This window comes from Pleurodeles waltl, chromosome 9, assembly GCF_031143425.1.
Source record: "Pleurodeles waltl isolate 20211129_DDA chromosome 9, aPleWal1.hap1.20221129, whole genome shotgun sequence".
Taxonomy (NCBI): domain Eukaryota; kingdom Metazoa; phylum Chordata; class Amphibia; order Caudata; family Salamandridae; genus Pleurodeles; species Pleurodeles waltl.
Window position 1 is genome coordinate 272786914 of NC_090448.1, and position 576716 is coordinate 273363629.

At 44.8% G+C, this 576716-nt stretch overlaps 1 protein-coding gene and 1 long non-coding RNA gene across 2 annotated transcripts; one reads left to right on the top strand and one right to left on the bottom strand.

Annotated features, from left to right (window-relative positions):
• Positions 1–5864: 5864 nt before the first annotated feature.
• Positions 5865–362639, bottom strand: SHISA5 (shisa family member 5). Its single transcript, XM_069206693.1, has 5 exons — positions 362373–362639; positions 242104–242275; positions 78341–78459; positions 35517–35762; positions 5865–10508 (listed from the first exon to the last, which is right to left on the bottom strand). Exons 1-5 carry the CDS (start codon positions 362446–362448, stop codon positions 10429–10431), a joined length of 693 nt encoding a protein of 230 aa, XP_069062794.1. The 5' UTR covers positions 362449–362639; the 3' UTR covers positions 5865–10428.
• A 137-nt stretch (positions 362640–362776) lies between these two features.
• On the top strand, positions 362777–392062 carry LOC138259162 (uncharacterized). The gene is made up of 4 exons (XR_011198653.1): positions 362777–363442; positions 372052–372138; positions 391262–391332; positions 391958–392062. It is a non-coding gene; the product is annotated as an uncharacterized lncRNA (long non-coding RNA).
• Positions 392063–576716: the final 184654 nt, after the last annotated feature.

Below are 576716 nucleotides of genomic sequence, written 5' to 3' on the forward strand. Positions count from 1 at the left end.
AGAGGTGCATCTACATTTTGAATAGCCTGCCTGGGCTGAGAGAAGGGGGATGTGGGGCACACATGCATCTGTAAAGGCTGTGCCCTGGCCTCACACAAAAGGGTTGTTTACCCCCAACTGATGTTTGGAGCCTGTGCTGGAGGACAGAGGGGACACTCCCAGAACCAGTTGTAGCTGGTTGAAACCCCCTCTCCTCTTCATTGGAAATGCTTTGCAAAACTGAGTATAAGTACAGGGGATTTTTCCCCACAATTTGGAGACATTTTGGAACTGGACACAAAATGCTGCTACAGGGACTCACCAGGAACCACCTTGGACTGCCGCTGCAGTGCTGACCTGTGACCTGCCTGGTCACTTAGAGGAACTGCCACTTGCCTGCATCCACCTTGCGCTGGCCTGCTGCTGGGCCCTGCCGCCCTATGCTCCATTGTACTTTGTCCCTCAGGGGGGTGTGGCTCTTGACCCCTGCAACTGCCTAAAGCATGAGGAGTGCTTCATTTCATACCACAACTCCTGGAGTGTGCTTTATTTTCTGGTCGTGAGGCACCCCAAGAGTGCCTTGTCATTTAAATGAATAGTGCCTCAAGGAGCGCATCTGTTTGTGCCCCCAGTACTCCTGGGCGGGTTGCTGTGCTTTGAATCACCGCAGCAGCCTGGCGGGCTGTTTGCGTGAAGTGCGAGGGTAGTGCGCTGCCTGGTGCCCACAGGGCACGAAGAAAAGGGAAATCGGAGCGTACATGCCCCCAGGGCAAGGTATGGTCTGAGGAGCGCCCTGGAGCACAAGCAGGCACTGACTTTGGCACCTGCTCACTGCTGCGGCCCGGGCGGGCCTTTCCATTGTCTGGAGAAGTCGAGCGGGGAAGGAAGCCGCATAAGAGCCCCCCTGCCCCACGGGCCCCGGTTACTGGTTTGGAGGCCTCCTGAAAGCAGGAGGAGGTGCGTGCCCCCCATCCCCCAAAAGGCCCCTCTTTTGCACAGAGGAGCGCTGGGGCCCCCTTGTGCTTCATGGCACTAGAGGTGCAGTGCCATCACGGAAACTGTTTTTTTTTTTTTTTTAATGGACATATGATTTCTAAATGTTCCTGGTGTAGACATGGTGGACTTTTATGTTAACCTGTTTTTGTTGTATGATGTGACCTATACCTGATCTATATTTGCTGATGGGCATGACATGCTGATATGTTTTTATGACTTGCCATATGTTTTATAATGTTCCTGGTATGGGCATTTATGATATTTCTGTGACAAGTGCATTTCTTTAGTAATGTGATTCCTGATTACTGCTTATGTTGCAGAATAAGTAACCTATGTGTTATGTATGACTACTACTTATTCCGCAGAATACCATATGATCTGATAACTGCTTGGGTACCAAGATATTACTGACATGTTATGTTTGGTCTAATTTTGTTTTGTACAATACAGGTCATTTTTACATAACTTGATGTTTTGTTCCTTAATGGTGTATTTATTGCATCACATGTGTTGTATGTGTTGCGCAAACGCTTTACACATTGCCTACGGGTTAGGCCTGACGTGCCAAGCTACCAAAGGGGTGAGCAGGGGTTATCTTGGAAGTGTAACTCCCTTGCCCTGACTAGAGTGGGTGGGTTCTGCCTGGCTTAGGTACATGTTCTATCTAACCAGAAACCCCATTTCTAACACGCCCTGTCCTAAAAACTACCGACCAGCCCTAAACCCTAAAACCTACCCCGTCCTAGAAACTACCCCGCCCTGTCCTAAAAACTAACCCATCCCCTGCCATAAACCCTACAATCTACCCTGCCATGTCCTAAAAACTACGCTCACGCCCCCTACTCCCACCCTAAAAGCTACCCTGCCCTAAAACTACCCCACCTTGCCCTAAAAACTGCCCAACCCCCACCCTAAACCATAAAACCTACCCCATCCTGTCCTAAAAACTATCCCAACCCCCCTTAACTCTAAAAGTGACCCTGCCCTGTCCTAAAACCTACCCGCCCTGTCCTAAAAACTACCCTGATGTCCGCCCTAAAAGCTACCTTGTCCTAAAAACTACCCCAGCGTGTCATAAAAAGTACCCGTCCCCCCCGGCCTAAACCCTAAAACTTACCCTGTCCTAAAAACGAACCCAACTAGTCCTAAAAACTACCCCGACCCCCCGCCTTCGTCCTAAACAGTAAAGTTACCCTGTCCTGTCCTAAAACCTACCTGCCCTGTCCTAAAAACAACCACGCCCCTGCCCTAAACCCTAACACCTACCCTGGCATGTTTAAAATCTACCCCTCCCCCGCCCTAAACCCTAAAAGCTACCAAGCCCTGTCCTAAAAACTACCCAGCCCCCTTCCCCACCCTAAAAGCTACCCTGCCCTGTCCCAAACCCTGCCCCACCCTAAAATCTTCCCCGATCCCCCGTCCTAAACCCTCAAACTTATTCTGTCCTAAAAACTACCCCCACCCCCAGGCCCAACCCTGAACCCTAAAACCTACCCACACCCTATCCAAAAACAATATCCCAACCCTTCTTTGCCCTAATAACCCTAAAAGCTACTCTGCCCTGTCCTAAAACCTACCCTACCCGGATCTGAAAACTAGCCACCCTACCCTAAAACCTACCCTGTCCTAAAAACTACCCCAATCCCCCGCCCTAAACCATAAAAGCTACCCTGCCATGTCCTAAAATCTACCCCGGCCCGCCACCCACCCCCCCTAAAAGCTACCCCATCCTGTCCTAAAAACAATCCCGACCTCCCACCCTAAAACCTAAAACTTACCTTGTCCTAAAAACTAACCCACCCTGTCCAAAATAATACCTGCCCCGTACCCTAAAAATTTTTTTACTCCACCTTGTCCTAAAAATGACCCGACCCCCCACCTTCACCCTACACCCTAAAAGCTATGCAGCCCTGTCCTTATACCCCACCCTGACCTAAAAACGACCCCGCTCTAAACTCTAAAAGCCACCCTGCTCTGTCCTAAAACCAACCCTGACCTGTCCTAAAAACTATCCCGACCCCCACCATAAACCCAAAAAGCTACCCGGTCCTAAAAACTACTCCGACCTGGAACCCCAAAACCTTCCCCACCCTGTCCTAAATACCCCACCTCCCTGACCTTGTCCTAAAAACTACCCCCTCTCTCCGCAAACCCGGCCCCACTTACCTCTCTCTCCTCTGGTCACTACCCATTCCTGTTCTGCCCTTCTGCTCTCTCAGCCGTTACCACGCATATGAGTGGTAAAGGCATGCATAGTAAATGCATATGCACGGTAATGGCAGCATGGTAAATAGACAGCGTTGCATTGACCGCATTGCTAGTGATGGTTCCCAAATGATCTTGCCAGTGTTTGGCTGGATAAACAGTTACTTCTGTTTTGAGTCCAGGACATCAGTCTTTTGACGATGGAGCCCTTGTTGGTGTTCATTCTCTGCTTCAAGGGAGGCTTCCGGGCAGGCTGCAATGCTGGTGGGGCTTTTAAGGTCACTTTTGCCCGAGTCGACCTTTTTGGAGCACCAAATTTGAGGGGGTGTTATAGAGCCTCACGGCATGACGATTTTTGGAAGAGCTTTGCTGGGGTTGACTTGGTCTCCTAATGCCGGGGAGTACTAGTGGGAGGAGCTAGACCCGAATCTTTAAGCTGTTTTTGGCAGAACTTGGGGCTCGAAGCCTGACCCTTACCTTATAGTTGTAGGGCAATGTATGGGTGAAAGTGGAGTTAAGGTATTTTGAGCACTGACAGAAAGGGCCGGGAGTCAACCTGGTTTTCAGGCTTTTCTGCTGCACCACTAGCTTTGGTTCCTCTTCTTCTGCCTCAGATGTCTCTGTGAACAGGGCTTCCTTGGTGGCAAGGACACCATTAGGGCCAGCATTTCTACTTCGCCGACGAGCAGCTCTTCGAGTCCGAAGATGTGGGGAGTTTTAGGGGAAAGTTGGCATTGCATCCTGTGGAGTTCCCGCCACTGTTCTCAGTTGATGACACAAATATGTAGAGCATATTCCTCCCCCTCTCACCACATATATAGCTATTTACAAGGGTGTGGAATTTAATAAAATATCTACTTGTCCAAGGGACAGGCTGCTTCTTAAATCTACTTGTCCTGTAAAAAAAATCTACTTGGCCCTCTGGTCCATGTAGTGTGACGACAAATTATGGCAGCAATCTCATTCTGTAAGAGCTCTGATAATAGCCTCTCTGATCCTGCCAGGGCAAATATTATATCAGGGCCTTAATACTTGCAATTGTAATCCCTACTGTAGCAATTTCTTTATTTTGCTACCTTTCCGCGGATCTACGTATCGGGCCTGGAGGAAGCAGTAAGCATTAGTTCCAGGGCTGGAATGCCTTTGAGTCTGCAAACCTACTAACTTGCATGTTTTAAGGATGTTTACTAGCTCTTTTTTAATCTTTCCCCATACTGAGAAAGGTTGGAAATTTACTCCCGACAGTGGCAGAAGAAGAAGTTCTTCCAGGATTGGGGAAAAAAGTGGTTGGAGTCAACGTGAACTTGTAAACACTCAATAGATTTTCGCATGAGCAAATCTACACATGCATGAATACTTGTGCTAAGATACAGTTCACAGATATTTTCTTGGAGTACGAATTCCTTGTCTACTTCTGTAAGTTCTTGTGAATTCATGAATGCCACTAATTCAAAGACATATTGCATGGGTGCACTTTTGTGACTTTAAGAATTCTGTCCCTAATTAGGTCTGGCGTTGACCAAGACATTTTGTTTTTATTATTATTCTCTTTCTCTCTCTATCGGCTGGCTTTATTGTGAGTGATCGCATTCTGCTGTTTCACAAGGAGAAAATTGACACACAAAGTAGTTTTGGTCACTGCCAGGAACTACTGTGGCAATCAATGGCGTAATGAAACTGGAAGGGGTCCATTTGCGAAGAACATGTAGCCCCCCCTCTCCCAACCCACGCATGGCAGGTGCTGTGCTAAGGGGATGCCCTGGAGGGGTCTCCCGGCACCGCAGGGACTGCAGGAACTTTGTTACACCACTAGTGGCAATGTGTGTTTTTTTAGACCAAAAATCGTTTTTTTTCCTTTTTGCCAGTGTTCATTACAATGGTGAGGGCCTGGCAGCTCCCACAACAATAAAGTGTTACAAAAGCCACGTCAAAACAAGACATACATTGACAAAACCAAAAAAAAAAAAAAGAATGTTGAATCGTTGACTTAGCCTGTGCTTGTTTATTTTCAAGCTTCCCATAATCTTGTTGAAAATGTTGCACTGATTTCCATTAGGAATATTCTTTTGGAAATCCTAGCATGCATCAACACATTTTTCTTAATGACACTTCAAAGAAATAGCACCTAAAATGTCATAGTAGTGATAGGTTTTCGTTTACTACCTGCATTTCTTTCTGGACATTTTATTTTGAAAGCAAAGAATCATCACTCTTGCTTACAAGCTTCTGCAAACATCTGCATATAATCAGAGAGCATTCTGGGAGCTTTAAACAGCCTCATACTGTCAAACGTTTTAAATGTGTGCACACTTTTTTTTTTTTTTACTGGAACCACTGTGGGTAGTGCAGTGTAACCGTAGAACGTTTTATTACAGCACTCACCCTAATAATAAAGGCTTTTCAATAATGAACCATAAATACAACATTCAAACACCATTAACATATGGACGCACATATTACCTCAACTGCAGACAGTCCTTTCTCTGTAAACTGGCAGCCAAAGGGTTTGTGCGGCAGGTGGTTGGGCCTACTTGTCCCAAGGACAAAATAAACATGAAAACTTGTTGCCCTTAACCCCAAACAATATGTCCCGGGCTGTCGACAATATGAATTTCACAACCCTGTATTTATATAATATCTTCTTAACTTCAAGACCAAAGAAAGTAAAAACAATTACAAACAGATACAAATATTCGTCTTTATTTTTTTTTTTTGTAACAGGCTTTTGGAAACACGTTATAAGTAGCTCCTACTGCCAACAAAATAAAGTGTAGCCAAAGTGAAGGCAGGTTCATGGTATAAACAATATTAGAAACTCAATAGAATAAACAACGAAAATGTGCTTAGGATAAAAAAAGACATTCAATGAAAAATACAGTGGTACAAAAGAATATTAAAAGCATGTTTAAAGAGAGTAGAAGTCCAGCCAAAGAGATTTTTGAGCTCTACTTTGCAAGTGAAGTTAGTTTTCATTGCTATTTGATTGAACTAAAGATAGGGAATGCAACAACCTGCAGCAACTCTGAAAATGCCTTTCTAATTAATTATCATAGAATTCTGTGATTTAAACTTGGAAGCAAATTGCCAGATTTACAAAGTTTTTGACCTCATGTGCACATAAAAGCAGTTTAGGACAGTAAATCCTACATCCCGAGTCAAGATTAATGGAATTTTCTATCTTAAATTTCACTCATAATAGTTGAAAATGTACTAGAGTGCCACATTTACACTAAGGTAAATTTACATCTGGGGTGAGAGAGAGCACCTCATATGGGGTGGCCTTGCAAAATAGAGTTTATAACTAAAACATTTAAATTTGTAGGTACAAACATTTTTCAGATTAAGTCTCACAATGAAAAGGCAAGTGCCTAGCAGACTGAAAATGGGAAGATAAAACTACAGTGTTTGATGAGGCAGACAGAAGAAAAGGTGATTTCTCGAGGGGGGGTGGGGGGGGGGACTACTTTCACTGCAGATAAACAAATACACAGGCAAAGGGGCATTTCTGCATGATTTACCAGTGTAAACTTTGCACTTGGTGAAAAATGTACATAAGTACATTTTGCAAATGTGGGCGTAAAAAAGCTACAATGTATGTTTCTGAACAACCACTGTATTTCTAAGTGAAAGCTACAAGGCCACAAACCCCTGTATCTACTATTGCATTTCTGACTTTTTGCAGTCTGGCTTTGTCAATGGGGATTAATCTGGGACATTAGGCTCTTATCATGCATGTAACTGAAAAATACAATAATCAATGACATAATAACATGCTCTTGTCTTTCACTGCAAGACCCGTCATTGTAAAGCTCTATTCAAACAGTCATGAAGGAAATAATGCATTCAAACGAATATGCCTGTGACCAGTGTGGATAAAAATTACAATAGTTAACAAAGCTTTGGTTAAATCTGTATATTGTATAGCCTTTAACAAACACATACTGAACATTTTAACTATATGCAAAACAATTTGTATGAAAGTAACTTTTTTCTATGAGTGAAGCACGCTGTAGCTGATTTTGTGATGCCAGAAGGCAATGTATGAAAGGCCTGAGAAAATATCAAGTAAACCCGTGTACAAAAAACAAAGCATGTCCTTCAATTCAAGTTTACCTGATGTGCTGAACAAAGATAATATTGATGAATAGGAAATGCAGCTTGAAAATATTCCAGAATAAGAAAATACCTAATTCTGGCAAATAAAACAAGGAACGATCTAGAGAAGCAGAACAGTAACATGAACAACAGTAACCAACAGGGAACATTTGTTCAACATCATTCACAACATTTGAACGATTTACAGCATAAACTTGAAAGCGAAAGAAATATATAGGTAGCAATTTGAAGATGTATAATATAAGCGTAGGGAAGGGGCACTGCTTCCTTGGTCATGGTTGGCTGTTAATGAATTCGTTCGTGCATTTTGCTCTTGAAAAAATATTTGCGACAGCTAGAAAAGTTGTGGCAGTCAATTTTACAGCTGTGTCAATAGCAGCACTGCTACAGACGTACACTTTGCGAGTAACAATTTTCGGTTGCATTTAGCTATTTTTGCTGAACATTTGCAGGAAAAAAAAGAAAATATTAAAATGTTAAAAATCACATATATAATGCATTTCATGTGGTAATTTGGATTAGATCACAATAAGTGGTTGTGGTGCACTTATATACATTTTCAATAGACTATTTTCAAGCCACAACTGAAATGCACTCAGAGTGGTTTTTGTTTTATTTTCCAACATTGCCAGTGCTGCACAAAGACAACCGGCTCTGTCAAGCTGAGTTTCCTTGTGCAGCACTATTTCCATGAAGACGCAGGGGGTCATTATATGTTTGGCGGACAGTTTTGACCATTTGCCGAACTTCTGATGGGGAGGTTGCCTCCAATCAGGCTACTTCCTCGCAGGCCTAATTAAAAGTTTCCCATAGGCTGACGGGCGCAAACCTCGGTTTCCAGCCGCCAGCCTAGTGGAAAACAGGCTACAGAATTGTCACCAGCTAGGATTTGAGGCCGCTGGAATGCTGTAGTCCGCAGGGTGCACCAGAACCCTCGCAATTTCACTGTCTGCAGAGCAGACAGTGAAGTTGTGAGCGTGCTGGGCAGGGACCCCCCTGTTGCCCTCTGCACCTGTTTTCCGCCAACCTTTTGGCGGAAAACAGGGTTGTAATCCCCAGGGCAGCGCTGCTTAGGATCCCCGCCACCTCCAGACTGCTGGGATCAAAGAACCTGGTGCTCCGACCTCCAGGGTTGTTATGTGGCAGTCGGACCTCTGCACTGGTGGCGGTCCAGACCGCCACTGCGAGTGTAACGGTCTATAGACCACCACACTCGTAATGACACACTGTTTTGAAAAATGTTGAGCAACAATAATTTTTTAATGGATCTCGTGTATTATATATGAAAATAAACCTTCACCTTAAATTGCAGATGTCAAAGACCTGTCTAGTATACACTAATGGTTCTCGAAAACGGTCTTTGTGATGCATGGTTTGTGGTTCGTATCCCGTTCTTTTTGCTGCATACAGAGCACTTGAATAAACCAACATTTATTTTACAAACTCCTTGGGTTTTGGAGACTGCAAAAAGAGGTCTTTGTGGAGCAAAGTTATACAGCAACAGATCAAAGAGGCTGTGAGGGAGCGCACACTCAAACCTTGAGAGGACTCGTGACATTAAAGCCAAGTACAAAGAAACAAACCAAGCTAGGGCTCCAAACACCTAAAGTGCTAAGCCTCAAGCTCCGCAAGGAGTCCTTTCTGTAAGACCTGATGCTTCTATTAGCTAATACTACGGCCCTCTTAGTGATCTTGGACGGATGATAGCAACATCTGCTTAGCACTACAATGTGAAAATGTAACACACTCCCTCTGAGCAATTCCTCTCCTTCCACATCATCTTCCAGCAGTGAAATGTAAGTAAACCGGCTGTCAGCAGCTTGACCAGCAATTAACTTGTTTTATAACTAACCATGAGTCTACCTTAAGCCTCTTTTTTGCTTGCTTATTAAGGAATGGTTGTAATTAGAACCAACTTTTGAAACTGCGTTTTGGAACTGCTTCCTTTGAAAGCAAATTTATTTTGTTTTTGGGGGGAAATTAAATAACGTATGGTGACAACCTGTCCTTTACTGAAAGTTTGATTAATTGATGTTGGGTTTATTGCCATTAAATTGTTGTGATAACAGTGGTCACCAGTAAGTTGAAATGGAGAATTTTCAGTCACTGCAACCTCACTTTTGGGGCTTGGGTTCTGTGAGAGATCTCAATGGCTTTAGTATATGCAGGAATAAAGCTCATATTTCCTGTTCTAACCCATGAAGTGGACACGTAGCTTCCACACAGGAATAATAAAGCACAATAGATGGACTACAAAAGCATTCTAAGCAGGAAACACGCTTAAATGGCTGGAATGACCTCAGTACCACCTGAGCTGTAATCCTGAGATTGGAACTATACCCACTACCCACTTGCTTGACCACCCTGGGCTCCACGCTATCCAGAGTTATGTCATCCTTGAAAAAGAGAAGTATTCCGCATGCAACAAACTACAATCACCACTAGATTTGTAAACATCAAGTGGGAGTAAATTGGACGTGCAAAACTCTCATTTAGTTGAACTAACGCTTTGTGGCTTATATAAATTGCTTGCTTTAGAAGACTGAGTGTGCAATCAGATTGTCTGCCATCCTGTTTGCTTCAAGGAAGTCCAAATGCACTTTCATGAAGAATGCTTAATCCATCCTCGGAAAAATAGAACCCATAATTGGCGGCACTGTGAGATAGCCATTCCAAGGCCTTACCCAATGCTATTTGAATTAGCTTATATGAAGTCAAATCAGGTGGGCTCTACTGTGTTCAGAGGTTTATATCAGTGTCTACATCAGTGAACAAGAACTTAACCATTCTGTAATTTCTTTTGTCATGAGGTGCTTTTACCTTAGGGTCATCTTTGTATGGGAATTAACAGTAATTGTTTAGCAGACATAACTGGAACTAATAGACAATACTGAAAGGTTGTGAAAGTTCTCGTCTTTGAACGCAGATTCAGTGACGTGGATGGTAAAGTTAAAAGATGATTCCTTTTCTGCTCAGCACAGAGTTTGCTGTGAAGGGCTAGTCTTAGGAGGAAAGCAGTTGAACCTCAAGAAAAACATTTTGTGAAGTACAACATTTGTACGTTGTGGATAGTTCATGGTCAGGTGGTACATAACATGTTAAATACATATGGAGGCAAATATGAATATCCAATCAGTAGGCTGGCTTTGCAGAGTCCACAAATGCTGGGTTGTATGGTGGCTGAGCTGCTGGGTACGGTGCTCCGGCACCAGCTACAATACAAAGAGATGGAGATGTTAGAAGATATGAATCTACTCTATGCACCATACCATACTTCATTTTACACATGAAAAATATATTAATAATTAAGATATATTTATGGCTGAAGACAATCCAAGCTTTACTACCCCGAGATAGCACTGGTTGCTGTAAGAAATACAAAGAGAGTTGGGGTGGGGTTGCATACTACATGAAGCAATGTCATTATTTACAAAATGGATATAGACTGAACAAAGGGTAGTTTTAAGAAGAAAGTAAATGAAGACAGCAACATTAATGGAGTGAGAATGGGCATCCTATGTGTCAGAGGTTAGTAGGGCACAAATTAAAAACCACAACGTGTGCACAGGAAGAACTGAAAGTTAGAAGCACATAGAGACAATTTTAACATTTTTAAAAACTGAGGAGGAAATATTAGACTATAGTTACAATTATTTAAGCTGACTGTAAAAAACCTATAACCTTATAATCAAATTCTTAAGGAAACTGTGTAAAGTGCACCATATGACACAATTTTTCAGGAGAATTCCTCCCGCCACTCCCCCGAATGCAATTTTAGTCTAGGATTTCACCCACCATTCTGAGAACACAGTTATCTAGTAATTTGTCCTCTAAACACTTGGTGATACGGTGAAGTACTGCATTTGAATTCCTTGGAGTACAGATATGGTTGATTTTAACACTGTAATGCCCATCACATTTTATCTTGTCCAGTACCTCCAGCCAAAGTCTCCTCAATTGCAGTCCTGCATCTTCACAAATTCCGCTTTAAAGATGTTTAATTAGAAGTGTAAGGCACAGTGATCTCTTTTATAGCACCCTTGCAGTACCACTGACGTATGACAAGCAGGTAAACAGACGTCGATTAAGGCACCAGCAACCAACACAGCGGCAAATGTAATAGAAATACTTGCAACCCAAGAGGTCAACATTTCATCCAAAGTCATGACGATGTCAGGCTTGAAGTCCAGAAGGGCAAAAAGTAAACTATGATATCAAACACTGCATATTGTGGTCTTTTTTGCCACATAATTCCAGGGGGCCTGCATATAACTAAAGGGCAAGGAGACCTAGTTGAATTGTTTTTTTTTTAAACAAGCCCCTTAAAACACAAACCACTCCCAGGTGCAAAACATTTATTTGACAGCTGGTACAGGCGACATGGCAGGCAAGGCAATGAATAAATAATTGTACACCAAGAATTTGTGCTATCTGGATCACTGTCCCTTTACTGCAGTATGGGGAGTCAAACAAAATGCCCATACATTTTCACACGCTTGGGGAGAGCCACCTCACATATTATTAATGATCCTCAGTCAGTCTTGAATTTAAAAATTTGTAATAAAATATTGACCACGGTACAACAATTAACTGTAAGCTCTCCTCCAGGTTAGTTTTATTAATATACACACACACACACACACACACACAGCTCAAGTTTCACAGACTCAAAAGTGTGTAGTTCATCTAGCCAGGTTTCAGCTTTGTGTTCGCAGTCTGTATCATGTTATAAAAATAAAACAAGCCCCAGAATGCAAAGCAGAAACAAACTAAATGAGCGAATCATGCATCAAACTAGGGAGCTGGACAACTCTATGGATACTGCTCCAAGGGCTGGTTTCAGCTTGTATTGTGTTATAAAAATAAAACTACAAGTCCCAGAATTAATTTGTATGCTGCAAAGAACATATACTAAGCAGATCAGAGTGCATATAATGTAAAACTATCAAAGTAACTCTGGCGATAACTGTTCTTTTTGGTGAGAGAAAGTACTTTTGTCTAGTGGAAGTTGGGCACACTATAAGGTATGGCAGAAGGTTAATGTTCTTTCTGGAGAGAGAAAATACTTTTGTCTAGTGGAAACTTGGACTCATTATAAGGTAGCGCAGAGGATTAATGTGCCTGCTGCAAAGAACATGTGCTAGGCAAAACACAAAGTGCATATAATGTAAAAATGTCAAAATAACTGGCAATTTATGTTCTTTCTGGAGAAAAAACATAATTGTGTCTAGTGGAAGCTTGGAGTCAGCATAAGGTAGTGCTGAGGGTTAATGTGCCTGCTGCAAAGAACATGTACTATGCAAAACACAGAAAGCATGTAATGTAAAAATAACTCTGGTGATTTATGTTCTTTCTTGAGAGAGAAGGAACATTTATCTAGTGGAAGTTCGGAGTCATCATTAGGTAGCAGAGAGGGTTAATATGCCTGCTGCAAAGAACATGTACTAACCAGATCAGAGTGCATATAATGTAAAAACTGTACCACAGTTCGAGTTCGCACTCTGAACGCCATAGGAGCCACGAAGCACAAACAAAAGAAAATAGTAGTTCGCCCAAGCTGAAATATATCGGTAATCGTGCATTTATCTCTGTAACAGGGTCGGTGTCCAAGGTGGTAACCAAAACGCCCCAAGGCGGGACAAATATAAAGCATTTAACAATGACATTAAGTGATATTTGAAAGGCAAGCCCACAAACGAATATAGGTGATGGGTGTGGTTAAAATCCCACAATACTTACAACAGGTCAAAGCGCCGGCATGCTTGAACTAATAAAGTAACCTCAACAGCGTGCCATGGCTAGACCCCTTTACTTTGCCAGTAGGCGTTGGCACAATGTTCCTATGTTTAAATGGTCAAAATGATTAGAAGACTGTGGAAACACAGAAAAGTAGGTGTTTTTGTTCATGAATAGTTGAAAATGTAATCCAGTTGATTTTAATTTCTGGCCTAGAAACACCATTACATGTCTTGTTATCCTTATATCTAAAAGAAAAAAATAATAAAATACATAAAAGCTTTCAGTCCGTTCTAGTCCTTCATTGGTCTGTATAGGAGTCATTCACTTTCCGCTTCCATCCATCACAAAATACATCATAGGCCAATGGGGATAGGCCACTTCATTCATTGTCTGATATTCTGCGATTTCACTTTGTCTCTTCGTAAAGATAACAGCCGGCTAAAAGGTGCCAGACGTGGTGTATCTGAGGTGGTCAGCAACAGTCCTTTGCTTTCTTCTTTTACATTTTAAAATTTTTCTTTTACTTGTTTTTCTCTACAAACATATGTCCATCATATTTCGATGGTGTATTTTACTTTTTTGGGCGCATCAGTAAGAAAGCCTGACTACTACATCCTGTCAATAGCTCACTTTTTTGTGGAAAGATAATGCAAATAGACAACTGCCTAGAAGTAGGGGAACGTAGATTGCCTCAACGCAATCTAGAAGTCTCTTGGCAGCGCCACAGGACCTGCATATGCTGGAGACGCCTGACACACAGACGCTGCATGCGCCAGCGATGACGCGGTGCAGCGAACTCACTCTAATATATTAACGCTCCTGAGAAAGCATCTACACCCTCTCAAAAACACTTTTCTAACGTTTGAATGTGTAATATTAATGTAATCCACGGCAATGTACATAAATCAGTTTAGTAAAGCACTCGTCTGAGACAGAACAAGTTAACCAACCCGACTGTGCTTCTTTAAAGCTTTAAAGGACGCAGGATGGATGAAAGTCCGAGTGGAAAAAAAGCCAGGAATGAAAACTGACCACAATAAAACACAAGCAAATCCAGTGAGCGAGTTTGTCCGTTCCACAAGTCCAGCACACATTCCTTAACCGCCATCCAGAATGAAATAGGGTAACTTGTTCAAAGTTGCAGAATAGGATGCTGGAAAGAGAAAACTGAAACCACGTAACTAATGACGGATGCCACCTAAAAACAGCAATATATTGGAATATCCAACACGTGGAAAGTCAACATATTTCAGAAAATTAACATCTTGGTGATGAGTAACTCATGCCACTAAAACAAAGCTTGACTACTCACAGTGGCACAGGGACCAAAAACATCAAAAACAAGTAAAAGAAAAACACTTGAACATTAAGCATGCATTTGAAATAAGTTTTGGGGCACAACAGGCTAATATTCTAATATGCAGTAGAGAACAGGTCTATCTAGTGGCCAACTTGTAGTTACGATTCCTCACCCAAAACCTGAAAAGCCAACTGTAAAAAACGCAACCGCATTAAACAATGTAGCCAAACAAGCATTGGCAAAGCCAATCGGTCTCACCTATGCAAGAGCTACTGGCTTTGCCAATGTGTTTTAGCCATGATGTACACCAAGGGGGCTGAAGTTCAGCATGGTTAAAAGTTAGTGGCATGGAGTGCCGTAGAGAGGAATGGAGAAGAGCAGAGTGCTGCTGAGTGGAGTGGCAGAGAGTGCGGAGTACTGGAGCAGCACAGTGTGGAGTCACGTAGAGTGGACTGGTGTAGAGTGCACTGGCATAGAGTGCTGTGGCACTGAAATCCACTGCATGCAATACAGTGGTGTAGATCAGAGTGACACAGAGCAGAGTTGAGTGCAGTGGCGCAGAATAGTGCAGCATTGCAGAGTAGTGCAGCATTGCAAAGAAGCGGGTCAGAGTGCAGTGGTGCAGTGTAGAGTGCAGTGGTGCAGAGCAGTGGTGCAGAGTAGAGTGCAGTGATGCAGAGTAGAGTGCAGTGATGCAGATCAACTGTGTAAAGTGCATGGGGTAGAGAGCAGTGGTTAAGGGTGCAAAGACAGCGTTCAGTGGAACAGAGTAGTGTAGACTGTTTCAGAATAGAGTTAAGTGGCACAGAGTGGAGTGGTGCAGGGTAGAGTGTTGTGTAATAGCGTAGAGTAAAGTGGCATAGAAGGTAGTGGCATGGAGAGCAGTGGTGCAGAGTAGATTAGAGTGGCGTACAGTGGACTGGCGTAAAGTGTAGGGGCATAGAGTTGAGTGTTAAAGAGTAAAGTGCAGTGGCGTAGAGTGCAATGGAATAAACAACAGTGGAGTAGAATGGAGTCGTGCAGTTTAGATTGGTGTGTCCTGGACTGGAGTGGTATAGAGTGCAGTGGTGAAGTCTACAGTGGTGTAAAGCACATTGGCATATAGTTGTGTGGTACAGAAAAGAGCAGAGGGGCGCAGCATGAAGTGGCATAGGGCGCAGAGAAGGGTGGAGTACAGCGGAGTATGCAAGGTACAGTAGCGCACCGGTATTACAAACAACACATTTTCAATTGAAATGCCCGTTACATTTGCACAGACATACAGTTTTATTACTAAAACTATCAGTGCACAAACGAAAATGTGTGGAAAATGCATCACCAAGTGTAATGATTTGTTTTGATCATATTAAATTATTTCTTTCCAACACACTTCAGAAATAACAAAAAAAGTGCTTCCTCTGTGTTCCCAATTCTGATATATTCTGAAATAGTGTGTTCATTTAAATGTTGTCGTGTGCTAGAAAAAAATATCTTTCCTACTCTAGTATCCATCAAGATTGTCACTAAATCCTTTCACTTTAAAGACCGAGAAAGAAAAGTAAACAAGAGCCCAACATTTGACTTCTGTCTTTGAATGCACAAGTGTGACAAGACAAGACCAAGATTTAAAGGCCTGTTTACAGATAGGGAGCATGTGGAACAATACAGTAAAGACGGTTTAGGCAACAAATTGAACTTGGAGAGCATAAAGCAAATAAATCCAGCAAATAGAAAAACAGAAAAATATAAGTTACAAACCAGAAAGCCAAAGGTAATCAATGGGCGGAATCTACTCCTAAGTCAACTTTCTGAAATCCCCCAATGTCTTTAGCAAACCAGACAGCTGTGCGGTCTGGTAGGCTGCGACCTAAAAAATGCTAAGATGCAGCCAGTGTTGACTGCGTCATAGAGCTCCTTTTTTAAAGGCCTATATTGTGCTTCAGCCCAAACTGCTGTACAATTTGTTTAAAAAATAAAATAAAAAAAAGAAGCGTGGGGGAAGCAACACATGGGGGAGTTTGCAGCAATAATGGACAGCAGGAGGAGTGTTTAGATAAAAAACACAAGGGAGGAGAGAGGAAGTACTAGCCAATGGCCAGGGGAGCAGGTTTGGGGAGAGAAGAAACAGTACCTCAATCAAGACTGTAAGCGGGGACGGTCACTTATTAAGTTGAATCAATCTGTGCTTGATCCGTGATAAACAGAAAGAAATGGAAGTGACTCTTGGCCTTTGCTGCCTTCTAACTGGCCAGCAAAGAAGGGTGACACTGAAGCCAACAAATGGTAATCAATGGGCAGACTCCAATCCCTTATAGTAAACAAAAGGGTCGCACAAGCTTGAGATAAAAAGGTGGCATCCCTTTGCACAGATTAGAAGAGAGCTAGGCACACTCTATAAGTGTAGCCCAATTACCTGGCCTTAAAAAGAACTACAGTCAGTTATTTTTCCAGTGAACCCTTTACCCCATCAACAGCATCTGTTTTCATAAATCCAGTCATCACTGGCATGCTTGTTCACAGAATGGTTGATGCAAAGAGATGAAAGTTAAAGGAAGATCTGAACTAATTAATTGGCCAAACTTACAACATACACATGGTCTACACCGCTGTGGAGGGATTGTTCTAAAGCATGTCTTATGCTAGATTGTTTTGTTACTCTGATTTCACAGCATCCAGTTAATTTTGTTCCTTTATTATCAGGCTTCGTGAAATCTACTTGCCCTCTCACTACAGCAAATCAGATTTTATCAGGGCGAGCTACTGTTAAGGCCAACTGGCCCAGTCTGGCAAGAGGTACTGGCAAAGAAAAGGTGTTCTGTTCATTCAGAAAGTAGATGAGCAATACAGATGCCTTAAAATATTGCTAGGTCAAAGCCTACCAAACAGCACAGCTGTTTGGTTTGCAAAAACCTCTTGGGGAAATTCGGATACAATATCTGGGAATGCATTCCAAAACTGATTACCATTGGCTTTGTGAGCTGTAACTCACAATTGCTTGTTTCCTATTTGCTGGCTTTGTTTTATGCTGGTCAGTATGTGATTGTCCTTCCTGTGGAGCATAGCCCGTTTACTGTATTCCTCCACAAGCGCTCACTTTCTGTAAACAGGCCTTTAAATTTTGTTTTCTGCTTTGCATTTAAAGACAGGGGTCACATGTCAGGGTCTGTCTTCCAAGGGAGCTTGCTGTTTACTTTTATTTTTTTGACTTCAAAGTGAAAGGATTTCTTTGACAACCATGGTGGTTCCTGGTGGTGTTCTGGAAGAAGGCCGTACGATGTTATTTTTTTCTGGCACATAACAAAATGTAAATGTACTGTGCTAATCTTTCAAAATATATTAGAATTAGGAAATCACTAATGAAGCACATTTTTGTAATTCTTAAGTTGGGTGGAAACAAATATTTTATTATGATCAGCTTACAAATTGCTGCTTATTTTATTCTCAAAATTGGTGTCCACTTTATTTTCTCCAACTTCAAGTTGGAGGTTTATTGTAAAGTGAACTAACTCGCAATCGTGCAGGGCACACACCCAAACAACATAGCTTGTAAATTAACTGTAAAAAAAATTCAAAATATATTACAGTAATTCTGAAGTAAAATTTTTGATAGGATCAAAACACATAATATTTTGACTTGGTGATGTGCTAAAGATAAATAGTTGCGCAGCCTAATATCCCCAAATTATTGTTTATATATATAGTTTTATCATTAACACTGAATGTGGGTGGTAAGGTTTGTGGCCATATCAATGGAAATGTCTGTACACAACAGTGCCCCAACACATCGTGCTTCAGTCATATATATATATATATTTAAAAGATAATTTAAATATGAACTGAGAAACATTTCTGCCGCGTCCTGATGTCAATGTTATTAGCCACTAGGAGGCATGTTCAGGCTAATGTATACCTTGTTAGTGGCCTAGTTTTTATTATACATGTAGCAAACGTTTAGCCTATTAAACCAAACAAGAGTTCCTTGTACTGCAGACATGCTGAACTCACATATTTGAAAGTGCTCTCCTATGTATAATAAAAAGCTGACTCAAATAAATTATTTGCCAAAGATCACACAGTTTGAGACAAGTTTATGAACATTACAGCTAGGTGGAGTAGATTATTTACATTACTAGACCTGCAGGTCTGGTACCATTTTTGAGGCCTGGTGATGTTTAATTTGAGCAGAGGACCAAGATGTTGACTGTCTCTCTCCTTCCGGGGAGCCAACTCCCAACTCCAATCTGAATTTACATTCACACATTTCCTAAATTCCACTACCAGGATTTTCTTGTGACATGGTGTTACTCTCCCATCAGAACTTCAATCTTTTTCCATTCGAAGTACAGTTAACAAAAACACTGTTTCTCCACAGTGTTGCATGGTTTGCACCGATCCAGACTGACAGATTCATGACTCACCTACTGAAACCAGATGTAGGATTTCCTCCATTGGATCAACTGTTCCCAGCTGGTTATGAGCTCTGGTACTGACAACTTACTGACCTTCTCTGTCAAGGTTCTGTTTCTGTCTGAATGATCTCCAATGCCTACCTGTATCTAAGTGTTCTACTTTCAACTTTAACATATGCAACAATTGCAAAATTAATAAATCAGCTAAAAAGTGACTAACACCAACCTCTAACCTTACCTACAGCCACTCTTAAATGTAATCCTTTCTTCTTGGCTCCGTTACTTTTGCCAGTATATTGTGCAGTTTCACAGCCTATACTTTGGCTCGAAAAAGCTCTTTATCACACATTCACAAAAAAGGTGAACATTTGATAGCTCTCCTGGATGAATAAATTAAATTAAGATAGTCATACAACGCTTAGGCCCTCATTTGGACCTTGGCGGTAAAAACCGCCTACTGCTGTGGCAACGGCCGCCAAAAGACCGTCGCCACGGCTACCAGCCATCCGCCATAATATGACACAGCTGGATTTCTGCCAGAAGGATGGCGGAAATCCGGTTGTGGCCATGCCAGCAGTAAGGTGGCGCTGCTGCCAGCAGCAGCAGCCTACGCCAGTAGCCGCTGCCGGGCATATTATGAGAATACGGCCTGGCGGTGTTCTGCTGGCAGATGCTGCTGCTGGCAGCAGCGTTCTGTCTCCTGCCGGAGGACCCCCTGGACACAGGTAAGTGGGTGCTCCGACAGGGGGAGGGGATGTTGAGTGTGTGTGTGTTTATGTCTGTGCGTGCGTGTATGTGGATGTGTGTTGTGTGTTTTATGTATGTGCATGTTTGGGAGTGTGAGTGCGTGTATGTTGAGTTGTGTGAATGCATGTCTGCGTGTATGTATGTAAGTGTGTGCGGATGTGCGTGTGAATGGATACATGCATGCGTGGATGAATGTGGGAATGGGCGTGTGTATGCATGTGTAAAGGGAGGGGCGTGTATAAAGAGGGGGTCTGAAGAGGAAGGGGGGATGGGAAAATGTGGATGGGTGGGGAAAACCCTCATCAGTGACAGGGAAGGGATTCCCTGTCACTGATAGTGCCTACTGCCATGGTTTTAATGACGGTAAGGAAGCCACGAAAACCATGCCGGTAGGAGGGGTCATAATTCCGCAGGCAGTACAGTGACGGCCACCGGGCTGGAGACTGATGTCTCCAGCCCGGCGGCCGTTACCGCCGTGGCGGTTGGTGTGGTACATTGGCGGTTTGGCTGAATATGGAGAAAAGTAGCGCCAGCCTGTTGGCAGTACTTTCCTCCATATTACCGCCGACCACTTGGGTCGTAATGACCCCCTTAATCTAGAAGACGTGGGTCTTCCAGTGTGGACAGTGGCAATTGATCAGAATTACTGAAAAGGTATCCGACAGAAACTGTGGAAGTTAAAAGTTGTGTTAATATGCTCACTCGACACACAAGGGCCACACTGCTTTTCAAATAGGTCATTCATTTTCAAGGGGTAAAGCATATTTTACAGACTGACTAATGGACTTTGCTTCCAATAAACAAAAAATAAAGTACACGAAAGTGGGTTATGGGTTGAAAAATATATGTAAAAGAAAACTAGGTAGACAAGTTAGTGAACTTTGATCCCCAACTGTGTGAAAACATGCTCTTCTGCCTTCTGTCATGCAGAGGTCCAGTCTATATTCAAGCCCCAGAAGCTTGCATTAAAAAAAAAAAAAACGTAAAATGCTGTTAGTTGGAGCAATTTCAGTGATTCTTTTATCAAAAGTGTAGACCCCTCAGCGTCACTGTTTCCGTAAGAGGAAGGTTAAGACAGAGAACTACCAACACTTGGCCTTGCATGCCTCACGCAAAAGCATTTCTAGGAATTGGCATCCCAAGAAGTGTGGGGCCTGATGATGGGATTCATTGAAGACTTCTTGTGTAATTTTTCCAACACAATTGTATTTTTTTCATAACATTTCTCACACATACAGTAAGGATGTTACCCAGTAGACATCTGTTCTTGGCACGTAGTGCTGTAGATTCACATACTTTGCATAAGTCCACCATCTATAGTTGGGCTCAGAGTGTTGCAAGTTGTTTTTGTTAGAAGAATCTTTTTGAGTCATGAGATTGAATGTCTCCTCCTCTCGGTGATAGTGCGCATGGACATAAAGTCCTTTGTTAGATTGTTTTTCCCCCACAGGCGGGTAAGGTGTGTGTGTGTGTGTGTGTGTGTGTGTGTGTGTGTGTGTGTGTGTGTGTGTGTGTGTGTGTGTGTGTGTGTGTGTGTGTGTGTGTGTGTGTGTGTGTGTGTGTGTGTGTGTGTGTGTGTGTGTGTGTGTGTGTGTGTGTGTGTGTGTGTGTGTGTGTGTGTGTGTGCAGTGAATATACATATGTACAATATTTGTAGAAGAATTCTACTACAATGACCACAGGCTTCCGGGGAAGAGGGGGGGCACATGAGAATCTACAGAACTACATACCACGAACAGATGTCTACTGGATAAGTAACATTTTCCGTTTGATTGAATGTGTGGCTGTACATACACATGCTTTGCATAGCCTCTAAAGCCGTCCCCTCCAAGTAAGCAGGTGGCTAGCCTGTAGGAGTTGGAGTGGTTTGAAAAAGTATCCTGAAAACTGCCTGGCCAACATTTGCTTGATGGCGAGCTAAATCATCTACACAATAGTACTTAGTGAAACAATAGTGCTTAGTGAACGTGTGTGGTGAAGACAAAGTAACAGCTTTACAAATATCTGCTATTGGAAGGTTTCCTAAAAAAAAGCCATAGAAGCACCTTTTTTCTGTTCGAATGTGCTCTAGGAGCTGTAGGTAATTATCTTCTAGCTTTCAGATAACAAGTTTGAATACACTTGACTATCCACCTAGCTATCCCAGCTTTTGAAATTGGATTGCCTTTGTGAGGCATTGAAAATGCCACAAAAAACTGTTTAGATTTTCTAAAACTTTTAGTCCTATCAATGTAAAACATAAGAGCTCTTTTAACATTTAGTGTGTCTAGAGCTCTTTCAGCGACCGAGTCTGGCTGTCGGGAAAAAAAACAGATAACTCAACTGATTGGTTGATGTGAAATGGTGAAATTACTTTTGGGAGAAATTCAGGGTTTGTCCTAAGGACTACTTCATCTTTATGTACTTGGAAAAGGGGTTCTTCTAGAGTGAAAGCATGTACTTCATTTAGACATCTTAGGGAAGTGATAGTCACTAAAAAGGCAACTTTCCATGAAACAAAATATAAAGAACAGGAGTGCATGGGTTCCAATGGTGGACCCACAAGTCTAGAAAGGACCACATTAAGGTTCCATGCTGGAGATGGAGCAACCCAGGGTGGAATAATTCTATGTCCTTCCATAAATGCTTTGATTACAGGAATTCTGAACAAAGAAATGTGTTGTTTGTTTTGGAGGTAAGAAGCTATAGCTGCCAAATGAAGTCTAATAGTTGAGTATGCTAAATTTGCCTTTTGTAAATGTAGCCGGTAACAAACAATGTCTTGCACTGATGCTTTGAGTGGATCAATGTGTTTAGGTTGACAGTAGCATTCAAAATGTTTCCATTTTTCAGCATAACACTGTCTAGTTGTAGGTGGTTTACGTGCTTCTCTAAGAATATCCATACATTCAGAGGGAAAATGTAAATATTCAAACTATGACTTCAGGAGCCATATCGCAAGATTGAGTGTTTTGGGGTCTGGATGTCTGAACTGACCTCAGTTTTGAGTCAAAAGGTCTGGTCTGTTGGAAAGTTTCTTTAGGGGAACCACAGATAGATCAAACAGTGTTGTGTACCAAGACTGACTTGCCCATGTGGGGACTATAAGGATCATGGTGAGTGATGTTTGTCTCAGTTTGTGAACTAGAAATGGAATGAGTGGAGAGAAGGAAAAGCGTAAGCAAATATCCCTGACCAATTCATCCAGAGAGCATTGTCCTTGGACTGAGGGTGTGGGTATCTGGACGCAAAGTTTTGTCATTTTGAATTTTCTATGGTAGCGAAGAGATGTATTTCTGGTGTTCCCCACAGGTGAAATCGTTGGTGACGTATTTGTGGGGGTAGTTCCTATTCATGGACTTGTTGCTGTATACTGCTTAGGAGGTCTGCAAACTGATTGTCCCTTCCTAGGGAGATATTTTGCCAGTAACTGCACATGATTGTGAATTGCCCATTTCCAAATTGTCTGGACAGACTAGAACCACTTGGTGGGAGAGTTGTGGCAGAAATGCTTTGAGCACTAGAAAGACTACTAGCAACTTCAAGCAGTTGATGTGATAAATGTGTTGAATGTGATCCCCGTCTGCCTTGTATTGTAAGGTTGTTGAGGTGAAATCCCCAATATATCTGTGATGCATCTGTAATGAGAGTGATCTGAGACACAGGGTCTTGAAAGGGCCGCCCCTTGGAAAGGTTGGTGGGATTCTACCATTGCAGAGAGTGGTGAGTCTGGCAGTCCAACAACACTAGATCCTGAAGATGACCCTTTGACTGAGACCACTGACGAGAGAGACACTGCTGTAAGGGATGCATGTGTAGTCTGGCATGAGGAACAAAGGCAATGCAAGAAGCCGTCATCCTTAAGAGCTGCATCACTAGTCTCACTGTGTAGTGTATTTATCCTGTAACTAAGACAGAAGAGTCTGGAAAGCTTGCATCTGTGCTGGGATTCGCTATGCCAACCCTGAGTGAGTCCTGAGAATTAATCCCAGAGAAGGCTGTATCTGTGAGGGTTGGAGATGGGATTTGAGAAAGCGGATTGTCAATCCAAGAGTGTCTAGAAGGTTTACTGTGTACTGAGTATGCTTCTGACATTGTTGGATGGTACTGGCTTTGCTGAGCCAATCGTCCAAGTATGGGAAGATGTGAATATGTTGGCTTCTGAGGAATGCAGCCACTACCGCTAAACATTTTGTGAATACTCTGGGAGCAATTGTTACCCGAATGGTACAGCCTTGAATTGATCATGTTTTCCCGCAGTGAGAAATCTGAGGTATTTGCGATGTGCTGGATGTATAGGAATGTAGAAATAAGTAGCTTTAAGGTCTAATGCCGTCATGTAATCTCCTTGCTTTAATAGAGGTAGAACATCTTGCAGAGTGACCATATGAAAATGCTCTGCAAGTATGTATAGGTTGAGAGATCTGAGATCTAGAACTGGTCTTATTAACCTGTCTTTCTTTGGTATAAGAAAGTACAGGGAATATACTCCTAACCCTTGTTGAGACAGGGGAACTGGTTCTATAGCCCCTTTGAGAAGAACGGATTGTACCTCTTCTTAGAAGAGAATGAGATGATCTTGTGAGTGTTTGAGAACAAGTGGGGCAATATTTGGTAGAGTAGAAATGAGTTCTAGACAGTAACCATGTTGGATAATTGATAGAACCTATTGATCTGTGGGGATTCTGGACCACTGTGGATAGAAATCTGCTAGCCTTCCTCTCACTGTAGAGGAGTGTGCTATGGGGATGTGTAAGAAGTCACTGTCTTGTATTTGAGGCCGGACTTCTAGAGGTGGACGCCTTAGCCCTGCCTTTATTATTTGCACCCCTTTAGGAGCCTCTGAAGGAACCTCTATAGTAAAAATCTGTTCCTTATTTGCTTTGTGAGGTGGAAAGCTCAGTAAATGATGTCTTGAAACCTCCCCGAAGTTGTGGATTACGAAAAGTACCCATACTTGGTGTAGTTAGTAAGGTCCCCATATATTTAGCTATTTCTGAATCAGCTTGTCAATGATGGTATCAACCTCTGGGCCAAACGTGTTGTTTATCGAAAGGCATGTTGAGAACTACCTGTTGTATTTTTGGCTTGAAGCCTAAGCACATCAGCCAAGCATGCCTACTTATAATAACACTGGTGTTTACACCACATGCTGCTCTATCCGCTGCATCAATGGCACATCTAGTTGAATTTTATGAGAAATCCTGCCCTTCTGACCCCTTTTTTGATGATCCTGTGAAAGTAACTGGAGCAGTTCCTCCATTTCGTCCAATGGGCCCTATCATACCATTTCGTCCCAGTGGGCCCTATCATACCTTGCCAGGAGTGCCTGAGAATTTGCAATTCTCCAATGATTAGCAGCTTGCACAGCTACCCTTTTACCCACTTAATCCAGTTTTTTTGCTCTCCTTATCAGGTGGAGCATCTCCTGTGGACTGGCCATTAGCATCCTTTCATGCCACACTTACTACTATAGAATCTGGAGGTAGTTGTGATTTTATAAAGATTGGATCTGAGGGTGCTGCTCTGTATTTTTTGTTGACCTTTGGTGTAATAACCCTGGCCTTAAAAGGTTCCTTGAAGATCTGAGACATGTCTAAGCATACCTGGCAGCATGGGTAGGAACTGACTCTCTGTATGAGTGTTGGTCAATGTTTTAAAGAGGAAATCCTCTTTGATAGGGTTGGTGAGCATATGTACATTATGGTATGCCGCTGCCCTTGCAATAAAATGATTGTATGCTGTTGCATCCTCAAGGGGTGAAGGACTTGCTGGATATAAATCAGGGTAATTAGGGAGTATGGGATCATAAAAATACTATGGATCTACATCCTGTGGAACACCACCTAAATCATCTCCATGAGGTGATGACGACGCTTTTGGAGAGAACTGAGGCTGTACGAAAGGTGTGGGAGATTGTGGTGGTGGTGGAGTAAGGCAGTGAAGAGAGTGAGGTGAAGAATGTGGAGGTTGATCTGAAGCCTTGTTTTTATCCTCAGAGAAACAGTGTCCAATTTTGCCTGTTCCCTTCTGTATATGGATCTGGCACTGACGAGCATCCATTATTTCTAAAATGGGCTCCATTGGTGAAGTCCCTACAGATGAAACAGTGGAGTCTTTGGAAACCATTATCCACGGTTCCCAAGCTGAAGTTGAAGGCTCCTTTTTGGGAGCCGAAGTGCTGGAATTGAAAGCTCGACACAATGCCAAAATTGGATGGGATGCTATTGAGTCCTTGGTAAATTTTCAGTGCCGAACTGGAAAGGCGGTCATCTGAATGTAATTTTCAGATCAGACCATGGCCCCAAGGCAGTGGTGGACCGATGACCAGCTTGGAAGTCTTTTTGAAAGTGTTTTATGAAAATGGGGCTGGCATATATTCACGTATATTGCTGCTGGAATCCACTGGCTCTCGATGTCAGATTCGAGTCTCAGATTGAGAGGGCTGCCTGATGTCCAATTTCCTCTTGTGCATGTTCCTTTCCAAAGACGTCGGGAGCGTCTTCCGTTGTCTTCAACGCCATCCCTAACCAACGCGCTCTTTAGTCCCGGAGAGTCTTTATTTTTTATTTTTTTTATAACCAATTTTATTTTGTTTAAAAGTAAAAAACGTGACCGTAAGTACATGATAGCACCACTGATTGAGGCAGATCAGCACATTTCTTGCAATTGATAACACTCTTCTCTTCCCCAACCAGAACATAGTACCACTACTCAAAAATGCGACCCATGGTGGGCCTGCCATTTCTCCCAGATTTTCTCATATTTTCGAGGGCAGCCACGTGCCTCATAGATTGACTTTTCTAGTTGAGAGCAACAGTCCACCCCGGCTCACCATCTCCAGAGTTGTTCAACGTCTCTTTTGGCCACTAGGCATGCAACCCCAACAAATATTCGATCAGCTCTTGGTCTCCCCAACGCCTCCAGTATGCCCAACAGCGCCACCCTCACAGTCAACCCACTCGAACACCCTAGGACCTCAGAGATCTCCCTCTCCACCCCCATCCAGAAGGGACGCATCCCAGAGCACTCCCAGGCTATGTGCAGTAGGTGCGCCTCTAGATGACCACATCTCAGGCAGCCAAGAGGGGTCCCAGGGTATATGCTTTGCAGGCGCCATGGGGACAGGTATGTCACGTGGAAGTAATTTATCTGCACCATCCTCAACCTGGGGGATATAGCCAGTTCCCTGGGAGTGAGATACGCCTCCCTCCAATCGCCCTCATCTAGCTCTCCCACCCAGGTGGACCATCCGTCCCCATAGGATGGGAAGCCATCCGGTGCTTTAGTAAGCAAGGAACGATAAATCTGGGTAATGGCACCTTTCCCCAAGCATCACATCAAAAGTTTTGCCTCAAGAAGGCTTTGATCTGGTAGGGATAAGTTTGGCGGCAGGTGGGCCCGCAGGACATGGCACGTCTGGAGAAAGTAGAAGAATTGGGTGTTGGCTAAGGCAAAATGTTCTTTCAGCTGTTGGAAGGACATCAGACAGTTGCCACTGCATATATCCCCCAGGTAGGTAATCCCAATTGTATCCTACTGCCTAAAGCCCTTCAACCGGGACACCTGCTGCAACCAAGTGCCCGGCCACAAGGGCGTCAGCTTGGTAAGGTACTGATCCCAGCCCGCCAGCCGCAGGGCCGCCCTCCAACATCACACGGTCACCCGCGTGCAATAAGGAGCTGCCTGGGGAACCGGACAGCCATACAGCAATCCCAGCAGGCCCTCGAATCTGAGGAGGCAGAGCTCCAAGCTGGGGGATGGGACACCCCGTCCCCATGGGTTGTCCCATCCCCCAGTAAACCACTCACAGACGGAAGGCCACGTGATGGCGCCCTCCTGCCCATATAAAGGAGGTGAGCTTGGAAGTGAGGGACCAGACCAAGGCACAGGGCACTAAATAGGGAAAGTTTGTTAGGACATACTAGTAGCGGGGGATTTTGAAAAGGGCGTTGCGACCCAATGGGTTCAGGGGCAATCAACGCCAGCAAGCCAGGTCTCCCACCAAAGCACGGGACAGGGGCTGGAAGTTTAATTGCCATGCCAGATCTGGAAGCAGGGAGAGATAAAAACCCAAATATTTAAAGGCGTTTCGCTTTACTGGGATATCTGAGCGCCACTCGTTTCCCCCGTGGCTTCTCATACCTCCACCAACATTAACTTCCTAGGGTTAAAGTGCAACCCGAGGCCACACCATACAATGTCAGGAGCTAAAGACAGTGGGAACCCGAGCTCTGGGGCTGCACCAGAAACACCAGGATGTAATCCGCATATAGGGACACTCAGTCCTCCTGGCCGATCCCCCACCTCCAACCACTAGCAAGCAGTTCACAACGGAGGAGGTATGCCAGCGGCTCAATGGCTACGGCAAACAGTAGGGGAGAAAGGGGGCAACCCCGACATGTTCCCTGCCTAATTGGGCCAAGAGAGTCTTTTTAGATCGAAAAGACCTAAAAGCATCTCAGTTTTTCTCTGTATGTTCTGGGGACAAGCACAAGTTCCACACCAAGTGTTGATTTGTGTACGGGAACTTGGAGTGGCATCGAGGACAGAACCTAAACGGAGTTCGTTCCATTAGCCCTGCATTATTCGACAGCACTTGACATAGTAGCCCCAAGAAGGGCGTGGACGCCCCTATAAGTGTTGAACCGACCCAGATGCTGGGAATCGGATCGATTAGTTTAAGTTTGAAAATACACAATAAAAATACTGTTGTAGCAAGAAAGACATAAAGAAAAGTTTGAAAGAGACCAAACAGATCTACTGAAGCAATAGGAAACACGTCCGAACCCTGCGTAGAAAAAACAATCTAACAAAGGACTTGATGCCCATGCACACTATCACTGAGAGGACGAGTCACTTGATCTTGTGACTTGAAAAGATTCTTTGAACAAAAACAACTTGCAACACTCTGAGCCCAACACTGGATGGCGGACTTATACAAAGCAGGTGTATCTACAGCCACACTTGCCATCGAACAGTAAGTACATCTAAAGAAAATGCTAACAAACTAAAGGTATGTAAAAAGCAATCGAAGTAAGTGTGCTCATCTTAAAATATTTTGAAATATAGAACAAGCCAAATCAGAAACTAGACAGGAGGAGGGGCCATTACATGCTGTAAAACGATGAAGCATGACATAGTGTGATGGCTAGCATAAATGTTCTCTTAGTGAAAGCTCCCTGGGCGATAACTTAGCACGCAAAGGAGGGACATTTAGCAAAATGCACCAATAAAAGTTAGGCATTTAAGACCAGCACAATAAACAACAAATGGGTGTGGTTGAAAGCCCATATTGAATACAACACGTCTTGCAGACAGTGCTGTACGCTGCCAAGCTCAACTTAAAAAAAATTAGCAAATTAGGTTTTTTTAAGCGGGTGGAGGAGAAGCAACAAGGGATAGGGGAAAGCAACACAGGGGCAAAGATGGGCAGGCAGAGGGCAACACAGGTACAAGGGGGATAAACATTTTTGGCGATGGGTTTTTAAAACGGGTGGGGAAGCAACAAAAGGGACGGAAGTAACACTGCGATGCATGATTGTGTGGACGAAAGGAAACACCGGGAAGAGGAGAGAAAGCAACACGGGGGCACTGGTGGGAGGATCAAATTGGCAAAAGAGGTCAACATGGAGCTGACATGGAGAATGCACATGGGTAAGAAGGTAAACCTGGGGCAGTATGGAGGAACAACACAGGCAAGGGAGAGGAATATGAAGCACGCAGAGGGAGAAGAGAGGCACATGAGGGAGACAATAGGGAAAACACATGCACTCGTGTAGATTGCTTAAACAAAACAACAACAAAAAAGTAGCAGTTGAAAAAAGTGAGCACTGGAAGAACATTCTCCATTTTCCAGGGGCGGAAGAAACACAAGAAGAGGAAGGAAAGCCCACACAGATAACAAATATGAATCAAGCAAAAGAAAATGAGAATACCAGAAAGACCACCATTCTAAGCAATGGGCTGGCTCTAAGCCCACTTTAAGTTAAGAATATGCCTCACAACAGACAGCGTATGAGCTTTCTTAGAGGTGGCCCAATACATTTTCTTCTGTAAATGTCTGTGTTGCATTCAAAATGTACACTACTATCAAAGGAACGTTTGCATGTAAAAGCACAGTGCTAGCTTCAAAAATCATATTTTCACTCATCCTGCTCAGAAATCCACATCCAATGGCTAAATTCTACCCAAAATCCCACAAATCTATGGATTAATACGGGTGGTCAACCCTGTTCTTCTCTGGTCTAAAAGACAAATTATTTCTTGTTCTGAATAGCTAGACAAACTACAGCAAGGGATCTTTTAAAAAACACCTAAGCTCACCATTCACTAAAAAGTTACTGACTGTGTAGGCTAACATTCTAATATGTTTAGCATTCTGATATGGTATTCTGATCTAAATGCTATAAAATACCTTAAACGTGTCAAAGTCAGTGAACAGTACTACCTATATATTTTGGGGTGCAGGGAGCAGAAAGTACAACAAAAGAGGAAGAGTTGGCCTTGATTTAGACAGTGGCAATGGAGATTTCCTTTAACACAAGGCATGACTTAAATATACCAAACTGTGCCTTAAATATACCAATTTCTCTCCTGAGGAATAATTTAAGAATTCAGACATGCCTTATCATTGTCATGTAAATGATGTCTGCCGTAGACTCTGATTTGTTCTCAAATTTATGTTTTACTGTAAAAAAGGTCCAAGGTCTGAGATGTAAAAGATGCTCTCTCACTCATGACTTAGGCTACAGAATCTTACGATCACCTGTGAGGACAGACCTCAAGTCCCAGTCATCACCTTAGCCTGTCATGAAAAGATCCAAATTTATATTGATGAGTAAAATGTACTAATGGGCAAAATGTATGGAGGATTTTAAGTATGGAGGTGGGGAAATATTCAAAGCAAGTCCACTGATGAGAGGTCCAATACAGGAAAAGATTAAGTTTACTATTCATTTAAAATGAGCTTCGTCTGCCAGCATTCTGGTGAGTAGGTTTAAATCTCACTGGTTGAGGTCAATTACATATATTAAACCTGGGCCATGCATTTCCTGTAGACCGTACCATAATCACCAATGATGGTGGCGTGCCTTTGTCAGTTAGCTTTGTGCTGAATTGTACATTATCAAACAATCTGACCCTTCACCGGACCACTGCAACTATCGGGCATTCCTGGTGATTCAAAAGTGGTACTCTGTGAAATGTAAACCATTCTGCATAAAAGCTAGCAGACCCCCCAATGCTCATACTTTAAACCAACCAGGAAACATCGGTAGACAATTCCAATCTTTGGATCTATCATGATTCTGTGTACGCAGATCAAGAGGCCATCCTGGAGTTGCTGTCCCTGTCCCAACTGACTAGATGCCCCACCCAAAATGGCGGAGATTTGCCACTAGTGGTCCTACACAATTGTGATACTTCAGAGTAAAGGGAACCCCAATAAACCTTTAAAACTGAGGCAAAGAAACTGTGGCAAAGAGGGACGATTACGCTGTAAATTTACGGAGAAAACAAATACTTCATGGGATGCAAACTGATTTTTTACATAATCATTTCAAATACAATAGCCTTCCTTTTTGGGGGATTTACTTCACTATTGTTTTTGAAAATTAACCAACAACATAAATCACCTGGTATCTAGATGCTTTTCTTTATTTATAACATATAGGAACTCTTTTCAATGAATCTTTTTCTAATTAAGTTAAATATATTTTGAAGAATTGTCTGTGACTGTATGTGTTACAATTTTCATTTAAATCTAATGACCAATATTAATTCAGTAACCTGATCTTTTCTCATAGCAAGTTTAATTGAATTATATTTCTACATGTGGTCTGTCCTTACTAGATGTCAACAGAAGAAAAATAATAATAACACAGGGGGGAAATAAAGGTTTGCTCCCAATTCTCAAAGCTATTTCTGTGCTAATTGTTTTGGGTCTTTGTGCTCTAGAACCATGCACCCCTGTGTCACCCACATGGTTTGGCCATGCAGTGAACGTTTTTCACATTCTTGGTGCTAATATTCCCCGTTCATGTGCACTGGATACTAATAATGTTTTCACAGGAAATGTGAATGATATCAAAACTGATATCTTCAGGTAAGTTCTCTTTATGCACGCTGATCTTGCATTCAGGGACCACAAAGTTGTTTCTGAATCGTTAAGAATCTGTTCATACGGATTCAAAGCAGATCACATACAGGTGCAAGATCATGAGAGATGAAACACATTCTTTTTAAGATTGTCTACCTGTGGCACCTTATAAACATAAGTAACTGTTAAAGATAGTCCAGACATCCTCTGCTACTTTGTTACCTAGGTTAAATAGCTTCATGCAAACCTATCTGACCTCTTCACTAGGACCTAGGCACATTTAAAGAACAGATTGCTGTGACCTATTTGCCATCTTCCTGGGCCTCCACTCTTTCAGTAAGAGACATTTTGTTTTTCAATGTTGTCCTGCTGTTCCTGACTGAGTCAATGAAAAGTAAGCAAGCTTACATTCTGGATCCTTGCCAAACCCTTGCTTTTTTTTTTTTTATCTCAATCAGTATTAGTGAAGAGAAGGCTGGGATCATACGCAAAAGGGTTGTAAGTATTGACGGTTTCCTAGTAGAGGTGAGCGAGACAACAAATTAACAGCAAGGGCCAAACCAAGGCTTGACTCTAAAAAATAATTCGAACTTGTGCATGAGATGAACCATGAAAATGTTTGTCAAGTACACTGTTACAAACATGTAAAATATGATTAAATTCTATTAAAAATTAAAGTGTATTTCTATACTATGCAGAAATATTTCACCTTAGTAAATCAGAATATATCACAGCACTGAGAGGCATTTATTAAAATGATAGGTATTAAATAGAAAATCTGAAGCATTCAAACCTGCCCTGACAACAATGCCATTACTGAACTGAGAGGCAAGACAGTTGTCCTGTGCACGCCATAAGTGAGCTAGATTCTTCTACATGGAGCAATCTTATAGGCTATTAAATCAAATACAACAATGTCATTATTCAAATGAGAGCCAAGTCAGGTGTCCAAAGTTTTCATACAGCGCATATTACAACAACAAATATTTCAAAGTTGTTGGACCTGGTATCCCTTGTGTGCTGTTTTCCCAGATTTTTACCTTCCATCCTCCCGTTTTTGCTGACCGGAGGACTCTGCACACTTTTTTTAATTTTATTTTATATATTTGTAGTTGTAGAATGCAACACTCATCCCCTAAGGGATATCACGGAGGTGAAACTGCTTGAATATCCAAGGCAAGTATTACAAAGATAGGGTTAGGCTGTTAATTAGGGATTAGTCTGGAAAAAGCCACGTTTTTCCATTTTTTTGGAAGGTGATGTGGTCCTCCCTGACACGGATGTCGAGGGGCAGTACGTTCCACTGGGCTGCTACTAAATAGGAAATGGACCGTCCCCCTGTCCTTAATTTTTCAATATGCATTGTTTTAGCTAAAGCTAGATTTTAAGATCTCAGTTTGCATGATGGTTTGTAGAATTCTAGTTTGGAGAGTAGTATCACTGGGCGAAAATTGTAAAGTGCCTTGTGCACATGACAGAGGATTCAGAAATGTACTTCTTTGCACACAGGTAGCCAGTGAAGGGTTTTAAAACATGCAGAGGCTGAGCTGAGTCTATCTTTATTGCAGATATATTTGGCTGCTGGATTTTGGACTACCTGGAGACAGTAGAATAGATAATCCACCATTCCTACATAAATCGCATTCCCGTAGTCCAGTCGACTTGTAACCAGAGCCTGGACTACGGTTCTGTGCAAATGCACGGGTATCAAGCAGAAGAGTTTCCACAAGTGTTTAAGTATGCCGAAGCATTTACCACATGTGGCATTGACTTGCTCTAGCAAAGATAGGGAGTTATCAACCAGAATTTGAAGGTTTGTTGCTACTTTCTTAGGCTTGACTGAGAAAACTGCCACCTGTAGGGTATGATGGGACACAGGAGGTCAAGGGGCCCTTAAAGGCGCAATTTCCTATTCTCAATGTTTTCAATACTGCATGCACATGTACACTGCTGTTTTCGTTTGTGAAGGATTTTTTTAAAAGGTATTTTTTTAATCTTTTCTGATGACTTTTAAAGACTTAAGCCTTTTTCTTCCAAATTTTAAAATAGTTTAATAAAACTGGCACTACAGCCTGTTTTACGGCTGCAAAATTTAACATTTGTGTCACATCTGCCTCCTGGGATTTAAGGAGAAGGAGAAGTAAATGTGACTATGAAAGAACTGCTCCAGAGACCCCACATGGGGGTGGGACTATTCAATGCTTATGATTATCAATGCAAATCCCCTGAGAGAGAACTATGCAATTGTCATACATACAGCTGAAGAAAAAAAACAAGCCATCAGTTTTCAGAGCACCAGAAGAACTGCTGCCAGGGCTATTTTGAAGTGGGCGGGTAGGGGGGCTACAAAAAAATGCTGAAATACTATCATGCTGCCAATTCACCAATATGGTTTGAATTGCGTATCCGTCCTTCAAAAGGGCTGCTGACTTCAGGGGGAAGCAAAAGCCAAGTTTCCCCCTTAGAAAGACTGCATTGCTTCTCTAAATCCGGTTAGTTAGTGATGGAGTGAACTGCTACAGATATCTTGAAAGTGCAGGATCTGTACCTCACTCTACAGGGGCTGCCATCTCTGGTGTGCATGCAGGGCCAAGGGAAAAACTTGGACAACAACAGTAACGCGAATTCAAATTATGTGAATTGATTAAACCCAATACTGAAGGGCACCATGGAGGAAACAGCTCCTGTAAGGAGATGAAGAAATCTATTCATGGGATATGGCCCAGTTTATGTCCACTTGTTCGTGGTAACCGTCTTGAACATGCCTGATCGTTTCCCTTTAATTCACACACCAATTGCAACTGATTTGATGCACAATCTTTTGGCTTGTCTGATTAATGATATATACAATTATAACTTTATTTCTTAGTTTTATGTAGGAGCACCAACAACTTCTCGGTTCAGAATATTTGTCCATCAGCGACCACCCAGGTTTTTCAGCAAAATGCTTTAGCACATGGGCTCCATAAGGGAAGGAAAACGTATTTTGCATAGGATAAAATATTTTGATAGTAAGCACATTGAGGGCTTACTGGATGAAAAAAAAGCCTCAAGCGGTCTTTTAATTGATGGAGCTGACCCCTGTAGGCATGCATATCTGAGATTACAGGGGAGAAACTGGGTTTCTCATAAGCTTATGATTCCTATAACGCAATGGACATACAGAATAAAAATTTTTAATTCAATCTGTACCTGCATTATTGGTCCTACCTCATACTATGACAGGAATGTTTGGTTAGGGGGCCAGAGAGAACGGCAGAAAAATCTGTCTTGAAGAAGGTGACATTTTAACTTCGGCATGAGATTTGGTTATTCATACACATTTCTAAAGGTGGAGAGAAAAGATCGGCCTAAGATAATTGCAACTTCTCCAGAAAGGGTAAAGAATTAAAAATAAAACTAGAGGTGCCATGTAAGTCTCAACATGATGCACTAATGCCTGAATAAAGGTTTGAATAGGGAACTTCCTAAGTAGTTGAGGTTGTTCCTCTCAACAGGAGGGAAAAGAACAAAGAGGTGAAGAAGAGTTCTCAGTGTGGCCTCTCAGAAGGCTCCTTCTGAGGACAGAGATTGTACTTGAGGTCAGTCATTTCAGATTCAAGATCCGCTAATTCCAGACATCAACTCCAAAGTTTATAGTATATCACCTTACCAAATTAAGCTGCTGACCTAAAAGCCAGAGCTATAAATTAGCCCATATATCTGTGCAAATCCTGACCACATTAACATATCCCGAACCCCAGCCACTCTCTTCTCTCAATTTAATGTTTTGCAAATTCTGCCTCTTATGCACCTAAATACTTTTGCAATTACTTAGTAGATATTGTATTTCACTTTGCTCTTCCACTTTATTTTTCTTTATGGAAATATGTGTCTGTGTATCGACATATTTTAAGCAGTGCCCCTCTATTCTCCCCCCCCCCCCCCGAAGTAAAGGTCTCTAAATCCACACTGGATGCATACTTACTTGCCATAGTCTCCTGGTAACCAGGGGGTCCTGAGACCTGTGAGGGATATGGTGGAGGATACTGTGTTGGATAGGGAGCTGTTGGCATGCCTCCTACTGGCATACCTCCTGGATACATTTGTGAGGGCTGCACTGGCAAAGGCTGATATCCCGGATAAGGTGCTGGCACTGGGTAATTCTGAGGCACTCCTTGCTGCTGTGGGTATGGGGCATGGATCACAGTGGCAGTCGTGGTTGTTACAACAGCTGAAAGAATTCAAAGATGAAATCATGTTAGTGTACATAGTTATGACTGAAAGTGATAATAGTGGTGCACTTTTAAAAAAACAAGTTAACTTAGAGGTCTACCTTTCTGCTCTCAAATGGTAAGGTAAACCAATATGAATAATCTTAGGCAGTCCCTTAACTACATTTTTTGTTCACTATCATAAACAATGGCACACAAGCTGGAATTAACATTTTTAACACCATGGTCAAATAATGTGTACATAATGTATAAGTAAATCTCGACCTCAAAATGAAATATAAATCATAATTTGGGCTCACTGTTTTTTACTGATTTTTACAGATAAATACAGACAGAAAACATTGTCTTTCCTGTCTGTATTTATTTTTAAAAGCAGAAACATACAGATACTTTGTTTTATTTTTAGTGACTTACCATGCTGAGATTAATGACTTTCAGGCCAATAGCTGTACATATTTTGAGCATGGGAAGTTACAAAGCTCATTACTGCATATCTCAACATGTATAAGTGCTATTATACTATTTTTTTCATGTGGGTTTATTATTTTATAATTTTTGGCTGTGTAATGTGCTAAAATCTCACAGGCTTCAAAGTATAAGTGCATATTTAGCCGCTAAATAAATGCATAAAAATACGAGTTATCACCTCATCTGTTTACAAAATAAATACGAATAAGTACCAATAAGATGGCCAAAAAATAAATATGGATAAATACGGACGGAAATGTTAAGAAAAAAAAAAAAAATACATAAAACCGGGAGCCCTAATCATAATCTAACTGGTTGGAACCAGCTGATCATTTTAGCACCAGGCAACATTTTTCCTTCAATGGAATAGACCAGTCTTGCTAAACCTGTGAAAAAACAAACTGAGGTAGGATGGATCTACATACTCCCTAGGGCAGACAAATGGTAGAGTCATTTACTCCTGTAAGTCAAGTGCAATCCCGAGAGGGGAAGAAAATGTAATTGAGAAGCTAAATAGGATTGCAAGTTCAACTTTACGTTTACAAAATGATTTGCACATATTTCATTCCTGGGACATTTAAGTGTGAGATGGCTCTGAAGCCCAACTACTACATCAATAACCCAGAACCCAAGCCTGAACTGGTACCGATATGCAATGCAGAGGGTGTGACTGGGCTGTGCCCCTTGACAAGTGCCATTTGCTACTAGTACATATCAGTACTATGTGAAGCTGCAGAAGAGCTATTTTTGGATTAGGCATTTCCTTGGCCCCATATAATGAGTTACATACTACTTAGCAAAAAATGTTACCTCAAATTTGATCCAGGAAAGACATGCAAATTATTCAGCTTGTATAAAACCACTACTTATTTATGTAAACATTTACCTTCGGATTACTTTGGAGCTCGAAAGATGCAAAGTGCAGTGGTCCATCTGAGGAAATCTATGTAGGGTAGAATGCATCCCATAGGGAGCGTCAGTGATCAATGTATGAAGTTCTATGATTGCAGCTCCTGAATGTCTGGGAGGCCAGTTAGGCAGGACAGTCTAAATAATGTTGTTTTCTGGTGTTTCCTGAAGTGCGTGTAATTGTGTTCGGATTTTAGGGAATGACTGAGAGCATTCCATAGCCTAAGGCCTTTTACTGCAAATGGTTTGTCTCCAGGTATCATCTCTATGAACAACCATTTCTGAATTAGGCTAGCCGCCAATAAACAACGGTTTCTTAGCCCCAGTGTAGCATGGTGATAGGTTAGGGAGGTATTTCGGGCCTTTTCTAAAAGATTCTGTGGAAAGTGCATAACACCTGCTACCCACAGTTAAGCAGACATGATGTGGCTCTGCTTAAGTAGGCTAAGGCACACTCTGGATACCTGACTTTGCAGTCTTTTTAGCCTTGCTGTAGGAAATCCTTCCTTTCTGCATGGTCACCCAGGATATTATGTCAGGACCAGAGCCTAAGATTATGCAATTTTTCCTTTATTGCTACCACTCAGCAGCCTTTATATAGTCACCAGAACTCAGAACATGAACATTCCTAAGACTATAAAACTCCACGACACCCAGTCTTCTTCCTTCTTTAATTGCTGCTGCTCAGAGAGATAACTATCATTCCTCTGTCATTTCCTTATGAGCTTTCCTATGCTAAGTGAGGAATATTTTGCATTTTATAATGAGTGTGTGCTCGCTTCTAAACTGTGCTTGACGTTTATTTGCTGATTTGCCCTTTCTTAGCTTGACCATCTGGGTTTTAACAGCCTACATGTGGGGTTTCTAAAGGGGGCTTTAACTTTTTTGTGTGTATCAGGTGGAACGATCCGCTCAGGCGTTTTACATTTTCCTGTGGGTTGCTGTTGTTGTTTACTGTGTCCATCGATGTCCATGGACTCGTGGTGCTGTTAAAAATGTGTCACACATAGTGCACGCAAGCTTTTAGCGCCGCTCTGTCTCGCGGCATAGAATGAGTGGCGCTGTGGGGGGCGCGTGCCCCCTCTTACCTGCGGAACCCGCTGTAGGGATTGCTAGCGGCGAGGGAGACTTGCTCGTCCTTGGCAGTGTCTGTTTTAATTTCAGGGCTCGGCCCAAAGTTTTGAAAGCAAAGAGTCATAAGGTCTCGCTCTTGCTTACAGCGAGTGTTCTTCACTCGGAGCCTGGTGTTAAGCTGTATTTCGGCAGCGGGTGAGATTTGGAAACGGTGACCGAGAAAAGTGTGCCTGTGGGCTTCGGCTGCCACTTTGAGGACTATAACGTTTCTTAACGTTTTAGAAATGGTAAAGACATCAGTTTTTCTTAGAAATGTTGACCCTTATTGGTACTTGCCTACAGTTGTTGATCCCTGAGAAGAGCTTGTTTGTTGTAGTGGGAGTTCACAGTGAGGTCAGGCAAGGTCATGAGCTCAAGTTAAGTTCCTCTAATTTAGAATGTTATAGCAGGCAAAACGTTCGCAGAGTAGGTCTCTGGAGGAAAGTATTTCTAAGGCGCTTCGACTGAGGTTTCATCAAGGATAAAAAAAACTGAAATATATTTTAATAAATCCAAATCTTTGGAACAGGAATGTTTTTGGTCGGCTGATGAGGATGAAATGAATATTAGAAATAGGAGTATGGTTTCAAGGAAAAGAATGCACTTAAATATTGATTATGAGGTGGCCGATAAAAAGAACAGATCTGCTGAGGCTGAACATGGCATCTGTACTGACAGACACTGAGAGCAAACATGGAGGGCAAGACAAAGGCACAAAAGGGGTGGAAATGCAAAAGAGCAAGGGTCAGAGACACAGGGCTCTGTCATGTGATGGGTCATCAAGCAGTGCTGATGTTGAGATCAGCTGCTCGTCAGATTTTGATTCTGAGGGTGTAACTCAGGATTCTGTTCAGGAGAAAGATGGGTAGGATAATAATAAGATAGATGGCGTTGGCCATCCTAAACTAAAGGATGATGATGTACTAACCGACCCCCTGCACCATTTCATGTTTGACCCTATTCTCTTAAAACACCCTCGCTCCCCTGAGTAGGCATCTTCAGATCATGTTGCAGAGTATGTTAAATTTTGGACCAGGAGAGAAATTCCGAAGTGTGTTAAGTTGGATCAGAGTGCCCGAGACCTTGTATCAATGATAGGGTACTGGTAATTCCAGAACTGGATCCAAAGATTATTGCTTTTCTTGGAAAAAAGGGGAAGAGACCCAAAGAAGGGTTTGTGGTCCTGTCAAGATAAATGATTAAATGATGTAGGACCGTTAACTAAACTTTTCAACATGACTGAAGAGGCATATGTCCTTGATAAAAGCACTGATGTTGGTGAGCTGCATCAGTGGGTCCAGAGAGTAGTATGCGTTTTGGGCAATGCAAATATAGCCCTCTAAATTGAAAGGAGGAAGGGACTCTTGTTGAAAATTGACCTGAAACTGGTGGATATGGCTGGTAAAGAGAAGGGACCCTCTACTAAGGGTATACTATTTGGTGATGCTTTCATCAAGTATTTATTTAAGTTTATGGGGGCATTTTATTCCCTTCAGAAATCTGAGTGGGACATTAAAAAAAAGTGTTTCAGGAGCATGTTTTTGCTTCAGCCGGGAGAATGTGGAATCGGCCGTGGCCAAGGGATTACTTGAGGCCCCTTTGGAAGAGGTTACCGAGGATACAAGGGCAAGGCTTATATCAAGCGGGGACTTTCACCCTCAGAGACAGAGGACTCGAGCGAGAGGTGCACGTGGAGAAAAAAGGTCTACAAGCGCAGCAGGTAGGTGTAGACCCTTTTGTTACCCCAGTAAAATTGTGCAGTAGACTTTCCCTTTTTTGGCACAAATGAGTAAAAGTAACCAAGGATCCATGGGTTTCGGAGACAGTGCAAGGGTTTTGAATATAATTTGTAGAGGATCCAATCCAGACCAATCTTCCCAGGGGGTTGAGCGCAGATCAGGTAAGCCTCATAGATCAGGAAGTTCAGGAACTGATCTCGAAAGGTGTTGTGGTTCTGGAGAAGAATCTTTCCAGAGGTTTTATAAGCAACATCATTTTGGTAGAAAAGAAGGACAAGGAAATGAGGCCTGTCATACATTTAAAGGAATTGAACGAGTGGGTGGTGTACCATAGCTTCAAGATGGAGGGCATCCATTTGCTGAAAGGGGATTGAATTACTCGATTGGATCTGAAGGACGCATACCTGACTATTTCAATTTGGGAAGATCATCAGAGATTTCTGAGGTTTATTTGGAAGAACAAGCTGTGGAAGTTTGTGTGTCTCCCTTTTGGCCTGTCTTCGGCTCCGTGGTGCTTTACGAAAGTACTTCGTCCGGTGGCGATATATCTGAGAGAGGGGGTGTTTGTCTGATCATTTACTTGGACGATATATTGATCATGAATCAGGACAGGGAACTGGTGATTGCACATACAAAAAACGCAGTACTTCTATTAGGAGAGTTGAGTTTTGTGGTGAACAAAAGGAAATCAGATTTGATTCAGAAACAACAAACTAAATTCTTCGGTTTTGTGGTAGATACGGTGGATGGTATGTTGAAGTTACCAAAAGAGAAACTGAATAGAATAAGGAAAGAGTTGAAGAACATTCTGAAGTTGAACACAGTTTTTCTTGGTATGCTAGCTCGCGTTGTGGGTCTTTTGTTGTCTACAAATCAAGCCATCTTTTCCAGCCCTTTACATTATCGAGCTTTACAAAGGTTAAAAGTGAGTCATTTAAGAGATGGTTTACGTTATTTACAGTCAGTATGTCTAACTTTAGATGCAAGGAAGGAATTGACATGGTGGCTGAGAAACATTGGAGATATGGAATGGGTGCACAATTTTTGGAGAGAATCCAGATTTGATTGTGGAATCAGATGCAAGTTTGGAAGGATGGGGTGCAAGATGGGGATTAGATTGTACAGGGGGTCATTAGACAGATCAGGAAAAAAGGTTGCATATAAACTGCATAGAACTTTTAGCAGGATCCTTCGCTGTGAAATGTTTTGCTAACAAAATCGTTGAGTGTTCAGTTCTACTGAGGATGGACAATGTCTCAGCAGTGAGATATGTCAACAAGTTAGGAGGTACACATTCGAAAAAGCTAACAGATTTGGCAAAAATATTCTGGAAGTATTGTTTTCAACAGGGTGTGATGGTTCAGGGAGAACACATCCCAGGTCCAAGGAATGCAGAGGTGGATTGGTTGTCAAGGAATTTCTTAGATTCAAGCGATTGGATGTTGGATCTAAACGTTTTCAAGGAGTTAGTGAGGTTGAGGGGTCCCATTCTAGAAGATCATTTTGCAAACAGGATAAATGCTCAGCTAAAGAGATTCCTCAGTTGGAAACCAGATCCAGAGGTAGAAGGGGTAGATGCATTTCTTCAGGATTGGTGAGGTCTTTGCCCGTACGCTTTCCCTCCTTTTGCAACGATAAGCTGAGTATTGGACATGATACGCAGATGGAAGGAGAAAGTGATGGTAGTAACTCTGTTGTGGAGATCTCAGGCTTGGTACTCAATCATGTTGGAAATTGGTGTAGATTATCCTCTGTTGCTCCTACAGAATCCAGAATTCTTACAAGGTCCACAGGGAGAGGTTCACAACTTAGTAGTATCAGACCAGTTACAGTAGCGTGATCTCTTTAAAGAGAATGGAGGAATCCAGGGCCTTCATCAGAGGCTTCTAGACATATCGAGGAATTTTGTATGCCAGAAACTCCAAAGGCATATAGACTGGCATGAAATAAGTGGGTTTGTTAATGTTTGGGGAGGGATCTGGATCCTGTTTCAGTGGATGTTGTTCAGGTAATTAATTTCCTTTCGGAGTTATATCAGAAGGGTTTGACGTACAGAACAGTAAACATTTCTAGATCGGTGATTGCGGCAGGACTTGTTCTGGTTAATGGGTAACCAGTAGGTCAAGATATTATGGTTAGGAGACTTCTGTGCAGTATTAGAATCGCCAAACTGCCAGGACCGAGATACACTTCCCTATGGGAAGTTTTCAAGGTTCTGAGGTTTATTGAGAACTGAGAATGTAACGAGAACTTAAGTTTACAGGATTTGTGTTTCAAACTTGCAATGTTATTTTGATTATTATCTTTTAGAAGGATGTCTAATGTACGAGCCTTAGAAATATCTATTAGATCGTCCACACCGGAGGAAATATGTTTTCATTTAAGGCAAAGGACTAAGATGCATTTGACTTCTATCTTCTACCCTTATTTTGAAGAGAGAAAAGATATGTGTAGGGTTAGTTGTGTGAGAGAGTATGAGAGCAGAACCAAAGGTCTAAGACAGTCTGGAGTGAACCAACTTCTTATTTCTTTCAGACAACCACATAAAGAGAGTCTGCATCTACTCTAGCTAGATAGGTGAAAGAACTAATGTATAGAGCTAGGTTGGATGTGGATGGCTTTGGTGCACATTCATTGAGAGAAGCTGCAGCTTCTAAGGCTTGTTTGTTGTGTGCAAGCTTGCAAGATATATTACACTATGCTGATTGGTTGTCTGTTCCTACCTTTAGACGCTTTTATTTCAAACAAATAGATAATGCGGCAAAGTCACTGACTGCAAATATTTGAACTTGCATAATCTTGGCCTCTGGGTCTTGACATAAAATGTAGATTTTCATCAGCTTTGGTGAACAAAAACTCTGGATTTTATTAAAGGCACAGAGGCTAATATTATCCCTCCCGGTTGTCTCTCCCTCCCTAATTTTGTTCTTTTTCCGGCAGGTCAAGTCTGAGCAAAAATGGAGCGGCATAGAATGGAGCCATTTAGAGTTCCGTTTGGTGTTCATTTGCAACAAGTTTGTCATCTTGGAATACCCTTGCAGATTCAATAAAAGAGGGAAGCAGACTGTGTGTCATGGAGTTTTATAGTCTTAGGAACGTTAATGTTCTGCCTCTGTGTGTTTAACAAAATCAAGATTTTCTGTTCCCCCCAAGCTGATGAAAATCTGCAATTTTCATCTTTTTCTGGACCCCATTTGTTCTGCTGGCTTCAGAACTCTGTGACCTTTACCCCTGCTAATCAGTATGATGTGCCTGTGCTCCCATTTTAACCATGGTTAATTTAGCTTATTTTTGAATTGCATATAACTTGCTTGCAAATCCCTAGTATATGGTGTAAAAAGTGCATTCAGCGTCTGGAATTTAAATGTCACCTGCGGTCTGCAGCACCAATTGTGCCATCCACAGTGACAGTGTAAACATGACTTCAGGCCTCCTCTGTGTAACCTGCTGCAGTGCGTCCTGTTAAAATAATCCTTTATGGCAGGTAAAAACCTCTCTTTTAAACATTATAAGTCACCCTATTTAGACCTTGAAGGCCACAAGGTAATTTGCATGGTATTTAAAAGTGAGACATCTAGAAAAATAATATTACCATGCCCCTACAGTGACACAGCCCAAAAAGCTACTTTCACTGTGGCAGGCTAGCTGTCCTATGTAGAAAATCAGAGTACATATTAGAATACCAATACTGCTAACTAGGGTAAGGGACCTGCTGAAAAAATAATGTAACAACCATTTTTAATAGTTAATAAAATCAAATTCAATGGTGAAGTCTGATTTTAATAAATATTATGGAAAACATTTAGAACATTACCTTTTCTCTAAGCTCCATGAGGCTAATTTGCATTCCCTCTCCTACAGCAGCCCAGCCAGTGACTGTCCTTGAATAGGTGTGAAAAAGGTAGGTAATGTCTCTCAAGAGCAAACAATAGGCTGACGTGGCAGAGATTGACTCCTTGCTAGCTTAGCAGAATATGCAGGTAATTGAACTGACAATAACTTGCACCATCACCATGCACAGCATATGGCTCCCATATCCTATCACTCACGACACGCTCTTTGACGTCAATTTCATCAGTGATGTTATGAATGATGTAATTGATGATGACGTGTGCATGGCGGGCATGAGTTATAGTTACTTCAGTTAACTATAATAGATGAATTTATTTATTTTTTAGTGTAAAATGTTATGTTTAAACTGACATTTCACCCAACTATAACATAACTTCAAGTTGTGTTTTTTTTACGTCTTCAGTGAAAAAATATATAAACATTACACGCTTGGATGCTTTTATTGCAAAACATGTAATGATATAAAACCCATACTTCACTTAACTAGGAAAAATAGATCATAGTTTTGTCAGAAATACTGATTTCATCATAATGACAACCCTCAAACTCATCTGCACAGTTTTACGACAGTAGGACTACTAGTATTATACATCGAGAACCAAATCATGCAGAAAGTAAAGGAAAATTATGTGGAATTATGCAGCACATTATATCGCAGTATTATTTTGATCTTTTTGAGATAATAACAACATTTCTGTTTGAATCTGCAAATTATGTAGGAATTGTGGTAAATCCATCAATACGTGGCATTCATTAAAGGTAAAGACACTGAAAAATAACAGTTTCGACAATCTTTCCTTCCTACTTACAGAATATATTTTAAAACACTTGTTCATGTTTACCTTTCATGATTAGAATGGTCATTTGTGCAATGGACAATAGTAAATCTCTGCAGAGTGGTTTGGGGCCATCATGAAGATGAAGGGACACTTAATTCCGAAGGACCCAAGAAAGATTTTCCGCACTGTGCATTAATTGTTTAATGCCCCAAGTTTCACCAATACAATAGATTTAAATGCTATAATATGCAACTATTGAGGTCCATATGACCACTGCTTAGTGGGTGGAATTTGTTCTACTTTACATCCCTGCTAGGTTTGTTTGTTGTGTCTTGAAGATTTCAAATCATAAATAAAAAAGTATGCAAGCCAAATTATTATCAGGGTCAGACTCACAAACATTTTAGAGTGGCCTCCATCAGTACTTAATTTGTGAAGTTAATAGCCATTGGATAGTTAGTCTGCCCACTTTCACTACTAACACTGCCCTCTGCCAGATACTGTGTTCGGTGTTAGCACCAGCCATGAGTGCCTGCAATGGTCCTGTCTGAAGGGGCCGGCCAATCATGCTCACGGCAGGCACTGATTAGGTGACATGGTTGTGGTCACTATGCTAGTAATACAGACAGTGTGTTCTAGAATTTTTGGGGTCCCGGGCAGAAAGAGAAGCATCTTCCCTAGTGTGGATTTCAGTAAAACAAAATCTTTAAAAAAACATGTAACTAGTTGATTCCAGAGGGCGCACAAATAAAATTCCAAGATTATCGCAGACAACACTTCAAAAAGATAGGTTTCCAGGTACCCCGGGGAAGAAGTATGCCTATCACTGCCTGTGGTTTTGTCCCCCCACCACCCCTCCTGTTTTCCATCCCTCCTGTTGTCCACTTTCTTTGTACACTCCTGTCTCCATTCCTTGTCTCCCACCAACTCCCTCTCTACTTCCCCTGGTGCTGCTAGCCCATCCTCCACTACTCCCACCTCTTGCTACCCACACCCCCAAATACCCCATGCTCCCTCTGGCCCTTCTGCAAAAAACACATTACCAATACCAAATAGTCATCGCAGACCTATTTAACTTTGATGGTATGTTTTTTGGAGATGCTGCTGGCTATGATGCAACATGGATTAAAGTGAACAAAAAAACCCCGCTATGACGGGGTCAACCTTGGCCAGACCATAGAGCTTTGCTTTTATTTACTTTAAGCCGTGTTGCACAGCAGTCCATGCTGCTGTGCATCATGTCTAAAAAAAGTTACAACACCAATAGGCTTGCACAGGTGAAACCTACTGGCTTTGCCAATGCTTATTTTTCTTTCTCTGACTGCAAAGTGACAGGAGTTTAAAGTGAATTATGTGACAATCTTGCTGGGGTACATGAAGTGTAAAAGGAAAGGCTATAGTATGTATTTTTGTAGCAGACAAAAAAATGTAAATACTTCTAAATGACCTGTACACATATTTCAGAACATATAAGTTAGGAAAACAAAAATGAAGCATGCTTTTTATTAATTCTGAGGTGTGGTGGAAGCTAAGATTTTAATATGATCAAATTAAATTAAGACACTTTTAGAAAGTGATTCGCCAAAGATAAATATTAATTGAAATCAGATTTCGGCACATTATAGTTTGTGTCCTACATAGTTTTATCAGTAAAACTATTTGTTTGAGTATATTTAGTGGCCATTTCGCTGGAAAATGTGTGGTAATACCTTAAGAATATATTTGCGACAGAGTGCTGCAAAATGCACCACCAGCTACATATTATACCCTTACCACTCACTTGCTGCATACATCTGCTACATTTTGTGTGATGCTAGGATTTCTCAGAATCCCTATGACTTCAGCTATGCAAAACTGGTGTTAGCACCCACACTCTAACATAAAAATGTTACAGCAGCACTAGTGCAGAGGTGCTAAACAAAGTCCCCAAGTGCAGTTTTAAAACAACCCTTTTGCCAGCATTATCAAGAAAAATGAGGGGTGAACCTTCAAGTATTTTTTGCTTTTTTTTAAATTTTATTTTTACTTCAAAACCATTTCAACAGAGAATGTGCTCAATATAGCAATCATACACAATTATTCTACTTGTGTATGGCTTTCCTTTCCCACATGAATTCAGAAGAAAATAAGTTACTTACCTGTACACTGTGTTTCTCCAGTAGTCATATCGTTCATAGATTCACATGCTTGAATCTTTCCTGTCAGCACAGTGAGAGTTCCACAGTAACATCAACAAAGAAGCAGAGCTAAAAGGTAGGAGCCTTAAAAGGTGGCGGGGGGTGCGGCATGAATGAAAGATATGAATACTGGAGAACCACAGTTTACAGGTAAGCAATTTGTTTTTTCTCCAGTATTATATCTTTCATAGACTCACATGCTTGAAACAGACTAGAATATAGAACTCAGTTAGTTATGCTTATCACATAAGTTAGAAATAGGGTCTCTAGTTCGCAGTGGTTTGCATCCTGTCCAACCAGGAACCCTCACTCTAGTCAGGGTAAAGGGGGGTGGAGAGGGTGTCACACAACTAAGATAACCCCTGCTGACACCACTTGGTAGCTTGGCTCAAGCAGTAAGGCTAATCTCAGAGACAGTGTGTACAGTATTTGTGTACACACACACACACAACCCTAAAAGGACTCCACAAGAGTTTAGAAAAATAGTCAATATTTGTCTGAGTAAAACAAGACCAAAATGACAAAAATACAACATGCAGAAGTAAAAACTTCTCTTGTTAAAAGTGTAAGCAAGTCTTAATCCATAGGAATCAATGGATGTATATCTTTAGCACAAAGTACCTGGGATGCATAATAAAGACCATGCAGGCTACAGGGAAGGTGAGGTGCCGACAAAGCAAAGCGATGAATCGGTTCCTTACGGCGCAGGGGATGTGATGCATAGATTCTTCCCTCTCAAGTGAGACGATGTGTCAGTACCATACTGGCAGGGGAGGTGACGCGTTGATCCTTTCCTCGCAAGAAAAGCAATGCATTGTTTTCCGGACATGGAGCCTCAGTTCCTTACTGCGGTGCGGGGTCTATGAAAAGTTGCCACCCAGGTACGATGCCTGGAAAATCCAGACATGCTGTGTTGATGGGAACGGGGTGAAACGGGCACCGCATCGATTCTTCTGGTGCGGCGTGCTGATGCGCAGGTTTTCTCCTTCAGATCACCAGTTTGCACTTCCAAGGCCTAGGGACTGGGGTTGGCACCACTTGGCAAGTTAGGACTCTCTACAGAAGAGCCCAGGCACGGTCAGATGAAGTCTTGATGTCCCTGAGACTTCTTAATAGGAGGCAAGCTCAGTCTAATCCCTTGGAGAACCGGTGGAAGCAGGATGTAGAAAGCCAAGTCCAGTCTTTACGCTCCCAGGACAGAAGCAGCAGGCCAGCACAACAAAGCAACAGGTAGAGTAACAGTCCCTCCTACAGCATCCAGCTCTTCTTCCTCCCTGACTTTTCCTGCCCTGGCCCCAGACACACTCCTGTGGGTTGGAGACTGCTTTGTGTGAATAGAACCATAACCCTATTCAGGTGCAAGTGTCAGCTCCTCACAACGCTCTAGCTCAGGAAGACTCATCAGCCTGTTGATGTGCCATCGGGATATGCAGGACGCAGCTCAGCTCCCTTTGAGTGACTGTCTAGAGTGAATGCAGAACAGCGCAACTGTCATCCTGATCCAGACGTGTATTCAGTAGACAGGCAGAGCCACAGAATGGTTAATCAGGAAAATACCCACTTCCTGAAAGTGGCATGTTCCAACTCACAGTTCAAAAACCAACTTCGTCAAAAGATGTATTATTACATTGTTAGTACACAGACCCCAAACTCCATATCTCTATCTCCTCTGAATGCAAAATTACACATAAAAGCTATTTTAAGGCAATACCTATGTTACACTATGGGAGAGACAGGCATTACAAAAGTGAACACCAAGTTTAGCAGTATTACACTATCAGGACATGTAAACCACACCAGTATATGTCCTACCTTTTAAATACACTGCAACCTGCCCATGGAGCTGCCTTGGGCCTACCTTAGGGGTGACATATAGGTAATAAAAGGGAAGGTTGGGGCTTAGCAAGTGGGTCCACTTGCCAGGTCGACATGACAGTTTAAAACTGCCCACACATGCACTGCAATGGCAGGCCTGAGACCTGTTTGCCGGGCTACTCATGTGGGTGGCACTATCAGTGCTGCAAACCCACAAGTAGCATTTGATTAACAGGCCATGGGAACAGATGGCACTATACTAGGAACGTGCTAGTAAATCAAATATGCCAATCATGGATAAACCAATCACCTGTCTACAAATAACTGTAAAAATACATAAAATGAACAAATAATTTAACTCAAAGCTGGACAAAAGTAAAAGAAATTCATCATGATGAAATAAAATGAAATGTACAAATTATTATAATGTTGCATACCTTAACACAAGAGATGGGGTAAAGCAGCCTGTCCAACTACCACATCAGCTTTTCTCCACACACCCAGGCAGTAGTGGTTCGTGAATGTACGGGCATTAGTCCATGTGGCTGCCCTGCAGATATCAGGTAACGGTACTCCTACAAACAGGGCGGCAGAAGCAGCAATCTTCCTTGCTGAGTGTGCCTTACCTTTCGACAAGAGCCTTCTTCCCATCTAGCAATACTCACCCGGGACAGGGCTAGTCCTTTTCTTGGTGAGGCAATTGAGATTAATAGCTATCAGATTTTCTGAACCCTTTAGTTCTGTCGAGGTAAAACTTGAGGCAGCTTCTAACGGCAAGCAAGAGTAATGCCCATTCTCCAGGAGAAGACAGGTTACTGAAAAAAAGATGGCAAGACAATGCGCTCATTGAGGGGAACAAGTGTTGGCACCCATGGGATACATTTTGGACTGGTCCTTAAAATAACTTTATCCTCTCTAAACTGCAGGTATGGTTAATGAATTGTTAATGCTTGGATTTCGCTGATCTTTCTCGCAGAGGTAATAGCCAACAGGAAGGCTACTTTCCAGAACAACATTTTTTATTTGGCCTTGTGAATTGGTTCGAAAGGGGCTCTCATAAGCTGATACAAGACGATGTTCAACTGCCATGGTACTTGCGGAGGACTTACTGGAGGACATACCCGAAACAGTCACTTCATAAACTCCTTCAAAGTCTGTTAGACCATAGAGAGAGTTCACAATTTTTTCTCCTGACTCTGGAGATCGCAGCCAGACACACCTTTATAAAGGAATGAGTCAGTCCTGACTGTGCCAGTTGCAGTAGATATGAGAGGATCTGTTCTGGGGAGAAAGAGATAGGATGTAGAAACTGAGCAGAACACCAGCCGCAAAATCTTTACCATTTTGCAGAATAGAATTCTGCCATGGACTCAGCTCAGGCATGCTGGAGAATCGTTTGTAATCCTCCGATGTGTTTATATTAGCAAAATCAGTGTTGCGAGGAGCCAAGCGGACATATTTAGAGAGCAATTCTGTGGACAAAGAACTTACCTCTTGTTCACTGAAAGAAGATCTTCTACTAGCTGGAATTGATGATGGGCACACTATGACAGGCGAAGCAGCTCGGTGAACCAATATTGCCTTGGCCATGCCGGAGCTATGAGTATCAGACAACAAGGTTCCTGTTTCATCTTCTGGATGGCTTTGGTAAGGAGCGGAAATGGAGGGCAAGCATATGTAAACATTCCCCACCATGCCAGATGTAATGCATTTCCCCAGGAACCTGGTTGAGAGTATGTGCCGGCATACAACTTGCATTTCTTGTTATGGTTGGTGGCAAGAAGATTGAGATTTGGGGTTCCCAAAAGTTGAAACACTTGCATCAACTGCCGCAGGCTAAATTCCTACTTGCGGTATTGCTTGTACGTCCTGTTTAAAGAGTTCACCCGTTCGTTCTGCTCTCCCGGGACATGTTCTACTTTCAAGGTGGTGATGTAGCTGATCACTCATTCCAAGATCTGCTGAGCTTGAGACGAAATAACTTTTAACTTTGTTCCTCCCTGCTTGGTGAGGTAAAACATGTTGGTAGTATTGTTTGTTCTCACCAAGACTGAAGAGTTTCGAAGTCTTGGAAGGAAAGCCTGCAGACCCAAGAACACTGTTGGCTCTAGCAGGATTATGTGAAACATTGTTTGCTGAGCAATCCATTTTCCTTAGATTTCTAGGTCCTGAATATGGGCTCCTCCTCCCTCCAGGCATGTATGTGTTGTCATTACCAGGTGTGATCGTACAGGGATGAACGATAAACCCTGGGTTGTTCGTGTTTAACCACGTTGGCATTGCCATTCTCATCTTTGATGTGAGAGAGATCATGTCCTCGAAAGAGCCCTGGCATTGAACATAATACTTGTGCAGCTGTACCTGCAATGCAATGCTGGATTATGTCTAACACCCATTTGTCGGGAAATATGTTTTTCCAATGATTGTAAAATTTGGATAGAGGCTTGATGAATTGTTGTGGGACTGAGGTAACTGGTGCCTGGGACACATCAATGACGTCTGGACTGCTGTGACTTTCCTTCTGCCAGAGGAAGTCTTTGGGCTGGTTGCCAGGGGTAGTTGGATGCCGCAGTAGTCTTGTATGGCACTTGAGAATTGTAGGACGATCTGAAACCTTGTTGGGCGTATGGCTGGTATCTACTCTGATGGTGTAGAGGTTGTGATATATCCTGGCCTCTACCTCCCCTTAAGAACTGAAAATGCCTCTGCTGCACTGTTCCAAGCGAGCAAGCTGTTTCCGTGTCTGATTTTATGGACTGAGTGGCATTATCAACATATTCCCAAAGAGGTTCTCACTATCGAAAGGCATGTCCAAGATTTTAGCTTGGACATCCTGATGAACACTGTAGCCCTGCCAATGCAAAATTGCCCTCCTACTATCTAGCAAAACACGGTAGCAGAGACATCCATTGCTGCATTGATGATTTCTGAAGAAGCTTTTTGTCCTTCCATCAAATCTCTTTTGCTTCCTTTTTATTATTGTCAGGCAAATAATCTACCACCGATGATACGTCTGACCACATTTGGCGATCGTAATGCCCCAAGGGGGCCAAGAGCATTAAAGGCCCTGGCAGAAGTGGTTGCCATGAGAATCTTTTGCCAACATTATCTAACTTGCGGTCCTCTTTATCTGGTGAAGCTGAGCAGAGAGAAGGATTCTTTGCCCATTGTTGTGCCACCTGCATGATAATCAAATGTGGTCGCGGCTGACCTATAAGGCACAATGCAGTCTCTGGAGCCCTGTATTTTTTGTCTAGTTTTGGTATCACTGCTGGAACTGAGGCAGGCGTCTTCATTAGTTTCAACCCCTCTTGCCATACATAATCCACGATGGATATGGATCTCACTGTACGGTGGCTTCATCTTTGAAGTTGTACAGAAAGCATTCAGTTTGCTTTGCAGGAAGGGGTAAATCAAAAGACTTGGACACATGTTCCAAAAGGTCATGAAAACCATCAATATCTGCTGATAATGAGTCTACTGGAGGTGGAATGAATAATCATGCAATCATCCCATTCCAGGACATCAAAAGGGATCTCTCCTTCTCCCTGTTGTTGTTTGCCATCACTATCCGCTAAGGTATTCCTGATGGTGATGGGTGGAGGTACTGATCTGTCTTTTAGTAGCTGGACTTTTAGGCAGAGAAAGTTTTTCAGGAGCCTGTGATCAATGTGAAGTATGTGGAATTTTCTTGTTAGCCTCCAGAAACCTCTTGTAGTAGTCATTGAGCATGAAGTGCAAGTCTGTGACTAGAGTAAGGGGATTGCAGTAGAGGGATCTTCCACCTGATATTCCTCCTCAGGTTCATCACAGGGGTAATGTTCATGAAAAGGTTCATACCCCAGGACTGACAGTTGGCCTCTGTCTATAAATGAAAAGAAGTATGTAGAAGGCCGCTGAGCCACATCCTCATCCTTCGTGTCCTGACATTCAACGTTCAACGTTCAGCTGGGAAGGGCGGTACACAGGACCAAGCATACCTTCATCCCCCGACTCTTGCAGATGAACTGGTGGCAAAGGGGAGATTAAGGAGAGATCAGTCTGCAAAGACAGTGGAATAGCTTTTTTTCTGGCCCAGGGACAGTCTCCTTCACTGTGCCCTGTCAACACGGTGGAAGTTGAGAAAATCTTTGTCAATGGTTGAGAAGAAGCCTGCGTCGACGGCCTAGTTGTAGATGTTCTTGGTGTAGTGGATGGTCTTGTCGACGACTGCATCATTGTTGTCATTGATGGCTTCGTCGATGACACAGATATCGTAGTCGTCCTTCTGTTGGAGACGGTCATCCATTACATTGTAGTCACTGGTGTTTAAGCTGATTCATTGACGCCCTCGTAGACAAAGTTGTCATGGACAGGGTGGTTTGTTGTCGAATGATTTGTCGACCATCGAATCTTTTGGGCCACTGGTTCCTTAAATGGTGGGACAGGAACCGAAACAGGGGAAGATAGAAATCTTCTGTGCGAGGAAGATGGTTCAGGCTGCTCCTTTGTACTCGACCTCTCAGCACTGGCTTCCATACTATGGGATTTCACCTGTTTTGCGTCCTTGTCAGATGAGGACTTTTGTTCTTGCTTGCGCTTTCTTGAGGAAGTATGCCATTTTCCTGATCCTCAGAATCAAAGTCTGACTAGGCTTTATTTTTTCTCTGAAGCCAGCTAAGCAGTCTGGCTTCCTGGTCTTTTGAGTGTTCTCACTGGTATCAACACCAAGTATTGTCAGAAGCCTTGTGGTTTTAGTGAAAAAATGTCACAAGTGAGTGCCCAACTCTATAAACTATTCCAGCTGCAGTACAGTTCACCATATGCCACTTCTATGGGCAGATCAACATATTGGCCACAGTCCAATAAAGAATATCAAAGGGTGGCCAATAGTATGACACTTACAAACAACTGCTGTTAGAGAGCAACACAGAACTTTGTGAAGAGTGTTATTTTGGTAATTCACAGCCTGTCTAAAATTACATTAAAAAAATATTTTTAAAAAACCCCACAACGCTTGCCTCATGTCTTAAATCTATGTGGACCGCGGAGATTTGTTCTAAAAACTAGACTGTGGTGCTAAAACGTTTGAAAAGCAATGATTTAGTCAGTTCTTTAATGTATTTCCTTTTGTAAATTATCAAGATGCAGATTCAATAATAGCTTTTGAGATATCGCGCCCTTCATCTGCATTCAATGATTTTATTTTACCAATTTGTCATCAGATCTGTAAAGCACATGTCCAGATGGAGTTAAATGGTGCTATGTGCCCAGCTTAATAACCATCCCCCTTTCCTGTGTCTCACTGTGCTGGCCAGTGACTGCAAGGCCTGAGGGGAGGTAGACCAGCCCCCTAGGGTTGTTACTGAGTCAGAATTGTACCAGCATGGCCAATATTTTTATGTCTAAATCAGGAAACAATATAGACAAGCATTGACAAAGCCAACAGGTCTGGCCTGTGCAAGAGCTATTGGCTTTGCCAATGTGACTTAGGAATGTGGTTCACCAGCGTGACTGCTGTTCAGAATGGCTAAAAGTTAGTAGCACAGAGGGGAGTGGCATAGAGTGTCAGAGCATAATTGTGAAAAGTGGAGTAGAGTGTTGTAGAGTGGAGTGGCAGTGTGTGTTGTGTAGTGGAGTGGAACAGTGTGAAGCCGTGTAGAGTGGCATACACTGGAGTGTCATGGAGTAGAGTGGACTGGTGTAGCAAACATTGGCAGAGTGTTGCAGAGAATAGTGGCATAAAGTGCAGGTGCACAGAGCAGTGGCATTGGATTCAGCTGCATACAATGCAGCATTGTAGAATACAGTGGCGTAGACTATCGTGGAGCATTCTAGGATGAAGTGGTGCAATGTGGAGTGGCACAGAGCAGAGTGGCACAGAGTTGACTGGTGCTGAGTGGAGTGCCGTAGAGTCAAGTGATGAGAGGGCAGTGGCGCAGAGTACAGTCGAGTGGTATAAAGTGCAGTGGCATTGACTGGTGTAGAGTAGCATAGAGTGGTGTAGGGCAGACTATGGTGCCATGGAGTGCAGTGGCGTACAGTGGAGTAGTGCAGAGTAGAGTGGTGTAGAGTTCAGTGGCGGAGTCTGCAGTGATGCAGAGTAGTGTCGGAGTGCAGTGGTGCAAAATGGAATAGAGTGGCGTAGAGAGCAGTGGTGAAGAGTACAGAGATGGAGAGTAGAGTGCAGTGGCAAGAAGTGCAGTGACAGAGTGCAGAGTTGGGAAGCGTGCAGTGGTTAAGAGTAGAGTGGTGTAGAGTGGCACAGAGTGGAGTGGCGCATTTTCCACGGGATGACCAAGGCTGATTTGTGCATGGCTGGTCCTCATGTATGACACACTAAGCAACACAACAAAGGACTGCACCTCACTGATGAGGTCAAACAAAAGAAACTGGTCAATTTGCTCATGCTCCCTTTGAGAGAGAACTGACATGGCAAAATGGACTGGACACTTTCTACTAGAGCAGGACCAAGACTGATTTGAGGTCCCAAACGGTAGTGATACAGTGAACAAAAAACATGGACTGGCATTCAGCCAAGTAATTACCAGCAGAAGAGAATAATTCAAGCATTCCTCCAATAGTTTTTTTTTTTCATTAGGTCAAACCTCTCAACTGAATTTCTTGTGATGTAACTTTTACCTATTTATGACTAGACATTTACATTTCAAAAGACCTGATGCAATGAAGATGAGCAAGCAAGGGTAGAACAGTGTGTAGGCTTGGTATATCAAGGAAGAGGGAAACAGGCAGTCTGCATAGTTCTGCTGTTCAGTATACGCCAACAACTTAATCCAGGACACATGCTTGGTACAATGAGATATAGATATATATCCTTCTGACTATCAATCCATATTTTAAATATAGTATAACGTGTACAACGCCAGCAGGGTGTTTTCACCCAAGGAGATGTCACAAGTGTAGAATCGGTAGGGCCCCTCATACAAAACTCCAAGATGTGGTATGGAAATACAATCACTTCTTTGTCAGCCACCCGGTCTGCCGCAATGTCCCATGCAGGCCCTCATATATGATGTTGAATCAAAGGGTCTGATGGCGATGACACCATCCGCCCAATACTTTTGTAAATTTGTATTTGCATATTTGTTGCTCAGTGTCCATAAATTAATCTAAATAACTGCACCAATGCCAAAAATTCGAGGTGACCTTGCTGCTTCTTAACCTGGCCATGTCTCACTTGGCTATTACTGCAATACTTACACTGTTTCAGAATAGAACAATTAGACCCTTCTTCTCGATACAGATCAACTGGGCACTATTGTGTTTAGAAGCAAGAGCCCTCACACACCCAAATGAGTGTCATTCTTCATCATTAGGCCTGCTCCACACTAGGCCGGTGCTGCAATGTCCAATGGGCCCCACAAGGGGGCTCTTTACTGGAGATCTTTTGATGAGTGCTGTTGATGGGTACAGGAATAGACTTAGTCATGCAAGTAAAGAGTGTGAAGGACTGGAAAGTGTGCTTTAAAATTGACTTTAGGCCCTTGGAAACCGGGTATGTGACCGCCAGATAGTTGAATCGAAACAGTGTACTTATAAGTATTCCAGATTATGAATTGGGAGCCGGTGCACTGGACTGGTTAAATCTCCCTGTCCCTCCTCTTTATGATGTCACTTGGCTACTACCCAACTAATATTGCAGAATACTTTTTTTGTATTTCGGTGGTGGATGGTATCCTGAGATAACAGATAACATAATTCTCACATATCACTCTTCTTGTATTTTGTGAACCACTGAGAGTCATACAACCACTTTCGCCAAAACTGTTTCTTTGGGGCACTCCCAACATGTATGGCAGCAGACCACCACAATACTACACCCCTTCAGACTCACATCTGGCTACACCTATCCAAACAGTTTGACCTGCATATGGCGCAATATGTTCAGTGTAAAAGCTTTAGCTGTACCATCCAGAATCCAGCCTTAATATCCACCTCCGAGGCCTCATTCAGCGTCCTTCCAGTCACTTTAGGGCACCCAGGTGTATCTACTACTTCGCTTTCACATTTACCATTTTTGCTCGGAGTTGTTAGTCAGTGTTTTGTATATTCAGAACATCGCTTTCCATTCTAGGGGCTCCATCAAACCTCTCTACATTGTAGTGTGAAGTAGTGCTAGCTGTCGTTCGTGAATCCTTTATGTCTCTCTAAAGCAGGTTTCAGTTCTAAATAGTGAAGAACCCAAGACTTATTTAAGGTGTAGTCCTCCTTATGTTGCCCAGAGTGAGCGCTAACAATCCCTGGCCGTAGAGATCCTTATTGTGTTCTCTTTGGAAGCCCTGCACTGATTTCGGTTCCATCAGAGGGGTTTCCCTTGTGACAGTACACTTACAATCCGTCATAGGTGTGGTACCATCCTCATGGGTTCTGTCAATTATGTGTGGGGGGTAGACTGTGTAAGTCCATGCTGTGTAATGACAAGCTCCCATGGCAATTTCATTGATCTGTAAAACATGTTCACCTGGGGTACAAAACAACCAGTCATTTAACACCACTAGTGAAGAGGCCCAGCAGAATTTCCATATGTCCAGAAGTGCCACTGCTCCGTCATACACCCCTTTTTATAATTTGACTCCAAAGTGTTGATCAGACTTTCCTCAATAACAGTACTGAAGTCTAGATTTCAAAATTTGAATCAATCATTTCTAGTTGAAGCATATGGACTGTGTTTTAGCATAACACAAATAATGAATTGCTTCTTCACACAAACAAAGCAGACGTCTATTCAATAGGCGTGGCTATCTGCCATCTGAAACGTCACTGTGCAGAAGAGATTTGAAAGGATATTTTGGGCAGTTGGATAGAGATCTAGGGTCAAAAACGGCAGTTCACAGACAGGAAAGTAACTGGACGCAATTTTTCTTTGAATTTAAAAAATAATCTATGGTCCCCTTACCTGGGCCTCTCAGCGCTTGACCATGGCTTCAAGGATCAAAGAAGTGGCAGCCCCCCTTGGGTCTCGCAGCACTGGACCATGGGTGTGAGGCCCAAGCGAGGGAGCTCCTTTCCCTCAGTTTTGCAGCTCTGATGGCTGAGAGCCCTGGGGTCTCTACATAATTACGTTTTAAAAGTGAATGACATGCCCCACACTTCACCAACTCCATCCCTAGGGTCCCCTCCAGTGTACTGCTTCACTAGACACTGTGCCAGTTGTGGTTTCTCCAAGAAGATTAATATATTGGGTACAGCAACATTTATTGAGTTCATATTTGGAGCTTCATCCCATGACACCCTAACCTATTTTCAGGCCTGAGCCTCTTCAACAGAATAGAAAACGGCGTAGTGGGAACGTTATGGGGCTGAAACAAAGAGTCCTGTTTTATAATCTGGGGTCTTCTAATTGACAAATTGCATGACGTTTGGCAAATCATGTTGTCCTTATTCATGTACTTATCGGCCAATAGATCATGGGGCTGGGTAGCCATTATCTGAATGTAAAGGTTCTGGGATAGACACTTACTCGCTCAGAGCCACTTCAGTTTCAGCTTTTACATTCATTTTTAGCACTTCTGAAAGTAAACATTTTGCTACATTGGCAAGTATAGTTCACCTTCTGTGCTGAAAGTCCTCCCTCCCAGTTGTCATGTTTACAAATGCTGCCCATTTGCACCTCTGCACAGTGGTTGTTGGGACCTGGACTGGACCACTGGATGCTTCCCAGCTGGCCTGTTTGGTTTGCATTCTCTGTTGATTAGCTTTCCAGCCCGCAACAGTCCCTTGTCAATCAAATAGGGCATTTGGTATCCTGCAGAGGTTCACTGCAGAATGCAGGACAAACATCTAAAATGAAGGGCAACCCTGCACACTGCTAACTTACTTATCTGGGCGTTGCAGCACTGGGCAATGTCCCAGGAAGAGACACTAGTGGCAAACTAATGGCGCCATGGGCGTTGCTGCAAGCAGGGTAAATCAGCCCTCCCATCCAGTGGGTGCATAGTAACATACAGCCTTCATTTTGGTTCACTGGTCAACTAACACATCTCGGCCTGTTGTCATGGCACCTCCTGCACTACTGATAGCTGTGTCCTAAGTGGTACCCTTTCCCCAGCGCTGCAAGGCCCAGGCATGGGTGCACCTTGGCCCCACGCACAAGCTAGGCAGTGCTAGACCATGGGTGTGAGGCCCACAAGAGGGAGGCCCTCTACTGGCAGCACTGGAGTGTGAGGCCGATAGAAGAGGGCCCATTGGCATAGCAATACTGCCACTGGCACTGGTTGAAGTAGGGTAAATTGTTCTCCCCATTCACTCATTCGACATCGAAATTAACTCTCAATTTGGGTTTATTGGCCAGCTAACGCTCCTGAGTCCAATAACCACTGCACCGAAAGAGGCCCCTTTCCCTGTGCTTCCCAGCCAGGGTCCAGTGGTGTTAAGTATAGGGGAGCGAATCCTGCACAGGCACTGCTCAACTGCCTTATGCCCATGGCATTGCAATTGTGTGATGAGCCATGGTGCATGTAAGGTAAATTGCCTTTCTCCCAACGGCTAGTCAGCAAAATACTGCTGTAGTTTTGGTTCAATGGGCACTTAACATCCCAGAGTCCTGGTGCCACTGAACCTGAGGCCTTTCTGATAGCTATGCCCCTGAGAGAGAGGCCCCTTCCCCTGGGTCTCGCAACTATGGTCTAGTGTTGTTAGGGCCTGGGGAGGGGACCCCCCTCGTGAGCCTGGCAGCATTGGACCATAGCTGCGAGGCCCAGGTCAGGAGGCCCTATCCTGGGTGTGGAAGCTCTGGATCATATCTGTGAACCCTAAGTGAGGGATCGCTTTCCTGGGCCTGGCAGCGCTGGATCATGGCTGTGAGGTCCATGGGACAGGGATGATGCAAACACCCATGTACTATTGATGGCAATGTCCCCAGAGAGGGAGGGCCCTCCTTCTCGGGTCCAACAACTCCCCCTCAGCACCCTCCTCCCCTAACCCACCCGAAATGCTGCCACACTCTACTTCACTGAGGAGTGAGTCTGATGCAGCAGATAGGCGAGGAAGCGCAGGAGTCGTGTATTGACACCTGTGCGCAGGGAAGGGCTTCAGGTACAGCATGTGCAGCGGCACCAGGGCACACTGATTATTGCTGTAATTTATAATCAATCAGCAGCAAGACGGCCAATTTCCTCCTTGCATTGGGGTCCATGACACACTGTCTATGCTACTGTCCGTGAACGGCTCCAGGGTGTTGGGGTTAGTGTGGTAAACAGAGTAGATGCCCATGCCTAGCACCCACAGAGAACACAGAATGTCTTGCTCGCTTTACGTTTTCTGACCTTGTCTGCATGCTGCAACTTCATGAGACTGCAACACTCCTGCCGCGCCGCCCTCATAAGTAAGATAGGCACTATAACACCTCCCTCGCCCTTAAAGTAACCTCTGAAATGAACCCTTACTACACGCCTTACGTTAATGAAAAAATCTTTAGTGATATGAACTTGTACACAACAATGTACGAAAGCCAAAGTTAAATAGGACCTTATATTTTCCGGAGGGTGTTGCAATAACCTCAACCACAAAGTAAGTAAAGGGATGAGTAGGAAGCAGTTACACCATATGTTTCTTAAAACGGAATGTCTGGAACAAGCAAATTCACTTTACTGTTTCTAAATAAATTATGGGATTGCTTTTAACAACTAAAGTAGACCTCTCAGATTCAAAAAAGGAGGTTCCATTTTGAGTGACTGCCAGCCGACCCGCCAAAAATGCCACGAATAACAGGCGCATAATGACTCTGTAGCGTGAACTAGATGTTCACAAAAACGGATATAGTTATGTGGTCTCAGTAATGTGTTTTTTTGTTTTTGTAGAAGGTAGTCCTACACCATGAAGGCGTCAGCCTATTTAACAACCAACTTCCTTCGAATCTATCATGGTTTACAAGACCCCATTTATGCAATCTTTCTTTCCACAGGTACCGGATATCGGTACACTTCGAGTTGTTTCTAAAATTTAAAGTGAAAGATGTACATTTATATCCTCGTTAATCTTTAACAGCATGATTATTTTTTTCTTTTTGAGAGAATATAATAAATGCAAGAGACAACCATTCACATATAAATGACACAGAACTTCAATTCTTCATTCTATGTAAAGAGTAAGGCTCACAACCCATTCTGCTTTCTCCAAAGGCACCCACACTCACGAGATACAGTTCGAATCACTCATCACTTTAATAGGAATTACAGTTGTTTACAATCTGTGTATTGTGTCATTAAGTAACTAACAGAATCACAAATTTACATCTCCATATATTTAAACAAGGGACCTTATCATATTTTTAAGAATAAAGGTTTGAAACCCTTACACGTGAGGCCAGCACCAATGAATTCGATGTTACATCTTGTAGTCCAAAAACTGTTTTGACTTGCTGGTGCTCCCCTTTGTCACTGGCAACAGGTCGTTTCCTTCTAGTATGTTTCAGAGTCTGTCATGCCACTATTTTAACACTAATTTACCACATGGCAAGTATTGCCAAGATACATCGACCAACATCTTCCAAGAGAGCGGCACCAGCTCTTAGCATCTACAATGTAAATGCCCTACGGGCAGCTTTGCATGGAGCAGAAATCTGGGAGTGCACCAATGGCTACATGTTGTCAGTGACTGAAAACAAGTTTGTTAGATCCCTGTTGGAACTTCATTACATTGATTCCAGGGAGTCTGGATTCTGCTCAGAGGAGTATTATCCATAGAACAGTGTCATCTCTTGACCTTTTGGATCTGCCTCTGGACTTCTCAGCCCCCAAGCCCTACCGAGGAGGCCTCAAAGATCTAATGTCTCCAGCAGGTGTAAGGAAAATTCCATGGATGAAGAAATGTGTGAAAAATCTTTTTTTCTTTTTGGAACCAAATGTATTTATAATGTTTTCATTGAGTTAAAGAACAGTACACACACAGTGAGTTCTGACAACATCAATAATACAGGTATGGAGCATAAGACACAATCCAATGCTGGAAAGTCAGTGTTCAGTAGTACATTACAATAAAACATCATGGTAGGCCCACCATTTCCCCCATATTTTATCATGTTTTTCAAGGCACTCTCGCGCTCCATAGATCGGCTTTTCTTGATGCGCACACCAGTCGACCCCCACCCTCCATCCTGCCAACGAAGGAGCCCCGGGAAGCCTCCACCTATGAGCAATATCTCTCTTAGCACAAAGACATGCAACTCCCACCAATGTCCGTTCAGCCCCCCTTCCCGCAGTTCCTCCAATAGCCCATGTAACACAACCTTAAGGCCTAAATCTATAGGAAGCCCCAGGACCTCCGCTATTTCCTTTCCAATCCCCACCCAGAAGGGTCGTATTTGGGGACAGCTCCAAGTCACATGGAGGAAGTCTCGTCCCAGAAGACCACACCTGGCACAGGCGGACCTCGCTCCGCCGGACATCTTCAACATTATTGCAGGGGTCAAGTAAGATGCATGAAGGTAGTTGAACTGCACCTAGCTGAGATGGCTAACTCCCGGGGGCCAACAGTGCCTCCCGCCAATCGTCATCATCCATCTCCCCAACCCATTGCGTCCACCCTCTGTTGCAGGTAGTCAAACCCATCTGGGGCGTTCGTAAGTAGAGATATATAAACCTGAGACAATGCTTTCTTCCCCAAGCTCCCAGTTAACAATTTTGCATCAAGCGGGCTGTAATCGGGGAGCTGGGTATTCACTAAAACGTGTTCACCCAGGGCGTGACGCAGCTGCAGGTATCAGAATAATTGTGTCTGGTGTAGACCATAATGCTCTCTCATGTCCTGGAATGCCATAAGGTTGTACCCTGTGTACACGTCCCCCAAGTAAGTCATCCCTATTAAGTCCCAGTGCAAGCTGGTAAAGCCAGTCTCCGTGCCACAGTGGAGTCATTCGAGTAAAGCGCCAATCCCATTTTATGAGTTTTAGGGCCACTCTCCAGCAACCTACTACCACCCGGGTGCAAGACGCAGTCTGGACAGGAATCCTGCTACCATAAAGCATACGCAGTAGGCTTCAAGCCGATAAGCCGGGATCTCAAGTCTGGGATCTCAAGTCGATATGCCGGGTCGTCCCAGCCTCCCACCAACCAGTCATTTATGGGCACCACCTGGGTGGCTAAGTAGTAAATATATAGATCTGGGACTCCAATATCCCCCCCGTACGGGAATTTCCACACGGTATTAAAAGCCACTTTGTGCGGCCCTCCATTTCGAATGACGTCAGTAAATTTCGAAGTGAGAGTACGGAACCACACCCTTGGTATTTGGTACGGGTAATTTGTGAGGGCGTACAGGTATCGAGGGAGCCACATCATTTTGAGGAAGGCAGTGTGCCCAAGGGGATTTAAGGGGAGATCCCTCCAATGATGCAGGTCCCTGTCCAGATGCATCGACAAATCCCCAAAATTTAGTACCCACGGTAAGTCAGCCAGGAGGGAAACGTGGACTCCCAAGTATTAAAACACATTCCTCTGCAACTGGGACCTGGGGACACCATTGTCGACCCTCTGCGTACTCACTGACCTCCACCAGTGTAGACTTTTGGACACTGACCCGGAGTCCTGACACCTCCCCAAACCGCTCCAGTAGTTCTACACATTTGGACCCGACATGGGCGGATCACTAAGAAACACCAAGACGTCGTCCGCTTACAGCACCACTTTATCTTCCACCCAATTTCCACACCTCCAGCCCCCCATCAGAGGATCGCTCCACAGCAAGCACACTAGGGGCTCAATCATCAGGGTGAAGAGCAGCGGGAATATGGGACACCACTGCCGCGTTCCCCGTTGAATGGGAAATGTCTGGGAGAGCACCCCATTACCTGAACCTGGGCCGTGGGGTGTTGATAAAGGAGATGGATCATCTGGCGGAGCAATGGCGCCAGGATTACCTCCATGTACTCCAATGAAATTGTGTCGAATGCCTTACAAAAATCTATGGGGAGAAGGGCCAGGGGACCATTTCAGCAAGAGCCATGAGATAGGGCCACCTGAACTCGTCGGATACAATGACGCGGGCTCCTGCCGGGCATATAGCCGCATGATCCGGATGAATGAGGTGAGTCAGCGTACACGTAAGTTGTAACGTCAGTACTTCAGCGTTAATGAGGGAGATTGGCCTATATAAAGCACTTTGGTCTGGAGCCTGCCCTCCCTTGGGCAGGACCACAATAGTGGCGCAGTCAAGTTCAGGGGGAATGCCCCTGTCGACAGGGCCACACCATAAAGATTCAGGAGATGAGGTACCCACAGTGAGCGGAATATTTTATAGTACTCTACTGGATATCCCTCCGGTCCAGCAGTTCTACCCCCCCACTAAGCTCCGAAATGACAGCATCAGCCTCCTCTGTTGTTAGTGGCTGGTATAAGTCCTGGGTGACAGTGGGCGGGATAGTTGGTATCAGGAGGTCCCAAACCAGGGAACTCTCCTCCACTGAGGATGTGAGGGGAGTCTTTGGCATACAAATCCTGATAATAGGCTGCGAAAGCCTGGGCAATCGCTCCCAACTCCACTTGGGTGTTTTCCTCCCTATCGCATATGGCAGGCACCACTCTAGCTGCCGTCCCATGCATCGCCAACCAACAGAAGTTTACCTGACTTATCGCCCATCTCATATACTCTCCTACTCGACGCCTGCCAACATTGTTTAGTCTCCTCAAGAGAGATCTGGCATAATTCTGACCGGGCCAGGACAAGCTGGTGCTGCAACGCTGGTGCATCCAAGTGTCTAGCTCGCCCCTCTAGCTCCAATATCTTAACCTTGATTTGTTCACACTGCACCGCTGGCATCCTCGCTCCGGTCTACGAATATAACTTTTGATGACACCTCTCATTGTCGACTTGCAGGCCGCCCACCCAGTCGCTTCCGAGGCCACCGAGCCCACATTGCGTTGAAAGAAAGCCTTACGTTCCCCCGCTACAAAACTGACATACTCCAGGGACTTCAGATGCCACACATTGAGCCTCCAGATTGGTCTATGTGTCTGATACTCGACACCCCAATCCGCGAACAGCGTGGCATGGTCAGATATGCCCCTAGGAAGGATTCGGACAGACCTCATATTCAATACATCCATTGCCAGAACCCATACAAGGTCAATACGGGCTTCGGTTTGATGGGTGGCAGACCGATGCGTATAAGCACGTTCACGCGGGTGCCACACCCTCCAGACATCACAAAGTCCCCACAAGTCAGCCCATGTCTTGAGGCTCGTCGATCGGGTACGTCCAGCGGCGCTATGCTCCGCAGAGACATCCCAGAGCTGAAGCAACACCAATATTGATCCAATCGCCACACAGGTAGCCTGTAACAGATGTGGGGGAATGTAACAGGATATCAAATTATATTGCTTGTCCTTCATCTGACCCTCTACTCCAATGTAAATCCCCAGTGGGTCCTCGTGAACCTTTGTAACGGTCAATGGGAGCGACTTATGAAGCAGCAGGGCCACTCCCCGGAAGCCTCGCATAAGCCCAGAGTGGTAGACACTATTGTATCCGAAGCACCCCAAAAAGAAGCAACGAGTTCTCAGTAGGTGCGTATCCTGCAGTAGGACAATCCCCAGGGTGTGTTTCTTGAGGTATTTAAGTACTGCAGTTTGTTTAATGAGGTCTAGGAGCCTATTAATATTCCATGAAATGACAGAAATCATCTTGCGCATAAGAATATAGATATCTGACCCACAGGGCAGCCTGACAGGCAAAGGACAGCATGCGGGGGCGGTGGGCCACGCAGCCAGACGCTAGTACTCCATCGCCCAGTCTGGGGCCGTGTTGGAAAGCATAATTGTGTGGAACAGCTGTGGTGCACAAAACATGCTTGTAAACTTGAAAACAGCATGTAATCTGAACTACTGCAAGAACAAAAACAGTACCCTTGCTCCCCAACTCCCCCACACACCCCCCTTGAACACCTTATCCTAAGGTAACTCGTAGAGGACTCTGGCAATCTACATCTGGATAACCTCCTACTCATATACTCCAGCTAACTTTGACTCCAGTGGGTGTCCTCCTTGATGGGGCCGGGACGCTGCCTCGAGCTGGGGAACTTTGGCTGCCACCGGTATCAGTACTGTAGAATGTTTGGATGGGTGTACTGTGGTCTTGAGCCATCCCCACCATAAGAGGGCCGAGGGATAAGTCTGTGTTTATGTTTAAGGGTGGGGCTTTAGGCGCAGAGTAATGCCTCTCACTGAATGCTTAGTACTACTGTATTTAAGCTGTCAGGCGGAGTATCAGTATATGAGCAGGGGGGTATCCACATGTAGATACCTGCCGCACCTGATACCCACCGCACCTGGTATCCGGCCAGTGCTAAGAGTCTATGGGCGCTGTGTACTGATCCATTTTAGTTTGTGCGCCTTAGTCTAGGTGGGTTTGTCCCGGGCCATTTCCAGGATCCTCCGCTCACTCATTCCTCTTCAAATGATCTGTCTCTCTTAGAAGCAGGGCCAGGGACCGGAAGGCAAAGGACCGCGCAGGCACTCAGTTAGGCAGTCCTCTCACACCAGGCCGCAGAACATTATCCCTTGATTCGAAGGCACCAAGTAGATCCGTCTCACCCTAGAATCGATGAATTTCAGTCCGTAGCAGGCAGCCAGGCCGTGCGCTGATCGTCCCAAGTACGAGGAATAGTCCGGCTCCAGACTGAGTCCTGCAGCAGCACCACCACCCGAGAAGAGGTGGCCCCACCCCGCAGCAGGCCGGGACCGCGACAAGGGCCCAACATCAGGGCCACCAGACCGTCAACCAGGCCTCGCGGCACGCCCGGTCCAGCAGCTCCAGACAGCATCAGGGCAGCTCACATCCACTGAAGGGGGTGGGGGGTGGAACCACCTCCCCCAGGGCGTCCAATGATCCACTCCAGTTCTCCAACAAGAGTTAGATGGTGGGGGCGGGGGCAGCTCTGCGGGCCCCTCACAGCAGGCAGCCGGAGCAGCATCCGCTCAGTCAGCCCCCCCACTGGGGCCCATCACAGGCCGGATATCCCCGACGACTCCAAATCAGTGCCCGGCCTTCAGCACCACGATTTTGCCGGCAGACGGGGCCGCACAGACACAGGGTCCTCCCTCATGCCTCTGCGCAGCTCCCCTCGACCACTGACTCTGGGTCCCTCCGGCCCACCACAGGCCCCAGCGGGCCACTCTCAGCTGCCCTGGGTCACCCCCACCCTTATATCCTGGTGGGGACGATCCGCTGCCAGGCAGGATCGCTTAATACTGAGGAGAAGTGGGACCTCCCTCAGATTGTGGCCGCCATGATGGCTTGCTTGGCCACTCCCCCGCTATGTGTGAAAGATCTTTTAGGGAAAATGGGTCTGGAGAAGTATTGGACCTCTCCTGTCGAGATGTGTTCGACCTCAAAATAAGGCAAGAATGGAATTTTTGGGGGGACTTTGTTGCCTCCCAAACAGCAGTCCAGTGCAGAGGTACCTTTGCAAAAGAGCTCCGGGATGTAAAACCTTGTCCTTACTATGAGCCAACTATTGATTAAATTACCCCTCCCCCGGCCCGTAAACTGTATAATCAGTTTAAGTAAGAGACCCTACCAACTAACCAGTTCCACTGCAAGTACACGTCGGACACTGGCAGGTGAAATCTTTGCCCTGCTTGTGCGGAGGTGCCTGAAACCATCCCCATATCTTATTTTTATGTTTGTTGTATCGCACCCAGAGAGCAAAATGGTTGGCTCCACTATGTAGGAACTTGGGTAACAGGCAGCGCACGGAGGTCTTTAGGATCCTCAGTGCTGATACTCTAGAGTGATGGTCTTCTCTACTGCCAAATATCTGCTGTCTATATGGATAAGATGTTGCAAGTATATCCAAGGTCAAGGACAGTTGACATTTATAAATGCATAACACTGTTGGTTGGAGTTAAGTCACTACTGTTTTATATACCCGTCCTTTGGTCTGACTTTAGCATTTGGTACTGGTGTTTTTCTGTGTATACATATGCCAGTAAAAGAAGCTTACATCATTTGTCAGTCTATTTTAGACAAGGTCGTTTACCTACTTACCCTTTTTTTATTATATATATATATAGTTGAATCAGCCCTTGACTCTTTCTACGGCCTACATAGAACAAAATGTTCAATGCTTTATTTATGCCTTATTGTGTACCAGTAAGCCGAATTTATGAATGTAAAACTTGTATGATCTTAATGATCGAAATAAAGTTATTTGCTAATCTCGAAGATCAATGTTGGAGGTGTGCTTTTCTTCCACCAATCAACAACGGCTAGTTCTGCTCCACCCACTCATTTAACAGTTATACATGGGAGCACACTGCATAATTAATACATTAGTTAAAGCAATAACGATATACCAAGAAAGAACAGCGAAAAAACATCTCTGCGCTCAGCCTGGACAAGAATACAGAAAACAGCAACAGTTAACTAAATAAAAAAACAGCAATTTTAATGCTTGTATTTAATAAGTATAACCAATGGATACAAATCCGCCAACCGCTGGCCAAATCATATACTCAGAACAGTTAACGCAAACCTGAATTGCAGCTTTTAGAGTTATTATTGAGGCTGTGCATTTTTTTTATTTCCTACAAAAGTCATGTATTTTGTTTTATGTGAAATTCTGTAAATATCACAGTGTACAGACTTTTCATCTGGGTGTCTGTTTCGAGCAGGAAACACTTGCAGGAGACTTATGAGTAAGACAAATTAGACATGTTATCTTCAAGCTACTGCATTAGATGGTACTTTTTTGACTTTGAACGGGATGAATTGACTAGTCTTCAATTTTGATGCCACATACAGTGAAATTAATTAACTGAATTTTGGGTACATTTCACAAAATTCCATGAAAATAGCACAATGTTGAATACCCCCTACTTCTGACCTGATATCGAAGGATGAATGTTTCAAGAAGTAAGACATTCTTTATTAAGAAAAGGGGAAAAAAAAAAAAAACACACAGGCCATATCTATTTTTATAGTGACATAATCCACAAACAGTGGCCTAAATGAGAGCCTTAAGTTAAACCCTTTGGAAGTCAATCAGAAGAAGAAATCGAAATGTCATAAATTGATATTGCCACATAAATGCTAAATTTGCTGTCAGGAGTCTGTGGCTACAAATAATTTATAATATGTAAAGTCACCAGCAAACGATGTATGTATTGCATTTTCCTATAGTTACCAGTCACAAAATTTTGCTTGAAATAGATTTCTGTCTTTGTGCATTCTAAAAATTGTATTCATTTACTGGGATTCCCCAACAGATGGATTAACAATATTTCTTTAGAGCTATTTGGGTCGATGTCCTTCAGCTCAAAATACCTTGTCACTTGAGAAATGGATGCTTTGACATGATGGAAGGTTTTTACAATATCATATTCAACTCTCATCACTCACTCCCAAAAAAGAGGCAATCACATATGTGGCATTTAATTGTAATTGTATTTATATAGCACTTGCTACCCCTGATGAGGCATTGAAGTGGTTTTCGGCGAGTAGCACACTACTCTGAAACCCAAAGGGAGTAGTGGTGGATTACTATAGGATAATATGAGGTCATTTTAACGGTAGATATGTGAGTCTGTTAGCTGGATTGAATAGGACAATGGAGGGATAGAAGAGAAAAGAGTTTAGTAAGTGTTGTTTGGGAGAGCATAGTAGAAGGATGAGGTTTGGGATGAGTATAAAAAAAGGAGAGATGGAGGAGGAAAGAGTCAGTAGACAGGCATTAGGGAGATCAAAAGCAGTAAAATGTGGTTTGCGTTGAGTCAAAGGAGGTATACTTGAGGGAAAAAAATAGAGCAGGGGTATCAAACCTTTACAAGAGCTACTTCTGACTGGTGAAAATCATTGTGAGTTACTGAAGGCTAAACAACTTGCACATTATTACCAGACACCCCCCCACACTTCGCTCCTTTGACTTTAAGTCTAATGTCCATAGTCAGATATTACAGTTTGAACAAAATATTTTCACAAGGGGCACTATGACCGGGCTGCAATATGCCAGTGAGAGCGTGGTCTTTAAGAATGTATGAACATGTGTGCATATGAATGGGATATATGTGTATGTGTAACTGAGAGCCTGTGTTTTATGTAGTTGTGGCACAAAACATACCTGTCTTCATTTGTGGCACTGTTATATGTATTACACAAGCATACAACCATGTTTTTCAAATGGGAGGAATTTAAAGTACAACCATATTCATAATGGGTAACATTTTTCTGCACTTTATATTCCTCCAATTTAATAAATAACTGTATTTTAACAATTATAAACATGACACAGTGTGATACTGGCCAACGGGAGCAAAAGACCTGCTGTTTGTAGATGCAACAATTTGAATAATAATTTGAGAAAATGAAAATGAAAAGTTAATTTAATTATAAGGTAACTTTTCATTTTTAATTTATCCAATTTAAAAGCATTGAGAAACATAATTTTGTTATCATCGCCAACACCGAGTTGACAAAGACTTTTAAGAATTAAATAACTTAATTCTGACTCCAGCAATGCTCCTTCTCAGGCTTTGCTATCTGCTGCCTGATGATAATATAAAATAAACAGAGCTTTAAAAAGAAAAATGTGACCCTGTGCTTATTTAAAAATTAACTCCGGGCTGTGAGCTACTTTGAAGGGGTCTGGGAGCTACTGGTAGCTTGTGATCGACTGGTTGGAGACACCGGAGGGTTGTTTGGAAGATCATAGTAGTAAACTGAGGTTTGGGGTGAGGCAGGAAGGATAGAGGAGAGGGTTATTTTGGAGATCATTATGGTTGAATAAGGTTTGGTTTCTCTTTTCTCCAGCAGGAGTAAAGTAATAAATAAATAGATATATGACTACACACAAAGGGTATATATGTATAAGGAAGATGATATATTGAGATTTAAAGTTGTACTATATAAACACAGACTTTCATGTGTTGCTGTAACTGAAGCCAATTTATATGTGTGCTTTTATAACTTTTTTCATTTTATGTTTTCCTCAGTATTTCAATAATGAAGCACTTGAAGATAAAATAGTTATGATAATATTTACACATTATTATGATATATAAATAAAACAGAGACCCATAAGCATCTAATCAGACAACTTAAATAAAAACTATTCAATGGCCTATAAACATGTTAAGCATAGCATTATTTTATATATATATATATATATATATATATATATATATATATATATATATATATATATATATATATACGTATATATGTATGTTACATGTTAAGCTTAGCTTATATATATATACACACACACACATATATATTTAACCGTAATACATAAATTTGTTAAGCACACCTAAAGAATATATATATGTTTTCCAAACCATAGTTATTACACATTTGTACAGTAAAATACACTTATCTAGATGCATACATATAATCAAATTATAAATCTTAATGCACAGGGTTACACTGTACGTTAGTGTTTGAGTATGATGGTTATGTAGGAACGAGCCAACTCTTGAGTAGTCTCCTGAAAATAAGATAGTTATCCATGGATCTTATATTTGAGGGTAATGAATTCCATAGTTTGGCTGCTTGAACAGAGAAATATGTACCACCTATGGTGTTTTCTTGTATGGTGGGGTTTTAAAGCGAGATGCCAATCATGAGCAGAGATTCCATATTTGGTGATTTTATATCCGATGAAAAGTGGTCCTGTTCCATGTATTGCTTTGTGGATGATACAAAGCAGCTTGAAGTGGATCTTCTGGCAACCAGTAACCAATGTAGGGCTCTCAAGGCAAGGGAGATGTGGACTTATGGCTTCACATGTAGGAGTAGTCTGGCAGCAGAGTTTTGAATATGTTGTAGTTTTTTCATAGTTGATAGAGATGATCCATGGTAGAGATCACTGGTGTAATCACGTTTATACAGTACAAGACAGATAGCAGCCTGGATCTTGTGTAGAAATCCCAGGTGGGTGAAAATCTGTTGGAGGGTTTTCATGGTGATGAAGTTTGATCTTGCTAATTTGTCCACTGGGACATTCATTGTTACCTTGGACTCCATGGTAATTCCAAAGTTGCTTACTTCCTTAGATACTTTAGGGGGTGGTCCCAGATTGTCAGGCCAGGGGGTCTTAATTATCCAGTCTCCTTATGTGAGTATTTCTGTTTTGGAAGCTTTCAATTTAAGATGGCTCCATGTCATCCACTGATCAACAGCTCTGAGGCAACTGAAGACTTATGAGTTTCCAATGTCTTTGGGGCTTTCCAGTTTAAGCAGTATTTGTGTGTCATCTTCATAGTTGTAGCATGGTGGCTGAAATTCATTGATCTTTGCCAGCAATTACTTCATGTAAATGTTGAAAAGCCTGGGTGAGATGATAAAGCCTTGCGGGACCCTTGCTTTTGTTAAGTATGGTTTGGATGAGAAACAGGGAGTATGGATGGAATTTGTTCTGCTTTGAAGGTAAGATGTGATCCAGTCAAGAGCAGTACCCTCCATGCCGGCTTCGTTGAGTCTTTGTATTATGGTGTCATGGTCAACTGTGTCAAAGGCAGCTGAGAGGTCCAACAGAAGTAGTGCAGCAAACCCATTCCAGTCTACTGTGTTTATAAGGTCATCCCAGATGGCGATGAGGGCAGATTCTGTGCCTCTTCCTGGGCGTAATCAGTTTGGTAGTCAAAAAGTATGGCGTTATCGTCAATGGATTGTGACATCTGGGCGAAGCTGATCTTTATATCATTTTGCCAAGGAAAGGTCCATTTAATGTAAATTTTGACTGTGACTGTGCTTTTTTCCTGGCTGGGACTATGTGTCCACCATTGCCTGCCCGTGGGCCACGTGGGGAAAGGAAGAGGAGGCCGCTCTGCAGACACTATAAAGCACCACAGAGTGTCCTGCTGCACAGGTGACTGTGCTTGTTTCCTTGCTGGGGATGACGTGTCCAAACAATCCCTGCTCCTGGGCCACATGGGGAGAGGAGGAGGGCTCTGCCACTGAGTGTGCCCTGTGAGCATGACTGTGCTTGTTCCCTGGCTGGGGACTATGTATCTCAACATTCCCTGCCCCAGAGTCACGTTGAAAGAGAAGGTGAAGGGCTATAAAGCGCCACTGAGTGTCCTGCTGTGCGTCAGAGCCAAGAAGCAACAGGGCAGGGTCACTCCTTTAGACCCTTTCTTTAAAACTTTTAAGTACTTAAGAAGTTAATTTCCTAAGTATTTCCAAGTTATTGTATCTTTTTCTTTAAAGGTAACAGTTGTCAGGGTTGAAGTCGAACCATAGTAAGGCTATAGGACCATATTGTTTGAAAATTATTGTGATTTCTTTTCAAAGCCCGCCTAATGGCACTAATGGTACAATTCAGATAACCCTTCCCATGCATGTTGGAATCTTGTAAGCCCAGCGACCCTTGTAGTCACTCGTATGCATGTAGGCATTATTCCATTAGGCAAGTAAGCTGTAATCATATGTGTTCGCAGAGCGCTTTTAATCAAGGGGTAATACTCTAATGTAACATGAGAGCTTTTTCCCCACACAGGAAACTCACATCCACCTGACTAGACAACTATTTACGTGACCTATGTACCCAAAATGGAAGGTCTCTCAAGGCAAAGCACAAACTCTCTGTCAAAGTGGCCTGTTAGACAGGTTATCGTACCACTGTTAATCACTCATACATTCAGACATTTTATGATTATTTAAAAATCATCTTACAATCCAGCTCTAGTGAAGTGTTTAATAGCTATGGAAACATGTTCTATACCACCCTTCTGGTTCAAACATCCAGTTCAAATGTTTCCTCAACCCCTATAGGGCACTGGATTCCAACAAAGCCCCCATTAATCTCTCAAGATTTACTTAGAGGGCTTCACAAGTCCCCACTAAATCCACTCTTTTTGCCTCATCTGTTAGGGAGGTAGGCTGACTACGACAATCTGAGCGGGCTAGAGGGCTCATGCATGCTAGCGCATTTACAGCAAAACTTTCAAAGTTGTCCAATGTGCTAATCACTACTACTACTCATTACCCAAATTATCACTTGAGCATTGAACAGCAATGAGTTCATCTGTTACCCGCCCACTCTTCTACAATAGTATGGACAATACTCACATACAATTCCTCTCTTGGAATGTGGCAGTCTATTGAACAAAAATGATGACCCAGCCTGAGGTACCTTTACAGATTCATACCACACAGTGATCTTACAAGAAACTTGAACGGCTACTCCGGTACATAGATCAGGGTTTGTAACATATAGTATGGTAACAGATGTAATGGAATGTGCCTGATTTGGGATTAATACTCATGATTTTTTTAATATAAGAAGCGATATAACTACTAACTAGATGAGAATTTAGAGTAGTGTAGTTTAGAGTTATTTGTAATAGGGAATCTCTTTTGGGAGGTCCTTTACTTAATTTATCAGCATTAAGAAGTAGATTAAGACTGCAGCGTTTATAATATAAGTTTGTAATATATAATCACATTAGTAGTGCGAACTAAGAGCATGTTTGAGAAAAATTAACAGTTCAAGTGTTTTCCGGTCAGGGGAGTCAATTTAGACTGTTCGGAGTCAGCAAAATAATGAGTGTTGTTGTAATTTATTACAGCTTTATTAATGAGCTTGTTTTAATTTTTGACTATAGCTTGCAGCTGCAGGTATTTACGCAACTTTTTGGGTGAAATCTGAGAGAATAGTCCCATAACAGGGATTAGGAATCGATTAGTCAGTTTTTTTATTTTTATAGTTGAAAGCATGGAACATGCTGTAAGAAGCTACAGCGTGTTTACACTGGAGATAGCGTACGTGCGTAAGTCCGTCTTTTGTGTTAATGGGTCAGATAGTCCGTTACCCATTTTCATGCCTCAAACTATTTCAATGCCGATTAGAACCATGCCGGGTTTCTTCGGCAGTCTCAGCGTACTCGCGATGCGTGTAGTTAGTCACACAACCCTTAGTGTTAAGGTGAGAAGGACAGCAACGGGCCAATATTTCAACGTTTATTTCGGAATTGTAATGGTCAAATTTAAAATGTATTATTAATAAGTCTTTCAACTATCTTTACTTTGGTAACATATCTCTATAGACAACATGAAATCATTGACTTGGTAAACAAAGGGGCAGCACATCATAATTGCAGATACTATTCAGGTATGTTATTGGACTTGATAACTTGAACACAGGTCTTTAATACACTGGATGGAGGTGTTAGCATGATGTAGACTTAACACAGCTGTTTTTAACATCACAATTTTGGCACTATGCACAAAGGGCAAATATCAAAATATTATAAAATGGAGTGAGTGCACAAAGATTTTGCAAAATTATATTGTGGTAATGAAAACCTTTTTGGGCACATTCACTGAGTAATGGTGTTCCAATAAGTGGATAATTGTTACGGTTTCCACATGGAGAGCATTAATTAGCAATGTGTTAATAAGAATCTGTAATATGAATGAATATTAATGAATACTTGATACAAATGCCATTTAGGAAGTCCTGAGGAAGTCTAAAGGTACTCCTAAGACGAAACACGTGTTGGCTTGGCATAAAGGATGATGTAACTGATTGAATATCAGACAATGGACTTGACCAATGAAATTTGAAAAAGATAACACGAGGATTGTTTGATGTGAATTGGAACATCACTCAAATTTCTAATGGACTGATGTCTTACTGACAGGATGCGGGACTATGAATTCACTAATGGAGTAGTAAACAAGATTTTGGGATTTTTTTTATGTGAATTGGAACATTATATAAGTGTGTGACGAGGAGGAGGGTTGTGATAAGAGGAATAAATATTTGTTACTTGAATTATTTAATAGAGGTTTCATATTTAATTTCAACATTTAGTTGGGTATTAGCAGCCTACGTTAAAAGTCTCAGACCCTAAGACTGATTGATGTGGATAATTTTAGTTATCGTGTAGGGCTTAAGTGGGGGTAGCTCTCCTATAGCAGCAACGTTACATAGCATTAGATAATTGGTGGGACATAGAGCGCCATTTACTCCGCATTACCCCTTCTTTCAGTGAGGTCTGGGGAGTGGTAGTGTCACCGAGAAAGAGAAGAACTTTCTGAAGATGCTTGTCAATTTATCGCAAAGTATACCAAATGGGCCACTCACACATGAACTGGGTATTAGGCACAATGGGGAAATAGCAATACTGAGACTGCTCCCCTATTGGGTTAGACTGTGGTCAACCCCTGAATAATTGCTTATAGGTACGGCCTCACTGAGATTATGAATTTGAACAAATCAAATTCTATCTCCTAGTTAGGTCATATTAATTATTGGCTGGAGCTTTTAATACTGGCTGACTTTTGAATCTCATCCTCAAGCATTAATGCAGCACCTGAGAATATTATTAAAAAACGCCTACCCTATTGGGGCATTGTTACTGATCTACATCTTGCCTAACCAATCCATTAAGAATGCTCCTTCTTTTGAACTTTCTGGACATTATATACCTGCCCAATGCCAAATTTGTATACATCAGATTTAGACATAGAAACCTACTTACTAACAACTTCATAAGCAGGTGGAGGATGTGCAATACTGGGAAGCGGGCCTGCAACCTGTATTAATATGTCTGATTATTTTAAGCACACATTTTTTTTCTGCTCGATGTATAAATCAGCAAGATTGAAATGGATCAAACTGTTTTGCTTAAACATGGGTGTTAGACATTATCGTATTACAGCTTGGGTGTTTCAATTTGACACAAGTATTCTCATATTTTAGTTTAAGCAGATTTCTTCTTGCTGTTTGGTACATATGAAAGAAACATGGACTTCTTTTATGATTAACTGAATTATTTTTTTAATGTTTTAGCCGGGTATAATAGACCTATGCCTGATCAGCAAAAAACAAGATACAACAGATAACAATCAGCATTTTTAATTTTGAAACAATTAGATTGCGCTCAAATATACAGCATACATGTACAGATAAAATATGCATTCTTTTGAATCAATTATTAGATGACTTGCCATGTCCAAGGTGTCCAAAAGACAGAGCTTTAAATGAAGACTGACCGAAGCACAACTAGTGTGGTAAATGTTATTCCACAAGCAAAAAACAACAAAATTAGCGTACTCTCATATATTCCACTGAGGAGAAGGAGCATTAGGTTGCAGGGCATAAGTCCAACAGTAATTTTAAAGAGGCCTTCGATACAGTAAGCTTTAGCATTCTAGAGGTCCAAATCACTCAAAAGTGGTCTGCGGACTAAAGACTTGATGAACAATGTAATTGTTTCAAAACTGAAAATTTGCCTCCTCTGATTTTTCCTCATTAGAAATCAATTACAATTGTAGCTGCTCTGCACCACCAAAAGCACATTTTTGTATGGTGTATATGACAACTGTTGGTTAGGGTTACTGACCTGGTGGATGGTAGGCTTGCAGGGCCAGTAGGTTTTTTTTTTTTTTGTTCCCTTAGATCCCATGTTGCCTTTTTTCACAAAATGTAATCTACACTGTCTGTGAAGGCAGTCCATAGAAATAGAAAAAGGTACCTCCTGCTTTTAAAAGCTTCAAAGAAGAGCCATATTACTCCTGACAACTTGTGAGATTAATCATTTTTTACAGCACTAACTTACATCCATTCCCTCCTGTCCTCACTTCCCTCTTTTATTGGCCTATACATAGTTATCAGAGTGGATGTGTGATCCAGACTTTAGTTTTAAACTCGGTTGTTGCTTTATGCTTTACTATTTCATAACAATGGCTTTAACAAAGTTTTTTTTTTTTTTTGCTGAGGGCAAGTTCAAAACCAGATTCAGAGGGGTTGGCAGAAAGATTTAAAGGACCCAGTTCAGCTATGTCTAATGAAACAAAAATCGGATGGCAAAACTGCTGCTTTACGTCCTCATGTACCTCAGGTATAGAAGTTCTTAAGGCTTGACCACAGAAACATCAGTATGCCTCACTAGTGCCCACTAAATTCCTGAAGCGTTGCTTTCAACATTAGAGTGCATTCCACTTTATTGGTTTATCATGGAAGCAGATACCTTTAAGGTATTTTAGACACTATGAATAACGTAAAGTATCATATATATGAATTAAGTTGGGTACGACACACTAAAAGATGGATAAGCAAATCATGATGTTATCTGGGATGATGTGCACTGTTGTCTATATAACTGTATAATAAAGTACTAAAGTGCAGACATACAAATACTATACATTTAGCAGTGTGGGTAATTGGGAAAATAAAATTCTACTCCTGTCAGCTAAGAGGCTTTAACATTGTTGGTACAAGTATTATATTCCTGAAATATAATTCTGAACCTACAATAAGGGGTTACACCGGGTCGTGAAGGGGCAGGTTAAATAAATGATAAATGACTACCGAGAGTTAGTATTTGGTTTGTATATATTTGTTTTATATATTATTAATAGAAATGTGTTTTCCATTGCAACCACCTTTTTTTTAACAATGAGCAACACCTGTTTGCAATAAACGTGATTATTTACAGTGGACATGTGATGAGCCTGCAAAGCCCACGGACCTGAGTGAAAAGTTGGCTGTGTGCGCTGATCCTCATTGCACTTTATTTTTGGCACTTTAATTGGAAAACATGCAATCATAAACACAAAATATTGTTTATACTTCAAGGCACCCTTAGCCATTTGTCGAGCATGGACTGTGTGCATGGTGTACTTAGGGAGTTCTCCCTTCTTTGGCTTAACAGTTGACAAAACAAGTTTGGCTTGAGCAACAGTACGAAAATAAATATAGAGGTTGCAAGATTGACGCTGCGGTTACCCCAGACACTTGCTAAAGCAAGAATTCTCAATAATATATAGAGGTTGCATGACTCACGCTGTGGTGATCTCCGGCACATCTTGTATAGGCAGCAGCATGAGCAGGTGAAGCACAAAATGACGGTGACAACAAACACCACAAAGATTGTGATTCCTACAGCAATAAATGTGCCAAAACTGAAAAGAGAAAAAACACACAAGTCAATTGTCATATTTTGGGCCCCTGTGTATTGCAATTGGAGATCGAATATTTTACAAACAATTGTTCAACAAAACCGACTGAATTTCTTTCCTACCAAATGGGGAACAGAATAGTTACAACCCATATCTTGAAAACGCAATGTAAGTAAATAAAAACAACAAATAGTATGGAGAAAATAACTTTTTTGTGTAGAGCCTGAAGAGGGGATCGACCTTGGACTTGTGGAGTCATGTTCTACTGCCAGCGTCGCTCCAACATCCTGGCATTCTGGACAAATCCTTTAAAATAATAATCTGACCTTGTGAGATGCAATCTGGTGCTCATGTAAAGCGCTCCAAGGCCCTGGGGGCGAGTTCGCGTTATATAAAACTGCAAAAAAGGGGGTTATCCAAATAATAAACCAGCAGCTGAGCAGACTGTAGTGTGCTATTCTGTGGGAATCTCAATGACTAGACAATGTGCTGTTTACATTAAAAGTTTTTAATTGACCAGCTTTCATTTACTGCCTGTTCATAAATACCAGCGTCCTGACCTAGTGCAGGTTCGTATTCATCACGGAGTGCACCTAGACTAAAACTGGACTGTGTGTGTCAGCTTTCTGAATCGGCCTAAAGACCTGCTTGCGTTGCCCACACTGCCAACTCTACGTGGAATTAGGGCGGCCACTCTAAGGTGAGACCACGTTCTTCAGTGAAACCAGGAGGACATACTTCATTTAATTTGTGATGAAGAACATGCAGGTCACTTCTTTTTGAGGGACGTAGTGCGCCGGCACCACACAAACACACACGGTAAGGAACTGCTACCCAATGTCAATACTAAATACAATGCAACCTAGTCTCTTTCACCTTTCATGGGGGACGGTGACTGGACGTTATGTGTCCCTAAGGGCCAGAAATACATGTGCAATTAATGAAAATCCTATGTGTGGTATTGAAATGCACACGTGCAGAACGTCGTAATTCATTAAATTATTATATTATGAAAGTGAATGGAATGATACTCGCTTCTTCCAGTTTGTTTTAGCTGAAAGGGAAGGGATGCAATGTAGGTTAGCTTGATAATCTTGTCATTTTTAGCCACCCATATTTCCCAAGTTCTTTCTATGGGTCTACCAACAAATGTCCGTCTTAGGTCACATGTTCTGCTGCCCCACTAGAACAAGCATTTGCAATGCAATGGGTCTCGCATTTGCTCGAATTAGAGCTACTAGTGTTGTAAATTCCGAACTGGACTTTTTTTGCCACATAAATTGAAAATGAAAAGTATAGAAGTTTACATAAGCGAGCCGATTCAAAGCTCCATGGCCGCCATGAGTGTGAGCGCGAAGGAGACACACAAAAGGTAAAAGAAGTTTGCTCGCAGTCAAACGTATCCATGTAACAAAGGTCGCTGCAAGTAGGGACAAACAAAGCATTAGCAATGATAAAGGATTATTGAAAGGCAAGCCCATGAACGACTGATAGTGCTGGGTGGGCATGGCTAAAAGCACACATGACTTACAACAGGTCGAAGCGCTTGCACTCTCAACCTAAAAATGGGCAAAAATGACTCTTACATCAAATGCAGAGGACAGCCCAATAGTTAGATGTGTAGGAGAGCCTAAATGCTAAGGTCGAGGATTAATCTTAATGGAGGTTCTCAAAATACAGCAAATATTATTGTCTTTTCAGTGTGTATAAGTGCCCTCGTTAAAAGATGCATTTGTGGGAATCCTTACGTAATTGAAAAACCAAGGGTTTCACCCTGGTTCCAGAAATAAAATGACCTCTAGTCTTGTTGATATTTGGCTCACAGATCAATATACATAGTTTTGAGAGGTTGGTCCTTAAATCAACCTGCGTCATAAAGACCGCAAAATTATCTAATTATCTTGGCAGCCGAGTCCTGACCTATAAAACTACATCATCTGCATACAGCAGCACTGGGATAGAACGCTTATCCACTGGAGCAATATCTTTCCCATCCAACAATAAGAAACATTCCGGGCCATTAATAAAGAACGTAAAGAGGAAAGGTGCCAAGACACACCCCTGCTGTTGTACTCTATTTATTTTGAATGATTCGGTACAATCCCCGTTTGGTCCATTTGATAACTTGTAATACATAGGGCTGCGGTTCCTTCAGCAGCAAAGTCTATTTGTGAACAGCCTTTATGAGAATGTGTGAGATTCCGTGACAGAAAGCCTCTGGGGTTAAATTACAAACCGTCATACGAACAGAATACAGTCTGAACGCCACCATTCTGAGAACAACAGATTGTGGAAGTGTAAAATGGGTGTATGAAAAACAGGAGTCCTGAGAATCTGGCCAGCACTTGAGATCAACCAAATCCCAGGGGACCACTGCAAAAGTCCTTCCTTCTCTCTTTACAAACCCCTCTAAAATCATGTTCTTGGCACGCATTTCTCATAAAAATAGCATTTCCATTTGCCAGATAGAACGACCGACCGTCGAGTAAGCACTTAGAAGAATCAATTGTTATAAGACAACAGCCATCTGCAGCATTTACAGACCAAGGGAGAGTAATTAAACTTAACACTGGAATGTTTCCAATTGAACAAAGCGCAGATTCCGTTCTGAGGGACAATTTGAGATATAATATGAATATATATATATATATATATATATATATATATATATATATATATATATATACACACAAACATATATATATATATATATATATATATATGGAAAATGTCACTCATACATTTACAAAATACTACTGTGTTGATGTGTTCTCACAGCAACAAGCCAGTGTAGGCCAAGCTGTCTTAAGGACTTTATTCCAAACAACTTCAACTCCTACAGGCTAACCACCACTTTTTGGGAGGACTAACTGCTTTGTAGTCTGTGCATAGCATGCGTATCTGCAGCTGCACATGCCATTGAATGGAAAATGTCACTTACCCAGTGTACATCTGTTCGTGGCATGTAGTGCCGTATTGGCTTCTCCTTTTGTTTTTGCACCTTTGCTGGTGGCTGCACAGAGTCCAGTTCCTCTTGCACAGAGTCCAGTTCCTCTTGGAAAGCCAGCTTTCTTTTTGTCTTAGAAGGAGGTGCACATTTTAACAATATGTTTGCAAAACGTACAGTCACTGTATATTGGTTTAAACCTGGGCATTTGAGCTGACCGTGAGTATTAATTTACTCGGCAGCATAACAGCTAGCCAGTTTACACTACATCTTGGGACTTAATGAAAGGTGCCTAAGTCAATACATAACTTAGATCCCAATCAATTCTTTTGACAGCCTTAGATCAGCTTAACTAGTCTGAACTAGTCACTCTTGATTAGGTTCTCAACTCTCGCCTCTTCTAATACTTCTAAAGAAACAACCATTTAGCCCTCTCTGCTCCTTCAAAGCCAGCATATGCTGCATAGCCAATATAATGCGATCATCTCATACAAGTACTGGCTAAGTCAATAATTTGTGTCTTTGTGACCTACTGGCTTAGCCAGTGGCTTTCAGTTTACTAAAAAAAGTCTCCTCCATCATTTAGTAGGGGTGTGCACCACGCAATGGGCGCATTCCTACAAAATTATGTGGGTGCTCTCCCCCCTCCCTCCAATTTAGTCACCAACCAGTGTTGGATCAGTAAATTAAAAAAAAATGTTAAAGAACCCACAAAGGAGGGTGGAGGATGCAATGGGAAGCACAGTGGCAAGCACAAGAGGGATGGAGTAGGGCGATGCTGTCAGGTAACAGAGAGCAACACGGCGTGCAGAGGGAGCGATGTACATGAATGTGATGGCTCGAAGACACACGCTATAATGGAGTGCTTCACACAAAAGAAAAAAATTAGTGCTTGAAAAGCAAGCAGTGGAAGCAACAATGCAAGTCAGTCAAAGAGATTGCAATGAGGCAATGCTCTATTGGAGGGACAAACACAACCTTTACAAGCCAGGACACTTATTATAGGCAGGCATACGAGAGTGACCAGGAAAGCCAACTGTGTAATATGGGGCGCCAAGCCCCTCAACTTTCTCAGTAAGCACAGTATGCCTTACAACAGACTGCATATGACCATCTAGCAGGCTCGACTTAAAAAGGAGGAATAGGACCCTAAACCCTGGAAAAAAATCTCTTCTCCTTCCATAGTGAACTGATTACAGATACTGCGCAAACTGCTATAGAAGGTCTTATGCATACTCGCCATTGTTGCTCTTTCTGACAGAAGAACATATGTCAGAGCACTTTATGCATGAACTGTTAATACATACACAGTTTACATAAAGAAAATTCATTAATTTCACTCATAGGAGCAGTTACATAGTTAGTTTGTTTTTCAGCAATCTTCCAAACCAAACTGTTTGTACAGTTTAATAAGTTATCAGAGAGGTGTGAACAACCAGATTTACAAAGCTGGAAACCAATAGGGAACAGTATTGCATCATGTATCCAGATCAGTTATCACTTGTTAGAGGTAAACAAGTTCCTCATCAAAGATAGCTGCCAAGGCACTCACTAGCACATGCATGGAGTTGTGCAAACTAGATCTTCTGCTTACTACTGATCTAGTTGCTAGCACACAACACCAAAAGCACCCTCAATCCCACGCTGTGAGAGTGCTGTGCTACCATTAGTCAACCAGCATGCTATCCCAGTATGTACTTACCGGCATTCCTGATAAACCATTCGCTCTTGTAATATACAGAGTATCCGCCCATGCTGATCTCCATGTTCTCTTCTTTTCAGTGTTTTCTGTTGTGTTTACTCTTTTTGGAAGTGCAATCTACATTTTGCGTCATTTGTGACAGACAAAGCTCCTCAGGGAAAAAAATACTAGGTTTTTTAAATAACCCTCGCCTTCTCCCTGCTGCTGTGAGCTGCTGGGTACTATTTATAGGGTGTGCTAGGTATTTTATAGTATGGACATGCATCCAACAAGAGTCCAGTTGCTTGCTATCAACAACAAATCATTCGGGCCCTAGCCTATCTCTGAGCTCCTGCCATTTGAAAAGGGTGTAGATACACAACAGGGGGCTACTGTTGTTGGAGTTTGGAGTGAGAGGTGGAAGAGGGAGATGCCTGAGCAATAACATGCCGTCCAGTCTTAATGAGGTATGATTGCTAGTCCTGTCTAATGGTCAGAGCACTTCAGGACTCACCCAAGGTTCTCCTACCTGGAGCTTCATCAGGATGCACTAGGAGAGTAAGACCACAAAAAGAGGGATAGAGGGGTATTATGGTCCAGTGTATGTCCCCAGATAAAGCTATAAAAAGTATTGTGATACACTGTTCCAGGAGGAAAAAATGAAATGAAAACACACAAGAGGGTCCTCAATTGTAGGAGCAATTAACCTCACACATCCAAAGGATGTCATGCTTCATCATTGGTACAGCTCCTCGTCAGACCGGCGCTGCAATGTCTGACGGGCTCCACCCCAATTGGGGGGGCTCTTTGCCGGAGATCTTTTATGATGATGGTGCCATGCCCCAGAGTTGAGTGGGGGGAGGACAGAGTGTGTAGGAGATCAAAAAAGTGAAAGAGATAAAATTGGCTCTCACAACCCCCAATGGTTAAATACTTTATTGAGCCAGTTGGAAGGTAGGGACCAAGATTAAAAACGTGAAGTCAGACGAGTGAAGTAGAAACAATGATCAATCACTCTAATGAGATCTATGAATCAACGGGAGGTTTTTACACAATTTGCGAACCAACCCTTTTCATCGGTCAACATGTTTTGCATCCTAGTGGCCCATAAGGGTCCATTGATGCTTCGTCAGGACCAAAATTGACTTGCTATATCTCCTAGTCAAGCAGAACTAATGTGTCTTCTAAATCGGAGTACCAGTAATTACAGGTAACTACACAGATCTATATAGAACAGGTATCAAATTACTTACATAAGTCAGGTAAATATGTTTCCTAACTAGAGCCCACCCGCATTAGGGAAAAGTGCTCCATAGGACTACGTGGACCAATGGTCGACCACAATTGCAAGTTACAAATGCTGCCGTGACCGGTCAGTAAACCTGCCCGTGTCCGCGAGTCCTGCATGTCCCCCTTGTGTGTTCTGTGTGGGGGGGAGGGTGGGGCCCTTGGGCAAGGGTCGCCTTCCAAAGGGGGCAATATATTCTATGGCATTTCTGCCCCCCTTTGGGGCAGATTGGCCTGTTTGTTTTGGGCCCATCTGCCCCCAAGCAGAGAACACTAGACACAAGGGAACATTTAAAATTGGTTGATGACAGGGTGTTTGTCTACTGGCGAAGTATTTGCATTTATGATAATAACAGTTTATTTCTTCTTTTTGTGCTAGCTAGTTCAAAGGTTTTGCTTTCTTTGTTGTGGCTTGTTGCAGTTTTGGCAGTGGTTGTCCTGCAGTATGTATAGTTGCAAGTGTTTTTTTTAGCCACATTTTGAGGTTTGCAAAGGATTCTGGGTAACAAAACCTGGTGAGAGCCCCACAAGTCACTTCATCTTGGATTCCCTTAGGTCTCTAGTTTTCAAAAATGCACAGGTTTGGTAGGTTTCCATAGGTGCCGGCTGAGCTAGAGGCCAAAATCCACAGGTAGGCACTTTGCAAAAAACACCTCTGTTTTCAGTGGAAAAAGGTGATGTGTCCACGTTGTGTTTTAGGGCATTTCCTGTCATGGGCACTATGCCTACCCACAAAAGTGAGGTACCATTTTTATTGGGACACTTGGGGGAATGCTGGGTGGAAGGAAATTTGTGGCTCCTCTCAGATTCCAGAACTTTCTGTCACCAAAATGAGAGGAAAAAGTGTTTTTTGGCCAGATTTTGAGGTTTGCAAAGGATTCTGGGTAACAGAACCTGGTCAGAGCCCTACAAGTCACCCCATCTTTGATTCCCCTAGGTGTCTAGTTTTCAAAAATGCGCAGGTTTGCTAGGTTTCCCTAGGTGCCGGCTGAGCTAGAGGCCAAAATCTACAGCTAGGCACTTTCCAAAAAACATGTCAGATTTCAATGTAAAAATGTGATGTGTCCATTTTGTGTTTCCTGTTGTGAGCAGTAGGCCTAACCACGCAAGTGAGGTACCATTTTTATCAAAAGACTTGGGGGAACACAGAATAGCAAAACAAGTGTTACTGCCTCTTGTCTTTCTCTACATTTTTTCCTTCCAAATGTAAGACAGTGTGTAAAAAGACATTTGAGAAATACCCTGTAATTCCCATGGTAGTATGGGCACCCCGGAATTCAGAGATGTGCAAATAACCACTGCTTCTCAACACCTTATCTTGTGCCCATTTTGGAAATACAAAGGTTTTCTTGATACCTATTTTTAACTTTTTATATTTCAGCAAATTAATTGCTGTATACCTCGTATAAAATGAAAACCCATTGCAAGGTGCAGCTCATTTATTGGCTCTGGGTACCTAGGGTTCTTGATGAACCTACAAGCCCTATACATCCCCGCAACCAGAAGAGTCCAGCAGACGTAACGGTATACTGCTTTAAAAAAATCTGACATCGCAGGAAAAAGTTAGAGTAAAACGTGGAGAAAAATGGCTGTTTTTTCACCTCAATCTCAATATTCTTTTATTTCAGCTGTTATTTTCTGTAGGAAACACTTGTAGGATCTACACGAATGACCCCTTGCTGAATTCAGAATTTTGTCTACTTTTTAGAAATGTTTAGCTTTCTCGGACCCAGCATTGGTTTCTCACCCATTTCTGTCACTAACTGGAAGGAGGCTGAAAGCACGCAAAATAAGTAAAAATGGGGTATGTTCCAGTAAAATGTCAAAATTTAGTTAAAAAATTGGGGTTTCTAATTCAACTCTGCCTGTTCCTGAAAGCTGGGAAGGTGGTGATTTTACCATCGCAAACCGTTTGTTGATGCCATTTTCAAGGAAAAAAACACAAGCCTTCTTCAGCAGCCCTTTTTCCCCATTGTTTTGAAAAAAACAAAGTTTTTGCTGTAGTTTGGCCAATTTCTTGGTCTCCTTCAGGGCAACCCACAAAGTCTGGGTACCTCTAGAATCCCTAGAAAAAAAGGACGCAAATTTGGCATGGGTAGCTTATGTGGCGAAAAAGTTATAAGGCCCTTAGCGCAGACTACCCCAAATGGCCAAAAAAAGGCTCACCTGAAGGGAAAAAGGCCTGGCAGCAAAGGGGTTAAAGAGCACTGTTGAACATAAATAACATACTCTGTAGTGACTGTATACTCATGGAAGTATCAATGTGTGAATTCTATACTGACTCGTAACCTTTAGCAGTACAGTTTGGAGGAACAGGGGTCACTGGCTGGAGAAAATGATCCGGCCCATATCAGAAACAAGCATTTGCAATGCAACGGGTCTCGCATTTCTCAGAGTTAGAGCTATTAGCAGTTGTAAACTCTAAACCGGACTTTTCTTGCCATATTAAATTTTTTTTAAAGAGCGTGATCGTGCTGCTACAGTTCACTCGGAGTGAAACCTATCGGCAAAAGTACAATTATCTACGTAACCGGCAAAAGTGCAATTAACTATGTAACAGGGTCGATGTCATGCAAAGCCCTCGACTTCTGCCAAGTGAGATCAAGCTGCAAACAAAAGATAAGAAGTAGTCCACAAACTGGATGGAAAATAGCGAGCCTTGTATGTTTTCAGTACTTGGTCACTGCGCTCGAGAAGGGCTAACTACAGGAGAAGGCATGACGTATGCATGCCTTCCACTAATGAAAGCAAGCAGATTTTAAAAGGCAAGCCAACGAACCAATGAAAGATACTGACGTGACATGGACGGGGCTCCGAGCCCTGTTCTAACTACGAAAGCGTCTCACAAGCAATACTCATGCGCAAGCGCATGCTCGACCCTAACAAGAGCAATTAGAGAAGGGGACGCTGTCTGAACTCGCAAACCGAGGAATACAAACCCCAGATTCAGGACTGCTAATATTAAACCTTTGCTGTTGTCCTTTGGGCCTCCGTGGAGTCCAATAATGAGTCAACGTGGGAAGGAAAGGTCAATTTGTCGTCATACTGACAGTGCACATTTACCAAACAGGAAACCAGAATGAAATGCCATCGAAAAACATGTACAAAAAAGGCTCAGAAAGAACGGTTAGGAGAGTAGAACTGGGAAAATGTTTCACTACAATAAATGTTTAGGTAAAATAAGATTGAAAAATGAATGGATACATTAAAAGGGTGGATTGTTAATGCAATGGTTACACTGAAATAGTGCTAAAATATAGCTATAAATACAACATTTCTTATTGAGGAGAGTAATGAAATTATTCAGATATCAATTATCAAGTTACATATTAATAATCCAACTATGAAACACGAGGCATATGCTTTGAAAAAATGCATCCTCATTAGGGTCGAGCCTGCATTGCATGCGCTCGCGCATGCGTAAAGCAGGGAGACTCTTTAGTGTTCAGAAAAGGGCTCCGAGCCCTGTCAACATGACGTCAGTGTTTTTTATTGGTTCGTGGGCTTGCCTAAAAAATCTGCTTGCTTTCATTAGTCGAAAGCAGGCATATGTCATGCCTTTTCCGGTGGCTAGCCCTCCTCCAGCGCAGCGACCAAGTACAGAAAACATGCGAGGCTCGCTGTTTTCCATCGGGCTCGTGGACTTCTTTTTCTCTAATTTACGAGCCCGATCTCGCTTGGCAGAAGTCGAGCTCTTTACATAGTTAATTTCACTTTTTCTGGTTATGTACATTAATGCACTTTTTCCCGATAGGTGAAAAGTCGGGTTAGGAGTTTAGAACGCGATCAGCTCTAACATGAGCAAACGCGAGACCCGATGCATAAAGGTGAAGCGGAGCACGAGGATTGTTAACGGGGCAGACACCGGCCATTCGGAGGAGTCGGACAAACACGAGCAGGAAACAGACAACCAGCAATGCGGGAGGGGCTTGGGAGACTGGGCAAATCTTCTTACTTCAGAGAAAGAAAATTACCTTGTGCCTACCATTTGATCTTGGTCTTTGAAGGCACAGCAAGTGTAGGGAGATACACAAACTACAGTGCTGTTTACATAAAGAGAAGTCGGAGCACAGGCAAACAGTACAAGGAGCAGGAAAGAAATCAAGCGCTCTGGTCAAATGCTCTTAGAGAAAGGGAAAAGTAGACCCTAAACACATGCTACAATGAGACATGTGAAAGGGTACAGGTAATGGGGCACTGGTCCGTGGATTGAAATGGAGGGAAAAATAGCAAAGACTGACCACTAACAAGCAATGTTTTTTTAAAGGACATAGAGGCAAACCAATGAAAAGCAATAAGACTACAAAGTATATACTTGCGTATATACAAGAGACAAGTGAAAGGGTACAAGTACTGGGACACTGCTCAGTGGATTGAAAAGGAGGGACAATTAGCAAAGATTGACCACTAGCAAGCAAGGTTTTTTTAAAAAAAAAACACAAACAAACCAATGAAAAGCTGTAAGCCCACAAAGAAGTATATACTAAACTATATACAAGAGGTCTTGAAAGCTCAACCTAAAAAAGCTCTAGGGATTTTCAGGAGCTCCATTTCGAAGTACACAACCTGTCAAACTAATGTACATACAGTCTCCCACCTGAGTGAAAGCCAGGATCACAATTCTTTTTTTTATGTGTGCATCTTTAGCTTGAACAACTGGGCTTAGACTGTAAAGCCACTCGTATTCCACAGTAAAGATCAGACCTTTGAATTTAGGCAGCAACACCCTAATGGCTTGTAAATTCAAAACTCTTTATAGATGTTTACACAAAGCATGGGGACTTAAGAAGTTGCCTTGAAAGTGAAGCAAAGTACACTGGAATGATCAACCTAAAACCATAAAGAATTGGTACCAGTATTCGTGGAACCTGGGTTAACATGCCTTTGTCCTAATGATGAGAGGAAACTAGTCTCAACTGGTGAGGAATAGTCATTCTACTGCCAAGTAATATTAAAGAGGTGGGTCGCAATTTGCGACCCCATTCTGATTCCCTGCACTCACAGGGATGGTGGCCTGCTGGAGACAGCAGACCTCCATGTCTGTGACTGCTTTTTTAATAAAGCAGGATTTTTTTTTTGTATTGCAGCCCTTTTTCCTTAAAGGAAAACGAGATGCAATACAAAAGAAAAAATGAAACCATTTAGTTTCATTTTTTCAGAGTATTTCTGAAAAAATATTTTGGGCGACATTCACAAATGGGAAGGGGTCTCCATGCGAATGAGTTAGCACCCACTTGACATGGGTGCTAACTGCGAATTACTTTGCGACCGCGTTCGCGGTCACACAGCAATTCTGCATCGCGGTGCGAATCGCAAATAGCAAGTCGGTACCGACTCACAAAATGGGAATGTGCATCCCGATGCCCGTTTTGCATGGCGCAAACTGCGAATTTCGCAGTTTGCACCATGCAAAACGGTTTGTACATCGGGCCCATAATTATTACTCTGATCTGCTTTCCCATAGATCTTATTTGGCTCATTGTGCCACTCCTGACCGGGAATATCCACATGCAATTGAGTCTCAGATCTGCTCCAATCGGAATAATCCATCACGAACTGTCAGGGAACATCCCATCTGAAGTGTAATACAAGCAAACCCAGCTAGCTTAGGACATACCCATATCATAGATAAGAGATTGGTATCTGCTGTGCACCACCTTGGGCAGTTAGACCCAACCGCAGGGAAAAAATCTTGTGTAGTGTCAAGGGAGTCAAATATCCTCTATGGAAAAGTGTATATTGAATGAACTTAAACCGGGAGTTGCGAGAGATCTTGCTTGGGTGTTCGAGAAGAAACTGCCATTCTTTAACATGGAGCGGGCGGTCTAAATCAGCCTCCCGCTGGTCTCAGAGCTGTCAGCCAATGTCTAAATAGGAGCACAGTCCTCTGTATAGGCACTTAACCAAGTGTCTCCCCATGCTAATTTCATAAAGCGCCCCTGCATTTGTGTCCAGTTGCACTCCATGCGGGGACCAATGATGACGTATGTAATGCAGTATGGTGGCATGTATAGGGAACAGAGTCCCAGGTAGGTCTTGAGATTGAATAAAGTCACAGTGTGGAATCAATACGCCATCCTCAAAGAGGTCACCAATCAGAGAGGCACCAGCGGCCTCCCAAGCAACCAGTTTAGGAGATGTAAGAGTACCCACAGGACTGGGGAGGCAATATAATGGGATGTTTGGGGCATAAGTAGGCATGGTCCGTGTGATATGGAATGCAGTATTCCAGTACCGAAGAGCATTTTGGAGGAGCAAAGGCAAGTTGGAGAGGGGGTGTTTACTTCCAGACAGAAGCATCGATTGTAAGCTGCAAGTGTTTAGTTTGGTGAGTGTATAACCTATTTCCTGTAGATGTATTCCGGCTAGCCAATATGAAAGCCACTGTAACTTAGATGCAAGGCAATAGGACCGAAAATCAGGAGTGCCCAGTCCATCGATGTCTGTCAATGTGCAGTTATCTTGACAAGAAAACAAAATCAATCACTCCTGCGAAGATAATTGGGCTGGTCATTTACAGTGTGTGTATGGGAAATCATAAATAAAAAGGTGAATTACATTTGTTGGTTTATCACTCCACATCTGGTTTCTGCCGGCAGGTCTGCCAGTTTTGGCTCTGAACAGTGATACCAGACAATGTGGGGTCAGTGTTACAAAAATAAAGGTACTTTATTTTAGCGACACAATTACCAAAATGTATTAGCGAGGCAACCCTCCAATAGGAGGTAAGCAGCACACTAGATAGTATACTAGTAATCAGCAATAGGGATATAAAGCGTTAGAAAACAGTGCGAATAGCAATAGACAATAGTGACCCTAGGGAAAGCCCAAACTATATACTAAAAATATGGAATGCGAATGTGGGACTCCCACCTAGGTAAGTGAAATGTGTACAGGGGAGATCTGGGCCAACTAAAAAACCCCAAAGGTAAGTACCACAGTGCCTACCAGCAACCAGGAGAAAGGTGTAAGTTACTGGAGTTTCCCCAAACCACCCAAAAGGAAGAAAATGCAACACCCAAACAACACAAAGAAACTAGCAGTTGATTCCTGAAAAGAAAGACTTGTGGAAGAACGGGTCCAAGTCCAGAAGCCACAGAAGAGTCCAGGGGGGAGCAGGAGGTACTACCTACCCAGCTAGGGTTGCAGGAGTTGGTCGATGGTAGGACGAAGATGGTCAGGAACGCAGACCTGGAGCAGGTGAAGAGTTCCTAGAGGATGCAGTCGACGCCCCACGCCAGATGGATGATTGCAGTTGGCAAAGGCAGAAGTCACAGTGAAGCAAAAGTGGAGCTGCCGGGGACCAGCAAGGTCCAGGAGGACTCAATCCACGGGAGGACAGGCAAGGCAGAGAGCTCACAGAAGAAGAGGCATTCTCCAGAGGAGACCCACTGGAAGAGGAACCAGGAGTCTCAGAGGAGCCCTCACAGCACAAATGGAGAAGGGTCCCAAGCTGCAGGAGAAGCAAGAAGAGGGCTGTGCATCGCAGGATGGAGTGCTGGGGGCTGGGGCTACACGGAGCCTGAAGATCCCTTGGAGGATATGACAACCAGCCTTGGTAACTGCAAGAGACGTGGGACACGGGGCACTGTCCTGTTTGAGAAGGCAAGGGCTTACCTCCACCAAAGTTGGACAACTGGCAGAGCGGACCAAGGGGACTACTCAGGACCACCACCCGTGATGCAGGATCCACGCAGCTCAGGATGAGAGGAGATCCACACAGTCAGTTGTCGTTGCAGTTGGTGCTTGCGATGCAGGGGAGTGACTTCTTCACTCCAAGGGAGATTCTTTCTTCCTTCTCATGCAGACTGAAGAATTTCCGCCCTTAGAGGATGCATAGCCGGGGAAATATTGCAGAAGCTCGAAGGAGCCATGGAAACAATGTTGCAAGCAGAGTCTTCGTTGTGTATGCAGATTGTCGGTTCCTGGAGGGTCCAGTTGCGGTTCCAGTGCTATAAGTCGAAGTAGAAGTTGCAGAGAAGTCCTGCTGGAATCTTGCAAGCCGAATCTGAGGACCCACCCAAGACCGGTCACCAAGCCAGATGACTACCTATCAGGAGGGGGTTCTGACATCACCTGTCTGACCTGGCCACTCGGATGCTCCTGCTAACCTTGGATTCTAGATGGCAGAACCCAGGGACCCTCTGGAGGAGCTCTGGGCACCACCCGTGGGGTGGTGATGGACAGGGGAGTGGGTCACTCCCCTTTCCATTGTTCAGTTTTGCGGCAGAGCAGGGAGTGGGGGTCCCTGAACCTGTGTATACTGGTTTATGCACAGAGGGCACAAAATGTGCCCTTCAAAGCACACCAGTGGCTTGGGGAGGCTACCCCTCCAAAGCCTTGTAACACCTATTTACAAAGAAGAGAGGGTGTAACCCCCCCCCTCCCAAATGAAATCCTTTGTTCTGCCTTCCTGGGCTTGAGCTGTTCAAAAGCATCAGGATGGCACCGGTCTGATGGGTGGCAGCAGCTTCGGCTGCCTGGAAAATCCCAGAAGGCTGGTAGGAGCAATGCTAGGGGTCCTCTAAGGAGCCCCCCAGAGTGCATGGAATCATACTTCCAATACTGGCAACAGTATTGGGTTATGATTCCGACATGTTTGATACCAAACATGCCTAGGTTCGGAGTTACCATTATGTAGCTGGACACATGTAGTGACTTATGTCCAGTACACGCATACAATAGCGCCCACGCACTCACAAAATCCACTAAAATAAAACTGGAGTTTGTGGGAGCACCTCTGCTAGTTCAGGGGTGCCCTCACACACAGGTCCTTGCACCCTGACCTCTGGGCTAGGAGGGCTTGCCATGGGGTGACTTACAGTGAGCTGATGCAGTGACCTGCGGTGAAAAGGGTGCATGCACCCTTTCACGCAGGCATCAACGGCAGGCCTGCAGATTCAATTTGCATGGGCTCCCCATGACTGGCATAATACATGCTGCAGCCCATGGGGATCCCCTGGTACCACAGTGCCCTGGGTACCATATACTGGGGACTTACATGGGGGCACCAGTATGCCAAATGTGGGTTGTAAGTGGTTCAAGTAACCATGTTTGAAGGAAGAAAGCATTATCACGGGGGTCCTGGTTAGCAGGATCCCAGTGAACACAGTCAAACACACTGACAAGCAGGCAAAAGGTGGGGGTAACCATGCTAAAAAGAGGCTACTTTCCTACAAACAGTTTAAAGTATACTGCTTGTGATTACCAATGGGGTCGCAAATAACCTATCTCATCAATATTCATGAGGTAAGTCACAATTTAGAACCCCATTAGGACTGGCCACACTCACAGGGAGGATGTCCTGCTGGGTACATCAGACTACCATGCCTGAGACTGCTTTTTTAATAAAGCAGTTTTTTAAATTATTATTTTTTTTTTCTTTCAATGCAGCTTGTTGTCCTTAAAGGAAGATGGTATGCATTTCAAACAAAAAAAATTAAAAGTTACCTTTTCTGAAAAAATATTTTAGCTTCCATTCACAAAGGGGGGAAGGCCGTTTGCGAATGGGATAACACCAATTGGAAATTGGTGTTAAATGCAATTGTTTAGTGACCGCATTCACGGTCACAAAACAATCATACATACCATTGCAACTCGCAATTAGGAAGGGATGCCCGTGGAATGCCCCTTCCTATTTGCGATGCGCAATCCCTTTTTGTGCTTCAGTAAATAGATTACCGAATCGCAAAACTTGGTTTGTACACTAGGAAATCGTGTTTCTTGTTACAATCTGGCCTTTAGAACAAGAAAAAAAGCTTTGTACATCTGGCCCTGAGAGATTGTTAATAATAATGATGACTCTCAATGCCTGGTTTATTTTTGATGAATAGCTCCTAAATGGTCTGTTTGTGCAGTTTCATGCACCATCAATGTCAACATTTAAATCTAAAACTAAGAGATCTGTCCGATCGTTATAAACAATTAGGCATTGCTAAACATGCTGTAACCGGCAGGCTGCAAGTGACCTAGAAGGAATTGTAAAGCAAAAAGTTTCATTAGTTATGTCCATTTTGTTTCACATTCCACCCAGAGTTCGTTCTGTTCAACTCATATTTAGTTAATACATTTTATAAAGCGCTATCACGTCTTCTTCCTGGCCAGTTGCGCTCAAAGGTTCAGGTACTAATCGAAGGCCAACAAGATCGCATACTCATGAGCTAATTTTTGCTCCTGCTAAAACAATCCTTTTCTTGGTCCCTGTCCCAATTTGCTTCAAGGCACCAGCTGAGTATCTGATGCTTGTACATGTGGTAAACTAAATACAGTACCTTTTGAAAGCGTGACATAGAGCAATAGACAGAAAGAAGTGTGTCATGATCAAAAGGGAAATTTATATATACAAAGACTACTTCCGCTGCTACCGCTTCTAAGCTTTGGATTCAAACTAATGAGTAGAGTTTCTAAATGCGATGCAGGATTTTATATGTGGAGCCGTTAAGTAACCAAGGTGCAATCTGCATGCAGAGTGCAGCGGCGAAAGGAACTGGCATTTAGAAACCTCAAGGTGCGGCAGGATCCGTTGTAAAACGGACGCATTTCACGCTACGAGGACGTACGTGATCTCTGGAAAGGTGGGGGATGTGTTCACATATACGGAACAAACTGGCATTGGGAAGATAGGCACATTTCTGTACCTGTCGCACTAGGCTCATGGAATCGGACAACTGAGGAGAAGAGGAGGAAACCACTAACGGCGGAGGCGGAACAGAGCTCGGTGTTACTCTGTTCACCCGCTGGGTCCAGAGGAGGTTGCGCCAGTGGTTCCAGGCTGTGTTGGGAGCCCAGACCAAGGCCAAAGAAAGGCACTCCATGCCATGTCGGATTTCCCAGCAGGAAGACAAGAGAAGTCTTTTTTTTTAAAGGGGCAGATTCCGATCGAGAAGAGCCACTCCTCAGCCAATCCGCAAGAGAAAGGATGGGACTCGAGGAGAACGTGAAATTCAGGCACATCTTCCCGAGGAACACAGGAGGGGGTGAGACAATCACTCCACCGTCAGGGTACAGACGGGGGAGAAAAAAGCAGGCAGACAGTGGCATGGGGTCGGAGTGACAGAGTTTCATTGATAACTACTTTCCTCTCTAACATCTGGGAAGTAAGGCATACCGAAGAGGAGTCTGGGAGGCAGAGGGATGAGACGGGAGAGAGTCCCTATCGGTACCTGCTTTTTTCTCTACTTTTCAGGAACCAAATCCTTATAAATAAGACTTTAGTACGGAGAGAAAAAGACGCTGTGGTATTGTGACCTAACTCTAAAGGAAGGGAAATGCATATATCTCGGGATCTCGTACTCCATCCGGAGAGAGAATGGATTCTGGTGATAGATATTTTTGTTCTTATTTAATATGAAGATATAGTCAGAGTGAACAGGGTGATTAAAAGATTAATGTGAAATCTACAGCAGGCCTTGGTCACCTTGGTACATTTCTACTTCTTAAAAGTGTTTAATAGATAAACCTTATTTTAAAAATCCAGCCGTTCTATAACAAATTTACTTTTAAGGACCTTTGGCGTTGATTATTTTCCGGGTGCAGACTATTTTTATCCATGGACCAGTCCGATAATCACGTGGATAGTAATGTGGGTGACAGGACATCACTTCGAAGGACAGGCAGGGCTTTATTATGTGATGTATTGGAGAGTGTAAATCACCTTCAGTAGGGCAATAACGACATCCTATGAAAAAACTGAATTCCCTCGATATTGTATAACACTTTCCTAGATGCATATATCTTCTGATACTACATTATACATAGGCCGTGCCCATTGTATACTGTGCATTTGCCATCTATAATGAATAACCCATTTGTGGAAGATGCAGAAGACTGTTTCTGAAACTAACCATCTATTGACTTACACTCCACTCCCTTGCCGCGTTCCAGCGGTAACAATCCCCAAATTACTTTTTTTTATATATCTAATAATCCATAATACAGATACAATTGTTTTTATTAATCATTTCTTTGTGTTAGCTTAATTATTAAGTACAACATATTAGTTTACATTAAACTTTATTTTTTCTTAAAGGTGCTGAAGAGTGAGGGGAAAAAAAAGTGATGTAAACTAACATGGTGTACTTAATAATTAAGCTTACACAAAGGAATTATTACTACAAAAATTGTATCTGTAGTAACGATTAGTAAATATATAAAAAAGTAATTCTGGGAACGTTACACTCAACACTTCTTTACAATCAGCTCATTTAAGGAGCTATAGTTGTAAGTGTGAGACTCTCCGTTTTAGAAATAAGATTCGAATAGGGTTATAGGTAGCAGATGAGAGTGTCTGGCCTTCTTTATTGCCTTGATCTTACAGCTCAAACATAATGCTTCAACTATGGAAACAGACTTCCCAAATATTCACAAACTTTCTTCAAGGGTGAAATATACACATATCCAACTTCACTTTTAAACCACTTTCTTGGCATATATTGACTGTTGGGAGTAGAGTTTAATTCTGCTGAGCGCAGGAGAGTACCGTGTCTCAGACAGATCAGTTATTAGACCTTCAATGCTCATTCTTGATGATGACGGCACGATGATTTACAATTCTTTACCTAAAATGCGACTAGGTGATGAAAAGACTAGCGCTGGCAACTTCAGTAGATGTAAACTGCCATGTAGATCCAGGGAAAAATAGGTCTTTCAAGTAATTTTCAAGTGGAAAATCTGGTTTTAGCCTCAACAGTACAAAAACTATGAAATCCTACAGTTGTTTTTCTTTGAGGTAAGAGTATTTTGCATTTCAGGTAGTTGGGGTTATATTCGCCGGTTCAAGGAACTGATAAATTAAACTTTATTATTCCTCTCAGTGGTTGTTAAACTAGGGCAACATGGATATTTGCATACGGATTTCGTTAGGACATTATGGACCCAAGAGTATACCAATGTTTGGATGTAATAGGTGGAAAGATATTTGGAGGTAAAAGGTCATGCAGCGTTAAGGATTTTGACGTTTGCCTGTAGTTTTTGGCCTAAGTTTAACTACTCTCACAGTCATTGCCCAAATTCTTGGGTATGGACTAGGAAAACAGATAAGCATATGGAACTGGTTCACCTGCTGCAAAAGGGGTGTTAATGCATGCATAAGCCCTACATCTGAACTGACTAGGTGAGGATAGTGCTGTTTTTTGCAGTGGTAGGAAAATGGCTAACCGCAAACCACGTGCACTTCAAAGTTTGAAAGAAAAAATGAGAAACGATCCTAGAGGGGTGATGCAATTGGGAAGCAGCTCGTCATTAGATCCATCACTCTCTAATCAACATAACAGAAGGGAAAAGCTAAGTGGGCTAGGATAAGGGCTCACAGGAATAATGTGAAGGTTCTACACTAGATGGAAACAGGGGCCTTTATTTATAAATGCACACATATAATTTGTCATTGTCTCATTCAGCATGCAGTTCCCACAAGCCAAAATTGTGCATACCTTAAAGCTCCAATAATACATATATTATATAATGGTCTTGTTGAACTGAGTAACTATTTTTTTTAATCATATGATCCCTTTTTTGTAGTATTACATATATTTCCAATATACTACATTTCACATATCTTTCCAAATTGTTTTCCAATTCAGATGATGTTATGTTTTTAAACATAGGCAAACAAAATGAATCACTTGCTATTTATTATTGGCTTATTCTCCTGCTTTTTCTAATGACACTTGTTAAAAAACATCCTCTCACTGAGGCAATGCTAATCCCTAGAATCCACGCGTCTGCAGGCCAATTTGTATTCTAGCTAATCGGACAGAATGATCTGCTAATGTAATAACAGAGAAGAGCTGCCTTTTGGAGAAACATTACTAATTGCTTGTTTAAACTTGTAAATGAGTCATTTACTCTGCAAATGCACTATGATGGTTCACTTAGAATCAAACAAATCAGAGTGTCACAAACAAATATTAAACTTATTTCAACCTACTTTATTCCTCAATCTGTATTCATAATCCACAACAAAGTACTACTTCAAATCAAATCTTTGGAACTTAAAAAAAAATGTTGCTTCCATATTTTCGGGCCTCCTTTTGTTGCCCTGTCCTTTCACCATGTATTCTTGTCTGGGGTCTTCATAGTCACAAGTTTAAGCCTCTCCTGTTGTCAGACATTTTACTCATGTTGCCAAAACGTTTCAGGGTTACATTAAGACATCTTACTCTCAACTACCAGAAAGCATACATTACCACCTTGTCTGAATTCCTCTTCCCATTCCTTATCAGTGAAGTGAGTCTTTGTCTGGAGACAGCCCCTTCAAAAAACATTTTTTTTCTTTTCTTTCTTAACTCCTCCTGATCATGTGATGCAGGGGTGTGTGGAATTTAATAAAATATCTACTTGTCCAAGGGACAAGTTGCTTCTTAAATCTACTTGTCCTGTAGAAAAACGACTTGCCCCGTTGGTGCCATGTAGTGCTGTGACAAATAATGGCAGCAATCTCATTATGTAAGAGCTCCGATAACAGCCTCTTTGATTATGCCAGGGCTAATACAATAGTAGGGCTTTAATATTAGCAATTTCAAGCCCTAATATAGCAATGTCCTTATTTTGCCACCTTTCTGCAGATCTACGTACGAGGGCTAAGGAAGCAGTAAGCAATAGTTCCAGGGCTGGAATGCCTTTGATTCTGTGAAAACGTACTAATTTACATGTTTTAAGGTTTTTCACCATCTCTTCTCTAATCTTTTCCCATACTGAGAAAGTAAAAATTTACTCTTGCCAAGGACGGAAGAAGAAGTTCTTCCAGGGTTGGGGACAAAAAGTGGTTGAAGGGAAAGTGAACTTGTAAACGCTCAAAAGATTTTCACATAATCAAATCTACACATGCATATTCACTTGTGCTAAAATAAAGTTCATAATTATTTTCCAGGCGTTCGATTTCCTGGTCTAGTTCTGTAAGTTCTTGTGAATTCATGAAACCATTAATTCAAAAGCATATACCATGGGTGCACTTTTGTGACTTTCGTTAAGAATTGGGCCCCTAATTAGGTCTGGTGTTAGCCAAAACATTTTGGTTTTATTAACCTTCTATTTCTCTCTCTATCCTCTGGCTTTACTGTCAGTGATAACATTCTGCTCTTCCATAAGGAGCAGATTGGCACACAAAGTAGTTCTGTTCCGTGCCAGGAACTATTGTGGCAGTCAGTGGAATAACAAAACTGGAGGGGCCCCCGCCAATAACATGGAGGGGGTCCCCCTCTGGATTCACTCAGGTGCTGTGCTTAGGGGGCCGCCTGGAGTTGCCGCCCCCACCACAAACAAACACCCCGACCGTCTGCGAGGGACTTTGTTATGCCACTGGTGGCAATGTGTGCTTTTTGAGACCCAAATTTTTTTTTTTGCTTTTTGCTAGAGTTCTTTACAATGGTGAGGGCATACCAGCTCCCACAACAATAAAGTGTTACAAAAGCCACGTCAAAACAAGACATGCATTGACAAAACCAAAAAACTCACAACAAATGTTGGATCGGTTGGCGTTGCCAGTCTTGTTTATTTTCATGTTTCCATAATGTTGTTGAAAATGGTTACACTGAATGTCTATTATGTATATATTTTCGGAAATAATAGCATGCATCAAAACATTTTACTAAATTATGCTTCAATGAAATAGTACCTAAAATTTCACAACAGCAAAACATTTTTGTCCTAACATTTTATTTATTTTGAAAGCACACAATAATCACTCTTGCTTACAAGCTTCTCCAAACATTTGCATCTAATCAGAGGGCATTCTGGGAGCATTACACTTAGCCTCATATTGTTACACTTTTCAAACGTGTATACACTTTTTTGCTGGAACCACTGTCAGTAGTGCAGTGTGACCCTAGTTTATTTATAGCACTCACCCTAGTAATAAAGGCTTTTCAATAATAAACCATAAGTACAAGTTTGAACAGCATTAACACATAGACATACAAATTAACCTAACTGCAGATAGTTCCTTTCCCTCTAAACTGGCAGCCAAAGCCTTTGTGCTTCAGGGAGGGCTGGGCTTACTTGTCCCAAGGACAAAATTAACATGAAAACTTCGTGCCCTTGATCCTAAACAATATGCCCTGGGCATCGGGCTATAGGAATTCCACATCCCTGGTGATGTATTTGCCTTTCTGCTTTATGGTCAAATTCCAAAAACATGGATTTTCTTTTATGGTAAAGCCTTTACTTTCCTTGTTGCATGGGCCCTCTCTGCAAATTAAACATGACCCATCAATGAGGAGGGCGGTATAAAGCTTTTTTTTTGAGTTGCCCACATCTACTTGGCAAAACAGAAACTCTTTTCTTATCCTCTACAGAATATTTATTTTTGTATTGCGAGTCATTAGTTCTTCAAATGAAGAATGGACAACACATATAACCTAATGGTTAACACCAGGGTGTCATAATAATAATTATTACAATCTTAGCATGTCCAATATGCCCATCTGGAAAGGAAAGATCTGCTTGGTATGTTGAACTGAACATTATTTAAACTTTCAAGTATACTGGTTGTTAAGAATCGTGAGACTGAAAAAGAGAACTAGAACTTAGGATACAGAGATGTGCCTCTAATTTTTGGTCACAAGCCCATCCCATGATATGATGAAGGTCTGCAGGTTTCTAAGTCAAAAGCAGTACATCTGAAAAAGGTAAAAGCTAAAATTGCTAGGCAGGTTTAATGCTGGTGTTCCCACTTTTCAATTTCGAAGCATACATTTCTTTTTTTTAAACTGCCATTTACCGGATTTTCGGCCAACTGAATTTTTAAGACCGAAAAGAGTAAAATACTTTCACAATTAGTAAATATATAGGTCTAAAGTGATAGAAGTCTTGCTAAAGAGACAGCTGGGAAGTATGAACAAACAGCAGGGCTCTGAGCCATCTTCTGTTACCCACCTCAACAGCTGTCATCCATCAATCAATCAATTATATGTACGGCATGATGCTGTCACACTAAGGGGTATCTGGGGGCTGTAGTGCGATGTCTCTGTGGAAGAGCCTGGTCCTGAGTCTCTTCCTGAAGTCCGTAAGGGAGGATGCAGTTCAGAGGGGAAAGGGAAGGTCGTTTCAGGTTTTGGCAGTGATGAAGGAGCGGCCCCTGTCATGGCTGCGGCACATTCTGAGGGTGTGTGCAAGGGACAACAAGGAGGAATTCGGGTGTCTGGAGGGTTGGTGGAAGCGTAATCAGTGGTTGATGTAGGCTGGTCCAAAGGCTTTGTCGGCGTGTGTGAGGAGCTTGAATTGGCATCTCTTCTGGACAGGGAGCCAGTGGAGGTCTCTGAGTTGGGGAGATGCTGGCGCATTTAGGGAGATCTAGGATGAGTCTGGCTGCTGCATTCTGTATGGTCTGAAGTCTTGTGAGGAGCTGCCGGCGTGTTCCCATAGTCAAGACGGATGGTGATGAGGGCCTGGGTGACGGTTTTCCTGGTGTTGATTGGGACCGACTTGAAGGATCTCTGGAGCATGCAGAAGGGGTGGAATCAGGAGGCGGCAACTGCGTTGATTAGACGCATCATGATCAGCTCTCTGAGGATGATGCAGAGGCTGCATGCATGATCTGTGGGAGTGGGTACGAGTTTGGATGGCTACCAGCTGTGTTCCCATCTGGATGTGTTTCTCTCGAAGATCAGCTCTTCCTTTTTTGTTGGAGCTGAGCTTGAGGCAGTTTGTTTTCATCCAGTCGGCTACGTTGGTCATGGCATTGAGGAAGTTTGTTAAGGTGGTGGAGGGGTTTTCAGTGAGTGAGGGGATGACCTGGGTTTTGTCTGCGTAGGAGATGATGATGATGATGTCAACTATTAAAATGAACAATATTGAGGGCGTGACCAAGATGGCAGACTGTTAAGACATGTCTCTCTGCTCCTCCCATCGGCCCTGACTGCCTTTAATGCCACACACTGGCTCAATTTGAGCCCTCAGGGCACTTCTCGCCGCGGGAGCTGGCAACGCACCAGTGGGGAGAAAGCAAAATGACTGACAGTGCGCTGTGGCTTCGGCTGGCTCCAGGCAGCACACCGCCTGTGGTAAAACGGCAGCTGAACAACTGCAGGCCTGCCGTGACCACCCGCGCTTGAAAATCTGGCTGTGCACACTGACCACAACGACATTCCAGCCCACCATCGCTGGACCCGCTGAATGTGGAGCCCTACTCCGACTCCACAACCAGAGCCACTCCAAGAAAACGAGTGCCCTGCCGCGATATCCGGAAGTGGGGAAATCAGACATTCCTCAAGCTCACCAAGTGTGGCCTGCTATCAGCCCCCAAGCCGACTGAGGAGATCTATGCTTCCCCGCTGGGCAACAGGCCACATCTACTTGCATACTGCAGGAACATCAGAGCCTGAGGTCACTGTGGAGCTACAGAGAGCTCCCCACACCTGGAGAACTGAGCCACTGGAGAGCAGGTACTCCTGACACTGCATGCCCCCATCGCCCTCTCAGGAAGAGCTGTCTTAGTTTGGCCCCGACCAGCCTGGCAGCCCAATTCCTGGAACTGATTGACAGCAACGGCCGCACTGCTTCCCCCCCCATCTTAGTAGGGTGTAACTCGTCAGGGAGGACCCCACCAAGCCCACAAGCAAAGCCCAGCTGTAGGAAGGCCTGCTGCGTGGGCCTCACCATCACTGGGCCCACTGAGCTGCCCAGTCCTGTGACCAACTCTAGTCTGAAACAACATAAACAATAAAGGGAACGTAGGTTAAAGCAATCCAGAGCTCTACACAGTAAGACTGAAGCTCAGTAAACTCCTCACCCACAACTGCTGTTAAATATTCTGACTGCTAATACCCATATTTTGGATATACATGCAAAGGCAGGGTCTGTTGAGCTGACCCCTATGGTGATGTTAAAAAAGTAACTGTAAGACAATACTCACACTGAACAAGAAACACAACCTAGGTTGTCAACTAAGCCCACGGATCCTAGCAATCAAACAGGAACATGCAAGGCGGTAACAGCAAGGGTGTAGAACTAAATACAACCACAATAGACAAGGAGCTAACAAGGATAAGTGCCAAACAGAAAAGAGGGGAACACAAAGGGCACACTTGGCAAAAAGAAAGTAAACATACAAAGAAACTAGATGCAAGGCAGCAGGAAAACAGCAAACTAGGAACTGGAACGAAGAAGAGGAAAGAAAGGCAAGGACTGGGAAAAGGAAAATACAGAAGGAGAGGCTTCAAGGGAGCACGAGGAGTGCTGGTGCAGGAATCAAGGAAACACAGCAGGCAGAAATATTTCAAGGAACAAGGAATAGCTGAGGCTCAGAAGTCAAGGTAGCACTGCAGGAAATGCTAGTTCAGAAAAAAGGATTTGCTACAGCTCAAGAACAAGCAGGCCTCGAAAAATCATAAAAATGTTACTAGACCTGCAGGTCGAGTAGCTTGAACAATCTACTCGACTTAACTGTAATGTACTTGACCCGTTAACAGGTCTCAAATTGTGTAATCCTAGGCAAATTTTCTATTTTACAGTCTCCTTTTCCTTCATTCTCACGAGTGCACATTCAAATATGTGAGTTAAGCATTTCTACTGTAAATAAATCCTCTTTTGTTTGATTAAATACACTAAACGTTTGCTCTATGTATAATAAATCTAGCACACAGATAGGGTACACATGGTCCATGCATGACTTGCCTCTTAGTTTACTAACAGCTGTGCCATCACGGCAGGAGTGTTTCTCATTTTATGTTTAAACACTCACTTTTAATAAATATATTACTAAAGCATGCTGCGGTAGCACATTGTCATTTACAAACAGTACATTTCCAAGAAATGTCCAACAACCTTCCCACTAACTTGCAGCTTTACTGAAAAAACAATCTAATGTATTAACAATAATCTGTGAAAATTGGATTTCAGAAAGCATTTATCATTTGCATATCATCAAGTAAAGTGTTCTGACTTTTTTCCATCCTATTAAAACACCTGTTCTTTGGTCCACTCACCAGAAGGGTTGAGTGGAATCTAAAAATAGCTCGACCTCATAAAATAAAAGCTTAGCAAACAAGGGAAGAATAACTAAGGCTCTAGAACAAGAACAAGGAATAACTATGGCTGAGAAAGCTTCAGGAAACAAGGGTCAGTCTCTCTGGAACACTGATACAATGACCAACACTGGACTGAAAGCAGATAGTAATCACCAGGTGTGAGAAGGCAATCAGCAGCCAGTCATAGGTGTGCTGAATTGCTCCACCCATCCTTGGCCTGCAGGGGTGGAGACAAAGCAGTGAGCAGGGTATTTAGGTAATGGAGTTCAAAGCATGAGCAGACTGCATTCCACAATACCCAGGATGGACTAGGAATGGATGGTATCTTGCAAATAGCGTCCAAATGGCTGGAAGTCAGGATATGCAATCAAGGGAAAGTCTGGAAGCTTAATAGAGTATTGTAAAGTCACACAATTTATCCCCGTGGTGATAGGCACAAGAGTGCAGGGAGTGAATTGTGACAGGCAGTGTACACAGGTCCAGCGGCTCCACCCTAAGCAAGTCTGAAAACACAACTCTCTGCCACAGCGCATAGAAGGGTGAGCACAGACTAGGGTTCCTAGCTGATAAGCTAGTCACCACTCGAGGGCCTCCTCCTTAGGGCGATGACTGCACACGGTTTCAACAAACTGTGCCTTGCTACTTGTTCACTGCTTGCCTGATAGCATGCCCTGTGTCAGCGATAAAATCACTGGGAAGAGAAAATCTATAGAAGAAGTTGAGAGGCCCTGTTGCCTACTAGAGTAGAAAGTTGGGCCCTTCCGGACCCTGCTGTCGCAGAAGAGGGTGATAACACTAGCTCTGAGCCAGCGGCTGACACCAGGAGCCGCAACCCGAGAGAAGAAAGACCGCAACCTGAAGGACATTCTGACAACAAGCCCCCATCCCCCAAAAACCCCCCAACAGGACCGTTCGAAAACATCAGGCCCAGACCCAGTACCTGATGGCAAGCAGATGGAGGGCCTGGTGACTCACTCCTTGGAGGCTCTGTTTATTTCCCTGTGGGAGGGCCTCCAAACAGTCAAGAAAGATCTGTCCAACGACCTCAGGGAGGTCTGCTGTGATCGGGATGAAGTAGAGGGAAAAAGAGTCTCCTCCTTGGAAGACCATGAACAGAGCCGGGACGAGGAGATCAAGCAGCTCCAACAGGAAATCGTCAGACTCCGAGATCAACAGACACACTCAAAGGATTTGGAAAACTGATCAAGGTGTATCAACAACTGCATTAAAGTGCCAAAGGGCCGGAACACAAAGATGTGGGGGTGTATGCCAAGGACCTTCTTAGAGCCATCTTGGAGTCCCCACCTGAAATGGACATTCAGCTTGACAGAATGCACAGAGTGGGACTACTGAAACAAGACTCAGCACCCGCAGCAAATTATCTTGGTATGCGTTCATGATTTCCAACGTAAGAAGCGCATTCTGCGCGCGACCTCGGACCGCCACTCAGTGCACTTTCACGGACCCAAGCCAATGTTGTACCAGGATCTAGCAGCAGCTACTCTCCAGAAGCACTGGGAATTCCACCTGGTCACTGCTCACCTCTGGAGTAAAGGTATATCATACTCTTGGGGACCCCCCTTCTGGGTAATCTTCTGCCTAGATGGCAGGCTCCACTAACTCCGCTCCCTCAGTGAAGCCTCCCAACTGTTCAACATTGAGGAATCCTCTACCACAAATCCACAGTCTGGTAAGTGCAACTGGAGAACTCACAGATGCCCATGACGGCAGGGGCTCAGGGCTTCCAAAGCCGAGCTTCGACCAGACCCGGAGACCATTGAGCTGGAGAGACGAGCAGTGTTGGAGACCCTCTCTGGTGACGCCACTAGAGCTGACAACACATGAACATTTACAGAGTGCTCTGAGATGACTTTAGCGCTTGAGGCCGATGAGCTGGCTTTAGGGGGTGCAGACGTCTTGAGCCACCACACACACCTGGTCACCTCAGCTCCCTTGGGCCCTTCGGATTCCTCAAGGTCACCCATTAATGAACTATGTTATTTTTACTGTTTTGGTATGCATTTTTTTGTTGTTTACAGGGGAACCCCATACTGGCCTGGTCAATACAGGTCTCGATGATTTGACCGGATGACCAGGGCTTCCACTCACAGAAATTCCACAGCACATATCATATGTCCCTGTAATGCATGACACTGTAAAGATCATCACCCTTAATGTAAAGGGACTTAATCATCCTACCTAACGCCAGGCTATACTATATCTAGAAGAGTCTCAGGCAGACTTTTGTCTCCTCCGAGAAACTAATCTAGCCCCCAGTGACTGGCACAGAATGGGCTCCTGAGCCTTTCAGCAACAGTACTTTTCTTTTACCCCATCCAAAACTGTAGGGGTGGCCATATTGGTTTCCCACTCATTCCACGGTCGAGAGAGCCCAAAGCTGGCCAAAATCAAAGAAAGACTAATGGCTCACTCAGTGAACGTGGGCAACTGCACCTTCACGCCTATTTATCCTCCAGCAACAGCCAGGAGCGATTCATATGCCGTGCAGTGGCAGAGGTCATGACCACCCGGGACAGGTTTGTGCTACGGGGGTAGGGACCTAATCTAGTCTTCGACAATGACCTGGTCAGATCCACGCGTCAATATGGACAAACAGGGGCTTTTTCCCCAGGAGGGCACACTTTGGATACAGGACATGGGAATGGGAGACCTCTGGCATGATCTCCACCCACAAATACAAGACTACTCATTTTTCTCCTGTGCACACAAAACATACACCCACAAAGATCTTTTCCTAGTCACCAAAGAACTTCAGTCCCTGGTCACAACTACTGAGATACAGCCCTGCTCCTTGTCTGATGACGCAGCGCTTGCTCTCACCATGACCTTTCCTTTGGCACGATGCCCCTCTGCGTTGTGGTGGATGCATTAAACCTCCTATACCAGATTTAGCGGTCGAAGAGCCAGGTCTTGAGGAGCCTTCTGAAAGCGAGGAGGTCCTGGGTCTGGCGAAGAGATGTGGGGAGAGAGTTCCAGGTCTTGGCGGCGAGGAAGGAGAAGGATCTGCCGCCGGATGTCTTGCGCTGGATTCGGGGTACGATGGCGAGGGCGAGGTTGGCGGATCGGAGTTGACGTGTTGGAGTGTAGAAGTTGAGTCTGGTGTTGAGGTAGGAGGGTCCGGTGTTGTGAAGTGCCTTGTGAGCGTGGGTCAGGAGTTTAAAGGTGATCCTCTTGTCTACCGGAAGCCAGTGGAGTTCCTTTAGGTGAGGGGAGATGTGAATTCGGCGGGGTATGTCTAGGATCAGTCGGGCGGAGGCATTTTGGATACGTTTGATGTCTTTGGTTGGGATGCCTGTGTAGAGTGCGTTGCCGTAGTCAAGTCTGCTGCTGACGAGGGCCTGGGTCACCGTCTTTCTGGTTTCTGTTGGAATCCACTTGAAGATTCTGCGGAGCATTCGAAGGGTGTTTAAACAGGAGGAGGAGACGGTGCTGACCTGTTTGGACATGGTGAGGGCGGAGTCCAGGATGAAGCCGAGGTTTTTTGCGTGGCTGCCAGGGGTGGGTGGGGGTCCGAGGGCGGAGGGCCACCATGAGTCGTGCGGGCAAGTGCGGACCCTGACCTGGACAGAGAGTAATACACTGGCCTCAGACTCTTACACTCCTCAATTTCAATAAATGTGGGCAATTTATGGCTAATAGATTGAGGGCACAGCAGCAGGCAGCAACCATGCAATCCCTAATAGCGACTAATGGCTCTGGACTCAAGGGCAATGGTTCTATTACCTCTGCCTTTTGAGATTTTTATAAGGAGGTTTTGCCTCTGAACGAACCGGACCAATACCTCCATGAGAGGCTCGAACCTCGAGACTTAACCAGGGTCAGGTGGCCACCATAGATCAACTGATCCAGATTGAGGAAGTAATATCCGCTAATGCCCGACAGAAGCTTCTCATATCCCTGGGCTGGATGGTTTCCTGCCCTTTTCTATAAAACCTTCTGTACTGCATTAGCCCCTATATTAACCCGACTTTTCAATTCTATTCAGAGTCCGGACACAGTACCACCTTCCATGCTGGAGGCCTCTATAGTGGTCATAACCAAAGCCTAGGAAAGATAAAATACCATAAACTTCATACCGCCCATTATCCCTCCTAAACGTCGGCATTAAATTATTTACCAACAGCTTGGCCGCCAGTCTTATCCCCCTCATGCTGGGCCTTGCTGCCCTGGATCAGGCGGGAATTGTGCCACTTTGCCAGTGTAATGACAATATGAAATGCCTCATACACCTGATCAACAAGGCCAGCTATTCAATTGGGAGTAAATGCTCCTGGCCATAGATGCCAAGAAGCCATTGGACCAGGTCCACCAGCCCCACCTGGAATCCACCCTCAACCATTTTGGCTTCAGTGAAAGATACAGCATGTGAGTTCTTAGTAACTACAGCTGCCCAAACGTGTCCATTCGAGTAAATGGCCAGGCCTCAGCCCCATTCCTCAATCACAGAGGCACACAACAGGGGTGTCCACTCTCACATGTGCTGTTCGTCTTATATGTGGAACCTATGTCCCAAAGTATTCAAGACAATCCTGCTATTAAAAGGATCCCTTTTGGGGGTAAGGAGCACAATATTAGTCTCTATGCAGACAACGTAATAGTGGTCCTGGAAGATCCGACTAAGTTGCTCTTGGAATTTTTAACAGAACTAGAGGCCTTCAGGCAAGTGGCTGGATTCCGCATTAACGTTAATAAATCCCAGGCACTCAACCAATTGCTTTCCCTAGCCATGGAGACAGCAATTGCACAATACCCGATGCCATGGGCGACAACCTTGCTTCCCTACTTATGGATGCAACTCACCCCCATAGCCAAAGCGACCTCAATCCTGAACTACAAAGGCCTCCATACACAAATTAAAAATGACCTATATAGGTGGCGACACCACCACCTCTCTTGGCTTGGATAGACGCCCTAAAGATGTTGGCTTTGCTAAAAATCCTATTTTTGTTCCAGGCACTCCCGGTAAACAAATAACCCCTTCCTGAGGCTCCATCCAAGCCCTTCAACAGGATATCAATTGCTTTGCCTGGGAAGGGAATAGGCTGCAAATGTGGAAGGAGTAGAGCTACAGACCCCCGAAAGAGGGTTGCCTAGGCATACCAAACCTCCTACAATATTACCAGGTGGCCCAACTCTGGTTCCTAGTTGAATGGTCTATATAGGAATGTGAAAATCACTGACGTTTCATGGACCAGGCAATTGCAGGGCAACATCTATGTAAGGTTCCCTGTTTAAGTAAGACAGCCCAGCCACAATGCCTGTATCTATCCCCATCACTGCATCTACGATGGAGGTCTGGGACTGTGTGGGAGAGCAGAGAGCCTTGATCTCGTTATTCTCTCCACTGACACAGATTATGGGTAATGCGGACTTCACCCATGGACTCAATCAAGCAGCAGTTCACAAATGGCAGAGAGTCATATGTCGATCTGTAGGTCATATGTTTGACGAGAACAGCTTCCTTACCTTTTCTCAAATCTGCGCCAACTATGAGTTCCCTGAAACAGAGAGGCTGAGCTACTTCCAAATCAGACACTGGACAATTCCGCCAACGGTTCACCTGGGAGCGCAATGTTCTCTCACCCTGTTTGAAAAGTGGCTGGTGACTACAGCATCGGCAAACGCCGGGTTACGGAATTGTATGGCCTTCTGCAGCAGACCACCCCGCAGGATAAATCAGCAGGGTAGGGGTGTTGGTAACTAAAACGTGGGTGACAGCTGACGCAACAAGAGTGGGAAGATATATACTACTGTGCACGACATACAGCCCGCAATAGGGAAAGCGTACAAACCACCATCAAAATCTCTACCTATTGGTACCTCACACACCAGTGAGCCACCATAGGTGTAACTCCAAATGCAGTGCTGAAGGCGTAGCTGCGGATCCCCCGGGACCCTATTACATTTGCTGCAGGATTGCCAGAAACTCACTACATACTGGGCAAGGATTCTAGATGACACCGACACACACCTACATTCACAGCTACCCCACTGCCCTATCCACATTGTTCTAGGGCTACCCAACACTCTCACTTTCCCCCTCAAATCCCTTAGGGGCTGGCTGATAGGACTGGCTTTGGGTGCAGCCCTGCAGAAAATTCTGGCACATTTGGACACCGGCGTAGTCCCCGCATACCAAGGATGGATCTACCGCCTGTGGTATATCCTCCGGATGGAGAAATTGACCCTATCCCTCACTGCACAGGGAGACTCATATGGCGAAATCTGGCATCCATACATTGCCCTACTTTAGGCCGAATTTCGGGATCTCACTTGCCCCCAAGGACCTCTGTTTACTTCGATTCATAAACCTTGCCGACTGAGGAGTCTGTTTAGGCAGATACAGGTAGAAACAGGTTGTGCCGCACTACCCTTGCTTTTATGATTCTGCAGGTTCAGGGACTGAAAGAGGGTGCAGGTGTTTGTTTGCTTGGGGCTTTCTGGGTCACTTCTCTATGAGCCACTGCAGACCAGCACTGAGTGCCCGCAATATTGCTTTCTTGTTAACACAGCTGCAATGCCAATAAAGAGATATGACCAATACAATTAACAATGTTAATAATTTAACTAAGATTCACTGTCACGATGGTTTGTGCTTTTTGTGATGCAGGAATAAACTTAACTGACCAAAGTTAAATATGTTAATGTAATACTGCACTGCCAGTAGCACAATTCAGTTCATTTACCTGTGGAATGTTTGAAACAGTTTTCAGCCAGGCATCTACTTTGACTATGAACTTTGTACTCTTGCTAGTTTAATGAGACTATCAAAACAAAACAAAAAACACCAATTCTATTGATTTTTGATAGGTCGTCATAGTAACTGTAGTGGCACAGTTGATAGTGAACACCTTCTATACTCTGTTACTTTGCTGTGCGCTAGTGTCTGTTTTGTTATTCCATGGTTTTTTTCCCTTTATAAAGTGTTACAACATGCAAGGTTACTTGTTCAGACTAGAGGCTAGATGTATTACTATACATGTGTCTCCATTCAAGTGCCTTGTTGAATCCATTACTTTTAGCCACCAGTGGGTTGATCAAAAGTGAACTCTTAAACAACCAGTTAAATAAAAAATGAAGAACAATCATCATGCATGTACATTCTCAAGTTCACATTTTGCTCCAAAAATATGCATCTTTATTGTATGCATTTCTGTTCCTGCAAAATCTCACTGACCCAAAGCAAGGCCACTGTTGAGAGGGTATAAAATCTGCACTCTGACAATGAAAGGAATTTGAGTCTAAAGTATAAGAGCCTCCATTAAATTGTCTTTATCTCTTATATTAATCTTCCTGACTCAGGAACTTGTTAGAACACGTTATGTTATGAGGATTTATAGAGCTCATGGCTACCCAAAGGCCTCCCAGTGCTATACCGAAATCTTCCAAACACAAGCTGAGGGTGAAGATCAAAATAACCAAGTTTTAAGCAGACGATGAAAGGACAATTTGTGGCTGGTTAGTCGCAAGCCCATAGGAAGAGAGTTCTACAAATTAGTACTAAGATAGGCCATGAAGCTTCCACCCCATGTAGACTTTTTTATTAAAGGGATTATGGCAAGAGCCACCGAAGAAGACCCGAGATGTCTATCAAGATTGTGGAATGAGGCAAGAGTTCGCAAAGGCGGGGGGACCTTTGTTATAAAAGGCTCTGTGGATGCAAGACAGTGTTTTAAATTTTATCCGTTGCTCAACTGGGAGCCAATAAGTAAAAAGTATATCTTTCTCCTAGAAAAATTAAGAAACAATTTAAACTGCCACTAAAAAGGCTTAAATGATACATGCAAAATATTGAAAATGTCACTTACCCAGTGTACATCTGTTCGTGGCATTAGTCGCTGCAGATTCACATGTTGAGCACAGTCCGCTGCCTGGTGTTGGGCTCGGAGTATTACAAGTTGTTTTTCTTCGAAGAAGTCTTTTTTGGTCACGGGACCGAAGGACTCCTCCCTCTTCGGCTCCATTGCGCATGGGCGTCGACTCCATCTTAGATTGTTTTCCCGGCAGAGGGTGAGGCTGGAGTTGTTTGCTATAAATAGTGCCCATGCAATGGAGTGAATACGTATGTACATAAAAAGTTTATAATAATTATTTACAAATGTACAAATGTTTAAGATTTAAGATTTACTTCTAAACGGCTACAGGCTTCCCGGGGAGGCGGGAGGGCACATGTGAATCTGCAGCGACTAATGCCACGAACAGATGTACACTGGGTAAGTGACATTTTCAGTTCGATGGCATATGTTGCTGCAGATACACATGTTGAGCATAGACTATAAAGCAGTTACCTCCCCTAAAAGCGGTGGTTTAGCCTGTAGGAGTTCAAGTAGTTTGGAATAATGTTCTTAGTACAGCTTGGCCCACTGTAGCTTGTTGTGCATTTAGTACATCTACACAGTAGTGTTTAGTAAATGTATGAGGCGTAGACCAGGTTGCAGCCTTACATATTTCGCTCATAGGAATGTTTCCTAGAAAGGCCATTGTAGCACCTTTCTTTCTGGTTGAGTGTGCCTTTGGTGTAATAGGCAATTCTCTCTTGGCTTTAAGATAGCATGTTTGAATACATCTGACTATCCATCTAGCAATGCCTTGTTTAGAGATTGGATTTCCTATGTGTGGTTTTTGAAAAGCTATGAACAGTTGTTTTGTTTTCCTGATTAACTTTGTTCTGTCAATGTAGTACATTAGTGCTCTTTTGATGTCTAATGTATGTAGTGCCCTTTCAGCCACGGAATCTGGCTGTGGGAAGAACACTGGTAATTCTACTGTTTGATTTAAATGGAATGGTGAGATTACTTTTGGTAGAAATTTTGGATTTGTTCTTAGAACTATTTTATTTTTGTGTATTTGAATAAATGGTTCTTGTATGGTAAATGCCTGTATTTCACTTACTCTTCTGAGGGATGTGATTGCAATGAGAAATGCGACTTTCCACGTTAAATATTGCATTTCACAGGAATGCATGGGTTCAAAAGGTGGACCCATGAGTCTTGTTAAGACGATGTTAAGGTTCCATGAAGGAACTGGTGGTGTTCTTGGTGGTATAATTCTTTTTAGCCCTTCCATGAATGCTTTAATAACTGGTATTCTAAATAGAGACGATGAATGAGTAGTTTGTAGGTAAGCAGATATTGCTGCAAGGTGTATTTTTATAGATGAAAAAGCGAGGGTTGCTTTTTGCAAATGTAGTAAGTATCCCACTATGTCCTTTGTAGAGGCATGCAATGGTTGGATTTGATTGGTATGGTAGTAGCAAACAAATCTTTTCCACTTAGATGCATAGCAGTGTCTAGTGGAAGCTTTTCTAGCTTGTTTTATGACCTCCATACATTCTTGTGTGAGGTCTAAGTGTCCGAATTCTAGGATTTCAGGAGCCAAATTGCTAGATTCAATGATGCTGGGTTTGGATGCCTGATCTGTTGTTTGTGTTGTGTTAACAGATCTGGTCTGTTGGGTAGTTTGACATGCGGTACTAGTGAAAGGTCTAGTAGAGTTGTATACCAAGGTTGTCTTGCCCATGTGGGTGCTATCAGTATGAGTTTGAGTTGGTTTTGACTCAATTTGTTTACTAGATATGGAAGGAGAGGGAGAGGGGGAAAAGCGTATGCAAATATCCCTGACCACCTCATCCATAGAGCATTGCCTTGTGATTCGCGGTGTGGGTACCTGGATGCGAAGTTTTGGCATTTTGCGTTTTCTTTTGTTGCGAACAAATCTATCTGGGGTGTTCCCCAAATTTGAAAGTAATTGTTCAGAACTTGGGGGTGAATTTCCCATTCGTGGACTTGTTGGTGATCTCGCGAAAGGTTGTCTGCTAGTTGGTTTTGGATCCCTGGAATAAATTGTGCTATTAGGCGAATGTGGTTGTGAATCGCCCACTGCCATATTTTTTGTGTTAGGAGACACAATTGTGTTGAGTGTGTTCCTCCTTGTTTGTTTAAATAATACATTGTTGTCATGTTGTCTGTTTTGACAAGAATGTATTTGTGTGTTATTATGGGTTGAAAGGCTTTTAACGCTAGAAATACTGCTAACAGTTCTAGGTAATTTATATGAAATTTTGTTTGGTGTACGTCCCATTGTCCTTGAATGCTGTGGTGATTGAGGTGTGCTCCCCACCCTGTCATGGAAGCATCTGTTGTTATAACGTATTGAGGCACTGGGTCCTGAAATGTCCGCCCTTTGTTTAAATTGTTGCTGTTCCACCATAGAAGCGAGAGGTATGTTTGGCGGTCTACCAACACCAGATCTAGAAGTTGACCCTGTGCTTGTGACCATTGTGATGCTAGGCACTGTTGTAAGGGTCGCATGTGTAGTCTTGCGTTTGGGACAATGGCTATGCATGATGACATCATGCCTAGAAGTTTTAGCACAAATTTTGCTTGTATCTTTTGGTTTGGAAACATAGCACTTATTACCTTGTGGAATGCTTGAACTCTTTGTGGACTTGGAGTGGCAATTCCTTTTGATGTGTTGATGGTTGCCCCTAGATATTGTTGTGTCTGACACGGTTCGAGGTGTGACTTTGTATAGTTGATGGAGAAACCCAGTTTGTGAAGGGTTTGTATGACATATGTGGTGTTGTTTGTGCACTTTCTTACTGTGTTGGTCTTGATTAGCCAATCGTCTAGGTAAGGAAACACATGTATTTGTTGTCTCCTGATATGTGCTGCTACTACTGCTAGACATTTTGTGAATACTCTTGGTGCAGTTGTTATTCCGAATAGCAACACCTTGAATTGGTAATGTATTCCTTTGAATACGAACCTTAGGTACTTTCTGTGAGAAGGATGTATCGGTATATGAAAGTACGCATCTTTTAGGTCTAATGTGGTCATGTAATCTTGCTGTTTGAGCAGTGGAATGATGTCTTGTAGTGTGACCATGTGAAAGTGGTCCGATATGATGTAGGTATTTAGTGTCCTGAGATCTAATATTGGTCTTAATGTTTTGTCTTTTTTTGGAATTAGAAAGTACAGGGAGTAAACTCCTGTGTTTTTTTGTTGTACTGGTACTAATTCTATTGCATCCTTTTGCAGTAGTGCTTGAACTTCTAGTCCTAAAAGTTCTAAATGTTGTAGTGACATTTTGCGTGTTTTTGGAGGGATGTTTGGTGGGAATTTGTGGAATTCTATGCAATAGCCATGTTGGATTATTGCTAGTACCCAATTGTCTGTTGTAATCTGCTGCCAAGATTGGTAGAATTGGCTTAGTCTTCCCCCCACTGGTGTTGAGTGAAGGGGTTGTGTGACTTGAAAGTCACTGTTTAGGTGGAGGTGTTTTTGGAGTTTGGAATTTTCCCCTACTCCTTGGGAATTGACCCCCTCTATATCCCCTGAAACCTCCCCTTTGGAATGAACCCTGATAGGGTGTGGTTCTTGTTTGTTGGCTGGTGGTGTCTGTGGGTTGGCCACGAAACCCCCCTCTAAATGGAGTTTTTCTAAAAGAGCCTCTGCTCTGCGGGGAGTAGAGTGCGCCCATGGCTTTGGCTGTGTCTGTGTCCTTTTTAAGTTTTTCAATGGCTGTGTCCACTTCAAGGCCAAAAAGTTGTTTTTCGTTGAAGGGCATATTAAGGACAGCCTGCTGGATTTCAGGTTTGAACCCTGAAGTGCGGAGCCATGCGTGTCTCCTTATGGTGACAGCAGTGTTGACTGTTCTTGCTGCAGTATTGGCTGCGTCCATTGAAGAGCGGATTTGATTGTTCGAGATCGTTTGTCCCTCTTCAACTATTTGCTGCGCCCTTTTTTGGTATTCCTGGGGAAGATGGTCTATGAGAAGTTGCATCTCATCCCAGTGTGCGCGGTCATATCGGGCTAGCAGCGCTTGAGAATTTGCGATGCGCCATTGGTTGGCTGCCTGTGATGCGACTCTTTCCTGCCGCATCAAATTTTCGGCTTTCTTTGTCCGGAGGTGGGGCGTCGCCAGATGTATGGGAATTTGCTCTTTTGCGAACTGCCCCTACTACTACGGAGTCAGGTGGTAACTGCGAAGTAATAAACACTGGGTCTGTGGGTGGTGGTTTATATTTCTTATCCACCCTTGGGGTGATGGCTCTTGATTTTACGGGCTCTTCAAAAATTTGTTTTGCGTGCCGTAACATCCCTGGTAGCATTGGGAGACATTGATATTGGCTATGTGTAGCCGAGAGGGTGTTAAATAAAAAATCATCCTCTATAGGATCGGAATGCAGTTGGACATTGTGGAATTCTGCTGCCCTAGCCACCAGTTGCGAGTATGAGGTACTGTCCTCTGGCGTTGACGGCTTTGTGGGGTATGAATCGGGATCATTGTCCGGCACTGGGGTGTCGTATAAGTCCCAAGCGTCTTGATCCTGATTATCTTGACTTATAGTAGTTTGCGCTGGTGAGTGCATTTGTGGCGGAGTTTGTGCCGGCGATGCCTGTTGTGGTGGAGAGGGCGGAGGCGTGACTTTTTTAACCACTTTGGCTTGTGGTTGTGCGTCATCCTTGAGAAATCCGATCCTTCTTTTTCTCATTATTGGGGGAAGGGTTGATATCTTCCCTGTGTCTTGTTGGATGTACAGTCTCTTTTGTGTGTAGTCTGATTCTACACTTTGGAGCTCTTGTCCAAATCTGTGCATCTGGCCACTTATTCCTTGTTCCTCTGTGTAGGAAGGAGGTGTGGAACTTTTCGGCGCCGAGAGAGAATCTTTTTTCGGCTTCGGTACCGACTGAATTTTTGTGGCTTTCGGCAGTGTGTCTCGGTGCCGATGTTTTTCGGTGCCGGCATCTTGTTTTTGCTTCTCGGAGCCGCTATCTCGGCTCCGAGGTTGCTCCATGGCGGTCCCTCGACCGGAGTCGGGTGTCTTCGCTATGGGCGTGCCCTTTTTCGGCGCCTTCGACGGGTCGCCGGTTTTATGGGTCGAGCCATGGCCTGTTGGCAGTGGCGTCCCCTGGGCTTTTGTTTTTTCGATGGTCTTTATTTTCGACGTCTTACTCACTGTTTGTTGTTGTTGTTCGACGTCGGAGTCTCTGGATTCTGAGTCCGGAACCGAGAATGTTTCCTCTTCGTCGTTGAAACGTTGTTTTGTCGGCGTGGACGCCATTTGTAGACGCCTGGCTCTTCGGTCCCGGAGTGTTTTTCTGGACCGGAAGGCTCGACAGGCCTCACAGGTATCCTCCTTGTGCTCGGGGGACAAGCACAAGTTACAGACCAAGTGCTGATCTGTATAAGGATACTTACTGTGACATTTTGGGCAGAAACGGAACGGGGTTCGTTCACGCGGTCGGGCCAACCAGGCACCGATGGGGGATCGAAGCTACCCCAAAGTCTTCCGATGATCGGTGTCGATGTACCTAACTATCCCGATACCGAACGGAACAATACCGACGCTTTCTTCCGAGATTCTGACTAACTTTCCGAACCGAAACACGGAGCGAAAAGGAACACGTCCGAACCCGACAGCGGAAAAAAACAATCTAAGATGGAGTCGACGCCCATGCGCAATGGAGCCGAAGAGGGAGGAGTCCTTCGGTCCCGTGACCAAAAAAGACTTCTTCGAAGAAAAACAACTTGTAATACTCCGAGCCCAACACCAGGCAGCGGACTGTGCTCAACATGTGTATCTGCAGCAACATATGCCATCGAACATATATATTTTTTTCAAGGATCAAACCATAAATAAATGGACAAAAATCATGTAAATCATACAAAATATGTTAAACAAAATCATACATAGAACACCCCCTTAACCAGATCAAAACACAAAACAATTATTCAAATATACAGACAAGGACCATATACGACTAAAAACACGTAGAACATGTGACAAACAAAGACAACATCAAGACACCGGAAACACAAATAATAACACATAACAGGATATCTCATTAACATAAATAGTAAATCGTAAATCTTCTCTCAAGACAAATATAAGTCACAGATATAAATCATAACAAAAAAACAATCAATATCCACATTGTCTCAAATGATAGGCTCAAACAGAGTCCATACAACCAAAAAATGGTTGGTATCTCAGAAATCAATGCTCATAACCTCAGTATCGAGTTAATCCGGTGTGTCTTAGAAGTGAAGTTCTTTTTGGAAAAAGAATTACTTCATCTGTTTATGCGTCGTTATTCCTGCCAACAAGAATTTCGGTGGGCTTACGCTTCCGAAAAGTGTTCATGATGCAAACAGCCACCTTCATCAGTGTGTTAGATCCGTTACTGCACATAGCATCATTTCTTCAAATCTATGTGTGAGTAGAAATGAAAATGTCACTTACCCAGTGTACATCTGTTCGTGGCATCAGTCGCTGAGATTCACATGGTATGCATGAGCTCGCCATCTGGTGTTGGGTCGGAGTGTTACAAGTTGTTTTTCTTCGAAGAAGTGTTTTCGAGTCACGGGACCGAGTGACTCCACCTTCTGTGCTCATTGCGCATGGGCGTCGACTCCATCTTCGATTGTTTTCCCCGCAGAGGGTGAGGTAGGAGTTGTACTATAGTAATAGTGCCCGCGCAATGAAAAATGTAAGTATGTACCTATTAAAGGATTAAGTAATATATATACAAATGTACAAAATTGAAGGTAACTTCTGAACTGCTACAGGCTTCCGGGGAGGTGGGTGGGTCCATGTGAATCTCAGCGACTGATGCCACGAACAGATGTACACTGGGTAAGTGACATTTTCAGTTCGATGGCATCTGTCGCTGTAGATACACATGGTATGCATAGACTAGTAAGCAGTTAGTTCCCCATAAGCGGTGGTTTAGCCTGTAGGAGTAGAAGTTGTCTGAAATAGAGTTCTTAATACAGCTTGACCTACTGTAGCTTGTTGTGCGGATAGCACATCTATACAGTAGTGTTTGGTGAATGTGTGAGGCGTAGACCAAGTGGCTGCCTTACAAATTTCTTGCATTGGGATGTTTCCTAAAAAGGCCATTGAAGCACCTTTTTTCCTTGTTGAATGTGCCCTGGGAGTAATGGGCAGTTGTCTTTTTGCTTTAAGGTAGCAGATTTGGATGCATTTAACTATCCATCTGGCTATACCTTGTTTTGATATTGGGTTACCTGCATGAGGTTTTTGGAATGCAATAAATAGCTGTTTAGTTTTTCTGATGTTCTTCGTTCTGTCAATGTAGTACATTAATGCTCTTTTGACATCTAATGTATGTAGTGCTCTTTCAGCCACAGAATCTGGCTGTGGGAAGAATACTGGTAGTTCTACCGTTTGATTTAGATGGAATGGAGAAATAACTTTTGGTAAAAATTTTGGATTAGGTCGTAGGACGACCTTATTTTTATGTATTTGTATAAAAGGTTCTTGTGTTGTGAACGCTTGAATTTCACTTACTCTTCTTAGAGATGTAATGGCGATGAGAAAGGCAACTTTCCAGGTGAGGAATTGTATTCCGCAAGAGTGCATGGGTTCGAAAGGTGGGCCCATGAGTCTTGTTAGAACCACGTTTAGGTTCCATGAAGGAACAGGTGGTGTTCTTGGTGGTATAATTCTTTTAAGCCCTTCTATGAATGCTTTGATAACTGGTATCCTATACAAGGAAGTTGAATATGTAGTTTGCAGGTATGCAGATATTGCTGCAAGGTGTATTTTAATAGAAGAGAAGGCTAGCTTTGCTTTTTGTAAATGGAGCAAGTAATTTACTATATGTTTTGGAGTTGCCTCTAGTGGTTGTATCTGATTATGATGGCAGTACCAAACAAATCTTTTCCACTTACTTGCGTAGCAGTGTCTAGTGGATGGCCTTCTGGCCTGCTTTATGACTTCCATACACTCTTGGCTAAGTTGTAAGTGTCCGAATTCTAGGATTTCAGGAGCCAGATTGCTAGATTCAGCGATGCTGGGTCCGGGTGTCTGATCTGTTGGTTGTGTTGCGTTAACAGATCTGGTTTGTTGGGCAGTTTGATGTGTGGTACTACAGACAGATCTAGCAGTGTTGTGTACCAGGGTTGTCTTGCCCACGTTGGTGCTATTAAAATGAGTTTGAGTTTGTTTTGACTCAATTTGTTTACTAGGTAAGGAAGGAGAGGTAGAGGAGGAAAAGCGTAAGCAAATATTCCTGACCAGTTCATCCATAGGGCATTGCCTTGGGATTGCTTGTGTGGGTATCTGGACGCGAAGTTTTGGCATTTTGCGTTCTCTTTTGTTGCAAATAAGTCTATTTGTGGTGTTCCCCAGAGTGTGAAGTAGGTGTTCAGAATTTGTGGGTGGATTTCCCATTCGTGGACTTGCTGGTGATCTCGAGAGAGATTGTCTGCCAGCTGATTCTGGATCCCCGGAATAAACTGTGCTATTAGACCAATTTGATGGTGGATTGCCCACTTCCATATTTTTTGAGCTAACAAGCTTAACTGCGTTGAATGTGTTCCTCCTTGTTTGTTTAGATAATACATCGTTGTCATGTTGTCTGTTTTGACAAGGATGTATTTGTGGGTTATGATTGGTTGGAAAGCTTTTAGTGCTTGAAAAACTGCTAATAATTCTAGATGATTTATATGCAGTTTTGTTTGATGTATGTTCCATTGTCCTCTTATGTTGTGTTGATTGAGATGTGCTCCCCACCCTGTCATGGAAGCATCTGTTGTTATTACGTACTGTGGCACTGGGTCTTGGAAAGGCCGCCCTCTGTTTAAATTTATACTGTTCCACCATAGAAGCGATAGGTAAGTTTGGCGGTCTAGCAACACCAGATCTAGAAGGTGACCCTGTGCTTGAGACCACTGTGAGGCTAGGCACTGTTGTAAGGGCCTCATGTGCAGTCTTGCGTTTGGGACAATGGCTATGCATGAGGACATCATGCCTAGGAGCTGTAGTATTGTTCTTGCTTGTATTGTTTGGTTTGGAGACATGTGTTGAATGACCCTGTTGAAATTGTGGATCCTTTGTGGAGTTGGCGTTGCTACTCCTTTTGTCGTGTCTATTATGGCTCCTAGATATTGCTGTACTTTGCTTGGCAGAATGTTTGATTTTGCAAAGTTGACGGTGAACCCTAGATTGTAGAGGGTTTGTATGACTTGATTTGTGTGGTTTGAGCATTGTGTGAGCGAACTGGTTTTGATTAGCCAGTCGTCTAGATACGGGAACACATGTATTTGCTGCCTTCTGATGTGTGCAGCGACTACTGCTAGGCATTTTGTGAATACTCTTGGAGCGGTTGTTAAACCAAAAGGCAATACTTTGAATTGGTAATGTATTCCTTTGAATACAAACCTTAGATATTTCCTGTGTGATTGATGTATTGGTATATGGAAATATGCGTCCTTGAGGTCTAGGGTTGTCATGTAGTCGTGTTTTCTGAGCAATGGTAACACTTCTTGTAGTGTGACCATGTGAAAGTGGTCTGATTTGATGAATGTGTTTACTACCCTGAGGTCTAGAATTGGTCTCAGTGTTTCGTCCTTTTTTGGTATCAAGAAGTACAGTGAATAAACTCCTGTGTTTATTTGTGTGCTTGGTACTAATTCTATTGCATTTTTTTGCAGTAGTGCTTGAACTTCTATCTCTAGAAGCTGTGAATGGTATTTTGATAAATTTTGTGATTTTGGTGGTATGTCTGGAGGGAATTGCATGAATTCTATGCAATAACCATGTTGGATAATTGCTAGGACCCATGTGTCTGTAGTTATTTTGTCCCATGCTTCGTAATATTGATGTATCCTCCCCCCCACTGGTGTTGTGTGGGAGGGGTGAGTGACGTGTGAGTCACTGCTTGTTGGTAGTGGTTTTGGGGCTTTGAAATCTTCCTCTATTTCTAGGAAATTGCCCCCCTCTATACTGGCCCCGAAAACCTCCCCTGTACTGTCCCTGGTAGGTGGGCGGTGCGGACTGTGAGGTGCTAGCTTGTGTGGCCTGACCCCGAAACCCTCCTCTAAAAGGTGTTTTGCGGAAGGTGTTATAAGATCCTCTGCTCTGCGGGGAGTAGAGTGCGCCCATGGCCTTGGCAGTGTCAGTGTCCTTCTTGAGCTTTTCTATGGCTGTGTCGACCTCCGGACCGAACAGAAGTTTCTCATTTACTGGCATGTTAAGCACTGCCTGCTGAATTTCTGGCTTGAATCCAGACGTTCTGAGCCATGCGTGCCTACGGATGGTAACCGACGTATTAATGGTTCTTGCGGCCGTGTCTGCTGCATCCATGGAGGAGCGTATTTGATTGTTGGAAATGTTTTGACCCTCCTCAACAACCTGTTTTGCTCTTTTTTGCAGATCTTTTGGGAGATGTTCAATGAGATGCTGCATCTCATCCCAGTGGGCTCTGTCGTATCGCGCTAGCAGCGCTTGTGAATTTGCGATGCGCCACTGGTTTGCTGCTTGGACAGCAACCCTCTTCCCGGCTGCATCGAACTTCCTACTTTCTTTATCTGGGGGAGGTGCATCCCCAGAAGTGTGTGAGTTTGCCCGTTTTCTGGCAGCCCCTACCACCACAGAGTCTGGTGGCAGCTGAGAGGTGATGAATACAGGGTCCGTAGGAGGCGCCTTATACTTTTTGTCCACCCTAGGCGTCACTGCCCTACTTTTAACTGGCTCCTTGAAAATGTCCTTTGCATGGCGTAGCATGCCTGGGAGCATCGGCAGGCTTTGGTAGGAGCTGTGGGTTGAGGAGAGGGTGTTAAATAAAAAATCATCCTCTACTTGTTCCGAGTGTAGTTCCACATTATGGAATAATGCTGCTCTAGCCACCACTTGTGAGTAGGCTGTGCTGTCTTCCGGTGGTGATGGCCTAGTTGGGTATGTGTCTGGGCTGTTATCAGACACTGGTGCGTCATACAAGTCCCACGCATCCTGATCTTGGTCACCGTGGCTCATGGCGGTGTGAGCTGGCGAATGTGACGGGGTGTAAGTTGGCGAAGCCGGAGTTACAGGTGGAGGCGAGGGAGGAGGTGTTACCTTTTGTGCTGTTTGTTGCTGAGGAGTAAACTGAAGCGTTCTCTTTCGTTTGACAGGTGGAAGGGTACTGATCTTCCCAGTCCCCTGCTGAATAAAGATACGCTTTTGCGTGTGATCCACGTCAGTGGATTGCAGTTCTTGTTCAAATCTATGTTTCTTCATTTGAGAAGACATAGAATGCTCTTCAGTGTAGGAGCCAGAAACAGGGTCTGATGTCGCTTTTTTCGGCTCCGAAAACCCAGTCGATTGTTTTTTCGGCTCCGAGGTAACCTTCCTCTTTTTCTGTGCCGAAAATTCTTGGCCTCTATGGTCTTCGGCGCCACTGTCTCGGCGTCGATCCGTGTCGACACCGAACTCTCGGTGTCGATGCTTGTGTTTAGCACTCTCTCGGTCCCGAGGAGGCTGCGTGCCGGTGTCTCGACCGAAGTCGGACGATCTCGACACTGGATGGGCCTTTTTCGGTGCCGATTGTTGGTCACCGAGAATTTGGGTGGAGCCATGGCCGGTTGGCAGTGGCGTCCCCTGGGCCTTCTTTCCTTTTTTAAGGTTTGATCTCGACGTCTTACTCACAGTTCTTGTAGAGTGTAGCTCGTCGGAGTCTGAGTCCTGGATGGAAAAGGATTCCTCCTGTTCCTCTTCTGTCTCGAACTGTCGACGCTCTTTTGGCGTGGACGCCATCTGGAGTCTTCTCGCTCGACGGTCGCGCAGAGTTTTTCGGGACCGGAACGCCCGACAGGCCTCACAGGATTCTTCGCTGTGCTCGGGTGACAGGCACAGATTACAGACCGAGTGTAGGTCCGTATAAGGATATTTGTTGTGGCATTCGGGGCAGAATCGAAACGGGGTCCGATCCATCGGCGTTGTCCTCCACGCGGTCGGGCCGACTAGGCCCCGACGGGGTGCCGAAATCTACCCCGAAGGGCACCGAGGCGCTTCGATGTTCAACGCGTCGTCGTATGTGTCTATCTCTAACCGGATCGCAACGATACCGTCGAAAATCTTCCGTCTTCAGCTATCTTTCCGTTCCGAAACTCGGAGCGACAGGAACACGTCCGAACCCGATGGCGGAAAGAAAACAATCGAAGATGGAGTCGACGCCCATGCGCAATGAGCACAGAAGGTGGAGTCACTCGGTCCCGTGACTCGAAAACACTTCTTCGAAGAAAAACAACTTGTAACACTCCGACCCAACACCAGATGGCGAGCTCATGCATACCATGTGTATCTACAGCGACAGATGCCATCGAACATAAATATATCCATCTATCTCAATCAAAAATAGATGTACAGGGAGCATCTAAAATATACGTATGTTACCATTGGGGTCATTTTGACCTCAGCGTTTTTTTTCCAAGACCACTGAGGGACCACCGTGCGGAAGACCACCAGTGGTGGCGGTTTGCCGCTCGGCCTATTATGACCGTTGGCAGCTCTCCGTCCTTTTACGGACGGAGATCGCCCACAGTCATACTGGCGGGCGGCGGGGAAGTGGACGTTGCTCCACCTCCACCGCCACACCAACAGAACCCCGCCCAGCGAATCACGTCCTGTGGCGGTGTTCTGTTGGCGGTGTGGTGTCGGCGGAGCAGCCCCCATGGCTCCCGTCCCCTCCCGGAGGATCGTCGGACCAGGTAAGTCGATGGTCCGTGAGGGGAGGGGGGTGTTGTGTGTTGTGTGCGTGCGTGCGTGAGGGTGTGCGTGTGTGTATGTAGAGGGGGTGTGTGAGTGCGTGTATGCTTGCGGGGGTGTTGTGTGTATGGGAATGAGTGCGTGTATATCTGTAGGTATGTCTGTATGGATGTGTGCGTGTATGTTTGAATGTGGGTGTGTGTGTCTGACTGAGTGTGTGGATGTTGACATGTATGTCGGTGTGTGTGCGTGTATGTGTGTTGGTGGTGCCTGCGTGCATGTGGTGTGTGCATGAGTGTTGTTATGTTGGGGGTCGGGGTGGGGAGGGAGGTCCTGCCATCTTTGGGGGGTGGCAGGGGTGGGAGTCGGGGTTGGGAAGACACCTATCAGTACCAGGGAAGGAATTCCCTGGCACTGATAGTGCTTACTGCCATGGATTTCATGGCGGTTTCAAACCGCATGAAATCCCTGGGGGTAAGCCGGGTCAAAATACCGGCGGCGGTATAGTGACGGCCGCCGGGCTGGAGACCCTGGTCTCCAGCCCGGCGGTCGTCTCCGCCCTGGCGGGCAGAACGGAGAACCGGCGGATGACCATGGTGGTAACCGCCATGGTCATAATACAAAAAAAAAGACCGCCAGCCTGTTGGCGGTCTTACCGCCGCCTCTCGCCTTACGCCAGGGTCATAATGACCCCCCAAGTGTGTGCACCGGAATCTGTGAGTAAAAAGGCCTTCAAGGTCTCCAAAATGCTACTGTAAAATGACAGCCAAAAGAAACCTCGAGATATAAGGAAGTTCAATTCAAAGGTCTGCATAGCGTCAATGCTGAAAAAGTTGCAGCTTATAGCATCATTACTTGCAACGGACGCTTGCCTCAGATTGAAGAGCAGAAAATGGCCCTGCATGCAAAAAAGATTGGACCCATAACCAACCTCGTGAAATGTTAAGAATAAGTTCTGAAGACTCGTGTAATAACAGAGCTCAAAAAAGTGTAAACTAAAAGATTTTTTTATAATATTCTTACCTGTTCAGAGCAAACAAAGAAAATAGCCACAAAAATTAAGGGACGGGGGCCAGGACTGCTGGAAAAGTAAAAAGAGCAGTCAAAGAATGCTAAATAAATAAACTCAAACAGATGCGGCAACTACAATGCCAGATTAACGCTCGAGGTGTAATTTCTAATAAAAATACTTATCAAAACAAAATGACAGGCAGAGAATTGTCAGGCGTATGGGAGGATCCGGCAAAGTAATGGCTTCTGTGCTGCACCATGTTGAAACCGCATATTTTAAAGCCCAATCCTAATAGCCGGCAGGTGATGTGGGCAAACTAGACAAACAAGGGATATGCGTCCCAAAGAATAAACAGCCAAAAAGTGGCGGCCATCTTGGAGTGGAGCAACATAAAAGAAAGAAAAGCTTGTAGAGGCCAAGGTCTAATAAAGTGAAGAACAATGAAAAAAATCATATGGGCCAAAGTAGAAAGAAGTAATGACATGCAGAGTGAAGGGGCTCAAACTCGAAGGAAGGAGTCTTATTTAAAAGGACTCAGTGAACTTAACCTTCCAAATAGTAAAAATTGGTTGGGGCTTGCAAGCCTGAAAAATGCTCAAAAGAGAACTAATAAAAATCGGCACAGCCATCACAGGGGGCCTCAGAGGGCATTATGCCAAGGAACGTCCTCGTTCAGGCCCTTTTTAAAAGTCTCTAGAAAAAATATCCAATAGACCTCCTTCTGTCTGTATTGTTCAGAGCCTGTATCGTCTCTTAGAGGTATTTTTTCGAGAATAGTCCATCTGATGTCCTCTTCCTTGTGATTGGAGGCCACCCAATGGGAAACTAGGGGGGCAAAAGGTTTCCTAGTTTTAATAGAGGATTTGTGTTCAGATAGTCTGACCCTGAACTCCCTAGATGTCTCGCCAACATAACCAAGGTTACATGGACATACAATAAGGTAAATAATGTTTTTTGATTTGCAGTTCGTCATGGTAGTGGGTACGATTTTCTTCCCATTATATATGACATTTTGTGTGACTATGGCTGTTTCACAAGCATGGCAATTGCCACATTTGAAATTGCCTCTGTTGGGATCGAGTCCAACAATGGATCTTTGCACCAAGTCTTGTGTGTGATTGACTGGAGATTTAACCAAAATGTTTCACAAGTTTTTATTTCTCTTGAACGCGAATAATGGCTTCTCTAAATGTACAGAGTCTTCATTCGTGTTCAAGATATGCCATTCAGAATTAATGATTTTTCTGATTCTATCATTTAGAGTGTAATGATGGATTACGCATGCCAGCCTGTCAGTGCTGGTATGTTTCTTGCCTTGAAAGAGTGTATCACGGTTATAGTACTTCGCTCTTGTAAGCGAGTTTCTTATTACTTTAATGGGATAACCTCTTTGTTTTAATTTATCAGAAAGGACATCCGCATGTTTAACAAACTCCTTCATCTCTGTACAATCAACTGGGAGCCAATGCAGAGCAGAGAGAGATGATTTGGCCGATTCGTGTCTAGGTATTTTAAAGAGAAGGCGGGTGGCAGTGTACATTCTTTGAAGACCAAACAAAGAGAGGATATAGTTTTCTGAAGCACAGGTAAATCTTTAAGAAAATAACGTGTGAAGGACAACGTAAACATCAATACCTCTCAAGATGTGACACCCCAGAGTAAAACCTGCCTGTGTGAATTGTTGCATGACATTTTACCTCTAATAACGTGGGTAACATAAGGGGGGATGGAGAATATTATGCATCTTGATAATGTCCTGCAGGTCACCATCACTGGACATTCCCACCATATGTGGGAAAGCCTATCCTGTTCTTTTTACCAATATTTAAAGTGATCTTTAGGAGTCCTCGGATATCAAGATCATAGAGAATCTTCTCCATGATGTTGGTATGAGTTTTGAGAAGGAAACAGGTTGGTACATTTCAAGATTAAGATGAACATTTCATAAACGTTAAAAGACCCTTAGCAAAATCTAACAGGTGTGTTAACAGTTCTGCCCCATATCTGTGAAATTAAATAGATTAGAGGCAGTGCACTACACGCCTTAAACCCAATGAACAGGTGAAAGGTCAAACATTGTCTAGTACACTAACCTTAACAGCAGATTTGATGACCACTATGAAGCACCAATTTATAAAAAGGCTAATTTTACAGTCTATGTGCTGCTACTCTACTTTGTAAGCTCTGGCTTGACAGTGCAGCTGTTGGCAGACACATATGGGAGCCTGGAGTATTAGTTTTGGTTGGGCAGAAGTTGTGTGCTTCCACAAAAATGTAATTGCCCCTCTGCACGGCTGTGATCATTTTGTTTATTTATCAAGCCACCTAAACTTGAACTTTAGGGGGTACACACATAACATTAAAAGGGAGGCCACGGTATGGGTGACATTAAATAAAAACACACATTGAAATTAGAGCAAGTGCCCTCAGGAAGAATGATCTGGAACAGACATCTTCAAACATTGAAGCTCTTGCTAAAGATGTTCTACCAGGATGTCATGAAGGGATATGCTCAAAGCTTGGTCGTTTCGAGGCAGAGGATCATTCTCCAAATGAGTAAAGCCTTGGACAGGGTCTCCCACTAAACAACTAGCAGAAGGCTGTGGGTACAGTTACAGCACTAACGAGCACTGCTGCAACACTATGTCACACTTAAATATAAATATGTACCAAATGGGAGTAGGAGCATTTAACAATAGCAATGGTCTTCTGGGGTTCCTCTGTATAGAATCGCTATATTGGAACATGGAGCAATTAAGGCACGAATCAGGTAGGGCCTGAGTGAATCAGTTTGCTAGTTAAGTGATGCAGCCCAGTGATCACTTACAAAGCTACTTCTAATGCGTATCATACATTGTCTGGATCAAGGTTATTGTTATGTTACTCCAAACAGCAGATGGCAAAGGAACAAACTGGGTACATTTTATTTTTAATACGCTTCGTACCATGATGGGAAGGTGCTTTACTGAAATTTAAAAGCAAACCCCATGCAAAGGCTCTTGAACAGTTCGCAAATAACAAAATGGATTTAGGCCCTCAGTGGTTGGCAGACAGTGAGGAACAGGGGTGGGTGTGAAGGAAGGAGAAGGAATGGAAAGTCTGGATTTACATGGGTAAAACTGGAGAGGCTTTTATTTACCACCATTGACAGAGAGCACTTCCGAATCTCGCTACTAGGTATCAGACGTTTCCACAAGTTGCAAGTGTGAGAATAAATGTTATGCAATAATTCTACCAAAAGGTGCCCAGGAATATAGCACATTTAGAGGAACACCAATACACATCTTTTCACAAAAAAATGTAATCTATCCAGAATGTACAGGAACTTGTTTTTTCAGCACTTTAAGGGAGAAAGCCAACCATTTTAGGGTACATATCAAGTTTTTGAAAAGAAGAATTACAAATTGTCAGTACTGTGGCACGGTGAGAAAGCAAAGGTGTCCAGGAGCCCCCCCCCCTTGTCTTTGAGTGTTCCGGAATAATCCTGTGCATTTAAGGCAGTTATCCGAATCTAGGACTAGCCTTAGTTTCCCTTTATTATAATTTGGTTTGGCCTACCAGATTAGGAGGGCTGGAAACCAGCACCAGTGCAGATGATGCTGTGAGATGTTGTGTGCAACGCTACAGTCTGTCTGGGGAAACCCCTTGAGGAAAATAACTTGAGGAAGAAAGTGTATAATTATAAAGAATTTAATATACAATAATCTAAGCATCAGGAAAGGGGAGAAACTGCCACTTTGGAAGGGAAAGAGTGTTTGTGTATCTAGATGCTGTGAGATAATGCTACTTTGACAGGGTAACACATTACTGGGCACAATAGGACATCTAAAAGGCACTCATTAAAACCTGCTGGCAGCTGTTTGTAACCAAGCTTATTCCAGCTGAAACATGTTAGTGCACTGAGCTAAAGGGTACATTAGCTGAGCCTCCTCATACAATGTAAGGCATACCTGAACCTGATCAGTCTTAAGACCTGTACAGCCACATCACAACCGCTGAAGAGGTGCTCATGTGACTGGAATCTAAAGAGAAGCTGAAAGTGGAGTTAAAAAAGTTTTAATTGGGGTTCAGCGCCCGCGTTAACATAACACAAGAGCGGGAACCTGTGGACGGCTACACATACAGCCGAGTTATCTGCATATGGAACAAAATCGTATGATTTGTGTGATATCAGCGATACAGCTAAGACAAAAACGCAAGCTACAGTGTTTGCAAACCAACATAAAACTTTTCTTTCCATCGAAAAAGTCTGGTTTTGGTCAGAAATGATTTTCCCTTAAGGCGTTAGTCTTACTAAGGTGATAAACGTTCAGTCGTTTCTCACTTCTATAACAAAGGAGTTCATTTGTTGTAATTTTTAAGTGGCAGAAGGCTCTTCTTTCAAGTAAAGACAAGATTGCAGAATGTATTAATGCTATGCAACGTAAATATTGAAACGAAACTTCATAGCATAGCAGCTTATGAAAAGTATGATGAAGTATACAGTGGTAAAATGCCAACTTGTTAACAATATTCAATAATGAATAATCACACACTACTGCAATAATATCAAACCTAATCATCTGAACACATTGTTAATCTCCCACTATGTTAAATATGGAAAATGTCACTTACTGTTCGTGGCATGTAGTGCTGCTGATTCACATACTTTGCATAAGTCCGCCAGTGGGCTAGGAATGTTACAAGTTGTTTTTCTTCTAAGAAGCTTTTACGAGTCACAAGATCGAGTGACTCCTCCTCTCGGTGATAGTGCGCATGGCCATTGAGTCCTTTGTTAGATTGTTTTCCCGTAGGAGGGTGAAGTTGAGGAGTGAAGAAATGTATATGTACACACACACACCCATTTATATTTATTTGCAAATAGTAAGAAAAGATGAGGTCCGTGCAATGTATATACATATTAATAGAAAGAAAATACTACAGCGGGTGCAGGCTTCCGGGGAGGAGGGAGGGCGCATGTGAATCTGCAGCACCACATGCCACAAACAGATGTCTACTGGGTAAATGACATTTTCCGTTCAATGGCATGTGTAGCTGCAGATACACATGCTTTGCATAGACTGAAAAGCAGACCCATCCTAAAGTAAGCAGGTGCTAGCCTGTAGGAGTTGGAGTAGCTTGAAATGGTGTTTTAAGCACTGCTTGACCAACATTTGCTTGTTGGCGAGATAACACATCCACACAGTAGTGTTTAGTAAACATGTGTGGTGTGGACCATGTGGCTGCTTTGCATATGTCTGCCACTGGTATATTTCCTAAGAATGCCATTGAAGCTCCTTTCTTTCTAGTAGATTGTGCTTTAGGAGTTAATAATAACTGTCTTTTAGCTTTAAGATGGCAAGTTTGAATACACTTTACTATCCATCTAGCCAAACCCGGTTTTGAAATAGGATTACCCTTATGAGGTTGCTGAAAAGCCACAAAAAGTTGTTTAGATTTTCTGAAATCTTTTGTTCTGTCTACGTAATACATGAGAGCTCTTTTGGTATCAAGAGTCTGAACAGCTCTTTCAGCAACTGAATCTGCCTGTGGAAAGAAGACTCCACTGACTGATTGATGTGAAATGGTGAAACAATTTTGAGTAGGAATTTTGGGTTTGTCCTAAGTACTATTTTATTTTTGTGAATTTGGAATAAAGGTTCTTCTAAAGTAAATGCTTGAATTTCACTTACTTGCCTTAAGGAAGTAATCGCTACTAGGAAAGCAATCTTCCGTGAAAGAAATTGAACAGCGCAAGAATGCATGGGTTCAAATGGTGGACCCATAAGCCTTGTGAGCACGATGTTAAGATTCCAGGCAGGAGCTGGTGGAATTCTAGGGGGAATAACTCTTTTAAGGCCTTCCATAAAAGCTTTTATGACAGGAATTCTAAACAAAGAGGTATGCTGTCTGTTTTGGAGTTAAGCTGATGTTGCTGTTAAATTAATTTAAATAGATGAGTATGCAAGATTTGCTTTTTGTAAGTAACACAAATAACAGACAATATCCTGTACTGATGCTTTAAGTAGATCAATGTTCTTGGGTTGACAGTAATGTACAAAACATTTCCATTTATCTGCATAGCACTGTCTGGTTGTAGGTTTGTGTGCTTTCCTTAGAATGTCCATACATTCTGATGGGAGCTGTAGATATTTAAACTCTATGACATCAAGAGCCAAATCGCCAGTTTGAGCATTATGGGATGCCCGATTTGACCTTTGTTTTGAGTCAATAGGTCTGGTCTGTTTGGAAGCTTGTGATGTGGTACTACAGATAGATCCAATAGAGTTGTGTACCAGTGTTGACGTGCCGACATGGGAGCTATGAATATCATTGTGAGCGAGGTGTGATGGATCTTGCTGACCGAAAATGGAATTAGTGGGAGGTGGGGGTGAGGGGGAGGGGGAGGGGAGGGGAAGCGTAAGCAAATATCCACGACTAATTGATCCATGGAGCATTGCCCTTGGATCGAGGGTGTGGGTGCCTGGATATGAAGTTTGGGCATTTTACGTTTTTGCTTGTTGTGAAGAGGTCTGTGTCTGGTGTTCCCCACATATGAAAGTACTGTTGAATCACTTGTGGGTGAATCTCCCATTCGTGTATTTGTTGCTGCGTCCTGTTTAAGAGGTCCGCTAGTTGGTTGTGTATCCCTAAGATATACTCCGCTAGCAGTTGAATGTGACTGTGAATTGGCCATTTCTAAATTGTCTGTGCTAGAAGCAACAATTGAGATGAGTGCCCCCCTCCCTGTTTTTGCAGATAATACATTGTTGTCATGTTGTCTCTCCTTATCAACACTGTTTTGTGTGTGATCTGTGGTTTGAATGCTTTCAGTGCCAGTAACACTGCTAGCAATTCCAAGTGATTTATGTGGTAAGTTTGTTGAATTAAGTCCCATTCTCCTTGTAAAGTAAGATTGTTGAGATGGGCTCCCCAACCTGTCACTGATGCATCACTGGTGATTATGTTCTCTGGCACAGGGTCCTGAAATGGACGCCCTTTTGATAAGTTGGTGTGATTCCACCATTGCATAGAAGTGCATTGGGTACTATTGCTATGCAAAATGCCATAATTCCCAGCAGTTTCATGATAACCCTTATTGTGTAAGTTTGATTGTATTGTATCTGAGCTATGAGATTGTGGAAAGCTTGAATCTCTGTGGGTTTGGGTACGCTAATGCTGACAGTGTTCAGAATTGCTCCCAGATATGGTTGTATTTGTGCTGGTTGCAGATGAGATGTTTGGTAACTGATTGTGAACCCTAGACTGTGTAGGGTATCGATTGTGTATAGTGTGGGCTGTTGACAGGTCACAATAGTGATGACTTTTATGAGCCAGTCGTCCAGATAGGGAAAGATATGTATATGTTGCCTTCTGAGGTATGCTGCAATTACTGTCAGGCATTTGGTGAATACCCTTGGTGCTGCAGTTACCCCAAAAGGTAGCACTTTGAACTGGTAGGGTTTGGCTGCTATCACAACTCTTAGGTATTTGCGATGTGCAGGATGTATGGGAATGTGGAAGAAAGCATCTTCTAATTCTAATGCTGTCATGTACTCTTGTTTTTGTAGTAGGGGAATGACATCCTGAACAGTAAACATGTGGAAATTCTGAGAGGATGTACTGATTGAGGGGTCTGAGATATAGGACTGGTCTGAGGGTACCATCCGTTTGTTGTACAAGGAAGTATACAGAATATACTCCTGCCCCTTTTTGAGGTATAGGTACCATCTCTATTACACCTTTGGGTAGAAGTGATTTTACTTCTTGTTTTAACAAACTGAGGTGTTCTAGAGAAAGCCTGTGTGAGCGAGGGGGAATGTTTGGTGGAGTAGATATGAGTTCTAGGCAATAACCATTTTGGATAATTGACAGCCCCCATTGATCTGATGTAATGTTGTGCCATTGTTTGTAGAAAACGTCCAGTCTTCCTCCCACAGGGGATGTATACTGTGTGGGGATGTGTAGAGAGTCACTGTTTGGAGGAGGTGGAGGAACCTCGTGTTGCAGTGGATTTGCCTATACCTCCAAAGCTGTTTCCTTTGTAGGATCCTCTGAAAGACCCTCTAGTGTAATATTGTTGTCCCTGCTTTTGATGGGATGTAGAGGGCTCTGATATTGATGGTTTAAAACCACCTCTGAACTAGAGCTTATGAAAAGTACCCCGAGCAGGTGAAGTGTAAAGGCCACCCATAGCCGTCTCAGAGTCTTTTTTCAGTTTTTCTATGGTGGTATCCACCTCTGGGCCAAATAAATGCTGTTTGTCAGAAGGCATATTGAGTACTGTCTGTTGTATCTCAGGTTTGAACCCTGAAGTTCGCAACCATGCATGCCTTCCGATCATCACACTAGTGTTAATACCCCTTGCTGCAGTGCCTGCTGCATCTAGTGCAGATCTAATCTGCTTGTTGGAGATAGCCTGGCCCTCCATCACTATCTGCTGTGCTGTTTTTTGGTGTTCTGGTGCGAGATATTGTAAGAACTCCTCCAGCTTGTCCCAATGAGCTCTATCATATTTGGCTAAAAGAGCCTGGGAGCTGGCAATTCTCCAGTGATTAGCAGCTTGAGATGCCACTCTCTTCCCTGCTGCATCAAACCTGTGGCTTTCTTTATCGGGGAGGAGCATCCCCGGTGGACTGACTATTTGCCCTTTTTCTTGCTGCACTACAACAATAGAGTCAGGTGGCAATTGTTGTGTGATAAAGAGTGGATCTGAAGGGGCGGTTTGTATTTTTTTACCACCCTTGATGTAATTATCCTAGCTTTTACAGGCTCCTTAAAAATGTCATCTGCATGCTTAAGCATGCCTGGGAGCATTGGTAGGCATGGATACTCCTTGTGCGTAGAGGATAGTGTGTTAAATAGAAAGTCATCCTCTTATAGGATCGGAGTGCAACTGCATATTGCAATATGTACTTGCCCTAGAAATGACCTGATTATAGACAGTGGAGTCTTCAGGTGGAGATGGCCTAGTGGGGTATAAATCAGGATCATTAGATGCAACAGGGCCTGGGTCATAAAGATCCTATGGGTCTACATTGTAAGAAGTGTCACCCAACTCATTCCCATGTCCAGAAACAGGGGATTTTGGAGAAAAATGTGTAGGTGATGGTGGTGGAGTATCAGGTGGTGGAGAAGCATGAAGCAAAGGAGAATGTGGTCGTGAAGGCTGATGTACTGCCTTTGGTTTCTTCTTGTGCTTGAATTTTTTTTACAGGTGAAGGCCCAGCTTCTAAAGTCTCTTGGAAAGTTAATTTCCTTTTAGTTGTAGGAGGAGGAGGAGGAGGAGGAGAAGCAATAATCCTTCCAGTATCTTTATGGATTTGGATTTTGTGCTGTTTATCATCCATCACTTCAAGTATGGGCCTTTTCTCTGAAGATTACTCACCAGTTGGAGCACAGGTTTTAGCTCTGAAATGGATTTTGGGCGTTTCAGCTCGGAGGTGGAAGATGGATGTTTTGGCTCCAAAGTGGAAGCTTCCAATCTTCGAGTCAATCCAGAAACAGGTGTGGAACGCTGTTCGGTTGACGCAGAATGCACTTCAGTTTTTTTCGGTGCCGAAACAGAGAGTTGGTCATTAGGATTTATCTTTTGGGTCCGACCATGGCCAACAAGCAGTGGTGGACCCAAGACCAGTGCTGATGTCTTTTTGGACGGTTTCTGGTGATGTGAATCGGCTGATGTACTCTTGTATTGCGCTGCTGGAATCACTTGGTTGTCCCCACTGAAGTCTCAGTCGGAATCAGAATCTGTAATGGAAACTGCAGTCTGAGCTTGTTCCGTTCCAAAAATGTTGGGCGTTTGTTCCGACGACTTGGATGCCATCTCTAATCATTGCGCTCTTCGATCCCGCAGAGGTTTCTTGGAACGGAAGGATCGACATGCCCCACAGGTTTCCTCTTAGTGATCAGGAAAGAAGCAGAGGTTGCACATTGAGTGTTGGTCGGTGTATGGGAACTTGGCGTGGCACCAAGGGCAAAAGCGAAACGGAGTCCGATCCAACGACCAGTGTCGAAGTAGGCCCGAGAAGGGCGTGGCCGACCGCAAGGGCGTTTACTCGACCCAAACAATACAATCGGATCGAATATGGTCAGAAAACACATTTGAGAAACGATACAGACATTTAGAGAAAGAATAGAAAAGTTCAGATAGTACTAGAGCAAGAAGAAATGTGTCCAAACCCGACCGCAGAAAGAAAATCTAACAAAGGACTCAATCGATGCCCATGCACCGAGAGGAGCCGTCACTCAATCTTGTGACTTGAAAAAGCTTCTTTGAAGAAAATCAACTTGTAAGACTCCGAGCCCAACACTAAATGGCGGACTTACGCCAAGCATGTGTATCTGCAGCTACATATGCCATCAAACACATATGTTGTTGCAGATTCTGGATTACTACTTCAGTACTCCTACATGCCTTTGGGTATGGGCACCAAAACATCTAACTCCCTATTAGTAAAAGCGCAGAGAGAACAGTCCTTTCTTTTTTGACAACAGGTATGTGTATATTACCTGGAAATTACAATATTGGATGTTTTGGGGCAAATTCACATAGGCCTTCAAGTGTATGTAAAGAAATACTGCTGGAGTACTATCTCCGAACTCACAGATGCCTCTTTTCAACATAGGACCTAAAAGATCTATATATGCATTATATTAGGTGCACTTTAGTAGACTCTAGCACTTTATGTTTAGGGAGCGTGTTTAAGGAAGATTCAGCACTTTATATGTGATGGGGAGTAGTAGTACCTACCATTTAGTGTGTAATACTGTGTGCACTCTTAAAATATAATACACTAAATATGAGGGGACATCTCAGGAAAGCACTGTACATGTGATGTAGATGACTAGTAAATACTTCTTACTGCATTATGTGGAGTTGTATTGCAACAGAGCATTGCCATTTTATTTAGTTTGTGAGGATCAATCAATCAGTTATTTTAGAGCGCGCTACTCACCCATAGGGTCTCAAGGGACTAGTGGGGTATGTCCTCAGGGTTCAGTCAAAGAGCCAGGTGTTGAGGTCCTCCCTGAATTGAGGTAACGATGGCGACTGACTGAGGTGGAGAGGTAAAGTGTTCCACCTTTTGCCAACAGGTAGGTGAACGATCTTCCTCCAGCTAAGACCTTCTTTATGCGGGGTACGGTAGCGAGCAACTGCTGGGAGGAGCGGAGAGGTCTAGAAGGGGAGTCCCAGGTGATGCGCTGGTTGAGGTAGCTGAGTCCCATGTTGTGGAGGGTTCTGTAGGCATGTACAAGGAGTTTTAAGTTGATTCTCTTCTCGATAGGGAGCCAGTGGAGGTCTCTCAGGTGTCCTGTGATGTGTTCTCGGCAGGGGATGTTCAGGATGAGTCTGGCCGTGGCGTTCTGGATTTGTTGCAGCTTGCTCACATTCTTCTTGATGGTTCCGGCATAGAGAGTGTTGCTGTAGTCAAGTCTGCTTGTGATCAAGGCGTGTCAAGGTTTTGTGGCAGTCGCTTGCTATCCATCTGAAAATCTTCCATAGGAGTCAGAGGGTGTGGAAACAGGTGGATGCAACGGAGTTGACCTGTCTGGTCATGGTGAGCGCAGAGTAGAGGACGACGCCGAGGTTTGGTGCGTGGTCTGTGGGGGTGGGAGGATGACTAGTACTTGACCCTTTAGGTACCCTTAACATATGCACTTTATGTAAAAAATACCATTCTACAAGCACCCTAAATATAGTAAAAAGTATTGATAAGAATAATTTGCTTTATGAGGAGCCTTCTATAAAAATTGGGGAGTGTAACATACATCATTGAAGGGGTTATATATTTGGCGTGAAAATGGAGGATGAATATAGCCATGTAGCAGGATGGGTTAGCAGTCCAGTACATTGGGCTAAGAAAATAGTGGAAGGTGATGTATTGAAAGAGTGCCTGTCATGGAGTACGTCTAGGCCTGGTTGAAGACGTTGTGCCGAAATGCATCGGTTGTGATTACTTTTATGTCTGTTATGCCAAAGTCCAATAAAAGTTTTTGTGTTTAAATGTTGAAACATTCTCTCAGCTCTGGCATTTTGAGAAACTAAGATCACTAGCATTTACGCTGACTTTCCTACGATCACACACTTATTTCAGGTGCAGAATTGCAAGATTACCTGTAAGACCAAACAGTTTCGCATCAAGCCACTGCAGGCCTTGTAACCTGGCACACCTCCAGGCAACTGTCTTAAGCAATAGGAGAAAGAGGCAGCAAAATCAATTCCTCTACACAAACCAATTAATTCTAGCTGCAGTGCTTTGTTTTTGCCTGGGTGTCTATTTCTGTAAAATTGACCAGGAAGCTGCATGTATATGCCTCATTTTCAATATCATCCCTCAGCTTTCTATCAATGAGCAAATAAAATATGTTGCTGGATCTGTGTGCCGCACCCATTTTAACAAACAAAACCGCTATCCTTTTTAAAAATCTACATGCAGCACATTTTAATTTATCATTGAAAGATGCTCCAAACTGACGTACAATGTTAAAATGTTTTCACTTTGAATGACTTTTAAATCAATCATTTGATTTAAAGTGAAAGAGATAAGTGATTATCAACAGATGAAAATGTCACTGGATGTGCTTAACAAGTGTGTGCGTGTTGGGAAGAGGCATGTGTGGAGATGAACTTGCATTTTTTTCACTCAGATCTAGTTCAGTGATTGGCAATTTATGTAAGAATCTATTTGGGTCGAAGGTCTTGGAAACAATGTGCCCCACCTAAAGCCAAAAAAAACTTATTATCCCAATGCATTGTAGTATATTTTTTAATCGAGGATTGTGATGCTGTAAAACAGCAAATAAAATGACTATTTTAAAATTTCTTGAGTTCATACAGAAGATCACTATATGTTACTGCCAAGCATTCTACCGGCTGAACCCAGAACTCTCTTGGTAGGACAGTGTGACGTTCAGGAATCCATTGACCACCAAAGCCATCACGAGGATGAGGGACTGACTTTATGCGTTTTAGGTGCACCTAGAAAGGCTGTCTTTTCACTCCGCAAACTGGCGCTAAACATACATACTCATCAGCTGACTGCATTGTGTGCCAGAGCATCAGGTATGCCCAGAAATTATGTATATTGCTCTCTGGGGATGTGCAAGAAGATGGCACAAATATTAATTTGCAAAGCGTGCAGGTGGCATGGGGCGATCAGACGTCCCTGTCTATAAGACTCAGACGGCCAGGTCATGAGCTGGGCAAAACCAATCTTATGGGGGTCATTCGGAGTTTGGTGGACGGCAACATCCATCTGGCAAACTCAAGACGAGTCTCCCCACCAGCCCCATTACAACTTTCCCACTGGGCTGACAACGGAAGCCAAAGCTTCTGCCGGTCAGCCCAGTGGGAAAGGTGCAGCAGCATTGTTCCCAACTCATAACTGAGTCGGCAGCAATGCTGCCGCACACAGGGTTCTGCACAGCAGACAGTTTGCATTTCAAGGGTGCTAGGCAGGGAGACCCCTGAACAGCCCATGCCACGGGGCATGGGCAGTGCAGGGGCCTCTCTGTGGCCCCCTACACCTTGTTCTCCGCCAGCCTTTTCATGGTGGTGAAACCGCCATGAAAAGGCTAGCAGAGAACAAGGCTGTAATCAGCAGGGCGGCGCTGAATTCAGCGGCGCCTTTAGTGCCGCCCTGGCTGATTGCAACCAGGACCACCGTCAGCCCATCAGTATCTTGGATCCTGGCGGGGATGGCAGTAGGTTGGAGGGTGGGCCCAGCAACCTCGTAATGTGGAGGATAGTGAAAAGGCAGAAAGAACAATTCCCTCTTTCGCATGAAATTCCCAAAGAATGTTAGACAAAAAGAGGAGAAAGTTTTGAGGACTAGCTTGCTGTGATAAAATATGGAATATGGTTTCCCAAACAATGAAGTTAAGTCATGTTTGATTCTAGCTAAAGAAAAGCATCTAGCTAAAGAAAAGCATCAAGAAAAGCATTTTTCTATTTTAATGATCCCGATGTAATAGAATGAAAAGGCTTACAAATCAAAACTGCTAACAAAAGTTTCAAAGTAAAAAAACATTTCTAAGAACTGAAGACAACAAGTGCAACATTACATCAACATATTACTAATATTCTCAGAGCAAAAACATTACATGTCTGAGTCCTCATAGGAAAGTAAAGCGAACAGATTGTATATGCTGTATTCATCATGGATTCCATTCCTAGCCAGTTGTGACACCGACACCTCCACTGTTCAAGGAACACGAAGGGGTTGAATTTTGAAAGAATGCTCATCAGGTACCACACATAACCCTCTTACCATGTAGAAAGCCATGGCGAATTTGCAGTCTGTAGGAAATGCATCCACAACAGCGTGCCCACTATTTGTAGAATACATTTTTAACTGATATCTCTAAATTGGCCATGGCTTTCTGCAATGTAGGAAGGAAAAGACGTTAATATTTACAGGTTTTCAGTCATCGTTTATTTTTAATTCATAAACGTACCACAAACATAAGAATTTCCCCCGGATAAAGCACTCTTCCTTTCATTATGCACATGATTTTCTATCTACCCCGTCAGCTAAGGTTTGAACAGCTATTACGGGTCACACTTTACCTGTTGAAAACAGCAGCTTGTGACAAACAGATAACCGCAACTGGTTTCCAACAGATAATTATACATGCAACATGAAGTTGTGATGTGCATGGTTAAGTAAAATCATTGTGGAGATGAAGTATTGCAAAACCTATGATGGGGATTCTTCAATATACAGGACAGAATGCTAGCCCATTGGGCACAATTTCTGATTTTCCATATGTGTATATGCCATGTGCAATAGATTTTATGTTTGGAATGGCACAACATGAATTTACAGAGTGCTTCTGAGATTCTAAAGGATGCACAACGTTGCCTCTGATAAAAAAAAAAAAAAACATAAGATCGCAACCACCAGCAGTGCAGAGCGTCTCTGAGCAGACTAACCTGGAGGACTAGTGCTTGAGACACACTGAGAAGAATTTAAGGGACCCATTTGTACATCACCTTATGGCAGTGGAACAGGACAGAGTTTGCAGAGGTAAAAAGAGATTAATTTGCAACGGCACTGGGCACTGTTAACCATCAAGTAATGAATTCGGCAAAAAGAAATGCAGTCAAACAGAAATTTTCCAGGAAAGCAAATATACATGTTGATGATCTGTGACTTGTAATTTCCATAAGTGATGTATGATTGGGGGTGCAGTCTCTCCCCCTACCCGTTTTCTCTAGACCGTGTGGTTTCCCGACCTCTTGCCAGTCTACACTTCCTTATCATTGATTCCCTGCTGTCCCACCTCCATGAATTTGGTCCTTGACCCCGTTTCTCTATTCGTGCTTGTGAGCCCCAGTTCCAATTCCTGTGTTAGATGTCCCTGTCACAAAGCCCATTTATTCCCTGGGCCAAAGTGTGAGATTTTCTGTCCCAGCATGTTGATTCCTCCTCGGTCTGTCAGTTCCTGAGCCTACCTTCACGTGTTCCTGAATCTGTTTCCATGACTTGCCCAGGGCTCCCTCCACTCTTGTCTTTGAGCCAATGTTAATGAGTTCCTCTGTCACGAAATTCATGTCCTGTTATCACAATGGCCATATTCCACTGCACCAACACCTTGTAATCCACTTCAATCTCCCAGTCATGGCACTCCTGCTACAGACTGGCACCCCTGATCCAAAGATGATATCTGTGATGAATTTCCAGTCCAGGTATCTGTATTCACCTGTTTTGTGTTCTCCTATCCAGGTACTCTACTCCAGAGTCCTGTGCATGTGTCTCCTGTCATACAGTCAACGTTCTCGTCCTAGGCCTGTAATTTCATTTTCCAAGCCTCATGTTTCCTAGTTCCAGTGTTCACACCTCCACCCTGCTGTGTTTCTCCATCCCAATATTGGTACCCCTACCTAGGTGCCCGTTTTCACCCACCCCTAAACGTGTGTTTCCTGCCCTGTTATCTTGGGCCTTTATCTGTCTTTACCAGCATCCATGCTACCCTATCCTGATATCTGTGTTCCCCTATCCCACTTTTCCCTCTCTGGGGACAGTGATTCCCTGTTACAGTGCGAGTTCCCCTGCCCTTTGTCTCTACCATTCTTGCAGTGGGAGGCCTATTTTGTAATCCCAGGGAGACTATTTCCCTTACCCTCATATCCACTGTGTGAGGCCTGTACGTTATGCAGATTTGTATAGCAGACACTCACCTGGGGGGAGGTTCCTGGTGCCTAGTGGGACTACTTGAAAAGCAATGTTATGTTCAGAGTTCTCATGAGTGCTTAAGATCTATGGCGCTGCATGAGGACTCTGTGTGTAATGCTGGGGTTGGTTCAGGGAGCGGCATTCCAGAGTGAGCGTTTGGTGAGACAGTCCTGGGATGCCGGTCGCTGAGGAACATGTAGATTGTAACGGGCACTGAAAATAAAAGGTGTTGAATATTCCTACCACTGTGTGACACGTCTTTATTTCATGGATGCCACAATACCAGGTCTTCAGCGTCTTGCAGAATTTAAGAAGTAGGGAGGAGGCTCTTTAATGTAGTGAGGTAGTTCCATGCATTTGGAGCAATGTAGGCAAAAGCTTGACTGCCGGATCTAGTTTTTCATATGTGTGAGATGTGTGCAAGTAGGAGTCCGGACAAGCAGGTAGGAATGTTTGAGAAATCAGATGCTATTGTTAAGGTATGCTGGGTCAGTGTTGTGAGGTCCCTTGAAAGTGTGGGTGAGGACCTTAAATTGTGCTAGGTTGTGTCTGGGGCTCCAGTGGAGCACTTTCCGGTGCGGTGTGATGTGAGTGTGGCATGGGAGGTTGAGAGTGATTCTGGCCACCGAGTTCTGAACGGTCTGCAGCCTAATGGTGAGTTTTTGATGATCTTGGTTCTCGTAGTCCAGCTTGTTTGTGAGCAGGCGTGCGGGACAGTTCTCAGTTCGCTGAGTGGGATAAATTTGATTACCTTCCTCCGCATCTTCAAGGTATTGAAGCATGAGGCAGTGACAGCGTTGACTAAAGTGGTCATGTCAAGTTTCGCTGTTCCGGCCTCCCAAACTTCCCTGTCCTACGTGCTTCCCTGAAGCCCTACACTTCGAGTTCTGGTGTTGGTCTCATTTCCTGGTCATGCCGTTTCTCTGGCGCTGTGTAAGTGTGCTCCCATCTCAATGGTTCTTTGTCCCAGTGCCTGTGTTTTCATATCCTAGTGCTTGTTCGCCATGCCCACTGTCCATCTTCCTCTGTCCTGGATCTTTGGTCCTTTGTTCCTGTGTTTCCATATCTCTGGCCCAATAATAATATATTCTATTAACTGTTTTTTTCTATCCTAATGATTGTATTCCCCCTGTATGTCCCTCACTGCCCGAGTGTAAGACTTTCCCAGTCCCTGTATCTGGGTGTTCCGCCCCACTGTCGAGGTTACCAGGTCTCTCTTTCCCTGTCCCAAGTCCAGTCTTTCCATGTCATAGCATCTGGGGGACCCTTCTCACTGTCCAGGTTACCACGCCTCTCTCAAGCCTGTCTCACTCTCCGGGGTTACCAGTTCTGTCTCTCCCTGTCCCAATCCCAGTCTTTCCCTGTTCCAGCATCTAGGTGTCCCTGCCCAAGTACCAGGTCTCTCCTTCCATGTCCCAATGACAGTCTTTCCCTGATCCACTGTCCCTGTCTCCATGCCCAATGTCTGTGTCCCCCGTCTTCAGTGTCCTTGTCCCAGCTTCCATTACATGGTGTTTGGTGAGGAGGATGCAGGCTCTGGTACAGGCAGAGGGTTTTAATAAACTTCCATTTTTTGAAAAATAACGGCTGCATTTTAATACAAATGTGTTACTGCAACCCACTGTGTACATCTCAAATCAACTGTATCTTGGTGCTTAATATCGGGTGTTCCTGACCCTCTCAATGGTAGCTGCTTTATGAAGCACAAAAGGATGAAAATCTTAAGTTCTAACTTCTTTCAGTTGATCCCTCAGCTGTAACTGCAATACATTTATCAAACTGAAGATCTATGCAACCACCATTGCAGTGGAGCACAGCAGAGCGTGTGGTAAAGGTTATGTTTTTAAAGAAGAAACCTGGAGCGGAGCTACACAACATAGGACATATGGGGCGCAAAATACAAATCTCCTTTTCTGTGGCAACTCTGAATCTAGCGTTACAGCCTGTTACAGCGGGCTATATCTGTAACGTATCTCTCTTACAGAATGTGGCTCCGGATTAGAACCACAGAGAGGGCTTTTAACAGCTGGTATTACCCGAGGACTAAGGCCTACAATGCTGTTAAAATATTACATCTGGAAATCCCAGATAATACTGAACTATAACAGGCAGAAACAGAAAGACAGAAATTGGAATGTTGGAGCAAAAGGTCTATGCCAGCCATTATTGGCCCTCTATCTCTCTTCTGTCTTTTTTAAATAAAGGGGTACACTTTCAAAAATAATTATTTCGGTCACATTTCTAAACAAACCTGTTACTAGAAGCTTGTCTGTCAGGCACAACAATAATCAAGGATTTTCATTTCAATGGCAAAGAAATTCTAGGCCAAAACGTTGCCTTGGAAGATATTTTTAGTTTATACATTTAAAATCAGAGTAATATTTTTCAATCTCTACCAATGTAGTGCTTAACTTGTGGAAGCCTTTGCAGGTGGTTGGCACCGGAACTTGCTTCTAAATGACAACACCTATTTAAGACAATACTGCACAAGGTGGCGCTCTCTGTTAAGTTTTGAGCAACATACGCTAGCTGAGTGTTTACCAGTTCAATGAACTAAAACATATATATATATATATATATATATATATACACACACAGAACTTGCACTTCCAGGTCTTCTCTAATGCTAGGTGTAATTCTGAAATTGCCATTCAACAGCAGGAGCCGTGGGTAATGCCAGCTACAGTCGAAGACCTCCCCCCTCGCACTATATTTGTACAAAATAAGCACTGACAGAAGAATAAGCACGAACAGAAGATAGCTGAACTATCCTCTAGAAACGGATTAACTGAACAGGTCTGTCAGTGTCACTATGAGGGCATCGTATTCTGGAAAAAAAAAGAAAAACGTGAACACGATTCAGTTCATTCAGCAAACGCGTACTGAATATGAAACAACTGATAACAGATGCATAGGTGAGTTAAAAGCTCCCTGCTAACATCTGTATGTGATCTGCAGTTAACAAGTCTGACACACAGCAGAGCCTATTTAGATTTTAATCCATCCGAGGTAGATTGAATACAATTTCACATAATAATAATGACACCTACTTACTTACCCACGGTGTGACGCCATCCCAGCCGACTTCTATCACATGGTTTGGATGTGCCCCAAGATTCAAAGATACTAGTATGCCAAAACAGCAGAACTCACCAAGATCATAGGGTGGGAAGTCCACTTGTCCCCCAGGGTGATCTTGCTGGGGGTCAAAGATAGCGTGGATGGCACGAGAGCTGAAAAGACCTTTCTATGGACAGCCCTACTGATCGCTGCACACTGGAAATACCATACTCCCCACACCTTAGCTCAGTGGCGCCGAGGGGTTGATTGGTGTTCACAACAGGAGAAGTCAGTCTATGAAGCCAGGGGCTGCATTAAGAAACATGGACGTGTTTGGGGGAAATGGTTGGGACAAACCCTGTAGAACTGTAGTGGTGGACGAAGGAGGACTCGTTCTTTAACTGATATGGGTGTTCGTGATCAAAAATGCCTTATGTGCAAGAGGTAGCTATAACTTTAAAGTGATTATGGGTAGTGAATGGTCCAAGTGTTCAATTGTTTATATCCTAAAAAGTTTGCTGTATAAAAAATAAAAAAATAAACAAAAAAAAATATCACACCTACTACTGACACCATTTAGAATGTGCAAACATTGTGACATGAAGGGCTATACAAAAAATCCAAAATGTTATCATTCTAAGGAAGGTAATACAGACACAATAATGCCAAGCCTACTCCTTGTTTCACCATTTTAGTTGACTTTTACCAAGCAAAACACAATGGATTTAGAAGCAGCACCCACTGCTGCCAACACATAGCAAGTTAACAATAGCAACATTTTCTTTAACCTCTACAGTGCGGGTGTCGGCCACTGGCCATCGTCCAGACTACCTCCCTTGGTGCAGGTCACGACCATTGACCGACACCATGGAGGGGTTAAAAAAAAATCCTCCGATGCGTTGTATCGGAGGATTTTCTTTTTTATTAAAAAAAAAAACCCTGGAGACACATAAGATGTTCTGTGTTTACCCCTGCCCGCCCCTTTGTGACGTCTCGGTGCCTTGAGGCGCACTGACATCACTGTTGGTTTTCTCCACCGGAGCAGGAAGCGGCCTTGTGGCCGCTTCCTGCTCCAGTGGGGAAAGCGGGCCCAAACAGCCGTCCCAACATTCGGGAAGACCTTGTTTGAAAGGGGAGACTCTCCCCTTTGAAACAAGGCCTTCCTGAACCAGTTTCCTGGCCCTCAATCGCAGTGCAGGTCAGACCCCTCAGAAAACTCCACCCCACTACCCCCTGGGCATTTTTTTTTCTTAAAGGTAGGTTTACGCCTCTGGCCTCGATTGCACCCCACCGCAGGGGTGTAAAACATTTAAAAAAAACAAAATGAAATTGACAGGGGGTTGCCCGTGAAAAGGACGACCCCCTGTCGGGGCAATTTTTTTTTTAACAGCTGTATAGTTTCCCTGGAGGCCACTATGGCCCCCAAGGAAACCATACAACTATCAAAAAAAATATATAGATATACATATATATGGAAAATGTCACTTACCCAGTGTGCATCTGTTCGTGGCATGTTCCGCTGCAGATTCACATGCTGTGCACTGTTCCTGCCATCTAGTGTTGGGCTCGGAATGTTACAAGTTGTTTTTTTCCGAAGAAGTCTTTTTGAGTCACGGGACCGAGTGACTCCTCCCTTTCGGCTCCATTGTGCATGGGCATCGACTCCATCTTAGATTGTTTTCCCGCAGAGGGTGAAGAAAAGAGCGATATAGTGTATAAGAGAAAAGAGATTTCCATGCAACTGTAAATGTATATACATATGTACAAATGTTAGGAACTTAAAAGAGTACAGGCTTCCGGGGAGGAGGGAGGGTGCATGTGAATCTGCAGCACTACATGCCACGAACAGATGTACACTGGGTAAGTGACAATTTCCGTTCAATGGCATGTGTAGCTGCAGATACACATGCTATGCATAGACTACAAAGCAGTTATTTCTCCCCAAAAAGAGGTGGCTAGCCTGTAGGAGTTGAAGTTGTTTGAAATAATGTTCTTAAGACAACTTGTCCTACAGTGGCTTGATGTTGTGAGAAAACTTCAACACAGTAGTGTTTAGTAAATGTATGAGCGGGTGACCATGTAGCTACTTTACATATATCAACCATTGGTATGTTTCCTAAAAAAGCCATTGTTGCACCTTTCTTTCTTGTGGAATGTGCTTTAGGAGTGAATAAAAGTTGTCTTTTTGCGTTGATATCACATGTTTGTATATATCTAACAATCCATCTTGCTAAACCTTGTTTTGATATAGGATTGCCTGTATGGGGTTGTTGGAAAGCAACAAAAAGTTGCTTTGCTTTCCTAAACTGTTTAGTTCTGTCTATATAATACATTGGAGCTCTTTTTAGATCTAGGGTATGAAGAGCTATTTCTGCCACAGACTCTGGCTTTGGAAAGAAGACTGGCAATTCCACTGTTTGATGTGAAAAGGAGATACTACTTTTGGTAGAAATTTTGGATTTGTTGTAAGTACAACCTTATATTTGTGTACTTCGAAAAAAGGTTCTTCAATAGTGAATGCTTGTATTTCGCTAACTCTTCTTAAAGAAGTAATAGCCACAAGGAAGGCAACCTTCCATGTTAAACATTGAATTTGGTAAGAGTGCATGGGTTCAAAAGGTGGTCCCATGAGTCTTGTAAATACAATATTTAAATTCCATGATGGAACTGGTGGTGTTCTGCGTGGGATGATGCGTTTTAATCCCTCCATGAAGGCTTTGATAACAGGAACTCTGAATAAAGAAGTATGTTTAATAGTTTGTAAGTAAGCAGATATTGCAGTAAGGTGTATTTTCATGGAGAAAAAAGCTAAATTGTTTTCTGTAAATGAAGTAAATAACATACAATATCTTGTATAGATGCTGCAAGTGGATCTATGGTCTTAGATTGCCAATAGCAGACAAATCTCTTCCACTTGTTTGCGTTGCACTGTCTAGTAGTGGGTTTTCGTGCTTGTTTAATGCAGTGTTTAATTTATAAATAAAAAGGTGCCAGTGCTCAAAGCTCTCCCATTAAAAACATGGCTGCTGCAATTAAATGTGGGAGCACGGAATACTGAAGCAGTGTAATCCTGAAGCCATCTTGGGCCTCTTCAATCCATATAAAGCCAATCCCTGCCCGTTCAGTTCACTCTTGCAGCTTTCTTCTTTCTACCATTGTGACGCTTTTTCGTTTTCTCTTCCTCCGTCTTTCCCGTATGTGTCTTTTGCTCGCAGCAAATGCTTGTGGCAGAAGAATAAGAGCCAGCCCTCAAAAATAAGTGCCAGTGCTCAGCAGCACTAGAAACAACACGCACAAATTAAGCACTGGTTTAATGACTTCCATACATTCAGATGGAAGATTTAAGTATCCAAATTCTATGACTTCAGGAACCAAATTGCTAGATTGAGAGCATTGGGGTTTGGATGCCTGATTTGACCTTTGTTTTGTGTTAACAAATCTGGTCTGTTTGGGAGTTTTGAGTGAGGTACTACAGATAGGTCTAGCAGTGTTGTGCACCAAGGCTGACATGCCCATGTTGGTGCTATGAGTATCATGTTGAGTGACGTTTGACACAACTTCTTGACCAGAAATGAAAGGAGAGGGGGAAAGCGTAAGCAAATATCCCTGACCAATTGATCCATAGAGCACTGCCCCTGGACAGGGGATGTGGGTGTCTGGATGCGAAGTTTTGGCATTTTGTGTTTTCGCTTGTTGTTCCCCACCTTTGAAAGTACTTTTGAAGTACTTGGGGGTAAATCTCCCATTTGTGTGTTTGTTGGTGATTCCTGCTGAGGATATCTGCCAACTGATTGTCTATTCCTGGAATGTATTGTTTTATATTAGGTGAATTTGATTGTGAATTGCCCATTTCCAAATTCTGTGGGCTAGAAGGGACAGTTGAGATGAATGTGTCCCTCCCTGTTTGTTGAGATAATACATGGTTGTCGTGTTGTCTGTCTTTATGAGAACATTCTTCTGTTTGAGAAGAGGTTGAAATGCCTTTAGGGCAAGGAATACAGCCAATAATTCTAAGTGGTTTATATGTAGCTGTTTCTGTTTGACATTCCATTATCCTTGAATGGTGTGATTGTCTATGTGAGCTCCCCAACCAATCATTGATGCATCTGTTGTAATTATGGTCTGAGGCACAGGGTCTTGAAAAGACCGCCCCTTCATTAAACTGCTGCGATAGCACCATTGAAGGGACATATGTGTTTGGCGGTCCATCAACACTAGATCTTGAAGCCGACCGTGTGCTTGTGACCATTGTTGTGAAAGGCACTGTAGCAAGGGCTGCATGTTTAGTCTTGCGTGTGGAACAATTGCAATACATGATGCCATCATCCCTAAAATCTTCATGACAAATCTGACAGTGTAGCGTTGATTTGTTTGTATTTGTGTGATTACATTTTGGAATGCTTGTATCCTTTGTGTATTTGGACATGCTAGCGCTTTCTGAGTATTTAGTATTGCACCCAAATACTGTTGTATTTGTGCCGGTTGTAGATGTGACATTTGGTAGTTTATTGAGAACCCTGGTGTGTGCAAGGTTTGTATTACATAATTCGTATGGTTTTGGCATTGCGTATGAATGTTTGATTTTATTAGCCAATCGTCTAGATATGGAAAGACATGTATATGTTGTCTTCTTAGGTAGGCTGCGACTACCGCTAGGCACTTTGTGAATACCCTTGGAGCTGTTGTTATTCCAAAGGGTAACACTTGGAACTGATAGTGCTTTACTTGAATGACAAACCTGAGATATTTCCTGTGCGCAGGATGGATCGATATATGAAAATATGCATCTTCGAGATCTAATGCTGTCATGAAATCGTGTTTTTGGAGTAGTGGGATAACATCCTGTAGAGTTACCATGTGAAAATGTTCTGACAGGATATAAAGATTGAGGGTCCTGAGAGCTAATATTGGTCTGAGGGTGCCATCTTTTTTGGGAATTAGGAAATATAGTGAATAAACGCCTGTCCCTATTTGAGATTGTGGTACCGATTCTATTGCTTGTTTGAGTAATAGAGATTGGACCTCTTCCTGTGACAGATTGATGTGTTCTGTGGATAGTTTGTGTGACCTTGGTGGTATATTTGGAGGAGTGTATCAATTCTAGGCAATAGCCATTGCGGATAATTGATAGTACCCAAATGTCTGTGGTAATGTTTTGCCAATTTGTGTGGAACTGTTGTAGTCTTCCCCCTACAGGAGGGGTGTGGAGTAGAAGGGAATGAGACAAGTCATTGTTTAGGGTGCTGTGGAGGTTGCTTAGAGGTCTGAAATTTCCCTTTATTTCTGGGGCACTGTCCCCTATATGTGCCCCTAAAACCACCTTGTTGGCATTGTGGTTGGTAGGTTGGTTTTGCCTGTGATGAGGATGCCTCTGTTGTCTGTGGTCTGAACCCACCTCGAAACTGAGGTTTCCGAAAGGATTCCCTGTATGGTGTCGAGTATAGTGCACCCATTGCCTTTGCCGTGTCTGAATCTTTCCTTAATTTTTTCATGGCTGTGTCAACCTCTGGCCCAAAAAGTTGTTTTTTATTGAATGGCATATTTAACACAGCCTGCTATATTTCAGGTTTAAAACCTGAAGATCTGAGCCATGAATGCCTACGTATTGTCACTGCAGTATTGACACTTCTAGCAGCGGTGTCTGCTGCATCCAGGGAAGATCGAATTTGATTATTAGTAATGGCTTGCCCTTCTTCCACTACTTGTTGTGCCCTCTTTTGGTGTTCTTTGGGGAGATGCTGGATTATGTCTTCCATCTCGTCCCAATGGGCCCTGTCATATCGAGCTAACAGTGCTTGTGAGTTAGCTATCCTCCACTGATTTGCTGCCTGGGATGCAACTTGCTTCCCTGCAGCAGCAGATTTTCTGCTCTCTTTGTCAGGTGGGGGCGCATCTCCTGATGACTGACTGTTCGCTCTTTTGCTGGCAGAACTAACTACCACAGAATCTGGAGAAAATTGATGGGTTATGTCATCAGGATCAGAGGGTGAAGGTTTATACTTCTTCTCTATCCTGGGTGTTATTATACGTGCCTTAACAGACTCACTAAATATTTGATCTGCGTGTTTTAACATGCCTGGGAACATGGGAAGGCATTGAGGTTTTGAGTGTGTTGAGGATAGGGTGTTAAACAAGAAATCCTCTTCCAGTGGTTACGTACGCATGGTGACCCCATGGTATGCTACAGCCCTAGCTAAAACTTAATTGTACACAGTGCTATGCTCAGGAGGTGAAGGTTTAGAGGGAAACCTGTCTGGGTCATTGCTAGGAATGGGATCTGGATCATAAAGGTCCCATGGATCCACGATGTACTGTTGTGAGTCGAAAGAGTGAGTGGGTGACTGCACTGGTGGAGGAGGAGAGGTAGGCAGGTGTAGAGAGTGAGGAGGCGAATGAGGAGGGGAAGATTGAGGCTTTGGTGGTTTCTCCTTCTGCTTTGGCACTTTTGCTGGAGGCTGCATAGTGTCCAATTCCTCCTGAAAGGCTAGCTTTCTCTTTGGTTTTTAGAGGAGGTGCTGTCTGAATTCTGCCTGTTTCCTTATGGATTTGAATTCTGGCTTTCTTTAAGTCTCTTTGAAAGTCTATGTTCCTCTGTGTATGCTGGCCTTTTCGGCTCCGAAGCAGGCTTTTTCGGGATCGAAAAAGACGATGCGGTTGATGCTCTCGGCTCCGAAAGTGATTTTCAACTCCGAAAAATGATGTTTACTAGAGTCGGACACGGAGTTCTTTGTTCCCTCTGATGTTTTGGGATGAGTGGCCTTTTTAATCGCCAAACTGGTAAGGTGCTCACCTGTAGTCTTTTTTCGGGTCGAGCCATGGCCTTCCAGCAGTGGCGTACCCAAGGCCTTAAGTTTTTGCTTTTGTGAGGGTACAGGGGCAGGCGTACTCACATATTGTCCTGCTGTGACCGGTCTATCTTCTTCTGATTCCTGTTCGGAGTCGGAATCTCGAACCAAGACCGCTGTTTGACCAATTTCTTCTTTCTCCGCGTCGAGATGTTCACTGCTTCTCAACGCCATTTCGAGTCTTCTTGCTCTCCTGTCTCGAAGAGTCTTTTTGGATCGGAAGGATTGACAGGCTTCTCAAATTTCTTCCCGATGATCTGGGGAAAGGCAAAGATTGCAAACCAGGTGCTGGTCTGTATACGGGTATCTTGCCTGGCACCGAGGACAGAATCGGAACGGAGTCCGATCCATGAGGCTTCCACGCGGTCGGCCCGAATAGGCCCGAGTTGGGCACGAGCACCCTGAGGGGCGAGTCAAGTTGTTTTCTCCGACTATACCGATGTGTCGATGTAAACCCGATCGATTCAATACTGACAAAAAGAAAGTGTTTTCAAAGTTTTCTGAATCGAAATCTCAGAGCGAGATGAAACGTGTCTGAACCCTACGGCAGAAAGAAAACAATCTAACAATGGAGTCGATGCTGATGTGCAAGGGAACTGAAGAGGAGGAGTCATTCGATCTCTTGACTCGAAAACACTTCTTTGAAGAAAAACATCTTGTAACACTCCGAGCCCAACACTAGATGGCAGAAGTAATGCACATCATGTGTATCTGCAGCTACACATGTTACCGAACATGTATAAATATGTGTGTATATGGAAAATGTCACTTACCCAGTGTACATCTGTTCGTGGCATGAGTCGCTGCAGATTCACATGCTGTGCATTATCCTGCCATCTAGTGTTGGGCTCGGAGTGTTACAAGATGTTTTTCTTCGAAGAAGTCCTTTCGAGTCACGAGACCGAGGGACTCCTCCCTTTCGGCTCCATTGCGCATGGGCGTCGACTCCATCTTAGATTGTTTCCCCGCAGAGGGTGAGGTAGGAGTTCTGTATATTAGTTAAAAGTGACCATGCAATGGAGTGAGTCTGTATGTACATAATGTGTATAAAAAATATTATATATTAACAAATTTATAAATGTGCAAGTTTCATCAACTTATAACGGATACAGGCTCCCGGGGAGGCGGGAGGGCGCATGTGAATCTGCATCGACTCATGCCACGAACAGATGTACACTGGGTAAGTGACATTTTCCGTTCGATGGCATGTGTAGCTGCAGATACACATGCTGTGCATAGACTAGTAAGCAGTTATCTCCCCAAAAGCGGTGGTCTAGCCTGTAGGAGTTGAAGTTGTTTTAAATAATGTTCTTAATACAGCCTGTCCTACTGTGGCTTGTTGTGTTGTTAACACATCTACACAGTAATGTTTTGTGAATGTATGAGGCGTAGACCATGTGGCTGCCTTACAGATTTCTGTCATAGGTATATTTCCTAGAAAGGCCATTGTGGCGCCTTTCTTCCTAGTGGAGAGCGCCTTTGGCGTAATAGGCAGATCTCTTTTTGCTTTAATATAGCAGGTCTGAATACATTTCACTATCCATCTGGCAATGCCTTGTTTGGATATTGGATTTCCTGCATGAGGTTTTTGAAAGGCTACAAACAATTGTTTTGTTTTGCGAAATTGTTTTGTTCTATCAATGTAATACATTAATGCTCTTTTGATGTCTAGCGTATGTAAGGCTCTTTCGGCTACTGAGTCTGGATGTGGAAAGAAGACTGGGAGTTCCACTGTTTGGTTTAGGTGGAACGGTGATATAACTTTTGGTAAGAACTTTGGATTTGTCCAGAGAACCACTTTATGTTTATGTATTTGTATAAAGGGTTCTTGTATAGTGAATGCTTGAATTTCACTTACCCTTCTAAGAGATGTGATAGCTATTAGGAAGGCCACTTTCCAGGTTAAGTATTGCATTTCACAAGAATGCATGGGTTCAAATGGTGGACCCGTGAGTCGTGGTATTACAATACTGAGGTTCCACGTGGGAACTGGTGGTGTTCTTGGGGGTATTATTCTCTTTAGACCCTCCTTAAATGCTTTGAGGACTGGGATTCTAAAGAGTGATGTTGAATGTGTAATCTGCAGATAGGCAGATATTGCTGTGAGATGTATCTTGATAGAGGAAAAAGCTAGGTTTGATTTTTGTAAGTGTAATAAGTAGCTTACGATGATTTTCGCAGAAGCGTGTAGTGATTGGATTTCATTAGGATGGCAATAATAAACAAATCTTTTCCATTTGTTTGCATAACAATGTCTTGTAGTGGGTCTTCTAGCTTGCCTAATGACCTCCATACATTCTTGTGTAAGGTCTAAATGTCCAAACTCTAAGACATCAGGAGCCAGATTGCTAGATTGAGCGATGCTGGATTCGGGTGTCTGATCGGTTGCTTGTGTTGAGTTAACAGATCTGATCTGTTTGGTAGTTTGATATGAGGTACTACTGACAGGTCTAGTAGTGTTGTGTACCATGGTTGGCGAGTCCAGGTTGGTGCTATCAGTATTAGTTTGAGTCTGTTTTGACTCAATTTGTTTACAAGATAAGGAAGGAGTGGGAGAGGGGGAAAAGCGTAGGCAAATATCCCTGACCAACTCATCCATAACGCATTGCCCTTGGACTGAGGGTGTGCATACCTGGTCGCGAAGTTTTGTCATGTTGCGTTTTCTTTTGTTGCAAATAGGTCTATTTCTGGTATTCCCCAGTGTCGAAAGTAAGTTTGTAGTATCTGGGGATGAATTTCCCATTCGTGTGTTTGTTGGTGATCTAGAATGAGATTGTCGGCCAACTGGTTTTGAATCCCTGGGATGTACTGTGCTATTAGGCGAATGTGATTGTGAATCGCCCAATGCCAAATCTTTTGTGCCAAGAGACCCAGTTGTGATGAGTGTGTCCCTCCTTGTTTGTTTAGGAAGTACATTGTTGTCATGTTGTCTGTTTTGTCAAGAATGCGTTTGTGTGCTATTAGCGGTTGAAATGCTTTCAATGCTAGAAACACTGCTAACAGCTCTAGATGATTTATATGCAGTTGCGTTTGTTGAACATCCCATTGTCCCTGTATACTGTGCTGGTTGAGGTGTGCTCCCCACCCCATCATGGAAGCATCTGTTGTGATCACGTATTGAGGCACTGGGTCTTGGAATGGCCGCCCTTGGTTTAAATTTATAGGATTCTACCATTGAAGCGAGGAGTGTGTTTGGCGGTCTATCAACACTAGATCTTGAAGTTGACCCTGTGCTTGTGTCCATTGTGTTGCTAGGCATTGTTGTAAGGGACGCATGTGTAGTCTTGCATTTGGGACAATGGCTATGCATGAAAACATCATGCCTAGGAGTTTCATTACAAACCTCACTTGATAGTGTTGGTTTGGGTGCATGTTTAGTATTACATTTTGGAAGGCTTGTACCCTTTGCGGACTTGGAGTGGCAATCCCTTTTTGTGTGTTGATTGTTGCTCCTAAGTACTGTTGTATTTGACACAGTTGTAGATGTGATTTTTGGTAGTTTATAGAGAACCCTAGTTTGTGAAGGGTTTCTATGACGTATTTTGTGTGTAGAAGACACTGTTGCTGAGTGCTGGTTTTTATTAACCAATCGTCTAAGTAAGGGAATACGTGCATGTGCTGCCTCCTGATGTGAGCAGCTTCTACTGCAAGGCATTTTGTGAATACTCTTGGGGCTGTTGTTATGCCGAAGGGTAACACTTTGAATTGGTAATGCACGCCTTGGATTACAAACCTCAAGTATTTCCTGTGGGAAGGATGTATGGGTATGTGGAAATAAGCATCCTTGAGATCTAATGTTGACATGTAGTCTTGTTGTTTGAGGAAGGGAATCACGTCTTGAAGTGTCACCATGTGAAAGTGATCTGATTTGATGTAAAGATTTAGGGGGTCATTCCAAGTTTGGCGGGCGGCGGTTGCCGCCCGCCAAACTTACCCCGCCAATTGGCCGCTCCGCGGTCAGAAGACCGCTGGGGCCATTCAGACTTTCCCGCTGGGCCGGCGGGCGCCCGCCAAGGGAGCGCCCGCCGGCCCAGTGGGAAAGGCCCTGCAACACAGAAGCCTGCTCCGAATGGAGCCGGCGGTGTTGCAGGGGTGCAACGGGTGCAGTTGCACCCGTCGCGATTTTCACTGTCTGCTATGCAGACAGTGAAAATCATGCTGGGGCCCCGTTAGGGGGCCCCTGCACTGAGGATTCTCCCAGCCGGGGGAAATCCGGCGGGAAACCGCCGGACCCGGCCATGAAGCACCGCCAGCCTGTTGGCGGTGCTTCCGTGGACAGCCACCCTTGTGGTCAATGACCGCCAGGGTTGGAATGAGGGGCTTAGTGTTCTGAGGTCTAATATGGGTCTCAGTGTTTTGTCCTTTTTTGGAATTAGGAAATACAGGGAGTAAACACCTGTTCCTTTTTGATGGTTGGGTACTAGATCTATTGCTTCTTTTTGTAGCAATGCTTGGACTTCTAGTTGTAACAGATCTAAGTGTTGTTTGGACATGCTGTGTGCTCTTGGAGGCACATCTGGTGGCAAATGTAGGAATTCTATGCAATAACCATGTTGAATAATGGCTAGGACCCACGCGTCCGTAGTTATGTGTTCCTAGTTGTGGTAATAATCTGCGAGTCTCCCCCCACTGGTGTTGTGTGGTGGGGGTTTGTGACGTTGAAGTCTCTGTTTAGTTTGTGTGGTTTTTGGGCTCTGCAATTTCCCTCTTGTTTTAGGGAACTGTCCACCCCTATATTGTCCTCGAAAACCCCCTCTCTGATATTGGCCCTGATATGTGGGTCTAACTTGTGAGGTGGAAGGCTCTGTGGTCTGGGCCTGAAACTCCCCTCTAAAGTGCGGCTTCCTAAAAGTGCCTCAGCTCTGTGGGGAGTAGAGCGCGCCCATGGCTTTGGCCGTGTCAGTGTCTTTCTTCAGTTTGTCTACCGCTTTATCCACCTCCGGCCCAAATAGTTGTTGTTCAATGAATGGCATATTTAACATTGCTTGCTGAATTTCGGGCTTAAATCCGGAGGTTCGTAGCCATGCGTGTCTCCGAATGGTTACCGCCGTGTTTACTGTTCTGGCCGATGTGTCCGCTGAGTCCATGGCCGACCTTATTTGGTTGTTTGAGATACTTTGGCCCTCCTCGACAACCTGTTGGGCACGTTTCTGGAACTCTTTGGGAAGGTGTTGAATGAGATGTTGCATTTCATCCCAATGTGCCCTGTCGTATCTTGCTAGAAGAGCCTGTGAATTGGCAATTCGCCATTGATTGGCTGCCTGTGCTGCCACCCTTTTGCCTGCTGCATCAGATTTCCGACTTTCTTTGTCGGGCGGTGGTGCGTCTCCAGAAGTTTGTGAGTTCGCCCTTTTTCGTGCTGCTCCTACTACCACTGAATCTGGAGTTAACTGTTGTGTGATGTACACCGGGTCAGTAGGGGGAGGTTTATATTTCTTCTCCACCCTAGGCGTGATGGCTCTGCCTTTGACTGGGTCTTGAAACACCTGTTTAGCGTGTTTTAACATGCCTGGCAACATTGGCAAGCTTTGGTATTGGCTGTGCGTAGTTGACAGGGTGTTGAACAAGAAGTCATCTTCTATGGGCTCTGCATGCAATGCTACATTATGAAATGTAGCTGCCCTGGAAACCACTTGCATGTAAGCAGTACTGTCTTCAGGTGGTGAAGGTCGTGCCGGGTAGCATTCAGGACTATTGTCAGAGACCGCTGCATCATACAAATCCCATGCATCCGGGTCATCTTGACTCATCCCTGTGTGCGTTGGTGACTGCTTCATTGGGGGTGTTGCTACCGGGGACAGATGTGGCGAAGGTATTGGTGATTGTTGTGGCAAAAATTGTGGTGGAGTTTTATCTTTAGCCACTTTTGCCTTAGGCTGCATTTCCACCTCTTGGAATGCGAGCTTCCGCTTCATTTTGATTGGAGGAAGAGTTCTGATTTTCCCCGTGTGCTTCTGGATATGAAGCCTTCTTTGTGTATGGTCAGGCTCTCCCATGCCCAGCTCTTGTTCAAATCGGTGGCCTTTTAAGTGTGTGGAAAGGCCTTGTTCCTCTGTATCGGAGCTTTGTTTCGGCTCCGAGGAAGAATGTTTTGGTACCGAAACATTTTTGACAGTCTTTTTTGGCTCCGAAGAAACCTTTTTGACTTCCGGTGTGCCGAACTCTCGGTGCCGAGTCTGTTCGGAGCCGGTATCTCGACCGGAGTCAGATGTCTTCGGCTGCTGGGAGGCCTTTTTCAGTGCCGATGTTTGGTCACCGTGTTTTCGGGTAGAGCCATGGCCTGTTGGCGGTGGCGTCCCCTGGGCCTTCATGATCGTCGAGTGAGTTTTTGCCGGGGCAGGTTTACTCACGGTTTGCTGAGTCTTCGGCTGCTCACTCTCGGACTCGTCCGAGTCCGAATCTCGAATGGAGAATGTCTCCTCTTCCTCGACATCGGTGTGTCCGGCCGGTGTCTACGCCATCTGGAGTCTTCGAGCTCTCAATCCCGCAGTGTCTTCTTGGATCGAAATGCCCAACAGGCCTCACAAGTATCCTCTTCGGGGGACAAACACAGATTACAGACCAAGTGTTGGTCTGTATAAGGATACTTTGCGTGGCAGTTGGGGCAGAAGCGGAAGGGGGTCCGGTCCATGAGCGTTGAAGATGGACGCGGTCGGGCCGACCAGGCCCCGCCGAGGCGTGGAAACCCCGAAGGGCTGCCGGAACTTTTCTTTCTTCGGTGTCGATGTGCTAGCACTAACCCCGTACCGAGCGCAAACAATACCGTCAAATTTTCCGATGTATAACTATCTTTTCCGAACCGAAACACGGAGCGTAGAGGAACACGTCCGAACCCGATGGCAGAAAGAAAACAATCTAAGATGGAGTCGACGCCCATGCGCAATGGAGCCGAAAGGGAGGAGTCCCTCGGTCTCGTGACTCGAAAAGACTTCTTCGAAGAAAAACAGTTTGTAACACTCCGAGCCCAACACTAGATGGCAGGATAATGCACAGCATGTGTATCTGCAGCTACACATGCCATTGAACATATATATATATATATATATATATATATATATATATATATATTTATTCGCCACCAGTACTCTTTCAGTTGCAGCTTGTGTCTTCAAAGCAATGTACATACTTCAACTGACATGTTTCAACTGTAGCCTTTAGGCAGCAATAAAAAAGACAAGTAACTTTTGTGATTATGTTTCTGTTATAAAAGGATCTGACTTTTGTCTAGTGGCAGTTTTGATGCCATAAAGTAGCACAGAAGGTTTATATGCCTACTACAAGGATCAAAACTGTATTATATGTGAATAGCTGAGTGGATTAGTAAATCCATCCATTACCTGCACTATAATACAAATTAAATGTATGTGCGACGGGGCTATGGAGAGATGAAATGCACTTTTGCTAGGTGGTAGTGAGGGTATCGGAGGAGGTGGTAATGTGAGTGGGAGAACCAATAATGATTCTTGGACTGCGTGCTAGAGGCGCTAAAGACTGTGACAATTGGTATGCGACAAGGTGATGTAATAGTGTGTCTTTTTTGTTTTTGAGCGTCTTGAAAGAACATGCTGATTGAGAGAAGAAGCGAAGGTAAGGTGACCTCTACACACCCACCAGCAATTTTGTGACTGTTTACATAGGCTAGTGTTTTAGAGCGACAGTTTAGCCAGTAGCAGAGATGGCATCTCGTTGGATGACTGCTGCTCAAGCTCTAACTCGGGATATAAAGGACAGCTCTGACATAGGATCAGAGACTGAGGAAGCAGGTAGTGAGACAGCATCTGAGGGATAGGGCAATGGTGCAGATTCTGGGAGTGATTTTTTAGTTGGAGGAGTCCCATTCGATAACTCCTCTTCCAGTGATTATGAGGGAGGTGATGAGGACAGTCCTGCTGTCCCTTCACAAGCACAGTCTGAGCAGCGGGACAATAGCGGGTTAGCCCAACCCAGAGAGCAGGTGCATGCAGCGGCAAGCACAGAGAGAGTGCTCTCTTGGGAGCTCCCCAATCTAGTTCAGCCCCAAATTCCACCGCCCAAATTGTATTGTGGAGACATCAAAATTATCTATCACAAAACAACCTGGTTTTGTAAGGCAGACACCTGTGTTGTTGGTCCTGGGCTCGGCGGCCATATAGGGAAACCTACCAAACCCAGACAATTCTGGAAACTAGACACCCTGGGGAGTCCCTGAAATGTTGAATAAAAACTCTATTTTTCTTGCATTTCTGTCACACAAACTACAGGAATATGCTGGGATCCACAAAATTCCTACCATCCAGTGTTTCCCCACTTGTCCTCATAAAAACGCTATCCCACTTGAGTGCCTGTACCTAGTGCAGTTGCCCTCACGTAAGGACCAACATTGACCGTTGTGTGATCTATTCCTGACACGGGCACTAAGCCTACCCACACAGGTGAGGTACCATTTTTCTCGGGGGACTTGGGGGAATGCTGGGTGGAAGGAAATTCGCGGCTCCTCTAAGATTCCAGAACTTTCTATCACCAAAATGTGAGGAAAACGTGTTTTGTTTTGCCAAATATTGAGGTTTGCAAAGGATTCTGGGTAACAGAACCTGGTGAGAGTGTCACAAATGACCCCATCCTGGTTTCCCCTACGTCTCTAGTTTTAAAAAATGCACAGGTTTGGTAGGTTTTCCTAGGTACCGGCTGAGCTAGAGACCAAAATCCACAGCTAAGCACTTTCCAAAAAACACATCAGTTTTCAATGTAAAAATCTGATGTGTCCATGCTGCGTTTTCGGGCGTTTCCTGTCTCGGGCACTAGGCCTACCAACACAAGTGAAGTATCATTTTTATTGGGAGACTTGGGTGAATGCTGGGTGGAAGGAAATTTGTGGATTCTCTCAAATTCCAGAACTTTCCATCACCGAAATGTGAGGAAAAAGTGTTTTTTGCCAAATTTTAAGGTTTGTAATGGATTTTGGATAACAGAACCTGGCGAGAGCCCCATAAGTCACCGCATTCTGAATTCCCCTAGATGTCTAGTTTTCAAAAAATTTATAGGTTGGCTAGGCTTCCCTAGGTGCAGGATGAGTCAGAGGTCAAAGACCACAGCTATGCACTTTACAAACAAACAGGTTAGTTTTCTTTGGAAAAATGTGATGTGTTCACGTTGTGTTTTGGGGCATTTCCCGTCACAGGCACTAGGCCTACCCACACGAGTAAGGTACCATTTTTATTGGAAGACTTGGGGGAGTAGTGGGTAGAAGGAAGTTTGTGGCTCCTCTCAGATTCCAGAACTTTGCAGCACCGAAATCTGAGGGAAAGGTTTTTTTTTTTTTTTTTTTCTGCCAAATTTTGAGGTTTGCAATGGATTCTGGGTAACAGAACCTGGCGAGAGCCCCACAAATCACCCCCTCCTGGATTCTCCTAGGTGTCTAGTTTTAGAAAATGCACAGGTTTGGTAGGTTTCCCTAGGTGCCGGCTGTGCTAGAGGCCAAAGACCACAAACAGGCACTTGCCAAAAAACACGTCAGATTTTAATGTAAAAATGTGATGTGTCCATGTTGCGTTTCCTGTCGTAGGCACTAGGCCTAACCAAACAAATGAGGTACCATTTTCATTGGGAGACTTGAGAGAACACAGAATAGCACAACAAGTGTTATTGCCCCTTGTTTTTCTCTACATTTTTCCTTCCAAATGTAAGACAGTGTGTAAAAACACGTCTATTGAGAAATGCCCTGTAATTCACATGCTAGTATGGGGGCCCCAGAATTCAGAGATGTGCAAATAACCACTGCTTCTCAAGACCTTATCTTGTGCCCATTTGGGAAATACAAAGGTTTCCTTGATACCTATTTTTCAGTCTTTATATTTCACCAAATGAATTGCTGTATATCCGGTATATAATGAAACCCCATATTAAGGTGCAGCTCATTTATTGGCTCTGGGGACCTAGGGTTCTTGATGAACCTACAAGCCCTATATATCCCCGCAACCAGAAGAGTTCAGCAGACGTAACGGTATATTGCGTTCAAAAATCTGACATCGCAGGAAAAAGTTACAGAGTAAAACATGGAGAAAATGGCTGTTTTTTCAGCTCAATTTCAATATACTTTTATTTTAGCTGTTACTTTCTGTAGGAAAACCTTGAAGGATCTACACAATGACCCCTTGCTGAATTAAGAATGTTGTCTACTTTTCAGAAAAGTTTAGCTGTCCGGGATCCAGCACTGGTTTCACACCCATTTCTGTCACTAACGGGAAGGAGGATGAAAGCACAAAACATAGTAAAACTGGGGTATGTCCCAGTAAAATGCCAAAATTGTGTTGAAAAATTGGGTTTTCTGATTCACGTCTGCCTGTTCCTGAAAGCTGGGAAGATGGTGATTTTAGCACCACAAACCCTTTGTTGATGCCATTTTCAGGGAAAACACCACATGCTTTCTTCTGCAGCCCTTTTTTCCAATTTGTTAGAAAAAACGAAATTTTTGCTGTATTTCGATGTACTTTGGCTAATTTCTTGGTCTCCTCCAGGGGAACCCACGAACTCTGGGTACCTTTAGAATCCCTAGGATGTTGGAAAAAAAGGATGCAAATCTGGCATCGATAGCTTATGTGGACACAAAGTTATGAAGGCTTAAGTGCGAACTAGCAAAAAAAGGGCTCAGCACTGGGGGTGGGTGGGGGCTGGGGGGGACTCAGAACAAATAGTTAGTGTTTGAACGAAACTCATATTTAAAATGTATTCCCACACCAAAACAACATAGAAAGAAATCAATACATTTTCAGAACTATCTGTCTGCCATTACCTCTATGTCCGTCGTTATTACTTGTAATGACTGGAGTGAGGACCAGAAGGACTAAGAGTAAGGAAGATTACTGGAAAGTAATTGTGGCATTCCCTCTACATCCCTCATTTCAGGGATTACTTGTGCTGTGGGATTCACCTAACAAATAATAACTGGGATGTGGACGAATAGAAAAAGAGCTAATGAAAATTACCAGTAAGTAACTGGGACATTGTACAGAAGTATGCTGTTATCCCTTGCACAGCAGATCTGTAATAAACCGGTGGTCTGGAACGGAGGCTGTATGTATTCTGCTACATATCACAAACTCAAGACATCCTGCAGACTTGACTGCAGGTGGCACAATTCCGGTCACAGGAAACAGAGATTTCCTCTTGTGTTGGGGGGCGGGTGGGGTTGTTTCTCAGTTGTTTTTTCAATCATTTACTGTAATTCACTGTGACTTCTAGATAAGTGGTACGTATTTTCCACTCACCATTATAAGGGCTATGGTTGTAATGGTGTATTGTGAAATACTCCTTCCACTTGGGACTACAAAAGGCATGTAATAGGTTTACTTGACACAAGAGCCAAGTCCGCCCACTCTCAATTTGTGAACAAAACAGAAATGCCACAAACTGATTTTTAACTAGGACAGCCTCATGCGCCTTTTTATTTGTAGGTCTGGCATTATTCAAGTCTTTATTTTTTTGATAAAATATATATATATAATATATTTACAGGAGCTTTCAGTCAGCCCTCTTCATCCACCTGTCCGTTATTGTTTCGTTCACATTTTTCTTCTGTTTACTACAGTGTAAAGCATGGTCAATTGGTGCTGTCCATATGAGCAGAGTGATGGTGTTCTGCCTTTTCACAAGGATTACATGTAGTTTCCTTAAATGCCAGGGCCTACTTAAGCAAACTGTTTATGCGATAAAATATTGCTTTTTAATATTGTTTAGACTGCTGACGACCCAGCAGCTTCTCCAACAGTAAAGTTGTGCAAAAACCATGACAAAAGCAATTGCATAACTCCTCAATCTCTGGCAGCACAGCACCCAGGAAAATGCACTTCATGGTTAAACACTTATAAGGTCTCAAAGGCGATACCTATTGGCTATGCCAACGCTTGTGTGGCTATTTGTGGTAGTTTGCGCTGAGGCCTCCATAACTTTTTGTGCACACAGCTAGGTGAGACAAATTTGTGCCCTTTTTTCCAACATCCTGGGGATTCTAAAAGTGCCCACCGTTTATTGATTCCCCTGGAGGGGACTGGGAAAATAGGCAAAATATAGAATTTTTTTTTTTTTTTTTTAAGAAAAGTATGGAAAAAATGCTCCAGATAAAAGCGTCTGGTTTTTCCCTAAAAATGGCACCCACAAATGGTTTTCTGTTCTACAGTCGCCATCTTCCCAGCTTTCAGGAACAGGCAGAGCTGAATCAAAAAACAAATTTTGTACCACAGTTCTATCATTTTTATAAGAGGTAGCCTATTTTCCCTATTTTTGTGCTCTTAACCTACTTTCAGTTTGTGGTGGAATCCAGTGTGAAACCCATGGGTGATCCAGAAATGCCAAAGATTCCTGAAATGTAGACAAAATTCTGAACTAAGCAAAGGGTCATATGTGTATCCCTGAAGGGTTTTCCCAAGGAAAATAACTGTTGAAAAAAAGAAATATTGAAAATGAGTAGGAAAAATCGGACATTTGTGACAACGCGAAACACTTAGGGGAATCCAGGGTGGCGTGCCTTGCATGAATCCCATTGGCTTTTTTTTTTTTTTACCCACAACCTTTAACTTTACCTGAAAATCAATAATTATTGTCTTTATATTTTTATAATGGAAACTTCTGGAATCCGCAGGAATCAACAAAATTCCTGTCACCCATCATTTCTGCACCTGTGGAGCTGTACCTAGTGCCACGACAGGAACTGATCAAACCAAGGACAATGGGAGCCCTTGTGTGGAGAAACCTATTGCCCTCGGTTTGATCCATTCCGGTCACTGGTGCTAAACCTAGTCACACAAGTGGGGCAGAGTTTTTATCAGCACAGGTGGGGCATGGCTGGGTGAAAGGAATTTTGCGGATTACGGAAGTTTCAATCACAGACATTCAGGGAAAATGTGTGACTTCAGGCAAAGGCTGGAATTTGGCAGGGCATTGTGGGTAAAAACATGGTGTAGGGTGCATGTGAAGCACACAACTCTAGACTCCCCCAAATGTCTAGTTTGCAGAAATGAATGGGACTGGCAGGTTTTTCCAGGTGGCAGCCTACGCAAGCCCAAATAGTGCAGCCGTTAGCCATTGTAAGTGGGACGATATTTGGAGTTAGCCAAGCTCTTCTGAATCATATATAAATTCAACACCCAAAGAGTCATATGTCCTCCTGCTTGCCATTGCGATGAGATGCTTTAGTCTGCAGGGGGAGCAGAAAGACTGTTGCCCCATGGTGGTGACCAGCCCCTACCCCTCTTTTTTTTTTTTTAATTCCCTGCTGTCTAGTGGGCTATCTGCACTCCTGGGGGAGGATAGGGGGTAAAGACACCGATCTGCCCTCAGGGGGGACCGAAAGGCTTAGTCCCATTAAGTGGAGGTGGGGGCATGGCCATGCCTCACCGTTTAAAAATATATATATATATATATAAAATCCCAAGTGCCTAGTGGGCTTTCAGGGTAGTTTGGGGGCTATTGCCTCCATCTGGTAAAAAGGGGCGGAGCTAAATCCCTGGCCCAAGGAACTGCTTCCCCTTCCCTGGTGCTTACTGGAATGGAGACCTGCTTGTGAATTGCCCTCCTGCGACCATCCCCCAAGCAGGGATCTAATAGGAAAAGGTACCATTGGATAGGGGGGATTCTCCTTTTTTCCAGCATTACCTCTCCCGTCTTACTAGGTGCTCGGGCTGAAATAGCCCCACAAACACCTAGGCAGTGAAAGTGAAATGAGCCGATCTGCTCATTTCACTTTTCTTTTCAGTGAAACAATGTCAGTGCGCCAGGCGCACTGATCGTCATTTCAGTGAAAACAAAGAAACAGCCCTAGGAGCTGGGGAAGTTCTCCCCCAGCTCCTGAAGGTGTTTCTTTGAGCAGTATATTCCTCTGGTGATTGCTCCAAACGGATTTCCTGCCTTGTGCGCGGGTACGGCTAGGAGACGTCTGATGCACAAAAGTACTGCGGCGTTTGATGGCTTTCAGACGTACCACACATAGAAGAGGTTAACCAAGAGCTGTATATCAATGGATTTATATTAGTGTGGCTTAGCTGCACTGTCAGGATTCTGTCACAGACTAGAGACTGTTTTCTATTTGAGTCGGCTCATCGATAGGGTGGGTGTGGTTACTATTTTGTGTATATGTTTTGTTGTAGAGTGGTTCGGAGCCTGTAACAACTACCTTCACCAATTTGGGTACATGACGTCAAAGGGACTGGAACGTGCATCATCGAGGTTAGTGTATATGTTTGAGGTAAAAACTACATGTGTTTTTAGAGTTTGGTATAGCCTTTGATATCAGTGCAGCTGAGGGGTACTGTTGCATTGTGTTAAGAGTGGTCTTTGGAGATGAATATATTTTTAGGACACATGAAGTGCTGCTGTGGGCTCAGTGAGGTCAAACTATATGGTGCCTTTGAGCTGGCTTAAATGTATGTGCATTGTTTTAACTAATGAGTTCTGCTGGTGGTTGTGATTGCCTACTATTGGCTACTATTTTCGATAATGATGTTCTAAACTCGGAAATAACCAGTTTATATGCAGTTGGCACAGTCCTTCCAAGTGGAATTGTCTCCTAAAGGAATAATTGACCGTGAACCTTCTACGTGTCTCTTGATTGTAGCTCTGCACCACTAACTCATATGAAAATCAACTATCCCATGAAAACACCTGTAACAGCATTGACTCAAACTACTGTAGCTCTATGTAATTAGTGAGTAGAGCCATAGACCATTATTTGTGATGAAGAAGAGGACATCTTCTTATGGTTAGAAGATGTAAGACCCACGAGTAATGGTTCTACAGGTCAATCAAAGGAAACAATTCTGGTCAAAGATCTTAAACAGATAAATATTATGTTATTACTGAGTTGCCTGTCTCTTGAGATTACATTTACTGTAGTGTGTGAAACGAACTCTTCCTCTGTCCACTGGAGAATTTTTAAAGTAAAAAAAAAAAAAAAAACACAGACGATTTCCTTTTGGGTATGTGTTTTTTTTAAAAATATGGTCTTTTTGCACTTTAGTTATACATACCAATAAAAGAGTGGCCTTGAAGCCCAGGTAAGTTAGAACTTGCCACGAAGTATCAGGCAAAATGCTTGTTACTCAGTGCAAGAACGACAATGGATCGGGAGTGCCGACCCATTGCTATGTTTTGTATGCAGTGGTAGGCAGACAAATAACAGTAACACTTCAAAAAAAACAATGGTTAAGGAGCTCACAGAACAACCCTATATGTTTGTAAATATCTGGATATTTTACTATTATTTTTGGGAAAAGATGACACAGGCCAAATTTTGAGGAAAGTTGGGTGTGCTACTTTGTCCACATCAAGAACTAACCACCGAAGGGGGTATTTTTAAACACTCGCTACGCTTGGCTGATGGTGGGAATGCTATAAACAAGGCACCCTGGACCTGGAGCACTGGGCTTGGGAATGAAGGTAAGTACACAGAAGGCGAAGCTATGAGAAAAGAAAAACCGCTCCTCGGAGGGTGGAGTTTAGGAGCGTCGGGGAAGGAGAGAGACCCGCAGTGACTCACTGACACATTCCAAGAACGGGGCAGGGATTGCTCTTGTCTGACGCCACGCTGCTCCACAGAACCTGCAGAAGGGGAGATCTTCACTTCAGTCATATCACACAAACTCGCTACTGCTGGTCGGAAACGGCCGAGTCAAAAGCTCAAAGAGAAACCGAGGAGCTGACACAATCTAGAAGGTACGGGGCCAGGCAATATCCCAAGGATTCTCTGTCCCTTGAACGCACACCATTTCTGGGTGAGGCCACCCAACACTCCGCCGTTGCAGCTGCACAAAAGCCTCTCGTGGTTAAACATGAGCTGTGATGCAGGTAGAAGTTGCCACAGCTTTGAAAGCTAAACGTTTCCTTGACTGGGCGTGTTTAAATAACGAGTTGCACTGTGTGAGAAGGTAGCCTCTTTCTAGCCTTGTTACCCCCACTTTTGGCCTGTTTGTGAGTGTATGTCAGGGTGTTTGTCACTGTTTTCACTGTCTCACTGGGATCCTGATAGCCAGGCCTCAGTGCTCATAGTGAAAACACTATGTTTTCAGTATGGTTGTTATGTGTCACTGGGATCCTGCTGGTCAGGACCCCAGTGCTCATAGGTTTGTGGCCTATATGTATGTGTCACTGGGACCCTGTCACACAGGGCCCCAGTGCTCATAGGTGTGCATGTATATGTTCCCTGTGTGGTGCCTAACTGTCTCACTGAGGCTCTGCTAACCAGAACCTCAGTGGTTATGCTCTCTCATTACTTTCAAATTGTCACTAACAGGCTAGTGACCAATTTTACCAATTTACATTGGCTTACTGGAACACCCTTATAATTCCCTAGTATATGGTACTGAGGTACCCAGGGTATTGGGGTTCCAGGAGATCCCTATGGGCTGCAGCATTTCTTTTGCCACCCATAGGGAGCTCTGACAATTCTTACGCAGGCCTGCCACTGCAGCCTGAGTGAAATAACGTCCACGTTATTTCACAGCCATTTTACACTGCACTTAAGTAACTTATAAGTCACCTATATGTCTAACCTTTACCTGGTAAAGGTTAGGTGCAAAGTTACTTAGTGTGAGGGCACCCTGGCACTAGCCAAGGTGCCCCCACATTGTTCAGAGCCAATTCACTGAACTTTGTGAGTGCGGGGACACCATTACACGCGTGCACTACATATAGGTCACTACCTATATGTAGCTTCACCATGGTAACTCCGAATATGGCCATGTAACATGTCTATGATCATGGAATTGCCCCCTCTATGCCATCCTGGCATTGTTGGTACAATTCCATGATCCCAGTGGTCTGTAGCACAGACCCTGGTACTGCCAGACTGCCCTTCCTGGGGTTTCACTGCAGCTGCTGCTGCTGCCAACCCCTCAGACAGGCAGGTGCCCTCCTGGGGTCCAGCCAGGCCTGGCCCAGGATGGCAGAACAAAGAACTTCCTCTGAGAGAGGGTGTGACACCCTCTCCCTTTGGAAAATGGTGTGAAGGCAGGGGAGGAGTAGCCTCCCCCAGCCTCTGGAAATGCTTTGTTGGGCACAGATGTGCCCAATTCTGCATAAGCCAGTCTACACCGGTTCAGGGACCCCTTAGCCCCTGCTCTGGCGCGAAACTGGACAAAGGAAAGGGGAGTGACCACTCCCCTGACCTGCACCTCCCCTGGGAGGTGTCCAGAGCTCCTCCAGTGTGCTCCAGACCTCTGCCATCTTGGAAACAGAGGTGCTGCTGGCACACTGGACTGCTCTGAGTGGCCAGTGCCACCAGGTGACGTCAGAGACTCCTGCTGATAGGCTCCTTCAGGTGTTAGTAGCCTTTCCTCTCTCCTAGGTAGCCAAACCCTCTTTTCTGGCTATTTAGGGTCTCTGTCTCTGGGGAAACTTCAGATAACGAATGCATGAGCTCAGCCGAGTTCCTCTGCATCTCCCTCTTCACCTTCTGATAAGGAAACGACCGCTGACCGCGCTGGAAGCCTGCAAACCTGCAACATAGTAGCAAAGACGACTACTGCAACTCTGTAACGCTGATCCTGCCGCCTTCTCGACTGTTTTCCTGCTTGTGCATGCTGTGGGGGTAGTCTGCCTCCTCTCTGCACCAGAAGCTCCGAAGAAATCTCCCGTGGGTCGACGGAATCTTCCCCCTGCTACCGCAGGCACCAAAAAGCTGCATTACCGGTCCCTTGGGTCTCCTCTCAGCACGACGAGCGAGGTCCCTCGAATCCAGCGACACCGTCCAAGTGACCCCCACAGTCCAGTGACTCTTCAGCCCAAGTTTGGTGGAGGTAAGTCCTTGCCTCACCTCGCTGGGCTGCATTGCTGGGAACCGCAACTTTGCAAGCTACTCCGGCCCCTGTGCACTTCCGGCGGAAATCCTTCGTGCACAGCCAAGCCTGGGTCCACGGCACTCTAACCTGCATTGCACGACTTTCTAAGTTGGTCTCCGGCGACGTGGGACTCCTTTGTGCAACTTTGGCGAGCACCGTTTCACGCATCATCGTAGTGCCTGTTTCTGGCACTTCTCCGGATGCTACCTGCTTCAGTGAGGGCTCTTTGTCTTGCTCGACGTCCCCTCTCTGTGCAGGTCCAATTTGCGACCTCCTGGTCCCTCCTGGGCCCCAGCAGCGTCCAAAAACGCTAAACGCACGATTTGCGTGTAGCAAGGCTTGTTGGCGTCCATCCGGCGGGAAAACACTTCTGCACGACTCTCCAAGGCGTGGGGGATCCATCCTCCAAAGGGAAAGTCTCTAGCCCTTGTCGTTCTTGCAGTATTCACAGTTCTTCAGCCTAGTAAGAGCTTCTTTGCACCAACCGCTGGCATTTCTTGGGCATCTGCCCATCTCCGAGTTGCTTGTGACTTTTGGACTTGGTCCCCTTGTTCCACAGGTACCCTCAGTCAGGAATCCATCGTTGTTGCATTGCTGATTTGTGTTTTCCTTGCATTTTTCCTCTAACACGACTATTTTGTCCTTAGGGGAACTTTGGTGCACTTTGCACTCACTTTTCAGGGTCTTGGGGAGGGTTATTTTTCTAACTCTCACTATTTTCTAATAGTCCCAGCGACCCTCTACAAGGTCACATAGGTTTGGGGTCCATTCGTGGTTCACATTCCACTTTTGGAGTATATGGTTCGTGTTGCCCCTATCCCTATGTTTCCCCATTGCATCCTATTGTAACTATACATTGTTTGCACTGTTTTCTAAGACTATACTGCATATTTTTGCTATTGTGTATATATATCTTGTGTATATTTCCTATCCTCTCACTGAGGGTACACTCTAAGATACTTTGGCATATTGTCATAAAAATAAAGTACCTTTATTTTTAGTATAACTGTGTATTGTGTTTTCTTATGATATTGTGCATATGACACTAAGTGGTACTGTAGTAGCTTCACACGTCTCCTAGTTCAGCCTAAGCTGCTCTGCTAAGCTACCATTATCTATCAGCCTAAGCTGCTAGACACCCTATACACTAATAAGGGATAACTGGGCCTGGTGCAAGGTGCAAGTACCCCTTGGTACTCACTACAAGCCAGTCCAGCCTCCTACATTGGTTGTGCAGTGGTGGGATAAGTGCTTGAGACTACTTACCTCTCTTGTCATTGTACTTTTCATAAGAGAAAAATATACAAAACAAGGTCAGTGTATATACACATAGCCAAAAAGTTTTGCATTTCCTCTTTTCACTCTTTTCTAAGTGCTGAAAAGTACTTCTAAAACTTTCAAAAAGTTCTTAAAAGTTTAAAAAGTTTTTTTCTGTCTTTCCAAAAAGTTCTGAAAACTTTTTTCTCTTTTTCTATCACTTTAACTCTCTCTAAAAAATGTCTGGCACAGGAAAAAATGTTGAACTGTCCAAACTTGCATATGATCACCTTAGCTGGAAAGGAGCAAGGAGTCTCTGCATAGAGAGAGGTTTGAGTGTAGGGAAGAATCCTTCCTTAGAACTGTTAATTAATATGCTTAGAGTACAGGATAAGGCCATAAGTGCCCAATCTGGTGAAAAAGTAGCTAATGGTTCTCAATCTGATCCAGGGACTCCCCCAGGAAAAGGTTCAGGAAAGAAACTTCTCAGCCTGCCCATTACTAGACAGTCTAGCATAGTTGGTACAGAGGTTGAATCACACCATACTGATGGTGTGCTCTCACATTATACTGGTAGCCAAGCTGTTAGGGTGCCCTCTGTAAGGGACAGGTCTCCTTCTGTTCATTCCCATCATACCTCTGTATCTAGAAATGTCCCTCCCACCCACCCTGATGACAGATTGTTAGAAAGGGAGCTCAATAGATTGAGAGTGGAACAAACCAGACTGAAGCTCAAGAAGCAACAGCTGGATTTGGATAGACAGTCTTTAGAATTAGAGAAGGAAAGACAGAAGTTGGGTTTAGATACCCATGGTGGCAGCAGCAGTATTCCCCATAGTCATCCTGCAAAAGAGCATGATTCCAGGAATCTGCACAAGATAGTTCCCCCTTATAAGGAGGGGGATGACATTAACAAGTGGTTTGCTGCACTTGAGAGGGCCTGTGCTGTACAGGATGTCCCTCAAAAGCAGTGGGCTGCTATCCTATGGCTATCATTTAGTGGAAAGGGTAGGGATAGACTCCTTACTGTGAAAGAAAGTGATGCCAATAATTTTACAGTTCTTAAGAATGCACTCCTGGATGGTTATGGCTTAACCACTGAACAGTACAGGATAAAGTTCAGAGAGACCAAAAAGGAGTCTTCACAAGACTGGGTTGATTTCATTGACCATTCAGTGAAGGCCTTGGAGGGGTGGTTACATGGCAGTAAAGTTACTGATTATGAAAGCCTGTATAACACAATCCTGAGAGAGCATATACTTAATAATTGTGTGTCTGATTTGTTGCACCAGTACCTGGTAGACTCTGATCTGACCTCTCCCCAAGAATTGGGAAAGAAGGCAGACAAATGGGTCAGAACAAGGGTGAACAGAAAAGTTCATACAGGGGGTGACAAAGATGGCAATAAGAAGAAAGATGGTGAAAAATCTCAAGATAAGCATGGGGATAAGGGTAAAACCAAAGATCCCACTTCAAATCTTAAACACTCTTCAGAGGGTGGGGATAAAACAAATTCTTCCTCTTCTTCCCAACCTGCACACATTAAAAAGCCTTGGTGCTTTGTGTGTAAAAATAGAGGCCATAGGCCAGGGGATAAGTCCTGTCCAGGTAAACCCCCTGAGCCTACCACCACTAATACATCAAGCTCTAGTGCCCCTAGCAGTAGTGGTACTAGTGGTGGGACTGCTGGCAACAGTCAAGCAAAGGGTGTAGTTGGGTTCACTTATGGGTCCATAGTGGAAACTGATGTAATCAGTCCCAAGACAGTTTCTGTCACACCTAGTGGCATTGGCCTTGCCACACTGGCTGCTTGTCCCCTTACAATGGATAAGTACAGGCAGACAGTTTCAATAAATGGTGTTGAGGCCTTGGCCTACAGGGACACAGGTGCCAGTTTCACTTTGGTGACTGAAAACCTAGTGCCTCCTGAACAACACATCATTGGACAACAATATAAGATTATTGATGTCCATAACTCCACTAAGTTTCTTCCCTTAGCTATAATTCAGTTTAGTTGGGGTGGAGTTACTGGCCCTAAGCAGGTGGTGGTATCACCTAGCTTACCTGTAGACTGTCTCTTAGGTAATGACCTAGAGGCCTCAGGTTGGGCTGATGTAGAGTTTTATGCCCATGCAGCCATGCTGGGCATCCCTGAGGAATTGTTCCCTCTCATTTCAAGTGAAATGAAAAAGGAAAGGAGAGAAGGCCTGAAAACTCAGGATCCCTCTCCATCAACAGGTAAAAAGGGTATCACAGTATCCCCTAACCACCCTACCATTCAGGATACTATTCCTGTGGTGGGAGAAACCTCTCCTGGGGTGGCACCTGTTCCAAGGGAATCATCAGCTGGCAAAGCTAGACTCCCTGAGGTGGAAGTACCTCTCTGTGGGATAACTAACATTGGTGAGAAAAACAGCACCATTTTAGTTAACATGGAGCATCCCTCCAACCCTCCCAGAGAAACTTTAGTGCAGAAACCCTGCACTACCTCACAACACTTAGGACAGCATCCCTGCCCTAGTGTGGAGCTCATAGGACAGCATCCCTGCCCTGCTCCAACTCAAGAGAAACAGCATCCCTGTTCTCTCTTCCAGCCAGATGGACAAAGTTTTTGCCCAGCTATGGCTTTTCTGAGACAGCATCCCTGTCTGGCATTTCCATCACTACAAATAGGTTCAGTGGACAATTCCCACTGCTCTAAACTAAAACTTACTGATAGAAACTCTGAAAATACATCTTCGCATTGTTGGTTAGCTAAAAAACTTCAAACAGGGTGGTTTACATCCCCACAGGGAAGTAACCATATAGTGGATGATAAAGGGAGTAACCAGTCTATTGCAGAGCTACTCTCTACTTATCACCACTTAGACAATAAAGTCTCAACTGGCCAAGGTTAGCCTTATTGTCCTTCGTTTGGGGGGGGGTTGTGTGAGAAGGTAGCCTCTTTCTAGCCTTGTTACCCCCACTTTTGGCCTGTTTGTGAGTGTATGTCAGGGTGTTTGTCACTGTTTTCACTGTCTCACTGGGATCCTGATAGCCAGGCCTCAGTGCTCATAGTGAAAACACTATGTTTTCAGTATGGTTGTTATGTGTCACTGGGATCCTGCTGGTCAGGACCCCAGTGCTCATAGGTTTGTGGCCTATATGTATGTGTCACTGGGACCCTGTCACACAGGGCCCCAGTGCTCATAGGTGTGCATGTATATGTTCCCTGTGTGGTGCCTAACTGTCTCACTGAGGCTCTGCTAACCAGAACCTCAGTGGTTATGCTCTCTCATTACTTTCAAATTGTCACTAACAGGCTAGTGACCAATTTTACCAATTTACATTGGCTTACTGGAACACCCTTATAATTCCCTAGTATATGGTACTGAGGTACCCAGGGTATTGGGGTTCCAGGAGATCCCTATGGGCTGCAGCATTTCTTTTGCCACCCATAGGGAGCTCTGACAATTCTTACGCAGGCCTGCCACTGCAGCCTGAGTGAAATAACGTCCACGTTATTTCACAGCCATTTTACACTGCACTTAAGTAACTTATAAGTCACCTATATGTCTAACCTTTACCTGGTAAAGGTTAGGTGCAAAGTTACTTAGTGTGAGGGCACCCTGGCACTAGCCAAGGTGCCCCCACATTGTTCAGAGCCAATTCACTGAACTTTGTGAGTGCGGGGACACCATTACACGCGTGCACTACATATAGGTCACTACCTATATGTAGCTTCACCATGGTAACTCCGAATATGGCCATGTAACATGTCTATGATCATGGAATTGCCCCCTCTATGCCATCCTGGCATTGTTGGTACAATTCCATGATCCCAGTGGTCTGTAGCACAGACCCTGGTACTGCCAGACTGCCCTTCCTGGGGTTTCACTGCAGCTGCTGCTGCTGCCAACCCCTCAGACAGGCAGGTGCCCTCCTGGGGTCCAGCCAGGCCTGGCCCAGGATGGCAGAACAAAGAACTTCCTCTGAGAGAGGGTGTGACACCCTCTCCCTTTGGAAAATGGTGTGAAGGCAGGGGAGGAGTAGCCTCCCCCAGCCTCTGGAAATGCTTTGTTGGGCACAGATGTGCCCAATTCTGCATAAGCCAGTCTACACCGGTTCAGGGACCCCTTAGCCCCTGCTCTGGCGCGAAACTGGACAAAGGAAAGGGGAGTGACCACTCCCCTGACCTGCACCTCCCCTGGGAGGTGTCCAGAGCTCCTCCAGTGTGCTCCAGACCTCTGCCATCTTGGAAACAGAGGTGCTGCTGGCACACTGGACTGCTCTGAGTGGCCAGTGCCACCAGGTGACGTCAGAGACTCCTGCTGATAGGCTCCTTCAGGTGTTAGTAGCCTTTCCTCTCTCCTAGGTAGCCAAACCCTCTTTTCTGGCTATTTAGGGTCTCTGTCTCTGGGGAAACTTCAGATAACGAATGCATGAGCTCAGCCGAGTTCCTCTGCATCTCCCTCTTCACCTTCTGATAAGGAAACGACCGCTGACCGCGCTGGAAGCCTGCAAACCTGCAACATAGTAGCAAAGACGACTACTGCAACTCTGTAACGCTGATCCTGCCGCCTTCTCGACTGTTTTCCTGCTTGTGCATGCTGTGGGGGTAGTCTGCCTCCTCTCTGCACCAGAAGCTCCGAAGAAATCTCCCGTGGGTCGACGGAATCTTCCCCCTGCTACCGCAGGCACCAAAAAGCTGCATTACCGGTCCCTTGGGTCTCCTCTCAGCACGACGAGCGAGGTCCCTCGAATCCAGCGACACCGTCCAAGTGACCCCCACAGTCCAGTGACTCTTCAGCCCAAGTTTGGTGGAGGTAAGTCCTTGCCTCACCTCGCTGGGCTGCATTGCTGGGAACCGCAACTTTGCAAGCTACTCCGGCCCCTGTGCACTTCCGGCGGAAATCCTTCGTGCACAGCCAAGCCTGGGTCCACGGCACTCTAACCTGCATTGCACGACTTTCTAAGTTGGTCTCCGGCGACGTGGGACTCCTTTGTGCAACTTTGGCGAGCACCGTTTCACGCATCATCGTAGTGCCTGTTTCTGGCACTTCTCCGGATGCTACCTGCTTCAGTGAGGGCTCTTTGTCTTGCTCGACGTCCCCTCTCTGTGCAGGTCCAATTTGCGACCTCCTGGTCCCTCCTGGGCCCCAGCAGCGTCCAAAAACGCTAAACGCACGATTTGCGTGTAGCAAGGCTTGTTGGCGTCCATCCGGCGGGAAAACACTTCTGCACGACTCTCCAAGGCGTGGGGGATCCATCCTCCAAAGGGAAAGTCTCTAGCCCTTGTCGTTCTTGCAGTATTCACAGTTCTTCAGCCTAGTAAGAGCTTCTTTGCACCAACCGCTGGCATTTCTTGGGCATCTGCCCATCTCCGAGTTGCTTGTGACTTTTGGACTTGGTCCCCTTGTTCCACAGGTACCCTCAGTCAGGAATCCATCGTTGTTGCATTGCTGATTTGTGTTTTCCTTGCATTTTTCCTCTAACACGACTATTTTGTCCTTAGGGGAACTTTGGTGCACTTTGCACTCACTTTTCAGGGTCTTGGGGAGGGTTATTTTTCTAACTCTCACTATTTTCTAATAGTCCCAGCGACCCTCTACAAGGTCACATAGGTTTGGGGTCCATTCGTGGTTCACATTCCACTTTTGGAGTATATGGTTCGTGTTGCCCCTATCCCTATGTTTCCCCATTGCATCCTATTGTAACTATACATTGTTTGCACTGTTTTCTAAGACTATACTGCATATTTTTGCTATTGTGTATATATATCTTGTGTATATTTCCTATCCTCTCACTGAGGGTACACTCTAAGATACTTTGGCATATTGTCATAAAAATAAAGTACCTTTATTTTTAGTATAACTGTGTATTGTGTTTTCTTATGATATTGTGCATATGACACTAAGTGGTACTGTAGTAGCTTCACACGTCTCCTAGTTCAGCCTAAGCTGCTCTGCTAAGCTACCATTATCTATCAGCCTAAGCTGCTAGACACCCTATACACTAATAAGGGATAACTGGGCCTGGTGCAAGGTGCAAGTACCCCTTGGTACTCACTACAAGCCAGTCCAGCCTCCTACACACTGTCTGCTAACATAAAGAGGACGAAAGAACTAATTCCCTACCCGCTGGGTGTAGCATTTGTGGTAATTTGTGCCAACAATTTCCCCGTGCCGCGTGGGAGGGACACGGGATTATGATACAGAAATTCCGGTTCTGAGCACAGAGTAATACTTAACTGTAGATGCACAACATGTCACAAATATCCCAAAAAATGTAAATTCATGAATTGTTCTGAAATACAGTCTTTGAGGCAGAAAGAAAATAAAACAGTGAAAGGCAAGAATAAAAGGTTCTAGCTAAAGTGTGCCAGCAACAATAAGAGGCAAAAAAGGCTTTTATGACATTACCGATACAATGGATTTCCAAGTTAGATTAAGAGGAAGCCACTTGTACAGTAATTGACTAATTACTCACATTGGGCCACAAAGTCTCACAGAGATGATCGCTCCACTGGATTTACAGTATCTTCCACAAAATCTTGAGTTTTAAACAAAAGTTTCCATATAGAAGAGTGACTAGAGTATGAAGTAAGCTTTACAATTTATTGGATGCCACTGCAATTCACAATCAGAGCTGGAGCAGCACAATCCTATTCTGAAGCCGGAGACAAGGTGGCAATCCAGATTTTGGACTCTTTGAAGGCTTTTGAAGAGTACAGCCTGTTTCATAACGCTTACACGAGGTACGAAAGGCAGCAGAGGTAAGAAAAGGGCAAACTTATCTCAATGGCACTATGCAACATGAAGAATATTTAGTGGAAGCATTCACTTGATGGTTCAAGAAAACATCCGCAATATCACGCTGTGAAACAGAGATAGCCCAGTGCATAACGGAAGCTAGTAATAACTGGTTGGAAGAACTAATCAGAGCAGCTCAGAGTAGTTTGTTGTGTTGACTAGCTTCTTTCCAGCTGATAATCACCAACACTTCTGTCTGATTTTCTTTAAGCATAAATGGCTGGGTCCACTTAGGTGCCACATCATTTATACCTGGGTACAGCCCTTCCACACCATTCAAAAATCACCGGATGATTGTCCCAAAGATCAAAGAAATCAAGCTGCATCCTAGTAAAGATGCCAGGGCATGGCATGAGCTATGGCTCCATGCTGGAGATGTCTTTATACTACCCTGTGATGACCTGCCCTCAGAAAAAAAAGCTTCCGACTACAAAGAGTATGAAATGAGGAGAACGAGGATGTAACAAATACTTTAGCTAAAAGGGCTGACTTTGCCAGCATTCTCAAATCCTCTTCAGGGCTTACTTGTAAGGTTGCTTTTACATCTATTTCACTCGAACCGAGTACAATGAACATGTGTAAAGACCCAAGACTAGAGGTGGTGTGACTATCCCAGAGTAAAGTAAGGCAGCTCCTAGCAGACTCAGTCTGTGCGGTGTCTCAGCTGGTACGGACCTCAACTCTGCAATCCCATCCTTTGTTATCTTAGTCACATTCACAGTCCAGGCCAGATTATGTAGAACCTAATACCTGGTGCCTTCCTACAGGACCTTGTAATGTGGATTCCATTATCAGTCATGCTGGATACCCTCCAGATGCAAGAAACCTTGTCAATTGCGATGTTGCATCAACAATACAACTCACTACCTCAGACCACTGTTTCGAAACCTGTAGGACTGACAGCTCACCACACATCCTTCCTGTAACCTGGTTCTAAAGAAGCCTATTTTCTCCTTAGTTAACTCCTTAAGTTTTAGCTAGAAGTCTCTAAACTGTGCCTTGACATACGAGGTTGCCTGGAGTCGTTTCAAATCTATTCCATTTTAGCCTTATACGTTTCCTGCCCGGCGAAAGAAGCCCCACTACCCCCTGACTTGTCTGCTTGTGTTGTGAACAGTAGCTACAGATCACCGTAAATCCAACAAATGCGAAAACAGAATAGTCCGCACAATTAGGGAAAAAAACTGAGATCTCGATAGGGAAATTAATTACCTGAAATTAAAACATTTATCCAATGCGGTAATCAGAAAATAAAACCAGAAAGACGGTACACATCACTCGTGCACTTCGAAGCTTACACTGGCAGCCGCTAAAACAGATGTAGCTTGAAGAAGCTTTACACAAAGCATATTCGTCTTCGCTTTTAAAATACCTGCCTAAACTAGCGCATGGGTGTATGTGTCAGTATATTTATATAGTTTCTGTATGGTGAGAATTTAGCCAAAAGGCAGCGCAGATCTGTACAGGCTTTTTAAAGGCACATGACAGTGAACTATTCAACAACTACAGGCCTTTTGGCAAACCGAGATCAGTGTCTGACAACAGGATCACTCCCATGTCCTTCGATAAGAAGGATGCCAGAGAAAGAACTCCGAGTACATGGTTTCCAAAACATTTGGAACAGTGTGACCCGGGCCTCTAGACAACAGCAAGATTGTCTAAAGCTCAGAAGAAAACTGAAGAATTCCCTGGTGTGCCAGCCTTCTCAGAACTTACTTCCAGACCGCCTGGGCCCTGCATTTGTGTCACCTGGAACGAACTTCCCTACCCACTCTAGGACAATCTCAGTTGAGCTCAACAAACACTGCTCAGGGGATACGCATCTCTGCCACTTAGAACAGGAGCACGAGGGCAGTCTTCCAGGCACGGGGCTTATCATGCTTTTCGCGTTTCTTTTCTTCCACGTTCACTCTTCTCTTTACATATACACCTGCCTTCCAATGGCAAACAGTGCCTTACACATCCCCAATAAAAAACATACACACAAGTAATTCGAGAGGTCTTACATAGCTAGCTAGGCCTTCAAAGGGGGCGTGTAGTGAAAGGAAGAAACAGTCCTCTTTACCCTCTCCTGTATCACTAGCAACCACCAACAATCTGGAATACTGCTTTGGTTGATGATGTCTCCTTCGGTTTTGAGGCCTATTATGACAACACTGACTGTACGGCCCCATTAACAGACCCCAAATCTCTTTAAACTCTTTCTTAATGCATGGGGTACGGGGTCGCCTCTCTGCCCCGGGTACTGCTAGTGCTTTATGCTCGCAGGAAGTTGGCGGAGAAATAAGACAAAATGTTGAGTTTTTAGAAAATGACAAATAAATTAGACCTCAAACTGGGATCATTACAATTACTAGAATTTCCCATATAGCCCCACAATTACGAGTTCCCCACCCCCAATTATCTTACATGTGCGCATACTCACTGAAATTGAAATATAAACGTGCTGGCCCTCCCTATTCTAGAGTATCTGTGTGCTACTAAAAAGCTCGAGTATTCGCTTATTAAATGTGCATAACACCGCCGGCAAGTGCTGGTACTCGCCCTCAAATTAAATAAGTGTCTGTCCATAGAGAGCAACGAGTGTTACTACAACTGCGCTGCAGAGTATAAATACTACTTATAGTCTAGCCCTGGAGTGTTTCAGAAGATAAAGTCAGTTGTACCATCCCGTGTACAAGTTACAGCTGGCTTACAAGAAGTCCTGCTGCTGTCCCTGTGAACACTTCAACTGTAGGTGTGTGCTAGTCGGCACTTGTAGAGCGCTCCCGCCGCAGGAAAAGCAGCAGCAAGAAGAACATCTGGAAAGGGGAAGCCCAGCTCCGCAGAGGCAAACAGCACTTCACCCATCTCTGACGCGTCACACGCAGCAACTAGACAGGTCGCTGCCCTTTGTACCTGGGACAGGCAGCCTGGACTTGGAAAGCCCTTCGAAGCTACTGGAAACAAAAGTGGATTGCGAGCTGCACGAGCTATAACTTCTAATGCAGCCCCTGCTTGTTTCAGACACGATGCCTGCATTGCACGACAGAGCGCTTTACAGACGGTTCATGATTAACGCCACGAAGGCTGCTTCAAGGCGGGAAGAGGCATACCGAGTGCGTGAGCTTACCCCATGGTACTGTGTTCGAAGCAGCCGGTAGCGTTGCAGCTCTGCCTCACTTTCTTTTCCTTAGCTCTGGAAGTACCGCTGCGAGCGAAGTGAAAGCAAGTCACTTCCTGAAACAGCCCAGCCGCCTCCGGCGTGGGCCGAGGCGTGTTTCGTGAGCTCCGAAGGGGTGGCCTCTGCCTGCCGTGACATCAGTACAGACTGGGCGCACCTCACCGCTACCAAGGCTGCCTCATCGCGGGAGGCCGCCTTAAAGGAACACTGTCCATTTCCAGCAAGGTCAGTAGCCGCAGGAACAAACTGATGCTTGTCTGAAGAAAGAAACCCTTGTTAAATTACCCACACGATCAAAGACTCTGAGGGCCAACGTCTGCTAAATCGAAGCAAGGCTGAGAGAGAATGTTGTTAAATCCTTACACTGTTTCCATATTTATGGAACACAATAAATGAACCTGTGCTTAACCATCTAGTAGCCTGGCACAAAAACAATCAGACTTAACTTAGAAGCACTGTAAAGTATTCATGCAGCACTTAAACAGTAATAAAGTGAAAACACAGAGCAAGGAAAATCCCACATCAGTTTAAAAAAAGGATACATTTTAATAAATTATTTGACACTAAAATGACAAAAATCCAATCAGTAGAACCAGAGTTAGGAATGTTAATGCTTTAACTGAAAAACAGCGCCTAAAAGATAAAAGCACCAACTGCGGAAATCAAACGCGGGAGACGGGGTTGAGGTCGAAAGTAATGGCCGACCTTGCTGGAGTGCGGTTTGGATACATAAAGTATCCACTTGCCTTCGGACTTAGAAGAAATTTAAGGGAAAAATGTCTGAAAAGTAAAGTTTAGAGGAGCAAGGCAGCTGGCACTGCCCGAGGATGAGCATTGTCATCGGGGAGCCGCTGTACAAAGATGCAGTGAAAATTTCAAACTTAATCTCGATTTTGGAAGTAGAACATCTCCAGCGGGACCAAGTTACAGGCTGTAGCTGACAAGGGCTCCACAAGGCCGGATACTCTTTAGGTGAGGAGCTGCTGAAAATGATTCGCTTCTGCGGAGAAGAATGTAAGCATTATGGAGCAGGCTGACGCAAAGTCAGACAAACTGACAAAGCACTATGGGCAGATCAGCGAGAAGGTAGGTCCCGGTCTTCTCTTGGTTCTCAGAGCACTTTTACACTTTTTGGCAGAACATTTTCCCAAGTTTTGGCCCTGGGCTTTCTGGGCACATTTTGCACTACTTCCAAGGGTCCAGGACTGGAAGGGCACCACTTGAAAGGTCACTCAGGGTGGGTCCAGGAATAAGTTCAAGATGACTGGAGACTTCTCTGTCCTAGAGACTCTGATCTGGGGGCTAGCCAATTCGCCCTTGGAGTCACTGTAGAAGTCTTGTGTTCAAGCAGGGAAGTTTGGTCCAAACAGCAGGGCGAAGTCCTCTTAGGGCACCGGGCCGGCTTCAGACAGCAGGGCAGTCCTGTTGGCGCCACAGGGCAGTCTTCAGAAGTACACAGCAGGTCATAAGCAGCAGGGCAGTGCTCAGAAGCCTTCCACAAGTCCAGAACTTAAGTGAAGAGTGGGTCTGAAGGTCACATTTTTATATTTTTTTATAATTGGTGCCCATTTTGAAGTGGGAGAAATTTCTGGAATTTTTACCCCTACAGATATGTCTGGAATTGTCTGTCTCTCTGCCTTGGTCCCAGTCTGCAGACACAACAGGGTAGTGTGAAGTTCTTTGTGTGTGAGCTGAAGCAGTGTCCTTTAAAGTGTAAGTGGGGCTGTGTACAGCTCCGTCCTCCACCCTGCTTTGGATGGCCTATCCTGCCAACAACCAGGCTCTCTATTATGTGGCTGAAATAGTTAGGAGAAGAAAACACCACCTTTCTTTTCTAAAAGTGGCATTTTCAGAATTGTGAGTAAAATCCAACTTTAACATTAAAGGAGATTTTACATTAAAACGTCTTAGACACCAAACATATTTTTACCTGCTTCTAAGCAAAAGTGATCACTTATCAAATGTAATAAGGTAAACCAATGTAATCTTATGTGAGAGGTTGGCCTCACAGAAGTGAAAAAACACATTTGTCCGTTTTTCACTACTAGAACGTGCAAAACGTAAAAGTACAAGTCCAATTTCTATTTTTTTTTTTTTTTTTTTTTAGATACAATGCACCCTGCCCCCATTGGATGTTTAGTGCCTACCCTAGGGTGACATATGTTTTAAAAGGGAGTTTTAGGCTTGGCAAAGGGGTTATTCTCCCAAGTCGAATTGGCAGTTTAAAAATGCTTACGGGCTGCAATGGCAGCCATGAGACATGTTTTAAGAGTCTACTCAAGTGTGTGGAACAATAAGTGCTACAGGCCCAATAATAGTAGTCAATTTACCAACCCTGGGCATGTAGTATACCACTTTATTAGGGACTATAAGTAAATGGAATATGCCAATCACGTATAAGCCAATTTTACCATGTTTTAGGGAGTAGCAATGGTAAAGTCCAGTCTCAAAGACAACAAAAACAAATTGAGCAAAATTAGGAGGGGAGTAGGCAAAAAGTTTTGGGGTAAGACCATGCTAAGGCTGACATGTCTAACAGATGAAGTCATTGTTGCAACAGTTTGCCAGCGTCATTTTGTGACCACCCACGCCAGATACAATATTTATTTTATTGTTGGTTTAGATCTCGGATACAAACAACTTTAGCTATATTTTGCCAGGACCTATTGGATCCGATACATTACTACTCAGACTGGGCTTTGGGTCAGCTCCATGCTCCTGATTGGAAGGCATTGTTGTCTATCAGCACTTCCCTTCTGTTTATTCAAAATCTTTCTACCGTATTCTTGTATTTATCCCCACTCTCAGTGTTTTGATTGGATAAGTTGTATCCTTCTGGTGCATACTTGTGGGAGCTAATTAACTCATAAATTAAGCATTCCATGGGAGTCCAAGTATTTCCTGGTTCTATCTTGTTTGTTTTACTCTTCCTCCCTCCATCCCCAATCGCACTCTCTTCTCACCCAAGCGTTCCTGCGCCTCACCCCAGTAGTCCCTGTCACACGTTCTTTGTTTTCAAATTAAAATAAAAAGGCTGCTCATGTCCTTTTTCACACTTTCTTTTTCTTTACTTTGACATTTTACTTTAGTGTTCTTTTATGGAAAGCTGTTGTGTTAGAATGGTAAATTGAAATGGCTACCATACATCCGGACGCATGCGTCATGGAACATAATGCATCACTATGCATGAGTATGCATGTGTCCCGAGGAGCAAGTTACTTACTTTTTTTAACGCCTTATCAGGTAGAGACGATCTAGTTGCCGATTCCTTACCTTAGAATACTCCCCAGGGGTCAGACTTGATCTGCACATTTTTTGGTGAGTAGTATCCCTGTGTGCCGGTAGGTGGCATAGTTTGGTTCTACGTGGCATTGTCCACGCCAGAAGCGACATGCGTGGTGCCTATTTGGCACGCTGACATCAGTTTCTTTTCAAAACTTTCCATGCCTGAAGAACAGAGCCAAGAAGAACACTGACCACTGGTGTGTGAAAGCTAGGGCCTTTTAAAGGGAAACAATCCCCTACTCTAAAACCCGTTGCAAAGCGGGGAGGATGGTGGGTCTGTAAGGAATCCGAGGCTAGATAGAGTCTCTACCAAATAAGGCATAACTGAAGGTAAGTAACTTGTCGTCTGAAAAAGACTTCTAGCTGCAGGTTCCTTACCTTAGAATAGATGCCCAAGCAATACCTCCTCAGAGGTGGAACTGTGACACGGATTCAACTAGAAAGTCCTGGACGACCGAAGAGGCAAAATGCCCACCTTTGCCGACCTGACTGCCCAGGCAGCAGTGCTTCGTAAATGTGTGCAGGGAAGCCCACCTTGCTGCCTGGCAGGTATCCCAGCCAGGTACTCCGCAAGCAAACGCAGTGGTTGCAGTCTTGGCTCTTTTGGAATGAGCTTGAAAACCTTCAGAAGAGTTGCTTTTTGGCCAACGTATTGCAGATTTTGATGTAAAGTACTATCTATCAGGAGATGAGCCGCTTCTGAACTGCCTTTCCTTTTCAGGCTTCAGTGTACACCTCAAGAGTTGTTCTTGCACACAGAACTCTCTTGTGCGGTCAAGGTAAACAGCAACACTTTTTTTGGGTCCAGCTGATGAAGCCTCTTCTTTGAGGGATGAGGTGGAGCGTAAAAGTTAGGCAGGGTGTTGGACTGGCCTACATGAAAGGAAGTTACCACCTTCAGTAGGAAGCATGCTCTAGTCCGAACAATCAATTTGTTTAGGTAGATGGTAAGGTACGGAGGCTGAGATGAGAGCCTGCCACTCACTCACCTTCCGTGCAGATGTGATTGCCACTAGGAAGGATGATTTTTTGGGTGAGGAGCACGATAGGGCAGTAGTGTAACGGCATGAAGGGATCACAAATCAAAAATTTGAGGGCTAAGTTGAGGTCCCGCTGTGGCATAATGAAAGGAGCTGGTGTAAACATGCTGAAGACCTTTGAGAAACGTATTTACAATAGGGGCTTTAAAAAGGAATTGCTGATCTAGCAACTCCAGAAATGCCCGAAATGGCAGACAGACAACCTTTCAGTATGCCAAAAGCACTGCATAGCTAGGCTAGAATAAGACTAAACAAAAGAACCTAGGAAAGGGACACAGATTGAGGGTCAACCAATTAATTTTGCTGTGAGTTTTTTTTAGTATTCTTACAGGGGCACTTCATTTAGCTCTGGTCCTGAGGCCTGTGCCCTTTTACCCAGTTACATTTCACTTTTATTATTTTAGCGACGCTTCATTTTAGTGGAGATGTTTTTTTTCCCTTTTATCAGTTGTCCTTCCTTACAGAAATTGTTAATTATTTCTTTGCACAACATTTCTCATCTTATGCTGAACCCAAGGCTGTCCATGATGATTATCGGGTATTGCCTATACAAAGGGAACACTGCCAATCTTGTATGGAAAATACGTATTTTCACGTCAGGGCAAGTTCTTAGAATAACAGATACGTTATCATAAAACATCACACTACCCACAACATCTTAGAGGTGACGTTCCAGCCAGTTTGCCGTCCTGTGATGTAAATAGTCGCAGGTTCTGCCGAAATCTTTTGGTTCCCATTCATCTAGCAGACTAACAGACCTCTGTTAGCCTCAGCGCAGGTATTAGGATTGGATTTCCTTCCTGGGACCAGAAGGGTGGATTAGGGCTAACCTTTCTACTTGCTCTCATATAGGAACTCAGTAGTGTAGGTAGGAATACCAGGCACACCAATATGACAACATGGTGGAACTTTTCTTCTGTTTCACTCGTGATTACCACTGTCACAACACTGTATTTCATTATCATTATAATCAGCATTCATGCCCTCCTCGTAGAATGCCCTGCTTCAATAAAACCTATTGAACCAAAATTCTACTTCTGTTCTGTCCTTGCATGTGTGAGACTCGTATGTCTGAGAGAAAGGGATGGGATCCGCTCCACAACAACTCTCCTGAGGGGTCTGAGTGTCATGCAATAGGCTTCCACATATCACTTCTACCCTCTGGTATATGTGAGAGGTGCTGCTAGCTAGTCGGATGGGTTAGGCCGACAGCTGTCACACAACATGGGATTAGACTCAGTCCCCCACGCTCGGTAGTGCTGCTGCCCAAAAATCCAACAGTCTTGCTACATACGTAAGAGCCTATGACAATTTGTACACCTTGCCACAAACCTGTTCCAACAGCAGGCATATACCGTCTTGGTGGAGGGACAATTGGTGCCAACATAACATTGCAGACTTCGAGCAGACGTTCAAAAGCCATGAACTGTGGTTAGACAATTTCCACACATAAAGGCAAAGCCTTTTCAGAATCGGGTGTGGAACCCTGCCCTGTTGCTGTGAAGGAAGATCCTCCTAAAGAGGCAGCCTGAACAGAAGACCATTGTCGTGCTCACCAGCTTTGGATACCAGACTCTACATGCCAATCCGGAGCCACAAAAATGACTTTCGCCCGGTCGTTCCTAATGTTCTTGAGAATTCTGGGCAGCAATGGTATTGGTGAAAAGGTGTACAGGAGGCCGGAGCTCCACTCGAGACTAAAGTGTCTCAGAGCGAGAGCTGCCTAATGCGTGCAAAACTGCTGATATTGTGTGTTCTCAACCGAAGCTAACAGACCCAAACAAGGCTTTCCTCATTCTTGAAAGAGACCATGCGCCACCTCTGGATGGAGATGCCATTGGTGATCCACTAGGCGTCGACGTCTGAGTTCTTTCTATCCTGGCGTTCAGAGAGCCCACCAGGTGTTGAACCACCAGGGATTTGCATTTCGTCCATGTTAAGAGGCTCAGTACCTCTTGAGAAAGGGTCCACTAACCCACCCTAGACCTGTTTGTTGCAATACCACATGGCTGTGGTGTTGTCCATGAACACCTGCACTAGACTTCCCTGGATAGAGGGTAGAAAGGCTTTCAATACCAGTCAGACTGCTCTGGGCTCCAACAGGTTGGAGTCCAGATTTCACTGGAAACCAGAGACCTCTAATCTCCACCTCTTCCAGTTGTCTACCCCAGCCCAGAGTGACACATCTATCACTATACAGGCCTTAAAAAGCATTAAAATATTACTAGATCTGCAGGTCAAGTAGCTTGAATAATCTGCTCGACCTGACTGTAATGTACTTGACCCGGAAACAGGTCTCAAATTGTGTGATCCCAGGGAAATATTGTCTTTTCCAGTCGCCTTTTTCTTCATCCTCATATATGAGTGCACCTTCAAATATGTGGGTTCAGCATCTCTGCTGTAAAAAAATCCCCTTTTGTTTGGTTAAATACACTAAACATTTGCTCCATGTATAATAAATCTAGCCCACATATAGGGTACAAATGATCCATGCATAACTTGCCTCTTAGTTTACTAATAGCTTTGTCATCAGGGCAGTAGTGTTTCTCAGTGTATGTTTAAACACTCCCTTTTAATAAATATATTACTATAGCATGATGTGGTAGAGCACTGTCATTTACAGGCAGTACATTTCCAAGAAATATCCAAAAACCTTCCCACTAACTTTCAGCTTTACTGATAAAACTATATAGTGTATTAACAATAATCTGTGAGAATTGGGGTTCAGAAAACATTTATCATTTGCACATCATCAAGTAAAGTGTTCTGACCTTTTTTCTATTCTATTAAAACATTTTTTTCATCCCACAGCAATGGTCATTCACAGCTGCTACTGAAATATATTTGAAAAACGTTTGTAAAGTTGATCCAGTTATATAAATGTTGTGTGTTAGGAAAAGCCTGAAACCTAAAGCCTTTCATTTCACATAGGTCAGACAGTTCTCACCTTACAAAATCCTGGAACTCTGCAGTCACAAAGAAAAGTATTTGCTTTGCAAGAAGACAAACTGACTTTTGACCCCTGTCTCTAAACACAGAGCAAATGTGACAAGAATAAGATTTAAAGGCATCCTAATTGCTAATTCAGTTTTTGACTAAACAGAACACCTGTTCTTTGTCCACTGGCCAGAAGGGTCAAGTGGAATCTAAAAATAGTTTGACCTCATAAAATAAAACTCACCAATGCGGAGTAGTCCAGTAGATCCTTTGAGCCCTGCTATAGTCAGCTCTGGTTAGGGAAGGGAGTGGGGTCTGCCACTGATCCAAACGCGGTTCGTTAGCCACCACTGCAGGTCTTTTGCAGTTCCCTCTGAGATCGGGACCATGTTGGAGAGATATCCTTGATGGCGAGCATTTTATTTCCAATACATTATATTCAGTTTTGCAGGGACAAACAACTTGCCAAGACAAGAGTAGCCCTCCGATTTCAAGAGATTACATAATTTATGGCCTGTTGGGTCCATTAGTACCAAACAATACATCTTCACTGCAAAACTGGTGTAATCAATGCATAAGTGCACAAGTGATAAGTCCAATATAGGGCAGGATAATTGAATTGCCAATCAGCGTGGTTTGGATTAAGTCAAGTAGAGGGCAACTCCAAATAAACACAGAGCCCCTTGCCCTCTCCCCTCCTTCAACCCCCTCTCAAGGTGACCTCTGTGGAACTTTGTATTTATTTCCCAATATAGTCATCAAGAACAGTTTTAAGACAGTGCATTCAGTGGGCAAGGAAACTTATAAGGATATACATTACACTGCTAATTCAGCTGTCATGTAGGATGCTGACCCATTGCGAGGGAAAGTCACTAAGAGCTGTGCAATCCTGTTGTACACAGGTCTGTGGCCCAAGACCATAGCCTGTCTCTTGGATAGGATTTAGTGAAACTGTGGAAGCAGAGATGCTTCAAGGGAGTAACTGGTGGTGAACAGTTGCACTTTAGGTGATGAGGATGGACAGTGGTTGGAAATAACAGTGGCTTTAGAGCCTAACATTGTTCTAGAAAAAAGGGAGGGGGGAGTGAACTCTGGAAATGTAAGTGGGAAGGGGGAAACCATAGGCTAAGGGCAGAATAAATGTTGCTAGTTGGGTGACTGAGGCCCCTGGCTGTCAGGAGAGCTGCAGGAGAAATGATACAGGGGCTATTTTGGCTGGGTGGGGGAGATTATTTTTTCCCCGTTCCCACTGCAGAGCCCTCAAATGGCAATGGGCATGTGTCACAAGAAGGATGCCATGGGTCCCAACAGCCTCAGAAGCAGTCTAATTGAAATCCCGGACTGAGGCTGAAACATCAGTATCATAGACTGAATATTCTGGACACATTGCTTGGGAAGATAGGCCCAAAACTGTGCTGTGTCCAGAACAGCTCTGATGAAGGGGAGCGTCTGAGAAGGAGTCAGGTGTGACTTTAGGACATTGACGGTGAATCCCAGCAATTGCAGGAGGTTCGCGTAGTCCGAAGGTGGGAGACTACTGCCGGTGTGTACCATTCAACAGCCCATCGTCAAGGTAGGGAAAGACTGGAATCTCTGACTTTTGCAGATGAGCTGCAACCACCACCATCACTTTTGTGAACACCCGAGGGGTGCTGTAAGGCGGAAGTGGAGCACGGAAAACCAAAAGTGCTCTTAGTCGATTGTGGACGGGGATGTGAAAATGAGCATGCTGTAAGTCCAGCGATAACATCCAGTGTCCTCGTTCCAGGGCAGAAAGGACTTGCATGAGCATTTTGAATTTCTCTTTCTTCAGGAAGAGGTTGAGAAGGCAGAGGTCTAAGATACAACAATGCCTCCATCCTTCTTGGGTACCAGAAAGTACCAGGAATAGCAACCACAGCGTTCTTCTGATGCTGGCACCTTTGCTATAGCTCCCTTGGCCAAGAGAGCTACTTTCTTCTGATGAAGCAAGGAGAGGTGGTCCTCTGTCAGCTTGTCATAGATAGGTGGGTGGTGGTCACAAAGGGGAGGGAGTAGCCCCTTTGGACTAGCTACAAAACCAAATGGTTGCATGTTACTGACCTCTACTGGTGCAGGTGATGACGTATTCTGCCCCTTACTGGATGCCCATGGCAGTCGGAGGGCATACTAAAGAGGCTGCGGCTGCTTGGAGGGTGTGCTCGACTGGCTCTACCTCTGGCTGGCTGTCTGATGTGGTCTGTGTGAACTGCGACCTCTGCCACGAAAAGATTGTGCGGTTTGCTGGCCAGGGTAGCTGGGTGAGGAAAGATATGGTTGGAAGCCCTTCCTGTGGCCACGAAAGGGACAGAAGGGGGGCTGGGGTTCGCGAGAGCGACAGAAAGGCTCAAGGACCTGGCCATAGCTCTGCTGTCCTAAAAGCGCTCAAGCGCCGAGTCCACCTTCTTTCCAAGTAACTGAGAGCCTTCAAAAGGCATTTCCATGAGGGAGACCCGTACATCCCTTAGAAAGCCAGTAGTTCTCAGACAGGTGTGGCACCGTAGGGCCACTTGAAGATGAAATCGCACTGCCTAGTGAGTCAGTCGTATCCAGTTCACATCGTTTGATGAACTTGGCTGTATCCCTCCTATCAGCAATTGCTTGAGAGATTATGGCTCGGGCCTCCTCTGCCTCCTCTGAGAGAATGGGAAGCACTTGCCCAACCGAGTATCAGATGGTATGGCAGTACTGGTCTAAGAGGCATACGGTGTCCACCGACCACAGTGCAAGGCTTGCGTAAGACAACACCCTCTTCCTGAAGGTATCCAGCCTTTAGAATTCCCTGACCGGTACAGTGGAGGGTAATGCGCTGGGGTTAACTTTGGAGGTGGAGGCCGGACCACCAAGCTCTCCGAGGTGGGGTGCTAGGTGAGGAAACGGTCGTATCTGGGGTGGGGTGATGGCAGTGGGCATTTGTCCTATGCACAGGAGACCCTGCACAGGTCTTTCACCAGGCTCGAGTAGGACATCAGTAAGGGCTTCAATGAATGGGAATAATGGTTCAGTGGGGGCAATTCACGGCTGAAACACTTCTGTCAAGATGTTTGTCTTGAATGCCTACTGAGGGTAGTGGAAGATCTAGGATCTCAGCCACCCTCTGCATCACCACTGCAAATGAAGTACCCCCTATGTAGACATGTTGAGGGAAGAGACCAGGCCAGAGCCAGGAGAGGTGTCCAGTCCACTGTCACCCACCGCATCCTCATACAAGTTGTCCTTGGGATCTTCTAACTGATATCCATATGAATAAGGCGTGACAAAATCAAAGATCTCTTCAACGTCTTATTGTTCTTGTACCTGTCCTAGCCCCTGGGACATACCCGATTTCCGTGACTACCTCAAATGTGACAATGAGCGCTTGAAGTGGCTATGCAAGCACTCGTCTACGCAATCAATCTCAGGACCTTCCTTTAAGGACAATGCATTCTTCGGACATGGCTACCCCATTTTTTGTCTGGTATCGGATGTCATTTTGACTGAAAATGCACTGGGTTCATGCTAACCAGGTCCCCAGTGCTAGATCTCTATAGGAGAAAAGAAGCAGCTGACCTGGTACCAACCACGATGGCTCGTCAGCATCCCTTGTCGAAATCTGCACCAAAGTCGACTCGTCCTGCAGCTGTGACCCCAGAAACCCAGGAGGACTGCCTGCCTTCAATAATGACGCAAGACTTCCTGTGAACAGCAGACCTGTCCTCTGCGAAACTCCAAAAGAAGGGACTCGGAAGCCTCTGGAACTGCCAAAACCTGACTCGTAAGGTCACTACTGCACCCGCCGTCTCCGACCCGAGTTGAAGTGGACCACCGATGCCAACAAGGTTCCCGAGCCCTCCAGAGTCTCTCCTGGACTCCCCGATGACGCTTGCAGCCTCTGCATGCAGCCACCCCCCTCTACCACAACCGCTTCTGTAAAGAAAACCTGACACCCAAGGACACCTATGCACCCATTTCCCCTGAGCTGTGGAGAAGAGGACCAAATGTGTCTATCTGTGCCCGAACATTGTTAGGCCTGAGCCCTGCTGTTGGTTCAGCCCGACTTGCCTCTTGGCCAGAGCCTGCAGCCTCTTTTTGTGGTGGCTGATCTCCATTGGAATGTTTTGGGCACCCTATACTGTTCTGCACCCTTCACCCAGCCCTCCCTGTGCCGCTGAGTGTGTACTGCTGGTGCTGCCTTGGACCTTGCCCACTACTCACCTTAACTCCTCGAGATTGGTGGTGTAAGTCACTGTACTCTACCTGTTTGCATAACTTGTTTTCCCTCCCATAGGATAACATTGAATAACTCGGAAATTGCACTGTTCGACTTTGTACAGAGAAAATAATTTCAATTCAAAAAGCAAAAACGTACTTACCTGAACGATATTTCTCCGATACCTAAACATATATAAAGATACTTGCTATTTTTTTAAATTGGTGTGGATCTCAATTTTGAGTTGCGTCTCATTTATTGACTATTATGTGTATTTGTAGATGTCTTGCACTCCTCTATGTTAAGCCTTAGCCTGCTCAACCACACTACCCCTAAATAGAGCACTTTGGGATTGCATAGCAAGACCGATCCACTCACTGGGGACCCATGGACCCATTACAAGGTATTTACATACCAAATAAAAGCCCAGTTTCCTACAGTCCTCCTGATCAAGAGGTTGAACTTTGCAGCATTTCACACTGAGGAGCTTGAGGAACTGCTCCCTTCGGGTGCATGGTACAGCAGTCGACGCAGATCTTGGTGTTGTGGTCATGCTCCAAGAATCAAAGGCACACCAAATGTGGGACTGTCACCAACATCTGTCGAAGACAGGCACCACACAGTTTGAAACCACCTGTCCTAGCTGACATTCCTGACGCATCAAGAGACAAGTCTCAAACAAATCTTGACAAAACGTCGAAAAATTGTCAGTCAAAAAAGACCAGGAAGTAGTTCTTATTTGAATCTGCACTGACTGGCGCGGAAAGAATAGAAATGATGTGAGCAAGCTGAGGTGGCACCTATACAGGCACTATGTACATCAATTCCAGCGTGGTCAACGCCGATAGCACCATGCGGAGCCGACCAACACCAATTACAAGCATGCAGGTGTACTGCGCACCAAAAAATGTCCGGATCCAATCTGACACCTGGGGAACATTCTAAGTTAAGGAATCTGCAGCTAGAAGTCTCTATCAGATACACGCATGATAGTAATCCTGGAATGGGCTTCCTTTAATAGGAATCTTCCAGGTGTGACCACAATCTTGGCACTCAACACAACAGAGAGTAACAGCATGCTTCAGGTTGAAAAAGACACTCAACACAGTAATTAGTCACCCTTTTACCCTCCATTTGAGCTATGTTACATTCTCTACTCCGAGTCTATAGAACTCTTATGTTTCAAATTCATGGATATTCAGCTATTTTGTATTGATGATTATCAACTGAGCAAGAAGCTCTCACAAATAAAACAGAGGACCATCATGAATAATCCCTGTTGTGTTGCTTTATCTACACCCAAATTTCTTAAGGGCTCCCTCACAGTTTTTCTACAGTCATCAACTGGGTGTAGACATTAGAGAAAGCCGAAATTAAAAATGTGTTTTTTCAAACAAAGCTTGCATCTTTGATAAAAATCACAAGCTTTTATTTAGCGTCTTGACTTAAAATCCAAAACGAAACGCTTTATTGGACTCCAAAAATGGTGTATTGTAAGACACTAACAAGACTTTGGGTAGCAAATGATTATATTTCCAACTTATGTAATCGGTTTTCAATAAACTGTTTTCTGTTATGTATCAAAAGATGTATAATAATTTGTTACCCTTCACTCCTACTCACTCCATCTATTGCCTTTTCACATCCCAGACTCATGAGGCCATTACAAGGACATTCAAAGGTCAGAACAAAAGAGTAATATGCATTGCCATCAAGCCCCAGACCCAGCTCTGGCTCCTTATCAGGGGCATCAGGTCACAGCCTCCTGTGAGGTGTAACCACTGCTAATTATTATACTGAACACTGTTCATGAAAACACTACGTCTGTGTTTTCATAATTATTGCCAGTGCTGTTTAAAAAAAAAAAAGAAAACACTATGTTGTTGACGTCTGGATTGCACATCCCATCCTCTCACACAGGCAGAAATACATTTATTTAGCAGACGCACTGCACATGCCTCAGTAAGTGCAGTATAGCTACTAAAATGAGGCTGTCAGTGCATCCCTGAGGCCAATGAGAAGTCACATAAGCCATAGGAGCAGGGTCCCCAGCATTGGCCCAGCTTCTTGTAGGGCTGTTCTTATAGTCCTATCAAGTAGCTGGGACAGAGATTATTTTCAAATCTGACCTTGCTGCTCTGGCAGGCTCTTCAATTAAAATCATGGCTTGCTGGTTCCAATGTCCAGCACCGGATTCCTGCTCTGCTGCTGCCACAGAGCCTTCAAGTTAAGCAAGGGAAGCACGGCAAGTAAAACAAAATGTTTCTCTGTGCATCTGTGTGTATAGATGTGTTTGCGAATAACTGAGTGAAAGAGATTGAGTAACAGGGCGTATAATATATATATATGGAAAATGCCACTTACCCAGTGTACATCTGTACGTGGCATGTTCTGCTGCAGATTCACAGGCTGTGCATACTTCTGCCATCTAGTGTTGGGCTCGGAGTGTTACAAGTTGTTTTTCTTCGAAGAAGTGTTTACAAGTCACGGGATCGAGTGACTCCTCCTCTTCGGCTCCATTGCGCATGGGCATCGACTCCATGTTAGATTCTTTTCCCGCAGAGGGTAAGGTAGGAGTGATAGAGTATAAAGAAAAGAGAAGTCCATGCTAATGGAATGTTATATATATATATATATATATATACACACATATGTACAAGTGTTGTTAACTTAAACGACTACAGGCTGCCGGGGATGTGGGAGGGTGCGAGTGAATCTGCAGCGGAACATGCCACGACCAGATGTACACTGGGTAAGTTACATTTTCTGTTCGATGGCATGTGTAGCTGCAGATACACATGCTGTGCATAGACTACAATGCAGTTAGTCCTCCCATAAAAGCAGTGGTTAGCCTGTAGGAGTTGAAGTTGTTTGAAATAATATTCTTAGTACAGCTTGACCTACTGTGGCTTGCTGTGCTGCTAAACCATCTACACAATAGTGTTTAGTAAATGTATATGGTGTTGACCAAGTAGCTGCCTTACATATTTCAGCCATTGGTATGTTTCCTAAGAAGGCCATTGTAGCACCTTTCTTCCTTGTGGAATATGCTTTAGGAGTAACTAAGAGTTGTCATTTGGCTTTAAGGTAACTTTTGGATGCATCTTACTATCCATCTTGCTAAACCTTGTTTTGAAATGGGGTTACGAGTATGCGGTTTTTGAAAAGCTACAAATAGCTGTTTAGTTTTCCTGAATGGTTTTGATCTATCTATATAGTACATTAGTGCTCTTTTAATGTCTAATGTATGTAGAGCTCTTTCTGCCACAGAATCTGGCTGTGGGAAGAAGACTGGTAGTTCCACTGTTTGATTGATATGAAAAAGGTGATACTACTTTAGGAAGAAATGTAGGGTTAGTTCGTAGTACGTCTATGTTTGGGTACTTGTATGAACGGTTCTTCAATAGTGAAAGCTTGAATTTCGCTAACTCTTCGCAATGATGTAATTGCGACTAGGAAGGCAACCTTCCATGTTAAAAATTGCATTTGACATGAGTGCATAGGTTCAAATGGTAGGCCCATAAGACGCGTAAGCACTATGTTTAAATTCCACAAAGGAACTGGAGGTGTTCTGGGTGGAATGATGTGTTTTAAGCCTTCCATGAAAGCTTTGATAACAGGAACTCTAAATAAAGAGCTGTGGTGTACATTTTGCAGATATGCAGAAATTGCAGTAAGATGTATTTTTATGGAAAAGGATGCTAAATTTGATTTTTGTAAATGAAGTAAAAAGCATACAATATTTTGTATTGATGCTGTAAGAGGGGCAATTTGTTTAGATTGACAGTAATATACAAATCTTTTCCATTTGTTAGCATAGCACTGTCCAGTAGTGGGTTTTCTTGCTTGCTTAATTACTTCCATACATTTTGATGGTAGTTGTAAATACCCAAATTCTATGACCTCTGGAGCCAAACCGCCAGATTGAGTGTGTTGGGATTCACCTGATCTGCCCTTTGTTTTGTGTTAACACGTCTGGTCTGTTTGGGAGTTTGGAGTGTGCTACTACTGACAGGTCTAATAGTGTTGTGTACCACGGCTGATGTGCCCACGTTGGTACTATGAGTATCACATTGAGTGTGTTTTGATGCAATTTGTTGACTAGAAATGAAATGAGTGGGAGAGGGGGAAAAGCGTAAGCAAATATCTCTGACCAATTGATCCATACAGCATTGCCCTTGGATAGGGGATGTGGGTATCTAGATGCAAAGTTTTGGCATTTTGTGTTTTCGCTGGTGGCGAACAGATCTATGTCTGGTGTTCCCCATTGTTGAAAGTATTTTTGAAGTACTTGAGGGTGAATCTCCTACTCGTGTGTCTGTTGATGATTTCTGCTGAGAACATCTGCCAATTGGTTGTGTATCCCTGGAATTTATTGTGCTACCGGGTAAATTTGGTTGTGTACTGCCCATTTCCAAATTTTTTGAGTTAGGAGGGAGAGTTGGGACTAATGTGTCCCTCCCTGTTTGTTTAGGTAATACATGGTGGCCATGTTGTCTGTTTTGATCAGGACATTCTTGTGAATGAGGAGAGGCTGAAAATCTTTGAGTGCTAGGGAGACAGCTAACAACTCTAAGTGATTTATGTGTAGCTGTTTATGTTGGGCATCCCATTGTCCTTGGATGTTGTGATTGTTGAGGTGAGCTCCCTAGCCAATCATTGATGCATCTGTTGTAATTATGGTCTGAGGCACAGGGTCTTGAAATGGCCGCTCTTTGTTTAGATTTGTGGAATTCCACCACTGAAGGGACATGTATGTTTGGCGGTCTATCAACACTATATCTTAAAGTTGACCCTGTGCTTGTGACCATTGTTGTGCAAGGCACCGTTGCAAAGGCCGCATATTTAGTCTTGTATGTGGTACAATTGCAATACATGATGCCATCATTCCTAACATTTTCATGACAAATTTGACAGTGTACTGTTGACCTGTCTGTATCTGTGCTATTATATTTTGGAATGCTTGTATTCTCTGCGTATTTGGACTTGCAAGCGCTTTTTGAGTATTTAGTATTGCCCCTAAATACTGTTGTATTTGCGCAGGCTGTAGTTGTGACTTTTTGTAATTTATTGAGAACCCCAGCGTGTGCAGGATTTGTATTACGTAATGTACATGGTTTTGACACTGCGTATGACTGTTTGATTTTATCAGCCAATCATCTAGATATGGAAAGACATGTATATGTTGTCTTCTTAGGTAGGCTGCGACTACCGCTAGGCAATTTGTGAATACCCTTGGAGCTACTGTTATTCCAAAGGGTAACACCTTGAACTGATAGTGCTTTCCTTGAATGACAAACCTGAGATATTTTCTGTGCGCCGGATGGATGGGTATATGAAAATATGCATCCTTGAGGTCTAATGTTGTCATGAAATCATGTTTTTGAAGTAATGGGATAACATCCTGCAGAGTTACCATGTGAAAGTGTTCTGACAGGATGTAAAGATTGAGGGTCCTGAGATCTAATATTGGCCTTAGGGTGCCATCTTTTTTGGGAAGGAGGAAATACAGTGAGAAAACTCCCGCCCCTACTTGATTTTGAGGCATGGGTTCTATTGCTTGTTTGAGTAATAGAGATTTGACTTCTTCCTGTAACAGAGTGATATGCTCTGTGGATAGTTTGTGTGGTTTTGGTGGAATGTTTGGTGGAGTTTGTATCAATTCTAGGCAGTTGTCTGTGGTAATGTTTAACAAATTGGTGTGGAACTTTTGCAGTCTTCCTCCCACAGGGGAGGTGTGGATTGGAAAGGAATGGAACAAGTCACTGTTTACTTTGTTGTGAGGCTTGTTTAGGTGTTTGGTATTTCCCTCTGTCTCTGGGGTACTGGCCTCTGTATGTGCTCTTAAAACCACCTGGTTGGTAATGAGGTTGGTAGGCCGGCTTTGGCTACAATGTAGATGCCTCCACAGCTTGAGCCCTAAATCCACCTCTAAACTAGAGTTTGCGAAAGGATCCCCTGTATTGTGTGGTGTATAGTGCACCCATCGCTTTTGCGGTGTCTGAATCCTTACGCATTTTTTCTATAGCAGTGTCGACCTCTGGCCCGAAAAGCTGTTTTTTGTTGAATGGCATATTCAACACAGCCTGTTGGATTTCGGGTTTGAATCCTGAGGACCTAAGCCTTGCATGCCTCCTGATGGTTACAGCAGTGTTGATGCTTTTGGCCGCTGTGTCTGCTGAGTCTAGGGCAGACCTAATCTGATTGTTGGTGATGGCTTGCCCTTCCTCCACTATCTGCTGTGCCCTCTTTTGCTGTTCTTTGGGGAGATGTTTAATTATATCTTTTATCTTGTCCTAATGGGCCCTGTCATAACTAGCCAACAACACCTGTGAGTTGGGTATTCTCCATTGGTTGGCTGCCTGAGATGCCACCCTCTTCCCTGCAGCATCAAACTTCCTACTCTCTTTGTCTGGTGGGGGTGCATCACCTGACGACTGCGAGTTTGCCCTTTTCCTGGCAGCGCTTACCACTACTGAGTCTGGAGGGAGTTGCTGGGTAATATAGACAGGATCATCAGGAGGTGGCTTATATTTATTTTCTACTCTAGGAGTAATTATTCTTGATTTTACAGGATCGCTAAACATTTGTTCAGCATGTTTTAGCATGCCGGGGGGCATAGGGAGTGACTGATGTGTTGCATGTGTGGAGGAGAGGGTATTAAATAAAAAATCGTCCTCCAGTGGTTCAGTGTGCATGGTGACACTATGGTATGCTGTAGCCCTAGCTAGCACTTGATTGTAGCCTGTACTATCCTCTGGTGGGGGAAGGCTTGGAAAGATAGCAATCAGGGTTATTGTCGGGAATGGGGTCTTGGTCATAAAGATCCCACGGATCCACATTGTCCCTCTGCGAGACAAATGAATGTGATGGTGACTGCATTGGTGTAGGACTGGTAGGAGGAGAGATATGCAGGTGTGGAGAGTGAGGAGGAGACTAAGGAGCAGAAAAATTAGGAGGTGGAGGTCTCTCCTTTGTTTTTGTCACTTTAGCTGGAGGCTGTGTAGTGTCCAATTCCTCCTGAAAGGCTAATTTCCTCCAAGGTTTTAGAGGAGGTGCTGTTAAAAGTCTGCCAGTTTCTTTATGGATATGAATCCTGTTTGCCTTTCATCCATTATTTCCATTATTGGCTGTATTTGGGAGTTTGTCCTCAGTAGTTTTATGGCTTTCTCTAAGTGTTTTTGAAAGTCCATGCTCCTCAGTATAACCAGCTCTTTTCGGCTCCAAAGATGGCTTTTTTGGTATCGAAAAAGATGGCGTTGTGGATGGTTTCGGCTTCGAAAAAGATTTTCGGATTTTGGACTCGGAAGATCGCTGTTTGCTCGGTTCGGAGACGGAGCTTTGGCTCGACTCCGATGGCTTCGGAGTAGTGGCCTTTTTCGGTGCCGAACGGGTGGGTTAGTCACCGGGTGTCTTCTTTCGGGTCGAGCCACGGCCTTCCGGCAGTGGCGTCCCCAAGGCCTTATGTTTTGGCTTAGATGGTACAGGGGTAGGCGTACTCACGTGCTGTCCTGCCGTGACCGGTCTGTCCTCCTCGGAATCCTGGTCGGAGTCGGATCCTCAAACGGAAATTGCGGTCTGCACGATCTCTTCCTCTTTGACGTCGAGATGTTTGGAGCTTTTTGAAGACATCTCGAGCCTTCGAGCTCTTCTGTCTCGAAGTGTCTTTTTTGACCGGAAGGATCTGCAGGCCTCGCAATTTTCTTCCTGATGGTCCGGGGAAAGGCAGAGATTACAGACGAGGTGTTGGTCTGTATAAGGGAATTTAGGGTGGCACCGAGGACAAAATCGGAATGAAGTCCGATCCATGGGGCTTCCATTCAGTCGGCCCGACCAGGCCAGAGTTGGGCGCGCACGCCCTGATGGGCGAGTAGAGATATTTGTTCCGACGGTATCGAAGTGTTGATAGAAGCTCTGACGCGATCGAACCAATACCGACAAGAAATTAAGCGTTTTCAAGGTTTTCCGAATCGAACTATCGGAGTGAAAGGAAACACGTCCAAACCAGACGGCGGAAAGAAAACAATCTAACATGGAGTCTATTCCCATGCGCAATGGAGCCGAAGAGGAGTCACCACTCGATCCTGTGACTCAAAAACACTTCTTCGAAGAAAAACAACTTGTAACACTCCAAGCCCAACACTAGATGGCAGAAGTATGCATAGCATGTGTATCTGTAGCTACACATGCCATTGAACATATATATATATATATATATGGAAAATGTCACTTACCCAGTGTACATCTGTTCGTGGCATGAGACGCTGCAGATTCACATGTGCCCGCCCGCCTCCCCGGGGGCCTGTAGCCGTTTAAAGCTGATCTTGAACATTTGTAAATTTGTAAATATATCGCTTTAAACCACATTATGTACATACATATTTACTCCATTGCATGGGCACTATTACTATAATACACAACTCCTACCTCACCCTCTGCGGGGAAAACAATCTAAGATGGAGTCGACGCCCATGCGCAATGGAGCCGAAAGGGGAGGAGTCCCTCGATCTCGTGACTCGAAAAGACTTCTTCGAAGAAAAACAACTTGTAACACTCCGAGCCCAACACTAGATGGCGGGATGTGCAAAGCATGTGTATCTGCAGCTACACATGCCATCAAACATATATATATATATATATATATATATACACACATGTGTGTATTCGTTCAAGAGTGTCAATGAGCGTGAAAGTGAATAAGCAAGCATGTGAGGTGAAGTGGATGAATGGGGTTTGTGAGAAGGAGTGGAAGTGAGTTAAGGGTGTAGCTATTAAAGGCCCAGTGTAAGCAAGTGTGAAAGGGTGAGTGTATGTGTGTTTGTAAGAATGAGAACCAGGAAGCATGAGTATGTCTGTAACAGCGAGTGGGAGTGAGTATGAGTAAATTGTAGACAGTGTGAGAGTGGTCATAGGGGCCTCTTTGGAAAAATGCTTTCACTTACATACTGAAGGAAATTCTGAGTTTGGGTGCACCACGGTAAAATGCTCGAGTTGGGACACTGGAGGTAATTCTTAATTCTTGGCACAAAGGAGGACACTCAAGGCAACATCCTGGTGCGGGCATATCAAAGATAATTATTTGCCTCGGATAGGGCAGTGGTGTAATATTGGGGCGGGGGCGGTTGGGGGAGGCAAACAGTGATAAAATGCTGGCTCTGAAATAATGGGTGTAAATTTTTACATGAAAACCAATAGTACACGGTAGTGTCAATGGCATAATTCTGGTATTGGATTACTGTATGTTAATCTTGGGATATAAAATTATTGCCACTGGCCCAATTAACGCCATTTTTAACATAAGGGTAACTCTAGGCAAATTCTGAAAAATAAATTAGGTAAACCACTAGCAAGCATTATGCCCCACCACTTTCAACATCTACCAGCTGTGTAGTGCCCAAGATGTGGAGCAAGAAAATGCCTAGAATGCAGAATGTTGCTAATGATCAGATGTTAGGATTTACAGGCTTGAAGTGTTTTTAGGCAGGGTACGTCTCTTGTGAAGGGGTGTAGGATGTCATATTTTTCTAACGTGTGTTTTGGCACAGTTTCTGTAAAGATCTTTTTCAGCTCAGACAAGGACTTCACCAAATATGGCTACTCTTGCCAATGAAAGATGATTTGGAATGGGTGTACCCATTTTAGGTGATCTTGTTGAAATAAGGAGATCTGCAAAGCACTAAAAGAACGTTATTTTTTTGTCCTTCAGTGTCAAGTTGTTCCTTTTCCTTTGGCATCATGTTTGATGTTTCCTTTGCCAACTAAGGTAGCATGTTTTACTACAAAGTTTGAGGCCAAACGGTTGCAAGCCTTGTTTTATCCCTTTTAGTACTTTTTCTGTCCAAAAATATGGGAGAGGCACGCAACTCTAAATGTGTCCAAGAGGAAACAAAACGTTCCATAAGTAAAGTTCAAGACAATTATTCAATGCTTCAAATAGACGAGTACTTATTTGTAGTCTAAGTGATATTCTATATTTCTTTCTTGCAATATAAATGACGAACACAGCCGCATTGTGAATGACAAACACAGGTGTATTCAGTATAGTGCATACTCCGTTTTCTTCAGTTCCCGAAGACATAACAGTTCTCTCTAAGCTAGCACTTCCCTCCAGATTTCCTCCAACGGCCTTTTAGTATTCCAATTCTACCTCCTACAGCTGTGTCTTGGGAGAGCTTCCCGTAACATTCTGAGGCGAATGGGCCTATGAGATTAGTGGGTGCTTGACAACAGCATTCAGCATCCCGGAGTATTGCTAAGGTATTTTCCAATTTGTCATTGAACAACAACAATACTTTGATTTGATTTATTTCTATTATGCCAACTCTGTTCACTGGGTCTTGTAGAAGACAGATATTGTATTGTATTCTAATAGTATTTATATAGCGCTTACTACCCCTGACGAGGCGAAGCGCTTTTCGGCGAGTAGCACGCTACTCCGGAACCCAACAAGAATTAGTGATGGATTAGTATCGGGAAATATGAGTACAGTTTTAGTATTATTATGAGTTAATTTGAGCCGTGGATATGAGAGTTTGTTAGTTAGATTGACAGGAGTAATGGAGGGGTGGAGGAGGAAAGTAATCCAAAAGTGTTAATTGAGAGTATATCCCTCATTTACTCATCCCAGGGGCTTGGGATGAGTAAAGTGGGATGGAGGAGGGGAGAGTCTGTGGAAGGGTTAGGGAGATCATAGTAGCAGGGTGAGATAAATGAGGGCGAATTTAGTAGGGTTGTTTGGGAGGTCATGGTAGTAGAGTGAGGCTTTGTGAGTTAGATGTGGAAGCGGAGGGAAGAGCTTAGGCTGAGTTATTTAGGAGATGAAAGTAGTAGAATGAATTTGGGATGAGTCAGAGTGGGGATGGAGGATAGATTGATAGGGACATGACATATGATGGTGGGTAGATAAGTGTGATAAGATGAGAGCAGGGATTCCGGTCACCAGGTCATAGTGTGGCTCCTTCTCTGAGTACCAGTAAAGGATATAATAAACTGAGCATAATCCGAGACAGGCAGAACCCCATGAGTCATTGCTTTGAGGGTATGCTTCAATGTAAGGTCCAAATAGGACAAGGTCAATCCTTGCATAAACATTTGTTAGCAACAAAGAAGTAAGAGTAGTCAGCCTCTACTGTCAACGGGAGTCCACCAAGCCCATGTACGTCATCAGGAATACTCCCTGGCAAAAGAATCAACATACCTCCACAAGTGTCCCACCTTGTTCTTACCTCTAATAGTAATTTGCATTCATTAGCTGCTATCAAAGGTCCTATTACAGCAGATACAAGAATCTGTAAGTGTGGACCAGAGGACGATCTACTGCTGACTGCTACAGGCATATACAGACAGCAAGGATATAGTATTTACTCATAGGTTTACATTCCAAGTTAGAAAAATTACATATCCTGGTCTCCACCTGGTCTCCACAAAGAATACTTTAGATAGAAGAACCTTGTAATCCATACAAAGTTCCAGACACAGAATGGGATGAATTGTGATGCAGAACCAGCAAAACAATGATAGGTTTTTTTCATTTTATTAGAGCTGGGAAATATATATTGATTGCAATTGTCGTAAGCAGATGAAAAAAATAGAAACATTCTGTTGGTTTCACAACTGGCTGCTGAAGCTTGGAAAAAAGGTAGAATCCCCTGAAGAACAAATATTGTTCGTTCAGCGCAGTGACCAATGCATGGAACAAGTACAGGCAGGGGGAGAGCAATGTAATTACAATAACGGTAACTGCATTAAGTTAATTACACTGCTCAGCTCCTGACATAAAAGCATGCTCCCCAGCAGGGTAGCCTTTGTGTGGTGTGTGCCAGCTACAGTGCCAGGAGGACCCTGAAGGCAGGAGCCGCACACAGCACTTGCTTTCAAGAGCACTGTCCAAAGTCCAGGCAATACATTTGCAATAATGCACTCATAAAGGAAATTACATTGCACAGGCACCAGTGCTCCAAAAAGCAGCTGTGTTGGGCTTTAGGCTCAGTTTCTATTTCCACCCACACAGAAGCTCTAATTCTGTCAGTAGGTAAAACAAATGGTACATTTCTACCACATCTACTTATAATCCATTTAATTTGCCAAAATGTGTATCGGAGACCCTTGGGGAAACCGCATACAATATCCAGTCTAGCCCACGTTCATGCTCAGGCTGTCTCCGAATATTCAGGTTTAAAGTATCTTTGACAACAATAGAGTGCAATTGGTGCTCTCACTGACTGCTAACAGAACTATCATAGGACAGTTCCAAAGACTGAAGGTGTGACACAGAACATTCTGTTTTATCTGTCAGTTTTAGACTTCCGAAAACCTCATCTTCAAAAACTGCGCTAAAGTTTTATCAAAGCTATCTGGAACACACTGTGTTCATGCGTCTGGAAGCGTATTTTCATTGCATCGAAGCAGATAAGATAATCGGTGATTTGTGTGTTTTTTGATGTTGTGTATTATTGACGTGCTACCCAGCAACTTACTTTGGGTCACTGAAAGGAACAGGGGTGTAACACAGGCCTTTGCAGCTCCTGCGATGCTCGGGGCTCCAGCCCTTCGGGTCAGTGAATATCTGTGAGATACGGGAGACTCAGGGGCCCCTTTAATCATTCTGCAGAAGGGGCGGGGGGCTTCATTTTGGGTTACACCACCGGAAAAGGACCTATATTCTAAGTGGGTAAATAATGAAGATGAGGCTGTCCTGCTTGCATCTGGTCTTTCTCAGAGAGTCGCCTATGATTTGTAACAGTTTTTTGTGGTTCTCTTAGACCGTTTTTATGGTACCCAGCCAACCCTTCCGTACTATTAATTAGGCCTACACTAAGAGTGGCCCGAGAGTTAAGACGAGGCTGGTGAAGGCAATCACCGGTCCCGTCAGAATTTTAAGATACTTGAGAATACTGAAGCTCTGTGGTGTTTCACCCAGTTTGTAACTTGCTGCATGTAAGCAATGTCTCTGGATGGAATGCTGGAGAAAGACATAAATTGGCACAGGAAGGTCGAGTTCTGCATCTTATTCCCGAAAACTCAATTCCTGATATCTCCCCACCACAAAAGTACCAGGAACCTGGCGATATTAACTACGGGACAGGGGACTACCTGGAAATATTATGGGCCACTTGCAGTGGAGGACTAGGAGCTCTTTTGAGTCTGCTTGATTTACTTTGGGGGTGAAGGTGTGGTGAACTTTTATCTGTAAGCAGCACCTTCTCTAGGAGCACCTATTAATCCTAGGTGATTTGAGCCCTGAAAGTAAACAGGCTGGACACTGTTACCTAGAGACTTTGTTACCTAGAAAAAAGACATTGGGGGTCATTCCGACCCTGGCGGTCATGGGACCACGGAAGCACCGCCAACAGGCTGGCGGCGCTTCCTGGGCCATTCTGACAGCGGCGGTAAAGCCGCGGTCAGAAAAGGGCAACCGGCGGTTTCCCGCCGGTTTACCCCTGGCCCAGGGAATCCTCCATGGCGGCGCTGCTTGCAGCGCCGCCATGGGGATTCCGACCCCCTTCCCGCCATCCTGTTCCTGGAGGTTTTTACCGCCAGGAACAGGATGGCGGGAACGGGTGTCGTGGGGCCCCAGGGGGCCCATAAAGATTTTCAGTGTCTGCTTTGCAGACACTGAAAATCGCGACGGGTGCCACTGCACCCGTCGCACCCCTTCAACTCCGCCGGCTCCATTCGGAGCCGGCTTCATTGTTGAAGGGGGTTTCCCGCTGGGCCGGCGGGCGGCCTTCTGGCGGCCCAGCGGGAAAGCCAGAATGGCCGCCACGGTCTTTTGACCGCGGTGCGGTCATTCGGCGGTTCCCACCAGGCGGGCGGCAACCGCCGCCCGCCAGGGTCGGAATGACCCCCATACTCCCTAACTGAGGACACGGAAGAAACCATAGTCCCAATCAAGAAACCAGAGCAGGATCTAATGTAGAGGAATGGAATGGTCTGACATTGTAACAAAAATAAAAAGAATCTTGGATAAGAAAGGTCTGCATGAGAGACATGCTTATTTTGTCTGTGGTTCTTAAATGTTTGACCTAGGTAAAACCAGCAGAAGACATAAGTAACACAGATATTGTGCTATGAAATGGCGCTCTGAAATCCTTGACATTAACTACTGAACATTAGGTACTGAACACCTAGTAAATCGTCATAGAAAATAGATTTTTTCACTCAAAAACAGTAACCCAATGACATTGTATCATACATCTCCATTTGCATAGGAGTGAAGGGGACATAAGGCATTGGAATGAAGGTCACTGCAATTTAATGGCTGCTCTCAATATTCAGTAGTTTCAACAGAACACAGTAGCCTGCAAACCCAAAACACCACAGCTTAGGCTCCGGTTCCGAATACATGTGTGTCATTTTCTCAAGTGTACATTTCTTACCACACTTAGGTGTAACTCTACAATTTGATTTTACCATTTTGAATGTTCCTTTATACCTAGACTAGCAAGCCTCCACCCACTCAAACCTGGAGGTGGAACAACCAACAGGATAATGTTGCCACCAGTAACTTTTCATAAATAAGTTGAGCTCTTTTCACCTGTGGCGTGTTTCTTTATGGACAATTACAGAGAAAATTATTAAAGTTTATTATTCTTTTAAAAAAAAGTTACTAAAATATTTTCATTTAAAATAAAAATGTAAATTATTTAAAATATATTCTAAACAAAACTAATTCAAATAAAATGTTTGTCAATTACACTAAATAATTCATTTAACTATATTTATTTAATAATTTATACATAATTTTCAAACATTTTAAAACATTCCGACCTACTATCACTTTCATTGTTATTTAATACTTGTGTGAAATATATTAATTGAATTATTGTTAGTAAAAATGGAATTTAAGTTTTTTAAATTAAGCGTATTAATTTTTAAAATAAATGTATTAATAACTGCATAAGTTTCTAACTCTTTTTCTCTCTCTTTATATAGGGCTGTAGTAACTTTAGAAGTGTCTTATTCCATGGGGACTGAGATAGTGGTCACACTGCAACTGGTGCTTCTGGAAATATGGAGGATTTGACGGTGCCAAAATAAGATCTCCTCCTCTGCAGTACATCCGTGATGGTGGTAAAGCGAGATATAGTCCAGTTATGGGGAAAACAAGGGTCCTCCGAAAGTGGCGAAGTGGACACAATATGTGAATCGGTGCATGAACGTTGAGGAATCTATGTACAAGGATGTCCCCGAAAATGTAATAAAATATGGGATCAGGGCAGGAATACAGAGACAAGGACTGCCAGGGTCAGCAGAAATAAGACCTTTGTTTACTGTGGACCAAGGAATATAGTGGGAGGTGGGAGAAACGGATGGTTCTTGTGCATGTCTATTGAGCTTGTACAGAGTGCAACCAGTGAGGTCCCTCAAGGGTAGCCTCCCCTCCCGTTTCTCAGTGTTCCCCATTTTCCCCTTCTCCCGCCCACATTTAATGAAACACGTAACTACATGTGTGGACACCGTGGTAATGATCTGTGCATAAAACAGATAGGAGAGGAGCAGGTCTCTAGTGCCAAAATCCTGTTAGAGGCTTGCTTAGTGATCCGTGTCTGCGTTTTACACACTGCTGTACTTTGCACTGGGAGGGTGACTGCTACTCAAGTAGCAGAAACAAAAATTGTAAGCCAGGTAGATAAATACAGAGGAACAATGTTATTCAAGGGTTAGCTATTGTAGTACTGTTAGTTATGTTGATAATTCTGGACTTGGTATGCAGGGTGGCCAGTAAAAATGTATAGACTGGTTGCTAACAAGATTATTTATGGATCAAATCTGTTTATTGATATTTTGAGCGAAAAAATGAAAAAAGGGTACACAGCTATATGCCTACAACCTTACACGCCGGCAGCGTTGATAACACTCCCCTACCAAACAATTTAATGAAGTCTCAGAGTCAGATAGTGCTGTTATAGCCACTGTCCCATATGCAGAATTACCAAACAATCAACAAAAAACAAAAACCAACTGGTGGAAATGAAGTAGCTCCCCCCTGCCGTTACATTAAGCTTCCCTCTGTCTCCCACCCCCACAGACACTCAAGGTAGCTATCCAATTCCATCTAGGACCCAGAAGCCAGACAGGTGGTTCTGACTGCGTTCATGGGCATCACTTGTCTTTCAGCAGGTGCAGGGTCTTTAGATATGTAGGGCAAGTAAGTTAATCGAGTTCAGCAGACAAAATCTGTTTGAAGGGTTCCCACAGTGTGACAACTTCATCTGCTTGCCTTTCAGCTGCCAGTGATAGCTTCTCCATTGCTAAAATGAACCATAGTCTATGGAGCCATGATGTGTAGCTCGGAATCTTGTCCGTGGCCCACAGAGCTAGTATCGTCTGGTGAGCCGCGTTGAGGGCGAGGGCAATCTGCTGTCCTCGTAAGGATCGGCGGGGGAAGGTGAGAGGGTTCGGTAAGCCTAGGATAGTGTAAGTAGGGAATCTGGGAATTTGCGTGTGGAATACTCTATCGATTTCGTTTGCATGCTACTCCAGTATTGTTTCAACTTGGGACAGTGCCATAGCAAGTGTAGGTGTGCGCCCGTGCTTCCGCATCCCCTCAACAGAGCTCAGTTTTAGTGGAATCCCAGGTGTGTATTCTCGCCGGGGTGTAGTACCAATATGTTGCTATTTTATAGGATGTTTCAGCACCTGATATGTTGTGAGCTGTGTTGTGTTCCCTGTAGTGGATTCCTTCCCATTCCTCTTCCATCAGGTCCCTCCCCAACTCAGCCTCCCACCTCTTTTGACCCTTAGTTTTAGGAAGTGATGTGGCAGTTTGGAGGTGGCAATAGCTCTTGGAAATCAGCCGCTTGTCATCTTTTTGATCAATAACCACTTCTCGAATGCTGTGAGTGTTCTCGCTACTAGGGGCCTAACCGTTGGCTGGAGCACCCAGTGTCTAACCTGGTAATATGTCAACCTATTTGCCTCTGTGAGCCCAAATGCTTCTTTTAGGCGGTCGACGGGTAGAATGCCGTCCACGTTGAATAGGCTCCCCACTCTCTTGCATCTCCCCTCATGCCATCGCTGGCAGCCCTCGGATTTCAGGCTGTGGGCGAAGTCGGGATTGGTGCAAATCGGGAGTCATAGGGGAGGGAAAGGTCGTTAGACCATTTCTGGTCACCACCGAGTCCCAAACCCAGAAGGTGGTGTTAGTGATAAGGGAAGAGTACAACCCTACAGCTCTGTGTCTACGCTGCAGCAAGGGCTCCTTCCATATATGAGACCCCGGGACAGCTTGGTTCATGAAACACCAGTGTTTCTCAGTGAGCGGGTGGTTCCACTCCAGCAAAAAGCGCAACTGAGCCGCCTGATATTATTTCAAGAGGCACGGGACCGCCAGCCCTCCCTCTATCTTAGGAAGGTACAGTGTGCGACGTGAAATGAGTGCTGGTTTCCGGTCCCATATGAATTTTAGTAATGCAGACTGAAGTATAGCTATGGTTCTAGGTGGCGGGGTAAAGGGGAATGTTTGGAAGAGGTAAAGTATGCGCGGTAGGATTGTCATTTTTATTGCAGTAATTCTGCCTAACCAGGAGAGTTTATGTTTACCCCCAAAACTCCAAGTCCTTTATTACAGCATTGGAGAGGGCAGCGTAATTCTTGTGGGCTGTTTTCGTGGTCGTTGTTGCTAGATCAATGCCCAGGTACGGGATATGCGAAGATGTCCAAACAATAGGGTATTTAGAGCGTAATTCTGCCTCGTGCGCAGGAGGGACCGACATGTTCCGAATTTGTGATTTTTGTGCATTCACTTTGAAACCTGAAGTGGAACCGAATGCGTGCAAAGCGTCAGTAAGCGCCGGAAGTGAGACCATGGGTTCTGACAGAGAAAGGATCACATCATCTGCATAGAGGCTAATAAGGTGGGAGTCACCCCCAAATTTAATGCCCGTTGTTAGGGGATTGGCCTGCAATCTCTATGCTAAATGCTTCATGTAAAGAGCGAGTAGAAGCGGAGAAAGTGGATAGCCCTGTCTCGTTCCACGCCAGATCAGGAATGGCGAAGACAGCGTGCCACTGACTCGAACCGCCGCCGTAGGTTCTTGATAAACACATTTTATCCACTTAAAAGGATCGGTCCAACCCCGAAGTGCTCCAACACCTGGAAGAGATAGGGCCAGTGCACCCTATCAAATGCCTTCTCTGCGTCAATAGTAAGGAGTAGTGCCTCCCTACGCGATCTGTGCGTTTTGTCTATGAGATGTCAAAGTCGCTTCGTGTTGTCTACGCACTGTCGATGGGGTATGAAACCCGCCTGGTCCGTGTTGACCAACCCGGGCAGGTAGGGGTTGAGGCGTTGTGCCAAGATGCCAGTGAACAGCTTGGCATCTATGTTTAAAAGGGAAATAGGTGGATACGAGCCACACTCCTCCGGGTTCTTTCCTGGCTTGTGGATTACAGTGATAATCGCATCTAGAATGCTGGGTGCAAGGGCGTTGGTCTCTGTGAAGGAGTTAAAGAGTCGTGTGAGTGCTGGGGCCAGTTCAGGGGAAAACGTTTTATAAAAGAGTGGGGTGAAGCCATCAGGACCCGACGACTTCCCTGTCTTGAGGCGGGAAATGACTGAGATCACTCACTCTATCTGGATTGGTTTGTCAAGAAGAGCTGCATTGCTCTCTTGTGCAATCAGTGAGGTATGTGGAGGGATCGAAGGTGATAGCGGTATCTGCTACGTATACCGCTTTGTAAAATTCGGAGAACACTTCTGCTATTTGCATGTCTGTGCGAGCCTCGCCCTGAGAGGAGGAGTGCACCATCATGATGGTGCTAACATGATGTTGCATCCGGTAGCTTGTGGGCAAGAAGCTTCCTGCATCGCTTGCCCCCATTGTAATATTTATGCTTGAGCCGAGCTACAGCTTATTCGGCCCGATCCCAGTCTAATCATTTCAGTTGGAGGTGGGTTTTCTCCAATTCCCTCCAGACTCTTGGGGCTCCCGTCTGCTTGTGGGAGCGCTCAAGTGCAGCCACCTTCTGTTCTAATGACGCCCTCTGATCTCTCCAGGCCTTGTTTTCCATTGCCGATAGAGAAATCACCTCTCCGCGTACTACTGCTTTGAGGGTTTCCCAGAGTACCAATCAGGAAGTATGCCCATCATCATTTCAGCTAAAATAGTCCGTGATTGTGTGTCTCAACGTGTCTACCACACACTGCGTCTGCAGGAGCGTGTCCCGAAAATGCCAGCCAGGACCCCGAGTGCGTTGAGATTAAGTTGGGCTGTTTAAGTTATAGGGGCATGGTCCGCCAGTGCACGGGGCTCTATTGGGGCCTCCTGAACACGGGCTCGGAACTTTGAAAAAGCCAGCAAATAATCTATGCGTGTAGAAGTTTTTGTGGCAGCGAAGTAAAACGTGTAATCGCGAAGGTTTGGATGAGCCTTCCGCCAGATAACCTGTAAGTCACAGTCTGCAAGCCATTGTAGACCCGCTGGAGTAAGAGCCCCCGTCTGCCCGTGTTGTTGCCCTGACCGATCTAGTTTGTTGTCCATAACAAGGTTGAATTCACCACCAAAGAGTATAGCTGTGTCGGAGGTGGAGAGCGCTGAAGAAAGAGCCTGTGTCATGAATGCCTCTTGTTGTGTGTTGGGCGCATAAATATTTGCTATTATGAAATCGAATTAGTCTATCTGCACCCTGTAGGCTAAGTATCTACACTTTATCTCAAGAACCTTAGCATCAGTGCCCGTCACATCCGGGCTCTCAGGGCGGCCCGCGCATCCCCCCACCAGCGGCCGGCAACAAGCGAAGACTGTGGGCTGGCGCCGGTAGCAATGCTGTTCAGAACAGATTGTCCCTCAAGAGCTCTCTACGCAGACAATGGCTGCGGCGGTCATCGTTTCCGTTCCCTTCGCCGCCATCCAGTATGCCTCTCTGGGGTCTCCCCCGGTCGGCCTTTTTTGTGGACCCAGTCCAGCATGACCTTCTGTGTACTCTCTGGGCCAAGGAGCGAGCGGAACAAAGCCGTTGCAAACTCTCTGATGTCGTCCCCTTCAGCCCCATTAGAGGTCCCTCTAATTCGTATGTTGTGGCAACAGGAGCAATTTTCCAGATCCTCAGTCGTGATCTGCAGTTGCTCTTGCCGTTCGTGCAAGCAAATGATCTTTTCTTGTAGTTGTTCGACTTAGTCTCCTCTGGATATCTCATTATCCTCAATACCTGACACTCTTTCCCCCAGCGAGGTGAGATCAGCGCACAACTCGCGCATCTCCTGGGAAAGATCCCTCCGCAGGTCTTGGAGATCTGTCTTCAGGGTGTTGAATAAGGAGGTGAGGAATTCTCTTGTAACTGGTGCCGCCTCGTCGTCCTCCGCATCTCCCTTGTGTGCAAGCCCCTGTGCCTTGGTGGGAGTGTTGGCCTGTTTGCCCTGCGGTGTATGGGATCTGGTCAGCATTTCCAGGACCGACTGACCCCTCTTCAATTTGGAGGATGCCATTGCCCGTCGCCACCCACGGGGGGATTCCTACACCAGCTCTCATGGGGGGGGCAGCCCCCTCTATCGCGCTCAAGGGCTGCGTTTCACTGAGGGCCGACCGACACCGCCGAGCAGCCGCCTCCTGCTGCAGTGTACACCTGATCACTCGGTCCTCAGGCAGCAAATCTTTCAAGAAGAGTAGGGGGGGGCAGCTATCCCACCTAGCCATATCGGGGCCCCCAGGAGTCCCCAATCAGGACCTTCGTTACTTTAGAGGGCCGGGGGGCCCGGGCCACGCACCACAACTGCCAAAATCTGACTCCATCCGCCCGCATCCCATTACCTCTGCAGTCCGATCCGTGCCACCACTCGCTGGCTCCCAAGCCGGCCCGGCTCTCTTCACCTGCACACCACAGGGCCCGAGCCCTCTCGCTCCTCCACTGATCGGGGTCCCGCCTGCCGACTAGCACGGCCCGCTCGGCCTAGGCCTCTCAAGCAGCCCAACCAAAAGCAGCCCCTCCTCCACAGCGCCGGACCACTCGCCTGGCATTCCCCACCGCTGCAGAGCTCTGAAGTGCTCGGGGTGGCCTGGGTGGGGGCCTGGGTCGCTAGGCTGTTTCCCCAGGCAGGGGAGCACTCCACATGCGCATCCAATCACACCGCCATCTTGACCACGCCCCCCAAGAAGATTATTTAATATGTCTCATGCATAAACAGACGAGCATCGTTAGTTTATTTCTGCATGCCATCATGCTACTCATTTCAAGTGGATGAACGCTGGTTGTATGATGAATTCAGCCCCGAGGTGGACTTTTAAACAGCTTTTAGAAACAGCAACTGTAATTTTCAGGTTAGCTTTACTGATGTTAGGTTACCAATTGGCTGTCATAGCACTACACAAATAACCTCCACATAATCAGAAATTATTTCTAACCATTAATAGTTTAATGCCAGAATTTGGTGGCGTGAGCAAATCTTCAGGCCAAGGGAGAATTCACCTAGTGTAGAAAACAATGTTAGGCTTTTATTTTCGCTCTCTGCTGCAGCCACACGAAAGGTCAAAAAAATAAAATAAGGCCTGTAACAAGCAGATTTTGGCCACCACACTAGTACTTTCCAGCAGACAAGAAGGGTTCAAAAACACACAATAAATAAAGCACAAAAAGATATAAGAAAAAATGTACAACTATGCAAAATCTCAGACATATTTTTGCATTAGCCCTGTCCGTAATGCAGCCTTAATTAGGGATGTTTATGCCCAACACCCTCTGATCAGACCATCTTTTCTTTAACAAGAGACACTTCTGACCAGTGAAAATTATCCTGAGCTACTAAAGGCCAAACAACTTGCACATTATTACCAGATACCCCCACACTTAGCTTCTTTGACTTTAAGCCTAATGACCATTGAGCCAGATACTAAAGTTTGAACAAAATGCTTTCACTAGGGGCCCTATGACAGGGCTGCCATATGACAGTGAGAGCGTGGTCTTTAAGAATGTATGAACATGCGTTTATTTGAATGGAATATATGTGCATGTGTAACGGAGAGCCTGTGTCATATGTACTTGTGGCACAGGACACACCTCTCGCCACATGTGGCACCATTACATGTATAACACAAGCAACACAGCATACACACATTTTTTTTTTAATGGGAGAAATTTAAAGTGCAAAAATATTCTTAATGGGGAACATTTTCTGCACTTTATATTTCTCCCATTTAATAAATTACTATTTTAACAGTTATAAATATGGCACAGTGTTCTACTAGCCAATGGGAGCAAAAGACCTGCTGTTTGTAAATGCAACACTTTGAAAAATAATTTGAGAAAATTAAAATGAAAAGTTAACTTATTTATAAGATAACTTCATTTTTATTTTCTCCAATTTAAAAGCATTGAGAAAGGTCATTTTGTTCTCACCTCCAATACTTAGTTGACAAAAACTTTTATGTAGGAGTTAAACACCCTAATGCTTCAATTCTTCACCTCTGTGCTCTGGGCCATAAATCTGGCTCAAGCAATGCTCCTTATCATCATACCTATATGACAGCAAGAAAATATAATGCACTTTACTAAGCCCTCAAAATCTATAGATCTAGATATTTAGAATAGCATTATTTTGGATAAAAATATTTACATACTGATTAATGGCTGTATTTGTCAACAGGCAAAAGGTATTTATACTAACTATATACAGTTGTATTTAAGGTTTATATGCCAACTTACTACCCTGCAGAACAGATATTATTGCGAGACCTCAAATAGCTGTGTTAAATTAACTGTGTTTAAAGCTTTCTGGACTACAGCCCAGATGTACAAAGCCACTTAGCAGTAGCACATCCTGCGATTTGCTAAATCACAGGGTTTGCAGCTGCCAAATTGCTTTTTAGTATGCTTCGAAATCCAAGTCCCTACCAAATTACAAAATGGGTTTAGAAATGCATACCGAAATACAATTTGGAAGGGGCGTGTTTAGGTCATCCTTTCCAATTTGCAATTTGGAATGCTATGTACAATGATTTTCAACCACAATTGCAGTCACCGACCCTAAACAGGTTATGATTCCTAAAAGGAAATGGAAACCCCTTCCTAATCATCCCTCTGATGGCATCCAATCATAGTGAGTCACAATGTGTGCACTACCTCATGAATAGTAACAGAGTTTGTCAAAATGCAGCACAATCAGAATGGTGATTCTGCAAACTGAGCCAGTATTATATAGGTAATTTTGCACCACTACAATTAATTTGCAAAAAGGTGTGAAATCTGCTAATACTTTTTGCAAATTGATTCTTTGTACATCTGTTCCTAGGTTCCTTAGTTGACAAAATGAACAATAAATTAAGCCACACTCACCCGCTGCATTTGTATCAGGCAGAAAAAATCTGTTTCCATTCATTTGAGTAAGTTTGGGAGGCTAAGGTATTCTTTTAGTAGGAGGATGACACAGAAATGGAAAACTGCATACCACAAAATAACATCAACTGTAGTAACTTGAAGCACCCTTGTTTTTAAGTCATCACTATCCTGGATTATTCTTAAAGCTGTTGGTACTGGGTTGATGTGACCTAGGTATATGTAAAGCTTTCTTCAGCTATTATAAACGTCCTGTGTTAAAGTCAATTTGGAACTTCATTTTTACGCAATACATGAAAAATTAAATTTCAAAATATTGATTACTTTATTGATCACAAGCAAAAATATCTAGTTTTGCAAAAATTTCTATAGAAGCTTGTACCTTCTGTGGAGAGTTGATCAAACTAAGATGGCACAGAAGCTCTACAGACTCTCCCACATGTTTCAACTGTTTTGTTTGGAATGTGCAATTTTGTGTGACAAATTATTTTGGTTACAAATCATTTTTATGGTGGATTCTAGTCACAAATACCACATTAATGGCACTCCAATCAAAACGATTATTTAGACATTTAGAAGTGTTTATTAATGTGATTTAGTTGTGCCACATTTTCATGAAGACATCGTTTTAACTAGAATGGATCTTGATCTAATATTCTGTACCTCTTCCTCCTGCTCATTCCCTCTCTAAATCAATTTCTGCCTGGATGTCTTCTCTCCGCAATGGTTTTCGCAAACCACATGGCACTGTGACACAATTATTTATTTTTCTGAGAGTGCATGTATTGTGAATGAAACTTTCTTCCGTGTATTAAATGCTGCAACCCCAAGGGCATTTCGGCCACAGTTCCAATGTGGACCAGGTAGTATAACATGGTGTATGGTTTATTGTTTGAAAAATGTTTATTATTGTGTTGTGCATCTTCCAAAATTGCAGAAGCTGCAGGAATTTTCCTTAAAATGGGTTAGTGTTATGTGTAGTATTGTGATGCTGGCGCTTTCTGACTTGTCAAATATGTGTTATCACTAGTTATGCCACTATGAGTTTGCAGTTTTTGCTCATTTAATGTTACAGATGTATAAAAAAACACTGGTTTGGGGAGTGAGGCCCTGTTCAACTTAAGAGAGATTTTTTTCTTGTCCATTGGAAACTCTGTTAATTTGATTTTAAGATGACTTTCCTGTTCCTCGAAGGATGATGTCCATTTCGCTTATGATTTCTGATGTTCATTTGAGACTTAAATTATTATGATTTATGATCATATACGCTGCATTTATGTCTTCATGGCATTTACCTTTTATTCTGTACCATCTGAATAAGATGTCGTAGTTTGGACTCTTGCTCTAGGCAAGACTGATGGTTTAAGGATGACAGTACTTTTGCTTGTAGGCAACTATGCCTATCCTACAAGTCGCAACTGTTGTCCCAACCTTAACGGCTCACTAGCAGCACCTCACCAGAAACATAATAGTAAAAGGTGATTTGTGGCAGCCTTTACGCATTGACTCGAGAATAAGACATCTCAGGGAGTGTCGTGGTTAAACAGAGATTACCCCTTTCTCACAGATATATCATGTCTCATACAAACACAGGCAATGTCACAGATGCAGTAAAGTTTCAATAGTTTTTATTTGACACAACTGCAATATGCTATAAGTTGCATGGGCTGCAATGATTAGGATAATTAATAATGCAAGAAACAGAATTGTGAAGACGAGAGTTATTATTACGAAGACCCCCACCATCTTGCAATACGTGTAAAAGATATACGAGATGTAATGTGCCCTAATACCCTAATGTGAGCGGCCTAACCTCCTACCTAAAGGAAAGCTGGGTTTGCTAAACCTAATCTGCCAATGCCATGTCCATGAGAGGAGCCCCCAACCCTCGTTACCTTGGAATGAGGTCTCTATCTCAGACTTCGCAGGGACACGAAGACTGGGTCAGCGTCAAGACGACGTGCAGCATCAATAGCAGCGATGGTGGCGATGCCCTCTGGTCGGAATCCCTCGGATTAGCTGTTTAAAGTGCGATGTATTTATACAGATCTACCAGGACCCCTGACGTAGGTGTGTTCCCAAACAATAGATAACAGACATGCTTGGGACGGCAATTAATATAAACAATCCCTCGAAAGTATAGAGAGGGAAAATCCCTAAGTGTGAACACCTACTGTTTGTTTGTCTTTGTTTCTTGATTTTGACGCCTTAGCGCAGTGGCACTGATAATGCAAAGCATAACAAGTGGCCTAACTATAAACAAGGCAGCCATCTTAGAAGAGTTAAATAATTAAATGGCTAAGACAGAGCAAGCTAAGTAGGTTAAAAGTCACTAGGTGACAGGGGCACGAGTCTGCAAGCCAAAGGTTAAGCTAACTCCTGTTATCCCATTAAAACAGACTAGGATTCACTACACAGAAAACCCTTTAACTCTTCTGTGATCAAGAACTCAGTTCTTCAATGGACACAGTTGCTTATTTTATTACTCTACTAAATTGATTTTGAGCCGCATGTTGAGGAGAGTGGTGGTCTTATCGCAAGGCCAGGGGGGTTGAAGCAGAACTGCCAGAGGTAAATTCTGGGGTGATCTAAAATGTAGGGTGTCGTAAGATTTTGGGGTTCGGGGTTCTGCTTCCACATATATGCCTTTTTTAAACTAAATTCAAGTTTGCTTCAATTATGTTCTGTTGCACAGCACTTCACTCGCAATAGTATGTAAATGAGTAGCACAGCAGAGGATCAAATGGAACAGGTGGTGGGTAGTTAGAAACAATGGCATTCTGACAGTCCTTACAACGTAATAGATCTTTTTAAAACCTTAACTCATTTGAGGCTCTAAAAGATTAGGTATACTCAGCAGCGGTTTCTGATAGTGGGCGGAGAGGCCCCACCCCTTCAGCTTATCAAGCATAGTGGATGGCATCTGTAAAAAACAATTACATCAAATTTCCACTAAAAAAGCATGCACTGTCTTGGCATGATAGACATTAGGCAGTTTTGTTAGGCACATGGGCTAGTGCGCATGGGCCGGTTATAGTTGCAGCATTGACTGTTAAGAAGCCTAAGCACTGACATACTGCCAGCCCGTGTGTGTAATACTTTGGGGTCCTCTGGGACCGCCCAGTAATGACGCGATAAAGCTGCACATTCTAAAGGAGTCCTGGACGCCTTCAGAATTAGCCCCGTTCTCCCAGTGCTGCCTGTCAGTCACTTACAGCGGCCTCTCAAAACCACTCCAATTCGTCACAAGATGACATCACAGTCAGTCTAAACTCATGGCTCTGTGAGTCCCTGCACCTGCTGCATGCTCTAAACAGATATACAACACATGCTTCTGCGCCTCGTGTGTCCTAGCCTGGTAGAAAAGAAGCAGACTGCTAGTGTGCTGTGACTCTGTATGCCACACCAACTGGATGAAGCTGTGGAGAAGGCTGTTGTGGTAACTTGGAATTGTAAAGCATGGCTAATCACCCGCAAGGGTACCCAGGTGCTAGGTCCTTGCTGTGATCAGTCGAACAGTCCGGTCTGGAGTCCCTTTCTGAATTCCGGGAGAGAGGATGCTGTTCGGAGGTGAAGGAGAAGGTCGCTCCAGGACATGGGAGCACAGTAGGAGAAGGAGCATCTTCCAGTGTGCCTTCTGTGGATACCGGGAGTGCAAGCAAGGGTGAGGGAGGCAGAGCACAGATGTCTGGAGGGTTGGTGGAGGTTCAGGCGGCGGTTGATGTATGCTAATCCTTGGTTGTAGAGGGCTTTGTAGGCGTGTGTTAGCATCTTGAGTTGGCATTTTTTTTAATAGGGAGCCAGTAGAGTTTCCTGAGGTGGGGGGATGATGTGGGTCCGTTTGAGGAGGTCATGGATGAGTCTGTCATCTGAGTTCTGTATCATCTGGAATTGGGTGGTAATTCCTGCATAAAGCGCATCGCCATAGTCAAGCCGGCTGGTGACTAGCGCTTGGGTGATGGTTTTTCTGGCAGGGAGCTATCTGAAGATCTTTTGGAGAACGCAAAGGATATGAAAGCAGGCAGTGGAGAGTGCGTTGATCTGGTATTTCATGGTGAGTTTACTGTCCAGGATAATGCCAAGGTTGGGGTGTGGGTCTGAGTTCAGAGGGCCACCAGGTGTTGTTCATAGGGGATCCGTACTTCCGTCTTGTCCAGGAAGTGGTGCTGTTCTAGGTGGGAGGAGAGTTGCCTGTTGATCTCTTTCTCCATGACTTTGAACAGGAATGGTAAGAGCAAGATGGGTCTGTACATGCTTAGTTTATCTGGGTCTGCCAAGGGTTTTTACAGGAAAGCTGTGACCTCTGCGTGTTTCCAGTTATCTAGGACAATTCTGCTAAGGATGGAAGTGTTGATGGTGTTATGTAGTGAGGTTCGCGCTGATTAGTATTCTTTCCAAGTTGAGGATGTGGTGAGGGCATGTGTCAGTGGGAGGGCTGAATGGATGGTCTTCCTAATTCTGACAATACCTTCCGGGGTGAGGGGGGCTCCAGGTCATTAGTTGATGAGCGTTCTTGGTGGCGGTGAGCAGTTGCTCGAGGAGCTCTTCTGTAGAGAGTTGAGGTAAGAACTTACCGTAGATCTTAAGTATTTTGTTATGGAAAAATTCGGAGAGACTATTGCAGAGGTCCTGTGAAGGGGTAATGGTGTTGGGGGCAGCCATTGGGTTGAAGAATTCTCTGACAATGCTTAAATGTTCTTTGCTGGAGTTAAAGCAGGATTCCAGTCTCAGTATGAGAACTGCTTATTTGGCTCCTTTGATCTGGGTGTAATACCTTCCGAGTGCGGATTTGTAGGTGTCTCTTGAGGTTCTGTCTCTGTTGGTTTATCGTCTTCTCTCTAGTTGCTTACAGTGACATTTGGAATTTCTTAGATCTTCAGTGTAACAGCAGGTTTGAGAGTTAGTGCTTCCTTGCCTAATTTTCCTCAGGGGTGCCAGTGTGCTGCCCCTGTCTGAGATCCAGTTGTTGAATGAGGTTAAGTTGTTCTGTAGGTGGCTGGTAAGGAGAGGCTGGATGGATCTGAGGATGTAGGTCTAGTTCACCTCTGCTATTTTATCCCAATTGCGTTTGAAGTTGCTGGCAGGCTTTGGCTTGCTGGAGTGGGGTGTGTTAATGCAGAAGTGTACAACCGAGCGATCCACCCATGTGAGCGAATGAGGTGGTTGAAGGTGACCTTACTACTGGCTAAGAAGACTGGCTTGAGGATGTATTTTGCATTGTGAGCTGGACATCGGGCTAGCTGTGTGAGTCTGAGGTTGTTGAGGTTCTCAAGAAGGGCAGTAGAGTTGGGTTCCACTGGGTCGTTGAGATGAAGGTTAAGGTCGCCGAGCAGTAAGAAGTCGTTGGATCTGATGGCGAAGTGAGTAATAAAGCCGGTGAGGAGGCTTCTGAAGGTGGTGCATGGTCCAGGTGGTCGGTGAGGGAGGGTGTCTGTGATGGTCGTGGCTGACTTGTAGTCAAATGTAAGTGCTCCATGGAAGGGGTGCAGGTGATAGTGTCTCTGAGAAGAATGGCAAGACTGATTCCAGGTTTGTGGTGCCTGTCTCGTCGGGCCATTTTATAGCACAGAGGGATGGCCTTGGCAACGGCAGAGGTGGATAAAGGGTTGACCCCGGTTTCCATGAGAACAAGAATGTCCGGAGAATGCATGTCGATGAGGATTCATACTTTGGTGGTGCATCTGTAGAGAGATCTGGTGTTGAGGAGCATGCATGCAATACGTGGTGTGAGAAATGATACTGCATGACAAGCATCAGTAAGTGCATGAGAACAGTCCTACTGTGGAGTAATATGTGGACTGGGGAAAGCAGTCATGACAGTGTCCAGTGTTGAGGGCCAACCCCCCCACCCCTCCCCCTTTGGTCTCACTGTAAGCGCCCAGAACTGACTGGGGAGAGACAAGAGGCTGATAACCATTTTGCCGTGCTGTGGACTGCACCCTGCTGCCTGTCACCAGGTGACTGGTAACATGAGAGCCGGGGGGGCCTTAGAGTGAGATAGGGTGTCGCTCCGGATCAACCGGAGATGGTGACAGCTGTCAGACCCTGCCACCTGGGCAGAGCACTTGCTGGACATTGCCATAATCCTCATGGCTTGGGATTAATAACGGTCACCAAACACTGCCAGATAAAGTCCACTGTAGAGGATCCTGAAAGAGATTGTCTGCATCAAGGACCCATAGCCCTATTTCATACTCATAGATGAGTGTCAGACGTCACCTCAACACCACCATGGCCCTTCGGCAAGGATGGAGTCTGCATTTGGAAATACTGAGGAGTCGGAGCCTTGATCGTCCATCTAAAAAAATGCAAGCCTAGACAGACTATTGGAGGTCATCGCCGCATCTTAAGAGGAGCTAGAGGCAAAAATAGACAGTAGCGGTAGACTAGGGCCTCTAGTGAGATGATCAAAGCAACTTGCTGATAAGGTGCGCATAGCGAAACGACATTGGGAGATCTAACACAGAGGACAGTCTGGATAAAACTGTGTTGGCACTGGCAGACACCATACCATATTGGAATCTAGGGTAGATGATGCATAAGGCCGCAATAGAAGGAACAATCTTTGTGTAGTTGGCCTGCCTGAAGAAGAAGAGAGCAAGCACATGATACACTGTCTAGATAAGGGGCTGAGTGAACTATTGTTGTCCCAGAAACCGTCACAGTTCCTTGCTCTAGACAGGGTGCATCCTGTACAGATCCAGTGGCTTGCCCACCGGGGATGCAGCTGAGGGCTAGTGTCCTCTGACTTCTACATATCAGGGATAGGGGCTTAATTCTTCAGAGAGCCAGACAGGCTGACTCCACTGCGAATGGAAACCACAAGGCTATGATCTTCCCAGACTATACCCTAGTGGTGTATAAGATAAGAGTAACATTTGTGGAAGCAAACAGAGCGATGAGGGATGCAGGGCAGCTATATAGGTTACTATACCCAGCTAGGCTGAAAGTGCTCCTGGATGACAAGGCCTACTTCTTCACTGAAGGAGTAGAGGCTTGGGCTTGGTCAGATAAATACAAGGCTGAGAGGGGAGGAGATCGAGCCAAACCACAGCACATGCATACGCGAGGTCACCACAGGAGTTCAAGGAAACCAACTAAGGATCAGAAGCAGGAGGGCATGGCAGCAGCCAAGGCAGCAGCAACAATCCTGAATGAGCAAGAGAAACCCTCCAGCCTGGAGGGAATGGTGTCCAAGAAGTCTGGTTATAGTTCTGACTCTGATGTACACTTGGCGGACACTGTTGACCTCCCTCTGGTTACTCCCAAGACAGCACACAACTTATAAAATGCAACATCAGACAAAACTACGCCATATGGAACCCACAAGGCCAAGACTGTGCCAATTAATTGCGGTGGCTGGGAGGGCTGCAAGGACTACAAGCTTGTAAAACGCAACCTTTCCGATTAACATGGTGAGGAGTGGCGAAGAGCACATGCCCTTTACAGTTTATGCTGCTGGACGGACGCCAGTTGCTATCTGTCCTGGGGAAGGGGAGTTAGGAATTGGTTACTGTTCATTATATCCAGCCATCTATTGATTGCATGCCGTGGTTGCAACTCGTTGCTGGTGATGTTGGCTTTTCAAGTCAATGGGCACAAGCTTGGTCCGTGAGGAGGCATGGGATCCCTCCCTTTTGGAGATGAAGTATCTGTCTGACATTTCGGATGTGAAAATTTACACCCGTATGACATGCAATGTTAAAGGTATAGGGTCGGTGCTAAAGAGATAACAAATACACGAGGACCTCATGAGGATACAGGTGCAGATAGCATTCCTTCAAGAAACATATCCAACATCATCAGAAGCTCATAAGCTCCAGAGAGAGTGGGTAACTATGTAAATGTCTGGTCCTCTTTCGGTAGGACAGTGTTAATATGCATTCTCCTAGTGGTGCCATTTAATGTCACCTCTACTGATAAAAATTAACAAGTGTGTTACCTTTGGTAACACATTATCTGGTAGAGAATATCTAGCTGCAGATTCCTTACCTTTGAATTTCCCTGGCATCAGACTAGATTTGGAAACTTTTGCGTGAGCAGTACCCCTGCGTGCCGTCAGGAAGCTTTGCTCGGTTCCCCATGGCATCACTGGCACCAGAACTGCAGTCAGTCCCCTATATAGGCACCACCACGACACGCAGACCTCAGTTACTTTTTTTTTTGTTGTTAACTTTCCACACCAGAAGCACAGATCCATAAAATGAACTGATGAATGCGTGACCAAGCTAGGGCCCTGAAAGGGAAGCAACCCTAGCCCTAGAAATCTGTCCGCAGAGCGAGGTGGCATGGGTAGGTTTGGAGGGAATCTGTAGCTAGATGTTGTCTCTACCAGACAACGTATTACCGAAGGTAAGTAACTTGTTCATTTGATAGAGACTTCTAGCAGCAGATTCCTTTCCTTTGAGTAGATACCCAAGCCATATCCTTCTAGCGGTGGGCTGCGGACAAATTTTCTAAACTAGAAAGTCCTGAAGGCCTGAATGGGCAAAATGCTTGTCTCTGCAGACCTTACTGTCAAGGCAGTGGTGTTTGGCAAATGTTCACAGGGACGCCCACATTGCTGCCTGGCAGATGTCAAGGATTGACATCTGGAAGGAGCTAACACCTTGATTTCAGCTTTTCCTGTGGTGGAATGGGCCTTTAAGCCCTCGCGAGGCTGCTTTTTACTAGGGCGTAGCAGGTCTCGATACAGAGAACAACCGGCAACGGAATGGTTCCCTTCTGCACTGCTTGACCATTCTTTGCTCCAAAATATCTCACAAAGAGTTAGTTTTCCACCCAGAACTCTTCTGTGCGATCAAGGTAGAATGACAACAATCTTTTTGGGTCCAGACGGTGGAGTAGCTCCTCTTCTTTAGAGGGATGTTGTAATAAAATTATTCACCTTGCTCCTCCAGCTTACAAGCAGGTAATAATGACTCTCCTAATTAATCAGACTGGGCAGGCACTGAAAGACATGCTGGAGGCAGTTCTCGAGTTAGGAGAGCTTGGCGACTGGACATAGCCTGAGAGAGCCTTGAGGTCTGAGGGTTGTACAGATAATCGAGTATCTAGGAGAGACATGTGTATGGCATTACTGAAGGAAGGTGTCAACAAGGAGCAGGCGGATGGGATAGATACTAAAAGCTTGTGAGAAATGTACCATAAGCGAGGGTTGGACAAAAAAGGAAGGCAGCAGGAAAGTTAACAAGCAATATAATGAACGAGTGAATCGGGGCCAGCCACTGATGCAGGAAGAAGGAAAAGAGAGGGAGAAAATTGTTTCTTCACGAGGGAAAGAGTAGGAATATTTTTACAGCGATTGATTAACAGCCGAGAACAGGGAAGGAGAGAAAAATCCTCGCTGACATGAGACCATATATCCAGACCTAACTTGGGCAAAAGTTGACAGGTTTAAATCAGATTAGGGAAAAAAGCCAAGCTCTGGCACATCTATGAGCTTGTAAATATAACATATCCCATGATGATTTAGAAATTCATTGGAAGCATCAAAATGTCCAAAGGGTCTGGGGATTAGTTGACACCAGAGCGGAGGCCTCTTTAATTTATGGAAATCCAAAAATGTTTACCGGTCAGCACTACACCATCACAGGGTTGGGTGGAAAACAAACCCCTGCCGTGCAGACTACTGTTTAAATGAAAATAGGGCGAACATCAAAAAGAAAGTTTACTGTTTTGATTTGCCCCTCCTAGAGTATAAACTGGGAATTGACAATTTTAAGGGAATTACTTTATACTTGTCATCAATTTGGATCAAAAAGATAAATTTCAGTGGCAGAAGTGAGGGTGGGTCATCTGAAGATATTCCCAGTGAAGGTGCCCCGAACAACCAAGGTGGTTAGTTTGAAACAATACCGAATTCCAGGAGGGTATGAGGAAATAAGTGAAACTATAAAGGAGTTGATGGAGGCAGGTGTGGTGGCTCCAGTCACCAATGACTGGAATAATTCTCTTTGGCCTTTGCGCCGACCTGATGGGTGCTATAGAATGAATATTGATTACCGCAAACTGAATAAATATACACCCCCCTTGACTGCTGTGGTCCCCAACACCATCACTTTAATGGAGGGAATACGAACACATAAAGGGACCTGGTATACAACCACTGATATAGCCAATGCTTTCTTTTCTATACCATTGGCATCTGAGAGTCAGGAGCAATTTAGTTTCTCCCACGGTGGCAGACCATTCCGAATGCTAAGGCTTCCCCAAGGGTACGTACATAGCCCCACCAACTGTCACTGAATGGTGAAAGAAAAACCTCGATGAAGTACCTGTCTTTCCAGGGGTGAAATAGTCCCATTATATTGATAATGGGCTGATTGAGGGAGAGACACAAGAACAGGTGCAGAATCAATTGGATCGGGTTGTGGAATTCTTGCAGAGCAAAGGGTGGATGATTAATCCAGATAAGACACAGGTACCCTCTCAAAATGTGAAGTTTTTAGGAATTCAGTGGAATCAGGGATATAGAGAGGTGTTGCTGCAGGCAAAACAAAAGATCTTAGAATTTGCCACTCCCCGCATTAGGCAGGAGACTCCGCGATTCATTGGATTGTTTGGTTTTTGGAGACAGCATATCCCTCATTTGAGTCAAGTTTTGGCCCCTTTGTATAAAGTGACAAGAAAGAAACATGAGTTTGAAGGGGGAGGACAGCAGCAATGTGTGTTTGATTTGGCAAGGGGGGCGATTCAACAGGCTTTAGACTTAAGGTCAGTACAGGAAGGTGACGCTGAGTTACATGTAACCGTTAAGTGACAATATGCATATTGGAGCATGTGGCAGAAACAGAAAAGAAAGAGGGTGCTCCTGGGTTTCTTGACTAAAGTTATCTGATGCCGGACAGCGAAATACCCCCATTGAGAAACAGTTACTTGCTTGCTACTGGGCTCTAGTGGATACTGAGCAAATGACCATAGGTCATATTGTGATTCTAAGACCTGAGATTCCAATAATGTAGTGGGTAATGAGTTCACCTAACACTCACTGCATAGGACATGCAAAAGAGGTTAGTATCATACATTGGAAATGATACATACAGGACACGACCCAAGTGGGACCCGCAGCAACAGCAGCCCTGCATGAACAGGTGGCACAAGATGAGGATAATGAGAGGGTGCAGGAGGCAGCACAGATAAAAGAGTCATTAGTGAGGTGGGGTTGAGCCATTTGAATTCTTGTCTCCTGAGGATAGGAAGCATGTTTGGTTTATCGGTGGCTCAGCCAAGTATGTGGGGGCCAAAAGACATTGGAAGGCAGTGTCATATAACTCAGTTACCAAGAAGTTGTTATCTACTACAGGTGAAGGGAAGAGTAGTCAATATGCAGTATTGTACACTGTATGTCAGGCACTGAAACAAGAATTGCCTGGGACTTGTCACATTTATACTTGGTCTACTGCCAATGGGTTAGCCACTTGGCTTCCCACATGGAATGCACATAACTGGCAATTACATTCTAAGGAGCTGTTGGGCAAAGAATTGTGACAAGCAATTTGGGAAATGCTAGAGCAAAGTACCCTTAATATCATGTAGATGCCCACTGTCCCACCGACTCACTAGAACAATTGTTTAATTCCCTTGCAGACGACAAAGCCAAAATCTCAGAGGCAGAAGCTGTGACACAGGATTCTGACTTGGTGGGGATGACTAAGTGGGCACACCAAAAATGTGGACATCTGGGAGATAAGGCCACTAACAGGTGGGCAGAGATTAGAGGGATGCACATTCCCCTAGATTTGATAAAAACCATAATCATGCAGTGTCCTATTTGTCAACACACACAACAGAGATCTATCCCGCAAACAGACAAAGGTCAATTGGGGAGAGGGAAGTTACCAGGGCAGATATGGCAAATTGATTACACTACCGACTAGTTGAGGGTGTCAATACGCTTGCACAGTGCACTTTGAGAACATGCCACTCTCGACTTGTCAATGTGGTATTACGGAGTCCCACTCCAACTCCAGAGTGACAACTGGGTCACATTTCAAAGGAAAATTAGTACAAGATTATTGCTCACAACATAACATTGAGTGGATTTATCACATTCCATATTATCCACAAGCTGTAGGACTGACTGAGAGAATGAACGGCTTGCTGAAAGCCCAATTATGAAAACTATGAGATGGAACTTTGAGAAAGTGAAGAGAGCATTTAAATGAAGCCCTCCAAATTTTAACAGACCAGCCAAATGCAGAAACCCATTTAATGCGAATGTTGACCCCTCCGTTACAGACACAACCCCATGTAGCGACCAACATCATCATGTGTTGGGAAATAAAACTAGGTGCCTTAGATCCTTACCGAGCCAGACCTGAATCAGCAGGTACTGAGCTACATGCCTTAAAAACCCACACATTGAAACCTACAGACACGGCACTTCTTGAAACAGGTGTTGGAATACAGATTCCCCTGGAGTATTTTGGACTGATTGCTCCCAGATCTGTGTTGGCACTCAAAGGTTTTCAGGGCTTGGTGGAGGGATCTATGCATACTACCAAGGAGAAATAAAGACAATCCAACTGAATAGTGGAGACACTGACTTGGTAATACAACCTGGAGTTAGAATTGCACAAATAGAGATTATCCCAGTGTATGGAGGATAAGTGAAAAAGGAGACTGCCCCAGCCCTTCTTACTGTGTGTTTTGGCTCAACTGAGAATAACCCTAGTGCTAAAGTGTGGGTAGAATCCCCAAATTGTTCTCATGAACCAGCAGAAATCATAGCAAAGAGCAATAACCATGTCTTGTTACTCATGAAACCAGGAAGGGAGAGATGGGAATATGTACCAGCGGATAAATGTTCTCCGCAAGAATGATCATTCTTGTCTCTTTTAGAGATCATACCACAAGATGTCTTTGTGCTAGCTGTTCTACGTGGTCTCCCTTTGGGTGTGTGCATGTGGGGTCGGGAGCGACTGAAAGCCCCCAGCTCAGAAACGATTGACCGACCACGCCAATCGACACATTTACTGCACTTGACTGAAAATGTTTGGACTCACCGGACGTGAGTCGTGCTCAACAGATTGGACTTTTACATGTATAACGTGCAAAGTACTGTTGATGTCATTTGTACCTGTCTAGTTGATATACCCACCCCTGCCAATGTTTGTTTGCAAATCTTTAATGCCACCAAAAAAGATTTGACTTTTTTTCACATTTTTCTCCCCATGAATAATGCAGGTTTTGCCAAGAGGTAACAGATGAGAAATGGGATCATCTAACCCATAAGATTACTTACAATATTACTACCAGTGATATTTGCTACAACTCAAATTGTGATTCTTGCAAAATCTGAAAATGAGCTCAACTGCACCAAGAGGCAACAACGGGGTCTACTGAAGTGATCCCGTGGGAACAACGAGTAATTTGTCAGCACAGAAACGATAAACTTTGTAAGAATGTGGACAATAGCATGCCTTGTCTATCCATTGTGAATGCTACTAGCCACATCAAGCATGTCAAACTACCAGTGGGGTGGTTGTACTCTTGTGGAAATACCACTTATACATACATTACTGCCAATACCTGCCAATATAACTGGTAGACCATGAGTCCTAATCATGTAAAAGCACACGATGTTTCCATTTCAGTCTGTACATACTCACCATCCAAGGGAAACAGTTCAATTAAGCGAAGCCTGTGTCTCTGAAATTCAATTATTATCTAAATCAGAATATGCAAGCTTAAGCATTTCTATAGTGGGAGTTCCAGGATTAGCTGTTTATAATACTTGAGTTATTAACATGTTAGCAGATTTAACCCCTCGGGTGCCCAGGACAAGGTTGTCTCATCCCCGCCCATGGCGCTGAGGCGCCAGGGATGTAATCACCTCATCCTGGTAGAGGCCCTTGGAAAAATCTCCTCCAGAGGGCCTCGCACCCCCCTCCCATGGGCAGGGATGTAAGGGTAATCGTTTCCCCTTCCGTACCTGCCCCCCAACCACCCCTCCCTCCCCAGTGACGTCTGATGACGTCAGCGCGTGATCACATGCTGACCTCATCAGAGGCCGCCCCCACCGTGCTGATCGGAAGAGACATACTTTTGCATTTCTCTTCTGATCACGGGCTGGGGCAGGAGAGGCATCAAAGGAAAGGAAAGGCCTTTCCTTTCCTTTGTTGTCTCTCTAAGCATTTCTGCAGCCCGATCGTGAAGCGATCGGGCTGCAGAAATGCCCACTGGACACCAGGGAGACCAGGGAAACATTTTTTTTTTTTAAAAGAGGGTAGGGGTATGGCCATACACCACCGCACCTCCCCCCTCCCCAAATAAATGGGGACAAAGTTGTTCTGCCCACCGGTGGGCAGATGGGGCGAATCCCCCGATCCACTCCCTGGGGGGTCAGAAAACCTACTGGATGGCAGGGAATTAAAAATAAAAAATAAACGGGGGGGAGGGGGGTTTGGGGTGGCTACCAACCAGTATGGCCATGGTTATGCACCCACCCCAACTGGATGGGGTAACTGTCTTTCATCTCCCCCCCCCACACTAAAACATCTTAACCCAGGGCAAACAAGAGGACATTTGATTATTTTGGGTTTTGGTTTTGCATTTGGGCCACAAGAACTTGTCTTACTCTCATAATCGTCCCACTTTGAGTGGTGAGGGCTACACTTTTTGGACTTTGGACCGTTGCCATGTAGAAAAATCTACGAGACCTAGACACATCTGAAAACTAAACGTCTGGGTGAGTCCAGGGTGGTGTGTTTCACTTGCATCCGCACCATTTTCTTACCCACAATGCCCTGCAAACCTCCAACTTTGCTTGGAATCGCACATTTTCCCCACATTTTTGTGATGGAACCTTACGGAATCTGCAGGAATAGACAAAATTCCTACCACCAGGCATTGTCGTATCTATGCTGATAAAAATTCTGCCCAACTTGTCAGCCTAAAAACTTTTATTTTCCCCAAACTGCCCTTTTGGACCCGCTTTGGCTCCCCCTCATTTTCAACATGTTTTTGGCTCTTCCCTGTCACAAGCACATGGCCTACCCACACAAGTAAGGTACCATTTTTAATCAGGAGACCTGGGGAACACAGGGTAGACGGAAGTTTGTCACTTCCCTCAGATTCTAAATCTTTGCAGCACCAAAACGTGAGGAAAAAGTGTTTTTTGCCAAATTTTGTGGTTTGATAACGATTCTGGGTAACAGAACCTGGTGAGAACACCACAAGTTACCCTATCAGAGGTTCCCCTATGTGTCTAGTTTTCAGAAGTGTCCAGGTTTGGTAGGTTTTCCTAGCTGCTGGATGAGCTAAAGGCCAAAATCCACAGCAAGGCACTTTGCAAAAAATAGGCCTGTTTTCTTTGGGAAAATGTGATGTGTCCACGTTGTGTGTTGGGGCATGGCACTGGACCTATCCACACAAGTGAGGTACCATTTTTATCGGGAGACTTTGAGGAATGCTGGGTGGAAGGAAATTGGTGGATCCTCTTAGAATCCAGGACTTTCTATCATAGAAATGTGATGAAAAAGTGTGTTTTGCCAAATGTTGAGGTTTGCTAAGGATTCTGGGTTACAGAACCTGGGGAGAGAGCCACAAGTTACCCCATCCTGGGTTCCCCTAGGTGTCTAGCTTTGAAAAATGCACTGGTTTGGTAGGTTTCTCTAGCTGCCGGATGAGCTAGAGGCCAAAATCCACAGCTAGGCACTTTCCAAAAAACACGTCAGATTTAAAATGTAAAAATGTGATGTGTCCATGTTGCGTTTCCGGTCGCGGGCATTAGGCCTAACCACGCAAATGAGGTACCATTTTTAATCGGAGACTTGAGGGGAACACAGAATAGAAGAACAAATGTTATTGCCCCTTGTCTTTCTCTACATTTTATTCTTCCAAATGTAAGACAGTGTGTAAAAAAGAAGTCTATTTGAGAAATGCCCTGTAATTCACATGCTAGTATGGGGACCCTGGAATTCAGAGATGTGCAAATAACCATTTACTCTCAACACCTTATCTTGTGCTCATTTTGGAAATACAAAGGTTTCCTTGATATCCATTTTTCACTCTTTATATTTCAGCAAATGAACTGCTGTATAACAGGCATACAATGAAAACCCACTGAAAGGTGCAGCTCCTTTTTTGGCTCTAGGTACTAGGGGTCTTGATGAATATACAAGCCCTATATATCCCCGCAACCAGAAGGGTCCAGCAGATGTAACAGTATATTGTTTTTGAAAATCTGACATGGCAGGAAAAAGTTACCGAGTAAAAGATGGAGAGAAATGGCTGTTTTTGTCACCTCAATTTCAATATTATTTTATTTCAGTTGTTATTTTCTGTAGTAAAACCTTGTAGGCTCTACACAAATGACCCCTTGCTGAATTCAGAATTTTGTCTAATTTTCAGAAATGTTTAGCTGTCCGGGATCCAACATTGGTTTCACACCCATTTCTGTCAATAACTGGAAGGAGGCTAAAAGCACAAACATAGTAAAAATGGGGTATGTCCCTGTAAAAGGCCAAAATTGTGTTGAAAAATGTGGTTTTCCGAATCAAGTTTGCCTGTTCCTGAAAGCTGGGAAGATGGTGATTTTAGTACCACAAACCATTTGCTGAAGCTATTTTCAGGGAGAAAAAAAACACACCTTCTTCTGCAGCCCTTTTTTCCCTTTAAAAAAAAAAAAACTAAATTATCGCTGTATTTTGGCTAATTTCTTGGTCTCCTCCAGGGGAACCCACAAACTCTGGGTACCTCTAGAATCCCTAGGATGTCTGAAAAAAAGGACGTAAATTTGGCGTGGGTAGCTTATGTGGACGAAAAATGATGAGGGCCTAAGCGCAAACTGCCCTAAATAGCCCAAAAAAAGGCTTGGGACCTGAGAGGGAAAAGGCCTGGCAGCAAAAGGGTTAATGGTTAAGAACATCAATCATACCTCCATCTCTTTAGCCGAGTTACTGCTTGATATACGAGTTATTAGAAAAGCTGCACTGCAAAATAGGGCCACCATTGACTATTTACTGGTAAAACACGATCATAGCTGCTCAGAATTTGAAGGCATTGTAGGAAGGTAGCCTCTTTCTAGCCTTGTTACCCCCACTTTTGGCCTGTTTGTGAGTATAGGTCAGGGTGTTTTTACTGTCTCACTGGGATTCTGCTAGCCAGGGCCCAGTGCTCATAGTGAAAACCCTATGTTGTCAGTGTGTTTGATATGTGTCACTGGGATCCTGCTAGCCAGGACCCCAGTGCTCATAAGTTTGTGGCCTATATGTATTCCCTGTGTGGTGCCTAACTGTATCACGGAGGCTCTGCTAACCAGAACCTCAGTGTTTATGCTCGCTCTTTGCTTTAAAATTCTCACTGCAGGCTAGTGACTAATTTTACCAATTCTCATTGGCACACTGGAACACCCTTATAATTCCCTTGTATATGGTACCTAGGTACCCAGGGTATTGGGGTTCCAGGAGATCCCTATGGGCTGCAGCATTTATTTTCCACCCATAGGGAGCTCAGACAATTCTTACACAGGACTGCCACTGCAGCCTGAGTGAAATAACGTCCACGTTATTTCACAGCCATTTTTCACTGCACATAAGTAACTTATAAGTCACCTATATGTCTAACTCTCACTTGGTGAAGGTTAGGTGCTAAGTTACTTAGGGTGTGGGCACCCTGGCACTAGCCAAGGTGCTCCCACATTGTTCAGGGCAAATTCCCAGACTTTGTGAGTGCGGGGACACCATTACACACGTGCACTATATATAGGTCACTATCTATATGTAGCGTCACAATGGTAACGCCGAACATGGCCATATAACATGTCTAGGATCATGGAATTGTCACCCCAATACCATTCTGGTGTTGGGGGGACAATTCCATGCATACGCGGGTCTCTAGCACAGAACCCGGGTACTGCCAAACTGCCTTTCCGGGATCTCCACTGCAGCTGCTGCTGCTGCTGCCGCCAACCCCCTCAGACAGGTTTCTGTCCCCTGGGGCCTGGGCAGCCTGGTCCCAGGAAGGCAGAACAAAGGATTTCCCCTGAGAGAGGGAGTTACACCCTCTCCCTTTGGAAATAGGTGTGAAGGGCTGGGGAGGAGTAGCCTCCCCCAGCCTCTGGAAATGCTTTGATGGGCACAGATGGTGCTCATCTCTGCATAAGCCAGCCTACACCGGTTCAGGGATCCCCCAGCCCTGCTCCGGCGCGAAACTGGACAAAGGAAAGGGGAGTGACCACTCCCCTGACCAGCAGGCCCAGAGCTCCTCCAGTGTGTTCCAGACCCCTGCCATCTTGGATTCAGAGGTGTTGGGGCACAATGGACAGCTCTGAGTGGCCAGTGCCAGCAGGTGACATCAGAGAGCCCTCCTGATAGGTGCCTACCTCTCTTAGTAGCCAAGCCTCCTTTCTCAGTAGCCAAACCTCCTTTTTGGGCTATTTAGGGTCTCTCCTCTGGGCTATTCCTCAGATAACGAATGCAAGAGCTCACCAGAGTTCCTCTGCACTTCCCTCTTTGACTTCTGCCAAGGATCAACTGCCAACTGCTCCAGGACGCCTGCAAAACCGCAAAATAAAGTAGTAAGACGACTACCAGCAACATGGTAGCGCCTCATCCTGCCGGCTTTCTCAACTGTTTCCTGGTGGTGCATGCTCTGAGGGCTGTCTGCCTTCACCCTGCATTAGAAGCCAAGAAGAAATCTACTGTGGGTCTACGGAATCTTCCCCCTGCTAATGCAGGCACCAAACGTCTGCATCACTGGTCCTCTGGGTCCCCTCTCATCCTGACAAGCGTGGTCCCTGGAACACAGGAGCTGGGTCCAAGTGTCTCCCACAGTCCAGTGGCCCTTCTGTCCAAATTTGGTGGAGGTAAGTCCTTGCCTCCCCACGCCAGACAGTAATCCTGTGTACTGCGTGATCTGCAGCTGCTCCTGCTTCTGTGCACTTTTCCAAGGATTCCTTTGTGCATTCCTAGCCTGGGTCCCCAGCACTCCGTCCTGCATTGCCCAACTCACTGAGTTGGACCCCGATGTCGTGGGAACCTCCTTTGTGACTCTGAGTCGACCGCTGTCCTCAGGTCTTCTAAGTGCCTGTTCTGGTACTTCAGCGGGTGTGGTCTGCTTCCCTGGGGGCTCTCTGAGTTGCTGAGCACCCCCTCTGTCTCCTCCTCCAAGGGGCACATCCTGGTCCTTCCTGGGCCCCAGAAGCACCTAAAATACTCAACCGCGACTCTTGCAGCTAGCAAGGCTTGTTTGCAGTATTTCTGCGTGGAAACACTCCTGCATCCTCCAGCACGCCGAGGGACATCTTCTGACCAAAGGAGAAGTTCCTGGCACCTTCCGTTGTTGCAGAATCTTCGGCTTCTTCAAACCGGAGGCAGCCCTTTTGCACCTTCATCTGGGGTTTAGTGGGCTCCTGAACCCCCACTCCCCCTGGATACTTGCGTGACTCTTGGACTTGGTCCCCTTCCTTTACAGGTCCTCAGGTCCAGGAATCCGTCTTCAGTGCTTTGGTAGCAGTTGTGGTTCTTGCAGAATCCCCTATATCGACTATACTGTCTTTTTTGGGTAGTAGGGTAACTTTACTCCTACTTTTCAGGGTCTTGGGGTGGGGTATTTTGGACACCCTTACTGTTTTCTTACAGTCCCAGCGACCCTTTATAACCTCCCATAGGCCTGGGGTCCATTCGTGATTCGCATTCCACTTTTGGAGTATATGGTTTGTGTTCCCCTAGGCCTATGTCTACCTATTGCATCCTATTGTGATTCTACATTGTTTGCACTACTTTTCTTACTGTTACTTACCTGATGTTTGGTTTGTGTACATATAATTTTTGTATATTACTTACCTAAGTGAGGGTATCCTCGGAGATACTTTTGGCATATTGTCACTAAAATAAAGTACCTTTATTTTTAGTAACTCTGAGTATTGTGTTTTCTTATGATATTGTGCTGTATGATATAAGTGGTATAGTAGGAGCTTTGCATGTCTCCTAGTTCAGCCTAAGCTGCTTTGCCATAGCTACCACTAACAGCCTAAGCTGCTAGAAACACCTCTATTCTACTAATAAGGGATGACTGGACCTGGCACAAGGTGTAAGTACCACAAGGTACCCACCATAAGCCAGGCCAGCCTCCTACAGGCATGTGCTGCTTTAACCTACAAGACCACTCTAACTCTATCCAGTCTCATATTGACGCTTTACATGAATTGTTGAAAGGAGTAAAACAAGATGTTGACAGAGGTGGCACTGGTTATTTAAATGGTTACCTGATTTTGGGCAATTACGCAATATTTAGGCAAAGTACTCGTAGGGATTTGTTTTATAATCATGCTATGCTGCTGTGTACAATGCATACCTAATCTGTTTACAATGTTTCAACCAAAAAGGGTTACTTTTAAACCAGTATGTTATGGAAGTCACTGGTCAAAGGGTGAAGTGTAATGCTATCTGTATTTACCCACAGATTCCATCTAGACCACTGACTCCATTCTGTGCTTAGCCTAGCTTCAAATGCAGTCACATTGGTGGTGCAGGTATTTTTCCACGCCCAGCTTGTTAACCTGTTTTTGCTTTTCTCACCAGGGAAGTGAACAAAACATGGGGACTGCAACTTGCTAAGAGTGTACAAGGATGGGAATATTGGCAGAGAAGGGTACAGCTCGGTCTTGGAAATACACCTTGGGATCTTGCCAATCTCTTTGCTTGAATTTGACAACTTACCCAAGAGGAGTGGGGTTACTATAACCTTCCTCTTAAGTTTGTTTAAAGTATATAAGGTGGTAAAGCTTGGCACTTGGGCAGAAGGAACTAATCTCTGAGGGTGGACACATTGCTCAGAACAATCCCATTAGGGACATTCCTCCTGTCTCCGCTGTTCCGGGTTCCACAACTTGATGTTGGCAGACAAGAATGATGTTCGATTCAAGCCCCATGGTGACGCATAATTAATTCCTAATTTCTAGCTTTACTGTGTGTATGCATAAATATACATATTCACGATATATATATATATATGGCAAGTAGTGCTGCAGATTCACATGCTATGCATATCCTTCCGACATCTAGTGTTGGGCTCGGAGTGTTACAAGTTGTTTTTCTTCGAAGAAGGCTTTTCAGAGTCATAGTATCATAAACCTTAAGTACTTGCGGTGTGCTGGATTGATAGGAATATGGAAGTAAGCATCTTTTAGATCTAATGCTGTCATGTTGTCTTGCTTTTATAACAAGGGAATTACATCCTGTAGCGTAACCATGTGGAAATGCTCTGAGAGAATCTACTGATTGAGAGGTCTGAGATCGAGGATTGGTCTGAGAATGCCATCCTTTTTTGGTATGAGGAATTATAAAGAATATACTCCTGTCCCTTGCTGGTGGATGGGAACTACCTCTATTGCCCCTTTGAGTAGAAGAGATTCTACCTCTTGTTTTAACAGAGCAATGTGTTCGGAAGAAAGCCTGTGTGAACGAGGGGAATGTTTGGTGGAGTGGAGATGAGTTCTAGACAATAACCATTGTGGATAACTGACAGTACCCATTGATCTGATGTAATCTGTTGCCAGTTACTGAGGAAATATTGCAGTCTTCCTCCCACAGGATATGTGTGCTATGTGGGGATGTAGAGGAAGTCATTGCTTTGATGAGGTGGAGGCACTTGTTGTAGCAGTGGATCTGCACCTAGATCTGAAATTGTGTCCTCTATAGGAGCCCCTGAAAGATCCTCAGGACTACTATTGTTATCCTGTTTTTGTTGGGACGTGGAGGCCTCGGATGGGGTTTAAAACGTCCTCTGAACTGAGGCTTACAAAAAGTACCCGAAAAGGTGTTGTGTAACGGCCACCCATGGTCTTTGCTGTATAGGAGTCCTTTTTTAATTTCTTAATGGTGGTATCCACCTCAGGTCTAAATAGTTGCTGTTTATTAAATGGCATATTGAGGACCGCTTGTTGTATTTCAGGTTTAAAACCTGAGGACCGCAACCAAGCATGCCTTCTGATCATGACACTAGTGTTTATTTCTCTAGCTGCAGTGTCAGCTGTGTCTAGTGCAGATCTGATCGGATTGTTGGCAATAGCTTGTCCTTTTGTCATTACCTGCTGTGCTCTTTTTTGATGTTCCATAGGGAGGTATTGAAGAAACTCCTGCATTTTGTCCCAATGTGCCCTATCATACCTGACTAAAAGAGCTTGGGAGTTGGCATTTCTCCATTGATTTGCAGCTTGAGTTGCCACTCTTTTGCCAGATGCATCGAATTTGTGGCTTTCCTGATCAGGGTGAGGAGCATCCCCTGCGGACTAACTGTTTGCCCTTTCCCTAGCTGCACTGACCACAATGGAATCTGGTGGCAATTGTTGTGATATAAAATCTGGTTCAGATGCTGAAGCTTTATATTTTTTGTCCACCCTAGGTGTTAATAACCTAGCCCTTGTTGGGTATTTAAAAATCTCAACAGCATGTTTTAACACACCTGGTAACATTGGCAAACATTGGTATTGCTTATGTGTAAAGGAAAGAGTGTTGAATAAGAAATCCTCCTCAATGGGCTCAGAGTGCATCTGTATGTTGTGGTATGTGGCTGCCCTGGAAATGACCAGTATATAGGCCTTAGTGTCTTTCAGATGGAGACGGCCTTGTGGGATACAGATGAGGGTCATTTGATGGAATTGGGTCAGAATCATACATATCCCATGGGTCCATGTTATAGGTATTGTCACCCATATAATCCCCATGTGATGAGACAAGAGATTGTGTGGAAAACTGTGTGGGTGATGGTGGAGTGTGATGTGGTAGAAAAGAGGGAAGAAAAGGCGAATGCAGTGGAGAGGCTGATGCACTGACTTTGGCTTCTCCTTGTGCTTAGATATCTTCGCCGGTGAAGGGTCAGTTTTCAAACTTTGTTGGAATGTAGCTTTCCTATTTGCTATAGAAGGAGGAGAGGCAATAATCTTCCCTGTTTCCTTCTGGATCTGTACTATCCTTTGCTTATAGTCCATGACCTCAAGAATTGGTCTAATGTCTGTTTCCTGTTCTGGAAATGGACCTGGTTTGCTTCCCACCAGTGAATGCTCCGAAAGCTTGGTGATAGAATGTTTTGAATGGGCCGAAAATGTGGTTTGTGCAGCAGATGAAATGTTTTTTGGCTCTTAAGAGGAGCTTGGATATTTCGGCTCCGATGTGGTATGAAGCCGTCTTGTTCCGAAGTGGAAGCCTCCATCTTTCGATTTGATGCCGAAACAGGTGTGGTAGTGTGTTCGGTGGAATGCGTCTTACCCTTTTTCAGTGCTGAATCCGAAGGTCGGTCGACGATATGTAGTTTTCGGGTCGGACCATGGCTGGGAGGCAGTGGTGGACCCAAGGCCTTTTGTGACTTTTTAATCTGTTTTTGATGGGAAGGGGCTGGTGTACTCAGGTACTGCGCGGAAGGAATAATGTGACCATCCTGATCTGAGTCACTTTCGAAGTCGGTGTCTGGGATGGAGACCGCAGTCTGTGCCTGTTCCTCACCGAAGATGTCAGGTGTTTGTTCTGTCAAATTCGATGCTATTGTTAGCCATCTTGCTCATCGATCCCATAAGGTCTACTTGGATCGGAAGGATCGGCATACCTCGCAGGTCTCTTCTTTGTGGTCTGGAGAGAGGCAGAGGTTACACACCGAGTGCTGGTCGGTGTAGGGGAACTTGGCGTGGCACTGAGGGCAGAACTGAAATGGAGTCTGATCCATGAGCCTGTGACGCAGTAGGCCCAAGAAGGCCCGAGAAAGGCACGGGCGCCCGAAAGGGCGTTTAATCAATCCCAACGCTACAATCTGATTGAACGTAGTCAGAAACGCGTTCGAAAAACAATCCCGACGTTGAAGGAAAACATAGAGAAGTTCAGATAGTACCGAACCACGATCTACCTGAGCGAGAGGGAAAACGTCCGAACCAGACGGCGGAAAGAAAACAAAAGGACTCGATGCCGATGACCACTATCACAGAGAGGAGAAGTCACTCGATCTTGTGACTCAAAAAATCTTCTTTGAAGAAAAACACTCCGAGCCCAACACTAGATGGCGGAATATGCACAGCATGTGTATCTGCAGTTACACATGCCATAAAACACACACATACATATATATATATATATATATATATATATATATATATATATATATATATATATATATATTTATTGTTGATATATTGCATTTTCTCTGATTATTATCCACCTGTTGTAATTATTTTAGTAGCTGCACGTGTGTTGCTGCATTCAAATTAAGTGCTCACAGTATTATTTTCGTGTATTTGTGTTTAAGACCAGCGAAGTGCCTTAATAAATGAATTAATCAGACTAAGGGTGCTGCATTCTTCGCATTCTTTAGCTTTGTTTCCTCAGAGTCTGAAACAAAGCAGAACAGATATGGAGGAGCGTAAAAGGTGGGACGGGTGACAGATTGTCCCATAGGAATGGGGTCATCACTTTCAGAAGGAAAGAGGCCCAGGTGCGAAGTACTACTTTATCAGGTAACACAGTAAGACAGAGAGGCTTGGATGATAAAGCCTGCAGCTCATTCACCCTCCGGGCAGATGTAATTGCCACTAGAAAGGGTGTCTTGATGGTAAGCAGCTAGAGGGGACAATTGTGAAGAGGCTCGAAAGGAGCACACATGAGGTCAGTGAGAAGCAGATTCAGGTCCCACTGCAGCATGATGAAAGGCAAATGGAGAAACATAGGTAGAAGACCTTTCAAAGAGGTTTGGTCAGGCAGTCGCAGGAAGGCGGACAGAGCAGAGAGATAACCCTTAGGACTACCCAGAGCAGAGACCTGGTGGGCAAAGGTAAGAATGAACAGAAGAATATCAGAAAGAGAGGCAGAAAGAGGGTCAATAGGCTATTCTGTACAATATTTTACCAATAGCAAACATATATCATTTTAGTGGAGGTACACCTCACTGCCAAGATAATGTTACAGACTTCGGGAGGAAGGACAAAAGCTATCAAATGTCTCCGCTCAATCTCCACCCAGGGAGGTGGAGAATTGACAGGTTTGGGTAGAGAATCCTCCCCTGCTGCTGCGACACAAGATCCTCTTGAAGGGGCAGCCTGACGGGAGGATCGATGCTCATTTTCAGACGCTCAGGATGCCAGACTCTCCGTGCCCAGTCCGGAGCCAAAAGCATGACTTGGGCCCGCTCGTTCCTGATCTTCTTGAGAACTCTGAGCATAAGTGGTATGGGCAAAAAGGCATACAGGAGGCCTGACTCCACTTGAGACAAAAAAAGTCTGAGCAAAAGAGGCCTGGGAAACTCCAACGTCCAAAACTGCTGACATTATACATTCCCTTCGGACGCATACAGATCTAACCAAGGCTGTCCCCACTGCTGAAAGAGTCATTGTGCCACCGTTGAATGGAGACACCACTTGCAATCCGCTAGGCATCGACAGCTGAGTTTGTCCGCCTTGGTGTTTAGAGAACCTGTAGGTGTTGAACCTCCAGGGTTATGCCCTGCTGTTCCAGCTATGTCCAGAGACGCAGGGCCTCTTGACAAAGGGTCCACAAACCCACCCCACTTTGCTTGTTGCAGTGCCACATTGCAGTTGTGTTTTCCGTAAAGACCTGCACTAACTTCCTCTTGACAGAGGGAAGAAATGCTTTCAATGATAGTCCGATCACACATAGCTCCAGCAAGTTGATGTGGAGCCCGGATTCCACAGGAGACCAGAGTCCTCTGATCTCCACGCCTCCCACATGGCCGCCCCATCCCAGGAGCAACACATCTGTCACTACTGTCAGATCTGGTTAGGGATGGGAGAGGAGTCTGCCTTTGACCCAATCACGGTTCATCAGCCACTGCTGCAGGTCTTCTGCAGTTCTGTCTGAGATCTGGACCACGTCGAACAGATTACCCTGATGCTACACCCGGTAGAACCTCAGGTCCCACTGAAGAACCTGCATAATCCATCTGGAATTATATACCAGTAGGATGAAGGAGACCATGAGGCCCAGCAGCCTCAGTCAATCTCAACCAAATCCAGAACAGAGGCTGAAACATCAGTATCATAGACTGAATATCATGGACTCGCTGCTCAAGAGGATAAGCCAGCAACTGCAATGTGTCTAGAACAGCTAAAAAATAAATAAAAAAAAAGTGTCTGAGAAGGAATCAGGTGTGACTTCAGCATGTTTAAAGTGAACCACATTGAAGGATGTCTGCCATAGTCTGAAGATGGGAGATAACAGCTTGGGGCGAGCCCGCCTTCAACAGCCAATCGTCGAGGTAAGGGACGACTGAAACCGCTGACCTGCACAGATGAGCTGCAACCACCGCCATCACTTTGGTGAGCACCAGAGGGGACTGGTAACGCCAAAGGGGAGCACGGTAATGAATAGTCCAACTTTTTACATTTTTATATTTTTTCTGTCTGTGTTTATTACATGACAACCTTAGAAAGCAGCTTTCACACTTAAAACCGGTTTGTGATTTTCATATATCTTCAAATACCTTGCGCTGTTCACGGAACACATGAACTGATCGTCATCCAGCTTTTCAAATGGATTCATGCAGCAGTATCGATTATTGCAAGTTCCACAACAGAAAGATAAGGTACAGTACTTCTTGGTGTGCCAATGACCATAAGAATCCACGTACGCGTCACAGTCATCGCCAGCAACACCTGCAGAAAAAAAAAAGATTTCACTGAGGTCTGCCAGTCAATTAATCTTCCACCACATATTTCAGTCCACACAGTTTATGACTCACATACAAGTGATTGAAGAGGAATTTGTGACTAAGAAACATAGGTATTTCCTTAAGGTTTCAAAAGTAATGAACTGAAAAGGCAATAATGCCAATGCTAGATTTTTGCACTTTAAATATTACTAGCTCATAATAGCAGAGAGACATTTTTTAATGACATTTTGCAGTCGATAATGGTTCTCAGTACAGTTCATATATCTGTGCGAAATGAATGTACATCACTCCCTTATACTGATGCTGCTTTACCTCCTTTTCATGTCCGTATCCGCCTTTGTCCTGAAAGGTTCTGTTAGTTTGCTTGCAAAGCATGAGCTTACAGAGTCAGAAGCTCGCTGCGACTAAAGCTAATCATCTCGATGGAGAGGATAGGAGAGCAAATCAAGTTGCCGAAGTTATCTCACGAGGAGCGGAAATCATGGGCGCTGCAAAAATCAATGCTGGTCATTAAATACCTTAAAATCTGAACATAGTCTTTCAGAGTGCCACCTCCTATTGGGCTTAGGTTCAATCCTTTATTCTGGGCAATACACTATATTTTGTGCGACAAGGAAGTGTATTAGTCCCAAATCACAGGAAGGGTTTACAAAGTGTATATAAGTATTTTCACTTGATCACCCTTATGGACAGTGAAGGTTTTTGAACCATTTCTTAGAACATTATCAGAAGCAGGTAAACACACATACACATTTAAAAAAAATATTTAATGTATACAAAGTTCTAAGCTGAACTGGAATTTCAACTGAAAAGACCCAGAAACGTAAAGTATTCTTGTATGCGTGGGCTTAAAGGGCTTTCGCAATCAACGTGATTGTTACCCAAGCCTTTAATCTGTCCCTTTTCCAGCAAGCTTTTGTAGGTTCGAGATTCTGCTGTGCTGCGCTATGATCTCCAATGGTAAACATAATAAATGTGGAGCTTATTACATTTAGCTTCTGAGATTGAGTTGTTAAAGTTTGCATGCATTACTGTGCTTTAATGTGGCTATCGGTAGGTTACTTGATTGATTAAAGGGTCTCTATTTGATTACTTTTGGCTAATGGCTCCTCCCTATGATGCACTGGTTCTTTGGCATTGGTCATAAAATTCTGTGTATCACCTGGATTCTTGCTCAACGATACTGGAAGCATTATTTGCAGAGCATGGCCTGTCTGGTATGATTGTAATGTAAATGTCATCTTACTAACAAAGTAATTAAAAAAAGAAGAGAAAGAAGAAGAAGAGAAAGACTCTGTAAAACTAAGCAGATTAAAAGACGCTCATAAAGGGTCTCTATATTGTCTTAGATGATCAATGGTTTTTACACGTTTCTATTAGCTGGCAAGGACATATGAATTTCTGAAATACAGATTTCAGAAACTGGAAATTTAAGATGCAATTGGGAAAAAACCATCCATGTAGGGTTTGGTCATTAGACGCCTAAACTACAAATCATATTCTCACTTTTTACCCAAGTGTATACAGTAGGAGGAGTCACGGAGGCTGTTCAATAATAATCGGTCAGGAAAAGATCACTGGATATGTACTTGGAAGAAACAGTTTTCAGAAAATGTAGTAACTCCCTTACATAAGTTCAATAACGTTTTATAAGAGAAAATTGATTAACATCTTTCATACATGTATATAAAACTATACATAAATTATTTTACTTCCACATAGGTTTAAGAAATAAGTCTTCTCTTGTACAGCTCGAAGTAGCTTATCATACTTATTATAAAGCTGTTCAACTATATCTGCAGTTATTAGACAATTATAATTGATAGTGTGGTATAGTCAACAACTTCTATGCATGCAATATAGCTCTTGAAAGCATGCATGTTTGTGTTAGCGCCTGCCTCCTTTCTTCATGTACAAGTTACGTACCTTCAGTGACGAAATATCTGGTAGAGACATATTCTAGTTGCAGATTCCTTACCTTAGAATTTTCCCACAGGCGCCAGACTGGATCTGGAGATTTTTCTTCGAGCAACACCCTTACGCATTGGTTGGTGGCGTCGGTCGACTGCGCAAGCGTCGTAGGCATTGTGGTCACCGTGATGACGTCGAAAGTAGTACATAGACGCCGCCCTCACGCAGTGACGTCAGTTTATTTTAACAACTTTCCACGCCAGAGAGCAGAGCCGCTAAGAACACTGAGATTGGTGGGCCAGAGCTAAGGACCTGAAAAGGGGGGAATCCCTATCCCTTGAAATCAGTTCGCAAGCGGGGAGGATGAGGGGGCGGCAAGGAATCTGCAACTAGAATATGTCTCTACCAGATATTTTGTTACCGAAGGTAAGTAACTTGCACATCTGATAGAGACTTCTAGTTGCAGATTCCTTACCTTAGAATAGATACCCAAGCAATGCCATCCTCTGTGGTGGGCTGCGAACCAAGATCATACTAGTAAGTCCCGTAGGACCAAACAACCAAAAAAGCTGTCTCGACAGACCTGCCTGTCCAAGCAGTAGTGCTTAGCAAACGTGTGCGGGGACGCCCACGTAGCCGCCTAGCAGATATCCAGGACAGGAACTCCACGTGCTAACGCAGTGGAAGCAGCAGTTGCTCTGGTGGAATGAGCACGCAAGCCTTCAGGAGGTTGCTTTTTGGCCAAAGCGTAGCGCATTTTGATGCAAAGAAGCACCCATCAAGAGACAGTACGCTTTTGCACCGCCTTCCCTTTTTTTTGCACCCACATACCCAACGAAGAGTTGATCATCCACCTGGAAATCTTTAGTACAATTGTGGTAGAACGCCAACGCTCTTTTTGGGTTCAGACAGTGGAGTCTCTCCTCCTCATAAGAAGGATGTGGGGGTGCATAGAAAGTAGGCAAAGTGACGGACTGGCCTACATGAAAGGTTGTAACCACCTTAGGAAGGAAGGATGCCCTAGTGCGCAACACAACTTTGTCAGAGTGCACAGACAAGTATGGAGGTTTTGAGGAAAGGGCCTGTAGCTCACTCACCCTGCGAGCACAGGTGATGGCGACTAGAAAAACAGTTTTGAAGGTGAGGAGCCGCAAGGGACAATTATGCATTGGCTCAAAGGGGGTACACATCAAATAAGTAAGTACAAGATTAAGGTCCCACTGAGGCATGATAAATGGAGTGGGAGGAAATAAATGGGTGAGCCCTTTTAGGAATCTACTCACAATAGGAGATTTAAAGAGTGAGGGCTGATCAGGTAGCCTAAGAAAGGCCGAAATGGCAGATAAATACCCTTTAAGGTTGCCCAAAGCAGAACCCTGCTGGGCTAAAGAAAGAATGAACAGAAGAACCTCCGACAGAGGGGCAGAAAGGGGATCAACAGATTTGTTGGTACACCATGCCACAAATTTATTCCAACGACAGGCGTATACAGTTTTAGTTGATGGACGCCTGGCTGCCAAGATAACATTGCAGACTTCGGCTGGAAGGGCAAAAGCCATCAACTGGCACCGCTCAATCTCCACGCATGAAGGCGGAGGTTGGACAGGTTCGGGTGAAGAACCGTCCCCTGTTGCTGCGACAGAAGATCAGCCCGAAGGGGCAGTCTGAGTGGAGGATCGATGGACATGCTCAATAGCTCTTGATACCACACTCTCCGAGCCAAGTCCGGAGCCACCAAGATGATTTGGGCCCGGTCGTTCTTGATTTTCTTGAGAAGTCTGGGCAGAAGAGGGATAGGCAGGAAGGTGTAAGTTAGGCCGGAGTTCCACTCGAGACGAAAAGCGTCTCCGAGCGAGTGCTGCCTTGGAAACTCCAACACGCAAAACAGCTGACATTGCGCATACTCTGCAGAGACGAACAGATCTAACCAAGGCTCTCCCCACTGCTGAAAGAGACCTTGCACCACCTCTGGATGGTGACGCCATTCGTGATAGGCTGTGCATCGACAGCTGAGTTTGTCCGCTCTGGCGTTGAGGGAGCACGCCAGATGTTAAACCATCAGGGTAATGCCTGGCTGTTCCTGCCAAGTCCAAAGGCGTGGTGCCCCTCGACAAAGGGTCCAGGACCCTACCCCGCCCTGTTTGTTGGAGTACCACCTGGCGGAAGTATTGTCCGTGAACACCTGCACTACTTCCCCCCTTTGAGAGAGGGAAGGACTGCTTTCAACGCAAGCCTGATCGCCCGGAGCTCCCATGTGGCCACCCCAACCCAGAAGTGATGCATCTGTCACTATAGAGAGATCTGGTTGGGGAAGGGAGAGGGCTCCGCTGTGGACCCAATTGGGATTTGAAAGCCACCACTGCAGGTCTTTCACAGTGCCCTCCAAAATCTGGACCAGGTTAGAGAGATTCCCCTGATGCTGCACCCATTGGAACTTCAGGTCCCACTGCAGAGCCCGCATATTCCATCTGGCATGTGTTACTAGCAGGATGCAGGAGGCCATGAGGCCCAGCAGCCTCAGAGTCAGTCTCACCAAAACCTAAGACCAAAGCCGAAAGATCGGAATCATAGCCTGAATGTCTTGGACTCGTTTTTTGGGAGGATAATGATGTAGGAAGAATAGGAATACATCACATACAAACAAACATAAGTTCCCAAATCCCAATACAAACATTTTAGGCTAGAGATAGCTGTAAACCAATGTAAGTAGTGAAAGGCTTAATACATGACATGTTAAAAAAGACAGACTGTGGGTTCAATAGAAAAGGAAGGTCATATTTAGGACAAACAAACACATATTACTTAGGAAACTTATACACATGCTGCAATGTTAAGTTAGCTGTGCTGAAACACACAAGAGGCCCAAAGCCACACTAGAATTAGAGTTTTTTGGAGCTGCACCAACTTCCACTTTCAAGATCTTAACTTAGCACGTACAGAGTGGAACAAAAGGGTGTATCTTGCCTTAGTGCAAGAATCCTAAAAACCACAAGTCATTCATATCGTGGTAAGGGGAACTGTGTAAGGGTCAGATAAGTATTTTCTCATGGCAGGGCTACCGTGAGCACCATGTAACATATAATCACTTGTTGTGCAGGAAAGATAGAGATGCTGAATGACGTCAGTGTTACTTACCCACCCATGAGGTGACCAGTAATCGTGCATGTGCTCTTGTCAAGAGGTCCCTCTCCCTTATTATCTTATCTGTACTGCTTGTAGTTGCTTACGTCAATGCTGAACTTTTGACCACAGTTTTTTGTGGTGATGGTGAATTCTGCCAACTTAACGGGATTGAGGGGACGGACTATGAGGGTTTGAAGGCTGCAGCGGGGGTAGAGGTGGACTGGACAGACCTCTGGTTCCCTATCCCACGGCCACGTAGGATTCCGCGTCATCGGCCACGCATAGGCTGACCAGCGTGCGAGGCACGGTGGCTGTGTGGAGGACGCGACAGAGAGCCCCTTCCGTGTCCACGAAAGGGGTGAAAAGCAGACTATGGTGGGTGAGGGGCAGAGGAAAGACTGAGGGACCGTGCCATAGCCCGGGAATCCTTGAATCTCTCCAAGGCCGAGTCCGCTTTGTCTCTGAAGAGACGGGTGCCATCAAAGGCCATGTCCCTGAGTGACTGTTGGACATCCCCCGAAAAACCAGAAGTACGTAACCAGGCGTGGCGCCGTTAGGCCGCTGTCGAAGCAACCGATCTGCCCAGAGAGTCGGTCGTATCCATCCCACAACAGATTGTGAACTTTGCCGCATCTGTCCCATCGTTCACAGCTTGGGAGACGATAGCACGGGCCTCCTCCGAGATCTGCAGCAGGACGTGCGCAACCGTATTCCACAAAGAGTGGGTATAGCGGCCCAAAAGGCATGCGGTGTTCACAGACCGCAGTGCAAGACTGGAGGAAGAAAACAACTTCTTTCCAAACTGTTCCAGCCTTTTGGATTCCCTATCCGGGGTGCGGAAGTGAAAGCGCCTGAAGAAGAGGAACCATGGATAACAAGACTCTCAGGCTTGGGGTGTTGGGGCAGGAATTTAGGGTAGTTCGGAGCGGGCTGATGGCAGCATGCGATAGTCCTATTCACAGAACCCCCTGTGTTGGGATTGGACCATGTACCCAAAAGGACATTGGTGAGGGCTTCATTAAACGGCAAAAGGGGTTCTGAAGTAGAAGCCCCAGACTGAAGCACCTCAGTCAGGAGATTAAACCTGACCTCTACAGTAGGGAGCTCAAGGCCAAGGACCTCAGCTGCCCTACTGACCACCATACCATAAGTTGCTCCCTCCGCCTTAGCCACGGTAGGAGGAGACAGCATGCCAACATCAGGAGAAGTATCCAGACCACTGGCTTCGCCCAATTCCTGTGTCCAGATCATAGTAGGGATATCCTGGTATTCCTCCCCATATAGGAAATAGGGTCCGAAGCCCCATTGAAGCCAAAGGCGGCGTCGGCCGACGCCGCTCTGACTCGGAGTCATCGGGGATAGGAATTGGGTCGATAGTGGGCATCACCGATGTTGGGAGCATCGAAAATTGACCCGCCGCCAGGGAAGGATCCGCGCACGGATCCGGAGGTGACCTCTGTGGCCGGTGGCGAAACGGCCGGCCCGGAACCTGAAGGCCCCTCAGCTGAACCCCTTGGGCCCAAAGGCACCGTATCGGGGTCGGCCCACCCAAATAAGAGGCGCATGGCCCCGCAAAACTCTTTAAGTTGAGTGGGGGTCGCTCCGGCTCTGGGAAACTCGGGGAAGCGCAGAGCCGACCCAGACGCAGGCTCCGAGGACGAAGGCCTAGTGCATGGACGCTCTTCCTGAGTTGTGTAAGCCGAGCGTCGGGGCGAAGTCCGAGAGCGATGGGACTGCTTCGACTTCTTCTTCTTCTTCTTCTTCTTACCTTGGCCCTAGGATTTAGAACAAGACGAGTGGTGATGACTCCGATCGAGACCTTCCACTCGAAAGGGACGTACGCGGAGTCTGGTGCGGGCTGCCATTAGTTTTAGGGACGGTTCCCTCAAAGCCTTCAGGTGCATGGCCCGGCACTTGGAGCACGACTTCGCTCGAGGCACCACAGACAAACGCAATGAGGATCCGTCACTGACATCGTCCGATGGCAGTCCTCACAAGGCTTTTACCGGGTCTTCGGGGACATCCTCGACGAACCAAAGTCGCACAGAAAAACTTGACAAAACGGTCGAATTTGGCCAAAAATCTGCCAGGGTAGCTCTTCTCCACATCAGCGCGTGGCGCAGAAAAAAAAGAACTGATGGCACTGCGCGAAGGCGGCGTCTATGTTCTACTCCCGTCATCACGGCGACCGCGGCGCCTGCGGAGTCGACCGACGCCACCTACCAACGCGCAAGGGTATTGCTCGAAGAAACATCTCCGGATCCAGTCTGACACCTGGGGGGCAAATTCTAAGGTAAGGAATCTGCAACTAGAAGTCTCTATCAGATACTTGAAGCACTGAGGAACTGGCAAGACCTAAAGCCAACACTGATTGATTCAACACACAGGGAAAGCTCAAAGAGAATACAAAGGCCAGAATACAAAGCTAGACTAAATGAGAATCTAAGAACAGCTAGACAGGAAGCAGTAATATTGACCTTAGTTCTAAATTCTAAGGATCTGTCCCGCCATGTAAAGACTCCATGTTCTCCAGATCCCCCCCACCCCAGCTTCATCAGCCCATCTTTCTATTAGCATAGTACTGCAAGATCCCTTGCAACTAAATTTTGTTGCTAGTGTGCCAGAATAAATAGGATGGGACCTTTTTACCTTAATAAAACCAGGTGATAGTCTACACTATCTGCTAACATTTTCTCATCTGAAGTTGTGTAAATAAATGTCTACGTTTTATACAGGTTTTAACTTGAAACATTTAATTCAGTTCCTCCTGGATTTTCCTACTGGACTTCACTGTTAGATTAGCGTAAGGTATTAAGTTTAAGTCAGTGGTTGTTTGGCTTCAACAGTTTGGGATGTTAAGTATTAATCAACACACACCTTCTGCAGCAGAAAGCTGCACTCAGCACAGCAACTCCTGTTATCATTATACTATTTTGTTATCCGTAGCACAGGACTTGCCTTGGATTATAATGAGGACTATGGTACAAGACAGAACAAAGGATTTATTAATAAACAATTAAAGCGAGAATCATGCATAAGCAGCTTAACAAACTATGAAATACATTGCAAAACTATGCATCTCCATAGAGCCCACTCAGTGATTTATCAAATCACGTCATAAATCGAAGCCCCCCTTTGACGAAAGAGATAACCAGACAATCTAAATCCAGGCCAACAAATCAATTTAAATAGAGGAACTGAAGTTCCACCGGCCTCAGAATCTTATGTTATGACAGCCAAGTTGTTATTTTTATAAAACGCCAGGCTCGTGACACAGCTGTTTCTCTTTTTCATTAGGTATGCACCCTCGATTTTTAGTCCGAACTGACTTAAAGCATATTTCAGGCTCGACCAGTCTCCTCAGCTCAGAAGAGACAATGAACTACGGTGATGCCCACATATAAATGTCTGTCATCATACCTCGTTACAATGAGGCACTTTGGTTTATATGCTGTTCTTAGTCTGGCCAGGTGTTTTTTTATTCATTCACAGTTTTGTATGATTTAGTGCAGTCCAACCCTTGCTTAAAGAATTCATTCAATAACAGTTTCATATAAGCACTGAGGGCTTTAGAACACGCAACAGATTTAGGCACTGTCCTCCCCAAGGTGCTGCTTATATTTTTTGCTCAATGATAGCCAGTGCAGTGTTACGACCTCTTGTGAGCCTGAAGCCCAACTATCAACCAAAGGAGTGCGTGAACATTGCATGCTTCATACAGCAACTGACTGGCCCATTCATTAAATTCACTATAATTGAAGGTGCGATGATTCAATGTACTTACGAAATTCAAAATAGTACTTCATGCATTCACTGCATACATTTTATAGGATTCAGAAAGACAAAAGACATCCAATGGCATGACACATAGGATTCAGAAAGACAAAAAACATTTAATGGCATGACGCGAGAAAGAAATACGCTGCCAAGACAGACCTACAAAAAAGTGTTTGGTTCGTGCTAGAAGCCTTGAAATAAACGTATTTGTGATAACGCTGTTGAGATTAGCACTTACATCCACACCTTAACGTCCCTCCTCTCGACACATACATTTTCTGAAGAAAATACATCGCAGTGTTGCCAATTTTAAAACTTTATTTTTTTTTACACCATGAAAACGTGGTGGTCTGCTCTTTTTTCTACTACACCTGCACACATTCTTTATCTACCTATTCCGCTCTGTGCCACTCTCCCACGCCCACAAGGTCTTGCTACACGGGAGATTGTTCATTGGTAACTATCTCAAAATTTTGTTCCCTGGTTTTCTATTCTTCTGCTCTCTTACTGCATCAGACTCACCTCCTCAGTCCACTCCTTTCCTTTTTAGGGTCAAGCCTGTGAAAGCATACCCTATCCCATGCGTATCGCTTGGGAGACGCTGTTGCAGTTAGAAAAGGGATTGGAGGCTGCCCCTGACTTACCATTTATTGGCTTGTGTGGCACTCTTCTTTACAGCCTAGTAATTAGTCACTGAAAACCACATCATTTCCATTCCCCTCCGTGGATCAGGGATCAAGCACTGATTGATTCAACTTAATCAGAGCCCATCTGCTGCTGCAGACATGATTGAGGTTCACTTTTCTTCTTTGAACTTCTAGTGAACTACCAACAGAAGGCACGTGAGCAGCAAAACATCCCCAGCAAGACAAAATTGCGAAGTTGTATTTTCCATAGTAAACTTTTTTTTTTTTTTTTTACATTTAGTGCCCTGCAAACTGAAGGCACGCGGCTGACAAAAACGTGCCCAGCAGGGCAAGAAAAACAGAACTTTTTTATTTTCTATAGTTAGATTGTTTTTATTTTGCCAAGTCTTCTTTTCTCACTTTGCACTCATGTTTTATTTTTGCTCATGGGCGCTGTCTTAAAAGATAACTATTATTATGTTCTAAATATTGCAAAACAACATTGCTTCTTTCTTATGTTTAAGTTTTAAACTACACTCCAGTCCACTCTGCCGCCACACTCCAGTCCACTCTGCTGCCACACTCCAGTCCACTCTGCTGCCACACTCCAGTCTTCCCAACCCACCAACTCCAATCTGCTACCCTTCAATAAAAAACAATCTGTCTCACTCCAATACAGCAATCCAAAACAATCTGCCCTACTCCAACACAAAACAATCTGCCTCACTCCAATACAAAACAATCTGCCCTACTCCAATACAAAACAATCTGCCCCACTCCAATACAAAACAATCTGCCCCACTCCAATACAAAACAATCTGCCCCACTCCAATACAAAACAATCTGCCTTGCTTCAATCTGTCCCACTCCAGTCCAAACTAATCTTCTTACTCCATTCCAAAACAGTCTACCCGGCTTAAATCCAAAAAAAACCCCCACTACAATCCAAAACGGCCTGCCCCACTACAATCCGAAATAATCTGCTCAACCACAATCGGTCCTCTTACAAACCAAAACAACCCGCCCCAATCCAATCTACCTCACTCCAATACAAAACGTTCTGCCCATTCCGAGCCAAAACATTCTGCCCCACTCCAATCTGCTCCACTCCAATACAAAACAATTGGCCCCACTCCAATCCAAAACAACCTGCCTCACTTTAATCTGCCCAACCCCATACAAAACAATCTGCCCCATTCCAGTTTCTCTACTCCAATGCAATCCACCCCACTCCAATTCAATCCACTCCACCTCACCCCATATACCCCACTGCATTCTGTCCCACTCCAATCCAAAACAATCTGTCCCACTACAATCCAAACCATTTGCCACAACTATCTGTCTACTCCAATCCAAAATATACCCCACTACAACCTGTTCCAGTACTAACCAAAACTATCTGCCACACTCTAACCTGCACCACACCAATCCAAAAATAACTTGCCACAACAATGTAAAGTAATCTGCCCCACACTAATCTGTCCCCTCCAATCCAAAACACTCATCCCACTCCAATTCAAAACATACTGCCCCCTTCCTATCTGCCACATTTGAATCCAAAACAATCTGCCTCACTCCAACCAAAACAATCTGCCCCACTCCAATCTGCCCAAATCCAGTCTAAAACAATCTACCTCCAGTCTAAAACACTCCACCTCCAGTCTAAAACACTCCACCTCCAGTCTAAAACACTCCACCTCCAGTCTAAAACACTCCACCTCCAGTCTAAAACACTCCACCTCCAGTCTAAAACACTCCACCTCCAGTCTAAAACACTCCACCTCCAGTCTAAACCAATCCAACCCACTCCAGGCCAAAACAATCTGCCACATTTGAATCCAAAACAATCTTCCCCATTTGAATCCAAAACAATCTTCCCCATTCGAATCCAAAACAATCTTCCCCATTCGAATCCAAAACAATCTTCCCCATTCGAATCCAAAACAATCTTCCCCATTCGAATCCAAAACAATCTTCCCCATTCGAATCCAAAACAATCTTCCCCATTCGAATCCAAAACAATCTTCCCCATTCGAATCCAAAACAATCTTCCCCATTCGAATCCAAAACAATCTTCCCCACTCGAATCCAAAACAATCTGACCCAAACCAATGTGCTGCACTCTGTTTTGGTTTGTAGAGGGCCAAATTAATTTGCCACACTCCAATCTGCCTGACTCCAATCTAAAACAGTGTGCCCACTCCAATCCAAATCAATGGGCCCCAATCCAATAGAAAACAATCTGCCCTACTCTAGTCTCCCCACTGCAGACCGCTCGGCTCCAATCTAGTCCACCCCAGCCCACTCAAATCCACCCTTCTCCATCCCAATTCACCCCACTCCAATCCACCACAATCCACCCCACACCAATCCAATCCACCACAATCCAATCTACCCAACTCCAATTCACCATACTCCAGTCCAACCCACCCCACTCTGCCACATTCCAATCCAACCCGTTGTACTCCAACCCACTTCTCCCAAGTCCATCCCACTCCACTCTACCTTAATCCACCCCAGTTCACCTTAATCTACCCCACTACATCCCAACCCACACCACCTTAATCCCCTCCACACCAACCCAATCCACAGCACTCAACATCAATCTAATCCACCTGATTCCAATCCAATTCATCCCACTCCACTCCGATCCACCCCAATCCATTCCATCCCTCCCCAATCCCTTCAACCCCACTCAATTTCACCCCAATCCGCCCCACTCCACCCCACCCACAACACTCCAGCCCAATCCACCACACTCCAGCCAACCCCAACCTACCCCACCCCAATCCACCTCACTCTAGTCTACCCCACCCCAATTCAATCCAGTCAACCCCACTCTAATCCACCCCACTCAAATTCAATCTGCCCCACTCTAGTCCAATCCACTCTAGTCTACACAATCCAATACATCTTACCTCACTCCATTCACTCAACTCCTGTACAATCCACAATCCACTCCAGTAAAATCCACCCCACACAAGACTACCATACTCCAATCAAATAAATCTGATCCATCCCATTGCAGTCTACTCCAATCCTCCCCACCCCAGTGTAATCCACCCCACTCCAATTCAACCCACTCAAAACCACCCCACCCTAGTCCTATCAATACAGTCCAATCCACCCCCCATCCAATCTAATCACCCCACTCCAATCCATATCAGCCCATTTCAATGCACCCATGCCATTCTTTCCCAATCCATTCAATCCACCTCACTTCATTTCAATCCACCCCACTACCTCAGTCCACTCCATTCTATTCCATCCCACGCCACTCTGCCACTTGAACTATTTAACACTACTCTCCTCCACTCAACTCTACGACACTCTACTCCCCCACTCCACTATGCAACACTCCACGCCACTAACTTTTAACAGCAACCACACTGATGTGCAACATAGCAAAAACACATTGTCAAAGCCAATAGCTCTTGTACAGGCAAGACCTATTGGCTTTGCCAATGCTTGTTTGCTATTCCGTTCTACATATCCAAAATTCTACCTTGATAAAACTTACTGTGAATGACCCAACTCCTTTCACTGTTAAGTAGAAAGATACAATCAGAAGTTTCTTTGCATCAAGTCAATCCCAGAAATACACAGAAAAAAAAACATAAGTGACATTACTGACATTTGCTATATGGCTGGTTGATCAATATAACTCAATAGAATACATTCTAATTGCACAACTGAAAGCTAATGAGTTGTGACGGTTGGTGATCTCACTGTCACTCTTTCTCTTAAACCTACTTCCCTGGCTCCTTCTCAGTTCATCTTAGTAACTGAGCCTCCTATGGCATAGGGTCATTTCACCAATACCAACAGTAAACATCAGCATTTACAGGATTTTGAAATCCCAGTTTCAATGTACTTGTTTTTTAGGTTGAACCTTACCAGACAGCACAACTGGCTTGTTTGCTGAGGACATCTTGGGGGACAATCGGGAATCTTCTCTGGGAATGCATTAAGCCCACTACTTATCATTGATTTTGTGCTTTGTAACTCACATTTACTCGCTTTATGTTTGCTGGCTTTATTGTTTTAGGCCAGTGGTCCTTAACCTGTGGTCAAGTGACCCCTGAGGTCCGTGAAGCCTACTTAGGGTGTCTGTGACTGCTTAGAGAATTATATATTATTGAAGGATACCGTGTATATAATAAATAAGCAGAATGTACAATAAAGAGTTTCCAAAAATATTTTGCAAATGTGAAGAAATTTCAAAATGGAAGCTAAAAGTGCATCAATCAAAACAGCATATAGACAAGTAGCTGCAACCTCCTCATTCAAATTTTTCATATTTGCTTATGAATTCAATATAATGTTTCATAATTTGTGTATTTGATGAATGGTTACTACTTTATTTTATGTATTATTTTGGGGTTAAAAAATGCCTAGGCAAGGGCCCCCAGCTTCCAGTAATTATTCAGTGTGGGCCCCAGAGTCCACCAATGATGCTTTGGGGGTCCATGGATTCAGGTAATGATTAAGTGGAGGTCCACAGAAGTCAAAATGTTAACAACCACTGCTTTAGGATGTCCAGCTTGAGTTTGACCCTTCCATTGCTCCTCCACTTTATAATGTATCCTTCCACCAGTGGTCCATTTCAGTAAACAGGCTTTTAAATCTTGTTCTGAACATTGCATATTTGCTATACATTCAAAGAAAAAGGTCAAATGTCTGGGTCAGTCTTCCAGGGAGCTTGTTGTTTACTTTTCTTTCTGACTTAAAAATTAGAGGATTTACGTGACAGTCATGCTAGCCACCTGGGGGTGTGCAGGAGGAAGGTTTTGTGATGTACACAAATAGTTTAATACCATCAAAAAAATAAATACACTAGGTAATGACATTTCCACACATTATCATTTGTGTGGTGTATACTTTTATCAGTAAAACGTTATGTCTGTGCAAATTTAATGGCCATTTCAATTTAAGATGGGTTGTCTGTAGTGGCACTGCAATACCACACCATGCATATTACACTTTACCACCTCCACTCTACTCTACTCTGCACCACTCCACGGCACGGCACTGAACTCTGCACAACACTGCATTCTCCACCACTCTACTGCATGCACCTACACTCTATGGCACCCTACTCTTCTTTGTTCCACTCTACAGCAATCCAATCTAATCTACTTTGCTCCACTTCGCTCTACGACACTATACTCTGTGCCACTGCACTCTACACCACTCTGTTCCACTCAGCGCTATTCCACTCTAGGCTACTTCACTCTACTCCACTGCAATCTACCCAGCACACCTGCACTCTACACTACTCTATTTAATGCTGCTGCACTCTACGCCTCTCTACTCTGCTTTGATACACTACGGCAACCCACTGTAAACCACGCTAATCTACTATGCACCACTGCACTCTACGGCACGCTATGCCACAGCACTCTGTCACTTCACTGTACTCTGAAACTACTCTACACCCTTGCACTCTACACTAGTCCACTCTGTGCCATTCCACTCTATGCTACTTAACTCTACCCTGTGCCACTCCCCTCTTCCCCACTCTAGTCTGTGCCGCTGCATTCAACAGCACTGCAATCTATAGCGCTCTACCTTGCAACATTGCACTCTCCGCCACTGACCTCTGCAAAACTGAACTCTATGCCACTTCACTCTACACTGCATCACTCTATGCCACTCTACATCAATGCACTCTACACCTCTCTATTGCATGCCAATGCACTCTACCTCACTCTCCCAAGCACCACTGTACTCTTTGCAGCTGCACTCTACATCACTCCAGTCTTCGCCACTCAACTCTACTCTGTACCGCTCAACTGTACGCCACCCTACTCTATGCCAACGCACTCTACCCTGCACCACTCCACTCTACAGCACTTCACCCTACTTTGAAACAATCTATTCTATGCCACTTCACTCTAAACCACTGTGCCCTGCGCCCCTCCAGTCTTCACTATTGCACTTTAGGCCACTGCAAACGACACTGTGCCACTCCACTCTACTATACGCAACTGCACTCTACACCACTTTACTCAAAACCAGTTGTCTACGCCCCTGTACTCTACGTTAATCTACTCTACACCACTGTACTTACGCCATTTCACTCTATGCCACCTGTGACGCTCCAATCTACACATTACACAATACTCTGATGCTTTACTCGGTTAAGCTCTATTGCACTATGACACTTTACCCACTCTATGCCACTCTGCGACACTATTCCACTCTAAGATGCTCTATGCAATTCCCTCAACACTACTTCATGCCACCTTACTCTATTCTACGACACACTACTCCATTCTACACCACTCCACTTTAAAACAATCTACTCTACAACATTACTGCACTCTACGCAACACTCTCTATGCCACTCCACTGCTGTACGCCACTCTAGCCCCTCCACAACACTCTACATTACTCCATGGCACTCCACACCACTATACTCCATACCACTCCACTGTACGACACTCGCTCCCCTTTACATCACTAAATTTTAGCCATGGTGAACAGCAGTCACCCTGGTGTACAACATGGCTAAAACATATTGGCAAAGCCAATAGCTCTTGCATAGGTGGGACCTATTGGCTTTGCCTATGCTTGTTTTAAATAATTCCCTTTTGCAATTTTATCTTACACCAATGTGTAGCAGCATCCTGAAATCTGGCCTCCCTCTTCCACATTTCACTTCTTCCAAATATTGTTTCTCTTTAGCTCAGTGTACAGCCAATGTAATAGAGGGAAAAATGTTCTAATGCAATTATTTATGTTCTAATGTTGATATGCCTTATCTTTACTGATTGTGACAAAATGTTTGTTTCAAAGAAGTTTGCATACTTGAAATTTGTCTATTTCAAGACATCTTGGTGCTCACTTTGTGGAAACACAGGAACATTGGCTGTATCACAGACTTTGCTAGAGAGATGCAAATCTCCAACCAATGGCACCACCCATTGCGCATACTGTTCCCGCAGAAAAGAAAACAAGAGCCTAATCCCTAAAAGAAGCCTCAAAACTTCTAAGGCTAAAAAATAAATTAGAGGATAAGGAAAAGGAGCAACTAATGACGCCATCCATCAAAATGATATTTGCCCCCAGCTCCGATCTGGCACACAGTGAGGCAAAAGGTCGAAAGACTGGTCCTCAGGAGCTGTTGTGGGGCTGAAGCCAAAAAAGGAAGTAATATAACAAGAGAAGAAGATGGGGACGCTAAGTAAGAGTTGCAATACAGTGAAGATATTGAAGGTTGAGTGGAGCACCAGGAAACTCCTGATACTTCAGTGGTGAACTAACCGGGACTGCCACAATAACTGCTCTGCAAGTTCAGGGTCTTGGCAGACTGATGGTGGTGGGGACGAGCAGGCTTATAGGTTTGACAATGTTAATTTGCTTCTTTAAAACAGGGACTCAGTGTTGATTTATATCTCTGATTGGATTGAAGACATAAATTCCCTACCCCAATATATGGACAGTTATGGCAGTTCAGAGATCAGAGGGGGCCTAGTTGGTTCTTAGTTTAATTTGGTTACTGTGGGTGAGACTCAGCTATTGTAGGAAAGTGAGGAAGCAGCGATCATCATCATCATAGGTAGACAAGGACTTCCTCGTAGGAATATCATTTAAAGCGCTCTTCTCTCAATATGAAAGGGTAAATTCTCCAAGCAAAAGGCAACAATTTTGAAGTTGCATCAGAAAACTTAACTGAGATGCCATCTCCTTCCAGCATAGTGTTTCTTAAACTGAGGTGAGTCAATTTTTGATGGATCATGAAAGTCCAAGCAAAAAAGATAACTTTAAATTATGTATTTATCTTGCCTGCCTAAAGAACGTTGCCGTAGTCAAGCTCGCTTGTGACTAAGGCGTGGGTGACTGTCCTGAGGCAGTCTGCTGGGATCCATTTGAACATTTTCCGGAGTTTGCGGAGGTTGTGCCAGCAGGAGGAGGTGCCTGAGTTTACCTGTGAGGTCATAGTTAGGGAGGAGTCGAGGATGATGCCTAGGTTGCGGGTGTGCTCAGTCGGTGATGGCGGGGTGCTGAGAGATGTGGGCCACCAGGAGTCGTGCCATGCTGAGGTGGCGTTTCTGAAATTGATGAGCTCTGTCTTGTCAGAGTTGAGCTTGAGGCAGCTTTCTCTCATCCAGGTGGCGACGGCTTCCATTCCAGAGTGGAAATTCCTTTTGGCCAAGTGTGGGTATTCAGTGAGGGAAATGACAAATTGTGTGTCATCAGCGTATGACACAATCTCCATTCCGTGGCTTTGGACGATGGTTGTGAGTGGGGTCATGTATATGATGAAAAGAGTTGACTCAGAGAGGATCCTTGGGGAACTCGGCTGTTGACTCCTGTGGGTTTAGATGGGTCGGGAGGGAGCCTGACACTCCGAGTCCTTCTGGGGAGGATGGAGTTGATCGATTTCAGGGCTGTTCCGCGGATTCCTACGTCGTGGAGTCTAGTGCATAGAGTCCTGTGAGAGACCATGTCGAAGGCCGTTGAGAGTTCGAGGAGTATGAGTGCTGCAGTGCGGCTGTGGTCTAAAAGTGATCGGATGTCGTTGATGGCTGCAAGAAGAGCGGTCTTCTGGTCTGTGTTTGCTGCAGAACCCGGACTGTGAGCTGTCCAGAGAGTTGTTGACTTCAATGAAGTTTTGCAGTTGTGTGTTGATGGCTTTCTCCAGTACTTTAGCCGGGTAGGGTAGCAGCGAGATGGGCCGGAAGTTCTTTAGTTCTGATGGGTCAGCTGCGGGTATGGCGTACTCAACATGTTTCCAGTCCTTGGGGAAGGTGCCAGTGTTGATGGAGTGGTTTATCAAGTTCCGGAGCTCGGGGGAGAGGGAAGTGCTGGCTCCGGCATAGATGTGGTGCGGGAAAGGGTCCATGGGGATTCCGGAGTGGGTGCTGTTCATGATTCTTTCTGTTTCTTCCGTGGTGAGCGTGGATCAGCTGTTGACAGTCTGGGTGGGTTCTGGGGAGGGAGAGATGGGCTTGGGGAGAGAGAGTGGATCATTTGAAGGTTCTGGTCCTGGGTTGGATTTCCGGAGGAAGCAGTCGTAGATGTCTTGGATCTTGCGGTGGAAGAAGGTGGCAAGTTTGTCGCAGAAGTCTTGCAACGGGGATGCTGGTGGCTTTGGAGGAAGGATTTGTGAACTCGTTTATGACTGAGAAAAGTTCCTTCATGTTGTGTGTAGAGGAGTTGATGCGTTCCTGGAGTGCGTTCTTTCTTGCGTTCTTGATATGTCGGTGGTGGATGGTGGTTGTGGCTCTGAAGGAGGCGAGGTCTTCGCTGGTATGGCTATTCCTCATTTTTTTCTCTAGGCCATTGTGGGTGTGTTTGGATTCTTGGAGTTCAGTGGTGAATCAGTTGGCTTTCTTTGGTATGCCCTTGGTCGATGTCAGACGGAGGGGGGCTAGAGTGTCGGCACATTCGGTGATCCATGCGTTGAGATTGCGCGCTGAGGTGTTGGCATCATCGGGGAGGCGGGAGGGATTTGGCGAGAGTTGTGGCGAGTTGCTCGTTGGTTATTTTGTTCCATTTCCTGTGGGGGGTCCGGAGGGCACGGATGCAGCTACTGGGTGCGGTGATGGTGAAGTGTATGCAGCGGTGGCCGGTCCAGTCTGGAGTGGAGATGGTCTCAATGGTAATCCGTTTGCTTAAGGTGAAGACGGGGTCTATCTTCACCTGAAGCAAACGGATTACCATATAAATAAATAGAAATTCAAACTCTTAAGTTACAGTACCAGGAATAGGGAACAATAGTAAAAACACGTGTTGCCAACCCATATCCAATTTTTTAACATATGCCAATCCACTTAGCAAAACATATAAAGGCATGTTTCTATTTAGAAAAATATAAGCAGCAATGCCTTACCATGTTTAAAGAAATACATCGGCAAGTAAAGCGCCTGCAGTTGTAAGCTGGCCATAAATGAAAAATTAACAAATAGAGCAAGGATAACCCTATATCAAGGTAAATAATTAAAGCGTTTGAAAGTTCTTGCCTATTTCACACTATATATGTTGTTAAACAAAAAGCCATGCACAAATGGCATAAGCCACAACTTGATAAAATACAAGATAACAACAACTGCACAAGGATACTTGTAAAAAAAAAAAAAAAAAAGCATTTAGCAACAATACAATAAAACATTACATAAAGTGTAAAATAAAAAAAGCATGCACAAACGCCATAAGTCAAAAATTAAGAAAACAAAAGAGAACAATAATTGCACAACAATACATTTTTAATACAATTTTAAGTCATGAAACAAATGCACTTATCTAAATATATTAAAGCATGTTATCATTGAGGAGAAAGTTTGCAGCATTCCCCACAGGGTTTTATACTAGTAAGCTAGTAAGTGAACCCAAATTAGCTAATAACATGTATGCATTGTTTAACTCTCCAAAATATACGTGCAGACAACCAAAAAAATAGGTAACAAGATTAATAATGTTAACAAAGCTAACAGAGAAAGAAAACAAGTCAAATACTGCAGTAAATTAACAAAGTTGATTAGCAGCTCCAGCAAGGTCGAAAAGAAAACAAATTAAATACAGTAGACGTACAAATGTGATCACTAGCTCCAGCTCCTAAGTATACATGCAGTCGACAAGCAAGCTGGGTTAGAAAGAAAAAAGAAGCTAGTATAAGGTGGATGAAATCTGCCAAAAGAGGGAGTACTTGGTCCACGCTCCACAGAACACAAAAGCACACGAAAACCACAAGACGACCAGTCCAATAAAAGCAGTCACATCCAGACCAATAAAAGCCAAGAAGAACAGACTGACAGACAGGAAAACAAATCGTAAGGTGGAAGTGGTTGGCAGTGGGATGTAAGCCCCTTTGAAGATTTTTTTTCACTCACAAAAGACCTTGCCGTTGTGCAGACGAAACCTAATCATCCACTTCATGTCCATTAAAGCTAGGCTGGTCACGAAAGTCTGTCATTGTAAACAAGCAGGTTGTGGTTATAAAAATGTTTGGGAAGCACTGCCTTAAGAGACCCATTTGTTAAAGCATCACCAATTTTGTATGTTCCACAATCCCTACCCCAACCAATTCTGGGTATCTCTGAATCAAAAAAATCAGTGGTGGATGTAATGATGTAACATGGCTCCATGCCAGAACACTGGGCATGGAACCAGCTTGTTCTGAGGTTCTGTCATGCAGGGTTCTCTGCATGACAGTTGATATGCTGGCTGTTGGTTGAGGCTGTAATAAATACCTCCTACCACATATCTTCATCTGGTGTGGACTCACTTTATTACACTGGCGACGCTTGGGCGGAGAAAGGAACACAGAGGAAGGGACAGCCTCAACAACAACAAAGAAGGAAGAGCTTGGATTATTTAAGAGAAAAACGGAGATAACTTACAGAGACGTGCTGGGAGAGGATTGAGCGTCTTGCAGCATGTTCTAGCGGAGAAAAGTGTGAAATTGCGGTTGTAGGGGCTTTGTGGAAAGCTGTTTGAGCGTTTACTGAGGATCAAAGTGGTCTCTGTATGCTTCACGACGTCAGAAGGTCAGTGAGCAATTGGAAAAGGACTGAAAGCTGTGGGAATTGTTGGCGGCCATCTTGAGTGTGGTGAAAGGAGAAAAACAAGCCAGATTGACTGAAGAAAATAGACTGGATGTTTGGTTGCGGCCATTTTGAGTGAGGAAAACGATCCGAGATTGCTCAAAGAGAAAGCAAGCCCAACTGCCTGAAGAAAAAGGACCAAATGTTTCGTGGCGGCCATCTTAGATGAGGAAGAAGGAATTTTTTTATTTTTTTAAAAAAATTTTTTTTTTTTTTACAGCGCAATTGTTGGAGGACATCGAAGAAGAACATCGACGGTCTATTGGAAGTTGAAACTTAGACGGAGACTGGATAAGGATCACTATATTGGTTTGTGGTCACGGGAATATACATTTCTTTGGAAACTTTATTGCACTTGTGGAATACAAGTATTGGGCGTTGTAAAATGAATTAAACTGAAAAGGTCGTCTCTGCGGTGACAAACACACCTGAAGACCCGTGTTTGATATAGCGGCATCGTGCTGGGACATACAGTGACTGGCACACTTTTTGGACTTTAAGTACTTTTAGCAACTAGTAGGGTTTGGAATATATTGTGGGGAAGAAGTGTTTTACACCTCTTGTGAGTATGCAGAATGTTACGGCGCCGCCGTTTTTCTTGTCAGATCCAGGAGAACCGGTTATTAAGTGGAAGAAATGGAAAAAGATTTTTGAGAATTATGCCAGGGTGTGTGGTACGAATTTGAGTGGTGAAAGGAAGCAGGCACTTTTGTTACATTGTTTAGGGGGTGAAGGACAGGAGGTGTTGGAAAATCTACCTCCATTGTCGCAAGCTGATCAGAGGGGGTTGAATGAATATGAAATACGTGCAAGACAACTAGATTTACATTACTTGCCAAAGATTAGTACTATTATGGAAAGGTACCATTTTGGTTTGCGGGAGCAAGGGAAAGAGGAGAGTGTTGAAGAATATATTACGGCTTTACGGAAGTTGGCTTCAAGTTGTAAATTTGGGGCGTTGGTAGAAGAAAGGATTAGAGATCAGTTTGTGCTGAGGTGTTGCAGTGATAAAGTAAGGGAAGAACTCTGGCTAAAGGACGAGCCACCGTTGGATGAGGTTGTTAGTATTGCAAAAAGGGTAGAGCATATGTTAAAGTGTGTTGGAGAACTAAGTAAAGCACATAAAGAAGACAAGGTCAGTGTAAAAGCACAAGAAGTGGAGTGTCAAGTCATACAAAAAGATGAGAAGGAAAAAAAGTATGAGGGTGTCCGTGAGAAAGGTGTTGTAATAGAAAATAGTGCAGGAAAGACACAGGGGAATAGGAGGTTTGCAACACCTTTTCAAGGAAATTGCTACAGATGTGGAAGATTTGGACACATGGCTAAAGCAAGTGAGTGTCCTGCTAATAGGATTACTTGTAATGTTTGCGGAAAAAGAGGACATTTTGGAAAAAATTGTAGGATGAGGAATAGGAGAGATTCTAGATCAGAAATAAAGGAAGTCAGTTTTCAAGTTAGTGAGAGTGAGGTGGAACATCCCTCTGAGTGGGTTTTGGTGGGGGATGTTAGAGTCAAAATGAAATTTGATTTGTGCTCTCACATCACGTTTCTCTCAAAGGATTTTTTTATGAAGAATTTTCAAGGAAGGAAGAAACTGTTCAAACCTAATATTAAACCTACGGGTTATGGTGGGTTGCCAATTAAGTTATTAGGTTATTTTGATGACTGCATGGAGTACAATGGTAGGTTCACAGATGCTAGGATTTATGTTGCTGAGAGGGGTGATAATTTGTTGAGCTGGAGTCATCAAGCACGCTTGGGTGTCATTCTCAATCCTAATGCACATCCATCTGTTCAGGTACAATCTATTGAGGGTGACGAAAACAAGTTTGTGAGAGCTTTTGGTGAATTGTTCAGTGACACCTTGGGGTGTTTAAAGGGGTACAATCACCATATTAAGTTGAAACAGGGCGCAGTACCAGTTGTGGCAAAAGTTAGACGCATTCCCATTTGTGTCCAAGACGCTGTACAAAAAGAGATAGATAAATTGTTGTCCACTGGTGTTATACAGCCTGTAGAGGCAACGGAGTGGTTAGCTCCCATTGTTGTGGCACGTAAACCAAATAATGAAATCCGTCTATGTGTGGATCTTCGTGCCTTAAATAAAGAAGTGGTGGTTGACAAGTTCCCACTTCCCAATATTGAGGAATTAGTATCATCGTTGGATGGTGCTTGCTATTTTACCACTCTGGATATGGCATCAGCATACCATCAGGTTCCGTTGAGTAAAGAGTGTCAAGAATTAACGGCTTTTATTACGCCAATGGGGGCCTGCAAGTTTTTGCGTATGCCGTTTGGGCTGGTTTCTGCGGCCTCAGTATTCCAGAGGATTATGGAAGATCTTTTTAAAGGCATTTCAGGCGTAAAGTGCTACCAGGATGATGTATTAATATGTGGGAGAAACGTGAGAGAACATGATGAGAGGGTGCATGCTGTGCTTAAAAGGATGCTTGATGCTGGGTTATCTCTTAGGCGAAGCAAATGTAAATTTGGAGTCACTGAACTGGACTATTTGGGTCATCATATTTCACGGCAGGGGGTGAGTCCTAAAAAGGACTTGGTGGACACTATCGAAATGTTAAAAGAACCGTGTACAAAAGATGAGGTTTCTTCATTCTTAGGTATGGCAGAATTTTATAACAAATTTATACGAAATTTTGCAGATAAGACAGTAAATCTAAGGAAGTTGATGTGTAAGAATGCAGAGTTTGTTTGGACGGAAGAGTGTGGTACAGAATTTAAACAAGTAAAAAATTATCTCAGGAATGCACCAAACTTACAAGCTTTTGTACCTGGGAATCCCACTTTCATTGTTACTGATGCGAGTATAAAGGGGCTGGGTGCTCTTCTTTTTCAGATCAGGAAGGGCCAAGAGGTGCTAATAGCTTGTGCTTCAAGATGCTTGAAAGGGGCAGAGATATGTTATTCTGTTATAGAGAAGGAAGCGTTGGCAATATTCTGGGCCATAAACAAGTTCAGAAAATTTGTGTGGGGATCTTCTTTCGTAGTGAGGTCTGATCATAAACCCCTGAAAGAAATTTTTAAGAAGAAGGGTTTGGACTCGATTTCCTCGAGGATCAGGAGATGGGTCATTTCCTTACAGGAGTATAACTTCATGTTTGAATACATTCCGGGAAAGTCAAATGTAACGGCAGACTGTCTGTCGAGATTGGTGGAGGTGGTAGAGAATGATAAATCTCAGGATGAAAATGATCAATGTGATGCTGAGTGTGGCATAAGAGTTTGTGATGTTACGCTGGGGGCTGTAAAGGAAGATGAATGGAGGGATGAGTTGCAAAAGGATAGTGAATTGTGTTCTGTGATGTCTCTTTTGGATCAGCATAAGTCTCGAAGTCTGGTTAAACCTTGGTCGTTAGTTGCGAATGAGTTAGCCGTTGTTGATGGTGTTCTGATGAGGGGCACAAGAATGATTCCCCCATTGAGTTTGAGAGAAGTCATCGTGAACATGGCTCATGAAAGGCATATGGGCATTTCTAAAACCAAAGAGCGCATCCGTCAGGATTTCTGGTGGCCTGGATTAGATTTGATGGTGGAACGTACTGTTAGGGAGTGTACACCTTGTCAAGCTAGTGATAAGATACTCAAACCAAGATGTTCACCTATGGTTTGTAGAAGTTTACCAAAAAGTCCATGGGATGAATTAGCTATCGATATTGTGGGGCCATTGCATGGAGAACATCAGACTCCTTACCTGTTGGTGTTGCTGGATTTGTATTCACGATGGGTGGAGGTGAGTTTGGTGAGAGATCACTTCTCAATCTGTGATCAGTTTTTTAGAATCTGTGTTCAAACGCAAGAGTTTTCCTAACTCTATTCTTTCTGACAATGGTCCGCAGTTCTGTTCTGCTCAGATGGAGGAGTATTTTGTAAAATGTGGAATTGTACATAAAAAAATTGCGTTATATCATCCAGAGGCGAATGGTGCTTTGGAGAGATTTAACGGGACTTTAAAGGAGAGTATACAATTAGCAAAGGTAAACTGTTTAGATTGGAGAAAAGAACTGCAGGGTCGTATAACAGCTTACAGGTACACTCCTCATGCATCAACGGGGAAGACTCCTTTTGAACTGCTCAGGGGAAGGTCTCCAAATACTTGTTTGTGTCCTGGCTGGATGGTTGCTGGGAGGGGTTTGAAAAACAATGGTATTGGGGAATGGAGAGACAAAGAAGTGTCTCTGCAAAGCAAAAGGAAGATTTATGTTGATAAAAGGAATAATGCGAAAGTTACAAATTTTGAGGTTGGAGATAAAGTAAAGGTCAAAGCTCCTGTTGGGTGTCAAAATTGGTCAAAATATACCTCTCCAAAAACTATCATTAAGCTGTTTAAAAATGCTGTCAAGACGGATGATGGTCACATCTGGAATCATAGTCGTGTAGCACATTTTGGGGGGTGTGGTGTGGCCGACAGGAGAGATGATACTTCTTATCGTTTTCCCTCTGACATTGATTTAAGGTCTGATAATACTCGTAGGAGTGTCAGAACACGCAGGTTTCCTTTACATTTGCGTGATTTTGTGTAGTTCTTTCTACCCTCTTTTTCTTTCTGTTCAAATGTGTTTTTTGTTCTCATGTTATTTCTGTTCTAATGTAAAGAGGAAGAAGTGTAATGATGTAACATGGCTCCATGCCAGAACACTGGGCACGGAACCAGCTTGTTCTGAGGTTCTGTCATGCAGGGTTCTCTGCATGACAGTTGATATGCTGGCTGTTGGTTGAGGCTGTAATAAATACCTCCTACCACATATCTTCATCTGGTGTGGACTCACTTTATTACAGTGGAAATCCTCTGTAAGCAAAATGTAGGCAGAGAAGGAACAAAGGTTAAGAAAAAGAAAGGATAGGTTACATCAGAGTCCAGCTCACACACAGGCCTTACGTGTTTTTAAAACTCTAAACCTCTAATACTGCACAATAATCAGTTTTAGAATACCAGAGAGGCTGCTTGTGGAAGTGAAATCGGACCTGGTTGAGATTGGTGGTCCAGCAGGATTTTAAATTGGCATGGGACACCAAAGTAGGTACTACAAATCATCCTCTAGCATGGGTGGCTATGTCTGGGAAATTAAAGAAAGGACTGGCATGCTGAGGTTCAGTTGGGTAATGGTGATATCTCTATGCTTAAGATAGGAATTTCTCCTTCTACTCCCTTGTCTGCATCGTACCACATGTTCACTCATCAGCTACATCGAGTGCTCCTCTTTTCCCTTACCAGGTTGGCTTTTTCGCAAAAATCAGTTTCCAACCATATCCCCATAGAGACATCTTCAGGGATGGGGCGGAGACGGAAAAGGAAGTGAGACTGCACGTTAACAGCTTCAAACAGACCACAAAGCCTCAATGATGAAACAGGTAAATTCTTGTAAGGTCAGCACACAATTGGCTATCGCCCCAGCTACAACCAGGCATGCATTTTATGACAGAGGACATAGCAAGAGAGAAGATAATAGTTGAAAACAAGGTCACAGTGGAGCTCAGAGTATTAAAAACGTTGGACAAGCAAAATCCCTTCCTGAAGGGCTCAATACCACCTGGTTACAAGAAATTAAATTAGACTCCACAAGGTTAATGGATAGGTAACCACCCTCCTCCGATAAGGGCAGATCTTTACAGTGGAGGGAATAAAATTAGTCCCCTTCTAGCAATGAGACTGATTTCAAAGAGATATGAATTTTTCTTCAATCAAAAATCAATAAAGAAAATGTAATAATTATCTTAACTAAAATAACATGGACCTAAACCTTATAGAGGAGAGAGACCAATAGTGGGGCAACTGAACGCATTGTGTGAGGATGGTCTCAGTGGAGTGGATGTGATGGAATCTTACTGCAGAAGTCTGAGGAGGTTGGGGGGGATTTGGCACATAACTCAATTGGAGATCAGCAAGTCAAGTGTTTTGAGAAGAGCAAGACTTGACAAATGGGACAATACTTTGGTGGAGAGGAGGGGTCGGGATTTTAAGCAGCGAAAAGTTCAAAGTGAACTTTATGGTGTACTGAACAAGAGAGTGTGTCCCAAACTTTTAGAAATGCAAGTCAGTGCACAACGTCCATGCCAGTGGCTTGAATATTTGTAGATCTAACTGGTCAGATGGTGTACAGGAGGGAAGTAAGCACATGTAACTTGGAGGGGAGAAAAGGAGTTAGAATAAGCAGTTTAGTACTTTTATCAAAAGGAAATGACATGTGTTTTTGACATTCTATGTAACCACGGACTAATAGATTTCCAAACATTTCAGAAACAACAACAGAAAATCCGCAAAATGGTAAGCATATAAAAAGTAGAAGTAGGCTAAATATAGCTGATAAATATTAGTTAGCACAGACAACAAACGTTTTTTGTATAAAATACACATGACTGTCTGGTAATCGTTGCAAAACTGCCTGATGTAAAAATGGGAATTCGCACAGCTGCAGACATGATGCATGATCAGAGAGCAACCACAGTCTAACAATTAGTGCTGGGATCTGCTAATTTTGCTGGATCGTAAAGTTTGTAGTTTTGGATTTGCTAAAATATCAATTCAAAGAACAACACTGTGCACCACATTTTGGGAGCAACTGCGAACAACGCAAAACTCGGTATTGCTTATGATCTGTGGTGAACTTGCGAAAGTCAGTTACTATTGTTTTAAATGGATAGGCAAGTCGCAAATAAATCTAAATCAATAAACTTGCCAGAGTGTTAACAGTGTATAAAAGAGAAAAGTTTAGTTTATGAATTTACACATCATCTTCACTACATTATGAAACTCTGATTAAACTTTTGCATAGTGCACCCCATATAGTGTAAGGAGCATTACTGTTTACATCTGTCATAGTCAATTAAATATTGGTTTGGGATAATGAAAGTGTATTAAATTTAAGAGCTGATATGTTCTTTAGCTCCACCTTATAAATGTTAATTGTTTTACATGTGCATATTAACACTGATCTTAATAATAAAGATGCCTCAATGGTACTATAGCGTGATAACTTAAGACACAGTTACCATTCTATTAAAAGCATAGGTTTAACTACATTTCTTCGTCACAAGTACATGATCTTCACATTTTACAGAACTAAAACAATTTAAGGTATACAATCATTGAAATGTTTTTAAAAGATTTGAAGAAGCAAAACAGAAAGTAACATTATGACTAAATTATTACAGAGCAGCCCCTGGATTAGCAAAATCCACACATGGTCAGTTCCACTTCTAGTTCTAGATTATGCAGCACATTTCCAGAACACATTATTACATAAAACAATGAAAAGACAGGATTTGGAACCATTTTACATACGGCAGTGCACAGCCCCCTCATTTCAAACACCCTCAGATAATAACCCACAAGATGTCGAGAAAGATAATAGAATAAAATAGAAAGTGCTTAACAGGAAGAACTCAACTTACTAATATTGCAATCATGGACTCCTGTTTCATCTATTACACGTGATTCTATCTTATCTGATTATCCATGTTGAAATGCCCATCTACTACTTCCATTCTCAAAATTACTTATAAACGAATAATCCTTTACATATTCACTATTCACGTTCATGTAACACTTTACCCTATTTCCATCTTGTTAACTGTCCAGATACAACCCATCACTATGAAGTCTCCAACTGTCTCAAACTCTCCCCTCCATGCTACCTCTTTTGTCCAAACACTTGGATAGCCAATTCATTTATCACACACACCCATCAGTTAAATTGACAGCATTACTAAATGAAGCCGTTCTCCCTCCAGTCCCCTGAGTCGAACAGCCTCTCTATCCGCATCTACCGATGCTCCCGGCAGTGGTATCTAACTCACAACACTCAAGTATAAACCAGTGAGGGTCCAGGGAGCAAAGGTCTAAATGGGGCCAACTCTTTTTTTCCACTATAGCACTGTAATAACATGATAAAACAGAGAAACACCTTGGCAAAATACCTTTACCCTCAAAACACCTCAAGGAGAGATGGCATTGACAAAACAATTAGAAATACAGTAAAATAATACAGACAAGAAATTAAGCACTTAACCTTTATTAGATATACAAATATAAACCAAGCCTCACATGCCTCTGAAGTGACTCTCCAGTACAGTATCCAATTCAGAGGATCAAAACTACAAGTGTGTTAATGCTCTCTCACAGGGACTCCTACAGTATGGTCTTCATCTGTTCTCTAGGACAGTCCATTCTGAGACTCCAGGTAATCCAGACCAGACAGCACGACTACGCCTAAAGCTGAGCAAATCTGACCACACAACACTGGACAAGAAAAAGCTGAGGTTATTCTCAGAGTAATAAAGGATCAATCTGAAAGTAGGGACACTGGCACCATTCACATACCCAGACAAAACACAGACCTGTTCCCACGGCTAAGAGGCCATTAGGAAGGTAGAACTAAAAGGACATGGAATATCAAGAGATGATGGGGGTGAAGGCAACATCGAAATAAGCCAGACCAATAGTATAGTCAAAAATCACCCACACCAAACTGACAACTTACCAATGCACAGCAAAAATAGACTTCCAAACCCCCATGTGCAATGCTCGACTCTCTAGAGCACAAGGTTGAGGTTTCCCCAAATGATACAGGTCTGCATCTGAACCATGATGCACCCTCCCAATTTAATGCAAACAAGCATCACAAAAGGTAATGCCATCTACAAGACATTCCAGATCCTTAACTAAAACTCCTTTGAGTTTTGAAATGGAGCAAGAGGTAAAAGAAGAAACATCAGTGGAAGAGCCAGGGGAATCAATGCACTGATCACAAGTAGCATGGAAAATAACTGAGACATGTGGAAACGTAAAAACTAAATGCACCCTCATAAAGGATAATGTGGCTTGGTCAATGGTGATCAACTGCAAATATAGACTCCTCAAAAGCCTTTATTAGCTATGAGCAAGGGAGGGTAATGTCTATGTCTAAGCTCAAGATTTCAAATCTGCAACTAAGATAACTATTCCAAAGCGGGAAAACAGCACTGACTATTGACAGCACTGTGCCAAGATGTGGGAAGTATAAAGATTTCAACACCCAATGCCCATTGTAGGTACAGCTAATTTAGTCATATGACAAGCACCCTACTTTGAAAGGCTATCCCTCCATAAACTGTGGTTGTTAAAATATGAAATACTTTATTCTTCCAATTTCAATATTTTTATCATCCCATTCATATTCTACATATTTTAAGAATTATCTGAAAAATGTTTCCTTTCCTTGAACATTTTTTCTAGATTCCGTTTGTGACAGGCAGGCTAGCTGAGCGCAATACATGAATTCACTTTGATTAAGTCCAAATACAGAAGGAAGAATCACAAAGGAAAAATATATAAATTTACAGAGCACACACTTTTAAAAATCCTCCCACCCTCACCGAAGGGCTTTGTCGAGCAATGTGGCCTTCTACAAGAAAAGAAAATATTCAGGATTTTCAATCACCCCCACTGGACTAGCCATCTTTAAAGAGTATTGGCCAACACAGCCATGCTGAGGACAGTGGCCTTTTACAAAGAAATGACATGGGCTTCAGCGATGAAGCCAAATAGGAATCTCAATCCTTTATCACCTAGTGCTATGCAGTGGCCTCCAAGTGATTTGTGGTGTGGTACAAGAGACGCAAGCATATAAACCCTAATATGTACATTAATGCTTTCCACACTATGCATGAAGATAAAATGTATTCAATGTCTCTCAGATGAATTGCCAAAGAGCCAATGCAGCTCAATCATGGATAACATTATATGCAAGAATGAATGTCAAGCTTCAACAGCTGTACATTTCAAGTCTTTGCAGAATACATTAATAGAACAGGGTGTAAATGTATCAGTTTTGGCTGACTACTAGTAGTTCCAGGATTTCTAAAAGTAACTTGTAAGATGCCATACATTGATACCATAATAGCACAACGGCATAGAAAATCTCAATTGTACGCCTACCAATAAAAACTGATAAATACAATGAATTTAAAACTACTGCAAACATTTATGAAGCAAACGCTCTAGTCCACCAACGGCTAAAACGTGCCCAATTCAACCATTGCAATAACTGAATATTTGTAAGCGCGCTTCCTTTCTGAAGGCGTGGTTTAGAAACTACTCTCTTACATAGAAGAGGGACAGTTCTTTTGTAAAAGATTCCACATGAGATTATCTGTTACCTTTGCTAAAACATTTTTTCAGGCGCGTCTTGTGTTGCTTTACTGCAACCAGTTCTTGCATATGCAAACTTCTTCAGCGTTAGATACCGCTTTCTCCCTGCACCCAACCTGCAGACAAGCTTGCCCTGTTCTGCAAGGACTCGCCTCAAGTTACTGTCTTTATCAATTTAAATACTTTTGATGTATATCTGTTGCAGCATTTGCATGGCACTTCTTCCGGTATGTTGGAGTTAAACAGTTTTTATTTTTTTATTTCAAGAAGCAATGTCCTCCAAGTATTTCACAGCCCAATGAAAGACACGTTTAAGACTTGTGCCAACCAGGGATGAAACTGCATTCAAACCCATCTCAATAAAGCACAAGTCAAAAAAATGCTAAGTACCCAGTACTGTATAAAAGCAAAATGTTTTGATGTCAGGCCCCCTCCAAACCTTTATGGCAAGATTTGAGGGAGCTCATAATCCACACTAAGGGTGAAACTTCCAAAATAACAAATATACCAAATAGAGGTTGACTAAAACACAATTACTATTTATAATTGGGGTGTCGTCCGCCCCTCATACTTCTAGGCCCCAATGCAACTGCTGCACTAATAGCTGTGGTCGTGAGAAGCAGGCTATCTCCTGTGCCTCTTGCACCACTTATTCACCATTTCTGACCATCACTTCAATCTTGAAACATACTCTTTATGTCCCTTTCAGAAAAAAGGACCTCCCACAGATTGCCGCGCCTTTGCAGCATGGTTGCCCTCAGGCCTAATGCTTGTAATGAAAATAAGCAGTCATGCTTCTTTTGTGAAGTGAAACAGTCATAAGTGTGATACAGTGGGCCTCTCAATTCATGGCTCGAGGGCCAATGTGACAACTTCACTAATGAGAAATTGTCATTTTAAGGGATTTATAAAAATGCTTGCACTATTCAGTCTGATTACCTGTCACTGAACTGTAATCTTTAAAAGCACGTGTTTTAGCTTAAACACTACATTATTTTGTGGCAGCCTATCTTATACTCTGCGCCACTGGATTTATCATTCTATGATTCTGTGGCCACAGCGTTTTCCGCATGTGCCACATATTCCATCATCTAATGCATAGTATGCAGATTTTAACTAACAAATGATTTGTTTGTACCTCAAATGGAAAAGAAAATACTAAAAACATGGCAAAATATGTCCCTGCACAGTGGAAAGCCCATCACAAAGGTTGACTGGTCATCTTTCAGTTGCCTATTGCTTTACAGGGATGTTTACCTGGTGCTAAATAGGTAAATTATTTGCCCAAGAAGTGCTACAATGTGTAAAAATTACAACAAAAATAATGTAGAAGTATCACAAAACGTGCTATATTATGTAGCATAACTTGCCTTTTCTTGCCGTTTAATTCAGTTAACCCTGCCAAATAATTTGGTCCTCTACTGCCACATAATTCCAGCAGTTATACTGTGCTTACTGCAATTTTAAACAGTATTTGCTGCTACCAGCTGGGGCTTCTTAGCACTATATATGCACACAGGTCATTCTTCCGGACTGCACCAAGTAGGATTCAATTCTGTGACTGTATGATTTCACAGACAGACATCTGGAGTGATCGCATTAACCAACTGAGATTTCATTACGTAAAAGAGTGCCTTTCCCACCATTACTTTAATTGCATTTATATTTTGCTTAAACATGTAAACATTATTCAGCTAAAGATGGAAAAAACAAAGCACTTTAGAATACTTGGTTCATTGTAGCCACCTCTTCGACCCACCACCACATGCTTCAACTGCCACGAAAGGTAGATGTAAATGAGCATTCTGTAAAGGCGACAAATAATCAAAGTATGTCTTCTAGGCCATGTTTATTTACATGTAATTCGAGGCGTTTGTACCCCCCTCCCCCTCCTTCTGGGAACACGACCATGGCGCCCTGGGGGCGCGCCCCATAGCTTGAAGACCTGTGCCTTAGAGAAAGTTCGATGGTTGTGCAAGGAGACTAAGGTAGGGTAAAAACTAAGGACAGGATGGATGAAAGGGGATCCCTTAGGGTGGGCAACTAATAAACGGTGAAAAAAAGTCAGTGAGGGTGAAAATGACCACCAGTCTGGTGCCCTCTCCAAATAGACAGGGCAGATTCACATTAAAAAAAGGAGTGAATAATTGTCAAAAGAAAAGAGTTACATGGGAGGGGGTGATATTGGGAAGAAGGGTAGGGCATGCGTGAAACAGCAGGAGAGAACTGATGACAGCGAGCTCAAGTACTTTATAACAGTGGCCCTACATCCGGCGAGTCCTCCTCAGCACCCAGTCCAGTGCTGTGGGTGGTGCTCCGAGAGGATGCCAGTGCATCTGCCATAATCTCAAACTAACAATGTCGGCTTCCTTTTGCGTCTCCTTGTGGGGAATTCACCAGATCGGCTCAGGCACCTCCAGTTCTGTTTCCTCCTTTTTGTCACCCAGCCCTATGAAATTGTTCTGTTATGCTGACTGGCAACATCATGCGTCTTTCCTCCCCAGTTACTGTAATCTCTTGCAAATAATCTTTTGTGTTCACCTTAAATGTGTTCTTAGAGTCAGCACTGCTACCTACAGCTATCATCCCCAAATGATGATCCAATGTCTTGATTAGGCTGCTCCTAGCCTAAAAAAATCAAATCTAACAGGTGGAGCGTAGTGTTGGCCTCTAGGCAGCACAAGAGGTCAACAAAGAGCCGCTTCTAGCCTTCCTTCGGGTCGATGTCATCTTCGGTAACCACTTCAACAGTTGCCCCCGATAAGTGAACTTGGAAATCTTGTGTCCCTGAGTTCTTCAACCTTAACATTTCAATGCCTTGGTGTCGTGCTCTCTTATATTTCCTGCCTGAATCTCTCTCGGCGCTCACCATTGTCTGCAATTCTTTTCTGGGACCCTCATGGTCACCACCGATTCCAACACCACAGATCTCACACAGCACATCCATTCTTTGTGCCAAGGCTGCACCATTTCAAGTGACAAGCTCTTCGTACCAATCTAGAAGAGGAGCATCTACCACAAGGTCAAGTCAAGTGGGAGCGAGGCAGGACAATTTTTTCACACAATAAAACGAAATCCTGGTCGGATCAGAAAACAAATTGAACTTCAATTATGACAAGAAAACAGGGAGCCTCTTCATAAAAGTAAAAAAGTTTACAGATGTTGGCAATAGCAGCCAGTACTGTCCTCAAATTCATAGTAGGGGGCATGGCCAAGATGGCAGAGAGAAGACACAGCTTCGGTCCTCTCCCCAGCAACTGACTGTAAAAGACCGACTTCCCCTCAAATGACTTGCACATAGAGCTAAGAGGGCTCCCCTGTTCTGGTGTCCCTCGTGTGCATTCCAAATCGCACGCAATCCCGATTAGCTCAGCTAGAAACGAGATCGCTTGGGGAAATGGCTGCGGGCAGGTAACGGCTAGGGGACATCATGGATTCTCTTCTCTTCTGGGCCCAAAAACAGATGCTGCTGCGGCGCTCCAGGCGAAAGCCCTGTAAGAGAGCCCACAATGATCTGGTGAAGCTGAGAAGGTGACTGCGGTTGCTGTCCTGACCAGAGACAAGTGCAGCATGTGCCTCCCGAGCAGAGAGAAAGTGGACGTTGGGACCGCTCTGGGCCACGTACTAAATGAATTGCTGCCTGGGGGAGACCAATGTTGAAGGCCGCCAAGCTGCCGCCTGATCAACATGCGCAAGGCCAATGGCCCTCAGGTAGAGCAGCAACTTTGTGGCGCAACTTGACCCCCACTGGTGTAAGGTGGTTGGTGTGGTTTGGCCTGCCCAGGGCCCAGACCCAAGCTGGAGGCTTCTAATTGCCCCCCAGATAGACGAGTGATCCTGCTCATCCGAATCACAAACTCAGCACCGAGGATCTTGGCACCATTCCACAAGACTAGTAGGCCCTCCATTACACAAGAGACCCAGCAAGCTTGTGAGGCGCACAGAGGTGAGGGGGGCCTATTACTCCAGCCCGGGTTGCCTAATTTCGTGCACTCCATATTGCTCGGGTGGCGCTGGGTGGACAGACTATCCCCGATTAACACACAGCAACTGGCTGGCTGGCCGGCCGGCCATGCCTCCCCCCGAACAACCCTTCCTCCCCCCCACTGTGAAGAACTGAAAACATGCCAACAGGGGGGTACCCGTCTGAGTAGGCAGGGCCCAGGCCACATAATACATAGCGGCGATAGTGATTAGTCCGAGAGCAATAGACCATTCACCATCACAAAAATGCCCAAACTCTTCACAAGCCCATGGTGTGCTGTCTGCCCATTATCGCTGACACTTTGAGAGGATAAACACAGCACTACTGAAGCGGCAAACGGGCAGAGCAATTCCAACTCAGTGGGCCCAGGCGAAGCATGCTAATGGCAGGGGCAAGGAATAAAAAAGATTGCACCCTTAGAGACATTCTCTTGAAGCCTGCCAGGAATCATGGGAGGGGGGCCCTGCACGACCCCTTGTCTAGCCCCAGTGCCAGGATGTCGAAGCAACTGAAGGCCTCTCCTTCATGGAGGTGCTCTTCACATCTCTCAAAGAGGTTCTCCAAACAATCAAAACAGATCGTTCCCAAGTTATAAAAGCGATGAGCAAAAACACAGCGGAACTAGGAAACAGAGTGTTGACACTGGGGGACAAACACCCCAGGACGAAGAAATCGAACAACTTCACTAAAAAGTCCTCCGCCTCGGGGAGCAACACATCTGCATTCAGGCCCACATTGAAGAACTAGAGAATAGATTTTGATGCAATAATATTCGAATCAGGGGGGCCCGACCGGAGTGGAAGACTGAGGCATGGAGTCTTATGTACAGGCTCTCTTTTCCCAGGTCTTAGAATCCTCTGGTGACAAGCAGATCCAGTTGGACAGAGCCCACAGAGTTGGCCTACCCTGGATGTGGGTCGCAAGGCCTGCCCACATACTGGTCTGCGTCCACAACTTCCCCTTAACGGAGGAAATTTTGTGCATGGCGCGAGATCAACACCCACTGAAGTTTAGAGGGCACTCTTTGACGTTATACCAAGATCTATCAGGCCTCACATTGCAGAAACGCAGTGACTTTTGCCTGGTGACCTTTTTCCTCCAAGAGAGAGGCATCTCATACTCGTGGGGACACCAGTTTGACTCATTCTTAAATGGGAAGAAACACTTTATCAGCTTCCTTTGCTGAAAGCAGCATTTACTCTGCTAGGACTTGAGCCAGAGCCTCCAGAACAAACACCCTCCATCTACCCCCCTCCCATCCCAAGACCTGGAAAGCCAAGACAGGAACCGGATGGCGGAGGCAGATTACCTCTCCTGGTGACATGCGCCCGGACCCAAATACCATGTCCCTGGAGCGGAGAGCCATCTTGGAAACTCTTCAGAGAGACTGGGACACCTAATAAACAACCGGAACAATGCTGAGCCCTATTCACAGGAAGACACAGCATTTGGGGGTTTGGGGGGGAAGGGGGGACCAAGGTTTGACTATCAGGGATGCCACGACCCAGACCTTGGACCATTTTCATGGACCTTACACTGGAATGCCTGTGGGTCCTCCCAGAGTGATGGATCTACCAGGGACATTTTGTTGGTTTGTTGTTGTTAGGTTTATGGGGGGTTATTTTAATTCTAGGGAGTATTCCTATGTTAGGGCATGCTGTTCTCAGCGGCATTACTTAGGTCTTTTCAGCACAGCTGCACGCATGAATCACCAGCACATTCTGAAAGCTCCACATGTGGCACTGCTACAATTCTCGCCATCAGGTCATGACATCCACAAAGGATAGACTACACATACTATCCTTGAATGTGAAGGGACTGAATAATCCTGTTAAGCAGCAGGGTGTGCTCTCATTTTCAGAGGGATCAGGTGCAGGCATTTCTCTCCGACAAGAGACACATTTTTTGCCTAGTGATTGGCACCATCTGCGCTTTAAATTATCCCCACAACAATTCCACTTCTCGACTCCCATTAAAAGGGCTGGGATAGCTATTCTAGTATCCTGCTCCTTTCATGGGACGATCGAGCCTAAACTAGCAGAGATAAAGGGACGCCTACTGGCCTAAGGTATCCATACCTGGGGCAACTCGGTGTTGGGTTCCCTATACAAACCTAATGAAGGCCATGAACCTTTCCATCACATGGCAGTGGAGGAGATAACTGCTACAGGATCAGTTAATATCGACAGGGGGGACTTCAACAGTCTTTAGTAACGACATGAACCGATTAGCCCTCAGACAAGGGAGGACAGGGGAACTAACTAAAGAGAGCAAGGCCTGGCTGCGGGAGGTGGGTCTGAGGGACCTATGCCAGAAAACCCATCCGAACATACAAGACTTTAAATTTTATCTCACGCACACAAAACGTACACATAACTAGACCACGTTCTGGGGACTAAGGAGATCTTAGATTTGATCACCAATCTAGACATAGGCACCAGATCCCTCTCAGATCATGCTGCAGTAATAGCTGACATGGCACTCCAGCTGACGACTCACACACACTGGCGACTATGTGACACTCTTCTGCGCAAACCTGAAGTACTCCAGCAAATTTCTACTGCAATGCATAATTTCCTCGCCACATATGACACGCCTAACACTCCCATTTCCCTTCTCTGAGACACAAAGAAAGCAGTGATCAGAGGGGAATTTATTGCTGTTTTAGCAGCAGAGAACAAGGCACAAAGGGAACTCTGAGAAGTTCTATAAGAGCAGGTGAGGGAATTAGGGTACATTCATCAACGTACAGGTGCCCCATTGGTCTGGAGATAGCTGGAAGCTGCCAGGAAACAGCTAGCAGGGCTAAACAGACAGGGCAGAATATTTACTACTACAACTGAAACACTCAATTTACACGGGACAACAGCAGTCGACTTCTCACCAACAGATTACAGGCCCTAAGACAAGCAACACGAGTGGAGGTCTTAAAAGGGGAGGACAGGACCGAGATTAGAGAAGATCATCACACAGCAGATCAGTTTTGCAAATTCTGTGTGGACATGTACTCAGTCCAGTCACTTCCACTAGAGCAGTCTAGCCAGTATGTACAGGAAACAAACCTTACCAAGCTCACTACAGAACAAACTCATGACCTAGACAAACCTATTTGTATAGAAGAAGTCATAGCGGCCATCACAAGACTGAAACCCCACAAGCCACCGGAACCGGACGGGTACCCGGCCCCCTTTTACAAGACTTTCTGTACAGTACTAGTTTGGTTACTCATTAGACTTTTTAATTCCTTTGCAGACAATGGCACAATCTCCCCCTCCATGCCAGAAGCCTCAATCAGCATCATCCATAAACCGGGGAAAGATACGCACCTATGTGGGTCATACCACCCTGTATCCCTTTTAAATAGGAATGTCAAACTCTTCAGGGTTATCTTGGCAGCCCACTTAAACCGTCTGATGCCAGGCCTCATTGCTCCCGCCCAGGCAGGTTTTATTCCATACAGGCAGTGCAGCAACAACTGCTCCATATCATTAACAAGGCACCTCTATCGAAGTGGCAGATCGTGCTTCTCTCTGTTGACACCGAAAAGGCGTTCAACCGCATGCACTGGCCCTACCTAGAACAGACACACACCAGCTTTGGAGTGTTTTTCCCACTTCTGGATCCTAAGCAATTACGACCACCCCCGGGCCACAGTCCGAGTCAATGGCGTAACTTCTGGTCCGCTTCCCATCAGTAGAGGGACTAGACATGACTGTCCTCTCTCACCCTTACTATTGGCACTATATATGGAGACATTTGTACAAAGAGTACGCAACAATCCTGATATCACAGGAGTTAGCTTTGGTGGGGAGGAACACAATCAGTTTGTATGCGGACAATGTCATAGTGGCCCTCGATAACCCGCTATCAGCCATCCTGGCATTCTTTGCAGAAATAGAGAGGTTTGGAGCAGCGCTGGGCTTCTCTGTGAATGTTGGTAAGTGTCAAGGCCCTCAATCTCACAGTGCCACCAGCCATCGAGCTACAACTGGCCAAGAGCTTTCCACTACAATAGGCGAAGGAATCTACTGCATACCTCGGCATTCAACTTTCCACCACGACCAGGAGCACTGCGACTCTTAATTACAATAGGGTGCTCCAACAGATATCTAAGGACATGGCCACACAGAGATTGTATCATCTTTCTTGGCTAGGCAGAATTGCTGCTCTCAAGATGACGATAGTCCTGAAGATACTCTTCTTGTTCCAGACACTCCTGATTGATCCGCCACCGGGGACCCTCAAGATACTGCAGACTGCCAGTCTTGGCTTCATATGGGCCAGAAAACGCCCTCAGATGAGCAGGGACAGGAGCTATTGTTCCTCCATGGAAGGGGGACTGGGAATCCCATATTTACAGAGCTACTTCCAGATGGCACAACTCCGCTACCCGATAGAGTGGTCATAACCTGAGTCAGAGAAACACTGGCTCTTCCTGGATCGGGCAATAGCGGGCACTCACATAAGGAAGGTCCCGTTTCTTAGACGACCCCAGAGAGCATGGGGATTCTAGTCCTCCCCAATTACTAGAGTGAATTTGAAGGCACGGGACTCGGTTGCTGTCCGCAAACACCTGACAACATTCCAATCACCCTTGACTCCACTCCTGGGAACTCAGATTAAACCCCAGATCTCGACCAGGACGCATTACGCCATTGGCAAAAGGCTGAATGCCGCTCTATCAGACTTCTCTTCAACAACGATGGCCCCATCCCGCATGATCAATTGAAGCGCCTATCTGAGCTCCCAGAGAGGGAACAACTCCGGTGTATAAAAGTTAGACACTGGCTCTCATTGTCCCACTCAGGAAGGAGCAAGCAACCCCCTGACGGTGTTTGAGAAGTGTCTCATTAGGAAAACTAGCGACAGGTGATCAATAACCGAACTCTACCACTCCCTGCTACCAGCCGTCCCACCAGATAAAGCCCCCAGCCATTGGGAACAGGAACTCAGTAGACAACTCTCCTCAGAAGAGTGGGGTGACATATACTTTCAGAACTAAACATGCGGTCAATAATACAGCTGGCACTGAAATGGCCACAAAACTTGTGACATATTGGTACAGGACTCCACCCAGACTCCACAGAGGCAAACTAGTCTGCAGTCCGCTGTGCCGGTGACACTGTGGTCAACAGGAGACGCTGCTCCACATACTAGCTCCACATACTATGGGACTGCCCCAAAGAAGCTTCATTTTGGACAGTGGTCCTGATTGACAGACGATTGCCTCAACACAACCCTCCCTAGATTTCCAGCTTACATGCTCTTGGCCCTTCCAAACCCACTCACCTATCAACTGAAGTCCGCAAAGGCTGACAGATAGGACTCGCGCTGGGGGCAGCACATTAGACAATCCTTGCGCTCTGGAGCACAGATAAGCTCCCAACACATCAAAAGTTGTGGCATATCCTAGGAATGCAAAAACTTACTTTAGTACTGATTGAGTGAGGTGACACCTACAGAGACATTTGGGACCCATTTATAGCCTTACTATTCAAAGAATTTCGAGAACTGACTTGCCCTAAATATTTGTGCATTCTCCGCTTTACGGGGCCACCAACACACATTTAAACAGATTTACTATGCTATAGGGCAAACATACCTACAGAGGGCAGAGAACTTGATAGAAACTCTGCTAGAGTACTCCTGGAGGGGTGGGGGATAAGTTGGGGCCCCAGTTTATAGCCAACACTTTTGACCTACATGCACCGCTTCTCGAGTATCCCACCGGCCTTCAGATGTAGGTGGGTGTATGTGTTGACCAAAAGTTTAATAAACAGTTGAACCATAAATGCACAGTAATCACTGAGAACAGTGCAAATTTCTTTCAACACATATTCTACTGCACTTTCGCCAGATTCAATAAAGAAACAGTAAGCAGCTTCATCATTTTCTCTTTGCCTAGATTTGACTACGGTGCCACAAATTATTTTGTCCTTCTTCTCTACTGACCATATCAGTAAAGAAGAGCCCTTTCAGAGTCAGAGGGCAAACTCTACATAGGAGGAACACTAACAAATGCAAATCATAACTCAAACATAATATTTTAAATCATAAGCACAATTTAATTTAAGTCTTACAATCTTTTTACAAAATATTACATAAACAAAATAGCATAGTTTGCCTCCACCCGACTTGCATAACACCAAAAGGTGCCCTCAAGGGTCTCAAAGAATTAACAACAACATGCAGAGTCTCTCCTCATAAATAGCACAAGCTATTTATTTAGCTAACCAATATGGTTTACGTGGAGTATTAAACAAATACTTCTTAAACACTTCTCATTCTTGAAAGCAGCTCTTCTATGAACATCACATCTTATCTTTTCTGACCAACTACCCCACAAAGCTATAAAGTTCCACTGGAGGCCCTTGGTGATCCTAGAGAGGTGGCCTTTAGTTCAAGTTTATGTTGGCGCGGATGCGGATACTCCGCTCATATTACTCCCGGACGGCCCGGTTAGGATAGGAAGGTACCAATGAGCAGTGCTTACAAGATTGTGGGCAGACAATTTTTTGTCCACATTCTTTGGGACTGGCCAGTGATAAGGGACTTCTGGTACAGCGTTGTGGAATGTCTGTTGAGGGTTGGAGCGAAAGGGGGTGGGGGGGAATAATGATCTCTGCCAAAAAATGTATTCTTAAAATATGGGGTGAAGCGAGGCTCATCAAGGCACAGCAGACAGGGATGATACTGGGCTTGATGTTGGCCAAGAGGAATGGAACAAAGGCATGGGGTGCCAGACAGACATGGAAGCGAGACACGAATTGGTGCATGTCAGCTGAAGAGTGGTATATGAGGGTAGTGGATTACCCCAAATATGGGACAAAATATGGAGTGGATGGAACTTATGCAGGGGTCTGATCTGGAGAAACCTGGAGCTTGGCAGAGGGAGTGTGACAAGTCATCAGAAAAAGGCAAGGTAATAGTGAAATAAGTGGCGTGCAGGGGGTGGTATGGGGGGGGCTACGGACAATTCCTGATTTTGTCCTAACATGTAAGATTGTGCTTTTGCTAACCGATGTTGATGTTCCATTCTCATTTTTATTAAAAAGAATTAAAAAAAAAAATTCTAATATATCTACAACCATACATGCAGAAGAATTTCACAGTCCGCCTATAATCCAAAAAGGGTTTTCTGTTTTTTTAACACTAGATTTTCCAGGTCAACCAAAATAAACATTCAGTATTACAGAATCCAAAGTTCTACCTTCTTCATTGGTTCTTACACACTTCAGCCTGCTAACCTCACGCACAATATATTGTAGCAACAATTTGTTCATCCCAGTCCCCTCAACTAGAGGTGCTTGCAATCTGGAAAGTATATCTGCTACAACATTCCTAACTACAGGCACAGATAATGTGGCAGATGCCACGTTAATACTAACTGACTTGTTGAAAAGCTCCAAAGCACTTCTGTGCTTACTGAACTTTACAGTTTGGTGCTTTTTCACACATTTATAAAACTAGCCTCAGCACACAATCTTCCTGTAAACATATTACGCACAAGAACTGGAATGCTTCTGGGGAAAGGCAAGACTAAATGTAATTGTCTCATAACGGAAGGAAGGTACTAAGGGCCTTATTATGACCAACGGCTGTGGCGGTCGGACTGCCGCCAATACAGCGGTCCAACTGCCACATTACCACCACAGCAGTAGCGCCGCAGTCAAACCGCCAGCCCCTCTACTTTTCATCGATACAACGATGTGGTGGTGCTGGTGGTCCTAATCTGCCAAAGCAGCACTGCAAGCAACGCTGCCCTGAGGATTACAACCACTTCTCCACCACTTCTCCACCAGCAGTTTCATGGTGGTACCACCATGAAACGGCTGGGGGAGACGGGGTGCAGATTACCCCATGGGGGGCCCTGCACTGCACATGCACTTCGCAATGAGCAGTGCAGGGCCTCCCTGGCCAGCCCCATTGTAAAGTTCACTGTCTACTTTGCAGACAGTGAACTTCGTGACGGGTGCTCCCTACGCACTACAGCATTGCCTCTGGGTCAATTACGAGCTGTAGACAATGCTGTAGCCCGTTTCCTGCTGGACCAGCAGAACCAGCAGGAAACTCCTAATGGGGTCGGCGGTTAGGCAGCCGCACTGGTGGCAACCTACCCGTTGGGACTTCGGCAGACAGGCTTTTCCGTCTTACAAAGTCATAATGACCCCCTAAATGTCTTGTGTTGTCACAGTAACAGTATCTTGTGATGTACAGCAAAAAGGTAAATGGTGCTGAATACCACAGCGCTGTAGATAGTCACCAGATATTTTCCCCAATGCCTGCGGGGTAATGTCTTCAAAACTATAATTTGCATCGGCTGCAGCATCCTACAGACCATCTGGGATTTCAATTTGCCTTTAAAGCTACCACAAATGTTACAACTGATTTAATTAGGTCTGCCTTTATGTGTTTTCACAGTTCCTATTATTATTAAGCATTCAACAAAATGGGACATTTAGGTATCTAAAGTGCACTGAGCAAAAACCTCTTCTTCGTTTTGTTATGCTTCTTCAGCCTAAGATCAGAAATTCCATTCTTAGCACATCCCCATACCAAACTGCATGTATCTATCTTCTTGTTTTTAAACTCCACCACCTTACGACCCATACACAACTACCACAGACTTCCCAGGAAATTGAGAATGAGCAAAAGATTGATTGTTACTATTAAATCAAGATGCATTCTATAGACCAAGACCCTTTCCGAACATTGGTGTTAGTGAAAGGTATGTAAAACTGAGTTTTAAGTCTGTCTGTCAGGAACTTTTAGCCATATGGTGTATGGACAGTCAAAGGGGATCTATTCAGCTGTGAATTCAACTAGTTGCATATGTGAATTGATCTCTTGCCATTGGCTCGATCTGAAAACACTACAGCTAACAGTCAACAGTCGCAGAGAGGGGCAGGAGTTGCCTATTAACTTGTGATGACCACTTTCTTGGGGCACTCTGGCAGTCAGATATTACTGGGCTGCAGATCCAGCTGCATCAAACGGAGTTGTTCAACACCGGTGTCATGGGGTCACAGTAGTACTGGGCTCCAAACTGGATAACTAACTCCTTCACTTTATCACATGCCTCCCAAATTCATACAAATGCTAAACCTTGTTTTGAGGTTGGAAATGTGTTTTCATAAATGCCACAATTTTTTTTTTTTTTTTTTTAAACATATTTTTATTGAACATGCCACAACATATAGCTGGAATATCATACACGAATACATTGGTAGGGCAGCACTGAGATACAGAACAGTGCTAATACATGGGTGGCACCCTAGTGGTCCCAAGGTTAGCTAAAAAAGTAGTAGTTCCATGAATCACTCGTGCATGGCGGAAAGCCTCTAACTCATGGCAATCATTATCCCCCAAACAATAATATTTTAATAAAATGCAAACTTCAATGAAATCAGCAGCAGTGCATTGTATGGATACAACCAATCCATCACATCTTCCATGCTATCCAAGCTATGAGGGGCATTAATGAGGGCAGGGGAGGGATCGCTACGCAATACGAGGTACCCTCATGGGCCCCAGTGGGGGAGGGGAGGAGGGGGAGAGTCACAGGGGAGCAGGGTGTGTGTGGGTGGGCCTCTTGTCTGGGACGGGGGCTGGTCCATCAAGCTCCAAGGTAGGTGATGTTCGGCCCAAGTGTAGTGGGCTATTTTTGTTGGTCATCTGGATTGGGGGTGACCTCGTTTTCAAGCCGTTCTAACATGATGCCCCATTTTTTCCAAGTCTCTCTCAGCATATTGGTCAGTGCGTACTATTCTTAACCTGAGCTCTTCTTCCACTCCAGCATGTCTGCTAGCCATTTGTATGTCTCCGGAAGGCTGGGCCGAGTCCAGTGGATGGCGATTCAGCCTTTGGACAGCACTAGTCCCAACAGGGTGAATCTGTGTTTCATTGTGGTTCCCCACTTAGAGGTTGGGAGGACTCCCACTGGGCAGTGTTTAATCGATGGGCCAAGACAGATTCAGGAGACCCTTTGAAGCATCTGCATCGTTTTGCCCCGGAATTCCTGCAATTTGCAACACTCCCAGGTCATGTGTAAGAATGTTGCTGGTTCTACTTGGCATCTGGGACATGACGCCGACTGTGCCACATCAATCCTATGCAGCCTTTCCGGAGTTAAGTAGGTGCGAAATAAACAGTGGAATTGCATAAGTTTAAGCAAGCATTGCTAGCCACCTTCTTGACATGTGCGCAAGATCATTTCCACTCACTCTCCATGAGTGGCTCGGGTAGGTCACCTGTCTACCTGTCACCGATGTCTACCCTAATGTCAGCTTTCCAGGCCTTGTAAAATTGGGAAATCAGGCCCCTTGAGGTGCCCAAGACCAGTAGAAGCGGGAGCATTATGGACTCCTTAGGCTCTGCAGGGAAACCAACCCAGACATCGCTGGCAGCATGGGATTATCGTGGCATGTTGTAGGAATTGGCCTGGTCTCAGCTGGAAGAGGTCTCTTGCCTCCGCAAACGTGGGAAAGATACCAATAAGGTACAAATCAACTGTGATGACAGCCCCCCCTCATACCACTGGGTCAGACCCATCACTGATTGGATCTGTCGGATGCACGGCAGTCACGCAAGGGGCAGCACCCTAGCATACGGTGTCCTCCACAGTACACAGGTGACTGCCTGCTACCAAACCTCCGCCATCTAGCGAACAATGAACAGGCATCCCTTGGGGACTCCAGCCCTGATCATTAAGTATCTAGGAAGTTCTGCGCCCGCTCCCCATTTCAACAGTAAGGCCTACTCCTCATTTAAGCCATCTGCACACCACTGTGCTGCATACTGTAGCAGACCTGCAAAATACTACATTTGGAGATCAGGGACACGAAGTCCTCCGAACTCGGTGTCGAGGCTCGGGATCCCCAGCCTCAACCTGCTCTGTTTGCGGGCCCAGATCAGAGACACTAATAGGCTATTCATCATAGTGAAGGTGGTTGCGGGTATTCCACAGAGTGAGTTTTGCAGCACAGCAACAGTATCATCCGACTCAGTGCCACTAGTCCTATCAAAAATGGCAGGAGACTCCTCAAGGTTGTCAGCCACACTCCCCATATTTAGCCAGTAATTGGCCTCTGGGGATTGGGCCACATGTAGTCCCAGCTCAGGAAGGGACTCCCAAAGTGCCTGTGCCAGGGTCGCCAGAGGGAACACCACAGATTTCTGGCAGTTGACTCGCAGGCCGGATACCTGCCAGACTTCCAACATGATGCTAAATAGTGACTGCACCGAGTTTTCTGGGTAGGCAACATACAGGAGCGCATTGTCTGCATACAGAGAAATTACATGTGCACGTTCCCCTACTAGTATGCCCCAGCTGGGCATGTCACAACGCAGTTGGATCGCCAAGGGCTCCTTGACCAAGGCAAAAAGGAGCAGTGACAACGGACATCCCTGCCTTGTGCCACGTTCAATGGGTAATTGCTCGGAAACCACAGGCCCATTCCTAACCCTTGCCACAGGGTGGTCGTATAACAGTTTCACACATGACATGAATATCCGGTCCAGTTCCATCTGTCTCAACAGGGTCCAGAGGTACTCTCATCCAAGAGTAACCAAAGCCTTTTCGATGTCAAATGCCACCGCTGCAGCCGGAGCATCAAAGTCAGTTGCGGAGTGTAGAACATGGGACAGCCGGCGCAAATTCATCTGTGTCCCCCTGCCTAGCAAGAAGCCACACTGATTGGCGTGCACCAGATGAGTCACCACCCTGCCCAAACTCTACCCAAATACTTTGGCCAAGATTTGTCCAGCATAGAGAGGGGTCTAAATGAACTTAGTCTGTTGGGTCTTTGCCCAGTTTGAGGAACATAATAATTTGGGCCTCCACATGGAAGGGGAAGCATGCCTCAGCCTCTGGATGCCCAGACAGTCTTGAGAAGGCGAGGTATCAAAGGGTCTGATAATATTCCACCAGAAGGCCATCTAGTCCGGGGGCCTTATACTTGGCCATGAACTGGACCGGCTATCCAAACTTTTCTAGTTGGAGTTCCTCATCTAGTCCCTGCCTCAGAGCTTCTGTAAAGCAAAGAAGTTCAAAGTTATCCAGGAACTGGAAAGGGCCTGTCTGGTTGCCCTGGTAAACCGTCAGTAGATGATTGCGTAGGAGCATGTTAATGCGCACCCAAGTGTTAACCAATTCGCCATTGTTGCACCGCAGTGTGGGCGTTTTAATTTTAGCAGCCATGCCAGCCAGGCAGCAGGTGCCCAATTTGTTGCCCTCTCGATGTAGGCGCTGGCGGTAATCCTGTTGGTCCAGACAGTCCAAGCTGTCCTAAATTTCCCCAATGCCTCTCTGTGTCTGCAGAGGATCTCCTGGACCTCTACGCCTATAAGTGCCTGCCTCTGGATATTTGCTAGGTTCTTTTTCTCATCTATCATCTCAGTCTCAGTGAGACACTGTGTACCACTAATCCGGGACATAGATTCACCCCATGTCACCACCTTCAGGGTCTCCCATTCCACCTCCTTCTGCACTGCTGTCAACCAACTGGTCTTAAAAAGGTTGGGCAACATCTATCCAAGCTTTGCGCGAAATGTTGCATCTCACTGAGCCTCGGGGTAGAAGTGCCACAGAGAGGTCCGCAGGCGAGGGTGCTAGGACCCCAGCATAGCTGTAGTGGCACATAGTTCGAAAGGAACCGACCTAGTATATTAACAGATTGCACAGTGTTTGCGACTATGGGTGTCATGAGGGAGGCCGTGGCAGGTGTATTCCCACATGGGAATCTGGCATGCTAGATATCGACACACTGCAGGCGCTCCATTACGCAGCACAGTGCGGCCGACAAGTGTGACTTGGTGTGAAGACTAAGCAGGTGCCAGTCGTGCCAGCCATCTAAGATGCATTTGAAGTCCCCAGCCCAGAGCAGGGGGATCCTAACATATGGCAGCAATTCCCTTTCTAACTCCAGAATAAAGGCTCCATCGTCAATATTTAGAGCGTAGATGTTCAGCAAATACACCTCTTCCCTGTCTAATTGGCAGTGCAGCAGGAGATACCTCCCCTCGACTTCCCGTGTAGCCTGCAAGCCTCCTCCTCCTCATTCAGGTGTCTCTTGTAGGAGCCCAATGTTTATTCTCTACCTGTGCAAATACAATTGTTCCCTAGAGCGCTTCACATATGAATTGAGGCCAAGGACTTTCCATAACAAGAATTTAAAGTGGGTAATCATCCCAGCTGCATGCTACTATCACCCCCTGATGCCCCCCCAACACACACACTGCCCCCCCCCGCACCACCCACATCGTCCCAAACCTCCTTCCTGGATCGGCACCATTGAATCAACATAACAGTCATAACATATGCCCCCCACCCACTCCCCACCCCCCTCCGGGTATACACTGACAATCAACTCACATCTTGCCATCTAGATCAAGCATCCCCCTCATATCTAACGCTGTCATGCTAGTCAATAAGCACCAGCTTGGGAGGGAGTGTCTGGCAACCGTCGCATGGAGTTCAGCCAAGCCCCCAGGGCAAGCCATCTACTCACACGCTTTCTCACTCCCATACCTATCTCTCAGCACTCTATACATCACTCAAACTAATTCCATCCGTTTGCAATTTCAGCACCCACCACTGTATGTCAAGTATCAAGGCCCCGGTATGTACTGAGGGGTGGCCGACTCATTTACTCTGTCACCATCTCCCCCGTACAACCCACAATGCAGTAATTAGCAGGTCCATCCAGTAAAACACAAGTCCCTGGCAGGGCAGTTCAGCAAATCCACTATCTTAGTGGGAGTGGAGGGGGGGGGGGGAGAGGCTCACCCCTCCAGGCCCCAGAGGCAGCACAGTTAACAACTGCACAAAGTAAGAGGTAAGTAATCAGGTTACACCCATCACTGAAATGTCTTCCACGGTGTCCGGTATACTGTTGTTTGAATTGGACCAGTCACAGCCTCCACCAGTGCTCTCGTCTCTTTGCACTCTGAACGCTGTCTCTCCAGGGCCAGAGTGCTATCGCCTGGGAGGACCCGGAGGCCACCCCTCCGAGCCTTCGAGCTCAGTCGATTAGTCTCCAGTGCCCCCAAGGGTCTGCGCAGGTATCCGGTCAGCCCCATACACACCCAGCCAGTTCGAGACCCCCTCAGGAGTGGTAAAAAAGTGTGTGTGGTCTGCGTGGAGCACTTTCAAGGTAAAGGAACATATATACGAGTCCCATAGCTCTAAGTTTCTGTTTTACTCCCTCAAAGGTCATCCGCATTTGTTGTAGTTGCTTAGTGTAGTTTGGGAATATGCAAATCACATGATTTGCATAAGCAGGATTTCCAGCTTGACAGACCGCTCGTTGGCCAGCGTCTATTTCCCCTGTAGATTTTGTGATCACGGTGCGCAATGGCACCACAGTAGGGGACTCCACAACAAGGGCATGGTGAGCTCTCTCTCGACAAATACCAGGCTAAAGCATCCGCCAGGACGGTCTCTCTGATCCATCGAACCAAGGAAAGTTTAGATTAACAGTCCTCCGTCCCCTCCGGGAAGCCAATAAAGTGTAGACTGCATCTCAGGAAGCAGCCATCCGCATCCTCAGCATACCACTCCAGGTCCTCCTTCTTGCCAGTTAGGATAGAGAGCACCTTATTTAAAGAGGAGACTTCCCCCTCATTACATGTTGTTCAGTGGCCAGAGATCTCTCTGCCACATTACGGAGGTCTGTCCTCAGGAGGCCAAAGGCCAGCAAAACTGTGTCCATCTAGGCTTGGACTGCAGCACGGACACCTTGATCACAGATGGGATTTGTACCCCAGTGGGTCTCTGCAGTTCCTCCCGGGCATCTGCCACACCACCCTCTGGGGACCCGATCAGCACTGCCGGCCCGGGGGTCATGAATTGGTCAATTTTTGTCCCCTCTACCCCCCGTCAATGGTCTGTACTTGCCCATTGTGGGTATGTGCTCAGCAAGGGGGGGGGTAGAGGCAGAAAGATAAATGTAGCTGCAGCTTCTGAGGCCTGGCCCCAGCATGGCTAGACAGGAGAGGGCAGCGAGTGTGATCCGCCTCTGTGGGTCACCAGCTGGAGGGCCAGCCGCTACCCGTGTCAGAGGAGACAATAAGCAAAATGTGCAGCAAGCACCATCAGTTACAAGGCATCTCCAATCTGAGCCCAGTACCAGACCCCTTTTGGGGTGGGCGGGGGTATTGGGAGGTTTGAGGGGCAGCAACAAGTGGTGTATTGCACTCTGGGAGCCCAGGCCGTCCAGCCTGCCTTGCAGGCCAAGGGTAATCGGGTCCCCAATCCTTAGGAGGGGGGGGGAACAGGGCCCCAGTCAGAGCAGGTCACACCCCTCGAGCAGACCCCCTCCATACTACAGGCAAGGGGAGCACCTCCTTGATCAACCGGGGCAGGGTCCCCTCACCGCAGTAGTCAAGAGTGGCCTCGAGTAGCAGGAAGCACCACAGTCCAAGAATTAATGACCCAGGGCACCAGGCAATATATATAGGATCAATCACTGTGCCTCAGGGGATACTACTCTGCTGGTGCGTCCATGTGGGCACTGTCCCACAGCGAACTGCAGGGAGGAGAGCATCACACGTACCTCAGCAGAAGAGAAAGTTTACCCCCAGCATGGTGCCATCCTAGTCGCCTCCAGCTGGTGCTTGTGGCGAACCCACATCCAAGTACTTCCTCGTGGGAGGCAGAACTCCGCACCTCACAGGCCTGCGTCTCCGAGGCTGCAGAGGGAGGGCGCATCCAGACATCGCTCCCACTGCAAATCTGCCTCTGGGACAGCCATCACCTGCAGCCACTGCAGGTACACTTCAGGGGACACCCATCCTCTGCTTGCGGCCCCCTTACGATGGTGGGGCCGCTCTGGCAATGTTCACCCTAGCTGCAGTCCCCTGCCAAGCAGTCACTCCGCAGTAGTCACAAACTGGTCCACCACACAGGCTATGGTAGGGGATGGGCAGGATTCCAAGCAAGTTATAGTGGGTCAGCCATGGAGCTCACTTTGGCTTGACTGCTGCGCACAACATATTGACCTTGCACCCCTCCGTGTCCCCCTTTCCCCCGTGTGCTCCACTAAAAATGATGAAACTACAAATGCTTTAATGAAAACATAAACAACTACCAAAACAACAGAAATCAAAAGCTAGGTTTTGCAACACAGCAATTAAGTGATTATAATAGCAAAAGAGCCTTTCTTATTGAGGTGCGACAAAGTCAAAAATGTGGCTGACCCTGCTACCACCATAGACATCCAACTAATGGAATGAAGCCGACTTGCCCTACAGGACACCACTTCCGTCATGGACTTGTTCCATTCAGTGGCTCCAACGGACGCATGCCTACATCACATCTTCAACCTAAGCGAAGTCAAAATCAGCCATGTACTCACCACCTTATTCAACACATCAACTGCCGCGACCACCTTCCCTGAAGACGGGAAACAAGCAGAGGTCAACGCCCTACTAAAGAAACCATACGCAGACCCCAGAGAACTCAACAACTACTGACCGATCTCCCTGCTCCCATTCCTGGCCAAAGTACTAGAAAAAGCCAACAACTCTACTCACATCTGGGATGGAACCTCCTACTCAACCAGGCAAAACACAGCACTGAGACAGCCCTCACCACAACTAAGAACAACATGCGAGTCCTACTCGATCAAGGAGAGACCGATCCTCCTAGACCTCTCAGTAGTCTTCAATTCGGTTTCCCACCACAGGCTCATCACAAGGCTGCACAACATAAGCATCCAAGGACCCACCGTCTGATGTGTTGCCTCCTTCCTCACCGGAAAAGCACAAAAAGTATGCCTTCCCCCTACACCTCCCTGCCCAAACAAATCATCTGTGGAGTACCCAAAGGGTCCTCGCTCAGTCCCATTTTCTGCATCACTTATAAGACACATCTGGCCAGCACCACCAAAACCCATGGACTCAACATTATGTTCTATCTCGACGACACACAACTAATCCTCTCCCTCTCCAAAGACACCAAAATTATCAAGACCAACTTCCGCAACTGCATGACAGACGTCGCCAATTGGATGAAGGACAATTGAGTGAAGCTCTACATGGACAAGATAGAGGTACCGATTTTCAGAAACAAAAGCTCCCCATGGGATGCATCCTGGTGGCCATCAGAACTCGCGCCTACTTCTACCCCCACTGATGGAACCTAGGCATCATTTTTGACAATAAGCTAACCATGACAACTTAAGTCAACTCCTGCTTCTTCATCCTCTGCATGCTTTGTAAAATATTCAAATGGCTACCCCAAAGCTCCATGACAACTTAAGTCAACTCCTGCTTCTTCATCCTCTGCATGCTTTGTAAAATATTCAAATGGCTACCCCAAAGCTCCAGATGCACCATCACCCAGGTCCCCATCTCCAGGCGACTGGTCTACGGTCTCTACTCAGGGATCGCAGCTCACCTCCTCCAATGACTACAGACCTTACAGAACCTATATAGGCACGTCCTTGATCTCCCTAGACAAACCCACTGGCTGCCTGTACAGAAAGGATACTAGTTCAAGCTCCTGACCCACACATACAAGGTCCTACACAACTGCAGACCCGTCTGCCAGAACCACCACCTGAACTTCAATAAGTCCACCATACACCTCCGCCCAGTATACCTTTCTCCAACCCTCACCCCTGCATCCGACGTAGCAAATGCTGAAGTGGCTCCTTCTCCTACCTAGTGATGAAGACATGGATTCAGCTACCCTTTCATCTATAGACCTCCCCATCTCTTCCAGAGTTCCGAAAGTCCATGAAACCCTGGCTGTTCAGCTAATCAACTGGAGCCTGCCAGCGCATGGATACCCTCACAGGTAACAAGTAGCGCTCCACAAATCTACTAATTGATAGATTCTTTTACAGAATGATAAACAATACCTCCACAGGAGTCGATGATGAAATAGAAAGTGGTAGGCATTCAAGTTGGTATGGACAAGTCAGTTTCTTATCGTTTTTACATTTATAAAACAAATCTCTATTTTTGTTTATAACAAGCAGCTCTTTTATAAGAGCGCCTAGTCTTTTATAAAAATGTGAATGCACTAAATAAATCAGTCTTCCTATGAACACAGAAGGGGTTGGACAGCTATGTATAAAGCAAAATACAAGAAAAGAAGATACGTTGGAGTCAAGAGAAGGTGAACAATCTAACAACTATGGTTTTAAAAGCATTGTGTATACAAAATAAACCAAAATGCCAAGATTACATAACATCTACAACGTTGATAAAGAGGTTTCATCTTTCGCTTCCCTTTTGGAGATCTGTGGCAGCATTAGATATTTTTGTTACAATAACTTGATACCAGCTTTTGTTCTCGAGTAGTTTAAAAGACCAAACATATCTTTTAAGCGCTTTCAATGGTTGATAGTTACCAAATTAGGCGTTGTATGCAGAATGAAACATATTTTTGTGATATTTTTACAACTGAAAAAATTGCTATCTGTACAGTGCTGCAGTCAAAAGGACATGAACAAATATACGCGTTCGGTTTCTTTTCTCCTTGAAAGGCGTGGCGGAAATTTAAACAAACATCTGCCTCGTTTGGCATTGTAAGAACGTCGTACCGGTTTAATGAAACGTACTCGGGTAGCACATGGTGATTTTAATAAGGAGAGGGATGAGAGCAATAGAAGAAAGAAAAAAGGCGGAGAGCTAAAGAAAATGTGTGCGTGTTTATGGTTGGGAAATAAGCCATAAGATTAGATAAAATACCATCACAGAAGAAAAAAAATGGAAGAGCGCAATTTATCAACAACTTTGTGCATGCAAAATATGCTGTAGCAGAATTAGCTACGTTGTTAACTACTTTCTTACAGGATAAATAAGCATTAACAAAGCCAATATGGTCTGGCGTGCATTTTGGGGTTTCTCTCTTAAAAATCAAAACGAAGACTACCAGAGACAAAATACAATCATTTCTGTATATATTTACTAGACAATGAATTTAATGTGGAAATCGCTATACTTTTCAAATGCAAAATAGTCCCGCATGCATTGCAAGGCAAGCCCTACATAGGAGGCAGAATGGCACCATTTAACAGCCGATTACATGAAGTGAGACAGAAATACTCTTCCAGGTGGGCTGAAAACCTGCTCCATGTATATTTTAAAGAACTGGTAACAACAGTTAAAAGGTAGCTGCACTACCAAGGCAAAACTAAAACTGCATGCTCTCTTGAATAAAAATTAGGCTGGATCACAGTCAATAAAGAGGCGACAATACGGTCGCCCTTTTTTTATCATCTGTAGTACTTCTTCCTTTCGGACTTTACCAAGTGGAAACAAAACAAAACTAAGCAACACAAGCATTGACAAAGCTAATAGATCTCTACTGGCTTTGCCGATATGTTTTAGCTATGTTATACACCAGTTAGTAGAGTAAAGGAGAGTGGCATGGAGTAGTGTTGTAAAACAAATTTTAATGGAGTAGAGTGGAGTGTATTTTGGGGCACAGAATCGTGGAGTGGTGTAGAGTCTAGTTGACTAGTGTAGAGTGAAGTGGCGTAGAGTATTGTGGAGGTAGTAGAATGTCGTAAAGTGGAAGGGCGCGCAGTAGAGATGAGTGTCCTAGACTTGAGTCAGAGTGAAATAGAGTGGAATGGAATAGTGTAATGGAATGGTGTCGAGCAGAGTGGAGTGGCGTAGAGGGTGCGGAGTGGAGTAGATTGTCATGGAGTGGTACAGAGCAGTGTAGTAGAGTAGAATGGCATAAAGCAGAGTAGAGTGTTGTAGAGCAGAGTGGAGTACAGTGTCAGAGTGAATGGCACAGAGCGGCGTGGAGTAGTGTGTCAGGGTGGAGTAAAGAGGCATGGAGTGGCGTAGGGGGAGTTGCGTAGGGTGGCATAGAGTGGAATAGAGGGTCAGAGTGGGATAGAGTTTAATGGAATAGAGCATAATAGAGTAGAGTGGCCTAGAGTGAAATGGCATAAAGTACAGTGTTACAGTGCAGATTGGTGTAGGGTACAGTGGTGTAGAATGCATTGGTTTTGAGTAAAGTGGTGTACAGTACATTGACGTTGAGTGCAGTGAAGTGGCGCAGAGTAGATTCTAGTGGTTTAAAGTGCAATGACGGTTGAGTGCAGAGGCAAAGAGTGCAGTTGTGTAGACTAGATTGTTTCAGAGTAGAGTGAAGTGATGCAGGGTAGAGTGGGGTGGTACAGAACAGAGTGTAGAGTAGGGAGCAGTGTTGTAGTGGCAGGCAGTGCAGAGGCACAGAGTAGATTTGAGTAGCGCAGTGTAGTGGCGTATAGTGCATTGGAGAAGGGTGCAGTAGAGTAGTGCAGAGTTCAGTGGCAGAGAGTGCAGTCTTGCAGAGTAGAGGGTCATAGAATACTGTGGGATAGAGTGCAGTGGTGAAGAATGCAGTGGCGTAGAGTGCACTCTTGCAGAGTAGTGTCGTAGAGTGCAGTGGTGTGGGGTACTGCAAACAGCAGTGGCGTATAGTGGTGCAGAGTAGAACAGAATGGCATACAATACAGTGGATTAGAGCACAGAGGCACAGAGTGCAGTGGTGCAGAGTAGTTGGCATAGAGTGGAGTAGAGTGTATTTCTTTTCAGTAAAGTGGAGTTGAGTACATTAGCGTAGAGTGCAGTGGTTTAGAGTAGAGTAGTGGAGAGTGCAGTGGCAGAGTAGATTGTTTCAGATTAGATTGAAGTGGCATAGAGTGGAGTGGTGCAGAGTAGAGTTGAGTGGCCTAGCCTGGAGCGGTGTAGAATGCAGAGGCACATAATAGAGCAGGTTGCAGTGGTGTAGACTATATTTACGTAGAGTGGTGCACCAGCATAGAGTACAGTGGTGCAGAGTAAAGTTTCATAGTGCAGTGGTGCAGAGAAGAGTGGTACAGTGGCTTAAAGTGGTACAGAGTATAGTGACAAAAAGAGCAGTGGCAGAGTACAGTGATGCAGATTACAATAGAGTAAAGTGGTGCAAGTGAAGAGTGAAGTGACAAAGTTGACTGATGCAGAGTAGAGTGCATTGGCATAAAGTGGATTAGAGCGGAGTAGAGTGCATTGGCATAGAGCACAGAGTTCAGTGGCAGATAGGGCAGTGTTGCAGAGTAGACTGTCATAACGTGCAGTGGTGTGTAGTAGAGTGGAGTAGAGTGCATTGGAACAGAGTGCAATGGCGTAGAGTGGTGCAGAGTAGTGTGGCACAGACAGCAGTGGTGTAGAGTGCTGCAAAGTAGAGTATAATGGCATAGAGCGCATTGGTAATGAGTACAGTGGTAAGAGAAGAGTACAGTAGAGTTGTACAGAGTAGAGTGGCACATAGTGGAGTGGTTCAGCCCAGACTGCAGTGGCGTAGAGGGGAGTGCTATTGCATGGCACAGAGTAGATTGTTTCAGAGAAGAATGGCGTGGCATAGCGTGGAGTGGTACAGGGTAGAATGCGGTGACATGGTGTGATGCAGGGTGAAGCCGGGTAAAGTGAAGCATGCATGGTGTCGTAGCGCCCTGCCATTACAGAGAACACATCTTCAATTGAAATCACTTTACATTTATGCAGATATATAGTTTTACTGATAAACGTATATAGTGCACAAGTGATAACATATGGAAATGGTATCACTTAGCGCACTGATGTGTTTTGATCATATTCAAAAATCTGTTTCCACCACACTTCAAAAAAATAAACTTAATTTTTACTTTCCTCATTCTGATATGTTCTGAAATCTGACCACAATTCATTTTTTTGTGTGCTGGAAAAAAAGCCTTTTGTTTCCCAGCAAGATTGTCGCATAGATTCTCTCACTCTGAAGTTAGACAAAAAAAAGTGTACACCAAGCTCCCTTGGAAGAATGAGCCTGACATTAACCTGTCTCTGAATGCAAAGCAAATGTTATAAGATAAGAACAGGATTTAAAGGCCTGTTTACAGAAAAGATGCACTTGGAAGGATACTGTGAATAAGGTATGGACAACAACAGGGACAAACTAAAGCTGTACAGCCTAAAACATATAAAGTCAGCAAATAGAAAGCAAGAAAATGTGAGTTACAACCCACAAAGCCAATGGTAAGCAATGGGTGGAATGCATTCGCAGGGAAGCTTTCCAAATTTCCCTCAGATGTTGTTAGCAAAACAGCTGTGCAGTCTGTTAGGCTTTGACCTCAAAACTGGAAAGAAGAGACCTCAAAATAGCAGCACAATAGGATGTGCCCGAGTAGGGCTCTTGATGAGAAGTGTTGGGATTCTTATTAACAGATTCCATGTATACAGAAAGCTGCTATGAAAATATCACAGAATGCACTATAATGATGATACTGTCTCATGAAATGTGAACTGAGAAATTTTTAAATCTTTGTGTGGGAACTTTTTGGATTAGGAATATAAATTCAGAAGAATACGTCTAATGAAAAAGAGAGCCTTGGAGAGCAGATTGGGTGAGGCCAACATGAAGATCACATTATAACTGAGTTATGGAAAAGTAAAATGGTTGCAAAGATGTGGGGGTGTGAAAACGAGTTTATTTAATAGTAAAGTACTCATCACTCATACTGTTAATCTAAGGACAATAAATTAAGCCAGGTCGAAGAAAATAAACATACTGGATATAAACAAAGATCCTGAATCGGGACAATGGTTAAAAGACCCACATGAAATCTCTCACAAATCTATGATATTTTAAAATGAATTTTGTTAACTATGAACGTGGCACTAGAGACTATATTGACGTTCTTACTTAAAACAAAGCTAGACCCTGAATTAGAATTCAAAGTTCTGGAAGTGATAGTTTACCAACTGGCAAAAACATCTGAGCTAGACTGTCTTCCCAATATGTTACACACAAGTTTTGAGAAATGCCTGGCTTCAAAACTCACCACCCATTTTACTATCTCAGGTGGATCCGTAGCTCCTGCATTATTTGTCCTGGATAATCAGATTACTTCTGTTAAACCAGGAAAGGGTCCAGAACACTACTAGTCAGATAAATCTAGCACCTAGCTGAAAACTGACTAACCAGTAAGTATTATGGCTATGAAACTCGGTAGAGTAAAAGAATGACTTGTAGAATATAAACATGTTTTGTCTGGTCACCTTCTAGCCTCCAACACTCACCACTAGTTTGAAGATTTGCACTACATCAAAGTTTCAAATAGACCCCATTACTGTGGTATTTTAGATTCAGAAAAATAACTTGCCTGGGTGAACTGTGCATTATAATGGTTGTTGTGATCTGGTTAATTTGTTCCAAGTATAAAAGTGTTATTAAGGAACTGATTTTGAATGGGAATTTTGCTGTAAAGAGAAAGATTAAGAAAGGCTGCCATCTCTCCTCCATTCTCTTTGGGATATTTATAGAACTATTAAGGGATCTGGGAAGAGATAGCTGTGCTATGTTTATTTGGCATGCTTAAAAGTATACCAAACGTGGGCTACATCCACCTGAAATCGGAATTCAGTTTGACCAGTTGTTTGAGAAGAAACAGTTTACACTGATCTTGGGTTATCAGGCAAAACAGGAATTGATGAGAAAAGATTTGGAAAACATCTTGCTCAAAGTGTTGTATGGGACAGGTGGTTGTGATCCGGTAAGCAGGCGCACTGGTTTCACAATATGTTTCTTATTATCTAATCAGCTCCCAAAAACATAACGTCAGGTTTTTAGAAATGACGACAGTCTTGTCAGTGATGGCTGTGGACAAGTCTTATTTAAATGGTGCCCTTTATTCAATGTCTTTTTTGGTGCAAGCTTTGCCATGCTCGGATACAGCTCCCTCGAAAGAAAAGCTTGAAACATTCAATCAGTGTGTTTATTTGTGATGTAATTTTTTTTTTATGGTGGATTGGACGTAACTTTCAGAAAAATACAGGAAGAAGATTGTCCATTTCCTGCTTTCGGTTTTATTATTTACTACATGTGGTCCAACAGTTTAAGCATTTAGGAATAACCAAGATGAATTTTCAGTTCTCTCCAGATATAATGAGAAACGATCTCAGGGAAAGTCAGCGGATAAGAACTCCCATACAAATTTCAGAGCCAGAAAGTGTTTGAGATTGTACAGTTCTGTATCCTTAGAGTGCATTAAATACATTTTTCAAGCCTAAAGACGTTGTTGGAAAACCGTTCGAAAAATGGATGTACTAAATTCTGGCAGAACATATGTTATAAGTGATCCAGGATTCCACAGTGTCAGCAGAAACGAGCATGGGCATTGACTCCGTGTGTAGACAGAAGCTGCATCATGCATACATTGGGGAAAAATACAGACTGTTGAACCAACTTGGGCATTCTTAATTAGTGCTTGCGCAAAGTTATGTTGCACCTTACAAAGAAATAGCTGACTGTAAAACTGGGTTCTTAGTTGCGGAAGATGGGAGTCCTGTGCAAGTAATAAGTTGGCAATTGCCTTTTTTACTGGGAGCCAAGTACTCAATTGTAACACTTGACTCAGGGTAACGAAGCAGAGCAGTCCGAGGTCTGCTCAATGGAAGTGGTGTGGGCTAGTAATCCCAACGACGACACAAACTATTATCCGGTCAGTGCCTTTTCTTTTAAAATGGAAAAGTATATTTATTACACACACACTACTAAATACTATGTATTACATTACGAATATGTACATCAGGGAGATCCCTTTGGCAACACCCCTTCATATTAAACTTCAGGTGAGTCCTAAACCCCATAATCACACTACCAACCCATAACAGATGCAACATTACAATTTAAGTGAGTGTCATCATTTATAAGACAGAGCTATTAGCTTTCTCAAGGGGTCACCACATCATTATATAAGGAGACCGGCCTAGTGGCTTTGTCAAGGGTCACCACATCAATATCTATATGTAAGGCAGGCCTGTTAGCTTTTATCAATCAGGGTGCCACGTTTATATTTACTAGATTGATCAAGGGGTCACCAACATAATAACAATAACCATGTTATAATTTAGCAATATACCACTATGAACCCACGCACAGCGGTCTTCCTAAATAACTAAAGATACACTAATACCCAGACCCTGGTCCAGAGAGCTATGCACCTGTTTTCATGTTTCTTTAGGATTGAACTCCATATCTTTAAAGATTAATATCACCAGCTCCACTGGGTCAATCACCTCCATCCTGGGTGTGTTTTGCTCCTGGAGGAGAGCCTAGCCCTAAAGGGGCATAGTGTGCAGGGAGCTATGTTTTCTGACTCCTTGCACCAGTTTTCTCCTCCGCCAGGCTCCTGGTGCTCCACTGCTTGTGGAAGCATTTTGCACAGCCCCTGAACTATCACCAGCAGAACACCTTTTTGGCTAATTTCTCAGGCCCCACAGTTTCCTGGCTCTCTTGTAGCACACCCCGGGTAGCAGTAGGTTCTGCCTCTATCCCCCAAATGGTCTTCAGGGGCGAATTAAGGGACCAGAACCACCAGGCCTGGGGAGACCCAGCCTAGTCCTGGGTTCAGCTGGAGTCAAGTGTTTTGTGCACCTTGGAAGGGCATCAGGGCTTCTCTTTCCAGCTTCCCATCCTTTCCGCCACTGTCGTATCCCAGGTCCAAAGTTTAAAAGTGTGTGGCGCTTTGAGAATCAGCTGTGTGGTCTGCTTGCATCCTCTGTAATTCCGTTTTCTGGCTGAAATCAGCAATCCCACCAACGTTGTAATGGAATGCATTGTACTATGGATCCTCTCCCTGTGGTTTCTAATCTTCACTTAGGTACAATATTGTTCAGTCGATTGTCTGCACAAGACTCCCACAAGATTTCATTGCATGACTGATGACTGCTCTGGTAAATATAATCAAGGCTCAAAAGTATAGGGAGTGAGGAACATATCTTATGAACATGTCCTGACCTGCAGTTTATGTATGATTTTTTATAAGTAAGGTTCTCAATATAAAAGTGAGACCAAAGCCCAATACTGCACTAGTAGGCTATATTCAGAAATATCTGGGAAAGTCTTAACCAATGAAAAGTTACTGTTTTATTAGCTTTTTGACAGCCCTAGTAGGTATTACTCACATGCTAGAACTTTGACGGGCTCTTATACCGGGAGGAGTGGAGCAAAAATGTTACAATTTAATGAAGATGGAGGCTTTATGTTACAAGAGGATAGATTTGTTTTATATATTTTTGGATATGTGTCCCTTCTACAATTAATTACAAAGCAGTTTTGCATGTTATCTTCTTTCAAGTACAGGAGATTTAACAAGTTACACTCCAATGCGGTGTCAGATTTACTGAAGGCAAGACAATTACCTCTGAGATTTAGCTAGTCCTTAAGAAACGTATCCATGATGCCTTAGCTACATCATCATACCTGAAGAATATAGAATTCATGTTTTTACATTACTACTTTAACTGTGTGTTTAATTGCTGGCTTTGCAAATCATCAAAGAAGATAACTATCAAAACCTTTCTGGTAGATGATATTCACTTTTGAACTTTTAAGGCGGTAGATTTCTTATTTTCAAGCTTCTAAAAACTTGCAGTAATTTAAATGTGCCATTATTTGGGGACAACATTGCTGCTACATCGGATTTGTAGTCGTAGAAGCAGAACAGTTCAAACTGGAGCGAGCTAATGTTGGTAAAAGGACCCAATACACAAAACACATTAGCAAGAGCTGGAGTGCATTACTGCGGGTTTCTGTTGGAACGAAAATGTATTCACGTATCAGATAATGGACGTGTAATTACATTGCTAATTGATTATTAAAAATGTTTTACTGCAAAAGATGGTTCTCTCTGCCACCGACAAAAAATTGAGTGTTTAGTCTAGAAGGGGGGCACTTGACCAGTGAAAACTTACTATTTGTGATCAGTGAACTGAAAGAGAAGTAATGCGAAGAGGATTATAAAAGAGAGAGAACAGTTAGTTTCGCCTGAATGCATGATTGGGTGTGGCGCATCAATCAAGATGTACTCCTACAAAAAATGCAATATATACAAAATATGCACAGTACAACATCCAGAGGTCGTGTAACAGATAGTGACCTGGGCAAGCAACAGGCTTGTGTACTGTTTTTTTGCACCAGTGGGGCACTAGAGTATTACAGAAAGGGGCCGCAGGCGCTTGTGCAGCTCCTTTTGTAATACTGATAGCGCTGGCACAATGTAGCATTGACAATGGCTTCAGAGGGCATTCCCTCATTTGCATGGGGGTGTGACCCCTTGCAAATGAGGAAGTAACGTTGACTCTGTGCCCGGCCCTTAGTATGGACACAGATGCGTAGGCAAAAATGCCTTTAGGAAGTACACTATCAGTGCGCCTCGTGAAGGTATCCCTTTGGACAAAGGGAAGAGGCAGCCATGGATACTACAGGGGACCCCCTGTAGAATGGTGCAGTCACTCACTATGCGTGCCTGCAGGGGGATCTCTAACCCATCTTCAAAGTGCTGGTTGGTTGGAACCTGCACAGAGAAAAACAGAGCCGCTTTGCAGCAGCCACTCTGTATTTCACTGAATGTGGTGACTCCAGGGCCCTGGGGGCAACTCATTCACTATCATAGGGCGGACTGTCCCTGTTTGCACTCAGGGTACCCGTTTAAAAGTATGCTGTGGTGTAAACAGGGACACTGCGCCCTTTGCACAATACGGCCCCAGGTACACTAAAGTCATTAACCCTTCATTTTTAAAGACCAAAGGGAATATCCCAGGACAAAATTCTAGTTACTGGCAAAGCAGCTTACATTGTGAATGGCTTGCAGCTTTTCCTCTGGTTAAGCACCTCAAGGGATGAAGTGCTACGGGTCCATCACATAACGTGATTAAACTTTCAGAAGACTTTGAGAAGAATGGACTTGATCCAGGGCTTAAATTAAATTTGAGACATGGTCTTGGAGTTATACAAGGAGGTGGACAGAACAAACCTGCAACCAGCGGTTAGTGAACTTCTACTGAAAAGTGGAGGCTCGTCTGTGCTCACAATGATCTTGGATATATCCAAAGGTGAGTAAAATACTGAATTACTTTGATAGCAACAAATGGGGGCAAACAAGAGCACCTGGTCACTCTTTGAAGACACACGAGGCAGGTGTGAACTTTCCACAATTCCATTCTAGTTCGACTAACAGACAGAAAAAGGTTCACCATGGTAGAGTTCATAAATGTAAGGCAATTCAATTTAAATACTTTCATTGAAGGGGTATACCTACCTCGCAAGTGAAAATATTTGACAATACTACAAAAGATTCCCAATAAAACCCCGGTAAGCAGGATTATACAAACATGCAGCCTGTGATTATGTTGATTCATAAATATTGAATACTGAAATGGTAAGGTGAGATTATACCATAATGCCTCATGGGCCTGGCTCTAGTTAAAGAAGAGAAACAGAGCTAATACCTGCACCACTGGCCTTGATGCTATATATGAGGAGACTAGCAAAGAAATTGATGATGCAGGAACAATTAGTGTTCAAAATGATTCATAAATATTGAATACAGAAATGCCAGGGTAGGAACAGGATAGACAAATAAGACAAGGAGAGAATGATGTGCTATTGCATCATGGGCCTGGGTCAAAATAAGGTAGAGAAGCAGAGCCGACATTTAAATCACCGGCCTCGTTGTGATCTATGAGGAGACAAGCAATGAACTGGATGTTGCAAGAACACCTTGTTTTCAAAGTGTCTATGAATGAACTGCTATGATACTGTTATTGAAAGCCAATTTTTAAATGTGGAATCTGAAATTTCGAATACCTACAGAAATATGTGGATTATAAACGATTCAAGAGTGGAAAACAGAATTTAATAGTGTCAATGACAAGGACACCGCAACCCGCATCTGAAAAGAAGTGCCAATTACACTAATTGTACCATTAACACAGAAAAAGTGAATACAGTTTCATCGTGCCATGTTCGTATTTTAACAGTATACTTAATATAAATGGAATGAATAAATAAATGAATTAAAAAAGCACATTTACAGATTTCTGAATCCTAGATTATTCCCAGAAAAATCGCTTACTAACCTCTCCTACAGGCTTCATCAGAATGCATGTGTTGGACTGACGTTCCACATTTCAAAACAAAGTCTTTCCCTTTGTACGCACTAATAACAAAACATATTGGGGATTTGAACTTAAATTTAAGCTGCACTCTGGTTATGTTTGTACCCATGTATCCAACAATCCTAAATGGGACCAACAAAGCACTAAACTGGAGTAAACGACCTGGGGTCTGATTCAAGGCTTATTGCATCAGGGCAGTACGATTAGGCTCTTATTGGTGGTAGTACTCTTTTAAAGGTAAAGTGTTACATTTCTTTCTTAACTGCAGGAGGGTTGGAGTAGATCTGACATCAACGGGTGTGTTGTTTCAGATCATGTTTTTTTGGGTCAACAATGTCACCAACTGCAGAGTGGATGAGGAGGATTTGCAGGCATGTACATTTGTTGCCTTTGATAAGGAGGGAATTGCCAACTACTTGAGGAGTGGCTGTCCCTGTGATTTTTGTGTTTTCTGTCTCTGTGTTACAACATAGCCTGTAGTGAGATTCATAGCCCTGTACAAAAGAACTCTTCTTGATCTGCTTGTCCAGTTGGGTTTAGACTATTTTCTGTAATGGAAGGTGGTTTTCTGGGTCCACTGTAGGTATCTTCAGCAGGAGAAGATCTGTACTGTCTTGGGAGCTCCCAGGAAGGTTTTTTGACTGTGGGAATAACTGAAAATAATAAAAATAATAAGGATGGCTAATAGGGACTTCCTTCTTGGACATTCTTCATAATGGATGAGGGGACCATATTGTCTTCAGAGGAAGATGTCTGTGAATTCTTCATGAGAGGTGACTGAAGGCTGTCCACTTCAGAGGCGGATCTGTGAGGGATGGGAGAAAAGGTGGATGTCTACTTTATGCTACTGATGTGGGATCTGATCTTGTTGAGCTTCATGGTGAAGTGGATGATGGTGGCACGCACACTTGTAATATGGAAGGTCTTACTATTGCAGTGCTTGTCAATCTCATGTCTTTTGCCAGTTGCTTCACTGATGGTACTCTTTTAGAAGGTGACCTTGGTTCTATTCATGAGGAATCTGCATGCTTATTGAAGTGCTTTGAGCTGAGCAAGAATGAATGTAACATAGGTAAGTCTCCAGTTCATTTCTTGTCTGCAAATGGGATGCTTTTGCTCTGTGAGTAACCGGGCATACTATGGTGCTGAGAATTTAGGTTTAGAATATTATGGTTAGAAAAGTGTATTGAGTTCAAAGTCATTTCAGCGTAGTGTTGTGTGCATCAAGGAGTGTGCAGACACCCTGCAGGGCCTGATGTGAATTTGGAAAGTCTACTTAAAGGGTGCTCATGGGAAAATCTGTGAAGTACCGTAATGTCTGTTTGACTTTCACATATTGCTCTAGAGTGAAAGATACAGAAAGGAACAATGGGGTGATATAGTCACACCAGGGGTTATATGGCTTTGCAATCAACTGAAGCTGAAGAAAAGGACCTTGAAATAGGCTGGAGCATTAATTTGTTGCTTCATGCCCAGAGTATTCAGGAGCGTGAAGAGGACATTGTGGTGAGATCACTAGCAACAGATTTATTTCTGTGAAATTTTCGTTGGGAATCGGGTGCCTGCATATCAGATTGAAGGAATCTGTCGGAGGTGCCGAAAGTGAAAAGTGAAAAACAATAGTTAAAATGGCTTCTGCATCTGAGGGTTACTGGAGAGCTATGAATGGTACATCACTAATACCAAATACCCTCTTAAAGATTTCTCTCTTACTTAGATATCTGGAATCTGGACTAGAAATGGAGGTGGATAAGTTAGAGCAGTGGTTCCCAACCTGTGGGCCGGGGACACCTGGGGGTCCGCGGCTGCTTAAAACATTTAATAATATTAGGTCCCAGCTATCAGTAATGACTCCTCGGGGGTCCCCGTGTTCCAATAATGATTCAGTGGGGGTCCCTGGGCTCCAGTATTGATAAAATGGGGGTCAAAAGGTTGGGAACCACCAAGTTAGAGCACGTTGAACCACAACTACACCATACAATGCACTGGTCGCTACACTTTCTACTATCCAGCATGTAACTAGGCGACTGGCTGTCAGGGAAAGGATCTGAATAGAAAGCTGTTGCCGGAGGAAGAAGACTAGAGATTAGAGCTTGAGGAAGAGGAGAGATGAAGCAAAAACACAAAAGTAACTACAGAAATAAATGATTAAGAACAAGAACGAAAAGGATGGATGGATAGCGGGCAGGGTGCAGATGAAAGTGAAATGGAATGTGATGAGCAAAACCACTGTGAAGGTTTTCATGATAAAAAAACTAATTGAAACCCAAAACGAGTTCAGCCATTGTGGCAAGCTACCCAAAACCACCTATCCACCATGAACCAGACACAAATTATTTTGTGGAATGTCAATGGTCTCCTTGATAAAATCAAACGCACCGCAATATTCTCGTATATACAAAGATATCGACCAGAAATACTTATGCTGCAGGAAACACACCTGCTGGGGGGATAGTTGTCCATTTCTGGCCCGTCGCGGGTTTGACAGAGTATATCATGCAGGATTCACATGTGGATCACGAGGAGTAGCTATAATACTACGCCGCACATTCCCTATGACACACATCCAGATAAGAAGAGATAAAGAAGGTCGATACATAGCCCTCACCGGCAAAATCGAGGGAGCCACAATTAATTTAATCAGTGTCTACACTCCCCCGCCCCTGGTCAACAAAAAGCTCCAAGCACTCACCACACTCCTCTCTGACTTACCCCCGGGACGTACTATACTAGGTGGGGACTTCAACACAACTCCAAATCCAGCCCTTGACGTAACCGGACCAATTTCAACGTATAGGACTACAATAGCGACAGAAATCAACGGCTGGCTCTCAGCGACAGGGCTATGCGACGCCTGGAGAATATGGCATCCTAGAAAGGGACAATTCACTCACACCTCGGCAGCCCATGGTTCCCAATCTAGAATAGACCTGATACTCCTCCCAAGCACAGAATGCGCAGCCCTTACACACGTTGAAATTCTGACGAGGGGAATCTCAGATCACGCTCCACTCCGGCTCACTCTGGGCCAACCCCAAACCCGGCATCGCCCGATATGGCGACTAAATGTGTGGTACTTCCAAGACAAACAATACAGGGAACAAATACAGCAAGCACTAACAGAATATTTTCACCTTAATGATAGATCAGTGTCCAAATCAAGCACCCTATGGGCAGCGGGTAAAGCGGTACTGCGAGGGGTAGCAAAACACCTGATACGTAATCAAGAACGTGCCAAAACCCAACAAATTACACAATTAGAACTCCGGGCGATTGCCCTCAAAAATCAAAACGTAACAAGCCCAAGCGAAAAGCTTAGGAGACAACTCTTTTTGATCCGAGAAGAAATCCGAGACCGCTCCCCAGAAACGGCAAAATACATATGGAGGGCAAGCACCGGGAAACTGTACGGGTGGGGAGATAAGACCGGGAAAATGCTATACTCGCTAATTTCCAACCAACATGCCTCCAGAATTGTCCCCGAAGTCTATGATAAGGGAACCACCCTGGTCACAGGACACGCCGAAATTGCAAATGACTTCGCCACATACTACACCACTTTATACCAAGCATCCACACAAGTAGACCTACACCAGGCCCATCAAACACTAGAAGGGATCCCCCTCCCACAGCTCCCCAGGGTGGAAGTACAATCATTGGAAGAACCCATTGGAATAGAGGAGATTGGCGGAGCAATTTCAACACTAGGCACGGGCAAGACGCCAGGCCCTGATGGGTTCCCCTCGGAATACTACAAAACATATAAAGAAGAACTGACCCCACACCTGCTGCGTCTCTACACGGAAGTCAGCGAAAAAGGATCCTTCCCTCAAGAACTAGACACTGCCACGATCGTGGTACTTCCCAAAACCCAACCCCCCTCACCTCATTGCGCAGACTATAGACCAATATCACTAATAAACACAGAGGTTAAAATCTTTGCATCCATCCTAGCCATTCGTCTCAAGAGGGTCCTACCGCAATTAATACACCCAGATCAATGTGGGTTTATGGCAACCCGTAGTACACGGCACTGCATCCGCAGATTACATGTAGCCTTAGCAGAGAGACACCGATTGCCCCGAAACATTGCCCTCCTGCTCATCGATTTCGAAAAAGCATTCAGTTCAGTAGATTGGGGCTGCCTTCTCCTGGTGCTCCAACGCGCAGGGTTCGGAGCACAATTCTGTCGATGGGTCCAGGCACTGTACACCAACCCTACGGCTCGGGTGCTAGTCAATGGGATATTGTCCCCTGCATTTGATATCCGCAGGGGCACGCGACAGGGATGCCTCTTGTTCCCCCTCTTATTTACCCTGGCCATCGAGCCCCTGGCCCAGATGATCAGGACTGACACAATCTACCACGGGTGGAAATGGGGCCCCTCCCATGAGGACAGAATAGCGCTGTACGCAGACAATGTCTTGCTATACATGCAAAAGCCCAGCATAACCAGCCCAAGAAGTCTCAACCTCCTACGAAAGTATGAACAAATGTCAGGACTCAAAATGAACTCTACCAAATCGGTTCTGATCCCGCTGGCAATTTCACAGGATTGCTTTGATTGGCAAAGCACAATACCCCTGCTTAGGCTCAGCTTCAAATACTTGGGTATCTGGGTATCCCTTCTGCCTGAGATGACATGGGCCAAGAACTTATCTCCCTTGTTAACACGAATTAAAACAGATTTACAGAAATGGCAAACCCTGCCACTAAACGTGATGGGCCGAGTGGCATTATATAAAATGATGATCCTACCAAGGCTCCTATACATATTTCAGAATTTTCCCCTCCCTATCCCCCATTCCTGGTTCCAGAACCTCGAAGGCATCACAGGGAAATTTCTTTGGCGAGGAGCCAGACACAGAGTGGCAATACACCACTGTCGGAAGGATGTTTTCGATGGGGGCCTAGGCGCAACAAATCCCTACTTGTATTACCTGGCCACCCAACTAATCGTGATCCACGACTGGTTAAATGGAGGATGGGATGACCCGGCCTACAAAACAGAACTGACAATCCTAGGCTTCCCCGGTGTTCTGGACATGCTCTACGGATCGCCGCTCACCCGAGATATGGAAGACAAGAGTGAGCGGATCTGCGGTACACCAACTGGAACACCATTATCACCCTCCAGACCCCGTTGTGGAGGGGGAAATGGCTGAGTGCCCCAGCTGCGCTAAAGGGATTTACAGAATGGGACCGAATAGGTATCTCAATGGTGGGGGACGTGTGGAGGGGGAGAACCATGAAAACATTTCAGGAGCTCCAGACAGAATTTCAACTAAACACGACACAATTCTTCAGATACCTCCAACTACGGCATGCACTAAAAATACACTTACCCACCTCAGGCCACATGCCAGAATCTAACCCACTTGAAGCCAAGTTACTCATGGGAAACCTAGAAGGTAAATATACAAGACACTAATTAACAACACTCCGGACATACTAGTCCAATTAGGGCCAAGTGGGAAACCTGGGTGGGAACCCTGGAGGAAGCGGAGTGGAGAGAGGCTCTAATGGCACCGAAGATACTGGCGGTGTCAACTAGATTCAGATTAATACAATTTTATTACCTGTATGAAGCATACCTGACACCATCTAGGCTTCATAAAATGGGAGCCCGCCCCTCTTCCAGATGCCCAAGATGCACGTGCTACCCAGCAGATTTTTTCCACATGGTATAGACCTGCCCAACAATATAGAAATATTGGGATGGGGTTTTTCAGGAACTGGAAAGAACCCTGGGGCAAGAACTACACAAATCTGCAAAATTAACTTTATTAGGGATAATGGAGGAAACACGTGCAAAACGTGCCCTAGTAGCCACAGTATTACTAGTTGCCAAAAGAGACATAGCAGCAGCATGGAGCCTCCCGGGGGGCCCTTCACTCCAAAAATGGAAGAGAGGAGTGGACTGGTGTGCCAATCAGGAGAAGATAGTCTTCGAATCCAGAGGGTGCCCACAACAATTTGGAAAGATATGGGGACGATGGTTGGAGCTATTGACATAAAACAGACTGACCACAGGGGGGAAAAAAAAAAATCACAGAAAATATTGTATTGACACATGATTATAAAAAGGCTCAAAAGGAAGGAAAGGCTGCTACAATCATTGTTAACCTCTCTAACAACAAGGATGCTATTTAACTATCACTGAGAAGACGGCAATGGAAAATTTGGTAAGATGTTTGTCTCCCTTGCCTTGTACCCTTTCCCCCCTTGTTTGTTCGTTTTTTTTTTTTCCCTTCCTTTTGAAAAATAATAAAAAATGTTTATAAAAAAAATAATAATAATAATTGAAGACAACTATATACAAATCATTGGACTTCACAAATGAGATGGGAAGATATGCTATTGAGTAAATATGCCGAGAACTTGGAAATGAACGAGAAAATCTGGGTGTAGATAACAAATTCAAGCTAGCCTGGCTGATGAAGGGTGATACCCTGAAACCGGTCCCAGGATGCTTGTTTCCTGTCCAGGGAGGACCTGGCCTGGCAGTTCGGGCTGGACTGTTCCATGGGGAGCAGGGTCAAGACTGATTTGCATATGGCTGGGTCCAAACTGGGGTGACGTGGCAAGCAAAATAACGATGGATTAAACCCAGATCTGTGACTGGGGGTGAGTGTTTGAAAAGTTTTAACACTCTGTCCATCATTTTATTTTGTTTTGTGATGTTGCTCACAAGAAACAGACACTACATGAAAGGTGCTCTGGTGCAGGTTTTGGGCTGACTAGAGTTGGTATGCAATATGCCTTTGCACAAATGATACTAACACAATGTTGTTTTGACTTAGATTTTTCTAGACCTCTACACGTTGGCTCTGACTGTTAGCAGGATAAGGACAATCACGTTTTTAAAGTGCACAGGACAAAACTAAGCTCTAGTCAGTGCCCAAAGAGAGCGGGACTCTATAATAAATGCACTGTATTGTTTTAAGTTTATGAATCTTAGATTATTTTATTACTTAATCTGGACCACCAGAGAATTCCAAGACGATTCAGTCTGTATCCACCTCTGGCTGGAAGTTTGAAAGTGGTTTGGGACAAAATGTTTTGAGAAGTTGAATGTAGCTGATCGTAGAGTTCACCACCTCTGATGGCTCTTAACACATCCGCAGCTAGGAGACTGTAAACTGGACACCAAAAAGTGTATGAAATTCATGGGTGCATTTCCTTGACAGCACTTAAGCAGCAGACATATCCATTCTGGCATATAATGGAAAATCAACCCAGTACTATCATGGTCTAGTGGTATCTGGAATAGTGAGGTCAAACTTGAACAGGACAGCACACTGCAAAGTCTGGAAGCAACTATGGCTTGTTTAGATATATATAAATATATATATATATATATATCCCCATGAGATCCAACTGTTGAGCTCAACAGAAAATGAGGAATACCTAGTCTGCACTTACCACCAGCTATGTGTTCAGGAAGAGCTGTCCCAGTATTTTTCCTCTCCCTCAACTGGTAGGTCCACGCCTCCCATGGCAGAATGCCTTCAGACAGGGTCGGAAGCCTGACCTACAACCATCCTGGCTTTTCCAGTCTTAATAACTATATCTTAGTCGAGCTATGGCTATGGCCAGCAATGGTGAACATGGTCATACTTGACTGAAATAATAGCCATCATAATGCCCTTGCCCTAACCTTGATAAGTTTACTTGAGAATCTATGTGAAGAGCCCTTACCCACACTGTTGGGAGAGGTTATGTTGTTAAATGGGCATGGGTGCTAACGAAACAAGAGATTTTATCCATAACTGAAACAATGGTGGTGCTTGAAAATGAGAGCTTACAACCACTCACAATCAAGGAAAGAAGGACGGTGGCCACAGATCACCATGATCTGCTGTTCAATGCCATCAGACAGCTTTTGTGTCAAACTGTTAAAAAGGTTCCAAAGAAAAATAAAAAAATAAAAATCATCAACGCCCTGGTACAACAAGGGCTGCAGTAAAGAGAAAGGTAACCTGGTAACAGAATTTAAATCAAACTCTGTAGAGTATTTAAAAGCTACAAGGAAGCCACTTGAAGGATTTGGCGTAAGCCACAAAAATTAAAGCTTTTTAGGAACTAGTTGCTTTGGAATCTTCTAAAAGAGTAAATAAGTTAAATATTTTATCCGGTCGCAGTAGTGGGTGGACCACTGTTGCTCTCTTTATAGCCAGGATGCCATCACAATTATGGCTGACTCTCTAAACATTCACATACAGGCAAAGATTAAAGATTCTGCTCCCCTGGTTATTTCATCAATGATACTCATTGGGCCATCAAAAGTATCTCTACGGAGAAAGCTCCCAGTAGTAATAAAATACCAGATCATCTCTATTTGGCTCATCCAGAAGTCTGGGGCCACTGTATCAACTGTATCTCCAACTTTTTCCTTCAGGAGCTAAGCTGCCTAACACAGACCGATTTTGTTGGAAATGGCCATTTTTGCAAGGTCATCCCCAGTCTTTTTGCCTCCTTCCTCCTATTCTTTCGGACCTGTTTTTGTTGGCTTTAGGACTCTGGGCACTTTACCACTGCAAACTAGTGCTTAAGTGCATATGCTCTCTGTGTAAAGTGTGCTGTTGATTGGTTTATCCATGATTGGCATATTTGATTTACTGGTAAGTCCCTAGTAAAGTGCACTATTGGTGCCCAGGGCCTGTAAATAAAATGCTACTAGTGGGCCTGCAGCACTGGTTGTGCCACCCACATTAGTAGCCCTGTAAACATGGCTCAGATCTGCCACTGCAGTGTCTGTGTGTGCAGTTTTAAACCGCCAATTCGACTTGGCAAGTGTACCCATTTGCCAGGCCTAAACCTTCCCTTCTACTACATGTCAGGCACCCCTAAGGTAGGCCCTAGGTAGCCCCAGGGGCAGGGTGCAGTGTATGTTTAAGGTAGGACATATATTAGTGTGTTTTATATGCCCTAACAGTGAAATACTGCCAAATTCGGTTTTCACCTTGCAAGGCCTATCTCTCTCATAGGTTAACATGGGGCTGCCTCTAAATATCCTTAAAGCACAGATTCCCTTTGAGAGCAGATAAAAATTTGGAGTTTAGGGTCTCTGAACTCACAATTTAAAAATACATCTTTTAGTAAAGTTGGTTTTTAAATTGTCTTTTTGAAAATGCCACTTTTAGAAAGTAGGCATTTTCTGCTTATACCATTCTGTGACTCTGCCTGTTTGGGTCAGTTTGACAGTTGGGCTGTTTTGCACCTCTCTAGACAGTGACACAAAAAGGGGGCGGGTGTAGCCTGCATATCCTGATGAGCCATCTGAGCTAGAGAGGGAGGGAGGAGTGGTCATTCACACCTGAAAGGACTGTGCCTGCCTTCACACAATGCAGTCTCCGACGCCATGGTGTGCATCTGGGGCCTGGCCTGGACAAGGAAGGATCTTGCAAACACTTGAGACCTTGTTTTGAAGTTTGCCAACTTCAAAGGCAGAACTGGGTATAAGAAGAAGACCCAAAACCCCAGACGTTTAGAATCTTTCTTGAATCAAGAGGAACCTCTGCAAGGAGAAGAGCTGAAGAACTGGAGGAGGAGTACTGTCCCTTTGCTGTGTTGCTTTGCTGGACTGGCCTGCAGTTGCTGCTTCTGCCTAAAAAGAGTGCAAAGGGTGAACTTTGTTGTGTGTTCTGCTTGAGAAAATTCTCCAAGGGCTTGGAGTAGCACTTGCCTTCTGTTGGAAGTCTCAGGGACACCAAAGATTTCAGTTTCCTCGACCTGCAGCACTGGGAACTGTGTGTTTTGTGCTGTTCAAGAGGAGAAACCACAGCGATGCCGCCAACGACGCCGCTGGCCTGCACCGTGACCTGCCGACACCACACGGAGTCGCATTGCCCCGCTTCGCACCGCAACCCTGGTCTCCCCAGATGCCGCCATCGGACGACTTCACCTAGCCGCTGCTCGCACCGCGACCTGTGTGCCCCGCACTCCGGCATCCCCGGCTCACTCCGCAGCCTGGGCATCCCCGACGCCGTCGCTCCAACTGACACTGTTGCCATGGCCTGTGGACACCGCTCGTGAGGTATACGTAGCACCGTCCCGTCCCGCAGCCCCGATCCACCGACGCCAGCACTCCTGTGTCATCACCAGGCATCCTACCTGCACAGTGGCCTGTGGACACCGCTAGTGAGTGTCACGAAGCACCACCCCGTCCCGCACTGCTGGCTTGGGCCTACCGATGACAGCGTTTCAGCAACAACGGCGACGCTGCCTGCATCAAGACCTGTGGACACCGCACGTCGCACTGCCCTGCTTCACACCACAGCCTTGATCTCACCGACACCGCTGGACGCAGTCACCGAGCCACTGCCTTCCCCGTGACCTGTGGACACCACACGTCGCATCGTCCTGCTTTGCATCGCCGCCCCGACGCCATCCACGCCGGCGCACCTCAATTCATCAGCCTGGAGTTCGATCTGCAACTCGTGTGACCTCAAGGGCCCAATGGCTCCTGCACTGACTCCGGAACTGACACCACTCTCCGGAGCACACCACGAGGATCACGACGCCCTGAAAATCCAAGGTACTGTTTGCAGGTATTCCCGACACCGTAGCTGGCCCGCAATGCCGCGGCCGGCCTGAACTGTTGGTTTTGTTGATCACGACGCCGTGATAGCACCAGGTGGAGCTATCGACTTCACAGAACTGTATTTTTGAGTAAATCTTGCAGAATTCATATCTTTATTACTTTATGTTGGATTTTTATCGTATTTGGTCTGGTTTTATATAGATAAATATTGGCTATTTTTCTAAAACTGGTGTGGTGTTCGTTTGTAGTGTTTTCACTTATTAATGTGTGTTATGTGCAAATGCTTTACACATTGCTTCTGAGATAAGCCTGACTGCTCGTGCCAAGCTACCAAGGGGGTTAGCAGGGGTTATCTGAGTGGCTATCTCCCTTATCCTGACTAGAGTGAGGGTCCCTACTTGGACAGGGCGCAAACCGACTGCCAACTAGAGAGCTAATTTTTAACAGATTTGCATATGGCTGGCTCAAATTGGGGTGGTGCTGTGAGAAGAAAAAAAATAACTATTTTTTAAACCCAGCTCTGTGACTGGGGTGAATATTTCCATTGTTCAGCACTCCGTCCATCATTTGATTTGTTTGCTTTTAACACATAGAAAGTGGCAGATATGATCCCCTTATGTAAGAACGATCCATATGATTGTCCAAATAATTACTGGCCCGTCAGTCTCCTTGACAGCCTGCAGAATGTGTTCTGCAGACAGATATTGAACCACCTTCAAGAATGCATTGGGAATAATTATAGTATCTACATTTCAGACAGGGTTCAGGACAGGCATGAGCACCATCGATCAGGTTTTCAAGTTTTGCACCATCTACTGGAAGACCTCTTTGATTAACAAGCTTGGCTTGTAAGATGCTACGGACTGTAGTGGGTGAAATGGGTCTCCCAGCCTAATTTGCTGTCCATTATAGTCCGACTTCATTGGTACACATTTGCACACGTTAGATGAGGAAAGAATGGCCATCTTACAGCGCACATAAAGGTTCAGAGGGCCGTCAGGCAGGCGTGCGTCTTGGCTCATACCCAGTTTTCCTTCTATATCAATGAATCAGTAGACCTCTTGGACAGGGATAGCTAAGATGCACCGAAAATAGGTGGACGAAGGGCCTCAACCCTCCTGTTTGTCGATGACATGCTTCTGCTATCTAGGATACCACAAGGTTTACAGTACCTGTTAAATGGTTTTTATTCATTCCGCCTAGAAAGGGGAATGGAGCTCAACAGTGCAGAAACAAAATCCATGATCCTTATTGCTATCAGAGCCCCATAACCAACGTTGAAAGCAGGTAACGTAGAGAAAGAGCAAGTCCCAAAATTTGATCATCAGAGAAGAAGACTATATCAGAACTTATCTTGGTCAACCAAAATACAGAGAAGCCAAATAAGTCTCATGAACTATTCTGTCAGCAAATGAAAAATGTGTAAAAGTACAACCTCATCCCCTGTTGTTCCAGATACCTGGTGCACAAAGGGAGAAAGCCGGTATCCTTGCTTCTAATTGTATACATTTTGTGGTGCCCAGTTTACTGTGTCCTAGCTGTGGATGTGTTAAGAGCCACCAGATGTGGTGAACTTGTCACCAATATAGACAGGGTGACAACTGGATATTTCTGTAGATGATGCAGCCGGTTTTGAATATGGTGGGGGCAGGCCGAGTGGTGCAAGTGAAATTCCCCAAGTCTGGATTAGTGTGGTTTCAAGTGCTAACTGGGCTGAGACTAGTCTGCTGCCTGGTATTGTTGGGGCTTCCACACTCTGTGATCAGACATTGGCATGGATCTCCTGGATCACTTTGGTAAACATGCCTAGAGGTAGACCTCAGATGAGTTAATCAAGTGCCAGCACTTGGCCTATCAAGGTTATGTTTGAAATAACTATACAAATGGATTGGTATAGCAGGACAGGTACTATTACAAGAATTGGAATTGGACAGATTATTCTGCAGCTGCAGAATCAATGTATCAAGGAGTAAGCAAGATGTAGAGATAAAACATTTATCAATAAGAAGATACAAATTTTTTGAGGACCTTAATAGTGTGGGAGTAATGATCTCTTTTAAATCTTAAATTCGTGTCACTGTTTATACTTAGGCTTTTGTGAGAAATTACATTCCTGTGAAAGACATTCCAATGTAGGGGTCTCTTTTGTGATGGATATGCTATACAGTGTTTTAGGAGGGTGCATTTGTAGGATTTAACTCCGATTTCCAAGGCCACACTTGTTTTTAAGTGGAGGACCAGACCCAAACAACTGTTGTGGAATACACAGATGTGTCACTCAAACAGGAAGATGATATACATAGGCGCCATAAAGTGTCACAGATACCACAACCTTCCTCCTTTTCTAGCAAACTATATGTCTAGGACCACCTTAAAATCAAATTACAAATGTTCTGAATATATCTATTGGCTTCCTAGGATCCTACTTTGGGAACTGCCTACCCAGAGACTACCATTCTAAATCTAACTTATAATGCCCAGAAGATCTGTTCAACCCTGCATTAAGGCGATAGGCTAGCTATATAATTGCATGACTCCTTTGATAAGTCTTCCATTTCTTCTCTTTCTGTATGAACTCAGCCCTTTGAAACAGCAAAAATACACGTGTTATACAAAAGACAAGGTAAAAAAATATCCCTCTTCTTCCAACCCAAGAAACTGTTGTGGAAATTCTAACTGATGCACTTAATCAGACAAATTCTACAGAGACGTGTACATGCAGAGAATATGGTTGTCAATGATGACAAACAGTGGCAAATAGGATTTAATGTCTTTCTTCTTGTCAGCTTTTAGACACTGCCTAATAGTACTCTTTGAACAAATAAATGCTACAACTTCTGCTTTGATAGCAGCCCGGTGATGGCTGACATGTTGTAATGCCACTGTGCCTGACTTTTAGCAGCAGCGAATAACTTGATGTTTTGCCCGCCCACTGACTCCACTTATGCAGCTGAACGGTGCTCTACAGGACCTTTGGTTTGCCATAAGCATTGATGTCCCACAAGTAACAATATACTCATATATCCACCCAGAGAGAGTACTGCATTACACACTCAGTGCCGATATACCTTAAGATGGCAATAAAACTGCTTATGGAATCCGGAATCGACAAATAATTTTTCTATTAGTTCTAGCCTTCACTTCAGGAAGGATTTCAGTTTCCAGGCCTACAGCCTGGACCAGAACATTTTGACTTCCATGTCCATTACCATAGCTACCACAATCTTCTCAATGATGCTATCTTATGAGGTTTTAAATCAAACTGCCATCATATGATGTAACATATTAGGAGCCACCAGTCCACCATTTCCTTAGTCTTCTGTGTGAGCTTCACTCAGCTTTTAGAGAGGAAGCTGCGGCTCACATTTATATTTATTTATGTTTTTTATACGTAGAAGAGAAACAAACACCAAAACCAGGAGATAGAGGACAGATGAGGATAACCATTCCCAATCCAATCCATCTTGCACTTGTGGAAGTTAGAGCTCTTGGGGTTGAAAATGAAAATGTGTTTTTACTTTTGTTTTTTTGTATGAAGTGGAGTGATATTGCATAGCGCTATTGCCATTTGTACGACCTCGTGGCGCTGGAGAACCAGACAATTGGAATTAGGTTATGAGGGAGAGGAGACCAGAGTAATGTGCTGGCTGAAGAAAAAGTAACAACATCCTGGAAAACACAAACACTCATAAGGAATGCAAGAGTAAGTAAAGCATGTGAAACGTATCATTCAGAAATCAACTATTGTTTTTGCCTGAAAAGTTAAGGCCATGATAATAGGCCCCGAAGGGACCCATTTCAATGTCCGTTGCTTATATTCTTACAAAACATAAGCAGTATGGTTTAAAAAGACCAAATTCCTGAACACAGAGCTGCGGTACACATTTTATAAACTAAAATAAGGAAAACAGCCGACAAGGATCATGTTAACCGTTTTCCACTCTACGCATCAACCAGGCTTGCAGTACCTCCAGGAGTGGTGCACTTACCCACTTAAACAAGTGGGGTTATTTAGAAGCCCCTTGCGCCGCCAGTGCATCACTTTTATTAGGTATTCTGAACCTTTTTTTCTTCTCTCCATCCTGAGGCTGCACTTTGGGACAGACAAAGGGCTGAAAAAAACATTTTTGCAGCTTAAGTGTTTCTTTCTTTTTTGGATCTATTTCACAGGGGAACAAATAAAGGAAAGGAGAGGAGAGGAAAGAGAGGGTAAGAGCCGTTTGTTGAAGTCATGGCTTTCAGCAAGTGAGGAGGAGCGAGACAGAGACAAGTAAGAGGAAAAGGAAGAAAGGGGGGTGTGGGGCAACTGCCAGCGGCAGAGCCGAAGTGAACACTGTAGGGAGGTTGGCAGTGTGAGATGAGTGTGGTGAGGTGGAAGGGGGTGGGATTCATCATATTCAGAAGGGGGCCCCTAGACTAGGTGGGGCAGATAAAGCTATGCAATAAGTTAGTTTTATTGTGAGTGGACCAAAGACGAACTGAGGAGCAAAACAAAACGACAACGTTTGCTACTGTACACGTCAACCAGGTATTGCAGTACCTCCAGGAATGGTGCACTTCCCAACCCTGTGAAAACTATGTTGTTCCAAGAAAACAAAACTCATCTTAAAATAGTGAGCAGTGTATTTACATTAGTAGTTGGTCTGATCTCCTGGGAGGAGATAAAAAAAAGAAAAAGGAGGTGGGACTAAGATTACCTAGTAGCTGAACCCCACAAACCATCTACAACAGGTCACTAAGCGACAGCGCAAGCACTGCTGCCAAGGCTTGACCTAAAAAAGCACACCAATCAAGTGAGCGGAGGGATGAGGAACAACTATGGGGCTGGAGAGACCTTAAGATTTGAAATATTATGTCTGACAGCTACATGCTAAGATTTTGGATTACGCAGGGAAGGAGCACTCCAGTAAGATGCCATAAGATTTTTACTTGTGTGAAACGAAGCAGAGCACAGATAGTAATGGGTCAAGCAAGTTTCGAAGATTAGAAGAGGTAAGGTTTACTGCTTCTCATTTTCCACACATGCTGGGTAGACATTAAGAACCAGGCTGAGGTACTGCTTGCAGTGACAGCAGTGATAAGAGATACCACAGCTAGATAAGATATAGTGTACAAGAGCCTGACAGGAAGACCGCTAATACATGAAGAACATACATGCTCCCAATGTGGATATAGTTACCTCAATCCTGGAGGTTACAGAGGGTGGCAGACAACGCTGTAATGGATGTAAAAGTTGACAGATTATGGCACAGGAAAAAAGTATCTAAACTCCACTGTAGATCCCCTGCTGATATATTGATGGACTTCAGACTGGTGGACCTCTGGTGGTAAAACAATCTAGATAAGTGTGGCACTCATTCTAGTCCCCTGTTCATAAAGTGTGCAATAGAATACACAAGATCTTTGTGGCAAAAAAATATCCATGTATAATCAGAGCATAACACCTAAATCAGTGGTTCCCAACCTGCAATCCGGAGACCCCAAGGGGGCCGCAAACCTCCTCAGGTGGTCCTCAACTACTTAGAAAATTAAGATTCCAATAATTATTCAGTGGGGGTCCCCGGGTTCCAATAATGATAAAATGGGGGTCCACAGAAGTCAAAAGATTGGGAACCACGGACCTAAATGGTTTATGGCTGACCTACAGAAATCCAAGCGCTCCTGCAGACAACTGGAACGGAAATGGAGGATCAGCAAATCAACAGAAGACCACAGCCTACAAGAATACAGTCACCACGCACCACCAGAACTTCTGTCTGCCAAAAAAGCCGCCCTTCAAGCACGCCTCTACACCAGCAATCACAACAGCAAAGAGCTCTTCGCCATCGTCAAAGAGTTCACGAACCCCAGAACAGACATCATCCATCCCTCCCTGTCTCCCAAGACCTCTGCAATGACCTCGCCACCTTCTCTCACTGAAAAATACATGACATCTACGAAGGCGTCAGGAACCAAAACCCACCAGCATTGCTCACCACCATGGACCTAGCACCTAACCAGGTCCTGAACACCATCACCATCACCAAAGAGGACACCCAAAGATTGATGAATTCCATCCACTCAGGAGCACCCTCGGATCTGTGCCCTCATCATATCTTCTTCCTGGCCAGCGCCACTATAGAATCAGAGCTCTGCCGAACTATCAACCGATCCTTCAAGACCGCCACCTTCCCATCGGACTGGAAGCATGCCGAGATCAACCCGCTACTCAAGAAACCCACTGCCGACCAAAGGGAACTGAAGAACTACAGACCCATCTCTCTGCTCCCTTTCCCAACCAAGGTAACAGAGAAGGCCTTCAACCAGCAACTTACGAAATTCCTTGAGACACCCCATTTCCTAGACACATCCCAATACGGATTCAGAAGCAACCACAGCACTCCTACTGCACTCCTAGCAGCCACCAACGACATACGCATCACACTGGACTGCAGAGGTATGGCTGCATCCTCCTCGACTTCTCCGCTGCATTGGACACAGTCTCCGAGACTACGGCATCTGAGATAAAGCACTGGATCGGATTAGGTCCTTTCTCACCCAAAGAACACAGAGTGTCAGACTACCACTGTTCATGTCAGAACCCAAAGACACATGCTGCGGAGTGCCCCAATGATCTTCACTCAGCCCGATGCTTTTCAACATCTACATGACCCTGCTTGCCAAGATCATCAAACAACACAGGCTAAAAATAGTATCCTACGCCTACAACACCCAACTGATCCTCTCCCTGTCTGAGGACTATGCAAAGGCCAAGAGAAATTTCCACAACGGTATGAGAGCAGTCGCCACCTGGATGGAAGCCAGCTGCCTCAAACTCAACTCGGACAAGACAGAGATCCTCGTAATCAGCTCCACCCCTTCTGCTTGGAATGATTCCTGGTGACCCATCGCTCTGGGAAACAGCCCACCCCCACTGACCAGGCAGGCAACCTGGGCATCATCCTGGACTCCTCTCCATCCATGACCTGCCAAGTCAATGCCGTCTATTAGTCATGCTTCCACACCCTCCGACTCCTGCGGAAGAATTTCAAGTGGATTCTCTCAGACACGAGGAAGGCCTGTCACCCACACACTCGTCACAAACTGGACTTCGGAAACGCACTCTATGCCGGCATCACCAAGAAGATTCAATCAAGACTACAAAGGATCCAGAATGCAGCAGCCAGGTTTATCCTGGACATCCCCCGACACAGCCACATCTCCTCCCACCTCAGAGACCTACACTGGCTTCCAGTACACAAGTACATCACATACAAACTCCTGATGAACACCTACAAAGCACTGCACAACATAGGTCCGGCATACTTCAACCACTGCCTCGCCTTCTATGTACCCAACAGGCATCTCTGTTCTTCCCACCTCACCCTTGCAGCTGCACCCAAGATCTGGAAAAGCACAGGAGGAGGAAGATCCTTCTCCTACCTAGCAGCCCAGACATGGAACACGCTTACCTCTCAAGCTCTGGCAGACTGCATCACTGAAACATTTCAGGAAAGACCTCAAAACCTGACTCTTCAGCTGAGCAGCACGCCCACAAACAGAGCTTTGAGACTGTATGGGTGATAAGCCATGCCCTATAAATCTCGTATTGATTCATTGATTGATATCCAGCAATTCACAGTTGGCACAGGGGCCTTTGTGGGAAGCTTGGAAAGAAGTTATCAAAAGTATCTTGCGCAGCAGAGGGCTTTGGTTGAAGAATGCGCTATCAGATAGACTGGAAATTGGAAATCAGTTAGACCTAGAGACTCAGGTAGATCTCCTTGATGTAGATGGTGACCTTCAACAAGTGCTCTCAGATATGAGCGGGTTTGACTACCAAGAATTCACATGGCATTTGGGGACACAAGTGGAGAATAACTTGAAATGCAAATGTAAAGGGATCCCAATGATTTCAGACTACAGGAGAAGAAAGGCCAGATAAATCAATACCAAATATAAAAGAACAAATTACAGACAGTTCAAAACGTTGTTAAACACTCTAGTCTATACTTTCCTCAGGCTATGTTTTCCTGGAAAATGTGATTGCCCTACATTAGTCTGGGACACAGATAGGACCTAAACGAGCAAATGGTTTTGAATGTGTTAAAGAAAATGACTGTGTTGAACAAGAGGGACTGAATAACAGGTTGACATGGTTTACCACCCAAGTTGAACCTGAAACAAAGATCTTGTCACTGACACTGCTGAAAATAGCTCAATGCGCCAGAGACAAAGTAGTACTTCAGTCCTTGATGAAATAACCACTAATGATGAATATCCAGAATTCTGGAAAAGATAAACAAAAATATGAATCCTAAAATCCACTTTCACTGCTGAATCTAGCTCTCAAGAGACCCAATAAGAAAATAGCTTTTATGGTCTAGAGACTCTAGTCATCTTACAGATGCATGGGAATCAGTCCAGCTTTATCACTAGGAGGAACATCCCAATGTATATAAGCAATCTGTTGCATGTCCCGGACCACAGGAGAGAGTACAATTGGGAGTTGTATATTTAAATTTGGTATTCTCTCTCATTTCTAAATATCACAATAATTTTCAATGCAACAGGTCTTGCATTTGCTTGAGTTAGAGCTAGTGGCATTATAAATTCATAACTGGACTTTTCTTTACACATACATTGGTGAACCCTCCCTCATAATTTGATCTTTTCCTGCAATATAATTCCAGAGGCCCTGCATATAACTAAAGCACTTCTATTTACCTTCTTCCTCCATCTGCAGCAAAAAATTGAAATGTTACCATTTACCACCCTAATTTAAATCTGCCATGCTAATTTCAATAGAATAGTACTTTCACCACCCCACCATCAGAGTTGCGGGCTGGCTAACACAAGTCCCCCAATAAGAGTCACAAGACAGCCACAGAGGTGAAATAAACTAGAAGGGTCACCCAAACATATCAAGCGTGATCAAACAGTCATGGTGTAATAAGGATTTTAAGTTGGCCTGAATCATGGTCTTAACAAGGAGAGATTATTAAAACATATACAATGTTTTGTAAACGTAATGTCCTGCAAAGCATTATGAGGAGAGGTTTCATACCACGAATATTATAGTATGTTGACTACAATGCTCAGAACAGCCCATAGAGGACACTGCAAATAAAAAAATAGCATTTGGAAGAAACTTGGTCATGTAACCGTACAGTCAGCCGTTAGAGAGCATACCCTAGAGAGCGTAGTGAATTACACATTTTCAAAGCTGCCAGGCCTATTGTAATTATATTACAAGCAAGAGCCATAAAACATAACTTTGCCCAGCTGGAAAAACAAAAGTTCTAGCCGTGATAGAATTAAAAAAGATAATGAATGGTGGTAGGGGTTATTATTTCGGAGTTCCCACTAACAGTGTGGGGACCCAGAGATGATGTAGACAGAAAGGGCAAGTAGTAGTGAATGTTCTGAGGGTGGTCCCACAGTTTACGAGCAAAAATGTTTTGTAAAAGTAATGCCATGCAAAGCATTATGGGACAAGTTTCCATGCCAAGAATATTTTATTATGTTGACATGACTGTAATGCTTAGAACAGCCCCTAGAGAACATCACAATGAAAATAGCATTTGTAAAACTAATGGTCATGTAACTATATAAAAAAATGGCAAAATGGTTAGAGCGGCAGACCCTGATGCAGAGATCTGGCCCGGGACCAGGGTTCAATTCCCGCCTCGGCAGGTCTTGGGCTCAATTCCCTGGGACCAGATCATTCTCGCCTCGGTGCCTACTCTAATTAATGGGTCCCACTCTGTAACTCTGGGAAATAGCTTTCTTAATCTCCACAACGGCCCCGACAGCGCTTGGATGCCTGCTTCACCCTGGGGGTTGCCCAGGAGTGGGCACTTCACAGGGAAAATTCAGGAGGGGTTCCAAAGCGGTATGCGTACAGCACCTTGAGACCCTAACGGCTGAGTAGTGCGCTATACAAGTGCGAAGTTTATAGTTAGCAATACATAGTGCAATGTAACCATATATTGAGCACCTGGAGGGCGTGGTATATTACACATTTTCATGAGCAGCAGACCTATAGCAATAATATTACAAACAAGGCCCTTAAAACACAAGCTATTCCCAGCTGTAAAACAAAAGTTCCATCCATGAGAACACTTAAAAAGACACTGAATGGTGGGAGGGGTTATTATTTTGGGGTCCCCACTAAGTTAGTGTGGGGACTCAGCGATGACCTAGACCGAAAGAGTGCATTGTACTGAACGTTCTGGTGGTGGTCCCACTGTCCTAGAACCACCACAGGCTGAGTTATGAGCAAATATGTTTTGTAAAAGTAATGCCCTGCAAAGCATTATGGGGCGATTCTCCCAAGTGCAGTGAATATTGTAGTATCAGCTCTCCTGCCGTAATATGTAACAGCTGGGAAGTGCAACTAAGTAGAAGACAGGGTCACTACCATCTACAATTCTACTTACATATAATTTCAAGAGATCAAGAATGATCAGATTTGAAAGGTATTTTGGATTGTGCATCAACTGGGCATAATCGTGCATGCTCGCTAAAGATGTATTGCTTAGAAAGGAATCCTGCAAAATCCCTGTAACGCACATGTGGAGGTCCGTGATAACATGACACCCCTGGACACCAATATACCACAAGGAAATCAATTAATTTATTCCTACTAGCATTGAAAACCTCTGCCAAATTTTGGTCCAGCTTGACTTTATCTGTGTTCAGGTGGGAGGATCTCGGAAATGTGGCAATTTTCCTGTGTTTTTATGTTTTTACCTTCCAGGATAGCCTAAACTACTTAAAAGACAACTATGTTAACATGGATAATGCTTTGAGCAGGTTGATCTAATGGAAAATTGAGGACTACAGTATCCCTATGGACACAACAATGAAGCACTCAAACAAAATTAGAAGACGAGGTGAAGACTTGTATGATGGTGCAAACAGAAGAACGATTACCATATGCAAATGTGGGTATAACAATTGGAGTTCTTGTGCTGAGTTCTGTGGAAGACCTTGTGGGATAACTTTTTTTGATAATGCTACATGGAAGGAGTCAACGGTGGCCACTCTGTGCTAAAGTACTTCATAAATATATATTAAATAAGTATTTACACATTGGACTAGAGACTATACAGCTACACATAACAAAAAGCAGCATTATCTATCTTTTGCCTCAACCCAATGTAAGATTTACACTAGCCAGGTATTATATGAACAGGAACTGTGGGTCATTTATGGAGATGAAGGTATGTTGTCACAGCAGCTAAAAGCAAGCTAGCAATAATAGTAGGTTACTTTGTCAGTGGGCCAGCAGAAAACTGCCCAACTACGCTACTTCTATATGCCCCTGCTGCCAAAGTAATCCATTGTGTTCATGGCCCTTAAGGTAAGGGAATCCTTCAGCTTGGTGGAGGACCAAATATGGGTTTGGTCCACAATGAGATTGTGGACTAAAGAGATAGTAAGTCTGCTGGCCAGGATTCTGCAGATCTTCTAAAGCTGTGGTTTTTTTTTTACTGTTTGCTTAGAGTTCAGATGTGCATGTTGCTCCAGTGAAAAATACCAGCACATCAAGGGAAGGAAAGTATAGCTTTGACAAAGCTATATGTTTCTTCAGAACTCTAATAAGAGCAAAACACGTGTCATGGTTTGCTTTTATGCTTTCCAGGTTGGCTTGGGTATGGTAATTTACCAATCCAAAGCTGTAATACTGTGCCTGGAGTGGTAAAAGGCGTTTGTCATTTTTCAGCTCGGCGTGGGTAGCACTGTGCTAATCCTAAGCTTAAAGATTTGTAGTAAAGATGGAAAAAAGGTTTTTACACTTTCTTGCTCAGCATGGACGACGGCATGGATGATCCCTGTGCTTAAAAAAGGTGCTAGAAAAAGTCACTTGAGGTTTCAGAAGCGTTGGTGGTGTTGTAGGGTGCTTCATATAAAGGAGCTGCTCTGCAGCTAAACTTTGGGAACTACCCAGAGTTCCTCAGCATTCTTTTTCTCTCTTATATATATAGCCTCTTTGTAACATATGTATGAGTTTGTCCCTCAAGCCCCAAGGTCAAAGTCCTGTTTATTACCATAGAATGACGTTCACATTAGAAAACATTGTGTACTGCATTACAGACTGCATGTTATAATTACATCATACACAGAAACAACTTGTCCAAAAGACACAAGACCACAATGTTATTTTGCCTTATTTCACAAACTTAACTCCTGCAAACTGGCTTTGGTTAATTACCATTTTAATAAAAAACAAATGCACAGAAAAAGGCAATGGCTTAACCATATATGCAAAGCACAAAATGTAGGGTGCTATTTATTACAACTTACGGGATGGGAGGGGCATTGTGATCCACTCGATGCTTCACCTAGCAAGAGTCATGCACCCTCCCAACACTCAACAGAGTTAATAAATAGCATATTACACTCTCTACCCCTATATATGATATGCATGCCCATACATACACACCAACAGAATTTAAGTATCGGATGTGCAAAGTTATTTATTTGGGTTCCTCCTATAGCACGTAAACATCCTATCCGAAGGGCGGCAGAGAGTTCCACTGAGAAAGACACAGAAATAAATAACAGAGAAGCAAGCAAACGACTTAGTCATAGACACAGGAGTACAGTTTCTGCCAAAATATTAGTGTACCTGTAGTAAAGGAGTACAGACACCTGACAGGTGAGTACAGATTACATAAGGACTTTTGGCAAATGCCGGTCCATGTCCCTTTTAAGAGCAGAGGTTGACGAGGCCTTGTCAGATGTTCGTCTGCATAGCTTTTCAGATTCTTGTACCTTTACCCGAAAGGTGAAAGGGATGATTCTAAGTTAGTATGTTTTTAAGTGGTTTTGCGGCTGGGTATGGCAGTTAGTGAGATGTCTGGAAAAGAAGTGCGGGAGATTTGAGTTCAGGGTAACTGAACATCCCATGACTTAACAACACTCATTGCAGAGTGATGTTACATGCATTTATTAAAGAACTTCTGCTTTGGCTACATGTTGGTATAGGGAAGGGGTATTGGATGCAGGCTGAAAGAGGAAGTTGGAATGGTTCTGAAATGGAAAGACTCTGAAAAGACTTTCTATATACCATCTTGCATTAGATTTTCCTGTGTACAAGACTCAGTACACACAAAAACATAGTTGGCCTTACTTCATTAACACAAGTTAAGGTTTTTGCTAGACAGGGAGATGAAACTATTATACAACTGTTGTGCAAGCATAAACGAAGTCCAGGCTACTAAAAGCAATTTTACTTTCATTTCTAGTTCACCTTTCATGCGGTACCCACGGCATACAAGATTAAAGTGTTAGTACAGGATTAGCACTACCTTTGTTCATTCGGACAGAACTAATACTATATGAAGACAGATTGATATACCTTGCAAGAAGGGTCATTTACCTACGTGCGCTATGGTCCAAGTACCAAAGAATATAACATGAAATATGAAAGGTGTAATGGTTTGTAACATATTAAAACCAAGAACTGAGTCGGCCAATCCCTAAAATGAAGATTTTTGACCTGCCTTTAAATATATTACCTCTTACTGACAACATGAATTCAGTAAGGAAAAGGGTCTAATTACCTGTTAAATTCTGATTTGGTTGCAGCCTATTAAATAATTTACCCATTCTGAAACATATGCAGAGTTGCAAAACAGTGGGAGGGGCCAAACCCATCTTCTACCTCAGAGCATAATTAATAGTATAATGCAAGAGGGGGGGGTTGTTGAGAGAGAAGTTTTTGGTTTGCCCAAATGTTTGTTGTAATAAAAATCACAAGTGGTGGAGGCAACTACATGCAGCTGATATCACGAAAATAAAACAAGCCCCACACCTGCAAGGATAAAAAAAATAAAAACACATGAAAGCCATCTGGCTGGATAAGAGGTTACCAACTCAGAGAAACATCCAGATTAAGCTATACTGCCACATGGCCCTACAACAAAGGTGCACGTTATACACAACTCTTGGTAAAATCACACAACCTACCTTCCAACTTTCTAGCTGGCTAAACGTCTGCCACTCTACAGGTACTTCTATTCAAGCTATCCTAAAAATGTTAATTGAAATCCATCACACAAAGGGCATCAAAGCCACACAATGGACAAAGATACCCTTAAACATACCTGAAGCCGTGATAGACTAAACAATACAAACACAAATGTGTGTAGGCTTATAAATCCATGCACATAATGCTCAGCTTCATTACAGAATCTGTCAGACTACTATCCAATATAATCCATCACTAGCAGTGCATTAGACTACCCCAACCTTGAAAGACGCTATCCTATATGAATCTACTCTAAACAACCAAAAAGACAACAAGTACAATATCAGACACTCTTGGCTCTGCCCAACGTGAATCACAGAACAATAAAAGAAGTCCAGAACGCAAAAGGGTTTGGGACCACATAAATGGTGTGAATGCACTAAAAATGGCCTCAACATAACGTAATATAAGATCCTATAAACTGGTAAAAATTGGGGCCTTGCATATCAAAGGATATTTCTCAATCTGTGTCTATGGGAAGACATATTCCTAAGTATGAACCTAGATACAGAAGGTAAATAGCTAAAAATCTGTATTTTCCAAAACGCTATCTATCCTAAGAAACACTGTCACAGAAGAAAAGAGCACAAACCGACTAAAATAGGTCTGCTCAGTACATATTTATGTATACAAAGAATTTATGTCAAAGATAGTAAATATGTATGCGTGGAGCATAATAGAAAACGTGGTAGTGTATCTGATTACTCTTATTGTTGTAAAAATATAGAACAAAAGCAAGGGATCACAGAATATGAAGTTATCAGCAATTTGGAGGTGTCACCAGCATTCTGGGTTCTCACACAGGAATGCAATGAATCCTGCCTATCAGTGTGATTCTTACATCACAACTTGTCGTTCAACGAAGATTAGTTGTTCCTGAAGCTATAACCCCTCTGGTGCCCTGGATGTAATGGTAACATCCTGGGCAGCACCACTCAGGCGCCCAGGACGTAACTGTTACGTCCAGACAGGGGCCCTATGGGGAAGCACTAGTGATCCCACCGGGGGCCTTTGCACCCTCTTCCCCTGGGCAGGGATGGAAGGGGAATCACTTCCCCTTCTACCACTGCCCCCCGTAGCATCTGATCGTGCACTGACCTCATCAGAGGCTGCCCCCAGCTCAGCTTCCAGCGGGGTTCGGAGGAGAAATGCTTTTGCAGAGAAACCCCTAGACACCTGGGATATTTTTTTTAATGTTTACATACATATATAAATGGGGAGCGACCCCTTAGGCAATAAACCACTTAGGCACCAGGGATTGGTGTGTGTGTTTGTTTAGGGGGGGTGCAGCCCCTTGGGCAAGTGTCTCTCCCCTGGGGGGCACATTACTGTTGGCCATATCTGCCCCCTATTTTTGGAAGGCCCATCTGCCCCCAAGGGCGGCAGAAAGCCCACCAGAGAAGATTTATTTTCCAAAATAAGAGGGTGGGGGTATGGCCATAGCCACACCCCAAATAATTACCCCGGATCCACTCCTGGGGAGGGGGCGGGGGGGACGAGAAAGCATACTAGATGCCAGGGAATAAAATAAAAAATAATATATATATATATATATATATATATATATATATATATATATATATATATATATATATATATATATATATATATATATATATATATATATATAGTGGGTTGGTGGCTACCAACCAGTATGAGGTTGGTTATGCCCCCACTCCAACTGCTACCCCCTTCAGTCTTTCAGCTCTCCCCCCCCCCCCACACTAAAACATCTTATCCCACGGCAAGAAAGAGGACATTTGAATATTTTGGGTTTTGGTTTTACATTTGGGCCATGAGAGCTTGGTTAATTCTCAAAATCGTCCCACTTGAAATGGTGAGGGCTGCACTTTTTTTACTTTTGGACGCTGCCATTCAGAAAAACCCACAAAACCTAGACACATCTGAAAACTAAACATCTGGGTGATTCCAGGATGGTGTGCTTCACATGCACCCGCACCATTTTCTCACCCACAATGCCCTGCAAACCTCCAACTTTGCTGGAAATCACACATTTTTGTGATGGAACCTTCAGGAATCTGCAGGAATACACAAAAGTCCTAACACCCAGCATTGTCCCGATACAAAATTCTGCTGCACTTATCAGCCTAAATTATTTTATTTTTTTCAAATTGCCCTTTTGAACTCGCTTTGGTTCCCCCTCAATTTTGACATGTTTTTGGCTCTTCCCTGTCACAGGTACTTGGCCCACCTACACAAGTGAGGTATCATTTTTACTGGGAGACTGAGGAGAACGTTGGGTGGTATTTGTCCCGGTGCGGTAATCCCACACAGAAATATGGTTTTTTTTTTTTTTTTTTAGCTAAATTTGAGGTTTGCTGAGGATTCTGGGTAAGAAAACATTGGGGGATCCATGCAAGTCACACCTCTCTGGACTCCCTCGGGTGTCTAGTTTTCAAATCAAATCAAATCATTAACATTTATAAAGCGCGCTACTCACCCGTGCGGGTCTCAAGGCGCTAGGGGAAAAAGGGGGGGGGGGGGGTTATCGCTGTTCGAACAGCCAGGTCTTTAGGAGTCTCCGGAAAGCGGAGTGGTCCTGGGTGGTCCTGAGGCTGGTGGGGAGGGAGTTCCAGGTCTTGGCCGCCAGGAAGGAGAAAGATCTCCCACCCGCCGTGGAGCGGCGGATGCGAGGGACAGCAGCGAGTGCGAGGCCAGAGGAGCGGAGGAGGCAGGTGGGGACGTAGAAGCTGAGGCGTCTGTTGAGGTATTCCGGTCCCTTGTCGTAGAGGGCTTTGTGTGGGTGAGAAGTCGGAAGGTGATCCTTTTGCTGACAGGGAGCCAATGCAGGTGTCTCAGGTGTGCGGAGATGTGGCTGCTGCGGGGTATGTCGAGGATGAGGCGGGCCGAGGCGTTTTGAATGCGTTGCAGGCGATTTTGGAGTTTGGCTGTGGTCCCGGCGTAGAGGGCGTTGCCGTAGTCCAGGTGGCTCGTGACGAGGGCGTGGGTCACGGTTTTTCTGGTGTCGGCGGGGATCCAGCGGAAGATCTTGCGGAGCATGCGGAGGGTGAGGAATCAGAAACGTCTGGGTTTAGTAGTATTCCCTATATGGCTGCTGAGCCCAGGACCAAAAACGCAGGTGCGCCCTTCTCCCCCCCACCAACAAAAACAGGTAGTTTTGTATTTGATAATTTTGATGTGTCCAGATAGTGTTTTGGGTCATTTCCTTTCGGGGGCACTAGGCCTACCCACACAAGTGAGGTACCATTTTTATCGGGAGACTTGGGGGAACGCTGGGTGGAAGGAAATTTGTGCCCCCTCTCAGATTCAAGAACTTAGTCACCGAAATGTGAGGAAAAAGTGTTTTTTTTAGCAAAGTTTTGAAGTTTGTAAAGGATTCTGGGTAACACAACCTGATCAGAGCCCCACAAGTCACCCCATCTTGGATTCCCCTAGGTGTCTAGCTTTCAAAAATGCGCAGGTTTGGTAGGTTTCCTTTAATGCTGGCTGAGCTAGAGGCCAAAATCCACAGCTACGCACTTTCCAAAAAACAGATCTGTTTTCTTTGGGAAAATGTGATGTGTCCATGTAGTGTTTTGGGGCATTTCCTGTCGCGGGCGCTAGGCCTACCCAAACAAGAGAGGTACCATTTTTAATCGGGAGACTTGGGGGGATGCTGGGTGGAAGGAAATTTGTGGCTCCTCTCAGATTACAGAACTTTCTGTCACCAAAATGTGAGGAAAAAGTGTTTTATTGGGCCAAATTTTGAGGTTTGCAAAGGATTCTGGGTAACAGAACCTGGTGAGAGCCCCACAAGTCACCCCATCTTGGATTCCCCTAGGTGTCTAGCTTTCAAAAATGCACAGGTTTGGTAGGTTTCCCTAGGTGCCGGCTGAGCTAGAGGCCAAAATCTACAGCTAGGCACTTTGCAAAAAACACAACAGATTTCAATGTAAAAATGTGATGTGTCCATGTTGTGTTTCCTGTCGCGAGGATTAGGCCTACCCACGCAAGAGAGGTACCGTTTTGATCGGGAGACTTGGGGGAACACAGAATAGCAAAACAAGTGTTATTGACCATTGTCTTTCTCTACATTTTTTCCATCCAAGTGTAAGACAGTGTGTAAAAAAATACGTCTATTTGAGAAATGCCCTGTAATTTACATGCTAGTATGGGCATCCCGGAATTCAGAGATGTGCAAATGACCACTGCTTCGCTACACCTTATCTTGTGCCCATTTTGGAAATACAAAGGTTTTCTTGAGACCTATTTTGCATTCTTTATATTTCAGCAAATGAATTGCTGTATTCCCGGTATAGAATGAAAACCCATTGCAAGGTGCAGCTAATTTATTGGCTCTGGGTACCTAGGGTTCTTGATGAACCTACAAGCCCTATATATCCCCGCAACCAGAAGAGTTCAGCAGACATAACGGTCTATTGCTTTAAAAAATCTGACATTGTAGGAAAAAGTTACAGAGTAAAACGTTGAGAAAAATGGCTGTTTTTTACCTCAATTTCTATATTTTTTTATTTCAGCTGTTATTTTCTGTAGGAAAACCTTGTAGGATCTACACAAATCACCCCTTGCTGAATTCAGAGTTGTATCTACTTTTCTGAAATGTTTAGCTTTCTGGTATCCAACATTGTTTTCACACCCATTTCTGTCACTAACTGGAAGGAGGCTGAAAGCACAAAAATTGTAAAAATGTGGTATGTCTAAGTAAAATGCCAGAATTGTGTTGAAAATGGGGTTTTCTGACTCAAGTCTGCCTGTTCCTGAAAGCTGGGAAGCTGGTGATTTTAGCAGCGCAAACCCTTTGTTGATGCCATTTTCAGGGGAAAAAACACAAGCCTTCTTCTGCAGCCCTTTTTTTCCATTTGTTTGAAAAAAAATGAAATTTTCATTGTATTTTGGCTAATTTCTTGGCCTCCTTCAGGGGAACCTACAAAGTCTGGGTACATCTAGAATCCCTAGGATGCTGGCAAAAAGGACGCAAATTTGGCGAGGGTAGCTTATGTGTACAAAACGTAGAGATTGCCTAAGTGCGATCTTATCCAAATAGCCAAAAAAAAGGCCTGGCACCGGAGGGGAAAAGGTCAGGCAGCGAAGGGGTTAAAGCAAGGCATGCCCAGTAATGTCGTAATAGATATAATCTGGAAAATCGCTGACCACATGCCGATAAATCAGGTCACATTGCTGGTGCACTCAAAATAGCTAACCTCCACAGGTCCACCCACCTCAGGATACCCTGCACTGCACACAAGAGACTGTAGGAAGAGATAGTTACTGTGGAAGCAGCTGAGGCTGACAATCAGAGTAAGAATGCACAGAACACTTATTCGAGTCTCCTGAATATATTGAAGTTTAGTGGTCAGGAAGGCAAAAGAAGAGAGTCTGCAACTAGTGCCACCCATTTGGAGATGGACAAAATAAGCATTGCTGGACAGAACTACAAAACAGATGATATGGAACCTACCCCAGGTAGAGCCGGACCCAGTCTGAACAAGCATCATGGCGGCTCTAAACACAACTGGTCTTGTGATTTTCTTGTGGCCAATAAACATAAAGGCAGAAAATATTAAAGCAACAGAAGAAACACTCAGAAGTTCTCATACCACGTGTGTGTTCTCCAGATAAACAGACCCAAACAAGTAGGGCATGACAAGCCATTCTTCTACTCCAGCATTTTTCCGGTGGGCTGAATGCTTAATAGCTTCTTTCAGACCTGGATGGGATGACTTAGAGGAACCCAGCCAAGCAATACAGTAGAACAGCTATGGAGGCTAAAATGTATTGCTTTATAAACCAACAGGAGTTGACTTAGGGGGCTATAAGGTTATATTACCATTGGTAGCTGGTGGCTGAGACTACACATCAAGAAAGTACAAAAAACACTTTTAAAAATAAAAAAATATGATTTGAAAAAATGTGTCCTCGTCATTGTTATGTTACATTATGGCAATTTGTATGGTGCACTAATCACACGTGAGGGTATCCAGGCGCTTCAGCAGATGTGTAGGTGAGTAGTCCCCGAGAAGCTATTCAAACAGCCAAGTCTTCGGTTTCTTGTGGAACTCGAAAAGTGAGAAGGAGGCACTGATGTTTTGAGGGGCGTTGTTCCATATTTCAGGTATGATGTAGGAGAACAAGCGACCTGAGGTTCTGCTTTTAAGAATGCGGGGAAGGGGAGGGGAGGGCGAGTCACTGTGAGGCAAAGCAGGTGTGTGTGTGTGTGTGTGCGTGAGTGGAAGGTCCGCATTATTGTTGCAGTGTCATCTCGGGTGAAGGTTGTTCATTCTATCAGGTGTTCATCTGGGTTGGTTAGGAGTAGGTTGGCAATAAATTTGCTAGGGTTAAGTGGTGTACAAAGTTGTTGTAGAAGTCTGCAATTTTGCTGTCGAAGAAATCTGATGGGTTGTTGCTGAGTTCTTGCGAGTAGGTGATTCTGTTGACAGAGTCAGAGGGTGTGGTGAACTCTGATGATCGAGTAGCTCTTTGTGAAGCTACCTTTGCTGCGGTAGGCTAGCACTCTTTTCTTGGTGTCTTTGTTGCTGGTGGTAGCGTCTGAGTGCAGCCTTGTATGTGGTTCGGTCAGCGGTTTTGGGCTAGCTCTCCACTTCCTCTCTAGTTGTTTACAGTGTGCTTTAGTGTTTCTTAGTTCCTCTGTGTACCAGCTGGCTTGATTTTTGGTCTTTTTATGCTTGTTGGGTTTGATGGGTGCGAGGGAATTGGCGCAGATCCTAATCCAATTATTGAGGTTGATGTTGCACTTGTTGAGGTTGTCTGTGGGGTTGGGATGATGCGTGATGAAGTCGCTGAGCCAATCTGCTTCTGTGATTTTTCCCTAGCTGAGGCTTTAGAGGCTGGTAGTGGTGACTGTGCTGGCTAGCTGGGTGTTGATTTGGAAGTGGATGATGAAGTGGTCAGTCCAAGTGAGCAGGGAGGTGAAGTTGTTTGTGCTGCTGCCACTGGTGGTGAAGATGGGGTGCAATGTGTGCCCTGCTGTGTATTATGGCTTTAATCCCGATTGTGCCCAGGTTTCAAGGAATGCTGTGGTGCAGGGGTCGGTCCTGTCTTCCAGATTAAAGTTGAGGTTGCTAAGGAGTATGTAAGGTCTGGAGTCGATGGTGAGCAGAGAGGTTAAGTCAGTGGTGAGGCTGCTGAAGGTGGATCGAGGTTCCGGTGGTGGGTAGGCTGGAGTCGAAATATGAAGGTGAAATTTTATGAGGTTTACAGCTTGAAGTGCAGATGTTCCTTAAACGGAGTGGTGTTTCCGTGAATGTCAGGTATTTGATGCTTTCTTGTTGATAATAGCAAGTCCTCGTTCTGACTTGTGGGTGCAGTCCTATTGCGCGATCTTATAGCCTGCTGGGTTTGCTGCAGCAATATTGTGTGCTAAAGTGGAGGTAAGCCAGGTTTCACGGAGGACGGGTATGGCTCGTGCACCACTGCTCAGCAGATCTCAGATTTCAGTCACGTTTGCTGAGTTATGTGTTGAGCAACATTAATTTTGAGTGAGTCATGTTGTGCAAGTTCACTGTGGTGCTGGTCGTAGACATTGCTGGCATTTCTGGTGCTTGCGTTAGTGGGTGGCTGCAGAAAAACTGGCAGTTGATGCAGGTGAAAGCTCCAACTGTGGTGTGCCACAGCGGCAGCTAGAGAAGAGGTGTCCCGGGTTGAGTGATCGAAGGAAAGTTAAGAGGTTTCACTGGTGTAGACTGGACCAGGGTTTCTGCTGCTGGGTATGGTCTAGGTATGGAGGGGCTTGCCTTTAGCCTGCCAATAGCATAGCAGCTGCTATTACGTAGGTCATGCGAGTAGAGGACAAGCGAGGAGCTGTGGCCAGGGCTACTGAGGCGCAGGAAGAAGATACAGGAAGGAGAACACAGCAGGACCACAGGTAAGGAGCGGGGAGGCAAAAAAATTGCATGAGGGGGCTGAGGATAGGGGGGGTGGGTGAGCGGTGCGGCATGACTCTGGGTGAAAGGCACAAGTGAGAGAAAAGCGCAAAAACACTACAAAGAGGGCACAAAAGAGTACACAAAGTGCAAAATAAGGCACAAAAAAAGCAGAAAAACAGACACAGGAGAACAAAGGAGTGCAAAAAGCACAAGGGAGAGAACAGAGGCGGGACAGAGAGAGCTGGAGGAGGAGTGAGGTGGGAGCCTCAAGGGGCTGGAGCAAGGTCCAAAGGGGTCTAGACTGGTTGGAGGACTGATCCCGATAATTATGGGTCTGGGCCGAAGCATCTGCTCAATGGGGTCGTGCAGCAGCTGCCATTAAGTAGGTACTGGAGGAAGGGGGGAGCACATGGGGCTATGGGCAGGGCTACTGTGGCACGGAAACTGGAGGTAGGATGAAGAACACGGCAGAAGCACAGGTAAGGTGCAGTTAAAGGAGCGCAGGAGGGGGGCTACGGGGAGGTCGGACTAGGGTTGAGAGGCTCAAGTGAGAGAAAAGCACAAAAGCAGATGGTGCAGAAAGAGTACACAATGCACAAAAGAAGCAGAAAGAGAGTATAAAAGAGGAAGAGTACATACCTTATTTCACATGCTCTTTGTCATTATGCCTGCTCTACAAGTATAACATTGCGAATTGTAATTATTATTTTTATATAGAATACAAATAGAACCACATCTAGGCATTCACAATGAGATAAGGAATCTGAGCCACTGAAAGATTTACCCAGAACAACACAATTCAATCAAATGAAGACACAAGGTCAAACCATGTCTAGCAATGATGAAAACTGCAACCTAGCCACTAAGCTACTTCCATGCTTATCATTTTAACATTCCTTTCCAGATTAAAGAAGCCACTGGAAATAAAGAATGCAGCAACTGTAGGACGTCAGTGTGGTAGAATGGAAGAGACTGTCACCAATCAGTAGACTTCCATTTTCATTATACACAAAGAAATTCATGGAGAAGACCTCCAAATCCCCATGGGAGTGTTCTTTAAACTATTTCCAGTTCTGGCCAATGTCACTGGTTGATTTAAAATTCATCAGTATTGCAGAACTTCCAACATGGGAACAATGTCCTGCATCTCCACAACCAAATGTTGTTTATAGTGCTGCACTGTTGGCACCTAACCTGGCGTTAGCCAAGACCTTTTGATTTACTAAAATTATATTGACAATCAGGGACAGGGAATCCCTATTGCCCAACATCCGGGAAATATTGTTTGGGGTCAACGGCAACACGTTTTCATGTTCATTATGTCCTTGGGATAAGTAGGCCCAAACCCCTGCAGCACAAACCCTTTGGCTGCCAGTTTACAGTGAAGGGAATGTCTGCAGTCGAGGTAATATATGTGTCCATAGGTTAATGGTGTTCAAACTTGTATTTATGGTTCATTAACCGCTTCTATGCCTTGGACGAGATGATCTCGTCCAAGGCTACAGTTCCCCTGTGCCTTGGACGAGATCATCTCGTCCTAGGCACAGGGGAACTTGGGGGAGCGCTAGCGCGCCCCCGTGTACCCCCTTCCTCCCCCAGGCGGGGATGGAAGGGGAAGACCTTCCCCTTCCACCCCCGCCCCCCCGACGGCAATCCGATGACGTCAGCCCGCGCACAGCGCGCTGACGTCATCTAGTGTTGCCGGGCGAGCTGGAAGCCATTTGCTTCCAGCGCGTCTTCGGAGAAGGACCCAAAAGGTGAGTCCTTTCCGTTTTTTGGGGGCGGGGGTGGTGAAAACAGACACGGGGGAAAGGAAAGGGTTTTTCCTTTCCCCCTGTGCCTGTTTTCACAAGATTCCTGCTCCACGATCGCGGGCAGGGCCCGCGATCGTGGAGCAGGAATCTCCACTAGGACACCAGGGATTTTCTTTTTTGTTTATTTTGGGGGCGACCCCTTGGGCAAGGGTAACCCCCCCCGGGGGCAATTCTTTTTAGTATTTCCCCCCCCCCCCCCCGGGGGCAGAAAACCACTAGACACCAGGGATGTTGTTTTTTATGTGTATTTTGGGGGCGACCCCTTGGGCAAGGGTCGGCCCCCCGGTGGCAATTTTTTTTTGTATTTCGCCCCCCCCGGGGCAGAAACCACTAGACACGAGGGATGTTATTTTTTATGTGTATTTTGGGGGTGACCCCCTGGGCAAGGGTCGTTCCCCCCCCCCCCCGGGGCAATTTTTTTTTGTATTTCGCCCTCCCCTGGGGGCAGATCTGCCGATTTGTCAGCGGATCTGCCCCCAGGGGGGGGCGAAAACCACTAGACACCAGGGATGTTATTTTTTGTGTGTATTTTGGGGCCCCCCCGATGGCAGACCAGCCATTTTTTGGACGATCTGGCCCCCAGGGGGGTGGAAGCACACTAGGCGCCAGGGATTGTGTGGTGTGTGTGTGTGTGTTTGGGGGCACCCCTTGGGCAACGGTCGCCCCCCTAAGGTGGGGAAAATTCGTATTGCCCATCTCTGCCCCTAATTTTGTAGGCCCATCTGCCCCCGAGGGGGGCAGGATCCACTTAGGTACCAGGGACAACTTCTAAGTTCTTGGTGGTGTCTTGGTGGTGGGGTGTTTGTCAACTGGCAAAGTATTTGTATTTGTGATTATAACAATTTATTTCTTCTTTTTCTTCTAGTTCAACGCTTTTGCTTCCTTTGCTGTGGATCTTTGCGGTTTTGGCAGTAGTTGTCCTGCGGTTTGCATAGTTGCATGTTTTAGGTAAGTGAAAGCAATTTACTCCAAAGGAGTATTGTTGACATGCATGAATGACATGTTTGTAGGTGGTGTACTAAATGCAGTATTGTGTGTTTGACATTGTCCTTAGATTTGAGCACAGTGATGTTTGTGTTGTCATATGTCTAATTTGCTTTTTTCTTTTTTTTTTTAGTGGGATATCATTGGTGATTGCTGTGTCTGTGCAGAGTATTTGCTTGGTGAGTAGCTATTTCAGGCAACTGAGTGGTATAGTTTTTTGTAGTACATAACTCTTTGTGATAAAGCTACACTTTGTTTATTACTTATTTTAGTGCTAGTTGTTGTTGGCAATCCATTTGTTGTTAGGATCATGGCTAGCCGCAAAGTGACCGCTCAGCAGGTTGTTCGCATGCTCTTTGAGTCGTCTTCAGACCATGATTACGACACTGACTCTGCATCTGAGGCAGAGGAGGAAGCAGGAGATTCTGGAAGTAAGTTTTCTGTCCAAGAGTATTCTTCTGATGAGGAAGCTACTCTCAGTGCAGATAAAGGCCCTGTGTTAGAGGAGGACATTGATGTGCCAAGAGTGCAGCAGCCTGGGGCTGAAGGGTTTCCCATTGGAAGACCTGACACCTGGATTGCCCCAAACATGGAGCAGCCACAGTTACCTGCATTTACTGGTCTCCCAGGGTGTAGAGTTAATACGGAAAACTTTTTGCCTGTCCATTTCTTTCACTTGCTTATGGACGATGTATTTTTGGAAGAGATTGTGGAGCAGACAAATGTGTATGCAGAGCAATATTTGCGGGACAAAGCTGCCAGACTTAAGCCTCAGTCTAGAGCTATTCAGTGGGTTCCCACATATCTGGAAGAGATGAAAAGGTTTTTAGGTTTGTCTTTTTTGATGGGGTTGATCAGGAAGCCGTCACTGGCTTCTTATTGGTCTACTAGTCCCTTGATGGCAACTGCTATATTTCCTGCAACTATGACACGTAATCGGTATTTGCTTCTTCTTCGTATGCTGCATTTTGTAGACAATGCTTTAGCCTTGCCACGAGATCACCCTGATTGTGACCGCCTTTTTAAGATTAGGCCTGTCCTTGATCATTTTGTGGATCGGTTTTCAAAGGTCTATGTTCCAGGCAAAGAGATAAGTGTGGACGAGTCTTTGGTCCTTTTCAAGGGGCGTTTAGTTTTTAAGCAGTACATTCCAAGTAAGAGGGCACGGTATGGGATTAAACTGTATCTGCTGTCAGAAAGCAGTACAGGATATGTGTATAATTTCCGGGTCTACACTGGTATTGACCCTCCTGGTTGTCTGGCCACTTTTGGAGTTAGCGAAAAAATTGTGTGGGAACTTGCTAGATGGCTGTTTAACAAAGGTCACCATTTGTACGTAGATAATTTCTACACTGGAGTGCAGTTGTTCAAGGAGTTGTTTAGGGTGGACACTGTTGCTTGTGGCACAATCCGTTCTAACCGGAAAGGCTATCCAAGGGAGCTTGTCTGTAAAAAACTTGAGGGGACAGTGCAGTGCCTTACGGAATAATGAGCTGCTAGCTCTGAAATTTTCAGACAGGAGGGATGTGTACATGCTATTGACCATCCATGATGAGAGTACTTCCCCTGTGACTGTTTGGGGTCAGGTTGCGGAAGTGCGCAAACCTGCATGCATTTTGGACTACAATAGGCACATGGGTGGTGTTGATAGAGGAGATCAGAGGTTGGAACCTTACACTGCTCTTCGTAAGTCTTATGTGTGGTATAAAAAGTTGGCCCTACATTTATTTCATTTGGCAACTTTTAATGCCTTTATTGTATACAAGGATTGTTCACCTGAGTCAAGGATGACATTTGTGAAATTTCAGGAGTCGGTGATAGAAAGCCTTATTGTGGTGGAACCGGCAAGAGTTCCTAGAGTAGAAGTGGTGGAGGATGTGGCTAGATTGAAAGATCGGCACTTTCCAGATCACATTCCTCCCACTCCCAAAAAAGACATGCCCACAAAGAAATGTAGAGTATGTGCCCGGAGATTAATCCGGAGGGAGAGCCGGATGTACTGCCCCGAATGCCCTTCAAAGCCTGGGCTGTGTGTGCCCAGCTGTTACAGAAGTTACCATACCAAAAAAAAAATCTGGGAAATACCTTGAGCGTAAGCTGTCTGTTTTATATTTTCATATGTTTCACGGTTGCCATCTCTGTCATGTATTTAGTTAGAGCTTTTGTGTTTGTAGTTTTGTGCTTATTTTATAATTAGTGGTTTCTTTGTTGTTTATAAACAAAAAAAGTGATGGTGGTGAGCTTGGGGTGGCGCTTGGCTGGCAGTGTGCGTGGGGTGGCGCTTGGCTGGCGGTGTGCGTGGGGTGGCGCTTGGCTGGCGGTGCCAGCCAAACGGCAGTCCACACTCCCATCAGCTGTTGTGATTCTTGTATCAGGCATGTGGGCGTATGTAAGTGATGGGCCCTTGAGTGGCGCGGTCTGTCGATGTGAGTGTTGTAATGTGCTGGGCCCGTGGCTGGCGGTGTGAATGGTCTTGTGCGTGTCATGTATGAAAGGTGTGTGAATGGACTGTAAAGCGTTTGTTGCCTTGTCGCGGCTTTACAGCTCACGAGCTGTGAGTCATTGGTTCAGTTTTTTGCCTTTCAGTTATTAGCAGTGCATTTCATTTTTGTGAAATCTCTTGTTAATAAATTTTGATCCACTGAACCATCACTCACCCTCGTGCCAAATCAAACCAGTATGTGTGGTAAAAATGACAAAACCTGCTCCGCTGTAATCAGGCGTCGCAGCACACCTGTGACAGGCTAGGTGCCTCGGGTGGGACCCCGATGATGAAGCATGCCACCAACTTGGTTGGTGGGTGAGGGGTCTTCTTCACATAACCTAAGTGTGTTTCTTTTCACAATTTTAGTGTTTGGCACATCACGGACGTATGTGCACACATCAATATGATATATTACAAAAATACCTGTTTTTGGGGGGGGGAGGGCCCACCTATGTTTTTGGTCCAGGGTGCGGCCTTCATCTAGGGAAACCTACAAAACCCAGACATTTTTTAAAACTAGACACCCCAAGGAGTCCAGGGAGGTGTGGCTTGCGTGGCTCCCCCAACATTTTCTTACACAGACTCCTCTGTAAACCTCAAAATTTGCATTAAAAAGTATATTTTTCTGACTTTTCTTAGTAGGATCACCGCTCCAGCACAAAATTCCTACTCCCCAGTTTTCCCCTCAGTCTCCCAAGTAAAATGACACCTCACTTATGTGGGTCCCCAAAGCAGATTTCGTCTAAAGATGTATAAAAGAATATGCCCTTATAAACTCGCTGTGCTATCCATTCTATCTCTTCAAGTTTTGGGCCTTATTCTGTTGCAGGCACCTGGCCCACCCACACAAGTGAGGTATAATTTTTATCGAGAGACTTGGGGGAACGCAGGGTGGAAGGAGATTTGTGGCTCCTCTCAGATTCCAGAACTTTCTGTCACCGAAATGAGAGGAAAGGGTGGTTTTTTAGCCAAACTTTGAGGTTTGCAAAGGATTCTGGGTAACAGAACCTGGTCCGAGCCCCACAAGTCACCCCATCTTGGATTCCCCTAGGTCTCTAGTTTTCAGAAATGCACAGGTTTGGTAGGTTTCCCTAGGTGCCGGCTGAGCTAGAGGCCAAAATCTACAGGTAGGCACTTCGCAAAAAAACACCTCTGTTTTCTTCCAAAAATTTGGATGTGTCCACGTTGCGCTTTGGGGCGCTTCCTGTCACGGGCGCTAGGCCTACCCACACAAGTGAGGTATCATTTTTATCGGGAGACTTGGGGGAACGCTGGGTGGCAGGAAATTTGTGGCTCCTCTCAGATTCCAGAACTTTCTGCCACAGAAATGTGAGGAACATGTGTTTTTTTAGCCAAATTTTGAGGTTTGCAAAGGATTCTGGGTAACAGAACCTGGTCCGAGCCCCGCAAGTCACCCCATTTTGGATTCCCCTAGGTCTCTAGTTTTCAGAAATGCACAGGTTTGGTAGGTTTCCCTAGGTGCTGAGCTAGAGGCCAAAATCTACGGGTAGGCACTTTGCAAAAAACACCTCTGTTTTCTTTTTTTTTTAAATGGTATGTGTCCACGTTGCGTTTTGGGGCGTTTCCTGTCGCGGGCGCTAGGCCTACCCACACAAGTGAGGTATCATTTTTATCGGGAGACATGGGGGAACATAGATTAGCAAAACAAGTGCTATTGCCCCTTGTCTTTCTCTACATTTTTTCCTTCCAAATATAGGCGAGTGTGTAAAAAAGACATCTATTTGAGAAATGCCCTGTAATTCACATGCTAGTATGGTCACCCCGGAATTCAGAGATGTGCAAATAACCACTGCTCCTCAACACCTTATCTTATGCCCTTTTTGGAAATAGAAAGGTTTTCTTGATAGCAATTTTTTACTCTTTATATTTCAGCAAATGAATTGCTGTATACCCGGTATAGAATGAAAACGCACTGCAGGGTGCAGCTCATTTATTGGCTCTGGGTTCCTCGGGTTCTTGATGAACCTACAAGCCCTATATATCCCCGCAACCAGAGGAGTCCAGCAGACGCAACGGTATATTGCTTTCGATAATCTGACATTGCAGGGAAAAGTTACAGAGTAAAACGTAGAGAAAAATTGATGGTTTTTTCACCTCAATTTCAATATTTTTCTTTTTCAGCTGTTATTTTCTGTAGGAAACCCTTGTAGGATCTACACAAATGACCCCTTGCTGAATTCAGAATTTTGTCTACTTTTCAGAAATGTTTAGGTTTCTGGGATCCAGCATTGGTTTCATGCCCATTTCTGTCACTGACTGGAAGGAGGCTGAAAGCACAAAAAATTGCAAAAACAGGGTATGCCCCAGTAAAATGCCAAAATTGTGTTGAAAAATTGGGTTTTCTGATTCAAGTCTGCCTGTTCCTGAAAGCTGGGAAGCTGCTGAGTTTAGCACTGCAAACCCTTTGTTGATGCCATTTTCAGGGGAAAAACCACAAGCCTTCTTCTGCAGCCACTTTTTCCAATTTTTTTGAAAAAAAAAACGAAATTTTCACTGTATTTTGGCCAATTTCTTGGCCTCCTTCAGGGGAACCCACAAAGTCTGGGTACCTCTAGAATCCCTAGGATGTTCGGAAAAAAAGGACGCAAATTTGGCTTGGTTAGCTTATGTGGACAAAAAGTTATGAGGGCCTAAGCGCGAACTGCCCCAAATAGGCAAAAAAAGGCCTGGCACAGGAGGGGGAAAAGGCCTGGCAGCGAAGGGGTTAATGAAAAGCCTTTATTATTAGGATGAGTAGTGTAAATAAACGTTTTAAGGTTATACTGCGCTACGGACAGTGGTTCCAGTTAAAAAAGAAAAAAAAAAAAAACACATACAAAAAAAAAAAACTGTCCACACATTTGAAAAGTTTAACAATATGAGCCTAAGTATAAGGCTCCCAGAATCCTCTCTGATTAGATGGAAATGTTTGCAGAAGGTTGTAAGCAAGAGTGATGATTCTCTGCTTTCAAAGTAAAATGTTCAAAAAAAAATGCAAGTAGAAAAAAGCGTTTTGCTGTTGTGACATTTTAGGTGCTATTTCTTTGAAGCGTCATTTAGCAAAATGTGTTGATGCCTGCTGGTATTTCCAAACAATATTCCTAATGGAAAATCAGTGTAACCATTTTCAGCAAGATTATGGAAAGCATGAAAATAAACAAGCACTGGCAAAGCCAACCAATCCAACATTTGTTGTGTGTCTTTTGGTTTCATCAATGCATGCCTTGTTTTGACATGGCTTTTGTAACACTTTATTGCTGTAGAAGCTGCCCTCACCATTGTAACGAACATTGGCAAAAAGCAAAACAGGAGGTTTTTTTGGTCTCAAAAATAACACACTGCCACCAGTGGTGTAACAAAGGCCCCAGAGCCCCTGTGGTGTGGGGGACCCTTTCCAGGGGACCCCCCTCAGCACAGCACCTGCCCTGAATAAGTCTAGAGAGGGGACCTCCAGTTTTATTATGCCACAGTAGTTCTTGGCACTGATCAAAACTACTTTGTTGCCAACATGCTCCTTGAGGAACAAAAGAGTGTGATCACTCAAAGTAAAGCCAGCTGATAGACAGATCTACAGGGAGTGCAGAATTATTAGGCAAATGAGTATTTTGACCACATCATCCTCTTTATGCATGTTGTCTTACTCCAAGCTGTATAGGCTCGAAAGCCTACTACCAATTAAGCATATTAGGTGATGTGCATCTCTGTAATGAGAAGGGGTGTGGTCTAATGACATCAACACCCTATATCAGGTGTGCATAATTATTAGGCAACTTCCTTTCCTTTGGCAAAATGGGTCAAAAGAAGGACTTGACAGGCTCAGAAAAGTCAAAAATAGTGAGATATCTTGCAGAGGGATGCAGCACTCTTAAAATTGCAAAGCTTCTGAAGCGTGATCATCGAACAATCAAGCGTTTCATTCAAAATAGTCAACAGGGTCGCAAGAAGCGTGTGGAAAAACCAAGGCGCAAAATAACTGCCCATGAACTGAGAAAAGTCAAGCGTGCAGCTGCCACGATGCCACTTGCCACCAGTTTGGCCATATTTCAGAGCTGCAACATCACTGGAGTGCCCAAAAGCACAAGGTGTGCAATACTCAGAGACATGGCCAAGGTAAGTAAGGCTGAAAGACGACCACCACTGAACAAGACACACAAGCTGAAACGTCAAGACTGGGCCAAGAAATATCTCAAGACTGATTTTTCTAAGGTTTTAAGGACTGATGAAATGAGAGTGAGTCTTGATGGGCCAGATGGATGGGCCCGTGGCTGGATTGGTAAAGGGCAGAGAGCTCCAGTCCGACTCAGACGCCAGCAAGGTGGAGGTGGAGTACTGGTTTGGGCTGGTATCATCAAAGATGAGCTTGTGGGGCCTTTTCGGGTTGAGGATGGAGTCAAGCTCAACTCCCAGTCCTACTGCCAGTTCCTGGAAGACACCTTCTTCAAGCAGTGGTACAGGAAGAAGTCTGCATCCTTCAAGAAAAACATGATTTTCATGCAGGACAATGCTCCATCACACGCGTCCAAGTACTCCACAGCGTGGCTGGCAAGAAAGGGTATAAAAGAAGGAAATCTAATGACATGGCCTCCTTGTTCACCTGATCTGAACCCCATTGAGAACCTGTGGTCCATCATCAAATGTGAGATTTACAAGGAGGGAAAACAGTACACCTCTCTGAACAGTGTCTGGGAGGCTGTGGTTGCTGCTGCACGCAATGTTGATGTTGAACAGATCAAAACACTGACAGAATCCATGGATGGCAGGCTTTTGAGTGTCCTTGCAAAGAAAGGTGGCTATATTGGTCACTGATTTGTTTTTGTTTTGTTTTTGAATGTCAGAAATGTATATTTGTGAATGTTGAGATGTTATATTGGTTTCACTGGTAATAATTAATAATTGAAATGGGTATATATTTGTTTTTGTTAAGTTGCCTAATAATTATGCACAGTAATAGTCACCTGCACACACAGACATCCCCCTAACATAGCTAAAACTAAAAACAAACTAAAAACTACTTCCAAAAATATTCAGCTTTGATATTAATGAGTTTTTTGGGTTCATTGAGAACATGGTTGTTGTTCAATAATAAAATTAATCCTCAAAAATACAACTTGCCTAATAATTCTGCACTCCCTGTAGAACTTTAACAAAAACAAATGTCTTGGTCAATGCCAGACCTAATTAGGGACCCAGTTCTTAAAGAAAGTCACAAAAGTGCACCTATGCTATGTCCTTGAATTAGTGTATTTCATGAATTCACAAGATATTACAGAAGTAGACCAGGAAATTGTACTCCGAGAAAATATTTGTGAACTCTATTTTAGCATAAGCAAATATACATGTGTAGATCTGCTCATGCGAAAATCTTTTGAGCGTTTACAAGTTCACGTTGACTCCAACCACTTTTTTCCCAATCCTGGAAGAAGTTCCACTTCTGCCATTGTCACAAGTAAATTTCCAACCTTTCTCAGTATGGGAAAAGATTAGAGAAGAGCTAGTGAACATCTTTAAAACACAGAAGTTAGTAAGATTGCAGACACAAAGGCATTCCAGCCCTGGAACTATTGCTTACTGCTTGCTCCATCCCCTAGATCTACGGAAAGGTAGCAAAATAAAGAGATTGCTATAGTAGAGAGTAGAGATTAAAATTGCAAGTATTCAAGCCCTACCATAGTATTTACCGTGGCATGATTAGAAAGGCTATTATCAGAGGTCTCACATAATGAGACTGCTGCCATAATTTGTCGCCGCACTACGTGGCACCAAAGAAACAAGTAGATTTTTTTTTACAGGACAAGTTGATTTAAGAAGCAATCTGTCCCATGGACAAGTAGATATTTTATTACATTCCACACCCCCTGGTAATGTACATGTAGTGCTTTCCTCTTATTTTAGTTTCTAAGCACTAACATAACACAACAGAAATGCACTTCTGAGGTCAAAGAAGACTTTTATTGTTATTTTATTCTTCCCCAACCACAATGTTTATGAATGAATGACGAATTAGTAGCTTTCAAGTCCGCGTTAATCAAACAAAATATATCAGTTTGCAATATACACAGCAGGTTATATTTATAAGATATTGAATGCAAAGCAAAACAAATACTTCACCGTGTAGGAACTATTTACAGCTACATCTTTCTAAGGTCTGCAAGCTGAGACCCCTGTCAGCCGCGAGAAAGAGTGTCATCTACCCACACGGGATGCTGGCAACTGGCGCCAAGCTCCAGCACGAGGTCCGGCAGATTCGAATCTGACTCTCTGCAGCCTGTTACATTCGTTACAAAGGTGTGCCCCCTCCTCTCAGACCTGGGAAACTGAGCAAGCCTTTTGGAGACTGGCCAGGTCTCCAAGACTACTCCTGTTCCCAAGCTCAAGGGAAGAGAAACAACGCCCATGTACTCTCTCTTATCAGGTCTAGTCTACTGTGAGAGCAAAACATCTTGGTTCTCTGGTGCAAAAACACAGCTTGGAAAAATACAGAACTATTCTCAACTGCAATGTCTAACTCCACGTTAAAGGCAATGGGCAGCTAACCTAAATATCAAATGCAATGTCATGTTAAAGGCAATAGGCAGCTAACCTAAATATCAAATGCAATGTCTAGTGTCATGTCAAAGCCAATAGGCATCTAAGCTGAATACAAAATGCAATGTCTTATATCATGTCAAAGCCCATAGGCAGCTGAGCTGAATATAAAATGCAATGTATAATATCATGTCAAAGCCAATAGGCAGCGGAGCTGAATATCATGTCAAAGCCAATAGGCAGCGGAGCTGAATATCATGTCAAAGCCAATAGGCAGTTAAGCTGAATACAAAGTGTAATATATGATATCATGTTAAAGCCAATAGGCAGCGGAGCTGAATATCATGTCAAAGCCAATAGGCAGCGGAGCTGAATACAAAATGTAATATATGATATCATGTCAAAGCCAATAGGCAGAATATCTAATAGCATGTCAAAGTCAATAGGCAGCTAAATTGAATACATCATGTCAAAGTCAATAGGCATGCAATGTCAAAGCCAATAGGCGGCTAGACTGGATACAGCATGTCAAAGCCAATAGGCAGAATACAGAATGTAATGGCTAATGCAATGTCAAAGCCCATAGGCGGCTAAACTGAACAAAACATACCATGTGCTACTGGTGAACATTGAGCAACTAATATGCGCAGTGGTGAAACACAAAGTCATTGGTCAAAACAAAACTCCATCAAATAGCAGGACATTCCGCCCTTTGACCAATGAATTTTTGTTTCACATATCTCATATTTCAAACAAACAAAAAAACATCAGCACAAAAAAAACATTATCAGCCAATCAGATTTGAATGATCAAAACAATCCCTGTAAAGCAATAGAAGTGAATTAACACATTGATCTCATAACCTTTCACATCAGATACATCTACATAGAAAAGACTGGGCAATTTTTTTTTTTTTTTTTTTTTCTGAATGAGTCTCTAATTCAACAGTGTTAGCAATTTGATGTGGCATGAGTTCTGCTCATGTAAAGGTGCACGGTCCACCTGAAAGGTTTTCTGGAAGATAAGCAAAAGTCAGAGTTCCATACGAGAGGGGAAAAAAAAAAAACACAGCAAACAAGTTGAACTTGAACTGAAGGCGCAGTTTGCGCAAAATGGATCCATGGTGCTGGCACTTTACTCAGCCAGGTTCAGGTTGGGGATTCGGTCCCTTCCCCGACCCCACACGCACACACCGGAAGGGGGACCACACAGCGCACTCAGGGACAGTGGCGAAACGTGGTAGGATCTGCAAAAGAAACAAGTATGACTTTTCTTGCAAATAACATTTTTCATTTAAACTGCACCCTTCCTCTTTCTTTCCCTGTTTTATAATCAGCAGGACGTTTTTGGGGCCCTTTGTTATATTCTCTGCAGGTTCTGGAGGGTCACTTGGGGCTTCAGCCCACACATCAGTACTGAGGTTTTTATCTGCTGCACCACAGCTTCCCTTTTCTTGCACTGTCAGAAGGGCTGGGGCAGACTCCTTCTTTACCAAACCTCCATTCACTGCATTTTTGCCAAATTGGGCCATTCTGTCTCCAATTTGTATGAATGAATCAGATTCTTTTCTAGGTATCAGCATAATTTCGATTTTTCCTTGGTAATTTGCAGCAATCACTCTCCCTAAAACCTGATCAATTTGCCATTTCTGTTCTGGTAACTTTCCTCTCCCCAACTGCTCTGTGACTGCTTGCATGACAGATTGCTTTTGTGCGTGCTGCACAGTTTTTATCAAATCTAGGGGAATGGGCATCTCTCTCATCTCTGCCCACCTGTAAGTGGCCTTTTCACATTTCTGGGGCACCCACATAGCCATCCCCACTAAGGCAGAATTCTGGGTGAACACTTCTCTCTCTGCATTTTTCTCATTAACATCTGCAAGGTAATTGAACCAGTTAGGTGCTAAAACATTATCAAAGAACCAAAAATCAGCATAAAGATGACACATCTCACGTAGCTCTTGCTTTAAAATCTGACACACATTATACAACGCTGTTCCTTCTACGGTGCCAGAAAACAACATTTCAGTCAATGAATCATCAATAAAACAAACATGCTTTTTATCTTCAGTAGACACGAATTCAAATGGTGCACACAATTTCATTGGTAACTCTTTTATCTGTGGTACTCTAGCCCTGTCTTGCAAGTACCAGATCCATTGTATGATTCTAGCTAGGGGCACTATTTTCTTCCCTTGTTCATGATTTAAATGTACATAAGTATTTCCTTCTTGCACTGCGCAGAAACCTAAAGTCTGCATTATTTCATTTGCCAAATCACAAGCGCGCAGCTGCATATTATTTTTCACAGTGACCATGTACAAAAGTGTTAGGATTTCTCTCAAATGAGGGCTATTCTTTTTCCAAAAATCAAACAAGCTAATGAAACTCGGGGTGTCTTGCTCTAAAATCCTTCGTTTTACTTGTGCATTTTGCAACGTAACTCGTAAATCACATTCTGGTCTCTCGTCCCTGTTATCAGTTAAGGAATGCACTTTGGCTGCCAAAAACCCTGGCTCACACGGAAACTCAGTGCAGCTCGGAGCTGTCTTAACCCCCTCATTATTGGAATGGGACAAGAAAGATTCTTCATTTTTATAACTTTCAGCATTATTTTGAATTATCGTATCCTGGCTAATTTGCTCACGTAAATTCCTATTTTCATGTTCCAACTTCCTACATTTCTCCTGCATTTCTCTGTAAGCAGATAAAGGTATCCAGACCTTTCTGTCATCATTACTTCCAAAACACACTTTTTCTACATATATACAATGGGAATTATTTCTCAAAACAACATCAGGCCTTTTAGCTACACATGCATTTTCTTCTGTAATTCCCCAAACAGAAAACAATTCACAGTTTTTCTTAGCACCATCAGGCAGTTCATCAACACATGTATTCTCAGACATGGTCTGCCGTGCTACTGTGATTCTCCAAACAGAAAACAATTTCTGTAATTCTCCAAACAACAAAAAACAATTACACTTTTAAAGTGTGCACTTAGAAATCTACTAACTCGTCAAACCCCTTTAATCACCTCTTAATGACCGACCCCACGACTCCAGGTACCAATTGTAGTGCTTTCCTCTTATTTTAGTTTCTAAGCACTAACATAACACAACAGAAATGCACTTCTGAGGTCAAAGAAGACTTTTATTGTTATTTTATTCTTCCCCAACCACAATGTTTATGAATGAATGACGAATTAGTAGCTTTCAAGTCCGCGTTAATCAAACAAAATATATCAGTTTGCAATATACACAGCAGGTTATATTTATAAGATATTGAATGCAAAGCAAAACAAATACTTCACCGTGTAGGAACTATTTACAGCTACATCTTTCTAAGGTCTGCAAGCTGAGACCCCTGTCAGCCGCGAGAAAGAGTGTCATCTACCCACACGGGATGCTGGCAACTGGCGCCAAGCTCCAGCACGAGGTCCGGCAGATTCGAATCTGACTCTCTGCAGCCTGTTACATTCGTTACAAAGGTGTGCCCCCTCCTCTCAGACCTGGGAAACTGAGCAAGCCTTTTGGAGACTGGCCAGGTCTCCAAGACTACTCCTGTTCCCAAGCTCAAGGGAAGAGAAACAACGCCCATGTACTCTCTCTTATCAGGTCTAGTCTACTGTGAGAGCAAAACATCTTGGTTCTCTGGTGCAAAAACACAGCTTGGAAAAATACAGAACTATTCTCAACTGCAATGTCTAACTCCACGTTAAAGGCAATGGGCAGCTAACCTAAATATCAAATGCAATGTCATGTTAAAGGCAATAGGCAGCTAACCTAAATATCAAATGCAATGTCTAGTGTCATGTCAAAGCCAATAGGCATCTAAGCTGAATACAAAATGCAATGTCTTATATCATGTCAAAGCCCATAGGCAGCTGAGCTGAATATAAAATGCAATGTATAATATCATGTCAAAGCCAATAGGCAGCGGAGCTGAATATCATGTCAAAGCCAATAGGCAGCGGAGCTGAATATCATGTCAAAGCCAATAGGCAGTTAAGCTGAATACAAAGTGTAATATATGATATCATGTTAAAGCCAATAGGCAGCGGAGCTGAATATCATGTCAAAGCCAATAGGCAGCGGAGCTGAATACAAAATGTAATATATGATATCATGTCAAAGCCAATAGGCAGAATATCTAATAGCATGTCAAAGTCAATAGGCAGCTAAATTGAATACATCATGTCAAAGTCAATAGGCATGCAATGTCAAAGCCAATAGGCGGCTAGACTGGATACAGCATGTCAAAGCCAATAGGCAGAATACAGAATGTAATGGCTAATGCAATGTCAAAGCCCATAGGCGGCTAAACTGAACAAAACATACCATGTGCTACTGGTGAACATTGAGCAACTAATATGCGCAGTGGTGAAACACAAAGTCATTGGTCAAAACAAAACTCCATCAAATAGCAGGACAGTACATACTTAAAAGGGCTATTTTCTTTCACTGATCTGTTGTTGTGTCATTCACATTTTGCTTCTATCTGCTACAGCATGGGACAGTGAGTCAGCATACTTAAGGTACTAGTTAACTTCACTATGAGGTAGTGCATTTTGCTCTCTCACAATGTAATAACAGGATGCTTTCTACCAGTTGTGAGCACAGGGTATTTTCCAAATTTATTAGCTTCTTTCTCCTGCACACGCTATTGTAAATTCATTTTGAAGTGCTCTTTGTTCATCTGCATGCTGGTATTACACAGAACATATAGCAACCATTTGAAACTGTTCTTTATTAAGTTATCCTCTATTTACTAAACATGCAATACATAAACCAAAAGCTTCAATATTATACGATGTGAATTCATAAGCGTAAGGTTCTTCAGAACATGTTCACTTTGAACTCAGTTTCACCACTAAATGTTGCCCAGGGAGAAAACTAGACTTTAATGGGTTTGATTTGAAGTACTTGTAACACTTTTTTTCTTTTCTTCTTTCTTTTCTTGTTTTTTCCTCTCTTGCCTTCTTTCGTTCCTTCTTTTCAGTTAATTTCCCTTCATTCTTTCTCTCCTTTTTTAACTTTCCTTCCTGCTTTCTTGTTCCTTTTCATTTTTTTTTCTTTTTTCTTGCATTTTCTTTCTTCCCTTCTCTCCTGACTTCTTGCATTCTTTCTTTCATAATTTCTTTTTTTTCTTTCTTTTCAGTTTATCTTTCCTCATCCCTCCCTCCCAAAGGCAACAGGCTGGTAGAAACATTTTTTTTTAAGTCTGTGTTTGCCGAGACCTTTTGACTTTACTAAAATTCTGTGTATCACATCTGGTTACTTAAAGGGGTTTTCAGCAACATGTCTTCCATTCGTCTGTGGTTGTGTCAGTCACGTTTTCTTTCTTCCACTCACTTGAGCACGCATAAAGGGGCAATCTGCCCACTTCAGCCACAAACTGACTTCACTAAGAATTATGGCATGCTGCCCTTTACAAGGAGCACAAATCCACACAAAGTAGTTCCCTTGAGTGAGAGGGAGTACTGTGGTAATGTGTGTGTGTTTTTAAGACCGAAAAAGTATTTTCGCTTCAGACTGATGAAGGCCTGGCAGCTTACTGAACAATAAAGTTTTGCAAAAATCATCACAAAATAGGAACTGCCAAAAGGTTGGCAGACAACGCCAGACCTATTGGCCTTGCCGGTTCTTGTTTGCCTTGAAATATTGATGGGTATGAATTACCTAAAATATTTTTAAGCTCCTTGTCTATTTCCTTCTACCTGTAGCAGTTTCCCCAGTGCTTCAGTTGTTTGTTTTAAACTATTTATGAGCTGCCTTAGTCTAAAGCTAAAAAATAGGACAGTGGCGAATCTCACGTGTCAAGACACGAGACTGGGGATGTGTGCATCTATTGTTGCGTCAGGCTCAGCGGTCTCATTTTTCACTAATGAATATTCCGTATGTGGCCGTGTTGCTGGTAACACAACCTCTCACTCTGTTTAACTCAATGTTGTTGCGAAAGGTATGACAAGCACCTAGGACCGACATGAGATCTCTTTGAAATGCATAAAATCAATCCAAACATACAGTGAAATAGATTGGAACAGTGGTTCCTAAAGTGAGGTCTGGGGACTTCTGGGGATCCGCAAAGCCTACTTAGGCGGTCTGTAACTGCTTAGAAAATTAAAGATTATTGACTGATTAATAAAGTGTATATCAATAAAGCAGCAAAATGTAAAATTGATCATTTTAAAATGTTCTGCAAATGTGAAGAAATTTGAAATTGGAGGCTACAAATTAACTTGGTGTGGTATTCCTAGAATGATGCACGGGAACGCTGCAAGTGCATCAAACAGAATATTGTATGACTGATGGGTGGCCTCGACTGAATTTAGTAAAGCTCCAACCTACCCTTTAAAATTAAAATGGTGACGTTTTTAATATTTGTTCGAATTAAAATTAAATATTTCATCATTTGGGCATTCTGCTAAGGATTGCTTGTTTCTTTCTTTCTGTATTGTTTTGCTGTTCAAGTAATTAAAATTGCTTATGCTGGGGTCCCTGGATTCCAATAATGACTCATTGGGGGTCCCAGAATTCTAATAATGATTCAGTGGGGTTCCCTGGATTCTAATAATGATAAAGAAGAATCCGCAGAAGTCAGAAAGATAAGAGACACTGGATTAGAACATCAAAACTAAAGTATGTATTTTTTTCCAGGTAGAGCACAGGAGCATATGCATCCTAGAAATCTTATGGAAGTACTGGTAAGAAGTATGCAAAGCTGAAAGGACTAACAGTTTGTAGACAGATGGATGACCTTGATTTGCAACATATTCCTGGAAGGTGCAATGTAGATGATGCGTAATAGGGACTTCGATGTGGAAAAAGCCACAACTGCCATTACACAGCTTCTAGTCCACGGTGTAATGGGTGTTCCAGTCCAGCTGGTGAAAGATCTCACAAGATTGCTCATCAAAATTCTTCTACAAATGTTTCAGGAGGTTGTGGCCTGTTCTGAGAAGCACTGAAAACAAAGTAGGGTAAATCCACTAACAAGAGACAACCCTACAGTCCCATTTAACTCCTGAATCTGGAGACCAACATTTTTCACAATACTTGCGAACAGGCTTATTATGAATAAAACCTATCTCATTCATTCAAGTCAACTGGGGTTCGCGCCCCTACAACTTTGCAGACTCTCTGTTTAGACGGGGTTAAAAGATTATATGATCCCCATTTGAAATGCTTACAAGACATATAAATCCATAAGAAAGAGATTATTCTTCAGAGTTTTGAGAAAAATGGGCTTGGGTCCTATGTTTAACTCCTGGGTTGCTGTCATGTATGTGGTGCCCACTGCAGGAGTAAAGATGATTGCTGTTCTGTTTGACAGATATCTATTGGGCAGAGGCACAGGTGTTTCATCTCCCCTATACTGTTTAGACGGCTTTGGCATACAGTTTTCCTAAATTCAGAGCCCTGCTAGTCAGTGACAATGGCAAACCCACGCCTTTTTACACAGACTATATCCTATTGTTAGCCAAATCTTGGGCCACAATTCTAAAACCATTCACCAAAGCTAATTAATCTTAGCTTTAGTATTTGACTCTTTTCAAAATATCTTATCATCATAGCACAGGAGGAGTCCAAATACTCGAGTATGGAGATTTCCATGAATTATGAGAAATTCATGGAACTTAACGTATTTGTGGCTGAGCAACCACAAGAACGATGTGGAACACTGGCTAAACTACTCCTATCACTCCTGCGTTTGTCTACAATTTTTAAAATCAACCCTCATCTGTGTATCTTATATTTTGTACAAAACACTTAGCCCTGAACAACTGCTTTCAACAATACACAGGGGTATTCTCTGATAGAGGCTAGTGTGCTGATTAAAGCAATGGGTATGGAGCCCACTCTAAGATTTTTAAGACTATCCTCCTCAGCATTCTAGATACCTTAGAATGGCTCAAGCATAAATGAGCTGTGGACTTGGAGATAACTGCTGAAGACTCGGGTCGCACTCTACCCCTCCCCAGAGAATCCGTCATCCATCCAACTTGTGAGCTTAGACAGGCTGTACCACCAAAGGTCGAAGCTGTTTGTTGTGGGTGTTATTAATGATGCTACTTAAAAACGTTCTAGTGAAGAAGTGACCATTGTTTGATCACATAACGTGGGACTGTACTGTAGTCTGGTCTTCATAAAAAGTGGTACAAATGAAACTGAAGGTAGTTCTGGACATTACTGCTACTCTGACTCCCCAGATGTCAAACCTGGGGAAAAGGGAGTTAGTGGTCATGCCCAAGAACGAATTAATCCTATTCATCCTGGGTTTAAGGTTGGTGCGAATGGACCTCACCTGTGAAAAGGGTAATGGTGATGCCTTACTCTACACCAAGGGTGTCCAAACTTTTCTGAAACGAAAACTACTTATGTTCAATAAAACTCATTGAAAGCTACTAATATTAATAGTGCTGTAATAATGTCCACATGAGAAAAGATTCCTTTGGTGGCCACCATATGCAAGGTTACTACCAGCAATCACCTCAGTGCATCAGGCACAGGCTCCAGCAGTAATGTAATAAAGGCTTTGTCAATATGGAATGCCCCTACATGGGTAATGAGTAACAGCCATAGCTGTGATGCCTCTGGAACCAAGGTAAAAAGTCACCCATTGCTACATGATTTATCACTCAAATATAAGCTTTATATATATTTTGGAAATTCAGCCATTTTTCTTCAAATGTCAGCTTATGAGTTCTGAAAATAAACATTTTGATCTTAAATACATAGTCACAATTTTGGTATAAGTATATTAATTCAACCAAACAAAAGCTTCTAATTCAGACAACTGGTCTGCACACATGAGAGCTACTTACAGGTAGCGGAGAGCTAGTAGTAGCTCGTGAGCTACTCAGTGGAGAAGTCTGCTTTAGATATATATGGAGGTGAGGGATGGATTTTTGTATGGCAGCATACAAGTTTATATATAAATGAAGGACTTTCCCATTAAACAGGAGGAAAGGTTGGCACCCTGCAGAGACACCCAATTGTACTAGCCTCTACTGGTAGGCGATTCTGGGGGGAGATGAATGACAAGAGCAGACATGAAAAGAGTTTGGAATTGTGACAGGAAGTTTAAATTATCTTCTTTAATGAGTCCTTGGTCTACACATAAAATTGCCAACACACATTACAGATTGGTGAGCAATCAACCTGGGGTAACTTTGTCACTGTAATCCAACTGTTTGATGTCTTTAGTTTTATGTATAAAAACATCCAACAAAAAATTATAAAATATATGAAGAGAGCTTCCTTGAAGACCTGTAAAACTTACTCTCGCTCCAATTTTGACCATTGTGCTACCGGGCACTAACAACTGTGTTTTTAATTTTTCCGTGCCTCAAATTTTCTTCAATTGTATGGTTGTGAATTTCTCTCACTTTTAATATATGTTTATATTTATGTAACTTGTTAAGATTTTTTGTACTCGCTATTAGTAGTGTGTGTTAAAATGAAATCTTTGAAACAAAAGGATTTTTAAATTACATGATCTTGTAATTAATGAAAAGTCAGTTAAGTACAGCAACCATCTGACGACTCCTAATTTGCCTACTTTCAAATTGTTTTTTTGTTACTGCTCAGGTTAGTCATCTAAGTGGCAGTTGACAGCGCTGCCATTCTGGTTACATCATAGTGTGGTGGTCTGAAATTTACTGTAATCGCTAGTAAATGTGTAAGCTATGTTTCTCCCATCTTAAGTCATTGCTTTGGACTTCTATTCATCATTTTAAAATGCTTGCCTCAAATCATACAGTTCTGCAGGCCCTGAAGAAGCGTAACACTCAACAAATCTTGAACGACAATAGCACAATACTGTCGAAGTATGATAGACAATTTGAAACACTGGCCTGCCTGAACATTACACATACCCTATTTATGGATAATCTAAAAGTGCTGGGCAACATTTGCTTACTTGTATGAAGAGTACTACATGTGACTTTTTCATTATTTACAGATATATTATCCTCCTTATAAACTAGAAGTATTATTTCTGTAACTATTGAGTGCTATTGTTTATTGTAAACAGTGTTGTTATGAATCACTTTTCTTGAAAAGGAAATATAGAAGTGTAGGTACTAACCATCACACATTATTTGCTACTGGAAAATTGTAACTACTAGGACTCTTACATGTATAGTACACTCCTGCTGCGTAGTGCTGGTGCTCTCCTCTTCAAATGAAAAAATGGTATGTGCACTGTACCCGCACTTGTAAAAATAATAACATAATAATAATTATAATAATAAACAGAGTTTATTGTTAACGTCATGGACACGTTTTTTTTAATTGGTACACAATCTTCTTGTTACTGTACAACACCATGCCTACGCCCCGATTTTGAGGTGGTTGGAGGAACAGGTGCTATTTATCGTATTCAATAAAATTTGAACACTTGTGGTTTTGAAATTTATCATCAGGCGCAATAAATAGCATCTAGTCCAATATTTAGACACCTAAATACTCATGTCACAGTAAATAGCGCATTGCTTTCATCAGTTAAATTCTAGCAGGTCTGACCTGCCAAAATGTATCGAAGCTCGAGGTATTTAACGCACGCCATATTTACGAAGTGTGGTAAATACCACTCAACTCGGAATTCCAACACCTGTACGAACAAAGGTTTGCGCAGCTTCCGGAAAACTTCAGACAACACTGATTCATGGCCAGTGTTTTGACGTCTGGGTGATGGGCTTAAGCAGATCTATTCAGGTCAACCTGCAGAGTGGAATTAAAGTCACGAACTAAACGTCTAAAGAGAAATCATAAACTCTTCACACATAATCATCTCCTCCGTAAAAGTCAGGAAGGTCAATATTCAGGACATATATATGGATGAAGACGGCTGAAATGAGCAAACCTGCATCCGCTATTACTCAGGTTCCATTGGGAAAAGACAACTTTCAGTAGGTAAAGTGGTTATTTGGGAGGGATGCACCCAACACAAGAGAGTAAGACTTGCACTCTTAATGAGCGTTATTGAAAAGAACTGCGTAATTCCCTAAACGTGAAGCCGAAGGGTATGAGTCAGTCAGTGAAAATGATGGATACAAATCTATGCTCTTATAAAAGGATAAGTCATCAAAGTCCACTGCAAGTTTTTGTTCCGTAATTTACAAATGCACTTTGAGGCTGCTCTACATTCAAGTTATGCTAAGGTAAATAGTGAGGTTCTACAACATAGTTAATCCCACCTTCAGATCATGTTAAAAATAAAATATATCACAACAATATCATAAACAGGACGTCAGTAGGTCTTAAAATCCTTAGGAAAGGTAGTATTTATCTACCCACTCCATTCTGCTAAACGGACCACTCTGTACAACGCAATCCAGCGTAAAGTTGTTTTTAACCTCTAACAGCAACCTTCTGAAGTTCTAGGCGTTTGTGTTTTCCTCTTGTCTGAAACCTATGTGTTAATACCCTGCCTCTCAAATGCACACACGTCCGTTTTCAATCCTAGTGAATTGATAGCACTATCAAACTTGAATATTTATATCTATACGGTGACATGGGACGCAAATGCTTTAAAGCTAAGGGACGAGAGCCCAGAGCAGGCGTACACGGGTCCACTGCAGAAACACGCCGCCGGTGCGCCTCCGGCCAGCTTCTCTCGACACAGGAACCCTCGCAGGCAGACCATGAAGACGTGACGCACTCCCGCATGCGCTCGCGGCCTCGACCCCGGTGACGTCACTATTCAACATTCCGCTCCATCGGTTTGCTTTTATTTTTACTACGCTTTTCATCGCCCCCTTTTATAACGGCGCCCCGCAGCCTGACTCTCACCTCCGTGCTGGGAAAGGACACAGAGAGCGGCCAGCAACGCTGACACCCGGAACCCGGAAAGCACGATCCACGCCATCAAGAAGCCGTGGCAGAAATCCTGTGGAAGGTGGGGGTTTTGCGTGGGTGTTCTCGTCTGGCAGAGGCTCCTTCCACGAGGGCTTCAGTTTGTGAAACAGCCCAGGCGCAGGAAACGAAAGTAATAACACAAATTGTTCGGCCAGACAACTCTCACCGAATCAGCAGCCGGCCCAGCGCCGACTCCTCCCACGTAAAGACGCGCAGAGGAGGGGAGCCGGAGTCAACCCCACGGGAGGATGCATACTGCCAGCAGCGACGAGATCACAGACCCCACAAGCGTTATCACTGCCACAGATAATGATTAGTTACCGCAGTCTGTCTAAGGGCACGTTGCTTCATGTTTGTCAAGCGAATCAGGCGTTAACAACGGCAACGCAGCTGTCTATGATTTATTGAACGTTAATCAAACGTCACTAATACACAACGAGCAGGAATAGAATACGACGTTCGTGCAGACCAGCTTCCGTTACATATACAGAAGAGTTATGCAGACCTGCCAACTTCACCAAAAACCTCAGTGTGAGGAGGAGGCGTGGGCTCGTGCCGAGAAGAACCGGACAGGCACTTTTGCCCCCATCCTGGCCCCCAAACCCTCTTTAAATAAAAACAAGCATTTACAATGCTATAGGTCTGGCATATTTCGAACAAGTTAATGGTCATCTTTTGACAGCAGCGCCCACGAGCAAAAACAAAAGAAAACGAGAAGAAACTGAGAAAAGTTGGCAAAATAAAGTTAGCTTAAAAAAAATAAACCTTTGCAATTTTGTGGCTGATGGGCACGTTTTTGCCAGTCACAAGCCTGTTTGTGGGGCACTCAAAGTTAAAAACAACAAATATTACCTCAATCAAGTCAGGAGCAGCAGACAGACATTAATTAAGTTGCATCAATTAGTGCTTGATCCCTGCTCCACACAGAGAAACAGAAGTGATGCCAAACATGTCTTGACAAATTACAAGGCTGTAAAGAAGAGTGCCGTGCTAATCAACAAATGGTGAGTAGCATGCAGGCTCCAAGCCCTGTACTGAACACAACAGACTCTCACATACGACACGCATGTGCTACTGCAAGCACTTGCATGCTCGACTCTTAAAAATCAAGTTTGCTGAGGCTGCTGCGGATGTCCTAGGGTGTTTTCACACCCATTAGTGAACATTGGTAGTAAAAAGCCTCCAAAAACGAACTGAAAACCACTGTGTATAGTGTTTTTCAGCTAGTTTTTCCTGCTACCATGTGAAATTGGCACCTCACCCGGAGACCGTGTTGGGGGGGGGGGGGCAATATCGGGTGTCACACGGTGGTACCGTGTGAGTTGGCAGATCTAGTTAAGGAATATTCAACATCATTCATTTACTTTGCACATACCCATGTGGTGAAGACAAAAAAGTGCAGAATTCAGTACCCAAAACAGGCACAGCTCATTCAACGAGTATTGTTCCACATACTGTCTTATCTAGCAAATTCATCAGTACAAAAATATAATGTTATTTTACAGCATTTCTTTAGCTACTTAAAATATATTGACAAATGGAAAATTAGAAAAAAAATATATATATTCCCGCAACATACAAAAACGCTTATTAAACTGTGAACTAGTTTATGCTTGTTGCACAGTTTTTTTCGGTTATCTTGTGGGTCTTAGTATTTCAGGAAGTGTCAAAGTTAATAAAATATTTCCCTAATTTCTAGTGTCCCCATCACAAATCTGTTATGTGCACAGGTCCACTGTGCAGCGGTGGAAGTGCATACCTTAAGGCACGGTGGTCATTTGTGCGTTAAGAAACCGATGCAGTATTGTGGTTTACTTAACCATGAGGCATGCACCCTGGGGCTGTTTATTAAATTCCCCTTTCAAATGTTATAGTCACAACAATCAGCACTCTCACAGGAGGGTTTCCCCACTGATCACTCCTCCCTTCGTGACCTATGTTGGGATCTCCAACATCTCAACAAAACATTGCTCCCCAAACCAACAAAACAAACACAAATGCAAAATAAGATACAAGGGTGGTGGTTTTAAGGGGAATTGGTACTCACAAGCACCCAATCCTTAAAGTCTCTCTTGATCCAAATCTCCAAGAAGGCGGTGCATTTAAAGGGGGGAAAAACAGACCCACAACCCCCAGATTTGAACAATCGAAGACTGTCAAAAACAAGAAGTCTACATTTAAGGCACACTCCTATACGCAATTCCAAGACATTATTCACTTATGTTGTGAATAGTCCATATATAAAGTAATGTTCATTCATCAGATGACACTTAAGCTCCAGATCCAAACTCTAATTGGCTCAATCCAATTCAGCCTATCACAAATTGAAAATCCAGTCCTTCAGTGCAGTTCAGTCGATTTTAATCGGTTTCAAATCATCCACCACATGTTTCGTCCTGGGAAATATCACACCGACTACGTCAGGGCAGGTAGTCAATGAAATCCGAATAGAATATATGTGTCCAGTCTCTTCTGAGTCATTCAACTCTTCAAAAGTCTAAAGTAACTTAATATCAGCAGCCCCCCCAGGGAAGTAAATCTCCATGTGTGGCAAGTACGCTGCCATAATATCTATTAAAAAAAACAAAAAATAAATGTAAAATGACAAAACCGACTCCGACAATACATAAGGAGAACAAAAAAAAGTACTTAGTCATGGGTGAGTAAATCAATGAATGGCAACAGTTCACAACTGGTCCAGCTCCTTGAGTGGACTGTTCATCAGTTCAACACAAAATCCTTCAGCCTTGTGGAGCTAATGAGATGGGGCCTGAGGTGATACGTCGAGAGCCTGTTCCATTGAATCACTAGGTCGTGTTTTGGTTGTCCTTCTCTGGCTTAAAGGATGGTATCATTTGCACAAGATGCCGGTGATCTCTGTTTCTGTTCAGGGTCATCCACCTCTGGTGGCTGTCTCACAGATGGTAGGAGAGAGTTTGGTGTTGTCTCATCTAGGACATCCTCATCCCTCCCTGGCCCTTCACCGTGAGACGATTGGAGTTCATCATCAATACAAGGGCTTAAGGAGGTGTAGCGTTTGAAAAATATTATGTTTATAGTGACTGTCACCTCACCTCTCATAGCTGTGAACATTATCCTCCTGTGAAGGGACCCCACTCCCATACCCTCTCCTTACCTGGTAGACTTGACGATGGCTCTCATCTTCAATCCACCGCATCCCGCGATCATGGGCACCTGAAAGGGAAGTAGGACAAAGTATTAAAAAAAGTGTCCGTCAGGAATGACGCCGCAGACAGCGATGATGGACTTCTCCTTTTAGGAGAAGCAGGGCGGGCCACACACCTGGAAAAGGAGGCATATTGGTCAATCGGGGCAAAGCAGATTTCCAGATTACAACCTGGAACACTGTAAAACGACAGGGGGAGGGAAAAGCAGATTGTGGCGAGGAGGCGGAAAACAGCCTGAACCACTGCGAGGACGTGGAAGCAGGGGAGACCGGCGTCGACGAGGATACAGAGGAGGTCACAGAGACGTGGTATGAAGACTGGTGGTTGCTGCCAGTCAGGACTCAGCAGCCTGAGGTGACTGGGGGCAGGGGACTAAAACCATCTTGTAACAAGGGTGGGGAGATAGAGGGAAGCCCAAAAGCTTAATTAAAGAAGGAGACGTTTGTGTAGTTGTTTTTTTTGTTGCAAACCCCACCCTAATTCCTCCTTGGTGATTATTTTGAGGACGGTGACTGAGGAAGGGGGGTTCCTTTATCCTGGCATTCTCCTCTCCAGGGTCACAACATTTAGTAGATGCACTACCAACACTCACGGGGAGACACAGGTGTTGTGGTGATGGTAACAAAAGCTTGACACAACGAGCACTGACTCATTGTTCAGTCCACCCTGTAATCAAGGCCAGGGAACCACACCTTGCATCTGAGCCTGGACTTTGGTGGTCATTATGACTTTGGCAGTCCTGCCCCGCCACGCCGGTGGTGGTGGGCAGACCGCCAACAGCTTGGTGGGGCAGGACTGCCAAATTATGACTGTGGCAGTGAACTGGCTGCATCACAGCCATTTCACCGCCTGTACCGGCAGGGCAGTGGTACCGCCTGGCTGAAGGTTGACCACCTTCGACCGATCGGTCCACTTAACACCGCCTGTGGTATTATGAGTATCCTTTCTGCTAGGGATTCCATGGCGGCAGCCCGTCACGAAATCCCTGGTGGAAAGGATACTGGCAAATATGGTTATGCACCTTCAAAGTAACCTAACTGTGAGGAAAATTACTTTTATAAGAACAAATTCCCTCACCGATCTCAAGGTGGCATGCTTCATCACCGGGAAAACTCCTAACACCGTGACAACTAGTCAAAGTGCGGGTTACAACTCCTCAACTAACGAGGAGGAGCTGAGTGGATGTTTTCAGAGATAAAGTTGGTAAAGTAACGTGAGGTGAGGAGAGTATGTGAATACTGCAAAAGTGAGAGGATTAAAACTGATTACAGGTTCATGTATACCTTTATCCATGCGCCACAGGGTCAAGGTTAAAAACATTTATAAGGGGGACATTGCAGAGCTATATTAAACCTGCTGAAGTGTGTCACCACATGGGGTCAACATGTTTCTGCCCTAAATACCCCCAGTCAGATGTGTGTTGGCATTCATCAGGACCCAGAAAAAATAACTTCTGCTCAAAGAAACAAAAGAGAAAAATATATACCTAACCATACTGTGGTCTGCTGGCATATTCAGAATGAGCGCTACTGTTGGACAACCTGCTTAAGTCGGGTGTACTGCCTCAACCCAGTTACCTTGGCCTCAGGGTGCTCTTTCTTTTTCAGAGGCCCAACAATGTCCGCAATATATGCCAGGTTCACAGGGTCCAGACAGTGGCTCTCATTTCTCACGAGGGCTGCAGAGCGGGAGACAGACAAATCTGCAGCCTCGCCAGGAGCACCGCAAGGAGCTCCCTGGTTGCTGCCATCCTGGCAACGTACCTGGAGTGTTGCCGCTGCAGTGGACAGCAGGCAGGTGCACATCAAGTGGTGGGGCCAGGGCAGTCGACGGGCCAGATGCGAGGGCAGGCACGGGTCGTGCAAACTCCCCCTCACAGTGAGTTTTTATGTGCATGGTTCCACCCTGCTGCGGTGGAAGTGCAGGCCTCAGGATGTGGTGGTCAAATGTGCTTGAATAAACACAGACGCAGTACAGTGGTTTACTGAACCATTAGGCATGCCCGGGCCCTTTTATTAACTCCCCCCTCCATATGTGATGGTCACAACCATCACCCCTCCCACAGCAGGGTTTCCCTGCTGAACACCCATCCCTCGTGGCCTATGTTAGGATCTTCCGCATCTCAACATAATAAAATCTACCAGTGGAACACATTCTACTTGGTAAGTTCTGACAACATAATTTTATCTATCACTTAGAACAGTGGCTCTTAACCTATGGTTCATGTACCACAATGCCTACTCAGGGGGTCTGCGATCGCTCTGAATATTAAATATTAATGTACATATACACAAATAATTGAAAGAATGCAAACTCTGTAAATGGGAAGGAATTTGAAAATGGGTACTCAGTCAAATGTCTGACTACAACAAAGCCATCCCAACCATCGCCCCCATACTCTACAACATAATCAACTCCTCCTTCGACTCCGCCAACTACCCAGACCGCTGGAAGCACGCGGAAATCACTGCTCTCCTAAAAAAAAACAAGCCGACCCAGAGATCCTCTCCAACTACCGCCCCATCTCCTCCTCCCTTTCCCCGCCAAGGTTGCAGAGAAATTAGTCAACGCCCACCTATCCCTCTTCCTCGAAGCAAACAACACTTCTGACCCCTCACAATCCGGGTTCCGCAAGAACCACAGTACGGAAACCACCCTCATCGCATGCACTGACGACATCAGGACCAAAGTCGACAAAGGCGAGACCGTTGCACTCATCCTCCTAGACCTCTCCGCAGCCTTTGACACCGTCTGGCACCACACACTCCGCACACGCCTCCACAGCATAGTAATTCGCCACAAAGCCTTAGACTGGCTCACCTCCTTCCTCACCGACCGGACCCAGAGAGTCTGCCTTCCACCCTTCCACTCCAACACTACCAAGATCACCTGCGGAGTCCCCCAAGGGTCCTCCCTCAGCCCCACACTCTTCAACATCTACATGATCCCCCTAGCCAACATCCTCCGAGCACATGGAATCACTATCCTCTCCTATGCAGATGACACCCAACTCATCCTCTCCCTCACCTGCAACCCCACCACCGCCAAAACCAACCTACACGCTGCTCTCCTCGACACCGCCAACTGGATGACCACTAACCACCTCAAGCTCAACTCCAACAAAACAGAGATCATCATCTTCGGCCCCAACAAAACCACATGGGACGACTCCTGGTGGCCCACCGCCCTAGGCCCCGCACCCACCCTCGCAAACTACGCACGCAACCTCGGCATAATCCTGGACCCCACCCTCTCCATGACACAGCAAATCAATGCTCTAACCTCCTCCTGCTTCCACACACTCCGCACTCTAAAAAAATCCTTCAAATGGATTCCCCCAGAAACCAGGAAGATAGTCACCCACGCACACATCAGCAGCAGACTGGACTATGGTAAGGCCCTCTACGCCGGCACCACACTCAAACTCAAACGCAAACTCCAGAGAATCCAGAACAAAGCCGCACGCCTCGTCCTTGGCCTCCCCCGCCACAAACGAATCTCACCACACCTCAAATCCCAGCACTGGCTCCCCATAGACAAGAGAATCACATTCAAGATCCTCATCCACGCACACAAATCCCTCCACAACACCGGCCCAACCTACCTCAACGAAAGAGTGAACTTCCACACTCCCACACGCAACCTCCGATCAGCCGACCTACCCTAGCCACAGTCCCCCGCATCTAACACACCACCACAGGAGGCAGGTCCTTCTCCTACCTCGCCCCCAAAACCTGGAACTCCCTCCCCACCAACCTTCGCAAAACCAAAGACCTCCTGCTCTTCAGAAAGAACCTCAAGACATGGTTGTTCGATCAGTGACCCTCCCTGCCCCTCCTCTTGACCTCCCCCCCTCCCCCAGCGGCTTGAGACCCTTACAGGTGAGTAGCGCGCTCTACATTTTTTTTGATTGATTGATTGATTATGACAGTCTGACGTGGTAAGGGCTGTTGCTGAAATGGCTATATGTCCAGACTCCTAATCAGGATAGGCAAACATAAAGCCATTTTTTTTTACTGTCCCTCACCTCCACTCAACCCTGGCAGAGAGGTCGGTATAACGGTAATCATGCTTCCCTCTCCATGGGAGGCGACTCCCATGGGGAGGAGAGCATCAAATTTTTTTATTTTCAAAAATAAAGTTCTGTTTTGGGATTTCCTTTTTAAAAAGAAAAAGAAAAAAAGTTTGGTGCATGGCTTGGCAGTCATTAATAAATGTGGCGGGTAGTCGTTCCACCAGCAGAATGAAGTAATTTACTCTGTCCCCCTGGCGAAACGATGGGCCATCCACCCATAAATATATGGGCCCTGAGTTACTTAGTGCTTTTGGAACTATGTGCAAGATCCACTCAGCTGGAATTAAAAAAGGAACACAGAGAGATTCTTAGTTTGCAGAATTGCTGTTTGTGAGAGCTACCCAGATTCAGTGACCAAGGAACATAGAGAGACATGCTGTTCTAATGATAATATTAATGAAGTCCAACTCGAGGTGGTGCTCAAGGAACATAGAGATTTAGGGCCAGATGTAGCAACCGTTTTGCATGGCGCAAACTGCGAAATTCGCAGTTTGCGCCATGCAAAACAGGCATCGCGATGCACATTCCCATTTTGCGAGTCGTATCGACTCGCAAAATGGGAATGCGACTCGCAAATAGAAAGGGGTGTTCCCTTCCTATTTGCAATTTTCACCGCGATGCAGAATTGCTTTGTGTCCGCGGTCGCAAAGCAATTCGCAGTTAGCACCCATGTCAAGTGGGTGCTAACTCATTCGCAAATGGGAAGGGGTCCCCCTTCCCCTTTGTGAATGTCGCCAAACCTATTTTTTCAGAGCAGGCAGTGGTCCAATGGACCACTGCCTACTGTGAAAAAATGAAACCAAATGGTTTCATTTTTTTCTTTTGTATTGCAACTCGTTTTCCTTTAAGGAAAACGGGCTGCAATACAAAAAAAAACTGTTTTATTAAAAAAGCAGTCACAGACATGAAGGTCTGCTGTCTCCAGCAGGCCACCATCCCTGTGAGTGCAGTGAATCTCAAGGGGTTCGCAAATTGAGACCCACCTCATTAATATTAATGAAGTGGGTCTTTGGGACCCCCTTGCGATTCGCAGATGGTGTCATAGACACCATTCTGCATATGATTTTGCGACTCGCAAATTGCGAGTCGCTCCGACTCGGAATTTGCGACTCGCAAAATCATATCTACCTACATCTGGCCCTTACTGTTTTACCAGGAAGTCACTTGTGATATTTCCTTACATGTGTTACACAAAGAATGCAGAGAATGTAGATTCTTCACATGAGCGTTAATGTGAATCTGGATTTCATTAAAGACACATACAAGCACCAACCCACGGGGGAAGCACAGGCACTTCCCTCGTGGTCCCCCGCAACACGGCCCCACTAGGGATGGCATCTGAAATACTTCCACTGCCACCCCTCCCCACGCTATCTTATGACGCAGGTGCGTACGCTGACATCATCAAAACACGGCGGGAAGCAATGGAAGTCATTTGCTTCCAGCATGTTATGGGAAGAAGGTAGGTTTTTCTTTCCTGGGAGGTATTAGGAAAGCAGAGAGGCGCCGGGGGAAAGGAAAGAGTTTTTCTTTTCCCGGGGTGTCTCTCTGCATTGCATTCCTGCTGCAGGATCACAGGTGGGACCTCAAGTGTGCAGCAAAAATGCACCCACTAGCCACTAGGGATTTCCTGTTCTTGCAGGGAGTGGCATCTTGGTCAAGGGTCGCTCCCTAATATTGGGCATGGTTTTTGCCATTTTCTGCCCCTGCTGTGGGCAGATCAGCCATATTTTTAGGTCTATCTGCTTCTAAGGGGGGGCAGAAAACTACTAGACACCAGGGATTATTTCATTTAGATGTCAGGGAGAGGCCCCTTGAGCAAGGGCCGCTCCCCATTATTGGTGAAGTGGTGTGGCTGTTTTGTGCCACAGTCCCCCTCCCCCTTGGGGCAGATCATCCATGTTTTAGTCTGATCTGCCCCCAAGTGGAGCAGAAAACCACTAGAAACCAGGGAACAAGTTTCTGTGTATATGTGAACTGGGGTTTTGATTGGCGGTCTGCGTGTACTGGCTTTTGGCTGGTGGTGTGTGCGGACTGGTGTTTGGCTAATAGTGTGTTGAAACTGGGGATTTTGCTGGCAGTGTGTGTGGACTGGCGTCTGGCTGGCGATGTGTGGAGCTGGCGTTTGGATGGTGGTGTGTGTGAAGTGGTTTTCAGCTAGGGTCACTCCCCTCTAGGGTGTCAATTTCTTGCCTTTCCTTTATGTCCCTCTTGGGAGCAGATCAGATGTTCCTGATGCTGATCTGCCCCCAAGGGCAGACTTCATAGTGTTTTATAATGTTAGCTGTTTCATTTCTCGTCACTATTTGTATTTGTGATCTTAATGTGTTATTTCTTCTTTTTATTCTAGTGCAAAGCTTTTGATTTCCTTGGTTTCGAATCCTGCTTGCAGTTTCGGCATGGGAAGGTGTGCAGTTTGTATAGTTGCATGTGTTTGGTAAATAAACTTTTTTGTACTCTTTACTTTAAATGAGTATCATTGCCCTGCATGAATGGAAAAATGTGATCTATCCATGTTGTGGTTTGGCGCTTTTCGTGTCACAGCCACTAGCCCTAACCACACAAGTGAGGTACTGTTGTTATTGAGAGACTTAGGAGAACAGCGAATAGAAGAACATGTGTTATTACCAATCTATTTCTCTACATTTTTGCATTCCAAATGTAAGCCAGTGTGTATGAAAGAAGACATGTTATGAAATGCCCTCTAATTCACGTTAGTATCGGTACCCACAAATTCAGAGCTGTGCAAGCAACCACAGCTTTTAAACTCCATATCTTGTGACCATTTCGGAAATACATAGGTTTCCTTGATACCTAATTTTCACTCTTTATATTATTATTATACATATGAATAGCTCTAAAACCGGTACACAATGAAAAACCATTTCAAGGTGCAGCTCAGTTATTGGCTGTGGGTACCTTGAGTATTTGCAAAACCCACAAACCCTATACATCCCAGGTTCCAGAAGGGTCTATCAGATGTGCTGGTATATTGTTTTTGTAAATCGTCTCTCATGATAAAAAGTGACAAATGAAAACATTGTCACAAATTGATGTTATTCCCTACTACTTTTCAATATTTTTTTATTTCAACACTTAGGGACAAATTTAGATTTCAGCGAATGGATTACTCTCTCACAACGGTTACAACTCATCCGCTAAATTAATCCTGTTATATCCTAAGGGATTTATATTTCGGCGGACAGGCTATCTGTCACCGTTGTGACGGAGTAACCCGTCCGCTGAAATCTAAATCAGACCTTTATTTTCTTTTGGGAAAACCTTGAAGGATTAACACAAATTACCCCTTGCTGAATTTCGAATTTTTGTCTAGGTTAGATTTCCACCACATCACACCCATTTCCACCACAAACTGAAAGGAGGTTGAAAGCACAACAAATAGGAAAAATGGGCTATCTGCCTGTTCCTGAAAGCTGGGAAGATGGTGATTTTACAATGGTAATACTTAGTGGCTAATTACTCTGTCTCCTCCAGGCAACTCCACAAACTCTGGGTAAGTTTAGAATCCCCAGGATGTTGGAAAAAAAGGACTCAAGTATGGATTGAATAGTCTATGTGAGAAAAAAGTTATGGAGGCCTAAATGTGAACCATCCCAAATAGCAAAATAGGCTTAGAACGGGGTGGGGTGGGAGGTGTTAATGTAAAGAAAAATACAGAATTTCAGCAGTCGAACCAATATTCAGTTTGTGTAAGCCCAGTGACGTCAGAATCCATCCCCTTTAATCTCCAAAACTCCCATCTCTTCTCAGAAAGAAATTGTGCTTCTTCTTCAATTTTTAAACTCCTGACCTCCTTGTCCATACTGGCATAATGGAATCACTGAGCACATGTAGAGCCATAGATATAAATAATGAAACAGCTAACCTAGCGAACCTATGCTATTTTAAAAACATTTTGTCTTTTGTAAAGAAATGAGCAATAAGAACCTTGCAACCATATACAGTGGATGGAATGGGGGGATAATGCTAGCCACCAAGCCTTTAATGACATCCAGGTTCTCTGTTCACACTGATGTGTAAAATGTACATTTAGTTTCAAAGCTAAGCATTATGCATGTTTAGTGCCCTTTAAGAGCTACGTTGGAAGCATGCTCCACAGATCTGAGACAAAGCCTTGCTATCACACCAGCGTCAGACCAATCAAGTGCCGTCAATATCTCCTCTAGTCAAACTCCAGACAGAAAAACTTTACTTGCCATTGCACCCCTCACCAAATGAGCACAAGATACTCAAATCCTCCCCTGCTTCACTCATAACTAGCTCACCCATCCAGAAATAGTTATTAACGGAACTGGAATATAGGGCCTCACAAAAGACAGCAACAACTGATTAACTCCATCATTTCTAAATTCCATCATCTTTGACTCATACTCTTGCAAACATTTAACAACACGCAGTTCTAAAAGATCGTCAAACTTAGGACAGAAATGCCTGATTTAGAGTTAGTTGGATGGGTACTCTGTCAAGAAGTGACCGATATGTCATCCTCCTTATGACAAGTGCATTATATCAAAATACACTTGTAATACAGCCAAACGTAAATATCCGCCTAATTTGTGATGGAGTACCTGTCCACCAAACTCTAGTAGGCCCTTAAATTTAGACCTCTGAGTCACATGAAAACAACACCCTCATGACTATAATATTACTTACCTTAAGTGCTCTATTGCCCTCTACAAGCATAATGAAGTAGCTAGATCATGGTTACTTGCAAATATTTTCCCAGGGGACACAAAGTAAGATCGGTGGGGTGCTCGAGGGCTGAATTGACGGCAGCATGTTGGCAGTGGTGCTTTTTGCAGGTTGTGTCTGAGTTGCAATCCCTCTACTGCGCCTTGGGGTAAGCCGTCTCTGCTTGCTATCACCACCTTGTGAGAGTCAAGCGTAAAAAGGAAGTAACTTACTTATTAAATTGTCCAAATTGTGGTGTCCGCCTTAGTGTGGATGAGATATATGTAGAATAATGTTTATGAAATTGGAATTGTAGGTGTGCACCCACATATACCCTGCCACCTATTGTATATTATTTAATGAAACTGAAATGCACAATGTGAAACCTTACAACCTGGGACTAATGATGTTTTCCCCACTTGTCAAATTTTGTGATCCTAGGCAACTGTCTAGTTTCACTGTGCTTCCTTTTGCTTCATTTTGACATACAACAGACCTTTAAATACATGTAGTCAAGATATACGCTGAATAAAAGTTTCTCTTGTGCTTGATTTATTAAACTATAATGTTGTCCATCTATAATAACAACCCAGACCACCCAGAGGGTTCCTTCTGATAACTAACTATCCTCTTAGTTCAGTATTGGCATTGTTGCCCAGTTGGGAGAGGCATGGCTGTTTCTAGGTTCGGTTTTAAAACTGTCACTTTGAAAAAAATACATCTAAAAGCACTGATATAATATGATGTACTAAGGTGAAACACATGTGAAATAAATTTTCTTCATTTTGAAGAGACTTAGGTGGTCATTATGAACTTGGCGGTGTGGCCCGCCATGCCGGCAGTGGCGGGAAAGCCCGCCAGCTGGCATGGTGGGCCACACCGCCACATAATGAACACTATGAGGGCCGCCACTGGCGGCCCTCACTCACCGCCAGGCGGCCTCTGGCGGTCGGAATCATTATCCGACAGGGCAGCGGTGCTTCCCCTCGGATAATGATCCTGCAGGAAAGGCGGGCGGAAGGGGTACACCGGGGCACCCCTAGGGGCCCCAGTATTGCCCATGCTCTTGGCATGGGCAGTGCAGTGGCCCCTGTGCAGTGCCCCGTCGTGCAGATCACTGCCTGATTTTCAGGCAGTGATCTGCACGACGGGTGCAGCTGCACGGAGCCGCCGCCAATGTCCCGGCCAGGCATTCCTGTGGGCCAGCGGGCGGAAACAATGTTTCCGCCTACCGGGCCACAGGAATGTTCTTAATACAGCCGGCGGGGATCCGGGGACTCTGGCGGTCAGTAGTTTGACCGCCAGAATGAACACGGCGGTTTTGACCGCAGTGTTCATAATGAGGGGCTTTATTTTTACACGTTTGTTGAAAGATGTCCTAAAAATAAATGTGTTCCTAAAGTTATATGGTGGAGGACACCTTATTTGCTTTTTTCTTTTATTTCAATTCGTGTAAATAAATGTTTGCCCATTTTAATTAACTAGTTTATGAATGTTAGTAATCTCAGTAACCCAGTGCAGTTGTTCACCTGGGGGCTACATGTGAACTTCAGGAGGGTCGCATGTGCCCACCAGGCCTTACTTTTAGTATCACTGAGCTAGATGAACAGATAAGTGATGCGGCATCAAAACAAAAATTCTGAGGCACTCTTTCAAACAATGAAAAAAGTCAAATTAACATCCCACATAGAACTGTAATGGGGTTATGTTGCCTACACAATCAAATTCCTTTCATAATTCTGCAAACTAAAACATCCTTACCAAGCGAGTTACACTGTACCAGTTTGTGACCAATCATCACCACTGACCTACAGCAATAATAGTTTTGTAGGTCAAACGTTTCCCATATATAACATATAAAAAAGTTATAAACATCTACTCTAGAAGTCTCAAAATGATCTAAAACCCTTTTCTTGCACACATATACTAATTCCCCACTTACTTCTTCTTAGTTGCTGGAGTCCAGGACTCTCTGAATAGATCTGAAGCCTCATTCGAAAGGCTCTCAAACTCTCTTTCTCTTTCTGATATCCTAAAAGGAAAAAGCATCAGGAGCAAGCTGTACACTAAAGGCCGCTCTTCTGCTTGCATGCACATAAACTAACCTGGAAAAGTTGAATCAAACACAGCTCTTCCATTGCTAACTCTATCAAACCCCGGAAACCAGGTTTGAGATACCTAGAATGGAGTGACTAAAACTACCTGATACTTCATTCCCCAAACCATCAAAATGACTTTGATTCATGGCGTGCCTAGGATAGCAATGCCCTATGATTCACCTCTGATTCTGTTGGAAAGCATCCAGTCCTTCCACCTCTACATCACCAACTGAAATATCTCACCAACTGATTCCTCAGGCACAACGAAAAAAAGATCCACTTCCAGGTTTCTCAAATTTCCTGCAGTTTACAAAGCACTGCTCAAACAGGACTCCAACTGCTGCAGTGTCTGAAACTGAAGGGATTCCAAACTGCTTCATAATTGGTCTGACCTGGCACATATTCATCTCTCAAGTCTATCTTCAATTCCAAACAGAAACACCGTAACTCCTTTGCTGCCTTCGTCAGATTGTGAGATCTGCTCCCCCATACTTGATTTATATACTGCACTGCTAACACTTTTTCCATCCTTAATAAAACATTGTATCTGTCCAAAGTATTATCAAAACTCTTTAAGGCAAACAAATCCATCTTCATTTCAAAACGATTGCAAAGCAACTTCTCTCCACCAAATTCCATCTCCTTAAAGCATTTTAAAAGCTGAAACATCTACTCGACCATAGAGGCTTGCATCCAAATCTAATCCAAAATATGGGGACTATCCAAAAATTGACTGACCATCCCATGCTTTGAAGTTCTCTAACCACTGGAGCAGTTCCTCCTTCGTTTCCTGTCAGAGAAACCAGATCCTCATATCATAATCTTTTCCTCAAACTTGCAGCTTTTAAATACTCTAAAGCCCTGTAATGAAGTAGACCCAGAAACACTGCCTGAATTGCTGAATAAAAGTTCGACCACTCATGCCAATTTGCTCAAAGAGATCACATTCTTGTTTAAAACACTTCACACCTCTCTCTGTATCACATTTACTTTCCAAACAGGAAGACTAAATATTGCCTTAATTGTATCCACATAAACGCCTAGAAACTCCAAACAATCCTCTTGGTTTCAGAATGTAAGTCTCATGATTTATAATGAATCCTAGCCCTTACAACATATACACTACTAACTGCAGATGTCTACTCAACTCTTACAGATCTTGAGGTACAAACAAAAAAATCATCCAGATACATTCTCAGACAAATACCCCTTTTACTGAGATAAACAGCTGTTGGCCTCAAAGTCTTTGTAAAGCACAAATGGGATGATGCTAATCCAAAAGAAAGGCACACAAATTGGTAAAGCTCACCAGATCACCTGAACTAAAAGTATCCATGACTTTCTTCTTAAATTGAAAATGTGAAAAAAGCTTTATTGAGATCTTATTTCACCAACCATTGTGCTTCTTGCACACTATGCCTCAAAACATAGATACTCTCCATCTTGAAATGTCTGTACTCCAAATACTAAGTGTGATTTCTCAAGAGTATTGCTAGACACCAGACCTTTCCTCTTTCTTTAGTAAACAATTAAGTTCATAAAAGTTCTTTACAACTCTTTAACCCTCCAATATCCTCACACTTGCCCCTTTTTTCAAGATGTGTTGCACTTCCACATCTACTCTCTCTCTTCTTTAAAAAAACGGGTTTGTTCCTTCTGCTCCATTGGTATTTCCCTGAACGGTATCTTGTAACCACTGAAATGCTTGCAAAATCCAGTAATGCTTTGTAAGAATCTCCCATATCTGGCCTAAATCCCTCAATCTCTGTTCTACCTTATCAGAAAAAAAAGTACTGATATACAAACTTACCTTGGGATGCCACAGTTTGTTGGGCTCTCCCACAAGATGCTCTTCCTTTTACAGTTGTTTCTCTTTGGGGAAAACAACAATGCCACACATTGGAATCCATAGAAGGTTCCTCTTACAAAAGTTTGATAGTGGGATCTTAAATGCAAATGTCCGGAGAAACATCCCTTTGCTCCAAACCTGCCAGAAACATAGTTCCCATTAAACATTCTATGCAGCAAACTGGATTTTGTCCACAACTGTGAAAGACGAAACATGTTTTTCTACTCCTTTCACTAGCCCTTCACCAAACAGTAAACATTTTGGATCCTGTGAAGTTTATATTTTAGCAAAACCCACCAGCTTGGGATTTATCCTCAATCAATCAATCAATCAATCACTGCATTTGTAAAGCGCGCTACATACCCGCGAGGGTCTCAAGGCGCTGGGGAGTGGGGGGTGCTACTGGTCGAAGAGCCAGGTCTTGAGGAGTCTTCTGAAGGCCAGCAGGTCCTGGGTCTGTCGTAGGATGGTGGGGAGAGTGTTCCAGGTCTTGGCAGCGAGGTAGGAGAAGGATCTGCCGCCGGCGGTGGTTTTTCGGATGCGGGGGACTGTGGCGAGGGCGAGGTTGGCTGAGCGGAGGCTTCGGTTGGGGGGGTGGAAGCTGAGTCGGTTGTTAACTGAGTTGGGTCCGGTGTTGTGCAGTGCTTTGTGTTTGTGGATCAGGAGCTTGAAGGTGATCCTTTTGTTGACGGGGAGCCAGTGCAGGCCTCTCAGGTGGAGTGTGATGTGGCTGCGGCGGGGGACATCGAGGATGAGTCGGGCCGAGGCGTTCTGGATGCGTTGGAGTCGTCTCAGGAGCTTGTTTGTAGTTCCTAAGTAGAGGGCGTTCCCGTAGTCGAGTCTGTTGGTGATGAGGACCTGGGTAACGTTTTTTCTTGTGTCGAAGGGGATCCATTCGAAGATCCTGCGGAGCATACGGAGGGTGTTGAAGCAGGACGCGGAGACGACGTTGACTTGCCTGGTCATGGAGAGAGTGGAGTCGAGGATGACCCCCAGGTTGCGTGCGTGGTCCGTGGGTTCCGGGGCTGTGCCTAGTGACGTGGGCCACCAAGAGCCGTCCCAGGATGATGGGGTGGGTCCAAGAATGAGGACCTCCGTCTTATCTGAGTTCAGCTTCAGTCTGCTGTCCTTCATCCAGTCGGCTACGGCCTTCATTCCTCGGTGGAGGTTAGCTTTGGCGGTGTGGGGATCTTCGGTGAGGGATATGATTAGCTGGGTGTCGTTTCCGTAGGAGATGATGTTGAGGTTGTGTTGTCGTGCGACGTGGGCGAGGGGGGCCATGTAGATATTGAACAGTGTCGGGCTGAGGGAGGATCCCTGTGGGACGCCGCAGATGATCTCGGTGGTTTTGGAGCGGAAGGGTGGGAGGCGGACGCTCTGGGTTCTGCCGGAGAGGAAGGATGTGGTCCAGGCCAGGGCTTCTCTTGGATACCGGCGTCATGGAGGCGTACTGATAGGGTGCGGTGGCAGACCGTGTCAAAGGCTGCTGATCGGTCCAGGAGGATGACTGCGGCTGTTTCCCCTTTGTCCATCAGGGTCCGGATGTCGTCAGTGGCGGCGATGAGGGCTGTCTCGGTGCTGTGGTTACTGCGAAAACCGGATCGGGAAGGGTCCAGGATGTTGTTAACTTCGAGGTAGCGGGTCAGCTGTTTGTTGACAATCTTCTCGGTCACTTTTGCCGGGAAAGGGAGCAGGGAGATGGGCCGGAAGTTCTTGATGTCCTTGGGGTCCGCCTTGGGCTTCTTCAGAAGGGTGTTGATCTCGGCGTGCTTCCAGCTTTCTGGGAAGGTTGCTGTCTCGAAGGAACAGTTGATTGTTTTCTGGAGGTGGGGCGCGATGGCTGCGCTGGCTTTGTTGAAGACGTGGTGAGGGCAGGGGTCCGATGGGGATCCGGAGTGGATGGAGTTCATGGTTTTGATGGTGTCTTCGTCACTGACGCTGGACCAGACGGTCAGGCGACTGGTGCGAGTGGTAGTCGCAGGGGTGGTGGACTCGGTGGTGGGTGCGGGGGGGGTCGGGGTTGAAGCTGTCGTGGATGTCGGTGATCTTGTTGTGGAAGAAGGTGGCCAGGGAGTCGCACAGGTCTTGAGATGGCGGGATGTCGTTGGTGATGGAGCTGGGGTTGGAGAGTTCTTTCACGATGCTGAAGAGGTCTTTGGTGTTGTGTGGGTTGTTGTCTAGGCGGTCCTTGAATCCTCATTGAAACCTCTTTCCGTCTTTCAGCAATTAACAGCAAGATTGTGTTCCTTAGGAAAAATCATGGCATGTTGTCTCTAACGTCTCAATAGCTGAACATCAACATTCACTGTCTTAATATGCATTTCCTCAGCTATATCCATAATGCGGGCCAATGGCCCTATTAAATCTAACAGTTTATTTTGAGACTGCTTAATTGCTCTTTCTAAACCTTTTCTAGAATCATGTCCCAACCTCAAAAGGAAAGTGATCAAATCTGGGTCTAAACCCGGAGTTGAAAGGCGTTATTTCTGATAGATAGTTGAGCCCTTCTGACCTCTGGTGTCTCCTTTGGTAACCAAATTCGTTTTCAGAGCTTAAATTCACTTCTTTTGCGGTAAACAATTTCTGGACAAAATATTATCACCAAGAGGATTTTTTTAATGTCTTTAGCCGTCTGAGAAATTTCCCTTCTGTTACTATCCAAATCTTACCCTCTCGCTCTCTGTAAAATGAAAAATATATTCATCCAGATCATAACCTGCCCATGACAGTGAGGCTGCGCATCATCAGGTCGATCCTGACTTTTTTTTGTAACACTAAGAACACCCATAAAGTGCTGCTAAGGGTATCATGTGTCTGTCGGACTAAGCCACCTTCAACCAAAGTGTCAGAGCACCCCTCAACTTTCTGTATCAGATTGTTCCTTTTTATTCTCATTTTTGCACCTATCCCTGAATCTTTTTACTGACCCTCACACAGAGACCATAACCTGTACTTCAGCCTCAGACTGATCCACCAATGTTATTTGGTTAGAAAACACACTTTTCACTGCCTTCCCCCCATGGAGGTCAGGACCTCCTGTTGTATTATCCTCCAAATCTCCACCTGAACAGCCTCACCTGGTATAATTGTCTCATTATCCATATTGTGATAAACAAATTTCACTTTTCCTGTCAAAACTCAAATTTAGAAACTGAATTTAAAATTCTATACTCTAACCCCAAAGGGACACAATCCCAACGGGTTGTCATAAATACCTTAAATCACTTTCACAAATTGCTGCACACCAAAAAACAGAGAATGTAATGATTACCATCAGACACAATTTCTACCTCAGCTGCAAGAGCAATATTCAGCACATGTGCACCAACCTATACATGTTTCCAATGTGTCTAACCCCAGTCCAAGAAATAAACAGAATACATAATTGGAGAATTCAGTGTGCTTGTGCTTACAACTTTCCAATCAGGGAAACACCCTTAACAACGAGTTGTTAAGGCTGACCTGCCTTAACAACGAGTCTTAAACCACTAGTTAGTCTGTACCACGAGGTACAGAGTAACTACTGTCTTAAGAACGATTTTTCCTAAAGAACGAGTGCTGCAACAGCGACTTTAATGGTGGAAGAAAGAATTATAAGATTTTTTTTGGTATTTTTGTTATTTTTTGTTTATATAATATTTATATGTTATGTTAATATATATATATATATATATATACATTTATATGTATTTTTATGTTTATATTTTTATGTGTATATATATATATGTATTTTTTTTATATTTATGTATATATGGTTTGAATGCTGTACATTAAGGGGTGGGATATATGTTTTATGTAGGGGTTATGTGATGGGAAGTGTGTTAATACTCAGGTATTAATTTAAATACTTGAGTATTAAACGAGGAATGTAGTGGATTTAGGGGTGGTATACATGGTATATAGGGTTTATGGGTAGGGGATTGTATTTATATGTATTGGTTTATGTAGCGGAATGTATGGGATGTAGGGGCTATGGGTGGGGGAGTGTATTAATACTTAGGTATTAATAAAAATACTTGGATTTTTTTAATTATTATTATGATTTTTTGTTTGTTACAGGAATAAATGCTTGTTTAGAATTAGTGGCAGGATGTTTGTGATTTAGGGGTTGTGGGTGGAGAAGTGTATTAATTTGTTTTGGGTTAAGGAACGGGATGTATGGGGTAGAGGGGTTATGGGTGGGGAAGTATATTAATACCTAGGTATTAATTAAAGTACTTGGGTATTATTTTTATTATTATAATTTTTTGTTGATTAAGGGAATAAATGTTGGTTTAGAATTAGTGACGGAATATTTGGGATTTAAGGGTTGTGGGTGGGGAAGTGTATTAGTGTGTATTGGGCTGAGGAACTGGATGTATGGGATAGAGAGGTTATGGGTTGGGAAGTATATTAATAACTAGGTATTAATTAAAGTACTTGGGTATTATTTTTATTATTATTATTATTATAATTGTTTTTTGTTGATTAGAGGAATAAACATTGGTTTAGAATTAGTGGTGGGATATATGGGATTTAGGGGTTGTGGGCGGGGAAGTGTATTCATGTGTATTGGGTTAAGGAGCGGGATGTATGGGAGAGAGGGGTTATGGGTGGCGGAGTGTATTAATACTTAGGTATTTATAAAAATTCTTGGGTATTATTTTTATTATTACTATTATTATTATTATTATTATTTGTTCCTACAGAAATAAATGTTGGTTTAGAATTAGTGGTGAGATATTTGGGATTTAGGGGTTGTGGGTGGGGAAGTGAATTAATTTGTATTGGGTTAAGGAATGGGATGTATGGGATAGAGGGGTTATGGGTCGGGAAGTGTATTAATACCTAGGTATTAATTAAATTAACCCCTTCGCTGCTAGGCCTTTTCCCCCTCCTGTGCCAGGCCTTTTTTTGGCTATTTGGGGCAGGCCCTCATAACTTTTTGTCCACATAAGCTAGCCAAGCCAAATTTGCGTCCTTTTTCTCCAACATCCTAGGGATTCTAGAGGTACCCAGACCTTCTGGGTTCCCCTGAAGGAGGCCAAGAAATTAGCCAAAATACAGTCAAAAGTTCGTTTTTTTAAAAAAAATGGGAAAAAATGGCTGCAGAAGAAGGCTTGTGGTTTTTTCCCTGAAAATGGCATCAACAAAGGGTTTGCGGTGCTAAAATCACCAGCTTTCAGGAACAGGCAGACTTGAATCAGAAAGCCAAATTTTTCAACACAAATTTGGCATTTTACTGGGACATACCTCCTTTTTATGGTTTTTTGTGCTTTCAGCCTCCTTCCAGTCAGTGACAGAAATGGGCGTGAAACCAATGCTGGATCCCAGAATCCTAAACATTTCTGAAAAGTAGACAAAATTCTGAATTCAGCAAGGGGTCATTTGTGTAGATCCTACAAGGGTTTCCTACAGAAAATAACAACTGAAAAAGAAAGATATTGAAATTGAGGTAAAAAAACAGCAATTTATTTCTACGTTTTACTCAGTAACTTTTTCCTGCAATGTCAGATTTTTTAAAGCAATATACTGTTATGTCTGCTGGACTCTTCTGGTTGCGGGGATACATAGGGCTTGTAGGTTCATCAAGAACCCTAGGTACCCAGAGCCAATAAATGAGCTGCACCCTGCAGTGCGTTTTGACTCTATACCGGGTATACAGCAATTAATTTGCTGAAATATAAAGAGTGAAAAATAGCTATCAAGAAAAACCTTTGTATTTCCAAAATTAGCACAAGATAAGGTGTTGAGTAGCAGTGGTTATTTGCACATCTCTGAATTCCGGGGTGACCATACTAGCATGTGAATTACAGGGCATTTCTCAAATAGATGTCTTTTTTACACACTCTTATATTTCGAAGGAAAAAATGTAGAGAAAGACAAGGGGCAATAACACTTGTTTTGCTAATCTATGTTCCCCCAAGTCTCCCGATCAAAATGATACCTCACTTGTGTGGGTAGGCCTAGCGCCCGCAACCGGAAATGCCCCAAAACGCAACGTGGACACATCACAATTTTTGACAGAAAACAGAGGTGTTTTTTGCAAAGTGCCTACCTGTAGATTTTGGCCTCTAGCTCAGCCGGAACCTAGGGAAACCTACCAAACCTGTGCATTTTTGAAAACTAGAGACCTAGGAGAATCCAAGATGGGGTGACTTGTGGGGCTCTGACCAGGTTCTGTTACCCAGAATCCTTTGCAAACCTCAAAATTTGGCTAAAAACACACATTTTCCTCATATTTTGGTGACAGAAAGTTCTGGAATCAGAGAGGAGCCACAAATTTCCTCCCACCCAGCCTTTCCCCAAGTCTCCCGATAAAAATGATACCTCACTTGTGTGGGTAGGACTAGGGCCCGCAACAGGAAATGCCCCAAAACGCAACGTGCACACATCAATTTTTTTTTAAAGAAAACAGAGGTGTTTTTTGCAAAGTGCCTACCTGTAGATTTCGGCCTCTAGCTCAGCCAGCACCTAGGGAAACCTACCTCACTTGCGTAGGTGGGCCTGGTGCCTGCAACAGAATAAGGCCAAAAACTTGTAGAGATAGAGGGGATAGCACAGCGAGTTGATAAGGACATATTCTTCTTTAATACATCTTTAGGCTGACTCTGCTTTGGGGACCCACACAAGTGAGGTGTCATTTTACTTGGGAGACTGAGGGGAATGCTGGGGAGTAGGAATTTTGTGCTGGAGCGGTGATCGTACAAACGAAAGTCCGGAAAATATGCTTATTTAAGCACATTTTGAGGTTTGAAGAGGCGTCTGGGTAAGAAAATGTTGGGGATCCACGCAAGCCACATCTCCCTGCACTCCTTGAGGTGTCTAGTTTTAAAAAATGTCCGGGTTTGGTAGGTTTCCCTCAATGAAGGCCGCACCCAGGACCAAAAACATAGGTGGCCCCTCCCCCCCAAACACAGGTAGTTTTGTAATATATCATTTTGATGTGTCCACATACGTCTGTGATGTGCCAAACACTAAAATTGTGAAAAGAAACGCACTTAGGTTATGTGAAAAAGACCCCTCACCCACCAACCAAGTTGGTGGCATGCTTCATCATCGGAGTCCCACCTGAGACACCTAGCGTGTCTCAAGTGTGCTGCGACGCCTAATTACAGCGGAGCAGGTTTTGTCATTTGTACCACACATACTGGTTGGATTTGGCACGAGGGTGAGTGATGGTTCAGTAGATAAAATTTTATTAACAAGAGATTTCACAAAAGTGAAATGCACTGGTAATAACTGAAAGGTCAAAAAACTGAACCAATGACTCATAGCTCGTGAGCTATAAAGCCACGGCAAGGCACCAACCGCTTTACAGTCCATTCACACACCTTTCATACATGACATGCACAAGACCATTCACGCCGCCAGCCACGGGCCCAGCACATTACAACACTCGCATTGACAGACAGCGCCAGTCAAGGGCCCATCACTTTCATACACCCACATGCCTTATACAGCAATCACACCAGCTGATGAGTGTGTGGACTGGCGTTTGGCTGGCACCGCTTGCCAAGCGCCACCCCAAGCACACTGCCAGCCAAGCGCCACCCCACCCACACCGCCAGCCAAGCGCCACCCCAAGCACACCGCCAGCCAAGCGCCACCCCACGCACACCGCCAGCCAAGCGCCACCCCACCCACACCGCTAGCCAAGCGCCACCCCACCCACATCGCCAGCCAAGCGCCACCCCACGCACACCGCCATCACTTTTTTTTTGTTTATAAACAACAAAGAAACCACTAACTAATTATAAAATAAGTACAAAACTACAAACACAAAAGCTCTAACTAAATACATGACAGTGATGCCAACCGTGAAACTCAACATATGAAAATATAAAACAGACAGTTTACGCTCACGGTATTTCCCAAAAGTTTTTCCTTGTGTGGTAACTTCTAAAACAGCTGGGCACACACAGCCCAGGCTTTGAAGGGCATTCGGGGCAGTACATCCGGCTCTCCCTCCGGATTAATCTCCGGGTACATACTCTACATTTCTTTGTGGGCAAGTCTTTTTTGGGAGTGGGAGGAATGTGATCTGGAAAGTGCTGATCTTTCAATCTAGCCACATCCTCCACCACTTCTACTCTAGGAACTCTTGCCTGTTCCACCACAATAAGGCTTTCTATCACTGACTCCTGAAATGTTTTAATAAATGTCATCCTTGACTTAGGTGAACAATCCTTGAATACAATAAAAGCATTAAAAGTTGCCAAATGAAATAAATGTAGGGCCAACTTTTTATACCACACGTAAGACTTAAGAAGAGCAGTGTAAGGTTCCAACCTCTGATCTACTCTATCAACACCACCCATGTGCCTATTGTAGTCCAAAATTTCACGCAGGTTTGCGCACTTCCGCAACCTGACCCCAAACAGTCACAGGGGAAGTACTCTCATCATGGATGGTAGACAGCATGTACACATCCCTCCTGTCTGAAAATTTCAGAGCTAGCAGTTCATTATTCCGCAAGGCACTGCACTGTCCCCTCTCAAGTTTTTCACGGACAAGCTCCCTTGGATAGCCTTTCCGGTTAGAACGGATTGTGCCACATGCAACAGTGTCCACTCTAAACAACTCCTTGAACAACTGCACTCCAGTGTAGAAATTATCTACGTACAAATAGTGACCTTTGTTAAACAGTCGTCTACAAAGTTCCCACACAATTTTTTCGCTAACTCCAAAAGTGGCCGGACAACCCGGAGGGTCAATACTGGGATCCCTACCAGTGTAGACCAGGAAATTATACACATATCCTGTACTGCTTTCTGACAGCATATACAATTTAATCCCATACCGTGCCCTCTTACTAGGAATGTACTGCTTAAAAACTAAACGCCCCTTGACAAGGACCAAAGACTCGTCCACACTTATCTCTTTGCCTGGAACATAGACCTCTGAAAAACGATCTACAAAATGATCAAGGACAGGCCTAATCTTAAAAAGACGGTCACAATCAGGGTGATCTTGTGGCAAGGCTAAAGCATTGTCTATAAAATGCAGCATACAAAGAAGAAGCAAATAGCAATTACGTGTCATAGTTGCAAGAAATATGGCCGTTGCCATCAAGGGACTAGTAGACCAATAAGAAGCCAGTGACGGCTTCCTGATCAACCCCATCAAAAAAGTCAAACCTAAAAACTTTTTCATCTCTTCCAGATGTGTGGGAACCCACTGAGTAGCTCTAGACTGAGGCTTAAGTCTGGCAGCGTTGTCCCTCAAATATTGCTCTGCATACAAATTAGTCTGCCCCACAATCTCTTCCAAAAATACATCGTCCATAAACAAGTGAAAGAAATGGACAGGCAAAAAGTTTTCCGTATTGACTCTACACCCTGGGAGACCAGTAAATGCAGGTAACTCTGGCTGCACCATGTTTGGGGCAATCCAGGTGTCAGGGCGTCTAATGGGAAACCCTTCAGCGCCAGGCTGCTGCACTCTTGGCACATCAATGTCCTCCTCTACAACAGGCCCTTCATCTGCACTGAGAGTAGCTTCCTCATCAGAAGAATATTCTCGGACAGAAAACTTACTGCCAGAATCTCCCACTTCCTCCTCTGCCTCAGATGCAGAGTCAGTCTCGTAATCATGATCTGAAGACGACTCAAAGAGCATGCCAACAACCTGCTGAGTGGTCACTCTGCGGCTAGCCATGATCCCCACTAACAACAAATGGATTGCCAACAACAACTAGCACTAAAATAAGTTATAAACAGAGTGTAGCTTTATCACACAAAGAGTTATGTACTAAAAAACTATACCACTCACTTGCCTGAAAAAGCTACTCACCAAGCAACTACTCTGCACAGACAGCAATCACCAATGATATCCCACTAAAAAGAAAAAAGCAAATTAGACATATGACAACACAAATATCATTGTGCTCAAATCTAAGGACAATTTCACACAAAATACTGCATTTAGTACACCACCTACAAACATGTCATTCATGCATGTCAACAATACTCCTTTGGAGTAAATTGCTTTCACTTACCTAAAACATGCAACTATGCAAACTGCAGGACAACTACTGCCAAAACCGCAAGGATCCACAGCAAAGGAAGCAAAAGCGTTGAACTAGAAGAAAAAGAAGAAATAAATTGTTATAATCACAAATACAAATACTTCGCCAGTTGACAAACACCCCACCACCAAGAACTTAGAAATTGTCCCTGGTATCTAAGTGGATTCTGCCCCCCATGGGGGCAGATGGGTGTAAAAGAAATTGGCCGATCTGCCCCCAAGGAGGGCAGAAATGGGCAACAGCTCTGAGCCCCCTTTAGGGGGCGACCCTTCCCAAAGGGGGCACCCCCAGCACAAAACAAAAAAAGGGGGGAAAAAAAATCCCTGGCGTATTGGTGGTTTCTGCCCTCCTTGGGGGCAGATGGGCCTACAAAAATATGCCCATCTGCCCCCAAAGGGGGCAGAGATGGCCAATATGAACTTTCCCCACTTTGGGGGGGGCGACCCTTGCCCAAGGGGTGCCTCCAAACACACACCACACAATCCCTGGCGCCTAGTGTGCTTTGACCCCCCTGGGGGCCAGATCGTCCAAAAACATGGCTGATCTGCCCTTGGGGGGGCCGAAACAGAAAAAAGAAATAGCCCCCCAGGGGGGCGACACTTGCCCAAGGGGTCGCCCCCAAAATAAACCATCAAAACAAAATCCCTGGTGTCTAGTGGATTTTGCACCCCCCGGGGGCAGATCGGCCGAAAAATCGGCGATCTGCTCCCAGGAGGGGGGGGGGGGGCAAAATACTAAATAAAATAGCCCCCTAGGGGGGTGACCCTTGCCCAAGGGGTCACCCCCAAAATAAACATACCCCCAAAAATCCCTGGTGTGGAGCAGGAATCCAGTGAAAACAGGCACAGGGGGAAAGGAAAAACCCTTTCCTTTCCCCCGTGTCTGTTTCCCCCCCCCCCAAACCCCCAAAAAGGGAAGGACTTACCAGGAGAAGTCCTCTTCCCTCGATGTGCTGGAAGCAAATGGCTTCCAATGCGTCCCGGCAATTCTTGATGACGTTGGCGCGCTGTGCGCGCGCTGACGTCATCAGATTGCCGGGGGGGGGTCGGGGGTGGAAGGGGAAGGGCTTCCCCTTCCATCCCTGCCTTGGGGGGGTGGGTGGGGTGCACATGGGGGGAGCGCTAGCGCTCCCCCCAGTTCCCTGGTGTAGGACGAGGTGACCTCGTTCAAGGCACCAGAGGGGTTAATTGGCTATTATTTGTATTATTATTTTTATTGTTTTTTGTGGATTACGGGATTAAATGTTGGTCTAGAATTAGTGGTGGGATATTTGGGTTTTCAGGAGTTGTGGGTGGGGGAGTGTATTAATGTGTATTGGGTTGAGGAACGGGATGTATGGGATAGAGGGGTTATGGGTGGGTAAGTGTCTTAATACCTAGGTATTAATTAGAATACTTGAGTATTATTTTTATTATTATTTTTGCTTGATTAAAGGATGAATTGTTGTTGTAGAATTAGTGGCGGGATATATGGGATTTAGGGGTTGTCGGTGGGGGAGTATATTAATGTGTATTTGGCTAAGGAGTAAGATGTATGGGATAGAGGGGTTATGGGTGGGGAAGTGTATTGATACCTAGGTCTTAATTAAAATACTTGGGTATTATTTTTATTATTTTTATTATTATTTTTGGGTGATTAAAGGAGTAAATGTTGTTGTAGAGTTAGTGGTGGGATATATGGAATTTAAGGGTTGTGGGTGTGGAAGTGTATTAATGTGTATTGGGCTAAGGATTGGGACATATGGGATAGAGGGTTTGTGGGTGAGAAAGTGTATTAATACTTGGGTATTTAGTTGAATGTTTTGTATTTTTTTTTTATATATAAAAAAATATTCTGTGGAGTAAGGGTTTGGATGTTTGGGATGCAAACCTTAAGGGAGAGGAAGAGTAGTAGTACTCGGGTATTATTTTTAATTGTTTGTTATAGTTTAAAAAAAAAAAACGAAAAACATGCTTTGATTTTTGGTTTGGAATACATGGGATTTAGGACTTTTGAGTAGTGATTTGTGTTGAAGGTTTTGTATTAATTTCCAAAAATATGTTATGTTTTTTGGTTTATTATCTGTTTCTAAAATATTTCATGGTAAATGGGATAAGCTATATGGTATTTGTTTTTATGGGTGGAAAATGTAATTTATATTTAAGCTTTATAAGTAATATTTGTGTTGTTTTTTATAATTTTATCTTTTTTATTTTTTGTGTATTTTAATTAAATATATTTGTTTGTTTTTTTAATTTATTTAATTTTCTATTATTGTAATGTTGAAATTATTAATAGTTTAGTTAATATGTAAAATGTATTTAAAATTGTTATTCAGTTATTTTTTTATTTATTTAATTTGTACTATTCTTTATTTTTTATTGTTTAAATATGTTGTAATTGGTGTAAAATATTTTTATATTTAATTATTAAAAATATTTTGCACTGGAAATTATATTTTTCTTGGGTAATATCTATATTTATATATGTGTATAATATGTTAGATTTTTTTTTTTTATTAATTAGCAATTTATAATATTTTTGAAAGCAAAATGTATGTGTTTTTTACACTTAATTATTTCTTAAAATATAGTTAGAGAAGATATCTTAGGTCTTTTTATTGATGTGTTATTGTGTTATGGTTAAAAAAAATTAGCACCATTTTTTTTTTTTTTTTTACATGCAAATACATTTTTTTACAAATAAAAACACATAATCAAAACTTTTGAAAATGTTTATTTAAAAAAAAATGTTTAAAAAATACAGAAAGTTATTTTTAAATATAAATTAATTTGTACTTAGTTTTAGAAATGTTTACAGAAATTATTTCTATTTTTTGACCTTTTTAGTGGTATTATTCTATTTATTCCATTATTTCCTATGGAAGCAATAGTCAGTTTTCTATTTTTAGTGGTTTCCTCTGTTTACGTAGGTCGTACGTTTGTTTCTTCACTCCGGGGAGCGTCGCGGTCAAGAGTGGATGGAAGAGGACACCTTGCTCGGGTAAGTTCAAATTATTTTTCATATATGTTTTAGGATATTTTTTTTACAGAGATAGGTATCGGAGGTATTTTTAAGTTAGGGAGTAGCGTTTCGAAGTGGCGTCAGTGGATAATTTTAATGTTTTTTTTTCCTGTACAGGTTAGTTATCAATTGCCGTGTTCTTTATAAAGATGTTTAGCAATTTTTTGTTTACTAATATTTGTAATGTGAATGTTAAAAAATTGTGATGCTAATTTATGTTGTGTATCGGTAACAGACGGAGTTAGTGGTGTTTTTTTGGTAATAATTGTTATTTAGCATATATTACTGTTATTTGTATTTGTTTATTTTTGATTTTGTTTACTTTTTTATTTCGTTTTCTTGTGTTTATGCTGTATTTTTTAAAATAAATTAGTATATATATTTAGTATGTTATTTATGGTTCTTTGATTTTTTAGGGAAGAAATGTTTTTTTCATGGATTATATGGAATATTGTGCTTCACCTACTTTATAATTGGATAAAAAGTTTATTATAATTTTTTTATTACATTTGTTATTGGGTACATATGTTTATTTGTTATCATATATTTGTATTATGAATGGTAATTTTTTGGGTTATTGATTTATTATTTTTCTTCTCTGCAGGTTAAAATGAATTATTTATTTGAAAGAAGATCAATATTTCTACAGGGAGAGATGCAGAAATGGTCTTATTATTACATTAAGACAAGAAAACACCTTAAGGTAGGAGCTTTTGTGTTTTGGGATTATTTTGGTATTAAAGATTTTCAATTATTTTTGATTTGAGTAATGGTGTTTTGCAAACTGGCAAGTAATGCTGAGTTTGTTTGTTGTTGTTAGTAAGTTAGTATATATGCTAGACTGTCTAGGTAGTCTGAAGGTACCATTAAAGGGAATTTTGTGTATTTTTGCCAGTATCTTTTCTGACATTTGTTTGCTTTTTTGGGTTGTGTGTGGGTTTAGGCTACCTGATAGTGATTGAGCAAGCCTCATTTCTTGGAAACTTTGTTCCTTTTTCAAAATTTCCAGTAAATTATATAGGTTTGGGTGGGGTTTTCCTATTGCTTTGTTGAAGGAGTTGTGCCATCCTTCAATGGCATTATTCGTTTTTGTTCCACCTTCTAAACAGGTCATGTAGCAGTTCCACCACTGTATAGGATTTCTTGGTTTTCTTCTGTGGCCTGATCTGTTTAGGTGTCCTATCCATGTTTCTTCGAAATAATTTAGTAAGGGTGACAATTTGTCTTCATTTTTTGTGTAATAGTTAGATTCTGTGATTGTTGTGTAATATTGATCTACTTTATCAGGTGGTACAAAGCATAATGCTGTTAGTATTCTTGGAGTATGCAGTCAGAAAAATAATCTGTACTTAAGGAGTATTTTTGTATTCAACACCAAAAGGCTTGTGAAAAGTGAAAAGAACATTCTTGTATTTGTGTTTCAGGATATATTTTTATTATTGTGTTTATCATTGCAAGTTCACAGTAAAATTAACTTTTCTAGGTATATTTCTATTTATTGTTTTGGTTCTGATTACTGTTAATAATTTATTGTAGGTAGAGAATTTTTTGTCAGGTAGTAATGCATATACTAGGGGGATTGTGGTGTTATATTTTGTAGCATGTATACTGTAAATTTGGTTGAATGGATGTGGTTTTTATTTAAATGTTTCGTCCATCATCCAAATTTCACTATTTTGTAGTATTAGTAAGTTGCTGTTTGTACTAAAGATTAAAATTATTTTTTGACTGTTTTCATTGTCGTATATTAGGAATTCTTCATTCGAAAAAGGTAAGTTTTAGTTCTGGTGCGATGTTTATATCTGTATAGGATTGTGGTGTTACATGTTGGGGGTAATGTGCTCGTTTTTCTCATGGGTACATTCGTCTAAGGTTTTGTATTGTAGGCATGCTACCTGCAACCTGTTCAGGAATTGATTGCGCTACTGCCCTTAGCACCTGTCCGCAGGATTCATTGGAGGTGTGTGCCAACTGTTTTATTTCTGTCGTATATTTTCTCCTACTTCTATTTCCAATGCAGAGGCAGAGTGGTTATGTTCTGTTGTTCTAACAACGGTATTTTCTAGAGTTGCTGCTCTGCCTCTTCAATTTGAAGAGAAGTATTGTACACACCTCCAATGATCTCTGTTTTGCTGAATTCTATCTCTGCAATAAAGATAGCCTTCGAATTTAAGGAGTTGGTGTCCTGTGCGTGATGTCACATAACTTACTATACCTTGTGATGCCATTTTTTGAGAGTCTGTAAATAATAGAAAAAGAGGGAAAAAAAGTTAGTAAGTAATTAATTAGTATATAATTATTTGATGGTGTTAGAATAGTTAATTTGGTTTTTAATGGGTGTTTATTTCCTGGTTTGAGGTAAGTATTCTATGGAGATGGTTTATTTGTTTGGCTATTTTGGTTATCCAGCACCTGTTAGAAAGTAAGTAATTTCTGGTGGAGGATTAGTAATTGTGCTGTTATATACTGTTTTCTTTTGCTGCTTTTTTGGTAAGTATCTATTGGATTATTAGTAGTGATTTTATTTTTTATTTATGTGTGGTACGTGAGTTAGTTTAATTCGCTGTGGATTTAATTTAGTAGTTTCTTTTAGTTGTTATGCAGGTTTTGTATTTAGGTTAATAGGTGGTGGAGTGGTTATAGTATTTTTTTTATACTTACTGGTTAGGTGATTTTTTTATTTGGTTTTGAAGATAGTGGTCTTTGCGTTGTTGATGATCTTCTGTTGTTGTGCTTTTTTGATGAATCTGAAAAAAAAATATTATTATTCTCTTTAGTCATTTATGTTTATAGTTTAGTTAGTTTTAAACTGTTTTGATGTAGGAAAGGTTTATTGGAGGTAGTGTCCTGTATTTGTGTTTGAGAATCACTGATTAGCATATATTTAAAAGTCATTGTGTAGGTGTTTTTTACTTTCCACTTGATTTGATGTTTTGTTTGTGTGAGGTAGCTATAGTATTTTTGTTTGTAAATTGGTATTTTGCGATAGCTTTGAGTTAAGTTTTCTGAAGATGTATTATGCATGTATGGAATTTTTTGTGCTGTTCTTTATTTTTATATATTTAGTACTGCTAAAATACTGTATTTTTTTGTATCTATAAGGAAACATGTTTTTATAATGAGCAGCTTGAGGGGATAGTTGTGTAGTGTTCTAAAAGATGGACAGATGAGGTAAGTGACAAGTATTTTTAGATTCTGTTTAGGTTTGATAAAGGGTTTAGGTGAAGCTATCTACAATCCCTTTTATTAGTATATTTGAAATAGGGTACTTAGAGAAAGAGGGATGGTTAGGTAGTTGTAGGAAAATGGATCAAGTGGGTGTGTAGTTGTTAAGTTTGATTACAGATAATTCCTGGTTGGCAAAATTAAGGAGGAAAATAAGATTATGAGACAGGAAAGCAGAAAGAGGATTTTATTAGTTTTATGTAACATATTTTGAAATGTTTGTCAATGGCAGGCTTCTAATATTTTTGTGGAGGAAAGCATGAGTGAATAGAGAATTTTACATGTTTTGGGAGGAAGGTATTTTGAAGTGGTTTTCTACTACTTTTGTCTGTATTTGGTATATGTAAAGAAATGTAGAAGAGTGTAGTAATTTAAGTTTACTGTATGTTTTTATGTTTGAACACAGTATAAATGTATATATATTTTTTTAATGTTTTCCTTATAATGCTCTATTTTATGCTAGGTAGTATGTAATGTTTATTTTTTTGGGTAGGGTTAAGTTAGTTTTTTCTGTTTATAGGTGAATTTAATTGTGTTGTTTTTTTGGTGAAAACATATTAATATTTTTTAATTATTTTCTATAGTTGTGTTAATTTGTTTCTGGAAAAAATGTGGAAATTACCTTTGGTTTTTAAACGATTTTCTGCGTTTCTTGGTCAGTATTCTGTAGTGCATCTCTGAAATTTTAAAGACATATATTTTGATTTATTATTTCGTATTCTGGGTCGTGTTTTGTTAATTAATTAATTTTTGGGGTATTTTCAAATAATAATTTACCTGTTAAATACAGTAGATGGCGCTCTTAGATTATTTTTTTATCGCGGTATCTTCGTTCTCATACACATGTCTTCTCTGTATGGTGTTCTCTGTAATACCGAATTTAAAATGGTGGACAGCTGCATTTGTGTTTATATACCTGTTCGAAGTGTTAAATTAAAATTAAGATAGAACCTATTTTCGACATTTGTTTTATTGTATATTTTGATATAGTTGCACGTATGTTTATTATTTTGAGATTATTGTTTGTTTAATTTTGATTGGTTTCCCGTTCTGCTCGGTGTTGTTTGGGTAGAAAAAAATACTTTGTGGGGGTTGTAAACAGTGTTGTAGGACTCTGTGTTTATGAAGTTTTTTTTTAATGTAGTCTGTTTAATGTTTTTGTTTAAAAATGCGTTTTTTTCTGTAAATGAAGGTATCATTGTTAGTTTAGAAATTTATATAATTTTTATAAGTTTAATTTTAGTTTAGACAGTGTTTTTTAAAATCTTCATAGTTCGTTTTGATGTATATTTTCAGGGTTCCAGTGTTAGTTGTAGTTGATATCGTTGTTTAGGTATTTTACTTTTTTGAGATGATTTTGTTGTTGTGGAGACGTCATTGTAATAAAAGTTGTTGTTTCGGTTTTGTTGTGGTTCTGCAGTAGTTATTTAGATCGTCGTTGTTTAGGCAGTAGTTGTTCCATCATATATTCTTCCAATCAACATGTGAAACAAATGACCATCTCTTGTGCTGCTTCCCAAGGCAATTAGAGAATAAACAAAGTTATTTTTGGGGAGCTTCCTTGGAGGATCGCCACCTTGGTGTGGTTGAAGGGCTTGAGTATCTCAGTAACCTGGAGAGCTATCCAGGCAGGGTTGCTCAGGCCAGACAGGTCAAAGAGTACAGACCAGACGAAATGCTATACTCTTGTGCTCCAGGTTGGGGCTTGAGTACAAAGCCAACAACCTTGTCCCGTAAAAAGCATGTATTACAGAAATAGCAGCAAGAACTACTAAATCTTCTGGCCATAAGACACTTCTGGAGTCTTTGCATGAGACATGTGTGATTGACAGTAGTCAAACCGCAAGGATACTACTGTCAAGATGACTGTAGTTCTGAGTGCCAAGACCAGAATTGGATTCTGTAAGTAAGGGCCATGTATGATACAGGAAAGCTGGCTCAAACGATATTAAAGTGCTACAACCTACACATTCTGGGAGTCAGTGGAAGTAGGAGGATAAGATCTGGCAGGGTGAAAGCCACAAGAGGAGAGACAGTACTGTACTCAGAAAGGGACGATGACTAGCATGACCAACGATTAAGCATCATCTTGAGCAAGGGGACAGAAAAATGTCTTAATTGAGTGGAAACCAGTCAACAGCAGACTTATGACAGCCGGGTTTAATACCACCACCATTTAACAGTGCTATGCTCCAGAAAATGATGCAGATGAAGCAGTCAAGGATATAGTCTATCACCAGATGCAAGCTGAGCTTCAACCCATGCCAAACCATGACGTGAAGTTTGTGATGGGAGACTTGAATGCTAAAGTGTGAAATGGCAGCACAAACCATGACAGAGCAATAGGAAAGGAAGGTTGTGAAACAATGAAAGATAGTCGAAAAATACTGTTTTTCACCACAAATGATCTGGCAATAGGATGGGTTCATTTCCCCCACTTTATGCTTGTGGCTGCTTTCAGTGTCCAGAATTGGAGCGGCTGATAGATGACAGTAGGTGATCACTGCTCACATGGGCATACGGTTCAGGTTTGTATTCACACTGAATAATTGTAGGCCACCATGGGGGACGACTTGATAAGAGATCGTAAATAGGCAGCTGACTCATTGTTTGATGATACAGCCACCACATCAAATGTACATTTGGTGATCATTTTCCAAGCACTACAAACTTCAATGAGATACAGAGATTGTCACTTTTTGAAAAATACCGGAAAATAGGTACATGGAGGAAAGCCACTTCTCTCCAAAAGTTTCTGGAAGTTGGATATATTCCAACGTTCCATAATCCCAATCCTAAATGTATTGATGAAGGACCCGAGAATTATTTTCAATGTTCAAAAGGAATGTTAATTATCCTCATCAAATATTCCTGGTAAGAGCATGTGGAACTAACACCAAAAATAAAAGAGTTGATGGAGGAACTCAAGATGGAATCTGAGTAGATTGTAATTATTGAAAGTATAACCAAAATATAAGAACGTCTGATGAAACAAAGAAATTACATTCAATTAAGGAAACAGAGGAAATTCATCAAAAAAAGGAATGAGTATGAATCAGAAAGAATTCTGACACTTGTAAGTGTTAAGTCTTGGTCTGCTGACCATCTCAGAATTCTCAATGTGTGTGACATCGGGAATTCTGGTATTGCGAGGGGAGATCAGTTGAAGATGAGGTTGTACCTGGATGTACTTGTTGGTTGCTGTTGCTATATATATATATATATATATATATATATATATATATATATATATATTACCTAGTTGCGCTCGCCACTAGGTAGTTATAGTTAGGACCTAGTTTCTATAGAAAAATCTTTTTTTTTTACTTGCCTATATCTTTGGTGACGTTTGACGAATCTTCACAAAATTTTCCAAACAAATTAGCCAGTCACATCAGCTGCTGTCTGAAAAGTTTCAGGGTGATCCATCAAGCGGGGGCCGCGAAAAAGGGGGGGTCCCAAAACAAGTTTCCCTATTAATTTTTCCACAGGGATTTTGAACAGTGATAGCGCCGAAACCACTGGATGGGATTACACCAGATTTGGCAGAAAGGTAGCTCTTGGTCCAGAAAGTGACCTTTTTGTTATTTGGTGTAAATCCGTTCAGTAGTTTTAGAGAAATGAAAGAAAATACAAATGTGTATGTATAGGGACACAAAGGATTCAGGACCCCCTCGATCTCATGCTGACATCTGATTGGCTGGAAACAGTTCAACAAGGAAGTGTTTGTAGAAGCCAAGTCCCAGGAAAAGGTTAAAAATAAAGAAAAGGGCACAGGGTACAGGCCCCCTGAGCCCTTAGCTCTGGTGGTGAGGGACCCCACCTCCAAAGCTAAAAAACACTTTTTTTATTTTTGCCGCAATGGGATTGCGAATCTGCTGCAATTTGTTTTAAAACAAACAAAGCGCGGGCTCCTGCACTTCCTGGGAGGGACAAGTCCAGAGGGCATTGTTAATTTTAATGTGGGGGCCCTCCTGGCCACCCAGGGACCACCATCTCCCCGGGGCTTCATTCTAATTCTATGCGGGGGGCCATGTGCTCCCCCGCAGCCCTGGGGACCACTGTTGTAGTTTAGCAGTGATTAGATTAAGCATTAGCAGAAGACATCTTGTATTTAGCAACTATTGTGAACATTTCGCGGAATCCATTTTGTATTCATGGCAGCCATTTTCTCTGCCACATGCTGCCATGTGCTCGCCATGTGCTCTGTCCTACCTTCCTGTTAACTACTCTTGAAAATCTGTCTAGTGACAAGTTATATTTAGCATCTCCCACTTTCGCACATGCCCAGTAAGATCTGCAGCTGTTAGTAATCAGTAACAGACAGTTATGTGTCAACTAGTCCTTGAAACTGTTAGCCCTTCCTACCTGTTGACTGTGCATTTCCATATGACCTTACATGTATGTAAGTCTTGCTTCTATAATTGTACCACCTCCTTTTAGCCCCTGCGTGGGTATAAAAGGACCATGCTCTCTCAGTTCAGTGTGCTACTTCAAACATTACCGAAGGGTGCTGTTTGAACTGTAGTACCACCTCATGAGGTTTAATAAACTTTGTCTTTTATTTCAGTTTCTGTGCCAACTGCTTCCTATATGGTCTGAGGACTTTGTGCAGAGAAGGGTGAACCCCTTGCACTAGTAGGCCTTGCTGAGGCTTACTTCAACACCACCACCTCTCCAGGGCTAATATAAAATTTAATGCGAGGGCCGCGCACCCCGTCTGGAGGCCCAGGGACCACCACCTCCCTAGGGCTATTGTCAAATTAAATGCAGGGGGGCCACGTGGCCCACTTGCAGATCAGGGGACTGCCACCTCCCCAGGGCTATAATGTAATTCAATGCTGGTCAGCCGCATGACCCCCACCTCCCACACACAGCCACATGACCCTCCCAGGCGTTTTCACAGAAATATGGTGCGGGGCAAACTGTAAAAAATAGAAAGGGGGTTTGTTTCGGACCTCTGGCCCCAGGGACCACCACCACCCAGGGCTATTTTCGTGGAAGGGGGGGGGTGTGACCCCTCTCAAGGAGCCATTTTTGGGCCTGGGGACTGCGACCCCACCCCAGGAACAGCTCCTGATATGTCCCGGGGTGCCAACCCCCAGGACATAGCTGTTTGCTATGGCTTTGTGGCAGCTTTGACAGCTACCACTAAGCCACAGCAAACACTCTGCCCTGATTAAGGTAGAGCTGTGTCAAACAGCTCTCTGTTCATCGGAGCGGAGGTTTCCTCTGCCTGCCTGCCCATAGAGATGCAGGCAGGGAGACAGAGGAAACATTTCTCCCACAGAGAGGGAACTGCTTTATCAGCTCCCTCTCCGTGACAGCAATGCTGGCTCCCGCTGGAGGCAGGGAGCCAGCTGGGACTGTGGGAGCCTTCCGGCTCCCCCTACAATCCCCAGCATTGAGACTGGGTGCCCTGCGGGGCACATAGGAGACATGGCCAGGGGATGGGGCCCTGGGGGCTGAAATCAGCCCTGGGTAGGGGGCCATGTGGCCCCCCCTTCTTCCCCAAAAATAATTAGGCTGTGCCCCGGAGATGGGTTCCCTGGGACCAAGATCGGCCTAGGGAGGGGGCAGTGTGCCCCCCCCCCCCAATAAAATTTAGGGGGTTATTCTAACTTTGGAGGAGTGTTAATCCGTCCCAAAAGTGACAGTAAAGTGACGGATATACCACCAGCCGTATTACGAGTTCCATAGGATATAATGGACTCGTAATACGGCTGGTGGTAAATCTGTCACTTTTCCGTCACTTTTGGGACGGATTAACACCTCCTCCAAAGTTAGAATAACCCCCTTAATGTTTAGGCCAGGCTCCAGGAGATGGGGTCCCCGGAGTGAGATCTGCCTGGTGATCGGGGCCCTTGCAGCCTCCCCCCAAAAATTAAATGTTTAGGCCAGACCCAAGGGTATGGGATCCCGAGGCTGAGATCAGCCAGTGGGGGACCTTGCAGCCCCCCCCAAAAAAAGTAAATATTTACACTGGGCCACGGGGGATGGGGTCCCGGGGGCCAATATCTGCCTGAGGAGGGAGGGCCGTGCAGGGTTGAATTGTTAAAGGGGTTGGCCACAAGGACTGGCTACAGACCAGGCCCTGAGGCTAACCCAGCTGTGCACGCCCTTCAGCCATGCGCGGCGGTAGATGGATTAACGTATAGTAATAAGAATTACTATACTTTAAAAAAAAACATAGAAATTCACTGAAAAAAACAAAGGTTACGGGATGTTATAGTTAGGCTCACATTTTAAACGTATCAAACCATAGAAATTCACCAGTTATAGTTAGAGTTATCTCAAGTAATAATAACTCGTGATCTAAGGGAACTATAACTTGCGCCCTTGCCAGGCACTGCTAATTACCACACTCATGACATCTTTGATAACCATGTCACTGTGACATCTGCAGTAAAATTATTGATCAGATAACTGTGCATGGTGGAGGAGCAAGTTATAGTTACCTTAGCGCACAAGTTGTAGTTACGTGAGATAACTCTAACTATAGCTGGTGTATTTCTTTGGTTTGATACGTTTAAAATGTGAGCCTAAATATAATGTCCCTTTCAGGAACAGGCAAACTTGAACCAGAAAACCCAATTTTTCAACACAATTTTTGCATTTTACTGGGACATACCCCATTTTTACGATTTTTTGTGCTTTCAGCCTCCTTCCAGTTAGTGACAGAAATGGGCATGAAATCAATGCTGGATCCCAGAAACCTAAACATTTCTGAAAAGTAGACAAAATTCTGAATTCAGCAAGGGGTCATTTGTGTAGATCCTACAAGGGTTTTCTACAGAAAATAACAACTGAAAAAGAAAAATATTGAAATTGAGGTGAAAAAAACATCAAATTTTCTCTACGTTTTACTCTGTAACTTTTCCCTGCAATGTCAGATTAACGAAAGCAATATACCGTTATGTCTGCTGGACTCCTCTGGTTGCGGGGATATATAGGGCTTGTAGGTTCATCAAGAACCCTAGGTACCCAGAGCCAATAAATGAGCTGCACCCTGCAGTGCGTTTTCATTCTATACCGGGTATACAGCAATTAATTTGCTGAAATATAAAGAGCAAAAAATAGCTATCAAGAAAACCTTTGTATTTCCAAAAAGGGCACAAGATAAGGTGTTGAGGAGCAGTGGTTATTTGCATATCTCTGAATTCCGGGGTGACCATACTAGCATGTGAATTACAGGGCATTTCTCAAATAGATGTCTTTTTTACACACTCTCCTATATTTGAAAGGAAAAAATGTAGAGAAAGACATGGGGCAATAACACTTGTTTTGCTAATCTATGTTCCCCCAAGTCTCCCGATAAAAATGATACGTCACTTGTGTGGGTAGGCCTAGCGCCCGCGACAGGAAACGCCCCAAAACGCAACGTGGACACATCCCATTTTTTTTTAAAGAAAACAGAGGTGTTTTTTGCAAAGTGCCTACCTGTAGATTTTGGCCTCTAGCTCAGCCGGCACCTAGGGAAACCTACCAAACCTGTGCATTTTAAAAAACTAGAGACCTAGGGGAATCCAGGATGGGGTGACTTGTGGGGCTCTGACCAGGTTCTGTTACCCAGAATACTTTGTAAACCTCAAAATTTGGCTAAAAAAACACATGTTCCTCACATTTCTGTGGCAGAAAGTTCTGGAATCTGAGAGGAGCCACAAATTCCCTTCCACCCAGCGTTCCCCCAAGTTTCCCGATAAAAATGATACCTCACTTGTGTGGGTAGGCCTAGCGCCCGCAACAGGACATACCCCAAAGCGCAACGTGGACACATCCAATTTTTTTAAAGAAAACAGAGGTGTTTTTTGCAAAGTGCCTACATGTAGATTTTGGCCTCTAGCTCAGCCGGCACCTAGAGAAACCTACCAAACCTGTGCATTTCTGAAAACTAGAGACCTAGGGGAATCCAAGATGGGGTGACTTGTGGGGCTCGGATCCGGTTCTGTTACCAGAATACTTTGCAAACCTCAAAATTTGGCTAACAAAACACATGTTCCTCACATTTCTGTGGCAGAAAGTTCTGGAATTTGAGAGGAGCCACAAATTTCCTTCCACCCAGCGTTCCCCTAAGTCTCCCGATAAAAATGATACCTCACTTGTATGGGTAGGCCTAGCGCCCGCAACAGGAAATGCCCCAAAGCGCAACGTGGACACATCCAATTTTTTTAAAGAAAACAGAGGTGTTTTTTGCAAAGTGCCTACCTGTAGATTTTGGCCTCTAGCTCAGCCGGCACCTAGGGAAACCTACCAAAAGTGTGCATTTCTGAAAACTAGAGACCTAGGGGAATCCAAGATGGGGTGACTTGTGGGGCTCGGAACAGGTTCTGTTACCCAGAATCCTTTGCAAACCTCAAAATTTGGCTAAAAAAACACATGTTCCTCACATTTCTGTGGCAGAAAGTTCTGGAATCTGAGAGGAGCCACAAATTTCCTTCCACCCAGCGTTCCCCCAAGTCTCCCGATAAAAATGATACCTCACTTGTGTGGGTAGGCCTAGCGCCCGCGACCGGAAATGCCCCAAAGCGCAACGTGGACACATCCAATTTTTTTAAAGAAAACAGAGGTGTTTTTTGCTAAGTGCCTACCTGTAGATTTTGGCCTCTAGCTCAGCCGGCACCTAGGGAAACCTACCAAACCTGTGCATTTCTGAAACCTAGAGACCTAGGGGAATCCAAGATGGGGTGACTTGTGGGGCTCTGACCAGGTTCTGTTACCCAGAATCCTTTGCAAACCTCAAAATTTGGCAAAAAAACACATGTTCCTCACATTTCTGTGGCAGAAAGTTCTGGAATCTGAGAGGAGCCACCTATTTCCTTCCACCCAGCGTTCCCCCAAGTCTCCCGATAAAAATGATACCTCACTTGTGTGGGTAGGCCTAGCGCCCGCGACAGGAAATGCCCCAAAGCGCAACGTGGACACATCCAATTTTTTTAAAGAAAACAGAGGTGTTTTTTGCAAAGTGCCTACCTGTAGATTTTGGCCTCTAGCTCAGCCGGCACCTAGGGAAACCTACCAAACCTGTGAATTTCTGAAAACTAGAGACCTAGGGGAATCCAAGATGGGGTGACTTGTGGGGCTCGGAACCGGTTCTGTTACCCAGAATACTTTGCAACCCTCAAAATTTGGCTAACAAAACACATGTTCCTCACATTTCTGTGGCAGAAAGTTCTGGAGTCTGAGAGGAGCCACAAATTTCCTTCCACCCAGCGTTCCCCTAAGTCTCCCGATAAAAATGATACCTCACTTGTATGGGTAGGCCTAGCGCCCGCAACAGGAAATGCCCCAAAGCGCAACGTGGAGACATCCAATTTTTTTAAAGAAAACAGAGGTGTTTTTTGCAAAGTGCCTACCTGTAGATTTTGGCCTCTAGCTCAGCCGGCACCTAGGGAAACCTACCAAAAGTGTGCATTTCTGAAAACTAGAGACCTAGGGGAATCCAAGATGGGGTGACTTGTGGGGCTCGGAACAGGTTCTGTTACCCAGAATCCTTTGCAAACCTCAAAATTTGGCTAAAAAAACACATGTTCCTCACATTTCTGTGGCAGAAAGTTCTGGAATCTGAGAGGAGCCACAAATTTCCTTCCACTCAGCGTTCCCCCAAGTCTCCCGATAAAAATGATACCTCACTTGTGTGGGTAGGCCTAGCGCCCGCGACCGGAAATGCCCCAAAGCGCAACGTGGACACATCCAATTTTTTTAAAGAAAACAGAGGTGTTTTTTGCAAAGTGCCTACCTGTAGATTTTGGCCTCTAGCTCAGCCGGCACCTACGGAAACCTACCAAACCTGTGCATTTCTGAAAACTAGAGACCTAGGGGAATCCAAGATAGGGTGACTTGTGGGGCTCTGACCAAGTTCTGTTACCTAGAATCCTTTGCAAACCTCAAAATTTGCCTAAAAAAACACATGTTCCTCACATTTCTGTGGCAGAAAGTTCTGGAATCTGAGAGGAGCCACAAATTTCCTTCCACCCAGTGTTCCCCCAAGTCTCCCGATAAAAATGATACCTCACTTGTGTGGGTAGGCATAGCACCCGCGACGGGAAACGCCCCAAAACGCAACGTGGAAACATCCCATTTTTTAAAAAGAAAATAGAGGTGTTTTTTGCAAAGTGCCTACCTGTAGATTTTGGCCTCTAGCTCAGCCGGCACCTAGGGAAACCTACCAAACCTGTGCATTTTTGAAAACTAGAGACCTAGGGGAATCCAAGATGGGATGAATTGTGGGGCTCTGACCAGGTTCTGTTACCCAGAATCCTTTGCAAACCTCAAAATCTGGCTAAAAAAACACATGTTCCTCACATTTCTGTGGCAGAAAGTTCTGGAATCTGAGAGGAGCCACATATTTCCTTCCACCCAGCGTTCCCCCAAGTCTCCCGATAAAAATGATACCTCACTTGTGTGGGTAGGCCTAGCGCCCGCGACAGGAAATGCCCCAAAGCGCAAGGTGGACAAATCCAATTTTTTTAAAGAAAACAGAGGTGTTTTTTGCAAAGTGCCTACCTGTAGATCTTGGCCTCTAGCTCAGCCGGCACCTAGGGAAACCTACCAAACCTGTGCATTTCTGAAAACTAGAGACCTAGGGGAATCCAAGATGGGGTGACTTGTGGGGCTCGGAACCGGTTCTGTTACCCAGAATACTTTGCAAACCTCAAAATTTGGCTAAAAAAACACATGTTCCTCACATTTCTGTGGCAGAAAGTTCTGGAATCTGAGAGGAGCCACAAATTTCCTTCCACCCAGCGTTCCCCCAAGTCTCCCGATAAAAATGATACCTCACTTGTATGGGTAGGCCTAGCTCCCGCAACAGGAAATGCCCCAAAGTGCAACGTGGACACATCCAATTTTTTTAAAGAAAACAGAGGTGTTTTTTGCAAAGTGCCTACCTGTAGATTTTGGCCTCTAGCTCAGCCGGCACCAAGGGAAACCTACCAAAACTGTGCATTTCTGAAAACTATAGACCTAGGGGAATCCAAGATGGGGTGACTTGTGGGGCTCGGAACAGGTTCTGTTACCCAAAATTCTTTGCAAACCTCAAAATTTGGCTAACAAACACATGTTCCTCACATTTCTGTGGCAGAAAGTTCTGGAATCTAGGAGGAGCCACAAATTTCCTTCCACCCAGCGTTCCCCAAGTCTCCCGATAAAAATGATACCTCACTTGTGTGGGTAGGCCTAGCGCCCGCGACAGGAAATGCCCCAAAGCGCAACGTGGACACATCCAGTTTTTTGAAAGAAAACAGAGGTGTTTTTTGCAAAGTGCCTACCTGTAGATTTTGGCCTCTAGCTCAGCCGGCTCCTAGGGAAACCTACCAAACCTGTGCATTTCTGAAAACTAGAGACCTAGGGGAATCCAAGATGGGGTGACTTGTGGGGCTCTGACCAGGTTCTGTTACCCAGAATCCTTTGCAAACCTCAAAATTTGGCTAAAAAAACACGTTCCTCACATTTCTGTGGCAGAAAGTTCTGGAATCTGAGAGACGCCACAAATTTACTTCCACCTAGCGTTCCCCCAAGTCTCCCGATAAAAATGATACCTCACTTGTATGGGTAGGCCTAGCTCCCGCAACAGGAAATGCCCCAAAGTGCAACGTGGACACATCCAATTTTTTAAAAGAAAACAGAGGTGTTTTTTGCAAAGTGCCTACCTGTAGATTTTGGCCTCTAGCTCAGCCGGCACCAAGGGAAACCTACCAAAACTGTGCATTTCTGAAAACTATAGACCTAGGGGAATCCAAGATGGGGTGACTTGTGGGGCTCGGAACAGGTTCTGTTACCCAGAATTCTTTGCAAACCTCAAAATTTGGCTAAAAAACACATGTTCCTCACATTTCTGTGGCAGAAAGTTCTGGAATCTAGGAGGAGCCACAAATTTCCTTCCACCCAGAGTTCCCCCAAGTCTCCCGATAAAAATGATACCTCACTTGTGTGGGTAGGCCTAGCGCCCGCGACAGGAAATGCCCCAAAGCGCAACGTGGACACATCCAATTTTTTGAAAGAAAACAGAGGTGTTTTTTGCAAAGTGCCTACCTGTAGATTTTGTCCTCTAGCTCAGCCGGCACCTAGGGAAACCTACCAAACCTGTGCATTTTTTAAAACTAGAGACCTAGGGGAATCCAAGATGGGATGAATTGTGGGGCTCTGACCAGGTTCTGTTACCCAGAATCCTTTGCAAACCTCAAAATCTGGCTAAAAAAACACATGTTCCTCACATTTCTGTGGCAGAAAGTTCTGGAATCTGAGAGGAGCCACATATTTCCTTCCACCCAGCGTTCCCCCAAGTCTCCCGATAAAAATGATACCTCACTTGTGTGGGTAGGCCTAGCGCCCGCGACAGGAAATGCCCCAAAGCGCAACGTGGACAAATCCAATTTTTTGAAAGAAAACAGAGGTGTTTTTTGCAAAGTGCCTACCTGTAGATTTTGGCCTCTAGCTCAGCCGGCACCTTCGGAAACCTACCAAACCTATGCACTTTTGAAAACTAGAGACCTAGGGGAATCCAAGATGGGATGAATTGTGGGGCTCTGACCAGGTTCTGTTACCCAGAATCCTTTGCAAACCTCAAAATCTGGCTAAAAAAACACATGTTCTCACATTTCTGTGGCAGAAAGTTCTGGAATCTGAGAGGAGCCACATATTTCCTTCCACCCAGCGTTCCCCCAAGTCTCCCGATAAAAATGATACCTCACTTGTGTGGGTAGGCCTAGCGCCCGCGACAGGAAATGCCCCAAAGCTCAACGTGGACACATCCAATTTTTTGAAAGAAAACAAAGGTGTTTTTTTGCAAAGTGCCTACCTGTAGATCTTGGCCTCTAGCTCAGCCGGCACCTAGGGAAACCTACCAAACCTGTTCATTTCTGAAAACTAGAGACCTAGGGGAATCCAAGATGGGGTGACTTGTGGGGCTCGGAACCGGTTCTGTTACCCAGAATACTTTGCAAACCTCAAAAATTGGCTAAAAAAACACGTTCCTCACATTTCTGTGGCAGAAAGTTCTGGAATCTGAGAGGAGCCACAAATTTCCTTCCACCCAGCGTTCCCCCAAGTCTCCCGATAAAAATGATACCTCACTTGTATGGGTAGGCCTAGCTCCCGCAACAGGAAATGCCCCAAAGTGCAACGTGGACACATCCAATTTTTTTAAAGAAAACAGAGGTGTTTTTTGCAAAGTGCCTACCTGTAGATTTTGGCCTCTAGCTCAGCCGGCACCAAGGGAAACCTACCAAAACTGTGCATTTCTGAAAACTATAGACCTAGGGGAATCCAAGATGGGGTGACTTGTGGGGCTCGGAACAGGTTCTGTTACCCAGAATTCTTTGCAAACCTCAAAATTTGGCTAAAAAACACATGTTCCTCACATTTCTGTGGCAGAAAGTTCTGGAATCTAGGAGGAGCCACAAATTTCCTTCCACCCAGCGTTCCCCCAAGTCTCCCGATTAAAATGATACCTCACTTGTGTGGGTAGGCCTAGCGCCCGGGACAGGAAATGCCCCAAAGCGCAACGTGGACACATCCAATTTTTTGAAAGAAAACAGAGGTGTTTTTTGCAAAGTGCCTACCTGTAGATTTTGGCCTCTAGCTCAGCCGGCTCCTAGGGAAACCTACCAAACCTGTGCATTTCTGAAAACTAGAGACCTAGGGGAATCCAAGATGGGGTGACTTGTGGGGCTCTGACCAGGTTCTGTTACCCAGAATCCTTTGCAAACCTCAAAATTTGGCTAAAAAAACACATGTTCCTCACATTTCTGTGGCAGAAAGTTCTGGAATCTGAGAGGAGCCACAAATTTCCTTCCACCCAGCGTTCCCCCAAGTCTCCCGATAAAAATGATACCTCACTTGTATGGGTAGGCCTAGCTCCCGCAACAGGAAATGCCCCAAAGTGCAACGTGGACACATCCAATTTTTTTAAAGAAAACAGAGGTGTTTTTTGCAAAGTGCCTACCTGTAGATTTTGGCCTCTAGCTCAGCCGGCACCAAGGGAAACCTACCAAAACTGTGCATTTCTGAAAACTATAGACCTAGGGGAATCCAAGATGGGGTGACTTGTGGGGCTCGGAACAGGTTCTGTTACCCAGAATTCTTTGCAAACCTCAAAATTTGGCTAAAAAACACATCTTCCTCACATTTCTGTGGCAGAAAGTTCTGGAATCTAGGAGGAGCCACAAATTTCCTTCCACCCAGCGTTACCCCAAGTCTCCCGATAAAAATGATACCTCACTTGTGTGGGTAGGCCTAGCGCCCGCGACAGGAAATGCCCCAAAGCGCAACGTGGACAAATCCAATTTTTTGAAAGAAAACAGAGGTGTTTTTTGCAAAGTGCCTACCTGTAGATTTTGGCCTCTAGCTCAGCCGGCACTTAGGGAAACCTACCAAACCTATGCACTTTTGAAAACTAGAGACCTAGGGGAATCCAAGATGGGGTGACTTGTGGGGCTCTGACCAGGTTCTGTTACCCAGAATCCTTTGCAAACCTCAAAATCTGGCTAAAAAAACACATGTTCCTCACATTTCTGTGGCAGAAAGTTCTGGAATCTGAGAGGAGCCACATATTTCCTTCCACCCAGCGTTCTCCCAAGTCTCCCGATAAAAATGATACCTCACTTGTGTGGGTAGGCCTAGCGCCCGTGACAGGAAATGCCCCAAAGCGCAACGTGGACAAATCCAATTTTTTGAAAGAAAACAGAGGTGCTTTTTGCAAAGTGCCTACCTGTAGATTTTGGCCTCTAGCTCAGCCGGCACTTAGGGAAACCTACCAAACCTATGCACTTTTGAAAACTAGAGACCTAGGGGAATCCAAGATGGGATGAATTGTGGGGCTCTGACCAGGTTCTGTTACCCAGAATCCTTTGCAAACCTCAAAATCTGGCTAAAAAAACACATGTTCTCACATTTCTGTGGCAGAAAGTTCTGGAATCTGAGAGGAGCCACATATTTCCTTCCACCCAGCGTTCCCCCAAGTCTCCCGATAAAAATGATACCTCACTTGTGTGGGTAGGCCTAGCGCCCGCGACAGGAAATGCCCCAAAGCGCAACGTGGACAAATCCAATTTTTTGAAAGAAAACAGAGGTGTTTTTTGCAAAGTGCCTACCTGTAGATTTTGGCCTCTAGCTCAGCCGGCACTTAGAGAAACCTACCAAACCTATGCACTTTTGAAAACTAGAGACCTAGGGGAATCCAAGATGGGATGAATTGTGGGGCTCTGACCAGGTTCTGTTACCCAGAATCCTTTGCAAACCTCAAAATCTGGCTAAAAAAACACATGTTCCTCACATTTCTGTGGCAGAAAGTTCTGGAATCTGAGAGGAGCCACAAATTTCCTTCCACCCAGTGTTCCCCCAAGTCTCCCGATAAAAATGATACCTCACTTGTGTGTGTAGGCATAGCACCCGCGACGGGAAACGCCCCAAAACGCAACGTGGAAACATCCCATTTTTTTTAAAGAAAACAGAGGTGTTTTTTGCAAAGTGCCTACCTGTAGATTTTGGCCTCTAGCTCAGCCGGCACCTAGGGAAACCTACCAAACCTGTGCATTTTTGAAAACTAGAGACCTAGGGGAATCCAAGATGGGATGAATTGTGGGGCTCTGACCAGGTTCTGTTACCCAGAATCCTTTGCAAACCTCAAAATCTGGCTAAAAAAACACATGTTCCTCACATTTCTGTGGCAGAAAGTTCTGGAATCTGAGAGGAGCCACATATTTCCTTCCACCCAGCGTTCCCCCAAGTCTCCCGATAAAAATGATACCTCACTTGTGTGGGTAGGCCTAGCGCCCGCGACAGGAAATGCCCCAAAGCGCAACGTGGACAAATCCAATTTTTTGAAAGAAAACAGAGGTGTTTTTTGCAAAGTGCCTACCTGTAGATTTTGGCCTCTAGCTCAGCCGGCACCTAGGGAAACCTACCAAACCTATGCACTTTTGAAAACTAGAGACCTAGGGGAATCCAAGATGGGATGAATTGTGGGGCTCTGACCAGGTTCTGTTACCCAGAATCCTTTGCAAACCTCAAAATCTGGCTAAAAAAACACATGTTCTCACATTTCTGTGGCAGAAAGTTCTGGAATCTGAGAGTAGCCACATATTTCCTTCCACCCAGCGTTCCCCCAAGTCTCCCGATAAAAATGATACCTCACTTGTGTGGGTAGGCCTAGCGCCCGCGACAGGAAATGCCCCAAAGCTCAACGTGGACACATCCAATTTTTTGAAAGAAAACAAAGGTGTTTTTTTGCAAAGTGCCTACCTGTAGATCTTGGCCTCTAGCTCAGCCGGCACCTAGGGAAACCTACCAAACCTGTGCATTTCTGAAAACTAGAGACCTAGGGGAATCCAAGATGGGGTGACTTGTGGGGCTCGGAACGGGTTCTGTTACCCAGAATACTTTGCAAACCTCAAAATTTGGCTAAAAAAACACGTTCCTCACATTTCTGTGGCAGAAAGTTCTGGAATCTGAGAGGAGCCACAAATTTCCTTCCACCCAGCGTTCCCCCAAGTCTCCCGATAAAAATGATACCTCACTTGTATGGGTAGGCCTAGCTCCCGCAACAGGAAATGCCCCAAAGTGCAACGTGGACACATCCAATTTTTTTAAAGAAAACAGAGGTGTTTTTTGCAAAGTGCCTACCTGTAGATTTTGGCCTCTAGCTCAGCCGGCACCAAGGGAAACCTACCAAACCTGTGCATTTCTGAAAACTATAGACCTAGGGGAATCCAAGATGGGGTGACTTGTGGGGCTCGGAACAGGTTCTGTTACCCAGAATTCTTTGCAAACCTCAAAATTTGGCTAAAAAACACATGTTCCTCACATTTCTGTGGCAGAAAGTTCTGGAATCTAGGAGGAGCCACAAATTTCCTTCCACCCAGCGTTCCCCCAAGTCTCCCGATAAAAATGATACCTCACTTGTGTGGGTAGGCCTAGCGCCCGCGACAGGAAATGCCCCAAAGCGCAACGTGGACACATCCAATTTTTTGAAAGAAAACAGAGGTGTTTTTTGCAAAGTGCCTACCTGTAGATTTTAGCCTCTAGCTCAGCCGGCTCCTAGGGAAACCTACCAAACCTGTGCATTTCTGAAAACTAGAGACCTAGGGGAATCCAAGATGGGATGAATTGTGGGGCTCTGACCAGGTTCTGTTACCCAGAATCCTTTGCAAACCTCAAAATCTGGCTAAAAAAACACATGTTCCTCACATTTCTGTGGCAGAAAGTTCTGGAATCTGAGAGGAGCCACATATTTCCTTCCACCCAGCGTTCTCCCAAGTCTCCCGATAAAAATGATACCTCACTTGTGTGGGTAGGCCTAGCGCCCGCGACAGGAAATGCCCCAAAGCGCAACGTGGACAAATCCAATTTTTTGAAAGAAAACAGAGGTGCTTTTTGCAAAGTGCCTACCTGTAGATTTTGGCCTCTAGCTCAGCCGGCACTTAGGGAAACCTACCAAACCTATGCACTTTTGAAAACTAGAGACCTAGGGGAATCCAAGATGGGATGAATTGTGGGGCTCTGACCAGGTTCTGTTACCCAGAATCCTTTGCAAACCTCAAAATCTGGCTAAAAAAACACATGTTCTCACATTTCGGTGGCAGAAAGTTCTGGAATCTGAGAGGAGCCACATATTTCCTTCCACCCAGCGTTCCCCCAAGTCTCCCGATAAAAATGATACCTCACTTGTGTGGGTAGGCCTAGCGCCCGCGACAGGAAATGCCCCAAAGCGCAACGTGGACAAATCCAATTTTTTGAAAGAAAACAGAGGTGTTTTTTGCAAAGTGCCTACCTGTAGATTTTGGCCTCTAGCTCAGCTGGCACTTAGAGAAACCTACCAAACCTATGCACTTTTGAAAACTAGAGACCTAGGGGAATCCAAGATGGGATGAATTGTGGGGCTCTGACCAGGTTCTGTTACCCAGAATCCTTTGCAAACCTCAAAATCTGGCTAAAAAAACACATGTTCCTCACATTTCTGTGGCAGAAAGTTCTGGAATCTGAGAGGAGCCACAAATTTCCTTCCAACCAGTGTTCCCCCAAGTCTCCCGATAAAAATGATACCTCACTTGTGTGGGTAGGCATAGCACCCGCGACGGGAAACGCCCCAAAACGCAACGTGGAAACATCCCATTTTTTTTAAAGAAAACAGAGGTGTTTTTTGCAAAGTGCCTACCTGTAGATTTTGGCCTCTAGCTCAGCCGGCACCTAGGGAAACCTACCAAACCTGTGCATTTTTGAAAACTAGAGACCTAGGGGAATCCAAGATGGGATGAATTGTGGGGCTCTGACCAGGTTCTGTTACCCAGAATCCTTTGCAAACCTCAAAATCTGGCTAAAAAAACACATGTTCCTCACATTTCTGTGGCAGAAAGTTCTGGAATCTGAGAGGAGCCACATATTTCCTTCCACCCAGCGTTCCCCCAAGTCTCCCGATAAAAATGATACCTCACTTGTGTGGGTAGGCCTAGCGCCCGCGACAGGAAATGCCCCAAAGCGCAACGTGGACAAATCAAATTTTTTGAAAGAAAACAGAGGTGTTTTTTGCAAAGTGCCTACCTGTAGATTTTGGCCTCTAGCTCAGCCGGCACCTAGGGAAACCTACCAAACCTATGCACTTTTGAAAACTAGAGACCTAGGGGAATCCAAGATGGGATGAATTGTGGGGCTCTGACCAGGTTCTGTTACCCAGAATACTTTGCAAACCTCAAAATCTGGCTAAAAAAACACATGTTCTCACATTTCTGTGGCAGAAAGTTCTGGAATCTGAGAGGAGCCACATATTTCCTTCCACCCAGCGTTCCCCCAAGTCTCCCGATAAAAATGATACCTCACTTGTGTGGGTAGGCCTAGCGCCCGCGACAGGAAATGCCCCAAAGCGCAACGTGGACAAATCCAATTTTTTGAAAGAAAACAGAGGTGTTTTTTGCAAAGTGCCTACCTGTAGATTTTGGCCTCTAGCTCAGCCGGCACCTAGAGAAACCTACCAAACCTATGCACTTTTGAAAACTAGAGACCTAGGGGAATCCAAGATGGGATGAATTGTGGGGCTCTGACCAGGTTCTGTTACCCAGAATCCTTTGCAAACCTCAAAATCTGGCTAAAAAAACACATGTTCTCACATTTCTGTGGCAGAAAGTTCTGGAATCTGAGAGGAGCCACATATTTCCTTCCACCCAGCGTTCCCCCAAGTCTCCCGATAAAAATGATACCTCACTTGTGTGGGTAGGCCTAGCGCCCGCGACAGGAAATGCCCCAAAGCTCAACGTGGACACATCCAATTTTTTGAAAGAAAACAAAGGTGTTTTTTTGCAAAGTGCCTACCTGTAGATCTTGGCCTCTAGCTCAGCCGGCACCTAGGGAAACCTACCAAACCTGTGCATTTCTGAAAACTAGAGACCTAGGGGAATCCAAGATGGGGTGACTTGTGGGGCTCGGAACCGGTTCTGTTACCCAGAATACTTTGCAAACCTCAAAATTTGGCTAAAAAAACACGTTCCTCACATTTCTGTGGCAGAAAGTTCTGGAATCTGAGAGGAGCCACAAAGTTCCTTCCACCCAGCGTTCCCCCAAGTCTCCCGATAAAAATGATACCTCACTTGTATGGGTAGGCCTAGCTCCCGCAACAGGAAATGCCCCAAAGTGCAACGTGGACACATCCAATTTTTTTAAAGAAAACAGAGGTGTTTTTTGCAAAGTGCCTACCTGTAGATTTTGGCCTCTAGCTCAGCCGGCACCAAGGGAAACCTACCAAAACTGTGCATTTCTGAAAACTATAGACCTAGGGGAATCCAAGATGGGGTGACTTGTGGGGCTCGGAACAGGTTCTGTTACCCAGAATTCTTTGCAAACCTCAAAATTTGGCTAAAAAACACATGTTCCTCACATTTCTGTGGCAGAAAGTTCTGGAATCTAGGAGGAGCCACAAATTTCCTTCCACCCAGCGTTCCCCCAAGTCTCCCGATAAAAATGATACCTCACTTGTGTGGGTAGGCCTAGCGCCCGCGACAGGAAATGCCCCAAAGCACAACGTGGACACATCCAATTTTTTGAAAGAAAGCAGAGGTGTTTTTTGCAAAGTGCCTACCTGTAGATTTTGGCCTCTAGCTCAGCCGGCTCCTAGGGAAACCTACCAAACCTGTGCATTTCTGAAAACTAGAGACCTAGGGGAATCCAAGATGGGGTGACTTGTGGGGCTCTGACCAGGTTCTGTTACCCAGAATCCTTTGCAAACCTCAAAATTTGGCTAAAAAAACACATGTTCCTCACATTTCTGTGGCAGAAAGTTCTGGAATCTGAGAGGAGCCACAAATTTCCTTCCACCCAGCGTTCCCCCAAGTCTCCCGATACAAATGATACCTCACTTGTATGGGTAGGCCTAGCTCCCGCAACAGGAAATGCCCCAAAGTGCAACGTGGACACATCCAATTTTTTTAAAGAAAACAGAGGTGTTTTTTGCAAAGTGCCTACCTGTAGATTTTGGCCTCTAGCTCAGCCGGCACCAAGGGAAACCTACCAAAACTGTGCATTTCTGAAAACTATAGACCTAGGGGAATCCAAGATGGGGTGACTTGTGGGGCTCGGAACAGGTTCTGTTACCCAGAATTCTTTGCAAACCTCAAAATTTGGCTAAAAAACACATCTTCCTCACATTTCTGTGGCAGAAAGTTCTGGAATCTAGGAGGAGCCACAAATTTCCTTCAACCCAGCGTTACCCCAAGTCTCCCGATAAAAATGATACCTCACTTGTGTGGGTAGGCCTAGCGCCCGCGACAGGAAATGCCCCAAAGCGCAACGTGGACAAATCCAATTTTTTTAAAGAAAACAGAGGTGTTTTTTGCAAAGTGCCTACCTGTAGATTTTGGCCTCTAGCTCAGCCGGCACTTAGGGAAACCTACCAAACCTATGCACTTTTGAAAACTAGAGACCTAGGGGAATCCAAGATGGGATGAATTGTGGGGCTCTGACCAGGTTCTGTTACCCAGAATCCTTTGCAAACCTCAAAATCTGGCTAAAAAAACACGTTCTCACATTTCTGTGGCAGAAAGTTCTGGAATCTGAGAGGAGCCACATATTTCCTTCCACCCAGCGTTCCCCCAAGTCTCCCGATAAAAATGATACCTCACTTGTGTGGGTAGGCCTAGCGCCCGCAACAGGAAATGCCCCAAAGCTCAACGTTGACACATCCAATTTTTTGAAAGAAAACAAAGGTGTTTTTTTGCAAAGTGCCTACCTGTAGATCTTGGCCTCTAGCTCAGCCGGCACCTAGGGAAACCTACCAAACCTGTGCATTTCTGAAAACTAGAGACCTAGGGGAATCCAAGATGGGGTGACTTGTGGGGCTCGGAACCGGTTCTGTTACCCAGAATACTTTGCAAACCTCAAAATTTGGCTAAAAAAACACATGTTCCTCACATTTCTGTGGCAGAAAGTTCTGGAATCTGAGAGGAGCCACAAATTTCCTTCCACCCAGCGTTCCCCCAAGTCTCCCGATAAAAATGATACCTCATTTGTATGGGTAGGCCTAGCTCCCGCAACAGGAAATGCCCCAAAGTGCAACGTGGACACATCCAATTTTTTTAAAGAAAACAGAGGTGTTTTTTGCAAAGTGCCTACCTGTAGATTTTGGCCTCTAGCTCAGCCGGCACCTAGGGAAACCTACCAAACCTGTGCATTTCTGAAAACTAGAGACCTAGGGGAATCCAAGATGGGGTGACTTGTGGGGCTCTGACCAAGTTCTGTTACCTAGAATCCTTTGCAAACCTCAAAATTTGCCTAAAAAAACACATGTTCCTCACATTTCTGTGGCAGAAAGTTCTGGAATCTGAGAGGAGCCACAAATTTCCTTCCACCCAGTGTTCCCCCAAGTCTCCCGATAAAAATGATACCTCACTTGTGTGGGTAGGCATAGCACCCGCGACGGGAAACGCCCCAAAACGCAACGTGGAAACATCCCATTTTTTTTAAAGAAAACAGAGGTGTTTTTTGCAAAGTGCCTACCTGTAGATTTTGGCCTCTAGCTCAGCCGGCACCTAGGGAAACCTACCAAACCTGTGCATTTTTTAAAACTAGAGACCTAGGGGAATCCAAGATGGGATGAATTGTGGGGCTCTGACCAGGTTCTGTTACCCAGAATCCTTTGCAAACCTCAAAATCTGGCTAAAAAAACACATGTTCCTCACATTTCTGTGGCAGAAAGTTCTGGAATCTGAGAGGAGCCACATATTTCCTTCCACCCAGCGTTCCCCCAAGTCTCCTGATAAAAATGATACCTCACTTGTGTGGGTAGGCCTAGCGCCCGCGACAGGAAATGCCCCAAAGCGCAACGTGGACAAATCCAATTTTTTGAAAGAAAACAGAGGTGTTTTTTGCAAAGTGCCTACCTGTAGATTTTGGCCTCTAGCTCAGCCGGCACCTAGGGAAACCTACCAAACCTATGCACTTTTGAAAACTAGAGACCTAGGGGAATCCAAGATGGGATGAATTGTGGGGCTCTGACCAAGTTCTGTTACCTAGAATCCTTTGCAAACCTCAAAATTTGCCTAAAAAAACACATGTTCCTCACATTTCTGTGGCAGAAAGTTCTGGAATCTGAGAGGAGCCACAAATTTCCTTCCACCCAGTGTTCCCCCAAGTCTCCCGATAAAAATGATACCTCACTTGTGTGGGTAGGCATAGCACCCGCGACGGGAAACGCCCCAAAACGCAACGTGGAAACATCCCATTTTTTTTAAAGAAAACAGAGGTGTTTTTTGCAAAGTGCCTACCTGTAGATTTTGGCCTCTAGCTCAGCCGGCACCTAGGGAAACCTACCAAACCTGTGCATTTTTTTAAACTAGAGACCTAGGGGAATCCAAGATGGGATGAATTGTGGGGCTCTGACCAGGTTCTGTTACCCAGAATCCTTTGCAAACCTCAAAATCTGGCTAAAAAAACACATGTTCCTCACATTTCTGTGGCAGAAAGTTCTGGAATCTGAGAGGAGCCACATATTTCCTTCCACCCAGCGTTCCCCCAAGTCTCCTGATAAAAATGATACCTCACTTGTGTGGGTAGGCCTAGCGCCCGCGACAGGAAATGCCCCAAAGCGCAACGTGGACAAATCCAATTTTTTGAAAGAAAACAGAGGTGTTTTTTGCAAAGTGCCTACCTGTAGATTTTGGCCTCTAGCTCAGCCGGCACCTAGGGAAACCTACCAAACCTATGCACTTTTGAAAACTAGAGACCTAGGGGAATCCAAGATGGGATGAATTGTGGGGCTCTGACCAGGTTCTGTTACCCAGAATCCTTTGCAAACCTCAAAATCTGGCTAAAAAAACACATGTTCTCACATTTCTGTGGCAGAAAGTTCTGGAATCTGAGAGGAGCCACATATTTCCTTCCACCCAGCGTTCCCCCAAGTCTCCCGATAAAAATTATACCTCACTTGTGTGGGTAGGCCTAGCGCCCGCGACAGGAAATGCCCCAAAGCTCAACGTGGACACATCCATTTTTTTGAAAGAAAACAAAGGTGTTTTTTTGCAAAGTGCCTACCTGTAGATCTTGGCCTCTAGCTCAGCCGGCACCTAGGGAAACCTACCAAACCTGTGCATTTCTGAAAACTAGAGACCTAGGGGAATCCAAGATGGGGTGACTTGTGGGGCTCGGAACCGGTTCTGTTACCCAGAATACTTTGCAAACCTCAAAATTTGGCTAAAAAAACACGTTCCTCACATTTCTGTGGCAGAAAGTTCTGGAATCTGAGAGGAGCCACAAATTTCCTTCCACCCAGCGTTCCCCCAAGTCTCCCGATAAAAATGATACCTCACTTGTATGGGTAGGCCTAGCTCCCGCAACAGGAAATGCCCCAAAGTGCAACGTGGACACATCCAATTTTTTTAAAGAAAACAGAGGTGTTTTTTGCAAAGTGCCTACCTGTAGATTTTGGCCTCTAGCTCAGCCGGCACCAAGGGAAACCTACCAAAACTGTGCATTTCTGAAAACTATAGACCTAGGGGAATCCAAGATGGGGTGACTTGTGGGGCTCGGAACAGGTTCTGTTACCCAGAATTCTTTGCAAACCTCAAAATTTGGCTAAAAAACACATGTTCCTCACATTTCTGTGGCAGAAAGTTCTGGAATCTAGGAGGAGCCACAAATTTCCTTCCACCCAGCGTTCCCCCAAGTCTCCCGATAAAAATGATACCTCACTTGTGTGGGTAGGCCTAGCGCCCGCGACAGGAAATGCCCCAAAGCGCAACGTGGACAAATCCAATTTTTTGAAAGAAAACAGAGGTGCTTTTTGCAAAGTGCCTACCTGTAGATTTTGGCCTCTAGCTCAGCCGGCACTTAGGGAAACCTACCAAACCTATGCACTTTTGAAAACTAGAGACCTAGGGGAATCCAAGATGGGATGAATTGTGGGGCTCTGACCAGGTTCTGTTACCCAGAATCCTTTGCAAACCTCAAAATCTGGCTAAAAAAACACATGTTCTCACATTTCTGTGGCAGAAAGTTCTGGAATCTGAGAGGAGCCACATATTTCCTTCCACCCAGCGTTCCCCCAAGTCTCCCGATAAAAATGATACCTCACTTGTGTGGGTAGGCCTAGCGCCCGTGACAGGAAATGCCCCAAAGCGCAACGTGGACAAATCCAATTTTTTGAAAGAAAACAGAGGTGTTTTTTGCAAAGTGCCTACCTGTAGATTTTGGCCTCTAGCTCAGCCGGCACTTAGGGAAACCTACCAAACCTATGCACTTTTGAAAACTAGAGACCTAGGGGAATCCAAGATGGGATGAATTGTGGGGCTCTGACCAGGTTCTGTTACCCAGAATCCTTTGCAAACCTCAAAATCTGGCTAAAAAAACACATGTTCCTCACATTTCTGTGGCAGAAAGTTCTGGAATCTGAGAGGAGCCACAAATTTCCTTCCACCCAGTGTTCCCCCAAGTCTCCCGATAAAAATGATACCTCACTTGTGTGGGTAGGCATAGCACCCGCGACGGGAAACGCCCCAAAACGCAACGTGGAAACATCCCATTTTTTAAAAAGAAAACAGAGGTGTTTTTTGCAAAGTGCCTACCTGTAGATTTTGGCCTCTAGCTCAGCCGGCACCTAGGGAAACCTACCAAACCTGTGCATTTTTGAAAACTAGAGACCTAGGGGAATCCAAGATGGGATGAATTGTGGGGCTCTGACCAGGTTCTGTTACCCAGAATCCTTTGCAAACCTCAAAATCTGGCTAAAAGAACACATGTTCCTCACATTTCTGTGGCAGAAAGTTCTGGAATCTGAGAGGAGCCACATATTTCCTTCCACCCAGCGTTCCCCCAAGTCTCCCGATAAAAATGATACCTCACTTGTGTGGGTAGGCCTAGCGCCCGCGACAGGAAATGCCCCAAAGCGCAACGTGGACAAATCCAATTTTTTGAAAGAAAACAGAGGTGTTTTTTGCAAAGTGCCTACCTGTAGATTTTGGCCTCTAGCTCAGCCGGCACTTAGGGAAACCTACCAAACCTATGCACTTTTGAAAACTAGAGACCTAGGGGAATCCAAGATGGGATGAATTGTGGGGCTCTGACCAGGTTCTGTTACCCAGAATCCTTTGCAAACCTCAAAATCTGGCTAAAAAAACACATGTTCTCACATTTCTGTGGCAGAAAGTTCTGGAATCTGAGAGGAGCCACATATTTCCTTCCACCCAGCGTTCCCCCAAGTCTCCCGATAAAAATGATACCTCACTTGTGTGGGTAGGCCTAGCGCCCGCAACAGGAAATGCCCCAATGCTCAACGTGGACACATCCAATTTTTTGAAAGAAAACAAAGGTGTTTTTTTGCAAAGTGCCTACCTGTAGATCTTGGCCTCTAGCTCAGCCGGCACCTAGGGAAACCTACCAAACCTGTGCATTTTTGAAAACTAGAGACCTAGGGGAATCCAAGATGGGATGAATTGTGGGGCTCTGACCAGGTTCTGTTACCCAGAATCCTTTGCAAACCTCAAAATCTGGCTAAAAAAACACATGTTCTCACATTTCTGTGGCAGAAAGTTCTGGAATCTGAGAGGAGCCACATATTTCCTTCCACCCAGCGTTCCCCCAAGTCTCCCGATAAAAATGATACCTCACTTGTGTGGGTAGGCCTAGCGCCCGCAACAGGAAATGCCCCAAAGCTCAACGTGGACACATCCAATTTTTTTAAAGAAAACAGAGGTGTTTTTTGCAAAGTGCCTACCTGTAGATTTTGGCCTCTAGCTCAGCCGGCACCTAGGGAAACCTACCAAACCTGTGCATTTCTGAAAACTAGAGACCTAGGGGAATCCAAGATGGGGTGACTTGTGGGGCTCTGACCAAGTTCTGTTACCTAGAATCCTTTGCAAACATCAAAATTTGCCTAAAAAAACACATGTTCCTCACATTTCTGTGGCAGAAAGTTCTGGAATCTGAGAGGAGCCACAAATTTCCTTCCACCCAGTGTTCCCCCAAGTCTCCCGATAAAAATGATACCTCACTTGTGTGGGTAGGCATAGCACCCGCGACGGGAAACGCCCCAAAACGCAACGTGGAAACATCCCATTTTTTTGAAAGAAAACAGAGGTGTTTTTTGCAAAGTGCCTACCTGTAGATTTTGGCCTCTAGCTCAGCCGGCACCTAGGGAAACCTACCAAACCTGTGCATTTTTTAAAACTAGAGACCTAGGGGAATCCAAGATGGGATGAATTGTGGGGCTCTGACCAGGTTCTGTTACCCAGAATCCTTTGCAAACCTCAAAATCTGGCTAAAAAAACACATGTTCCTCACATTTCTGTGGCAGAAAGTTCTGGAATCTGAGAGGAGCCACATATTTCCTTCCACCCAGCGTTCCCCCAAGTCTCCCGATAAAAATGATACCTCACTTGTGTGGGTAGGCCTAGCGCCCGCGACAGGAAATGCCCCAAAGCGCAACGTGGACAAATCCAATTTTTTGAAAGAAAACAGAGGTGTTTTTTGCAAAGTGCCTACCTGTAGATTTTGGCCTCTAGCTCAGCCGGCACCTAGGGAAACCTACCAAACCTATGCACTTTTGAAAATTAGAGACCTAGGGGAATCCAAGATGGGATGAATTGTGGGGCTCTGACCAGGTTCTGTTACCCAGAATCCTTTGCAAACCTCAAAATCTGGCTAAAAAACACATGTTCTCACATTTCTGTGGCAGAAAGTTCTGGAATCTGAGAGGAGCCACATATTTCCTTCCACCCAGCGTTCCCCCAAGTCTCCCGATAAAAATGATACCTCACTTGTGTGGGTAGGCCTAGCGCCCGCGACAGGAAATGCCCCAAAGCTCAACGTGGACACATCCAATTTTTTGAAAGAAAACAAAGGTGTTTTTTTGCAAAGTGCCTACCTGTAGATCTTGGCCTCTAGCTCAGCCGGCACCTAGGGAAACCTACCAAACCTGTGCATTTCTGAAAACTAGAGACCTAGGGGAATCCAAGATGGGGTGACTTGTGGGGCTCGGAACCGGTTCTGTTACCCAGAATACTTTGCAAACCTCAAAATTTGGCTAAAAAAACACATTCCTCACATTTCTGTGTGCAGAAAGTTCTGGAATCTGAGAGGAGCCACAAATTTCCTTCCACCCAGCGTTCCCCCAAGTCTCCCGATAAAAATGATACCTCACTTGTATGGGTAGGCCTAGCTCCCGCAACAGGAAATGCCCCAAAGTGCAACGTGGACACATCCAATTTTTTTAAAGAAAACAGAGGTGTTTTTTGCAAAGTGCCTACCTGTAGATTTTGGCCTCTAGCTCAGCCGGCACCAAGGGAAACCTACCAAAACTGTGCATTTCTGAAAACTATAGACCTAGGGGAATCCAAGATGGGGTGACTTGTGGGGCTCGGAACAGGTTCTGTTACCCAGAATTCTTTGCAAACCTCAAAATTTGGCTAAAAAACACATGTTCCTCACATTTCTGTGGCAGAAAGTTCTGGAATCTAGGAGGAGCCACAAATTTCCTTCCACCCAGCGTTCCCCCAAGTCTCCCGATAAAAATGATACCTCACTTGTGTGGGTAGGCCTAGCGCCCGCGACAGGAAATGCCCCAAAGCGCAACGTGGACACATCCAATTTTTTGAAAGAAAACAGAGGTGTTTTTTGCAAAGTGCCTACCTGTAGATTTTGGCCTCTAGCTCAGCCGGCTCCTAGGGAAACCTACCAAACCTGTGCATTTCTGAAAACTAGAGACCTAGGGGAATCCAAGATGGGGTGACTTGTGGGGCTCTGACCAGGTTCTGTTACCCAGAATCCTTTGCAAACCTCAAAATTTGGCTAAAAAAACACATGTTCCTCACATTTCTGTGGCAGAAAGTTCTGGAATCTGAGAGGAGCCACAAATTTCCTTGCACCCAGCGTTCCCCCAAGTCTCCCGATAAAAATGATACCTCACTTGTATGGGTAGGCCTAGCTCCCGCAACAGGAAATGCCCCAAAGTGCAACGTGGACACATCCAATTTTTTTAAAGAAAACAGAGGTGTTTTTTGCAAAGTGCCTACCTGTAGATTTTGGCCTCTAGCTCAGCCGGCACCAAGGGAAACCTACCAAAACTGTGCATTTCTGAAAACTATAGACCTAGGGGAATCCAAGATGGGGTGACTTGTGGGGCTCGGAACAGGTTCTGTTACCCAGAATTCTTTGCAAACCTCAAAATTTGGCTAAAAAACACATCTTCCTCACATTTCTGTGGCAGAAAGTTCTGGAATCTAGGAGGAGCCACAAATTTCCTTCCACCCAGCGTTCCCCCAAGTCTCCCGATACAAATGATACCTCACTTGTGTGGGTAGGCCTAGCGCCCGCGACAGGAAATGCCCCAAAGCTCAACGTGGACACATCCAATTTTTTGAAAGAAAACAAAGGTGTTTTTTTGCAAAGTGCCTACCTGTAGATCTTGGCCTCTAGCTCAGCCGGCACCTAGGGAAACCTACCAAACCTGTGCATTTCTGAAAACTAGAGACCTAGGGGAATCCAAGATGGGGTGACTTGTGGGGCTCGGAACCGGTTCTGTTACCCAGAATACTTTGCAAACCTCAAAATTTGGCTAAAAAAACACGTTCCTCACATTTCTGTGGCAGAAAGTTCTGGAATCTGAGAGGAGCCACAAATTTCCTTCCACCCAGCGTTCCCCCAAGTCTCCCGATAAAAATGATACCTCACTTGTATGGGTAGGCCTAGCTCCCGCAACAGGAAATGCCCCAAAGTGCAACGTGGACACATCCAATTTTTTTAAAGAAAACAGAGGTGTTTTTTGCAAAGTGCCTACCTGTAGATTTTGGCCTCTAGCTCAGCCGGCACCAAGGGAAACCTACCAAAACTGTGCATTTCTGAAAACTATAGACCTAGGGGAATCCAAGATGGGGTGACTTGTGGGGCTCGGAACAGGTTCTGTTACCCAGAATTCTTTGCAAACCTCAAAATTTGGCTAAAAAACACATGTTCCTCACATTTCTGTGGCAGAAAGTTCTGGAATCTAGGAGGAGCCACAAATTTCCTTCCACCCAGCGTTCCCCCAAGTCTCCCGATAAAAATGATACCTCACTTGTGTGGGTAGGCCTAGCGCCCGCGACAGGAAATGCCCCAAAGCGCAACGTGGACACATCCAATTTTTTGAAAGAAAACAGAGGTGTTTTTTGCAAAGTGCCTACCTGTAGATTTTGGCCTCTAGCTCAGCCGGCTCCTAGGGAAACCTACCAAACCTGTGCATTTCTGAAAACTAGAGACCTAGGGGAATCCAAGATGGGGTGACTTGTGGGGCTCTGACCAGGTTCTGTTACCCAGAATCCTTTGCAAACCTCAAAATTTGGCTAAAAAAACACATGTTCCTCACATTTCTGTGGCAGAAAGTTCTGGAATCTGAGAGGAGCCACAAATTTCCTTCCACCCAGCGTTCCCCCAAGTCTCCCGATAAAAATGATACCTCACTTGTATGGGTAGGCCTAGCTCCCGCAACAGGAAATGCCCCAAAGTGCAACGTGGACACATCCAATTTTTTTAAAGAAAACAGAGGTGTTTTTTGCAAAGTGCCTACCTGTAGATTTTGGCCTCTAGCTCAGCCGGCACCAAGGGAAACCTACCAAAACTGTGCATTTCTGAAAACTATAGACCTAGGGGAATCCAAGATGGGGTGACTTGTGGGGCTCGGAACAGGTTCTGTTACCCAGAATTCTTTGCAAACCTCAAAATTTGGCTAAAAAACACATCTTCCTCACATTTCTGTGGCAGAAAGTTCTGGAATCTAGGAGGAGCCACAAATTTCCTTCCACCCAGCGTTCCCCCAAGTCTCCCGATAAAAATGATACCTCACTTGTGTGGGTAGGCCTAGCGCCTGCGACAGGAAATGCCCCAAAGCGCAACGTGGACACATCCAATTTTTTGAAAGAAAACAGAGGTGTTTTTTGCAAAGTGCCTACCTGTAGATTTTGGCCTCTAGCTCAGCCGGCTCCTAGGGAAACCTACCAAACCTGTGCATTTCTGAAAGCTAGAGACCTAGGGGAATCCAAGATGGGGTGACTTGTGGGGCTCTGACCAGGTTCTGTTAGCCAGAATCCTTTGCAAACCTCAAAATTTGGCTAAAAAAACACATGTTCCTCACATTTCTGTGGCAGAAAGTTCTGGAATCTGAGAGGAGCCACAAATTTCCTTCCACCCAGTGTTCCCCCAAGTCTCCCGATAAAAATGATACCTCACTTGTGTGGGTAGGCATAGCACCCGCGACGGGAAACGCCCCAAAATGCAACGTGGAAACATCCCATTTTTTTTAAAGAAAACAGAGGTGTTTTTTGCAAAGTGCCTACCTGTAAGTTTTGGCCTCTAGCTCAGCCGGCACTTAGGGAAACCTACCAAACCTATGCACTTTTGAAAACTAGAGACCTAGGGGAATCCAAGATGGGATGAATTGTGGGGCTCTGACCAGGTTCTGTTACCCAGAATCCTTTGCAAACCTCAAAATCTGGCTAAAAAAACACATGTTCTCACATTTCTGTGGCAGAAAGTTCTGGAATCTGAGAGGAGCCACATATTTCCTTCCACCCAGCGTTCCCCCAAGTCTCCCGATAAAAATGATACCTCACTTGTGTGGGTAGGCCTAGCGCCCGCAACAGGAAATGCCCCAAAGCTCAACGTGGACACATCCAATTTTTTGAAAGAAAACAAAGGTGTTTTTTTGCAAAGTGCCTACCTGTAGATCTTGGCCTCTAGCTCAGCCGGCACCTAGGGAAACCTACCAAACCTGTGCATTTCTGAAAACTAGAGACCTAGGGGAATCCAAGATGGGGTGACTTGTGGGGCTCGGAACCGGTTCTGTTACCCAGAATACTTTGCAAACCTCAAAATTTGGCTAAAAAAACACATGTTCCTCACATTTCTGTGGCAGAAAGTTCTGGAATCTGAGAGGAGCCACAAATTTCCTTCCACCCAGCGTTCCCCCAAGTCTCCCGATAAAAATGATACCTCACTTGTATGGGTAGGCCTAGCTCCCGCAACAGGAAATGCCCCAAAGTGCAATGTGGACACATCCAATTTTTTTAAAGAAAACAGAGGTGTTTTTTGCAAAGTGCCTACCTGTAGATTTTGGCCTCTAGCTCAGCCGGCACCTAGGGAAACCTACCAAACCTGTGCATTTCTGAAAACTAGAGACCTAGGGGAATCCAAGATGGGGTGACTTGTGGGGCTCTGACCAAGTTCTGTTACCTAGAATCCTTTGCAAACCTCAAAATTTGCCTAAAAAAACACATGTTCCTCACATTTCTGTGGCAGAAAGTTCTGGAATCTGAGAGGAGCCACAAATTTCCTTCCACCCAGTGTTCCCCCAAGTCTCCCGATAAAAATGATACCTCACTTGTGTGGGTAGGCATAGCACCCGCGACGGGAAATGCCCCAAAGCTCAACGTGGACAAATCCAATTTTTTGAAAGAAAACAGAGGTGTTTTTTGCAAAGTGCCTACCTGTAGATTTTGGCCTCTAGCTCAGCCGGCACCTAGGGAAACCTACCAAACCTGTGCATTTTTTAAAACTAGAGACCTAGGGGAATCCAAGATGGGATGAATTGTGGGGCTCTGACCAGGTTCTGTTACCCAGAATCCTTTGCAAACCTCAAAATCTGGCTAAAAAAACACATGTTCCTCACATTTCTGTGGCAGAAAGTTCTGGAATCTGAGAGGAGCCACATATTTCCTTCCACCCAGCGTTCCCCCAAGTCTCCCGATAAAAATGATACCTCACTTGTGTGGGTAGGCCTAGCGCCCGCGACAGGAAATGCCCCAAAGCGCAACGTGGACAAATCCAATTTTTTGAAAGAAAACAGAGGTGTTTTTTGCAAAGTGCCTACCTGTAGATTTTGGCCTCTAGCTCAGCCGGCACCTAGGGAAACCTACCAAACCTATGCACTTTTGAAAACTAGAGACCTAGGGGAATCCAAGATGGGATGAATTGTGGGGCTCTGACCAGGTTCTGTTACCCAGAATCCTTTGCAAACCTCAAAATCTGGCTAAAAAAACACATGTTCTCACATTTCTGTGGCAGAAAGTTCTGGAATCTGAGAGGAGCCACATATTTCCTTCCACCCAGCGTTCCCCCAAGTCTCCCGATAAAAATGATACCTCACTTGTGTGGGTAGGCCTAGCGCCCGCGACAGGAAATGCCCCAAAGCTCAACGTGGACACATCCAATTTTTTGAAAGAAAACAAAGGTGTTTTTTTGCAAAGTGCCTACCTGTAGATCTTGGCCTCTAGCTCAGCCGGCACCTAGGGAAACCTACCAAACCTGTGCATTTCTGAAAACTAGAGACCTAGGGGAATCCAAGATGGGGTGACTTGTGGGGCTCGGAACCGGTTCTGTTACCCAGAATACTTTGCAAACCTCAAAATTTGGCTAAAAAAACACGTTCCTCACATTTCTGTGGCAGAAAGTTCTGGAATCTGAGAGGAGCCACAAATTTCCTTCCACCTAGCGTTCCCCCAAGTCTCCCGATAAAAATGATACCTCACTTGTATGGGTAGGCCTAGCTCCCGCAACAGGAAATGCCCCAAAGTGCAACGTGGACACATCCAATTTTTTTAAAGAAAACAGAGGTGTTTTTTGCAAAGTGCCTACCTGTAGATTTTGGCCTCTAGCTCAGCCGGCACCAAGGGAAACCTACCAAAACTGTGCATTTCTGAAAACTATAGACCTAGGGGAATCCAAGATGGGGTGACTTGTGGGGCTCGGAACAGGTTCTGTTACCCAGAATTCTTTGCAAACCTCAAAATTTGGCTAAAAAACACATGTTTCTCACATTTCTGTGGCAGAAAGTTCTGGAATCTAGGAGGAGCCACAAATTTCCTTCCACCCAGCGTTCCCCCAAGTCTCCCGATAAAAATGATACCTCACTTGTGTGGGTAGGCCTAGCGCCCGCGACAGGAAATGCCCCAAAGCGCAACGTGGACACATCCAATTTTTTGAAAGAAAACAGAGGTGTTTTTTGCAAAGTGCCTACCTGTAGATTTTAGCCTCTAGCTCAGCCGGCTCCTAGGGAAACCTACCAAACCTGTGCATTTCTGAAAACTAGAGGCCTAGGGGAATCCAAGATGGGATGAATTGTGGGGCTCTGACCAGGTTCTGTTACCCAGAATCCTTTGCAAACCTCAAACTCTGGCTAAAAAAACACATGTTCCTCACATTTCTGTGGCAGAAAGTTCTGGAATCTGAGAGGAGCCACATATTTCCTTCCACCCAGCGTTCCCCCAAGTCTCCCGATAAAAATGATACCTCACTTGTGTGGGTAGGCCTAGCGCCCGCGACAGGAAATGCCCCAAAGCGCAACGTGGACAAATCCAATTTTTTGAAAGAAAACAGAGGTGCTTTTTGCAAAGTGCCTACCTGTAGATTTTGGCCTCTAGCTCAGCCGGCACTTAGGGAAACCTACCAAACCTATGCACTTTTGAAAACTAGAGACCTAGGGGAATCCAAGATGGGATGAATTGTGGGGCTCTGACCAGGTTCTGTTACCCAGAATCCTTTGCAAACCTCAAAATCTGGCTAAAAAAACACATGTTCTCACATTTCTGTGGCAGAAAGTTCTGGAATCTGAGAGGAGCCACATATTTCCTTCCACCCAGCGTTCCCCCAAGTCTCCCGATAAAAATGATACCTCACTTGTGTGGGTAGGCCTAGCGCCCGCGACAGGAAATGCCCCAAAGCGCAACGTGGACAAATCCAATTTTTTGAAAGAAAACAGAGGTGTTTTTTGCAAAGTGCCTACCTGTAGATTTTGGCCTCTAGCTCAGCCGGCACTTAGAGAAACCTACCAAACCTATGCACTTTTGAAAACTAGAGTCCTAGGGGAATCCAAGATGGGATGAATTGTGGGGCTCTGACCAGGTTCTGTTACCCAGAATCCTTTGCAAACCTCAAAATCTGGCTAAAAAAACACATGTTCCTCACATTTCTGTGGCAGAAAGTTCTGGAATCTGAGAGGAGCCACAAATTTCCTTCCACCCAGTGTTCCCCCAAGTCTCCCGATAAAAATGATACCTCACTTGTGTGGGTAGGCATAGCACCCGCGACGGGAAACGCCCCAAAACGCAACGTGGAAACATCCCATTTTTTTTAAAGAAAACAGAGGTGTTTTTTGCAAAGTGCCTACCTGTAGATTTTGGCCTCTAGCTCAGCCGGCACCTAGGGAAACCTACCAAACCTGTGCATTTTTTAAAACTAGAGACCTAGGGGAATCCAAGATGGGATGAATTGTGGGGCTCTGACCAGGTTCTGTTACCCAGAATCCTTTGCAAACCTCAAAATCTGGCTAAAAAAACACATGTTCCTCACATTTCTGTGGCAGAAAGTTCTGGAATCTGAGAGGAGCCACATATTTCCTTCCACCCAGCGTTCCCCCAAGTCTCCCGATAAAAATGATACCTCACTTGTGTGGGTAGGCCTAGCGCCCGCGACAGGAAATGCCCCAAAGCGCAACGTGGACAAATCCAATTTTTTGAAAGAAAACAGAGGTGTTTTTTGCAAAGTGCCTACCTGTAGATTTTGGCCTCTAGCTCAGCCGGCACCTAGGGAAACCTACCAAACCTATGCACTTTTGAAAACTAGAGACCTAGGGAATCCAAGATGGGATGAATTGTGGGGCTCTGACCAGGTTCTGTTACCCAGAATCCTTTGCAAACCTCAAAATCTGGCTAAAAAAACACATGTTCTCACATTTCTGTGGCAGAAAGTTCTGGAATCTGAGAGGAGCCACATATTTCCTTCCACCCAGCGTTCCCCCAAGTCTCCCGATAAAAATGATACCTCACTTGTGTGGGTAGGCCTAGCGCCCGCGACAGGAAATGCCCCAAAGCTCAACGTGGACACATCCAATTTTTTGAAAGAAAACAAAGGTGTTTTTTTGCAAAGTGCCTACCTGTAGATCTTGGCCTCTAGCTCAGCCGGCACCTAGGGAAACCTACCAAACCTGTGCATTTCTGAAAACTAGAGACCTAGGGGAATCCAAGATGGGGTGACTTGTGGGGCTCGGAACCGGTTCTGTTACCCAGAATACTTTGCAAACCTCAAAATTTGGCTAAAAAAACACGTTCCTCACATTTCTGTGGCAGAAAGTTCTGGAATCTGAGAGGAGCCACAAATTTCCTTCCACCCAGTGTTCCCCCAAGTCTCCCGATAAAAATGATACCTCACTTGTATGGGTAGGCCTAGCTCCCGCAACAGGAAATGCCCCAAAGTGCAACGTGGACACATCCAATTTTTTTAAAGAAAACAGAGGTGTTTTTTGCAAAGTGCCTATCTGTAGATCTTGGCCTCTAGCTCAGCCGGCACCTAGGGAAACCTACCAAACCTGTGCATTTCTGAAAACTAGAGACCTAGGGGAATCCAAGATGGGGTGACTTGTGGGGCTCGGAACCGGTTCTGTTACCCAGAATACTTTGCAAACCTCAAAATTTGGCTAAAAAAACACATGTTCCTCACATTTCTGTGGCAGAAAGTTCTGGAATCTGAGAGGAGCCACAAATTTCCTTCCACCCAGCGTTCCCCCAAGTCTCCCGATAAAAATGATACCTCACTTGTATGGGTAGGCCTAGCTCCCGCAACAGGAAATGCCCCAAAGTGCAACGTGGACACATCCAATTTTTTTAAAGAAAACAGAGGTGTTTTTTGCAAAGTGCCTACCTGTAGATTTTGGCCTCTAGCTCAGCCGGCACCTAGGGAAACCTACCAAACCTGTGCATTTCTGAAAACTAGAGACCTAGGGGAATCCAAGATGGGGTGACTTGTGGGGCTCTGACCAAGTTCTGTTACCTAGAATCCTTTGCAAACCTCAAAATTTGCCTAAAAAAACACATGTTCCTCACATTTCTGTGGCAGAAAGTTCTGGAATCTGAGAGGAGCCACAAATTTCCTTCCACCCAGTGTTCCCCCAAGTCTCCCGATAAAAATGATACCTCACTTGTGTGGGTAGGCATAGCACCCGCGACGGGAAACGCCCCAAAACGCAACGTGGAAACATCCCATTTTTTTGAAAGAAAACAGAGGTGTTTTTTGCAAAGTGCCTACCTGTAGATTTTGGCCTCTAGCTCAGCCGGCACCTAGGGAAACCTACCAAACCTGTGCATTTTTTAAAACTAGAGACCTAGGGGAATCCAAGATGGGATGAATTGTGGGGCTCTGACCAGGTTCTGTTACCCAGAATCCTTTGCAAACCTCAAAATCTGGCTAAAAAAACACATGTTCCTCACATTTCTGTGGCAGAAAGTTCTGGAATCTGAGAGGAGCCACATATTTCCTTCCACCCAGCGTTCCCCCAAGTCTCCCGATAAAAATGATACCTCACTTGTGTGGGTAGGCCTAGCGCCCGCGACAGGAAATGCCCCAAAGCGCAACGTGGACAAATCCAATTTTTTGAAAGAAAACAGAGGTGTTTTTTGCAAAGTGCCTACCTGTAGATTTTGGCCTCTAGCTCAGCCGGCACCTAGGGAAACCTACCAAACCTATGCACTTTTGAAAACTAGAGACCTAGGGGAATCCAAGATGGGATGAATTGTGGGGCTCTGACCAGGTTCTGTTACCCAGAATCCTTTGCAAACCTCAAAATCTGGCTAAAAAAACACATGTTCTCACATTTCTGTGGCAGAAAGTTCTGGAATCTGAGAGGAGCCACATATTTCCTTCCACCCAGCGTTCCCCCAAGTCTCCCGATAAAAATGATACCTCACTTGTGTGGGTAGGCCTAGCGCCCGCGACAGGAAATGCCCCAAAGCTCAACGTGGACACATCCAATTTTTTGAAAGAAAACAAAGGTGTTTTTTTGCAAAGTGCCTACCTGTAGATCTTGGCCTCTAGCTCAGCCGGCACCTAGGGAAACCTACCAAACCTGTGCATTTCTGAAAACTAGAGACCTAGGGGAATCCAAGATGGGGTGACTTGTGGGGCTCGGAACCGGTTCTGTTACCCAGAATACTTTGCAAACCTCAAAATTTGGCTAAAAAAACACGTTCCTCACATTTCTGTGGCAGAAAGTTCTGGAATCTGAGAGGAGCCACAAATTTCCTTCCACCCAGCGTTCCCCCAAGTCTCCCGATAAAAATGATACCTCACTTGTATGGGTAGGCCTAGCTCCCGCAACAGGAAATGCCCCAAAGTGCAACGTGGACACATCCAATTTTTTTAAAGAAAACAGAGGTGTTTTTTGCAAAGTGCCTACCTGTAGATTTTGGCCTCTAGCTCAGCCGGCACCAAGGGAAACCTACCAAAACTGTGCATTTCTGAAAACTATAGACCTAGGGGAATCCAAGATGGGGTGACTTGTGGGGCTCGGAACAGGTTCTGTTACCCAGAATTCTTTGCAAACCTCAAAATTTGGCTAAAAAACACATGTTCCTCACATTTCTGTGGCAGAAAGTTCTGGAATCTAGGAGGAGCCACAAATTTCCTTCCACCCAGCGTTCCCCCAAGTCTCCCGATAAAAATGATACCTCACTTGTGTGGGTAGGCCTAGCGCCCGCGACAGGAAATGCCCCAAAGCGCAACGTGGACACATCCAATTTTTTTAAAGAAAACAGAGGTGTTTTTTGCAAAGTGCCTACCTGTAGATTTTAGGCTCTAGCTCAGCCGGCTCCTAGGGAAACCTACCAAACCTGTGCATTTCTGAAAACTAGAGACCTAGGGGAATCCAAGATGGGATGAATTGTGGGGCTCTGACCAGGTTCTGTTACCCAGAATCCTTTGCAAACCTCAAAATCTGGCTAAAAAAACACATGTTCCTCACATTTCTGTGGCAGAAAGTTCTGGAATCTGAGAGGAGCCACATATTTCCTTCCACCCAGCGTTCCCCCAAGTCTCCCGATAAAAATGATACCTCACTTGTGTGGGTAGGCCTAGCGCCCGCGACAGGAAATGCCCCAAAGCGCAACGTGGACAAATCCAATTTTTTGAAAGAAAACAGAGGTGCTTTTTGCAAAGTGCCTACCTGTAGATTTTGGCCTCTAGCTCAGCCGGCACTTAGGGAAACCTACCAAACCTATGCACTTTTGAAAACTAGAGACCTAGGGGAATCCAAGATGGGATGAATTGTGGGGCTCTGACCAGGTTCTGTTACCCAGAATCCTTTGCAAACCTCAAAATCTGGCTAAAAAAACACATGTTCCTCACATTTCTGTGGCAGAAAGTTCTGGAATCTGAGAGGAGCCACATATTTCCTTCCACCCAGCGTTCCCCCAAGTCTCCCGATAAAAATGATACCTCACTTGTGTGGGTAGGCCTAGCGCCCGCGACAGGAAATGCCCCAAAGCGCAACGTGGACAAATCAAATTTTTTGAAAGAAAACAGAGGTGTTTTTTGCAAAGTGCCTACCTGTAGATTTTGGCCTCTAGCTCAGCCGGAACTTAGAGAAACCTACCAAACCTATGCACTTTTGAAAACTAGAGACCTAGGGGAATCCAAGATGGGATGAATTGTGGGGCTCTGACCAGGTTCTGTTACCCAGAATCCTTTGCAAACCTCAAAATCTGGCTAAAAAAACACATGTTCCTCACATTTCTGTGGCAGAAAGTTCTGGAATCTGAGAGGAGCCACAAATTTCCTTCCACCCAGTGTTCCCCCAAGTCTCCCGATAAAAATGATACCTCACTTGTGTGGGTAGGCATAGCACCCGCGACGGGAAACGCCCCAAAACGCAACGTGGAAACATCCCATTTTTTTTAAAGAAAACAGAGGTGTTTTTTGCAAAGTGCCTACCTGTAGATTTTGGCCTCTAGCTCAGCCGGCACCTAGGGAAACCTACCAAACCTGTGCATTTTTGAAAACTAGAGACCTAGGGGAATCCAAGATGGGATGAATTGTGGGGCTCTGACCAGGTTCTGTTACCCAGAATCCTTTGCAAACCTCAAAATCTGGCTAAAAAAACACATGTTCCTCACATTTCTGTGGCAGAAAGTTCTGGAATCTGAGAGGAGCCACATATTTCCTTCCACCCAGCGTTCCCCCAAGTCTCCCGATAAAAATGATACCTCACTTGTGTGGGTAGGCCTAGCGCCCGCGACAGGAAATGCCCCAAAGCGCAACGTGGACAAATCCAATTTTTTGAAAGAAAACAGAGGTGTTTTTTGCAAAGTGCCTACCTGTAGATTTTGGCCTCTAGCTCAGCCGGCACCTAGGGAAACCTACCAAACCTATGCACTTTTGAAAACTAGAGACCTAGGGAATCCAAGATGGGATGAATTGTGGGGCTCTGACCAGGTTCTGTTACCCAGAATCCTTTGCAAACCTCAAAATCTGGCTAAAAAAACACATGTTCTCACATTTCTGTGGCAGAAAGTTCTGGAATCTGAGAGGAGCCACATATTTCCTTCCACCCAGCGTTCCCCCAAGTCTCCCGATAAAAATGATACCTCACTTGTGTGGGTAGGCCTAGCGCCCGCGACAGGAAATGCCCCAAAGCTCAACGTGGACACATCCAATTTTTTGAAAGAAAACAAAGGTGTTTTTTTGCAAAGTGCCTACCTGTAGATCTTGGCCTCTAGCTCAGCCGGCACCTAGGGAAACCTACCAAACCTGTGCATTTCTGAAAACTAGAGACCTAGGGGAATCCAAGATGGGGTGACTTGTGGGGCTCGGAACCGGTTCTGTTACCCAGAATACTTTGCAAACCTCAAAATCTGGCTAAAAAAACACATGTTCTCACATTTCTGTGGCAGAAAGTTCTGGAATCTGAGAGGAGCCACATATTTCCTTCCACCCAGCGTTCCCCCAAGTCTCCCGATAAAAATGATACCTCACTTGTGTGGGTAGGCCTAGCGCCCGCAACAGGAAATGCCCCAAAGCTCAACGTGGACACATCCAATTTTTTGAAAGAAAACAAAGGTGTTTTTTTGCAAAGTGCCTACCTGTAGATCTTGGCCTCTAGCTCAGCCGGCACCTAGGGAAACCTACCAAACCTGTGCATTTCTGAAAACTAGAGACCTAGGGGAATCCAGGATGGGGTGACTTGTGGGGCTCGGAACCGGTTCTGTTACCCAGAATACTTTGCAAACCTCAAAATTTGGCTAAAAAAACACATGTTCCTCACATTTCTGTGGCAGAAAGTTCTGGAATCTGAGATGAGCCACATATTTCCTTCCACCCAGCGTTCCCCCAAGTCTCCCGATAAAAATGATACCTCACTTGTGTGGGTAGGCCTAGCGCCCGCGACAGGAAATGCCCCAAAGCGCAACGTGGACAAATCCAATTTTTTGAAAGAAAACAGAGGTGTTTTTTGCAAAGTGCCTACCTGTAGATTTTGGCCTCTAGCTCAGCCGGCACCTAGGGAAACCTACCAAACCTATGCACTTTTGAAAACTAGAGACCTAGGGGAATCCAAGATGGGATGAATTGTGGGGCTCTGACCAGGTTCTGTTACCCAGAATCCTTTGCAAACCTCAAAATCTGGCTAAAAAAACACATGTTCTCACATTTCTGTGGCAGAAAGTTCTGGAATTTGAGAGGAGCCACATATTTCCTTCCACCCAGCGTTCCCCCAAGTCTCCCGATAAAAATGATACCTCACTTGTGTGGGTAGGCCTAGCGCCCGCGACAGGAAATGCCCCAAAGCTCAACGTGGACACATCCAATTTTTTGAAAGAAAACAAAGGTGTTTTTTTGCAAAGTGCCTACCTGTAGATCTTGGCCTCTAGCTCAGCCGGCACCTAGGGAAACCTACCAAACCTGTGCATTTCTGAAAACTAGAGACCTAGGGGAATCCAAGATGGGGTGACTTGTGGGGCTCGGAACCGGTTCTGTTACCCAGAATACTTTGCAAACCTCAAAATTTGGCTAAAAAAACACGTTCCTCACATTTCTGTGGCAGAAAGTTCTGGAATCTGAGAGGAGCCACAAATTTCCTTCCACCCAGCGTTCCCCCAAGTCTCCCGATAAAAATGATACCTCACTTGTATGGGTAGGCCTAGCTCCCGCAACAGGAAATGCCCCAAAGTGCAACGTGGACACATCCAATTTTTTTAAAGAAAACAGAGGTGTTTTTTGCAAAGTGCCTACCTGTAGATTTTGGCCTCTAGCTCAGCCGGCACCAAGGGAAACCTACCAAAACTGTGCATTTCTGAAAACTATAGACCTAGGGGAATCCAAGATGGGGTGACTTGTGGGGCTCTGAACAGGTTCTGTTACCCAGAATTCTTTGCAAACCTCAAAATTTGGCTAAAAAACACATGTTCCTCACATTTCTGTGGCAGAAAGTTCTGGAATCTAGGAGGAGCCACAAATTTCCTTCCACCCAGCGTTCCCCCAAGTCTCCCGATAAAAATGATACCTCACTTGTGTGGGTAGGCCTAGCGCCCGCGACAGGAAATGCCCCAAAGCGCAACGTGGACACATCCAATTTTTTGAAAGATAGCAGAGGTGTTTTTTGCAAAGTGCCTACCTGTAGATTTTGGCCTCTAGCTCAGCCGGCTCCTAGGGAAACCTACCAAACCTGTGCATTTCTGAAAACTAGAGACCTAGGGGAATCCAAGATGGGGTGACTTGTGGGGCTCTGACCAGGTTCTGTTACCCAGAATCCTTTGCAAACCTCATAATTTGGCTAAAAAAACACATGTTCCTCACATTTCTGTGGCAGAAAGTTCTGGAATCTGAGAGGAGCCACAAATTTCCTTCCACCCAGCGTTCCCCCAAGTCTCCCGATAAAAATGATACCTCACTTGTATGGGTAGGCCTAGCTCCCGTAACAGGAAATGCCCCAAAGTGCAACGTGGACACATCCAATTTTTTTAAAGAAAACAGAGGTGTTTTTTGCAAAGTGCCTACCTGTAGATTTTGGCCTCTAGCTCAGCCGGCACCAAGGGAAACCTACCAAAACTGTGCATTTCTGAAAACTATAGACCTAGGGGAATCCAAGATGGGGTGACTTGTGGGGCTCGGAACAGGTTCTGTTACCCAGAATTCTTTGCAAACCTCAAAATTTGGCTAAAAAACACATCTTCCTCACATTTCTGTGTCAGAAAGTTCTGGAATCTAGGAGGAGCCACAAATTTCCTTCAACCCAGCGTTACCCCAAGTCTCCCGATAAAAATGATACCTCACTTGTGTGGGTAGGCCTAGCGCCCGCGACAGGAAATGCCCCAAAGCGCAACGTGGACAAATCCAATTTTTTGAAAGAAAACAGAGGTGTTTTTTGCAAAGTGCCTACCTGTAGATTTTGGCCTCTAGCTCAGCCGGCACTTAGGGAAACCTACCAAACCTATGCACTTTTGAAAACTAGAGACCTAGGGGAATCCAAGATGGGATGAATTGTGGGGCTCTGACCAGGTTCTGTTACCCAGAATCCTTTGCAAACCTCAAAATCTGGCTAAAAAAACACATGTTCTCACATTTCTGTGGCAGAAAGTTCTGGAATCTGAGAGGAGCCACATATTTCCTTCCACCCAGCGTTCCCCCAAGTCTCCCGATAAAAATGATACCTCACTTGTGTGGGTAGGCCTAGCGCCCGCAACAGGAAATGCCCCAAAGCTCAACGTGGACACATCCAATTTTTTGAAAGAAAACAAAGGTGTTTTTTTGCAAAGTGCCTACCTGTAGATCTTGGCCTCTAGCTCAGCCGGCACCTAGGGAAACCTACCAAACCTGTGCATTTCTGAAAACTAGAGACCTAGGGGAATCCAAGATGGGGTGACTTGTGGGGCTCGGAACCGGTTCTGTTACCCAGAATACTTTGCAAACCTCAAAATTTGGCTAAAAAAACACGTTCCTCACATTTCTGTGGCAGAAAGTTCTGGAATCTGAGAGGAGCCACAAATTTCCTTCCACCCAGCGTTCCCCCAAGTCTCCCGATAAAAATGATACCTCACTTGTATGGGTAGGCCTAGCTCCCGCAACAGGAAATGCCCCAAAGTGCAACGTGGACACATCCAATTTTTTTAAAGAAAACAGAGGTGTTTTTTGCAAAGTGCCTACCTGTAGATCTTGGCCTCTAGCTCAGCCGGCACCTAGGGAAACCTACCAAACCTGTGCATTTCTGAAAACTAGAGACCTAGGGGAATCCAGGATGGGGTGACTTGTGGGGCTCGGAACCGGTTCTGTTACCCAGAATACTTTGCAAACCTCAAAATTTGGCTAAAAAAACACATGTTCCTCACATTTCTGTGGCAGAAAGTTCTGGAATCTGAGATGAGCCACATATTTCCTTCCACCCAGCGTTCCCCCAAGTCTCCCGATAAAAATGATACCTCACTTGTGTGGGTAGGCCTAGCGCCCGCGACAGGAAATGCCCCAAAGCGCAACGTGGACAAATCCAATTTTTTGAAAGAAAACAGAGGTGTTTTTTGCAAAGTGCCTACCTGTAGATTTTGGCCTCTAGCTCAGCCGGCACCTAGGGAAACCTACCAAACCTATGCACTTTTGAAAACTAGAGACCTAGGGGAATCCAAGATGGGATGAATTGTGGGGCTCTGACCAGGTTCTGTTACCCAGAATCCTTTGCAAACCTCAAAATCTGGCTAAAAAAACACATGTTCTCACATTTCTGTGGCAGAAAGTTCTGGAATTTGAGAGGAGCCACATATTTCCTTCCACCCAGCGTTCCCCCAAGTCTCCCGATAAAAATGATACCTCACTTGTGTGGGTAGGCCTAGCGCCCGCGACAGGAAATGCCCCAAAGCTCAACGTGGACACATCCAATTTTTTGAAAGAAAACAAAGGTGTTTTTTTGCAAAGTGCCTACCTGTAGATCTTGGCCTCTAGCTCAGCCGGCACCTAGGGAAACCTACCAAACCTGTGCATTTCTGAAAACTAGAGACCTAGGGGAATCCAAGATGGGGTGACTTGTGGGGCTCGGAACCGGTTCTGTTACCCAGAATACTTTGCAAACCTCAAAATTTGGCTAAAAAAACACGTTCCTCACATTTCTGTGGCAGAAAGTTCTGGAATCTGAGAGGAGCCACAAATTTCCTTCCACCCAGCGTTCCCCCAAGTCTCCCGATAAAAATGATACCTCACTTGTATGGGTAGGCCTAGCTCCCGCAACAGGAAATGCCCCAAAGTGCAACGTGGACACATCCAATTTTTTTAAAGAAAACAGAGGTGTTTTTTGCAAAGTGCCTACCTGTAGATTTTGGCCTCTAGCTCAGCCGGCACCAAGGGAAACCTACCAAAACTGTGCATTTCTGAAAACTATAGACCTAGGGGAATCCAAGATGGGGTGACTTGTGGGGCTCTGAACAGGTTCTGTTACCCAGAATTCTTTGCAAACCTCAAAATTTGGCTAAAAAACACATGTTCCTCACATTTCTGTGGCAGAAAGTTCTGGAATCTAGGAGGAGCCACAAATTTCCTTCCACCCAGCGTTCCCCCAAGTCTCCCGATAAAAATGATACCTCACTTGTGTGGGTAGGCCTAGCGCCCGCGACAGGAAATGCCCCAAAGCGCAACGTGGACACATCCAATTTTTTGAAAGAAAGCAGAGGTGTTTTTTGCAAAGTGCCTACCTGTAGATTTTGGCCTCTAGCTCAGCCGGCTCCTAGGGAAACCTACCAAACCTGTGCATTTCTGAAAACTAGAGACCTAGGGGAATCCAAGATGGGGTGACTTGTGGGGCTCTGACCAGGTTCTGTTACCCAGAATCCTTTGCAAACCTCAAAATCTGGCTAAAAAAACACATGTTCCTCACATTTCTGTGGCAGAAAGTTCTGGAATCTGAGAGGAGCCACAAATTTCCTTCCACCCAGTGTTCCCCCAAGTCTCCCGATAAAAATGATACCTCACTTGTGTGGGTAGGCATAGCACCCGCGACGGGAAACGCCCCAAAACGCAACGTGGAAACATCCCATTTTTTTTAAAGAAAACAGAGGTGTTTTTTGCAAAGTGCCTACCTGTAGATTTTGGCCTCTAGCTCAGCCGGCACTTAGGGAAACCTACCAAACCTATGCACTTTTGAAAACTAGAGACCTAGGGGAATCCAAGATGGGATGAATTGTGGGGCTCTGACCAGGTTCTGTTACCCAGAATCCTTTGCAAACCTCAAAATCTGGCTAAAAAAACACATGTTCTCACATTTCTGTGGCAGAAAGTTCTGGAATCTGAGAGGAGCCACATATTTCCTTCCACCCAGCGTTCCCCCAAGTCTCCCGATAAAAATGATACCTCACTTGTGTGGGTAGGCCTAGCGCCCGCAACAGGAAATGCCCCAAAGCTCAACGTGGACACATCCAATTTTTTGAAAGAAAACAAAGGTGTTTTTTTGCAAAGTGCCTACCTGTAGATCTTGGCCTCTAGCTCAGCCGGCACCTAGGGAAACCTACCAAACCTGTGCATTTCTGAAAACTAGAGACCTAGGGGAATCCAAGATGGGGTGACTTGTGGGGCTCGGAACCGGTTCTGTTACCCAGAATACTTTGCAAACCTCAAAATTTGGCTAAAAAAACACGTTCCTCACATTTCTGTGGCAGAAAGTTCTGGAATCTGAGAGGAGCCACAAATTTCCTTCCACCCAGCGTTCCCCCAAGTCTCCCGATAAAAATGATACCTCACTTGTATGGGTAGGCCTAGCTCCCGCAACAGGAAATGCCCCAAAGTGCAACGTGGACACATCCAATTTTTTTAAAGAAAACAGAGGTGTTTTTTGCAAAGTGCCTACCTGTAGATTTTGGCCTCTAGCTCAGCCGGCACCAAGGGAAACCTACCAAAACTGTGCATTTCTGAAAACTATAGACCTAGGGGAATCCAAGATGGGGTGACTTGTGGGGCTCTGAACAGGTTCTGTTACCCAGAATTCTTTGCAAACCTCAAAATTTGGCTAAAAAACACATGTTCCTCACATTTCTGTGGCAGAAAGTTCTGGAATCTAGGAGGAGCCACAAATTTCCTTCCACCCAGCGTTCCCCCAAGTCTCCCGATAAAAATGATACCTCACTTGTGTGGGTAGGCCTAGCGCCCGCGACAGGAAATGCCCCAAAGCGCAACGTGGACACATCCAATTTTTTGAAAGATAGCAGAGGTGTTTTTTGCAAAGTGCCTACCTGTAGATTTTGGCCTCTAGCTCAGCCGGCTCCTAGGGAAACCTACCAAACCTGTGCATTTCTGAAAACTAGAGACCTAGGGGAATCCAAGATGGGGTGACTTGTGGGGCTCTGACCAGGTTCTGTTACCCAGAATCCTTTGCAAACCTCATAATTTGGCTAAAAAAACACATGTTCCTCACATTTCTGTGGCAGAAAGTTCTGGAATCTGAGAGGAGCCACAAATTTCCTTCCACCCAGCGTTCCCCCAAGTCTCCCGATAAAAATGATACCTCACTTGTATGGGTAGGCCTAGCTCCCGTAACAGGAAATGCCCCAAAGTGCAACGTGGACACATCCAATTTTTTTAAAGAAAACAGAGGTGTTTTTTGCAAAGTGCCTACCTGTAGATTTTGGCCTCTAGCTCAGCCGGCACCAAGGGAAACCTACCAAAACTGTGCATTTCTGAAAACTATAGACCTAGGGGAATCCAAGATGGGGTGACTTGTGGGGCTCGGAACAGGTTCTGTTACCCAGAATTCTTTGCAAACCTCAAAATTTGGCTAAAAAACACATCTTCCTCACATTTCTGTGTCAGAAAGTTCTGGAATCTAGGAGGAGCCACAAATTTCCTTCAACCCAGCGTTACCCCAAGTCTCCCGATAAAAATGATACCTCACTTGTGTGGGTAGGCCTAGCGCCCGCGACAGGAAATGCCCCAAAGCGCAACGTGGACAAATCCAATTTTTTGAAAGAAAACAGAGGTGTTTTTTGCAAAGTGCCTACCTGTAGATTTTGGCCTCTAGCTCAGCCGGCACTTAGGGAAACCTACCAAACCTATGCACTTTTGAAAACTAGAGACCTAGGGGAATCCAAGATGGGATGAATTGTGGGGCTCTGACCAGGTTCTGTTACCCAGAATCCTTTGCAAACCTCAAAATCTGGCTAAAAAAACACATGTTCTCACATTTCTGTGGCAGAAAGTTCTGGAATCTGAGAGGAGCCACATATTTCCTTCCACCCAGCGTTCCCCCAAGTCTCCCGATAAAAATGATACCTCACTTGTGTGGGTAGGCCTAGCGCCCGCAACAGGAAATGCCCCAAAGCTCAACGTGGACACATCCAATTTTTTGAAAGAAAACAAAGGTGTTTTTTTGCAAAGTGCCTACCTGTAGATCTTGGCCTCTAGCTCAGCCGGCACCTAGGGAAACCTACCAAACCTGTGCATTTCTGAAAACTAGAGACCTAGGGGAATCCAAGATGGGGTGACTTGTGGGGCTCGGAACCGGTTCTGTTACCTAGAATCCTTTGCAAACCTCAAAATTTGCCTAAAAAAACACATGTTCCTCACATTTCTGTGGCAGAAAGTTCTGGAATCTGAGAGGAGCCACAAATTTCCTTCCACCCAGTGTTCCCCCAAGTCTCCCGATAAAAATGATACCTCACTTGTGTGGGTAGGCATAGCACCCGCGACGGGAAATGCCCCAAAGCTCAACGTGGACAAATCCAATTTTTTGAAAGAAAACAGAGGTGTTTTTTGCAAAGTGCCTACCTGTAGATTTTGGCCTCTAGCTCAGCCGGCACCTAGGGAAACCTACCAAACCTGTGCATTTTTTAAAACTAGAGACCTAGGGGAATCCAAGATGGGATGAATTGTGGGGCTCTGACCAGGTTCTGTTACCCAGAATCCTTTGCAAACCTCAAAATCTGGCTAAAAAAACACATGTTCCTCACATTTCTGTGGCAGAAAGTTCTGGAATCTGAGAGGAGCCACATATTTCCTTCCACCCAGCGTTCCCCCAAGTCTCCCGATAAAAATGATACCTCACTTGTGTGGGTAGGCCTAGCGCCCGCGACAGGAAATGCCCCAAAGCGCAACGTGGACAAATCCAATTTTTTGAAAGAAAACAGAGGTGTTTTTTGCAAAGTGCCTACCTGTAGATTTTGGCCTCTAGCTCAGCCGGCACCTAGGGAAACCTACCAAACCTATGCACTTTTGAAAACTAGAGACCTAGGGGAATCCAAGATGGGATGAATTGTGGGGCTCTGACCAGGTTCTGTTACCCAGAATCCTTTGCAAACCTCAAAATCTGGCTAAAAAAACACATGTTCTCACATTTCTGTGGCAGAAAGTTCTGGAATCTGAGAGGAGCCACATATTTCCTTCCACCCAGCGTTCCCCCAAGTCTCCCGATAAAAATGATACCTCACTTGTGTGGGTAGGCCTAGCGCCCGCGACAGGAAATGCCCCAAAGCTCAACGTGGACACATCCAATTTTTTGAAAGAAAACAAAGGTGTTTTTTTGCAAAGTGCCTACCTGTAGATCTTGGCCTCTAGCTCAGCCGGCACCTAGGGAAACCTACCAAACCTGTGCATTTCTGAAAACTAGAGACCTAGGGGAATCCAAGATGGGGTGACTTGTGGGGCTCGGAACCGGTTCTGTTACCCAGAATACTTTGCAAACCTCAAAATTTGGCTAAAAAAACACGTTCCTCACATTTCTGTGGCAGAAAGTTCTGGAATCTGAGAGGAGCCACAAATTTCCTTCCACCCAGCGTTCCCCCAAGTCTCCCGATAAAAATGATACCTCACTTGTATGGGTAGGCCTAGCTCCCGCAACAGGAAATGCCCCAAAGTGCAACGTGGACACATCCAATTTTTTTAAAGAAAACAGAGGTGTTTTTTGCAAAGTGCCTACCTGTAGATTTTGGCCTCTAGCTCAGCCGGCACCAAGGGAAACCTACCAAAACTGTGCATTTCTGAAAACTATAGACCTAGGGGAATCCAAGATGGGGTGACTTGTGGGGCTCGGAACAGGTTCTGTTACCCAGAATTCTTTGCAAACCTCAAAATTTGGCTAAAAAACACATGTTTCTCACATTTCTGTGGCAGAAAGTTCTGGAATCTAGGAGGAGCCACAAATTTCCTTCCACCCAGCGTTCCCCCAAGTCTCCCGATAAAAATGATACCTCACTTGTGTGGGTAGGCCTAGCGCCCGCGACAGGAAATGCCCCAAAGCGCAACGTGGACACATCCAATTTTTTGAAAGAAAACAGAGGTGTTTTTTGCAAAGTGCCTACCTGTAGATTTTAGCCTCTAGCTCAGCCGGCTCCTAGGGAAACCTACCAAACCTGTGCATTTCTGAAAACTAGAGGCCTAGGGGAATCCAAGATGGGATGAATTGTGGGGCTCTGACCAGGTTCTGTTACCCAGAATCCTTTGCAAACCTCAAACTCTGGCTAAAAAAACACATGTTCCTCACATTTCTGTGGCAGAAAGTTCTGGAATCTGAGAGGAGCCACATATTTCCTTCCACCCAGCGTTCCCCCAAGTCTCCCGATAAAAATGATACCTCACTTGTGTGGGTAGGCCTAGCGCCCGCGACAGGAAATGCCCCAAAGCGCAACGTGGACAAATCCAATTTTTTGAAAGAAAACAGAGGTGCTTTTTGCAAAGTGCCTACCTGTAGATTTTGGCCTCTAGCTCAGCCGGCACTTAGGGAAACCTACCAAACCTATGCACTTTTGAAAACTAGAGACCTAGGGGAATCCAAGATGGGATGAATTGTGGGGCTCTGACCAGGTTCTGTTACCCAGAATCCTTTGCAAACCTCAAAATCTGGCTAAAAAAACACATGTTCTCACATTTCTGTGGCAGAAAGTTCTGGAATCTGAGAGGAGCCACATATTTCCTTCCACCCAGCGTTCCCCCAAGTCTCCCGATAAAAATGATACCTCACTTGTGTGGGTAGGCCTAGCGCCCGCGACAGGAAATGCCCCAAAGCGCAACGTGGACAAATCCAATTTTTTGAAAGAAAACAGAGGTGTTTTTTGCAAAGTGCCTACCTGTAGATTTTGGCCTCTAGCTCAGCCGGCACTTAGAGAAACCTACCAAACCTATGCACTTTTGAAAACTAGAGACCTAGGGGAATCCAAGATGGGATGAATTGTGGGGCTCTGACCAGGTTCTGTTACCCAGAATCCTTTGCAAACCTCAAAATCTGGCTAAAAAAACACATGTTCCTCACATTTCTGTGGCAGAAAGTTCTGGAATCTGAGAGGAGCCACAAATTTCCTTCCACCCAGTGTTCCCCCAAGTCTCCCGATAAAAATGATACCTCACTTGTGTGTGTAGGCATAGCACCCGCGACGGGAAACGCCCCAAAACGCAACGTGGAAACATCCCATTTTTTTTAAAGAAAACAGAGGTGTTTTTTGCAAAGTGCCTACCTGTAGATTTTGGCCTCTAGCTCAGCCGGCACCTAGGGAAACCTACCAAACCTGTGCATTTTTGAAAACTAGAGACCTAGGGGAATCCAAGATGGGATGAATTGTGGGGCTCTGACCAGGTTCTGTTACCCAGAATCCTTTGCAAACCTCAAAATCTGGCTAAAAAAACACATGTTCCTCACATTTCTGTGGCAGAAAGTTCTGGAATCTGAGAGGAGCCACATATTTCCTTCCACCCAGCGTTCCCCCAAGTCTCCCGATAAAAATGATACCTCACTTGTGTGGGTAGGCCTAGCGCCCGCGACAGGAAATGCCCCAAAGCGCAACGTGGACAAATCCAATTTTTTGAAAGAAAACAGAGGTGTTTTTTGCAAAGTGCCTACCTGTAGATTTTGGCCTCTAGCTCAGCCGGCACCTAGGGAAACCTACCAAACCTATGCACTTTTGAAAACTAGAGACCTAGGGGAATCCAAGATGGGATGAATTGTGGGGCTCTGACCAGGTTCTGTTACCCAGAATCCTTTGCAAACCTCAAAATCTGGCTAAAAAAACACATGTTCTCACATTTCTGTGGCAGAAAGTTCTGGAATCTGAGAGTAGCCACATATTTCCTTCCACCCAGCGTTCCCCCAAGTCTCCCGATAAAAATGATACCTCACTTGTGTGGGTAGGCCTAGCGCCCGCGACAGGAAATGCCCCAAAGCTCAACGTGGACACATCCAATTTTTTGAAAGAAAACAAAGGTGTTTTTTTGCAAAGTGCCTACCTGTAGATCTTGGCCTCTAGCTCAGCCGGCACCTAGGGAAACCTACCAAACCTGTGCATTCAGGGGTGTGGAATTTATTAAAATATCTACTTGTCCAGGGGACAGGTTGCTTCTCAAATCTACTTGTCCTGTAAAAAGATCTACTTGTCCCTTTGGTGCCATGTAGTGTGGCGACAAATTATGGCAGCAATCTCATTATGTAAGAGCTCTGATAATAGCCTCTCTGATTATGCCAGGGCTACTACCATAGTAGGGCTTGAATACTTGCGTTTCAATCCCTACTGTAGCAATTTCCTTATTTTGCCACCTTTCTGCAGATCTGCATACTGGGGCTGGAGGAAGCAGTAAGCAATAGTTCCAGGGCTGGAATGCCTTTGAGTCTGCAAACCTACTAACCTGCATGTTTTAAAGATTTTCACCAGCTTCTCTCTAATATTTTCCCATAATAAGAAAGGTTGGACATTTACTCCTGACAATGGCAGAATTAGAACTTCTTCCAGGGTTGGGAAGAAAGTGGCTGGAGGGAAAATGAACTTGCAAATGCTCAATAGATTTTCACATGAGCAAATCTACACATGCGTATTTACCCATGCTAAAATACAGTTCACCAATATTTGATAGGGGTACGACATATACCATGGGTGCACTTTTGTGACTTTAAGAATTTGGGGCCACATGTAGGTAGGTTCAGATTTGCGACCCACAAATTGCGAGTCAGAGCGACTCGCAATTTGAGATTTGCAAATCCGAATGTAGGATGGTGTCCCTGACACCATCTGTGATTCGCAAGGGCTTCGCAAATGCCCACCTAATGAATAATCATGAGGTTGGGTCGCATTTTTCGACCCCCTTGTGAATGGCGGCCCTCAAAGGGATAGTGGCCTGCTGGAGACAGCAGACCACCATGTCTGTGACTGCTTTTCAATAAAGCAGTTTTTTGTTGTTGTTTTTTTTGTAATGCAGCCCGTTTTCCTTAAAGGAAAACGAGATGCATTACGAAAACGAAAAATGAAACGTTTTCGTTTCATTTGCCTACTCCGAAAAAATGTTTACAGTGACATTCACAATGGGGAAGGGGTCCCATTGGGACTCCTTCCCTTTTGCGAAAGTGTTAGCACCCATTTGAAATGGGTGCAAACTGCGATTGGTTTGCGCCCGCGTTCGCGGTCACAAAACAATCCTACATTGCACTGCGAGTCGCAATTAGGAAGGGAACACCCCTTCCAAATTGCGAGTCGCAAGCCCGTTTTGCGATTCGGTAACCAGGTTACCGAACCACAAAACTGGGTTTGTGCATCGCAATGTGCTTTTTTGCGAAAGTCGCTGTTTGCGACATGCAAAAAGCTACCTACATGTGGGTCTTGGTCCCTAATTAGGTCTGGTGTTAACTAAGACATTTTGTTTTTATTAAACTTCTATTTCTCTCTCTTTCGGCTGGCTTTACTATGAGTGATCGCATTCTGCTCTTCCACAAGGAGCATATTGGCACACAAAGTAGTTTTGTTCAGTGTCAGGAACTACAGTGGCAATCAGCGACGTAACGAAACTGGAGGGTGCCCCTTTGCAAAGAACATGGAGGAGCCCCCTCTCCAGACTCACTCAGGGCAGGTGCTGTGCTGAAGGGGCCCCCTGGAGGGCGGCTGCGGGCCGTTGTTATGCCACTGGTGGCAAATTGTGCTTTCAGATTTCAAAAACTTTTTTTTTTTTTTTTTTGCCAGTGTTTGTTACAATGTTGAGGGCCTGGTCGCTCCCACAACAATAAAGTGTTACAAAAGCCATGTCAAAACAAGACACGCATTGATGAAACTAAAAGACTTATAAAAATATGTGAGATCAGTTGGCTTTGTCAGTGTTTGTTTATTTTCATGCTTCCCATAATCGTGTTGAAAATGGTTACACTGATTTTCCATTAGAAATATTTTTGGGAAATACTAGCATGCATCAACACATTTTACTAAATGACATTTCATTTGCATATAATCAGAGAGCATTCTGGGAGCATTATACTTAGCCTCATAGCCTAAACTTTTCAAACATGTGTATACACGTTTTTTTTTTTTTAGTACTGGAACCAACGTCAGTAGTGAAGTGTGACCTTAAAACATTTACTTACAGCACTCACCCTAATAATGAAGGTTTTCAAATAATGAACCATAAATACAAGTTGGAACAGCATTATCTTTTGGTAACACATTACCTCAACTGCAGAGAGTTCCACTCTCTGTAAACAGGCAGCCAAAGGGTTTGTGCTGCAGAGGGTTGGGCCTACTTGTCCCAAGGACAAAGTACACATAAAAACTTGTTGCCCTTGACCCCAAACAAGATGTCCCGGGCGTCGGGCGATAGGAATTCCACATCCCTGGCATTTCTGAAAACTAGAGACCTAGGGGAATCCAAGATGGGGTGACTTGTGGGGCTCGGAACGGGTTCTGTTACCCAGAATACTTTGCAAACCTCAAAATTTGGCTAAAAAAACACGTTCCTCACATTTCTGTGGCAGAAAGTTCTGGAATCTGAGAGGAGCCACAAATTTCCTTCCACCCAGCGTTCCCCCAAGTCTCCCGATAAAAATGATACCTCACTTGTATGGGTAGGCCTAGCTCCCGCAACAGGAAATGCCCCAAAGTGCAACGTGGACACATCCAATTTTTTTAAAGAAAACAGAGGTGTTTTTTGCAAAGTGCCTACCTGTAGATTTTGGCCTCTAGCTCAGCCGGCACCAAGGGAAACCTACCAAACCTGTGCATTTCTGAAAACTATAGACCTAGGGGAATCCAAGATGGGGTGACTTGTGGGGCTCGGAACAGGTTCTGTTACCCAGAATTCTTTGCAAACCTCAAAATTTGGCTAAAAAACACATGTTCCTCACATTTCTGTGGCAGAAAGTTCTGGAATCTAGGAGGAGCCACAAATTTCCTTCCACCCAGCGTTCCCCCAAGTCTCCCGATAAAAATGATACCTCACTTGTGTGGGTAGGCCTAGCGCCCGCGACAGGAAATGCCCCAAAGCGCAACGTGGACACATCCAATTTTTTGAAAGAAAACAGAGGTGTTTTTTGCAAAGTGCCTACCTGTAGATTTTAGCCTCTAGCTCAGCCGGCTCCTAGGGAAACCTACCAAACCTGTGCATTTCTGAAAACTAGAGACCTAGGGGAATCCAAGATGGGATGAATTGTGGGGCTCTGACCAGGTTCTGTTACCCAGAATCCTTTGCAAACCTCAAAATCTGGCTAAAAAAACACATGTTCCTCACATTTCTGTGGCAGAAAGTTCTGGAATCTGAGAGGAGCCACATATTTCCTTCCACCCAGCGTTCTCCCAAGTCTCCCGATAAAAATGATACCTCACTTGTGTGGGTAGGCCTAGCGCCCGCGACAGGAAATGCCCCAAAGCGCAACGTGGACAAATCCAATTTTTTGAAAGAAAACAGAGGTGCTTTTTGCAAAGTGCCTACCTGTAGATTTTGGCCTCTAGCTCAGCCGGCACTTAGGGAAACCTACCAAACCTATGCACTTTTGAAAACTAGAGACCTAGGGGAATCCAAGATGGGATGAATTGTGGGGCTCTGACCAGGTTCTGTTACCCAGAATCCTTTGCAAACCTCAAAATCTGGCTAAAAAAACACATGTTCTCACATTTCGGTGGCAGAAAGTTCTGGAATCTGAGAGGAGCCACATATTTCCTTCCACCCAGCGTTCCCCCAAGTCTCCCGATAAAAATGATACCTCACTTGTGTGGGTAGGCCTAGCGCCCGCGACAGGAAATGCCCCAAAGCGCAACGTGGACAAATCCAATTTTTTGAAAGAAAACAGAGGTGTTTTTTGCAAAGTGCCTACCTGTAGATTTTGGCCTCTAGCTCAGCTGGCACTTAGAGAAACCTACCAAACCTATGCACTTTTGAAAACTAGAGACCTAGGGGAATCCAAGATGGGATGAATTGTGGGGCTCTGACCAGGTTCTGTTACCCAGAATCCTTTGCAAACCTCAAAATCTGGCTAAAAAAACACATGTTCCTCACATTTCTGTGGCAGAAAGTTCTGGAATCTGAGAGGAGCCACAAATTTCCTTCCAACCAGTGTTCCCCCAAGTCTCCCGATAAAAATGATACCTCACTTGTGTGGGTAGGCATAGCACCCGCGACGGGAAACGCCCCAAAACGCAACGTGGAAACATCCCATTTTTTTTAAAGAAAACAGAGGTGTTTTTTGCAAAGTGCCTACCTGTAGATTTTGGCCTCTAGCTCAGCCGGCACCTAGGGAAACCTACCAAACCTGTGCATTTTTGAAAACTAGAGACCTAGGGGAATCCAAGATGGGATGAATTGTGGGGCTCTGACCAGGTTCTGTTACCCAGAATCCTTTGCAAACCTCAAAATCTGGCTAAAAAACACATGTTCCTCACATTTCTGTGGCAGAAAGTTCTGGAATCTGAGAGGAGCCACATATTTCCTTCCACCCAGCGTTCCCCCAAGTCTCCCGATAAAAATGATACCTCACTTGTGTGGGTAGGCCTAGCGCCCGCGACAGGAAATGCCCCAAAGCGCAACGTGGACAAATCAAATTTTTTGAAAGAAAACAGAGGTGTTTTTTGCAAAGTGCCTACCTGTAGATTTTGGCCTCTAGCTCAGCCGGCACCTAGGGAAACCTACCAAACCTATGCACTTTTGAAAACTAGAGACCTAGGGGAATCCAAGATGGGATGAATTGTGGGGCTCTGACCAGGTTCTGTTACCCAGAATACTTTGCAAACCTCAAAATCTGGCTAAAAAAACACATGTTCTCACATTTCTGTGGCAGAAAGTTCTGGAATCTGAGAGGAGCCACATATTTCCTTCCACCCAGCGTTCCCCCAAGTCTCCCGATAAAAATGATACCTCACTTGTGTGGGTAGGCCTAGCGCCCGCGACAGGAAATGCCCCAAAGCGCAACGTGGACAAATCCAATTTTTTGAAAGAAAACAGAGGTGTTTTTTGCAAAGTGCCTACCTGTAGATTTTGGCCTCTAGCTCAGCCGGCACCTAGAGAAACCTACCAAACCTATGCACTTTTGAAAACTAGAGACCTAGGGGAATCCAAGATGGGATGAATTGTGGGGCTCTGACCAGGTTCTGTTACCCAGAATCCTTTGCAAACCTCAAAATCTGGCTAAAAAAACACATGTTCTCACATTTCTGTGGCAGAAAGTTCTGGAATCTGAGAGGAGCCACATATTTCCTTCCACCCAGCGTTCCCCCAAGTCTCCCGATAAAAATGATACCTCACTTGTGTGGGTAGGCCTAGCGCCCGCGACAGGAAATGCCCCAAAGCTCAACGTGGACACATCCAATTTTTTGAAAGAAAACAAAGGTGTTTTTTTGCAAAGTGCCTACCTGTAGATCTTGGCCTCTAGCTCAGCCGGCACCTAGGGAAACCTACCAAACCTGTGCATTTCTGAAAACTAGAGACCTAGGGGAATCCAAGATGGGGTGACTTGTGGGGCTCGGAACCGGTTCTGTTACCCAGAATACTTTGCAAACCTCAAAATTTGGCTAAAAAAACACGTTCCTCACATTTCTGTGGCAGAAAGTTCTGGAATCTGAGAGGAGCCACAAAGTTCCTTCCACCCAGCGTTCCCCCAAGTCTCCCGATAAAAATGATACCTCACTTGTATGGGTAGGCCTAGCTCCCGCAACAGGAAATGCCCCAAAGTGCAACGTGGACACATCCAATTTTTTTAAAGAAAACAGAGGTGTTTTTTGCAAAGTGCCTACCTGTAGATTTTGGCCTCTAGCTCAGCCGGCACCAAGGGAAACCTACCAAAACTGTGCATTTCTGAAAACTATAGACCTAGGGGAATCCAAGATGGGGTGACTTGTGGGGCTCGGAACAGGTTCTGTTACCCAGAATTCTTTGCAAACCTCAAAATTTGGCTAAAAAACACATGTTCCTCACATTTCTGTGGCAGAAAGTTCTGGAATCTAGGAGGAGCCACAAATTTCCTTCCACCCAGCGTTCCCCCAAGTCTCCCGATAAAAATGATACCTCACTTGTGTGGGTAGGCCTAGCGCCCGCGACAGGAAATGCCCCAAAGCGCAACGTGGACACATCCAATTTTTTGAAAGAAAGCAGAGGTGTTTTTTGCAAAGTGCCTACCTGTAGATTTTGGCCTCTAGCTCAGCCGGCTCCTAGGGAAACCTACCAAACCTGTGCATTTCTGAAAACTAGAGACCTAGGGGAATCCAAGATGGGGTGACTTGTGGGGCTCTGACCAGGTTCTGTTACCCAGAATCCTTTGCAAACCTCAAAATTTGGCTAAAAAAACACATGTTCCTCACATTTCTGTGGCAGAAAGTTCTGGAATCTGAGAGGAGCCACAAATTTCCTTCCACCCAGCGTTCCCCCAAGTCTCCCGATACAAATGATACCTCACTTGTATGGGTAGGCCTAGCTCCCGCAACAGGAAATGCCCCAAAGTGCAACGTGGACACATCCAATTTTTTTAAAGAAAACAGAGGTGTTTTTTGCAAAGTGCCTACCTGTAGATTTTGGCCTCTAGCTCAGCCGGCACCAAGGGAAACCTACCAAAACTGTGCATTTCTGAAAACTATAGACCTAGGGGAATCCAAGATGGGGTGACTTGTGGGGCTCGGAACAGGTTCTGTTACCCAGAATTCTTTGCAAACCTCAAAATTTGGCTAAAAAACACATCTTCCTCACATTTCTGTGGCAGAAAGTTCTGGAATCTAGGAGGAGCCACAAATTTCCTTCAACCCAGCGTTACCCCAAGTCTCCCGATAAAAATGATACCTCACTTGTGTGGGTAGGCCTAGCGCCCGCGACAGGAAATGCCCCAAAGCGCAACGTGGACAAATCCAATTTTTTTAAAGAAAACAGAGGTGTTTTTTGCAAAGTGCCTACCTGTAGATTTTGGCCTCTAGCTCAGCCGGCACTTAGGGAAACCTACCAAACCTATGCACTTTTGAAAACTAGAGACCTAGGGGAATCCAAGATGGGATGAATTGTGGGGCTCTGACCAGGTTCTGTTACCCAGAATCCTTTGCAAACCTCAAAATCTGGCTAAAAAAACACGTTCTCACATTTCTGTGGCAGAAAGTTCTGGAATCTGAGAGGAGCCACATATTTCCTTCCACCCAGCGTTCCCCCAAGTCTCCCGATAAAAATGATACCTCACTTGTGTGGGTAGGCCTAGCGCCCGCAACAGGAAATGCCCCAAAGCTCAACGTTGACACATCCAATTTTTTGAAAGAAAACAAAGGTGTTTTTTTGCAAAGTGCCTACCTGTAGATCTTGGCCTCTAGCTCAGCCGGCACCTAGGGAAACCTACCAAACCTGTGCATTTCTGAAAACTAGAGACCTAGGGGAATCCAAGATGGGGTGACTTGTGGGGCTCGGAACCGGTTCTGTTACCCAGAATACTTTGCAAACCTCAAAATTTGGCTAAAAAAACACATGTTCCTCACATTTCTGTGGCAGAAAGTTCTGGAATCTGAGAGGAGCCACAAATTTCCTTCCACCCAGCGTTCCCCCAAGTCTCCCGATAAAAATGATACCTCATTTGTATGGGTAGGCCTAGCTCCCGCAACAGGAAATGCCCCAAAGTGCAACGTGGACACATCCAATTTTTTTAAAGAAAACAGAGGTGTTTTTTGCAAAGTGCCTACCTGTAGATTTTGGCCTCTAGCTCAGCCGGCACCTAGGGAAACCTACCAAACCTGTGCATTTCTGAAAACTAGAGACCTAGGGGAATCCAAGATGGGGTGACTTGTGGGGCTCTGACCAAGTTCTGTTACCTAGAATCCTTTGCAAACCTCAAAATTTGCCTAAAAAAACACATGTTCCTCACATTTCTGTGGCAGAAAGTTCTGGAATCTGAGAGGAGCCACAAATTTCCTTCCACCCAGTGTTCCCCCAAGTCTCCCGATAAAAATGATACCTCACTTGTGTGGGTAGGCATAGCACCCGCGACGGGAAACGCCCCAAAACGCAACGTGGAAACATCCCATTTTTTTTAAAGAAAACAGAGGTGTTTTTTGCAAAGTGCCTACCTGTAGATTTTGGCCTCTAGCTCAGCCGGCACCTAGGGAAACCTACCAAACCTGTGCATTTTTTAAAACTAGAGACCTAGGGGAATCCAAGATGGGATGAATTGTGGGGCTCTGACCAGGTTCTGTTACCCAGAATCCTTTGCAAACCTCAAAATCTGGCTAAAAAAACACATGTTCCTCACATTTCTGTGGCAGAAAGTTCTGGAATCTGAGAGGAGCCACATATTTCCTTCCACCCAGCGTTCCCCCAAGTCTCCTGATAAAAATGATACCTCACTTGTGTGGGTAGGCCTAGCGCCCGCGACAGGAAATGCCCCAAAGCGCAACGTGGACAAATCCAATTTATTGAAAGAAAACAGAGGTGTTTTTTGCAAAGTGCCTACCTGTAGATTTTGGCCTCTAGCTCAGCCGGCACCTAGGGAAACCTACCAAACCTATGCACTTTTGAAAACTAGAGACCTAGGGGAATCCAAGATGGGATGAATTGTGGGGCTCTGACCAAGTTCTGTTACCTAGAATCCTTTGCAAACCTCAAAATTTGCCTAAAAAAACACATGTTCCTCACATTTCTGTGGCAGAAAGTTCTGGAATCTGAGAGGAGCCACAAATTTCCTTCCACCCAGTGTTCCCCCAAGTCTCCCGATAAAAATGATACCTCACTTGTGTGGGTAGGCATAGCACCCGCGACGGGAAACGCCCCAAAACGCAACGTGGAAACATCCCATTTTTTTTAAAGAAAACAGAGGTGTTTTTTGCAAAGTGCCTACCTGTAGATTTTGGCCTCTAGCTCAGCCGGCACCTAGGGAAACCTACCAAACCTGTGCATTTTTTTAAACTAGAGACCTAGGGGAATCCAAGATGGGATGAATTGTGGGGCTCTGACCAGGTTCTGTTACCCAGAATCCTTTGCAAACCTCAAAATCTGGCTAAAAAAACACATGTTCCTCACATTTCTGTGGCAGAAAGTTCTGGAATCTGAGAGGAGCCACATATTTCCTTCCACCCAGCGTTCCCCCAAGTCTCCTGATAAAAATGATACCTCACTTGTGTGGGTAGGCCTAGCGCCCGCGACAGGAAATGCCCCAAAGCGCAACGTGGACAAATCCAATTTTTTGAAAGAAAACAGAGGTGTTTTTTGCAAAGTGCCTACCTGTAGATTTTGGCCTCTAGCTCAGCCGGCACCTAGGGAAACCTACCAAACCTATGCACTTTTGAAAACTAGAGACCTAGGGGAATCCAAGATGGGATGAATTGTGGGGCTCTGACCAGGTTCTGTTACCCAGAATCCTTTGCAAACCTCAAAATCTGGCTAAAAAAACACATGTTCTCACATTTCTGTGGCAGAAAGTTCTGGAATCTGAGAGGAGCCACATATTTCCTTCCACCCAGCGTTCCCCCAAGTCTCCCGATAAAAATTATACCTCACTTGTGTGGGTAGGCCTAGCGCCCGCGACAGGAAATGCCCCAAAGCTCAACGTGGACACATCCATTTTTTTGAAAGAAAACAAAGGTGTTTTTTTGCAAAGTGCCTACCTGTAGATCTTGGCCTCTAGCTCAGCCGGCACCTAGGGAAACCTACCAAACCTGTGCATTTCTGAAAACTAGAGACCTAGGGGAATCCAAGATGGGGTGACTTGTGGGGCTCGGAACCGGTTCTGTTACCCAGAATACTTTGCAAACCTCAAAATTTGGCTAAAAAAACACGTTCCTCACATTTCTGTGGCAGAAAGTTCTGGAATCTGAGAGGAGCCACAAATTTCCTTCCACCCAGCGTTCCCCCAAGTCTCCCGATAAAAATGATACCTCACTTGTATGGGTAGGCCTAGCTCCCGCAACAGGAAATGCCCCAAAGTGCAACGTGGACACATCCAATTTTTTTAAAGAAAACAGAGGTGTTTTTTGCAAAGTGCCTACCTGTAGATTTTGGCCTCTAGCTCAGCCGGCACCAAGGGAAACCTACCAAAACTGTGCATTTCTGAAAACTATAGACCTAGGGGAATCCAAGATGGGGTGACTTGTGGGGCTCGGAACAGGTTCTGTTACCCAGAATTCTTTGCAAACCTCAAAATTTGGCTAAAAAACACATGTTCCTCACATTTCTGTGGCAGAAAGTTCTGGAATCTAGGAGGAGCCACAAATTTCCTTCCACCCAGCGTTCCCCCAAGTCTCCCGATAAAAATGATACCTCACTTGTGTGGGTAGGCCTAGCGCCCGCGACAGGAAATGCCCCAAAGCGCAACGTGGACAAATCCAATTTTTTGAAAGAAAACAGAGGTGCTTTTTGCAAAGTGCCTACCTGTAGATTTTGGCCTCTAGCTCAGCCGGCACTTAGGGAAACCTACCAAACCTATGCACTTTTGAAAACTAGAGACCTAGGGGAATCCAAGATGGGATGAATTGTGGGGCTCTGACCAGGTTCTGTTACCCAGAATCCTTTGCAAACCTCAAAATCTGGCTAAAAAAACACATGTTCTCACATTTCTGTGGCAGAAAGTTCTGGAATCTGAGAGGAGCCACATATTTCCTTCCACCCAGCGTTCCCCCAAGTCTCCCGATAAAAATGATACCTCACTTGTGTGGGTAGGCCTAGCGCCCGTGACAGGAAATGCCCCAAAGCGCAACGTGGACAAATCCAATTTTTTGAAAGAAAACAGAGGTGTTTTTTGCAAAGTGCCTACCTGTAGATTTTGGCCTCTAGCTCAGCCGGCACTTAGGGAAACCTACCAAACCTATGCACTTTTGAAAACTAGAGACCTAGGGGAATCCAAGATGGGATGAATTGTGGGGCTCTGACCAGGTTCTGTTACCCAGAATCCTTTGCAAACCTCAAAATCTGGCTAAAAAAACACATGTTCCTCACATTTCTGTGGCAGAAAGTTCTGGAATCTGAGAGGAGCCACAAATTTCCTTCCACCCAGTGTTCCCCCAAGTCTCCCGATAAAAATGATACCTCACTTGTGTGGGTAGGCATAGCACCCGCGACGGGAAACGCCCCAAAACGCAACGTGGAAACATCCCATTTTTTAAAAAGAAAACAGAGGTGTTTTTTGCAAAGTGCCTACCTGTAGATTTTGGCCTCTAGCTCAGCCGGCACCTAGGGAAACCTACCAAACCTGTGCATTTTTGAAAACTAGAGACCTAGGGGAATCCAAGATGGGATGAATTGTGGGGCTCTGACCAGGTTCTGTTACCCAGAATCCTTTGCAAACCTCAAAATCTGGCTAAAAGAACACATGTTCCTCACATTTCTGTGGCAGAAAGTTCTGGAATCTGAGAGGAGCCACATATTTCCTTCCACCCAGCGTTCCCCCAAGTCTCCCGATAAAAATGATACCTCACTTGTGTGGGTAGGCCTAGCGCCCGCGACAGGAAATGCCCCAAAGCGCAACGTGGACAAATCCAATTTTTTGAAAGAAAACAGAGGTGTTTTTTGCAAAGTGCCTACCTGTAGATTTTGGCCTCTAGCTCAGCCGGCACTTAGGGAAACCTACCAAACCTATGCACTTTTGAAAACTAGAGACCTAGGGGAATCCAAGATGGGATGAATTGTGGGGCTCTGACCAGGTTCTGTTACCCAGAATCCTTTGCAAACCTCAAAATCTGGCTAAAAAAACACATGTTCTCACATTTCTGTGGCAGAAAGTTCTGGAATCTGAGAGGAGCCACATATTTCCTTCCACCCAGCGTTCCCCCAAGTCTCCCGATAAAAATGATACCTCACTTGTGTGGGTAGGCCTAGCGCCCGCAACAGGAAATGCCCCAATGCTCAACGTGGACACATCCAATTTTTTGAAAGAAAACAAAGGTGTTTTTTTGCAAAGTGCCTACCTGTAGATCTTGGCCTCTAGCTCAGCCGGCACCTAGGGAAACCTACCAAACCTGTGCATTTTTGAAAACTAGAGACCTAGGGGAATCCAAGATGGGATGAATTGTGGGGCTCTGACCAGGTTCTGTTACCCAGAATCCTTTGCAAACCTCAAAATCTGGCTAAAAAAACACATGTTCTCACATTTCTGTGGCAGAAAGTTCTGGAATCTGAGAGGAGCCACATATTTCCTTCCACCCAGCGTTCCCCCAAGTCTCCCGATAAAAATGATACCTCACTTGTGTGGGTAGGCCTAGCGCCCGCAACAGGAAATGCCCCAAAGCTCAACGTGGACACATCCAATTTTTTTAAAGAAAACAGAGGTGTTTTTTGCAAAGTGCCTACCTGTAGATTTTGGCCTCTAGCTCAGCCGGCACCTAGGGAAACCTACCAAACCTGTGCATTTCTGAAAACTAGAGACCTAGGGGAATCCAAGATGGGGTGACTTGTGGGGCTCTGACCAAGTTCTGTTACCTAGAATCCTTTGCAAACATCAAAATTTGCCTAAAAAAACACATGTTCCTCACATTTCTGTGGCAGAAAGTTCTGGAATCTGAGAGGAGCCACAAATTTCCTTCCACCCAGTGTTCCCCCAAGTCTCCCGATAAAAATGATACCTCACTTGTGTGGGTAGGCATAGCACCCGCGACGGGAAACGCCCCAAAACGCAACGTGGAAACATCCCATTTTTTTGAAAGAAAACAGAGGTGTTTTTTGCAAAGTGCCTACCTGTAGATTTTGGCCTCTAGCTCAGCCGGCACCTAGGGAAACCTACCAAACCTGTGCATTTTTTAAAACTAGAGACCTAGGGGAATCCAAGATGGGATGAATTGTGGGGCTCTGACCAGGTTCTGTTACCCAGAATCCTTTGCAAACCTCAAAATCTGGCTAAAAAAACACATGTTCCTCACATTTCTGTGGCAGAAAGTTCTGGAATCTGAGAGGAGCCACATATTTCCTTCCACCCAGCGTTCCCCCAAGTCTCCCGATAAAAATGATACCTCACTTGTGTGGGTAGGCCTAGCGCCCGCGACAGGAAATGCCCCAAAGCGCAACGTGGACAAATCCAATTTTTTGAAAGAAAACAGAGGTGTTTTTTGCAAAGTGCCTACCTGTAGATTTTGGCCTCTAGCTCAGCCGGCACCTAGGGAAACCTACCAAACCTATGCACTTTTGAAAATTAGAGACCTAGGGGAATCCAAGATGGGATGAATTGTGGGGCTCTGACCAGGTTCTGTTACCCAGAATCCTTTGCAAACCTCAAAATCTGGCTAAAAAACACATGTTCTCACATTTCTGTGGCAGAAAGTTCTGGAATCTGAGAGGAGCCACATATTTCCTTCCACCCAGCGTTCCCCCAAGTCTCCCGATAAAAATGATACCTCACTTGTGTGGGTAGGCCTAGCGCCCGCGACAGGAAATGCCCCAAAGCTCAACGTGGACACATCCAATTTTTTGAAAGAAAACAAAGGTGTTTTTTTGCAAAGTGCCTACCTGTAGATCTTGGCCTCTAGCTCAGCCGGCACCTAGGGAAACCTACCAAACCTGTGCATTTCTGAAAACTAGAGACCTAGGGGAATCCAAGATGGGGTGACTTGTGGGGCTCGGAACCGGTTCTGTTACCCAGAATACTTTGCAAACCTCAAAATTTGGCTAAAAAAACACATTCCTCACATTTCTGTGGCAGAAAGTTCTGGAATCTGAGAGGAGCCACAAATTTCCTTCCACCCAGCGTTCCCCCAAGTCTCCCGATAAAAATGATACCTCACTTGTATGGGTAGGCCTAGCTCCCGCAACAGGAAATGCCCCAAAGTGCAACGTGGACACATCCAATTTTTTTAAAGAAAACAGAGGTGTTTTTTGCAAAGTGCCTACCTGTAGATTTTGGCCTCTAGCTCAGCCGGCACCAAGGGAAACCTACCAAAACTGTGCATTTCTGAAAACTATAGACCTAGGGGAATCCAAGATGGGGTGACTTGTGGGGCTCGGAACAGGTTCTGTTACCCAGAATTCTTTGCAAACCTCAAAATTTGGCTAAAAAACACATGTTCCTCACATTTCTGTGGCAGAAAGTTCTGGAATCTAGGAGGAGCCACAAATTTCCTTCCACCCAGCGTTCCCCCAAGTCTCCCGATAAAAATGATACCTCACTTGTGTGGGTAGGCCTAGCGCCCGCGACAGGAAATGCCCCAAAGCGCAACGTGGACACATCCAATTTTTTGAAAGAAAACAGAGGTGTTTTTTGCAAAGTGCCTACCTGTAGATTTTGGCCTCTAGCTCAGCCGGCTCCTAGGGAAACCTACCAAACCTGTGCATTTCTGAAAACTAGAGACCTAGGGGAATCCAAGATGGGGTGACTTGTGGGGCTCTGACCAGGTTCTGTTACCCAGAATCCTTTGCAAACCTCAAAATTTGGCTAAAAAAACACATGTTCCTCACATTTCTGTGGCAGAAAGTTCTGGAATCTGAGAGGAGCCACAAATTTCCTTGCACCCAGCGTTCCCCCAAGTCTCCCGATAAAAATGATACCTCACTTGTATGGGTAGGCCTAGCTCCCGCAACAGGAAATGCCCCAAAGTGCAACGTGGACACATCCAATTTTTTTAAAGAAAACAGAGGTGTTTTTTGCAAAGTGCCTACCTGTAGATTTTGGCCTCTAGCTCAGCCGGCACCAAGGGAAACCTACCAAAACTGTGCATTTCTGAAAACTATAGACCTAGGGGAATCCAAGATGGGGTGACTTGTGGGGCTCGGAACAGGTTCTGTTACCCAGAATTCTTTGCAAACCTCAAAATTTGGCTAAAAAACACATCTTCCTCACATTTCTGTGGCAGAAAGTTCTGGAATCTAGGAGGAGCCACAAATTTCCTTCCACCCAGCGTTCCCCCAAGTCTCCCGATACAAATGATACCTCACTTGTGTGGGTAGGCCTAGCGCCCGCGACAGGAAATGCCCCAAAGCTCAACGTGGACACATCCAATTTTTTGAAAGAAAACAAAGGTGTTTTTTTGCAAAGTGCCTACCTGTAGATCTTGGCCTCTAGCTCAGCCGGCACCTAGGGAAACCTACCAAACCTGTGCATTTCTGAAAACTAGAGACCTAGGGGAATCCAAGATGGGGTGACTTGTGGGGCTCGGAACCGGTTCTGTTACCCAGAATACTTTGCAAACCTCAAAATTTGGCTAAAAAAACACGTTCCTCACATTTCTGTGGCAGAAAGTTCTGGAATCTGAGAGGAGCCACAAATTTCCTTCCACCCAGCGTTCCCCCAAGTCTCCCGATAAAAATGATACCTCACTTGTATGGGTAGGCCTAGCTCCCGCAACAGGAAATGCCCCAAAGTGCAACGTGGACACATCCAATTTTTTTAAAGAAAACAGAGGTGTTTTTTGCAAAGTGCCTACCTGTAGATTTTGGCCTCTAGCTCAGCCGGCACCAAGGGAAACCTACCAAAACTGTGCATTTCTGAAAACTATAGACCTAGGGGAATCCAAGATGGGGTGACTTGTGGGGCTCGGAACAGGTTCTGTTACCCAGAATTCTTTGCAAACCTCAAAATTTGGCTAAAAAACACATGTTCCTCACATTTCTGTGGCAGAAAGTTCTGGAATCTAGGAGGAGCCACAAATTTCCTTCCACCCAGCGTTCCCCCAAGTCTCCCGATAAAAATGATACCTCACTTGTGTGGGTAGGCCTAGCGCCCGCGACAGGAAATGCCCCAAAGCGCAACGTGGACACATCCAATTTTTTGAAAGAAAACAGAGGTGTTTTTTGCAAAGTGCCTACCTGTAGATTTTGGCCTCTAGCTCAGCCGGCTCCTAGGGAAACCTACCAAACCTGTGCATTTCTGAAAACTAGAGACCTAGGGGAATCCAAGATGGGGTGACTTGTGGGGCTCTGACCAGGTTCTGTTACCCAGAATCCTTTGCAAACCTCAAAATTTGGCTAAAAAAACACATGTTCCTCACATTTCTGTGGCAGAAAGTTCTGGAATCTGAGAGGAGCCACAAATTTCCTTCCACCCAGCGTTCCCCCAAGTCTCCCGATAAAAATGATACCTCACTTGTATGGGTAGGCCTAGCTCCCGCAACAGGAAATGCCCCAAAGTGCAACGTGGACACATCCAATTTTTTTAAAGAAAACAGAGGTGTTTTTTGCAAAGTGCCTACCTGTAGATTTTGGCCTCTAGCTCAGCCGGCACCAAGGGAAACCTACCAAAACTGTGCATTTCTGAAAACTATAGACCTAGGGGAATCCAAGATGGGGTGACTTGTGGGGCTCGGAACAGGTTCTGTTACCCAGAATTCTTTGCAAACCTCAAAATTTGGCTAAAAAACACATCTTCCTCACATTTCTGTGGCAGAAAGTTCTGGAATCTAGGAGGAGCCACAAATTTCCTTCCACCCAGCGTTCCCCCAAGTCTCCCGATAAAAATGATACCTCACTTGTGTGGGTAGGCCTAGCGCCTGCGACAGGAAATGCCCCAAAGCGCAACGTGGACACATCCAATTTTTTGAAAGAAAACAGAGGTGTTTTTTGCAAAGTGCCTACCTGTAGATTTTGGCCTCTAGCTCAGCCGGCTCCTAGGGAAACCTACCAAACCTGTGCATTTCTGAAAGCTAGAGACCTAGGGGAATCCAAGATGGGGTGACTTGTGGGGCTCTGACCAGGTTCTGTTAGCCAGAATCCTTTGCAAACCTCAAAATTTGGCTAAAAAAACACATGTTCCTCACATTTCTGTGGCAGAAAGTTCTGGAATCTGAGAGGAGCCACAAATTTCCTTCCACCCAGTGTTCCCCCAAGTCTCCCGATAAAAATGATACCTCACTTGTGTGGGTAGGCATAGCACCCGCGACGGGAAACGCCCCAAAATGCAACGTGGAAACATCCCATTTTTTTTAAAGAAAACAGAGGTGTTTTTTGCAAAGTGCCTACCTGTAAGTTTTGGCCTCTAGCTCAGCCGGCACTTAGGGAAACCTACCAAACCTATGCACTTTTGAAAACTAGAGACCTAGGGGAATCCAAGATGGGATGAATTGTGGGGCTCTGACCAGGTTCTGTTACCCAGAATCCTTTGCAAACCTCAAAATCTGGCTAAAAAAACACATGTTCTCACATTTCTGTGGCAGAAAGTTCTGGAATCTGAGAGGAGCCACATATTTCCTTCCACCCAGCGTTCCCCCAAGTCTCCCGATAAAAATGATACCTCACTTGTGTGGGTAGGCCTAGCGCCCGCAACAGGAAATGCCCCAAAGCTCAACGTGGACACATCCAATTTTTTGAAAGAAAACAAAGGTGTTTTTTTGCAAAGTGCCTACCTGTAGATCTTGGCCTCTAGCTCAGCCGGCACCTAGGGAAACCTACCAAACCTGTGCATTTCTGAAAACTAGAGACCTAGGGGAATCCAAGATGGGGTGACTTGTGGGGCTCGGAACCGGTTCTGTTACCCAGAATACTTTGCAAACCTCAAAATTTGGCTAAAAAAACACATGTTCCTCACATTTCTGTGGCAGAAAGTTCTGGAATCTGAGAGGAGCCACAAATTTCCTTCCACCCAGCGTTCCCCCAAGTCTCCCGATAAAAATGATACCTCACTTGTATGGGTAGGCCTAGCTCCCGCAACAGGAAATGCCCCAAAGTGCAACGTGGACACATCCAATTTTTTTAAAGAAAACAGAGGTGTTTTTTGCAAAGTGCCTACCTGTAGATTTTGGCCTCTAGCTCAGCCGGCACCTAGGGAAACCTACCAAACCTGTGCATTTCTGAAAACTAGAGACCTAGGGGAATCCAAGATGGGGTGACTTGTGGGGCTCTGACCAAGTTCTGTTACCTAGAATCCTTTGCAAACCTCAAAATTTGCCTAAAAAAACACATGTTCCTCACATTTCTGTGGCAGAAAGTTCTGGAATCTGAGAGGAGCCACAAATTTCCTTCCACCCAGTGTTCCCCCAAGTCTCCCGATAAAAATGATACCTCACTTGTGTGGGTAGGCATAGCACCCGCGACGGGAAATGCCCCAAAGCTCAACGTGGACAAATCCAATTTTTTGAAAGAAAACAGAGGTGTTTTTTGCAAAGTGCCTACCTGTAGATTTTGGCCTCTAGCTCAGCCGGCACCTAGGGAAACCTACCAAACCTGTGCATTTTTTAAAACTAGAGACCTAGGGGAATCCAAGATGGGATGAATTGTGGGGCTCTGACCAGGTTCTGTTACCCAGAATCCTTTGCAAACCTCAAAATCTGGCTAAAAAAACACATGTTCCTCACATTTCTGTGGCAGAAAGTTCTGGAATCTGAGAGGAGCCACATATTTCCTTCCACCCAGCGTTCCCCCAAGTCTCCCGATAAAAATGATACCTCACTTGTGTGGGTAGGCCTAGCGCCCGCGACAGGAAATGCCCCAAAGCGCAACGTGGACAAATCCAATTTTTTGAAAGAAAACAGAGGTGTTTTTTGCAAAGTGCCTACCTGTAGATTTTGGCCTCTAGCTCAGCCGGCACCTAGGGAAACCTACCAAACCTATGCACTTTTGAAAACTAGAGACCTAGGGGAATCCAAGATGGGATGAATTGTGGGGCTCTGACCAGGTTCTGTTACCCAGAATCCTTTGCAAACCTCAAAATCTGGCTAAAAAAACACATGTTCTCACATTTCTGTGGCAGAAAGTTCTGGAATCTGAGAGGAGCCACATATTTCCTTCCACCCAGCGTTCCCCCAAGTCTCCCGATAAAAATGATACCTCACTTGTGTGGGTAGGCCTAGCGCCCGCGACAGGAAATGCCCCAAAGCTCAACGTGGACACATCCAATTTTTTGAAAGAAAACAAAGGTGTTTTTTTGCAAAGTGCCTACCTGTAGATCTTGGCCTCTAGCTCAGCCGGCACCTAGGGAAACCTACCAAACCTGTGCATTTCTGAAAACTAGAGACCTAGGGGAATCCAAGATGGGGTGACTTGTGGGGCTCGGAACCGGTTCTGTTACCCAGAATACTTTGCAAACCTCAAAATTTGGCTAAAAAAACACGTTCCTCACATTTCTGTGGCAGAAAGTTCTGGAATCTGAGAGGAGCCACAAATTTCCTTCCACCCAGCGTTCCCCCAAGTCTCCCGATAAAAATGATACCTCACTTGTATGGGTAGGCCTAGCTCCCGCAACAGGAAATGCCCCAAAGTGCAACGTGGACACATCCAATTTTTTTAAAGAAAACAGAGGTGTTTTTTGCAAAGTGCCTACCTGTAGATTTTGGCCTCTAGCTCAGCCGGCACCAAGGGAAACCTACCAAAACTGTGCATTTCTGAAAACTATAGACCTAGGGGAATCCAAGATGGGGTGACTTGTGGGGCTCGGAACAGGTTCTGTTACCCAGAATTCTTTGCAAACCTCAAAATTTGGCTAAAAAACACATGTTTCTCACATTTCTGTGGCAGAAAGTTCTGGAATCTAGGAGGAGCCACAAATTTCCTTCCACCCAGCGTTCCCCCAAGTCTCCCGATAAAAATGATACCTCACTTGTGTGGGTAGGCCTAGCGCCCGCGACAGGAAATGCCCCAAAGCGCAACGTGGACACATCCAATTTTTTGAAAGAAAACAGAGGTGTTTTTTGCAAAGTGCCTACCTGTAGATTTTAGCCTCTAGCTCAGCCGGCTCCTAGGGAAACCTACCAAACCTGTGCATTTCTGAAAACTAGAGGCCTAGGGGAATCCAAGATGGGATGAATTGTGGGGCTCTGACCAGGTTCTGTTACCCAGAATCCTTTGCAAACCTCAAACTCTGGCTAAAAAAACACATGTTCCTCACATTTCTGTGGCAGAAAGTTCTGGAATCTGAGAGGAGCCACATATTTCCTTCCACCCAGCGTTCCCCCAAGTCTCCCGATAAAAATGATACCTCACTTGTGTGGGTAGGCCTAGCGCCCGCGACAGGAAATGCCCCAAAGCGCAACGTGGACAAATCCAATTTTTTGAAAGAAAACAGAGGTGCTTTTTGCAAAGTGCCTACCTGTAGATTTTGGCCTCTAGCTCAGCCGGCACTTAGGGAAACCTACCAAACCTATGCACTTTTGAAAACTAGAGACCTAGGGGAATCCAAGATGGGATGAATTGTGGGGCTCTGACCAGGTTCTGTTACCCAGAATCCTTTGCAAACCTCAAAATCTGGCTAAAAAAACACATGTTCTCACATTTCTGTGGCAGAAAGTTCTGGAATCTGAGAGGAGCCACATATTTCCTTCCACCCAGCGTTCCCCCAAGTCTCCCGATAAAAATGATACCTCACTTGTGTGGGTAGGCCTAGCGCCCGCGACAGGAAATGCCCCAAAGCGCAACGTGGACAAATCCAATTTTTTGAAAGAAAACAGAGGTGTTTTTTGCAAAGTGCCTACCTGTAGATTTTGGCCTCTAGCTCAGCCGGCACTTAGAGAAACCTACCAAACCTATGCACTTTTGAAAACTAGAGTCCTAGGGGAATCCAAGATGGGATGAATTGTGGGGCTCTGACCAGGTTCTGTTACCCAGAATCCTTTGCAAACCTCAAAATCTGGCTAAAAAAACACATGTTCCTCACATTTCTGTGGCAGAAAGTTCTGGAATCTGAGAGGAGCCACAAATTTCCTTCCACCCAGTGTTCCCCCAAGTCTCCCGATAAAAATGATACCTCACTTGTGTGGGTAGGCATAGCACCCGCGACGGGAAACGCCCCAAAACGCAACGTGGAAACATCCCATTTTTTTTAAAGAAAACAGAGGTGTTTTTTGCAAAGTGCCTACCTGTAGATTTTGGCCTCTAGCTCAGCCGGCACCTAGGGAAACCTACCAAACCTGTGCATTTTTTAAAACTAGAGACCTAGGGGAATCCAAGATGGGATGAATTGTGGGGCTCTGACCAGGTTCTGTTACCCAGAATCCTTTGCAAACCTCAAAATCTGGCTAAAAAAACACATGTTCCTCACATTTCTGTGGCAGAAAGTTCTGGAATCTGAGAGGAGCCACATATTTCCTTCCACCCAGCGTTCCCCCAAGTCTCCCGATAAAAATGATACCTCACTTGTGTGGGTAGGCCTAGCGCCCGCGACAGGAAATGCCCCAAAGCGCAACGTGGACAAATCCAATTTTTTGAAAGAAAACAGAGGTGTTTTTTGCAAAGTGCCTACCTGTAGATTTTGGCCTCTAGCTCAGCCGGCACCTAGGGAAACCTACCAAACCTATGCACTTTTGAAAACTAGAGACCTAGGGAATCCAAGATGGGATGAATTGTGGGGCTCTGACCAGGTTCTGTTACCCAGAATCCTTTGCAAACCTCAAAATCTGGCTAAAAAAACACATGTTCTCACATTTCTGTGGCAGAAAGTTCTGGAATCTGAGAGGAGCCACATATTTCCTTCCACCCAGCGTTCCCCCAAGTCTCCCGATAAAAATGATACCTCACTTGTGTGGGTAGGCCTAGCGCCCGCGACAGGAAATGCCCCAAAGCTCAACGTGGACACATCCAATTTTTTGAAAGAAAACAAAGGTGTTTTTTTGCAAAGTGCCTACCTGTAGATCTTGGCCTCTAGCTCAGCCGGCACCTAGGGAAACCTACCAAACCTGTGCATTTCTGAAAACTAGAGACCTAGGGGAATCCAAGATGGGGTGACTTGTGGGGCTCGGAACCGGTTCTGTTACCCAGAATACTTTGCAAACCTCAAAATTTGGCTAAAAAAACACGTTCCTCACATTTCTGTGGCAGAAAGTTCTGGAATCTGAGAGGAGCCACAAATTTCCTTCCACCCAGTGTTCCCCCAAGTCTCCCGATAAAAATGATACCTCACTTGTATGGGTAGGCCTAGCTCCCGCAACAGGAAATGCCCCAAAGTGCAACGTGGACACATCCAATTTTTTTAAAGAAAACAGAGGTGTTTTTTGCAAAGTGCCTATCTGTAGATCTTGGCCTCTAGCTCAGCCGGCACCTAGGGAAACCTACCAAACCTGTGCATTTCTGAAAACTAGAGACCTAGGGGAATCCAAGATGGGGTGACTTGTGGGGCTCGGAACCGGTTCTGTTACCCAGAATACTTTGCAAACCTCAAAATTTGGCTAAAAAAACACATGTTCCTCACATTTCTGTGGCAGAAAGTTCTGGAATCTGAGAGGAGCCACAAATTTCCTTCCACCCAGCGTTCCCCCAAGTCTCCCGATAAAAATGATACCTCACTTGTATGGGTAGGCCTAGCTCCCGCAACAGGAAATGCCCCAAAGTGCAACGTGGACACATCCAATTTTTTTAAAGAAAACAGAGGTGTTTTTTGCAAAGTGCCTACCTGTAGATTTTGGCCTCTAGCTCAGCCGGCACCTAGGGAAACCTACCAAACCTGTGCATTTCTGAAAACTAGAGACCTAGGGGAATCCAAGATGGGGTGACTTGTGGGGCTCTGACCAAGTTCTGTTACCTAGAATCCTTTGCAAACCTCAAAATTTGCCTAAAAAAACACATGTTCCTCACATTTCTGTGGCAGAAAGTTCTGGAATCTGAGAGGAGCCACAAATTTCCTTCCACCCAGTGTTCCCCCAAGTCTCCCGATAAAAATGATACCTCACTTGTGTGGGTAGGCATAGCACCCGCGACGGGAAACGCCCCAAAACGCAACGTGGAAACATCCCATTTTTTTGAAAGAAAACAGAGGTGTTTTTTGCAAAGTGCCTACCTGTAGATTTTGGCCTCTAGCTCAGCCGGCACCTAGGGAAACCTACCAAACCTGTGCATTTTTTAAAACTAGAGACCTAGGGGAATCCAAGATGGGATGAATTGTGGGGCTCTGACCAGGTTCTGTTACCCAGAATCCTTTGCAAACCTCAAAATCTGGCTAAAAAAACACATGTTCCTCACATTTCTGTGGCAGAAAGTTCTGGAATCTGAGAGGAGCCACATATTTCCTTCCACCCAGCGTTCCCCCAAGTCTCCCGATAAAAATGATACCTCACTTGTGTGGGTAGGCCTAGCGCCCGCGACAGGAAATGCCCCAAAGCGCAACGTGGACAAATCCAATTTTTTGAAAGAAAACAGAGGTGTTTTTTGCAAAGTGCCTACCTGTAGATTTTGGCCTCTAGCTCAGCCGGCACCTAGGGAAACCTACCAAACCTATGCACTTTTGAAAACTAGAGACCTAGGGGAATCCAAGATGGGATGAATTGTGGGGCTCTGACCAGGTTCTGTTACCCAGAATCCTTTGCAAACCTCAAAATCTGGCTAAAAAAACACATGTTCTCACATTTCTGTGGCAGAAAGTTCTGGAATCTGAGAGGAGCCACATATTTCCTTCCACCCAGCGTTCCCCCAAGTCTCCCGATAAAAATGATACCTCACTTGTGTGGGTAGGCCTAGCGCCCGCGACAGGAAATGCCCCAAAGCTCAACGTGGACACATCCAATTTTTTGAAAGAAAACAAAGGTGTTTTTTTGCAAAGTGCCTACCTGTAGATCTTGGCCTCTAGCTCAGCCGGCACCTAGGGAAACCTACCAAACCTGTGCATTTCTGAAAACTAGAGACCTAGGGGAATCCAAGATGGGGTGACTTGTGGGGCTCGGAACCGGTTCTGTTACCCAGAATACTTTGCAAACCTCAAAATTTGGCTAAAAAAACACGTTCCTCACATTTCTGTGGCAGAAAGTTCTGGAATCTGAGAGGAGCCACAAATTTCCTTCCACCCAGCGTTCCCCCAAGTCTCCCGATAAAAATGATACCTCACTTGTATGGGTAGGCCTAGCTCCCGCAACAGGAAATGCCCCAAAGTGCAACGTGGACACATCCAATTTTTTTAAAGAAAACAGAGGTGTTTTTTGCAAAGTGCCTACCTGTAGATTTTGGCCTCTAGCTCAGCCGGCACCAAGGGAAACCTACCAAAACTGTGCATTTCTGAAAACTATAGACCTAGGGGAATCCAAGATGGGGTGACTTGTGGGGCTCGGAACAGGTTCTGTTACCCAGAATTCTTTGCAAACCTCAAAATTTGGCTAAAAAACACATGTTCCTCACATTTCTGTGGCAGAAAGTTCTGGAATCTAGGAGGAGCCACAAATTTCCTTCCACCCAGCGTTCCCCCAAGTCTCCCGATAAAAATGATACCTCACTTGTGTGGGTAGGCCTAGCGCCCGCGACAGGAAATGCCCCAAAGCGCAACGTGGACACATCCAATTTTTTTAAAGAAAACAGAGGTGTTTTTTGCAAAGTGCCTACCTGTAGATTTTAGGCTCTAGCTCAGCCGGCTCCTAGGGAAACCTACCAAACCTGTGCATTTCTGAAAACTAGAGACCTAGGGGAATCCAAGATGGGATGAATTGTGGGGCTCTGACCAGGTTCTGTTACCCAGAATCCTTTGCAAACCTCAAAATCTGGCTAAAAAAACACATGTTCCTCACATTTCTGTGGCAGAAAGTTCTGGAATCTGAGAGGAGCCACATATTTCCTTCCACCCAGCGTTCCCCCAAGTCTCCCGATAAAAATGATACCTCACTTGTGTGGGTAGGCCTAGCGCCCGCGACAGGAAATGCCCCAAAGCGCAACGTGGACAAATCCAATTTTTTGAAAGAAAACAGAGGTGCTTTTTGCAAAGTGCCTACCTGTAGATTTTGGCCTCTAGCTCAGCCGGCACTTAGGGAAACCTACCAAACCTATGCACTTTTGAAAACTAGAGACCTAGGGGAATCCAAGATGGGATGAATTGTGGGGCTCTGACCAGGTTCTGTTACCCAGAATCCTTTGCAAACCTCAAAATCTGGCTAAAAAAACACATGTTCCTCACATTTCTGTGGCAGAAAGTTCTGGAATCTGAGAGGAGCCACATATTTCCTTCCACCCAGCGTTCCCCCAAGTCTCCCGATAAAAATGATACCTCACTTGTGTGGGTAGGCCTAGCGCCCGCGACAGGAAATGCCCCAAAGCGCAACGTGGACAAATCAAATTTTTTGAAAGAAAACAGAGGTGTTTTTTGCAAAGTGCCTACCTGTAGATTTTGGCCTCTAGCTCAGCCGGAACTTAGAGAAACCTACCAAACCTATGCACTTTTGAAAACTAGAGACCTAGGGGAATCCAAGATGGGATGAATTGTGGGGCTCTGACCAGGTTCTGTTACCCAGAATCCTTTGCAAACCTCAAAATCTGGCTAAAAAAACACATGTTCCTCACATTTCTGTGGCAGAAAGTTCTGGAATCTGAGAGGAGCCACAAATTTCCTTCCACCCAGTGTTCCCCCAAGTCTCCCGATAAAAATGATACCTCACTTGTGTGGGTAGGCATAGCACCCGCGACGGGAAACGCCCCAAAACGCAACGTGGAAACATCCCATTTTTTTAAAAGAAAACAGAGGTGTTTTTTGCAAAGTGCCTACCTGTAGATTTTGGCCTCTAGCTCAGCCGGCACCTAGGGAAACCTACCAAACCTGTGCATTTTTGAAAACTAGAGACCTAGGGGAATCCAAGATGGGATGAATTGTGGGGCTCTGACCAGGTTCTGTTACCCAGAATCCTTTGCAAACCTCAAAATCTGGCTAAAAAAACACATGTTCCTCACATTTCTGTGGCAGAAAGTTCTGGAATCTGAGAGGAGCCACATATTTCCTTCCACCCAGCGTTCCCCCAAGTCTCCCGATAAAAATGATACCTCACTTGTGTGGGTAGGCCTAGCGCCCGCGACAGGAAATGCCCCAAAGCGCAACGTGGACAAATCCAATTTTTTGAAAGAAAACAGAGGTGTTTTTTGCAAAGTGCCTACCTGTAGATTTTGGCCTCTAGCTCAGCCGGCACCTAGGGAAACCTACCAAACCTATGCACTTTTGAAAACTAGAGACCTAGGGAATCCAAGATGGGATGAATTGTGGGGCTCTGACCAGGTTCTGTTACCCAGAATCCTTTGCAAACCTCAAAATCTGGCTAAAAAAACACATGTTCTCACATTTCTGTGGCAGAAAGTTCTGGAATCTGAGAGGAGCCACATATTTCCTTCCACCCAGCGTTCCCCCAAGTCTCCCGATAAAAATGATACCTCACTTGTGTGGGTAGGCCTAGCGCCCGCGACAGGAAATGCCCCAAAGCTCAACGTGGACACATCCAATTTTTTGAAAGAAAACAAAGGTGTTTTTTTGCAAAGTGCCTACCTGTAGATCTTGGCCTCTAGCTCAGCCGGCACCTAGGGAAACCTACCAAACCTGTGCATTTCTGAAAACTAGAGACCTAGGGGAATCCAAGATGGGGTGACTTGTGGGGCTCGGAACCGGTTCTGTTACCCAGAATACTTTGCAAACCTCAAAATCTGGCTAAAAAAACACATGTTCTCACATTTCTGTGGCAGAAAGTTCTGGAATCTGAGAGGAGCCACATATTTCCTTCCACCCAGCGTTCCCCCAAGTCTCCCGATAAAAATGATACCTCACTTGTGTGGGTAGGCCTAGCGCCCGCAACAGGAAATGCCCCAAAGCTCAACGTGGACACATCCAATTTTTTGAAAGAAAACAAAGGTGTTTTTTTGCAAAGTGCCTACCTGTAGATCTTGGCCTCTAGCTCAGCCGGCACCTAGGGAAACCTACCAAACCTGTGCATTTCTGAAAACTAGAGACCTAGGGGAATCCAAGATGGGGTGACTTGTGGGGCTCGGAACCGGTTCTGTTACCCAGAATACTTTGCAAACCTCAAAATTTGGCTAAAAAAACACGTTCCTCACATTTCTGTGGCAGAAAGTTCTGGAATCTGAGAGGAGCCACAAATTTCCTTCCACCCAGCGTTCCCCCAAGTCTCCCGATAAAAATGATACCTCACTTGTATGGGTAGGCCTAGCTCCCGCAACAGGAAATGCCCCAAAGTGCAACGTGGACACATCCAATTTTTTTAAAGAAAACAGAGGTGTTTTTTGCAAAGTGCCTACCTGTAGATCTTGGCCTCTAGCTCAGCCGGCACCTAGGGAAACCTACCAAACCTGTGCATTTCTGAAAACTAGAGACCTAGGGGAATCCAGGATGGGGTGACTTGTGGGGCTCGGAACCGGTTCTGTTACCCAGAATACTTTGCAAACCTCAAAATTTGGCTAAAAAAACACATGTTCCTCACATTTCTGTGGCAGAAAGTTCTGGAATCTGAGATGAGCCACATATTTCCTTCCACCCAGCGTTCCCCCAAGTCTCCCGATAAAAATGATACCTCACTTGTGTGGGTAGGCCTAGCGCCCGCGACAGGAAATGCCCCAAAGCGCAACGTGGACAAATCCAATTTTTTGAAAGAAAACAGAGGTGTTTTTTGCAAAGTGCCTACCTGTAGATTTTGGCCTCTAGCTCAGCCGGCACCTAGGGAAACCTACCAAACCTATGCACTTTTGAAAACTAGAGACCTAGGGGAATCCAAGATGGGATGAATTGTGGGGCTCTGACCAGGTTCTGTTACCCAGAATCCTTTGCAAACCTCAAAATCTGGCTAAAAAAACACATGTTCTCACATTTCTGTGGCAGAAAGTTCTGGAATTTGAGAGGAGCCACATATTTCCTTCCACCCAGCGTTCCCCCAAGTCTCCCGATAAAAATGATACCTCACTTGTGTGGGTAGGCCTAGCGCCCGCGACAGGAAATGCCCCAAAGCTCAACGTGGACACATCCAATTTTTTGAAAGAAAACAAAGGTGTTTTTTTGCAAAGTGCCTACCTGTAGATCTTGGCCTCTAGCTCAGCCGGCACCTAGGGAAACCTACCAAACCTGTGCATTTCTGAAAACTAGAGACCTAGGGGAATCCAAGATGGGGTGACTTGTGGGGCTCGGAACCGGTTCTGTTACCCAGAATACTTTGCAAACCTCAAAATTTGGCTAAAAAAACACGTTCCTCACATTTCTGTGGCAGAAAGTTCTGGAATCTGAGAGGAGCCACAAATTTCCTTCCACCCAGCGTTCCCCCAAGTCTCCCGATAAAAATGATACCTCACTTGTATGGGTAGGCCTAGCTCCCGCAACAGGAAATGCCCCAAAGTGCAACGTGGACACATCCAATTTTTTTAAAGAAAACAGAGGTGTTTTTTGCAAAGTGCCTACCTGTAGATTTTGGCCTCTAGCTCAGCCGGCACCAAGGGAAACCTACCAAAACTGTGCATTTCTGAAAACTATAGACCTAGGGGAATCCAAGATGGGGTGACTTGTGGGGCTCTGAACAGGTTCTGTTACCCAGAATTCTTTGCAAACCTCAAAATTTGGCTAAAAAACACATGTTCCTCACATTTCTGTGGCAGAAAGTTCTGGAATCTAGGAGGAGCCACAAATTTCCTTCCACCCAGCGTTCCCCCAAGTCTCCCGATAAAAATGATACCTCACTTGTGTGGGTAGGCCTAGCGCCCGCGACAGGAAATGCCCCAAAGCGCAACGTGGACACATCCAATTTTTTGAAAGATAGCAGAGGTGTTTTTTGCAAAGTGCCTACCTGTAGATTTTGGCCTCTAGCTCAGCCGGCTCCTAGGGAAACCTACCAAACCTGTGCATTTCTGAAAACTAGAGACCTAGGGGAATCCAAGATGGGGTGACTTGTGGGGCTCTGACCAGGTTCTGTTACCCAGAATCCTTTGCAAACCTCATAATTTGGCTAAAAAAACACATGTTCCTCACATTTCTGTGGCAGAAAGTTCTGGAATCTGAGAGGAGCCACAAATTTCCTTCCACCCAGCGTTCCCCCAAGTCTCCCGATAAAAATGATACCTCACTTGTATGGGTAGGCCTAGCTCCCGTAACAGGAAATGCCCCAAAGTGCAACGTGGACACATCCAATTTTTTTAAAGAAAACAGAGGTGTTTTTTGCAAAGTGCCTACCTGTAGATTTTGGCCTCTAGCTCAGCCGGCACCAAGGGAAACCTACCAAAACTGTGCATTTCTGAAAACTATAGACCTAGGGGAATCCAAGATGGGGTGACTTGTGGGGCTCGGAACAGGTTCTGTTACCCAGAATTCTTTGCAAACCTCAAAATTTGGCTAAAAAACACATCTTCCTCACATTTCTGTGTCAGAAAGTTCTGGAATCTAGGAGGAGCCACAAATTTCCTTCAACCCAGCGTTACCCCAAGTCTCCCGATAAAAATGATACCTCACTTGTGTGGGTAGGCCTAGCGCCCGCGACAGGAAATGCCCCAAAGCGCAACGTGGACAAATCCAATTTTTTGAAAGAAAACAGAGGTGTTTTTTGCAAAGTGCCTACCTGTAGATTTTGGCCTCTAGCTCAGCCGGCACTTAGGGAAACCTACCAAACCTATGCACTTTTGAAAACTAGAGACCTAGGGGAATCCAAGATGGGATGAATTGTGGGGCTCTGACCAGGTTCTGTTACCCAGAATCCTTTGCAAACCTCAAAATCTGGCTAAAAAAACACATGTTCTCACATTTCTGTGGCAGAAAGTTCTGGAATCTGAGAGGAGCCACATATTTCCTTCCACCCAGCGTTCCCCCAAGTCTCCCGATAAAAATGATACCTCACTTGTGTGGGTAGGCCTAGCGCCCGCAACAGGAAATGCCCCAAAGCTCAACGTGGACACATCCAATTTTTTGAAAGAAAACAAAGGTGTTTTTTTGCAAAGTGCCTACCTGTAGATCTTGGCCTCTAGCTCAGCCGGCACCTAGGGAAACCTACCAAACCTGTGCATTTCTGAAAACTAGAGACCTAGGGGAATCCAAGATGGGGTGACTTGTGGGGCTCGGAACCGGTTCTGTTACCCAGAATACTTTGCAAACCTCAAAATTTGGCTAAAAAAACACGTTCCTCACATTTCTGTGGCAGAAAGTTCTGGAATCTGAGAGGAGCCACAAATTTCCTTCCACCCAGCGTTCCCCCAAGTCTCCCGATAAAAATGATACCTCACTTGTATGGGTAGGCCTAGCTCCCGCAACAGGAAATGCCCCAAAGTGCAACGTGGACACATCCAATTTTTTTAAAGAAAACAGAGGTGTTTTTTGCAAAGTGCCTACCTGTAGATCTTGGCCTCTAGCTCAGCCGGCACCTAGGGAAACCTACCAAACCTGTGCATTTCTGAAAACTAGAGACCTAGGGGAATCCAGGATGGGGTGACTTGTGGGGCTCGGAACCGGTTCTGTTACCCAGAATACTTTGCAAACCTCAAAATTTGGCTAAAAAAACACATGTTCCTCACATTTCTGTGGCAGAAAGTTCTGGAATCTGAGATGAGCCACATATTTCCTTCCACCCAGCGTTCCCCCAAGTCTCCCGATAAAAATGATACCTCACTTGTGTGGGTAGGCCTAGCGCCCGCGACAGGAAATGCCCCAAAGCGCAACGTGGACAAATCCAATTTTTTGAAAGAAAACAGAGGTGTTTTTTGCAAAGTGCCTACCTGTAGATTTTGGCCTCTAGCTCAGCCGGCACCTAGGGAAACCTACCAAACCTATGCACTTTTGAAAACTAGAGACCTAGGGGAATCCAAGATGGGATGAATTGTGGGGCTCTGACCAGGTTCTGTTACCCAGAATCCTTTGCAAACCTCAAAATCTCGCTAAAAAAACACATGTTCTCACATTTCTGTGGCAGAAAGTTCTGGAATTTGAGAGGAGCCACATATTTCCTTCCACCCAGCGTTCCCCCAAGTCTCCCGATAAAAATGATACCTCACTTGTGTGGGTAGGCCTAGCGCCCGCGACAGGAAATGCCCCAAAGCTCAACGTGGACACATCCAATTTTTTGAAAGAAAACAAAGGTGTTTTTTTGCAAAGTGCCTACCTGTAGATCTTGGCCTCTAGCTCAGCCGGCACCTAGGGAAACCTACCAAACCTGTGCATTTCTGAAAACTAGAGACCTAGGGGAATCCAAGATGGGGTGACTTGTGGGGCTCGGAACCGGTTCTGTTACCCAGAATACTTTGCAAACCTCAAAATTTGGCTAAAAAAACACGTTCCTCACATTTCTGTGGCAGAAAGTTCTGGAATCTGAGAGGAGCCACAAATTTCCTTCCACCCAGCGTTCCCCCAAGTCTCCCGATAAAAATGATACCTCACTTGTATGGGTAGGCCTAGCTCCCGCAACAGGAAATGCCCCAAAGTGCAACGTGGACACATCCAATTTTTTTAAAGAAAACAGAGGTGTTTTTTGCAAAGTGCCTACCTGTAGATTTTGGCCTCTAGCTCAGCCGGCACCAAGGGAAACCTACCAAAACTGTGCATTTCTGAAAACTATAGACCTAGGGGAATCCAAGATGGGGTGACTTGTGGGGCTCTGAACAGGTTCTGTTACCCAGAATTCTTTGCAAACCTCAAAATTTGGCTAAAAAACACATGTTCCTCACATTTCTGTGGCAGAAAGTTCTGGAATCTAGGAGGAGCCACAAATTTCCTTCCACCCAGCGTTCCCCCAAGTCTCCCGATAAAAATGATACCTCACTTGTGTGGGTAGGCCTAGCGCCCGCGACAGGAAATGCCCCAAAGCGCAACGTGGACACATCCAATTTTTTGAAAGAAAGCAGAGGTGTTTTTTGCAAAGTGCCTACCTGTAGATTTTGGCCTCTAGCTCAGCCGGCTCCTAGGGAAACCTACCAAACCTGTGCATTTCTGAAAACTAGAGACCTAGGGGAATCCAAGATGGGGTGACTTGTGGGGCTCTGACCAGGTTCTGTTACCCAGAATCCTTTGCAAACCTCAAAATCTGGCTAAAAAAACACATGTTCCTCACATTTCTGTGGCAGAAAGTTCTGGAATCTGAGAGGAGCCACAAATTTCCTTCCACCCAGTGTTCCCCCAAGTCTCCCGATAAAAATGATACCTCACTTGTGTGGGTAGGCATAGCACCCGCGACGGGAAACGCCCCAAAACGCAACGTGGAAACATCCCATTTTTTTTAAAGAAAACAGAGGTGTTTTTTGCAAAGTGCCTACCTGTAGATTTTGGCCTCTAGCTCAGCCGGCACTTAGGGAAACCTACCAAACCTATGCACTTTTGAAAACTAGAGACCTAGGGGAATCCAAGATGGGATGAATTGTGGGGCTCTGACCAGGTTCTGTTACCCAGAATCCTTTGCAAACCTCAAAATCTGGCTAAAAAAACACATGTTCTCACATTTCTGTGGCAGAAAGTTCTGGAATCTGAGAGGAGCCACATATTTCCTTCCACCCAGCGTTCCCCCAAGTCTCCCGATAAAAATGATACCTCACTTGTGTGGGTAGGCCTAGCGCCCGCAACAGGAAATGCCCCAAAGCTCAACGTGGACACATCCAATTTTTTGAAAGAAAACAAAGGTGTTTTTTTGCAAAGTGCCTACCTGTAGATCTTGGCCTCTAGCTCAGCCGGCACCTAGGGAAACCTACCAAACCTGTGCATTTCTGAAAACTAGAGACCTAGGGGAATCCAAGATGGGGTGACTTGTGGGGCTCGGAACCGGTTCTGTTACCCAGAATACTTTGCAAACCTCAAAATTTGGCTAAAAAAACACGTTCCTCACATTTCTGTGGCAGAAAGTTCTGGAATCTGAGAGGAGCCACAAATTTCCTTCCACCCAGCGTTCCCCCAAGTCTCCCGATAAAAATGATACCTCACTTGTATGGGTAGGCCTAGCTCCCGCAACAGGAAATGCCCCAAAGTGCAACGTGGACACATCCAATTTTTTTAAAGAAAACAGAGGTGTTTTTTGCAAAGTGCCTACCTGTAGATTTTGGCCTCTAGCTCAGCCGGCACCAAGGGAAACCTACCAAAACTGTGCATTTCTGAAAACTATAGACCTAGGGGAATCCAAGATGGGGTGACTTGTGGGGCTCTGAACAGGTTCTGTTACCCAGAATTCTTTGCAAACCTCAAAATTTGGCTAAAAAACACATGTTCCTCACATTTCTGTGGCAGAAAGTTCTGGAATCTAGGAGGAGCCACAAATTTCCTTCCACCCAGCGTTCCCCCAAGTCTCCCGATAAAAATGATACCTCACTTGTATGGGTAGGCCTAGCTCCCGCAACAGGAAATGCCCCAAAGTGCAACGTGGACACATCCAATTTTTTTAAAGAAAACAGAGGTGTTTTTTGCAAAGTGCCTACCTGTAGATTTTGGCCTCTAGCTCAGCCGGCACCTAGGGAAACCTACCAAACCTGTGCATTTCTGAAAACTAGAGACCTAGGGGAATCCAAGATGGGGTGACTTGTGGGGCTCTGACCAAGTTCTGTTACCTAGAATCCTTTGCAAACCTCAAAATTTGCCTAAAAAAACACATGTTCCTCACATTTCTGTGGCAGAAAGTTCTGGAATCTGAGAGGAGCCACAAATTTACTTCCACCCAGTGTTCCCCCAAGTCTCCCGATAAAAATGATACCTCACTTGTGTGGGTAGGCATAGCACCCGCGACGGGAAATGCCCCAAAGCTCAACGTGGACAAATCCAATTTTTTGAAAGAAAACAGAGGTGTTTTTTGCAAAGTGCCTACCTGTAGATTTTGGCCTCTAGCTCAGCCGGCACCTAGGGAAACCTACCAAACCTGTGCATTTTTTAAAACTAGAGACCTAGGGGAATCCAAGATGGGATGAATTGTGGGGCTCTGACCAGGTTCTGTTACCCAGAATCCTTTGCAAACCTCAAAATCTGGCTAAAAAAACACATGTTCCTCACATTTCTGTGGCAGAAAGTTCTGGAATCTGAGAGGAGCCACATATTTCCTTCCACCCAGCGTTCCCCCAAGTCTCCCGATAAAAATGATACCTCACTTGTGTGGGTAGGCCTAGCGCCCGCGACAGGAAATGCCCCAAAGCGCAACGTGGACAAATCCAATTTTTTGAAAGAAAACAGAGGTGTTTTTTGCAAAGTGCCTACCTGTAGATTTTGGCCTCTAGCTCAGCCGGCACCTAGGGAAACCTACCAAACCTATGCACTTTTGAAAACTAGAGACCTAGGGGAATCCAAGATGGGATGAATTGTGGGGCTCTGACCAGGTTCTGTTACCCAGAATCCTTTGCAAACCTCAAAATCTGGCTAAAAAAACACATGTTCTCACATTTCTGTGGCAGAAAGTTCTGGAATCTGAGAGGAGCCACATATTTCCTTCCACCCAGCGTTCCCCCAAGTCTCCCGATAAAAATGATACCTCACTTGTGTGGGTAGGCCTAGCGCCCGCGACAGGAAATGCCCCAAAGCTCAACGTGGACACATCCAATTTTTTGAAAGAAAACAAAGGTGTTTTTTTGCAAAGTGCCTACCTGTAGATCTTGGCCTCTAGCTCAGCCGGCACCTAGGGAAACCTACCAAACCTGTGCATTTCTGAAAACTAGAGACCTAGGGGAATCCAAGATGGGGTGACTTGTGGGGCTCGGAACCGGTTCTGTTACCCAGAATACTTTGCAAACCTCAAAATTTGGCTAAAAAAACACGTTCCTCACATTTCTGTGGCAGAAAGTTCTGGAATCTGAGAGGAGCCACAAATTTCCTTCCACCCAGCGTTCCCCCAAGTCTCCCGATAAAAATGATACCTCACTTGTATGGGTAGGCCTAGCTCCCGCAACAGGAAATGCCCCAAAGTGCAACGTGGACACATCCAATTTTTTTAAAGAAAACAGAGGTGTTTTTTGCAAAGTGCCTACCTGTAGATTTTGGCCTCTAGCTCAGCCGGCACCAAGGGAAACCTACCAAAACTGTGCATTTCTGAAAACTATAGACCTAGGGGAATCCAAGATGGGGTGACTTGTGGGGCTCGGAACAGGTTCTGTTACCCAGAATTCTTTGCAAACCTCAAAATTTGGCTAAAAAACACATGTTTCTCACATTTCTGTGGCAGAAAGTTCTGGAATCTAGGAGGAGCCACAAATTTCCTTCCACCCAGCGTTCCCCCAAGTCTCCCGATAAAAATGATACCTCACTTGTGTGGGTAGGCCTAGCGCCCGCGACAGGAAATGCCCCAAAGCGCAACGTGGACACATCCAATTTTTTGAAAGAAAACAGAGGTGTTTTTTGCAAAGTGCCTACCTGTAGATTTTAGCCTCTAGCTCAGCCGGCTCCTAGGGAAACCTACCAAACCTGTGCATTTCTGAAAACTAGAGGCCTAGGGGAATCCAAGATGGGATGAATTGTGGGGCTCTGACCAGGTTCTGTTACCCAGAATCCTTTGCAAACCTCAAACTCTGGCTAAAAAAACACATGTTCCTCACATTTCTGTGGCAGAAAGTTCTGGAATCTGAGAGGAGCCACATATTTCCTTCCACCCAGCGTTCCCCCAAGTCTCCCGATAAAAATGATACCTCACTTGTGTGGGTAGGCCTAGCGCCCGCGACAGGAAATGCCCCAAAGCGCAACGTGGACAAATCCAATTTTTTGAAAGAAAACAGAGGTGCTTTTTGCAAAGTGCCTACCTGTAGATTTTGGCCTCTAGCTCAGCCGGCACTTAGGGAAACCTACCAAACCTATGCACTTTTGAAAACTAGAGACCTAGGGGAATCCAAGATGGGATGAATTGTGGGGCTCTGACCAGGTTCTGTTACCCAGAATCCTTTGCAAACCTCAAAATCTGGCTAAAAAAACACATGTTCTCACATTTCTGTGGCAGAAAGTTCTGGAATCTGAGAGGAGCCACATATTTCCTTCCACCCAGCGTTCCCCCAAGTCTCCCGATAAAAATGATACCTCACTTGTGTGGGTAGGCCTAGCGCCCGCGACAGGAAATGCCCCAAAGCGCAACGTGGACAAATCCAATTTTTTGAAAGAAAACAGAGGTGTTTTTTGCAAAGTGCCTACCTGTAGATTTTGGCCTCTAGCTCAGCCGGCACTTAGAGAAACCTACCAAACCTATGCACTTTTGAAAACTAGAGACCTAGGGGAATCCAAGATGGGATGAATTGTGGGGCTCTGACCAGGTTCTGTTACCCAGAATCCTTTGCAAACCTCAAAATCTGGCTAAAAAAACACATGTTCCTCACATTTCTGTGGCAGAAAGTTCTGGAATCTGAGAGGAGCCACAAATTTCCTTCCACCCAGTGTTCCCCCAAGTCTCCCGATAAAAATGATACCTCACTTGTGTGTGTAGGCATAGCACCCGCGACGGGAAACGCCCCAAAACGCAACGTGGAAACATCCCATTTTTTTTAAAGAAAACAGAGGTGTTTTTTGCAAAGTGCCTACCTGTAGATTTTGGCCTCTAGCTCAGCCGGCACCTAGGGAAACCTACCAAACCTGTGCATTTTTGAAAACTAGAGACCTAGGGGAATCCAAGATGGGATGAATTGTGGGGCTCTGACCAGGTTCTGTTACCCAGAATCCTTTGCAAACCTCAAAATCTGGCTAAAAAAACACATGTTCCTCACATTTCTGTGGCAGAAAGTTCTGGAATCTGAGAGGAGCCACATATTTCCTTCCACCCAGCGTTCCCCCAAGTCTCCCGATAAAAATGATACCTCACTTGTGTGGGTAGGCCTAGCGCCCGCGACAGGAAATGCCCCAAAGCGCAACGTGGACAAATCCAATTTTTTGAAAGAAAACAGAGGTGTTTTTTGCAAAGTGCCTACCTGTAGATTTTGGCCTCTAGCTCAGCCGGCACCTAGGGAAACCTACCAAACCTATGCACTTTTGAAAACTAGAGACCTAGGGGAATCCAAGATGGGATGAATTGTGGGGCTCTGACCAGGTTCTGTTACCCAGAATCCTTTGCAAACCTCAAAATCTGGCTAAAAAAACACATGTTCTCACATTTCTGTGGCAGAAAGTTCTGGAATCTGAGAGTAGCCACATATTTCCTTCCACCCAGCGTTCCCCCAAGTCTCCCGATAAAAATGATACCTCACTTGTGTGGGTAGGCCTAGCGCCCGCGACAGGAAATGCCCCAAAGCTCAACGTGGACACATCCAATTTTTTGAAAGAAAACAAAGGTGTTTTTTTGCAAAGTGCCTACCTGTAGATCTTGGCCTCTAGCTCAGCCGGCACCTAGGGAAACCTACCAAACCTGTGCATTTCTGAAAACTAGAGACCTAGGGGAATCCAAGATGGGGTGACTTGTGGGGCTCGGAACGGGTTCTGTTACCCAGAATACTTTGCAAACCTCAAAATTTGGCTAAAAAAACACGTTCCTCACATTTCTGTGGCAGAAAGTTCTGGAATCTGAGAGGAGCCACAAATTTCCTTCCACCCAGCGTTCCCCCAAGTCTCCCGATAAAAATGATACCTCACTTGTATGGGTAGGCCTAGCTCCCGCAACAGGAAATGCCCCAAAGTGCAACGTGGACACATCCAATTTTTTTAAAGAAAACAGAGGTGTTTTTTGCAAAGTGCCTACCTGTAGATTTTGGCCTCTAGCTCAGCCGGCACCAAGGGAAACCTACCAAACCTGTGCATTTCTGAAAACTATAGACCTAGGGGAATCCAAGATGGGGTGACTTGTGGGGCTCGGAACAGGTTCTGTTACCCAGAATTCTTTGCAAACCTCAAAATTTGGCTAAAAAACACATGTTCCTCACATTTCTGTGGCAGAAAGTTCTGGAATCTAGGAGGAGCCACAAATTTCCTTCCACCCAGCGTTCCCCCAAGTCTCCCGATAAAAATGATACCTCACTTGTGTGGGTAGGCCTAGCGCCCGCGACAGGAAATGCCCCAAAGCGCAACGTGGACACATCCAATTTTTTGAAAGAAAACAGAGGTGTTTTTTGCAAAGTGCCTACCTGTAGATTTTAGCCTCTAGCTCAGCCGGCTCCTAGGGAAACCTACCAAACCTGTGCATTTCTGAAAACTAGAGACCTAGGGGAATCCAAGATGGGATGAATTGTGGGGCTCTGACCAGGTTCTGTTACCCAGAATCCTTTGCAAACCTCAAAATCTGGCTAAAAAAACACATGTTCCTCACATTTCTGTGGCAGAAAGTTCTGGAATCTGAGAGGAGCCACATATTTCCTTCCACCCAGCGTTCTCCCAAGTCTCCCGATAAAAATGATACCTCACTTGTGTGGGTAGGCCTAGCGCCCGCGACAGGAAATGCCCCAAAGCGCAACGTGGACAAATCCAATTTTTTGAAAGAAAACAGAGGTGCTTTTTGCAAAGTGCCTACCTGTAGATTTTGGCCTCTAGCTCAGCCGGCACTTAGGGAAACCTACCAAACCTATGCACTTTTGAAAACTAGAGACCTAGGGGAATCCAAGATGGGATGAATTGTGGGGCTCTGACCAGGTTCTGTTACCCAGAATCCTTTGCAAACCTCAAAATCTGGCTAAAAAAACACATGTTCTCACATTTCGGTGGCAGAAAGTTCTGGAATCTGAGAGGAGCCACATATTTCCTTCCACCCAGCGTTCCCCCAAGTCTCCCGATAAAAATGATACCTCACTTGTGTGGGTAGGCCTAGCGCCCGCGACAGGAAATGCCCCAAAGCGCAACGTGGACAAATCCAATTTTTTGAAAGAAAACAGAGGTGTTTTTTGCAAAGTGCCTACCTGTAGATTTTGGCCTCTAGCTCAGCTGGCACTTAGAGAAACCTACCAAACCTATGCACTTTTGAAAACTAGAGACCTAGGGGAATCCAAGATGGGATGAATTGTGGGGCTCTGACCAGGTTCTGTTACCCAGAATCCTTTGCAAACCTCAAAATCTGGCTAAAAAAACACATGTTCCTCACATTTCTGTGGCAGAAAGTTCTGGAATCTGAGAGGAGCCACAAATTTCCTTCCAACCAGTGTTCCCCCAAGTCTCCCGATAAAAATGATACCTCACTTGTGTGGGTAGGCATAGCACCCGCGACGGGAAACGCCCCAAAACGCAACGTGGAAACATCCCATTTTTTTTAAAGAAAACAGAGGTGTTTTTTGCAAAGTGCCTACCTGTAGATTTTGGCCTCTAGCTCAGCCGGCACCTAGGGAAACCTACCAAACCTGTGCATTTTTGAAAACTAGAGACCTAGGGGAATCCAAGATGGGATGAATTGTGGGGCTCTGACCAGGTTCTGTTACCCAGAATCCTTTGCAAACCTCAAAATCTGGCTAAAAAACACATGTTCCTCACATTTCTGTGGCAGAAAGTTCTGGAATCTGAGAGGAGCCACATATTTCCTTCCACCCAGCGTTCCCCCAAGTCTCCCGATAAAAATGATACCTCACTTGTGTGGGTAGGCCTAGCGCCCGCGACAGGAAATGCCCCAAAGCGCAACGTGGACAAATCAAATTTTTTGAAAGAAAACAGAGGTGTTTTTTGCAAAGTGCCTACCTGTAGATTTTGGCCTCTAGCTCAGCCGGCACCTAGGGAAACCTACCAAACCTATGCACTTTTGAAAACTAGAGACCTAGGGGAATCCAAGATGGGATGAATTGTGGGGCTCTGACCAGGTTCTGTTACCCAGAATACTTTGCAAACCTCAAAATCTGGCTAAAAAAACACATGTTCTCACATTTCTGTGGCAGAAAGTTCTGGAATCTGAGAGGAGCCACATATTTCCTTCCACCCAGCGTTCCCCCAAGTCTCCCGATAAAAATGATACCTCACTTGTGTGGGTAGGCCTAGCGCCCGCGACAGGAAATGCCCCAAAGCGCAACGTGGACAAATCCAATTTTTTGAAAGAAAACAGAGGTGTTTTTTGCAAAGTGCCTACCTGTAGATTTTGGCCTCTAGCTCAGCCGGCACCTAGAGAAACCTACCAAACCTATGCACTTTTGAAAACTAGAGACCTAGGGGAATCCAAGATGGGATGAATTGTGGGGCTCTGACCAGGTTCTGTTACCCAGAATCCTTTGCAAACCTCAAAATCTGGCTAAAAAAACACATGTTCTCACATTTCTGTGGCAGAAAGTTCTGGAATCTGAGAGGAGCCACATATTTCCTTCCACCCAGCGTTCCCCCAAGTCTCCCGATAAAAATGATACCTCACTTGTGTGGGTAGGCCTAGCGCCCGCGACAGGAAATGCCCCAAAGCTCAACGTGGACACATCCAATTTTTTGAAAGAAAACAAAGGTGTTTTTTTGCAAAGTGCCTACCTGTAGATCTTGGCCTCTAGCTCAGCCGGCACCTAGGGAAACCTACCAAACCTGTGCATTTCTGAAAACTAGAGACCTAGGGGAATCCAAGATGGGGTGACTTGTGGGGCTCGGAACCGGTTCTGTTACCCAGAATACTTTGCAAACCTCAAAATTTGGCTAAAAAAACACGTTCCTCACATTTCTGTGGCAGAAAGTTCTGGAATCTGAGAGGAGCCACAAAGTTCCTTCCACCCAGCGTTCCCCCAAGTCTCCCGATAAAAATGATACCTCACTTGTATGGGTAGGCCTAGCTCCCGCAACAGGAAATGCCCCAAAGTGCAACGTGGACACATCCAATTTTTTTAAAGAAAACAGAGGTGTTTTTTGCAAAGTGCCTACCTGTAGATTTTGGCCTCTAGCTCAGCCGGCACCAAGGGAAACCTACCAAAACTGTGCATTTCTGAAAACTATAGACCTAGGGGAATCCAAGATGGGGTGACTTGTGGGGCTCGGAACAGGTTCTGTTACCCAGAATTCTTTGCAAACCTCAAAATTTGGCTAAAAAACACATGTTCCTCACATTTCTGTGGCAGAAAGTTCTGGAATCTAGGAGGAGCCACAAATTTCCTTCCACCCAGCGTTCCCCCAAGTCTCCCGATAAAAATGATACCTCACTTGTGTGGGTAGGCCTAGCGCCCGCGACAGGAAATGCCCCAAAGCGCAACGTGGACACATCCAATTTTTTGAAAGAAAGCAGAGGTGTTTTTTGCAAAGTGCCTACCTGTAGATTTTGGCCTCTAGCTCAGCCGGCTCCTAGGGAAACCTACCAAACCTGTGCATTTCTGAAAACTAGAGACCTAGGGGAATCCAAGATGGGGTGACTTGTGGGGCTCTGACCAGGTTCTGTTACCCAGAATCCTTTGCAAACCTCAAAATTTGGCTAAAAAAACACATGTTCCTCACATTTCTGTGGCAGAAAGTTCTGGAATCTGAGAGGAGCCACAAATTTCCTTCCACCCAGCGTTCCCCCAAGTCTCCCGATACAAATGATACCTCACTTGTATGGGTAGGCCTAGCTCCCGCAACAGGAAATGCCCCAAAGTGCAACGTGGACACATCCAATTTTTTTAAAGAAAACAGAGGTGTTTTTTGCAAAGTGCCTACCTGTAGATTTTGGCCTCTAGCTCAGCCGGCACCAAGGGAAACCTACCAAAACTGTGCATTTCTGAAAACTATAGACCTAGGGGAATCCAAGATGGGGTGACTTGTGGGGCTCGGAACCGGTTCTGTTACCCAGAATTCTTTGCAAACCTCAAAATTTGGCTAAAAAACACATCTTCCTCACATTTCTGTGGCAGAAAGTTCTGGAATCTAGGAGGAGCCACAAATTTCCTTCAACCCAGCGTTACCCCAAGTCTCCCGATAAAAATGATACCTCACTTGTGTGGGTAGGCCTAGCGCCCGCGACAGGAAATGCCCCAAAGCGCAACGTGGACAAATCCAATTTTTTTAAAGAAAACAGAGGTGTTTTTTGCAAAGTGCCTACCTGTAGATTTTGGCCTCTAGCTCAGCCGGCACTTAGGGAAACCTACCAAACCTATGCACTTTTGAAAACTAGAGACCTAGGGGAATCCAAGATGGGATGAATTGTGGGGCTCTGACCAGGTTCTGTTACCCAGAATCCTTTGCAAACCTCAAAATCTGGCTAAAAAAACACGTTCTCACATTTCTGTGGCAGAAAGTTCTGGAATCTGAGAGGAGCCACATATTTCCTTCCACCCAGCGTTCCCCCAAGTCTCCCGATAAAAATGATACCTCACTTGTGTGGGTAGGCCTAGCGCCCGCAACAGGAAATGCCCCAAAGCTCAACGTTGACACATCCAATTTTTTGAAAGAAAACAAAGGTGTTTTTTTGCAAAGTGCCTACCTGTAGATCTTGGCCTCTAGCTCAGCCGGCACCTAGGGAAACCTACCAAACCTGTGCATTTCTGAAAACTAGAGACCTAGGGGAATCCAAGATGGGGTGACTTGTGGGGCTCGGAACCGGTTCTGTTACCCAGAATACTTTGCAAACCTCAAAATTTGGCTAAAAAAACACATGTTCCTCACATTTCTGTGGCAGAAAGTTCTGGAATCTGAGAGGAGCCACAAATTTCCTTCCACCCAGCGTTCCCCCAAGTCTCCCGATAAAAATGATACCTCATTTGTATGGGTAGGCCTAGCTCCCGCAACAGGAAATGCCCCAAAGTGCAACGTGGACACATCCAATTTTTTTAAAGAAAACAGAGGTGTTTTTTGCAAAGTGCCTACCTGTAGATTTTGGCCTCTAGCTCAGCCGGCACCTAGGGAAACCTACCAAACCTGTGCATTTCTGAAAACTAGAGACCTAGGGGAATCCAAGATGGGGTGACTTGTGGGGCTCTGACCAAGTTCTGTTACCTAGAATCCTTTGCAAACCTCAAAATTTGCCTAAAAAAACACATGTTCCTCACATTTCTGTGGCAGAAAGTTCTGGAATCTGAGAGGAGCCACAAATTTCCTTCCACCCAGTGTTCCCCCAAGTCTCCCGATAAAAATGATACCTCACTTGTGTGGGTAGGCATAGCACCCGCGACGGGAAACGCCCCAAAACGCAACGTGGAAACATCCCATTTTTTTTAAAGAAAACAGAGGTGTTTTTTGCAAAGTGCCTACCTGTAGATTTTGGCCTCTAGCTCAGCCGGCACCTAGGGAAACCTACCAAACCTGTGCATTTTTTAAAACTAGAGACCTAGGGGAATCCAAGATGGGATGAATTGTGGGGCTCTGACCAGGTTCTGTTACCCAGAATCCTTTGCAAACCTCAAAATCTGGCTAAAAAAACACATGTTCCTCACATTTCTGTGGCAGAAAGTTCTGGAATCTGAGAGGAGCCACATATTTCCTTCCACCCAGCGTTCCCCCAAGTCTCCTGATAAAAATGATACCTCACTTGTGTGGGTAGGCCTAGCGCCCGCGACAGGAAATGCCCCAAAGCGCAACGTGGACAAATCCAATTTATTGAAAGAAAACAGAGGTGTTTTTTGCAAAGTGCCTACCTGTAGATTTTGGCCTCTAGCTCAGCCGGCACCTAGGGAAACCTACCAAACCTATGCACTTTTGAAAACTAGAGACCTAGGGGAATCCAAGATGGGATGAATTGTGGGGCTCTGACCAAGTTCTGTTACCTAGAATCCTTTGCAAACCTCAAAATTTGCCTAAAAAAACACATGTTCCTCACATTTCTGTGGCAGAAAGTTCTGGAATCTGAGAGGAGCCACAAATTTCCTTCCACCCAGTGTTCCCCCAAGTCTCCCGATAAAAATGATACCTCACTTGTGTGGGTAGGCATAGCACCCGCGACGGGAAACGCCCCAAAACGCAACGTGGAAACATCCCATTTTTTTTAAAGAAAACAGAGGTGTTTTTTGCAAAGTGCCTACCTGTAGATTTTGGCCTCTAGCTCAGCCGGCACCTAGGGAAACCTACCAAACCTGTGCATTTTTTTAAACTAGAGACCTAGGGGAATCCAAGATGGGATGAATTGTGGGGCTCTGACCAGGTTCTGTTACCCAGAATCCTTTGCAAACCTCAAAATCTGGCTAAAAAAACACATGTTCCTCACATTTCTGTGGCAGAAAGTTCTGGAATCTGAGAGGAGCCACATATTTCCTTCCACCCAGCGTTCCCCCAAGTCTCCTGATAAAAATGATACCTCACTTGTGTGGGTAGGCCTAGCGCCCGCGACAGGAAATGCCCCAAAGCGCAACGTGGACAAATCCAATTTTTTGAAAGAAAACAGAGGTGTTTTTTGCAAAGTGCCTACCTGTAGATTTTGGCCTCTAGCTCAGCCGGCACCTAGGGAAACCTACCAAACCTATGCACTTTTGAAAACTAGAGACCTAGGGGAATCCAAGATGGGATGAATTGTGGGGCTCTGACCAGGTTCTGTTACCCAGAATCCTTTGCAAACCTCAAAATCTGGCTAAAAAAACACATGTTCTCACATTTCTGTGGCAGAAAGTTCTGGAATCTGAGAGGAGCCACATATTTCCTTCCACCCAGCGTTCCCCCAAGTCTCCCGATAAAAATTATACCTCACTTGTGTGGGTAGGCCTAGCGCCCGCGACAGGAAATGCCCCAAAGCTCAACGTGGACACATCCATTTTTTTGAAAGAAAACAAAGGTGTTTTTTTGCAAAGTGCCTACCTGTAGATCTTGGCCTCTAGCTCAGCCGGCACCTAGGGAAACCTACCAAACCTGTGCATTTCTGAAAACTAGAGACCTAGGGGAATCCAAGATGGGGTGACTTGTGGGGCTCGGAACCGGTTCTGTTACCCAGAATACTTTGCAAACCTCAAAATTTGGCTAAAAAAACACGTTCCTCACATTTCTGTGGCAGAAAGTTCTGGAATCTGAGAGGAGCCACAAATTTCCTTCCACCCAGCGTTCCCCCAAGTCTCCCGATAAAAATGATACCTCACTTGTATGGGTAGGCCTAGCTCCCGCAACAGGAAATGCCCCAAAGTGCAACGTGGACACATCCAATTTTTTTAAAGAAAACAGAGGTGTTTTTTGCAAAGTGCCTACCTGTAGATTTTGGCCTCTAGCTCAGCCGGCACCAAGGGAAACCTACCAAAACTGTGCATTTCTGAAAACTATAGACCTAGGGGAATCCAAGATGGGGTGACTTGTGGGGCTCGGAACAGGTTCTGTTACCCAGAATTCTTTGCAAACCTCAAAATTTGGCTAAAAAACACATGTTCCTCACATTTCTGTGGCAGAAAGTTCTGGAATCTAGGAGGAGCCACAAATTTCCTTCCACCCAGCGTTCCCCCAAGTCTCCCGATAAAAATGATACCTCACTTGTGTGGGTAGGCCTAGCGCCCGCGACAGGAAATGCCCCAAAGCGCAACGTGGACAAATCCAATTTTTTGAAAGAAAACAGAGGTGCTTTTTGCAAAGTGCCTACCTGTAGATTTTGGCCTCTAGCTCAGCCGGCACTTAGGGAAACCTACCAAACCTATGCACTTTTGAAAACTAGAGACCTAGGGGAATCCAAGATGGGATGAATTGTGGGGCTCTGACCAGGTTCTGTTACCCAGAATCCTTTGCAAACCTCAAAATCTGGCTAAAAAAACACATGTTCTCACATTTCTGTGGCAGAAAGTTCTGGAATCTGAGAGGAGCCACATATTTCCTTCCACCCAGCGTTCCCCCAAGTCTCCCGATAAAAATGATACCTCACTTGTGTGGGTAGGCCTAGCGCCCGTGACAGGAAATGCCCCAAAGCGCAACGTGGACAAATCCAATTTTTTGAAAGAAAACAGAGGTGTTTTTTGCAAAGTGCCTACCTGTAGATTTTGGCCTCTAGCTCAGCCGGCACTTAGGGAAACCTACCAAACCTATGCACTTTTGAAAACTAGAGACCTAGGGGAATCCAAGATGGGATGAATTGTGGGGCTCTGACCAGGTTCTGTTACCCAGAATCCTTTGCAAACCTCAAAATCTGGCTAAAAAAACACATGTTCCTCACATTTCTGTGGCAGAAAGTTCTGGAATCTGAGAGGAGCCACAAATTTCCTTCCACCCAGTGTTCCCCCAAGTCTCCCGATAAAAATGATACCTCACTTGTGTGGGTAGGCATAGCACCCGCGACGGGAAACGCCCCAAAACGCAACGTGGAAACATCCCATTTTTTAAAAAGAAAACAGAGGTGTTTTTTGCAAAGTGCCTACCTGTAGATTTTGGCCTCTAGCTCAGCCGGCACCTAGGGAAACCTACCAAACCTGTGCATTTTTGAAAACTAGAGACCTAGGGGAATCCAAGATGGGATGAATTGTGGGGCTCTGACCAGGTTCTGTTACCCAGAATCCTTTGCAAACCTCAAAATCTGGCTAAAAGAACACATGTTCCTCACATTTCTGTGGCAGAAAGTTCTGGAATCTGAGAGGAGCCACATATTTCCTTCCACCCAGCGTTCCCCCAAGTCTCCCGATAAAAATGATACCTCACTTGTGTGGGTAGGCCTAGCGCCCGCGACAGGAAATGCCCCAAAGCGCAACGTGGACAAATCCAATTTTTTGAAAGAAAACAGAGGTGTTTTTTGCAAAGTGCCTACCTGTAGATTTTGGCCTCTAGCTCAGCCGGCACTTAGGGAAACCTACCAAACCTATGCACTTTTGAAAACTAGAGACCTAGGGGAATCCAAGATGGGATGAATTGTGGGGCTCTGACCAGGTTCTGTTACCCAGAATCCTTTGCAAACCTCAAAATCTGGCTAAAAAAACACATGTTCTCACATTTCTGTGGCAGAAAGTTCTGGAATCTGAGAGGAGCCACATATTTCCTTCCACCCAGCGTTCCCCCAAGTCTCCCGATAAAAATGATACCTCACTTGTGTGGGTAGGCCTAGCGCCCGCAACAGGAAATGCCCCAATGCTCAACGTGGACACATCCAATTTTTTGAAAGAAAACAAAGGTGTTTTTTTGCAAAGTGCCTACCTGTAGATCTTGGCCTCTAGCTCAGCCGGCACCTAGGGAAACCTACCAAACCTGTGCATTTTTGAAAACTAGAGACCTAGGGGAATCCAAGATGGGATGAATTGTGGGGCTCTGACCAGGTTCTGTTACCCAGAATCCTTTGCAAACCTCAAAATCTGGCTAAAAAAACACATGTTCTCACATTTCTGTGGCAGAAAGTTCTGGAATCTGAGAGGAGCCACATATTTCCTTCCACCCAGCGTTCCCCCAAGTCTCCCGATAAAAATGATACCTCACTTGTGTGGGTAGGCCTAGCGCCCGCGACAGGAAATGCCCCAAAGCGCAACGTGGACAAATCCAATTTTTTGAAAGAAAACAGAGGTGTTTTTTGCAAAGTGCCTACCTGTAGATTTTGGCCTCTAGCTCAGCCGGCACCTAGGGAAACCTACCAAACCTATGCACTTTTGAAAACTAGAGACCTAGGGGAATCCAAGATGGGATGAATTGTGGGGCTCTGACCAGGTTCTGTTACCCAGAATCCTTTGCAAACCTCAAAATCTGGCTAAAAAAACACATGTTCTCACATTTCTGTGGCAGAAAGTTCTGGAATCTGAGAGGAGCCACATATTTCCTTCCACCCAGCGTTCCCCCAAGTCTCCCGATAAAAATTATACCTCACTTGTGTGGGTAGGCCTAGCGCCCGCGACAGGAAATGCCCCAAAGCTCAACGTGGACACATCCATTTTTTTGAAAGAAAACAAAGGTGTTTTTTTGCAAAGTGCCTACCTGTAGATCTTGGCCTCTAGCTCAGCCGGCACCTAGGGAAACCTACCAAACCTGTGCATTTCTGAAAACTAGAGACCTAGGGGAATCCAAGATGGGGTGACTTGTGGGGCTCGGAACCGGTTCTGTTACCCAGAATACTTTGCAAACCTCAAAATTTGGCTAAAAAAACACGTTCCTCACATTTCTGTGGCAGAAAGTTCTGGAATCTGAGAGGAGCCACAAATTTCCTTCCACCCAGCGTTCCCCCAAGTCTCCCGATAAAAATGATACCTCACTTGTATGGGTAGGCCTAGCTCCCGCAACAGGAAATGCCCCAAAGTGCAACGTGGACACATCCAATTTTTTTAAAGAAAACAGAGGTGTTTTTTGCAAAGTGCCTACCTGTAGATTTTGGCCTCTAGCTCAGCCGGCACCAAGGGAAACCTACCAAAACTGTGCATTTCTGAAAACTATAGACCTAGGGGAATCCAAGATGGGGTGACTTGTGGGGCTCGGAACAGGTTCTGTTACCCAGAATTCTTTGCAAACCTCAAAATTTGGCTAAAAAACACATGTTCCTCACATTTCTGTGGCAGAAAGTTCTGGAATCTAGGAGGAGCCACAAATTTCCTTCCACCCAGCGTTCCCCCAAGTCTCCCGATAAAAATGATACCTCACTTGTGTGGGTAGGCCTAGCGCCCGCGACAGGAAATGCCCCAAAGCGCAACGTGGACAAATCCAATTTTTTGAAAGAAAACAGAGGTGCTTTTTGCAAAGTGCCTACCTGTAGATTTTGGCCTCTAGCTCAGCCGGCACTTAGGGAAACCTACCAAACCTATGCACTTTTGAAAACTAGAGACCTAGGGGAATCCAAGATGGGATGAATTGTGGGGCTCTGACCAGGTTCTGTTACCCAGAATCCTTTGCAAACCTCAAAATCTGGCTAAAAAAACACATGTTCTCACATTTCTGTGGCAGAAAGTTCTGGAATCTGAGAGGAGCCACATATTTCCTTCCACCCAGCGTTCCCCCAAGTCTCCCGATAAAAATGATACCTCACTTGTGTGGGTAGGCCTAGCGCCCGTGACAGGAAATGCCCCAAAGCGCAACGTGGACAAATCCAATTTTTTGAAAGAAAACAGAGGTGTTTTTTGCAAAGTGCCTACCTGTAGATTTTGGCCTCTAGCTCAGCCGGCACTTAGGGAAACCTACCAAACCTATGCACTTTTGAAAACTAGAGACCTAGGGGAATCCAAGATGGGATGAATTGTGGGGCTCTGACCAGGTTCTGTTACCCAGAATCCTTTGCAAACCTCAAAATCTGGCTAAAAAAACACATGTTCCTCACATTTCTGTGGCAGAAAGTTCTGGAATCTGAGAGGAGCCACAAATTTCCTTCCACCCAGTGTTCCCCCAAGTCTCCCGATAAAAATGATACCTCACTTGTGTGGGTAGGCATAGCACCCGCGACGGGAAACGCCCCAAAACGCAACGTGGAAACATCCCATTTTTTAAAAAGAAAACAGAGGTGTTTTTTGCAAAGTGCCTACCTGTAGATTTTGGCCTCTAGCTCAGCCGGCACCTAGGGAAACCTACCAAACCTGTGCATTTTTGAAAACTAGAGACCTAGGGGAATCCAAGATGGGATGAATTGTGGGGCTCTGACCAGGTTCTGTTACCCAGAATCCTTTGCAAACCTCAAAATCTGGCTAAAAGAACACATGTTCCTCACATTTCTGTGGCAGAAAGTTCTGGAATCTGAGAGGAGCCACATATTTCCTTCCACCCAGCGTTCCCCCAAGTCTCCCGATAAAAATGATACCTCACTTGTGTGGGTAGGCCTAGCGCCCGCGACAGGAAATGCCCCAAAGCGCAACGTGGACAAATCCAATTTTTTGAAAGAAAACAGAGGTGTTTTTTGCAAAGTGCCTACCTGTAGATTTTGGCCTCTAGCTCAGCCGGCACTTAGGGAAACCTACCAAACCTATGCACTTTTGAAAACTAGAGACCTAGGGGAATCCAAGATGGGATGAATTGTGGGGCTCTGACCAGGTTCTGTTACCCAGAATCCTTTGCAAACCTCAAAATCTGGCTAAAAAAACACATGTTCTCACATTTCTGTGGCAGAAAGTTCTGGAATCTGAGAGGAGCCACATATTTCCTTCCACCCAGCGTTCCCCCAAGTCTCCCGATAAAAATGATACCTCACTTGTGTGGGTAGGCCTAGCGCCCGCAACAGGAAATGCCCCAATGCTCAACGTGGACACATCCAATTTTTTGAAAGAAAACAAAGGTGTTTTTTTGCAAAGTGCCTACCTGTAGATCTTGGCCTCTAGCTCAGCCGGCACCTAGGGAAACCTACCAAACCTGTGCATTTTTGAAAACTAGAGACCTAGGGGAATCCAAGATGGGATGAATTGTGGGGCTCTGACCAGGTTCTGTTACCCAGAATCCTTTGCAAACCTCAAAATCTGGCTAAAAAAACACATGTTCTCACATTTCTGTGGCAGAAAGTTCTGGAATCTGAGAGGAGCCACATATTTCCTTCCACCCAGCGTTCCCCCAAGTCTCCCGATAAAAATGATACCTCACTTGTGTGGGTAGGCCTAGCGCCCGCAACAGGAAATGCCCCAAAGCTCAACGTGGACACATCCAATTTTTTTAAAGAAAACAGAGGTGTTTTTTGCAAAGTGCCTACCTGTAGATTTTGGCCTCTAGCTCAGCCGGCACCTAGGGAAACCTACCAAACCTGTGCATTTCTGAAAACTAGAGACCTAGGGGAATCCAAGATGGGGTGACTTGTGGGGCTCTGACCAAGTTCTGTTACCTAGAATCCTTTGCAAACATCAAAATTTGCCTAAAAAAACACATGTTCCTCACATTTCTGTGGCAGAAAGTTCTGGAATCTGAGAGGAGCCACAAATTTCCTTCCACCCAGTGTTCCCCCAAGTCTCCCGATAAAAATGATACCTCACTTGTGTGGGTAGGCATAGCACCCGCGACGGGAAACGCCCCAAAACGCAACGTGGAAACATCCCATTTTTTTGAAAGAAAACAGAGGTGTTTTTTGCAAAGTGCCTACCTGTAGATTTTGGCCTCTAGCTCAGCCGGCACCTAGGGAAACCTACCAAACCTGTGCATTTTTTAAAACTAGAGACCTAGGGGAATCCAAGATGGGATGAATTGTGGGGCTCTGACCAGGTTCTGTTACCCAGAATCCTTTGCAAACCTCAAAATCTGGCTAAAAAAACACATGTTCCTCACATTTCTGTGGCAGAAAGTTCTGGAATCTGAGAGGAGCCACATATTTCCTTCCACCCAGCGTTCCCCCAAGTCTCCCGATAAAAATGATACCTCACTTGTGTGGGTAGGCCTAGCGCCCGCGACAGGAAATGCCCCAAAGCGCAACGTGGACAAATCCAATTTTTTGAAAGAAAACAGAGGTGTTTTTTGCAAAGTGCCTACCTGTAGATTTTGGCCTCTAGCTCAGCCGGCACCTAGGGAAACCTACCAAACCTATGCACTTTTGAAAATTAGAGACCTAGGGGAATCCAAGATGGGATGAATTGTGGGGCTCTGACCAGGTTCTGTTACCCAGAATCCTTTGCAAACCTCAAAATCTGGCTAAAAAACACATGTTCTCACATTTCTGTGGCAGAAAGTTCTGGAATCTGAGAGGAGCCACATATTTCCTTCCACCCAGCGTTCCCCCAAGTCTCCCGATAAAAATGATACCTCACTTGTGTGGGTAGGCCTAGCGCCCGCGACAGGAAATGCCCCAAAGCTCAACGTGGACACATCCAATTTTTTGAAAGAAAACAAAGGTGTTTTTTTGCAAAGTGCCTACCTGTAGATCTTGGCCTCTAGCTCAGCCGGCACCTAGGGAAACCTACCAAACCTGTGCATTTCTGAAAACTAGAGACCTAGGGGAATCCAAGATGGGGTGACTTGTGGGGCTCGGAACCGGTTCTGTTACCCAGAATACTTTGCAAACCTCAAAATTTGGCTAAAAAAACACATTCCTCACATTTCTGTGGCAGAAAGTTCTGGAATCTGAGAGGAGCCACAAATTTCCTTCCACCCAGCGTTCCCCCAAGTCTCCCGATAAAAATGATACCTCACTTGTATGGGTAGGCCTAGCTCCCGCAACAGGAAATGCCCCAAAGTGCAACGTGGACACATCCAATTTTTTTAAAGAAAACAGAGGTGTTTTTTGCAAAGTGCCTACCTGTAGATTTTGGCCTCTAGCTCAGCCGGCACCAAGGGAAACCTACCAAAACTGTGCATTTCTGAAAACTATAGACCTAGGGGAATCCAAGATGGGGTGACTTGTGGGGCTCGGAACAGGTTCTGTTACCCAGAATTCTTTGCAAACCTCAAAATTTGGCTAAAAAACACATGTTCCTCACATTTCTGTGGCAGAAAGTTCTGGAATCTAGGAGGAGCCACAAATTTCCTTCCACCCAGCGTTCCCCCAAGTCTCCCGATAAAAATGATACCTCACTTGTGTGGGTAGGCCTAGCGCCCGCGACAGGAAATGCCCCAAAGCGCAACGTGGACACATCCAATTTTTTGAAAGAAAACAGAGGTGTTTTTTGCAAAGTGCCTACCTGTAGATTTTGGCCTCTAGCTCAGCCGGCTCCTAGGGAAACCTACCAAACCTGTGCATTTCTGAAAACTAGAGACCTAGGGGAATCCAAGATGGGGTGACTTGTGGGGCTCTGACCAGGTTCTGTTACCCAGAATCCTTTGCAAACCTCAAAATTTGGCTAAAAAAACACATGTTCCTCACATTTCTGTGGCAGAAAGTTCTGGAATCTGAGAGGAGCCACAAATTTCCTTGCACCCAGCGTTCCCCCAAGTCTCCCGATAAAAATGATACCTCACTTGTATGGGTAGGCCTAGCTCCCGCAACAGGAAATGCCCCAAAGTGCAACGTGGACACATCCAATTTTTTTAAAGAAAACAGAGGTGTTTTTTGCAAAGTGCCTACCTGTAGATTTTGGCCTCTAGCTCAGCCGGCACCAAGGGAAACCTACCAAAACTGTGCATTTCTGAAAACTATAGACCTAGGGGAATCCAAGATGGGGTGACTTGTGGGGCTCGGAACAGGTTCTGTTACCCAGAATTCTTTGCAAACCTCAAAATTTGGCTAAAAAACACATCTTCCTCACATTTCTGTGGCAGAAAGTTCTGGAATCTAGGAGGAGCCACAAATTTCCTTCCACCCAGCGTTCCCCCAAGTCTCCCGATACAAATGATACCTCACTTGTGTGGGTAGGCCTAGCGCCCGCGACAGGAAATGCCCCAAAGCTCAACGTGGACACATCCAATTTTTTGAAAGAAAACAAAGGTGTTTTTTTGCAAAGTGCCTACCTGTAGATCTTGGCCTCTAGCTCAGCCGGCACCTAGGGAAACCTACCAAACCTGTGCATTTCTGAAAACTAGAGACCTAGGGGAATCCAAGATGGGGTGACTTGTGGGGCTCGGAACCGGTTCTGTTACCCAGAATACTTTGCAAACCTCAAAATTTGGCTAAAAAAACACGTTCCTCACATTTCTGTGGCAGAAAGTTCTGGAATCTGAGAGGAGCCACAAATTTCCTTCCACCCAGCGTTCCCCCAAGTCTCCCGATAAAAATGATACCTCACTTGTATGGGTAGGCCTAGCTCCCGCAACAGGAAATGCCCCAAAGTGCAACGTGGACACATCCAATTTTTTTAAAGAAAACAGAGGTGTTTTTTGCAAAGTGCCTACCTGTAGATTTTGGCCTCTAGCTCAGCCGGCACCAAGGGAAACCTACCAAAACTGTGCATTTCTGAAAACTATAGACCTAGGGGAATCCAAGATGGGGTGACTTGTGGGGCTCGGAACAGGTTCTGTTACCCAGAATTCTTTGCAAACCTCAAAATTTGGCTAAAAAACACATGTTCCTCACATTTCTGTGGCAGAAAGTTCTGGAATCTAGGAGGAGCCACAAATTTCCTTCCACCCAGCGTTCCCCCAAGTCTCCCGATAAAAATGATACCTCACTTGTGTGGGTAGGCCTAGCGCCCGCGACAGGAAATGCCCCAAAGCGCAACGTGGACACATCCAATTTTTTGAAAGAAAACAGAGGTGTTTTTTGCAAAGTGCCTACCTGTAGATTTTGGCCTCTAGCTCAGCCGGCTCCTAGGGAAACCTACCAAACCTGTGCATTTCTGAAAACTAGAGACCTAGGGGAATCCAAGATGGGGTGACTTGTGGGGCTCTGACCAGGTTCTGTTACCCAGAATCCTTTGCAAACCTCAAAATTTGGCTAAAAAAACACATGTTCCTCACATTTCTGTGGCAGAAAGTTCTGGAATCTGAGAGGAGCCACAAATTTCCTTCCACCCAGCGTTCCCCCAAGTCTCCCGATAAAAATGATACCTCACTTGTATGGGTAGGCCTAGCTCCCGCAACAGGAAATGCCCCAAAGTGCAACGTGGACACATCCAATTTTTTTAAAGAAAACAGAGGTGTTTTTTGCAAAGTGCCTACCTGTAGATTTTGGCCTCTAGCTCAGCCGGCACCAAGGGAAACCTACCAAAACTGTGCATTTCTGAAAACTATAGACCTAGGGGAATCCAAGATGGGGTGACTTGTGGGGCTCGGAACAGGTTCTGTTACCCAGAATTCTTTGCAAACCTCAAAATTTGGCTAAAAAACACATCTTCCTCACATTTCTGTGGCAGAAAGTTCTGGAATCTAGGAGGAGCCACAAATTTCCTTCCACCCAGCGTTCCCCCAAGTCTCCCGATAAAAATGATACCTCACTTGTGTGGGTAGGCCTAGCGCCTGCGACAGGAAATGCCCCAAAGCGCAACGTGGACACATCCAATTTTTTGAAAGAAAACAGAGGTGTTTTTTGCAAAGTGCCTACCTGTAGATTTTGGCCTCTAGCTCAGCCGGCTCCTAGGGAAACCTACCAAACCTGTGCATTTCTGAAAGCTAGAGACCTAGGGGAATCCAAGATGGGGTGACTTGTGGGGCTCTGACCAGGTTCTGTTAGCCAGAATCCTTTGCAAACCTCAAAATTTGGCTAAAAAAACACATGTTCCTCACATTTCTGTGGCAGAAAGTTCTGGAATCTGAGAGGAGCCACAAATTTCCTTCCACCCAGTGTTCCCCCAAGTCTCCCGATAAAAATGATACCTCACTTGTGTGGGTAGGCATAGCACCCGCGACGGGAAACGCCCCAAAATGCAACGTGGAAACATCCCATTTTTTTTAAAGAAAACAGAGGTGTTTTTTGCAAAGTGCCTACCTGTAAGTTTTGGCCTCTAGCTCAGCCGGCACTTAGGGAAACCTACCAAACCTATGCACTTTTGAAAACTAGAGACCTAGGGGAATCCAAGATGGGATGAATTGTGGGGCTCTGACCAGGTTCTGTTACCCAGAATCCTTTGCAAACCTCAAAATCTGGCTAAAAAAACACATGTTCTCACATTTCTGTGGCAGAAAGTTCTGGAATCTGAGAGGAGCCACATATTTCCTTCCACCCAGCGTTCCCCCAAGTCTCCCGATAAAAATGATACCTCACTTGTGTGGGTAGGCCTAGCGCCCGCAACAGGAAATGCCCCAAAGCTCAACGTGGACACATCCAATTTTTTGAAAGAAAACAAAGGTGTTTTTTTGCAAAGTGCCTACCTGTAGATCTTGGCCTCTAGCTCAGCCGGCACCTAGGGAAACCTACCAAACCTGTGCATTTCTGAAAACTAGAGACCTAGGGGAATCCAAGATGGGGTGACTTGTGGGGCTCGGAACCGGTTCTGTTACCCAGAATACTTTGCAAACCTCAAAATTTGGCTAAAAAAACACATGTTCCTCACATTTCTGTGGCAGAAAGTTCTGGAATCTGAGAGGAGCCACAAATTTCCTTCCACCCAGCGTTCCCCCAAGTCTCCCGATAAAAATGATACCTCACTTGTATGGGTAGGCCTAGCTCCCGCAACAGGAAATGCCCCAAAGTGCAACGTGGACACATCCAATTTTTTTAAAGAAAACAGAGGTGTTTTTTGCAAAGTGCCTACCTGTAGATTTTGGCCTCTAGCTCAGCCGGCACCTAGGGAAACCTACCAAACCTGTGCATTTCTGAAAACTAGAGACCTAGGGGAATCCAAGATGGGGTGACTTGTGGGGCTCTGACCAAGTTCTGTTACCTAGAATCCTTTGCAAACCTCAAAATTTGCCTAAAAAAACACATGTTCCTCACATTTCTGTGGCAGAAAGTTCTGGAATCTGAGAGGAGCCACAAATTTCCTTCCACCCAGTGTTCCCCCAAGTCTCCCGATAAAAATGATACCTCACTTGTGTGGGTAGGCATAGCACCCGCGACGGGAAATGCCCCAAAGCTCAACGTGGACAAATCCAATTTTTTGAAAGAAAACAGAGGTGTTTTTTGCAAAGTGCCTACCTGTAGATTTTGGCCTCTAGCTCAGCCGGCACCTAGGGAAACCTACCAAACCTGTGCATTTTTTAAAACTAGAGACCTAGGGGAATCCAAGATGGGATGAATTGTGGGGCTCTGACCAGGTTCTGTTACCCAGAATCCTTTGCAAACCTCAAAATCTGGCTAAAAAAACACATGTTCCTCACATTTCTGTGGCAGAAAGTTCTGGAATCTGAGAGGAGCCACATATTTCCTTCCACCCAGCGTTCCCCCAAGTCTCCCGATAAAAATGATACCTCACTTGTGTGGGTAGGCCTAGCGCCCGCGACAGGAAATGCCCCAAAGCGCAACGTGGACAAATCCAATTTTTTGAAAGAAAACAGAGGTGTTTTTTGCAAAGTGCCTACCTGTAGATTTTGGCCTCTAGCTCAGCCGGCACCTAGGGAAACCTACCAAACCTATGCACTTTTGAAAACTAGAGACCTAGGGGAATCCAAGATGGGATGAATTGTGGGGCTCTGACCAGGTTCTGTTACCCAGAATCCTTTGCAAACCTCAAAATCTGGCTAAAAAAACACATGTTCTCACATTTCTGTGGCAGAAAGTTCTGGAATCTGAGAGGAGCCACATATTTCCTTCCACCCAGCGTTCCCCCAAGTCTCCCGATAAAAATGATACCTCACTTGTGTGGGTAGGCCTAGCGCCCGCGACAGGAAATGCCCCAAAGCTCAACGTGGACACATCCAATTTTTTGAAAGAAAACAAAGGTGTTTTTTTGCAAAGTGCCTACCTGTAGATCTTGGCCTCTAGCTCAGCCGGCACCTAGGGAAACCTACCAAACCTGTGCATTTCTGAAAACTAGAGACCTAGGGGAATCCAAGATGGGGTGACTTGTGGGGCTCGGAACCGGTTCTGTTACCCAGAATACTTTGCAAACCTCAAAATTTGGCTAAAAAAACACGTTCCTCACATTTCTGTGGCAGAAAGTTCTGGAATCTGAGAGGAGCCACAAATTTCCTTCCACCCAGCGTTCCCCCAAGTCTCCCGATAAAAATGATACCTCACTTGTATGGGTAGGCCTAGCTCCCGCAACAGGAAATGCCCCAAAGTGCAACGTGGACACATCCAATTTTTTTAAAGAAAACAGAGGTGTTTTTTGCAAAGTGCCTACCTGTAGATTTTGGCCTCTAGCTCAGCCGGCACCAAGGGAAACCTACCAAAACTGTGCATTTCTGAAAACTATAGACCTAGGGGAATCCAAGATGGGGTGACTTGTGGGGCTCGGAACAGGTTCTGTTACCCAGAATTCTTTGCAAACCTCAAAATTTGGCTAAAAAACACATGTTTCTCACATTTCTGTGGCAGAAAGTTCTGGAATCTAGGAGGAGCCACAAATTTCCTTCCACCCAGCGTTCCCCCAAGTCTCCCGATAAAAATGATACCTCACTTGTGTGGGTAGGCCTAGCGCCCGCGACAGGAAATGCCCCAAAGCGCAACGTGGACACATCCAATTTTTTGAAAGAAAACAGAGGTGTTTTTTGCAAAGTGCCTACCTGTAGATTTTAGCCTCTAGCTCAGCCGGCTCCTAGGGAAACCTACCAAACCTGTGCATTTCTGAAAACTAGAGGCCTAGGGGAATCCAAGATGGGATGAATTGTGGGGCTCTGACCAGGTTCTGTTACCCAGAATCCTTTGCAAACCTCAAACTCTGGCTAAAAAAACACATGTTCCTCACATTTCTGTGGCAGAAAGTTCTGGAATCTGAGAGGAGCCACATATTTCCTTCCACCCAGCGTTCCCCCAAGTCTCCCGATAAAAATGATACCTCACTTGTGTGGGTAGGCCTAGCGCCCGCGACAGGAAATGCCCCAAAGCGCAACGTGGACAAATCCAATTTTTTGAAAGAAAACAGAGGTGCTTTTTGCAAAGTGCCTACCTGTAGATTTTGGCCTCTAGCTCAGCCGGCACTTAGGGAAACCTACCAAACCTATGCACTTTTGAAAACTAGAGACCTAGGGGAATCCAAGATGGGATGAATTGTGGGGCTCTGACCAGGTTCTGTTACCCAGAATCCTTTGCAAACCTCAAAATCTGGCTAAAAAAACACATGTTCTCACATTTCTGTGGCAGAAAGTTCTGGAATCTGAGAGGAGCCACATATTTCCTTCCACCCAGCGTTCCCCCAAGTCTCCCGATAAAAATGATACCTCACTTGTGTGGGTAGGCCTAGCGCCCGCGACAGGAAATGCCCCAAAGCGCAACGTGGACAAATCCAATTTTTTGAAAGAAAACAGAGGTGTTTTTTGCAAAGTGCCTACCTGTAGATTTTGGCCTCTAGCTCAGCCGGCACTTAGAGAAACCTACCAAACCTATGCACTTTTGAAAACTAGAGTCCTAGGGGAATCCAAGATGGGATGAATTGTGGGGCTCTGACCAGGTTCTGTTACCCAGAATCCTTTGCAAACCTCAAAATCTGGCTAAAAAAACACATGTTCCTCACATTTCTGTGGCAGAAAGTTCTGGAATCTGAGAGGAGCCACAAATTTCCTTCCACCCAGTGTTCCCCCAAGTCTCCCGATAAAAATGATACCTCACTTGTGTGGGTAGGCATAGCACCCGCGACGGGAAACGCCCCAAAACGCAACGTGGAAACATCCCATTTTTTTTAAAGAAAACAGAGGTGTTTTTTGCAAAGTGCCTACCTGTAGATTTTGGCCTCTAGCTCAGCCGGCACCTAGGGAAACCTACCAAACCTGTGCATTTTTTAAAACTAGAGACCTAGGGGAATCCAAGATGGGATGAATTGTGGGGCTCTGACCAGGTTCTGTTACCCAGAATCCTTTGCAAACCTCAAAATCTGGCTAAAAAAACACATGTTCCTCACATTTCTGTGGCAGAAAGTTCTGGAATCTGAGAGGAGCCACATATTTCCTTCCACCCAGCGTTCCCCCAAGTCTCCCGATAAAAATGATACCTCACTTGTGTGGGTAGGCCTAGCGCCCGCGACAGGAAATGCCCCAAAGCGCAACGTGGACAAATCCAATTTTTTGAAAGAAAACAGAGGTGTTTTTTGCAAAGTGCCTACCTGTAGATTTTGGCCTCTAGCTCAGCCGGCACCTAGGGAAACCTACCAAACCTATGCACTTTTGAAAACTAGAGACCTAGGGAATCCAAGATGGGATGAATTGTGGGGCTCTGACCAGGTTCTGTTACCCAGAATCCTTTGCAAACCTCAAAATCTGGCTAAAAAAACACATGTTCTCACATTTCTGTGGCAGAAAGTTCTGGAATCTGAGAGGAGCCACATATTTCCTTCCACCCAGCGTTCCCCCAAGTCTCCCGATAAAAATGATACCTCACTTGTGTGGGTAGGCCTAGCGCCCGCGACAGGAAATGCCCCAAAGCTCAACGTGGACACATCCAATTTTTTGAAAGAAAACAAAGGTGTTTTTTTGCAAAGTGCCTACCTGTAGATCTTGGCCTCTAGCTCAGCCGGCACCTAGGGAAACCTACCAAACCTGTGCATTTCTGAAAACTAGAGACCTAGGGGAATCCAAGATGGGGTGACTTGTGGGGCTCGGAACCGGTTCTGTTACCCAGAATACTTTGCAAACCTCAAAATTTGGCTAAAAAAACACGTTCCTCACATTTCTGTGGCAGAAAGTTCTGGAATCTGAGAGGAGCCACAAATTTCCTTCCACCCAGTGTTCCCCCAAGTCTCCCGATAAAAATGATACCTCACTTGTATGGGTAGGCCTAGCTCCCGCAACAGGAAATGCCCCAAAGTGCAACGTGGACACATCCAATTTTTTTAAAGAAAACAGAGGTGTTTTTTGCAAAGTGCCTATCTGTAGATCTTGGCCTCTAGCTCAGCCGGCACCTAGGGAAACCTACCAAACCTGTGCATTTCTGAAAACTAGAGACCTAGGGGAATCCAAGATGGGGTGACTTGTGGGGCTCGGAACCGGTTCTGTTACCCAGAATACTTTGCAAACCTCAAAATTTGGCTAAAAAAACACATGTTCCTCACATTTCTGTGGCAGAAAGTTCTGGAATCTGAGAGGAGCCACAAATTTCCTTCCACCCAGCGTTCCCCCAAGTCTCCCGATAAAAATGATACCTCACTTGTATGGGTAGGCCTAGCTCCCGCAACAGGAAATGCCCCAAAGTGCAACGTGGACACATCCAATTTTTTTAAAGAAAACAGAGGTGTTTTTTGCAAAGTGCCTACCTGTAGATTTTGGCCTCTAGCTCAGCCGGCACCTAGGGAAACCTACCAAACCTGTGCATTTCTGAAAACTAGAGACCTAGGGGAATCCAAGATGGGGTGACTTGTGGGGCTCTGACCAAGTTCTGTTACCTAGAATCCTTTGCAAACCTCAAAATTTGCCTAAAAAAACACATGTTCCTCACATTTCTGTGGCAGAAAGTTCTGGAATCTGAGAGGAGCCACAAATTTCCTTCCACCCAGTGTTCCCCCAAGTCTCCCGATAAAAATGATACCTCACTTGTGTGGGTAGGCATAGCACCCGCGACGGGAAACGCCCCAAAACGCAACGTGGAAACATCCCATTTTTTTGAAAGAAAACAGAGGTGTTTTTTGCAAAGTGCCTACCTGTAGATTTTGGCCTCTAGCTCAGCCGGCACCTAGGGAAACCTACCAAACCTGTGCATTTTTTAAAACTAGAGACCTAGGGGAATCCAAGATGGGATGAATTGTGGGGCTCTGACCAGGTTCTGTTACCCAGAATCCTTTGCAAACCTCAAAATCTGGCTAAAAAAACACATGTTCCTCACATTTCTGTGGCAGAAAGTTCTGGAATCTGAGAGGAGCCACATATTTCCTTCCACCCAGCGTTCCCCCAAGTCTCCCGATAAAAATGATACCTCACTTGTGTGGGTAGGCCTAGCGCCCGCGACAGGAAATGCCCCAAAGCGCAACGTGGACAAATCCAATTTTTTGAAAGAAAACAGAGGTGTTTTTTGCAAAGTGCCTACCTGTAGATTTTGGCCTCTAGCTCAGCCGGCACCTAGGGAAACCTACCAAACCTATGCACTTTTGAAAACTAGAGACCTAGGGGAATCCAAGATGGGATGAATTGTGGGGCTCTGACCAGGTTCTGTTACCCAGAATCCTTTGCAAACCTCAAAATCTGGCTAAAAAAACACATGTTCTCACATTTCTGTGGCAGAAAGTTCTGGAATCTGAGAGGAGCCACATATTTCCTTCCACCCAGCGTTCCCCCAAGTCTCCCGATAAAAATGATACCTCACTTGTGTGGGTAGGCCTAGCGCCCGCGACAGGAAATGCCCCAAAGCTCAACGTGGACACATCCAATTTTTTGAAAGAAAACAAAGGTGTTTTTTTGCAAAGTGCCTACCTGTAGATCTTGGCCTCTAGCTCAGCCGGCACCTAGGGAAACCTACCAAACCTGTGCATTTCTGAAAACTAGAGACCTAGGGGAATCCAAGATGGGGTGACTTGTGGGGCTCGGAACCGGTTCTGTTACCCAGAATACTTTGCAAACCTCAAAATTTGGCTAAAAAAACACGTTCCTCACATTTCTGTGGCAGAAAGTTCTGGAATCTGAGAGGAGCCACAAATTTCCTTCCACCCAGCGTTCCCCCAAGTCTCCCGATAAAAATGATACCTCACTTGTATGGGTAGGCCTAGCTCCCGCAACAGGAAATGCCCCAAAGTGCAACGTGGACACATCCAATTTTTTTAAAGAAAACAGAGGTGTTTTTTGCAAAGTGCCTACCTGTAGATTTTGGCCTCTAGCTCAGCTGGCACCAAGGGAAACCTACCAAAACTGTGCATTTCTGAAAACTATAGACCTAGGGGAATCCAAGATGGGGTGACTTGTGGGGCTCGGAACAGGTTCTGTTACCCAGAATTCTTTGCAAACCTCAAAATTTGGCTAAAAAACACATGTTCCTCACATTTCTGTGGCAGAAAGTTCTGGAATCTAGGAGGAGCCACAAATTTCCTTCCACCCAGCGTTCCCCCAAGTCTCCCGATAAAAATGATACCTCACTTGTGTGGGTAGGCCTAGCGCCCGCGACAGGAAATGCCCCAAAGCGCAACGTGGACACATCCAATTTTTTTAAAGAAAACAGAGGTGTTTTTTGCAAAGTGCCTACCTGTAGATTTTAGGCTCTAGCTCAGCCGGCTCCTAGGGAAACCTACCAAACCTGTGCATTTCTGAAAACTAGAGACCTAGGGGAATCCAAGATGGGATGAATTGTGGGGCTCTGACCAGGTTCTGTTACCCAGAATCCTTTGCAAACCTCAAAATCTGGCTAAAAAAACACATGTTCCTCACATTTCTGTGGCAGAAAGTTCTGGAATCTGAGAGGAGCCACATATTTCCTTCCACCCAGCGTTCCCCCAAGTCTCCCGATAAAAATGATACCTCACTTGTGTGGGTAGGCCTAGCGCCCGCGACAGGAAATGCCCCAAAGCGCAACGTGGACAAATCCAATTTTTTGAAAGAAAACAGAGGTGCTTTTTGCAAAGTGCCTACCTGTAGATTTTGGCCTCTAGCTCAGCCGGCACTTAGGGAAACCTACCAAACCTATGCACTTTTGAAAACTAGAGACCTAGGGGAATCCAAGATGGGATGAATTGTGGGGCTCTGACCAGGTTCTGTTACCCAGAATCCTTTGCAAACCTCAAAATCTGGCTAAAAAAACACATGTTCCTCACATTTCTGTGGCAGAAAGTTCTGGAATCTGAGAGGAGCCACATATTTCCTTCCACCCAGCGTTCCCCCAAGTCTCCCGATAAAAATGATACCTCACTTGTGTGGGTAGGCCTAGCGCCCGCGACAGGAAATGCCCCAAAGCGCAACGTGGACAAATCAAATTTTTTGAAAGAAAACAGAGGTGTTTTTTGCAAAGTGCCTACCTGTAGATTTTGGCCTCTAGCTCAGCCGGAACTTAGAGAAACCTACCAAACCTATGCACTTTTGAAAACTAGAGACCTAGGGGAATCCAAGATGGGATGAATTGTGGGGCTCTGACCAGGTTCTGTTACCCAGAATCCTTTGCAAACCTCAAAATCTGGCTAAAAAAACACATGTTCCTCACATTTCTGTGGCAGAAAGTTCTGGAATCTGAGAGGAGCCACAAATTTCCTTCCACCCAGTGTTCCCCCAAGTCTCCCGATAAAAATGATACCTCACTTGTGTGGGTAGGCATAGCACCCGCGACGGGAAACGCCCCAAAACGCAACGTGGAAACATCCCATTTTTTTTAAAGAAAACAGAGGTGTTTTTTGCAAAGTGCCTACCTGTAGATTTTGGCCTCTAGCTCAGCCGGCACCTAGGGAAACCTACCAAACCTGTGCATTTTTGAAAACTAGAGACCTAGGGGAATCCAAGATGGGATGAATTGTGGGGCTCTGACCAGGTTCTGTTACCCAGAATCCTTTGCAAACCTCAAAATCTGGCTAAAAAAACACATGTTCCTCACATTTCTGTGGCAGAAAGTTCTGGAATCTGAGAGGAGCCACATATTTCCTTCCACCCAGCGTTCCCCCAAGTCTCCCGATAAAAATGATACCTCACTTGTGTGGGTAGGCCTAGCGCCCGCGACAGGAAATGCCCCAAAGCGCAACGTGGACAAATCCAATTTTTTGAAAGAAAACAGAGGTGTTTTTTGCAAAGTGCCTACCTGTAGATTTTGGCCTCTAGCTCAGCCGGCACCTAGGGAAACCTACCAAACCTATGCACTTTTGAAAACTAGAGACCTAGGGAATCCAAGATGGGATGAATTGTGGGGCTCTGACCAGGTTCTGTTACCCAGAATCCTTTGCAAACCTCAAAATCTGGCTAAAAAAACACATGTTCTCACATTTCTGTGGCAGAAAGTTCTGGAATCTGAGAGGAGCCACATATTTCCTTCCACCCAGCGTTCCCCCAAGTCTCCCGATAAAAATGATACCTCACTTGTGTGGGTAGGCCTAGCGCCCGCGACAGGAAATGCCCCAAAGCTCAACGTGGACACATCCAATTTTTTGAAAGAAAACAAAGGTGTTTTTTTGCAAAGTGCCTACCTGTAGATCTTGGCCTCTAGCTCAGCCGGCACCTAGGGAAACCTACCAAACCTGTGCATTTCTGAAAACTAGAGACCTAGGGGAATCCAAGATGGGGTGACTTGTGGGGCTCGGAACCGGTTCTGTTACCCAGAATACTTTGCAAACCTCAAAATCTGGCTAAAAAAACACATGTTCTCACATTTCTGTGGCAGAAAGTTCTGGAATCTGAGAGGAGCCACATATTTCCTTCCACCCAGCGTTCCCCCAAGTCTCCCGATAAAAATGATACCTCACTTGTGTGGGTAGGCCTAGCGCCCGCAACAGGAAATGCCCCAAAGCTCAACGTGGACACATCCAATTTTTTGAAAGAAAACAAAGGTGTTTTTTTGCAAAGTGCCTACCTGTAGATCTTGGCCTCTAGCTCAGCCGGCACCTAGGGAAACCTACCAAACCTGTGCATTTCTGAAAACTAGAGACCTAGGGGAATCCAAGATGGGGTGACTTGTGGGGCTCGGAACCGGTTCTGTTACCCAGAATACTTTGCAAACCTCAAAATTTGGCTAAAAAAACACGTTCCTCACATTTCTGTGGCAGAAAGTTCTGGAATCTGAGAGGAGCCACAAATTTCCTTCCACCCAGCGTTCCCCCAAGTCTCCCGATAAAAATGATACCTCACTTGTATGGGTAGGCCTAGCTCCCGCAACAGGAAATGCCCCAAAGTGCAACGTGGACACATCCAATTTTTTTAAAGAAAACAGAGGTGTTTTTTGCAAAGTGCCTACCTGTAGATCTTGGCCTCTAGCTCAGCCGGCACCTAGGGAAACCTACCAAACCTGTGCATTTCTGAAAACTAGAGACCTAGGGGAATCCAGGATGGGGTGACTTGTGGGGCTCGGAACCGGTTCTGTTACCCAGAATACTTTGCAAACCTCAAAATTTGGCTAAAAAAACACATGTTCCTCACATTTCTGTGGCAGAAAGTTCTGGAATCTGAGATGAGCCACATATTTCCTTCCACCCAGCGTTCCCCCAAGTCTCCCGATAAAAATGATACCTCACTTGTGTGGGTAGGCCTAGCGCCCGCGACAGGAAATGCCCCAAAGCGCAACGTGGACAAATCCAATTTTTTGAAAGAAAACAGAGGTGTTTTTTGCAAAGTGCCTACCTGTAGATTTTGGCCTCTAGCTCAGCCGGCACCTAGGGAAACCTACCAAACCTATGCACTTTTGAAAACTAGAGACCTAGGGGAATCCAAGATGGGATGAATTGTGGGGCTCTGACCAGGTTCTGTTACCCAGAATCCTTTGCAAACCTCAAAATCTGGCTAAAAAAACACATGTTCTCACATTTCTGTGGCAGAAAGTTCTGGAATTTGAGAGGAGCCACATATTTCCTTCCACCCAGCGTTCCCCCAAGTCTCCCGATAAAAATGATACCTCACTTGTGTGGGTAGGCCTAGCGCCCGCGACAGGAAATGCCCCAAAGCTCAACGTGGACACATCCAATTTTTTGAAAGAAAACAAAGGTGTTTTTTTGCAAAGTGCCTACCTGTAGATCTTGGCCTCTAGCTCAGCCGGCACCTAGGGAAACCTACCAAACCTGTGCATTTCTGAAAACTAGAGACCTAGGGGAATCCAAGATGGGGTGACTTGTGGGGCTCGGAACCGGTTCTGTTACCCAGAATACTTTGCAAACCTCAAAATTTGGCTAAAAAAACACGTTCCTCACATTTCTGTGGCAGAAAGTTCTGGAATCTGAGAGGAGCCACAAATTTCCTTCCACCCAGCGTTCCCCCAAGTCTCCCGATAAAAATGATACCTCACTTGTATGGGTAGGCCTAGCTCCCGCAACAGGAAATGCCCCAAAGTGCAACGTGGACACATCCAATTTTTTTAAAGAAAACAGAGGTGTTTTTTGCAAAGTGCCTACCTGTAGATTTTGGCCTCTAGCTCAGCCGGCACCAAGGGAAACCTACCAAAACTGTGCATTTCTGAAAACTATAGACCTAGGGGAATCCAAGATGGGGTGACTTGTGGGGCTCTGAACAGGTTCTGTTACCCAGAATTCTTTGCAAACCTCAAAATTTGGCTAAAAAACACATGTTCCTCACATTTCTGTGGCAGAAAGTTCTGGAATCTAGGAGGAGCCACAAATTTCCTTCCACCCAGCGTTCCCCCAAGTCTCCCGATAAAAATGATACCTCACTTGTGTGGGTAGGCCTAGCGCCCGCGACAGGAAATGCCCCAAAGCGCAACGTGGACACATCCAATTTTTTGAAAGATAGCAGAGGTGTTTTTTGCAAAGTGCCTACCTGTAGATTTTGGCCTCTAGCTCAGCCGGCTCCTAGGGAAACCTACCAAACCTGTGCATTTCTGAAAACTAGAGACCTAGGGGAATCCAAGATGGGGTGACTTGTGGGGCTCTGACCAGGTTCTGTTACCCAGAATCCTTTGCAAACCTCATAATTTGGCTAAAAAAACACATGTTCCTCACATTTCTGTGGCAGAAAGTTCTGGAATCTGAGAGGAGCCACAAATTTCCTTCCACCCAGCGTTCCCCCAAGTCTCCCGATAAAAATGATACCTCACTTGTATGGGTAGGCCTAGCTCCCGTAACAGGAAATGCCCCAAAGTGCAACGTGGACACATCCAATTTTTTTAAAGAAAACAGAGGTGTTTTTTGCAAAGTGCCTACCTGTAGATTTTGGCCTCTAGCTCAGCCGGCACCAAGGGAAACCTACCAAAACTGTGCATTTCTGAAAACTATAGACCTAGGGGAATCCAAGATGGGGTGACTTGTGGGGCTCGGAACAGGTTCTGTTACCCAGAATTCTTTGCAAACCTCAAAATTTGGCTAAAAAACACATCTTCCTCACATTTCTGTGTCAGAAAGTTCTGGAATCTAGGAGGAGCCACAAATTTCCTTCAACCCAGCGTTACCCCAAGTCTCCCGATAAAAATGATACCTCACTTGTGTGGGTAGGCCTAGCGCCCGCGACAGGAAATGCCCCAAAGCGCAACGTGGACAAATCCAATTTTTTGAAAGAAAACAGAGGTGTTTTTTGCAAAGTGCCTACCTGTAGATTTTGGCCTCTAGCTCAGCCGGCACTTAGGGAAACCTACCAAACCTATGCACTTTTGAAAACTAGAGACCTAGGGGAATCCAAGATGGGATGAATTGTGGGGCTCTGACCAGGTTCTGTTACCCAGAATCCTTTGCAAACCTCAAAATCTGGCTAAAAAAACACATGTTCTCACATTTCTGTGGCAGAAAGTTCTGGAATCTGAGAGGAGCCACATATTTCCTTCCACCCAGCGTTCCCCCAAGTCTCCCGATAAAAATGATACCTCACTTGTGTGGGTAGGCCTAGCGCCCGCAACAGGAAATGCCCCAAAGCTCAACGTGGACACATCCAATTTTTTGAAAGAAAACAAAGGTGTTTTTTTGCAAAGTGCCTACCTGTAGATCTTGGCCTCTAGCTCAGCCGGCACCTAGGGAAACCTACCAAACCTGTGCATTTCTGAAAACTAGAGACCTAGGGGAATCCAAGATGGGGTGACTTGTGGGGCTCGGAACCGGTTCTGTTACCCAGAATACTTTGCAAACCTCAAAATTTGGCTAAAAAAACACGTTCCTCACATTTCTGTGGCAGAAAGTTCTGGAATCTGAGAGGAGCCACAAATTTCCTTCCACCCAGCGTTCCCCCAAGTCTCCCGATAAAAATGATACCTCACTTGTATGGGTAGGCCTAGCTCCCGCAACAGGAAATGCCCCAAAGTGCAACGTGGACACATCCAATTTTTTTAAAGAAAACAGAGGTGTTTTTTGCAAAGTGCCTACCTGTAGATCTTGGCCTCTAGCTCAGCCGGCACCAAGGGAAACCTACCAAACCTGTGCATTTCTGAAAACTAGAGACCTAGGGGAATCCAGGATGGGGTGACTTGTGGGGCTCGGAACCGGTTCTGTTACCCAGAATACTTTGCAAACCTCAAAATTTGGCTAAAAAAACACATGTTCCTCACATTTCTGTGGCAGAAAGTTCTGGAATCTGAGATGAGCCACATATTTCCTTCCACCCAGCGTTCCCCCAAGTCTCCCGATAAAAATGATACCTCACTTGTGTGGGTAGGCCTAGCGCCCGCGACAGGAAATGCCCCAAAGCGCAACGTGGACAAATCCAATTTTTTGAAAGAAAACAGAGGTGTTTTTTGCAAAGTGCCTACCTGTAGATTTTGGCCTCTAGCTCAGCCGGCACCTAGGGAAACCTACCAAACCTATGCACTTTTGAAAACTAGAGACCTAGGGGAATCCAAGATGGGATGAATTGTGGGGCTCTGACCAGGTTCTGTTACCCAGAATCCTTTGCAAACCTCAAAATCTGGCTAAAAAAACACATGTTCTCACATTTCTGTGGCAGAAAGTTCTGGAATTTGAGAGGAGCCACATATTTCCTTCCACCCAGCGTTCCCCCAAGTCTCCCGATAAAAATGATACCTCACTTGTGTGGGTAGGCCTAGCGCCCGCGACAGGAAATGCCCCAAAGCTCAACGTGGACACATCCAATTTTTTGAAAGAAAACAAAGGTGTTTTTTTGCAAAGTGCCTACCTGTAGATCTTGGCCTCTAGCTCAGCCGGCACCTAGGGAAACCTACCAAACCTGTGCATTTCTGAAAACTAGAGACCTAGGGGAATCCAAGATGGGGTGACTTGTGGGGCTCGGAACCGGTTCTGTTACCCAGAATACTTTGCAAACCTCAAAATTTGGCTAAAAAAACACGTTCCTCACATTTCTGTGGCAGAAAGTTCTGGAATCTGAGAGGAGCCACAAATTTCCTTCCACCCAGCGTTCCCCCAAGTCTCCCGATAAAAATGATACCTCACTTGTATGGGTAGGCCTAGCTCCCGCAACAGGAAATGCCCCAAAGTGCAACGTGGACACATCCAATTTTTTTAAAGAAAACAGAGGTGTTTTTTGCAAAGTGCCTACCTGTAGATTTTGGCCTCTAGCTCAGCCGGCACCAAGGGAAACCTACCAAAACTGTGCATTTCTGAAAACTATAGACCTAGGGGAATCCAAGATGGGGTGACTTGTGGGGCTCTGAACAGGTTCTGTTACCCAGAATTCTTTGCAAACCTCAAAATTTGGCTAAAAAACACATGTTCCTCACATTTCTGTGGCAGAAAGTTCTGGAATCTAGGAGGAGCCACAAATTTCCTTCCACCCAGCGTTCCCCCAAGTCTCCCGATAAAAATGATACCTCACTTGTATGGGTAGGCCTAGCTCCCGCAACAGGAAATGCCCCAAAGTGCAACGTGGACACATCCAATTTTTTTAAAGAAAACAGAGGTGTTTTTTGCAAAGTGCCTACCTGTAGATTTTGGCCTCTAGCTCAGCCGGCACCAAGGGAAACCTACCAAACCTGTGCATTTCTGAAAACTAGAGACCTAGGGGAATCCAAGATGGGGTGACTTGTGGGGCTCGGAACCGGTTCTGTTACCCAGAATACTTTGCAAACCTCAAAATTTGGCTAAAAAAACACGTTCCTCACATTTCTGTGGCAGAAAGTTCTGGAATCTGAGAGGAGCCACAAATTTCCTTCCACCCAGCGTTCCCCCAAGTCTCCCGATAAAAATGATACCTCACTTGTATGGGTAGGCCTAGCTCCCGCAACAGGAAATGCCCCAAAGTGCAACGTGGACACATCCAATTTTTTTAAAGAAAACAGAGGTGTTTTTTGCAAAGTGCCTACCTGTAGATCTTGGCCTCTAGCTCAGCCGGCACCTAGGGAAACCTACCAAACCTGTGCATTTCTGAAAACTAGAGACCTAGGGGAATCCAGGATGGGGTGACTTGTGGGGCTCGGAACCGGTTCTGTTACCCAGAATACTTTGCAAACCTCAAAATTTGGCTAAAAAAACACATGTTCCTCACATTTCTGTGGCAGAAAGTTCTGGAATCTGAGATGAGCCACATATTTCCTTCCACCCAGCGTTCCCCCAAGTCTCCCGATAAAAATGATACCTCACTTGTGTGGGTAGGCCTAGCGCCCGCGACAGGAAATGCCCCAAAGCGCAACGTGGACAAATCCAATTTTTTGAAAGAAAACAGAGGTGTTTTTTGCAAAGTGCCTACCTGTAGATTTTGGCCTCTAGCTCAGCCGGCACCTAGGGAAACCTACCAAACCTATGCACTTTTGAAAACTAGAGACCTAGGGGAATCCAAGATGGGATGAATTGTGGGGCTCTGACCAGGTTCTGTTACCCAGAATCCTTTGCAAACCTCAAAATCTGGCTAAAAAAACACATGTTCTCACATTTCTGTGGCAGAAAGTTCTGGAATTTGAGAGGAGCCACATATTTCCTTCCACCCAGCGTTCCCCCAAGTCTCCCGATAAAAATGATACCTCACTTGTGTGGGTAGGCCTAGCGCCCGCGACAGGAAATGCCCCAAAGCTCAACGTGGACACATCCAATTTTTTGAAAGAAAACAAAGGTGTTTTTTTGCAAAGTGCCTACCTGTAGATCTTGGCCTCTAGCTCAGCCGGCACCTAGGGAAACCTACCAAACCTGTGCATTTCTGAAAACTAGAGACCTAGGGGAATCCAAGATGGGGTGACTTGTGGGGCTCGGAACCGGTTCTGTTACCCAGAATACTTTGCAAACCTCAAAATTTGGCTAAAAAAACACGTTCCTCACATTTCTGTGGCAGAAAGTTCTGGAATCTGAGAGGAGCCACAAATTTCCTTCCACCCAGCGTTCCCCCAAGTCTCCCGATAAAAATGATACCTCACTTGTATGGGTAGGCCTAGCTCCCGCAACAGGAAATGCCCCAAAGTGCAACGTGGACACATCCAATTTTTTTAAAGAAAACAGAGGTGTTTTTTGCAAAGTGCCTACCTGTAGATTTTGGCCTCTAGCTCAGCCGGCACCAAGGGAAACCTACCAAAACTGTGCATTTCTGAAAACTATAGACCTAGGGGAATCCAAGATGGGGTGACTTGTGGGGCTCTGAACAGGTTCTGTTACCCAGAATTCTTTGCAAACCTCAAAATTTGGCTAAAAAACACATGTTCCTCACATTTCTGTGGCAGAAAGTTCTGGAATCTAGGAGGAGCCACAAATTTCCTTCCACCCAGCGTTCCCCCAAGTCTCCCGATAAAAATGATACCTCACTTGTGTGGGTAGGCCTAGCGCCCGCGACAGGAAATGCCCCAAAGCGCAACGTGGACACATCCAATTTTTTGAAAGAAAGCAGAGGTGTTTTTTGCAAAGTGCCTACCTGTAGATTTTGGCTTCTAGCTCAGCCGGCTCCTAGGGAAACCTACCAAACCTGTGCATTTCTGAAAACTAGAGACCTAGGGGAATCCAAGATGGGGTGACTTGTGGGGCTCTGACCAGGTTCTGTTACCCAGAATCCTTTGCAAACCTCAAAATCTGGCTAAAAAAACACATGTTCCTCACATTTCTGTGGCAGAAAGTTCTGGAATCTGAGAGGAGCCACAAATTTCCTTCCACCCAGTGTTCCCCCAAGTCTCCCGATAAAAATGATACCTCACTTGTGTGGGTAGGCATAGCACCCGCGACGGGAAACGCCCCAAAACGCAACGTGGAAACATCCCATTTTTTTTAAAGAAAACAGAGGTGTTTTTTGCAAAGTGCCTACCTGTAGATTTTGGCCTCTAGCTCAGCCGGCACTTAGGGAAACCTACCAAACCTATGCACTTTTGAAAACTAGAGACCTAGGGGAATCCAAGATGGGATGAATTGTGGGGCTCTGACCAGGTTCTGTTACCCAGAATCCTTTGCAAACCTCAAAATCTGGCTAAAAAAACACATGTTCTCACATTTCTGTGGCAGAAAGTTCTGGAATCTGAGAGGAGCCACATATTTCCTTCCACCCAGCGTTCCCCCAAGTCTCCCGATAAAAATGATACCTCACTTGTGTGGGTAGGCCTAGCGCCCGCAACAGGAAATGCCCCAAAGCTCAACGTGGACACATCCAATTTTTTGAAAGAAAACAAAGGTGTTTTTTTGCAAAGTGCCTACCTGTAGATCTTGGCCTCTAGCTCAGCCGGCACCTAGGGAAACCTACCAAACCTGTGCATTTCTGAAAACTAGAGACCTAGGGGAATCCAAGATGGGGTGACTTGTGGGGCTCGGAACCGGTTCTGTTACCCAGAATACTTTGCAAACCTCAAAATTTGGCTAAAAAAACACGTTCCTCACATTTCTGTGGCAGAAAGTTCTGGAATCTGAGAGGAGCCACAAATTTCCTTCCACCCAGCGTTCCCCCAAGTCTCCCGATAAAAATGATACCTCACTTGTATGGGTAGGCCTAGCTCCCGCAACAGGAAATGCCCCAAAGTGCAACGTGGACACATCCAATTTTTTTAAAGAAAACAGAGGTGTTTTTTGCAAAGTGCCTACCTGTAGATTTTGGCCTCTAGCTCAGCCGGCACCAAGGGAAACCTACCAAAACTGTGCATTTCTGAAAACTATAGACCTAGGGGAATCCAAGATGGGGTGACTTGTGGGGCTCTGAACAGGTTCTGTTACCCAGAATTCTTTGCAAACCTCAAAATTTGGCTAAAAAACACATGTTCCTCACATTTCTGTGGCAGAAAGTTCTGGAATCTAGGAGGAGCCACAAATTTCCTTCCACCCAGCGTTCCCCCAAGTCTCCCGATAAAAATGATACCTCACTTGTGTGGGTAGGCCTAGCGCCCGCGACAGGAAATGCCCCAAAGCGCAACGTGGACACATCCAATTTTTTGAAAGATAGCAGAGGTGTTTTTTGCAAAGTGCCTACCTGTAGATTTTGGCCTCTAGCTCAGCCGGCTCCTAGGGAAACCTACCAAACCTGTGCATTTCTGAAAACTAGAGACCTAGGGGAATCCAAGATGGGGTGACTTGTGGGGCTCTGACCAGGTTCTGTTACCCAGAATCCTTTGCAAACCTCATAATTTGGCTAAAAAAACACATGTTCCTCACATTTCTGTGGCAGAAAGTTCTGGAATCTGAGAGGAGCCACAAATTTCCTTCCACCCAGCGTTCCCCCAAGTCTCCCGATAAAAATGATACCTCACTTGTATGGGTAGGCCTAGCTCCCGTAACAGGAAATGCCCCAAAGTGCAACGTGGACACATCCAATTTTTTTAAAGAAAACAGAGGTGTTTTTTGCAAAGTGCCTACCTGTAGATTTTGGCCTCTAGCTCAGCCGGCACCAAGGGAAACCTACCAAAACTGTGCATTTCTGAAAACTATAGACCTAGGGGAATCCAAGATGGGGTGACTTGTGGGGCTCGGAACAGGTTCTGTTACCCAGAATTCTTTGCAAACCTCAAAATTTGGCTAAAAAACACATCTTCCTCACATTTCTGTGTCAGAAAGTTCTGGAATCTAGGAGGAGCCACAAATTTCCTTCAACCCAGCGTTACCCCAAGTCTCCCGATAAAAATGATACCTCACTTGTGTGGGTAGGCCTAGCGCCCGCGACAGGAAATGCCCCAAAGCGCAACGTGGACAAATCCAATTTTTTGAAAGAAAACAGAGGTGTTTTTTGCAAAGTGCCTACCTGTAGATTTTGGCCTCTAGCTCAGCCGGCACTTAGGGAAACCTACCAAACCTATGCACTTTTGAAAACTAGAGACCTAGGGGAATCCAAGATGGGATGAATTGTGGGGCTCTGACCAGGTTCTGTTACCCAGAATCCTTTGCAAACCTCAAAATCTGGCTAAAAAAACACATGTTCTCACATTTCTGTGGCAGAAAGTTCTGGAATCTGAGAGGAGCCACATATTTCCTTCCACCCAGCGTTCCCCCAAGTCTCCCGATAAAAATGATACCTCACTTGTGTGGGTAGGCCTAGCGCCCGCAACAGGAAATGCCCCAAAGCTCAACGTGGACACATCCAATTTTTTGAAAGAAAACAAAGGTGTTTTTTTGCAAAGTGCCTACCTGTAGATCTTGGCCTCTAGCTCAGCCGGCACCTAGGGAAACCTACCAAACCTGTGCATTTCTGAAAACTAGAGACCTAGGGGAATCCAAGATGGGGTGACTTGTGGGGCTCGGAACCGGTTCTGTTACCCAGAATACTTTGCAAACCTCAAAATTTGGCTAAAAAAACACGTTCCTCACATTTCTGTGGCAGAAAGTTCTGGAATCTGAGAGGAGCCACAAATTTCCTTCCACCCAGCGTTCCCCCAAGTCTCCCGATAAAAATGATACCTCACTTGTATGGGTAGGCCTAGCTCCCGCAACAGGAAATGCCCCAAAGTGCAACGTGGACACATCCAATTTTTTTAAAGAAAACAGAGGTGTTTTTTGCAAAGTGCCTACCTGTAGATCTTGGCCTCTAGCTCAGCCGGCACCTAGGGAAACCTACCAAACCTGTGCATTTCTGAAAACTAGAGACCTAGGGGAATCCAGGATGGGGTGACTTGTGGGGCTCGGAACCGGTTCTGTTACCCAGAATACTTTGCAAACCTCAAAATTTGGCTAAAAAAACACATGTTCCTCACATTTCTGTGGCAGAAAGTTCTGGAATCTGAGATGAGCCACATATTTCCTTCCACCCAGCGTTCCCCCAAGTCTCCCGATAAAAATGATACCTCACTTGTGTGGGTAGGCCTAGCGCCCGCGACAGGAAATGCCCCAAAGCGCAACGTGGACAAATCCAATTTTTTGAAAGAAAACAGAGGTGTTTTTTGCAAAGTGCCTACCTGTAGATTTTGGCCTCTAGCTCAGCCGGCACCTAGGGAAACCTACCAAACCTATGCACTTTTGAAAACTAGAGACCTAGGGGAATCCAAGATGGGATGAATTGTGGGGCTCTGACCAGGTTCTGTTACCCAGAATCCTTTGCAAACCTCAAAATCTGGCTAAAAAAACACATGTTCTCACATTTCTGTGGCAGAAAGTTCTGGAATTTGAGAGGAGCCACATATTTCCTTCCACCCAGCGTTCCCCCAAGTCTCCCGATAAAAATGATACCTCACTTGTGTGGGTAGGCCTAGCGCCCGCGACAGGAAATGCCCCAAAGCTCAACGTGGACACATCCAATTTTTTGAAAGAAAACAAAGGTGTTTTTTTGCAAAGTGCCTACCTGTAGATCTTGGCCTCTAGCTCAGCCGGCACCTAGGGAAACCTACCAAACCTGTGCATTTCTGAAAACTAGAGACCTAGGGGAATCCAAGATGGGGTGACTTGTGGGGCTCGGAACCGGTTCTGTTACCCAGAATACTTTGCAAACCTCAAAATTTGGCTAAAAAAACACGTTCCTCACATTTCTGTGGCAGAAAGTTCTGGAATCTGAGAGGAGCCACAAATTTCCTTCCACCCAGCGTTCCCCCAAGTCTCCCGATAAAAATGATACCTCACTTGTATGGGTAGGCCTAGCTCCCGCAACAGGAAATGCCCCAAAGTGCAACGTGGACACATCCAATTTTTTTAAAGAAAACAGAGGTGTTTTTTGCAAAGTGCCTACCTGTAGATTTTGGCCTCTAGCTCAGCCGGCACCAAGGGAAACCTACCAAAACTGTGCATTTCTGAAAACTATAGACCTAGGGGAATCCAAGATGGGGTGACTTGTGGGGCTCTGAACAGGTTCTGTTACCCAGAATTCTTTGCAAACCTCAAAATTTGGCTAAAAAACACATGTTCCTCACATTTCTGTGGCAGAAAGTTCTGGAATCTAGGAGGAGCCACAAATTTCCTTCCACCCAGCGTTCCCCCAAGTCTCCCGATAAAAATGATACCTCACTTGTGTGGGTAGGCCTAGCGCCCGCGACAGGAAATGCCCCAAAGCGCAACGTGGACACATCCAATTTTTTGAAAGAAAGCAGAGGTGTTTTTTGCAAAGTGCCTACCTGTAGATTTTGGCCTCTAGCTCAGCCGGCTCCTAGGGAAACCTACCAAACCTGTGCATTTCTGAAAACTAGAGACCTAGGGGAATCCAAGATGGGGTGACTTGTGGGGCTCTGACCAGGTTCTGTTACCCAGAATCCTTTGCAAACCTCAAAATCTGGCTAAAAAAACACATGTTCCTCACATTTCTGTGGCAGAAAGTTCTGGAATCTGAGAGGAGCCACAAATTTCCTTCCACCCAGTGTTCCCCCAAGTCTCCCGATAAAAATGATACCTCACTTGTGTGGGTAGGCATAGCACCCGCGACGGGAAACGCCCCAAAACGCAACGTGGAAACATCCCATTTTTTTTAAAGAAAACAGAGGTGTTTTTTGCAAAGTGCCTACCTGTAGATTTTGGCCTCTAGCTCAGCCGGCACCTAGGGAAACCTACCAAACCTGTGCATTTTTTAAAACTAGAGACCTAGGGGAATCCAAGATGGGATGAATTGTGGGGCTCTGACCAGGTTCTGTTACCCAGAATCCTTTGCAAACCTCAAAATCTGGCTAAAAAAACACATGTTCCTCACATTTCTGTGGCAGAAAGTTCTGGAATCTGAGAGGAGCCACATATTTCCTTCCACCCAGCGTTCCCCCAAGTCTCCCGATAAAAATGATACCTCACTTGTGTGGGTAGGCCTAGCGCCCGCGACAGGAAATGCCCCAAAGCGCAACGTGGACAAATCCAATTTTTTGAAAGAAAACAGAGGTGTTTTTTGCAAAGTGCCTACCTGTAGATTTTGGCCTCTAGCTCAGCCGGCACCTAGGGAAACCTACCAAACCTATGCACTTTTGAAAACTAGAGACCTAGGGGAATCCAAGATGGGATGAATTGTGGGGCTCTGACCAGGTTCTGTTACCCAGAATCCTTTGCAAACCTCAAAATCTGGCTAAAAAAACACATGTTCTCACATTTCTGTGGCAGAAAGTTCTGGAATCTGAGAGGAGCCACATATTTCCTTCCACCCAGCGTTCCCCCAAGTCTCCCGATAAAAATGATACCTCACTTGTGTGGGTAGGCCTAGCGCCCGCGACAGGAAATGCCCCAAAGCTCAACGTGGACACATCCAATTTTTTGAAAGAAAACAAAGGTGTTTTTTTGCAAAGTGCCTACCTGTAGATCTTGGCCTCTAGCTCAGCCGGCACCTAGGGAAACCTACCAAACCTGTGCATTTCTGAAAACTAGAGACCTAGGGGAATCCAAGATGGGGTGACTTGTGGGGCTCGGAACCGGTTCTGTTACCCAGAATACTTTGCAAACCTCAAAATTTGGCTAAAAAAACACGTTCCTCACATTTCTGTGGCAGAAAGTTCTGGAATCTGAGAGGAGCCACAAATTTCCTTCCACCCAGCGTTCCCCCAAGTCTCCCGATAAAAATGATACCTCACTTGTATGGGTAGGCCTAGCTCCCGCAACAGGAAATGCCCCAAAGTGCAACGTGGACACATCCAATTTTTTTAAAGAAAACAGAGGTGTTTTTTGCAAAGTGCCTACCTGTAGATCTTGGCCTCTAGCTCAGCCGGCACCTAGGGAAACCTACCAAACCTGTGCATTTCTGAAAACTAGAGACCTAGGGGAATCCAGGATGGGGTGACTTGTGGGGCTCGGAACCGGTTCTGTTACCCAGAATACTTTGCAAACCTCAAAATTTGGCTAAAAAAACACATGTTCCTCACATTTCTGTGGCAGAAAGTTCTGGAATCTGAGATGAGCCACATATTTCCTTCCACCCAGCGTTCCCCCAAGTCTCCCGATAAAAATGATACCTCACTTGTGTGGGTAGGCCTAGCGCCCGCGACAGGAAATGCCCCAAAGCGCAACGTGGACAAATCCAATTTTTTGAAAGAAAACAGAGGTGTTTTTTGCAAAGTGCCTACCTGTAGATTTTGGCCTCTAGCTCAGCCGGCACCTAGGGAAACCTACCAAACCTATGCACTTTTGAAAACTAGAGACCTAGGGGAATCCAAGATGGGATGAATTGTGGGGCTCTGACCAGGTTCTGTTACCCAGAATCCTTTGCAAACCTCAAAATCTGGCTAAAAAAACACATGTTCTCACATTTCTGTGGCAGAAAGTTCTGGAATTTGAGAGGAGCCACATATTTCCTTCCACCCAGCGTTCCCCCAAGTCTCCCGATAAAAATGATACCTCACTTGTGTGGGTAGGCCTAGCGCCCGCGACAGGAAATGCCCCAAAGCTCAACGTGGACACATCCAATTTTTTGAAAGAAAACAAAGGTGTTTTTTTGCAAAGTGCCTACCTGTAGATCTTGGCCTCTAGCTCAGCCGGCACCTAGGGAAACCTACCAAACCTGTGCATTTCTGAAAACTAGAGACCTAGGGGAATCCAAGATGGGGTGACTTGTGGGGCTCGGAACCGGTTCTGTTACCCAGAATACTTTGCAAACCTCAAAATTTGGCTAAAAAAACACGTTCCTCACATTTCTGTGGCAGAAAGTTCTGGAATCTGAGAGGAGCCACAAATTTCCTTCCACCCAGCGTTCCCCCAAGTCTCCCGATAAAAATGATACCTCACTTGTATGGGTAGGCCTAGCTCCCGCAACAGGAAATGCCCCAAAGTGCAACGTGGACACATCCAATTTTTTTAAAGAAAACAGAGGTGTTTTTTGCAAAGTGCCTACCTGTAGATTTTGGCCTCTAGCTCAGCCGGCACCAAGGGAAACCTACCAAAACTGTGCATTTCTGAAAACTATAGACCTAGGGGAATCCAAGATGGGGTGACTTGTGGGGCTCTGAACAGGTTCTGTTACCCAGAATTCTTTGCAAACCTCAAAATTTGGCTAAAAAACACATGTTCCTCACATTTCTGTGGCAGAAAGTTCTGGAATCTAGGAGGAGCCACAAATTTCCTTCCACCCAGCGTTCCCCCAAGTCTCCCGATAAAAATGATACCTCACTTGTATGGGTAGGCCTAGCTCCCGTAACAGGAAATGCCCCAAAGTGCAACGTGGACACATCCAATTTTTTTAAAGAAAACAGAGGTGTTTTTTGCAAAGTGCCTACCTGTAGATTTTGGCCTCTAGCTCAGCCGGCACCAAGGGAAACCTACCAAAACTGTGCATTTCTGAAAACTATAGACCTAGGGGAATCCAAGATGGGGTGCCTTTTGTGCTCGGAACAGGTTCTGTTACCCAGAATTCTTTGCAAACCTCAAAATTTGGCTAAAAAACACATCTTCCTCACATTTCTGTGTCAGAAAGTTCTGGAATCTAGGAGGAGCCACAAATTTCCTTCAACCCAGCGTTACCCCAAGTCTCCCGATAAAAATGATACCTCACTTGTGTGGGTAGGCCTAGCGCCCGCGACAGGAAATGCCCCAAAGCGCAACGTGGACAAATCCAATTTTTTTAAAGAAAACAGAGGTGTTTTTTGCAAAGTGCCTACCTGTAGATTTTGGCCTCTAGCTCAGCCGGCACTTAGGGAAACCTACCAAACCTATGCACTTTTGAAAACTAGAGACCTAGGGGAATCCAAGATGGGATGAATTGTGGGGCTCTGACCAGGTTCTGTTACCCAGAATCCTTTGCAAACCTCAAAATCTGGCTAAAAAAACACATGTTCTCACATTTCTGTGGCAGAAAGTTCTGGAATCTGAGAGGAGCCACATATTTCCTTCCACCCAGCGTTCCCCCAAGTCTCCCGATAAAAATGATACCTCACTTGTGTGGGTAGGCCTAGCGCCCGCAACAGGAAATGCCCCAAAGCTCAACGTGGACACATCCAATTTTTTGAAAGAAAACAAAGGTGTTTTTTTGCAAAGTGCCTACCTGTAGATCTTGGCCTCTAGCTCAGCCGGCACCTAGGGAAACCTACCAAACCTGTGCATTTCTGAAAATTAGAGACCTAGGGGAATCCAAGATGGGGTGACTTGTGGGGCTCGGAACCGGTTCTGTTACCCAGAATACTTTGCAAACCTCAAAATTTGGCTAAAAAAACACATGTTCCTCACATTTCTGTGGCAGAAAGTTCTGGAATCTGAGAGGAGCCACAAATTTCCTTCCACCCAGCGTTCCCCCAAGTCTCCCGATAAAAATGATACCTCACTTGTATGGGTAGGCCTAGCTCCCGCAACAGGAAATGCCCCAAAGTGCAACGTGGACACATCCAATTTTTTTAAAGAAAACAGAGGTGTTTTTTGCAAAGTGCCTACCTGTAGATTTTGGCCTCTAGCTCAGCCGGCACCTAGGGAAACCTGCCAAACCTGTGCATTTCTGAAAACTAGAGACCTAGGGGAATCCAAGATGGGGTGACTTGTGGGGCTCTGACCAAGTTCTGTTACCTAGAATCCTTTGCAAACCTCAAAATTTGCCTAAAAAAATACATGTTCCTCACATTTCTGTGGCAGAAAGTTCTGGAATCTGAGAGGAGCCACAAATTTCCTTCCACCCAGTGTTCCCCCAAGTCTCCCGATAAAAATTATACCTCACTTGTGTGGGTAGGCATAGCACCCGCGACGGGAAACGCCCCAAAACGCAACGTGGAAACATCCCATTTTTTTTAAAGAAAACAGAGGTGTTTTTTGCAAAGTGCCTACCTGTAGATTTTGGCCTCTAGCTCAGCCGGCACCTAGGGAAACCTACCAAACCTGTGCATTTTTTAAAACTAGAGACCTAGGGGAATCCAAGATGGGATGAATTGTGGGGCTCTGACCAGGTTCTGTTACCCAGAATCCTTTGCAAACCTCAAAATCTGGCTAAAAAAACACATGTTCCTCACATTTCTGTGGCAGAAAGTTCTGGAATCTGAGAGGAGCCACATATTTCCTTCCACCCAGCGTTCCCCCAAGTCTCCCGATAAAAATGATACCTCACTTGTGTGGGTAGGCCTAGCGCCCGCGACAGGAAATGCCCCAAAGCGCAACGTGGACAAATCCAATTTTTTGAAAGAAAACAGAGGTGTTTTTTGCAAAGTGCCTACCTGTAGATTTTGGCCTCTAGCTCAGCCGGCACCTAGGGAAACCTACCAAACCTATGCACTTTTGAAAACTAGAGACCTAGGGGAATCCAAGATGGGATGAATTGTGGGGCTCTGACCAGGTTCTGTTACCCAGAATCCTTTGCAAACCTCAAAATCGGGCTAAAAAAACACATGTTCTCACATTTCTGTGGCAGAAAGTTCTGGAATCTGAGAGGAGCCACATATTTCCTTCCACCCAGCGTTCCCCCAAGTCTCCCGATAAAAATGATACCTCACTTGTGTGGGTAGGCCTAGCGCCCGCGACAGGAAATGCCCCAAAGCTCAACGTGGACACATCCAATTTTTTTAAAGAAAACAGAGGTGTTTTTTGCAAAGTGCCTACCTGTAGATCTTGGCCTCTAGCTCAGCCGGCACCTAGGGAAACCTACCAAACCTGTGCATTTCTGAAAACTAGAGACCTAGGGGAATCCAAGATGGGGTGACTTGTGGGGCTCGGAACCGGTTCTGTTACCCAGAATACTTTGCAAACCTCAAAATTTGGCTAAAAAAACACGTTCCTCACATTTCTGTGGCAGAAAGTTCTGGAATCTGAGAGGAGCCACAAATTTCCTTCCACCCAGCGTTCCCCCAAGTCTCCCGATAAAAATGATACCTCACTTGTATGGGTAGGCCTAGCTCCCGCAACAGGAAATGCCCCAAAGTGCAACGTGGACACATCCAATTTTTTTAAAGAAAACAGAGGTGTTTTTTGCAAAGTGCCTACCTGTAGATTTTGGCCTCTAGCTCAGCCGGCACCAAGGGAAACCTACCAAAACTGTGCATTTCTGAAAACTATAGACCTAGGGGAATCCAAGATGGGGTGACTTGTGGGGCTCGGAACAGGTTGTGTTACCCAGAATTCTTTGCAAACCTCAAAATTTGGCTAAAAAACACATGTTCCTCACATTTCTGTGGCAGAAAGTTCTGGAATCTAGGAGGAGCCACAAATTTCCTTCCACCCAGCGTTCCCCCAAGTCTCCCGATAAAAATGATACCTCACTTGTGTGGGTAGGCCTAGCGCCCGCGACAGGAAATGCCCCAAAGCGCAACGTGGACACATCCAATTTTTTGAAAGAAAACAGAGGTGTTTTTTGCAAAGTGCCTACCTGTAGATTTTAGCCTCTAGCTCAGCCGGCTCCTAGGGAAACCTACCAAACCTGTGCATTTCTGAAAACTAGAGACCTAGGGGAATCCAAGATGGGATGAATTGTGGGGCTCTGACCAGGTTCTGTTACCCAGAATCCTTTGCAAACCTCAAAATCTGGCTAAAAAAACACATGTTCCTCACATTTCTGTGGCAGAAAGTTCTGGAATCTGAGAGGAGCCACATATTTCCTTCCACCCAGCGTTCCCCCAAGTCTCCCGATAAAAATGATACCTCACTTGTGTGGGTAGGCCTAGCGCCCGCGACAGGAAATGCCCCAAAGCGCAACGTGGACAAATCCAATTTTTTGAAAGAAAACAGAGGTGCTTTTTGCAAAGTGCCTACCTGTAGATTTTGGCCTCTAGCTCAGCCGGCACTTAGGGAAACCTACCAAACCTATGCACTTTTGAAAACTAGAGACCTAGGGGAATCCAAGATGGGATGAATTGTGGGGCTCTGACCAGGTTCTGTTACCCAGAATCCTTTGCAAACCTCAAAATCTGGCTAAAAAAACACATGTTCTCACATTTCTGTGGCAGAAAGTTCTGGAATCTGAGAGGAGCCACATATTTCCTTCCACCCAGCGTTCCCCCAAGTCTCCCGATAAAAATGATACCTCACTTGTGTGGGTAGGCCTAGCGCCCGTGACAGGAAATGCCCCAAAGCGCAACGTGGACAAATCCAATTTTTTGAAAGAAAACAGAGGTGTTTTTTGCAAAGTGCCTACCTGTAGATTTTGGCCTCTAGCTCAGCCGGCACTTAGGGAAACCTACCAAACCTATGCACTTTTGAAAACTAGAGACCTAGGGGAATCCAAGATGGGATGAATTGTGGGGCTCTGACCAGGTTCTGTTACCCAGAATCCTTTGCAAACCTCAAAATCTGGCTAAAAAAACACATGTTCCTCACATTTGTGTGGCAGAAAGTTCTGGAATCTGAGAGGAGCCACAAATTTCCTTCCACCCAGTGTTCCCCCAAGTCTCCCGATAAAAATGATACCTCACTTGTGTGGGTAGGCATAGCACCCGCGACGGGAAACGCCCCAAAACGCAACGTGGAAACATCCCATTTTTTTAAAAGAAAACAGAGGTGTTTTTTGCAAAGTGCCTACCTGTAGATTTTGGCCTCTAGCTCAGCCGGCACCTAGGGAAACCTACCAAACCTGTGCATTTTTTAAAACTAGAGACCTAGGGGAATCCAAGATGGGATGAATTGTGGGGCCCTGACCAGGTTCTGTTACCCAGAATCCTTTGCAAACCTCAAAATCTGGCTAAAAAAACACATGTTCCTCACATTTCTGTGGCAGAAAGTTCTGGAATCTGAGAGGAGCCACATATTTCCTTCCACCCAGCGTTCCCCCAAGTCTCCCGATAAAAATGATACCTCACTTGTGTGGGTAGGCCTAGCGCCCGCGACAGGAAATGCCCCAAAGCGCAACGTGGACAAATCCAATTTTTTGAAAGAAAACAGAGGTGTTTTTTGCAAAGTGCCTACCTGTAGATTTTGGCCTCTAGCTCAGCCGGCACTTAGGGAAACCTACCAAACCTATGCACTTTTGAAAACTAGAGACCTAGGGGAATCCAAGATGGGATGAATTGTGGGGCTCTGACCAGGTTCTGTTACCCAGAATCCTTTGCAAACCTCAAAATCTGGCTAAAAAAACACATGTTCTCACATTTCTGTGGCAGAAAGTTCTGGAATCTGAGAGGAGCTACATATTTCCTTCCACCCAGCGTTCCCCCAAGTCTCCCGATAAAAATGATACCTCACTTGTGTGGGTAGGCCTAGCGCCCGCAACAGGAAATGCCCCAATGCTCAACGTGGACACATCCAATTTTTTGAAAGAAAACAAAGGTGTTTTTTTGCAAAGTGCCTACCTGTAGATCTTGGCCTCTAGCTCAGCCGGCACCTAGGGAAACCTACCAAACCTGTGCATTTCTGAAAACTAGAGACCTAGGGGAATCCAAGATGGGATGAATTGTGGGGCTCTGACCAGGTTCTGTTACCCAGAATCCTTTGCAAACCTCAAAATCTGGCTAAAAAAAACACATGTTCTCACATTTCTGTGGCAGAAAGTTCTGGAATCTGAGAGGAGCCACATATTTCCTTCCACCCAGCGTTCCCCCAAGTCTCCCGATAAAAATGATACCTCACTTGTGTGGGTAGGCCTAGCGCCCGCAACAGGAAATGCCCCAAAGCTCAACGTGGACACATCCAATTTTTAGAAAGAAAACAAAGGTGTTTTTTTGCAAAGTGCCTACCTGTAGATCTTGGCCTCTAGCTCAGCCGGCACCTAGGGAAACCTACCAAACCTGTGCATTTCTGAAAACTAGAGACCTAGGGGAATCCAAGATGGGGTGACTTGTGGGGCTCGGAACCGGTTCTGTTACCCAGAATACTTTGCAAACCTCAAAATTTGGCTAAAAAAACACATGTTCCTCACATTTCTGTGGCAGAAAGTTCTGGAATCTGAGAGGAGCCACAAATTTCCTTCCACCCAGCGTTCCCCCAAGTCTCCCGATAAAAATGATACCTCACTTGTATGGGTAGGCCTAGCTTCCGCAACAGGAAATGCCCCAAAGTGCAACGTGGACACATCCAATTTTTTTAAAGAAAACAGAGGTGTTTTTTGCAAAGTGCCTTCCTGTAGATTTTGGCCTCTAGCTCAGCCGGCACCTAGGGAAACCTACCAAACCTGTGCATTTCTGAAAACTAGAGACCTAGGGGAATCCAAGATGGGGTGACTTGTGGGGCTCTGACCAAGTTCTGTTACCTAGAATCCTTTGCAAACCTCAAAATTTGCCTAAAAAAACACATGTTCCTCACATTTCTGTGGCAGAAAGTTCTGGAATCTGAGAGGAGCCACAAATTTCCTTCCACCCAGTGTTCCCTCAAGTCTCCCGATAAAAATGATACCTCACTTGTGTGGGTAGGCATAGCACCCGCGACGGGAAACGCCCCAAAACGCAACGTGGAAACATCCCATTTTTTTGAAATAAAACAGAGGTGTTTTTTGCAAAGTGCCTACCTGTAGATTTTGGCCTCTAGCTCAGCCGGCACCTAGGGAAACCTAACAAACCTATGCACTTTTGAAAATTAGAGACCTAGGGGAATCCAAGATGGGATGAATTGTGGGGCTCTGACCAGGTTCTGTTACCCAGAATCCTTTGCAAACCTCAAAATCTGGCTAAAAAAACACATGTTCTCACATTTCTGTGGCAGAAAGTTCTGGAATCTGAGAGGAGCCACATATTTCCTTCCACCCAGCGTTCCCCCAAGTCTCCCGATAAAAATGATACCTCACTTGTGTGGGTAGGCCTAGCGCCCGCGACAGGAAATGCCCCAAAGCTCAACGTGGACACATCCAATTTTTTGAAAGAAAACAAAGGTGTTTTTTTGCAAAGTGCCTACCTGTAGATCTTGGCCTCTAGCTCAGCCGGCACCTAGGGAAACCTACCAAACCTGTGCATTTCTGAAAACTAGAGACCTAGGGGAATCCAAGATGGGGTGACTTGTGGGGCTCTGACCAGGTTCTGTTACCCAGAATCCTTTGCAAACCTCAAAATTTGGCTAAAAAAACACATGTTCCTCACATTTCTGTGGCAGAAAGTTCTGGAATCTGAGAGGAGCCACAAATTTCCTTCCACCCAGCGTTCCCCCAAGTCTCCCGATAAAAATGATACCTCACTTGTATGGGTAGGCCTAGCTCCCGCAACAGGAAATGCCCCAAAGTGCAACGTGGACACATCCAATTTTTTTAAAGAAAACAGAGGTGTTTTTTGCAAAGTGCCTACCTGTAGATTTTGGCCTCTAGCTCAGCCGGCACCAAGGGAAACCTACCAAAACTGTGCATTTCTGAAAACTATAGACCTAGGGGAATCCAAGATGGGGTGACTTGTGGGGCTCGGAACAGGTTCTGTTACCCAGAATTCTTTGCAAACCTCAAAATTTGGCTAAAAAACACATCTTCCTCACATTTCTGTGGCAGAAAGTTCTGGAATCTAGGAGGAGCCACAAATTTCCTTCCACCCAGCGTTCCCCCAAGTCTCCCGATAAAAATGATACCTCACTTGTGTGGGTAGGCCTAGCGCCTGCGACAGGAAATGCCCCAAAGCGCAACGTGGACACATCCAATTTTTTGAAAGAAAACAGAGGTGTTTTTTGCAAAGTGCCTACCTGTAGATTTTGGCCTCTAGCTCAGCCGGCTCCTAGGGAAACCTACCAAACCTGTGCATTTCTGAAAACTAGAGACCTAGGGGAATCCAAGATGGGGTGACTTGTGGGGCTCTGACCAGGTTCTGTTACCCAGAATCCTTTGCAAACCTCAAAATTTGGCTAAAAAAACACATGTTCCTCACATTTCTGTGGCAGAAAGTTCTGGAATCTGAGAGGAGCCACAAATTTCCTTCCACCCAGTGTTCCCCCAAGTCTCCCGATAAAAATGATACCTCACTTGTGTGGGTAGGCATAGCACCCGCGACGGGAAACGCCCCAAAATGCAACGTGGAAACATCCCATTTTTTTGAAAGAAAACAGAGGTGTTTTTTGCAAAGTGCCTACCTGTAGATTTTGGCCTCTAGCTCAGCCGGCACTTAGGGAAACCTACCAAACCTATGCACTTTTGAAAACTAGAGACCTAGGGGAATCCAAGATGGGATGAATTGTGGGGCTCTGACCAGGTTCTGTTACCCAGAATCCTTTGCAAACCTCAAAATCTGGCTAAAAAAACACATGTTCTCACATTTCTGTGGCAGAAAGTTCTGGAATCTGAGAGGAGCCACATATTTCCTTCCACCCAGCGTTCCCCCAAGTCTCCCGATAAAAATGATACCTCACTTGTGTGGGTAGGCCTAGCGCCCGCAACAGGAAATGCCCCAAAGCTCAACGTGGACACATCCAATTTTTTGAAAGAAAACAAAGGTGTTTTTTTGCAAAGTGCCTACCTGTAGATCTTGGCCTCTAGCTCAGCCGGCACCTAGGGAAACCTACCAAACCTGTGCATTTCTGAAAACTAGAGACCTAGGGGAATCCAAGATGGGGTGACTTGTGGGGCTCGGAACCGGTTCTGTTACCCAGAATACTTTGCAAACCTCAAAATTTGGCTAAAAAAACACATGTTCCTCACATTTCTGTGGCAGAAAGTTCTGGAATCTGAGAGGAGCCACAAATTTCCTTCCACCCAGCGTTCCCCCAAGTCTCCCGATAAAAATGATACCTCACTTGTATGGGTAGGCCTAGCTCCCGCAACAGGAAATGCCCCAAAGTGCAACGTGGACACATCCAATTTTTTTAAAGAAAACAGAGGTGTTTTTTGCAAAGTGCCTACCTGTAGATTTTGGCCTCTAGCTCAGCCGGCACCTAGGGAAACCTACCAAACCTGTGCATTTCTGAAAACTAGAGACCTAGGGGAATCCAAGATGGGGTGACTTGTGGGGCTCTGACCAAGTTCTGTTACCTAGAATCCTTTGCAAACCTCAAAATTTGCCTAAAAAAACACATGTTCCTCACATTTCTGTGGCAGAAAGTTCTGGAATCTGAGAGGAGCCACAAATTTCCTTCCACCCAGTGTTCCCCCAAGTCTCCCGATAAAAATGATACCTCACTTGTGTGGGTAGGCATAGCACCCGCGACGGGAAACGCCCCAAAACGCAACGTGGAAACATCCCATTTTTTTTAAAGAAAACAGAGGTGTTTTTTGCAAAGTGCCTACCTGTAGATTTTGGCCTCTAGCTCAGCCGGCACCTAGGGAAACCTACCAAACCTGTGCATTTTTTAAAACTAGAGACCTAGGGGAATCCAAGATGGGATGAATTGTGGGGCTCTGACCAGGTTCTGTTACCCAGAATCCTTTGCAAACCTCAAAATCTGGCTAAAAAAACACATGTTCCTCACATTTCTGTGGCAGAAAGTTCTGGAATCTGAGAGGAGCCACATATTTCCTTCCACCCAGCGTTCCCCCAAGTCTCCCGATAAAAATGATACCTCACTTGTGTAGGTAGGCCTAGCGCCCGCGACAGGAAATGCCCCAAAGCGCAACGTGGACAAATCCAATTTTTTGAAAGAAAACAGAGGTGTTTTTTGCAAAGTGCCTACCTGTAGATTTTGGCCTCTAGCTCAGCCGGCACCTAGGGAAACCTACCAAACCTATGCACTTTTGAAAACTAGAGACCTAGGGGAATCCAAGATGGGATGAATTGTGGGGCTCTGACCAGGTTCTGTTACCCAGAATCCTTTGCAAACCTCAAAATCTGGCTAAAATAACACATGTTCTCACATTTCTGTGGCAGAAAGTTCTGGAATCTGAGAGGAGCCACATATTTCCTTCCACCCAGCGTTCCCCCAAGTCTCCCGATAAAAATGATACCTCACTTGTATGGGTAGGCCTAGCTCCCGCAACAGGAAATGCCCCAAAGTGCAACGTGGACACATCCAATTTTTTTAAAGAAAACAGAGGTGTTTTTTGCAAAGTGCCTACCTGTAGATTTTGGCCTCTAGCTCAGCCGGCACCAAGGGAAACCTACCAAAACTGTGCATTTCTGAAAACTATAGACCTAGGGGAATCCAAGATGGGGTGACTTGTGGGGCTCGGAACAGGTTCTGTTACCCAGAATTCTTTGCAAACCTCAAAATTTGGCTAAAAAACACATGTTCCTCACATTTCTGTGGCAGAAAGTTCTGGAATCTAGGAGGAGCCACAAATTTCCTTCCACCCAGCGTTCCCCCAAGTCTCCCGATAAAAATGATACCTCACTTGTGTGGGTAGGCCTAGCGCCCGCGACAGGAAATGCCCCAAAGCGCAACGTGGACACATCCAATTTTTTGAAAGAAAACAGAGGTGTTTTTTGCAAAGTGCCTACCTGTAGATTTTAGCCTCTAGCTCAGCCGGCTCCTAGGGAAACCTACCAAACCTGTGCATTTCTGAAAACTAGAGACCTAGGGGAATCCAAGATGGGATGAATTGTGGGGCTCTGACCAGGTTCTGTTACCCAGAATCCTTTGCAAACCTCAAAATCTGGCTAAAAAAACACATGTTCCTCACATTTCTGTGGCAGAAAGTTCTGGAATCTGAGAGGAGCCACATATTTCCTTCCACCCAGCGTTCCCCCAAGTCTCCCGATAAAAATGATACCTCACTTGTGTGGGTAGGCCTAGCGCCCGCGACAGGAAATGCCCCAAAGCGCAACGTGGACAAATCCAATTTTTTGAAAGAAAACAGAGGTGCTTTTTGCAAAGTGCCTACCTGTAGATTTTGGCCTCTAGCTCAGCCGGCACTTAGGGAAACCTACCAAACCTATGCACTTTTGAAAACTAGAGACCTAGGGGAATCCAAGATGGGATGAATTGTGGGGCTCTGACCAGGTTCTGTTACCCAGAATCCTTTGCAAACCTCAAAATCTGGCTAAAAAAACACATGTTCTCACATTTCTGTGGCAGAAAGTTCTGGAGTCTGAGAGGAGCCACATATTTCCTTCCACCCAGCGTTCCCCCAAGTGTCCCGATAAAAATGATACCTCACTTGTGTGGGTAGGCCTAGCGTCCGCGACAGGAAATGCCCCAAAGCGCAACGTGGACAAATCCAATTTTTTGAAAGAAACAGAGGTGTTTTTTGCAAAGTGCCTACCTGTAGATTTTGGCCTCTAGCTCAGCCGGCACTTAGAGAAACCTACCAAACCTATGCACTTTTGAAAACTAGAGACCTAGGGGAATCCAAGATGGGATGAATTGTGGGGCTCTGACCAGGTTCTGTTACCCAGAATCCTTTGCAAACCTCAAAATCTGGCTAAAAAAACACATGTTCCTCACATTTCTGTGGCAGAAAGTTCTGGAATCTGAGAGGAGCCACAAATTTCCTTCCACCCAGTGTTCCCCCAAGTCTCCCGATAAAAATGATACCTCACTTGTGTGGGTAGGCATAGCACCCGCGACGGGAAACGCCCCAAAACGCAACGTGGAAACATCCCATTTTTTTTAAAGAAAACAGAGGTGTTTTTTGCAAAGTGCCTACCTGTAGATTTTGGCCTCTAGCTCAGCCGGCACCTAGGGAAACCTACCAAACCTGTGCATTTTTGAAAACTAGAGACCTAGGGGAATCCAAGATGGGATGAATTGTGGGGCTCTGACCAGGTTCTGTTACCCAGAATCCTTTGCAAACCTCAAAATCTGGCTAAAAAAACACATGTTCCTCACATTTCTGTGGCAGAAAGTTCTGGAATCTGAGAGGAGCCACATATTTCCTTCCACCCAGCGTTCCCCCAAGTCTCCCGATAAAAATGATACCTCACTTGTGTGGGTAGGCCTAGCGCCCGCGACAGGAAATGCCCCAAAGCGCAACGTGGACAAATCCAATTTTTTGAAAGAAAACAGAGGTGTTTTTTGCAAAGTGCCTACCTGTAGATTTTGGCCTCTAGCTCAGCCGGCACCTAGGGAAACCTACCAAACCTATGCACTTTTGAAAACTAGAGACCTAGGGGAATCCAAGATGGGATGAATTGTGGGGCTCTGACCAGGTTCTGTTACCCAGAATCCTTTGCAAACCTCAAAATCTGGCTAAAAAAACACATGTTCTCACATTTCTGTGGCAGAAAGTTCTGGAATCTGAGAGGAGCCACATATTTCCTTCCACCCAGCGTTCCCCCAAGTCTCCCGATAAAAATGATACCTCACTTGTGTGGGTAGGCCTAGCGCCCGCGACAGGAAATGCCCCAAAGCTCAACGTGGACACATCCAATTTTTTGAAAGAAAACAAAGGTGTTTTTTTGCAAAGTGCCTACCTGTAGATCTTGGCCTCTAGCTCAGCCGGCACCTAGGGAAACCTACCAAACCTGTGCATTTCTGAAAACTAGAGACCTAGGGGAATCCAAGATGGGGTGACTTGTGGGGCTCGGAACCGGTTCTGTTACCCAGAATACTTTGCAAACCTCAAAATTTGGCTAAAAAAACACATTCCTCACATTTCTGTGGCAGAAAGTTCTGGAATCTGAGAGGAGCCACAAATTTCCTTCCACCCAGCGTTCCCCCAAGTCTCCCGATAAAAATGATACCTCACTTGTATGGGTAGGCCTAGCTCCCGCAACAGGAAATGCCCCAAAGTGCAACGTGGACACATCCAATTTTTTTAAAGAAAACAGAGGTGTTTTTTGCAAAGTGCCTACCTGTAGATCTTGGCCTCTAGCTCAACCGGCACCTAGGGAAACCTACCAAACCTGTGCATTTCTGAAAACTAGAGACCTAGGGGAATCCAAGATGGGGTGACTTGTGGGGCTCGGAACCGGTTCTGTTTCCCAGAATACTTTGCAAACCTCAAAATTTGGCTAAAAAAACACGTTCCTCACATTTCTGTGGCAGAAAGTTCTGGAATCTGAGAGGAGCCACAAATTTCCTTCCACCCAGCGTTCCCCCAAGTCTCCCGATAAAAATGATACCTCACTTGTATGGGTAGGCCTAGCTCCCGCAACAGGAAATGCCCCAAAGTGCAACGTGGACACATCCAATTTTTTTAAAGAAAACAGAGGTGTTTTTTGCAAAGTGCCTACCTGTAGATTTTGGCCTCTAGCTCAGCCGGCACCAAGGGAAACCTACCAAAACTGTGCATTTCTGAAAACTATAGACCTAGGGGAATCCAAGATGGGGTGACTTGTGGGGCTCGGAACAGGTTCTGTTACCCAGAATTCTTTGCAAACCTCAAAATTTGGCTAAAAAACACATGTTCCTCACATTTCTGTGGCAGAAAGTTCTGGAATCTAGGAGGAGCCACAAATTTCCTTCCACCCAGCGTTCCCCCAAGTCTCCCGATAAAAATGATACCTCACTTGTGTGGGTAGGCCTAGCGCCCGCGACAGGAAATGCCCCAAAGCGCAACGTGGACACATCCAATTTTTTGAAAGAAAACAGAGGTGTTTTTTGCAAAGTGCCTACCTGTAGATTTTAGCCTCTAGCTCAGCCGGCTCCTAGGGAAACCTACCAAACCTGTGCATTTCTGAAAACTAGAGACCTAGGGGAATCCAAGATGGGATGAATTGTGGGGCTCTGACCAGGTTCTGTTACCCAGAATCCTTTGCAAACCTCAAAATCTGGCTAAAAAAACACATGTTCCTCACATTTCTGTGGCAGAAAGTTCTGGAATCTGAGAGGAGCCACATATTTCCTTCCACCCAGCGTTCCCCCAAGTCTCCCGATAAAAATGATACCTCACTTGTGTGGGTAGGCCTAGCGCCCGCGACAGGAAATGCCCCAAAGCGCAACGTGGACAAATCCAATTTTTTGAAAGAAAACAGAGGTGCTTTTTGCAAAGTGCCTACCTGTAGATTTTGGCCTCTAGCTCAGCCGGCACTTAGGGAAACCTACCAAACCTATGCACTTTTGAAAACTAGAGACCTAGGGGAATCCAAGATGGGATGAATTGTGGGGCTCTGACCAGGTTCTGTTACCCAGAATCCTTTGCAAACCTCAAAATCTGGCTAAAAAAACACATGTTCTCACATTTCGGTGGCAGAAAGTTCTGGAATCTGAGAGGAGCCACATATTTCCTTCCACCCAGCGTTCCCCCAAGTCTCCCGATAAAAATGATACCTCACTTGTGTGGGTAGGCCTAGCGCCCGCGACAGGAAATGCCCCAAAGCGCAACGTGGACAAATCCAATTTTTTGAAAGAAAACAGAGGTGTTTTTTGCAAAGTGCCTACCTGTAGATTTTGGCCTCTAGCTCAGCCGGCACTTAGAGAAACCCACCAAACCTATGCACTTTTGAAAACTAGAGACCTAGGGGAATCCAAGATGGGATGAATTGTGGGGCTCTGACCAGGTTCTGTTACCCAGAATCCTTTGCAAACCTCAAAATCTGGCTAAAAAAACACATGTTCCTCACATTTCTGTGGCAGAAAGTTCTGGAATCTGAGAGGAGCCACAAATTTCCTTCCACCCAGTGTTCCCCCAAGTCTCCCGATAAAAATGATACCTCACTTGTGTGGGTAGGCATAGCACCCGCGACGGGAAACGTCCCAAAACGCAACGTGGAAACATCCCATTTTTTTTAAAGAAAACAGAGGTGTTTTTTGCAAAGTGCCTACCTGTAGATTTTGGCCTCTAGCTCAGCCGGCACCTAGGGAAACCTACCAAACCTGTGCATTTTTGAAAACTAGAGACCTAGGGGAATCCAAGATGGGATGAATTGTGGGGCTCTGACCAGGTTCTGTTACCCAGAATCCTTTGCAAACCTCAAAATCTGGCTAAAAAAACACATGTTCCTCACATTTCTGTGGCAGAAAGTTCTGGAATCTGAGAGGAGCCACATATTTCCTTCCACCCAGCGTTCCCCCAAGTCTCCCGATAAAAATGATACCTCACTTGTGTGGGTAGGCCTAGCGCCCGCGACAGGAAATGCCCCAAAGCGCAACGTGGACAAATCCAATTTTTTGAAAGAAAACAGAGGTGTTTTTTGCAAAGTGCCTACCTGTAGATTTTGGCCTCTAGCTCAGCCGGCACCTAGGGAAACCTACCAAACCTATGCACTTTTGAAAACTAGAGACCTAGGGGAATCCAAGATGGGATGAATTGTGGGGCTCTGACCAGGTTCTGTTACCCAGAATCCTTTGCAAACCTCAAAATCTGGCTAAAAAAACACATGTTCTCACATTTCTGTGGCAGAAAGTTCTGGAATCTGAGAGGAGCCACATATTTCCTTCCACCCAGCGTTCCCCCAAGTCTCCCGATAAAAATGATACCTCACTTGTGTGGGTAGGCCTAGCGCCCGCGACAGGAAATGCCCCAAAGCACAACGTGGACACATCCAATTTTTTGAAAGAAAACAGAGGTGTTTTTTGCAAAGTGCCTACCTGTAGATTTTGGCCTCTAGCTCAGCCGGCACCTAGGGAAACCTACCAAACCTGTGCATTTCTGAAAACTAGAGACCTAGGGGAATCCAAGATGGGGTGACTTGTGGGGCTCGGAACCGGTTCTGTTACCCAGAATACTTTGCAAACCTCAAAATTTGGCTAAAAAAACACGTTCCTCACATTTCTGTGGCAGAAAGTTCTGGAATCTGAGAGGAGCCACAAATTTCCTTCCACCCAGCGTTCCCCCAAGTCTCCCGATAAAAATGATACCTCACTTGTATGGGTAGGCCTAGCTCCCGCAACAGGAAATGCCCCAAAGTGCAACGTGGACACATCCAATTTTTTTAAAGAAAACAGAGGTGTTTTTTGCAAAGTGCCTACCTGTAGATCTTGGCCTCTAGCTCAGCCGGCACCTAGGGAAACCTACCAAACCTGTGCATTTCTGAAAACTAGAGACCTAGGGGAATCCAAGATGGGGTGACTTGTGGGGCTCGGAACCGGTTCTGTTACCCAGAATACTTTGCAAACCTCAAAATTTGGCTAAAAAAACACATGTTCCTCACATTTCTGTGGCAGAAAGTTCTGGAATCTGAGAGGAGCCACATATTTCCTTCCACCCAGCGTTCCCCCAAGTCTCCCGATAAAAATGATACCTCACTTGTGTGGGTAGGCCTAGCGCCCGCGACAGGAAATGCCCCAAAGCGCAACGTGGACAAATCCAATTTTTTGAAAGAAAACAGAGGTGTTTTTTGCAAAGTGCCTACCTGTAGATTTTGGCCTCTAGCTCAGCCGGCACCTAGGGAAACCTACCAAACCTATGCACTTTTGAAAACTAGAGACCTAGGGGAATCCAAGATGGGATGAATTGTGGGGCTCTGACCAGGTTCTGTTACCCAGAATCCTTTGCAAACCTCAAAATCTGGCTAAAAAAACACATGTTCCTCACATTTCTGTGGCAGAAAGTTCTGGAATCTGAGAGGAGCCACATATTTCCTTCCACCCAGCGTTCCCCCAAGTCTCCCGATAAAAATGATACCTCACTTGTGTGGGTAGGCCTAGCGCCCGCGAAAGGAAATGCCCCAAAGCTCAACGTGGACACATCCAATTTTTTGAAAGAAAACAAAGGTGTTTTTTTGCAAAGTGCCTACCTGTAGATCTTGGCCTCTAGCTCAGCCGGCACCTAGGGAAACCTACCAAACCTGTGCATTTCTGAAAACTAGAGACCTAGGGGAATCCAAGATGGGGTGACTTGTGGGGCTCGGAACCGGTTCTGTTACCCAGAATACTTTGCAAACCTCAAAATTTGGCTAAAAAAACACGTTCCTCACATTTCTGTGGCAGAAAGTTCTGGAATCTGAGAGGAGCCACAAATTTCCTTCCACCCAGCGTTCCCCCAAGTCTCCCGATAAAAATGATACCTCACTTGTATGGGTAGGCCTAGCTCCCGCAACAGGAAATGCCCCAAAGTGCAACGTGGACACATCCAATTTTTTTAAAGAAAACAGAGGTGTTTTTTGCAAAGTGCCTACCTGTAGATTTTGGCCTCTAGCTCAGCCGGCACCAAGGGAAACCTACCAAAACTGTGCATTTCTGAAAACTATAGACCTAGGGGAATCTAAGATGGGGTGACTTGTGGGGCTCGGAACAGGTTCTGTTACCCAGAATTCTTTGCAAACCTCAAAATTTGGCTAAAAAACACATGTTCCTCACATTTCTGTGGCAGAAAGTTCTGGAATCTAGGAGGAGCCACAAATTTCCTTCCACCCAGCGTTCCCCCAAGTCTCCCGATAAAAATGATACCTCACTTGTGTGGGTAGGCCTAGCGCCCGCGACAGGAAATGCCCCAAAGCGCAACGTGGACACATCCAATTTTTTGAAAGAAAGCAGAGGTGTTTTTTGCAAAGTGCCTACCTGTAGATTTTGGCCTCTAGCTCAGCCGGCTCCTAGGGAAACCTACCAAACCTGTGCATTTCTGAAAACTAGAGACCTAGGGGAATCCAAGATGGGGTGACTTGTGGGGCTCTGACCAGGTTCTGTTACCCAGAATCCTTTGCAAACCTCAAAATTTGGCTAAAAAAACACATGTTCCTCACATTTCTGTGGCAGAAAGTTCTGGAATCTGAGAGGAGCCACATATTTCCTTCCACCCAGCGTTCCCCCAAGTCTCCCGATAAAAATGATACCTCACTTGTGTGGGTAGGCCTAGCGCCCGCAACAGGAAATGCCCCAAAGCTCAACGTGGACACATCCAATTTTTTGAAAGAAAACAAAGGTGTTTTTTTGCAAAGTGCCTACCTGTAGATCTTGGCCTCTAGCTCAGCCGGCACCTAGGGAAACCTACCAAACCTGTGCATTTCTGAAAACTAGAGACCTAGGGGAATCCAAGATGGGGTGACTTGTAGGGCTCGGAACCGGTTCTGTTACCCAGAATACTTTGCAAACCTCAAAATTTGGCTAAAAAAACACATGTTCCTCACATTTCTGTGGCAGAAAGTTCTGGAATCTGAGAGGAGCCACAAATTTCCTTCCACCCAGCGTTCCCCCAAGTCTCCCGATAAAAATGATACCTCACTTGTATGGGTAGGCCTAGCTCCCGCAACAGGAAATGCCCCAAAGTGCAACGTGGACACATCCAATTTTTTTAAAGAAAACAGAGGTGTTTTTTGCAAAGTGCCTACCTGTAGATTTTGGCCTCTAGCTCAGCCGGCACCTAGGGAAACCTACCAAACCTGTGCATTTCTGAAAACTAGAGACCTAGGGGAATCCAAGATGGGGTGACTTGTGGGGCTCTGACCAAGTTCTGTTACCTAGAATCCTTTGCAAACCTCAAAATTTGCCTAAAAAAACACATGTTCCTCACATTTCTGTGGCAGAAAGTTCTGGAATCTGAGAGGAACCACAAATTTCCTTCCACCCAGTGTTCCCCCAAGTCTCCCGATAAAAATGATACCTCACTTGTGTGGGTAGGCATAGCACCCGCGACGGGAAACGCCCCAAAACGCAACGTGGAAACATCCCATTTTTTTTAAAGAAAACAGAGGTGTTTTTTGCAAAGTGCCTACCTGTAGATTTTGGCCTCTAGCTCAGCCGGCACCTAGGGAAACCTACCAAACCTGTGCATTTTTTAAAACTAGAGACCTAGGGGAATCCAAGATGGGATGAATTGTGGGGCTCTGACCAGGTTCTGTTACCCAGAATCCTTTGCAAACCTCAAAATCTGGCTAAAAAAACACATGTTCCTCACATTTCTGTGGCAGAAAGTTCTGGAATCTGAGAGGAGCCACATATTTCCTTCCACCCAGCGTTCCCCCAAGTCTCCCGATAAAAATGATACCTCACTTGTGTGGGTAGGCCTAGCGCCCGCGACAGGAAATGCCCCAAAGCGCAACGTGGACAAATCCAATTTTTTGAAAGAAAACAGAGGTGTTTTTTGCAAAGTGCCTACCTGTAGATTTTGGCCTCTAGCTCAGCCGGCACCTAGGGAAACCTACCAAACCTATGCACTTTTGAAAACTAGAGACCTAGGGGAATCCAAGATGGGATGAATTGTGGGGCTCTGACCAGGTTCTGTTACCCAGAATCCTTTGCAAACCTCAAAATCTGGCTAAAAAAACACATGTTCTCACATTTCTGTGGCAGAAAGTTCTGGAATCTGAGAGGAGCCACATATTTCCTTCCACCCAGCGTTCCCCCAAGTCTCCCGATAAAAATGATACCTCACTTGTGTGGGTAGGCCTAGCGCCCGCGACAGGAAATGCCCCAAAGCTCAACGTGGACACATCCAATTTTTTTAAAGAAAACAGAGGTGTTTTTTGCAAAGTGCCTACCTGTAGATCTTGGCCTCTAGCTCAGCCGGCACCTAGGGAAACCTACCAAACCTGTGCATTTCTGAAAACTAGAGACCTAGGGGAATCCAAGATGGGGTGACTTGTGGGGCTCGGAACCGGTTCTGTTACCCAGAATACTTTGCAAACCTCAAAATTTGGCTAAAAAAACACGTTCCTCACATTTCTGTGGCAGAAAGTTCTGGAATCTGAGAGGAGCCACAAATTTCCTTCCACCCAGCGTTCCCCCAAGTCTCCCGATAAAAATGATACCTCACTTGTATGGGTAGGCCTAGCTCCCGCAACAGGAAATGCCCCAAAGTGCAACGTGGACACATCCAATTTTTTTAAAGAAAACAGAGGTGTTTTTTGCAAAGTGCCTACCTGTAGATTTTGGCCTCTAGCTCAGCCGGCACCAAGGGAAACCTACCAAAACTGTGCATTTCTGAAAACTATAGACCTAGGGGAATCCAAGATGGGGTGACTTGTGGGGCTCGGAACAGGTTGTGTTACCCAGAATTCTTTGCAAACCTCAAAATTTGGCTAAAAAACACATGTTCCTCACATTTCTGTGGCAGAAAGTTCTGGAATCTAGGAGGAGCCACAAATTTCCTTCCACCCAGCGTTCCCCCAAGTCTCCCGATAAAAATGATACCTCACTTGTGTGGGTAGGCCTAGCGCCCGCGACAGGAAATGCCCCAAAGCGCAACGTGGACACATCCAATTTTTTGAAAGAAAACAGAGGTGTTTTTTGCAAAGTGCCTACCTGTAGATTTTAGCCTCTAGCTCAGCCGGCTCCTAGGGAAACCTACCAAACCTGTGCATTTCTGAAAACTAGAGACCTAGGGGAATCCAAGATGGGATGAATTGTGGGGCTCTGACCAGGTTCTGTTACCCAGAATCCTTTGCAAACCTCAAAATCTGGCTAAAAAAACACATGTTCCTCACATTTCTGTGGCAGAAAGTTCTGGAATCTGAGAGGAGCCACATATTTCCTTCCACCCAGCGTTCCCCGAAGTCTCCCGATAAAAATGATACCTCACTTGTGTGGGTAGGCCTAGCGCCTGCGACAGGAAATGCCCCAAAGCGCAACGTGGACAAATCCAATTTTTTGAAAGAAAACAGAGGTGCTTTTTGCAAAGTGCCTACCTGTAGATTTTGGCCTCTAGCTCAGCCGGCACTTAGGGAAACCTACCAAACCTATGCACTTTTGAAAACTAGAGACCTAGGGGAATCCAAGATGGGATGAACTGTGGGGCTCTGACCAGGTTCTGTTACCCAGAATCCTTTGCAAACCTCAAAATCTGGCTAAAAAAATACATGTTCTCACATTTCTGTGGCAGAAAGTTCTGGAATCTGAGAGGAGCCACATATTTCCTTCCACCCAGCATTCCCCCAAGTCTCCCGATAAAAATGATACCTCACTTGTGTGGGTAGGCCTAGCGCCCGTGACAGGAAATGCCCCAAAGCGCAACGTGGACAAATCCAATTTTTTGAAAGAAAACAGAGGTGTTTTTTGCAAAGTGCCTACCTGTAGATTTTGGCCTCTAGCTCAGCCGGCACTTAGGGAAACCTACCAAACCTATGCACTTTTGAAAACTAGAGACCTAGGGGAATCCAAGATGGGATGAATTGTGGGGCTCTGACCAGGTTCTGTTACCCAGAATCCTTTGCAAACCTCAAAATCTGGCTAAAAAAACACATGTTCCTCACATTTCTGTGGCAGAAAGTTCTGGAATCTGAGAGGAGCCACAAATTTCCTTCCACCCAGTGTTCCCCCAAGTCTCCCGATAAAAATGATACCTCACTTGTGTGGGTAGGCATAGCACCCGCGACGGGAAACGCCCCAAAACGCAACGTGGAAACATCCCATTTTTTTTAAAGAAAACAGAGGTGTTTTTTGCAAAGTGCCTACCTGTAGATTTTGGCCTCTAGCTCAGCCGGCACCTAGGGAAACCTACCAAACCTGTGCATTTTTTAAAACTAGAGACCTAGGGGAATCCAAGATGGGATGAATTGTGGGGCTCTGACCAGGTTCTGTTACCCAGAATCCTTTGCAAACCTCAAAATCTGGCTAAAAAAACACATGTTCCTCACATTTCTGTGGCAGAAAGTTCTGGAATCTGAGAGGAGCCACATATTTCCTTCCACCCAGCGTTCCCCCAAGTCTCCCGATAAAAATGATACCTCACTTGTGTGGGTAGGCCTAGCGCCCGCGACAGGAAATGCCCCAAAGCGCAACGTGGACAAATCCAATTTTTTGAAAGAAAACAGAGGTGTTTTTTGCAAAGTGCCTACCTGTAGATTTTGGCCTCTAGCTCAGCCGGCACTTAGGGAAACCTACCAAACCTATGCACTTTTGAAAACTAGAGACCTAGGGGAATCCAAGATGGGATGAATTGTGGGGCTCTGACCAGGTTCTGTTACCCAGAATCCTTTGCAAACCTCAAAATCTGGCTAAAAAAACACATGTTCTCACATTTCTGTGGCAGAAAGTTCTGGAATCTGAGAGGAGCTACATATTTCCTTCCACCCAGCGTTCCCCTAAGTCTCCCGATAAAAATGATACCTCACTTGTGTGGGTAGGCCTAGCGCCCGCAACAGGAAATGCCCCAATGCTCAACGTGGACACATCCAATTTTTTGAAAGAAAACAAAGGTGTTTTTTTGCAAAGTGCCTACCTGTAGATCTTGGCCTCTAGCTCAGCCGGCACCTAGGGAAACCTACCAAACCTGTGCATTTCTGAAAACTAGAGACCTAGGGGAATCCAAGATGGGATGAATTGTGGGGCTCTGACCAGGTTCTGTTACCCAGAATCCTTTGCAAACCTCAAAATCTGGCTAAAAAAACACATGTTCTCACATTTCTGTGGCAGAAAGTTCTGGAATCTGAGAGGAGCCACATATTTCCTTCCACCCAGCGTTCCCCCAAGTCTCCCGATAAAAATGATACCTCACTTGTGTGGGTAGGCCTAGCGCCCGCAACAGGAAATGCCCCAAAGCTCAACGTGGACACATCCAATTTTTAGAAACAAAACAAAGGTGTTTTTTTGCAAAGTGCCTACCTGTAGATCTTGGCCTCTAGCTCAGCCGGCACCTAGGGAAACCTACCAAACCTGTGCATTTCTGAAAACTAGAGACCTAGGGGAATCCAAGATGGGGTGACTTGTGGGGCTCGGAACCGGTTCTGTTACCCAGAATACTTTGCAAACCTCAAAATTTGGCTAAAAAAACACATGTTCCTCACATTTCTGTGGCAGAAAGTTCTGGAATCTGAGAGGAGCCACAAATTTCCTTCCACCCAGCGTTCCCCCAAGTCTCCCGATAAAAATGATACCTCACTTGTATGGGTAGGCCTAGCTCCCGCAACAGGAAATGCCCCAAAGTGCAACGTGGACACATCCAATTTTTTTAAAGAAAACAGAGGTGTTTTTTGCAAAGTGCCTACCTGTAGATTTTGGCCTCTAGCTCAGCCGGCACCTAGGGAAACCTACCAAACCTGTGCATTTCTGAAAACTAGAGACCTAGGGGAATCCAAGATGGGGTGACTTGTGGGGCTCTGACCAAGTTCTGTTACCTAGAATCCTTTGCAAACCTCAAAATTTGCCTAAAAAAACACATGTTCCTCACATTTCTGTGGCAGAAAGTTCTGGAATCTGAGAGGAGCCACAAATTTCCTTCCACCCAGTGTTCCCCCAAGTCTCCCGATAAAAATTATACCTCACTTGTGTGGGTAGGCATAGCACCCGCGACGGGAAACGCCCCAAAACGCAACGTGGAAACATCCCATTTTTTTGAAATAAAACAGAGGTGTTTTTTGCAAAGTGCCTACCTGTAGATTTTGGCCTCTAGCTCAGCCGGCACCTAGGGAAACCTAACAAACCTATGCACTTTTGAAAATTAGAGACCTAGGGGAATCCAAGATGGGATGAATTGTGGGGCTCTGACCAGGTTCTGTTACCCAGAATCCTTTGCAAACCTCAAAATCTGGCTAAAAAAACACATGTTCTCACATTTCTGTGGCAGAAAGTTCTGGAATCTGAGTGGAGCCACATATTTCCTTCCACCCAGCGTTCCCCCAAGTCTCCCGATAAAAATGATACCTCACTTGTGTGGGTAGGCCTAGCGCCCGCGACAGGAAATGCCCCAAAGCTCAACGTGGACACATCCAATTTTTTGAAAGAAAACAAAGGTGTTTTTTTGCAAAGTGCCTACCTGTAGATCTTGGCCTCTAGCTCAGCCGGCACCTAGGGAAACCTACCAAACCTGTGCATTTCTGAAAACTAGAGACCTAGGGGAATCCAAGATGGGGTGACTTGTGGGGCTCGGAACCGGTTCTGTTACCCAGAATACTTTGCAAACCTCAAAATTTGGCTAAAAAAACACGTTCCTCACATTTCTGTGGCAGAAAGTTCTGGAATCTGAGAGGAGCCACAAATTTCCTTCCACCCAGCGTTCCCCCAAGTCTCCCGATAAAAATGATACCTCACTTGTATGGGTAGGCCTAGCTCCCGCAACAGGAAATGCCCCAAAGTGCAACGTGGACACATCCAATTTTTTTAAAGAAAACAGAGGTGTTTTTTGCAAAGTGCCTACCTGTAGATTTTGGCCTCTAGCTCAGCCGGCACCAAGGGAAACCTACCAAAACTGTGCATTTCTGAAAACTATAGACCTAGGGGAATCCAAGATGGGGTGACTTGTGGGGCTCGGAACAGGTTCTGTTACCCAGAATTCTTTGCAAACCTCAAAATTTGGCTAAAAAACACATGTTCCTCACATTTCTGTGGCAGAAAGTTCTGGAATCTAGGAGGAGCCACAAATTTCCTTCCACCCAGCGTTCCCCCAAGTCTCCCGATAAAAATGATACCTCACTTGTATGGGTAGGCCTAGCTCCCGCAACAGGAAATGCCCCAAAGTGCAACGTGGACACATCCAATTTTTTTAAAGAAAACAGAGGTGTTTTTTGCAAAGTGCCTACCTGTAGATTTTGGCCTCTAGCTCAGCCGGCACCAAGGGAAACCTACCAAAACTGTGCATTTCTGAAAACTATAGACCTAGGGGAATCCAAGATGGGGTGACTTGTGGGGCTCGGAACAGGTTCTGTTACCCAGAATTCTTTGCAAACCTCAAAATTTGGCTAAAAAACACATGTTCCTCACATTTCTGTGGCAGAAAGTTCTGGAATCTAGGAGGAGCCACAAATTTCCTTCCACCCAGCGTTCCCCCAAGTCTCCCGATAAAAATGATACCTCACTTGTGTGGGTAGGCCTAGCGCCCGCGAAAGGAAATGCCCCAAAGCGCAACGTGGACACATCCAATTTTTTGAAAGAAAACAGAGGTGTTTTTTGCATAGTGCCTACCTGTAGATTTTGGCCTCTAGCTCAGCCGGCTCCTAGGGAAACCTACCAAACCTGTGCATTTCTGAAAACTAGAGACCTAGGGGAATCCAAGATGGGGTGACTTGTGGGGCTCTGACCAGGTTCTGTCACCCAGAATCCTTTGCAAACCTCAAAATTTGGCTAAAAAAACACATGTTCCTCACATTTCTGTGGCAGAAAGTTCTGGAATCTGAGAGGATCCACAAATTTCCTTCCACCCAGCGTTCCCCCAAGTCTCCCGATAAAAATGATACCTCACTTGTATGGGTAGGCCTAGCTCCCGCAACAGGAAATGCCCCAAAGTGCAACGTGGACACATCCAATTTTTTTAAAGAAAACAGAGGTGTTTTTTGCAAAGTGCCTACCTGTAGATTTTGGCCTCTAGCTCAGCCGGCACCAAGGGAAACCTACCAAACCTGTGCATTTCTGAAAACTAGAGACCTAGGGGAATCCAAGATGGGATGAATTGTGGGGCTCTGACCAGGTTCTGTTACCCAGAATCCTTTGCAAACCTCAAAATCTGGCTAAAAACACATATGTTCCTCACATTTCTGTGGCAGAAAGTTCTGGAATCTGAGAGGAGCCACATATTTCCTTCCACCCAGCGTTCCCCCAAGTCTCTCGATAAAAATGATACCTCACTTGTGTGGGTAGGCCTAGCGCCCGCGACAGGAAATGCCCCAAAGCGCAACGTGGACAAATCCAATTTTTTGAAAGAAAACAGAGGTGCTTTTTGCAAAGTGCCTACCTGTAGATTTTGGCCTCTAGCTCAGCCGGCACTTAGGGAAACCTACCAAACCTATGCACTTTTGAAAACTAGAGACCTAGGGGAATCCAAGATGGGATGAATTGTGGGGCTCTGACCAGGTTCTGTTACCCAGAATCCTTTGCAAACCTCAAAATCTGGCTAAAAAAACACATGTTCCTCACATTTCTGTGGCAGAAAGTTCTGGAATCTGAGAGGAGCCACAAATTTCCTTCCACCCAGTGTTCCCCCAAGTCTCCCGATAAAAATGATACCTCACTTGTGTGGGTAGGCATAGCACCCGCGACGGGAAACGCCCCAAAACGCAACGTGGAAACATCCCATTTTTTTTAAAGAAAACAGAGGTGTTTTTTGCAAAGTGCCTACCTGTAGATTTTGGCCTCTAGCTCAGCCGGCACCTAGGGAAACCTACCAAACCTGTGCATTTTGAAAACTAGAGACCTAGGGGAATCCAAGATGGGATGAATTGTGGGGCTCTGACCAGGTTCTGTTACCCAGAATCCTTTGCAAACCTCAAAATCTGGCTAAAAAAACACATGTTCTCACATTTCTGTGGCAGAAAGTTCTGGAATCTGAGAGGAGCCACATATTTCCTTCCACCCAGCGTTCCCCCAAGTCTCCTGATAAAAATGATACCTCACTTGTGTGGGTAGGCCTAGCGCCCGCGACAGGAAATGCCCCAAAGCGCAACGTGGACAAATCCAATTTTTTGAAAGAAAACAGAGGTGTTTTTTGCAAAGTCCCTACCTGTAGATTTTGGCCTCTAGCTCAGCCGGCACTCAGGGAAACCTACCAAACCTATGCACTTTTGAAAACTAGAGACCTAGGGGAATCCAACATGGGATGAATTGTGGGGCTCTGACCAGGTTCTGTTACCCAGAATCCTTTGCAAACCTCAAAATCTGGCTAAAAAAACACATGTTCTCACATTTCTGTGGCAGAAAGTTCTGGAATCTGAGAGGAGCCACATATTTCCTTCCACCCAGCGTTCCCCCAAGTCTCCCGATAAAAATGATACCTCACTTGTGTGGGTAGGCCTAGCGCCCGCAACAGGAAATGCCCCAATGCTCAACGTGGACACATCCAATTTTTTGAAAGAAAACAAAGGTGTTTTTTTGCAAAGTGCCTACCTGTAGATCTTGGCCTCTAGCTCAGCCGGCACCTAGGGAAACCTACCAAACCTGTGCATTTCTGAAAACTAGAGACCTAGGGGAATCCAAGATGGGGTGACTTGTGGGGCTCGGAACCGGTTCTGTTACCCAGAATACTTTGCAAACCTCAAAATTTGGCTAAAAAAACACATGTTCCTCACATTTCTGTGGCAGAAAGTTCTGGAATCTGAGAGGAGCCACAAATTTCCTTCCACCCAGCGTTCCCCCAAGTCTCCCGATAAAAATGATACCTCACTTGTATGGGTAGGCCTAGCTCCCGCAACAGGAAATGCCCCAAAGTGCAACGTGGACACATCCAATTTTTTTAAAGAAAACAGAGGTGTTTTTTGCAAAGTGCCTACCTGTAGATTTTGGCCTCTAGCTCAGCCGGCACCAAGGGAAACCTACCAAAACTGTGCATTTCTGAAAACTATAGACCTAGGGGAATCCAAGATGGGGTGACTTGTGGGTGCTCGGAACAGGTTCTGTTACCCAGAATTCTTTGCAAACCTCAAAATTTGGCTAAAAAACACATGTTCCTCACATTTCTGTGGCAGAAAGTTCTGGAATCTAGGAGGAGCCACAAATTTCCTTCCACCCAGCGTTCCCCCAAGTCTCCCGATAAAAATGATACCTCACTTGTGTGGGTAGGCCTAGCGCCCGCGACAGGAAATGCCCCAAAGCGCAACGTGGACACATCCAATTTTTTGAAAGAAAACAGAGGTGTTTTTTGCAAAGTGCCTACCTGTAGATTTTGGCCTCTAGCTCAGCCGGCTCCTAGGGAAACCTACCAAACCTGTGCATTTCTGAAAACTAGAGACCTAGGGGAATCCAATATGGGGTGACTTGTGGGGCTCTGACCAGGTTCTGTCACCCAGAATCCTTTGCAAACTTCAAAATTTGGCTAAAAAAACACATGTTCCTCACATTTCTGTGGCAGAAAGTTCTGGAATCTGAGAGGAGCCACAAATTTCCTTCCACCCAGCGTTCCCCCAAGTCTCCCGATAAAAATGATACCTCACTTGTATGGGTAGGCCTAGCTCCCGCAACAGGAAATGCCCCAAAACGCAACGTGGAAACATCCCATTTTTTAAAAAGAAAACAGAGGTGTTTTTTGCAAAGTGCCTACCTGTAGATTTTGGCCTCTAGCTCAGCCGCCACCTAGGGAAACCTACCAAACCTGTGCATTTTTTAAAACTAGAGACCTAGGGGAATCCAAGATGGGATGAATTGTGGGGCTCTGACCAGGTTCTGTTACCCAGAATCTTTTGCAAACCTCAAAATCTGGCTAAAAAAACACATGTTCCTCACATTTCTGTGGCGGAAAGTTCTGGAATCTGAGAGGAGCCACATATTTCCTTCCACCCAGCGTTCCCCCAAGTCTCCCGATAAAAATGATACCTCACTTGTGTGGGTAGGCCTAGCGCCCGCAACAGGAAATGCCCCAAAGCGCAACGTGGACAAATCAAATTTTTTGAAAGAAAACAGAGTTGTTTTTTGCAAAGTGCCTACCTGTAGATTTTGGCCTCTAGCTCAGCCGGCACCTAGGGAAACCTACCAAACCTGTGCATTTTTGAAAACTAGAGACCTAGGGGAATCCAAGATGGGATGAATTGTGGGGCTCTGACCAGGTTCTGTTACCCAGAATCCTTTGCAAACCTCAAAATTTGGCTAAAAAAACACATGTTCCTCACATTTCTGTGGCAGAAAGTTCTGGAATCTGAGAGGAGCCACATATTTCCTTCCACCGAGCGTTCCCCCAAGTCTCCCGATAAAAATGATACCTCACTTGTGTGGGTAGGCCTAGCGCCCGCGACAGGAAATGCCCCAAAGCGCAACGTGGACACATCCAATTTTTTTAAAGAAAACAGAGGTGTTTTTTGCAAAGTGCCTACCTGTAGATTTTGGCCTCTAGCTCAGCGGCTCCTAGGGAAACCTACCAAACCTTTGCATTTCTGAAAACTAGAGACCGAGGGGAATCCAAGATGGTGTGACTTGTGGGGCTCCGACCAAGTTCTGTTACCTAGAATCCTTTGCAAACCTCAAAATTTGCCTAAAAAAACACATGTTCCTCACATTTCTGTGGCAGAAAGTTCTGGAATCTGAGAGGAGCCACATATTTCCTTCCACCCAGCGTTTCCCCAAGTCTCCCGATAAAAATGATACCTCACTTGTGTGGGTAGGCCTAGCGCCCGCGACAGGAAATGCCCCAAAGCGCAACGTGGACACATCCAATTTTTTGAAAGAAAACAGAGGTGTTTTTTTGCAAAGTGCCTACCTGTAGATCTTGGCCTCTAGCTCAGCCGGCACCTAGGGAAACCTACCAAACCTGTGCATTTCTGAAAACTAGAGACCTAGGGGAATCCAAGATGGGGTGACTTGTGGGGCTCAGAACAGGTTCTGTTACCCAGAATTCTTTGCAAACCTCAAAATTTGGCTAAAAAAACACATGTTCCTCACATTTCTGTGGCAGAAAGTTCTGGAATCTGAGAGGAGCCACAAATTTCCTTCCACCCAGCGTTCCCCCAAGTCTCCCGATAAAAATGATACCTCACTTGTGTGGGTAGGCCTAGCGCCCGCGACAGGAAATGCCCCAAAGCGCAACGTGGACACATCCAATTTTTTGAAAGAAAACAGAGGTGTTTTTTGCAAAGTGCCTACCTGTAGATTTTGGCCTCTAGCTCAGCCGGCACCTAGGGAAACCTACCAAACCTGTGCATTTCTGAAAACTAGAGACCCTGGGGAATCCAAGATGGGGTGACTTGTGGGGCTCAGAACAGGTTCTGTTACCCAGAATACTTTGCAAACCTCAAAATTTGGCTAAAAAAACACATGTTCCTCACATTTCTGTGGCAGAAAGTTCTGGAATCTGAGAGGAGCCACAAATTTCCTTCCACTCAGCGTTCCCCCAAGTCTCACGATAAAAATGATACCTCACTTGTGTGGGCAGGCCTAGCGCCCGCAACAGGAAATGCCCCAAAGCGCAACGCGGATACATCCAATTTTTTGAAAGAAAACAGAGGTGTTTTTTGCAAAGTGCCTACCTGTAGATTTTGGCCTCTAGCTCAGCCGTCACCTAGGGAAACCTACCAAACCTGTGCATTTTTGAAAACTAGAGACCTAGGGGAATCCAAGATGGGATGACTTGTGGGGCTCTTACCAGGTTCTGTTACCCAGAATCCTTTGCAAACCTCAAAATCTGGCTAAAAAAACACATGTTCCTCACATTTCTGTGGCAGAAAGTTCTGGAATCTGAGAGGAGCCACATATTTCCTTCCACCCAGCGTTCCCCCAAGTCTCCCGATAAAAATGATACCTCACTTGTGTGGGTAGGCCTAGCGCCCGCGACAGGAAATGCCCCAAAGCGCAACGTGGACACATCCAATTTTTTTAAAGAAAACAGAGGTGGTTTTTTGCAAAGTGCCTACCTGTAGATCTTGGCCTCTAGCTCAGCGGGCACCTAGGGAAACCTACCAAACCTGTGCATTTCTGAAAACTAGAGACCTAGGGGAATCCAAGATGGGGTGACTTGTGGGGCTCTGACCAGGTTCTGTTACCCAGAATACTTTGCAAACCTCAAAATTTGGCTAAAAAAACACATGTTCCTCACATTTCTGTGGCAGAAAGTTCTGGAATCTGAGAGGAGCCACAAATTTCCTTCCACCCAGGGTTCCCCCAAGTCTCACGATAAAAATGATACCTCACTTGTGTGGGTAGGCCTAGCGCCCGCGACAGGAAATGCCCCAAAGCGCAACATGGACACATCCAATTTTTTGAAAGAGAACAGAGGTGTTTTTTGCAAAGTGCCTACCTGTAGATTTTGGCCTCTAGCTCAGCCGGCTCCTAGGGAAACCTACCAAACCTGTGCATTTCTGAAAACTAGAGACCTAGGGGAATCCAAGATGGGGTGACTTGTGGGGCTCTGACCAGGTTCTGTTACCCAGAATCCTTTGCAAACCTCAAAATTTGGCAAAAAAAACACATGTTCCTCACATTTCTGTGGCAGAAAGTTCTGGAATCTGAGAGGAGCCACAAATTTCCTTCCACCCAGTGTTCCCCCAAGTCTCCCGATAAAAATGATTCCTCACTTGTGTGGGTAGGCATAGCACCCGCGACAGGAAACGCCCCAAAACGCAACGTGGAAACATCCCATTTTTTTTAAAGAAAACAGAGGTGTTTTTTGCAAAGTGCCTACCTGTAGATTTTGGCCTCTAGCTCAGCCGGCACCTAGGGAAACCTACCAAACCTGTGCATTTTTGAAAACTAGAGACCTAGGGGAATCCAAGATGGGATGAATTGTGGGGCTCTGACCAGGTTCTGTTACCCAGAATCCTTTGCAAACCTCAAAATCTGGCTAAAAAAACACATGTTCCTCACATTTCTGTGGCAGAAAGTTCTGGAATCTGAGAGGAGCCACATATTTCCTTCCACCCAGCGTTCCCCCAAGTCTCCCGATAAAAATGATACCTCACTTGTGTGGGTAGGCCTAGCGCCCGCGACAGGAAATGCCCCAAAGCGCAACGTGGACAAATCCAATTTTTTGAAAGAAAACAGAGTTGTTTTTTGCAAAGTGCCTACCTGTAGATTTTGGCCTCTAGCTCAGCCGGCACCTAGGGAAACCTACCAAACCTGTGCATTTTTGAAAACTAGAGACCTAGGGGAATCCAAGATGGGATGAATTGTGGGGCTCTGACCAGGTTCTGTTACCCAGAATCCTTTGCAAACCTCAAAATCTGGCTAAAAAAACACATGTTCCTCACATTTCTGTGGCAGAAAGTTCTGGAATTTGAGAGGAGCCACATATTTCCTTTCACCCAGCGTTCCCCCAAGTCTCCCGATAAAAATGATACCTCACTTGTGTGGGTAGGCCTAGCGCCTGCGACAGGAAATGCCCCAAAGCGCAACGTGGACACATCCAATTTTTTTAAAGAAAACAGAGGTGTTTTTTTGCAAAGTGCCTACCTGTAGATCTTGGCCTCTAGCTCAGCCGGCACCTAGGGAAACCTACCAAACCTGTGCATTTCTGAAAACTAGAGACCTAGGGGAATCCAAGATGGGGTGACTTGTGGGGCTCAGAACAGGTTCTGTTACCCAGAATCCTTTGCAAACCTCAAAATTTGGCTAAAAAAACACATGTTCCTCACATTTCTGTGGCAGAAAGTTCTGGAATCTGAGAGGAGCCACATATTTCCTTCCACCCAGCGTTCCCCCAAGTCTCCCGATAAAAATGATACCTCACTTGTGTGGGTAGGCCTAGCGCCCGCGACAGGAAATGCCCCAAAGCGCAACGTGGACACATCCAATTTTTTAAAAAGAAAACAGAGGTGTTTTTTGCAAAGTGCCTACCTGTAGATTTTGGCCTCTAGCTCAGCCGGCACCTAGGGAAACCTACCAAACCTGTGCATTTTTGAAAACTAGAGACCTAGGGGAATCCAAGATGGGATGAATTGTGGGGCTCTGACCAGGTTCTGTTACCCAGAATCCTTTGCAAACCTCAAAATCTGGCTAAAAAAACACATCTTCCTCACATTTCTGTGGCAGAAAGTTCTGGAATATGAGAGGAGCCACATATTTCCTTCCACCCAGCGTTCCCCCAAGTCTCCCGATAAAAATGATACCTCACTTGTGTGGGTAGGCCTAGCGCCCGCGACTGGAAATGCCCCAAAGCGCAACGTGGACAAATCAAATTTTTTGAAAGAAAACAGAGGTGTTTTTTGCAAAGTGCCTACCTGTAGATTTTGGCCTCTAGCTCAGCCAGCACCTAGGGAAACCTACCAAACCTGTGCATTTTTGAAAACTAGAGACCTAGGGGAATCCAAGATGGGGTGAATTGTGGGGCTCTGACCAGGTTCTGTTACCCAGAATCCTTTGCAAACCTCAAAATCTGGCTAAAAAAACACATGTTCCTCACATTTCTGTGGCAGAAAGTTTTGGAATCTGAGAGGAGCCACATATTTCCTTCCACCCAGCGTTCCCCCAAGTCTCCCGATAAAAATGATACCTCACTTGTGTGGGTAGGCCTAGCGCCCGCGACAGGAAATGCCCCAAAGCGCAACGTGGACACATCCAATTTTTTTAAAGAAAACAGAGGTGTTTTTTTCCAAAGTGCCTACCTGTAGATCTTGGCCTCTAGCTCAGCCGGCACCTAGGGAAACCTACCAAACCTGTGCATTTCTGAAAACTAGAGACCTAGGGGAATCCAAGATGGGGTGACTTGTGGGGCTCTTACCAGGTTCTGTTACCCAGAATCCTTTGCAAACCTCAAAATTTGGCTAAAAAAACACATGTTCCTCACATTTCTGTGGCAGAAAGTTCTGGAATCTGAGAGGAGCCACAAATTTCCTTCCACCCAGCGTTTCCCCAAGTCTCCCGATAAAAATGATACCTCACTTGTGTGGGTAGGCCTAGCGCCCGCAACAGGAAATGCCCCAAAGCGCAACGTGGACACATCCAATTTTTTGAAAGAAAACAGAGGTGTTTTTTTGCAAAGTGCCTACCTGTAGATCTTGGCCTCTAGCTCAGCCGGCACCTAGGGAAACCTACCAAACCTGTGCATTTCTGAAAACTAGAGACCTAGGGGAATCCAAGATGGGGTGACTTGTGGGGCTCTGACCAGGTTCTGTTACCCAGAATACTTTGCAAACCTCAAAATTTGGCTAAAAAAACACATGTTCCTCACATTTCTGTGGCAGAAAGTTCTGGAACCTGAGAGGAGCCACAAATTTCCTTCCACCCAGCGTTCCCCCAAGTCTCACGATAAAAATGATACCTCACTTGTGTGGGTAGGCCTAGCGCCCGCGTCAGGAAATGCCCCAAAGCGCAACGTGGACACATCCAATTTTTTGAAAGAAAACAGAGGTGTTTTTTGCAAAGTGCCTACCTGTAGATTTTGGCCTCTAGCTCAGCCGGCACCTAGGGAAACCTACCAAACCTGTGCATTTCTGAAAACTAGAGACCTAGGGGAATCCAAGATGGGGTGACTTGTGGGGCTCGGAACAGGTTCTGTTACCCAGAATACTTTGCAAACCTCAAAATTTGGCTAAAAAAACACATGTTCCTCACATTTCTGTGGCAGAAAGTTCTGGAATCTGAGAGGAGCCACAAATTTCCTTCCACCCAGCGTTCCCCCAAGTCTCACGATAAAAATGATACCTCACTTGTGTGGGTAGGCCTAGCGCCCGCGACAGGAAATGCCCCAAAGCGCAACGTGGACACATCCAATTTTTTGAAAGAAAACAGAGGTGTTTTTTTGCAAAGTGCCTACCTGTAGATCTTGGCCTCTAGCTCAGCGGGCACCTAGGGAAACCTACCAAACCTGTGCATTTCTGAAAACTAGAGACCTAGGGGAATCCAAAATGGGGTGACTTGTGGGGCTCTGACCAGGTTCTGTTACCCAGAATACTTTGCAAACCTCAAAATTTTGCTAAAAAAACACATGTCCTCACATTTCTGTGGCAGAAAGTTCTGGAATCTGAGAGGAGCCACAAATTTCCTTCCACCCAGCGTTCCCCCAAGTCTCACGATAAAAATGATACCTCACTTGTGTGGGTAGGCCTAGCGCCCGCGACAGGAAATGCCCCAAAGCGCAACATGGACACATCCAATTTTTTGAAAGAGAACAGAGGTGTTTTTTGCAAAGTGCCTACCTGTAGATTTTGGCCTCTAGCTCAGCCGGCTCCTAGGGAAACCTACCAAACCTGTGCATTTCTGAAAACTAGAGACCTAGGGGAATCCAAGATGGGGTGACTTGTGGGGCTCTGACCAGGTTCTGTTACCCAGAATCCTTTGCAAACCTCAAAATTTGGCAAAAAAAACACATGTTCCTCACATTTCTGTGGCAGAAAGTTCTGGAATCTGAGAGGAGCCACAAATTTCCTTCCACCCAGTGTTCCCCCAAGTCTCCCGATAAAAATGATTCCTCACTTGTGTGGGTAGGCATAGCACCCGCGACAGGAAACGCCCCAAAACGCAACGTGGAAACATCCCATTTTTTTTAAAGAAAACAGAGGTGTTTTTTGCAAAGTGCCTACCTGTAGATTTTAGCCTCTAGCTCAGCCGGCACCTAGGGAAACCTACCAAACCTGTGCATTTTTGAAAACTAGAGACCTAGGGGAATCCAAGATGGGATGAATTGTGGGGCTCTGACCAGGTCCTGTTACCCAGAATCCTTTGCAAACCTCAAAATCTGGCTAAAAAAACACATGTTCCTCACATTTCTGTGGCAGAAAGTTCTGGAATCTGAGAGGAGCCACATATTTCCTTCCACCCAGCGTTCCCCCAAGTCTCCCGATAAAAATGATACCTCACTTGTGTGGGTAGGCCTAGCGCCCACGACAGGAAATGCCCCAAAGCGCAACGTGGACAAATCCAATTTTTTGAAAGAAAACAGAGTTGTTTTTTGCAAAGTGCCTACCTGTAGATTTTGGCCTCTAGCTCAGCCGGCACCTAGGGAAACCTACCAAACCTGTGCATTTTTGAAAACTAGAGACCTAGGGGAATCCAAGATGGGGTGACTTGTGGGGCTCTTACCAGGTTCTGTTACCCAGAATCATTTGCAAACCTCAAAATCTGGCTAAAAAAACACATGTTCCTCACATTTCTGTGGCAGAAAGTTCTGGAATCTGAGAGGAGCCACATATTTCCTTCCACCCAGCGTTTCCCCAAGTCTCCCGATAAAAATGATACCTCACTTGTGTGGGTAGGCCTAGCGCCCGCGACAGGAAATGCCCCAAAGCGCAACGTGGACACATCCAATTTTTTGAAAGAAAACAGAGGTGTTTTTTTGCAAAGTGCCTACCTGTAGATCTTGGCCTCTAGCTCAGCCGGCACCTAGGGAAACCTACCAAACCTGTGCATTTCTGAAAACTAGAGACCTAGGGGAATCCAAGATGGGGTGACTTGTGGGGCTCAGAACAGGTTCTGTTACCCAGAATTCTTTGCAAACCTCAAAATTTGGCTAAAAAAACACATGTTCCTCACATTTCTGTGGCAGAAAGTTCTGGAATCTGAGAGGAGCCACAAATTTCCTTCCACCCAGCGTTCCCCCAAGTCTCCCGATAAAAATGATACCTCACTTGTGTGGGTAGGCCTAGCGCCCGCGACAGGAAATGCCCCAAAGCGCAACGTGGACACATCCAATTTTTTGAAAGAAAACAGAGGTGTTTTTTGCAAAGTGCCTACCTGTAGATTTTGGCCTCTAGCTCAGCCGGCACCTAGGGAAACCTACCAAACCTGTGCATTTCTGAAAACTAGAGACCCTGGGGAATCCAAGATGGGGTGACTTGTGGGGCTCAGAACAGGTTCTGTTACCCAGAATACTTTGCAAACCTCAAAATTTGGCTAAAAAAACACATGTTCCTCACATTTCTGTGGCAGAAAGTTCTGGAATCTGAGAGGAGCCACAAATTTCCTTCCACTCAGCGTTCCCCCAAGTCTCACGATAAAAATGATACCTCACTTGTGTGGGCAGGCCTAGCGCCCGCAACAGGAAATGCCCCAAAGCGCTACGCGGATACATCCAATTTTTTGAAAGAAAACAGAGGTGTTTTTTGCAAAGTGCCTACCTGTAGATTTTGGCCTCTAGCTCAGCCGTCACCTAGGGAAACCTACCAAACCTGTGCATTTTTGAAAACTAGAGACCTAGGGGAATCCAAGATGGGATGACTTGTGGGGCTCTTACCAGGTTCTGTTACCCAGAATCCTTTGCAAACCTCAAAATCTGGCTAAAAAAACACATGTTCCTCACATTTCTGTGGCAGAAAGTTCTGGAATCTGAGAGGAGCCACATATTTCCTTCCACCCAGCGTTCCCCCAAGTCTCCCGATAAAAATGATACCTCACTTGTGTGGGTAGGCCTAGCGCCCGCGACAGGAAATGCCCCAAAGCGCAACGTGGACACATCCAATTTTTTGAAAGAAAACAGAGGTGGTTTTTTGCAAAGTGCCTACCTGTAGATCTTGGCCTCTAGCTCAGCGGGCACCTAGGGAAACCTACCAAACCTGTGCATTTCTGAAAACTAGAGACCTAGGGGAATCCAAGATGGGGTGACTTGTGGGGCTCTGACCAGGTTCTGTTACCCAGAATACTTTGCAAACCTCAAAATTTGGCTAAAAAAACACATGTTCCTCACATTTCTGTGGCAGAAAGTTCTGGAATCTGAGAGGAGCCACAAATTTCCTTCCACCCAGGGTTCCCCCAAGTCTCACGATAAAAATGATACCTCACTTGTGTGGGTAGGCCTAGCGCCCGCGACAGGAAATGCCCCAAAGCGCAACATGGACACATCCAATTTTTTGAAAGAGAACAGAGGTGTTTTTTGCAAAGTGCCTACCTGTAGATTTTGGCCTCTAGCTCAGCCGGCTCCTAGGGAAACCTACCAAACCTGTGCATTTCTGAAAACTAGAGACCTAGGGGAATCCAAGATGGGGTGACTTGTGGGGCTCTGACCAGGTTCTGTTACCCAGAATCCTTTGCAAACCTCAAAATTTGGCAAAAAAAACACATGTTCCTCACATTTCTGTGGCAGAAAGTTCTGGAATCTGAGAGGAGCCACAAATTTCCTTCCACCCAGTGTTCCCCCAAGTCTCCCGATAAAAATGATTCCTCACTTGTGTGGGTAGGCATAGCACCCGCGACAGGAAACGCCCCAAAACGCAACGTGGAAACATCCCATTTTTTTTAAAGAAAACAGAGGTGTTTTTTGCAAAGTGCCTACCTGTAGATTTTGGCCTCTAGCTCAGCCGGCACCTAGGGAAACCTACCAAACCTGTGCATTTTTGAAAACTAGAGACCTAGGGGAATCCAAGATGGGATGAATTGTGGGGCTCTGACCAGGTTCTGTTACCCAGAATCCTTTGCAAACCTCAAAATCTGGCTAAAAAAACACATGTTCCTCACATTTCTGTGGCAGAAAGTTCTGGAATCTGAGAGGAGCCACATATTTCCTTCCACCCAGCGTTCCCCCAAGTCTCCCGATAAAAATGATACCTCACTTGTGTGGGTAGGCCTAGCGCCCGCGACAGGAAATGCCCCAAAGCGCAACGTGGACAAATCCAATTTTTTGAAAGAAAACAGAGTTGTTTTTTGCAAAGTGCCTACCTGTAGATTTTGGCCTCTAGCTCAGCCGGCACCTAGGGAAACCTACCAAACCTGTGCATTTTTGAAAACTAGAGACCTAGGGGAATCCAAGATGGGATGAATTGTGGGGCTCTGACCAGGTTCTGTTACCCAGAATCCTTTGCAAACCTCAAAATCTGGCTAAAAAAACACATGTTCCTCACATTTCTGTGGCAGAAAGTTCTGGAATTTGAGAGGAGCCACATATTTCCTTTCACCCAGCGTTCCCCCAAGTCTCCCGATAAAAATGATACCTCACTTGTGTGGGTAGGCCTAGCGCCTGCGACAGGAAATGCCCCAAAGCGCAACGTGGACACATCCAATTTTTTTAAAGAAAACAGAGGTGTTTTTTTGCAAAGTGCCTACCTGTAGATCTTGGCCTCTAGCTCAGCCGGCACCTAGGGAAACCTACCAAACCTGTGCATTTCTGAAAACTAGAGACCTAGGGGAATCCAAGATGGGGTGACTTGTGGGGCTCAGAACAGGTTCTGTTACCCAGAATCCTTTGCAAACCTCAAAATTTGGCTAAAAAAACACATGTTCCTCACATTTCTGTGGCAGAAAGTTCTGGAATCTGAGAGGAGCCACATATTTCCTTCCACCCAGCGTTCCCCCAAGTCTCCCGATAAAAATGATACCTCACTTGTGTGGGTAGGCCTAGCGCCCGCGACAGGAAATGCCCCAAAGCGCAACGTGGACACATCCAATTTTTTAAAAAGAAAACAGAGGTGTTTTTTGCAAAGTGCCTACCTGTAGATTTTGGCCTCTAGCTCAGCCGGCACCTAGGGAAACCTACCAAACCTGTGCATTTTTGAAAACTAGAGACCTAGGGGAATCCAAGATGGGATGAATTGTGGGGCTCTGACCAGGTTCTGTTACCCAGAATCCTTTGCAAACCTCAAAATCTGGCTAAAAAAACACATCTTCCTCACATTTCTGTGGCAGAAAGTTCTGGAATATGAGAGGAGCCACATATTTCCTTCCACCCAGCGTTCCCCCAAGTCTCCCGATAAAAATGATACCTCACTTGTGTGGGTAGGCCTAGCGCCCGCGACTGGAAATGCCCCAAAGCGCAACGTGGACAAATCAAATTTTTTGAAAGAAAACAGAGGTGTTTTTTGCAAAGTGCCTACCTGTAGATTTTGGCCTCTAGCTCAGCCAGCACCTAGGGAAACCTACCAAACCTGTGCATTTTTGAAAACTAGAGACCTAGGGGAATCCAAGATGGGGTGAATTGTGGGGCTCTGACCAGGTTCTGTTACCCAGAATCCTTTGCAAACCTCAAAATCTGGCTAAAAAAACACATGTTCCTCACATTTCTGTGGCAGAAAGTTTTGGAATCTGAGAGGAGCCACATATTTCCTTCCACCCAGCGTTCCCCAAGTCTCCCGATAAAAATGATACCTCACTTGTGTGGGTAGGCCTAGCGCCCGCGACAGGAAATGCCCCAAAGCGCAACGTGGACACATCCAATTTTTTTAAAGAAAACAGAGGTGTTTTTTTCCAAAGTGCCTACCTGTAGATCTTGGCCTCTAGCTCAGCTGGCACCTAGGGAAACCTACCAAACCTGTGCATTTCTGAAAACTAGAGACCTAGGGGAATCCAAGATGGGGTGACTTGTGGGGCTCTTACCAGGTTCTGTTACCCAGAATCCTTTGCAAACCTCAAAATTTGGCTAAAAAAACACATGTTCCTCACATTTCTGTGGCAGAAAGTTCTGGAATCTGAGAGGAGCCACGAATTTCCTTCCACCCAGCGTTTCCCCAAGTCTCCCGATAAAAATGATACCTCACTTGTGTGGGTAGGCCTAGCGCCCGCAACAGGAAATGCCCCAAAGCGCAACGTGGACACATCCAATTTTTTGAAAGAAAACAGAGGTGTTTTTTTGCAAAGTGCCTACCTGTAGATCTTGGCCTCTAGCTCAGCCGGCACCTAGGGAAACCTACCAAACCTGTGCATTTCTGAAAACTAGAGACCTAGGGGAATCCAAGATGGGGTGACTTGTGGGGCTCTGACCAGGTTCTGTTACCCAGAATACTTTGCAAACCTCAAAATTTGGCTAAAAAAACACATGTTCCTCACATTTCTGTGGCAGAAAGTTCTGGAACCTGAGAGGAGCCACAAATTTCCTTCCACCCAGCGTTCCCCCAAGTCTCACGATAAAAATGATACCTCACTTGTGTGGGTAGGCCTAGCGCCCGCGTCAGGAAATGCCCCAAAGCGCAACGTGGACACATCCAATTTTTTGAAAGAAAACAGAGGTGTTTTTTGCAAAGTGCCTACCTGTAGATTTTGGCCTCTAGCTCAGCCGGCACCTAGGGAAACCTACCAAACCTGTGCATTTCTGAAAACTAGAGACCTAGGGGAATCCAAGATGGGGTGACTTGTGGGGCTCGGAACAGGTTCTGTTACCCAGAATACTTTGCAAACCTCAAAATTTGGCTAAAAAAACACATGTTCCTCACATTTCTGTGGCAGAAAGTTCTGGAATCTGAGAGGAGCCACAAATTTCCTTCCACCCAGCGTTCCCCCAAGTCTCACGATAAAAATGATACCTCACTTGTGTGGGTAGGCCTAGCGCCCGCAACAGGAAACGCCCCAAAGCGCAACGTGGACACATCCAATTTTTTGAAAGAAAACAGAGGTGTTTTTTGCAAAGTGCCTACCTGTAGATTTTGGCCTCTAGCTCAGCCGGCACCTAGGGAAACCTACCAAACCTGTGCATTTCTGAAAACTAGAGCCCTAGGGGAATCCAAGATGGGGTGACTTGTGGGGCTCTGACAAGGTTCTGTTACCCAGAAGCCTTTGCAAACCTCAAAATTTGGCAAAAAAACACATGTTCCTCACATTTCTGTGGCAGAAAGTTCTGGAATCTGAGAGGAGCCACATATTTCCTTCCACCCAGCGTTCCCCCAAGTCTCTCGATAAAAATGATACCTCACTTGTGTGGGTAGGCCTAGCGCCCGCGACAGGAAATGCCCCAAAGCGCAACGTGGACAAATCCAATTTTTTGAAAGAAAACAGAGGTGTTTTTTGCAAAGTGCCTACCTGTAGATTTTGGCCTCTAGCTCAGCCGGCACCTAGGGAAACCTACCAAACCTGTGTATTTCTGGAAACTAGAGACCTAGGGGAATCCAAGATGGGGTGACTTGTGGGGCTCTGACCAGGTTCTGTTACCTAGAAACCTTTGCAAACCTCAAAATTTGCCTAAAATAACACATGTTCCTCATATTTCTGTGGCAGAAAGTTCTGGAATCTGAGAGGAGCCACAAATTTCCTTCCACCCAGTGTTCCCCCAAGTCTCCCGATAAAAATGATACCTCACTTGTGTGGGTAGGCATAGCACCCGTGACAGGAAACGCCCCAAAACGCAACGTGGACACATCCAATTTTTTGAAAGAAAACAGAGGTGTTTTTTTGCAAAGTGCCTACCTGTAGATCTTGGCCTCTAGCTCAGCCGGCACCTAGGGAAACCTACCAAACCTGTGCATTTCTGAAAACTAGAGACCTAGGGGAATCCAAGATGGGGTGACTTGTGGGGCTCTGACCAGGTTCTGTTACCCAGAATACTTTGCAAACCTCAAAATTTGGCTAAAAAAACACATGTTCCTCACATTTCTGTGGCAGAAAGTTCTGGAATCTGAGAGGAGCCACAAATTTCCTTCCACCCAGCGTTCCCCCAAGTCTCACGATAAAAATGATACCTCACTTGTGTGGGTAGGCCTGGCGCCCGCGACAGGAAATGCCCCAAAGCGCAACGTGGACACATCCAATTTTTTGAAAGAAAACAGAGGTGTTTTTTGCAAAGTGCCTACCTGTAGATTTTGGCCTCTAGCTCAGCCGGCACCTAGGGAAACCTACCAAACCTGTGCATTTCTGAAAACTAGAGACCTAGGGGAATCCAAGATGGGGTGACTTGGGGGGCTCAGAACAGGTTCTGTTACCCAGAATCCTTTGCAAACCTCAAAATTTGGCTAAAAAAACACATGTTCCTCACATTTCTGTGGCAGAAAGTTCTGGAATCTGAGAGGAGCCACATATTTCCTTCCACCCAGCGTTCCCCCAAGTCTCCCGGTAAAAATGATACCTCACTTGTGTGGGTAGGCCTAGCGCCCGCGACAGGAAATGCCCCAAAGCGCAACGTGGACACATCCAATTTTTTTAAAAGAAAACAGAGGTGTTTTTTGCAAAGTGCCTACCTGTAGATTTTGGCCTCTAGCTCAGCCGGCACCTAGGGAAACCTACCAAACCTGTGCATTTTTGAAAACTAGAGACCTAGGGGAATCCAAGATGGGATGAATTGTGGGGCTCTGACCAGGTTCTGTTACCCAGAATCCTTTGCAAACCTCAAATTCTGATGGATACAACTACCTGTGGATTCCTCACCTAATGAATACTCCCATGGCGCCAGCATTCGACGGAAATCTTCTTACTAGTCTCTGCACGTCGACGAGGACGTCACTCTAGCCCACGCGACGCCGTCTGACGTCATACAGGCAATAAGAGGTCCTCGACGACGTGCGGACGTCAGTTCCCTTTTTTCTGTGCATTCGAAACGGTTATCTTCGAGGGAGCAACTGTTACTTTTTTGGTTACAGTGTATTTTTGCTGCGTAGTCTTTCGCTGTGGTAATAATGTCGCAGAGAAAGTCTGGATTTAAGCCTTGTCGTGAGTGTGGAGGCAAGATGTCGGTGGCGGATCCTCATTCCGATTGCCTTTGGTGTTTGAGCTCCGACCACGACGTCTCGACTTGTGATTCATGCCAGCACATGAATCCAAAGGCCCTCAAGGAACGTGAGGCGAAGCTGTTTATGGCTAAATCGAAGGAGAAGCATCACAAGAAGTCTTCTTCTCCAAGACATCGGCGTCATCGAGACTCCCGGCGCCGTAGAAAATCTCGGCGTCATTCGAAGGAGACTCGTTCCAGGTCTTCGGATCGGCGCCGAAGGACATGGGAGATCAGTCCTACGGTTACGCCGCATCCTTCGACGCCGTTGCCCTCTCCGGCGTCTCCGACTGCACCTGGACAGGCGTCGGTGATTGAGGTATTGGAGCCTCAGGTGTTTTCTCCGGCGCAGACGCCGAGGCCGGCGTCGGGGTCGCCTCCGAGACAGGCACCTCAGTATCCGGCTTTTCCCACCCCTGGAGCCGATAGTTCCGCATTCTTGAATGCGATGTATGCCATCTTCCAACAGATGGCTCCAGGGGGTGCTCCGGCTGGGCCTTTGGCCTTTTCTTTGGGTGATCCTGCGCCTCTTCGGCCGGCACCCTTTATGCCCTTTCTCCCTTTTGGGAAGGTGGGCTCGGCGCCAGTGTCGGCGCCGGTGGCCGCTCCGGTGGCTTCAGAATTGGCCCCGGGGATTTCCATCCCGTCGACGTCGAAGTCGGGATTTCGGCCTGTGACTCCGGTGGGTCCATCTGCTTCAGCTGCTCTTTTGTCGGCGCCGAAGTTACTTGTGGCGCCGGACGCGGCGTCGGTGGCTTCTGAAGATCGGCGCCGATCTTCGACTTCGGCGGAGGCATTGTCGACTCCGCGTATTGAACAGCGACTTCATTCCAGGAGACGTGCTCTCCGTGTATTAGAAGAGCAGGAGTACCAACAAGCCCTGGAGGAAGGAGAGCTAGAGGACTCGGGTGATGGGCTGCGTGGACTGGAGTCGGCCAGTGGGCTGGACACTTCCCCTGAGTGGGATCTTTCGTCCCCGGGGGAGTATACTGAGGAGGCTGCTTCCTTTCATGCAGTGGTACGGAAGGCAGCTAGTTTTTTGGACCTGCCTTTGCCGGTGGTGGAGGCTAAACAAAACCTTTTAACAGAGGTGCTACATCCGGCCTCAGCTGCGGCGGAGCCTCTGTTGCCATTTAATGACGCTCTGCTGGATCCGGTGATAGAGGTGTGGAAGAGGCCGGCATCTTCCCCAGCAGTTCACAGAGCCGTGGCCAGGAGGTATCGGGCGGCTCCGACTGACCCTGGGTTTCTATCTAGGCACCCTAGGCCGGAGAGCTTGGTGGTGCAGGCCTCCTGTTCAGCCAAGTCAGCGCCTGGTTCTTTCCCAACGGTGCCGGGGGACAGAGATTCAAAGAAGCTAGAGGCGCAGGCGAAGAATTTTTTTTCGTCCTGCAGTCTGGCGTTAAAAGCCACCAATGCAACCTGTATCCTGGGGAGGTATATTCATGCTCTGATGGATGACATTTCCTCATCGTTTACAGAGCTTCCCCAGGGTCTTTTGGATCTTGTCTCAAATGCCCAGGCTGCTGCGACCCAGATTATCCAGACGGGACTGGATACCACCGACTCGGTAGCCAGAGCAATGGGCACAACTGTGGTGGCAAGGAGACAGGCCTGGCTCCGTAACTCGGGCTTTTCTGCAGATGTACAGTCCACATTGTTGGATCTCCCGTTTGATGGGGACAAACTGTTTGGAGCCAAGGCTGATTCGGCCTTGGAACGTTTTAAGGAAAGCAGGGCCACGGCTAAGTCGTTAGGGCTCCAAGCTCCTTCTTCCACGGCCTCTTCCAGATTTTTCAGGAGGTTTCGTGGATTTGGGCGTGGCTCTTCCTCCTCTTCCTTTCGGGGAAGATATCAGCAACCTGCCTCTTCCCATCCCTATAGATCTTTCAGGGGGAGAGGTAGGGTCCGCACCAGAGGAGCCTCTCAGCAGCACACTCTGCCTCTTCCTCATCCTCTGGCGGGGTGCAGCAGGGGAAGCAGCCTTAGGCTTCCACCATTTCCCACTCACTCCTCTCTTGTAGGGGGAAGATTACAGCATTTTCTCACCAAATGGAAGACTGTTACAACGGACACTTGGGTTCTCAGTATTGTGGGAAAAGGCTACACCCTTCCCTTTCGGGAGTTCCCGCCCCTCATCCCGCCCCGCCCTTCATATTGTTCAGAAGAACACCTCCTGTTGCTAGAACAGGAGGTACAAGCCCTCCTTTCCAAGGGCGCGGTGGAGTTGGTCCCAGAGCAGGAAAGGGGTCGAGGATGTTACTCAAGGTTTTTCCTGATTCCCAAGAAGGATGGTCGTTTGAGACCAATTCTGGACCTGAGGATCTTGAATTGGTTCCTCAAGCAGGAAAAATTCAAGATGCTGACCCTAGCACAGGTGCTTTTGGCGTTGAACAAGGAAGACTGGATGGTGTCTGTCGACTTGCAGGATGCTTACTTTCATATCCCGATACTCAAGTCACACAGGAAGTATCTCCGGTTTGTGGTGGGATCGCAACACTATCAGTTTGCGGTCCTTCCGTTTGGTCTTACTTCAGCACCTCGAGTCTTCACGAAGGTGATGTCGGTGGTTGCGGCAGAACTCAGAAGGAAGGGGATAGCAGTATTCCCTTACTTGGACGACTGGTTGATCAAAGCCAAGTCCCCGGAGCTTGTGTCGCATCATCTGCAGTCAACAACCCAGTTGTTGTTCGACCTGGGTTTTTCGGTGAACGAGCCCAAATCTCACCTAGAGCCCTCTCTGCGCCTCCTGTTCATAGGGGCAGTACTGGATACAACATTGGGTCGGGCCTTTCCTCCGCCTCAGCGGATTCAAGATATTCAGGATTTGGTTCCAATGTTTCGAAATGGAGCGGTAGTTCCAGTCCTCAAGGTCCTTCGTCTGCTCGGTCTGTTTGCCTCCTGCATTCTGTTGGTCACGCATGCTCGCTGGCACATGAGGGCTCTTCAGTGGTGCCTCCGAAGGCAGTGGTCTCAACACAAAGGGGATCTAGAGAGTACTGTCAAGATCTCCAGAGATGCTGCTGTGGATTTGAAGTGGTGGATTGCAAGCAACAATCTCTCACAAGGAAAGCCGTTTCAGCAGTCGCCACCAGTGGCCACAGTCATAACGGATGCTTCCACTCTAGGGTGGGGAGCTCATCTGGGGGATCTGGAGATCAAAGGTCTTTGGTCTCCAGAGGAACAGATGTTTCACATCAATCTGTTAGAGTTACGGGCTGTACGTCTGGCTCTCAAGGCCTTCCTCCCTTCCCTTCGTGGTCAGTCGGTACAGGTCCTAACAGACAATACTACCACGATGTGGTACATAAACAAGCAGGGAGGAGTGGGGTTGTACCTTCTCTGCAGAGAAGCTCTTCGACTATGGTCCTGGGCAAAGGACCATCAGATTTGCTTGATAGCAAACCATCTGGCCGGAGTCTTGAACGTGCGTGCGGACAGTCTCAGTCGCCAATTCTCGGCAGACCACGAGTGGCGTCTCCATCCAGATCAAGTCCGTTTAATCTTCCAGAGGTGGGGGTTTCCTCGGGTAGATCTGTTTGCCACTCGAGAGAACGCGCATTGTCCGTTATTCTGCAGCCTCCAGTATCCGATGCAGGGAGCGTTGGGGGACGCGTTTCAAATAACCTGGTGCGGCCAGTTGCTTTACGCGTTTCCTCCCATACCCTTGATTCCTCGAGTATTGAGGAAGATTCGCCAGGACCGGGCTCTAGTCATCCTAATAGCTCCGGATTGGCCAAGGAGGGTATGGTACTCCGACCTTCTCCAACTCTCAATGTGCCCTCCGCTCCGTCTCCCTTTCAGGGCAGACCTCCTCTCGCAGTCGCAGGGGCAGGTTCTACACCCCAACCTCCAGAGTCTGCACCTACATGCCTGGAGATTGAACGGGGCAACCTGAGTTCCTTCTCTCTCCCGCCTGAGGTAGTGGATGTTATATTAGCGGCCAGGCGACACTCCACTAAATCTATCTACGCTAATAGATGGTCTAAATTTGTTGCGTGGTGTGGAGAGAGGCAGATTGATCCTTTGCATGCTCATCTATCGGACGTTTTGTCTTTTGCTCTGTCTCTAGCGCAGAAAGGTTGTGCAGTGGCTACCATTAAGGGTTATTTATCGGCCTTGTCAGCCTTCATATGTCTTCCAGACCAACCATCTTTATTTAAATCCCCTATTGTTATCAGATTCCTGAAAGGTCTTCTAAATAAATATCCTCCAAAACCATTCGTTATGCCGCAATGGGATTTGTCCTTGGTCCTGACTTTCCTTATGGGGTCCCCTTTTGAACCTATGCATTCTTGCCCCTTAAGGTATTTGGTTTTAAAAACAGTCTTCCTGATAGCTATAACATCAGCAAGGAGAGTGAGTGAGTTGCAGGCCTTATCAGTAAAGCCCCCTTATACAACTTTTTGTGGGGATAAGGTGGTGTTGAGGACCAAGGCTGCTTTCCTCCCGAAGGTTGTTTCACCCTTCCATTTGGCTCAGGCAATTACTTTGTCCACGTTCTATCCTCCGCCTCATCCTTCCAAAGAGGAAGAAAGACTGCACCGTCTGGACCCAAAGAGAGCGTTGAGCTTCTTTATTGATAGAACAAAGGATTTCAGGCTGGAGGATCAGCTGTTTATTGGATACGTGGGCAAAAGGAGAGGAAAGGCAGTCCACAAGAGAACACTATCCAGGTGGGTTGTTCTTTGCATTAAAATCTGTTACTCTTTGGCAAAGAAGGATCCTCCTGAGGGCATTAGAGCTCATTCCACCAGAGCTAAGTCGGCCACTTCGGCCTTGGCCAGGGGTGTTCCTGTGGTTGACATCTGCAAGGCCGCAACTTGGTCGTCCCTTCACACTTTTGCAAAACATTACTGTTTGGATTCTGAGGTTAGAAGAGACGGCCATTTTGCACGGTCAGTGCTGCAGGATTTCTTGGTTTGACCATTTAGGCACCCACCGCCGGGCGTGGTACTGCTTTGGGACTCTATTCATTAGGTGAGGAATCCACAGGTAGTTGTATCCATCAGAAGAACGAGTTACTTACCTTCGGTAACGACTTTTCTGGTGGATACATTAGCTACCTGTGGATTCCTCACGGTCCCACCCGCCTCCCCGTTGCCTTTCTGGTCTTTCCAAGTAAATCTTGAGTGCGCTCCTCTTGGTCTTTGAGGGTGCAATAGATGTTGTATATAATATATTTATATATATGTATATATGTATATATCTTGATGTGTGTATATATTTTTTAAAAAAAGAGAGAGTTATATATATATATATAAAAGATTTACAGTTATTCATGCAATGTTGTGTATTTTTACAATATAATGGGATGTTGCTTTGCTCTTTCATTGCATTGCCTGGTTGTTCTCATGCACGTAAAAAATGATTGGTACTGACGTCCGCACGTCGTCGAGGACCTCTTATTGCCTGTATGACGTCAGACGGCGTCGCGTGGGCTAGAGTGACGTCCTCGTCGACGTGCAGAGACTAGTAAGAAGATTTCCGTCGAATGCTGGCGCCATGGGAGTATTCATTAGGTGAGGAATCCACAGGTAGCTAATGTATCCACCAGAAAAGTTGTTACCGAAGATAAGTAACTCGTTCATCTGGCTAAAAAAACACATGTTCCTCACATTTCTGTGGCAGAAAGTTCTGGAATCTGAGAGGAGCCACATATTTCCTTCCACCCAGCGTTCCCCCAAGTCTCCCGATAAAAATGATACCTCACTTGTGTGGGTAGGCCTAGCGCCCACGACAGGAAATGCCCCAAAGCGCAACGTGGACAAATCAAATTTTTTGAAAGAAAACAGAGGTATTTTTTGCAAAGTGCCTACCTGTAGATTTTGGCCTCTAGCTCAGCCAGCACCTAGGGAAACCTACCAAACCTGTGCATTTTTTAAAACTAGAGACCTAGGGGAATCCAAGATGGGGTGAATTGTGGGGCTCTGACCAGGTTCTGTTACCCAGAATCCTTTGCAAACCTCAAAATCTGGCTAAAAAAACACATGTTCCTCACATTTCTGTGGCAGAAAGTTCTGGAATCTGAGAGGAGCCACATATTTCCTTCCACCCAGCGTTCCCCCAAGTCTCCCGATAAAAATGATACCTCACTTGTGTGGGTAGGCCTAGCGCCCGCGACAGGAAATGCCCCAAAGCGCAACGCGGACACATCCAATTTTTTTAAAGAAAACAGAGGTGTTTTTTTCCAAAGTGCCTACCTGTAGATCTTGGCCTCTAGCTCAGCCGGCACCTAGGGAAACCTACCAAACCTGTGCATTTCTGAAAACTAGAGACCTAGGGGAATCCAAGATGGGGTGACTTGTGGGGCTCTGACCAGGTTCTGTTACCCAGAATACTTTGCAAACCTCAAAATTTGGCTAAAAAAACACATGTTCCTCACATTTCTGTGGCAGAAAGTTCTGGAATCTGAGAGGAGCCACAAATTTCCTTCCACCCAGCATTCCCCCAAGTCTCACGATAAAAATGATACCTCACTTGTGTGGGTAGGCCTAGCGCCCACGACAGGAAATGCCCCAAAGCGCAACGTGGACACATCCAATTTTTTGAAAGAAAACAGAGGTGTTTTTTGCAAAGTGCCTACCTGTAGATTTTGGCCTCTAGCTCAGCCGGCACCTAGGGAAACCTACCAAACCTGTGCATTTCTGAAAACTAGAGCCCTAGGGGAATCCAAGATGGGGTGACTTGTGGGGCTCTGACCAGGTTCTGTTACCCAGAATACTTTGCAAACCTCAAAATTTGGCTAAAAAAACACATGTTCCTCACATTTCTGTGCCAGAAAGTTCTGGAATCTGAGAGGAGCCACAAATTTCCTTCCACCCAGCGTTCCCCCAAGTCTCACGATAAAAATGATACCTCACTTGTGTGGGTAGGCCTAGCGCCCGCGACAGGAAATGCCCCAAAGCGCAACGTGGACACATCCAATTTTTTGAAAGAAAACAGAGGTGTTTTTTGCAAAGTGCCTACCTGTAGATTTTGGCCTCTAGCTCAGCCGGCACCTAGGGAAACCTACCAAACCTGTGCATTTCTGAAAACTAGAGCCCTAGGGGAATCCAAGATGGGGTGACTTGTGGGGCTCTGACCAGGTTCTGTTACCCAGAATCCTTTGCAAACCTCAAAATTTGGCAAAAAAACACATGTTCCTCACATTTCTGTGGCAGAAAGTTCTGGAATCTGAGAGGAGCCACATATTTCCTTGCACCCGGCGTTCCCCCAAGTCTCTCGATAAAAAGGATACCTCACTTGTGTGGGTAGGCCTTGCGCCCGCGACAGGAAATGCCCCAAAGCGCAACGTGGACAAATCCAATTTTTTGAAAGAAAACAGAGGTGTTTTTTGCAAAGTGCCTACCTGTAGATTTTGGCCTCTAGCTCAACCGGCACCTAGGGAAACCTACCAAACCTGTGTATTTCTGAAAACTAGAGACCTAGGGGAATCCAAGATGGGGTGACTTGTGGGGCTCTGACCAGGTTCTGTTACCTAGAATCCTTTGCAAACCTCACAATTTGGCTAAAAAAACACATGTTCCTCACATTTCTGTGGCAGAAAGTTCTGGAATCTGAGAGGAGCCACATATTTCCTTCTACCCAGCGTTCCCCCAAGTCTCCCGATAAAAATGTACCTCACTTGTGTGGGTAGGCCTAGCGCCCGCGACAGGAAATGCCCCAAAGCGCAACGTGGACACATCCAATTTTTTGAAAGAAAACAGAGGTGTTTTTTGCAAAGTGCCTAACTGTAGATTTTGGCCTCTAGCTCAGCCGGCACCTAGGGAAACCTACCAAACCTGTGCATTTCTGAAAACTAGAGACCTAGGGGAATCCAAGATGGGGTGACTTGTGGGGCTCTGACCAGATTCTGTTACCCAGAATACTTTGCAAACCTCAAAATCTGGCTAAAAAAAACACATGTTCCTCACATTTCTGTGATAGAAAGTTCTGGAATCTAAGAGGAGCCACAAATTTCCTTCCACCCAGCGTTCCCCCAAGTCTCCCGATAAAAATGATACCTCACTTGTATGGGTAGACCTAGCGCCCGCGACAGGAAATGCCCCAAAGCGCAACTTGGACACATCCAATTTTTTGAAAGAGCCTACCTGTAGATTTTGGCCTCTAGCTCAGCCGGCACCTAGGGAAACCTACCAAACGTGTCCATTTTTGAAAACTAGAGACCTAGGGGAATCCAAGATGGGGTGACTTGTGGGGCTCTGACCAGGTTCTGTTACCTAGAATCCTTTGCAAACCTCAAAATTTGCCTAAAAAAACACATGTTTCTCACATTTCTGTGGCAGAAAGTTCTGGAATCTGAGAGGAGCCACAGATTTCCTTCCACCCAGTGTTCCCCGAAGTCTCCCGATAAAAATGATACCTCACTTGTGTGGGTAGGCATAGCACCCGCGACAGGAAATGCCCCAAAGCGCAACGTGGACACATCCAATTTTTTGAAAGAAAACAGAGGTGTTTTTTGCAAAGTGCCTACCTGTAGATTTTGGCCTCTAGCTCAGCTGGCACCTAGGGAAACCTACCAAACCTGTGCATTTTTGAAAACTAGAGACCTAGGGGAATCCAAGATGGAGTGACTTGTGGGGCTCTGACCAGGTTCTGTTACCCAGAATCCATAGCAAACCTCAAAATTTGGCTAAAAAAACACATGTTCCTCACATTTCTGTGATAGAAAGTTCTGAAATCTGAGAGGAGCCACAAATTTCCTTCCACCCAGCATTCCCCCAAGTCTCCCAATAACAATGATACCTCACTTGTGTGGGTAGGCCTAGCGCCCGCGACAGGAAATGCCCCAAAGCGCAACGTGGAAACATCCAATTTTTTGAAAGAAAACAAAGGTGTTTTTTGCAAAGTGCCTACCTGTAGCTTTTGGCCTCTAGCTCAGCCGGCACCTAGGGAAACCTACCAAACCTGTGCATTTCTGAAAACTAGAGAGCTAGGGGAATCCAAGATGGGGTGACTTGTGGGGCTCTGACCAGGTTCTGTTACCTAGAATCCTTTGCAAACCACAAAATTTGCCTAAAAAAAAACATGTTCCTCACATTTCTGTGGCAGAAAGTTCTGGAATCTAAGAGGAGCCACATATTTCCTTCCACCCAGCGTTCCCCCAAGTCTCCCAATAAAAATGATACCTCACTTGTATGGGTAGGCCTAGCGCCCGCGACAGGAAATGCCCCAAAGCGCAACTTGGACACATCCAATTTTTTGAAAGAGCCTACCTGTAGATTTTGGCCTCTAGCTCAGCCGGCACCTAGGGAAACCTACCAAACCCATGCATTTTTGAAAACTAGAGACCTAGGGGAATCCAAGATGGGGTGACTTGTGGGGCTCTGACCAGGTTCTGTTACCTAGAATCCTTTGCAAACCTCAAAATTTGCCTAAAAAAACACGTTTCTCACATTTCTGTGGCAGAAAGTTCTGGAATCTGAGAGGAGCCACAAATTTCCTTCCACCCAGTGTTCCCCCAAGTCTCCCGATAAAAATGATACCTCACTTGTGTGGGTAGGCATAGCACCCGCGACAGGAAATGCCCCAAAGCGCAACGTGGACACATCCAATTTTTTGAAAGAAAACAGAGGTGTTTTTTGCAAAGTGCCTACCTGTAGATTTTGGCCTCTAGCTCAGCTGGCACCTAGGGAAACCTACCAAACCTGTGCATTTCTGAAAACTAGAGAGCTAGGGGAATCCAAGATGGGGTAACTTGTGGGGCTCTGACCAGGTTCTGTTACCTAGAATCCTTTGCAAACCACAAAATTTGCCTAAAAAAACACATGTTCCTCACATTTCTGTGGCAGAAAGTTCTGGAATCTGAGAGGAGCCACATATTTCTTTCCACTCAGCGTTCCCCCAAGTCTCCCGATAACAATGATACCTCACTTGTGTGGGTAGGCCTAGCGCCCGCGACAGGAAATGCTCCAAAGCGCAACGTGGACACATCCAATTTTTTGAAAGAAAACAGAGGTGTTTTTTGCAAACTGCCTGCCTGTAGATTTTTGCCTCTAGCTCAGCCGGCACCTGGTTAAACCTACCAAACCTGTGCATTTCTGAAAACTAGAGACCTAGGGGAATCCAAGATGGGGTGACTTGTGGGGCTCTGACCAGGTTCTGTTACCTAGAATCCTTTGTAAACCTCAAAATTTGCCTTAAAAAACACATGTTCCTCACATTTCTGTGGCAGAAAGTTCTGGAATCTGAGAGGAGCCACATATTTCCTTCCACCCAGCGTTCCCCCCAAGTCTCCAGATAAAAATGATACCTCACTTGTGTGGGTAGGCCTAGCGCCCGCAACAGGAAATGCCCCAAAGCGCAACGTGGACACATCCAATTTTTTGAAAGAAAACAGAGGTGTTTTTTGCAAAGTGCCTACCTGTAGATTTTGGCCTCTAGCTCAGCCGGC

What these genes read in the sequence shown, in the direction of transcription:
- SHISA5 (XM_069206693.1), bottom strand. Translation starts at nt 362,448, where the DNA reads ATGGCGTGGATCGTGCTTTCCGGGTTCCGGGTGTCAGCGTTGCTGGCC. An exon ending in GTGCCGGAGATCACCACAGC is followed by an intron (nt 35,763 to 78,340) that starts GTGAGTCATGCA and finishes GAATTCTTTCAG; the next exon opens with CTGTTGTAACAACCACGACT. An exon ending in TTACCAGGAGACTATGGCAA is followed by an intron (nt 10,509 to 35,516) that starts GTAAGTATGCAT and finishes TTTGTATTGTAG; the next exon opens with CTGGTGCCGGAGCACCGTAC.